The 521,324-nt window shown below is 37.3% G+C and overlaps 8 protein-coding genes and 2 long non-coding RNA genes across 25 annotated transcripts; 5 read left to right on the forward strand and 5 right to left on the reverse strand.

Annotated features, from left to right (window-relative positions):
- Positions 1 to 19,645: 19,645 nt before the first annotated feature.
- LOC133528695 (nonsense-mediated mRNA decay factor SMG7-like) lies at positions 19,646 to 85,600 on the reverse strand. Of its 3 annotated transcripts, XM_061866169.1 has the most exons (20): positions 85,433 to 85,600; positions 83,098 to 83,197; positions 82,009 to 82,134; positions 79,850 to 79,968; positions 76,602 to 76,775; positions 74,344 to 74,520; positions 72,476 to 72,610; positions 70,652 to 70,745; positions 69,118 to 69,304; positions 67,594 to 67,725; positions 65,408 to 65,567; positions 64,529 to 64,657; positions 61,276 to 61,409; positions 44,525 to 44,613; positions 41,403 to 41,522; positions 36,772 to 38,004; positions 32,390 to 32,482; positions 27,204 to 27,267; positions 24,317 to 24,425; positions 19,646 to 23,350 (listed from the first exon to the last, which is right to left on the reverse strand). In XM_061866169.1, exons 1-19 carry the CDS (start codon positions 85,462 to 85,464, stop codon positions 24,319 to 24,321), a joined length of 3,405 nt encoding a protein of 1,134 aa, XP_061722153.1. In that variant the 5' UTR covers positions 85,465 to 85,600; the 3' UTR covers positions 19,646 to 23,350; positions 24,317 to 24,318. The 3 variants fall into 3 exon arrangements, with proteins under 3 accessions (XP_061722153.1, XP_061722160.1, XP_061722168.1); XM_061866176.1 differs by lacking the exon at positions 27,204 to 27,267; XM_061866184.1 differs by lacking the exons at positions 19,646 to 23,350; positions 24,317 to 24,425; positions 27,204 to 27,267 and adding an exon at positions 30,355 to 30,457 and having other exon boundaries at positions 85,433 to 85,599.
- Positions 85,601 to 86,435: 835 nt separating this feature from the next.
- On the forward strand, positions 86,436 to 96,169 carry LOC133529177 (uncharacterized). The gene is made up of 3 exons (XR_009801104.1): positions 86,436 to 87,241; positions 88,683 to 89,028; positions 94,562 to 96,169. It is a non-coding gene; the product is annotated as an uncharacterized LOC133529177 (long non-coding RNA).
- A 44,541-nt stretch (positions 96,170 to 140,710) lies between these two features.
- On the forward strand, positions 140,711 to 449,906 carry LOC133528887 (ecdysone-induced protein 74EF). Of its 12 annotated transcripts, none has more exons than XM_061866412.1 (10): positions 140,711 to 141,034; positions 219,693 to 219,764; positions 247,865 to 247,922; positions 280,641 to 280,698; positions 282,638 to 282,887; positions 283,166 to 283,411; positions 284,226 to 284,547; positions 412,515 to 412,634; positions 421,975 to 422,169; positions 446,229 to 449,906. In XM_061866412.1, the coding sequence occupies exons 5-10, from the start codon at positions 282,813 to 282,815 to the stop codon at positions 446,759 to 446,761; spliced, it is 1,491 nt and encodes a 496-aa protein (XP_061722396.1). In that variant the 5' UTR covers positions 140,711 to 141,034; positions 219,693 to 219,764; positions 247,865 to 247,922; positions 280,641 to 280,698; positions 282,638 to 282,812; the 3' UTR covers positions 446,762 to 449,906. The 12 variants fall into 12 exon arrangements, with proteins under 12 accessions (XP_061722396.1, XP_061722411.1, XP_061722452.1 ...); XM_061866406.1 differs by having other exon boundaries at positions 140,713 to 140,829; positions 247,865 to 247,968; XM_061866382.1 differs by having other exon boundaries at positions 140,713 to 140,829.
- Positions 152,738 to 159,067, forward strand: LOC133525736 (uncharacterized). The gene is made up of 2 exons (XR_009800624.1): positions 152,738 to 152,927; positions 158,929 to 159,067. It is a non-coding gene; the product is annotated as an uncharacterized LOC133525736 (long non-coding RNA).
- Positions 162,879 to 168,895, reverse strand: LOC133525742 (uncharacterized). 2 transcript variants are annotated; one of them, XM_061862107.1, is made up of 2 exons: positions 168,812 to 168,895; positions 162,879 to 168,715 (listed from the first exon to the last, which is right to left on the reverse strand). In XM_061862107.1, the coding sequence occupies exon 2, from the start codon at positions 168,538 to 168,540 to the stop codon at positions 163,042 to 163,044; it is 5,499 nt and encodes a 1,832-aa protein (XP_061718091.1). In that variant the 5' UTR covers positions 168,541 to 168,715; positions 168,812 to 168,895; the 3' UTR covers positions 162,879 to 163,041. The 2 variants fall into 2 exon arrangements, with proteins under 2 accessions (XP_061718091.1, XP_061718101.1); XM_061862117.1 differs by lacking the exon at positions 168,812 to 168,895 and having other exon boundaries at positions 162,879 to 167,241; positions 167,322 to 167,493.
- On the reverse strand, positions 215,471 to 278,885 carry LOC133529081 (U7 snRNA-associated Sm-like protein LSm11). Its single transcript, XM_061866705.1, has 4 exons — positions 278,052 to 278,885; positions 259,032 to 259,144; positions 218,468 to 218,615; positions 215,471 to 217,651 (listed from the first exon to the last, which is right to left on the reverse strand). The coding sequence occupies exons 1-4, from the start codon at positions 278,431 to 278,433 to the stop codon at positions 217,482 to 217,484; spliced, it is 813 nt and encodes a 270-aa protein (XP_061722689.1). The 5' UTR covers positions 278,434 to 278,885; the 3' UTR covers positions 215,471 to 217,481.
- Positions 449,907 to 450,993: 1,087 nt separating the features above from the next.
- On the forward strand, positions 450,994 to 466,267 carry LOC133529091 (vesicle-trafficking protein SEC22b-B). The gene is made up of 6 exons (XM_061866716.1): positions 450,994 to 451,302; positions 451,408 to 451,517; positions 453,531 to 453,651; positions 455,384 to 455,461; positions 456,702 to 456,822; positions 463,692 to 466,267. Exons 1-6 carry the CDS (start codon positions 451,228 to 451,230, stop codon positions 463,838 to 463,840), a joined length of 654 nt encoding a protein of 217 aa, XP_061722700.1. The 5' UTR covers positions 450,994 to 451,227; the 3' UTR covers positions 463,841 to 466,267.
- Positions 466,268 to 471,547: 5,280 nt separating this feature from the next.
- Positions 471,548 to 486,093, reverse strand: LOC133528953 (uncharacterized). Its single transcript, XM_061866481.1, has 6 exons — positions 485,953 to 486,093; positions 485,546 to 485,674; positions 480,727 to 480,873; positions 478,856 to 478,948; positions 475,444 to 476,334; positions 471,548 to 472,085 (listed from the first exon to the last, which is right to left on the reverse strand). The coding sequence occupies exons 1-6, from the start codon at positions 486,010 to 486,012 to the stop codon at positions 472,077 to 472,079; spliced, it is 1,329 nt and encodes a 442-aa protein (XP_061722465.1). The 5' UTR covers positions 486,013 to 486,093; the 3' UTR covers positions 471,548 to 472,076.
- A 5,957-nt stretch (positions 486,094 to 492,050) lies between these two features.
- LOC133528833 (nudC domain-containing protein 1) lies at positions 492,051 to 496,110 on the forward strand. The gene is made up of 3 exons (XM_061866320.1): positions 492,051 to 493,179; positions 494,232 to 494,408; positions 495,174 to 496,110. Exons 1-3 carry the CDS (start codon positions 492,111 to 492,113, stop codon positions 495,647 to 495,649), a joined length of 1,722 nt encoding a protein of 573 aa, XP_061722304.1. The 5' UTR covers positions 492,051 to 492,110; the 3' UTR covers positions 495,650 to 496,110.
- Positions 496,111 to 502,234: 6,124 nt separating this feature from the next.
- Positions 502,235 to 514,613, reverse strand: LOC133525751 (box C/D snoRNA protein 1). 2 transcript variants are annotated; one of them, XM_061862137.1, is made up of 5 exons: positions 514,416 to 514,613; positions 514,060 to 514,336; positions 504,003 to 504,321; positions 503,369 to 503,521; positions 502,235 to 502,472 (listed from the first exon to the last, which is right to left on the reverse strand). In XM_061862137.1, the coding sequence occupies exons 1-5, from the start codon at positions 514,463 to 514,465 to the stop codon at positions 502,249 to 502,251; spliced, it is 1,023 nt and encodes a 340-aa protein (XP_061718121.1). In that variant the 5' UTR covers positions 514,466 to 514,613; the 3' UTR covers positions 502,235 to 502,248. The 2 variants fall into 2 exon arrangements, with proteins under 2 accessions (XP_061718121.1, XP_061718112.1); XM_061862128.1 differs by having other exon boundaries at positions 502,235 to 502,475; positions 514,416 to 514,601.
- Between the last annotated feature and the right edge of the window lie 6,711 nt (positions 514,614 to 521,324).

The raw sequence follows: 521,324 nt of genomic DNA on the forward strand, positions 1-521,324 counted from the left end.
AGTTTCGTGACGCATTGGTTCAACTGTAATGTCATGTAAACATCGTGGATGACACGAAGTATAAACAGTTTCCCTTGCAGCGTTAGTGACGGGACCGCGAACACCGCCTGCTGCGACAGCCGAGGCTAGTCCCGCCTGTCATCATAGGTCTTCTGGCTAGAGGTTCCGGGGTATAAATATACCTGACCCTCCAACCAACATTCAGGAGTTCGCTCTCCAAGAGTTCTCCCAGTTGACCCCAACCCCCCTGACAGGATATTGGCAGCAACGGTAAGAAATCCTTGGGGACCAAAAGATCGCTTACCGTTGCCCCCAGGAAGCACCGTCCAAGAACCCTTCCCTTTCCCCCGGATCAACCAGACCAAGAAAGAATGAGAAGAATCTTGGTACTCGAGGAGGTTTCCCGTCGTAGCTCCCCAAAACGGCGTAATTCTAAATAAGCTGAAAGAGAATACGCCAGAGATTAGAGGCAAGAGGATATAATACATTATGGGACACGCACAAATTGACGAAGTTAGCATGTTGAATCGATACTCGTGCCGAATTGGGTACTTGACACATGTTGAATATTATAACAAAATTTAGATACATGGATGAGCAGATGAGCCATTAATTAGTGAGCCATTTATTATAAAAAAGTAGAATTTAAAATATTGAGATTATAAATAAAATACATGACTCCAAAGTCTAATAAAAAATACTTTTTACTTACAAAATGTAAAAACAAAATGGTGCCATTCGATTCCTTACATTTTATTGAAAAATAAAGTGTATAACAACTATATATATACATAAACGCAATAGAAAATAGCAATTCTCTTGATCTTCCATACATTTAGGACAGACTAATGTAATGTGACGTCACATTACAATATCATTTTGTTAGAGGCGTTTCAATCGTCGAGTGCGAGCGTCAGACTTTAACTTAACTTTAACTCTCATTTCATTTCATCCCCAGGAAAATCAAGATTCATTGATATTATTTTCAAAAATGGTCAAGTGGCCAATTATAGATGTTGCGTATAATTACAATTACTTAAGCAGGTGGGTCAAACACATTTTAGAAAGGTCACTTCTGTGGACAATACATGTACCGTTGTTCTATAAAATATTTCCCCCTATAAAGACGTTGGGTAAAAATTTGCTGCTTCCCTTGAATTTGTGATGTCTACAGGAAAGACGCGAATTGCTAATAAATGTATGACCCAGCTACGGAAGATACAGAACAATAAAACAATACATCATGATTACTTGCTGTTGTTGTTGTACTTCTTTGTTCTCCTTTGTGTTTTTGTTCTTGTACTAAAGCAGTAAAACTCATCTTCATCATTGATGCATAACCAGTTGTTCAATTTGTTTGTTATCTTTCCTATTCTTGCCTGTACATAGATGTTGTGTTCAGCTATGGTATAGACAGGAATGGAAGATACAAAACAATACGTCAATATTTCTGGTTGATGTCTTCTGTTTTTGTGGTGTCTAAATTAATAGGGACCGTGCGCGTTGGAGGGTCTGCCATCTTGGGGTCTGAATCGGAACCATAAACAGGCACATTTACACGTCAAGTGTTTTCTTGTGCATAGTAGGTTCTGCCATCTTGTGGGCTACATCGGAACAATAAACATCACATTTACGCTTCGCGCCAAAAATCTGACAGCTCCTGTGCTGCCTCCTACAGTTCATACACGCTCCCTATACAGTGAGAGAAAGATGAACATATGGAAGTTGGAGATAAGGAACGAAATCTCCATGTACCAAAAAGTGTCATCAAAAACTTTAAATAGGTGGCGCTACAATACCTAGAGTACTTGAACAAAAAAATTCAAATCATAGACAGCGCAATTCACTCCGTCAATAACGCCTAGGTTCTTAGCCACTCTAGCGCTACTTTGGAGAGATTTGGAACTATTATTTATAGCTGACAGCTGGACACTTTTGCAACAGTTCTACCATAAGAGATGCCACTCCTCTTAATTCCACAAACCATAGATTAACACTTGTTGAAGTCGCGTCATATTTGACAGACAACTGGTTTAATATAAAAATTATAGATAGATAGGGTAAACAAGTTCTACCATAAGAGATGCCACTCCTCTTAATTCCACAAACCATAGATTAACACTTGTTGAAGTCGCGTCATATTTGACAGACAACTGATTTAATATAAAAATTATAGATAGATACCTAGAATACTCTTTATTGGCACACCTCAGTAAAAATATACCAGAAAAATAAACAATTGATTAAATTTAGAGGCAGACAACAGGCGGTTTTATAGCTAAAAAGCGATCTCTTCCAGACAACCTTTGGGTAGCGGAAGTAGAGAAGTTAATCGAAAAAGTAGGTGTGTAACTGCAAACAAGCAAGAGCCTAGAGCAGTGGTGGGCAAACTTTCTTCATGGGGGGTAAGAAAGCATAAAACATTTAAGAGGACGGCCAGAATCGCAGCACAATCGCATATAAAAATATTTTGATTGCGATTATTGTGGGCCAATGCCATAAACTAATTATCTCATAGGACCGGCGGCGGGCCGGATAAATTCCCTTCGCAGGTCGGAGCTGGCCCGCGGGCCGTACTTTGCCCACCACTGGCCTAGAGGATACAGAACATATTATAGTACATTACGATACAAGTGCGAAAAATAGGAAATTCGAAACGAGTGGCGATAAATTAAAACACGACCTTTAAATCGACACGAGTTGTGAATTAGCTATTCGCACATGTATCGAACAACGTTTTACAGTACATATGGCCCTTTGAATAGTAACGTAATATGCTAATTTTCGCACTAGTGCGGTAAAAATAGCACCATATGTACTGTAAATAAATATACGAATCGACCTGGTAAGCTCAATAAAGACAATGCATTAGAGTTTCTTGTTTCCAGCCCTTGTTCTTCTCTCTTGTTGTTTTTTTGTATTTCTTAGATGTAGTTTGTTTATTTGTGTCGTCTTGAGCTAAGGTGCTAACGCAGTGAAAGATGCAGTACCCTCGTTGACGTCATTAGATATCTTTCACACTCTTGGATGGGTGATTGTAAATGTCATCTGTAATTACAATCAGGCAACCAACAGCGTGGAAGACAATGAAACAATACGTTTGTATTCCTTGTTGATGTTGTCTTGTATTTCTTTGTTCTTGTTCCTTTGCAGTTCCCATGCAGTGAAAGATGCATTACCGCTTGTTGATGTCATTCCATATCGTCCATTACTCTTGGTCGGTTGGAAGTAAATGTCATGTGTAATTACAATCAGGCAACCAACAGCGTGGAAGACAATGAAGCAATACGTTTGTATTCCTTGTTGATGTTGTCTTGTATTTCTTTATTGTATTGTTCCTTTGCAGTTCCCATGCAGTGAAAGATGCATTACCGCTTGTTGATGTCATTCCATATCGTCCATTACTCTTGGTCGGTTGGAAGTAAATGTCATGTGTAACTACTACCAAGCAACCAAGTGTAGGAAAGAGTACGGATAATGAAGCAATACGTTTGTATTCCTTGTTGATGTTGTCTTGTATTTCTTTGTTGTCTTGTATTTCTTTGCAGTGCCCATGCAGTGAAAGATGCATTACCGCTTGTTGATGTCATTCCATATCGTCCATTACTCTTGGTCGGTTGGAAGTAAATGTCATGTGTAATTACAATCAGGCAACCAACAGCGTGGAAGACAATGAAGCAATACGTTTGTATTCCTTGTTGATGTTGTCTTGTATTTCTTTATTGTATTGTTCCTTTGCAGTTCCCATGCAGTGAAAGATGCATTACCGCTTGTTGATGTCATTCCATATCGTCCATTACTCTTGGTCGGTTGGAAGTAAATGTCATGTGTAACTACTACCAAGCAACCAAGTGTAGGAAAGAGTACGGATAATGAAGCAATACGTTTGTATTCCTTGTTGATGTTGTCATGTATTCCTTTATTGTATTGTTCCTTTATAAAGCAGTGAATAAATAAATAAATATTATAGGACATTATTACACAAATTGACTAAGTCCCACAGTAAGCTCAATAAGGCTTGTGTTGAGGGTACTTAGACAACGATATATATAATATATAAATATTTATAAATACTTAAATACATAGAAAACATCCATGACTCAGGAACAAATATCCATGCTCAACACACGAATAAATGCCCTTACCAGGATTTGAACCCGGGACCATCAGCTTTGTAGGCAGGGTCACTACCCACTAGGCCAAACCGCTCGTCGTCAGTGAAAGATGCATTCTTGCAGTCTTTTCATTTTTCCGAAGGGAACTCTGGAAGATACAGTTTTGAAGCAAAACGTACAGTCACGTCTGAAAATATCGATATGAAAAATATGCCAAAAATGTATACACCACCTTAATATATGGGAAATAAAGTCGTGTATACATATTTTTGGAACTTTTCTCGTATCGATATTTTCAGACGTGACCGTACCACATTACATTATTGCTTGCCATAAACACGCTCTGACAGGGTTCTTCGTGTATTCACGAGTCACGTCTGAAAATATCGATACGAAAATTGTGACCAAAATATGTACTTACACACCACCTTAATATATGGGAAATAAAGTCGTGTATACATATTTTTGAAACTTTTTTCGTATCGATATTTTCAGACGTGAACGTACAAGGAAATTTTGTCAATTAATCCTCTACTTGACCTAGATGTTGACTACGAAAATAATAACCGTTTTGTTGAGAAAATTCAATAATTGATGTATGGAAAGTGGAGGTAAGGAATGGAATCTCCATATACCAAAAAGTGTTATCAAAACCTTAAATAGGTGGCGCTACAATATCTAGAATACTTGAAAAATAACAAATCATAGACAGCGCACTTCACTCCGTCAATAACGCCTAGGTTCTTAGCTACTCTAGCGCTACTCTGGAGAGATTTCGAACTATTATTTATAGCTGACAGCTGGACACTTTTGCATCAGTTCTGCCTATGGAGATTGAGATTGCATTCCTTGCCTCTACCTTCCATAAATTGATGTACAGAGTAAGCACTCTATTTCTCTATGCCCGTATTGAATTTACACACTTTATAGAGGTTGTGTGTAAATGTGACCAAAGAGATTTCGAAATAGAGGTGGATTCACCAAATTCATTCACCACCACCCAATTCATCAAAGAAGATTTTGCAGCCACAGTAAAGTTACTGCCACCTTTCGACACATGATGAAAACTGTGTTAAATTTGTTAAATATCAAAAAATGGCGCCATCTAATAGATCAAAGGGCAAAGGTATAGGGATCGTGCGCGTTGGAGGGTCTGCCATCTTGTGGCCTGAATCGGAACCATAAACATGCACATGTACACGTCACGTGTTTTCTTGTGCATAGTAGGTTCTGCCATCTTGTGGGCTACATCGGAACAAAAAACAACTCATTTACGCCTCGCGCCAAAAATCTGACGGCTCCTGTGCTGCCTCCTACAGTTCATGCACGCTGCCTCTGGCGGCATCGTTTCGAGGGATGGCGATGGCGCCCCAACCTTTAGCTGATGCTGGATAAGATGGTCAATCGACGTCTACTTCAAATTATCTTTGGTGTAACTATGGATACTGCCACCTTTATTCATAAACGTGTACTAAAGTTACGATGCCGCTGATCACCGTTTTTCCCTTTCCATCATACCAATCTATTACAATCAATTCCGATACGTCGGAAGCAGTAACCACAAATAAGCAAACACTTGGAAGAATCAGAATAATAAATGTTAATTAATATTTACAGAACAATCTTACATAACTGGTCATAGTTCTACAGACATCTCAATAAGGATAATGTGCATGGTCTTGTTTCCAACTCTTGTACTTATTCTGAAGTAGAGAATAATGGAATAACACTTGTAATCGTTACGTATCAAATAAATAAATAAAAAATTAGAGCGAGTACAAGTTTTAAGCCCATCACAGACGGAGCGAAAAGACCAAAAGATATCTAAGGCATCTTCAGTGGTCACACATGAACCTATAATATATATTTTGGTATCTAAAGAGATCTTAAGATATACCTTATAGTAAGGCATCTTAGGCTGTACTTCTCAAACTGACCAACATTTGTTCAACAACTTTGAAACATAACTTTTGTTTTGATTTTTATTTTTTTACACATTGAAGTTAATTCTAAGGCGCAATGTATTGGGAATTTTGTTATGTTTTTAAAGCGTGACAAGTAATGTCAAACACATTGATGTCAGCGTACGTTTAAAATAATTTAAATTTGTATAAAAGAGTTATAATTATTTCATAATTTTTAAACGTTGTTATTCAAAAGTTATATCGTTTTAGGAGTACAATATATGGTTTAATTATTTGTGCGTGTAACACCCGGTACAGCTCGGTATACCTATTACAATATATTTTGGTATATTTCGTTTCTCACAATGTACTGCGTGTGCGTGCCTAGCTATAGTGGTATCTGTCGGTATCAAACGGTAAATTAATATACATATTCCGTCTATGAGGAGCTTTACATACAAATCTTCAATTTGCTGTATTTTCTTTAAATAATCATAATGTAGGTAAATGTCGTTTTAAATACATGTCGATACATATTCATGTAAGTAAATGTCGTTTTAAATAAAGGTAGATACATGTTCATGTAGGTAAATGTCGTTTTGAATACATGTCGATACATGTTCATGTAGGTAAATATCATTTAAAATACATGTCGATACATGTTCATGTAAGTAAATGTCGTATTAAATACAAGTAGATACATGTTCATGTAGGTAAATGTCGTTTTGAATACATGTCGATACATGTTCATGTAGGTAAATGTCATTTTAAATACATGTCGATACATGTTCATGTAAGTAAATGTCGTTTAAAATACAAGTAGATACATGTTCATGTAGGTAAATGTCGTTTTAAATACAAGTAGATACATGTTCATGTAGGTAAATGTCGTTTTGAATACATGTCGATACATGTTCATGTAGGTAAATGTCATTTTAAATACATGTCGATACATGTTCATGTAAGTAAATGTCGTTTTAAATACAAGTAGATACATGTTCATGTAGGTAAATGTCGTTTTGAATACAAGTAGATACATGTTCATGTAGGTAAATGTCGTCGGGCTTTTAGTTACCATAAACACAAGTTATAATTATACATTTATTATTGACTGTTTCTCGTTCATCTTGTACTTCTTGCTGTTGCTGATATTGTTTTAAGTAAAGTTTAAAAGCGCTTTCAAAACATCTTTCCCATTCTATTCAGAATTCAGACATAGAGGAGGCGCTTTATGCTCTCCTTAAACATTATTCTTGACTATTTACTGTATTTCTTCTTGTTCTTGTTTCTGCCTGCTGTAATAGTTCTGTTATGTTATGTGTTAGTTAAGAGGAATACCTAGTTGCGATTTTTCCATACAAACGCTCTCGACTGATTCCTCCCTGGATTTTCAACCTAGAGCAGTGATTTTTTCAAATAAGATCAATATCATGAATATCTGTGCCGCTATGTTTTGCTTTTTTGGATTATTTTATTTTAAAGAAAGATACAGCGCCTCGAAAATCGCAAAAACGGCTCAATTGAATTGGCTGTAAAAAAAGGCACAGTATACAAATATGACAAAAAATATCCAAAAAATCAAAACATAGCGGCATAGATTATTTCTTCCTCTTGCAGTTTCTAAAATTTCATAAAGATTGATTGCGTTTTGGAGGAGGAAACAGTCGAGAGCGAAACCTCGATTTTTGAGTTTTTTGCGTGTGAATTTTAGTCCGAGCTGCAGTTGTCCTTATCGCACGAATTAGAGGCGGAGACAGTTTCTAAATATACGTACACGAAGGAATAGTGATGGGCATAACATGTTAATGGTTAAAATGAGAAAAAATACACCGACAACCAACAGTCGATCGCTGTAATATAACCAAAATACCACGTAGTTCTAAGAAAAGGGTGCCATGTGCTTTCACACTCTTTAATGTAACAACTATTATGTACCATAGTTTCGTAATAAATATTTATATTCTATTCTATTCTAAAATGTACCCGTAATGGCCTGTCACGTCAAACCGTTTTATTGTATTTTTTTACATTGCAGGTCATGTAGTGCTTATGTTTAGTTATGTATACTATTAAAGGCCTGTAAACAAAGCTAAGTAAGATAATAGGTACAACCTGCTTATTTTGATTAAAACATCATAAATACCCATTAACAATTTGATTACCCACTAGATAGCAAATTTACATTACGGCTAGCCGATATCAAAATAAGGGCCATTTTGAAATGCGGCGGTTCAACGATTAAGGTATGTTGGGATAATACCGGATGTGGGTGAAGAACGTAGCAAATTCATTCCTCCCTAATTTGGCTTTATTTTTTAATGTTGGCAACATTGTGTAAGACGCCATTTCATTGCCTCGGCTGCCAGTGTCCCAGCGCCAATCAGGGATATCGGGCTTGTGCTATGCGCAATCACATAGAGCAAGGTTAATTTCGTGTATCCGATCTTCGCCCTGTAATTTATTTTGTGTATTGTGATGAAAATGTGTTTGTTTTTGTAATTGTGTTAATGTATAATTTCGTTTTAGATGTTTATTTATAAAACAATCCAATCAAAAACAGACCTAGGATTGCTGTAGACCAACATCCGATTTTGACCCTTCCAGGTAAAGATCGGAAAGAAACAATACGATGTTTACACATTTAAAAAACAGCAGTGTATGTCATTTTTTAAATTTTCTTCAATTTACTTACTTAATTATCACATTTATTGTTTTCTTGATCACACTTTCGTACCGTTATTATTATCCAGTACCAACGCGACGGTAAATCAAAAGGAAAAGATTTAGGTAGTCTATTTTGTATGTATGTGTATGTACACCTACTTACTTACAATATCATTTTTTTTATTTCCGCTGCCCAAAGGTTGCCTGGAGATTGTGTTTTAGCGATTAGACCGCATGTTGTTTACCTGTGCTTATGTTTCTGTTTTCTTTTGTATTGTTTTCTTTTATTGAGGTGTGTAATAAAGAGTATTTGTATTGTAAAGGGATGATTCTACATGTTGAATTTTATAACAAAATCTAGTAAAATAAGTAGCAAATAAGCAATTTTTCGCAATAAAATGAATATTTAAATACTATATGGAAATGATTAAAAATACAGGGCCTAAAACATTTCAAAATTTTTTTTTTTTTTCTACTTTCAAAAAGGAATGAAGTAATAGTAACATACGATCAGGGGGGCAACACTTAGAAATGTAGTTAACATTAGTAAAGATGGCGGCGATTTCTATTAATGGGATCCGATAACATACTTTTGCGTAAAGCTGAAGCTGCCGATTATGCAAACTACATCACCAGATATCACTATAAGATTGACAAAATTTAAAGGCATGAATACAACATTAAGAAGGTTGCATATACCTCGTATGTCAAGAGCAAGACTTACATATCTTCATTCATAATGTTTTTACCTAGCAACTGTTGTTTACTGTCAAAAAAAATTTAAACAGATATGATTGATATGAACTTATTATTCCTCTAACGAACGACGACGAAATTACCAGGAATTATCCTAACATACACTATACCTGTCCTTACTTTACCTCCGGAATATCTTAAATTCACGTCCAGTTGGATATTAAGGTCAAAGAAGAAACGCTCAGTTGAGAACTAGGCAAGTCAGTTATGAGCACATGAAAGAGTTCTAGGTCAGTCAGACTGAGACACAAGTCACAGAAGACGAAGCTAATGCAGCTTTGTACACAAAGATGAACATAGGTAAAAAAAAAGAACAATTCCAAACAAAATCAGAAGTAGAAGTACTTACAACACCTAGTCTATTACTATCTTGTATACCAAATTGAAAGCAATAAACATATTCTTGCATTACTATCAAGTATGTTTTTTTTATTCCATTTTTTTAAAACTTTTCTACATAACATTAGGTCTACTTGGGTGGCTTACAATTTAGTATTTTGTTTAATATCTTGTAAACAGAAAAACTATGAAAGTTACAAGAAATCAAACAAAAAACTAACATGTATACCGCCGAAGTAGACCTAATATTATGTAGTATGAAAGTACCTACACATACGGATGCATATGTAGATGTTAACGCACACATATGTAGTTAGTTTCGGATACTAAATAGAGATAGCACTTGGCTGCAATTTATATACGTAGGAGAAGGCTAAACACCGGACTTATTCTTTGTGATACCTTATTCTCTTTCCATTTAAACCAATTTATTCACCATCCGATGTTACCCCTTGATGACAAAACACTCGTTACCCTAAAAAAAGTATGTTTCATCGTTACACGTGTACAAAACTAAAACCTTTATATATTGAAGATTCCCAAAATTCAGGCTGAATCTACGGTTATTATTTAACGATTTACTCCGTACTTCAAGAATCTGACACGATCTAGAAAAAAAATAATCGCGAGTTCTCTCAATTGGTCCCAAAATTGTCCGGCATTATCCCAACATACCTTACCCAGATTGTCATTGCGATACGTTCTTCAATAAGACGGCACAAGTTTAGCCCCTTCGTACTACTACTACTATTTAGATTGTAGGTTAACCATACCTACTTACAAAATTTCACAACACACCATGATCACACCCAACTTATTGTCACGGATAGGTACGACGACCTAAGCAAGGACATCATTTTTTTTGTAGTCTTTATCTGAATTAATTAATAGATACAGTATAATATAATAAATAATCAATATAAATAAATATTATAGGACATTATTACTCAAATTGACAAGTACCACAGTAAGCTCAATAAGGCTTGTGTTGAGGGTACTTAGACAACGATATATATAATATATAAATATTTATAAATACTTAAATACACAAAAAATTGTTTTAGTTCAAGTACATATTTCATATAATTAAATATAATACAATGTACACAAATGTATAAATGTAACTTTCCGGTTGTCCTAATACCTACCAAATATTAGTAAAAAAAAAAAAAAAAAATACAACATATCCGATAATTAATGAAACAGACAGTAATGTCAAACCTGTTTATTGTATTTTTTTCTCCTCAGAAGACTAGTAAATAGAATTTAAGTATGGCTCATGATTTCATGATTTCATTTTCTTTATGCTGTTGGTATGTATGTTAACATTATGTACTTAATAATGAACCTCCAGGTCTATGATTCTTAAGTATGTTAAGTACTCTACATTGTACTTCAAATCCATTTGTATATGTGACTGTTTGTGTTCTAAATAAATGAAAAAAAAAAAAAAAAAAAAAAAAAAAAACACCCATGACTCGGGAACAAATATCCATGCTCATCACACGAATATATGCCCTTACCAAGATTTGAACCAGGGACCATCAGCTTCGTAGACAGGGTCACTACCCACTAGGCCAAAATGGTCGTCAAAATAATAATTAAAAACAATATTATGTGATAACATCAAAAACAACTTATGTCGGGCAGCGCAGGATGAATTCCGGCCGGCTCGCCGGCAATGTCAACGGAACGGCGCGCAATGAGCGGGCGCTCGCGTCTCGTATCTGTGTGCGCGCACTCACACTTAGATAGTTCCCGCTCCCGCCCACCGCAGCGCGACAGAAACATAGCTTCAAAAATTCGAGATTTGAAAAGTTGCTCAGCTAGGAATTGCTCTTAAGAGGAAAGGGGACGACCGTTTCTCCACACAAACGTAGTCCCCGTTTTCCTCTCTGGTTGTTAACATTATAGAAAGTTTGTTTAACACAATTTGATATATATTGACCATGGCCTATGTCCCTTCGTTTGACTTGTTTCAATTTCTCTTTTCTACGCTTCTTTCTATCAGGAACCGGCGATATTTGTCGATGAATGGGAGGACAATAAGAGAGACAGGTTCAGCAATTGGTGTCTAATAAAATTAGATAATCACCACGTAATTACTGGTCAAACCTCTCGTATGATCCCCGTCTGTGGACAACTGCGCGCCGCCGGTGAAACTCTTTCGATGATGTGAAGGCCAATGAGATATGTGGAAACATGAAAGTGAGTGTAGGTATTCACTTTTGATGTTCTCATTTGATTCCCTGACGCTCACGGTTGAACATCTGCGCGCTGAGGGCGAGAACGTCCTTTGAATGATTACACACACATATACGAAAGTAATTTTTGCCAAAAAGTATACCTTATTGAATATTATTAACGAAAAATAATTGTGCCACTGAGGATTTCGATCGCGTCTCTACGTAAGTTGCAACACAGAGTATTATTTCATGGACACAAATTCTATCTGTGACAACTTCAGGGGAGACGCGAATCTGACGAAGACTGCTTGATGTAAAGGTTCAGTCTTCTAAGTATCTATTGGAAGTAAGATTTAACGCCAAGCGTTATTGATATATCAAAGTACGGCGCTTATAAAACCAGTAAACAATATTACGAAAATACATAAAGTATGTACAGTCAGCATCAATAGTAGCGGATGAAAAACGCACCAAAAGTATCTGATATTCCGGATATTTTATTCCAAATAAAGATAAATTTCTAAAATGTATGTCCAAAAGTATATCCTTTACAGTTTTAATTATTCTACACACAGAACCATCACATTTTGTTAAGTTGTTACAGACTGGTAGAAACTTTTGACACCTTGTTTGATCCGTTACTTTTGATGCTGACTGTACCTACGTATTTTCAGATGCGACCCTACGTATTTCGACTCGGATACAAACAAAAGCGAGTTCAGAAATTGACCCTTAAGTACTCTCTGTTGCCAGTTTTATTCTTGGGCCTGATTATAAATAGACGTTGGTTTTTTGCCTTCTCCCTGTGTTCTTTTCACTTTTCTACCTGTTACGTTAATCTACAATAAATCAATAAACAAAAACATGTACAATAACAAAACTTATAAACTTACTAAAATTAAGTATGAACCAAATAAAAAATATAACTTATACTCACCTATATCAGGTCCCCTAGATCTGTCCCCCGCGGAAGGGTGCCCATAAAGGTGGCCACATTCCCACGCTGAATATAGGTATTCTTTGGCCTAGGAATGAGCTAGCCACCCGTAGTCTCAATCAGCTTTTTTTTTAAGAGCCCGGTAACGATTTTAGAGCAAAAATTTAAAATTAATAGATTTAGTCGTTGAAATTGTACACCTTTTGTTACGTAATATCTATCTAACAAATATTGGTTTCTATTAGCACGTTTTTTCATCTTGCCTTTTAATAATGAGGTCGCAAGCGTGCGTCCCCGGTAATAGGTGACGAGAGGGACATTTTTAAAAATTCATCAAAAAATTATGGTAGTAAATTATACAAAATGATGTAGGTATAAGAACAGTTTCAGCAAATGTTGTAGATTGTTTAAGTATCAAAATTACGTTGAAACTAAGTCAATTTTCAGAGAAATTGTCACTTGTTTTGAAGTAATTTCTGGAGAAAATTGATTTCGTCTAACTTTCATTTACACTACTTCAAATATATAATAACAAAAATGTAGTTTATTAAAGTTGAAGTACAGGATATGTGTAATACAAAATTACCATTTTTAGCAGTCCAAACTTTACGAAATTTACAAATAAGATCGACAAAATCACTGCTTTACGCGCGTTTACCTAAACGTCCATCAGAAAAAAAATCATCTGTTTTCAAAAAAATGATTTATTAACACATTCACTGCCAGACGAAAAACGGCGTACTACCCCAGAAACCGGTGGTCTATAGCTGCGTACAAAACAACCCGCCCAGCGGGTTGTCTGGCATCTGAACAAAGTTCACGAGCGCCCACCAGGTGGGTTCCCGGCAGTGAATGTGTTAAAATGAAAGATAACAAGACTTGCTACTCGTAATAGAAACCAGTGCTTGTTATTTCTAATAGTTAACAAAAGGTGAACAATTTCATGCGCTAAATCTGTCAATTTGACATTTTTGCGACAAACATCGATAACGGCCTCTTAAGGCCCTGAAAAAGTTTATGGGTGTCACGACTCCACGGCCCCAGGACCTCTACCACGAACGCCACAAATATGTGGTTGTTCAGACCAGCATACTTGCGGCGCTTTAGGGTTTCGGCTGCTACCGCTGCTCCGCCAGCTCTCACAGACGTGGCGGCTAGATGGGACGGCGCTAAGGTATCTACACATCTAGCATCCCAGATAAGAGCCCCCCCCCCCCAAATCTTCAATTATTTTCGTTGAATGGGAGGACATAAGAGAGGTAGGCCCAGCAATTCGTTAGTCAATCTGAACCACGTAATTACTGATCTAACCTCTCTTATGATCCCCCTACTGTGACAACTGTGCGCCGCTGCCGAATCTTCTTAACTTGCTTGGTTTTGTTCCTTCTTTCCTGTTGAGTCCATGGCGGTGTTTTATTTTGTTATATTTAATGTTTTCTTACGGAGGAATATGCGATAGATTTGCGCAGATACTATAAAACTTTGTTTTAACTTATTTACTGGGCAAAACTAACTTATATTCCCAACTGACGTGCTGTTGAACTTCTGTGCTGAGCACATCGTTTACATATTCACACTTTGGTAGCAGGCAAAAAGATGAAAATTACTTACATTTACGTTACTTACATTATAATTACTGGGTAAGTACTTATTGTGCAAAAATTACTAAAAGCAAACTTGGAATAACTTTACAGTTACCTGTAGTCTTCGAGACTGGAAGTGGATTAATGGTTCTTCTTTTCTGTTGAGTTCCTTTGCTGTCGGGGGACATCGTCCACGACCGCACGCTTTCTTCCGGATCCATCGGATCAAGAAAGAATGAGAAGTGCCCTTTATGCTCCTCCTTCCCTACAGATGTTCTTTCAAAACATCCGCAGAGCATCCCCTTGTCCGCCATATGGGGACGGGTTCTCTAGGCGTTAATCTCCGTTTTGATCAAAGATGTGTTGCGAAGAACTAATAGAATCCCTGCATGCTGAGCGAGGAAAACGAATGAAGCATATATTAAGCGTTGTTGGCGCCACGGGCATGACTTCTCACGACGCCTTTAAGGGTTCTTGGCGTTCAAAGATTTAACATTGCTAGGTAAATAAGATATATATCCCTTTAATATATTGGTAGTTTTTTTATTATTTAGCACTGTATACTTACTGCAGTTTTCGTTTTTATTTTAGAGAATAATTGTATGTAAAAAGGAAATAATGTACCGATGTGTAATTTATGTGCATTCTTGATACTTTTCAGTAAAGCTTGTTGCGGAATTCATAAGTTGTTTTAGTGTTAATGTACAATAAGTTTATGACGATGCATGTGGCGGATTGCATTTGTATTTGACTATGATTAAAAGGTTTTTACAGAAAGCCGCAGTTGCAACTATAATTTATTAATCGATGATTTACTTATGGATAAGTAACAGATTTATAGATGTTTCGTTTTCTCAAACGTTATAAACACGTGCCACGAAAACGTTTGTCTGATTAAATAGTGATTATCAGCAAAGAGAATTTGAAATAGAGGTGGATTGTCAAAGAAAACTTTGTAGCTACAGTAAATGAACTGCCATCTTTCGACACATGATTAAAACTTTAACTTTAATGATTATTTTAATTTAATAATGTATTTGGTTTTTAATATTTTATGATATATGCATTAGGGTATGAAGAACTACCTAGTATACAAAGTATCATCACAGCCTCTGTAGCGGTTTTTTTGGAGCAGTCTGTTTGTGTTAGTATTTAGTATCTCATAGAATAGTATAAAACCTTCCGTGACCTTTTTGATTATATTTATGACAGTAACAGAGTCTAGCTCTGATTTTTTACACATGTCATCATTGCTGAACATTTTCGAACAAATTGTCAAAAACACTTTCTTTTTGTTGTCGATCATTGAAAAGTTTGTAAATGTATTTTTTCAATATTTTATTCTAAAAAATAATATTTACGTTAGAGCATTCCTGCGAAGTAACCCTACGTGGGATTTCAGAACCTCTAGTGTAAATTTGATCGACATCATAACGTGACGAACGCGTTTGCGTTAAGTCTCATTTTGTATAGGATTTTGAGTTTCCAAAACGTCCCGCTTGGCGCGCTCTTTCTAAATCCAATACAAAATGAGACTAAACGCAAACGCGTACGTCACGTTTCGAAATCGAATTTATTTACACTAGAGGTACAGGTTTATCCAATGGCTAAGGACACTCTGTATAACTAATTCGCATATTCGCATCTGCCTTTAAAAATATGTACCTTCTAATCGATTTAAGTATATTTAACATTAATTTCGCACAAATGAAAAATCCAAAATTTGTCACTGAAATTAGAAGCTATTGTGTAAGAAATATAACTGATTTTGCTTTGTTTGAAAATTATACGAAACAACGCAAAGGCGACTCTGTTCCAATTGAATACGATTTAAATGTCATCGACCTCAAGAAGTACTATACGTAGGACGCCTTAGGAGGTTAGACAATTTAGCCTCTATACAAAAAAGTAATTAAACAAAACTTCTCATTCACTGAAAACGAAAACCTAGTGAATATGTATATATTTTATTTCGCTGGGCAATAATTAATCATATATGTATATAAATACACTTATCTATAGTATTACGTATTAAGTATTTAGACACATTTACAAATTATACTCACGGTCCAGAAATATTCACAGTTAAACTTCAAATATATTTATAAAAACCACTAAAACACTTGAGAAAGTTAGATGAAATAAATATTCTTCAGAAACTGAAACACGAGCTCTCAAAATTTTAATGTACTTTAATTCATTGTTCAGTGAGTAAGCGTCCAAAAAACAAACTTTTTTAAACATTTATGACAATTTGTTGAATTGTCGGCTACATAAAAATATACACACGATTAGTGCAATAAAGAAGAAAAAACCCAATTTAAAATTACACATTTTGCCACAATGGCAGAACCCTTTTTTTAATTTCCACTGAACAAAAAATATACACCGTGTTATTATTGAATTCCGTCAACTTCGGCGTATCGGTAAGTACGTTAAAGGAAATTTGGTTTTTTTTTTATATATATTGTTTTTTTATTTAATTTAATTTAACTCAAATAAACAATTGAAAACTGTGACATATTAATGTCATTTCGAACACCGATCGTCTGAGATAGTACTTATATTTATTAGCAAAGGTATGAACTCGTACTAAACACTAATCAATATGTAAACAGGCCGTAACGCAAGTGGACACGCTCGTAAAGGCCTTTTCAGATAAAAAATAACTATTGATTATCTGCGAAATTGAGTTAATTAGAATACCGGTGTCTTTAGAAAGTTACTTAATTTAAGCTTAGGGATGTACCCTTGCAATACGGAAAAAACACGGTGTATTAACGATTTATAATAATTAAAAAAGAAACATTTACTTCATCAACTTTAAAATTTTGAACAGTCGTATATCGCCGATCACGAACTCTGGACCGACTAAGCCGGCAGCTGACCCGTTCCAGCTCTCGACGACGACTGGCGAAACTCCACCTCGTTCATACCTCGTTCACTACCTGAGGCTCTAAAACCACAATACCCAATATCAGCAGTGACTAGCATTCTAAACTTTATTACCATGCCATAAGGCGGTAAGTTATGCATGTGAACTTGGTGATACGGCAGCCAATCAGAATGAAGCTCTGAAAAGTTTTCCATTATGATATTTAACATTATTTCTATTTCGGTAAGGTGTAAAGTTGCGTAAGATGCCGTGTTCGGGCACGAGATTGAATTAGGAGTTGTTTTTTATATAATCGCGATACATTACAGTACCCTGCGATAAATATAGCACATCGGTTTTCTCAGTACCTACGTACGAACATAGATGGCGTAGCCCGTAGCTCGTAGCCCGTAGCTCGTAGCACGACCCGTAGCACATAACGCGTAGCAATCAAATTCGAGACGAGTGGCATATGATCAAAAATATCATCTTAAGAGGGAAAGTACCGTAGGGTAGTAGTAGTGTAGTGACTGTCCATACAATAAATTAATAATTTAAAAACATTAGAAAAACACGCTTATGACACGATATTCCATCATGGAATGCCAGTCATCAGACCTTGAAACCTAATCGTGTCCAAAGTTCATTACTTACAAGACTTTTCTAACAAATCCAAACAGAGCTATGAAACGATGTTCCATCATGAAGTTCCAGTTCATATCTTCCGGCTCCATCATCAGATCAGTTCGACAGTACCATATTATTGTATTGTCATCAGAACTACATACAGCTGCCAATTTTCATGCCGCTACGATCCTTGTAAGATGGTAAAATTAGTTACCTTAGATTCCATTACATAGTTACATACAGGTCGACCTGATAAAAGCGTGTTAATAAAAAGAAAAAAATCATTTTTCCACTTCTAATTATTTTCCATTCTCCATGATTTTTACCCACGACGAATCGGAGACGGTATATGCGTTTGGGGTGAGAGGAAGTTTGTGCACACCAATGTTGCCATTTTTCTTAAAAACTACTAGTCCGATTGTGATGCGGTTTTCAGTGATGGGTGCGGGCTTGATTGGCGCATGTTCTTAGATAGGTGTTACGGTGACAACTCACCAGAGGGCGCTGCAGTAAACATTTATTTGTGCATCCTTTTTCAACTACGTTTTAACCGTCGTGGGTAAAAAAAAAAATTGTTATTGTTTAGTATGTTATTGACACAATGAAAAACTAGGTTTTTTTATTATTAAAATATTTTATAAGGCAGAGAAGATTTGGAAATCACTTAGTTAATAAACAGTACCTGGGCGACCGAGCTTTGCTCGGTTATAACTATTTATTGTAATATGGTGGTGTATAGATGATAATCTTAACTACATTTTTTTTACTAAATTAAACTTGTCTAAAACAATAAAAACTAAAAAAATATATATAAACTTGAACGATGAGATTCGAACCCGTAACACTCGTTTCTAGCTGTCCGCGTGTTAACCCGCTGGACCAGACGGACAGTGGCCGGCAACACGAAATTAGCGACCATATTCTGCGTCGAAAGAAAAACGCATGAAAACTCGAAAACACGCGTTTTCCCAAACATAAGACTAATCTAGATCGATTGTATACCCCCAAAAACCCCCATATACCAAATTTCAGCGAAATCGTTAGAGCCGTTTCCGAGGTCACAGAAATATATACAAGAATTGCTCGTTTAAAGGTATAAGATTTACGGAGAACATCCTCTTTTTTATTTAACTATAATTCATATACATATTTATTTACAATACCACCATATTGTCGTAGAGAACTTAGGTTCAAAATAACGTGCGAATTTCTCCAAGATGGTACAGTCAAGGTATTGAATATCGACACGGACAAAGTGCCAAAAATATGTATACACTAATGTATGGGCAATGAGGTCGTGTATACATATTTTTAACGCTTTCTCCGTGTCGATATTAAATACCTTGACTGTACACATTTTCCAAGATGGCGACGGTTCCTCGAGGTCTCCAAATATCAAATAGTGTGGACATGAAAAATACACCTTCAAATAACATACGTACCAAATTTCAGAACTGTTCCATTGATTTCAAGGTTTGTCCTATTCCGATTGTGCTAATACTTATCTATTCATTTTATTAGGGTTCCGTAGCCAAATGGCAAAAAACGGAACCCTTATAGATTCGTCATGTCCGTCTGTCTGTCCGATTATGTCACCGCCACTTTTTTCCTTCATGCTTCGTTCCATTCTTAAATTTTGAGATATATAAAAAAACAAGATTACACGAAAATGATTTTATTTATCTTTTAAACATTCATCATAAAAATACAACAAACATTTGCTTACATTGACAATAATACTTGCATTTTACATACATGTATGTATTCATAGATAGCGAACATTATGTTTTGTGTTAACATCTATGTGCGGGAAGAGTAGGACAAGATGGGTAATTCATATTGAACCCCTAGGGCAAAATGGTACCCCTATTTATTAGTCACACTAATTTCTTTGGCACTATAAATACTGACTTGTCATGACGTTTTACGTCAAAGTCTACGTATACTTAGAGTAAAGCATGTTTTTTTTTTCTTTTTTGCGAAAACACATTTGCTAATTTAACATACGACTTGTCAAGTTGTCAATTTTGAGTCATTTAATACATAATGTATACAGTATACCTGAAGACGAAATATACACTTGGGCACGATAAATACAATATAATGCAGTATCTAATATATTGAAACAAGAAAAGTAATAATAAATCGGTTGAAAAATGAGCTTTTACTTTTTGTTGACTTGTTGCGGGCTATGAGGAGTTGAGGCATTTATTTAGGTTTACTTTTGTACAATGACCTGCAAAATTGCATTAACACATTATGAATTGAATATGCTGCGCCAAAGAAGGGCCGATTCTCAAGCTTGTCTATTTTTAAGGTTTCATACATTTTTTAAGGGTGCATGGGTTTAAATTTTGCCACATTCGCAAGTTCATATTAAACAAGAAAAATGAATATAATGATAGTCCTTCTTTGGTGCAGGTACTTATATATTTTTGTACATTTCTCATTTCTACATCTTTTTTTATATCCGTTGCTTAGTACTTCTACAAAATACTTAGGGGAGACCGAGGTGAATCAGATCAACATGAGAAATCCGTTGATATTAGAAATGTTATATGTATCAGGCGCGGATACAAGATTTGGCTTAGGGGGGGGCCATTTTGAGAAAATCATATATTTTTGCACAGAAAATAAAATTTACTCAATTTAGTAATGTGAGAGCCAGGGTTTTAGGGGGGGGGGCATTGCCCCTATGGCCCCCCCCCCTTATATCCGCGCCTGATATGTATTGTGTTGATAAATAAACAGCTGTATAAGGTGAGGTAGGGGAAGTGCGCCATGCAGTCTAAGTGCGCCTACCTTGAATATATCGAAAACTGTATAGCACTATTAGTAGTATATAAGCAGTTTTCGGTATATTCAAGGTAGGCGCACTTAGACGGCATAGCGCACTTCCCCTACCTCACCTTATGTAAGGTAAAAGTACTAGTGCTCGACGCTGCACTAGTTACCGACATGGGCACTTTATGTCATAGAAATATAGGTTAAATTTGAACAACGAAGATTTTTCTGTATTCGAACTTAATCCTTGTCACTTTGACATAAAGTGTCCATGTCGAGTACTAGTGCAGCGTCGAGCACTAGTACTTCTACCTTATATCAACATATAACAATGAAAAAACAGATTTAAAATTTTGGAGCGAATTCGGGAGAAAAGTAGGCATATTTCACGGTAGATATTTATGCTGTACGGATATAAATGTAATGTTTTAATTTTCATAAAATATATATATTGTTCTTAAATGAAAGCTTTTCTAACAATGTTTCTCTCACAGTACACACTGCAACTTGTCAACTGAGATAATTTACTATTTTTATCCTTTAGTGCACATGGAACCATATGATGACAATTATAATATTCAGCTTGACAACTATCAAAGTGCAAACTTATATCATTTTATGAAACAAGTAATTTTATATGACATGCACTAAAGGGCTAAATTGATAAAGTCAAAATAGAGTAACAGGGACAGCTTATTTTTACCAGACCGAGACATTGTAAAAAATAAAAGCGACCATTTTTCCCTGTTGTTCCTCTTACTCCACCTTACTTATTTTGACAAAGATATGATGTAAATCGTCAATTACTGGCCACCTATATTAAAAATAAAAATTAACTCAATTTAACTACAGAGTTAGGGTTTCTAAAAAAAATATTGGCTGAAGTAAGTAATTTTTTTTCGCGTTTTCGTGGTTGGTCCCATAGTAAAAGTTGCTCAGTATTACCTATATATGCACCCCGTAAATTATTGTAGGTGACTAAATAAATACCCTTTATAAATATAATTCAATTTTAGTATAGGGTGTCAATAACTGGCCACACTTCAATAACTAGGTAGTAATTGACGATTTACCCTATATGCGTATAGTCGCCATCAGATATATCGGAGCGCCCGAAGTGCTCAAAAATATCTGAACACGCACTCTAACGCAATACAGGCGCATTCAGATATTTGCGAGCGCCTTGTGACTGTACGGAGTGGGTAAGCCGGTTAACGAAAAATAGTATGAGCTACTCTAACTGCCGCGAACGGCCTGAGTGGACGCTCGAAGCGGAGCGTGCAGCGGGGCGTGCAGCGTGGCGTCGGGCTCGCGAGTGCTGTGAGCAGCGTGCACTGCGGCCGCTCCTATACGTTTGCATTTGTTTAACATGCACGCCGCACGCCGCGCTGCACGCCCAACTCGAGCGTCCACTCAGGCCTTACACTAAGAACCCGGCCTATCGCGAAAACTAAACTTCGCAAATTGCCGGGGATCTTTCTCTTTTACTCCAATGAAGGTGTGATTTGAATGACAGAGAAAAATGCCCGCAATTTACGAACTTCGATTTTCGCGGTCACAGTCCAGTACCCCTAGTGTAAATTTATTCGATGGCGTATCGTGACGTACGGTTTGCGTTAAGTCTCATTTTGTATGGGATTTTGAGTTTCCAAAACGTTCCGCATGGCGCGCTGTTTCTTAATCCCATACTAAATGAGACTTAACGCAAACGCGTACGTCACGTTACGAAATCGAATAAGTTTACACTAGGGGCTCTGATATTAACACGTATTACTTGTTATGCCTTTGCTTAATAACGCCAAGTGAGGTAACTGGGTGCGTAGCCAACGTGCCAATCGTTTACGCTTCGTAGTTAAAAAAACGCAACTGTCGCTGTCGCACTAATATGGAAGTGATAGAGAGAGACGACTACGCTACGGAGTATGAACCATTGACTAGTCACCCTAGAGCCAGACGTAACATTAGACAAAAAAAAGTCCCTAAATATATGAACTTTGCTGACAGCAATTTTTCATTAGATCGTGTCATTAACGATGACGTTTGCCTTAACACGTAATGCCATGTTATTAGAGGTTAGATTTGACAAATCTACGCGTCATCGTGTATGACACGAACTATAGATTAGTTCATAGTAAAAAAATGGTCTTATGTCTTTTTCTCCAGTTACCTTTACCCTTTGAACGCCAAGAACCCCTAAAGTCGTCGTTACTAGTGCCCACAGCGCCAAGGACAACTATAGGTGTCATGGCGGACGCTGTCAAAGTAACCTTCACTTCGGGTAAGGTTTACATTAGCTCGCTTGCGCCCGGGAGCTTGGCGTTGAGTGATGTTTGTGTATACGAGTATGACATAAAGCGTTCAAAGGGTTAATTAATGACAATTTAACACAAAGGTTGTTTTGGGAACACATCGATACAACCAGTTTTTATCACATACATGTTCACAATAATTTTGCTTTTAATTGAAGGATTGTCCTTAACAAGGAATTAAAAGACATATACAATGGAAAATTCATAGCGGGACGTAGTGTTGTCGAGATGCATTCGGAGCGCGAGCGGCTTGCAATCTATACTCGGTTACCTGAACAAACGAAATATATAATAAGTACAATTAAAAATCTTAGAAAAACTCGGCTGCTTGAACCTTGTAAGGCCTAATGAGCATTAAAATCTACACGCCGTTTCAATCTAATAAGAACCTATCATATTTGGACAAGGGTATTTCCTTAAACTACGTCCAAAAGAGAGGTATGGGCATTGTGAATGTTATCTCGCTTTGTGTGGTAGGGCACAGCACAGCGGATGTCATTCTACATCTAGAGCAGAGCCCAACTGGGGAAGTACCTCCACCTTACAGAAAACCGCAGCCAAATAACATTTGACCTTACTCATAGTGTTGTGTTTATCGACTGTTATAGGGCGGCCTCCGATGGAATTTTGAAGAACTCTTGAATTCAACCCGAACAGTTTATTCAACCAAAATACACTGCACAAACTTACACATTAAAATATTTAGAATATCATTAGATCTATGTATGAAGCGCTGGTGGCCTAGCGATAAGAGCGTGCAACTTGCAATCCGGAGGTCGCGGGTTCAAACCCCGGCTCGTACCAATGAGTTTTTCGGAATTTATGTACGAAATATCATTTGATATTTACCAGTCGCTTTTTGGTGAAGGTAAACATCGTGAGGAAACTGGACTAATCCCAACAAGGCCTAGTTTATCCTCTGGGTTGGAAGGTCAGATGGCAGTCGCTTTCGTAAAAACTAGTGCCTACGCCACATCTTGGGATTAGTTGTCAAGCGGACCCCAGGCTCCCATGAGCCGTGGCAAAATGCACGGACAACGCGAGGAAGAAAAAAAAAATTAGATCTATGTTTAAAGAGTAAATTACGAGTGACAATGTTTTTTACTATTATTCGAATTTTGATACAGTAATATTGCTGTCAATGCTTCATCTACATTTTAGTTTTACCTGGTAAGCAAAACAATTATGAGAATGAATTATTAATTATTAATTATGATTATAACAAAACGATACTCACGTTCAGAAGGGTCGAAAATAAGGGTGCGGCGGCTTCACTGCTGTTTTGGAGACTTTTCCTGCCCGGGCGCTCCGTGTGGAGGGCGGCGTGGCTGGGGTGTCCACGGGCACTGGACAGACACGGGACGGTTCGCTTTAGGGAACTAGCTCATAGTGCTCACTCTATACAGGGCTATTGCCCTTTTTAGTAAATAATAAAGGGGAGGTACCTACAGTCAAGGTATTAAATATCGACACGGATGAAGTGCCAAAAATATGTACTTGAACTTATTCTTAAATTCCTAGGATTTTCCGAGTTATTAGCATCAGATTTACGGCGACTGTGCAACTCGTGCAAAGTTCCATCTACAAACAAAACAGGTAAGTGGAATCTCTTGGGAATTTGCGAATAGGAATAGACAGGAGCATGATAATAGAATGACCCACCTACCGTGACACGTACAATAATAGTTATTGGTTGTATACGTACAAAGAGGCATAATATTGATACCCTGTGCTAATATTGATACCCGAGCAAGCGAAAGATTGAGAAATTAGACCACGAGCGTAGCGACTGGTTCGATAAGTGGAGTCTGCTACCGAGTGAAACACAATATTTTTCAATACACCAACGCGAGGAAAATAAACTAAAACATTACAAGTCAAATTCAAATGAAAATAATTAAATATTTAACATTCAATAGTATTACTTTAAAGTCAATTCGAGAACTTAAAATTTGCAACAAATAATTGCCACACTTGTGGATGAAATGCCACTTTCTCATCAGTTTTAGAAGAATAAAGAGAGCATTTACGAGCTTGTGTGGTCAAATAGTTCCTTCGATCGTGTGTTCGACACGAGTCGCGAATTACCTATTCGCACATGTATCGTACAACCTTTTACAGTACATATGGCCCTTTAAATGTTCGACACAGTAACGTAATATGCTAATTTTCGCACTAGTGCGGTAAAGTAGCACCATATGTACTGTAAATAACTATTTATGTCATGTTCTGTTGTGTTAATTTTCACATACGGTAACATATCCCAACTTCGAAATATGCTCGTTCCATGTTTCATTTGCTGAATTTTCATTACTTAACCGATCGCGTTTATTAAAAAAAAAAAATTCTGAACCCCTTACGTAGAAACAATTGGGTTATATTAAATTAGTTTGGTTTGGTGATTAAAAACAACGGGTTGCACTCCGGGAGTGCCGGCAGAAGTGAAAACTTGAATATTAACGTTGTGCATTTTTAGGGTTCCGTAGTCAACTAGGTACCCTTATAGTTTCGCCATGTCCGTCTGTCTGTCTGTCTGTCCGAGGCTTTGCTCCGTGGTCGTTAGTACTAGAAAGCTGAAATTTTGCATGGATATATAAATCAATAAAACCGACAAAGTCGTACAATAAAATCAAAAAAAATTTTTTTTTAGGATACCTCCCCTACACGTAAAGTGGGAGTGAAATTTTTTTTTCGCTTCAACCCTAGAGTGTGGGTTATCGTTGGAAAGGTCTTTCAAAACTGATACGGGTTATTAAGAAACATTTATTGATAAAGTGAATATATTCGGAGATAATCGCTCCGAAAGAAAAAAAAATTGTGTCCCCCCCCTCTAACTTTTGAACCATCCAAAAAATATGAAAAAAATCGTGGAAGTAGAGCTTAAGAAAGACATTAAATGAAAACTATAGCGGACATGATCAGTTTAGCTGTTTTTGAGTTATCGCAAAAAGTTTTCAATTCATAGTAAAAAGACTTACTTTAATTAGGTACCTACTGATTATGCAAATTTGCCTATTTGTTTAACTCGGGTGAAAGGTACCGTTTCATCCCTTGGTTAACAATTTACTATACTTTAAGCTCCAGTTTAGCTTATTGTGACGGAAGAGTAACTACGGAACTATTACAATTATTTAACATTAAAAAGTTTATCTCTCAGAAAAATCAATTTCCATCCATAATTTCAACGACTTTACTGGCTTCAATGCCAATGTCAATGCATTTTTTCGATCAGGTCACGTGTCCTTCTTACGATTTTTCATTCTGACGAATCTGTCGGTCACGTGACCTGTCGCGAGTTTAAAATTTTTCCCCATCACAAAAAGTACACAGCGCCGCTAAAGAAGTTTCCAATACCCTCAGGACCCGGTTGTGTCCTTAAACTATGTCCAAAAGAGAGGTATGTGCATTGGGTACTGTGAATGTCATCTCGCTTTGTGTGGTATGGTAGGGCATAGCACAGCGGATGTCATTCCAGATCTAGAGCAGAGCCCAACTGGGGAAGTACCTCCACCTTACAGAAAACCGCAGCCAAATAACACTAGACCCTACTCATAGTGTTGTGTTCCTGCCGGTAAGGTTGCCAGTGCTCTAAGAGCAGTGTTGGCTGAACGTTAATTTTTCGGTGTGGGAATGCTGTTACGCATCGTCCCCCTGGCCTGAGGTGGACCTATTTTCGGGGATATGTGGGACTCACACTTCCCGGCTTTTTCCATTTAGAAAGAGCGGGGGAGCCTACCCACTAAAACCACACCCACGTGTCCCACAATATGCCGTTTGGTTAGGCGTCATGGGATCGCGAACATTCTACCACAACATTGACCATTACAGATTGAACCGTAACGGAAGGTTACAGTTTGCGGTTCAATTTGTATTGGTTGATGGTTAATTGTAAGGGTGCGATGCGGAGTGTTAAGGTCGGCAACGCGCATGGAACTCCTCCGGAGTTGCATGCGTACATAGAGTACAGAGACTGCTTATTAGGCAGGCCATATGTTTGTTTGTTGCATGCGTACATAGAGTACGGAGACTGCTTATTAGGCGGGCCACGGGATTATTTGTTTGCCACCGACGTAGTATAAAAAAATTGGATGAGACAATGTGAAAACACTCTGAGGTGCACTTACAAGGGGGGTGGAGGGAGAACGGCTGCCAGGACTCATAGGGCGGGATCATCCAATCGGGGGAGCCCTGCGCCAGAAATATGTATATATCAACTCGAAGGCTCACTGGAAGAGATCCCTTAAGTACACCATGAGTTATTTGCAACCTTAGGCGCTAGCGACAGCGTAAACTCAAACGCAGTGCGTCTCGCTTGCACCAATGTCAGTGGGAGATGCATTGTGAGTTAAAGATTTTTTTTTTTGCTTCAACCCTACGGTGTGAGGTGTCGTTGGATAGGTCTTTCGCGAAGGGGTCTACAACAAACATTTTTTGATATAGAGAATATTTTTGGAAATCATCGCTCCGAAAAAAATGTTAACATTTTATTTTAAGATTTTATAATTTGTTACATTAAGTCTTGCGGGATTCTCTGAAATTTGTTAACCGCAGTAATAACAATGGGGTTTTTCGTGTATTATAAAAATTGATACCTAGGTTAAAATTTTCGGTAGTAATCCAACCTATTAATTCTTCCATCTCTGTTCGACAAGCCCCAAGCAAACCTGTTTTTAAGCGGCTACTCCGCAAGCATCTTCTGCCAGAAGAATTTGAATAATGTTCTCCATATTGTATAAGCATGTAGTAATATAATATGTATTAGTTAATCTTTTTTATATCATATAAGCAATAGTATTTACTCTTAATTTTGTAGGTTTATTTCATTCTATTTATTAATAATCTTGGAGAATTTAACAACTGCAGACGCTATGTCTGTAATTTTCTGTACCTACAAAACAGTCTGCCGATTTTTGCGGGGGCACGTCAGAGAGCACGTCGGGGGAGAATTTGAAATAGATGTTGATTGTCGAAGAAAATTTTGTAGCCTCAGTAAATTTACTGCCATCTTTCGACACATGATTAAAACTTTTAGAACGCCATTTGACTTTGATCCTTATCCTTTCACTGATATCTGTTAAATATCAAAAAATGGCGCCATCTAATAGATCAAAGGCCAAAGGTATGTAAGGTAATGGCGGCATCATTTCAAGCGATGGCGCCACAAGCTTTAACCAATGCTCGGTAAGATGGCGCCACTTTTTGTTATTTAACAAATATAAAACATAATAGTGAAAGGATAAGGATCAAAGTCAAATGGCGTTCTAAAAGTTTTAATCATATGTCGAAATATGGCAGTAAATTACTGTGGCTACAAAATTGTCCTTGAAAATCCACCTCTTTTTCAAATTCTCTTTGCTATAACCTAACGTACAAATGGCCATGTCATATAGGCGTCAGTCCATACAATACATATGACCATTGGCCGATGTTTTCGACAGAGGGGTAAGCTCTTAAAGGCGACACCGGATGTTAACCCTTTACCAGGCTAAGGGAGATATATTTCCCACATACGGCTCTTCAAACTTGTGTTCTATTTTCGATGAGTAAGACTGACGATTTTCATTTTTGAACTGTCAGCCTGATAAAGGGTTAAACCCTCCAAGTATATAATATTTGACTTTTCGGTTGAATATATCTTTATAATTTATGAACCTCTCCTGCGCCAACATATATGTCTCCGTTTGTCCTGGTTTGACCCAATGGTTGACTGGTAGAAAAAGGTATATACAGTATGTGTCTGAACGTAAACCAAATACTTAATCCCGTTAATATTTAAGTCATCCTGAGCAACGTTTACTATGGGAACAACACTGAAATTACGAAAAAAATTTGGCTGTTTCATTTTGCTGGTCTAATGTTGGAATTTCCAATCGGAGGGTCAATTTTTTTCGCGATTTCGGGGTTGGTCCCGTCGTAATGGTAATATACTATCTAACTTACATTACCTGTGCCCTCATAAGTTTAGCCTCCTAAGTCCCAGGTTATTTAGATTTGACTATCAATTTAGAACCTTGACTTATTAAATCATAATTAAAATTAAGTTTTGGAATAAAGCCTTTCTAACCACGTCTGGGACTCCGAAGGTTAGAGTAGTAAATTTTACACTTTTCAATTTGAAACCCTCTTCAATACCATAAGCTCTGAATTCGAGTTAAATTCGTTCTTTTAAAAGAACACCGGGGTTCAGGGGGTTGAATTAATGAAGCTACTTACCAAAGTACTACTTACCTACTACTGCTCCAGGAACTATCATGAGGTCTACTTACGGGCCCATTCGATCATCTGACTTCAAAACGATATTGGAATTATAAGTGTACGAGTTAGCTGTAATTCGCGCATTTCATTCAGACTTGTCCGTAGACGTATTGGTGCAAGCGAGAGCGAGAGTTGATTCCAATATCATTTAAATGTCGTTTTGATGTCATGTGGACGAATACGAACGAATTGGCTTGACAGTTGAGTGATTTCCTTTAGTAGTAACACAAATATCGACTACCATTAATGACTGCCACTTTCGGAATGCATCGCCTGCAGATCTTTATTCCTTCAGCAGGGCGATAGTTCCGAATTCAAATAATCGTTGCCTGTTATTTACCATAGACTATGAAGGTTCCCAACCTCTACAGTACCATACCAAAAGTTGTTCAGTGTGACCTAAAAAGTCACTACGTAGAGTATGAACGTTGGTAAAAATTTCTGTATACAATACACCATGTTTTTATTGAATTCCGTTAACTTCGGGGTATCGTTAAGTACGTTAAAGGAAACAAAATGATTTAGTTTTTTTTTTAATTTTTTTTTATAATTTTGTTTTTATAAAAAGGAATTAAATGTTTCATATGGCGTTGTTGTAACGCGAGAAATACATTTAACTCAAATAAACAATTGAAAACTGTGACATATCAATGTCATTTCGAACACCGATCGTCCGAGATAGTACCTATTTACGTTTATTAGCAAATGTATGAACTCGTACTAAACACTAATCAATACATAAACAGGCCCTAAGGCAAGTGAACACGCTCGTAGGGGCCTTATCAGATAAAATTTAATTATTGATTATCTCCGAAATGGAGTTAATTAGAATACCGGTGTCTTTAAGAAAGTTACTTAATTTAAGCTCAAGAATCCATCCTTGCAATTAACGAAAAAAAAAACACGGTGTATAAGTGCGTGAAAAATGCTTTTTACTACATAAGAAAAAACAACTAAAATACCAATAGACCGTACATCTACTCTACATACTAAGGTGGGGTGAAAAAAAAAAGTCGTATAAATAAAAACATGAATTGTAATAGTAATCCAATGAATGATAAGTGTATGTTAGTCTGTTTGACACCAACGCTCGAACGTTCTAAACGTTCGGACTACCGCTGCCCTGCAATACAAGAACAAAATATAAACAAAAACAAATATATACACTAGCTTACAATAAACTTCCTAATATTATAACTGAATTGTCTGTTAGTAAATTTAAAAATTATGTAAAACGTAAGCTTATCTCTAAAGCCTATTATAGCACACAAGACTACATGAATGATGAAACACCGTGGGATTAAGTGTGATTGTAAAGAATGAATTTATTTATTGTTATATAAATAATGATGAAATTGATAATTCAATGTATATATATATATATATATATATACCGTATTTATTGACATTTAGATTTTATTCTAGAAAGTTTCTAGACTAGTATTTTTATACAATTTTGATATTTGACGATCCTTTTTGTGAAATTCTTATTATTAAGTTTACTATTAGTTAGTCCATTAGTTCAATGTGTTTTTTAGAATAATAATAACTGCATCAATAAATTGCTCTGATATTTAGATTAAGATGATATTTGTTAAATCTGACGATTTAAAAGTGCTTGTTGCTAGGCCTATTTGAATAAAGAATATTTTGACTTTGACTTTGACTTTGCTTTATAATGGGAATTATGAAATAAAGGTTTTATAACCTCTAGTGAAGTGAGAAAAAATTAAAGCACTAGAAAATTATTAAACGTGGATATAGTTTTTTTTTTAAATTTAAAGTTTTTTTATGAGTTATGTGAACCTAGCCTCCGGCACGGATTAAACCAATCTCGTATACACCGTGGGCTGGTAAACACCGACAGCTTTTAAAATTTAGAGACTAAAATGTCATACAAAGTTTTCTGAAATCAGTTTTTTTACAGATATTGAAGATCCTTGTGAATTTTTTTATTTTCTGTAATAACTGAGTAAAAACGCCTTTTTGGCTGCGACCCTCCCACTATGTGACTTGGTTTAGACATATCTCCTTTTTTTATTAAAGATTTAACAAAAAAATATAATATTGTAAGTACCTTAATCTATTTTTACGTCAAACTGTGAAGCAGTTTGTTGGCGGTGCGCTCTAAAATAATCTTAAACTAAATAGGTACACTAAAAATCTATTAACACGTTAAGTAGCATTATGAACATAGGATCATACTACATTTACGGGACCCGAGTTTGCAATACTCTAACCCCCCGAGTTACACACAATATTTTTCATCACACTTGTGAAGAAAAAACTAAATTTTAAGCGAAATGATTCTTAAATACGGTGACATATCAAATATTCGTCCGCCATTTTGTAATTTCTTGGCAGGTGAGGCATCGAAGGCACAGACCTATTCGGCATTCAGCCACGATTGAAAATTATGTAAAAATATTTTAAACGGCTGTTAAATTAATCAAATGAAATAATTTTAAACATAAACAAGAATATTAAATTATAAACGTCAGTATTTTAAAAGTAAAACTCATTAGGGAGTTATAGCTTTTTTTTTCACATTCCATAACTCTCACGGGAACAAAATAGGCCTTTGTCCTTCAGCACACCTGCATGAAATAAGATCTTTTTCGAGCAAGTGTGATGAAAATTTTTTTACCGGCCCACGGTGAGACTTCTTGGCAGTCCCCGGAAACATAATTCAGCGTCGGAAACGGTTACCAACTTTTAAATATGTCGTCGGGCATGGTATTGGGATTGGGTCTCCAGCAGCAGGCCGTCTTCTTCCGCGGAGTGACGTATTGCGCCCAAACCATTGCACGTATACCTCTTGCGTCCAATGATGGTCCCCATGCCAGTTCAAGTTTGACAAAAGCACTATACATATCTCGGCGAGAAACGGGGTTGCCGGCCGCGTATCTCTATCCGGCTTCGTTACGCTCAGCCGTCTATATCTACTTGGCCTGCAACCCTACGTTTCCCGGCCACTATAGTAATGTACTATTAAATCAAAGGAACTGACATAGAAACCATCATTGGACGTGAGAGGTATTTAGGGCTCACTTACCGGCTGGCTCGTGACGTTGCCCCAACTCACGGCCCCGGGTGCTCCGCTGAACAGCGAATACGTGCCGGGGTCCTCCGCGGGGGAATCGCGGCCCTATCCAACATAAAATGTTAATTACGTTGTAGGTTAAAAGGAAAGGTGGGAGCTATTCCACACAAACGTAGTCCCCATTTCCTCCCTGGATATTAACCAAAGATAATTTGAAATTGAGGTGGATTGTCAAAGAAAATTTTCGAGTAAATTTACTGCCGTCTTTCGACACACGATTAAAACTTTTAGAACGCCGTTTGACTTTGATCCTTAATCTTTTACTGATATATGTTAAATTTGTTAATTTTTTTATTTAAGTGCACAATAAGAAATACACAGCATAAATATTTTTACATATTTTTTCGCCAAACTGCTTGACAGTTTGTTGGCGAACGGCGATATCAAAAGTGGCGCCATCTTATTAGTCATGCATATTATGAAAAAAAAGCTGCACTTAAGATAGAAGCAAGCCACCTTGCATGGTGATAGACACCAATGTAGACGATTTTTTCCGGCACACCTAAAACTTCACCCCTTAGAAGCCGAGATTTAGTGAGGTCTGTTAGGAAAAAGAAAAAAATTCCACTGGTTTCTTCAGGGATCAACAAATAATGATTTTTTTACATCATTTGAAAGAAAATCCCTTTTCTTTACGTAAAAATAAAATAAAACCAAAATCTTTTCTAACAATATTAGTGTGAAATCATTCAAAGCCTATTTTTCCTCTTCAGCGTTGAATTCTGGCAAACAATGCCCTCGACTTTGAAGGATGTCTAATAATAAGTATTTTATATTATAGTAAAATATATTTCTTAATATATGACGAAAACCGCATCAAAATCGGTTAATTAGTTTTTGAGATACAAGTTGTAGAAGTTGGATTTTTTGTCTTTGTAGTCCAAAAAGCGTGTAAATCGTAGTAAATTTCAAGTAAGTTAGGTGCTTTATCTACATTAGGGATAAGTTGACATATTTTTACAAGAAAACTTACTTAGAACATATAACTGCGATCGTTAAGTGGGTGAATCAACTTTTTTTGTTTTGTTATCCTGTCCCGTTGTCCAAGGGACAACAGTGGCACAGTTTGTTTGAAGAGACGTTGTATGCCGTTCTATTAACATGCTTAGTAGGGGGCCCATTATGGACATTGGTTATAACGACCACAAAAACGCAAGTTTAATACATTTAAGTACCATAAAATCAGTATTTCAATGAACTTTTGTTCCCTGGACAACTAATCGTAACCATGGCAACGAGTGACGCTAAAAAGTTGATTCTCCCAAGAAAGCCTTATCTACCTCATAGGAAAAGCTTATGGGAATCCGACGCCGGATATGATGCTCAAAATTCACAAAACGTATGTTAGATCTATATTGGAGTATGCATTTGAGGCAAGTGTGGAGCCCTTATTTTATCAAGGATATTGCAATGTTGGAGAAGGTTCAACGTAGTTTCACAAAGATACCGAAGAAACTCAAAACCGCCCTATCAAGAAAGTCTGCCCTTCCTGAAGCTCATCATCATCATATCAGCCTTTTATCGCCCACTGCTGAGCATAGGCCTCTCATCTAGTACGCCACTTATCCCGGTCCCGAGCCAATCTCATCCAGAAGTGCCCCGCAGTCTTCCGAATGTCGTCCACCCAACGAGCCAACGGACGCCAGGCACTCCTTTCGTCTGAAATCGGCCACCATTCCGTTAGCATTTTGGCCCACCTGCCATCACGCTGCCTGGCAACATGTCCCGCCCAGCTCCATTTTAATTTGGTAATGACGTCCTGAATTTTTGAATTTTGGTCCTGAAGCTCACAACTTTGAAAGAGAGCAGATAACGTGGAGATCTGATTGAGACATACAGAATACTAACCCAACACTATGACCTCAAAGATTTTCATAAGATGCTAGAGCGCAATAACAACAGCCGTCTGAGAGGTCATCAGTACAAGCTGGTGTCTCGCAGGTCCTACAACAATCCTCATAGACACTTCTCTAGCAACAGAGTGGTCAAAGCTTGGAACAAACTCCCAGAGAATATAGTATCGACCCAAAGTGTCAATGAGTTGAAGAATAAATTAGATACGCAATGCAAATTCTACTCAAAACTGGAAACATTATTGATGATTCTGGATACAGGCATCCGTTATTTCAACTGCTTGCCTGTTTTACAAATAATTAAATAAATATATTATTCATCTTCAGCTTCATTCGTACTGGCCAAATTGGTTAAACTGAAAAATGTATATATAAATTCGTGTGTCCTGAATGACTGAGCGATTCATCAACGCAGAGCCGAAACTACAAAAACTAGAAAGTTGGAATTTGCACGTTAGGTTCCTATTAGAACAAGAGATAAGAAACGATTTAAAAATTCAACCCCTAAGGGAGTTGAAAAGTGATTCAACGTTTGGATGGCATTCAAGTTTTATTTTAAGCTAGGAAGTTGAAACTTCGTGAAACTAAAATAGAAGAAAAGTAATTTTAGCGCTCTAGGAAATCCATCCCCTAAAGCGATTAAAAAGGGGATGAAAGTTTGTATGTGGGACAAGTTTTATTATATTAAGTTAGTAACTTAAACGTTCCTAATAAGAAATTTCCATAAAATACAATAAAAGTAAATTCAACGCTTTTGGAAAATCATCCCCTAATAGGATTAAAAAGGGGTTTTAAAGTTTGTAACGGGAACGATGTGAGTAGGGACTTGAAATAAGTAGGAAGAGAAAATATTCGAAATTACGAAAAATAATGTTAGTGCTTTTGAAAACTCCGTCCGTAATTGGGTTAAAAGGTGGGTTTCGGGAAATAAATACACGCAGACGAAGTCGGGGGCAACAGTACGTGTATAGAATTGGAACTGATAACATTATCAATCATTCTTTATAAGGTACTAAAATGCTGAAAAGATACATATCATACTAGAATTTAATACTTAAATAATAATAAATTCTTTTATTTCAGATAGGTACATCATACAGATACAGATATTTTAGACATATCATTAAAAGTAATCACTAACAAAAAATCGTTACAAAGGTTAGCTGGAAGAGATCCCTTTTAGGGATAAGTTCGCCTTTTTACATAACATTTTTTTTGTTTTGTTTGTCTGTTTTATGTTAACCTGTTTATGTGCAATGAAGTGACATAAATAGGCCAACTTCTGGAACTTGAATCTTATAAAGTACTTAACCGATTTTGATGCGGTTTTCAGTTTCTAATAAGAAATATGTTTGTCTTTATCATAAAGTACTTAGTTGAAGATATTATTGCACCTGGAAGACAATATTTGAAAAATAAAGCGTCAAAGGTTTTTTTTATATAATTAAACGCAATATTTCTTTAAAAATATTTTGTGTATATATTTTTTATTCGATTGACATGAAATGTACTTAATCGGATGATCCGTGAAACTTGTAATTTTTTTTTCCTGTTTTTAACAGACGCATTATCTCGGCTCCTTAGGGACAAAATACCGCGTGCTTCAAAAAAAAATGTTTTATTAGGTCACCGCTATCATTGTGCAAAGTGGCTTGCTTCCATCTCAAAATGCAGCTTTTAGGCAAAAAAGCTCCATAAGACTATCATAGTAAAAGTCTAAGACCGAACACACACACGCACACACACACTCACACACACGCACACGCACACACGCACTCACACACACTCACACTCACTCACACTCACTCACGCTCGCACTCACGCTCGCACGCACGCACGCTCGCACGCACGCACGCACGCACGCACGCACGCACGCACGCACGCACGCACGCACGCACGCACGCACGCACGCACGCACGCACGCACGCACGCACGCACGCACGCACGCACGCACGCACGCACACACACACACACACACACACACACACACACACACAGAGGCGTGCTGCGTATTGTGGAGTTACTAATACTTATACAGGCACTAACTGTTAAATTTTGCTTCCAAAAATCCGATGTCTGCACATGTTATACTCTTTGTACAGTCAGCATCAAAAGTAGCGGATGAAACATCGCACCAAAAGTATCTGATATTACGGAAATTTTCTAAATGTAGATAAATCTCTAAAATTCACGTCCAAAAGTATATCTTTTACAGCCTAATTGTTCTACATATAAGAACTATTACTTTTTATTAAGCTGTTACAGAATGGTAGATACTTTTGAAGCGTTGTTTGATCCGCTACTTTTGATGCTGACTGTACAGTCGCCATCAGATATATCGGAGCGGCCAAGGCGCTCACAAATATCTGAGCACGCCTCTATTGTCAAGGCGTTAGCGTGTACAGATATTTTTGAGCACCTCGGCCGCTCCAATATATCTGATAGTGTATGTACTGGACTAAAGTAGAGAAAAACACTCACCACAGCCACTGGCTCCTCCGTCGGCATGGCCAAGTCCAGAGGGCTCGGAGTAGACTCTTGGACCTTCTGCGGCCTGTCTTCCATGCGTCTCTCATACCCTGGTAAGGGGGTAATCAAATCCAGCGGCCCATGCCTCCCCATATCCAAAGGCTGGTAAGATTTCTCTTCCAAGTAACTTCTATTACTCTGCAACGACCCTTCACCAAGGTAGTTCCTCGTCTGCTGGACAGGATTGTACTGGTCAAAGAAAGCTAGACCAGGCATATTGTAGCCTGGAGGAGAAATATGTCTAGGCATTTGACCTATCGCAGTTGGTCTGATGAAGTTCTGATCCGGCTTACGTGTCTGGGGTATTTGAGTGAGCTGACCGAATGTGCTCGGGTAGAACTGCGTAAGATTCCCACTCGAAGTCTGTGGATAATCAGACTTCCAATAATTGGGAATTAAATTGGACATGGGTGGTGGATACTGCATTTGATTTGGGTGGGACATCTGTCCTATCTGTCCCGGTCTTTGACTGGGTATCTGTCCCATTTGGGACATAAGAGGAGGTTGGATCGAAGCTAGTTGGGACGGGAGCAAAGGCGGTGGCATACTCAGCCAATTCGGTGGCTGATTGAAAAGGTTCACGTCTAATGGGACATTTTGGACTCTGAAATCATCGTCTCTAAACTTGTTTTCTTCTTCTTGAGCCCAACGTTGGTTGGCGAAGCGAGGAGGCAGGTCGTTTAGGAACTGACGTTTATCATTACTTATGTATCCTTTCTCTCTAGAATCTCCGCGCGCGTTCTGTTTCTGAAGCGCCGCGGAACGAACATCTATCTCTTTCGGGTTCACGACGGGTAGCCTGATGTTGGCTTGCGGACTATATTGAGGGTTATAGCTGATACCAGCGCTTTGCAATCCGTAGTTCCTCTGTCCAGCTCGTTGTTCAAACTGGTTCCACTTGCCTTGATTCTTTTGGGTAGGGGGTTGGATGACTTTCGGATCTTTCTCGGGCTGTTTCTCTTTCGGTTTGGGCTCTGGAGGTATATCAACTAAATGGGGGTAGCCCGATTTGTCTTTAAGGGCGAGAATGCCGCCAGTTTTTCTGCCTACGGGGATTTGGGCTAGGGACTTCTGGGGCCTGGGTTGCATGGTTTTGGGGCGTTCTAAGAGAGAGGTGTCGGCGGCGTCTTTGTCGGCGTCTGCGTCCGTCTCCTCAGCGACAGGAGGAGGAGTCTTAAACTTCACCTGTGTGGACAGAAATAAGGAAATAATTATTTTTTTCAAAAATTTGTTTCTGATACAAGCTTTTATCGAGTCAACTAATACTTATCCAGGCAATTCTAGCGAACCTAAACACATTTAGATGGCGTTGTTTTGGCTATGGTTACTACATGTGTCCATCATCAGATCAACTCGATTGTACCATATTGCATTGTAACCCAACTTACATATGTGAAGTTTCAGCTCAAACGAATAATGGGGTTATTGGTATGTGTCTATCACAGACCACCACAACTGCTAGACGGGACACATAAGACAACCGAGGTCACCACACATAAGCGATCCCGTACTGATTTAGTATGAGAGCGTGACCACTTATATCAGTTGAGCCCACAATTACGACCAGCGGCCCATTTCTCAAAGGGTATTAGACTAATATTATTAGTGCACAAACTCTCAAATAGTATGGGTTACCATGACAACACTCATAATATTAGTTAGAGAAATCGGCCCCTGTACGTAAGTTTAAAATATGTACAGTCACCATCAGATATATCGGAGCTGCCAAGGCGCTCAATAATACTTGAGCAAGTATTTAACGCCCTGGCAATAGAGGCGTGTCCAGATATTTGTGACTGTATAAAAATTAAGGTTTCGGGGTACACCCACAGGTACACCTGCAGTGGCAGCATGGTTCCATTTTTATCACTTGTCACTATGCCCGTCACTTACGCGCTTACATGCTTGTTAAAACGTGACAGACATGGTGACAAATGATAAAGAGCCGACCATCTTAGCCCTACTGGGGCCCATTTCTCGAACGGTATTAGTCTAATATTATAAGTGTGTTGCCATGGTAACCCATACGACTTGACAGTTCGTGGACTAATAATATTAGTCTAATATCGTTCGAGAAATGGACCCCTGGGCTGTCATAGCATAAAAGGAGGAGAGTATATTCAAAACCTAATTTATCACAAAAATATCTAAGTTAATATAGGCATGAAATTAAAAATAGCACGTATATAAAATGTTCCGTTACTACATATATACAAGGTGCCCGTGAGCATTGCGAGAGATTTTAACGGTGCATTCCTGATGGCAACACAAGCAAAAAATATTATATGACTTTTCGTGATATTCGACAAAAAAAAATCCCTTTTTTTTGAACACTCCTGTACATAAAACGTAATTTTTATCGATAAACACATAACCTAAAATTAACTAAAAAGTTTTTTATTTTATTTGGGGGTAGCCTCTCGAATACATTTTTTTTTAATTTTTCGATGTCAGTCAATAGGTATGTCCATACTAGACCTCGAAGTGGCAATACCGCAGTCAAAAAATGTGTTTTGTACCGACTTATGGCGAAAGAATGATTTCGAAAAACATTTAATTATCTCTGAAACTAGGCGTAATCCAGAAAAAAATATAAGGTAGAAGTACTAGTGCTCGACGCTGCACTAGTCACCGACATGGGCACTTTATTTCATGGATATATAGGTCAAATTTGACAAACGAAGATTTTTCTGTATTCGAACTTAATCCTTGCCACTTTGACATAAAGTGCCCATGTCGAGTACTAGTGCAGCGTCCAGCACTAGTAATTCTACCTTATTACATTTTAGTTTCTAAATATTACCAGGAATGCTTAGTTAAAATGTATAGCAATGCTCACGGGCACCTTGTATTACTGTTCAATGGTATTATGATTTAGTATGGCGGGACAATATACAACAAAAAAAATTCTATAAGAATTTCCCATGTAAAAGTGATTTTCACTTCAGCCATTAGCTAACAGTACCCCTAGTGTAAATTTGATCGACATCATAACGTGACGAACGCGTTTACGTTAAGACTCATTTTGTGTAGGATTTTGAGTTTCCAAAACGTCCCGCTTGGCGCGCTCTTTCTAAATCCAATACAAAATGAGACTAAACGCAAACGCGTACGTCACGTTTCGAAATCGAATTTATTTACACTAGGGGTACAGTTGTCGCAATTGTGTGTTAAGTCCGTCATTTGTGCTTTCATGTACTGTGCAACAATTTAATTAATTGCGCCTATGGAAGAAAACACTTTTTGTTTGGTATAATGTAAACATTTTTAAAGTAACCTTACGTAAACCGAAAAAAGATTTGGTGTTACGAACAATGTCTGATTTTCTTTATAAGCTTCGCGCATAAAAGGTTTTATTTAAAATCTCCAAGCATAACACTTGCCCGTTTTTAAATCGCATTCAGTTAATTTGTATGGGTTATTTCGAATGCTTTCAAAATGGCATAAGTCCGCAATAGCTATTCTTTTTAAATGAACAAAGCAAAGTTTCTGTTGTACAGTCACGTCTGAAAACATCGACACGATCGAAGTGCCAAAAATATGTATACACGACATCATGGCCCATATATTTGGGTATTAGAGACATATTTTTGGCACTTTGTTCGTATCGATATTTTCAGACGTAATCGTACCAATGGAATACGAAATAATAGCTTTTTTTACATTAATTATCTCAGTTTCACATCAGTCGAGTACAACTTAAACGTGCTGCTGGAATCATAGCATTTTACATATAAAATTGCATTATAATGCGGTGTCTGTATAGTCTTTGGTTTCTAATAAAAAAGACAATGACTTGCTTGCAAGACTCCTGCTTGCGAAGGATCGCGCCATGGCGATGTTGACGCGCGGCCGCCGGCCCTCTCTCTTGTCATCGGTGTATTCTTTGGGTAATCTTGTAAAAGACACTCACTTGCTTGCAAGACTCCTGCTTGCGAAGGATCGCGCCATGGCGATGTTGACGCGCGGCCGCCGGCCCTCTCTCTTGTCATCGGTGTATTCTTTGGGTAATCTTGTAAAAGACACTCACTTGCTTGCAAGACTCCTGCTTGCGAAGGATCGCACCATGGCGATGTTGACGCGCGGCCGTCGGCCCTCTCTCTTGTCATCGGTGTATTCTTTGAGTAAGCTTGTAAAAGACTCCTGCTTGCGAAGGATGGCCGCCATGGCGATGTTGACGCGCGGCCGTCGGCCCTCCCTCTTATGGTCGGTGCATTCTTTGGGCAATCTTGTAAAAGACACTCACTTGCCTGCAAGACTCCTCCTGCTTGCGAAGGATGGCCGCCATGGCGATGTTGACGCGCGGCCGCCGGCCCTCTCTCTTGTCATCGGTGTATTCTTTGGGTAATCTTGTAAAAGACACTCACTTGCTTGCAAGACTCCTGCTTGCGAAGGATCGCACCATGGCGATGTTGACGCGCGGCCGCCGGTCCTCTCTCTTGTCATCGGTGTATTCTTTGGGTAAGCTTGTAAAAGACTCCTGCTTGCGAAGGATGGCCGCCATGGCGATGTTGACGCGCGGCCGCCGGCCCTCCCTCTTATGGTCGGTGCATTCTTTGGGCAATCTTGTAAAAGACACTCACTTGCTTGCAAGACTCCTCCTGCTTGCGAAGGATGGCCGCCATGGCGATGTTGACGCGCGGCCGCCGGCTCTCCTTCTTGTCGTCGGAGCAGTCTTTGGAGGCAGCGGACTCTTCTAATTCCTGTCACAAAAGAAAAAAAAACAAATCAAATGTTAAGACTAAAAGACTGTCCCATAATAGTTGTTCTTATAAATCAGAAGACCCGCTTAACATATCGCACGTCACAACGCAAGGTCAGAACCAAGAACCAATCCCTGCAGTGTTGCAACTTATTGAAAATAAGAGCGTTTCACATTGTCCGATCCAATATCGGATGTATGACCCTATACCCGCTAAAATGCTTCCGATAATGTCATATTTTACATCCGATATCCAATAAAATGCTCCCAATAATATCGGACACTACACCCGATATCCAATAAAATGGTCTAATAATATCGGATCCTACATCCGACACCCGCTAAAAAGCTTCCGATAATATCGGATCCTACATCCGATAACCGATAAAATGCTTTCGATAATGACCAGACAGAAGTTTTTGTGGCACAAACGAGTGTGAGAAAATGAAACATCGATAAATCTGTTATCGATAAGTCAGTCATAGATTAATAATTAAAAAATCTTACTTCTACTTGCTGTAAATTACCGAGAAATTTCAAGAATGCAAATCAATTACAAATCAGTACATACTTTTTCTATGACATATAGTTAGTACTTAATAATTTACCTAAAATATAGTATACAGTACCAAAAATAATGGAAAACTACCAATATATCAAAGAAGATATCGAACGTGTTTTGTATTCCGCGGTAGCCATCGTCTTATACAATGTAAAAAAAAATATCTATAACGTGAAGGTAACATCGATAACAGACAGGTCGATATTTCATTTTGTCAATCACTTTATTTTGCCACAAAACTTCTTTGTCTGATAATGACGGTCCGACATCGGGCGGCCATTTTGTTAATTTGTGTTTGTGTGTTGTGGTAATTGTATGTGTTTCTTTGTAACAAATTTGGTTGTTAGAAAATGAAACAAAAACAAAGGTGTATTCATTTTTTCTTTACATTCTTACGTAATATAGGGGGGAGGGAGGCGGCCTCTTTTTATTTTACATACGGGAGGGAGAGGTCACACCTGGCAAAAACCGCCTTAGGTAATAAATGTATGGCGCGTTACCTACAATGGCGCCGGCGCACGTGCGCCAGCCCACGCTTGCGGATGCCCTAAAAATGCTACAGCTTATTAATATTTTGCAAAAAGGACTCATTGTTTCGTTCTGAATTGCTTTGGAGAATATTATTACCTAAGTAGCCTTCTATATGGTGTATTATGGTTTCTGGTTAATAGACCGCGGGCCAGGAGCATATGTCGTCATTCATCGCCTCCCGACCGATACTTTGTCAGATGATAGTATAAAGAATTAAAAAAATAGTCAGCTGGCCGTAATAGACCGCCAGTTGAGACACGACTAATTTTTTTACGTGTTTTAGTGGCTGTCATTTGTCAACCTACCAACGGAGCGGCAGCTGACGTCCAAAAGGGTTCATCATTTATAGCCGTTAACCACTATACTAGTTATCGCCTGGGAGGCGATTGGCTATGGAAATCTGTTCCTGGCTCGCTGTTTGTAAGAAACATCCATCTGCTGTCTCTCTCTTTCTCATTTTCTTTCCCTCATGCTATGGAACATAATATATTGTATGAAAACTAGATGAATCTAAGTATGTACCTAGATAATTTCACTATACGCCATCACCGACAAAGAACACACATGTCTGCACGTTGGTTAAATACTAGACCAGTGGGCAAACTTTCTTCATGGCGGGTCAGAAAAGACATCTCAGAGGGCCAGGATTGCAGCAAAAATGGATTTTTATTATATCGCGGGTCATATATCAGTATTTTATAGAATAGTGATATAATAGACAGCTCGCACCTTACTAAGGCAACTCAGCAAGCTTCGTTGCCTAAACCAGGTACTCGACTGAAAAGCTTGATAATATAAAACCTAAATAATTAATGAAAATTGGTAAGTATGTAGACAAAAATGTAGCCCCCTCGCCCCGCGCCCATTTACCCCCTTATTCATAAACGTCTACTAAAGTTACGATGCCGCTAATAATCGTTTGTCCCTTTCCGACGTATTGGTATGATGGAAAGTGAAAAAAGGTTTTTTACATTGTACATAATGATTTGAAATGGGTGTTTACCTGTAAACAAATAACTATTATTATTATTTACTTCCATCTGACATTGGATATCGAATCGGGCAATGTGAAAACGCTCAAAGGGTAGTCAAAACTATGTACCCTAATTTCACCGTGGGTGCCCAACTTCGCCCAAGTAAAATATTAAAATGATAATTTTACCAAGACATTGATATCCATTGAGTTCACAATAAATAGAGCTGCTTAAAAATTGTTTTTAAGAGTTTAAGCTCATTCGAAAAGTTTCGGCCAAATTTCTAAAAATAATCTTTTAGAAACGACTTACTAGGTTAATTGATAAGATGATAAGTGTTTTTATAGTGTGAATAAATTTCTATTAGATTAACATTTAATTATACGAAAGTAGGTAATTTGACATATAATTAATTTTAAAGGATTCGATGTATGTATTTCTAATTTATACAGTGTATCCCTAGCCATTGGACAAAGCCAAAATGTACATATGCATTAGGGTATTTAGCACCAGTGTACAAAGTATCATAACAACCGGTGTAGCGGTTTCGAAGAAATTAACAAATTACCATTTTTTACTTTGGAGCAGCCTGTATGTGTTAGTAATAGTATTATTTATTTTTTCCAAAATAGTTGTAGTGTGGAACCTTCTTCGACCTTTTTGATTATCTTTTTTATTTATGACACTAATAAGCTTCTGACTTTTGAAAAATGCCACCGTTGTCAAATATTTCGAACAAATTGTCAAAAACACTGCCAAAAATTAACACAGTGTGTTTCTTTTTGTTGTCCATTATTGCAAATAACCTTTGTTGGTTATTTTTTTTTATCTTTTGTTCTAATTAAAAAAATATTAACGTCAGAGCATTCCTGAGAAGTAACCCTAGTAGGTATTCAGGATGCCACGTTGGTCCCGTACTGATGCATAAATACGTACTTGGTCCCCGACGGTCGCCAGGGCGCGCTCCTCGCGCGCCCGCTCCAGCGATCCTTGCGGCTTCAGGATGCCCACGCGCTGGTCCCGTACTGAAACAAATACGCCTTTATTACTGAGCCATAAGGAACATACACTAGCACAATTTAGGAATATTAGTAATATTACATCAGGCTATTTATTCAACATTTTTACAAGCTTTTATTTAACTTGCCCTGTTAGTACGTATGGGACAAATCTTGCAAGTTAAATTTGACCCACTTCCCGGTTTCCGATGAAGCTGAAAATTTGCATACATATGTAAGTCGGGTGACAATGCAATATTATGGTACCATCAAGCTGATCTGATGATGGAGACAGGAGGTAGCCATAGGAACTCTGTTATAAAACAATGCAACCTAATTGTGTTTGGGGTTTTTAGAATTGTCTCGATGAGTATTAGTTGCTTGTGGAAAAAAAAGTACAGTAAGCGATAAAAGCTTGTACCAAAAATGAAGTTATTGCCAAAAACTTATGTATGAATATTTTTATACAAGTTCAAAGAAATATTGTTTAAAATTTGTACCATAAATGTAAAAGAAATTAAACACTTATTTATGCTATAGTGACGTCACTCGAGAGAAAAAATGGTGGGATGCGCTTTAGATCACGTGACATACTCGTACTAAACTGAGATTTAATTTTGAACGTTTTAACGAAATAGTATTATTTTTCTCTTTAATAAGCTTTTGAGTTCGCAGTACGACATTAGATGTATAAAAGCGGCCGAGTTGATCAAAAATATCTGAACTCATATTGAGGGGAACGCCAGACCCCCAAAGCTTCAGTGAAAATAGTGTAGTACCGTAAAATGGGGTGAGTAGGGACAACACTGACATTAAAACCTCGATAAAACTTTATTTCTACATGTGGCAAACTGATTTTTATACATAATAAATGTTCCGTTCGTTTGAATTTTAGTTTTTTTTTTATGATTTTGTGTAGTTCCATTTCATAACTTTAAAGATAAATACGAAATAGTAGGAAATCCCAGCTCAACCCCTAGTAAGGGCGAGGAGGGATTTCCTACTAAGGTAAGTTTTGAGAATTGTTGGATCGACACTTTGGGATTATGAACATTACAATAGCTTGATTTGTTCTTAGAATTTATAATTTACGTAGCAATAGCCTGTAAAAACTAACTCACCCTTCTGACATCCCTCCTCGCCCCGTTCTCAACCCAACTGTCCTCGTAATCTCTACTCACCCCATTTTACGGTAATAGGGAAGTAGATTATTTTTTATGCCACGTCGGGGGCAAACGAGTCACCGTAGCCTATGGACGCCTGCAACGACAGGGGTGTTACATGCGCGTTGCCTGAATCTTTAAACGTATTTATTTACATGCATGAAATAAAGCACCAGTATCTTTACCACGAGTTTGCCACTGGTATATTCGCTAATGAATGCGTAAACTAACTCACAATGCAACTCCCTCGTACTGGATATTCGGTCGTTTCGGCAAACTACCATATACGCGGGATTCACAACTCCAGACGTTCGTATACGAGCTTACACCGGCGTGTGCTTTCTTGTGCGAGCTTATTACCGCTTATTAACGCTCGTAAGAATGTCACGCGAACGCATTGACATATCTAAGGAGTCTAAGGACGGGCCTTACGGGCAATGAGAATGGGGCCAGTACAGTGGTGTCACTCACGAATTCGAGCCAATCGCGCAGTCTCATACCACAACAGGATTGGTTGATGAGTTCGCATCACGCCCGCGATTGGTCGCAACTAGATGCGTTAGACTGCACGACTGGCTCGAATTCGAGAGTGACACCAATGAACTAGCGCCATTCTTAGTGCCCGTAAGGCCCGTCCTTAGATATATATATGTCTATGCGCGAACGTATATGCTCCAACGCGCGCTTCTAAAAATGAGCTTATACGCGCGTATAAAACGCTAATCTGAAACAGTCCTAACTGAGAACCAAGAGAAGAGACTTATGACGATCTGTCTGGCCTAGTGGGTAGTGACCCTGCCCTTACTAGGGCTTGAATCCTGTGTGTGGGTTCAAATTTGTTCCTGTCTCAAGGGCGTATTTATAATTATTTATATCGTTGTCTAACTACCCACATCACAAGTCTTATTGAGCTTAATGTGGGACTCAGTTAATTTGTATAATACTGTCCTATAATATTTATTTTAAGGACCCGGATATTCCGGAGGTTCCTGTTTTTCTCTCACTCTCACTAAGCGTAAGTGAGCGAGATGTATGTGCGTGCTCGGGACCACGGATATCATATTATTGAATTTTAATTTGTTGTAAGTTTAAAAAAAAACATCGCTAAGTTTCCTCTAAAATAATTTTTGAATTGAATTAATCTGGTATCCAGTACATCAAGGGATTATTTTAAAGGAAAAATCTGATAATGATAAAGCTACTAAAAATCAACAGATAGATTATTCAACTAAATACAGCTAACCTGAAGTTAAAAAACTGATCATACCAGCAATCAAAACATACTGGAAAAAGTGGCTGTGACATAATTGGACAGACAGACGGATATGACGAATCTATAAGGGTTCCGTTTTTTGGCATTTGGCTACGGAACCCTAATAATTATTGGAATATTGGTAACGTAGGTGATTTATCGTGAGTCAGAGGATCAATTTATGATACCCCACCGATACCATTCACGTGTAGAACAGATCTGTACCCCTAGTGTAAATTTATTCGAAAGCGAAACGTGACGTACGCGTTTGCGTCAAGTCTCATTTTGTATGGGATTTTGAGTTTCCAAAACGACCCGCTCGGCGCGCTGTTTCTAAATCCCATACTAAATGAGACTTAACGCAAACGCGTACGTCGCTATCGAATAAATGTACACTAGGGGCTCAGATCGCTAGTAATAGCGATTAAGAATAGGACACAAACTTAACCCATTGCTATCTTATCACTTCTTCTTCCTCGCGTTGTCCCGGCATATTGCCACGGCTCATGGCAGCCTGGGGTCCGCTTGACAACTAATCCCAAGATTTGGCGTCTGCGCGCAATGCGACTGCCATCTGACCTTCCAACCCAGAGGCTAAAACTTGGCCTCGTGGGCATAGTCCGGTATCCTCACAATGTCTTACTTCATGCTATCTTATCACTAAGAAAGAAAAAAAGTTGCCTGAAACCTTAAATTATTGAATGATGAATTTTTATATGTACTCAGTTTTATAAAATTAATCGATATATCTTATACCTTTAAACGAGCAATTCTTGTATATATATATATAAATATATTTCTGTGCTCTCGAAAACGGCTCTAACGATTTCGCTGAAATTTGGTATATGGGGGTTTTTGAGGGTATACAATCGATCTAGATTAGTCTTATGTTTGGGAAAACGCGAGTTTTCGAGTTTTCATGCGTTTTTCTTTCGACGCAGAATATGGTCGCTAATTTCGTGTTGCCGGCCACTGTCCGTCTGGCCCAGCGGGTTAAGACGCGGACTGCTAGAAATGAGTGTTACGGGTTCGAATCTCGTCCGGTGACTAACTTTTTTTTTATATATATGTTCAAGTTTATAATTTTTTTTTTTAATTTTTATGGTTTTAGACAAGTAAGTAAGTAAGTAAGTAAATATTCTTTATTGCACCAACAATTATACATACAACAAGACAAGTTTAATTTAGTAAAAAAATGTAGTTAAGATTATCACCTATACACGCTCGGTCGCCCAGGTACTATATATATATATATGTACATATACCCCATTTCATTTACAATTGCTCTCTCTCCGCTCCTCAAAGCCAGCGTGAGGTCTAAATACTGGACAGTTACATGACGAAGACACGACTCCGCAAAAAAGTTTTCCGGGTATCTTTTGTTGTCACTACTTATATTGTTTACGCCTAATTACCGTCTCAAGTGAAATCCGGAGCAACTTGTGCCAAAATCGATTCTTAGAACATGTTTGGACCACTTACCGATAGACTATACTGCTGGTGGGCGGCAGATTATATTAACTTTTCGAGAAGGCCAAGCAGTACTCATGGGTAAAAACTTAGCTAAAGCCCCTTTGCTTGTGTGAGTAATGTGTAGGTATAGATAGACGTTCTATATTTGAAATTTGTAAAGACGTAAGGTTATTCGAAACCGTTATTAATAGGTAATTCGCAACTCGTGTCGATTTAAAACACTCTTCAGTTGGGTGTTAAATTATCGCTACTCTTTGAGAATTTCCTACTTATTTAAATAATTAAACCATAGATTGTACTCCTCGAACGATAACACAAGTGTTTAATAAATTTAAAAAATTAGGAACGGCCCGATTCGAAGAATGAGATACGATAACGATAAGTTCTGGTTTAGATAAGTTCTCATTTAGATTTCGTTTGTATGTCGTATAATTGACAGAAGCAGCTCGATTCGGGCAAACAATGTCACTTTGACGTTAGAAATATCGTAGATATATCTTATTGGGATCACAGCGGAATCGAAATAAACGACAATTTTGACATGTCGTTTAGCTATCGATCTTTTAAAGATCTTTCCAAGATCTTAAACGTGTCTCAATCATTCTTCGAATAGCGCTGGAAGTCTTGAATACAACTACTTAAGAATAAAATTAATAATAAATAAAACTATGTTTAACTAAAATACAAAATGACTATGTAAATATACAGGGTGACCTTAGCCATGAGACAAACTTTGAAATCCCACGTAGGGTTACTTCTCAGGAATGCTCTGACATTAATATATTTTTTAATTAGAACAAAAGATAAAAAAATATTTTTTCGAACTAAAGTTATTTGCAATAATCGACAACAAAAAAAAAACACACTGTTAATATTTGGCAGTGTTTTTGACAATTTGTTCAAAATATTTGATAATGATGACATTTATCAAAAGTCAGAAGCTTATTAGTGTCATAAATAAAAAAGATAATTAAAAATACTATTCTTTGAGAATTTTACCTTAGGAGCTACGAACACATACAGTCTGCTCCAAAGTAAAAAATGGTAATTTGTTAATTTCTTCGAAACCGCTACACCGATCGTTATGATACTTTGTACACTGGTTCTAAATACCCTAATGCATATGTACATTTCGGCTTTGTCCAATGGCTAGGGACACACTGTACAGTTGGTGTCATAAACGATAAAATTATTATAATTAAGACAAATCTCGAGTTATTTTTCAGCTTGAACAAGCTGAAAATAAAAAAGAGGTATGGGCATTGTGAATTTCATATCGCTTTGTGTGGTAGGGCACAGCACAGCGGATGTCATTCCAGATCTAGAGCAGAGCCCAACTGGGGAAGTACCTCCACCTTACAGAAAACCGCAGCCAAATAACACTAGACCCTACTCATAGTGTTGTGTTCCTGCCGGTGAGTAAGGTTGCCAGAGCTCAACGAGGAGGGGGGGGGGGGGTTTAGGGTCGGCAACGCGCATGTAACTCCTCCGGAGTTGCAGTCGTCCACAGGCTACGGAGACTGCTTACCATCAGGCGGGCCGTATGCTTGTTTGCCACCGTCGTAGTATTAAAAAAAAAACTAGCAAACTTAGCAACGAGCAAGTACCAGGGCCACATGAGTTACGAGAAGGTGTCGCCGACCATCCCGGCGCGTACGAGTATGAAGGTATCGCGGCTGCTCGCGTATCTTAAATACTCGTAGCTGTATACTTTTGGATTGTTTACCCGCATGATTTTATTAGTTTAAAGTATTATTTTTAGTGACTCGTAGAAAAAGTATTGTATACAATAGTGATATAATCAAGCTTTTCAATCTCGTACCTCACTTTGGCAACTCAGCAACGACTGAAAAGCTCTCTATTATATAACTATTGTATAAAATACTATTATCTTTATTATATTGAAACAGTTAAGGTGCTGTGGATTCAGTCAGCCGAAATTGTGCAAAATCTTAGCGCTTGTTAGATACAATCGAATTGCCGATGATTAAAATAAGTTAGCAAATTACCCATTGCGCTGATTTTCAGGGCAACAAAAGGCGAATAAAAATCTGGGAGAAGACGTAGGTAGATCATTCTAGCTAGAGATTAAACTAAAATTAGACAAAATCAGGAAATAGTCCGTGCCTTAACAATTAAAAAAAGTACAAGAGTGTGTTTCTCAGGACTAACAGAAAGCGGCTTAATAGCTAAAAATAAATTTTATTAAATTTAGAACAGGTACGTCAACTCGTGTATTAGAAGTTTGAATATAGATAAAATAATCTTTAATTTTACTTTATATAAGTTGCTATTGACATACATCGCTACTGTACATTCTGATAAAAGATATTTTTCCTACTCCTCTACTGTTATCTGTCATTTATGCATTCATTAACACGAATATAAGAACATACATAAAAGGTTTCAAGAAAAGTCTATATTGTCTATTCCTCATAAAAGCTCTTGTGCTTTTAATCGCTATAACCTTACTGCGATTAATGGCTACCAACCTAACAAAACCAAAACGAATACAGTTTTAAACTAAGTGCATTGCTGCCAACTATTCATTTGGTTGCATAGTAAAAATAATTACTTCATAAGTCAGAAACACGCATGTGACACCCATAATATAGCAACACCCATAGACTACGAAGACCGCTTAGCGTTGCTTGTTAGTCTCCGTAGGCTACGGTGGCCAAAATTGAGAAAAAACTGTCCAAAAATTTAATTTAGCAAGTAGCAAGTACCAGGGCCTCATGAGTTACGAGAAGGTGTCGCTGACCGGCCGGCCGCGGCCCGGGCGAGCCGGGCGCGTAACAAGGTATGCTCGCGCGTCTTGGCTATATACTTTTGCTTTGTTTACCTAAATTAAGATTTATTTTTGTTGACTCGTAGGAAAAATATTGTATGCAACGTTGTATAAGTAGTTCAAAAAATGCTCGTGGCGTATTCCTTTACAATGTTCGCCTACGCCTTCGGCTCCGGCTCACATTGTAACTCACGCCACTCGCCTTTTTTGACCCTTCTTATACAACTGTTGCATAAAATACTATTATTTGCGAGGTCGCGAGAATTAACAATATTGTAGATGACATTGAATATTATTTTTTATTTTCGTTGTTTGGGCATGAAATCTGCCATCCCACTTCATTCATCAAATCTTTAAAACTAAGTAGAAGGCGCCATTAACCCTTTTCCAGGCCGCACCAATCTACAAGGTTTTCCCAAAAAATCCAAATATATTCCAATTAATCCAGCTTTGATGATTCATTTGAAGACAAGTAACATTTCCTGAAAGTGTAATCTAATTTGAACCTTAAATGGGAACGCTAAAGTTGAAATTCTAATGGCGCGCATGTGGTCGATAAATCGTACTATGCCTGGAAAAGGGTTAAAGCTTCAACTATGCTTTAATTATTGTATTTTAATTGTGCTTTTAACAGCGTATTCATCAGATTTTATGTTTAGAAGTCTTACCGTGCGATAAAAACTCCAATGCCTGGAGATAAGATATTTAACTGTCAATGTGTGTGTGTCACGCCACATTCACTGCCGGGAACCCACCTGGTGGGCGCTCGTGAACTTTGTTCAGATGCCGGACAACCCGCTGGGCGTGTTGTTTTGTACGCAGCTATAGAGTCATAGACCTCCGGTTTCTGGGGTAGTGCGCCGTTTTTTGTCTGGCAGTGAATGTGTTAAATACTAGGAAATTGGTGGATGATGGAATCCTAGTTGAGTTTTAGCGAAACTACGTCCTTGGTATTCTAGGTCCATGAACAGACCAATAAAAAGATGGAGTGACGGCTTCACAGGAGTAGCCGGAGCACTTCGGCCAAGAGTGGCTCAAGACAGAAAACATGGAGGAGGCTTCAATCTTATATTATATCGACTACTTATCGACTGGTCATATGATCATTTTGTCAAGCCCTAGCGTACCGTAACTATTTAGGTTTTTACACAAAATATGGACTTAAATGATGAAATATTAACTGATTACGGAAGAAAAAATATAATTGACCGTGTAAGCCGGCTTCCAATGCTATTTATACTCGTAAATGCTATGAAATTAGCAAAATATCGTTTGGAAATTTTCGCCCGGATTATAATAATTGGCTGTAAAATGAGTAATTGGTTGGATTAATTGGAAATGTTACACTGCAGTCCAGAAATATATGACCATTGTCAAGAGGGCGCTATTATTCTCATAGGGTGACGGTTCAGGTTAGTATGAAAAATTTAGTTCCAATGAAATTCCGAATTCCAATTCTTTGAGAGAATGGACGAAGATCGGAACGTAAAAAGAGCGTACCTGGGTCGCCTAGCAGGAGGACGTCCTATCGGACGCCCTAGGTATCGCTGGAGCGACATGGTGGAGGCGGATCTGCGCGAGCTTCGAGTCGACAATTGGCGGGAGGTCGCACAGGACCGAGAAAAGTGGCGCTGTCTTGTGTCGGAGGCCAAGTCTCATTTTGGGCCGCTGAGCCAACCGAGTAAGTAAGCAAGTAATGAAATTCCGCAATATGGCGCGTGATCATATATTACTGGTTAGGCTTTAGTGTTTTTCTTCCCGATTGATTTATATTTTTCAAAAATGACGGTGATACGCTATTGAATCCACGGCCTTTAACTCAAAAATGGTCACGTTTTCTCATTTGTAGTCTGCCTCTTTCGCACTCAGGGGATGTTCATATACGTGGCTTCCCTTTCGCACACTTTAGCTGTCTTTAAGCGTAGGCGTTTGATAGGTGTGTGCAGGCTAGCAATATAATTAATTACGCGCGAGCGACAGAGATAGGAACAGGTGTGTCAATGTACTACATTCCTTGTGCTAAGCGTCCTTTCTTTAGAAAAAATATTTCCACCTCGAGCGTTAACATTTGAATCTCTCAGTACTCTGGATTCCATTACTCGGTTAACTGTAGACACAATGGCACAATCTTACTTAAATTGGACTATATTTATTAAATATAATAACTTTTAAATAAAATATTTAGAAAAACATCAAAAAACTTTTTTTATAAAAACTAGTGCCTACGCCAAATCTTGGGATTAGTTGTCAAGCGGACCCCAGGCTCCCATAAGCCGTGGCAAAATGCCGGGACAACGCGAGGAAGAAGAAGAGGATTAAATAAAATATTTAAAATGTTTCTACGCTAATCATAAAAGATCTTGAACCATTTTAGGCCAAAAATGTCTTACATCATTTTCGAAGAGTTGATACTCTTCAAACTGGTGGATAGGTTTTTATCAAACAGCAGGAAATTTTCAGGTAAAAAAATTGAATCGAAATCGGTCCATCCGTTGGAGAGCTACGATGCCACAGACAGATAGACAATGGCGTCAAACGTATTACACTCCTCTATGTTAAAAACTACAATTGTGCGTTAGTTCCCTCTTAAGAGGGAAGAATAGCTTTTAAGATCTAACGAAATAAAGGTTATTTTTCTATGAAATTCCATTTCGGGAGAAAACGTTCCACTAACTAAATCTTAACAACAAATCACACAGTTTGATCAAATAAATAATTGTAATACAAATGTGTTTACTTACGTAAAGTGCCGTAAAAATGTCGAGGATTCATTTAACTACACATAACAATAGCAACTTACCAAAAATTTGATTTTTAATCATTAAAACCACGAGCCGAAAAAACTCCGCCGTGCTCTGTCACAAAATCGCCGCAAACGGCTTTCTACCCACATTTTTTGTAGTATCACGTATATAGTATGCCACAACTACCCTATTGTGTGAAGCAGTTCTCTAGCTAATAAAACAGCGGCCAAGTGCGAGTCGGACTCGCCCATGAAGGGTTGCGTACCATTTATGACGTTTTTTTGTTGCGAAAGTTGGGTATGGCAGAAGAAACATCAGAGTCAAGTGAATGCAGTGGAAATGAGAGCGTTGAGAAGTATGTGTGGTGTAAAATTACAAGATAGAATTAGGTGTGTGATAAGGGAAATGTGTGGACTGAACGAAGATGTAGTGACAAAAATTGAGAAAGGTATGTTGAGATGGTTTGGACACGTGGAAAGAATGAGTGAAAGAAGGTTAACAAGGAGTGTATAAGGGAGAAATAGAAGAGGGAGCTGAAAGGGGTAGACCTCGGCGGACTTTCTCTGATCAAATCGGGGAAATCCTGAAGAAAGGCCAGGTCAAGAGCACCCTAAACCGACGAGCGTGTATGAGGAATGTCATGAAAGTTAAGGAAGCGAAAGAGGTATGTCAGGATCGTAGCAAGTGGAAATCCGTGGTCTCTGCCTACCCCTTCGGGAAATAGGCGTGATTATATGTATGTATGTATGTAAAAGATGTATGTATGTATGTATGTGGAAGATTGCATGGTAATGTACATCATATATTTTTTTTAGGTTTATCATTCTCTTAATTTAGAAGTTACAGTGGGGGGGGGGGGGGGACACATTTTACCACTTTGGAAGTGTCTCTCGCGCAAACTATTCAGTTTAGAAAAAAATGATATTAGAAACCTCAATATCATTTTTGAAGACCTATCCATAGATACCCCACACGTATGGGTTTGATGAAAAAAGATTTTTTGAGTTTCAGTCCTAAGTATGGGGAACCCCCAAAATTTATTGTTTTTTTTTCTTTTTTTGTGTGAAAATCTTAATGCGGTTCATAGAATACATCTACTTACCAAGTTTGAACAGTATAGCTCTTATAGTTTCGGAAAAAAGTGGCTGTGACATAAATGGCCAGACAGACGGACATGACGAATCTGTAAGGGTTCCGTTTTTTGCCATTGGCTACGGAACCCTAAAAAGGTATAAAATTGCACACAGAGATGGCGTTAATAAAGTGCGGAGGCCGGAAATATCGAGTGTGACAAATTTGTGACGGTATGCGGTAAAGGGTACCTAGTTTTTCATTCTGTCAACAACGTACTAAAAAAACATGGAGATTAGAAAATACTATAAGTGGAAAAACGTTATCTCTTTTAGTACGAGCACATAGTATACTTTCCTCTTAAGAGTTCTTCCTATAATTTGGAAATCTTAAAAAATCGATCAATTAATGTTTGTGTGCGTGAACTCAATCCTGATGCCGATACACACACAAGCTACACAGATTATGGGACGTTTACGAAAAGCACACACAGATACAATATCACCTGTAAATGTGCGTTTTAGTCTAGCGAGCACGCCCGTTAGTGTTCTGTACATTGCGCGCTTTGCGCGAGCCTTGTATAGGTTGTATTAACAAGACGAGAAATGCGCTGGAAACATGAGTGCATACTCAATAGACCTGGCATCCTTTATACCGCGCGAGCACTTCGGATTAAGTCCTAATTATACCTTTTTATACGATCAGATTTTGCAGATGTTTCTACAAGGAATTTAATTTTGTACAGTCTGTAATTTTTCACAGTTGATATTGTTTTATGATTTTTGACATTATATTACTTACCTAGGAAGCTCTAGTATTATATATAACATAATTATCAGTGATCGGAACTATGGGAGTAAAACTTTAACAAAACTTATCAAGCGGACGTAAAAAGAGTGCTTATAGCCTTAAACATATTCGAATATCTATGAATGTAAATATTTCTATGGCTGTAAGTACTATACTGTTCCTATCCCTATAGACATGAATATTTTTAGGGCTATATGCACTAGTTTATGTCCGCTTAACAACTTTTGTTAAAGTTTTACTCCCATAGTTCCGATCACTGATAATTATTGACATTTTATATTCTTTGAAAATTAAATATACGAAATTTCATTTTTTAACTTGATCTCTTTATTCATGAATTTATGATTGTTATATTTAGCTACATGCGAAGTGCATGGTGGGGGTAAGTAAAGCGATCCAGCTCATAAGGTGGTAAAAATTAGAACTAACTGCGGATAGCGTCTTTAACATTTCGTACAATGACTCGAAATGAAACTTTAATTTACGATCACTCCTGAAATATTCATTTAAATTGTATGGTGTAAGGGATCATTGTAATTTGTATGAATAGCTTGATATAACTAATGTATTAGTCTCAAAACACGAGCATTAAGTTGGATATATAGATAAAAAAAAACAGCGATGTGGCTTTCCGCGTCATGATGCTGAGCCAGCGCCTATTCTCTGCCACGACACATGGTTTTCTATTTCTATTATTTCAAGAATTGTAAACTAGTTTTTAAGTATAATTCTAAGCTGCGTGTCTTCTTGTCTATACCTACCTACCATGTATGTCGTGGAATAAAGTTTTTGTCTATCTATCTATCTACTGCAATACGTATCCGTGTAAATAGCTTTGCAAATGTCACATATAATGTGATCTTTTTCTAGAAGTTAGGAATGGGTATAGTAAGTTATCCTTAAAAGATAGACATTCAACATCGCGGACTTATTTGTAGACCCATGGAAGAGAGACCCCCGCCATACATTGTGTTGTTATAGCTCTACGGTCTTGTATTGTATTGGTGCAGACACGAGTCCTTCGAGTCTCCTGCTTTAAAACCCGACTCAGTCTTTAAAACCCGGCTCAGTCTTTAAAACCCGGCTCAGACTTTAAAACCCGGCTCAGTCTTTAAAACCCGGCTCAGCCTTTAAAACCCGGCTCAGTCTTTAAAACCCGACTCAGTTTTTCACTCTTAGTGTAAGGCTTGAGTGGACGCTCGAAGCGGAGCGTTCGGCGGGGCGTGCAGCGTGGCGTCGGGCTCACAAGTAATTTGAGTAGCATGCACGAAGGACGCTCTAATACGTTTGCAACACATCTTTTGAAAAAATTACACAAGATGCATTAAGTGAGGAAAAAAAATACAATTTACATTACTATAGAAATCATGTAATTACATACAGTAGCTACTTTTCATTATAGAATTTGATAAAAAAAGAAGTCCTATCAAATCATACAAATACGTAGCTCTTTCAGAAAACATATAGAATTCTTACAAAAGGAAATTAATAAATGAAAATCTTAATAAAGAAATAAAAATATACATTATATAAATCTGAAAGATTGCTATACCAGATTATTAAAAGACTCGCCTCGGGACTTCAATGTGTCGTACACAATACAACAACAAACAATACAACATGTCGGACAATACGAGTCGAGTTCTCCCAATTCAGACACAAAAGACTCGAGGTCTGACGACTCTTTTTGCCCACATTAACCTTCATCTTCCTCGCGTTGTCCTGGCATTTTGCCACGGCTCATGGGAACCTGGGGTCCGCTTGGCAACTAGTCCCAAGAATTGGTGCAGGCACTAGTTTTTACGATAGCGACTGCCATCTGACCTTTCAACCCAGAGGGTAAACTAGGCCTTATTGGGGTTAGTCCGGTTTCCTCACGATGTTTTCATGACACCGAGAAGCGTGATATTTCGTAGATAAGTTCCTGGAAAACTCATTGGTAAGAGCCGGGGTTTGAACCCGCGACCTCCGGATTTCAAGTCGCACGCTTTTACCGCTAGGCCACCAGCATTCTGCCCGCATTAACCTTATGCAATGAAATTTAATATGTGTCATCGTACCTATTCCATTCATTCATTATTCGTTTCATTGCCCGCTTAATTTGCGATTCTCAAAATAGAGGCTCTAAGTACTACGAAGCACGAAAATCGAAAAGTTCGTTATCTGCTTCTCTATCTCTCTAATATGCAAGAGTGACAGAGAAGCAGATAACGAAACCCCCCAAATCTCGATATATTGGTTCCAGGAGCTTATCTCTTCTGGAGCAATCGGTAAAGCCATTGCCATTCAAATTTCAACCAAACTAACTACAAATAAGGTTGATGTTTGCTTATCGCTGTTAATAGTCGTATTACTACTAACCGACTGACCGAGTGAGGCCCGAAATGATTGGAACTAAAGGCGACTCTAAGACTTGAGTGTTAGGGTTTATTTCAGCTTGTAATTCGTTAACAAGTGGGCGTTGTGTGGGTGTTGAAGAAACCCAGCGTCACAGTAAGTGGGCGTGATTAGATGAAAAAAATCGGCCAAGAGCATATCGGGCCATGCTCAGAGTAGGGTTCCGTAGTTACTCTTCCGTCACAATAAGCTAAACTGGAGCTTAAAGTATGGTAGATTGTTAACCAAGGGATGAATTGTGGGTGTACGTCTTTTTACTATGAAGGGGAAACTTTTTGCGATAACTCAAAAACAGCTAAACTGATCATGTCCGGTATAGTTTTCATTTAATATCTTTCTTAAGCTCTACTTCCAAGATTTTTTTCATATTTTTGGACCTATGGTTCAAAAGTTAGAGGGGGGGGGAAACATTTTTTTTGACGGAGCGATTATCTCCGAATATATTCACTTTATCAAAAAATGTTTCTTGAAAACCCCTATTAGTTTTGAAAGACCTTTCCAACGATACCACACATTCTAGGGTTGAAGCGAAAAAAAAATTTCACCCCCACTTTACGTGTAGGGGAGGTACCCTAAAAAAGTATATTTTTTTAGATTTTATTGTACGTTTCGACTTGGGTCACGTGACGTGTGTTAAAAGATATTTTAAATTCAATATTTACAAAAATATGGTCATTACAGGTCCCCTAAAAGTAGTTTAACATGTTCTTATAATTCAAAAGAATTTATTGGGATACAATTCTGCCCTAAGATTTGTAGATGGAAACAACCCTATTAGCCTACCCTCCTTTGCCGCCTTTTTCTAATGACAGAAACGGCTGACTTTTTACAACCTTTTATTTATAGTTTGGCTCTACAGGGACCGTGCGCGTTGGAGGGTCTGCCATCTTGTGGCCTGAATCGGTACCATAAACATGTACATTTACACGTCACGTGTTTTCTTGTGCATAGTAGGTTCTGCCATCTTGTGGGCTACATCGGAACAATAAACATCACATTTACGCCTCGCGCCAAAAATCTGACGGCTCCTGTGCTGCCTGCTACAGTTCATGCACGCTCCCTATAAATAAAAGGTTGTAAAATGTCAGTTTCGTTTTTCATGTCATCTGAATTATCTATACCCTTCATCATTCTAATGGTGTCGAGTGAATCGCGTAACGCCATCTATGATCGAGTAGGGCGTCTGTAGTGTCCCTTACCGAGTCACCCAGTGACTTTGAATTTAAACTACAGTTGATTTCAGCGCCATCTGGTGACCTTCTGTGCACTCTAAATAGTTAAGCTACTGCGCGCTAGCCCTCTAGTTCATAGATACGGTCAAAAATGTTTTATAATAGAGGGTATTACTGCAATGTTCTGCCGCCAGAGTGCAGCGCTAGCACATATTGCAAACCATAGAGTAACTTATAACAAAGAGAATTTGAAATCGAGGTGGATTGTCAAAGAAAACTTTGTAGACGCAGTAAATTTACTGCCATCTTTCGACACATGATGAAACTTTTAGAACGCCATTTGACTTTGATCCATATTCTTACTCTAATATGGGTTATATTTGCTAAAAATCAAAAAGTGGCAAAGAGTTAGCTTATGCTTATATGTTTTAATCATGTGTCGTAAGATGGCAGTCAATTTACTGTGGCTACAAAGTTTTCTTTGACAATCCACCTCTATTTCAAATTCTCTTTGGTTAAATGATCTATTTTAAGCTTCGGAATTTACCAAATTTTATTCGGGATAGATAGAGACCTTGCGCGTTGGAGGGTCTGCCATCTTGTGGCCTGGATCGGAAACATAAACATGTACATTGACACTTCACGCCAAAGCAAGTGCTGCCCTCTACAGCTCACGTACGTTTTCTTGTGCATAGTAGGTTCTGCCATCTTGTGGGCTATAATACAAGCTTAAACTTGATACTTAAACTTCGCGCTACTGTGCTGCCCCCTACATGACGTACGTTTCTGAGTTTTTAGGGTACCGTACATCAAAAGGAAAATTTGGAACCCTTATAGGATCACTCGTTTGTCTGTATGTCTGTCTGTGCGTCCGTCTGTCTATTACGGCCAAGGGTAAACTAGAAATGAATAAAAGAGTTTGCAAACTATATCGTGTTACATATCAAATGAAAGAGCTTGTTCTGAAAATCCCAACTTTTTTTTGATATTTCAAAACTGATTTTTTCCTGTCGAAATAGTAAAAGAAAAACTATATGACTCACATTTCCCCCTTAAATCTGCTTCTGAGATGACGACGGGCGGCAGTGCGTCTTGTAATGCGCCAAATTTATTAAAGTACACTATAGTGTTGTATAAAGAATCCATTAAAGGTCACTAAAGTGTTTTATAATGAATTTGTTACACTTGAGTCGCGCAATCCGTAGAGAAAGCTTCTAACGACATGACTGACCCTTTTTCCTAACATCAGCCACTGATATGACGAGCGGCGGCGCGTCTTCAAATTCATTATAGTACACTATTAAAGTGTTGTATAAAATAATCCATTAACAATTTTAGTGCCGGGTGCCCCGTTTCTAGTACAAAATGAACACACATACGTGTTCTTCGCAGTGAATGTGTTAAATTACGCTTAAGTGTTGTATAATCAATTTATTACAGTTGAGTCGGGCAATCTATAGAGAAAGCTTTAAATTACATGACTTACCTTTCTCCCTAAAATCAACCTCTGAGATGACAACGGGCGGCGGCGAGCCATGTGACGCACCAGAATCATTATAGTACACTGAAGTGTTGTATAATGAATTTTCTACAGTTGAGTCGGGAAAAACATGACTCTTTAAACTACATGACTTACATTTCTCTCTAAAATCTGCCTCTGAGATGACGACGGGCGGCGGCGCGTGTGACGCGGCAAACTCATTATAATCCACTAAAGTGTTGTATAAAGAATATATTAAATTACACTAAAGTGTTGTATAATGAATTTTCTACAGTCGAGTTGGGAAAACATGACGCTTTAGACTACATGACTTACCTTTCTCCCTAAAATCAGCCTCTGAGATGACGACGGGCGGCGGTGCGTCTTGAGACGCGCGGCGTGACGCCTCAACGAGCGTCAACTCGCCGCCGTGGCACAACGCCGTGAACGTTGTTGTGTTGTTTTCGACGCTGGCAGGAAAAAAAATGTCAAAATATATATTTTTTTTACTCGTCGACTTTTGACTAATTGTTGAATTAAGATTTCGTATACCAAACTATAATTGCATATTTTTAACCAACTAAATTATAAGGTTCATTTCGATACGCTGTAGACAACTATAAAAAAATTGACCAGTCACGTGCCGCCGCGCTCCCATAGAAAAGACTAAACGGGCGCGGGGTTTTGCGGAGTCGCGTGTTTATGTATTTTGTACTACATTTTTGTCTACTGAGATACAATTTTCATTAAAATTAGGTTTCATAGTGATAAAAGTATTATTTTCGATGACTCGTAGAAAAAGTATTTTACAGTACATATGGGGCTACTTTATAGCGCTAGTGCGAGAAGTAGCATATTATGTTACTGTGTCGAACATTTAAAGGGCCATATGTACTGTAAAACGTTGTACGATACATGTGCGAATAGGTAATTCGCAACTCGTGTCGATTTAAAACACTCCCTTCGGTCGTGTTTTAATTTATCGCCACTCGTTTCGAATTTCCTATTTTTCGCACTTGTATCGTAATGTACTAATATACAATAGTAATATAATCAAGCTTTTCAATTTCGTACCTTACTTAGGCAACTCAGCAAGTTTCGTTGCCTAAGTAAGATATGAGATTGAAAAGCTCTGTATTATAATACCATTATATTAAATACTATTTTTCACGAAAACATTGGTACAAAACCGTTTTAGATGTGCTAGGTTGAAGCTTTTAATTTCCTGATTCGTTGACATTGGACCAATCTCAGCGCACCAAGTTTATTACGTCATTTATGGGAGTATTTAGAATCCTTTTAAAAAATGAGAAAGGTTTTAACACTAACGTTTTCGCCGGCATTGACTTAATAAATAAATAAATAAATAAATAAATATTATAGGACATTATTACACAAATTGACTAAGTCCCACAGTAAGCTCAATAAGGCTTATGTTGAGGGTACTTAGACAACGATATATATAATATATAAATATTTATAAATACTTAAATACATAGAAAACATCAATGACTCGGGAACAAATATCCATGCTCATCACACGAATAAATGCCCTTACCAGGATTTGAACCCGGGACCATCAGCTTCGTAGGCAGGGTCACTACCCACTAGGCCAAACCGGTCGTCTGACTTGATATAAAGTTTTGGTTAGGTTTGTACACGTGCAATTATTGCGGCGGCAAAGAGGTACGTTATAAGAAATAGAGTCAGTTCAAGTTGGCAGCGAGTGACAGCCCAGACAGTACAAGTGTTATTTTAAACGTCATACTTCCATGAAATTACTGTCGTTTTCTTAACACTTGCACAGGTTGGGCTATCAAAATCACTGCCAACTTCTAGGTTCACAATGAAACATCGATAAACCTCTAGCCTCGTAAGGCCCAAGGTCCTACCAAAAGGACTTATTCAGTTCGATGAAATTTAAATCATATTCAATTGGAACAGAGTTGCATTTGGTTTGTTTCATTCAATTTTCAAACAAAATAAAATCAATTGTATTCCCTGCACTATACTATAGGTTCAAATTCTAGTGGCAAATTTAGGATTTTTCATTTCTATGGCTGGGCCTTAGGAGGTTATGTTATAAATAAATAAATAAATAAAATAAAAATTGTTTATTTCGGACCATAATCCATAGAAATTGGTTAGTAGCTTCTTAAAAAATTATGTTAGTCTTATGAATAAATATATATCTACAGGAAACTTAACCTAGTAGGTATTGGGTCTTACCCTATTTGTCCCTCCCAATAATCACATCAACCCAGTATTTCGTGAGCGGGCAGTCGAGGCGATCGGCCAACGTCCTTAGCATGCTGTTGCTGCTTCCGCGCACTCTCCCAAGCAGTGAGGCAATTCTTTTTCGCCTTATGGCAAAGAAGTCGTCTGTTCTAGCCTCGGCGAACATGCCCGATGCGCTGCAGTGTTTAGGTCGCCTCAACAGCATTCTAAGGACGTTGTTGTATTGTACACGCAGTGTATTATAGGCCTTCTGTGTGAAACTCACCCACAGGCTGCACGTGTAAAACGTCTGGCAATAAGCCTTAAAAAGTGTCAGTTTTACTTCCTCGTTACAGCGTGCAAACCTGCGGGCGAGCATATTACCTCGTACTGCCAAAGCTCTCCTCTCTCTTTCCACATCCATATCATCCCTGAGCTCCCGCGTAATTACATGCCCTAAATATTTAAATTTATCAACTATTTTGAGAGCCACTCCCCCCAGCATGATCTCAGGCAGGGTCTTAGTGTTATACTTACGAGCCTTAAAGATAACGACCTCGCTTTTGCTCGCGTTGTAACTAAGACCATGCTGTTGCGCGTAGCTCTCACACAGTTTAACAAGATGTTTGACAGCACTGATTGACGGTCCCAGCACGACCATGTCGTCCGCGTAACTTATATTGTTGAAACACGTTTCGCCTATGTGACATCCGACATGCTCCTTGCTAAGACCCTCAATCAGTTCGTTAACATAGAGGTTAAACAGGATTGGGGATGATAATCCCCCCTGTCTAACTCCACACTGCAGTCTATACTCGTCCGAGTCAACCCCCGCCCATCTCACCCTATTGACCTGGTTGTTGTACCAATGTTTTAGCAGCGCAATGTACTCTCTGGGTAGACTGGTCCTTTCCAGCTTGCTCCACAGCTTATCATAAACAACCAGGTCAAAAGCTTTGGACAGGTCCAGAAAGCATGCATATATTGGCGTGTCTCTGTCCAAGTAGTACTTGACAGCCTGCTTAAGGCACAAAATTGCACTCTCTGTCGACAAAGTAGTCGTCGTTATAGTAGACCAAGATCCCAGAGCCGCCAGACCTTAATTATTTTCTCACGACTGAAATGTATGGGATAATATAGTGTTAGTATGTACTTTTCATGTCTGCATACTTGCTATATTGGCCCGACGGCCACTTGTCCGGTACAAGGTGCTAAAGGTTGGTAAAAATAATACTTTTCCTAATATTCTCATGGCTGATTTTTATGTATGTTTTAGAAAATATTGATAATTGATAATCAACATTGCAGTTACATGCGCGTTGCCGACCCTAACCCCCCCCCCCCCTCGTTGAGCTCTCGTTACAATACTCACGCGACAGAAAAGTTTTCGGGAGAAATGGCGGCGAGACGAGACCCGAGCGCGACCAGGCGGTGCGCCCTCACGCGGGCCTCCAGCTCGGGGTCGTTGCTTAGGCAGTCCGGAGACACCACGGACGGGTGGCTGCAGGGGAAAGGCGACTATAAGCGTTCGTTGGTAAGGTTCAGTTTCGTTTGTTCTAAATTGCTTTTACACGGGATCGTTGCTTAAGCACTCCGAGGACACCACGGACGGGACACCGAAGAAAAGGCGACTGTAAATGGTATAAGATAAGGTTGAGTTTAGCTCAACCTTTTTTCAGTTTGTTCTAGAATGATAGGCTCCAAGGGAAAGACAAATGTAAGGTGTATTGTTTAAGGTCATTTATGTAGGGTGTTCCAGAAGTTTGAAACCTTTTTTTGTCTCTTTTCAGAGGTTAAAAACCTTTTTACGACAAGTGCGTGGATAATAAATTTACGGCTCCCAGTGACATCATGGGGTCTGCAACCTTTTCTCTACCGAGTCCAGGGGTAATAAGCATACGCCTCCTAGCTACTTCTCCAGGGGTCGACAACCTTTTTTCTACTCTAGAATTTCAGGGGTAGTAAACTCACGGCTCTCAGAGACCGCTCCAGTTGTTGACAACCTATTTTCAATCAAGTGCAGGGATAATGAACTTACGGTTCCACCAACCGTTCCAGGGGTTGAAAACCTTTTGTCAACCCATTTCAGGATTAATAAACTGACGGCACATCCGGATCAGGTAGTTCCCAGCGACCGTTCCAGGGGTTAGAAATCTTTGTCAACTAAATGCAGTAGTAACTTAAAGCTACCACAAACAGTTCCAGGAGTTAGAAACCTTTTGTCAATCCATTTCAAAGGTAGTAAACTCACGGCTCATCCTGATCCAATGGCTTCTCGTCTTCTACATCAGGGACATTGCGCCCATACGTGTCCCAAGCGGCGTGGTGGCAGAACTCGAGGTGCTCCATCGACCGCTCGAGGGGCTGGAAGCCGTGGAGCTCTTCGTCCTCGGGCAGGGGTACGGTGTCATCTATGAAATTAGTTTAAATTGATATTTTTAGTTTAAGTGAGAGTCCGAAAGAGAGGTATAGGCATTGTGACGACCGGTTTGGCCTAGTGGGTAGTGACCCTGCCTACGAAGCTTATGGTCCCGGGTTCAAATCCTGGTAAGGGCATGTATTTGTGTGATGAGCATGGATATTTGTTCCTGAGTCATGGGTGTTTTCTATGTATTTATACATATTTATATATTATATATATCGTTGTCTAAGTACCCTCAACACAAGCCTTATTGAGCTTACTGTGGGACTTAGTCAATTTGTGTAATAATGTCCTATAATATTTATAAAAAAATAAAAATAAACGGCATTACAGTCGAAACCAAAGCACTGTACAATTCAGATTGCACAATAGACAGGATCACAATCCGATACACAGCCATACAAAGACTAGCAAACATGCCGCAATCTGGTGCCCATGACAGAAGGGAGTTCAGCCTTGGAGCCCGCACAGCTGACCAGTTTTTTTTACAGTGCGTGTAATTGGGACGGTCAAAAACTTGTGACTTCGCGGTCGCAGGAGATTTTTGGGCACAAATGGAATGGTCCACCTTTATGAATTGATAGAACATTTCATTATACACCGTGTTTTTATTGAATTCAGTTAACTTCGGGGTATCGGTAAGAACGTTAAGGGAAACTAAATGGCATAGTAAATTTAAAAAAAAAAATTATAATAAGTAATTATAAATTAGTAAATAAATATTATAGGACATTATAACACAAATTGACTAAGTCCCACAGTAAGCTCAATAAGGCTTGTGTTGAGGGTACTTAGACAACGATATATATAATATATAAATATTTGTAAATAATTAAATACATAGAAAACACCCATGACTGAGGAACAAATATCCATGCTCATCACACGAATAAATGCCCTTACCTTGACTTTGATTCTTATTTTCTGTGTTAAATTTGTTAAGTATCAAAAAGTGGCGCCATATAATAGATCAAAGGCCAAAGGTATGGCGGCATCGTTTCGAGCGATGGCGCCATAACCTTAAGATTGAGCCCGGTAAGATGGCGCCACTATTTCACATTTAACACATCAAATAATTAATAGAATCAGGATCAGGATGTCAGTTGTCGGGTGTCAGACCGTCAACATCTCCAGCATCTCCTGAGGATGCCTCGTGGAGAGGCGAAACACTTGTCGAGTTTTGTACTTTTGGTGGTGGGTTGTTATATTTATTTGCGTATTTATTTTTGCGGTGGGAGGGCGGCAACATTAATTGCATGTAAAAAATACGCAAGTAAGTATAACGGGTTAGCACTGTTTGACTAACACGTTATTTTAAAAGAATAAGTATCAATGTCAAATGGCGTTCTAAAAGTTTTAATAATAAATAAATAAATATAAATAAATATTATAGGACATTATTACACAAATTGACCAAGTCCCACAGTAAGCTCAATAAGGCTTGTGTTGAAGGTACTTAGACAACGATATATATAATATATAAATACTTAAATACATAGAAAACGCCCATGACTCAGGAACAAATAGTCATGCATATCATACGAATAAATGCCCTTACCAGGATTTGAACCCGAGACCATCAGCTTCGTAGGCAGGGTCACTACCCACTAGGCCAAACCGGTCGTCAAAACATTAATTGCATGTAAAAAATACGCAAGTAAGTATAACGGGTTAGCACTGTTTGACTAACACGTTATTTTCTCGCGGATTAGCAAAGTAATATTTCTTGCTTTAATTTTTTATTTAACACATCAGTGAAAGAATAAGTATCAATGTCAAATGGCGTTCTAAAAGTTTTAATAATGTGTCGAAAGATGGCAGTAAATTTACTGTGGTTACTATTTTTTTTTTGACAACACACCTCAATATCGAAATTCTTTTTTTGTTCGGGGCTAGGTTGATCTGTGTAAGATATACCCTAATATTTATTTATTTATGATTGATTATTTGCCGCTACTTTTTCTTCAGGTGGTCTATGACAAAACACTACGCCAGAGTGTGTAAGTGTAACTCACATTTGTCGCTGTCCTGGCTAGGCAGTTTGTTGAGGGTGTGCGCGAGCGCGTGCCAGAGCTGCGGGCGCGCAGCGAACGGCGCCGACCGCACCAGCTGCGGGTACTGCAGAACCCATTCTAGGCACACTTTCACTGGAGACAATCAATACGTAATTATTAAACTAGCAGCTCTGTGCATGGGCGTAGACAGGGGGGAGGGAGGGGGGCAGCTGCCCTAGAACTCAAATTTTACATACAATGTAAGCCCCTCTGCAAAACATCATAAATAAGGTAAAGTCTTTTGAGAATTCGTATATATTTTTAAATAACTAATCATGATAATACCTTGAAAGCTTTTGAGTAAGTTATATTAATTCTTTGGTAGTCATTTGATGTATAAACTATGAGAGTTTTAGTTAAAACTTATTTTTATATGAATTTATTCGTGAACCTCTTATTTGGCTTCGTTATCGTGATAAAATAACTAAATAACTCGTGTCGCCTGTTTCATGATAAAGTTTTCTACAGTAATTGATGATAATTTGATGATAATAATCATGGGAGCTCTGTAAGTATTTCTTTGACAATCGACCTCTATTTCAAATCCTCTTTGGCCATAGTTACTATCCCATCAGCTGGCGACGCCCTTGGAAATAATTATTTTATTTTAAATACTTTAACTTATTAACATGATGATGAGGGTAAAAAAAGTAGTTGGACAGAAGAAAGAACACTAGACCCTACTCATAGTGTTGTGTTCCTGCCGGTGAGTAAGGTTGCCAGAGCTCAACGAGGGGGGGGGGGGGGGGGGGGGGTTTAGGGTCGGCAACGCGCATGTAGCTCCTCTAGAGTTGCAGGGGTACATAGGCTACGTAGACTGCTTACCATCAGGCGGGCCGTATGCTTGTTTGCCACCGGCGTAGTATAAAAAAAAAACAAATATGAGAGTTCTAGATAGAATTAAAAGAAATATAACAAAGGCAATAGAAAACAGAAGAGGGGTTCTAATTGACGACACGACCTGTTCCTTAAGAACATCTTAGAAGGTAAAATGTATAGGTAGGTAGGTATGGTGTTGTGTTCCTGCCGGTGACTAAGGTTGCCAGAGCTCAACGAGGGGGGAGCGGGTTTAGGGTCAGCAACGCGCATGTAACTCCTCTGAAGTTGCAGGCGTACATAGGCTACGTAGACTGCTTACCATCAGGCGGGCCGTATGCTTGTTTGCCACCGGCGTAGTATAAAAAAAAATCAAATATGAGAGTTCTAGATATAATTAAAAGAAATATAACAAAGGCAATAGAAAACAGAAGAGGGGTTCTAATTGACGACACGACCTGTTCCTTAAGAACATCTTAGAAGGTAAAATAGAGGGAAAGAGAAAAACGGAAAGAGCGAGAAAAAAAAAATCAACCAAATAAAGTTTTCTTTATTTCAGGTCGTGTCACCAGAAGGTTAAGGAGTTAGCAGAGGACCGGACGAGTTGGAGATAGCTCCACCGACAAGAGCAAAGCTCCTAAATATGAAGAAGATTAACATGATGCTTACGTGCGGGTAACGCTCGGTCTAAAGGGCTCTCAGCCGTATGCGACGGCAGTAAGAGCGCCAGAAGCGTGCCCACAGCCAGCGTCTGGCTCAACAATGCGGCTGTGGACTCGCTGTCGCTCAACGCTTGTTCCGTGGCGGTCAGCTCGTCCGTTGTGGTATGGACCAGCCATATTATAACGCATACCATCTGGAATATTAATACCTTGCCTGAGACTTGGGCGTTTTAAATATGTTTGTGACGTTATCTATGAAAAGGAAAATTATTGTCGATGGTGCTTCCGCCGTCATAAACGATGCTCCGATACAAATACAACGCCGCGCGACGCAGTGCGGCGTAAGCGCCACTGACAATAAGGTCCCTTTTCATAGATAATGCCACATTTGAAAAAATGGACGATGATCATGACACTAGTTGAATTATATAACATAAAATAATTGAAATTAACAGAAAATTAGTATATCTTAATAAATAGAAGATTAAAATTAATGAATTATTAAAAAATATAGGAAGAAATTTCAATACATATTAGCAAAGAGAATTTGAAATAGAGGTGGATTGTTAAAGAAAACTTAGTAGCCACAGTAAATTTACTGCCATCATAATCATAATCATATTTATTGATAATATAAATTACATGTCACATTTTATACAGTATATAAAGATTGTAGGTATGTATTTTAAATATATAATGTAGGTTGTATCTTATAACTAAGTTCCTAATTAAAAGAACACCTTATGGTCGTAGAACGCCTGCTCGACTAACCAAGTTTTGAATTAGTATTTAAATACTGCTACGCTTTGAGCAACTACTATTGAATCCGGAAGACAATTGTATACTTTTGGGCCCAATATGTGTATACATCTTTCGACACATGATTAAAACTTTTAGATCGCCAGTTTGATTTTGATCCTTATTAGCTCAAGAAAATTAACCTGAATATGGGCATTCAGGGGAAAAAATTGTGAAGTTTTGTCAATTAGTATAATTATACCTTGTGGTGTCCAGATGTACACACTAAAAGTCCTCAAGGCTGGGGGTTGTGCTGAGGGTGTAGGGAGAGTTCGAAGGTACCTTTTTTCAAATTTATGCTCATATCTCGAATAGCATTATAATTACTTCGGACAAAAGTTTTAACATAAAATTTCCTAATGCCCGGTAATTTCCCGTAAGGCTCGGTAAAATGGCGCTAGTTTTTTATATTTAAAAAAATTAACACATATCAGTGAAAGAATAATAATCCAAGTCAAATAGCGTTCTGAAAGTTTTAATCATGTATCGAAGGATGGCAGTAAATTTACTGTGGCTACAAAGTTTTCTTTGACAGTCCACCTCTATTTCATATTCTCTTTGCTAATTTTGCTAATATGTATTGAAATTTCGTCGTATATTTTTAATAATCCAATTATTTAAATGTTATATTTATTTCAAATTCTCTTTGATATAAGTAGGACCTTGGGCCTTAGGAGGATAAGTTGTTTATTTATTTTTAAATTTAACTTGTATGTTTTATGGTATTGAATCATCAATTTTACCTTTATCAGAGTCATGGATTCAAAACTGTCGGTGGCCACTAGAGATGTGAGGGCCGTGTTCAGGGTCTCTACTAATTGTTCTGCCGCTCTCAATCTGAAAATAAATATATTTTCCTTATTATAAGGGCAATCTTACACAAATCGATCTAGTCCCAAAGCAAGCTCAATAAGACTTGTAACGTGGGTACTAGATAACTATAAAAAGAATACATAAAGCCTGACCAGCTATATATGATCACGCGCCATATTGCGGAATTTCATTGGAACTAAATTTTTCACACTAAACTGAACTGTCACCCTATACATGAGAATAAAAGCGCCCTCTTGACAATGATCATATATTTCTGGTCGAGCTTTACTTATGTACGTAAACATTGATAACTCAGGAACAAATGTCGCAACACATCCGAAGGCAATGCCACTTATATATTATTAGTTTATAAATCTTAGTGGGAATTGTCTCAGGATATAGGTTGCACTTATAATGTAAAACCCAATATCCTCTTTTCTGTATCATCTATCTGCCTATATCTGTTTTTTCCCCAATAAAGAAAATAAAATAAAATACAACCCCGTAATAGCAAAAAAAAAAACACTGTTCACGCCGCTTCGCTGAGTTTGCGGATTAATTTATGTCTATTCTAATTAGTACCTTATTTCCACTACACAAATCACATATTTGCATTGTATCGAGCCTTCTAACATTCTTAGACTCTTCTCTTTCCGGAGAGACTATACGATAAATGGAGAATTTAACATCCAACCCATCATAAAAGAAGCATTTTATTTCCTATACAACGTCGGTGGCAAACAAGCATACGGCCCACCATGGTAAGCAGGCGCCGTAGCTATAGACGTGCCGTTCTCGAGCATGGGCGCCGCCAGGATTACTTTCAGGGAGGTGCATAATAAATGGAATAGAAGAATTGATGCAGAAATTTATTTTTCTTGTGTAATATAGTTCCGAGTTATGCTATCAAAATCATTGCAGATTTATATTGGTCTAACTTTAATGCTGGTGCAGACGCATAAAAAAACATGTATTTTTTTTTATATATTTTTCTTACCTGCCAGGGGGGTGCAAGTGCACCCCCTTGCACCCTGCTGCCGGCGCCCATGTTCTCGAGAACGTTCTCAGTTCTGTATGGGGAATGCTGTGAATGTTCTGTTGTGCGAGTTTGATTTCCCCACTACCTAAAGGTTGTCTGGAAGAGATCGCTCTGTAGCGATAAGGTTGCTGTTGTTTGCCTCTATCTTCATGTATTATATGTGTTTCCATGTACATTTCTGAGGATTTGTATTGTAACATTCCCTATAGTAACCGGAGAACATTCTCGAGAACGGCACAACCTACACACGTTGTTATAGTCGTTAGATTTGTAATTGGCCCCCCAACGGCTTATCCTTTGTCTATTGTTAACTAAAATGGCGCGTGTGCGCAAAAAAAGGGTCGTATAATTCTAATTGGCACCTGAGCGCGGGCTAGTCCAATGCTCAAAAAACCAGTGTAGGTGCGCTCTCCGATAACGCGCCTTTGTTACGCATATCGATGACACATTTAGACTGGTTCGGTAGCGTTCGACTCGCCGGCACTCAGTAACCGTATCGGGACCACACAAGCACACGCAAATTATTTTTCCATTTGTTCATTTTGAATCTTATTTCAATTACCATAGGAGTTGTAATAAATAACCGGTTAAAATGACCGAGCCCTTTTTTTGCAGGTAACAATGGACAAAGGATAAGCCGATGGGGGCCAGCTACAAATCTAACTATACATGCACGTAGTCGACCCTTTAAAAACCTAGTGCTACTGTACTGTACCTCTCCCCTGTGTGGATGTCGCGCACGGCGCGTATTAACAGCGTGACGTAAGCGTGCGCGTCGCGCGGCGGGGCGAATGCCGGGCAGGCTGTAGTGCGTCCGGGGAGGAGGGCAGGCGCTGCCGGAGCTACTTGGCTGGACAAATAGTACATTTCATATTGATTTATACTGCCAACATCATCATCAGTTAAAATTACAATTATGATCGATATGAATTTACTGTAAATTATGTCAATAGCTATATAAAATTTCAATGATCAATTCAGAAATTAATACAATTGGAAATAAAGTAATTGCAATTAAAAACTGCGATAAAATAAAATTATAAACAATAATAATAAAAAAGGGCCGCTTTTTTTAATGGGACCAAGCTAGCTGCACGATATTTGCAATAACAAAGTGTGTCAATGTGTTCATTAATGTCAAATTTATACATATAATAAGTTTTTGGCAAAAATTTCATTTTTGGTACAAGCTTTTATCGCTGACTGTACTTTTCTTTCCACAGGCAACTAATACTCATCGAGCAAATTCTAAAAACCCCAAACACAATTAGTTTGCGTTGTTTTATCGAAATTTTTGAAGTTTTGCTAAGTGGGCCTTTCCATTTTGTGACTTTAAGTGTCCATCTTTGATCTGCTAGTCTCGTTATATGTCCGGCCCAAATCCACTTGAGTTTTTTGCATAACTCAGGACGTCTGTAGCCCCTGTTCTTTCTCTTATTTTCGAGTGTCTAATTTAGTGAAGTAATTGTGTGAGATTTTATAATAAACTTCCAAACCATATTACTGAGTTATCAATTAATAAATTTAAGAATCATGTAAAGCGTAAACTTATTTCTAAAGCTTATTATAGCACACAAGACTACATGAATGATAAAACAACGTGGGATTAATTGTGATTCGAAATGATTAATTATTTATTATATTTGAATAATGATGATGAAATGGATATTCCAATGCATGTATTTCCTTTGTTGTTTTTATTATATTTGTTTGACATTTAGAATTTATTCTAGAAACAATCTAGACTAGTATTTTTTATACATTTTTTTTGTATGACTATATTTTGTGAAAGTTTTAGTATTAAATTTGATCTATGAATTATATTCATTAGTATTATATATGGAATAACATTTACAACATCAATAAATTGCTCTGATAATTAGATTAAGATAATTATATGTAATACTGTCTTACTATTCATAAGTGCTTGTTGCTAGGCCTACATGAATAAAGTATATTTGAATTGAATTGAATTGAATTTTTCTATTCTTCTTATATTGAGCATGCTTCTTTCTAACCCGCGTTGGCAAGTAATGATTTTCTTTTGAGCCGTTGATGTGAATTTCCATGTTTGGCCTCCATATGTCATACATGGCAAGACGCTTGAGTTCAGGACTTTAATATTAATGGCTATTGATATGTTGCTCTTAAATATGTCTTTTAGGCTCCAGTACTAAATAATAATAATAAATAAATATTATAGAACATTATTACACAAATTGACTAAGTCCCACAGTAAGCTCAATAAGGCTTGTGTTGAGGGTACTTAGACAACGATATATATAATATATAAATATTTTATAAATACTTAAATAGATAGAAAACACCCATGACTCAGGAACAAAATATCCATGCTCATCACACGAAAAAATGCCCTTACCAGGATTTGCACCCGGAACCATCGGCTTCATAGGCAGGGTCACTACCCACGAGGCCAGACCGGTCGTCAAATGACATTTTTATGACAATATGACATTTATTTCAGTTTATATTCTAGTGTTGCCATTTACGCTTATTGCTATTTTACCAACTTTTAACAGTGTGTGACTACAACTAAAATCTAAGTGTGGCAGTGGCATTCACCCGGCCGCGTCCTGCAGCGTCCTGGTCAGGTTGATGGGCGCCGGCGGGAATGGCGCGCGCACCAGGATGGCGCGCACGTGCCAGTAGATGGCGCCCAGGCGGCGCCCGCGGCGGCGCGCCAGCAGCGCCAGCTGGTTGTACGGCTGGCCGGAGTGGGGGGAGACCACCAACGCGTGCCTTGGACAATAGTGTGTTTGCTACTCAATATGTATAAAATAAATTGTTAGGTATTAATTTACTATACAATTTATAAAATAGAAATTGTGTCTGAAAATAACTTCTGTCTACGTTTTTCTAGTAATATATTTTTTTATTTTATTTATTTAGAAACAAACAGTCATACACAATTTTTGATCAAAACTTATAGACAAAAAATAGACCTATAGTTTCATATGTAGAAATAAAATAAAAACAGGTCCGTGGCTATTACAAAAAACAAAAATACTTAAATCTGTATTTTATAATAACAAATACTTGAAATATGTAAATCAGTGATTTGATACGTCTGCAGAAAATAAGTTACATATACGTCGTAGTTTCGTAGTAAATTAAATTTAAGCAAATAACAAATTCCAGTTATAATCAATATTTAAATGCATTCTTAAGTTGTGTTAGTGAACAGTTAAAAATGTCTAAATCATTAAGTTTTTGATTCTCATTAAAAAGTTTACATGCGCGTTCGATAAATACATTCCCACCGTAACCAGTCCTGCTGAATGGAATAAAAAATAAGTTTCTTTAACGACAACAGCGCTCACGTCTTCGCGGAACTCTAAAACAGATTTTATGTAAATGAATAGGGGCTTCTAATTGTGAATGGAATATTCTGGTGCTTTATTTCATTTCAAGAATGGTGTAACTTATTTTAAACACAGTGAACATCCCTACACATAACGTTGTTAAGGGGCTGTCAACACCCAATGTCCTTGAAATTGATGTTACTTAAACAGTTTTTTAAGAAAGACCATTTGTTTTAGTCAAGTAAGTAAAATATATGTTCATATTAATTATATTTCAAAGACCGTGGTTGTACTCGATACATGTTTGAACGAAATCGGCTGGATAGAATATAATTGCAAAGATTGGTCTTAAAATCACAATTAAACGGTTCTATGTTTTTATTGTTTTGACTTATGGGTCCGCAATTAAAATCACAATTTCAAAACATTTATATCTAAACCGCTAACGAGTAAAATATTACACTAATAATCCACTTTATTATTCCCTTGCCCAGGCCCAGTAACATGCGACAGTGCTATCTCATTTACTCCGATACAAATAGACAGTGTGCGCGCTTTAGGTATTGACAGCCTCTTAACATATTATTGCACGTGCCTGTGTAAAATAGTGCGTGTTATTTAACTTAATGTTAAATATTAAGATGTTGCTATATGTGAGATCCTATAATTGGCTCTGTGCCACTATTTATGTTGTTATCAGCATAGTTATAGCTGTTGGTTCTCCATGTAAAATAAATAATAATTGTACAGTCAGCATCAAAATTAGCGGATGAAACAACGCGCCAAAAGTATCTGATATTCCGGATAACTTTTCCAAATAGAGATAAATTGTTAAAATTTGCGCTCAAAAGAATGTCTTTTACAGTCTTAGTTATTTTGTATTAAAGACATCACTTTTAAGTAAGCTGTTACAGAATGGTAGATACTTATGAAACGTTATTTGATCCGCTACTTTTGATGCTGACTGTACATTATGCAACGAGGGGGGTAAGTGAAATAATGTACGAGAGTCTATTCACGACAGCCGCAGGCTGGAGTGAATTAAAGACTCGAGTAACAATATTCTTACCCCCGGACTTACACACAATGTTTTTCATCACACTTGCTCGAAAGAGATTTTATTTCATGCAGGTGTACTGAAGGACAAATTCCTATTTTGTTCCCACGGGAGTTATGGATTGTGAAAAAAAGTTATAACTCCCTAGGGAGTTATACATTTTCCATACAAATCAAGTGGCAGAAATGTGTTTTAATTCGTAGTATAACAAAATAGGAATTTGTCCTTCAGTACACCTGCATGAAATAAAATCTCTTTCGAGCAAGTGTGATGCCGGTTCCTGCCGGTGAGTAAGGTTGCCAGAGCTCAACGAGGGGGGTGGGGTTAGGGTCGGCAACGCGCATGTAACTCCTCTGGAGTTGCAGGTGTACATAGGCTACGGAGACTGCTTAACATCAGGCAGGCCGTATGCTTGTTTGCCACCGACGTAGTATAAAAAAAAAAATCTAAAGTATACTGACCTGTAAAAAGTATAAGCCACCCTAGGCTGCTGCCTGTACCGTGCCAGGTCACCTAGATGCACTAGGCAGTGTTGGCATATGTAGCGCGCCGCTGCGGGGGGAGGGAGCTTGGGACCCGCGGGGGCGGGGGCGGGGCTCCAGCCCTCCACCCAGCCCAGAAGGGAGGCCCGACGTCTGGGGCAAAAGATACCTCTTAAACTAATTGTGTACTAGACACATGTTGAATAATATAATAGTACCTGGGCGACCGAGCTTTGCTCGGTTATAACTATTTATTGCAATACGGTGGTGTATAGGTGATAATCTACATAAACTTAAAAAATAAAATGTGAACTGACAATTATTATTATTTACAATCGATTTTAACCTTACAGCACTTGTCACAGAGTAACGCCATCTATTGTCAATTTCTCTTATTACATAGCTAATTTTTTACTAAATTAAACTTGTCTAAAACAATAAAAATTAAAAATTATATATAAACTTGAACATATAAAAAAAAAAACAAAAGTTAGTCACCGGGCGAGATTCGAACCTGTAACACTCGATTCTAGCTGTCCGCGTGTTAACCCGCTGGACCAGACGGACAGTGGCCGGTAACACGAAATTAGCGACCATATTCTGCGTCGAAAGAAAAACGCATGAAAACTCGAAAACACGCGTTTTCCCAAACATAAGACTAATCTAGATCGATTGTTTACCCCCAAAAACCCCCATATACCAAATTTCAGCGAAATCGTTAGAGCCGTTTCCGAGATCACAGAAATATATATATACACTATATTTTGATGACCGGTCTGGCCTAGTGGGTAGTGACCCTGCCTACGAAGCTTATGGTTCCGGGTTCAAATCCTGGTAAGGGCATTGATTCGTGTGATGAGCATGGATATTTGTTCCTGAGTCATGGGTGTTTTCTATGTATTTAAGTATTTATAAATATTTATATATTATATATATCGTTGTCTAAGTACCCTCAACACAAGCCTTATTGAGCTTACTGTGGGGCTTAGTCAATTTGTGTAATAAAAGTCCTATAATATTTATTATTATTATTATACAAGAATTGCTCGTTTAAAGGTATAAGATTAGCTAAATGGGTAGAAAATGAGCCATCCATTATAAAAAAGTCCAAGCCTCTAATGTCTCAAAAAAAATATTTTTTTAACTTTCAAAAACAAAAAAGAAAATGGTACCATTGGATTTCTTACAACTTCTTCCTCCTGCCCTTATCCCACGTTATGTGGGGTCGTCACAACATGTTCTTCTCTTCCATTCTCCTCTATCTTTCGTCACCTCAGCACTCACTCCTTTCTTTCTCATATCCTCTTTCACACAATCCATCCATAACTATACCCATAAACGCAATATTTCAGAGTCAAAATGACAATTTCCTTGATCTTCCATACATTTAGGACAGACTTATGTAATGTGACGACACATTACAATATCATTTTATTAGAGGCGTTTCACTCGTCGACTTTAACTCTCATTTCTGACCTTTGTGTTGCTTAAATGCCATAAGTTCTATAGACATTTGATCCTCAGGAAAATCAAGATCGTTTGACATTATTTACAAAAAACCGGCCAAGAGCATGTCGGGCCACGCTCAGTGTAGGGTTCCGTAGTTACTCTTCCGTCACAATAAGCTATACTGGAGCTTAAAGTATAGTAAATTGTTAACCAAGGGATGAAACGGTACCTTTCACGCGAGTTAAACAAATAGGCAAATTTGCATAATCAGTCCCTAATTAAAGTAAGTCTTTTTACTATGAAGGGGAAACTTTTTGCGATAACTCAAAAACAGCTAAACTGATGATGTCCGCTATAGTTTTCATTTAATGTCTTTCTTAAGCTCTACTTCCACGATATTTTCATTTTTTTTGGACCTATGGTTCAAAAGTTAGAGGGGGGGGGGGGGACACAATTATTTTCTTTCGGAGCGATTATCTCCGAATATATTCACTTTATCAAAAAATGTTTGTTAAAGACCCCTATTAGTTTTGAAAAACCTTTCCAACAATACCCCACACAGTAGGGTTGAAGCAAAAAAAAAAATCATTCCCACTTTACGTGTAGGGGAGGTACCCTCAAAAAAATTAAATTTTTAGATTTTATTGTACGACTTTGTCGGCTTTATTGATTTACATATCCATGCCGAATTTCAGCTTTCTAGCACTAACGACCACGGAGCAAAGCCTCGGACAGACAGACAGACAGACAGACAGACGGACATGGCGAAACTATAAGGGTTCCTAGTTGACTACGGAACCCTAAAAACTGTCAAGTAGCCAATTCTACTGATGTCACTCACGTGTTTTTAGTCACTCGCGCGACATGTTTCGGAGAGTCCAGGTCTCCTGCGTGCGACGCGGCGCGCAGCAGTACGCGAAGCACGGCCGTCGTGAACGCTGCTCGCACTGTTAGTGCTTCAGAAAGGAGACCTAAGCTCTCCGAAACATGTCGCGCGAGTGACTAATGACACGTGTGTGTAATCCATAGAGATAGTTTAATATTAGTATGTCTCACGACAATTTAAATTCGAAAAGAGACCTCTCAACATCAACATTTATTCACCAAATAGGCCACAAGGGCACTTTTACACGTCAACATGGAATTTACATACAAGCAATAAGAATAAATAAATAATAAATAAATATTATAGGACATTATTACACAAATTGACTAAGTCCCACAGTAAGCTCAATAAGGCTTGTGTTGAGGGTACTTAGACAACGATATATATAATATATAAATATTTATAAATACTTAAATACATAGAAAACACCCATGACCCAGGAACAAATATCCATGCTCATCACACGAATAAATGCCCTTACCAGGATTTGAACCCGGGACCATCAGCTTCGTAGGCAGGGTCACTACCCACTAGGCCAAACCGGTCGTCAAACAACCGCAAGAAGCGCATCAACAATTATAAAATACAATTAACTCAAAATATTAATGCAAACTAAAGTATTATTATTACTTAGAGATGTATAAAGTCTCTAAAAAAACAAAAAAATTAATATAATAATAGTAAAAAAGATTGGTAGGTCCAGTTTAAAACCAGTGATTACCTGAAAGGTACAGTCAAGTGCAAAAATATGAATCGAAATAATTGTCTCATAAATATGGTACTACGCTCTTATTACACTGGAATAAGATGCTATGGGACATATTTTTGAGTAAGATGTGTACACCCATATTTTTACACTTGACTGTAGGTCCAGTTTAAAAGCATTGCATACCTAAATGGTAGGTCCAGTTTAAAAGCAGTGCATATCTGGTGCAACAGACACAGGTAGAAGCCGGCGGCGGCTTGCAGCACCCACGACAGCATGGCGGCGCCCTCGCTCCGGAGCGGGCTCTGCGAACAGACATTGATTGTCAAGATCCGTACGATATAACTTGTGTAGCGTTGAAAAAACCTGAAAAATACGGGAATAATTCCAAACGACTCGTTTTTTACAAGTTTCTTTCGAAAAAAAACAATGCAAATTTCAGTTACAATACTTCCGAAAAAAAAAACGAACAAAGCTGAAAAAACAAGTTTTCTTGATGCTACTGCATTTTTCCATATGAATTTAAACAAGAAGGTTAAGGTTGAACGTCTAATGTGTTAGTTTCTGGCATTTTATTTCACACTGTCATCACTCATCAGTGGCATTCTGTATTTAATTTTCCTGAGTAATACAAATAAATTGAAACTTGGTAAAATTCCCGTAAAAACATTTGAATTTCTCCGGAATTTACATCCCTAAACTTATGACATGTATACAAGCATGGCCCGGTACATTAGAGATAGTTTATTATTCAAGTAGGCATATTACAATGCGCTTATGAACGTCAAATAAAGCTACACCGGCTCTAACCCTACACCTTTGACCCGAGAAGATTTAAATCCGTCCTGAATTGTAGAAGTCCCAATATGGAACCGGCAAGAACATCTCTTCAAAACATTATTTCTTATAACACGCATTAAATAAAAAAATACAATTGAAATTGATGATACAATTAAAAAAATACAATTGAAACATGATATAACATACAGTAGGTCTTATAGAAAATTGATGATGGAGGTTAGAGGTAAGGAGAACAATCTCTTATGGAAGAACTGTTGCTAAAGTGTCTGGACACAGCTGTAAATAATAGTTTGAAATATCTTCGGTGGCGCTAGGGTAGCAGAAGGACATGACATGAACTAAGACGTTATAGGGACCGTGCGCGTTGGAGGGTCTGCCATCTTGTGGCCTGAATCGGAACCATAAACATGTAAATTTACACGTTACGTGTTTTCTTGTGCATAGTAAGTGCTGCCATCTTGTTGCCTGAATCGGAACAATAAACATCACATTTACGCATCGCGCCAAAAATCTGACGGGTCCTGTGCTGCCTCCTACAGTTCATTGACGGAGTGAAGTGCGCTGTCAGTGATTTGAATTTTTCTACGTCAAAAATTTGTTCGCGATGTATTGTGGCGCCACCTATTTAAGATGTCTTGATGGACACTTCATACACATAGATTGTTCTCCTTACTTCTACCCTCCATAGCAGCGTGACAAATTTTCCGTCAACGCATGACTTGTACACGTATAGTCAACCAATTCAATTCCAAGGCCACTATTTACATTTACACTTTTGAAAGCATTATGTCATAAACACAAACATCGCTCAAACGCCAAGCTCCCGGGCGCGAGGGAGCTAATGTAAACCTTATTCGAAAGTGTGAAGTATGGAAGGTAGAGGCAAGGAACAAAATCTTCATATACCAAAAAGTGTCCGACAAAAAACCATAAATAGATGGCGCTACAATACCTAGAACACTTGAGAAAAAAATCTAATCATAGACAGCGCACTTCACTCCGTCAATAACGCCTAGGTTCTTAGTTACTTTAGCGCTACTCTGGAGAGATTTGGAACTATTATTTATAGCTGACAGCTGGACTCTTTTGCAACAATTCTGGCTAAGGAGTTTCTGTTCCTTGCCTTTACCTTCCATAGTGTGAAGGTTACTTTGACAGCGTCCGCCATAACACCTATAGTTGTCCTTGGCGCTGTGGGCACTAGTAACGACGACTTTAGGTGTTCTTGGCGTTTAAAAGGTTAAAATTAACATGTGCTTGTTATTTTTTTATTTTCCAAATTCAAAATTATGCTTGTTATAATTTTAACCGTGCTCGTGTAATATCATCCCTCGATATCGTTCTCGATCTTACTTATTGAATGTCTATAGAATTCAACTTATTAATTTCAAAATACCTAATTATTGTACGTTTTTTCGGAGCAAATTTTGTATTAGCTAGAAGTGGAACCTGTTATTTATATATTTTATCTTATTGTATTATTATGTGCTTTATTTTTCCCAATAATTAAATAAATAATACGTGTACATTAATCATCGTTATACCTTTCTATCTTTAGAAATCGACTGCAGAGCCTCAATCTGCTGCTTGAAGCCAACGTTCCAAAGGTCCTGCTCGACTTTTTTATCCAGGGCATAGTCCAGGTCCAGGACCAGAACTTTTTGGTAGATCTGGAATTAAAATCACACTTTAGTCTACTGTTATATACTAAAAATACTAAAACTTAACTAAACTTAAAGAATTCTGTAATATAAAAAAAAAAATTGGCAAAAAATTCGTTTTTGGTACAAGCTTTTATCGCTGACTGTACCTTTCTTTCCACAGGCACAAATCTAAAAACCCCAAACATATTTAGGTTGAGTTGTTTTATCACAGAGTTCCCATGGCCACCTCCCGTCTCCATCATCAGATCAGCTCGATGGAACCTACCATAATATTGAATGATCATCTGACATACATAAGTATGCAAAATTGCATCTCATTCGGAAATCAGGAATAGGTCAGATTTAGCTTCAAAGATTTGACCCACACAAACATTATTATTATTACATACACATACATACTAACAGGGCAAATTTAATGAAGGCTTGTAAAAATAAAAAAAATCATTAAGTACCTCGTTTTTTACAAGTTGCAATTTCACCACTTTATTTTTTCTTAATGGCTTCTCTTATCGAAAGCATTTTTAAACATTCGCATATTTTCCCAATTTATTTATTTTTCTAACTACATCATATTATTGTCTCGGAGATACAATATGACAAGGCACAGAAATCAAGTTCCTTCAGCATACTTCGAGGATTAAATTGTAAAATGATGAAGGTGACTGAAAAGCCCTTGAACTTTTTCTAGCAAAAATGGGTTGGGCGAATAAAATGGGGGCAATCTTACACAAATCGACCTTGCCCCAAACTAAGCGAAGCTTGTACTATGGGTACGAGGCGACGATAAATACATACATACTCGTACATATAAAACATCCATGACTCAGGAACAAATGTCTGTGCTTATTACACAAACAAATGCCTTTACCGGGAATTGAATCCGGGACAACACCATATGCAACATTTAATTACTTTTATATAAAAACAAAAAATATATTATAATTTTTTACCTGGCCCTAATGTATATACCTTTTGAAGCTGTTGCTGCAGCGACCAAAGATTGCGCTCCTGCAGCATGGATGTCTCACTTTTGAATTTCAAAATGTTTTGCTTCAGCTCCTCCGCCTCCCTGAGAACGGACATAAGTGGATGGATCAACTACAGTTCGTGACATCCACGATGACGCGCAGATTTGTCAAATCTAACCTTTAATATTACACAACACGAGTCAAGGCAAGCGTCTTCGTGAATGACACGATCTATAATTCTTGTTTTTATTCTGTCCACTTGACTTGGATGCAGATTGCTTGGGCAGAATTCCAGTGTTGCGACACTGTAGGGGACATAGTGAGTTCGTGCTGTTTATCGTTGGGTGCCCGCCTACGACAGCGCAAGACAACCCCTAAACCGGTTAACTCATCGCGCGCAGCGAGCGACAGTACGCGGCGCGCAGTTGTCGTGACCGCTCTTCATACACTGTTAGTCCACCCAGTGACAGTCCACGGAGACCCAAGATCTCCGAGACATGTCGCGCGAGTGATTAAAAATATTGAGTTAGTGTAAGGCCTGAGTGGACGCTCGAGTTGTGCGTGCAGCGCGGCGTGCGGCGTGCATGTTAAACAAATGCAAACGTATAGGAGCGGCCTTAGTGCGCGCTCCTCACAGCACTTACGAGCCCGAACTACTTAAACCTTATTTAGCATAGTGTTAGTATGACTCACGACGGTTTAATTTCGACTTCGGATCTTCTACAATAGTGAGACAGCTTCCTGTGTAGTAGTGATGGTCCATTAAGGAAATGGATAATAACTACCACAAAAATGCATGTCTGGTAAAAAATAAATGAAAATAAAAAATTACTCCAATACTTATATTAATACTGATAAGTTTTTGGCAAAAATTTCATTTTTGGTACAAGCTTTTATCACTGACTGTACTTTTCTTTCTACAGGTAATTAATACTCATTGATACAATATTTAAAACCAGAGTTTCACAGAGAATCACAGAGTTCATATGCTCGAGTATCGCAGATCAGCTAGATGGTACCATAACATTGCATTGAAACCCAACTTATTTTACAAATTTCCTGTTTCGTCAGAAACCGGAAAGTAGGTCAAATTTATCTTGCAAGATTTGACCCGTTACATAGTTACATACTTGTAGATGATGTAGTAAACTCCATATAACATCGCTTGATATAACGATCCACTCCCTATAACGTCGACATTTGTTGGGTATAGTTGGTTTACTTTAGTATTCATTTCTCTCTATATAATGAAAACACATTGAAAAATGCCCGGTTGCTTGATTGTCGCTATATAGTTTCCACTGTATTTTTATTTGCTAACCTTACCGGGTACCATGACATCTACATGTACATCTTCATTATGCCACTCGTTCAATCTAGAGCAAATAATGAACATGGCGCCATTCGCACTGCAGCAAGCAGAATGCGCCAAAGATGCATTCGTTTACAAAATTACTATTAGTCGCTATTGCATATTATTACAAGTTTGATATTAAAGGAAAAAGTTGCACATCCGGCAGTTGGAGTATCGCTTGCAGACTTATCTAAAAAATTGGCTAATTACTAGTGCTACAATATGGGATATTACTTAAAACTCTGCGTAGAAAATGTAATTAGCCCATACTGACCTACCACGAAACAAAAATCGAAACTTCGCCATTTGCATCTCTATCACTCTTGCATATTCAAGCAAAAGAGATCAAGATAAATTTCGCCATAAGCTTCTCAATCGAAATCTTCTCAAAAAAGTGTTTAAGGCATAGTATATGTACAGTCAACCAATTTGAATCCTAGGCCACTATAGAACCTTGTCGCTTTAACTACTCTATACATGACATGCATCACTCAATAAGCACTGTCGTAGAAGTCATTATGACATGGTTATATAGTGGCCTAGGAATCAAATTGGTTATGGTACGTTACGGTTTACGATGTGCTAGTGCTGTACTCTGGCGGCAGAACTTTCCAGTAATACCCATGCATTGCACATTTCTCTTATAATGGGTTGATTTCGTAGGCTTTTCTTGCACTTTATTTATGGGAATGACTGAAATACCTGGAGTATCTAAAAAATCTTTTCAGATTGCAACCTTGAAGACAAAAGTGATATTTAGCTTGAACTGTATGCAACGTATTAGAAATTACTAATGGATAGTTAAAATACAAGTAAGGGAGGGTTCTAGTACTTTTCAAAACATTTTAATGATAATAACATTAAAGTCGCGATGCAGATGTGTACTTATATTGCTAAATTTAAGCGTTTTGTGCGAATGTAAGCTAGAAATCGTCCAGAAACTTAGGTTACAAAGTGAATGTAAAAGTATATCGATACATACCTCAACATCTGTACAGCGGCGTTGAGAACCATAATTGTGGAGGCTAGAAGCCTCAAAATGTATCACTGCATCAAAAAATAAAACGAATATATAACGCGGAACGGTTAAGGTAAAAAAATGTTATCTAAAAACAATCGACTTCCATGCATTTACGTCAAAAGTGTCTGTCAGATGTTTTTTTTTATTTTATTTTAACAATTATGGCCCGGATTCAAGTCTTTTAGCCATCAATCAGATGGAGCTAGAGGCGTTTTACACGAGATTAAACGTAAGCGTGATTAAATATAACTTTTTCATGTGTGATAATAAAGTTTTTCACAGCAAGTGTAATTAAATTGATTATAAAATAAACTTAAGATATATAATGAACAAATATATTTATACGTAATTATAGTTGGTCAAACCAATTTGTCAGTAAATAAGAACAATAAAAACTATACTCATCCTTTTCTTTTGGATGCTAGTACTAGTGTAAGACAAAGATAGTATGACTCCCTCTGTCTATGTTTGAAATGAGATAGCCCTTTGACAAACTATACCTACAGTTACTGCGGGGTTATTTCACGCCTGCTTATATAAAACTTGATACTATAATATAAATACTTAAAATAATTATTTTTTACAATCACGTCATGACTTATTTTTATTTGTAATGGAATATTTCAGTAAAAATATTTTACAGTACATATGGGGCTACTTTATAGCACTAGTGCGAGAAGTAGCATATTATGTTACTGTGTCGAACATTTAAAGGGCCATATGTACTGTAAAACGTTGTACGATACAAGTGCGAAAAATAGGAAATTCGAAACGAGTGGCGATAAATTAAAACACGACCGAAGGGAGTGTTTTAAATCGACACGAGTAATGTACTATTAAAAATCACCAACAAATTATTACTTATAACAGCAACAAATTGCAAACTAAAATTAATGATGGTTTTATAAAGTAAATTATTAGTTTGGCTACTCGACAACAGATGGCGTTAGTCAACAACTGTCTAAGAAAGGACAATGGGCACTTTTGTATGGGGAGTGTCCCATGGATGTATACTGTTGAGACATATGTCGTTTTAAAGCTCTTAATGGTAGTATTATTTTATTGTATGGCACCAACCTTGGACCACTTGCAGGGACCGAGCTATATAAAAAAAGAAGTTGCGCATATAAGCAGTTATATTTCCTTATACGCGGGATATAAAAAGTTTTAGCGTATTTTATTCGAAAGAATATAAAAAATGCTTTATGTTTTTTGTATCAACACCAATGATAAAGTATTTAAAGGGACACAATGTACAGTTTTAAAAAATCGTCATTCTAAAAATTACTTGATACGCAGCGAAATAAGAGTGTATACAAATGCCATGTATATCATGTGAAAAGTATTTTTATAAGCTATTTTTCGTATAATATAACTGGGGTCAAATCGTTGCAGGGACCAAAATAAAACCATTTAATGAGTTAATTAATTGTAGTTAATTACGCCTTAACTTTTCTACTCAACGCCAGATGTCGCTCTAAAGCAAAATTCTACTTGACGTAAAACATTTATACATAGCGGTAATCTCGTCAGTCTTACTCCATCATTTTAAAAAGTATAGACTAGTTTATGGATTTCTAAAGTTATGTCAAGATGACTCTGAATGTAATATTGTCAACAATAATTGTCAAAACGCGCAATTTAAAATATTCAACATTGTAATTACAAAATAGTATATTTCTAATACGCTATAATTTTCTCCAATCGAAAGGCACTCCATTCCATTGATCTCAGAGAGTATGCTCCTTGATAATCTTCACTATTCATGGGGTAGCTAAGATAAAAGTATTATTTTTTCTCGTATAGCTGCTATATAGCGTTCGACTCCATGGAAAATAAAGGTTCCAAATTATATAAAAAATGTAGCATATATACAAAGTGCAATTTAGATAGTATTCCAGAAAAAAATGCGCCAATGTAAATGCTGAAAAGTTTCCTATCGTATTGTCGAACAAATTCATATCTACTTCTGATCTACGCGACCTTAGAAGTTTGGATTGTCCTACCTAATCATTTTACATTTTATTGTTTTCAGAACAAGAATTATTTTACTTCCCACTGTCTATGTAGGGGGACTTAGAGCGGATTCATACTTTACTATACGTGTCGTGTCGAATGATAGTCCCTATGTCAGTTTTTCCAATTCTATTTTGCGTAGGATAAGTTTAAAAAATAATTAAAAATATGTGTTACCGTATTTTTATTCGTGAAATGTTACCTATATTTCTAAGTTAATGATTGTACTATACTTTGTATAGCGCTGGTGGCCTAGCGGTAAGAGCGTGCGACTTGCAATCCGGAGGTCGCGGGTTCAAACCCGGCTCGTACCAATGAGTTTTTCGGAACTTATGTACGAAATATTATTTGATATTTACCAGTCGCTTTTCGGTGAAGGAAAACATCGTGAGGAAACCGGACTAATCCCAACAAGGCCTAGTTTACCCTCTGGGTTGGGAGGTCAAATGGCAGTCGCTTTCGTAAAAACTAGTGCCTACGCCAAATCTTGGGATTAGTTGTCAAGCGGACCCCAGGCTCCCTTGGGCCGTGGCAAAATGCCGGGACAACGCGAGGAAGGAGACTATACTTCCAAAAATATGTCTGACAAACATTTTACATGAAAGCCATTTTTCCACGTAAAAATGAACTGTTATAGGGACCATCTTTTGAATTTATGATAATTTATTCATATTTTAATGTACTCGGGTAATATTGCAGGCATTATATCAGCACCAAATAAATGCTGTGAACCAGATATATAAAATGTTTTAAGTGGCGAATAACGTTTCCAAATCGCATTTTCTTTTGACATATCTTTCTTTTTTCTTTTTTTTTGCTCTTTTTTTCACTACCGGTTTGGCCTAGTAAGTCGATGATCCTGGGTTTGAATCCCGGTAAGGGCATTTATTTGTGTGATGAGCACAGATATTTGTTCCTGAGTCATAGATGTTTTCTATGTATTTAAGTATTTGTATATTATATATTATTATGTCGTTGTATGAGTACCCACAAAACAAGCCTTCTCGGCTTGCCGTGGGACTCAGTCAATTTGTGTAAGAATGTCCCTATAATATTTATTTATTGTTATTATTATTGTATGTCCGGTAACAGAACTCCCCAGGAGCACTCACCCGAGTGCTCCTGGGGAGTCCTGCAGACCGTGTCTGTGTAAGGTCGCTACTCCCCAACTTATTATAATTGTTATTACTTTCAGCATTTTTAAGTTGTTCATCGGACACTGAGGCCATTGAAGTTGTGGCGATCACGTCGGGGTCACCAATATAGGGTGCCTACCGGGCGTTGAATAACAAGTCCGTTGTAGACACACTATGTTTAATTTTAAAGTTTAAGGATAGTTACAAGAGTGAAGAAGCACAGGCACAAGAGCATAGAAAGCACAGATTACAGTCAGAAGGAAAGAAACACGAAAGAAAGCGAAATAACGTAAAATTAGGCGTAAGCACTGTACTCGCGTATGTAGCGGATTGATAAGCAGTGCGATCTCATCCGCGACGGCGAATGCATGTCTCTCCGCATCAAAATGGAAATGGAGTACCTAGGTACTGTTTCAAATAAATGGGTGGTAAGTACATTTGGTGAAGTGAAACTGCTGATGTTGATCAGAAACGGAACTCTTCCACGCGCGTGATTTGTCTTCTTTGTTAAGTTTGTAGCGAGTAAGTTTCAAGTACCAAGGTTTTTAGGAACCTTTGTGTCAAGGTAAAGGTCTGACGATGGGTTCCATGAGGAAGCGAGGGAACACCTCAAATCTTATAGGCATATAGTCATTTTGGATTTTCATCAATACCTTAAGCTTTTTCATTCCCACTAGTGGCATTTAATGAAGTGGAACTACTGATGTTGACCAAAACGGAACTCTTGAACGCGCGAGATTTTTCTTCTTTGTTTTTTTTATGATATAAGAGGCAAACGAGCAGACGTCACACCTGATGGTAAGCGATTACCGCCGCCCATGGACACCTGCTAAACCATAGGGGTTGTAAGTTCGGTGCTGGCCTTTAAGATTGGAATACGCTGTTTTCTTAAAGTTTTAAATGTCGTATTGGTCCGGAAATACCGCAGGCGACAGATCATTTCATTTTAGCTGTATGAGGCAGGAAGTTTCTAGAGAAATGCACAGTTGAGGACTGCCAACCATCTAAGTGGTGAAAATAAAAATGTTGTAGCGTAGAGCGCTGACGAAAAGAGGCGGCAAGGATTAATCCGAGCAATTGGATGGAACACTCGCCGTAATAGATTTGTCCTGATAAGTTTGTAGAAAGTAAGGTTTTTAAGAAACATCTGTGTCTAGATCCAGGTCTGATAGATACCTCAAACCTTATAAAAATACATATAGTTTTTTTGGATTTACATCAATATCTTTAGGCGTTTTATTAAAAAAAAAGCTACATTTAATCAAGTGGAACTGCTGATGTGTTCCAGAACGGAACTTTTCAACGCACACGTTTTGTATTATTTATTAAGCTTGTAGTGAGTAAGGTTCTTAAGGTGTACTTAATACATCAATGTCCAGTTCTGATGATGGGTTTCATGAAGAATCGAGGGAATTCCTAAAATCTTTTAGGCATACATGTAATAATTTCTGGGATTTTATTTACATATCAAGCATTATTATTAAAAAAGTGTCATTTAACTAAAAGTAACAGCTGATGTTGACCAGAATGGAACTCGCCAACTCGCGCGCGATTTGTTTTATTAGTTAAGTTTGTAGCAAGTAAGTTTTAAGTATTAAGGTTACTTTTTAGGAACATTGTGTCAAGGTAAAGGTCTGATGATGGGTCCCATGAAGAATCGAGGGAATTTCTTAAATGCTATAAGCATATATGTAGTACTTATTGGATTTTCATCAACATATTATCAACTTTTATTCACAAAAGTGACATTTGATGATGTGGAACTACTGATGTTGACCAGAACGGAACTCCAACGCGTGCAATTTTTCTTCGTTAAGTTTGTAGCAAGTAAGGTTCTTAAGAAACATTTTTGACAAAGTACAATTCTGATGATGGGTTTCATGAAGAATCGAGGGAATTCCTAAAATCTTTTAGGCATACATGTAATAATTTCTAGGATTTTATTTACATATCAAGCATTATTATTTAAAAAGTGTCATTTGACTAAAAGTAACAGCTGATGTTGACCAGAATGGAACTCGCCAACTCGCGCGCGATTTGTTTTATTAGTTAAGTTTGTAGCAAGTAAGTTTTAAGTATTAAGGTTTTTAGGAACATTTATGTCAAGGTAAAGGTCTGATGATGGGTCCCATGAAGAATCGAGGGAATTTCTTAAATGCTATAGCCATATATGTAGTACTTATTGGATTTTCATCAACATATTATCAACTTTTATTCACAAAAGTGACATTTGATGATGTGGAACTACTGATGTTGACCAAAACGGAACTCCAACGCGCGCAATTTTTATTCGTTGTTAAGTTTGTAGCGAGTAAGGTTCTCAAGAAACATTTTTGTCGAAGTACAGTTCTGATGATGTGTTTCATGAGAAAGCGAGGGAACTCCTCATTCTCCTCAATTCTTATAGGCATATAGTCATTTTGGATTTTCATCAATATCTTTAGCTTTTTTTATTCACATTAGTGGCATTTGATGAAGTGGAACTAGTGATGTTGAATAAAACGGAATTCTTCAACGCGCGAGTTTTTTCCTTTTTTGTTTGTTGTGATATAAGAGGCAAACTAGCAGACGAATCAACTGATGGTAAGCAATTACCGCTGGCCATGGACATCTGTTACACCATAGGGATTGTAAGTGCGGTGCCGGCATTTAAGATAGGAATACGCTCTTTCCTTAAAGTTTTAAAGATCGTATTGGGCCGGAAATACCGCATGCGACAGATCATTTCATAGTTTAGCTGTATGAGGTAGGAAGTTTCTTGAGAAATGCACAGTTGAGGATTGCCAACCATCTAAGTGGTGAAGATATAAATGATGTAGCGTAAAGCGGTGACGGAAAGAGGCGGCAGAGATTAATCTGAACAATTCCTCGGAACTTTTAAGTTTGTAGAAAGTAAGGTTCTTAAAAAATATCTGTGCTAGACACCAGTGTCTAGTGTCTAGGTCTGATGATGGACACCTCAAACCTTATAATACATATAGTTTTTTTTTCATCAATATCTCTAGGTGTTTTATTAAAAAAAAAGTTATATTTGATCAAGTGGAACTGCTGATGTTGTCCAGAACGGAACTTTTCAACGCACGCGTTTTGTATTCTTTATTAAGCTTGTAGCGAGTAACGTTCTTAAGGAGTATTTATATCAATGTTCAGTTCTGATGATGGGTTTCATAAATAATCGAGGGAATTCCTGACATCTTATAATTTCTGAATTTTTATTTACACGAAATGCAACAGCTGATGCTGGCCAAAATGGAACTCGCCAATTCACGCGCGAAATGTTTTATTTGTTTATTTTGTAGCAAGTAAAGTTCTTGAAGACATTTGTGTCATAAGGTCTAGTTTTTTTTTTTTTTTATACCACGACGGTGGCAAGCAAGCATACGGCCCGCCTGATGGTAAGCAGTCACCGTAGCCTATGGACGCCTGCAACTCCAGAGGTGTTACATGCGCGTTGCCGACCCTTTACAAATCTGTACACTCCTTTTTTGAAGAACCTCATACTGTAGACCCTCGGGAAAACCTCGGCAGGTAGCTCATTCCACAACCGGAGCGTGCGCGGGAGGAAGTTCCTCTTAAACCGCACAGTGCGGAGGATGGGTTCCATGAGAAATCGAAGAAATTCCTCAAATCTTATAGGCAAACAATACATACAGTAATGTTTGGATTCTCGTCAACATATCAAGCATTTTTATTTAAACAAGTTAGTGATATTGACCAGAACGGAACTCTTCAACGCGCGTGATTCTTATTCTTTGTTAAGTTTGTAGCAAGCTAGGTTCTTAGGAAACATTTGTGTCAAGGTCCAGTTATGATGATGGATTCAATGAGGAATTGAGGATTTTAAATCGATTTGAATTCTCAATTGGGAGGAATTGAGGATTTTCGTCACCATATCAAGTTTTTTTTATTTGAATAAGTGACATTTGATGAAGTGAAACTGCTGATATTGAGCAAAATGGAACTCTTCAACGACAAGTATTTTACCTTAGGCGTTTTTTTATTTCGTTTATAGCATGAAAGGCTTTTAAGGAACATTTGTGTCAAGGTCCAGTTCTGATGATAGGTTCTACGAGAAACCGAAGGAGATTCTCATATTGTATAAGATAGGCATACATATAGTCATTTTAGGATTTTCATCAATATTACAAGCATTTTTACTCAATAAAGTGACATTTGATGAAGTAGAATTGCTGATGAAGAACGGAACACCTCAACGACTTCCAGATTCTTTATTTTTATTACTCTTCTTTGTTTTTCATTATTCTTAGAACAGGTATTTCTACTAAGTGAACCGAACTGCTACTATTAAAAGTAGGTAGGTAGGTTAAATAGGTTAAAACTGTAAGGATTATTATGTATAAGTAGTCTTTCTTTTAATTAAACATAGGTAAGTAATTCTATTTAAGTATAAGTATCTTTAAAAAAAACATCAATCGACTCTTATCTGTCACTAGTTCCAGTTTCAGAGTATAAAATCCGGGTACACAGCCACGGCTAGCCGGGTAGCCAGACAGTTCGAATGCGGACAAGTTATTGTGTATAAAAAATCTTATCGTCTTGCAAAAGTTATTGTCATAAATGTATAGGTTTCGAATACATGAATATAAAGTTAAAATGCTGGTAAAAGTATTAGTTTTATCATTAACCATTTTATATCCCAACAAAACTAAATGCTTTCATTACCTAATGTAGGTTACGTTAGGTAATAAATAAATAAATAAATATGTAGGGACAATCTTACACAGATTGGCCCCAAACTAATCAAAGCTTGTACTATGGGTACTAGGCGACGTTAAAGATACTTATTTAGATAAATATATATTTACGTATATACTAGTACATAGAAAACACGCATGCCTTAGGAACAAATATCTGTGTTCATCACACAAAGAAATGCCCTTACGCGATTCAAACTCGGAACCATCGGCTTCATAGGCAGGATCACTACCCACTAGGCCAAACCGGTCGGCAAAAGGTAAAGATAATTAGGTAAAGACAATGAATAATTAAACGTATTATAAATTGACACCAATATCCATCAAATAGTATAACTAGGTATGCTAAGAGCGGGCTTCAGGCCATTACGTCGCACCTTTAGAATGAAACTAATTTGACTCAAAAAGTACGACTACTTTATATATGTAGTTTGGTAGAACAGTAAGAATTCATTATATGTGTCTCTTTTCATGCGGTGAAATCCCCCCCACCCGGAAATGGTAGCGACGCCCATTTTATCTACTCTCGAGTCGACTCCAATCTGATACTAATAGTAAGTAAGTACTTAATTAGTAAGCAAATTGTAGTAGTCATCCCTTCTTGGGTAAAGGACGGAAGTATTGTAAAGATACTACTTTTTAACCGACTTCAAAAACTTTTTTTTGTATATATGTTAAGTAAGATCTTCGTCATTTCTGAACCAATATTGAAAATTAGTTATCGTTTGAAAGTGGGTATATAGTTCCAAGATGGTCCTATTTTTGACAAAACCACGAGGAATTAAGGGAACTCCCCAAATCTTATAGGCGTTTTTTAGTTTCATCAACAGACCAGGCATTGCCATTCAAAAAAGTGCTACTTGAAGAAGTGGAACTTCTGATCAGGACCAGAAAAGAACTCTTTAACGATGCGTATTTCACGCTAGACGATTTGTCTTCTTTGTTATGTTTGTAAAGAAGCTACTTGCTTAACGAGGTTTAATGAATATTTGTGTAAAGGTCTAGCTTACATCGTGGGTTCCATGAGGAATTGAGGCAACCTCTCAATTCTTGATGGAACGTAAAACTGTTTATTGACATAATTGTCGATAGGTATCCCATCTGCTCTAATTTACCCCACTTGACGGTACTTACATGAAAAAAAAAACTTCTCTTAAAAATAGGAAACCGACTTCAAACATAGGTATTAGAAAACAATACAAAAACTGTTATTGTATTTTCAGAAACCATACGGCAATAATGAGGATGCATCGACATAAGAAGAATCGAACATGGGCAAGATAAAGTTCAAGAAAAAAGCAAATATAATGTGTACTTGTGTGTAGTCAAAGAAAGTTGAAAAATAAAGCATAATTAATGGCCATAGAATACAGAACCGATACACGAACATTAAGACTATTAAAAATAGACATATAGGTTGATCGTACTACTCGTACTAATGTATTTCTTTTGTTCAATTATATTATTGCATTAAAGTTAGATTCTCTAGGTATATATTATTCATAGGTTCTGTATTCTATACGAATTGTTTTAGTGTAATTATTGTACTAAATACCGTTGACCGCTTGTCAACAGTATTTATTTCTACATTACTATCACAGAAGATTTTAGGCCCTACAGTAGTTTTTGAATTAGTATTTACTATGGACGAATATAGCGAAATGTGAGTTTTTACCTAAAATATCAATCTTTTGTGAACGTGGTGTAGAGTATATACCGCCTAAGACTGAAGTAGCTACGCGAGCAACGTTTTCAAAATAGAATCGTGTTCATGGTCGGCCCATGGTAAAAATAATTAGGTACCCGTAGACCCGCTGGTGAACACTGTTTATGATAACACTTAAAATAAACCCCGTGGACCCACCAGGAGAACATATTGGAGAGACTAGAGATAATACACCGCTTTAAGGGCGGTCGCACTCGGCATTGACATCTGGCGTCTAGATGGCGGGTGGACCTCAACGAATTCCAAAGAAATATTTATTAACATCCAATGACGTTCAGCTCGGACACCAGATCTTCAATCTCCTGATTCCTGTGGAGTCTCCAGGTTCCATCCTCTCCACGTGTGGGTCCTAGGATTTTTCGCGCTGCCAGACTCCGATGACTCGGGCACGTAGTCCAGATGGGTGAGGATCGTGCAGCCTGGAGGGCGTACTCTGAAGTTCCATATGGCCGAAGACCGTCTAGACGTCCTAGGTAGGTCCCGCTGGAGAGACGAAATGCAAAAAGACCTTAGCGAACTCGGCGCCGTCGACTAGATGGAAACGGTTTTGGACAGAGAAGCATGGCGGTCTTTGGTGTCGGAGGCCAAGATCCACTTCGGGTCGCTGCGCCACAGCAGTAAGTAAGTATTTATAAACATACTGTACCTTATGTGTACCTAACCCAAAACGAGATATTTAAGAAAAAGTCCACCAGCCATTCTGACGTCAGGATTGCGGTTGGACCTATGAAATCTTGCATTATACCGCACTAAAAGTATGCAGTTATATGGTACAGTCGCCATCAGATATATCGGAGTGGCCGAGGTGCTCAAAGATATCTAAACACGCACTCTAACCTCTTGACAGTTCAGATATTCGTGGGTACCTTGGCCGCTCCGATATATATGATGGTGACTGTACCTTCAGTGTACCTCTGTAAATGGAAATAGAAACCGGTGTACCTCTCCCCAAAACAAGCTAGGCTAAGCTCATGTACAATATAACTGCATACTTTTAGTGCGGTATAATGCAAGATTTCATAGGTCCACCCGCCATCCTAACGTCAGGTTGGCGGGTGGACCGTTTTGTAAAATATCTCGTTTTGGGGAAAGGTACACTGGTTTCTATTAAAGGTACACAGAAGGTACTACAATATGTTTATAAATATTTCTTTGAAATTCGCTGAGGTCCACCGCCATCCTGACGCTTACCATATATCTAAGGACCGACCTTAGGGGCAATAACGATAGTGCTAGTTCAGTTGTGTCATTCACAAATTCGAGCCAATCGTGCTGTCTAACGCAACTAGATGCGATCAATCGCGTGCGTAATGCGAACTCATCAACCAATCACGTTGTGGTACTTATGGCGTTAGACTGCACGATTGGCTCAAACTCGTGTGCGTAACACCGCTGTACTGGCCCCATTCTTATTGCCCGTAAGGCCCGTCCTCAGATATATTATGTCAATGACACAGTCGCGATTTTAAAAAATCACATCGCTTCTGCTACCAGATTGTTGAGCATAACGTTTTCCTATCCATAGTTTCCATCTGTCCAGTAGGATCCACCATCTCGATCCACCAGATTGAAGAGATTGTTACTTAACTGATGGATCGAGATAATGAAACCTGCTGAATAGAGCGGGTCGATTGGATATAACAAAGTACGCTTATATGAAACGCTGCTCCGGTGTGCGAGTGAGACAGTCAGGCCAATTTGAACTTGCATTTGACAGAAAACTGATTGTCTCCATCAAACGCTACCAGTTCCATTGCCGGCCTCTTCGCTGCCTTCTATAGTGGTTCAATCTTACCTTGCTTATGAATAAAAAGGGGCGTGCACACCGATATTAGAGTAATATTGGAATCATATCGGTTAGTTGCGGGCGTCTCGCTCGCACAAATACATGCGTAAAGTTATCCAGGCGCACAAACGGTTACAATAACAAGAAGTGTACACCGCGTGTGCAGTCCAACACGGGAGCACGGCACGGGTGCGATTCGAAAATAACGCGCTAGCAACGCATTACGACATTGATACTTTACCCTTTGAACGCCATAACAAAAACGTTACTCACATGCCAAGGTCACGGGCGCAAGTGAGCTTGAAAGTGCATGAGTATTACATTAGGGACTTCGACAGCGATTATAACAGCTATAATCATTAATGTGTTCATGGCCCTTAAATCATGTCTAGTGACGGCGCCTTTAGGTGTTCTTGACGTTCAAAAGGTTAAGGGCGTTTGCTAGCTGGCGCTAGTGCACGGAGCGGGCAAACACGCGCAGGTGCCTTTGTAAGTAAAATCAGTCGCACGCGTCCGCGCCAGTTAGCGTTGCTCATACTGTAAGCCGCACGACCGCTCCATGCACACGCGCGACGTTGTGGACGCCCTATGCCCTAAACCTTACTTGAAAGTGTGAAGGTTACTCTGACAGCGGCTATATCAGCTATAATGTATTTATGACGCTTTGAGCATAGCTAGTTATGACGCCTTAAGGTATTCTTGGCGTTCAAAAGGTTAAGGACGTTTGCTAGCTGGCGCGAGTGCACGGAGCGGGTGCACGCGCGCGGGTGCCTTTGTAGGTAAAATTCGTCGCACGCGTCCGCGCCAGTTAGCGTTAACCCGCTCCAGCTAGAAAACTAATCGCAAATGGTCCGAGATTGGCGCAATAACCATGCATTCCCTTATCTGGATCTGGATGCACCTATTCACCAATGCTTGCTTTAAAGTAACTTGTCGACTCGTCCTGATAATATTTGTGCGACCGTGAAGAAAATCTATGCTGTCACTTATTTTTCAATTTATATGAAATAAAGATGTTAAATGTATTCAAAAGTTTTTATTTAATAAGGTATGTATAAGTGCTCTGTGCATCCGCACCAGCTAGCGGTGCCCTTAGCAAACCAATCGCAAATGGTCCGAGATTGGCGCAATAACCATGCATTCTCTTATCTGGATCTGGATGCACCTATTCACCAATGCTTGCTTTAAATTAACTTGTCGACTCATCCTGCTAATATTTGTGCGACCGTGAAGAAAATGTATGCCGTCAGTTATTTTTCAATTTATATGATATAAAGGTGTTAAATGTATTCAAAACTTTTATTTCATATGTATATATAATGGAACGAAATACAGCTACTATCTTAGCTTGGCAAACAGTTAAGAGTCGCTGATGCTTGTAATGTATTCACTGCGTTAATTTTAGGTTTAAGATTCTTTATTCTCACTAAGAATTTGACAATTCACTTACATGAGAACTTAAAACTACACAATTTAATCCTGCTTCATATGGCAAACGAAGGGAACGTTGCTTTGAACCGCGACGCAATCTCAAATGTTTCACTTTTACACAATTTTCCTGCAGAGAGACAAAAGAAGTATGTACATAGTACCTTTTTACAATTTATTTTATCGTAACATATAAACTTAGATTTATTTTCTTGCTGCTAATTATGGTACTCCAACTACTCCATAAATACATTTACTTACCTACTTATTGCTTAGGAATCTTATTTCATGTTTAATAATAAGTTTATATAACGTTTCTAGCGGGACATGACGCGAACTTTAAAAAATATAATGCTTTTTCTACCTTTATCACTCGAATATGTAAGAGCAAGAGAGATAAATAGACGAAACTTACTAGTTCAAGGTAACCACTCGTTTTATTGTCAAAGCTCCGAATTAAACAAACTTATTCTTCGGTGACATTTTTTAGCGTTTATAAGCGACTATACGGATCCAGCATTTGCCGCTCATTCGGTTCTCCTATTGCACGCAAGATGTCAGTACTAGAGAGGATTTGAAAAATCATAATTAAGTAGTTTAGTGCCATTTATTGAGCGGTAATAATTAAAAAAATATATAAATTACTTTTTCATTATATTTCAGGCATGCAAAGTGATGTAAATGGTTACAAAAGTAACTCTATATGAATGACATTTTTTAGTTCCAGTTTACGCCGCAGCGCATGATCAAAATTATTAATATCATCTTCCCTGGACACTTTCGGTCTTTGGTGTCATATAAGTAATTAATGCTTAATTGAAGACCTTCCAAATAGGATATGACTCAATTGTATATACCAATAGTAAAAATTACCAAAACTGCTACCAAGGCTCCATCTAGTGCCAGGTAGAACAAACAAAGCGGCATTTACCACAATTTATTAACGAAAAAACTTGTTTTATTACCGCCCCTGCAAGCATTTGAGTGCAAGTATATATATATTAAAATACCTTATAAAAATGTCTTTTAAATGATATATATGGCTTGAGTATACAAGCAAGTTTCAGTATTTAATAGCAGTATTTTTAATTCAAGCATATGTTATATCAACTAATTCCAGCCCTGTACGTACTTAAACGTAAGTAGTGGTAAACAGAAATCTAGAATTTCTCATATTCTTTCATACAAAACACCTAACAACCGGCTACATAACAAGTACTTTGTAAAACAACAGTTTATATTCGCCACCCTTTTTTTTAAATTGCTCAGTCCCTGCAAGTTATCCAAAGTTGGTGTCATACAATAAAATAATGCTAAGAGTAAACCCTTTCAAACGAGATATGTCTCAACAGTATACATCCATGGGACAAATTGCCCATTCTCCTTTCCATTTGCGAGTAGAAAGTAAAACTAATTGTCGACTTAATAAATTACCTGTTGCATACGCTAGTCATGTTGTAACACTACGCTTTACAGTAGGAATGATACATATCTCAGCATCAAGATCAAGTAAAAATAGTTCTGGCAGCATAACCTAATCTTAGCAGAGGCCAAACTACTTATATTATGAGGTATAGAATAGTATTTATTCCTGATTTTGACCTCTGCAATAGCTTCTTCTCGTCTCTAAAATAGTCATCAGTTGCCATCTCACCAAAAAAAAAATGCATCCGAAAAGCAAACATAAAACCGAGGGAAAGTTGTCGGCCACATTTTAAAAATCTGGGAATATGAACACTTACCTCTTTGTATATTCTGATGTTTGCAATTTTGTCAAATTACACAGCTCTTTATAAGCAAAAGACCGACATGCAAAACCATTAAATCTCCGCCAAAATAACTACCCTTCCTTGCACACTAAAAATATTTATCTCAAGACAACATAAGATGTGCCTAAAAATCTTTAATAAGCTTCGGCAGTCAATAAAACTAATAGAAAATCCAAAACTGCTCAATAAAGCACTTAATTATACATTTAAAAGACAATTTTTTTTACACGGTGCAGGAGGTTTATAATGATATAATATTAAATGAATACCTAGTAAAGTAGGTAAACTAGCTCTTAAGTAGAGTGAGACCAAGATAAGTTGGCAGCGTTTTTGATAGCCCAGATAGCGCAAGTGTTATTTTAAATGTCAAATATCTATGAAATTATGACGTTTACTACTTGCACAGGCTGGGCTATCACAATCGCTACCGACTAAATAGCCCATGGAATTGGTACATTTTACCTAACATCAAATGAGGTAGTTCTGTTTTTTTAATATGTTGGTAATGATGAAATGGTAACAACATATCCAAGTTTTCGACCTCGAAAGCCCTTGGGATCGTTGTAAAGTACATGAAAATCCATTAAATTTTAGGTTTTTTTTTGTTTTTGTAAAAAAAAACCACTAAGAACCGGAGTTAAGGCAAAAGTCACTATGCACACTTAAGAAGATGATATTTGCAATTAATTGACTATGATTAGTCTTAGTAAGCCAAATAGTTTCTAAGATACGGTTTTACAAAGTTTTGCAAAATTTTTAACTAACTGTAACTGCAAAAAAGGTTGTACCAGCACTTGTGGTTGCAAGAAAGCAGGACTCAAATGCTCAGCTGTTTGCAAATACAGCAATGGTCAATCCTGCGAGAATATACAGGACCGGAGATGTGTGCCGACATTGAAAAACCATTCATTGATAATCCACCATCAAATGACAATTTCGACCGGCCTGATCAGGTTGACGAAGAAATGCTACACGCTGGCCCCAAAAGGAGTGCTGTGGATCCAAAGGACAAGCCTGGTCTATCAAAGATACCTATACAAGCGATACGAGTTATAAAAATTTACCTCGCTTTACTGTATATTATACACACAATGATCCGAAGGGCTTTCGAGGTGGAAAACTTGGATTTGTCATTACAATTTCATCACTACCAATATATATAAAAAACAGAACTACATAATTTGATGTAAGGCAACACCTCTTTTTTGGTATGATTTCCATGTAAAACTTGTTGGGACTCTACTGCCTTTGTGATCTCAAATAATTTGTGTGTAATTCTTTGTACCAGTTTATTATTTAATAACCTATAAAATACATGTTAATGTAATTTTATGTAATATGATTGCAATAAATGCTTTGTGTTATCTTTTCCTGTACCAATTGCATCTGTTTCAGTTTATCAGGCGCGATTTAAAATGCAATCTCATTACATTAGGTATCAGTATGTACCTCCTTTGTCGTTGACTTTGACATGTTTGACAAACCACTCAGTAGTAAATTGAGTTTTGCTCGTATTTTACTACATAACTAATTTTAATATAATTACAATATGAATTATACGGTATTAATTACAACGATATGTTTTAACAATACTTTTTCAACTTTTCGTGACTTTTTTTAAACTTTGTGAAGTTATTTTGTTTACAACTGACTCGAAAGCTCCAATATGCTCCAATGGAATATTTTCAATCAGTCTTTTGTGAGGAGCCTCACAGCGCGTGATGTGACATCTCCAGAACGTGGAGGTAAATATTTTTTTTCTACTGTTTTCAGAAGTTACCCATTTAATCCCGTGGGGCTTAGAGAACCATTTTTAACCCCCGACGCAAAAAAGGCGTGTTACATGTTTTACGCCAATGTTTGTCTGGCTATGTGTCTGTTTGTGGCATCGTAGCTTTCCAACTGATTGACCGATTTTGTTAAGTCAAAGCGAGTTTCCTTGCAGTGTTTCATAGATATATTTGATAGAAATCGATCCAGCAGTATGAAGAATATCACCTCTTTTCCGAAACGATCTAAGGCTTCGAGCAACACCGGCTTCCGACACGTCGGAAGGGAGGAACCCAAGCGATATCTCACCGTACATATCGTTCTGCCATTTTTTGCGGGGGGAAACGTGCACACAGTCACACTTCTCACTCACTACATACAAAATCCAATCTGTAATGACGACACAAATATATAGAAAATGACACACGTCAAAGACAAATCTTGCACACCTCGATCTCTTTTTGTGTATGGACGATTCACAACATGCACCGCCATAGGTACAGTTGTACCCATGCTTCGGCAGAGGGGATATAGTACGAATGTCCTCTCCCTTCCCGGCATTGCTCGAAGATGTAAGGCATTTTTGGTTTTGGGATACCTATAGCGAAAGGGTTTTTATTTATTTCTTTTTATTTTACAGTTATATTATTAGTAGGTAACTTCCGCAGTGGGTACACCAGTTACCACTATGATGGTGTACTGTCCGCTTGATTATTAAACAAAATATTTTTTATTTTTAACTTTAAAAAAATTATTAAAGACAGAGACAGACAACAGGCGGTATTATCGAGCTAAGGCGGTTATTATAAGGTCTATTCGGATATTCCGAAAATTAACCGTGATTCTATCATTTTAGATTCTATTGTTAGATTTATCTAAATTATCTTGCGTGTAAAAGTATACTTGTGTGTAAAAGTAAATTCTACAGACGCGTCATATCTTAAGTATTTTTTCTAATTACCTGGCATTACGCCCCCCCCCCCCTTCACCCCTTTGGATATTAACATTAACTAGGAACAGAAAAAATATTTACACAATTTGATGTAATATTAACGAAGGGGCAGAGGCATAGCTGCTGTAGCGTTGAAAAAACCCGGAAGAATGCGGGAAATATTCCAAACGCCTCGTTTTTTTCAAGTTTCTTTCGAAAAAAACAATGTTCAGTTACAATTCGGTAAAAAACGAATAAAGCCGAAAATATCAAGTTTTTTGAAAATTCTGTATTTTTCAGGAAGGTTAAGGTTGCACGTCTATTCGCTATGTGCACGACTGTCATGCAACCTAGTGTCCGCAAGTCTAGGGGAAAATGTCAATGCACTACACCTTATAAAACTACTCCAAAACTAAAAACTACTGAACGGATTTTCATACGACTTTCATCTATCAATAGAGTGATTGTTGAGGAAGGTTTAAGTACCTATATAACTCGTTAAAGTTTTGTGTAAATTGATTGAAATATAACGATGTTGTCGGTAAAAATCACGCTGGCTAGGAGCTTTAATAAAATTATTAAGCTGCCTCATCCCTTTGAGCTAGAGCAACACAATGTATGGTGGGGTTGTCACTCTTTCATGGGTCTACAAAAAAGTCCCTGAAGTTGAATGTCTATCTTTTAAGGATAACTTACTATACCCATTCTTAACTTCTAGAAAAAGATCACATAGTGTGTGACATTTGCAAAGCTATTTACACGGATACAGTATTAATAATTATCAAATTAAGTCCGTTAGTTATATTAAGCATTTCATACATATTACAATGGTCCCTTTCAGGATTAATCGTAAATTAAAGTTTCATTTCGAGCCATATAACGACTCGAGTTCTTTCCAACTCTACGAAACAGTGGACGCGTGTGACGTCCAGCACAAAGGCACCACGCATGTGTGTTCATAAAGGACACGCATCGTGGGTGTTTCACATTCACCTGCCGATGGCCTTAAACTGTTACGTAACGCCCTTGCGCTAGTGCGGCGTCCGGTCGGTAAACGGGGCTGGGCGTTGTCGATAAAAATAATAAATACTTACACCTGCCCACTGCCAACCACTGCCTAATGTTTGGCAGTGGTTGGCAGTGGGGAGGTGTAAGTTTCAACTTAATGACTAGAGTCTGAATAACGATGACGAAATGAATAAAGTCGAGACTCGAGGTCTTATCCGACACTGCTGTTTCGGTACTGTAATATGTGCCTACTTTACTTCCTACTCTGTTTTATATATTTGACGACCAGTTTGGCCTATTGGGTAGTGACCCTGCCTACGAAGCCGATGGTCCCGGGTTCAAATCCTGGTAAGGGCATTTATTCGTGTGATGAGCATGGATATTTGTTCCTGAGTCATGGGTGTTTTCTATGTATTTAAGTATTTATAAATATTTATATATTATATATATCGTTGTCTAAGTACCCTCAACACAAGCCATATTGAGCTTACTGTGGGACTTAGTCAATTTGTGTACTATTGTCCTATAATATTTATTTATTTATATATTACGTGTAAATAATGTATGTATATTTAATATAAAAATACGCTTATTATTTACTTATTTATTTAAACCTTATTGCACAGTAAAAATTGCATGTGAAACTACAGGCAGTTGCAGGCGAGACATACATAGGCTACGGATATTGCTTACTATCAGGCGGGCCGTATGCTTGTTTGCTACGAACGTCGTATAAAAAAAATGCGAACTTAATGCCAGAAGGCATTCTCTACCAGTTAACCTTCGGCGATCAAGCAGTACAGCCAAACAGCGATGAAGCAGTAATAGGTGCAAGAAATATTTACATTAAAGGTACAAGAATTTTAATATAAAATATATATATAATATTAAACAACACACTACTTGTTTTTCTTTGAGCTGAACTTTTACTGAGGTGTGCCAATAAATACATATTGCTATAATATACTTATTTACACTACATCACATACATATACCCGACCTTTTAGCCTCGTATTATTTTATAAATAATTCCCCTACTAACAATAAATCAATACAAAAAATACAAAATACTAAGCTTAAAGATAACACATTAACCAAATAAAGTAGGTATACTTAAGTATTAACCAAAAAGTAATGGTCCTCGATATGTTCAAGAACCAGCGCTCGCGCATCACTATCAGTTGCACCGCGAATTTTGGCGCAAGTAGGCCGTACCCTTGACCCACTGGCACACTGACTGAATCTAACGCCTTACCTTTAAGGTATTTAAAACTTTGCTTTTATAGCTCCACTAAAACTTGCAACACATAATTAGGTTATTAAAATATTAATTAAAATTTAAAAAAATAACAAGTTTATGGAAGCTTAATTTCGAATCTTGCATTTGGTTACATTTCGGAAAAACGCCTCTTAATTTCTTTTTAATTGTGAAAACCGGTTTTCGGACATCACTAGCGGTGCACCGCGAATTTGGGCGCAATGTAGGCCACACCCTTGACCCACTGCCTCACTGCCACAGCGCGATCAATAAATAAATATACGCGGAGCTTGCGAAACGATGAGCACTACTTTTCGGTTTTGACCAGTTCCTTACGTCACTGTGTACTGTCAAGGTCAAAAATTCCCTGCCGTTATTAGTCATTTTTCCAAATTAAAAAAAAAACACTATAAAATGGCCCTTCATTTTATATACATTTCTTTTATTTAAACGTATTTAAGCATTTGCGTGTTATTTATTTTCAGAACACATAGATATAACTTACAAAAATATAAAAAATAGACCTGGAGGTTCATAAATGTAAACATGTAAACATCAGAACATACATTAAAGCGTTTTGCGAAGAGGAAATAATTAAAAAATAAGGTATAATTTATTTGATCAATGACAGTCTGGATCTCGAATGTTTTTATAAGCAAAAAAAAGTACATAAATGGATCGATGTCACAGAAATACTAATTTTAGTTCACATTTGAAAAAAAAAATGTCTAGAATAATTAGTACGTGCGAGTTAAGTAAACGTCATAATTTTATAGACGTTTGACGTTTAAAATAACACGTGTAGTTACCTGCAATTGACATGTTAACGAACGGTCTGGCCTAGTGTCCACCTATGAAGCCGATGGTCCAGGATTCAAATCCTGTTAAGGGTATTTATTTGTGTGATGGGCACGGCTATTTGTTCCTGAGTCACGGCTGTTTTCTATATGTATTTAAGTATTTATTTACGTATTTAAGTATTTCTATATGTATTTAAGTATTTATTGACGACCAGTTTGGCCTAGTGGGTAGTGACCCTGCCTACGAAGCCGATGGTCCCGGGTTCAAATCCTGGTAAGGGCATTTATTCGTGTGATGAGCATGGGTATTTGTTCCTGAGTTATGGGTGTTTTCTATGTATTTAAGTATTTATAAATATTTATATATATTATATATATCGTTGTCTAAGTACCCTCAACACAAGCCTTCATTGAGCTTGCTGTGGGACTTAGTCAATTTGTGTAATAATGTCCTTAAGAGAGAAATATATCACGTGCATATAAAAAGAGAAAACGTTTTACTACTTCTACATATTTTCCATTCTTCATGATTTTTCAATATGTTATTGACAATATGAAAAACCTATAAACCTAGGTTTTCCTTTTGCTCAAAACATTTTTTTTTCAAAAAAGCGATTTACGTCAAAATCAAGGTGGTTTGTTAAGATTTAGTTAGTGGACACCGTCTTCTCCCGAAATGAAATTTCATAGAACAAATACCGTTATTTCCCCAGGTTTGAAAAGCTATTCTTAAAATACTAACTTAAAATAGTGGCTCTGTTTGTCTGTGGATCCGTCAGTTATAAAAAATCCAAAATAAATATAATAATTATCAGACTTTCAACATCAATGCGTCCTGTAGAAAGAAAATGTCACATACAAAAACTTAGATCGAACACAAAAACAAAACTGTACCCCTAGTGTAAATAATTTCGATTTCGAAACGTGACGTACGCGTTTGCGTTAAGTCTCATTTTGTATGGGTTTTTGAACAGCGCGCCAAGCGGGACGTTTTGGAAAGTCAAAAATCTCGCGTACGTCACGTTTCGCTGTCGAAAATATTTACACTAGGGGTACTGTTCAATTTAAAACAACTCTACACATACTGCACTTGCATGCTTATCAACAGAATACTAACTCAGAATATACACTCGCAACTAATATTAACCAAAAGGAAATTTAGACACAACTTAAGTAACACAAACAAAATTAAATTATTTTAGACATAGAATTGGGTATGGAAAAAGAACTGTTATATCCGAGGGCGCACAAATAAATAACAATCTACCAAAACATTTAAGAGAACCTCAAACAGAAAGCATGTTTAAAACTAAGTTAAAAGAATATATATATAATAATGTTTAATGATAAGATGTGTCCAAATGTAAATTACTTAATATTATGTATTAATATGATCTCATGTAAGTGAACTGCATGTTCTTATGAGAAATAAATGTCTTTAAACCGACCAACCGGACAGATGTACGAAAACATATTTGCCTAGGCTAAAACAGCCGGAGACCTCAGTTCGGTCAATAAGTATCTTAATACTTATTGACCGAACTGAGGTCTCCGGCCGACTTGGACAACGGACACTTATGTCCGTTGTCCAAGTCGTATAAGTTCACGCGGCCGCCAACCGGAGGTCGCTAGCGATCTATGATAATGCATATTATATTAAAATAATACAATACTTAATCATTCGCGATATCCAAAACGGAGGTCGAGGCTTAAACCCAAGGCTCGGAACTTAAAGATATATAACCTATTTTGATATTAAGGCGCTTTCAGAAACAAGTAAATTGATTACAAAAACAAACCCCAATGCTATAAGTATATTTATATATTTGAATTGATCTTTTCACTAGGTTTTATTTGATACCCATATTGCTATTTATTTATTGAATCAAGTTATCATAACAGCTTACGCCAAAGCGTTACGTAGATTCATAACTTAAAAACTACTTATTTATTCATTAAAAACTAACTTACTTCTACGAATATCTGTCTTGCATCCTTTCAAGCATTCCCTTCCACTCAGATATCAGCCTTCCTATCCCTGTCGCAAACAGATCACACTCTATGGTATGAACCCGCCCCCCCTTTTTCATATAAGGGCTCTGTTTTTCAAAAATGTACCCTATGTCACTACCACAATTCTGAAGAGTTCAACGACACCTCATGTTCATGTATAATGTGTTTATTTAGTCACCTGCAATAATTTACGGGGTGAATATATAGGTCATACTGAGCAAATTTTAGTATGAGACCAAGCCCGAAATCGCAAAAAAAAAAGTACTCTCCCATACAAAATGTCAAGGTCAGACAGTCAAAATGAAAGCATACAATTTTTTTATATATTCGCCCCGTAAATTATTGCAGGTGTCAAACACCGTCCAGCCGTATGCCGGTTGGATACCAGCAAGGTCACCTTGGCCGGAAGCTTTGTTGCCAGCCGTGTAGAACGGACTTATTATCCAAACTCAAATGATTGTTTGAAGGTCTCCTAGCCTAGTTCCCGGGTTCAAATCTTGAGCATTTATTTGTGTCTCTTCTTCTTCTTCGCGTTGTCCCGGCATTTTGCCACGGCTCATGGGAGCCTGGGGTCAGCTTGACAACTAATCCTAAGATTTGGCGTAGGCATTAGTTTTTACGAAAGCCATTGCCATCTGACCTTCCAACCCAGAGGGTAAACTAGGCCTTATTGGGATTAGTCCGGTTTCCTCACGATGTTTTCCTTCACCGAAAAGCGATTGGTAAATATCAAATGATATTTCGTACTTAAGTTCCTAAAAACTCATTGGTACGAACCGGGGTTTGAACCCGCGACCTCCGGATTGCAAGTCGCACGCTCTTACCGCTAGGCCACCAGCGTTTCCATTAATTCAGTGTTTGAATATTTATTTGTGTGTTAATCAAAAATATTTTTTCATAAGTTACGGATGTTTTATATGTACCGTAAAACCACCCAACTATAGTCCAATACTGCAACTATAGTCCACAAATTCAAAAGGAAATTAAGTATCTATACCAATGTTCCTTTTGGTTTACTCGTAGTTTTACCTTCCATTTATAAACATACTTTGCCTTAGAACTACAAAAATATAGTAAAATACACACCTGAACGAGAAAAATTGAGTTTATTTGTGGACCATAGTTGGGAGCTTTGGACTATAGTTGGCTGGTTTTACGTTATTTAAGTATATTAAATATATCGTAGGACCCACAACACAAGCCTTATTGAGCATTGAGGGACTAAGTCGATCTGTGCACAATTATCGTGTAATATTTATTTATTTATCATTATAGCGTTTTGCGTAGCGCATAAATGGCCGTAAGTGCAGCGTAAATATGCACTTTTACGCGAAATGCATTTATCAAGAAAATCGATAGGATAGGAATTAAGTCCCATATTTTTATAGTAAACAGCTTCTTATTTAAAACAAAATTGTTAACTACACATTGTCACAAATTGTTAACTACACATTGTCACAAATTGTTAACTACACATTGTCACAAATTGTTAACTACACATTGTCACAAATTGTTAACTACACATTGTCACAAATTGTTAACTACACATTGTCACAAATTGTTAACTACACATTGTCACAAATTGTTAACTACACATTGTCACAAATTGTTAACTACACATTATCAGAAATTGTTAACTACACATTATCACAAATTGTTAACTACACATTATAACAAATTGTTAACTACACATTATAACAAATTGTTTAACTACACATTATCACAAATTGCCCCTAACCGATGATTACTTACCTTTTTTTTCTTGAAAAACTAAGCGGCCTAAATGCTTATGTAGGAAAATATTGTTAATACACGTTAACACTCTTCAATAAAAAACAATTTAATTCTTAAATCTCTTTTTTTTTCCTCAGCAATCGTTTTTACCTACCTAAATGAGTAAATACAAGTATTTATCAGGTGCTTTGAGTAAATATTCAGTATTTACTCACCCCTACCCATTTCTATCCTTACGGTAAATGCAGCGGTATAAGCGGTAATTGTCATTTTTCTACATTCCGTTGACGCATGCGTTAAACGTTGCGTTTAAATAAAACAACCGTGCGCTTTAGTAACGTCTCACTATGCGTCTAATGGTTCCTCTACACGATGGGCCATTATATTGGCCCATTAAAATGGGCACGCGTGTAGAGGGTGGCGTTGGAGTGATTATGGCGCGGCGGAATGGCGATGGGATGGCCACGGTGTCTGTTTTTCGTCCGCACATCAAAGGTACAAGGTACACGTGGCCCATTCCATAGTGCATGCTCTCAACCATCGCATGGCTATCTCGCTGGTCCAGTGCTGGGCCATCATGTAGACGACCCATAAGTTGAGCGGATTCACAACGCACGTCGTTGCCGTGCAAAATATAAATCTAAAACATTTTTTGAAAACCCAGATTAAATCACATCAAAATCTGTACAGCCAGAAAAAGTCGCCTTGGCTCTAACAAAGCACTTTAGCATTGGAGTTCAAAGAGAGGGAAAAAAGTAGACAAAAGGTTTTTTCGCGCACGATTCAGGTCAGGCTTATCTTAGATTAGGTGGCGTTTTCACTTTGACTATAAAATATTACTTTATCCTCGTGAGGCCCACGTACGAAACTTTCCTATTTTTAGCCTATGTACGCTTGCAACTCGAGATGAGTTACATGCGCGTTGCCGACCCTAACCCCCTCCCACCCCTCGTTAAGCTCTGGCAACCTTACTCACCGGCAGGAACACAACACTATGAGTAGGGTCTAGTGTTATTTGGCTGCGGTTTTCTGTAAGGTGGAGGTACTTCCCCAGTTGGGCTCTGCTCTAGATCTGGAATGACATCCGCTGTGCTGTGCCCTACCACACAAAGCTCTCTTGTGGACGTAGTTTAAGGACGTACCCGGGTCCAACAAATAAATAAATAATAAATATTATAGGACATTATTACACAAATTGACTAAGTCCCACAGTAAGCTCAATAAGGCTTGTGTTGAGGGTACTTAGACAACGATATATATAATATATAAATATTTATAAATACTTAAATACATAGAAAACACCCATGACTCAGGAAAAAATATCCATGCTCATCACACGAATAAATGCTCTTACCAGGATTTGAACCCGGGACCATCAGCTTCGTAGGCAGGGTCACTACCCACTAGGCCAACCAGTCGTGTTATATAATATATAAAACTCGGATAGTTTATCGCAAAAACAAATACGGTAATCGGAAAAGCTTACTGTGGGGCTTAGTCAATTTGTGTAATAATGTCCTATAATACATATTTATTTATACAACCGGTCTGGCCTAGTGTGTACCCTGCCTATGAAGCTGATGGTCCTGGGTTCTAATCATTAACAACACATGTTAATTATTAACCTGCATCAAACTGTCATAATGAAAATTTGTGATAGTTGTTTTCTTTCAAAATGTAATATGAGTAACTATGAACTGAATTATATAGGGACCGTGCGCGTTGGAGAGTCTGCCATCAGTACCCCTAGTGTAAATAAATTCGATTTCGAAACGTGACGTACGCGTTTGCGTTTAGTTTCATTTTGTATTGGATTTCGAAAGAGCGCGCCAAGCGGGACGTTTTGGAAACTCAAAATCCTATACAAAATGAGACTTAACGCAAACGCGTTCGTCACGTTATGATGTCGATCAAATTTACACTAGGGGTACAGGTGGCCTGAATCGGAACCATAAACATGTATATTTCCACGTCACGTTTTTTCTTGTGCATAGCAGGTTCTGCCATCTTGTGGGCTACATCGGAACAATACACATCACATTTACGCCTCGCGCCAAAAATCTGACGGCTCCTGTGCTGCCTCCTACAGTTCATGCACGCTCCCTATAGTCTATTTCTAACTTGAGGGGTAGGCTGACATATGTCAAAAAGCAATTATATTGGCGATGATTTATATTTTTAAGTAAACATACCTTCACAATTGGTCGCGACTGAAACGATTTGATACGAGCGAAATCGATTCGGTCGATGAGTAGAGTCAAACTTTATTGCAATTGAGTTCCGTTTAACATAATGAAACTCAACGATATTAAAAATTATCTTTTTATTTTTATAACATAATAATATACATTTTGGTGATTTGTGTCTATTTATGAGATATTCTAAGCTACGAAGATATGTATTTTTAGGCCTAATAGGTTTCAACTTATTTTTGTTAATAAGGATTGGTGGAAGGGTTGGCCGTTAACTTCGCTTCGTTCGCCGTCTCACTATCTGAAGGTTGTCTGGAAGAGATCGCTGTTTAGCGATAAGTCCGCCTGTTGTTACCTACCAATGTATACATTTTCTCAATTTCTGTATCGGTTTTTTTTATGTAGTGTGCAAAAATGAATTTTATTATTACATGTCTTTCCCATCACGGAACAATGGTGTTCCAGACCTTTGGGAGGCGTGCGCGGAGCCGAAGCCAACACGTAGAGACCAACACCCTTTTGACACTTTAATGAAATGTAAGGGGTACACCTAGCGGATGTTGCCCTTGCCCGTGTCATGGGACGCACGCAGAGGCAGCACCCGCCAGGGTGTAAGGACTATTTGAGGGTTGATGGAATCTAAAATGAACTGGGCTATTGGGTGAAAGCGATGGACTAAATACTGGGCTATGGGATAAAAAACCGGACGCCTGCCTAATAAAACGGTATTCAATTTTATTTCCGGCAGACGGTGACTCGCCCCCACAAGATGGGCCCCCACAAAAAGCGACATCTAGGATGGCTCAAGGGCAACACCGGTGTGAGCGGCTCAGGGGTGTCGAGAGGTGTACGCCGCTTTCTACCCAGTGGCTGCGAGCAGCCACTGTGCCAACTCGCGTCTTATGCAATTATTACTATTATTGGTCTGGAACGTCAATGGCATCGAATGAAAAATATTGAAAAGGGTGTCAAAGACCTTCGCGTTTGATAAAGACAAAAAGTTAATTACAACTATGAGTTTAGAAAAATTCTAAACTTAAAAAAACCGGTCACGTGCGTGTCGGACTCGCGCACGAAGGGTTCCGTACCATTATCTATATAAACGGGAAAAATAATTACGTTTGTTGTATGGGATTAAATATTTATTATATTCTATTTTTTAGTATTTGTTGTTATAGTGGCAATTTCAACTGTCCAACTATCACGGTTCATGAGATACAGCTGGGTGACAGACGGACAGACAGACAGACGGACAGCGGAGTCTTAGTAATAGGGTCCCGTTTTACCCTTTTTACCCGTTTTACACGGAATATAGTTAGAATAAATAATAAATAAATTTTTAAATAAATAAATTAATAAATATTATAGGACATTATTACACAAATTGACTGAGTCCCACAGTAAGCTCAATAAGGCTTGTGTTGAGGGTACTTAGAGAACGATATATATAATATATAAATATTTATAAATACTTAAATACATAGAAAACACCCATGACTCAGGAACAAATATCCATGCTCATCACACGAATAAATGCCATAACCCGGATTTGAACCCGGGACCATCGGCTTCATAGGCAGGGTCACTACCCACTAGGCCAGACCGGTCGTCAAGAATAAAAGTTCGGTGTCCAACAAACAACCCTTATAGTGCTTATTATATTTCGTCTAGGTCTTACTTAATAGCCCACCCGTCCCTTACGGCGGTATGGCGGCGTCCCTTTCGTCGCGAAAGCGCCGCGTGCGCTGGGTGAACGACCTCGGTGGGGGCAACGAACGTCTTTGCAAGTTCGCAACTACCCTGCACGCATGGAGTGCATAGAGTGGTTGGACACCCCCGTGGAAATTGTTCGATTTTCTGTCTATACTCTGGTAAACCAATTTTGTAAAAAAGGTGGCTTTGTTAAATGTAGGTGCGAAGAGACGTTTTGAGCGGTCATTCATTTGTTACGTCATACGAAATTCGACGTTTTTTGCGCCCTCCCCCCTTCTTTTAAACACTTGGTCACATTTGGCAAAACCCCGTGAAACGTGTGACATCACATTTTGATCAATTTTGTTTTCAACGAAATCGGCAAATCGAATTAGGTATTATTAATATTTAAATTATTTCTGATAAAAGAAATATTACTACGTGACTCCCCCCTCCCCCTTGTCACAACATGTCACACTTTCTTGACCCCCTCCCTCCCCCTAAACGTGTGATGTAATTAATGAGAAAACCCCTATGTAAAATTAGATTTTCTCTTGACAAATTGGATGGCCTGCGTATAGATCGAAAATCTAATAATTTCCGCAGAGCACTGTGGAACGACGCCATACTTGTGGTTGGAGATGAGAATTTACTGTTTCTTTACTGTAACTTTTTACTGTCGTAACCAAAGTCCTTAGATAAAGATAAACGTATTTTATTATTCAAGTAGGCATATTACAATGCGCTTATGAACGTCAAATAAAGCTACACCGGCTCTAACCCTACCTCTGACCCGAGAAGATTTAAGTCCCCCCTCAATAGAAGGAGGGTATTCTAATAAGGACCGGCAAGAAACTCGGCGGGACACATCTTTTCAAAACATTACATCTTATAGTTAATATGTATTAAATAAGAAAAAAAAATACAATTTAAATTACTATAGAAATCATGCAGTTACAACAGTAGCTACTTTTCTTTATAGTTTTGTCATTTCGAACATCGATCGTCCGAGATAGTATTTACGTTTAGTAGCAAATGTATAAACTCATACAAAACACTAATCAATACGTAAACAGGCCCTAAGGCAAGTGTACACGCTCGTAAGGGCCTTATAAGATAAAAATTAATTATTGATTATCTCCGAAATGGAGTTAATTAGAATACCGGTGTCTTGGAGAAAGTTACTTAATTTAAGCTTAGGGATGCACCCTTGAAATTAACGAAAAAAAAAACACTGTATATCTTTGCCCGTAGTTAAAATATCCCAATTAATCGAGAATCTCCACTTCAAAGTTAGTTAAACGTTGCATCCACTCTATACGAGTCTAAGTGCAAGTAAAATGCATTAGACGCACACACGCGCGGGAGTGCATTGCGGGCACACGGACGCACTCTCCTAATAGACGTGGACGGGTCGATTCGAACTCTGGTGTTTATTTGATTCCAGTTTGATATTCGATCAAATATCTAGTGTACCATAAAAATATTTACAGTACATATGGTGCTACTTTCCCGTACGTGCGGGAATGAGCACTTTCCGTGCATATGTCGAAACTATAAAGAGCCATATGTACTGTAAAACGTTGTACGATACACGTGCGAATAGGTTCGCATCTCATGTTGATTTAAAACCCTCCCTTCGCTCGTCTTTTAATTAATCAGCACTAGTTTCGAATTTCGTATTTTCTGCACTTGTATCGTAAATAACTATTTCACATCACCTATTCGGAAAAGAGCTTTTTCATTTAACTAATTTAACCATCTTCCAAGGATCGTAGCGTCATGAACATTGGCAGCTGTATGTAGTTCTGATGACAATACAATAATATGGTACTGTCGAACTGATCTGATGATGGAGCCGGAAGATATGAACTGGAACTTCATGATGGAACATCGTATCATAGCTGTGTTTGGATTGTTAGAAAAGTCTTGTAATGAACTTTGACCACGATTAGGTTTCAAGGTCTGATGATGAAGCCGGAAGATAGGCACTGGCATTCCATGATAGAATATCGTATCATAAGCTTGTTTCTCTAGTGTTTTTTAAACTATTAATTTATTTGTTATTGACAGATAATTAAGAGGAAAGAGGACGGCCGCTTCTTCGTACAAACGTAGTCCCCATTTTCCCCTCTAGATATTGACATTATGGAAAAAAAATCATAATTTGATGTATATTAACCATAGCTGCCTCTACGTTTGACTTTTTCTCGGTTTTTTAATGTAAAAATTAGGAGCGAAAAACAAATTAAGTACTTATATGTATAAATTTTTTTAGATGCTTATAACTTTTATAATAATAAAAAAAACGAAATTAAACGTAGGGGCATAGCTGTAGTTGATATACAACAAATTGTGTCAAAATATATTCAATAATGTTAATATCCAGAGAGGAAAATGGGGGCTATGTTTGTATGAAAAAGTGATTTCGCGCGGGTCGTCCACTTTCTTTTTAAACTGAGTTTCTTTTTGAAAACAAATTATAAATTATATATATTCAAACATCAGACAAGCTCCAAGTAAGTTTTCTTTCAAGCGGATGTTACGTAAGCATTTGCTAAAACAAGAGTTCAAATAATATTCATCAATATTATATTTTCCTACTCCTCTACTGTTATCTGTCATTTATACATTCATTAACACGAATATAAGAACATACATAAAAGGTTTCAAGAAAAGTCTATATTGTCTATTCCTCATAAAAGCTCTTGTGCTTTTATAAGCTATAACGTTACTGCGATTAATGGCTACCAACCTAACGAAACCAAAACGAATACAGTTTTAAACTAAGTGCATTGCTGCCAACTTACAAAATATTCATTTGGTTGCATAGTAAAAATAATTACTTCATAAGTCAGAAACACGCATGTGACACCCGTAATATAGCAACACCCATAGACTACGAAGACCGCTTAGCGTTGCTTGTTAATCTCCGTAGGCTACGGTGGCCAAAATTGAGAAAAAACTGTCCAAAAAATTAATGTAGCAAGTAGCAAGTACCAGGGCCTCATGAGGCACGAGGAGGTGTCGCCGACCGGCCGGCCGCGGCCCGGGGCGGGCCGGGCGCGTCACAAGGTATGCTCGCGCGTCTTGGCTATATACTTTTGCTGTAATTTGTTTACCTAAATTAAGATTTATTTTTGTTGACTCGTAGGAAAAATATTGTATGCAACGTTGTATAAGTAGGTCAAAAAATTCTCGTGGCGTATTCCTTTACAATGTTCGCCTACGCCTTCGGCTCCGGCTCACATTGTAACTCACGCCACTCGCCTTTTTTGACCCTTCTTATACAACTGTTGCATAAAATACTATTATAGTATGTATGTATATACAAATGTATGTATGTGTGTGTCTTATATTTATAGTGTGTATTTATGTGATATATATGTAGTTTATAAGTATATTAGTTTGCTTTTCTTTTTCTAAATTCAAAATTAAAAAAAATTAAAAAAAAAAAACTGCAAGTAGGCCTCAAGGGCTCTTTTACAAGTCAATACAACATTTTATAGCAACATCATATAGTGACATAAAAAATACATAACAACATTTATAAATACAACAGCCAATACCTGGGTAAACATTACATTATAATAATCTTAATATAAATAATTACTACAATACAATAGAGATGTAATGTTAAAAAAAAAAAAAATTAAAAAAAATGCTACAGAATACATAACTAGTATGGACCAAGTCAAGTATATTATACAATATGACAGAGACGTATAGTCTCCACGGTTAATACATTAAGTTTGGAGATGTATAAGGTCCCCACGGTTTAATTAATTTACTTTTTTTTTCTCTGCACCAATTGTAAGTGTCTCTGTTTGGCCCTATGGTTGACTGGTAGAGAATGCCATTTACCATTAAGTCAGCCATTTGTACATTGTTGTATATATTTTGTGCAATAAAGTTTATTTAATATTGGAACGCCTAATCGTATTGTGTTTATAAATACATCATATCATTGTTTATATAAATAAATAAATATTATAGGACATTATTACACAAATTGACTAAGTCCCACAGTAATCTCAATAAGGCTTGTGTTGAGGGTGCTTAGACAACGATATATATAATATATAAATATTTATAAATACTTAAATACATAGAAAACGCCACATGACTCAGGAACAAATATCCATGCTCATCACACGAATAAATGCCCTGACCAGGATTTGAACCCGGGACCATCGGCTTCATAGGCAGGGTCACTACCCACTAGGCCAGACCGGTCGTCAAAACAAAGACTTGGCTTAAAAAAACTCGCATCCAGGCCATAATTGGTAAAAAAGATGTGCTTATATATTATTGGAAGCGAGATACGTACCGAGTAATAGTACGAGTAATTTGTCAATAAGAAATCAATAACGTGTTTTTAGTTTCGAATGATGCCTTAGGCCGCGTTCACATGGTGTGTGATCTAGGATATCTATTTTTCATCAGTTCATTACACTTGCGTATCACACTATGTAACGGATATTTTTTATAATGTTTTTTTTATTTTATTGTAATTGATAACGATATTACACCTTATAAAACAAAGAATGTCTTTGTGTATGTATGTTCGCGATAAAATCCGTTCGAAAATTACTGAACGGATTTTCAATAAGAGAGTAATTATTGAGGACCTCCTAAAGTGTATAATTTGTTATATACCTAAGCCGGGGCGGGTCGCTGGTTAGCTAAATATTTTTGAATAAATGAGGTGTTTATAATTTTTTGTAATACTAATTAACAATTAAATAGTTTAATTATTTATGGTAATGAATTTAGGATTACATAAATTTATGTAATATAATGATAACAACTGTAGATCGTGCAATAATTAGATATTATCTGTAAGCTTATTATAAATCAATCATAATATTGCATGTAGGGTTTCTGCTCGAGAATTCTCGAGGCGGGAAATCTCGAGAAATTCGTCCTTGGCCGAGGCGGGAAAAACAACTCAATGTCTCGAGAACTCGAGAAATAAATCTCTTGTTATAGTAAAAAGGAAACACGAGTATAACACGTGATGTGTCTATAAATAGTATTACTTTAGGTAGTTAAATAAATGTTTTTTTTTTTACATTTTAGGCACTTAAACATTTATTAGTAAACCAACCAAATATTAAACTGCCTTGATCCGTCCCCTATCGCTCTGGCTTCAAAAGATTGTCATATAATGTAACTTTTGAACTACTACCCTCAAATGTCTAAAGAATTTGTCTCGTTTAGGGTTCATTACTATGCTTCCTTTCGCATTAGAAAAAGATAAAACAATCTTGACGCGTCTTTTATTAAAAACGCTTAAAATAATAATAACTATTACTTATGAAAGCAAAATAATGTAAGTAATCGTATATGATTTATAATTGTTCCATATTTGCCTCGACTTATTTTTCAAACGTGTTTTTCAATAAAAAGACACGTCATTAGATCGCTTATCTTATTTCTTATGCTAAAAGACGAATTACATTACAGGGCCATGTAATAACAAATATTACAAAACTAATTTACTCTTAAATCAAATAGTACCGATATATTCCTATTGGCAAAATAGAGTAAGTATATTACGTAGTAAATCTTTTGTAAGTTTGTCACTTCGAGTTAAATTAAATCACTTAAATATACTTGCCTAATAAAACATCATATTGTGATTTGTATACATTTTATTAGCTTTTTTTTTGTTATTGAATTTAGATTATTAAGTGCAATTTATGGTAATTAAAAATTTACCATTTATACGATTATTGATCTCACCTACGACTCCTATGTACCCAATTTGTATTAGGCAAAAAAATAATTAAAATATTATCATGTATTTTGAGACTTTCAAAATTTCTCGAGAAACTCGAGAATTACCGTGCCTCGAGAAATAAAAAGGTCAAGAAACCTGAAACCCTAATTGCATGCATTTCACTTCACTTACAAATGTCGGCATAAGGGCGATAAATAATAATTTACTAACGAATGTGATTTGAAGCCCGAAGCTGAACGCAAGGGCTTAATTAAGCCGAGTTCCTAATATCAGTACACAATATATTTTCCATCACCCTTGCGAAGAAAAAAAGGGAAAACATTAATTTCTGCCTAGTTTCGGATGTATGTACAGCTCTAGCTCGAAATTTAGAATTTACGGACCACATCGCCTGTGCAATAACACCTTTTACGAAGTGTGATGAAAAGGAGATTTTTGTACTTTTCTTTGTGTGATAATCAACTTGCGTTTTCATTAGCTCCATGTGCACTCGCCTCAGGAATAGCTCGCCGAGTGAAAGTGAGCTTGTGGTGGTGTGGTTCACGCACACATGCGCGCGCGCTTTCCAAGCGTACGGGGTACAGGATGATGCCGAATGTTGTGGGCAGCTGAAAGTCTTACGGTCTTCAGAAATTCTAGTCATATAGATGTATATCTCGTCATTCACGATGACGCGCGAAATTGACAAATATAATCTTTAATGGCTTGACAATACGAACCATGGCGCGCGTCCTTATGACTGACATGATCTATATTCTATACTAATACTCATTTATTCATAATACTTTATTACATATAGGTATATTGACAACCGGTTTGGCCTAGTGGGTAGTGACCCTGCCTACGAATCTGATGGTCCCTGGTTCAAATCCTGGTAAGGGCATTTATTCGTGTGATGAGCATGGATATTTGTTACTGAGTCATGGGTGTTTACTATGTATTTAAGTATTTATAAATATATTATTATATATCGTTGTCTAAGTACCCTCAACGCAAGCCTTATTGAGCTTACTGTGGGACTTAGTCAATTTGAGTAATAATGTCCTATTATTATTAACATTAATATTATTAACATTAATACAAAGGGCTCCAGTATCCACAACACCCTGTACGTCGCGGAAGCGCGCGCGCAAGTTTCATCGCGAAAATTACAGCCGCAAAATGTCATACTCACGATCTGAGGGTGGCCAGACGGAGGCTAACAAGCGTACGGGCCGGTTGGCTGGGAAGCCCACATCGTAGGGTATGGACGATTGTAAAAAGTTGCAATCGAATCGCAGACCGACACTACCAGTCTAGTCAGCATGAGTTGCGTTCTCGCGCGCGAGTCCATACTTGAAGTCACGCTAGATGTATGGAGTCGCGCGCGAGATCGCAACTCATGCTAGCAGGTCAGGTAGCCAACGTGCCAATCGTTAACGCTCCGTTGCGAACGGCAACTGTCACTGTCGCACTAATATGGAAGAGTGGTAGAGATGACTACGCTACGCTACAGAGTGTTGATGATAGGGACCGTGCGCGTTGGAGGGTCTGCCATCTTGTGGTCTGAATCGGAACCATAAACAGGCACATTTACACGTCAAGTGTTTTCTTGTGCATAGTAGGTTCTGCCATCTTGTGGGATACATCGGAACAAAAAACATCACATTTACGCCTCGCGCCAAAAATCTGACGGCTCCTGTGCTGCCTCCTATAGTTCATGCACGCTCCCTATAGCAACGTTGGCTAAGCACCCAGCTCAGCTAATATGACAATCGTCCGTCGAAAATTGTCGTTTTCTACCAACGATTATCAAATAATGTTAAATAGGTAATGTATGGCAATAGACGCGTGATTTTTCGTAGCATCCATCATCTCCATACATTTTTGGGGAACAGAGTTACATCATCTGTGAATATTTCTAATATCTAGCTGTTACGGTTCTTGAGATATAGCCTGGTGACAGACAGATAGACGGACAGTGGAGGCTTAGTAATAGGGTCTTGTGTTTACCCTTAGCTAAGGAACTCTAAAAAAACCGGCCAATTGCGAGTCGGCTCGCGCAGGAAGGGTTCCGTACCATTATTATAAAAAAAACGGCAATAAAAATTATGTTTGTTGTATGAGAGCCCCCCTTAAATATTTATTACAGTACATATGGGGCTACTTTATAGCACTAGTGCGAGAAGTAGCATATTACGTTACTGTGTCGAACATTTAAAGGGCCATATGTACTGTAAAACGTTGTACGATACATGTGCGAATAGGTAATTCGCAACTCGTGTCGATTTAAAACACTCCCTTCGGTCGTGTTTTAATTTATCGCCACTCGTTTCGAATTTCCTATTTTTCGCACTTGTATCGTAATGTACTATTTTATTCTGTTGAAATTTTCACAGATGATATATTTCTGTTGCCGCTATAATATCAAATACTAAAAAGTACGGAACCCTCGGCGATCGAGTCTGACTCGCACTTGTACGATTTTTGAGCTCTTCACACATCTGTTCTATAGTTATTCTAGTCTGTAATTCGTTAGGCACCAGAGTTGGCTCATGCGTTCATTTACCGCTTTTTTTTCTTTTTTGTAGAAATAGTTTTTAAAAGTATGTTCTTTATTGCTATTAAGTTTTCAATTTTAATTCTGCACCGCCTAAAGATTGTCTTAAAGAGATCGCTCTTTAGCGATAAGGTTGCCTTTTGTTTAGCTTTGTCTTTATGTTTTATATGTGTTTGTTTTGTATTATACTGTAATCAGAATCAGGATCAGAAGAATAATTATTGCCTCAAAAAATACCTTATGAACTAAGTACAGTTACCTTACCTTACTTTTATACCTTGAATACTAAATACAAATTATTCAAAATTCAAAAAAATATTCTGCAAGTACGCCTCAAGGGCTCTTTACAAGTCAATACAACATTTATAGTAACATCATATAGTGACATGAAAAAATACATAACAACAGCCAATACCTGGGTAAACATTACATTATAATAATCTTAAAATAAATAATTACTACTTAATATTATTAATTAATTAGAAAAATAGGTAATTAATACATGTAATGCTTGATGATTGGGGAATGGGCTCCAATCTCAGCACATGGCAAGCAGAGGGCCTAGGGCTTTCAGCCTGGACCCTTGACATCGGTCGGCCACGGGTTAATAAATTACCATGCTTTGCTAGGCTCCACAAATATAAAAAAAAAATTAAAAGCAACGAATAAAAATATATTGTAATTTTTGCAATTACTACTCAATTTGATGAATTTGATGCATTTAAGAATATCTAAGAAGCCCTTTTTTCTGCCAGATTGCACTTGACTTCACTTAAGTGACTTAATATGTCCATGTTGCGAAACCTTTTGAACTAACATCATTTCGTATATCTATATTTATTTTATTGCATTTAAGTATTAATATTGTAATAACATTTTATTTCAATTTAATATCTTTTTACAGATGACGGAACATGGAGAGTACCGGTTTATGAAATATGGATAAAATATTATCAAGCATGATTTAGAAGTAAGTATCGTATATTACTTTTTAAGTCTCCTATAATCTCTATGGTGAAATTGTATGTCACAAAGAACATCGTTTAGTTATTAATGTTATTATCACTTTAAAGTCTTTGAGATGTGAGTTGCTTTGAAATTATGTAATAACATATATTGCATTTTTAATATCCAACCCACGAGGACATGAAGGGATATGTAGACTACGATATTACCTAGGAACGAAATTATACAAATGCTTTGGATCTATCATTATCTTCGTGTTGTCCCGGTTTTTTGTCTCGGCTCATGGGAGCCTGGTATCCGCTTGGCAACCAATACCAAGAATAACAAGAATTGGCGTAACTTTTCAACCCAGAGGGGAAACTAGGCTTTATTGGGTTTAGTCCGGTGTATTTACGATGTGTTTTCCTTGACCGAAAAGCGACTGGTAAATATCAAATGATATATCGTGCATAAGTTCCGAAAAACTCCGTGCATAAGTTCAGCTATCGTGCATAAGTTCCGAGAAACAGGATTAGAACCAGAGGGCCTACCGCGAACCACGTTCGACGTGTTGCCTCTCTGTCGCACTTATAAATTCGTACGTAAGTATGACAGGGAGGCAGCACGTCGAACGTGGTTCGCGGTAGGCCCTCAGCAATCTCCGGATTGAAAGCACGCTCTTACCGCTAGGCTACCAGCGTTCTTTCAGGTGCAAATCAATATTGGTTGCACTAGATAAACGTTGATAGATACTGTTACGCGATTTGTTAGCGCACCAATACGCAGTTCGTCCATATCGTATTTCGTCCATTCGTCTCCTACGCGTTTCGTCCATCACAAATATTGTTCCTGAGGGATGTTTACATTAAATTCAATGGTTATGTATCAAAGAGTGGAGTATTAAATTCTCTTTGATATGTATGGTAAAATTATATTTTAATATTTGACTTGGGCGAAGTTGGGCACCCAAGGTGAAGTTAGGGTTACCTGCGGTAGATAGTCTTGCCAACTATTCAATAAATTGTAACATTAATAACGGGGATTATTGACTGACTAATTAAGAAAATTAGAGGAGCGTTAAAATTTCACAAAAAAAAATTTTTCTGTCTTCTCTAATCTTAGCGATTTTTTCTAATCTCACGTTGTCCAAACGGCGAGTAAAAAGGCGAACGCATTGTAAGCGCATCGGTGCATTTCACCCGCGGTTAATGCACTCCTTGCGTAATCCACTCCGGCGCATTTGCGACGCGAGCCTTGCGCGAGTGACAGCCTCGGTAGCCGAGGCGAGGGGGTCACTTTGAGAACAGACTGATGAGAGAATGATGAAGTTTATAACAAAATCTTGTAATAGTAAAATGAGCTATTTATTATAATAATGTGGACATTCAAATTATCTATTGGGACCGTGCGAAGTGCATGGTGAGGTTAAGTAACGCGATCCCAGCGCATGAGGTGGTAAAAAATTAAAAATTAGAACTAACTGCGGATAGTCTTTGACATTTCGTACAAGTTATATAGCTCGAAATGAAACTTTAATTTAAGATTACTTCTGAAATATTCATTTAAATTGTAAGGGACCATTGTAATCTGAATGAAATGCTTAATACAATACTAACGGTTCCTAGGATATCACAAAGTCAACGTTGTGGGAATTCTTTTTGATATTTCAACATTTTGCGAAACTAAAAATATTCAACTTTCTGGGAATTCAACATTTTGGGAATTCAACATTATAAGAATTCAACATTTTAGGAATTCAACTTTCTGTTCCTGAAGGATCCCCTTCATGTCAAATAGCTTTGCAAATACCACATATTAAGTGATCTTTTTCTAGGTGTAAAATCAATAAAGTAAGGGTAATACTACGTCTGTGGCAAACAAACATACGGCCCGCCTGATGGTAAGCGGTTACCGTAGCTTACGTACGCCTGCAACTCCAGAGGAGTTACATGCGCGTTGCTGACCCTAAAACCCCGCGCCTTCGTTGAGCTCTGGCAACCTTACTCATCGACTGGAACACAACACTATGAGTAGGGCCTAGTGTTATATGGCTGCGGTTTTCCGTAAGGTGGAGGTACTTCCCCAGTTGGGCTCTGCTCTAGATCTGGAATGACATCCACTGTGCTGTGCCCTACCACACAACGCGAGATCAGTGGGGCAACACTCCTCCTTTCGTGCACTTTCGGGCATTCTCGGCTCAGCATTGCTCCGAGCAAATATTAGGGCTGGCACAACTTGACGTCTCTTTGTGTGCACGACCACAGAAAGATAATGACTAGAAATTTGACAACCCTAAATAGCCGAAAGGGATAATGCCATACATTAGGAACGGACAGCATGATTCGTCCCTGAATCGCTGTCAAACTTCGGTTTAGTTGGAAGTGTCATCTCTGTACGATAGTACTATTATTTATTCTGTGGCGAGGTGACGTTCACAGCATACCTCTCTTCGATACCTCTACCCTCCATACTATTTACATTGACGATTCTATATTTACTAGACTCTGGTATAGTTTATGGCTATTTTCTACCCAAGTAGCATTTTACTCCATTTAAGAGTACACATTTAGTTCCCAGGTGTACTTGAAGCATTATTACAGTTCACTCGTGATGTATAAGCTGCATTATTGCGATTAATAACACCTATACCTGTCTAAGGGACTTATAGGAGGGTAGAGTTATACTTTTATACGACTGTTGGTGTTATAATACTCTAACAACTATCCTTTAGTCAGCCGTCTGACTAAGAGCATTATAGGAGGGTAGAGATACGGCAACCGCTGTTTAACAGCCTACTTGTACGATGTTGTAGAGCTAGCATTTTAATAGAACACACATGGTCATTTATAAAGCCAAAAGCTGTTATGTTTACTTGTTTGAGACTGTTATACAGCTAGTAGCTGTAGTAGGACTTGTTTGTGATCATTAAAATAACCTTTTTTTACTAGCTGTACATTAGTTCACATTAGAATAAATTTATAGACATTGGCTCTGTAGTGGTACAAATGTGGGACTTTATATAGGTAACAGCATTCTAACAGAACACATGTGAACCTATTATACGCACACCGCATTAAATTGGAGTTATATCAGTTCACATAACCGTATTTCATTTCCACCATTTTGTTCTGCGTAACCTAAAATATTTACCAAATAAATCTCCAAAATTATCATGCAGATTTATCACAAAATACGCAGATAGAGCGATTGAGTTTTGGTTTCATGCTATAATTAATTACCGTAGTATAATTATAATGCCAATATAATGTCAAAAACTGAAAATTGTTGATTTCCTCTCAGCCAGTTTTAAATATTTTAAAATGAATATCGCGTTTTTACAGAGGCGCGTGAATATTTTAGCTGTAAATATGTATACATTTCACGATAAACTTGCATTCCCATAGCATTTAACATTATTAAGAATTTAAAACAGGTACTTACCGCGTGTTATCATAAAATTTATCCAAAGGATATCCGCCGGATGGCACACAAAAAACCAAACTAATGAGGAATAAATAAAATAAAGAAATATAATGGACCCACGTGAATTTTAGGTAGCACTGGAGTACTTTTGTCGGATTTTATAACTGTGATAGCTGTGTATTTAGCCACTTGTTACTCTTTATTACACTCATGTACGTTGTATGATTCACACTGCGTCCCATATAGTGCCATTAGTCAGCCTTAAGTCCGATGTTACTACTTAAACTGCTATTATAATGCTATTATACTGCTAATGTACAGCCATAGTGAACTTAAGGCTGTCTAATTTGTGCCCAAACTGGTTCTATAAGAGCATTATAGCAAGCTATACAGCTCTTATACAGCTGACTTACACAGCTTGTGGAGTACATGTGAACGACTAGACATCTCATATAGAACCCTGAATGCCACTTGGGTAATCCCTCGTTATGCCTGGCCTCCCCAGTCGTCATCAGATATATCAGAGCAGCCAAAGTGTTCACAAATATCTGAACACGCAATCTAACGTCATGGCAATAGAGGCGTGTTCAGATATTTGTGAGCTCGGCCGCTCCGATATATCTGATGGCGACTTACGTAACCGCGTTGCACCATTGTGGCCGGATCCATTGACATAATATTGGGTGAACACCTATGAAATTGGCGTTTTTGTTCATAAGTATTAGTCATGTCATAGTTTATTTATTTTAATAGTAACTTCGAAGTATTTTTTAATTTCATTAGTGCGCTACATAATTAAGATTTTACATACAATTATTTGCTACTTTTATTGTTTTATGTATTCAGAATGCCGCCCTGAAAACAGCTCTTTTCATGTGCTGTCGGCTCGAGTATTTATGACTTATATTTTTCTGACGGGACAGATTATGATATGAGGTAGTAAATGTGCCTTAAAAATGTCTCAGATTACTGGCAAAAATTTGTTTGGTTTGAAAATGCCATCACAAAATAATACGCAAAATTCATTGTATGAAAAATCGAATTCCGTTAAAGTTCTTCATACAAAACGCCAATGTCATAGATAATGACATATCTAATAAGGAACGTGCATGAACTATAGAGGGCAGCATAGGGGCCTTTTTTTGACGCGAGTGTAAATTTAATAACAAAAAAACTCCTCGGTACAGTCACGTCTGAAAATATCGATACGGACAAAGTGCCAAAAATATGTATACACCACCTTAATATCTGGGCAATAAGGTAGTGTATACTTATTTTTGGCACTTTGTGTGTTCGATATTTTCAGATGTGACTGTACGACTGTTTTCGACTTAAAATACGTGAGTGACCCGTTTTAACATATTTAATCATTAATGCGAAGTGTAAGTGTTGTTTTTTTGACGACCGGTCTGGCCTGGTGGGTAGTGACCCTGTCTATGAAGCCGATGGTCCTGGTTCGAATCCCGGTAAGGACATTTATTTGTGCTATGAGTACAGATATTTGTTCCTGAGTCATGGATGTTTTCTATGTATTTAAGTATTTGTATATTATGTATACCGTTGTCTGAGTACCCTCAACACAAGCCTTCTTGAGCTTACCGTGGGACTTAGACATTTTGCGTGAGGATGTTCTTATAATATTTATAAAAAAAATGACAAGTTTAAGCTTACAATTTAGCCCACAAGATGACAGACCCTCCAACGCGCACGGCCTCTATGGCGTTTTTCATGACGTCTGTCAAATTAAAAAAAACAGTTGATATTCGTTTGTCTCTACGAGTACGAATTCTGTTTGAAAGGGAAAAAATTTAACTAAGGTTATGGGGTTAGACTCTTAATCCCCCCCCTCCCAACCCCCTTATTTCATCAAAACTATCAAAAGAAAGGTGGCATTTTTTCTCGTGTTGTTTAATTTTAATAGGGAGTATTACTGCAATGTTCTGCCGCCAGAGTGCAGCACTAGCACCTACCGTAAACCATAGAGTAACTTATACATACTGTGCCTTAAAGTGTATTCTGACAAATTTTCATAGATAATGAAATATGTCATTGATGCATCAAGGCGGTTTGTTTACAAGGGGCCTACTGGGAAACACGTACATCCAAATTTAGTTATCTGCGTCCTTATCACTCGAATATGCAAGAGTGATAAAGAGGTTAGACAACGAAATTTCAATTTTCTTGTTTCGCGGTAGAACCTCAGATTTTAAAGGATTGTTGTAGTGCCGCCCCTACGCCGAGGTTCGCGTACAGATGTGCAAGTTGCGGAAAGTTTCCAACAAATAGGAAAAATTCTCGAAACTTGTTCTTGAAAATTTCACAGAAATATAAGAAATTTCCATTTTATGTTTCGGAAACTTTCAATCCACATATAAAATAATAAGAAGTTTCCGAAAATTTCGCTAGTTTAGAAAATTTATAAACTTATTTAAAAGTTAAAAAATGCCATAGGTAATTTTATGGTCTGAACACAAAAGGAAACGGCCCCTTCTCCATACAAACGTAGTCCCCATTTTCCTATCTGGATATCGACCTTATGGAAAATATTTTATATTATTTGATGTATATTAACCATAGCTTTGCACCTAAGTTCGTCAATTGGGGGCATTTTTCTCTTCCACTCTAATTACGTCTTAGTGAGAATAAAAGAAGGTTTTCGGTTTTCGCGGTAGGCCCCTGAGTTAATATACTGGCGTGCATGTTTTGACCGCGCTAGCCTTGCGGATTGTTTGGACGTGGCCACGGGGGTCATGTATTGGCGATTCAGGAAAGGCCACGGCTCGCGGCGTAAGAGTATTTTCACATTGCCCGATCCGATGTCCGATGTCGGATGACGGATGACCCTTGGAGACAGCTGCTAGAGAGTGCCCTATGGCTTCGAGCCCTTAATTTTTTTGCATTGACACTTTTTTTAAACAATTAATGTGTTTTTTATAACTCCGTAAACTTCGAGGTATAGGTAAGTCCATTTAAGGAAATTAAATGGCATAGTTACTTCATTTTCATTTTTTTTCATGAAATGTAATTATTTATTGCAAAATTCTTTGTTGTATTTAACACGGGTATTACAGTTAATTTTTAACTTAACCAAACAATTGAAAATCAATGTCATTTCGAACATCGATCGTCCGAGATAGTATCTTCGTTTAGTAGCAAATGTATAAACTCATACTAAACACTAATTAAATGTAAGCAGGTCCTAAGGCAAGTGTACACGCTTGTAGGGGCGATTTCAGTTTTTTTTTTATATTGAGTATCTCCGAAATGCAGTATCCTCCTGAGACCCAGAATCAATAATTTGTTTTTTGAATTTGGAACCCTTAGTTACATAATAATAAAAGTTCAAAATAGATTTTGGAATATGTAAAAAAAATTGTACTCAGGGTCTTAGGAGGGTATTGAGGAAGTAACTTTATTTAAACTCAGGAATGCACCCTTGAAATGAACAGGATTTTAAAAAAACACCGTGTTTTAATGTATATGCTTCTTTGTGGTCGTATATCGTATACAATACCGGACCGGATAATGTGATAACGCTCTAAGACACCACGTATACCTATACCTACGTGGTGTCTTAGAGCTAAACGAACAGAGTTGTAATAAAAAGATATTAGAGCGAGTAGAAGTTTGACATATAAAACTTTACTTACTTGGTTGGCACGATGACCCAAAATGAGCCTTGGCCTCCAACACAAGAGCACGCCATTTTGCTCGGTCCAGATAGGGCCTACCGCGAACCACGTTAGACGTGTTGCCTCTCTGTCGCACTTGTAAATTCGTACGCAAGTGTGACAGGGACGCAACACGTCGAACGTGGTTCGCGGTAGGCCCTCAGAGCCGACTCGCGCCAGCTTGCGCTGACGCCGAACTCACGGAGATCTGGGAGCCTACCGCGAACCTCGTTCGACGCGATGCCTCCCCGTCACACTGACGTACTAATTTACAAGTGCGATAGAGAGGCAACACGTCGAACGTGGTTCGCGGTAGGCCCTCTGCCTCCACTCTATCCGCCCAACGATATTTAGGATGACCAACAGGACGGCGTCCAGTTGGTCGACCCAAGTAAGCCCTTTTTATTGCCCGATCGTCACCATCATTTCGAGGTGGCCAAAAACAAACAAAACTGCAGCATGTCGTTTTTAATGAGAGCCTAACTTAGATTACATTGTATGAGCGGTTTTTTACTGCTTCTTTAGCACATTGAGTTAACATACTGCTGTTTATGATATTAGGTAATTACTTGCTGCGCAACCTTGCAAATTGTTCGGGCATGGTATTGAAGATTTTACAATATACTTCCTAATATTAAAACTGAATTGTCTGTTAGTAAATTTAAAAATTATGTAAAACGTAAGCTTATCTTTAAAGCCTATTTAAGCACCGTGGGATTAAGTGTGATTGTAAATAATGAATTATTTATTGTTATGTTAATAATGATGAAATTGATAATTCAATGTATATATACCGTATTTTTTTACATATAGATTTTATTCTAGAAAGTAGGGTTCATGTGGCATTACATATTGGTCAAAATCCCTACTTGAGACATTTAACTATTATTACTACGTATAGAAACGCAGATAACCGGTATTTTGCGCCATGTTTTGGCAACAAACCATAGAAGCGGAGCGTGGATCTCGCGACCTAAACGCGTAAGCGCCATGAATTTTACGGCGCTTAGGACGTTTTGGTCGTGTGGTACAGGTAGCCATTATGACAATTGCATTGTTTGGTATGGCGTCTCTATAGTATTTTTTTTTTATTCTGAAAACCAACAGTTTAAGTAAACTAAAACTAGGTTAACATAAATATGTACTCGTATCAGAGAAGCCAATTACAGTTCTCCACAGACAGGATACAAAGGTAGTCATATTACAGGTTAGCACAAAATTAAAGACTTTACAAACGCCAAAACATGCTATGAGAAAAGAAAGAAGTAATTTGTTTCATTAAATCAAGAAATAGGGTAAAGGCACCTATTACCGTGGTAGTTAAGGAACTTTTCAAAAGAGATCCAAAAATTAAGGGTATCAATGCTGTCTAATAGCCAGGAATATTTTTTTTTCATCAGAGCATTTAATGAACTTTCCGTTTCACACGTTTTTGGATTCATTTTGGGTTATTATATGTATTAAAATATTTTTTGAAGCCCAAATGACCAAATCTTCCATTACCGTGGCAAGGGACAGGCTGTGATTCTATTATCGCGAATTGAGCTTTCATTACCGAGGGTACAATTGGCATGATTTTTCTGCACTCGTTAACAGAAACCAAACTCAAAATTCGAAACCTAATACCGAGGGTTAAAACAATAATAACGACGTGGGTTCTGTATATTATTTTTGTGTCATTAAGTTTAATAATGACACAAACATAAAAAATAAAACTATAGGAGTATGTTTAAAAATAAGAGATATATTCGAAGAGATTATAATTACACTTTGGCACAATCAAATACTATTAAATAGTTAACTTACCAAGTACCCACGAGTACCTGTATAACAAGTTATAAGTTGAATGTTTTACATGTAAAACAACAAAAATTATTGTTAGTAAACAACTAAGGACGTATATGACAAATAGGCCTGCCTGTTATTAAATAAAGTAATTTTTAAATGCTATAAAGATTGATAAGAGTTTGTCTCACTGACATAATTAGCTGCACAAAAAAAACAAGTAAGTAACATTTTCTCATAAGGCACAGCGTAAATTATAGTCGAAATTTTATAAGCTGGACGTTTACCACCTGAGTGAAAGTTTACCACAGTGAAATGGTAAACGTCCACCTAATAAAATTTCGATTATATATAAAAACATGAAATTTTTTAATTCTAATATTTTTGATAAGGTAATTAAGTTAAATAAAGTCTCTCACATATTATGTGTTATAATTTACCCGTTTATAACTAACAAATCACAGTACTTTTCTTATTGCTGATTCTTATAGCTAAAAAAAATCATGTCTGAGATTTTGGACTACTGTATAAATAAAATTATATAAAAAAAAATCTAATCGGAATTGTCCGGCAGTTGGGTACCCTTCCTTGTCTGTCAGAGTAATGACTGAATCAGAAAACAGAAGAATTTAAATCTGATAATGATAACTGAAGTCAAAATTTTATCAACGAAATCTGTACTTGCGGTACCCTAAATGCGATATTTCAATACAATACCAAATAGTCACTCGGTAATAGATAACTCTTTAAGAGCCTATTACCGACCCATTCGATATTTCTCTGGGTCGGTAATAGATTTCTATAAATTCTATTACCGAGGGTAATATGATCATACCATCGGTAATAGGCTTAATTTGGAGTTTAATTAAACCTAATTCCGACCCATAAAAAGAATAAAACACAGATGTTTTTTCAAATCAAATCAAACACGTATATTACAAGCTTCTTGTAAAGACAAAATCACATAACTGGCAAGTAAATTTTAGGTTTTAACTCAAAATAAAAAAAAGTTGAAAGATTAAGGGTTCCCATAGAAACAAGGAAATCGGTGCTGAAGTTTTTGTTAAAAATTAAGGGTTAGTTGAATACTTTCCATACCACGGAAATAGCTCTTTAATAGCGTGAATAGATCAAGATTGGAGTAAATAAAAGAAATTATAAAATTGATAATTTGTACCAAAACTAAAGAGTAAATAACAAAACTACCACTTTTTCTATTACCGTGGCATACCACGGAATTACTTACAACAGAAGTAATTGGCGCCTATCACCGCTGTATTTTATTTTCAATTTTAAACGTATTTTCCGGTCAAAAACTAAGTTAAAAGAAATTCAAAATCGTGTAGAAACCAATACACAACCTCTTAAAAGGCATTGCACTAGTTTATTTGCCATAACTATTACGTAAAACACTAAGTAAGATTGGAGTGCACTTACCTGTGGTGTCACGCGTCTGTATGGAACAACCGGTTCTTGCGCCGCCGTCGCACAAACTGACGAATCGCGAGTTTTTTGTTACACTCACACAAATGCACACTAATGGGCACGATAGACCAATGAATGAGCTTGTTTTGTGTATGCTTTATTTCTTAGAGAATAGATCTGTTTGCTTGCAAAATGCGTATTTGTAAACACCGCGGTGTTAGACGTCGATTTTGATACCCGCGTTAATAGCCGCCGTTACCCTATCTGGGAAACCGAGCTTTGCTCGGAATACATATAAAAACTCAGAAATGCGCGTTTTCCCTGAGATAAGATCTAGCTAGATCGATTTTTCGCCCCCGAAAACCTCCATATAGAAAATTTCATCGAAATCGTTAGAGCCGTTTCCGAGATCCCCGAAATATATATACAAGAATTGCTCGTTTAAAGGTATAAAATTAAATTAAACCTATGCTAATCTTCAATTTCTGCAGGCAGGGGAAATAATAACTTAATGACTCGAGAAAGAGAATTACCACTGCCAAATTGTCTTAGATCATACGCAGTTAAATCTAAACCTTATTACAACGTTTTAAGGCCACAAATAATAAATACTGGTTATTAACAAATGCATTTGATTTGTGATACATTGCCGATTTACTAACACATTCAATTGATCCATCGAATTCCGCAATGTATCAAAACTTGTATGAAATTTGTACAAACTTAGTGCTAACAGAAACCTCAACTTTATCATAACAATTTAAGGTATATTCTACAAATTCATAATATAAAACGTTTAGCTGACTGGAGGTCAATACATTGCCGACTAACTACGTGCACTACATTAAATCGATCGATCTAACGCTGCTATGTATCGAGCATCGCATGCGATTTGTAGCTAGATAAAGCCAACTGAAACAAACCTTATTTCATCGTGGTAAGGTCTATATTCTACATCTAACATCTACTGGCTTTACCTTTAGCTGACACGAGTCGAGGCCGAGCGGCGCCGAGCGCGCCCGAACGGGCCCGAAGCCGCACGAAGCGTAGCTTCGCGGCCGCGGGCGAGGTCGAGCGTACGTCACTCAAGGCAAGTTCTTTTTCCCGTCAAACGTCATGACAAAACTTGGTAAACTTATCTGTACAAGCTGACATGATCATTCATGCAGGTATCGGCAGGGGAGTTAGGTGAATTTGGTGAATATACTAATCGCAAAAATTGTATTGAGTAAATGAACGAGCGAATGTAAGAATATTTTTGGTCTATATTGCAGTTGGTCAAAGCCGATAACTGGCAGAAAGTCGCACAGGATCGGGACAGGTGGCGTTCTCTCGTTTTGGAGGCCAAGACCCTCTTTGGATCACTGCGCCACAATAGTTAGTTATTGCAGTTGGTAATTTAACTTGCTATCGGTACGAAAAAAGAATACTTATTTCAAAAACTCCCTGAGATTACTTTACATGATTTGTTGTGTGGGTGACTTCAACTTTAGCACAGAATAAGTAATACGAGTACCTAGTATTACATCATGTCATTTTTTTTTATTTTTTTTTTATTAGGAGAACAGAGTAAAATGTACATAAGGTTCTATTAAAACTAACTTACACGTAAAATATGCATTTTCCTCCACGGACTGTCACCGAGATACACAGTCCAGTTCAGTTTACTTATCATAATGTATTGTTTGTCCGCATATTCGTTAGCCATAATTTGGTTTTTCTCAGAAACGCATAACTTTTCAGGATTGCCATAAAACTAACCTAACCTATCTATAGGATAACCTAAGGAAATTCCTGAAAAGTTAACGGTTTCAGAGTTATGACTAATGATAAATGACAATCATTACATTGTGACATTCAATAATTATGCCAAACAAAGGGATCCGGTACAATTTTTTTTAATTTGTATGTGCGTGGCGTAGTGGAAACTAGAGTTTTCATACAATTTTTTAGGACATTTAATAGCATTAGGATTGAATATGCTAGTGAGTCTGAGTTGAAAGAACCCAAAAACGCTCTGAGTCAGTCCAAGATTGCATGGAATATGCAATGACAAAGTGTGGAATGTCTGTCTGTCAAATGTCTATGAAAATATGACGTTTATAATGACATGGTCTCACTTTGGTATATTAGTTAGCTAAGAAGGCCTTTAGCATTTGCATTATGCTGATATGAAATATAATACCACTTAAACACCCCTCCTCCCCTCAACACCCCCTTCTCGTTCCCTTTCTCAATAGTGTTAGTGTGAATGTGTGTTGCCATGTAGTGTGGATGTGTGGAGCATTTTTAATATAATGTATTGCCCGATTAATAAATAAATAATAGATAAACGTTCTTCAAACAAAACGTGACTATCTTATTATTTACATTGACATATCCGATGCATATCGTATCTAGCCTCGTGAGGCCCAGTGTCATAAATATATTACATAGAGTTATAACTACACTCTAACCTAGACTGAATACCTCTACATGAAACGGTACATTACACGCGTCTAGCGTGGTAGTCTTCATGTTGGTGGTACCTTGTACCGTAGAGTTGACAAGTTTCTGTACCGTGGACGCACATTCGCTGCTAAAATTGGCTACGTCAGTCACCTGAGAGCGCACCAGCGACACTCTCAGCGGTTTCCGTTGCAAGTTGCAACGGCAACCGCTGCCTGGTGCAAAGCAGTTGCTGTGGCCGAAAACGGCTAGGAGATGATGATGATGATGGTTACCGACACAAACACCAGAGAGGAGGAGATCAACATATGCATCCAAAACGTCCTCCGGTGCAGTGCAGCACTCCACAAAGTGTTGGTGTCCGAGCTTCTCAGCAAACATACTAAGTTACGGATATATAAAACCGTTATACGGCCTATCCTTATGTATGGCTATGAGGCCTGGTCTCTGACACTGAAAGAAGAAAGTCAGCTCCTGGTAGCGAAGAGGAAAGTTTTTCGCAGGATCCTGGGACCTACTCAGAGATCCCGAGAAAAATGCCGAGATCGAGGAGTTAGTGGCCGAGGCCAATATCATCGGCGAAACGAAAGCCCACAGATTTTGCTGGTTCGGTCACCTGCTCAGAATGGGAGAGGATCGGGCTGGTAGCCGTCCGGTGGGTCGGCCCAGGTATCGCTGGGAAGACAGTGTGGCGGCGGAACTGCTTCAGCTTCGCGTCAGTAACTGGCAGGAAGTTGCGCAGGATCGGGACAGGCGGCACGCTCTCGTTTCGGAAGCCAAGATTTTTTTTGGGTCACTGAGCCAAAATAGTTAGAGTTTTAACTATGTGCTAAAGTTAAATATTGTCTGAAAAGGATGACGTCGTCGGTTTCCGGGTGGGCTAGATTTGGACCTGAGAGTCAGGAGGCCTAGAGAGACCTAATACTTGACGTATAAACTTCGAATCGGGCCATCAGGGCCTGTTTCACAATGTCCAAGTGAAGTCCTGGATAAGCTACTTGCCACTTATCTGACGAATAAAGTCATCGATGGCGCTTAAATAAGCGGAACTGGCAGATAAAGTACTATCTCTCTGCTTTGCCTTTGACTGGTAGATAATGCCTCTTGGCATAAAGTCCGCCTTTTGTACGATTAGTTTTCTTTTGTGGAATAAAGTTTAAATAAATACAGTGCTAAGTTTTGCAGGAAGTTTTATCTGACAGTTTTTTTTAATTAATAATTAGCTATCCAATACTTTACTCAGACTGTGAAACAGACCTTATTTCTTAATTCAATATTTTTTTTTTAAATTATTGTTAATCGGGTAACTCACTTAATTTTAGTCGAGTAATTTCTCGGTATGTTCTGATCCCATTATTTTCCCGATACTTTGCAAAGAGCTTTGATTTTCATCTCTTTCCATCAATTAACATATAAGAAAAACAAAAATAATAAAGTGCCAAGGAAACGCCTCATCTCAGCATGTTGCTGGCGACTTCCAGTGCTGATCTTCTGATGAGACAATTAAGTGAGAAAAATCAAGGAAGGTAACAGACTAACCGCCGGATTCGAAGAAGATTCTGTCAAGTATACGACATACAAACGATATCTAAATAAGAACTTATCTAAACCAGAACTTATCGTTATCGTATCTCATTCTTCGAATGGGTCTGTGAGTCCGTGAGGGTCTGTTTCACAATGTCCAAGGTAAAGTCCTTAATAAGCTACTTGCCACTTTACTGATGAATAAAGTCATCGTTCGCGTCACAATCCTCAAATAAGCTTAGGAAAACGGCCTGATTCCAAGTATTGAATAGCTAATTCACAAATAAACTAGAGGGGGAAGTCTAGTGGGATTTGCCTGGACTCATGCGCCCCCTTAGGGCCTGGGCTCACGTGAAATCTTACAGAAGTTTTATTTAGGGCAGGTATGCATGCGTTGGATTTATTTAATAAAAATTAGATTGGAATTGTTATTTTTTAATTCCAGTATTATTTGGTGGGTTGTGTCAGATTTCGCCATTATTTTATTTTAACAACGTAATTTTCTCACGTTTTGACACTATATTTTGCCAGAAAATAAATATTTTCATAACCCTTTCATATATAGGAATCAAACGAGCAGATGTATCACCTGATGGTAAGGGATCACCGTCGCCCACGGACGTAAGTGCGTTGCCGGACTTTAAGAAGGGAATACGCTCATGAAGGTTCGATGGTCGTGTCGGCTCGTACCGCAGGCGAGAGTCCAGTTCCACACTTTAGCTCTCCCTCACCTCACGTCACATATGGTATACCCCCCCCCCCCCCCCAACTTCACGTAATTAATGGATGCCCCTTTAACTGCAGGAGCAGGAGCCTTGTAACGTCTCAACTCAGTTCTCTTTTACGATAAAATGTACATGTATTTTTTCTAAATATGCTTGCTATTTTTATCGTCGCTTTATTCGTAGCAAAGTGAACTTTTTATTTTGTTATGTATACTTACTTATTTTTGTATTCCTCCGTTTCCGATGTGAGATGAGAACGTGTAAGAAAATAAGGGTGGTTCAAATTAGGTAAACTTTATTTGAAACTAGGTTCGTCTAATAATCTGGTGTAATCGAGTAATGTGGTGGTGGCCGAGTGGATATGACGTCCGACTTTCAATCCGGAGGCCGCGGGTTCAAACCCAGGCTCGTACCAATGAGTTTTTCGGAACTTATGTACGAAATATCATTTAATATTTACCACTAGCTTTTCGGTGAAGGAAAACATCGTGAGGAAACCTGCATACATGTGCGAAAAATTCAAAGGTGTATGTGAAGTCCCCAATCCGCATCGGGCTAGCGTGGGGACTATAGCCCGAGCCCTCTCGCACATGAGAGGAGGCCTGTGCCCAGCAGTGGGACGTATATAGGCTGAATTATTATTATTATTATTATAGATTCGTCTGCGTGAATGATTATTATGATTGTTAAAAACTATCCTAGGTCCTTCCTTTGGTCTCAAACTATTTTCATACCAAATTTCATCTAAATCGGTTCAGCAATTCAAGCGCGACGAGGTAACGGACAGAGTTACTTTCGCTTTTATTATATTAGTATGCATTTTTCACGAAACGACCGCACTTTTACACTTGAATGTTGTACATATACAACGTGTTACACCAGCCACTGAAAGTGGGGTGGGTACACGTTGTATAGGCCGAAATCCCAGTTTCAGTGGCTTATGTAACACGGTGTATATGTACAACAGTCAGGTGTAAAAATATGGGTGCACAGTGCACACAATAATAATAATAATAATAATTCAGCCTATATACTTACGTCCGTCCCACTGCTGGGCACAGGCCTCCTCTCATGTACAAGAGGGCTCACACAAGTTGCTCAAAAATATGTCCCATAGCTCTTAAGTCGGCGAATGACGAGCTATTGTTGATTGTTATCATAACGAAATGAATATAGTATAAAAAATAATATATATATATATATATATATATATACAGGGCGTCCCAAGACTATGGGACATCAAGGGAAATATCGTAAATAGGATGATTTGCTGAAAGAAGACTTTATGTTATTTCTAAAAGCCAGTAATTCTACATTTAAAAAAAAAATTAAGAATTACTTGCTCCGTCTGGGAATCGAATATCTAGTATTGTTTTATATAACTATAGAATACTCTAGTTATATAAAACAATACTAGATATTCACGTTGATGAAAATATGTTGACACAATTTGTTGTATATTAACCACAGCTGTGGCGCTACGTTTGATTGTTTTCGAAATTTTAATTATGTAAAATAAATTTGTATGAAATATATTTTTCACTCCAAATTTTTACAATAATCAAAAAATCGAAAAAGTCAAATTTAGGGGCATAGCAATGGTTAATATACATCAAATCATGTAAAAATATTTTCCATAATGTAAATATCCAGAGAGGAAAATGGGGACTACGTTTGTATGGAGAAGCAGCCATCCCCTTTCGTCTAAAAGGGGGCATAATATATCGCTCACGCTCAGATTCCGTGGTAGTATCGGGGCCCACTAAATCATTGTAAAATTCCAAACTCTAAAAATTTGAAGTGATGTAAACCTGACTCCTAAACAAAAAAGTTGCTATTACCTAACAAGTTAAATCCATAATTATAATAACAATAATCAAATAATGAACATAAAATACATTTGAGAAAAACTAGACACATAAATCTGAAAAATTAATAATAAAAAAAACGTTGTAAAGCCGGACCAGTGATATATGATCACGCGCCATATTGCGGAATTTCATTGCAACTAAATTTTTCATACTAAACTGAACTGTCACACTATACATGAGAATAACAGCGCCCTCTTGACAGTAATCTTATATTTCTAGTTGGGCTTTATTTAATATCGGTTTTCTAATAAAGGTAAACAATCTTGACGTCTTTTTTCTTGAAAAACGACTTTTAAAAATCAGTAACTATTGTTTTAAAAGCAAAATAGTATATTATCGTATATGATTTCTAATAATAGGGTTGTTTCCATCTACAAATCTTAGGGCAGAATTGTATCCCAATAAATTCTTTTGAATTATAAGAACATGTTATACCTACTACTTTTAGGGGACCTGTAATGACCATATTTTTGTAAATATTGAATTTAAAATATCTTTTGGCACACGTCACGTGACCAAACTCGAAACATTATTGAAGATTCTGATGACGTCACAACTCTCAGATTGACACTGTTGACAGTTAGGCGATAAACAACAAATGACAAATATCAGTTGACAGTTCGTATCTTCTACGTGTGTATGTAGTTATGTGTCAAACCGTAAACTGTGACGTCACAGAATTTTCAAAGAGCGTTTTGGGCGTGAAAGCATCTGTCAAAATATATTTTGTTAATTTATCATATTTAAAGCCGTTTTTAGTATAAAAGTTGAATTTTAGGGCAACTTTTAGTTAATGTAGAACGTAATACAAGCGTTTCAAACAATTGGAAACAACCCTATTACATATTAGCCGTGGCTTATTTTGTCTAAAGTGTTTTTCAATAAAAAGGCACGTCAAAATCGCTTACCTTCTTTCTAAAAGTTAAAAAAAAACGAACTTTTAAATAATTAAGAAAAAATCAAAGAATGCTTTGTAAGTTCAATATATTTAAAAAAATAGTGCCGTAATACACAAATAAAATAAATCCTCTTGACACGAAGTCCAAAAAGTAAAAGTGACCAAATTCTTACCTTAAAAAAAGCATTTGAAAAAAGCACAGATAACTCTGACCTAATTAGTGGAGTCTATAGTTATGATAACAATTGTTCGGTGGTCGCGCGGGGCGCCCAGTTCACTGACTTCAGTGAGTCGCCGTAGACCGAGCCGCGCGGACGTGTTGCTAGTGCATTGACAGTGACAGAAGTGTGTGTTGTTTGTGAATTTGGATTTGCGATTTCCGAGGTGAGTGTTTTTGTTTTTTTTTTCTGGACCGCGGAGTTTTGGATTTTGAGCCGAGCTCGGTGAGTTTTGTGTTGTGGCGGGAAAATGCGTGGGGAAAGTTGCCGGTTTTTAAGGGGATTTTGTATATTTGCGTATTGCAATATTGTGAAATGAAAATTTTTGCGTATATTATGGATTGTTAATGGAGAATTTATTTTACAACTAGGTATGTATTTGCACCTGATTGATAAACTACCTGTATTTATTTACCGCCTTTTATAAAAAGCAAACGAATAATGTTTGGTAGAGAATATTTTAGTTTAATTTCACCCATTATAATATGGGACCTGTTTTAAATCGTAAAAAATGTAGTAGTGATTAAAATTTGCTTGTTTCGAGCGATTTTTTTTGTTTTAAATAACATTAATTATTTCCTAATAATTAATATTTATAGAAAAAAAACTGTAGCAATATAAATGAGTACACATTCTGATTTTTTGTTATATTTATTTTTGTAGATTTTTTCATAAAAATATTAACGCGTAGAAAAATATGTTAAAATAAATAAATAAAATGTTAAAAAAAGTAATCATTGGCTGAAGTATTTTTCAATAATAATATAATATTTTTATATAGAATTAAAATAGACAAAAGAATTATCGTGAGTCAAATGTGAGTCACAAATGGGGGCCTTGAAAAATTGTTTCCTTTGCTCAGTGCCTCGGCGATGGCAAGCAATTTTGTCTATATTAAACCTATGGCCTTGTGTTACTGCGTAGCAGATATACATTTTTAAAATACGTGTTACATAGTGTTGCTAGTGATAAATAAAAAGATTTTTTTTTTAAATATTTAATATGGCTAACCATTTCCGTCAGTAGAAATAGGCGGCAAATTTGAAAATATACCGGTGGAGGGTCGGGATTCCATTCGAAATTAATAATTCGCGCTTTATTCTACTGAAAAGGTGAGTTTGCCAGCATATAACGGGCGAGATAATTAATTATACGTTTAACAAAAATAATTGGAAGTTGAACAGAATTCGTAAACTGGTAGGCGGACCAAGAAGACTTATGAAATAAGTAATTGGGAAAAACCCCGTTTAATTAGTCGAAATCACAGGGCAAAAAAATATAAAAAGATCCGCCTTCTGTTACAATATACAAAATAACACAAATATTTAAGGAATTAAATACCTAATATAAAAATAATTATCCTATATAAGTATTAAAAAAATAATACGGAATAAAATTTAATATAAGTGCTTTCCTTATTTATTTTTTTCAAATTAAATTGCTTTTTTTTCTATAACGAATTTTTTTAAATAACTATTAATAAGCACTAAAAATCGAAAGAAATTCCATATACCATAAAAAAAAATCAACTGTCTAGCTATCACGGTTCATGAGATACAGCCTGGTGATAGACGGACGGACGGATGGACGGACAGCGAAGTCTCAGAAATAGGGTCCCGTTTGACCCTTTGGGTACGGAACCCTAAAAAGGTACATTATAAAAAAGTCAATGAATACAATGAAATTCTTACCATTTCCAGCCGCATTCCTGACAAACGGCCAAAATTCCTGATATATCATATCAAGTCACATTTTACATCAAGCTAAGATTGCTCAGTTACTAAGTATGGTAATGTCATAATTAATGTCAAATTATGAAAATATAACACTTATAATGACAATACCTCACTTTCTATTCAAGTTGCAGTTACCTTAGACTGTACTATGCATCTAAACACGGAAAGAACTGACATAATAAGTGCCTGTTATCACAAAACATTGTGCGCCTTATTTCTTATCTCGTAAATAGTATCATTATTACGTACTATTGTACCTTACACGTAAGAATTATTGTCAATAAACATATTAAATATGTTTAGTTCGATATGGAAAGTTTTGCAAGGGTGCTGGGGGTCTACCGCGAAAATTGAACTTCGGAAATTGCGGGCATCTTTTCTGTCCACCACGCCTTTATTCGTAAAGGAACTTCGGTATTTGACTACTAGTCAAATCAGTTTCTTTTTTACAAGCTTTTTATTAACTTGCAATGTACAATCTTGCTAGTTAAATTTGATCGATTTCCCGGTTTCCGATTGAGCTGAAAATTTGCATACATATGTAAGTCGGGTGACAATGCAATATTATGGTACCATCGAGCTGATCTGATGATGGAGACAGGAGGTGGACATAGGAACTCTGTGATAAAACAACGCAAACTAATTGTGTTTGGGGTTTTTAGAATTGGTTCCATGAGTATTTGTTGCCTGTGGAAAGAAAAGTACAGTCAGCGATAAAAGCTTGTACCAAACTTTATTTTTTTGTCATAAACATATTCGAACAACGAGAACTATTCTCCATTAAGGAATTTATATGAAATATTAGCAAATGACGTCACGGTCAAGTTACAAACTTATTATAGTCGTAGGATCTATAAAATAGAAATGTTGTCTAGAAATAACTACCGCCTACGTTTCTCTATTAATCTTCTGGTGCTTTATTTTATACATGGTAATAATTTATCTGAAATATCCATCTTGCCTCTTAATTGTCTTGATTTTTTTAAACTTATAAACATCTTTTGTTATGAGGCCTAGAGGCCAATTCGTACTTAGGTACCTATATCCCGATGTCAAAGTGATGTCATTTTGCCGTGCGTCTCGCTCTTGCCAATACATGTACGAACAAGTATGAGCGAGATGCCTGCGAGTATGATAACAAAATGATATCATTTTGATATCGGAAAAGGATGGTACAGACCTCTACTAATTAGAGTCTATTTTTAGGGTCCACAGCCAAATGGCAAAAAACGGAACTCTTATGGATTTGTCATGTCATGTCTGCCCGTCTGTCCGTCCGTATGTCACAGCCAATTTTTCCGAAACTATTAGAACTTTAATGTTGAAACTTGATAAGTACCTAGATGTATTCTGTGAACCGCATTAAGATTTTCACACAGAAATAGAAAAAAAAGAAAATAAATTTTGGGGGTTCCCCATACTTAGAATTGAAACTCAAAAAAAAATATTTTCCTCAAACCCATACGTGTGGGGTATCTATGGTTAGGTCTTCAAAAATGATATTGAGGTATCTGATATCATTTTTTTCTAAACTGAATAGTTTCCGCGAGAGACACTTCCAAAGTGTTAAAATGTGTCCCCCCTCCTGTAACTTCTAAAATAAGAGAATGATAAAACTAAAAAAAATATATGATGTACATTACCATGCAAACTTCCACCGCAAAATTGTTTTGAATGAGATCTAGTAAGTACTTTTTTTTAATACGTCATAAATGGTACGAACCCTTCATGGGAGAGTCCGACTCGCACTTGGCCGCTTTTTTTTAGTTAGCCCTTTATAGGGTCTCACTTCGGAGCGAAGGCCTGTCCCCATAATCTTCACAGCTCCCGTTGTGGTGCTATTTCTGGGCAGTTACTGATGAAGGTGACCAAGTCGTCCCACCATCACCGTCTGGACCTGTCTTATTTTATTTTGACATTTAAATTTTGTCAAGCAACAAGGTCCTTATTACGAATACCTTAAAGACTAATATGCATAAAAAATCATTATGATTTTTACTGATTGATTCGTAAAACAGTTTTCTCAAGTTTTTTATTTTATATATATACATAAATACATACTACGTCGGTGGCAAACAAGCATAGGAAGGCCCATAGCCTATGTACGCCTGCAACTCCAGAGGAGTTACATGCGCGTTGCCAACCCCCCCTCGTTGAGCTTTGGCAACCTTACTTACCGGCAGGAACACAACACTATGAGTAACCTGAGTTGAGTTTTAAGTTCTGTGTAACCTTACTGTTTAGCTGAACCTAAACGAAGATAGGTACTTTTCGTGCTTGTATATCAATATATGCTTAACAAAGTGGAAACTATAGGTTTTGATTAAGAGAAGAAAGTGTAATAATATTACAGTTTGTTTTATATTTAAATAAATAAAATTAACGTATTCGACGCCGTGTCAAACACAAAAGCTGTTAGGACGCCGCGTCAACGAAGTGTCAAAACTGAAATTGATCTTTAAATAAATAAATAAATAATAAATAAATATGATAGGACATTATTACACAAATTGACTAAGTCCCACAGTAAGCTCAATAAGGCTTGTGTTGAGGGTACTATAGATAACGATATATATAATATATAAATATGTATAAATACTTAAATACATAGAAAACATCCATGACTCAGGAACAAATATCCATGCTCATCACACGAATAAATGCCCTTACCAGGATCTTTATGCATATGCACGTAGGTCTACATTGCTCTGTGGTCTGTGGCGGATTAATCCGTCGTTGGCGTTGGTCATGCGGTTCGGATATATCCGTCATTGGCGTCAAAAAGGTCAAAACAAAAGTTTAAATGCCATTTAGAGTATTTTAGAGCAGTTTGCTCCGGAACCTCATGCCCTTCGGTCAAAGGTTGCTCAAACTTGGCGGGGGCACTGCCGTGCTCCTATATGTGTTTCAACGAACAAGATCAGTGTCACCAATAAATGTAGAATAGAGCTTATCGTCATGGGAGTAGAAAAGGTCCCATGGTATTGGATGTCATATTACTGTTAAGCAAGAAACCACTAGGCCAGCAAAACGTTTCCTGGCTCGCGGCACGAACCACTGAAATGGCAATTACTATATTATATATTAAATTTCACTAATCGAACATGTAGTTAGATACAACTCAATCTCTTGCGTGTACACCTTCGGAGTAGTCACCTTCAGATATATTGGAGCGGCTGAGGTGCTCATAAATATCTGAACACGAACCTAACGCCTTGATAATAGAGGCGTGTTCGTACCGCGAAAATCGAAGTTCGTCGATTGCGGGCAATTTTCTCTGTCACTCTAATTATGTCTGAATGAGAGTAAAAGAGAAAGATGCCCGCAATTTGCGTTTTCGCGGTTTTTTTGGTCAGATTATTATAACATTTCGTTGGATACTTAGAGCTTTAAGAGTTCCATATACTGTAAGTAAGTGTAATTTCATGTTAAAAAAAAAAAAAAATATAACAGAAAAACAAAACAACAATACAATAAGACAATTATATACATTGTTTTAGAAAAATTGGCATTTCGTATTTATTCCGCCAAAAGTCAGGAGCTCTACCAAATTTTAGCAAAATATGACAAAAAAAATCGATAGCAAGCAAACAAATGGCCCATAAGAGGAGAGGGTTCATTAACCTTCTGTGCAAAACAAATAACGAGTACTTACGTCATATTAATTTCAAGGGACAGGAACACCTTCCCAAAAGTCCCAGAGAATCAAATTTGTAACTAAATGTTTTTTTTTATACTACGTCGGTGTCAAACAAGCATACGGCCCGCCTGATGGTAAGCAGTCTCCGTAGCCTATGTACGCCTGCAACTAACTCCAGAGGAGTTACATGCGCGTTGCCGACCCTAAACCCGCCCCCCCTCGATGAGCTCTGGCAACCTTACTCACCGGCAGGAACACAACACTATGAGTAGGGTCTAGTGTTATTTGGCTGCTGTTTTCTGTAAGGTGGAGGTACTTCCCCAGTTGGGCTCTGCTCTAGATCTGGAATGACATCCACTGGCTGTGCCCATACCTTTCTTTTGAACGTAGTTTAAGGACGTACCCGGGTCCAAAATGTATGTTCATGTATGCCCTTTCCCTCCGCCATCGGCCATAAACAACAGCTCAATCGGGAATGAGGAATACAAACATACATACATTCCTACGCTCTAACAGGGCAACTTAAATGACAGCTTGTAAAAACACGTCTCATTAGTGACCCAAGGAAACGTAACCATGGCAACGAAGCAAAAGTTGAGTAACCCGTGCCTAACACCTAGGACCACCAGCTTCACGAGACTTTGCCAATTAGGCTAAACAAGACGAAAAAAATACGCAACGTCACTCAGCTACGAAAGTAGCTCTCTGAAAGGACCATGGGCAACTTTGTATGGAGCCTGGACCCAACGCCAACAGAAATGAGAGTAAGGTCATTAGATAGGTATTTCTATGCACTTCATTTTGTTCTATGGGCACCAAGCGGAATTCCATTGCAGAACTGAGATATTGGTATTTTAGCCAAAATGTCGTCACCCTTATTACCTAGGCAATAGAGTCCAAGTAAGTAAATTAATTACTGCAGGGTAGATGTTCGCGCACCGCCGGGCGAGCACACTGAATGATTTGCCGCGCTGGCCCGGCGGTGGACTATATTGCCTAGGTAATAAGGGTGACGACATTTTGACTAAAATACCAATATCTCAGTTCTGCAATGGAATTTCGCTTGGTGCCCATAGAACGAAATGAAGTACATAGAAATACCTATCTAATGACCTTACTCTCAACTCTGTTGGTATTGGGGCCATTTTGACGCATAGTCCTTTGTAGTTTTTAAAGCCTTTGCCTATTTACTAAAGTCTTTCTTGTGTTATCTGTGCTATTGTCATATCTGTCAAAAATGACAGGAGCCACTGAAGGAACACTTGTCCATCGAAACAAGTTGCTTGACACGTTGCGTGCGCAGTGTTTTCATTAATTCGGTCTATTCACGACATTAAGATATGCATACAAGCCAATACCAACCTTAAGCCGTTATTTTAAGGTGTATTTTGATACAAGTATGTAACGGCTTTCGTTCTGTTAGTAATGTTTTTAAATGATCCGACTGCATGCTATTAATTTGTTAAACTTTCACTTGTTATTGTTGAGATTGATCGACGGGGTCTAAAATCGGCGCGGCCGCCATTTTTGCGGTTATGGCGTTCGAATTTTGAGCTGGAGTTTTTTTTTTTTAGCGACGCGCTTAGTGCGTTCAGCCAGTCTAAAGCAGCAAGCATTAGAAAAAAGGTAAACAATCTTGATGTGTCTTTTTATTGGAAAATATTAAAAAAAATCTTTTTTTTAATTAGTTTAATATTACTTATGAAAGCAAAAGAATGTAAATAAATCGTAAATGATTTATAACTGTCACATATTTGCCGCGACATTTTTTCATAATAAATAAAAAGTCACGTCACAGTTGCTTGACTTCTTTCAAATGCAAAAAAAAAATTAAAGCGCAGGTCTGCGAGCAAGTTTTAAAAGTTTTTGGCCCGGTTAAAGAGATGCGTTCCGTTTCAAGCAAATATAATAAAATTGATATTTTACTAATTATAATTATAAGCAAATTGTAAAAGTCAGCATCGAATGTCAAGCTAAACTTTCAAGACTTTATCTTAGAGGTTGATTGTAAAATATTGTAATATTTGCTTGTGATATGAAATCATTGATATTATATTGATAGAGAAATACTCGTCAATATTAAAAATGTTCAAAATTTAGAACACAAAGGCTGTGTCAGAACCCTTTGTGTGTTAATATCTAAAGAGTAAAAATATATGAGTTTAGAGCTATTTAAAAATACATCTTGCTCTTATAGGGACCGTGCGCGTTGGAGGGTCTGCCATCTTGTGGTCTGAATCGGAACCATAAACATGCACATTCACACGTCAAGTGTTTTCTTGTGCATACTCGTAGTAGGTTCTGCCATCTTGTGGGCTACATCGGAACAATAAACCTCACATTTACGCTTCGCGCCAAATCTGACAGCTCCTGTGCTGCCTCCTACAGTTCATGCACGCTCCCTATTTAAAGTTACTTAAAGTCATTGTCAACGTCAAATAAGGAACATTCACTTATACTATAATATGCTTTGTGAACTAAAAAATTAAATTGATATGAAAGTCGCTAGTACAGTCAGCATCAAAAGTAGCGGATGAAACAACGGGCCAAAATTATCTGATATTCCGGATAACTTTTCCAATTAAATAAATAAATAAATATTATAGGACATTATTACACAAATTGACTAAGTCCCACAGTAAGCTCAACAAGGCTTGTGTTGAGGGTACTTAGACAACGATATATATGATATATAAATATTTATAAATACTTAAATAAAAACAAATATCCATGCTCATCACACGAATAAATGCCCTTACCAGGATTTGAACCCGGGACCATCAGCTTTGTAGGCAGGGTCACTACCCACTAGGCCAAACCGGTCGTCAAAAAAGGTCCGGTCCAAAGGTATATCTTTTACAGTCTTTAGTTGTTCTGTATTAAAGACATCACTTTCTGTTAAGCTGTTACATAATGGTAGATACTTATGAAGCGTTATTTGATCCGCTACTTTTGATGCGGACTGTACCTCCGGACCTTAACCAATGAACCATACTTTAAAAATAACTAAAAGTAACAATGAATATGGAAAAAAGGCTCTGGCCAACATACCTGCCTAATATCCTGAACAGCTTACCCAAACAAGTAGTAGAAACTTTAGAAAAACATCCTGATAAAATAAAGAGTACACTTAAGAAAGCACTGATTAAAATGAATTAATTTTGTTACAAATAGTATTATAATAACATGTAAACACTAACTGCCAACAGGACTAATTATATACTTAGTTAAGGCTAAACTTAGTTAACATAATCTCCAAATATAGAGATTGTAACTGAGTGCAGACTCAGTACCTCAACAAAAACAAACGCTCAAATAAACAGATTAAATTTATTTTTATTTTTATTTTTTTACCTCGTACTATTGTCAAATTGAATTCCTTGACCGTACAAGATAAGACGCCATCTAGGGGCGTCAACATTAAATGTTTTTACACATTGCTCTCCGAAGAGTGAAAGTACCACGATACGATCTCATACTTTATTTCTTTTTAAAGTTTCACTTGAACGTTTTGTTACAGGTTAATTTAATATAAATATTATAAATGTGTGGAACTCATATTCTTGCCACAGAATGAATAAAAGTACTACCGTACATAAATGACACTTCCTATAAATCCCAAGTTTGACAGCGATTCAGGAACGTATTATGCTGTCCCTTTCTAATGTGTGGCACTATCCCTTTCGGCCATTTATAGTTGTGTGCAGTACATAAGAAAATGTAAATAAAGGAAAACTATAACTTTAGATCAATAATATTGTATATAATTCTGCAATACTTGATATTGTTTCAAAATTAACCGTAACCTTTACTTAAATGATATTGGAAGTAAAAAAATATCATGAAAAGCGGCTGTTTTTACTAAGTTGCGGAACTAAAAAAACGTAAAACCCAACGAAAAAAATACAATTGTGTAGTATAATTGTAATTTAGAATCTTTCCTATTATTTCCGATCAAAGCTTTACATCTAAACCCAAGTCATCCAGAAAAAAATAAACTTTTCTATAAGACGATCTTCGTCGCAGAGTGTACTGCTATTATACACCGTGTTTTTTTTGATTTGCGTTAATTTCAAGGGTGCATTCCTGAGCTTAAATTAAGTAACTTTCTCAAAGACACCGGTATTCTAATTAACTCCATTTCGGAGATAATCAATATTTTATTTTTATCTTATAAAGCTCTTACGAGTGTCTACACGTACCTTAGAGCCCGTTCACATATTGATTAGTGTTTAGTACGGGTTAATACATTTGCTACTAAACGTAAGTACTAATATCTCGGACGATCGATGTTAGAAATGACATTGACATGTCACAGTTTTCATTTGTTTGATTGAGATAAATGAAATGTTCGTGCAACAACAACGCTATATGCAACATTTAATTACTTTTAATAACAAAAAAAATTAAAAAAAAAATTTTTTTTTTTTTGGAAAATTTACTATGTCATGTAGTTTCCTTAAACGTACTTACCAATACCCCGAAGTTAACGGAATTCAATAAAAACACGGTGTATAGCATACAACTGTAAGGTTAAGCCATAATACTATGTTTGATGTCGGGGGCTGCAATAGCGTTCTGGCTGCTCCTCTGTCAGACTCCGCCATGGCGCTACTACAGCTTGTACGAAAGGCTATTGTTAATAGAGAGATTAGTTAATTGTATAAGAATATTGTATTGTTGTTTTTCTACGGAGCGACATGTCCACCTCGGTGACAAGCTCTTAAATAAGGAGAAAAAAAAACTGTAGGGTTGTCAAAATTAAAGTCATTATCTTATCTGTGGTCGTGCACGTGTACGGACGTCAAGTTGCAATGTTGAGCCGAACGGAGCCGAGAAAAGCCGAAAGGTCTCACCGCTGCTTTTGCATGTGCATTTTTACGGGAGACGGATTGGCTGAAAAGTTTGTGTGCGCCAAAATGTTCACATTATCTCCAAAACGGATTAACCGGTTTGGATGTGGTTTTCTGTATAGATATTTTTAGATAGGGTAATTTAATAACCTTAACTTTCGTCACCCGTGTTATAATAACGAAGGAATGGATTCCTAATAAATAAATTCGGCTCAGTACTTTTGACGCTACGGTGGAAAATACATTATATATATATATAAAACATACATACAAACATACATTAGGCTGTTAACGTTATTCCAAGTCTATAACCTTCTTTAGACGTTGTCAAAATTGTGTTCAACAAATCAATCACATTCATATACTGAAGTGCGTCACAATAAAGCGCGCGATTGTTTTATGCGACAAACGCAGCGTTAAGCGCATCACATAATCACATCACATAACACACACATTACATTAGATAATCTAATGACCATATACTGTTTTACGCGGTGAACGCAGCGGTAAGCGTATGCTGGCTATTTTCCCTACATTCCGTTGATCGCATGCGTTCAAAGTTGCGTTTCGGCTCGATTCGAAGAATGAGATACGATAACGATAAGTTTTAGTTTAGATAAGTTCTCATTTAGATATCGTTTGTATGTATAATTGACAGAAGCAGCTCGATTCGGGCAACCAATGTCTCTTTAACGTTAGAAATATCGTAGATAGATCTTATTGAGATCACAGCGGAATCGAAATTAAAGTCAATTTTGACATGTCGTTTAGTAATCAATGTTATAAAGATCTTTCCAAGATATTAAACGTGTCTTCTTCGTGTCGGGGCGTTTATCACAAAAAACAACCGCGCGCTTAAAACCTCTTCCGGAGTACTATAAATAATACAAATAAATATGGTTAATTCGTTTCTTCTACTGCCAACGTGCCAACTTTGCACAAAGTTGGCTCGTTGGCAGTAGAAATACCTAGTCAATCTAATATAAGTCGGCAACGATTTTGCAGATAGTGCAAGTGTTATTTTAAATGTCAAACTTCTATGAAATCATGACGTTAACTTAACACTTGCACAGACTGGGCTATTAAAATCGCCGCCAATTTAGCTTGGTCTGACTCAACATCTATAAACTGACGTCCGTAAAATTCCTATGAGACTCGAACATAATAATTATTTTACGTACTTATTAGCGCTCGACCAGTAAAGGCGGTGCAGTGCAAAATTGGACCGGAACAATTTTTTTTTTTTTTTTTTTAATATACTATGTCGGTGGCAAACAAGCATACGGCCCGCCTGATGGTAAGCAGTATCCGTAGCCTATGTACGCCTGCAACTCCAGAGGTGTTCATATAAAAAAAATCTTAACGCGAAACCTATAAACCTAGAATATATAATGCTGAAGCGATCGACATCAAAATCAAAGTGGTTTCTTAAGATTAAGTGGATACCGTTTTCTACCGAAATGGAAATTTAATACAAAAAGTACCGTTATTTTGTTAGGATCGCAAAGCTATTCTTCCTTCTTAAATGAAAACTAATTGAAACTGTCCAGAATTTAAAAAGTAAAAAGAACGGTACACAGTTTTGATAAGTTTTTATTAAAATAATTTAATATATTGCCCGCCGAGCGAATGTGTTCCCGTGATATTTTCAGATTGTCTTCGACTGCTCCAGAGGGCCTACCGCGAACCACGTTCGACGTGTTACCTCTCTGTCGCACTTGTAAATTCGTACGTAAGTAGTGTGCTAGGGCAGGGAGGCAATACGTCGAACGTGGTTCGCGGTTAGGGTTGCCAGGCCATAAAATGCAAAGGCCGGACTGCGCACTATATTAGACCAGACATTTTGCCCTAAAAGCCGGACATGTTTTTTTTATTGCCAAACATAATGTTTTTACAGCTGGGCTGTTGAAAAAAGTATCTGACAAAAAGCCTGACAAAAGCCGGACAGGCCGAACACGTACATATTTGGCCGGACGCGACCGCAAGAAGCCAAACATGTCCGGCTAAAGCCGGACACCTGGCAAGCCTATTCGCGGTAAGCCCTCAGAGGCCCTAACGACCACGTTCGACGTGTTGCCTCTGTCGCACTTGTCAATTCGTACGTAAGCTTGACAGGGAGGCAACACATCGAACGTCGTTAGTAGGCCCTCAGGTACGGTCACCTCTGAAAATATCGATACAGACAAAGTGCCAAAAATATGTGTACACTCATTTAATATATGCAATAAGGTCGTGTATACATATTTTCGGCACTTCTTTCGTACCGATATTTTTAGACGCGACTGTAACTACCTGTACCTCTCGCGTCCAATGATGGTTCTTATGACAGTTCATTTTAATATGGAGTCGATGTCACGTAAAATGTTTGTACACATTTTTAGGAAGTCTAGCAGTTTTTTTTTTATTATGATATTTTAGTAATAATAATAATAACGGTAAAAACATATTTTTTTAATGATTTTGGTAATAAATTGTCATATACCATCATTCGTGAGAGATATAAGTACATAGAAATATTTAGTGCATGAGAATGAGTATGCCACTTCCTATGACGACCGGTTTGGCCTAGTGGGTAGTGACCCTGCCTATGAAGCTGATGGTTCCGGGTTCAAATCCTGGTAAGGGCATTTATTTGTGTGATAAGCACACAGAAATTATTCCTGAGTCATGGCTGTTTTCTATGTATATAAGTATTTATTTATATATTATATATATCGTTGTCTAAGTACCTACAACACAAGTCTTTATTGAGCTTACTCTGGGATTTAATCAATTTGTGTAATAATGTCCTTATCAGAAATTTAAAGACGCTACAGATCGCACATCATTGTCGTTGTGACATGGTACAGTCAGATTTAATTTGTGACCCATTTCCTACCTTGTCACAGTGACAAACAACATGAAAGTCGTTAGAGAGAGATGTCACTGTGACAAAGGTACGAAATGGGTCACAATCTTCAAGTGGCTCATATAATATAAAGAAATCTATATCAGAATATGTGTTATATTTTTGATAGTCCGGTCATGTCCAGATTTTTTTGAACACTTTCGTGTATATATTCCGGTCAAGGAATTTAATATCGGTACCATTTCTTACCTTATCGCAGTGTCTATAATATAAGGCCCCCCAAAGTCTCCCGCCGTGTCTCTCTATGTTCGCGTTAAACTCAAAAACAGCTGAACGGATTTTCATGCGGTTTTCACCTATCAATAGAGCGATTATTGAGGAAGGTTTTTGTAAACTTGCACGGTTTACAAAAACCTTACTCGGGGAAAAGTCGGGGCGGGTTGCTAGTTACTTATAATACATTCATTATATTTTCTATTCCAAATTTGAGGTATTTTAGTTATTCGTTTTAAACACTTAGCTTTATTCAAATGCTCTTTTACAAACCAACTATTCTTCATTAGTAACTTTTAAAAGTAAATAAATGCATTTCACAATGAATCTATAAATAACAACAAAATATTTAGCGCCAACGAAACGTTTTAAAAAGTAAAAACCCACCTTACGCAGCTTCGAGTCGCTTTCAAGAGTTCTCATTCACAGAATGGAAAGGAAAAGTGGCGGTGATTCGGCAGTTCTGTTCGCGTTCGTACGAAAGTTCACGATTACTTACGGTGAACAGTCATAATATGAACATCACATTTATGAATTTAGAAAACATTCGTTAAAAATCAAGTATTCAGTACCAAAAGATAGTTTTAGAATTAAAAATTATATTGTTACGTATTAAATGTTTTACATATCTAAGGCGTCTATTTGTTACCAAAATGTAAAATTTGACCTATTTATTTATTTGAATTGAATAACATTGTTTTATAGAATAACTAAAATAAAATTAGGTAATGTTAATATAAGTACCTAAAAACTAGGTCAACTTTTAGATATATTAAAAATATATCAGAAGTAAAAGTAATTAAATGAAGCCAGCCTGACCGTTACGTCATAGTGTGTGTGTCTCTTTCTAACTTTATTAGAGTGAAAGTTCTTGTCTTATTTTATTTATTTATTCCAAACCTCTCCATCCCTGTCAAATCGATATTACAATTCGGTACACAAGTGAGAGAGATAGACCATCTATATGTATTGTTTACGGTAGCCCTCAAGGTCATTAGTTGTTAACTGAACTTGACGACCCCAATGCGTAACACACTTTACGCTACGCAATGTCCCGTCTAGTCCGTCTACCGATTACATATTTACACCAACCCTATTCCAGTACCCCTAGTGTAAATAAATTCGATTTTGAAACGTGACGTACGCGTTTGCGTTTAGTCTCATTTTGTATTGGATTTAGAAAGAGCGCGCCAAGCGGGACGTTTTGGAAACTCAAAATCCTATACAAAATGACACTTAACGCAAACGCGTTCGTCACGTTTCGCTGTCGAAAATATTTACACTAGGGGTACTGATCTAAAAATAAACAATGAGCACTATAAAACACCCAAAAATAAAAAGAACAAACGCGGTCAGTCCTAAATCCGACCTATCGGCGCCAAGGTTCGCGAATTTTTCACCAATCCGTGCGTCTGCCTTGACACACATAAGCGATGCGCGCGCGAAAAAATACCCAACGCAGATAAGCAAATGTGCTGATATTAAAAACTCAACGGTTTTGACGCGTGCTCATTATTTCGAGTTAATTGAGTTTATTCGATAGTCTGGCCAGACATCTGTGTTATTATAGAAAAATGTAAAACCTACATTTTATAGGGTACAATTTAAAGCGTTGTCACATCGTTCGATTTGATATCTTTAAAGCGTTTTCACATCGTTCGATTTGATATCGGATACGACCATAAATTGTTAAAAGCGCCTTTGTATGTTTATTTACTCATTGTCTAAATGTTTAACGTTTAAAAAATGATCTTAAACCAAAAAAAAATTATTCACCCCCACTTTACGTGAAAAAAAAAAAAATTTTTAGATTTTATTGTACGACTTTGTCGGCTTTATTGATTTATATATCCATGCCGAATTTCAGCTTTCTAGCACTAACGACCACGGAGCAAAGCCTCGGACAGACAGACAGACAGACAGACAGACGGACATGGCGAAACTATAAGGGTTCCTAGTTGATTACGGAACCCTAAAAAAGAAGGCATTGATGTCACAGGGCACACTCCAGCAGCTGCTTTTCGCCAAGGATCATCCAATATCCGATATCAGACAGTGTGAAAATGCTCTTAAACAGTTAAAATTTTTCTAGATATAGATAATTCACTCTTACAGCTAAAGGCTATCCCACACGGATGTTGAAATTAAGAGGCTGAATTTTATTAAACTTTCCACCCACAGTGGTATTCAGGATGCTTATTTAAAGATTCGTGTGGGATGCCCCTAAGGTACAGAATTTAGGTCTGATGTCTATGGCCATGGAAGCCTGTCACATGAAATTGGCAGATTTCCTTTACCTGAGACCTAAGACAGCGGTCCTCTCCTAAAGAAGAGACGCTGATATAGATTTTCGTAAATAGACCCGTGTTGCTATCTCTATTGTACGCACATAATTATATTGATGTCCAACTCGCACAGTGACATTGGCAACCGGAATAATGGACGGGACAGCCAGGGACTGATTTCGGTTACAGTATAACGGTATGGTATCGGTATAAAATTACGATACCGATTCACTACACCGATTAGGCTGCGCGGCTCCGATATAAATGTATCGCTACCGTTTTAAAATAACGGTACCGGTATTTTTCCGGTATATGCCTTAGCCGATATTATAGCCAAACTGATAGTATTAAATAAAATAAAAAAGAGCTTACGGGCTTACACTTAAAATCCGTCCAGAAATATATGATCATTGTCAAGAGGGCGCTGTAATTCTCATGCATAGGGTGACAGTTCAGTTTAGTATGATAAATTTAGTTCCTATGAAATTCCGCAATATGGCGCGTGATCATTTATTACTGGTCAGGCTTTATATAGACAGCTTCATTAAATAGGAACCAAGTTGGCGCAAGGCGCGGGCGGTTTGGCAACGACGCCTAAGCTGATAGGGCTAGCTTTATGAAAGCGGTTAAGGTACCTGAAAAAATAAAGGTACCGTTATTTACCGGTAGCGAAATAAATTTGTTCGGCTATCTAAATGGTTCGGATTAAACCGGTATGACGTCTTACCGTTATATAAAGGTATCGTTATTTTTACATTATCATTTTGCTAGAGGCGTTTCAATCGTCGAGTGTGAGCGTCAGACTTTAACTCTCATTTCTGACCTTTGTGTTTCTTAAATGCCATGAGTCCTATATAGACATCTGATCCTCAGGAAAATCAAGATCGAATGACATTATTTACAAAAAAAACTGTCAAGTAGCCAATTACGCACGTGCGACAGAGATAGAAACAGACCGGTCAATGTACGAAATTATTTGTGAAAAGCGTCCTCTCTTTATTATAAAATAGATATATGAGCATAAGTACATAGCAACCACGCTAAACGGTACTCAATTAAAGTATACATCATTATTTTAGCCCACCAACCCACCAGAGTGGAACTTTAATAGTCATATATTAAAATCAAACCCGTCGCCTGTGGGAAAGTTGCAGAATATACATGATATAATGTCGGTAGTCTGCAATTTGTATAGACGCCGCCAATTGTGGAGAACTGTACTTAACTGAGTAATAGGATAAGTGTATGTTTTTTTGAAATAAGAGTTGCCAGGTGAACGATAATTATTCAATTATTTATTTATATCGTATCGAGAGAGATCCAGATAGTGTTAGCACAGTACAACGAATCTTAATCAATTTAGGTTAGTGACATAGAATTTACAAATAATTTGATACACACATGACACATTATTCAAAATTCAAAATTTTTGTATGCAAGTAGGGCTCAAGGGCTCTTTTACACGTCAATACAACATTTATAGTAACATCATATAGTTGTTTTTTTTTTTTTTAATAAATAAGTACTTCAATACAATAGAGATGTATAGACTCTATGGTTAAAAACACATTAAATCTGGAGATGTAAAAGGTCCCCAGATAGACAACATAAAAAGTAATGTACACGTCACGTGTTTTCTTGTGGGTTCTGCCATCTTGTGGGCTACATCGGAACAATAAACATCACATTTACGCCTCGCGCCAAAAATCTGACGCCTCCTGTGCTGCCTCCTACAGTTCATGCACGCTCCCTATAGTAAACACCCCTATAATGGAACAGGCACCAGTAATGGGATGGTATAGACAAATTCTGTAAAACATTTACAGAATTTGTCTGCACCATACTAATATGTCGGAAAGGGACAAACGATTATTAGCGGTTTGTCAACTTTAGTAGACGTTTATGAATAAGGGGGTTAATTTGTGACCCATTTCGTACCTTGTCACAGTGAAAATAGTATGAGGTCTCTAGCGACTTTCATGTTGTTTGTCACTGTGAGAAGGTACGAAATGGTTCACAAATTAAATCTTTTGACTACACGTTCTCTTCGCCTGGCAACCGTGTTGCAAATAGGGTTGTTTCCATCTACAAATCTTAGGGCAGAATTGTATTCTAATAAATTCTTTTGGATTATAAGAACATGTTAAACTACTTTTAGGGGACTTGTAATGATAATGACCATATTTTTGTAAATATTGAATTTAAAATATCTTGTGGCACACGTCACGTGACCAAACTTGAAACGTCATTGAAGATTCTGATGACGTCACAACTCTCAGATTGACTCTGTTGACAGTTAGGCGATAGACAACAAATGACAAATGTCAGTTGACAGTTCGTATCTTCTACGTGTGTATATAGTTATGTGTCAAACCGTAAACTGTGACGTCACACAATTTTCAAAGAGCGTTTTGGGCGCGAAAGCATCTGTCAAAATATATTTTGTTAATTTAACATATTTAAAACAGTTTTTAGTATAAAAGTTGAATTTTAGGGCAACTTTTAGTTAATATAGAACGTAATACGAGCGTTTAAAAAAATTGGAAACAACCCTATTCCCGATGCGCTTGACTTGGATTTTAGCTTGGCCATGTAATTTTGGTGCAATGTTATGGTATTTACCTTGATAGAGTGGCTGTCTAGACTGATAGAGACGGTAAACAGACAAGGGTATCAACATTTGGGCCGCCATTTTGTGAACAATATCAGTACTGTTCAGTGACTGTGACGAATGATTTTTGAAATAAAATAAAGGCTTTGAACCTCTGACAGTTTCTTTATATTCTTTATCAAACTAAAATCGCATTATTTTTCACTATGGACTCAACTATAATGTCTTCATTACGAAACGCTTTAGTGAACTATAATGAATTTGACTAATCACATGTCGCCGCACAGAAACAAACGATAGAACAAAAGACATCAACGAGCTTTTTTACTGAAAAAGAAGCTCGTTGAAATCATTTGTTTGAATCCTTTTATCTACTGAGATACTTACCCAATTTGGTTATATTTCCTAACATATTTTTTTATTTTCAATAACATACATAATGGATAAATACAGAGGATTACTATACATAACTAGCTTAAATCTAAAATAGGCCTATTTCCTCGTTGCATCGCAATACTGATACGTTGTGCGAGCAAGCCGCCAGCTCTTCGGTCACCAGTTACGTCAACCAGACGCTTTCGCAATTTTCACAAAAATACTTGCGCGCGCTAGGATCCCACGAAAGCTAAAAATATTAAAATTGCTTCTTAAACGTGCGTAATTTTATTTTTGGTTGAACTCGACGATTAGGTACTTTAAAAAAAAAACTTACTCAAAATAATGCCCGATCCCGCGGGTACGCACAGCCGTCTCGCTCCCGCTTACACTGAGTGAGAGTGAAAGAGAAACCGAATCGACGGGGTCTTAAACGTAGTGACGACGTCGATTCACTAAATGAATGGGACAATGATTTCCGTGATGAAAACTTTATTATTTCTAGTGTACAAGCCGCCATCAGATATATCGGGGCGGACGAGGTGCTCATAAATATCTGAACACGCACTCTAACGCTTTGACAATAGAAGCGTGTTCGGATATTTGTGAGTACCTCAGCCGCTCCGATATTTCTGATGGCGACTGTACGGCCGAAACCTTTCCATACCGTTTATACTCCAAATGCCTTATACACAATTCTCTTTGGTAGTAGTATGACCTGCGCAACACCACATGCGCGTATAATTATAATATTACGTTATAATTATCTCGCTACCATCCAGAACTGTACCAAGACCGTGAACCAATTTAAATTCCGAATTTTATACGATTTATAATCGAGAGCCGGCGTCCTAGATTTTTCTGAACACTTTGCCAATAGTACATAGCAACGAAAGAATGTTTTACTAACATTTACCTGACGTACGAAGTTAGGATGATAGAATGGGATCAGAGCCCCTAGTGTACATTTATTCGATAGCGAAACGTGAGGTACGCGTTTGCGTTTAGTCTCATTTTGAATGTGATTTAGAAACAGCGCGCCAAGCGGGACGTTTAGGAAACTCAAAATCCCATACAAAATTAGACTCAACGCAAACGCGTACGTCACGTTTCGCTATCGAATAAAATGTACACTAGGGGTACAGTTCCTATGCTTGCCTGTTTTCAAAATTCCATACTTCTCCCTGGGTAATAGGGAGTATTACGCGAAACTGCGTAGGGGGCGCCACTACCACAATCCATCATAATCCGAGGGTCTACTGCGAAACAAGAAAATCGAAATTTCGTTGTCTAACCTCTCTATCACTCTTGCATATTCGAGCGATGAAGAGACAGATAACTAAATTCCGCGTTTCCCGGTAGGCCCTTTGTAAATAAACCGCCTTTATGCATATTTTATTATCTGTAAAAACTTGTCACAAACAGTTTAAAGCACAGTATCGGCCCGATTCGATGAATGAGGTACGATAACGATAAGTTCTGGTTTAGATAAGTTCTCATTTAGATATTGTTTGTATGTCGTATAATTGACAGAATGAGCTCGATTCGGGAAACCAATGTCACTTTGACGATAGAAATATCGTAGATAGATCTTATTGGGATCACAGCGGAATCGAAATAAACGACAGTTCTGACATGTCGTTTAGTTATCGAGCTTTCCAAGATCTTAAACGTGTCTTAATCATTCTTCGAATCGGGCCGTTAGTATAAGTTACTCTATGGTTTAGGAAAGGTGCTAGTGCTGCACTCTGGCGGCAGAAATTGCAGTAATACTCCCGATTATCCAACAGTTTTTGTACCTATCTACATGAAAACTATATCCTCACTTAAGTGTTACAACATGATAGCTGTGATGGTCTATTTTAAATCGGCAATATCTATCAACATACCTACAATAATATAATATTTTTTTCTGCCCCCTGGGCGGAAAGCGTCAACTTTGCTCCCGCTGCGCTAAACGAAGTGGCCGCTTTCCGCCTCCGTCGAGCAGAAAAATAGTATGCGCACCACGGGAGGAAACGTAGGACATTTCATCCCGCGTGTTCAATTTTACACGCGGCACGCAATTACCTACTATTCCTCCCTTGGGACACAAATAACTATTAAATACCTATACTTACTACCTACGCTTTTTTTTATACCTAAGCCTGTGCTGTGCATTTGATGATGGTTGCGGTTTTAATGAAGTTTTATTTAATAAACGAGTTTTTAAATTGATAGTATACAAAGGTTGTATATAAAGATTAAGGAACTAAAGTACATCACAAGGACAAATACGCCTCACAAAGATAACCCAGCATGGCTTAAAGGACTCGCATCCAGGCCATAATTGTAAAAAAAAAAGATAACCCAGCCATGTGCAGCCGTTTATTTATTTTTAACTCAAAGGCGTTTTTTTTAATGTACACTGTGCAGTATAATTGTTAAAATAATTTCTGTCAATCATCAATCTTTAAAAAAAGAACCGTTGAAGTTTGCCACCATAAAGAACTCTTTTGTTTTTTACTGCGACCCCAAAGGGTTGACAGCGGAACTACAAATCTATTACGTTTTATTTTTATGAGTGTTTTATGTGCGTTGTAAAATGACCATAAATATGGTCTCGAGTGAAACAAAGTGCAAGCGTTATTGTCTTTGGTTATCTGTTGTTTTAAACTGTTTTTTTTGGGGCGAAAGTACTGAAATATGGTCGTTGGTCATATTTGGCTTTCTCTTTACCTATAGAATCGATACCGTTTTTAGTTAGTTAAATGTTTGTGATTATTAAAAAAAATATATTCAAGAGACTGACACTTCTGTCGTCTTCCTAAATAATGTATGTATGAAATACTAAATGCTGGGTTCACATTATACAATTGGACGACATGGATACATATATATATATTACACTTTTATTTATATCACGAGAATGGAAAGATGAGTCGACCATTTTTAATCCATTCTACTAATTTATGTGTATACAGATACGATGAGGTCTGGCCTCTCTCGTGTGGCTGTGCCACTCACATACATGATCTTCATTGGTGCCTTTCCATCTCTTTACCCTTTGTGTGGCTGCTAAGCCACACATTTCACTGCAAGAGGAAATCTCATGATAGTTAATGGCTATGCACCTCCAGTTGGGCAACGGTCGACTTGCTCCGGTCTAAACAGGGGTACATCCCTGGTGACTCTTATCATATTTCATACATTAGTCACTTAGCCGGACAGGGGGGCTATGCCCCCCCGGAGACCTCCACCTTCCCCATAGTCTCGCCTCGGTTGCTCCAACTTAGTCGACCGTGCCCGTGTGTTCCCGGACACACCTCTAATACATGGGAGCCCGGGGCTTCCCAGTCCAATGTCCTCGACTACCAAGTGTGCTGTGCACTGCAAGATTGGACTACTACTCACGGAAAGAACGATATTCTATAACCGTCTCCTCATCTTTCCACCTTATGATGCATGTTTAGGTCGACACAATAATATGGCAAAGCAAACACTCACCTGAGGTGTTCTCTATGGGGTACAAGTCTCCTAGAAGCTCGTAGCTCCTAACTTGTCTTACGATCACGAAATCTGCTCATCTCTCTCCTCGTTTCCGCCGCACAACCTTTTCGCCATCTTTCTACCCACATACCAACAAGCGGAAGTTAGTCAAAACAAGAGTGGTGTTACCACAGCTCAAAATATAGATTGACATTACTGATGTTGATACATACCGACTTTTACATGGCGAATCGCGCTGTGCGCGACACTCCCACAGCCAAAAGGAGTCCTATTGCAGTAGTGTGAGCAGATGACGTGTCCACTCCAAGATTTTCGCTCTGGCACGAATAGCGGCGTCTCTCCTAGTCCTAGTTTCCGGTAGCATACCGTCAGGATTGCAAGTGGCTTCCTCCGATCTTGATGCTTCAGTGTTCATCATAGATTCTTGTATAGGCATTACTTCCTCAGTAGCAACTGTCTCGTCTTGATTCTCAGGTATTGGATTTGTTTGGGGAGGCCGTATGCCATCGCCTCCACTTGGGACAGCATCCAGATCCAAATACTCTATCGGCGTGTCTAGAGGTGTTGCAGCTTGTTCCTCCTCTGTCGCTACCGTTCGCGGAGAGCCATCTGTTTCAGTCTCCAATGGGTAGAGATGACCTATAGATCGAGTCATAATAGAGTCTCCTACTTTAACTTTAGCAACCCTGTGTTTACCATCTGCACTCCTTATTAGCTCTGCTATCTTTCCGACTTTCCACAACTCGCGGTTTCTTAGATCCGATTTTATTTGAACAATATCTCCCAGTTTAGGTTCGCAATCAGACACAATTATTGGTTGTTTAGGAGAGTTTTGGTATCTCTCCCTCAAACTCGTCAAGTACTGTGCCATGAATATTTTCTTAAATTCCTCTAGGATTATCAAGCCCCTTTTCCAGCTCTCTATTAGGTTAACTTGAATTTTTGAACTGTCCACCGTACAGACACTATTCGTTGCCGGAGTCAAGGTTAAGCATTTTCCCAGACTTAGGAAATCAGCTGGTCTTAATATGTGGATCACTTCGGTTCCAATTTTAGTAAGTGGTCTTGAGTTGACTACAGCTTCTACCTCCTTTAGCACTGTTAACAGCTTGCTATCTCCAAGAAGGTGCTTTTCGAGAGTGCGCTTTAGAGAATGCTTCACTACACCTATCAGTCGTTCGTAAAATCCACCATGCCACGGGGCCAGCTGAGGTATAAATCGCCATTCAATTCCTCTTTCAATGCAGTACGGCTTACTGACGACTTCCGACGTTAGTTTGAAACATGTGGCATTGTCTGAATACAATCGTTGTGGAGTGTTTCTAGTGGCAGCAAATCTTCTAAGTGCTAAGAGACATTCTTCTGCTGTCAAGTCGTTAACAATCTCAAGATGAATGGCTCGAACAGCCAAGCAAGTGAATAGGGCAACCCACCTCTTCTGCTTGCCAGTTTGCGTGTTGACATAAAGCGGTCCGAAATAATCTACTCCGCAGTACGTGAATGGTGTGCTATAGTTCACTCTTTCGGTAGGTAGATCGGGCGCAGTTGGCAAGCGATAAGGACCACCGCCGTGTTTGATGCACCGTTGACATCTTGAGACCACTCGTTCCACCTGACGTTTACCTTGTGGTATCCAGTACTTCTCTCTAATGAGGCTAAGAGTATGTGTAGTGCCAACATGGTAATTATTTTCATGCGTTTCCTTGATTATCTTATTTGTAAATTCGCTATCTCTGGGAAGCAATATAGGATGTTTCATGTCATAATTCCATGTAGTGTTTACCATTCGTCCCTGGCATCTCAGTACACCATCCACATCTAGAAACAACCCAAGATTTCTAGTCAGATGTGTCACCTTTCCTGCAATCTCGCTGCCGAAATGAAGTTTTTGTAGTTTCTTTATCTCTACTATAGTACTATCTGCTGAGTTCAATGAAGATGTGTCCTGTACTGAGTCAATCTCTGGTATGTCATCACATGTATTATTGCTCACAGACTGGTCAATTTGGTCATCAACTTCCATCTGCTGGTTGTCATTCGCTTCAACAGTTTCTAGTTCATTCCCTGGACCACAATTCGTTTCTGGGACGCTCCTGTGTTCACTGTGGTCCAGGCCCTCCCCAACAGAAAGGACTGTCATATGGTTCATATAGTACCTATTTGTAGGCCACATTGTTTCATCCTGTCTTAAAAATTCGGGGCCATTGAACCAAAGTTCTTTGGATTGGCTCCATCTGTCAGGTCTTGTGGCAACATCAGCTGGATTCATCTTAGTGTTAATATAGTATAACTCTGCTTGCATTTGGTTTTTTCTGATCTCTTCAACTCTGTTTGATACAAAGGGTGGTAACAGTTTGTCTGACCGCATCCATCCATGTACGACTAAACTATCGGTCCACAACATTTCTTTGCTTATTGGAAGAGATAGGTTCTCCCTTACATATTTTAAGAGTCTACTTGCTATGAGTAAACCCAGTAGCTCTAATTTCGGTATATGAAGTTCGCTTGTATCTTCACCTTTGGCTATCCTCGACTTTCCCATTAAGAACGAGACTGATGTGCCTTCGTTACTCTTTGTTGTCAGATAAATGACAGCAGCATATCCCGCCTTTGAGGCATCAGAAAAACAATTTAACATGTATGTTGTCTCTAAACCTGGATCAACATTTGTCACACATCTTGGCAATTCTAGGTGTAAATTCATTTTTATCTCATTCAATATTTCTTGCGTAGACTGCACCAGGTCTTCTGGTAGGTTGGTGTCCCATTTATGTTTTTGCTCACAGATGCTCCGAAACAAAGTCTTCATTGGTAGGGTTAACGGACAAATGAATCCACATGGGTCATAGATTCGGGCTAACGTACGAAGTACTTTCCTCTTAGTATTGGCTGGAGCATCTTTGTCAAAGTGTTGATCAGTAATTTTCAATTTCAACGTGTCCTTCTTCACATCCCATGACAATCCAAGAATTTTTACTGTATTTTCATGTTTTGCTTGCTGCTCTGAAGGTATAAGGTCAAGAAATTCCTTATTATTTGACAACCAATCTCTTATGTTCATAGATATTTGCCCAAAGGTTTCTCTCGTTTTTTCATAAATTTCTTGTGCTTCTTTCACAGAGTTTGCTCCAGTTACTAGATTGTCTACATAACAATTGTTTGCTATATCCTTCAGTAAGCTTCCATCTGTCTGTGACATGTGATATCTAATGGTCGCTGTCAGGAGAAAAGGACTTGAAATAATGCCAAATGGGACTCGGCAAAACCGAAGATATAACATATTGTCTTCCGTTAGGTCCTTCGTGATATCTTTAATCCACAGAAACCTTGTCACATCACGGTCCTTCTCTTGAAGTCCTACCTGCAAGAATGCTTTCTCTACGTCAGCCACGATTCCTATTTTCTTTGTCCTAAACTTCAGAAGAAGGGCTGTGAGGTCCTCAAGCATAGAGGGCCCACTGTATAGACATTCGTTCAAGCTTTTCTTGCCCATTCCTCTCATTGAAGCATCGTAAACAATCCTTCCACGTTTTCCTTCATTTTTTACGATGTGATGAGCAAGGTAGTGCACAGGGTGCTCGGTGTCATTCCCGTGTGGTTCAACTATTTCAATGATATTTCCGTCTAGTTGCTCCTTCAGAATATCATCATATTCTTGTAGCGTTGCCGAATCCAATCTATTGACCAAGCTCTTCAGTCTCCCTAACGCCATGCCGAAATTGACAGGAAGCTGGGGTGGATATTCAATCCATGGCCACGTTACTTCATAACGGCCCTTGTTGTATTGTATAGTCTCATTGAAGTGTTTTACAGCCTCATCCTGTCTAGTAGCCTTGGGAGAGTCATTTATACCAATACACTCAAGAGACCATAGAAATTTTATGTCAATATTTCTGAGGGGTAAGTCCGGTTCGGTGAAATAAGGGCAGCTTGAATTGTGACAGTGGCAGTAAGTGGTCACAGTTAAAGTATTTTCTGGGATGTCAGCATGGTTGCAGTTATCATCTCCAGAGTACAACCAGCCAAAGTCTGTATCTATCAAATACAAATTTTCCTCAAGTTGTATCTTCCCTTGACGTCTGAAGCCTTCATAATAATCGTTCCCTATTAAGAGATCCACATTTTCCCCAATAGAATCGTCATCGGCTGCTAGATCAACCAATGAGTGATCAAACCTAGCTATTGGTAACTTCTCTGTAATATGTGGAACGATATTTACTCTTACTTGTTTCTGGGTGCCACGTTTGGTTTCTAGCACTATGTCTACTGAAGGGCTTGGCATTTCCTTTGGAGTGGTTTCTCCAAACGTGAACACTAAGAGTCGGTCTTCATTATCTGGTAATAGCTGTAGTCTGGAAGCAGCCCGTACTGTTATATAACTTCTCTGTGAGCCACAGTCCAAAACAAGTCTGCACTTATGCTTGCTTATTTTGTTGTTGCTTGGGTTGATGATTTGCGACACCGCTGTCTGTAAAAAATTGTACTTATTTATATTTGCCATATAGCACTTTACCATTGAGTGCCTACTGTCAGGAGAATTTTCCTTACCCTTTGGCTTTGGACACAGAAGTTGGAGGTGTCCATCACCACACCGGTAACATTTTATCTTCTTATGGCATTGGTCAGTATTATGGTTCCTTTTCAGACACTTGTGACATCTGCCAGATAACTGCTTTTTTCTAGACTCAATGTCACTATACTTTCTGCAGTCCACACTGTTATGGTTTTGAAGTTTACAAAAGATGCAAGGTAACCGTGTCTTCTTCGGAGGTATGTTATTTTTAATTGGATTGTCCGCCTTTCGCTTTAAATTTCTTCTTTGTCTATATTTGGAATCATTACGTACTGGATATTCAGCCTTTGTTTGGAGAACTTCCGTTGTAATAACTTCAGGTTTTGTATCCAGTCCTTTTGGAATTGGCTGGGTCTGGGCCTTCTCCATAGCCACCACAATATCCAGTAAAATCCTTCTCACCGTTGATGTAGAATTATCCTTCGACTGTTGGGGCATGAGGTGATACTGGTGTAGAACTTGTTCTGGAAATTTGGCAAGTATGGCAGCACGGAGGTGGTTTCCTGCAGTGTCCTCACCTAACTTTTCCAGTACCCGCAGGTGCCGTTCGATCTCGTCTAGTGTACGCCTACAACTGGATGCTGAATATTCCGCTCGTCCCATGTTGGTTAGCGCAGTGTAGTGTAAATCTATCAGAGTATCGTTTGACCCATACCATGACTTGAGCGCCTCCACGGCAATGGCATAGTTATGATTGGTTATACTAATGCCCGCTACAGCTTCCAATGCCTTACCCTCCAGACTACTTAACAAATAATTAAGCTTGTCAGCTTCAGCCATGGGCTGATTGTCAATATTTGAAACAAACCGGTCCCAAAATTCTGACCACCGCAGCTGATCCCCATTAAACTTAGGTAATTGCAGTTTTGGGAGTTTGATACTCATTTGGCGTTCCGTTGTTGTATCATGAGGTTCAGATACAACCGTCATGGACTCTATATTCATGATTAAGTCCTCAGCCTGTAGTTGCAGATCCATGGCATTTTTAACTATGGCTAAGTCGGGGTTCGATGAGGCAGTCGTGTAGTGGCGTATCTCCCTTTCTAGTTTATCACTGAGGTTATTCAAATGTCTTACTGTAGCAGATACATTTTCAATTATGAGATTGCCAGCTTCGTCGGATTGAATGCCCTCAATATATATTTTGAGTTTGTTCTCTCGCATTTGAAGAATGCTAGCCAGTATGTCTTCCATTGTGTTGTGCTGAAACACGCGGAAGGACAAACTCACTATAGTTGATGTTCGAAATTCATAACCTATACGCCAAGTATAAGATAGTAAAAACTCACCAATGTTTCACTATCTTCCCATACATATGCACGGCACCGAACCTCCCAAACCGCTAAACCGGTGCTTTATCCTCCACGAACTGAAATTAACAAACAACAAGGAATTTTACTTCTCGGAACCGCCGAAATATAGCAACGCGCCGGTACTATGCACGTGGCTCGTGATGCATATTTACCTTGATCCGTGGTATGTTTCTCGTTGTTCACTGTACTCCTTTAACTCTTTGAAGCTGTCACTTCGAAATGCAGTTTCGATCCAATTAGAACGGATTTTCTGAGTTAATAACCCTTTTTTAGAAATTCGACCGCCACCATGCAACCGCAAAAATTTCATGACAACCACACACGACAAAAGAGACGGGAAATGGAAAGAAGATTCCATAGAGTAGGGCTTTCGTACTTGGTGCGCCGGAAACACATGACACCGATTCTGTTTATTCGTTCAATCAGTAGAAAAAGAACCAACAAAGATTTAACAAAGGGAATATTTATCGTTTAATTAAGAACATATTTTTGCTAACTAAAAGAAGATTATTACTAGACTTTGTATTAATGTCACCTAAAACATTATATTTGTTTCCAACATCGCACATTTTAATCGAATCGATTTAAATCGATTACATGAGAACTCACTAAAACCATAGACACTCGGATGAATGAGCGAATGAATCAAGAAATGAACGACATGGAGTTAAACATAGTTTGGATAGTCTCATTCCAAACACAGACAGAGAGAACCATACCATCTCCGTCCCACGCCATTACCAGCACCTAAAAAGAAAGGGACGAGCACAATCCTCCCGGTCCTCGCCGTCCCTAGTTGCGGTTGCAAGACCATTACATTATTTTTCTTTTAAGTACGCTATACACGATATTGTACCAAAATTAATCCTAACTTAAACCGTATATGCAACTTATGCTAGAATTTTAGTATTTGCTTTTATAATATTCCCAACTTTCTTAAAGCCAAATCCCGATAATTATTTATTTTCGCTGTTTATTAACTGTGCGCCTTTCAGTTCTCCCCTTTTAGAGAGACTGACTATCACTCAGCATAAAGGGAGTTGTGAAATATAATTTCAAAATATAATTCGTACATGTTTTCCTTAATACTAAAGTAAATTGTACTCGTATGATTTCATTATTATTATACACTATAATATAACATGTTGCAACAGTGAATCATGATAATTAAATAATCATAATATCTGCTTCGACAAAGAATTACGTCAACGTTCTTTGTTAAAAAAAAAAAACTTTTATTGGAGTGAATTTTGATAAATTAAGCCTCACCTATCCGGCTCATTAATATCAATATCACAGCACGCTCCACCAAAATGTCGTCTTCCTAAATAATGTATGTATGAAATACTAAATGCTGGGTTCACATTATACAATTGGACGACATGGATACATATATATATATTACACTTTTATTTATATCACGAGAATGGAAAGATGAGTCGACCATTTTTAATCCATTCTACTAATTTATGTGTATACAGATACGATGAGGTCTGGCCTCTCTCGTGTGGCTGTGCCACTCACATACATGATCTTCATTGGTGCCTTTCCATCTCTTTACCCTTTGTGTGGCTGCTAAGCCACACATTTCACTGCAAGAGGAAATCTCATGATAGTTAATGGCTATGCACCTCCAGTTGGGCAACGGTCGACTTGCTCCGGTCTAAACAGGGGTACATCCCTGGTGACTCTTATCATATTTCATACATTAGTCACTTAGCCGGACAGGGGGGCTATGCCCCCCCGGAGACCTCCACCTTCCCCATAGTCTCGCCTCGGTTGCTCCAACTTAGTCGACCGTGCCCGTGTGTTCCCGGACACACCTCTAATACATGGGAGCCCGGGGCTTCCCAGTCCAATGTCCTCGACTACCAAGTGTGCTGTGCACTGCAAGATTGGACTACTACTCACGGAAAGAACGATATTCTATAACCGTCTCCTCATCTTTCCACCTTATGATGCATGTTTAGGTCGACACAATAATATGGCAAAGCAAACACTCACCTGAGGTGTTCTCTATGGGGTACAAGTCTCCTAGAAGCTCGTAGCTCCTAACTTGTCTTACGATCACGAAATCTGCTCATCTCTCTCCTCGTTTCCGCCGCACAACCTTTTCGCCATCTTTCTACCCACATACCAACAAGCGGAAGTTAGTCAAAACAAGAGTGGTGTTACCACAGCTCAAAATATAGATTGACATTACTGATGTTGATACATACCGACTTTTACATGGCGAATCGCGCTGTGCGCGACAACTTCTTATGTTATCTGCGCCTGCGTTCATTCACTGACATTTACGAGAATAATAGAAATGTCTGATACATATATTTTATACTATCATAATTATTATCTTTATTCAAGTTTCAAAATTAAGCACGTACAGTCGCCATCAGATATATCGGAGCGGCCGAGGTGCTCACAAATATCTGAACGCGCACTCTATTGTCAAGGCGCTAGAGTGCGTGTTCAGATATTTTTGGGCACCTCTGCACCTTCTATAAATCTGATGGCTACTGTACATTAAAACAAATCTGTTGGTGCTGCTTCTCATTAAAAATGGTTATTTTATTTTGCGTAGAATTTCATTAACTAACAACAATAAACATTTGTTTCGTACAAATACAATTAAGTATTATATCAGCCTTTCAGCCCGTAGTATGTCATTTAATTTCATCCCATTAAGCCAAAATTATAAAAGAAAAATTAATAAGGAACATATAAAATAATTTTATTTAAAGTGAGATCTTGATAATCCGTCACTTCGATGACTCCGGTACAGTCAGCGGCCATAGTGCTCACAAATATCTGAACACGCCTCTATTGTCAAGGTTCAGATATTTTTGAGCACCTCGGGCGCTCCGATATATCTGATAGCGACTGTACAGCCAGTAGTCCGGCACTAAACAAGGATGCATGTGAGCATTCTATCAATCAATCAATCATTTATTTATTTGCAAAAATACAGTAACATAAGGTGTTAGGACTATTCAGGTACAATGTGTATTTTGCTTGCAAGCAAGCGTGCAAATATAATGTGTCAAATCTAAGCATTGAAAAATAACAAAATTGAAATTAAGACATTAGCATAAATACTTAGAGAATTAGAAAAATTAGGAAAAAAGTCAGTCAGTCGCCATCGAATAATAAAAATAATTAGTAAAAATCAAGAGAAAATATATATACTATGTCCAAATAGACTTGCGGTTACATTATGGCAAGTCGATCTCTTCATAAATGGCTAAATTTCAGATAACGTCGAATTTCCTTTGAATTTAAAGCCTGACCAGAAATATGTGATCATTGTTAAGAGGGCGCTGTTATTCTCATGTATAGGGTGACAGTTCACTTTAGTATAAAAATTTAGTTCCAATTAAATTCCGCAATATGGCGCGTCATCATATTATATTACTGGTCAGTATTTTAGTAAAATGTATATTTACGACATACTAAAAACATCAAAATAATATGCAGATTTGCTCTAACTTCCTGTAATCCTATATTTTCTGTAATCCGACTCTCTTATGCCGTTATTAGTGCCGGATTAGTGAGATTGTACTGAAATATTTTTTTATTTGTGTTTTCAAGTAGTCACATTACTATATATAAATTATAAACTGAAATAGAGCCATCCCGGGCTTCGTCACTTTATATGACAAATTAAAAAACAAACTCGGTCATAATTTCTTTTCGCATCTTGCCCGTGTATTTGCGAATCATTATCTAGGCATTCGGCAACCTTCGGAGATATTCGGTCATCGTCGCCTTGGGCCGCGACCAGGATAACATGGCCTCCGCTGCCCTGACTTCCACTGAACATTCCTTCCTTACCGGGTTTCGCCGTAGTGTCGGAAAGACCAACATATATTGGTACTAGGACGAAGCAACCTTGGCCCAGTTTTTATAGTGTAATAGATTCCTGGCCTCCCAATATGTATGCACGTTTGTACGTTTCCTATATGAACATATGTATGTTAATAAACAGATGTAAGGTGGTCTGTAGATTAAATCCAAATAGCTATAGTTTACTTCAACCTGAGAGCTAACGCGCATGGATCTTATATTAAGAACCGTCTGTGAGATCTGATTTTTGTCGAGATCATAGACGAAAAAAGCCATAGACATTGAGTCTTTGAGTACTATTTATGAACATTGCTCTATATATATTGGTCCTATCTATGGTAAAATAAAGCTTATTATAATTTTTCATCCTTCGTTTCATACAAAATACCTAAGTTTGAGCCAACTTCTGAACAAGTGGTTTTTTTTTACTTAAGTTTTGCTTTGAGTCATAGGTACATATATTTTTAACATTCTATATAAGTACCTAAAAAACGTTTCTTTTAGGTACCTACGTGAGAAATTTATTACAAATTATTTTGACTGAATACCTCTAATAGATATCTCTAATAGTTTTTCTAACGTGCTATAGTTCGTTTTTTTAGTATTAGAAAGAATGTAAGCGATTTTTACGTGTATTTTTATTAAAAAACATCGTTCAAAAATAAGTCACATAAAATATGTAACAATTATAAATCATAGACGATTCTTTACATTATTTTGTTTTCATAAGTTATTTTAACTAATTTTTAAACAGCATTTTTCAATCATTTTCATATAAAAAATACGTCAAGCTTGTTTACTTTTTAGCTCTATTTATTAATTAATTGAAGTTCGGCAAAATTAATAAGCTTTGGAAAAAAAATGTACTATACCCTAATCTAATTTCAACTCTATTACTTCTACCATAAAGTTCAATGTGTCAGGTTAACCTCACAGCACTCTTGTTACAAGTGAGCCCCCAGAATTCGAAATACAAACTTACAAAAACCGTCACCGTTGGCGCCACCGACGCACGTCACAACTGTAGTTCTGCCGTGCGTGTTTAGTACCAATTTTTACCGGGGTACGTTTTCGACAGTCGTCTGTCTCTCTTCCCCCTCCGCTGCTCCCCATTTGTCACTGTAGACAGCCTATTCATACATTAATTGAGAGTGTAACGAGTTTCGGCCATCCATGACCTACTTACTGTTTCGATTCGCATGCTGTTTGACACAGTCGGGCGTGTTTGACTGATATGATAAGTGAGAATTGCATGATTAAAGGCTATTTGTATAACAGCATCCTTTTAGGTTATATTTACATGTGTGTTTTTACGACTGTAAATGTAAATTACTGTTACTAGTTGACTAGAGTTAGACCAAGATAACTCTGCAGCGATTCTGATAGCATAGACTATGCAAGTGCTATTTATACGTCATAGAAGTTAGTCTTGGTATATTTAACTCTAACACTGTCAATATAAAGTATAAAATACCTCTCGATATGTATTACAAGCGTAAAGCGTAATAGAAATAGTAAACGACGTAAAGTAGATATAACACATGCCCGTACGAAGTAGGTTGCTTATGTGTCACGCCACACACACGAGTAGTAAAACTATATTTAGTCAAGGCTCAAATTAAAAACAGAATAGCATAAAAAATAATGAACATATCGAGGATCCTCGGTAAACGTATAAAATGTAAAAACAAGTTTAAGTAACCACACTAAGTAGCTATTATTTTATTCGATAAGGACCTTGATCTCTACCATTGCTGAAAAATGCTGCATTAAAACACCCAACTTGTCTTGCATTACATTAAACGCTCAATCAATTCAGAACTTTAAATACTGCCTGATAAGGCTTGGTTCGGTTCAATGCTTGTACCGGTGGACCTTGGTGGATTGGCCTTGCTTCGTCGACCGCTCTTTCCGCCTTCGAATCAATTTGAAAACAGAATATTTAAATTTGGAATGAAAAACGCTTAGTGGCCAGTGACATAATCGTAATTTATTTTAAAAGTTTAGAGTAACTTTAGTCTTTGTTTTTTTTTTAATTGTAAAGGGGTTTTTCCGAGATAAAAGACCTTGGAGCGGTATTCGAAAATGAGTTTACACAAATAATGTATGTGGTATCTAATCATTGCGAAAAGTAGTATGAGTATCGTCATAGTGTATACGGCGCGTATGTAACCGCTATGTAGGTCATGATCGCGAGCAGTAGGTTAAGTTTAAACGAATTGAAGCCGGCGCAGGTATTGAAGGTTGCTTTACTAATTTGACTGCGAAAAGTATTTTGTGCGTGTGAGTGGTTTACGGCCGATTTATATTTTGAATTCACAGAAGTGACAAGACATAGTTAAATACATAGAGAACATCCCAGGAACAAATATCTCTGATAAACACACAAATAAATGCCCTTACCAGGGTTTGAACAGGGTTGACTAGTTTTGTTTGTTCTAGTTTTGAACAGAATTAATTACGTAGCCTCATTATTATTTTTATTATAGGTATGGTCGTAATCTAGCCTGTTTATTATGTCTTTTTTAAAATACCTATATTACGAGAGTAGGTACTCTGTAATTATATTGCAAATAATCATCAATTGTGAAAATAGCAAAAAGCTTTCCTTGTAGTCGGATGCCCAAAGCATAGTACTAAAGAATTATTCCTGAAAAACCAACGTACATACAGATCGCGCAAATTAGTTAGCCAATTTGCCCATAGATGGCGCTGTACAATTATGCTTAGTATACTTCTGGTCAAAAGTCTTTCGTGATTATAGTATTGACGTGCTTGCATTTATAGTTCTTTCTTCAAGATACAGAATACTATATATAGTGTTGGTAACTTAGTAAGCCTTTCCATTTCTATAGAAATGTTCGCCACGGCTCTGAGTAGATATTATACTCTGCTAAACCAACTGCAAGGCGCGAAATACAAAATTTGTATGGAATATTGATTTTTTTTTCTAATTTGCCGCCTTTTTCTGTTGAAATGGCTTGCCAGAGTAATTAATATGCTAAAGTATAAAATGTATAACTTACCCAAAATTGGACAAACATCTACCCTTAATGTTAAATATGTAAGCTACAGATTATTTTTTCTCTGACGTATTGTCTGTTGGTGATCGTAAATAAAAAAAATAAAAAAAATATTATATAATCTATACCGAATATTGTTAAAGTTGGAAAGAACTCGAATGTTACTAGGTGTATAAAATATATTTTTAAGTAACTAAAATTATTTATATTTATGACTGACCCGCCCCCGGCTTTGCATGGGTAAAACTTAATTATACGCCTAATACTGGAGAAGTACCTCCACTTTACAGAAAACAGCAGCCAAATAACACTAGACCCTACTCATAGTGTTGTGTTCCTGCCGGTGAGTAAGGTTGCCAGAGCTCAACGAGGGGGGGGCGGGTTTAGGGTCGGCAACGCGCATGTAACTCCTCTGGAGTTGCAGGCGTACATAGGCTACGGAGGCTGCTTACCATCAGGCGGGCCGTTTGCTTGTTTGCCACCGACGTAGAATAAAAAAAAAAACCTTCCTTAAGAAACACTACATTGATATATGAAAACCGCATGAAAATCTATTCAGTACTTTTCGAGTTTATCGCAAACATACAGACATACGGTGGGGGCATTGTTGCCTGATAGTAAACAATTTTTTTATGGTGTAGTTTCTGTAGGTGTGTTAAATGTTAAGTTTTATGATTAGGATTTTTATAACAAAGCAGGGCATATCTCCGGGTTTTACCCTAGTGTAGTCATTCTATATTAGTCTGTTGTGAAACTGAATTATATTCGTAAAATAAATATTTCTTGAATAAAATACAGACAATAAAAATTACAAATGAAAAGGCAAATCTACAAAGGATTTAAATATCTGTTTAAGAGATCTCTTCCAGTAAACCTTGGAAGCAGATGACAGTATATAGAAAAAAAAGGGTAGAGAGATGTAGGGAATATTTATTAGATATAAACCATTTTTAAACTGCGTCCACCGTTAACAAAGTACCTTTATACCCTGGCAAACCTTCCTTAGTAGGTATAAAAAGGCGCGAAACTCAATTTTTCTATAGGCGATTTTTTCGTTTTCGAGTTTACATTTCTGAAAGCGCCTACATTTTTTAAAGCCGCCTTTATGTACTGAAATGGCTTGCCAAACTAAAACTCCCAACTTTTGTTTATATTCGTGTACCTGAGAAAAAATGTCAGTTTCATACATTTTGGCTATCTGACCTTGACATTTTCTATGGGGGAGTAAAAATTTTTTTCGCGTTTTCGGGGTTGGTCCTATAGTAAAAGTTGCTCAGTATGACCTATATATTCACCCCGTGAATTATTGCAGGTGAGTACATAAACACCTGTAGATCCCCATCTGATCACTTTAGATAAATAAATAATAAAAGTTATAGGGACATTCTTACAGAAATTGACTAAGTCCCACGGATCAAGAAAGCTTGTGTTGTGGGTACTCAGACAACGATATATATAATATACCAATACACATAGAAAACATCCATGACACAGGAACAAATATTTGTGCTCATCACACAAATAAATGCCCTTACCGGTTACCGGGATTCGAACCAAGGACCATCGGCTTCATAGTCACTATCCACTAGGCCAAACCAGTGGTCAAAAAGATGTGAGATGCGAGTGTTGCAAGTTCAAAACAATTACCTATAATAATGGGTCATATTTCGCGCCTGCATGTTTTTATTAATTTCCCCTTTCCTTTTATAACGGAAACGTTTGACGCTTAATTAGAAAACTTTACTTTTATTTCACGGTCAAAATAACAAGTTACAATATAGAGTCGCCATCAGACATATTGGAGCAGCCAAGGTACTCACAAATATCTAACCACGCCTCTATTGTCAAGACGCTGGAGTGCGTGTTTTGATATTTTTGAGCATCTCGGCCGCTCCTTGATACATTAGCGTTTGCGTCAAAGCCGGTAGTTCTGATTTTTTGCAGACTTGTTTATGATGCTGGCTCAATGAATAATCCAAGTTTGTGACCTCGAGTCGAACGCGCCTTTGTCAAAAATCGAGGAAACCGCGAAAATTTCGTGTTTTTTTTTTAGATTTGGGCGATTATAACCCTAAAGGACTAGTTTTTGATAGTACCCTTTCAGGGCATTTTTCAAGTAAACTAAATTTACTACAAATCGAGACTAGAATCGTCTCTCTAGCCCGAATAGTTTCCGAGACAAAGCCTTTCAAAGTTTACTTGACCAAATTACTGGATTAGATGGCGACTGTCCTATTTCGCCGTCAAAATCACGTATTACAATATACATAATACATATTATTCATGCCTTCAGTAAACTGGGTCGTATTGCGACACGGTACGTAACTATACTGCTTACTTTAATTATAATCGTGTAAGCAAAACGTACGAGCATAGCAATGGACTAAATATATCTCAAAGCGACAAGTCAGCTAAAGAAAGAGGGTTATTGGAAATTAAACACAATATGACGCACTGTATAGTTTTTTTTATGATTTTGTTTCGAGTTGTTGACCTGTCTAATTTCTTACTTACTTACTTACTCCGTTGGCTCAGCGACCCAAAATGAGACTTGGCCTCCGACACAAGACAGCGCCACTTTTCTCGGTCCTGTGCGACCTCTCGCCAATTGTCTACTCGAAGCTCGCGCAGATCCGCCTCCACCATGTCGCTCCAGCGATACCTAGGGCGTCCGATAGGACGAATTTCTTGGTCCAATGTATATTTGCGTATCTCATTTTCATTAAAGAAATTGGACAGCTGGAATACCACCCTAAGCTAAATTGGCATCGACTTGGACAGAACGAAGTGAGGGAGTGTCATTATAAATGTCATATTTTCATAGAAAATTGTCATTGCACATGCCATGAAGAGTTAGCTTGGTCTGATACTCAGAAATCTGTCAGAGTGAATTGGCAGACCATAGACATTTCAGTTCTGTTTTCATAGCCTATGTGTCTGTGATGATCCTAATTGTAGCATCAATACATTTAAATCTTTTCGAGTTAGATTATCATTTTTTTTATACTAAAGGACTATCTCATAGTGCACCCAAAAACAATATATCAATAAACTGAGTTCCATTAACTCGTTTAAATTTAAAAACAAACGATACATAAGGAAAGAACGCGATCGCCCGGAATCCGGCAGTGCGGGAGCGGGACGGCGACAGCGCATCGCCGCGCGCGCGAGCGAGACACTAGACAAGGTTACGCTCACGGCCATGCAGTAGTGTTGCGTGCCTTTGGATATTATCTATGATTTTTGGTACCTTATAAGGTCGGTTGAACTAATACAATAGGAATAGTATAACGAACTGTTGCTGCAATGCATGGGAGTTATAAATAAAAGGCCAATCCAGACGGGAACAATTTTTCGCCAATCTGATTAAATTTCCTAATCAAATCGGGCCGTGCGGACACAAACGCCAATTTTGCTTGGAGGTGCGGATGAAAGAATACCAATTTGTGACGTTAGTATTCACGCGCTTAAATATCACCATAAATCTTAAATTGGTGATTCAATTGGCGATTGACGCCAATTTCTTTTCTGTCTGGCCCGTCTGGACTGGCCTATAAATATTTTAAACCGTGTAGGTATGAGTTAAATCTAAATCAGTTTCTATATCGAGTAAACATAAAAAAATAGAGCAACGTAAGGTCTTTATATATTTTTAACGGTTTTTCAAATTATTGTGTTATTAAACGAAAGAAGTGTAATTTTGACGTTCGATTCTCGGTTTAAAAAGGATTTTGAATTATAATATATACTCTGGCAAACCAAGTTTGTCAGTAGAAAAAGGCGCGCATTTAAAATTTTCTATGGGTGGACAACCCTTCACCCCTACATTTTTTAAATTTGTCGCCTTTTTCAGCTGGCGGAAATAGCTTGCCAAACTATAATTTCTTGTTTAATTATTTTTAAAAGTAAATTTTTAGGCACATTTCTTTGACAAATTAATATGCTTAGTACCCTTTAGTTAAATATTTTTAAAATCATTACCTGAACGTAGGTTCCGTCTTTCAATGTTTTTAATATTCAGTCTAATAAATATAATAAAATTTTGGTTCATAACTAAACATCATAGATTCAAAATCGTTCAAGAACTTTTCCAGTATATTAAATTATTAAAATTATACTTCTAAGATAATGTTCAGTTAGAATTCTACCGAAAACTATGTCCTGTACCCCTAGTGTACATTTTTTCGATAGCGTAACGTGACGTACGCGTTTGCGTTAAGTCTCATTTTGTATGGGATTTAGAAACAGCGCGCCAAGCGGGACGTTTTGGAAACTCAAAATCCTATTCAGTAATGGCTTCCGAAATCCGTTCTAAACGCGTCAAAAGTGTGTCAACAACTCACCATAGACACAGCCACTCAAAAAGTCGTCGGAAATCGAAAGTACGCCATATACAAGCACCGCACTAGCCTCTAAGGTCGCGACACAGACCCAGTTACTGCGACATTGGCACTACATTCATGAACTAAGGTCACTTGATCCGAGTTTAAAAATATACGCGCGTTGTCTGTGGAACGTGACGTTTCGTTTTACGTTATCTGTTTGGTTTTCGGCGGGAATATTTAGGAAGCGATTTTTCCGACCTGTCTTAACATATCTTTATGTGTGCTAGTCGAATTCACTTGAAGTTTTTACTAGACGCTTTGTTAGTATATGATTGTTAATTTATATGTGACCTTCGTATTTAAGTACGTAGGTCAGATCTGACGTCTGCCGGCAAAGAATCATGGAGGCTATTTATAAACCGAGAACAAAACAAATCATTTTAGCTGTTTAGTATTTAGAGTGAATAACAAATAAGCCTTTATCAATATGTAAGGTTCGTTTTCCTAATATCCTTTGGAGGTAAGACTACATCATGACCATGACACAATTCTTTTCCGAACGGAAAACCAGAGACCATACCTATAGCATAAGAAAAAGGGTAAACAATCATGATGTGTATTTTTAATGAAAAACGCTATATAAATAGTACATAACTATTACTTATGAAACCAAAACAATATAGATGATCATATAGGTTAAGTCATTGTTTTTATTTGTTGAATCTTTTTTTTTTTTCAAAAGTGTTTTTCAATAAAAAGACACGTAAAGATCGTTTACCTTTTTTCTAATGCTAAACTGACGTGACTTTATGAAACGAAAGAAAAGAGTTTCATAAAAGGATCACACGAGTATTTTTATGCCTAATTATGCACAGTTACAGCACTGCTTTATCTACATTAATATTATAAGCTTCAACAAAACAAAGTAATTTTAATACTTACAAACTAATTAAAGGTCAAAATGGCGCATGTCACACATCCGTAGTTTTTTTTTTAATTCAGAGACAAACTAGACGAAATTCGTCAAAATTGTTTGCAACTGACACTTCATTTCAAATAAAACGTCATCTCGACTGATATTAGAATAGATGCCAAATCAAAGATGTTCTAAATTTGAATGTAACTAAGGTATCGGTTACGGAAGGTAGAGGCAAGGAACAGAATCTCCATATACCAAAAAGTGTCCGACAAAAAAACATAAATAGGTGGCGCTACAATACCTACGAGTAGAATACTTGAGAAAAAAAATTAATCATAGACAGCGCACTTAACTCCGTCAATAACGCTTAGGTTCTTAGCTACTCTAGCGTTACTCTGGAGAAATATGGAACTATTATTTATAGCTGACAGCTGGACACTTTTGCAACAGTTCTGCCTAAGGAGATTCTGTTCCTTGCCTCTACCTTTCATAGTATTGGTTATCAATAAAGTAAAGTTAAATTTACGATGCACCTACAGATACAGCTTTATTAATATAGGTCGTTAGTTTATGGTTTCTGAATATATTATTGCGAGGTATGATATAGATGTAGATAACTGTAATCAGGGAAGCACCTCCAACTAACAGAAAACCGCAGCCAAATAACACTAGACCCTACTCATAGTGTTGTGTTCCTGTCGGTGAGTAAGGTTGCCAGAGCTCAACGAGGGGAGGGAGGGTTGTTAGGGTCGGCAACGCGCATCTAACTCCTCTGGTGTTGCAGGCGTACATAGGCTACGGAGACTGCTTACCATCAGGCGGGCCGTATGCTTGTTTGCCACCGACGTAATATAAAAAAAAAAAGATATAAACTAATACGTGTGCAACATGTAGTTAAATGCTACTGACAGGGGCCCATTTCTCGAACGATATGTCTAATATTATTATATAGGGTATTGCCATGGTTACCCATACGATTTGACAGTTCTTGGACTAATATTATTTATTAGTCTAATAGCGTTCGAGAAATGGGCCCCAGCTCTCTACGGTAGTCTTAGAAATTAGTCAAAGAAAAAAAAGAGTTCGTTGAAAGGTTCTAAGAATTTTAGATTTTAATTGGCAACGTAATGTTTATCAGTTGGATTCTGTAATGCCTGGCAAAATGATCTTACGGCCCGATTCGAAGAATGAGATACGATAACGATAAGTTCTAATTTAGATATCGTTTGTATGTCGTATAATTGACAGAAGCAGCTCGATTCGGGCAACCAATGTCACTTTGACGTTAGAAATATCGTAGATAGATCTTATTGGGATCACAGCGGAATCGAAATAAACGTCAATTTTGACATGTCGTTTAGTTATCCTTCTTTTAAAGATCTTTCCAAGATCATAAACGTAATTATTTTTCGAATCGGGCCGTTACGCTGTTGAAAGCTAAAAGCTACGACTTTTTTTTTTACTTTAATGCCCATTAAAAAAGGAGTACAAATGGAAGAACGCCTTAAGGTAGTTTTTCTTTCAGTCGAGTAAATAGTTAAATCGTTTTAAAAAGGAGTAGGTAATATAAGTTTACAGACATACATACATCGATTCGTTTATACATACATCTTATCATGTTTACATTCCTTAGACACGTAGCGGCGGGGACGTCAAGTGAGCAAGCCCGACTAAACTCTGCCCGAGAGTGCCCGAGAACGCCTGTAAATGTAACGTCTGTGTGCGTGCGGCGAAAATGGCACTTTGTACTGAGCGAACTCTCTGTTCCGGCGCGCGCCGCCGCTATTTACTTTGTGACATGAGCTGTCTCTTTCTCTTTCGGTGAGCTTGTTAGCGCGTGCACATCTCGACTAAAAGCAACTTGTACAATTCGTCACAAGCGCTTAAATTTTGAAACGTCTATAACGTATCCTGTATGGCTAAGATGGTCGGCGCTTTATCATTTGTCACCATGCCTGTCACGTTCTAACAAGTATGTAAGCGCGAAAGTGACAGACATAGTGACAAGTGATAAAAATGGAACCATGACCTGAGTTATAATATCATTGCTTAAAGTCCCATTGCCAGAAGAGACCCGTATAAATAAGTCTCCCAACATCAAAGAAATGCAAATATTAAACAGTAAAAATAAATTGTCAATATTAAATATGGATAATGGAATAAAATTCACAAGAAAGTTATGAATAAGCAATATATTCGTATCGTAATGTATTCATACTTTCCATGTTGATATTATATAATATATCTTATACCTTTAAACGAGCAATTCTTGTATATATATATATATATATATTTCAGGGATCTCGGAAACGGCTCTAACGATTTCGCTGAAATTTGGTATATGGGGGTTTTTGGGGGTATACAATCGATCTAGATTAGTCTTATGTTTGGGAAAACGCGTGTTTTCGAGTTTTCATGCGTTTTTCTTTCGACGCCGAATATGGTCGCTAATTTCGTATCGCCGGCCACTGTCCGTCTGGTCCAGCGGGTTAAGACGCGGACGGCTAAAACGAATGTTACGGGTTCGAATCTCGCCTAGTGATTAATTTGTGTTTTTTTTTATATGTTCAAGTTTATGTATAATTTTTTGAATTATTATTGTTTTAGACAAGTTTAATTGAGTAAAAAAATGTAGTTAAGATGATCACCTATACACCACCATATTACAATAAATAGTTATAACCGAGAAAAGCTCGGTCGCCCAGGTACTGTTTATTATACACGATGGAATTTAATCTGTGATCAGTAACCAATTTTTCTAATTCAGACATCGGATGCACATTTGTGTAGCACTACACAATTATAAGTAATTTTATTTTATGATAACCAGCAGACGGATCACCTGATGGTAAGGGATTACCGCTGCCAATGGACACCTGCAACACCAGGGGGGTTCTAAGTGTGATGCCAGCCTTCAAGATGGGAGTACGCTCTTTTCTTGAAGGTTGGAAGGTCGTATCCGTCCGGAAATTAAGCTGTGCGAGGCAAAAAGTTCCCACATATAATCATACCTAATTTTAAAATTGAAATTAACATGAAAGTGGAGGACCTGCGGGAAATCGCTTTTTCATACAAACGCAGTCCTCATTTTCCTCTATAAATATTAACATTATTGAAAATATTTTGACACATTTGTATATCGTCCAAAGCCATGACCCTGCGTTTGATTTTCTCGAAGTAATTATTATTATAAGAGTTAGAAGCATGTATAGGTAAAAAACTTAAGTAAGTCACCTGTTGTATGTAGTTGTGACGTGTTCGAATAGACAATACATGTTTAAAAGACACACACAAAAAAAACAAATGTCTATTCGAACACGTCACAACTACATACAACAGGTGACTTACTTAAGTTTTTTACCTATAAAAGTTTGTATGAAAACTGATTTTCGCTCCTAATTTTTACAATAATTGAATAATCTAAAAAAGTCATAGCTTTGATTAATATACATCAAATGTAAAAATATTTCCCATAATATCAATATCCAGAGAGGAAAATGGGGACTACGTTTGTATGGGAAAGCGGTCCCTTTCCTTTTAAATTGAAATCAATTGTCACTCTACCAATGGTTTAGTCCAAAGAGCGATATATCACAATATTTATCGCGGATAAATATTGTGATCAATATTTATTGACTACCGTCAATATACTGCGACATGTCAGTACGCTTTGCGTCAACAATGGAGACTGGCGGCTGAACTCTACGAAACACGTTACAGTAAGGTAGAAGTACTAGTGCTCGACGCTGCACTAGTCACCGACATGGGCACTTTATTTCATGGAAATATAGGTTAAATTTGAACAACGATGATTTTTCTGTATTCGAACTTAATCCTTGTCACTTTGACATAAAGTGGCCAAGTCGAGTACTAGTGCAGCGTCGAGCACTAGTACTTCTACTTACTGACGTGATAAATAGCATGTGTAGCCTTGTTGCGTGAACAGAATGTGACATTGTGACCCTTCAGTATTTACCACATTGATGGATCACAGTATTGTACGTCTAGCCTTCGTCTAAGCCATCTTGTATCAAGATATATTATTAATTTATTAATTTATTTAACCTTCATTGCACAAAAGACAACCTTATAGAACAAAAGGCGGACTTATAATACAATAAGGTAGAATTACTAGTGCTCGACGCTGCACTAGTAGTCGACATGGGCACTTTATGTCAAAGTGACAAGGATTAAGTTCGAATATAGAAAAATCTTCGTTGTTCAAATTTAACCTATATTTCCATGAAATAAAGTGCCCATGTCGATGACTAGTGCAGTGTCGAGCAGTAGTACTTACCGTGAGGATCATTTCAGAAATCTGATTGTTTCATAACTGTTTTTTTTGTGAGCCCTCTAAATCCGTATCTTCCAAACTATGGGTCGCGACCGTGGGTCGCGAGCGAATAGGTAAGTGGGCCCTGAAACTACTATGGAAGACTCTCTGGTAGTTACATCTTATTTTTGGCTCCCTTTATGAGACGACCAATAATTAGGCCAGATAAATGGCACCGTTATTGTTAGTTGGGCCAAAGACCAGTTTGGGAACTAATGTTCTAAATAACACTGAATCTTACAAATGAAAGTCGCAATTCGTGCATGATAACAATAAGAATCTATTCTTGAACAGCTTGTTCTCATAAATTATTCAAAAGTAGTCCTTATGCGTGTACAAATACAGTCCAGTTTGATATTTTCGGGCGGATTACGTGTAACCTGCCTAAGTTGAATAGATATCGATTCGTAGTAGGGTAGGGGGTGGGCATCAATGGAGCCACGTGTAAGCGTTGTGTATATACCTAGCTAGTATGTAGGCGTTCAGTACAGATCCAAGGGAGGTCATTGAGAGGTCCTTTAAAGGGGCATTCAGAGTGACAAACGCATGTAAACATTTACATACATTTTTGCAACTTTTCAGGTCGTTTATTTTACTGAGCACATCGAAATTAAACTGTGATGAGTTACTAACATTAAACTAATTTGACGGTTTATACTCACGTGTTTTTACGGCCCGATTCGAAGAATGATTAAGACACGTTTAAGATCTTAGAAAGATCATTAAAAGATCTATAACTAAACGACATGTCAAAATTGAAGTTTATTTCGATTCCGTTGTGATCCTAATAAGATCTATCTACGATATTTCTAACGTCAAACTGACATTGGTTGCCCGAATCGAGCTGCTTCTGTCAATTATAGGACATACAAACTATATCTAAATGAGAAGTTATCTAAACCAGAACTTATCGTTATCGTATCTCATTCTTAGAATCGAGCCGTTAATAGTCACTCACGCGACATGTTTCAGAGAGCCTATGGGTCTCTTTTCTTCAGTACGCGAAGCACGGCCGTCGTGAACGCTGCTCGCACTGCTACGAAACATGTCGCGCGAGTGACGTTAAAATTAGTTTATTTTTTCACATCCATTGTAATATTTAGAAAAACTCCTACTTATACCTGCAAATCTTCAGAAACTTCGCGTTTGTACACGACAATAAAAAAAATGCTCTAAAATAGCGAGAATCGGGTCGAGCTAACATCAGAGGTCCTACCTTGAACCACGTTCTACGTGTTGCCTCCCTCTCACACTTACGAATTTATAAGTGCGATAGAGCGACAACACGTCAAACGTGGTTCGCGGTAGGCCCTCTGTATGGCACTTGCAATGACAAAGTGTATAAATGTCAGACATGTAAAACTTATATGTATAAATGTGACGTAGTTCTTCTGGCATTTTACTCCGTTTGATCCATATTGAACGAGGCACCCTGTATATTAACTAATTTTATCTCATTCCCTGAGTCAACGAAGCCCCGCTACGCGGGGTCCTATTTCTGGACAGTTTGCCCTTCGGGCATTTGAAGCAATCTAACGAGCATAGATCCTATCTATTGGTATGATGTGACTACCGTCAAAATATTACACAGGAACATCACGATCTGCCTGATCTTACGATCTCCCGCCGACTTATGGATGACATAATGTAAACGGAGATAGTGCGTAATTACTCTAAGGGTCCGTTTCTCAATGTCCAAGTAAAGTACTGAATAACCTACTTGCCACTTATCTGGCGAAGTCATCCGTTTCATAATCTTCAAATAAGTTTAACTGATAGATAAAGTGCAAAGATTTGCAGGAAATTTTATCTGGCAGTTAATTTAATCGTTAATTTTTCGTTTTGACGACCGGTTTGGCCTAGTGGGTAGTGACCCTGCCTACGAAGCTGATGGTCCCGGGTTCAAACCTGGTAAGGGCATTTATTCGTGTGATGAGCATGGATATTTGTTCCTGAGTCATGGGTGTTTTCTATGTATTTAAGTATTTATATATTATATATATCGTTGTCAAAGTACCCTCAACACAAGCCTTATTGAGCTTACTGTGGGACTTAGTCAATTTGTGTAATAATGTCCTATAATATTTATTTATTTAAAATTAGCTATCCAATACTTGGACATTATAAAACAGGTCCTTATGTATACAAATTGTTGATAAGATCATGATTGTCGTCGAACAGTGCGTGATTACGAAGTATTGAAGGTAAATCGGTTTGTTTACAGTATTTGCTATTTCTATTGGACTCCACTTTATTTTTGTGTATTTGTTCTTTCTTATTGGGCTTATAAATTCTTTTTATCTTATCTTTACCTACTTATCTAATTTAATCTTACCTTATATGGAGACTTCTCTTTTTGTTAAGTTAGAGAATAGCTCATCAAAGGAAGACCAATAAAATTGCCAAATAGGGGAAATAGTTCGTGTATAAGTTTTGGCATATAATGCAGACGAATTAACCGAGTTTTGGCGTATAATGCAGACAAATTAAGCGTTTCACCTTGGTATGAGAGATCATAAGCTGGAAACTCGTATACACCTCAATAACCTCCATTATGGCGTTCTAAAGGTTCTCAATAGATTATTATACACTCTGTATGCACGTTGGAAGTTATTCAAGGTCGAATGTAAAAAAAAAAGTTTTTCGCGACTATCAAAGTTTCTATCGATCCAATGTTGTTTTCATATAGGTAAGAATTGAAGAGTATAAAATTTGCTACAATATAGTTTCTAATTCTAACATTTTTGATGCAATAGCCGTTTTCAAGATTTAGGGAATAGAACATACATTAACTTTCCCCCTTTAATATTTTTTTAGATATTGATCTTAGCGGAAAAGTGTATAGAATATTTTTTGTAGAAAGTTTTATGTAGTTTACTTATGTATCAAATCATTTTTAGCTATGGGCCACCGTTTACGAGTTATTTACGAAAAACTATAATACGGGACCTAATTTTTTCTGTCAACGAAATAAATATTGCTTTTTTTTTTCCTGGCTTTCCCCTCTTGTGTTTTGGCAGGAGGGATTTTGCCAATGACGACGTTTCAAGACGTACCACGCACGATAAGCATGTTCGGTGTATGATACATTTTGGTTTGGTAAAGGGACTTATGGTAGGTACCTAAAACAAAAAACATTTATTGTTATGGACATCACCGACAACACAGGACATGTACAGTTTATTAGAAAGAGGAAAGGTGACAGTTTTGACAATTAGAAGGCATACCAACATAAGGAGAGATAAGAAATGGACAATAGACATAAGATAAGATGATTTTACTAGAAAATGTAGAGCCGTTAAAGTTTTATATAATTTTCTTGTATGTGTTTAAGAAATCCATGAAAAATATTGCTTCTGTAGAATAAAATAACACTTACAAATATAAAACTAAAGTAAAGCAGGGTAGGGCAGAGTGGCGCTCTCTTGTGTCAGAGGTCAAGATCCTGTTTGGGTCACTGAGCCAGTGACGTAAGTATAAACATATCTGTGGAAAGTTTAAATATTTTTTTTTACTGGTCACACCTTTGTTTGTGTTGTTGTTTATTCCGTGGGAATATAAATAATACCTACATACTACAAAAAGGTCACGATTACGGGGGTGTATTACGTATCTCCTATCGATTTAGGGTGGCGCCAGGTACGATGTGAACCGAAATAACTAAACAATCTTCAACTTTTTTGCCTACGTAATAAGGTATACTAATAGGTACTTTCGCGTTTTGAATAAAACCAACGTAAGTATCGTCTTCATTAATATACGGTTGTTAAGTATCAATGGGTCACTGTTATATGGTTTGGGAAGTGGCCGAAATAATAGATCCGGGGTACAAAGGGGAAAACAAGATAGTGGGTAGGTGCGTAAGGACTTCAGAATTCCCGTGTGGGAGAGAACGGAAATACGTCATATCTATACATTTTATAAAAAACTTTATTACAAAACGTTCGCTGTATAAATAGGCGGATCACATTTTACTACAAGGTCTCTTCTGTGGACTACAAAAGTTCACCCGGCGGCTACATGTAGGTACATCCAGGGTTTTCTTTTGTATGTATGTATGTATAAACTTTTTATTGTACAAATTACAAAATATAAATATGGCACAGGATAAGCAGTACAAAGGCGAACTTATCCCTTTAAGGGATTTCTTCCAGTTAACCTTTGAGTAGATGAGAATTGATGAAGAATGGTAGACAAATATAGCACTGAGTACAATAGACTAGAGGGAAATCAATAAAACTATAAAAGAGGGCGGAAAAAAAATACAATTAAATGAAAAAAAAAATAGAAGTAATAGTATAACAAATATATAGAATACCTATAATATATACAATAATTATGGGTATTATTTTGTGGGCCACAAGTAGATAGTAAATGCCAACTGCAGGATGCAACTCTAGGATATACGTAAGTCGATGAAATTAGGATGATACTCGAGAAAGAATTTAAACAAAAAAAAAACAGTCACGGAAAAATCTTACACTATTTTTCGCCTGGCCCCCCGATAACCCTTTTTCAGGCCGCACCAATCTACAAAGTTTTCCCAAAAAATCCAAATATATTCCAATTAATCCAGCTTTGATGATTCATTTGAAGACAAGTAACATTTCCTGAGAGTGTAATCTAATTTGAACCTTAAATCGGAACGCTAAAGTTGAAATTCTAATGGCGCGTATGTGGTCGATAAATCGTACCATGCCTGGAAAAGGTTTAAGGAACTTCGTTCCAAAAAAGGAGTGTACAGGTTTTTAAAGGGTCGGCAACGCGCATGTAATGCCTCTGGTGTTGCAGGCGTCCATAGGCTACGGTGACTGCTTACCATCAGGCGGGCCGTATGCTTGTTTGCCACCATCGTGGTATTAAAAAAAAAACTTGACATGGACTCAGCAAATTTTTGAGAAGAGCCGACCGCCGTAGGAATCGCTAGTTTTAGGAACCTCAAAGAGCCACAGACGTAGTTTTCCTTAGTTTGGGAACTGTATATTTTGAGTGACTGAGCCGCAATTGTATCTCCAAGCTATGAGATATGAGTTCATCATTTGATATGAATGTATTTTTTAAAAAAAAAGGACAATGAAATTTGGGACTAATAGATTAAACATACATACATACATACATACATATAATCACGCCTATTTCCCGAAGGGGTAGGCAGAGACCACGGCTTTCCACTTGCTACGATCCTGACATACCTCTTTCGCTTCCTTCACTTTCATGACATTCCTCATACACGCTCGTCGGTTTAGGGTGCTCTTGACCTGGCCTTTCTTCAGGATTTCCCCGATTTGATCAGAGAAAGTCCGCCGATGTCTACCCCTTCCAGCTCACTCTTCTACTTCTCCCTTATACACTCTCTTTGTTAACCTTCTTTCACTCATTCTTTCCACGTGTCCAAACCATCTCACCATACCTTTCTCAATTTTTGTCACTACATCTTCGTTCAGTCCACACTTTTCCCTTATCACACTGTTCCTAATTCTATCTTGTAATTTTACACCACACACACTTCTCAACGCTCTCATTTCCACTGCATTCACTAGATTATACATAAATGTCTTATTTAATTTAATATAATTAATAAAACTGTCTCTTTCCTAGCACTTTTTCTCTATCAGCATTTTTCATTTATTTTCAACCTTATGACGTTATCGTGCACCCATAACAGAATAATTTTAATATTAAATAGCTAGTGATAAATAAATAAATATTATAGAGCATCCTTACACAAATCGACTAAGTCCCACGGTAAGCGCAAGAAGGCTTGTGTTGTGGGTACTCAGACAACAGTATATATAATATACAAATACTTAAATACATAGAGAAAACAGCAGCCAAATAACACTAAACCCTACTCATAGTGTTGTGTTCCTTCCGGTGCGTAAGGTTGCCAGAGCTCAACGAGGGGGGGCGGGTTTAGGGTCGGCAACGCGCTTGTAACTTCTCTGGAGTTGCAGGCGTACATAGTACATAGACTGCTTACCATCAGGCGGGCCGTATGCTTGTTTGCCACCGAAGTAGTATAAAAAAAACAGAAAACATCCACAACTCAGGAACAAACATCTGTGCTTATCACACAAATAAATGCTCTTACCGGGATTCGAACCCAGGACTATCGGCGTAATAAGCAGGCCGCGTAGCCAACGTGCAAATCACTTACCCTCCGTAGCGATCGCAACGCATCTGTCACTGTCGCACTAATATGAAAGAGTGATAGAGAGACACAAAGCGTTTCGTTGTCGAAGCGATAGCGATTGTCACCGTGGCTAGGCCGGCAGGCCCTTAAGTATATAAAAGATTTTGATTGTCGTCAAACTGTGCGTGATTACGAAGTATTGAAGGTAAATCGGTTTGTTTACAGTATTTGCTATTTCTATTGGACTTAGAGCTGGCGGTTGTCACCTTGGCTAGGCCTACAGGATCACTACCCACTACGTCAGACCGGTATTCGTATTATATAGCACATTTTACGTGGAAGTATACTTCAGAGTCATTGAGACAAAACCTTGAAGGGTTTACTAAATTCATCAAGGGTAAACGTTAAAACCCGCGCGATCGTCTGCTCTTCACAAGTTCCGCGCGGCATATTTAGTTCCCGTCTAATATCCTGACATTACGCCTTCTCTCAAGTATAAATTTAAAGTGGGCGTACCCGGTGTGCCCCGGACTTTCGTCACGTTTGTTCGCCCCCCACCTTCCCCCTTTGCTACGCATTCTACTATATCGAAACATTCAAAACAAACCTTATAGAAATATCACGTAATTATGGCAAAATATACGGGCTCTAGTTCTTTTTATAGATTTCAATTTGTAGGTTTTCTGTTTGTTTTACAGTTTATAATTTATAAATGACGACTGGTCTGGACTTGTTGGTAGTGGTCACGCAACAAGCGTTACTATAGAAAGCTCGTATCTCGTAACTTTGTGTTAGTTAAAGGGCATTACATTTTAGACTAGTATTTTTTATACACTTTTTTATGTTTGACGATAGCTTATGAAATTCTTAGTATTAAATTTGATCTGTATTATAATTAATTAGTATTATGGAATAATATTTACATGAATGATCTGATGATGCAGTCGGAAGGTAGCCAAAGGAACTCTTCGATGGAAAAACGTAAAAACATTGAGTTTAGGCTCATTTGAGAGGTCTCGAGAAGTACTTGATAGACATACAAAAATGAGAAATGCAGTCGGAAATAAAAGTGTGTGTCAAAAATATTTTTGACGGGTACTTGTATTTCGTGATTTCAGGGTTGCTGCCATAGCAAAAGTTACTCATTATGACCATTATATTAAACATTTACGGGTTTGAGTAATTAATAAGTGGTTTAAGTTAATAAACATATTGTATCTCAGTCCGAATTAGGAGCTCTTCAAACTAGCCAAATTTTACTCTCTACGAAAACTAAAATAATAAAAACAACATCAGTTGTTATACCATAACATCTTTTACTGAAGACGCGCAGGACTTTTCCGAACCACATCTTCGAGGATAATCCGCGACACCCCGAGCGTAGCGAGGCGTGTCCGTCGTATAAATATTTCCAATGTAAATAAATATAAATGTATATCGCGTGGCGTGCACCAAGACACTTAACTACCAGTGAAAGTGCTGCGTCACATGTTACTGGCATTATTTCACTGAATTTCTTCGTTTTTTCTGCCTAGAGGTGAATGCACTCAGTGCGTTGCAATGTGAATAATGTAATACATACAGTAGGTATATAAATATAATATGCATTCACTAATCTGAACTAATTTTATCTAAGACCAACCCTATATACGGAAAAATTATTGAATTTCGGGCGTTCGATCTTTGTCAAACGGCGAAATTCTATTTTTGAAATACGAGCGATAGAAATTGGGAATCTTGTGGTATTTGCCACTCGTTTTCAATTGTATTCGATGGTTTCTAGACTCGACGTGGGTTAAGCAAACTTTGATAACAGCCGGTTTTTTTTTCACAAGACCCACGCTAGGAAATGTATGAATTCGAAGCTAGAATTATTTTAAGATAGCTATACAATTTTGACATACCCAGTACACTCTAATCGGTCTTATGCTTAACCTGAGCGCACAATGTCAACGAGTTTATCATCCATTATCGATAGCAAAAACGCAAGTATCTAAAAATCATTAAAAAAGCATTTACGATCATTTCCTTACGCGAAGAAAGTCTGCGGCTATAAAGCGAACGCACAAACGTACACCGGTCTCTTTCCAGTGTGTAGTGCGCTCTCTTTCACCCGTTCGGGTCATTGCCCGGGCCGTCGACGCTCGAAAGCACTTTCACTGCGCTTGCGTTCCTAAGTCCGAAACGACTTTTGACGCGAACTCGCGCGGTTGCGTTTGCGCTCCGCAATTTTAAGTAACCATTCTTGAACCTTATGGGTAAGACTTAAGGACTATATATAGTAAATTAAAAGCGTTGCTGTTTAGTATAACTTTAACTGACAATGTATACCTTATTGCAAACATTTAAGGTATAAAAATGGTCAGTTCATATGCTGGTGTATAGGAGATGGGCGATAACGCGCGGCGTTAGGAGAAATGGCCTTTCTAGACTAGGGTTAGTGCTTGTAATTCATCTAGGAATGCGTTTGAGAATCTGATTGCGAATAGGGTGGGCAGACCTATGTGGTCTAGGCTTAGAATCTGAGAATCCTGGGGCTGGTTTATATATGATACTGTTGAAAGAAAGTTATATCTTCTCGCGACGAATCAGTTCCTTATGACTTATGACAGTATCAAGTATCTTTTGTTTGAACAACATAAAAAATAATTGAATAAATCGGTTTTTACCGTATTTATATCACTCAAATGTTACTTTTCTAAATAAATTAATGTGGTAAACTTTCAAAAACTGTGTACAATTTACGTGAGAGTTACTCCATTTAAAAATGAACTTTAATTGGGACCATCATTCGATGCCAAAGGTAGGTATAGTTTTGAAATATATCTGATATTGGAATAGTCAACTCATTTTCGAAAAATGGAGCTTGGCTCAAACTAGAATAGATTTAGGCGTTACTTTGCAAAAAATCATATTATTTTTTTATCTTCTTCTTCCTCGCGTTGTCCCGGCATTTTGCCACGGCTCATAGGAGCCTGGGGTCCGCTTGACAACTAATCCCAAGATTTGGCGTAGGCACTAGTTTTTACGAAAGCGACTGCCATCTGCCCTTCCAACCCAGAGGGTAAACTAGGCCTTGTTGGGATTAGTCCCAGTGGGATTATTTTTTTATCATTAAATCAAAAATATTACTTTACTACTCCGCGTAATAATAACATGTTAGTCAATAATTGCTGACCTGTTATACTTGTATTTTTACATGCAATTAATTTTTCCACCCTCCCGCAGCAAAAATAAATACGCAAATAAATAGATAAACAAAACACCACCAAAAGTACAAAACCTGACACACGTTTCGCCTCTCTACGAGGTAACGTCAGGAGATGCTGGAGACGTTGATGGCCTGATGCCGGACGACACACCGTCAACATCTCGGTAATATTTTTGTTTTAATTCGATGCCTGTAATTATTATTTCATCATCATAAGGAAAATGAGAAAATTGTTTAGCTATGCCAAGAATTATCTAAAAATAGTAGAATTTATATACATATAAGTCTTTAATTTCACGGTTAAATAGAAAACATATATAACTCGGGAACATCTGTGATAAACACATAAATATTATGCCTCTACCAGCAGGGCTAAGATGATCGATATTTATCATTTGTCACCATGCCTGTCACGTTCTAACAAGTATGTAAGCGGGAAAGTGACGGGCATAGTGACAGGTGATAAAAATCAAACTATGATGCCACCGCTGGATCCGAACTTGACTCTATTGGAAGATTTTGGACGATTTCCTTCAGCTCATTAGTTATCAATGAATTGTTTTTCCCTCTGTAATACATATCATCGTCTACTTAGTACCGAAAATAAATTTCATTTCATTTATTTCATAATAATAAATTACAATATATTGTTTTGTAAGTGTTTTTATATTTTACTTTTATATTCTTATTGTAAAAAACCTAAACTAAGACCCAAAATAAATAAAGGATAATAATTATTACAATATACATTATGTTATGTCAATCTACACGAATCTACGTAAATTATGATCGTCAATATTTAATACTCGTAACATCGATATGATTTGCTAAATTTATTATAAAAATGACAAATGAAAAGGAATACAAAATAATAAAACAAATAACATATGTAAATACATACTATATTTATTATCAGCGGCCCATTTCTCGAACGGTATTAGACTACCTATATTAGTCTGTTGACTTGACAGGGGCCCATTTCTCAAACTATATTAGGCTAATATTATTAGTGTGTTGTAATGGAAACCCATACGATGTGACAGTTCGCGTACTAATAATATTAGTCTAATACCCCATTTCTCGGGCCCCAGTTCGTTGACGAATTATTAGTCTAATATCGTAAACGTTACTAACTGACTTGTCCACAAAATGCTCCCCGAGTGCGGTGTATGGCTATCGCGCATATCGCGCGTAATTGTCCGTACATGTATTGGCGCGGGCGAGATGCACGATAACTAAATAATACAAATCAAATCACTTTATTCCTAAAACATTATGGTACAAAAAATACATAAATTCTAGGTTAAATATGTAGGTGATAACTTATTTTAGGTTGGGTACTAACATATTGTCTAATCTAATTGGTAATCAAATTTAGAAAGACATGTTGGTCGTGGGTACCAAGCTCAGCATATGCTAGACTGGCGTCCAGCGCTGGTTTCCAGTGTGGCCCCTTTTGTAATATGATAATATGATTCAAATTATCAAATATCATTATGATGTCAGTGCCTGTCTGCCTGCCTGCCTGTACGGCCAAGTAAAATACGGACCCGGGTATGTTCTTAAACTACGTCTAAAAGAGATGTATGGGCATTGTGAATGTCATCTCGTTTTGTGTCGTAGGGCACAGCACAGCGGACGTCATACCAGATCTATAGCAGAGCCCAACTGAGGAAGTACCTCCATCGTACAGAAATAACACTAGACGCTTCTCATAGTTTTTGTGTTCTTGCCAGTAAGGTGCAGAGCTCAACAAGGGTGCGGAACGTTAAGGTTGGCAACACGTATGTAACAACTCTGGAGTTGCAGGCGTTCATAGGTTACGGAGACTGCTTCCCATCAGGCGGGCCGTATGCTTGTTTGCCACCGACGTAGTTTAAAACAAATGTCATACTCTTACTGGCCTCATAGAAACTCCTCAATTGTTTGTTTTATTTATTATTTATTTATTTTATTTGGAGATCCAACAGCTGCAACATTAATATAAAAACTATAGTAGATACAGGAAGCCAATTATAGGAACTCACAGGTTCACATAATACTAAACTAATATTATGTGGACAAAGCGAATACAAATGATACCTTGATAAGGATAATTTGGAAGTAGGTACCTAAACACGTAATGAGAACTAAGGTAAAAATATGAAAAATAAATAAGTAATTAATAGAAACTTCCAGAAACGTGCCTCGCACAGCTAAACTGTGGAATAAACTGTATGCGTTATTTCGGTGTACTGCTTGCGGTATCTCAAACCTTTAAGAAAAGAACGTTTCCCATCTTAAAGTCCGGCAGCGCACTTACAACCCATCTGGTGTTGCAAGTGGCGACGGCAATCTGATCGTTTGCCTCGTATATCATTTTCCTTCTTTGTGTTGTCCCGGCATTTTGCCACGTCTCATTGGAGCCTGGGGTCCGCTTTACAACTAATCCCCAGAATTAGCGTAGCCACTAGTTTTTACGAAAGCGACTGCCTACCTTCCTACCCAGAGGGTTAGCTAGGCCTTGTTGAGATTAGTCCGGTTTCGTCATGTTTTCCTTCACCGAAAGCGACTGGTAAATATCAAATGATATTTTGTACATAAGCTCGGAAAAATTGGCAGCAGGGGTTTGAATCCGCGACCTCCGGATTGAAAGTCGCACGCTACCGCTAGGCTACCAGCGCCTCTACGTTTGCCATAAAAAAAAGAAAGCCAGACGCGATATTTCCCGAAGTTCGTGCGTTCCAGACAATAGTGTTAATATAATATAAGAGAAGTGTCTCAAATCGCCCGATTGTATAAGACCGCAGTAGGAAGCGGTTTAGTGAAAGCGTTGTCACGAGCGAGCGTGCGGCCACACGGGCTGACTGCGCGATTTTTACTTTTTATTACTAGCATTTAATATTACAAGCATTTATTTAACTTGCCCTGTTAGTATTTTTTTTTATTTTATACTACGTCGGCGGCAAACAAGCATACGGCCCGCCTGATGGTAAGCAGTATCCGTAGCCTATGTACGCTTGCAACTCCAGAGGAGTTACATGCGCGTTGCCGACACTAACCCCCTCCCGCCCCTCGTTGAGCTCTGGCAACCTTACTCACCGGCAGGAACACAACACTATGAGTAGGGTGTAGTGTTATTTGGCTGCGATTTTCTGTAAGGTGGAGGTACTTCCCCAGTTGGGCTCTGCTCTAGATCTGGAATGACATCCGCTGTGCTGTGCCCTACCACGAGAGCGAGATGACATTCACAATGCCCATACCTCTCTTGTGAACGTAGTTTAAGGACGTACCCGGGTCCGGGTTTTTGCTCCGAAATCAATTCTGAGAAACTATGCACTAAATTATAGTGTCGTTTACATATAATATATTATTGTACCGCAATATTAGATATCATAGGATTTTGAAAAAAAAAATTATCATTGCTTTTGATGTTAGAAAAATTCTAATCTTTAAAAAGAACGGACTTGTCATCATTTTGAAGTAAGTTTGTCATTTTAGTTATATTTATCTAAGCGTTCTAAGAATTTTACGATCTTTCGCTTGCTCGGGTACCAGTGAAAGAAATAATTAAATATTAAAGTTTTTACAGTACATATGGTATACTTTAATATACTTTTCCTGTGGTATACTTTTACTTTGGTATACTTTACTTGCCACCGACTGTATACTATGGTATACTTTTCCGCACTAGTGCTTAAATTAGCACATTATATAACTATGTCGAAAATTTAAAGGGTCATTATGTACTGTAAAACGTTGTACGATACATGTGCGAATAGGTAATTCGCAACTCGTGTCGATTTAAAACACTCCCTTCGGTGTGTGCGTGCGTGTTTTAATTTATCGTCGCTCGTTACGAATTTCCTATTTTTCGCACTTGTATCGTAAATAACTATTAGTGTTCCGTACAAAACTTTGTTCACGGAACACTTGACCCGGGACCCGGGTACGTCCTTAAACTACGTCCAAAAGAGAGGTATGGGCATTGTGAACGTCATCTCGCTTTGTGTGGTAGGGCACAGCCAGTGGATGTCATTCCAGATCTAGAGCAGAGCCCAATTGAGGAAGTACTTCCACCTTACAGAAAATCGCAGCCAAATAACACTAGACCCTACTCATAGTGTTGTGTTCCTGCCGGTGAGTAAGGTTGCCAGAGCTCAACGAGGGGCGGGAGGGGGTTAGTGTCGGCAACGCGCATTTAACTCCTCTGGAGTTGCAAGCGTACATAGGCTACGGATACTGCTTACCATCAGGCGGGCCGTATGCTTGTTTGCCACCGACGTAGTATATAAAAAAAAACACTTTTGGAATCACTTTGGTTTTACAAATCGGTTATATGCGATTTTTTTCTATTAATGAATGATGCATTGTGCACACGGCCTTAGAATGCAACTTGTTGATTAATAAAACTTGACATAATTTGTTACTGTGTACTGTGAGCATTACGCTTTTCGCGGTGTGCCTTAATTACTGTGCCGTAATGGTTTATTGTGACCGTTTTGTTGTTTTAACTTAATTACATTTGTAAGAAAGAACGCTTAGCACAAGGTATTTCGTACATTGACTCGTCTGTTCCTATCTCTATCGTAAGTTTATTGCTGTCCTGCTCGCACAGTGTCATTGACCGCTGGCATCATGGGCGGGACAGCATTATAATTACGCACGTGCGATAGATATAGGTATAGACGGGTCAATGTACGAAATTCCTCGTACTAAGCGTGATTGAAAAATAAACAATAAATAAGGCTTCTATTGAAAAGCATTTACCTGAAAAAAATACAGCTGTAACCAATTTTATTTTATTGCATCCAAAAACCGGTGTATCTCTGGAGTTGCAGTAAAAAAAATATGTATACGTATTTTTGGGACATTTTTCGTATCGATATTTTCAGACGTGACTGTACAAAGTCTACGGATACTGCTTATCATCAGGTGGGCCGTATAGTTTGCCACCGACTTATAAAAAAAATCTATTTGTCCCCGCCGGGCACAGATGGGAATAGGTGTAATCATATAAAGCATTCGAATTTGTTAAAACGTGGGGCGATAAGTGGGAATGATACATTTAAAAACCTACTTACTGTAATCAATGTTCTTTAATTACTTCCAAGAAACCCAACACAATGCATCGGAAACGCAGGCGATGCCGCGTGTCTAACTATAGGGGCACGCGGCGCGCGTCTATCTCGGTAAATAATTGCATTGATTGATTATCAAATAATTTTTTTTTGAAAAGCAATAAATCCAGCAATAACCTTTTTTAAATTGCACCCAAAACCCGTTGCATTCCTACTTATCCCCGAGAGGCACAGATGGGAACAGGTGTTATCATATAACTTATTCCCATTAGTAACGTGGGGCGGGGACAAGTCAGAATACACCCAAAAACCTAAACTTTTTTTTTAATTAGGTACTTCCAGAACACCGAACACAATGCATCGGAAACGCAGGCGATGCCGCGCGTCTAACTATAGGGGCACGTGGCGCGCGTCTATTTCGGTAAATGGGTCAGCGCGGCTGCAAGAACGAATGCAAAAAGAGTAAACCGAAATGGGCGGGCGAGCGCGGGCTAACCGGCGGTTAATGCACAGTTAAGACACACTAGCGACTGCCGAGCGTCGGCGTATAGTTTGACGACCGGTCTGGCCTAGTGGGTAGTCACTGCCTATGAAGCCGATGGTCCCGGGTTCAAATCCTGGTAAGGGCATTTATTCGTGCGATGAGCATGGATATTTGTTCCTGAGTCATGGGTGTTTTCTATGTATTTAAGTATTTATCAATATTTATATATTATATATATCGTTGTCTAAGTACCCTCAACACAAGCCTTATTGAGCTTACTGTGGGACTTAGTCAATTTGTGTAATAATGTACTATAATATTTATTTATTTATAGTCAACTCTATGGCTGCTCGACCTAACGTTGTCGCAACTGCGCAGCGACTACATTTTCCATAGCGCTGACGTTAAAAATACGCTAGTGTGTGGCCTATCCACTCCACACTAGTGTCTCCCGAGCGTCGGCATCTAGTCTACTCTATGGCTGCTCGACGTAACGTTGGCGCAACTGCGCAGCGACGCTATTTTCTATAGCACTGACTAGACGCTGACGCTCAAAAGACGCTAGTGTGTGGCTTATAGAGCCTACCCACACTAGCGTCTCCCGAGCGTCTGCGTTTAGTCAAGTCTATGGCTGCTCGAGGCAACGTTGGCGCAACTGCGCAGCGACGCCATTTTCCATAGCACTGACTAGCCCTTTGAACGCGTGCGTCATCGTGAACTTTGTCGAAATGCACGAAGGTTGATATCGGGGTGTAGACGCGTTTGTCAGTTGACGTCTTTGGCGGCCAAAGGGCTAGACGCTGGCGCTCAATAGACGCTAGTGTTAGGTCTCTCTTAGGGCCACCTCGCTGCGCAGTTGCGCCAACGTTGCGTCGAGCAGCAGCCATAGAGTTGGATAGAAGCCGACGCTCGGAAGATGCTAGCACACTACACTACACTACACTAGCGTGGTAGGTCTACCCTGTGGGGCACACAAACCGTGGCCGCTCCCATACAATAGAAGTTACGCTCTCATTTCAAAACAAGATGATTAAATTGTGGTTGTGATTGAGATAATCTTTGGTCTCAGCCTCGCACAGGAATGGATAGCAAGATCTGGAAAACTTACTTCTAGCGTTGAATAAAAGTATTCTTATGACAGTTTATTTTATTGTGTGTAATAATTTTATTGAAATTTAGCTCATTAATTTATTTAGAAATGTAACATTTAACTAATAATAATACGTCGATTACGAATCAATTTTTTAAATTAAGCGCAACCTAAAGATACTTGAAGAAACAGTCATGGGGTCATTGTACAAAAATCTCATTCCCCTGGCCGTACCTATTAACAAATTCTCAGGAAATTCCGCTTTATAAACATCTCAATTTTTGTTGACTGTGTAACTCGTGCCAAGTTCAAGTTCAAAACAGTTCCAAATCTCCTATAAATTTGCGAATGGGTCTGTTAGCCAGGAAAATGAGATTCCAGGGGAATGAAAGTAGAATAATCTAGGGATCATTCGACACTGAAGCAGAGTATGTGCCCTGTTACTATTTGGCTTTGCTATAAACCCATCTATGACCCATATATGAGTGTTTCCATTTTTAATAAGTACAAAAGAGCCTCAAGGTCCAGAACATAAACTAGCTACGGGAAATTTAACGATAACCTCCATATTTTAATGATGACGTAAACCGAATACATCATTTTACGAAACAACATAAACTTATTAAATATATTAAAATCGCTAACGTATTTTATCCAACCGCGTGCTCCCGTTGAGTGGGTTCCGATTTAAAATATTTGACCCATTTGAAGTCCAACCAGAAATATATGATTATTGTCAGGAGGGCGCTGTTATTCTCATGTATAGGGTAACAGTTAAGTTTAGTATGAAAAATTTAGTTCCAAAGAAATTCCGCAAAATGGCGCGTGATCATATATTACTGGTCAGGCTTTAAATATATTCAATATGTCTGTCTCTCACGGTAGTTTTGTTATTAAATTAATATAAACTAATGAAAATTAACTTTTTACCCTTAAATGCCTTTTCACACGAGTTATTTTCCAAGTTTTTGCCACGATACAATGAAGCCTCGACATATAAGGTTAACCAGTATACTTCCGTCATATATATAGGTATGTGTTGTTAAATTATGTATATATGTGCGCCCAATGCCAGCGAGTTGTTAATCGTATCAACCTTCAGCTTAGTTGTAACTTAATGAAGTACTTTTAAATACACTTTTCTCGAACTTGCAATTAAATGTTGACTTGATTTACTTCAAATTAGGTCCGGTAAACTACGGTGCGAAAGAATTTCATATAGCTTCACACACCTACGCCTGCAAAGCAACCTTCTTTTTACTTCAAATTAGGTCCGGAAATACTGCGTATCTGGTGCGATGAATGAAGATGATATGTAAAGGAATTTCATATAGCCTTACACACCTAGGCCTGTAAAGCAACCTTCTTTTGTTTTTAACCGTGCGTCTATATCTATTTAGCCTGCAATTCCTCATTTCCCGGCCTCAGCAATAGCAACTTTCTATACCCTTTAACGTATATTTAACTCTATTACCCTAAAAGGGCTCTGAAAGTGAGTCGTTGTTGTTCTAAAAGTGTGCAGAAAATGATACGTTTCTAAGTACTGTACTTTCTAAGTACGTTTTTTTCTATTTTTTTACGTTAAGCAATTAAAATTTTGGTTTTAAATGGATTTGTTGTACGAGTACAATCCATTCTAATAATTAAATCCTCATTCCATAAATAGCGATATGTTTACCTAAATTGTTAATTGAAAGTACCCTCAAGAATGACTACTGAAGCTTAGGTATACTTACCCGGTTTTTTTTAATGCTCATATATTTTACTTTCCTGTTATTCGAAATGGAAAGTAGAGTGCTTAACTGGGGTGAAAGACACCATTTCATCCCTTGGTTAACAACCTACTATAGTAAACACCCCTATGATGGGACTGGCACCAGTAATGGGATGGTATAAATAAATTAATGTGCCATCAGTTTTTAATCTGTGGCAACATTTTACCATAAACAAGTGCAATAGAGGTGTTTAAGTATAATTTTACATTTGAAACATAATGGCGCCATACATCCAATGACTGAAGCAAAAAAAAAAAACGTTTTTCTACTCGTCGACTGTAATGGTTGAATTAAGATTTCGTATACCAAACTATAATTGGGTACTTTTCATGTATGGGCTCCCAACTCAACTATAATATTCATTTCGAAACGGTTTAGTCAACTATAATGAAATTGACCAATCACAGCTCGCCGCGGTCAAGAGGACGAAACAAAACGATAGCTAGCTAAAACAAAATAATTGCTTCATAAGTCATAAACGCACATGTGACACCCTAATTATAGCAACATCCATAGACGACGAAAACCGCTTACCATTGCTTGTTAGTCTCCATAGGCTACGGAGGCCAAAATCGAGAAAAAAACTGTCTAAAAATTGAATTTAGCAAGGAGCAGGTACCAGGGCCTCATGAGTTACGAGAAGGTGTCGTCGACCACTCCGCCGGGTCCCGGCGGCCGGGGCACGTATAAGTATGAAGGTATCGCGGCTGCTCGCGTATCTTAAATAGCTGTATACTTTTGGCTTCTTTATCTGTATGCTTTTATTAGTTTAAAGTATTATTTTTGATGACTCGTAGAAAAAGTATTGTATACAATAGTGATATAATCAAGCTTTTCAATCTCGTACCTCACTTTGGCAACTCGTGTTTGGCAAGCTTCGTTGCCAAAACACGGTACTCAACTGAAAAGCTCTCTATTATACCACGATTGTATAAAATACTAATTAATTTGTCAATAATATTGAAACCAAATGCTCAGCATAAAGGAGGAATAGGACATTGAACTTTTAACGCATAAAGCGGTGGAAATTTTCGGATAAATATCAAAAATACTCCAAATTTTCCCTTAAATGTCCGACTGAACCGTTAACATAAAGGACGAAAGGAAGAGGCGATGAAGCCTGAATTGTTTATATTTTTTCATCACACTTGCTCGAAAAAGTTCTTGTTTCATGCAGGTGTACTGAAGGACAAAGGCCTATTTTGTTCCCTCGGGAGTTATGGATTGTGAAAAAAAAAAGCTATAACTCTAAAAAGTTATAGCTTTTTTTATTATGTCACTTTTTCATACAAACCAAGTAGCATAAATGAGTTTTACTTTTAAAATACTGACGTTTATAATTTAATATTTTTGTTCATGTTTAAAATTAAATAATTCGATTAATTTAACAGCCGTTTAAAATATTTTTACATAATTATTAATCGTGGCTGAATGCCGGTCTGTGCCCTCGATACTAACCTGTCAAGAAATTACAAAATGGCGGACGATTGTTTGTTTGATATGTCACCGTATTTAAGAATTATTTCGTTTTTAAATTTAGTTTTTTTCTTCGCAAGTGTGATGAAAAACATTGTGTGTAACTCCGGGGGTAAGAATATTGCAAACTCGGGTCTTTAATTCCCTCGTATCCAACATTTCACTTACCCCCCTCGTTGCACAATGTACTATAAATCTCGACGGTTAGATAATTAAAACTGGGCCTATCTGAGCTAACCGTCGGTTAGCGGCAGATGCACGCGGTGCCACCGGCCGGTGCAACGGCCTGGTTGCGTAACACACTATTTTTACCACGCGGGGAAAGTTCGCTCGATCTAACGTTGGCTGGAGGATAGTGCCGGGCCGAGATTAGGGGAAACTGGGTTGGGATTTAGGAAAAAGGACGGGAAAGCTATATTAACACGTTCTTATGTATATTTCAATACGAAAGCAAAATAAAATCCGCTAAGAGCATGTTGGGCCATGCTTGTAGGGTTTCGTTGTTACTATTATATCAGAGCCCCTACTGTACATTTATTCGATAGCCAAACGTGACGTACGCTGATTTAAAAACAGCGCGCATAGCGGAACGTTAAGGAAACTCAAAATCCCATACAAAATGAGACTTAACGCAAACGCGTACGTCACGTTTCGCTATCGAATAAATGTACACTAGGGGTACAGAACAGGCCAAACGGGGGCTATTAATTAGTATAATAAGTATCGTGTACATTACAAGCACAAGGGAGTACAGTCAGCATCAAAAGTAGCGGATCAAACAAGGTTTCAAAAGTATCTATCATTCTGTAACAGCTTAACAAAATGTGATGGTTCTATATGTAGAACAATTAAGACGGTAAAAGATATACTTTTGAATGTAAACTTTAGAGATTTATCTATATGTGGAAAAGTTATCCATAATATCAGATACTTTTGGCGCGTTGTTTTATTCGCTACTATTGATGCTGACTGTACCTACCTTCGCAGCGCTTTGTACGTCTTTTTACCAAAAAGTGAAGAATTATAGCATTAACTCAAAAACGACTTATCATGTTCGCTATAGTTTTCATTGAAAGTATTTATTTTTATGTAGTTTTTATTTTACCGTTCTGTCGCCATGCATGATTTATGAATCCATGCCAAATTGCAGCTTTCTAGCACTAACGATCACGGAGCAAAGCCTGGGACGCACGGACAGACGGACATGGCGAAACTATAACGGTTTCTACCTATAGGTGACTGCGAAACCCTAAAAAAGCTAGGAACATCGGTTAAAAAAAAGGAAAAATGAGGAATGGCGGCGCGTAAGGCGATATTTCTAGTAGTTTCGATTGGTACAGACTCGATTTGGTGTGATCTGCCAGGCCGCTTCGAATTACTTCAGAAAGATTTAGTTATAGTGCGTCTCGCTCGCGCCAATACATGTACGGACAGGTGCGTGCGAAATGCACGATATTAAATGACATGATTTACTTTTTGCGATTATTTCCTTTATCTATCTTTAAAAAAAGGCATGAAGAATCATTTCGGGCTACATTTTTAAACGTAGAAAGTTAAAACTTCGTTTTCTTACACTTTTGAGTGCAATATTACCTCCTTATTTATAAAACTTTATAAACCTTTGATAAATTTTGTCCCTTTCTAACAAACACAATTGTCAAAATGACGGATAAGGACAAACGATCATAAAGGGCTTGTTAGAATTAACAGGCGTTTATGAATAAAGTCCCATTTAGACAGTTTAGGAAATTGCATGCGATTTTCGTTACATTGCGATATTTGTATGTAGCTGTGTATCAAATACAGCATGCAAGTTCTTGAACCCATCTAAGAGCCCGATTCGAACTTTATGATACCTCAAACATTTGGTAAAGATACGATATGGATTAGATGTCAGTATCAAAACTGACATTTTGTTTGAAGAAACGTCACTTCGTATCTTTAGAAAATTTTAGACGTATGACGTATCGAATCGGGCCGTAAACGCACACTTTACGCAATTAAGTAGTCCCCATTTGCCTCTCTGTATATAAATAATAATAATTATTAATTAATAAATAACCACAGTTATCCCCCTTCGAGAAGCGGCTTACCCCTTTTCCTCCTAAGCAAAAGCAAATTTGAATAAAAGTCAAATCAGTTTCTTTTTTTCGTACTGTCAAAATGGAATTTAAGAGTATATGGCACATCAGCAAATGGTCAAGTCTGCAGCGTCAAGTCGCATACTCTTTATAATTCTAGATGATTTATATAAATACCTAAAGTAGAAATTGTGTTACGCTTCTCTATATAATAATAATAACAAAAATAATAATAATAAAGGAAATAATAATAATATTTTGGTGTTTTATTTCATGCATGGTGTGAAATTAGTACATTACGATACAAGTGCGAAAAATAGGAAATTCGAAACGAGTGGCGATAAATTAAAACACGACCGAAGGGAGTGTTTTAAATCGACACGAGTTGCGAATTACCTATTCGCACATGTATCGTACAACGTTTTACAGTACATATGGCCCTTTAAATGTTCGACACAGTAACGTAATATGCTATTTCCCGCACTAGTGCTATAAAGTAGCCCCATATGTACTGTAAAATTTATTTTAAATACAGTTAAGAGGGACGAAGAGCTTTATGAATCTGAGAAAAAAACGGTAATTTTTCTATGAAATTCCATTTCGAGAGAAAACGTTTTCTACTAACTAAATCTTTTTTGGTTTTTATATTTTGAAAAAAAAAGGAAAAACCCTAAACCTAGTTTTTCATTGTGGCAATAACGTACAAAAAAAAAATGGAAAACGTGTGTGAAAAACGTTTTTCCTTTTGTATGGACGATCAATTGTTTTACTTCACTCTAATTAATATATAATTCGCTACCAACGTTTACATAGCGCTACGCTCGTAGCTGATCCGTTTTTCCGCTTTGTAGAGTAAAGCGACTACGGACAGAGAACCCTGAAGAAGTCCCTATTTTAAAAAAGGTAAAAAGCACGTTACCTCAACGCACGCGTCCAGATGCGGAACTATTGTCCAGTGTTCCCCAGCCCCGGGCGTCGCACCGCGCGCGGGCGCCGACCCCGCGCCGCCCGCGTTTTTCCGCGCAGGCGCGAAATTTCGCTTTTTGCGCGTGAGCAAGTATAATTGATTCGGTTAAACGTTGGCGCTGTGCGTGGTGCATGAAATTGTGTGCCTTATGTCTTTTACGCTAATAATTGAAGAGATCATGGGGTTTTCTTTGTACATGCGACTTATGAATTTCTTGAATTAAAAACATACATTATCGTAAATATAGTATACCAAGAATCTATACAAATCAATCTGGAAGTCGCCAGCAACATGCTGAGATGTGACAATTTCACGGCACTTTCCCCTTTTCGTTTTCGTATAATTTACTCTTTTGTTTACTCGAATAAATCACTACGCGTTTTAAAACAAAGTCCCGCGCCTCATCTGTCCGACTCAATACTGAACGGATTTCCATGCGGTTTTTAGTTATCAATAGAGTGATCTGTGAGGAGCGTTTAGGTGTATAATTTATTAAGGCTTTGTGTAAACCGTGCGAAGCCCGGACGAGTCGCTAGTTATTTCTTTTTATTAGCAAACCATATAAACACTTCCCAGAAAAAAAAAATATTATTGTACAAAGTATCTTAGACAGAAAATTAATAAAAGGAGAATCAAAAATTGCTCAGGTTATTTATATTAAAACCTTACATATTTTAATGTCGATTGAGCTACAAAAGTGCCAAAAGTTAGACATACAAACTTGTGCCAACTATTGGGCCTAGCCAAAATGACAATACATCGACAAATGCCAAACCAAAAAATAATGTATCGGCATGACAGATGCTACGAAGTCATATTTAAGTTTAAAGTTTTCCATCAACGGTCGTCATGTTGGCCAGGCCCTGTTCTCAAGATCGAATGTATCGTAACCAAATCGCATTTAAAACAAATCCCACATCTTTAGGATTCCCATGCCACCTTCCCGACATTGTGACATATAACAATACAGTGTTTGTTGTGATACGTGTGTCCGAAACGTTTGGCCGATGCTTGCGAATATTTTCAATATTACGTTCACTCGCGCAATTTAAAATTTGTTTTTAATATTCTGTAGGGCGTAATACGAGTAATTTATTCATTAACAACGGAAAAATAAACAATTAAAATTACTGACACATGTTTCATTTGGGAATAACAACATAATACATATAAAACTTAATATCTAAATCTAAAAATAAATAAAACTAATCTTAAAATAAATAATTAAAAACTATCCCCCTGCGGCATGGTGCCGTAGATGCTGGCAGCATTTCCTCGTTGTATCGCAATACTTATTCTCTGTGCGAGGAAGCTGCCAGCTCTACGATCACCGGTAGCGTCTTCTATTTTTTTGGCTAAATCCTTAAATAGTGTAGATGCATTCGGACCCCACGGGCCAAGGGTCTCGACCCCAAAAGGTACGAAATCGTATTCGGGGCCGAGACCCCTATATTTGATCTTTTTTAATTTTTCGGCCGCCTCTGCCGCCGCGCCGGGTTTTGCAGTTGTAAAATTACCAGTTCAAAAACGTAAATATAAAAAAATATGGCCCAGTAGCCTTTTATTATCAGACGTAGAAGTTTGTGTGGCAAAAACGAGTGCTTGGGAAAATGAAACATCGACAAATAATAACATCGATAAGTCAGTCCTAGATTAATAATTAGAAGATGTAAATTGTATTTGCTGTAATGTACCGGGAAATTTCAAGAATGCAAATCAATAACAAATCCGACCATGATTTCTTTATTACATATATTAAGTAATTAAAAATAAAAAACGTTAACTGTAGAATACAGTGTCAAAAAATAAGACAACTACCAATGGGTGTATTAAAGAAGATATCGTACGTGTTGTATATTTCGCGGTAGCTATCTTATTATACAACGTTAAAAATATCTATAACGCTAAGGTAACATCGATATTTGATTTTGCCACAAAGATTTCTGTCTGCTTATTATATGTCGTCGGTTAAGAGGATAAACCAGCTAAATCCATTTATGAAATATTCTTTTAACATTAATGTCTATAAAAATAGGTACGGTCATGTTTGAAAATATCCATACAGACAAAGTACTAAAATATGTATACGCTACCCTAATATATGGGCCATAAGGTCGTGTATATGTCATGTGTGTTGATGTTTTCAGAAGTGACAGTACAAATATCTCCGTTTTCAAAAATGGATTTGGCAGGTTTACACTCTTAGCCAACGATGTAGTTCTAAGAGTTTAAGTCCTGTATCGAAAGATAGCAGTAAATTTAGTTACTACAAAATGTAATTTTACAATACGCCTGTATACTATACTTTATTCTCTTTGCTTTTAAACAGGCCATGCGCACTTGGCCCTCATGGCCCTTAATTTTCAACGCCTAATGCTGCAAACATTTATTTATACATTATTGCACAATCATTACCAAACTATTACTATTACTTAACTTACTACTTATTACTTTACTTTTTGTTTAAACTATGAAACTATTACTTTGTGTAAAATAATAATAGTGTCCTATAATATTTATTTATTTATTTATTTATATATTACCTATGAAATTGGCGTTTTATATGGAGAACTTTAACGAAATTCGATTTTTCATATAATTAATTTTGCGGATTATTTTGTGATGGCATTTTGAAACCAAACAAATTTTTAAGGCACATTTGCACTATCTCATATTTTTTTTTAATCTGTCACGTCAGAAAATTTAAGTCATTTAAATACTCGAGCCGGCAGCACATGAAAAGAGCTGTTTTCAGGGCGGTATAAAATCGTTGTTATGTAGCGCAATAATGAAATAAAATAATACTTCGGAGTTACTATTAAAATAAATAAACTATGACATGACTAATACTTATGAACAAAAACGCCTATTTCATAGGTAATGACCCAATATTAATGTACAAATGACGGACTTAATGCTGAAAGGCCTTCTCTACGAGTCAAACATGTATGCTTCCTATTTAGCATTACGTAATCTCTATTTATATCGAGTGAATTCATATTTTCATTATAATCTTTCAAACGCAAAGGGTAGGGTGACATTTGTTTTTTTTTTCATTCCATGCCATTGAGGTTCCAGACCAATCCTTATTAAAAAAAATAGCTTGAATCCCAATATGACAATAAATACATATCTTCGTATCGTAGAGTATATCTCATTAAGTCATTATGTTATAAAAATAAAGAAATAAATTATAATATCGTTGAGTTTCATTTTGTAAAATGGAATTCAATTGCTATAGATTTTGACTACTTATCGACCGAATCGATTCTGCTCTTCTCAAGTTTCAGTCTCGTCCAATTGTGAAGGTATGTTTACTTAAAAATACATCATCAACACTAGAATCGATTAAGTTTAATCGATAATTTTCTAATTTGCATTGTCACAACCCTTGTTATTGCTTTTTGACATGTTCGAGGGTCTATCCTGCTCCTTGGTCCGAGTCTAGAAACTTCTTCATGTATCAAATCAACGCAATATAATTGGTAATTGTTGATATTGGTAGCTGATCCTTTTGTGGCCAGCTTCTATTTGTAGAGAGACAATGGCCGATGGCTGGCACTGGTCCAACCGCCCACCGACTTTACTCAAAAATCAATCCATGATACAAGAAAATCATCTGTTACACCAACTTGACAATTGTCATCTGGCCCCTGACAATGACAATTCACTGTAAGCCGCTAGCAGAACAAGTAAACTGACACTACGTTTAGGTGGTTTCTTACCAGCCGAGAAATTAACAAAAAATAGTCACTGTCAGATGACAATTGTCAAGTTGATGAAATAGGCGACTGACAATGAAAATTTATTATACCTTGTCTTAGTGGGGATCTTCATGTGATTGGAGCAAACGCACAGAAATAAAATTCCTTGACGTTACCTATACATATTTCTGGTTTGTTCATCAATCAATTTTTTGTGTTATGGCTCCATAAGGTGTTGATGATTCTGCCAATGTCGAGGTTGGATGGAATTTTATATCTTTTAGTAGGTATCATGTACGCCTGCAACTCCAGAGGTGTTACTCTGGAGTTGCAGGCGTACATAGGCACGCTGACTATTATATTTACCATCAGACGGACCGTATGCTTATTTATTATCGATGTATAAAGAATATAGGTTTTAGTATTTTAGTTGATTTACAGGCTAGGAGTGTTTTATATCGGAAATGGGCCGCTTGGCTCTGGACTGCCATTTAAGACGAAAGTGAGGGACCTATTTTTCGCTCCTTGTTTTTACAATAATCGTGAAACGTAAAGGCATATTGTTAATATACATTAAATTATGAAAAACTATTTTCTATAATGTCAACATCCAGAGAAGAATGTGTGGAAAAGCGGCCTTCTTTCCACTTAAAGTACGTAATGTAATAAAATTTCCCGGTTTTCTGTTGACCTGTGTATATTACCTATGTCGCTTATTGTGCCTATGGGAAGTCCGATCGTCCACCTCCCATTGTTCCCTTGTTTTCACTCCCCGGGCATCGCACCCGTCCGCTCCCATTCAAACATACATACAAAAACTATTCCCAACGCGGAAATACTCAGTATTTTACTACCCTATCCGTCATTTTGACATTTCTGTTTGTTAGAAAGATCCAAAATGTAAGGTTCAGTAGGCTCAGTAGTTTTTGAAAAGTGACGCTTTTTAGATCACAATACGTTTGCCAAAAATTTAATTAGCTTTCTTGAAGCCTTTCTCTAGGGACTTCACCGGTTCTAAGCCTAAAAAATCACGAACATAGGTCTAAAAAGCACTTAAAAACTTATAAATATATTTTGCACAAAAACTAAAAATATATTAATTAAAATTCAAAAACATGATATCCGCATTCGGAGCATGCACATCCATTTCGTTAACGCTTAGACTCGAGTAATAGTGAGGGAACACGAACCAACTGGGCCTTACCAGAGATTTCTAAGATGTTGCTAATAAGTTTTATGAACAAGAGGAAACTATAATAGCCATTGGTATAATGTTGGAGATTGGATATGGAATGTGAATATTTATATGAGCTGTAGATAAAACTTTTTTTGTTTATTAATTGGTAGGCACAGTCACGGTATTAACACAAAAATATAAACGAGCGACGCGAAATATATTACATGAGTTTAGATCAATTTCGCCAAAAAAGTATTTTATTTTACATAAAAATCAAATTTTATTTTATTAGTAAACATGTCAGTTTTAACTTTTTCTTCGTACAACCTAGTGTTTACAAAGTGTTATTTGTCACTTTTTACATCTATCAAAGAGGATATTTAGACTTCTTCCTATAGTAGCAACATTGCCATGAAAAAGGCATTTAGCACTAAGTAACAATTTTTTTTTATCAGTTGGCATTAACTCTGAATCTAGGCGAACTCCAGAAAAGTTTATAGGACATTTAAATTTTAATATTGAAAATGAGTTGTCCAGAAACGCTTTTGTCGAATATAATATTACAGACAAAACTTTTGAAAGCAACTACGCAATAAAACAAAACACAAGTTCATATGTATTGATGCATTTAATGTATAAGAGTATTTACTAGTCCAAACAACGTGTTGCACATATCAAATATATCAATAATATCGCACATGTGAGATTTGTTAGACAAACGCTACCAATCAAATATGGTATTTCACTATAGTTCGATTTTTTTGCATTAGAAAAACGGTAAACAATCTTGACAAGTCTTTTCATTGAAAAACGTTTTTTTAAATCAGTGACTATTACTTAAACAAGCAAAATAATGTAAATGATTTGTAATTCACACATAGCCGTGGCTTATTTTTCAAGTGTTTTTCAATAAAAAGACCGTCAAAATCGCTTACCTCCTTTCTAATGTTAATAAAACGGACTATAAGCAGATCCACCGTTAATAAGAATATGACACAAAATTACATAACTAAGCTTATTTAGTTAAATAGGAAAAGTATTTAATAGAGTATGCATATAGGTGACCGCGGCCGGCAAAACGTCCTACTTTGTCACTTGGCAAAAGGACGAGATTTGCTTGTATGCAAGCGACAAAGTAAGATGTTTTGCCAGCCGCGGTCAAGCAAAAGTTAGACAAACTTAACCTCTTACTGCAATATTTTTTTTTTTGATAACTGAATTTTAATAGCTGTCAATATAGTTGAATATCATATCCGCCATAATAACAAATATATTTATATGGCTTCGCATGCGGTATTAACTTAAGTAAATGTTTTTTTGGCAACGGCAAATAACTACACAACACAACACAGCAACAAGAGAAACATTCATAATACTTAATAAGTATTTAACTTACGCGCTTAAAACCCAAGTCATACTTAAGTAACAATTTCAAAGTTATTAGAAAAACAGTTGTCGAAATGTACTCGGTAAGTTGTACGGTCACGGACTTTAATTGTTGATCCAACTAAGGTGATTCATTCATTTTATTTATTTCTTTAACAATAATATATTGTGTTAAAAAAATTTCGAACTTATTACATACTTATAAGGTTCAAGCCATGGAAGGTAGAGGCAAGGAATAGAATCTCCATAGGCAGAACTGTTGCAAAACTGTTCAGATGTCACCTATAAATAATAGTTCCAAATCTCTCCAGAGTAGCGCTAGAGTAACAAAAAACCTTGGCGTGATTGACGGAGTGAAGTGCGCTGTCTATAATTAGATTTTTTTCTCAAGTATTCTAGGTATTGTAGCGCCACCTATTTATGGTTTTTTGTCGGACACTTTTTGGTACATGGAGACTCAATTTCTTAACTCTACCTTCCATAGTTCAAGCTAATTTGGTTGTGAATACGAAAGATAATTTTGTAGTCAACCAAATTTACTGCCATCTTTCGACACAGGACTATAACTCTTAGAATGACATATGGCTATTTGACCCATTTTCTTTCCCTGCCTTTAAAATGCCTATCAAAATAACATGTTTCCGCTCTTACGTCTTATGAACGAGTTCGATTATATATGTATATATAAAGTTGCACACTACACTTTTTCAGAATCATAGCTCGTTCGATCCTAATATGAGAAAAGTGTCCCGAGACTTTCATTTCATTACATTACTATTTTCTATAGACTTTGTATGACAGTAACAAAATGGAAGGAACGAAAAATGTATGGAAATTTTGGGCCTCTTTTTTGCTCCTATTACGATCGAAAGAGCTGGTGATTCTGAGTAGATATAATAATAAAAATCTCAAATGGAAAAAAGTGCAGTGTCATGTGCAACTTTAAATAATATGTATGGTCCATCAATCATTATTTAGATTATAAATAATACTAAAGGAATTACCAGCCTTGTATTCTAAGTATTCTTATTCATTATTGCGAATAATGGATATAAAAAGTTATTAAATTACATATTTATTTGATGGTCCCATTATTGGCAATGTATCCAATCATAAAATCATTTAGTCTATAATTTCGAAGATATCTGGTAATTATAATTATTTTAATGAAGTTATCCTTGATAAATTTTAAAATTCAAGAAAGGGATACGCTGTGCGTCGATTAGAAAATCATTGATTATTGGTTTTTTCGTATATCGTAAAACGATGTAGGCATTGTTTTTAACATTTTATTGACGCTAAGTTTTTCATATATAACGTAGACTAATTCCTATAAGGTTAAGGAATTCAAATTTCAGTACCATTTTGTACCTTGTCACAGTACAATAGTAGATATGAAGTCCCTAGCGACTTTTATAATGATTTTCACTGTGACAAAGGTACGAATAAAATTAAATTATTTGACTGTATATTCGGGCACCTTCGGGTGTTAATTTTTTAGAGTACATTTTTGGAATCACCCGATATTTTGAAGTGGGACTTCATATAAACAATGATTAATAATAAACTACGTACGACATCCTAAGACATATACTGATTCATGTGTTCCAGTTTTCTCTGTAATAAGACCGCATGGCTCTTTGACCCAGCTCTTACCAAGAATAAAAATAAGCACTGTTTATTTAACAATACTTAATAATATTTACCAAAAAAGAACCGACTTAACAAAACATTTATTGTTATAATGTTTCTCTAGAAACTTCCTGCCTCGCACGGCTAAACTGTGGAATGAACCGCCCGCGGTATTTCCGGACCGGTACGACCTTCAAGAAAAGAGCTTAAAGGACGCACTTGCAACCAATTGCAGGTGTCCATGGGCGACGGTGATCGCTTGCTAAAGGTCGATTTGCCTGCTCGTTTACCTCCTACATCATAAAAAACATTCAATGGGCTTGGCGTGCAGTATAACTCCATGAAGGGGTGCTACCCGAGAGAAAACATTATCCGGGGGCCCAAGCCGAAGTGACAATCGTACATCGACAAATGTACCGGCATGACATGCTGTGAAAAGTCACGTGACTATTCTGCCCACCTAACGTGGAATGAAATATCTTTCAATTATGTGACCTATCGTATGGGAACAAGGTAGACAATTGAATGATATTTTAAAACGAGTCATTGCACTTTACGTTAGGAGGACATTATTTCCATGCATCTTTTAAGTTTTGATAGGCGATTTCTATCATCGTTTGTCATGTTTACTAGGCCCTGGTAATGTTACATGATTTTTAGATTTTTCTGCTTATTCCCATTGTTGGTATTTACTTATATCTATTGGACGAATTACACATGATTCGGGCTTTTTATTACATAATTATATAGTTACACCAAGATAAGTCTGCAACGTTTTTATAGCACACGCAGTACAAGTGTTATTTTAAATGTCAAACTTATACGAAATTATGACGTTAAAATAATACTTGCACTGCGTGTACTATCAAAATCGTTGCAGACTTATCTTGGTCTGAGTCTACACATGAATTGGTGATATATGTGTATACAGACTACATGATAACCAGATATCCAAAAAAAATCATCTAGACACCTTGCGCCAATTTTCATCAACTTGACAATTGTCATCTGACAATGACAATTCGTCATATATTGCTAGTCCAAGTCAACATTGACGCTACACACTGTCCTTATCGACCCGGAAATATACAGAAATTGTTAGTGTCAGGTGACTATTGTCAGCGTGATGAAAGCGCCAAGAACGCGTATAAGGGTATGGCGTACACTGAAAAAACGTGCGGAATAGAGTTGAAGCTAGGAAGTACAGTCAAGGTATTAAATATCGACACGGACAAAGTGTCAAAAATATGTATACACGACCTTATACATCAAGGTAGTGTGTACATATTTATGGCACTTTGACCGGGTCTATATTTAATACCTTGACTGGACATAGTAATATCCACACACATAACGTTATGGGCACAAAATTCTTTTTATCATATATATATATTTTAATGATATAGGTGACAAACGAGAAGACGGATCCCCTGATGCTAAGCGATTACCGCCGCCCATGGACACCCACAATACAAGAGGAATTTGATTTCGATTTGTGTTTTGCGACGGGGTAGCCTAGAGGTCTAGGAAGTTAACCGCGATAGCCAAAGACGCCACGAAGATAGCGTTATGACTTCTATTTCAGTTTATTCTACACACATACGAGTATCAGAAACCCTCTATGATGCCAGCAAAAAGATAAACTCGCTTATTTAATTCGGTACTGATTCATCACATTTATTAGAACGACATGTTCGCTCACTAGCAGCTGAGAAATGTGTCGGGAACATTGGAAGATCCTGTATCCCTGCGACACTTCGCTTATTTATTTCGATACTGATCTATCACATTTATTAGAACGACATGTTCGCCCACTAGCAGCTGAGGAATGTATCAGGACACTCGAAGAGCCCGTGTCCCTGCGACACCTCGCTTATTTATTTCGATACTGATCTATCACATTTATTAGAACGACATGTTCGCCCACTAGCAGCTGAGGAATGTATCGGGACACTCGAAGAGCCTGTGTCCCTGCGACACATCACTTATTTCCATACTGATCTACCACAATTATTAGAACGACATGTTCACTCACTAGCAACTGAGAGACGTGTCGGGAACATCAGAAGATCCTGTATCCCTGCAACACCTCGCTTATTTAGTTCGGTACTGATCCACCACGTTCATTAGAACGACATGTTCGCTCACTAGCAACTGACGAATGTGTCGGAATCCTCAAAGATACTGTGTCCCTGCGACACTTCGCTTATTCATTTCGATACTGATCTATCACATTTATTAGAACGACATGTTCGCCCCTTACTAGCAACTGGGGGATGTGACGCGAACACTCGAAGATCTTGTTTCCCTGCGACGACACCACCTCGATTGGCAGGGGGGAGACCATGTTCGCGGTTCCTTGGGGTACTGGACGACCTGAAATAGTGGTTCTGGGTTAAAAACTGTTGGGTGAATCAACTCTTTCTTGACACTCGTTGCCATGGTTACGGTCGCCTGTGCGCCTGAGTCACTCTTAACCCTTTTCCAGGCATAGTGCGATTAATCGACCACATGCGCGCCAATAGAATATCAACTTTAGCATTCCGATTTAAGGTTCAAATTAGAATGGACTTTCGGGGAATGTGACTTGTCTTCAAATGAAGCATCAAAGCCGGATTAATGTTTTTTTTTTTTTTGGGAAAACCTGGTAGATTGGTGCGGCCTGAAAAAGGATTAAAACATTTATGGTATTTAGAATAACCAAACATCCATTTTTATGGCAGGTTAGAGCCCTTTCCATAATGGTCATCTACTTGGCATATTAGTAGAAAGTAAATATTTTAACATTTCTTCAATAGTTTTTATACCACGTCGCAAACAAGCATACGGCCTGCCTGGTGGCAAGCAGTCTACGTAGCCTACGGACGCCTGCAATTCCAGAGGTGTTACATGCGTTACCGACCCTAACACTCCACACCCTAGTTCAGCTGTGGCAACCTTACTCACCGGCAGGGACATAACACTATGAGTAGGGTCTTGTGTTATTTGGTATGTTGGCATCCCCAGTTGGGCTCTGGTCTAAATCTGGAATGGCATCCGCTGTGCTGTGCCCTACCACACAAAGCGAGATGATATTCACAATGCCCACACCTCTCTTTCGCTTCGCTTGGCTGAGATATTTGACGGCATTCCTTAACACCTCTCATCATCATCATTAGCTTCCAATGATGGACAGCCGTAAAGGCTACTTACCGCCCGCGGGTGGGTACTTCAGTTTCCTGACCGCTTTCCTGCTGTAAATCTCGAGAACATTTGTGAGCACCAGGTTCCAATGCTTGTCGAAGGCTGTGAGGTCCCCGTGGAGGGTGCCGCGGACCCCTGACGGACCTCTGGTGATCACCTAAAACAAATAGGAGCGTGCTATATAATGAAAATAAATGCAAAAACGAGAACTCGATTATTATGATTATTACGATATATTTTAAAATTTGAATAATAATTGTACCCCTCCCCCCTGACATATCTTACACCTAATATTATGTGTAGACTGACGAGTTATGAAACTTAGATATGTGTTTTATGGAGGAAAATGTGAAATACCATCCCCCCCCCCCCCCTCCTTATTTCCAAAGTTTACCGAAGAAAAATTATGTCATTTTTACATAATATTAACATTACTATAAATTTTACAGGAAAAATATAATCAGACCTCTATCTTGCAAACTTTTTTGTAATTAACAAAAAACGTTTCCGAATTCAAGTGTGTGTTTTTAAACATGGCGTACTTACTTTATAATATCTCATTAAAACAAACATAAATATGAAAGAGTACAATAGAAATTGCAAATTTTGTTCGCATCGGACAAACCTAACATTTTTACGAAGGCTGCTTTCACTAAAACATCGATAATGAACATATTATGTCAAAAATATATACAAAAATATATGTCAGTAGGTATATATAAACCAAGTCACATAGTGGCAGCGTCACAGCTAAAAAGGCGTTTTTGACTAAGTTATAAAAGAAACAAATTTTCACAGAAATTGTCATTAGCTCTAAAACAAGACCGATTTCAGAAAACATTGCATGACATTTTAGTCTCTAAATGCGGTCAAGAATACACGGTGTATATGAATAAAGGATTTTATAATGGGTCTCTATTGTTTCCCATAAAGTTTTAAGTCATAATGTATTGTTTGTCCGCATTTTCGTTAGCCATAATTTGGTTTTTCTCAGAAACGCGTAACTTTTCAGGATTGCCATAGAACAAACCTAACCTAACCTATCTATAGGATAACCTAAGGAAATTCCTGAAAAGTTAACGGTTTCAGAGTTATGACTAATGATAATATGACTATCATTATATTATGACTTTCGATAATTATGCGAAAGAAAGGGATCCATTTTACAATACATATAACTTGTGTTAGGTATTTTTGTTTTAATTTTGCTAAAGGTTATCTCTTCTTGTTCCAGATCTGGGAGTAACATCAACGTGTGGATGTGTTTAATTAGCTCAATAAGTGCCTCATTTTAACTTACGTATTGGTGAGTAAACTATTTTATCTACTGTTAAGAGAGAAGGTATACATGATCGTCCATACACAAAGATAAAACGTTTTTCCACAACGAAATATTTTCCATTCTCCATTATTTTTTAGTATGCTATTGACACAGTATAAAACTAGGTTCATAGGTTTTCCTTTTTTTTTTTAATTTGCAAAACTAAAATTTTATTTTCAAAAACGCGGATCTATAAACCTAGTATATATATATATATTATGCTGAAGCGATCGATATAAAAATCAAAGTGATTTGTTAAGATTTAGTTAATGGAAACCGTTTTCTCCCGAAATGCAATTTCATAGAAAAATTACCGTTACTTCATTAGATTCAAAAGGTATTCTTCCCTCTTAAACTAATATTAAAATAGAGAAAAAAAACAAGGTTTGAATAAAGTTAATAGTGTACTGTAATATAAATTGTCTTCGAATGAAATCGTACGCAGAGCATTAGGTACCTATTTTTGCAGCATTACGAACTTAACCCCTTATTCATTAACGTCTACTAAAGTCGACAAGCAGCTAATAATCGTTTGTCCCTCTCCATCATACCAATACGTAGGAAAGGGACAAACGATTATTAGCGGCTTGTCAAGTTTAGTAGACGTTTATGAATAAGGGGGTTAATCTACATTAGCTACACCTCTGAAACCTATACCTTCCGACGTACTAAGAACAGATATTATCTTACCAATACCAACAAGTACACATACTCAGCATAGGTATTTTTAAATAAGTTGTAAAAGTACACAAACACAAAGACAAGTATTCGCATCAGCCAATAATAACAATGTAATTTTCTTAATACTACGGTATACCGCCCAGTCACAAGATTACAAACAGTATTCCAACGCGAGGTATTTTTGATTCTGTTTTTGCGCCCATTTTCGGAATAAGTAAAATTTTATATGCATTTTTTAGTTTAAACATCTTTGGTCCTTTGCAAACGAGTCCAATATCAAGCTCACAAGTAATAACAGTAACAGTAACAGTAAGTATTTGTTCCTGAGTCATGGGTGTTTTCTATGTATTTAAGTATTTATAAATATTTATATATTATATATATCGTTGTCTAAGTACCCTCAACACAAGCCTTATTGAGCTTACTGTGGGACTTAGGCAATTTGTGTAATAATGTCCTATAATATTTATTTATTTTTATTTATTTATTTATGGGCCGATTTTTCAATCCCCAGTTAAACAGTCAGATAGGTTTTATTCTATAGATAGCGGCAACTTCAGTTTTTCAACAGTCAGATAGCAGTTAACTGAGGAATAAATCCGTTAACGGAGGAATAAAGTTATCTGTCCGTTCAAGAGCCAGTTAGTACCTATCGCTCTGTTAAGTTGGACGTTTTTAGGTTATGTTACAACTTTGAACTGGCTACTAGAATAAAAATTAGAATGTTAATAGAAAAATATTAACAACAATAATAGTACTAATGTGTTAAAAAGTAAATATCTAAAGAAAACTATATTCTTGATCTGCTTTTATTAATATATGTAGCATAAAAATATATAAAAAAATATTTAATACTTATATATATCTATTTATTTATTATTAAAAATTCGGTAAATAAATGCACTTCCGATTTCTCAAAGTTCACGTTTTTTCATATCTCTCATTTTTCAATGAAATGATCACAAAACAACTCGGATTTAAATAATAAGTACCTGGGCGACCGAGCTTTGGTCGGTTGTAACTATTTATTGTAATATGGTGGTGTATAGGTGATAATCTTAACTACATTTTATTACTAAATTAAACTTGTCTAAAACAATAAAAATTAAAAAATTATAATATAAACTTGAACATATAAAAAAAACAAAAGTGGACCAGACGGACAGTGGCTGGCATCTCGAAATTAGCGACCATATTCTGCGTCGAAAGAAAAACGCATGAAAACTCGAAAACACGTGTTTTCCCAAACATAAGACTAATCTAGATCGATTGTATACCCCCAAAAACCCCCATATACCAAATTTCAGCGAAATCGTTAGAGCCGTTTCTGAGATCACGGAAATATATATATATATATATATATATATATATATATATATGCAAGAATTGCTCGTTTAAAGGTATAAGATTAAATAACACGATACTGTTGTGTACGTATATTACGCGGGTAATAAGAGTAATGTAATGTAATAGGTTATGTTTTGTTTGGCAACAAACATCAAATGTCAACTAAGCGTTGTGTTTCTGTTTCACTCTAACATGTTGAATTCTGTATCTTTGCATCCTGCTCACACTTGTTTAAAACGAAGTTAGCTGGTTAAAACCACAGATAACTATTCTCTGGATAAAAAAGGAATGAAAAATTGAAAATCTTTAACCAACAAATAAACAGTCAGTTATTTTTATCGGTGGGATAACTATTCGGCGATTTATCTGGGAATTGAAAAATCGGCCCTATAACACATAAATTCAAACTAATATAGCTTTGACGGACGTTGAATAATGATTTAAATGTGCGTGGTACCCGCACTAAGGGCCAGTTGCAGCCACTTGACACTGCGCAAATACCAATGAAACTTTCCATACCATAAAAAGAATTACGAACACTTTAACGGTGACAGATAATTTCGTGCGACCGACTCTTAGGGCCTGTTTCCTGTCCTGAATAAGCTACTTGCCACTTATCTGACGAATAAAGTCATCGTTGGCGTTTCACAATCTACAAATAAGCTTAACTGGCAAATAAATACCTTTACAAAGTTAGTTTTATCTGGCAGTTAATTTATATGTTAATTAGCTATCCAATACTCAGACTTTGTGAAAGAGAAGCGTGCGTCAGAAGTATTTACTCGCAAATAATGAGAACATGACGTATAGTCCTTGTATGGGAGTTCTGTACATATTCGTGACTAACTTGCATTGTATAGTTTTAAATCATACAGTAACTGGACAAGCCTTTCAGTAACTTACCTCTTTGTCAAAAACCTTGCACAATGTGCAAAAAATCGTAAAAAGACCTTTCCATGTGTAATGTGTTTGTGGGCGACAAAATGAGAATGTGTCGATTTTATTTAGATGTGCGTGTATATCTTCGTGTTTCGAATTCGATACAGTTTTTTTGATGGCGATGGCTGAGATACACGTCATACTCGTGAACGGGTGCTGTTTGTGGAGACCGGTCTGTTTAAGCTTACACGGGGTACAGGTTATGTTAAAGTATGTAACTTTACTTTTGAGTGACATTAACGTGAGACACTTCATTCGGTTCTTGTCTGTTTTAATTTTTTTGTCTTTTAATTATTTATATAAGAATTCAAGCCTTGGCGACCCTCTAAATCTCTAAGGATAATTTAATATATATTTTTATATTTTATCTCTGACACTTAGAGACTTATACATCTCTAAAGAATTTTAGTATTTTATGGTTTTATTTTTTTATCATAGTTTTTTTTGTGTAATTTGACATTTAGAGACAGTATACATCTCTAATAAAGTATTTATTATTTCATAGATTCGATATTTGTAATTGTTTTTTTTTTTAATTTATTGTTTGTATAAATGGACATGTAAAAGTGCCCCTGTGGCCTATTTGCTGAATAAATGTTTGATATTTGATATTTGATATTTGCATGTGTGAGTAATGTTTTGCATGTGTTATTTAATATATTATTATATATAAAGCTACTCCAGTTACTGTATACTCTAAAATTGTAGTTTAAGTACTGTGGGCGTTGTACTGTTCGCAACACATGTGCTACGCTGCGCGCACGCAGGCGGCCTTGCGCGAGATCAACTTTCCATGCGGAACTTTTCGCACGTCATTTTCGGGCGCCATGCGCGCATTGTCAATGTCATGCCTGTTGATTGACGCGTCGTGAACCTTGTTACCAAAGCGTAAGGTCTAATAATGATCAGTGTGGCTGTACTGTCCTTAAGAGCCAGAGTGGGCGGGGCACAGTGCTTGTATTACCAAAAGCAAGACGACGCAAATTTGTGACGATCTTGTCAAGATTGTAGGTAACTTATCGTTGATAGAAAACGCCAATTGAAACGTTAAAAATGTATGAAAATATATGACTTTTGTAGATATGTCATTCCAATACATTGTTTATATTGGTTTGGCGTTTTTGGCTAGACCCCATGGGCAGAGCACGACATGTCGCCATAGACATATTCGATTACAGCTTTTGAACGCTAAGAACACCTCAAGTCGTCGCTAGTAGTCGTGCCCACAATGCCAAGAACACCTATAGGGCTAGTAACCTTCACACTTTCAAGTAAGGTTTACATTAGCTCCCTTGCGCCCGGGAGCTTGGCATTTGTGATGTTTGTGTTTGACATAAAGCGTTCAAAAGGTTAAGAAGGACATTTTAATGTTATCACCACTGAGAGATTCGAGCTTTGTCGATTCTATGAGTGCCCCAAAGGTGTTTATACATACATATTTATTCCTTTAGCATAAAAAATACATGGAAAAAGGTACAGGAATGGGAAAATTACTTTTCGTCCAGAAGTATCGAAGGAGGGCGTGATTGTGAGTAGAAATAACAAACACTTCTTTAATGTAATGACTTAATTGGAACCCTTTTTACCAGTTTTGCCAGTTATTCGCGATTGTCAGCTTTTGCGAGTAACTGTCAGGCTGATATAGTCCGGCGAACTGGTAATCAGTGAGTCCCTTACGAATAAACTGGAAGCTGGATGTTAAACATCGAAAAAGGGTGGTTTATTCTACTCTTCGTCATACCGTGACCGCTAAAGATGTCAACTGACGCGCTACATCCCAATATGAACCTTCGTGCATTCCGACAAGGTTCACTTTGACGCGCCGCGCACGATACGCGTGGCGTTCAAGGGGTTGAAGCATACAAATAGCCTAGATACTGTGTTCAAACGTTCTTGGTACTTTGTGTTAATGATTTTGGTAAAAATATATAAAAAAGAAGGTCAAGTGTCGAGCCATAACTGCGTTTTTAAATCCTGTTCGTGCCAGATTGAATCCACCTGTGCTCAAACCGCATATCTCTTTGTTCTGCCTGTAGAAAAAACCTTGGACCTTGAATATACTTTTAACTCGTGAGTGAGCCATATAAACAATCACTGGCAAGGCCCGATTGGTCGTTTCTGATGCTTCATATGCGTATAAATATGGCACGAAAATTGATTTGATTCGTGACCATTTGATACATATGTTATAATTTTATGACACCATACCGTTTGAACAAATATTTTCTGACCAATGACTATTAGGCCGCCTAATTTAGGCGTGTATTTCACTAACTTGATAATTGACAGTTGATACTATTTCCAGTATTCCAGTGCATTTATAGGTAGGCAAGTGTGTTGTGATAGAGAGGTGTGATAGAGATAGTAACAGGCAGGTCAATGTAAAGTCTTCGCGCTTAGCGTCGTTACTTTAGCTAGGTAACCCCGCCGCTGTACGAAGTCCGAGCTTAGGTCAACGCACAGACGTCCCGAGCTAGCCCTAACAATCGTCCCCGATTGCAAAATTACCCACGCTTCCTAGTGCTAATGGCGCCTTTTACTGACCATTGTTGGACCTTACGTCCTTACAATAACGCTTACTATAATGCAGCGGATTGGCTCCATATAGGGCAAAACATTTCGAATCTCCCCGAGGTTGTCCTACTCAACATCAAAGGTTTGATAGTCTTGAGAAGTTGGGCTGGTTGGATTAGCCTAGCTAGCTAGCTGACGCACATTAGGCGGTTTACTAATGAACAGGTTCTCGGGTTCTCACGTTATCGGTCTGGCCTAGTTGGTAGTGAGCTTGCTTATGAATCCGATGGTCCTGGGTAAGAATCCCGGTAAGGGCCTTTATTTGTGTATATATTGTTCCTAAGTTAGGTGTGTTCCATTTATAAGTTACGCAGCATTTTTACTGCTTATGACCTTAGGAATACGTGGTTAAAATCTGTCCGGTGGCGAGCCCAAGGTATATAGCGGAATCCCAAACACCTAGTATCAGAATAAAGGTCATTATACAGCTGTTTCATAGTTTCTATGAAGACACATGATCACGTATAAAATCATGAGACTGTCATGGCCGTCGGTTTTGGCAGCGCCGTACCAAAGCCAAGGGCAGTGATCCATATAGTATACTTATTACGCAATACTTGCTCTATTTTTACTGATCTGCTCGTAGATCTTCACGGTTTTTACCTGACTACTGCAAAGGCAAAATGGATGAGCAATGGCGTTATCCATAAAGGTCTGTCAAATCTAATAAACTGTTGATAATCTTTCGTTCTTATCCGTCATTTTGACATTTCTGTTTGTTATACCAGGGCTACACTGTCGGGAAACACCGTGGATTATCGCGATAATCAACGGCGTTTCCCGTTAGTGTGGCCCCAGCAATATGAAGAGACAACATTTAACAAATGTTTGTAAGAGGTAGAAGTCAATTGTGACAATTATGAATTGTGCCTTATACACACTGATAAAAGCCGACAGATTTGAAATGTGTATTCTAGGCATTTAAAGACCAAAATGTCATACAAAGTTTTCTAAAATCGGTCTTGCTTTAGAGATAATGACAATTCTTGTGAAAATCTGTTTCTGTAAAAACTTAGTGAGGAACGCCTTTTTGGCTGCGACTGCGACACTACGTGACTTGGTTTAGACATACCTACAGACAGACTTTAGCTTTAAAGGAAACTCGCAATAAGTTATCTGTAAATAAAATAAAAACTTTACTTATTCTACAATATGTTTTTTTTTTTTCAAAATGTAAAATGAAAAAACGTGTATGCAGTAAACGCAAAAATAATATCCGCAACAAAAAACACAATTAGGCTAAGGCTATCAGTTAAATGGTAGGTTTTCGCTTCGTAAATATGAGAGTGCAAAAACTTGATAGCTGTCAACATTGACTTCTTACCGGCCGGGGACTGTAAGTTTTGTGAACAAGGGGGTTAATATTTAAGTAGCACTTGTATTGGTGGATCAACTATTTATTGTTCAATTAATTTGGATCAAGCAAAAACGTCTGCTAACAATGCTGTTAAGCTTAGAAATAAATAAAAAGTGGAGAAATTCACTGTCTTGGGTGAGACTTGAAACGTTCGGCAACGTGCATGTAACTCCTCTGGAGTTGCAGGCGTACATAGGCTACGGAGACTGCTTACCATCAGGCAGGCCATGTGCTTGTTTGCCACCGACGTAGTATAAAATCCAGTGGTCGTGGGTTCAAGTCCCACAAAGACAGTGATTTTTCCACTTTTAATTTATTTATTGTTATTGAGTCCAGTCAGCCAGAGAACAATAATAGCAAATTTTGTAAGAAAAACTGTACCATGTTGTACTAAATACATGTTTGGTTAATTTAAACCCATCATAATAAAGGTTTAAATAGTAACACATGATAGATAGATAATCCGTTTATTTGTTTGCCACAATACACACAGGAAATACAATTAATAAAATGACAAAAAAACAGATAATACAAAATTATACGAGAGAAATACACATTTATACAAAATAGAAGTAGAAAAAAAAAAACATTTAAATAATACTGTTCCATACATATAGGAAATGTTGTGTGCGTCGCAGCAAAACAAAAGGGTTCTGGCTCAGTATTACGCTTCACCCTATGGGAGAGGCACTGATATTCTGCCAGGACCAGATCACGTCAACCAAGATACAGTGTAAAATATGCAATATTCAAAGTTAGTACTTACCTAAATACCTTGTTTATAAAACCAGTGACATAATTATCATTGAAAGTGAGTACTTGCAAAGTTATGATATTGAAGTGTCAGTGTGATTAGCATGCTTAAGTAATACGTAGTGTCAAGTGTAATTATAAGAAGAAAATCATTTTATATACGTTATGTATTACTAAGACCAAATAAAATAATAGTATTAGTGAAGACTAAATTCGGTAATCAGCAACCAGGTAACCATGAGGGACTCCCAAAGTTTGCTTCTCCAAAAGGTATTTTTTAAAATGAAATTTGAAAGATTGCTTGGTTTTCATATGACGAATAGGTGCATGGGAACGTAATCATGGTAACTGAATGACTAGAAAGAGATGATTCATCCTCGTGCTCCTTTTTTGTGAGGATCAATAATATGTAGGTGTTAATAGATCACATTCAATAACAAAACAAATCAGAAATAAGAGTCAAACCCAGAATTTGCCAATTTGTACGAATAAAATCATAAATTCACTTACATGTAAGCAATGGAAATACCACTTAACATCAATTTGGAAGAAAGACAACGTACTTATCGACACTAAAATGCACAACAGTCACACAGCACAATCCAATTTCTACGTCACGTGACGTCACAAGCTAAAAAGCAACCTGATACAGTCACAAGTATCAAACACCTTCACTCCATTTCAATCAATATGAGACTCTAATCAGATATCAATAAGGTTGATATTTAAACGCGTGCGCGACTCGCTTCCGCGTTAACGTCATGTCACTTTCACTTACAACCTACCTATCATACCAACTAAACCGATCAAATTTAAACTCAATCTACACGCAAATAAGGTTTAAAATCGTGCGTGGAGCATCAATTTACATTTTTTTCCAGCGTCGTCATACGTTGATCTGATTTGGACGTTACGTCACTGTTAATAAGGTTGTGTTTTGATAAGTTTCAGTTAAGCACGGCCTTACTCAAGGCCGCGCGTACATTTGCTTTCTCTTGGGGTCGACGGTCACAGTTTTTTTTAAGTACGGATTCGTTCAAGGTCGTTTTTTAGCCTGCTCTTTATGTGTTTGTAAATATGCGTTTACAACCTATATTTAAGAGACTGTCAATATTGAAAGTGCGCACACTGTCTATTTGTATCGGAGTAAATGAGATAGCACTATCAATGTTACCGGACCTGGTCAAGGGAATAATATAAAAACTATTGAAAAAACATAGGTTGTGCCCGGTAAGATGGCGCCACTTTTTGATTATTTAACGAATAAAGCATATATCAGTGAAAGGATAAGGACCAAAGTCAAATGGCGTTCTAAAAGTTTTAGTAATGTGTCGAAAGGTGGCATTGTGACTGCAGAGTTTTATTTGACAATCCACCTCTATTTCAAATTTCTTTTCCGTAACTCATAAGTCAAAACAATGAAGACAGAACCGTTTAATAGTGACTTTAAGACCAATCTTTGCAATTATTTTCTACGAGTATCTAGCCGATTTCGTCCAATCATGTATCGCATACGGTCTTTGAAGTATAATGAATATTAACATACATTTTTGTTTATTATACTATAACAAATAGGAAGCGCTGGTGGCCTAGACCCGGAGGTCGCGGGTTCGAACCCCGGCTCGTACCAATGAGTTTTTCGGAACTTATGTACGAAACATCATTTGATATTTACTAGTCGCTTTTCGGTGAAGGAAAACATCGTGGGGAAACCGGACTAATCTCAACAAGGCCTAGTTTACCCTCTGGGTTGGAAGGGCAGATGGCAGTAGCTTTCGTAAAAACTAGTGCCTACGCCAAATCTTGGGATTAGTTGTCAAGCTGACCCCAGGCTCCCATGAGCCGTGGCAAAATGCCGGGACAACGCGAGGAAGAAGATACTATAACAAATGGTTTTTCTTAAAAAAATACTTAAGTAACATCAATGAGTGAGCTCCATCTTAGCTCCTGTCTTCACTTTCCATCAGGTGTGACAAGAGCCAATCGCCGATCAGTTTATAATAATTAAAAAAAAACTAAATAGGGTGTTGACAGCCCTTTAAGGGGAAGGGGATGACCGGTTCTCCATACAAACGTAATATGATATGATATGATATAATATGATGCGATATGATATGATATAATATGATATGATATGATTTATTTATCTCACAATATACAATTTCACTTAAAACTACGCGTAGTAAATTCTTAGGAATTTATATTGTGATCGTCAGTTTGTTTTACGTTATATAAATAGGAAAAATATGTGACAATTAATAATTCATTTAAAATGACTTAAGTTTTTAAATTACAATTGTATAAATAATTTCGGCGACCGGTTTGGCCTAGTGGGTAGTGACCCTGCCTACGAAGCTGATGGTCCCGGGTTCAAATCCTGGTAAGGGCATGTATTCGGGTGATGAGCATGGATATTTGTTCCTGAGTCATGGGTGTTTTCTATGTATTTAAGTATGTATAAATATTTATACTCGTATATTATATATATCGTTGTCTAAGTACCCTCAACACAAGCCTTACTGAGCTTACTGTGGGACTTGTCAATTTGTGTAATAATGTCCTATAATATTTATTTATTTATTTATTATTTCACCAAGAACGGTATGGTCGTCATTAAGGTAGAAAATAAATAGTTACAGTTGAAAATGAAATGAATGAAAATGAAAATGAAAATGAAAATGAAAAATGATTTATTTAGGTATCAAAATTGCAGCTTATTACACAGTAGAAAAGTATTACATTTTTAGAAGCATTCTATTGTTGTTGGAAAGCCTAGGAATAGTGTCCTGAGCCCTAAACTTTACAGAAATAATGTCAGCGTAAGAAATAATGTCGCTCCCATTTTTCTATCCGAATATTGACATTATGGAAAATGTTATTATAAATAGGTATATAAAAGAAATATTTTTTACTAATAATATCATGTGTACAATGTACTTTAACTATTTTTCATGAACCATTCATAAAGTGGGTAGGGGGCCATTCATTTATTACGTAGATAAGATAAGATAAGATAAGATAAGATTGATTGTTTAACTGCAGTGTACAAAGATGTTGACAATAATACGTACGGTGAGATGAGAAGGGGGTCGAACAAGTCTTATTTTTTCTTACAAGGAGGTGGGAGGGGGTTTTCATCGTTCTTACGTAATATCACAAAGATGCAATTTTTATAAATTTCTATTAAATTATGACGTTTAAAATAATACTTCCACACTATGCTATCAAAGTCGGCTAAGAGCTTAAACAAATAAACGTTCCAAAAATTAATTTGTTGAGGCGTTCATTTTTTAGGGTTCCGTAGCCAAATGGCAAAAAACGGAACCCTTATAGATTCGTCATGTCCGTCTGTCTGTCCGATTATTGCCTTTAGATTCTTACGTAATATAGGGGCGAGGAGGCCTATTCTTATTTTTTCGGAGGTCATTTTGTTATTAAAACTTGTTATTTTATGACGTTATAGCGTTCAAAGGGTTAAGTTGAACGACCGTTTTGCTCATAAACTGTGGTAGCGAATCTAACCATCGCATGAGCTACGCCTGCAGTGCGTGTAAACTATCATATCATACTTTCACTCGGTGTAACGCACGCGAAACAAACTCTCTTGCAATGTATACGTTGTTTTTTCTGTAGTTTTCCGCCGATTTGGCACCAAAAAAATGTATACTCTTTCACAGCCGTTTTTATTTTCGCGATTTAGAGATTGGTCCCATAGTAAAAGTTGCTCAGTATAACCTATATATTCACCCCGTAAATTATTGCAGGTGACTAAATATATATAATAAATTATTTATTCACGACCAACTTGGAACATTTTGCGTTAGTGACAATTTTTATCTGAACGCTAATGTTAATAAATATATACATATGTATTTAACTATAGCAAACTATATACTATACTTGAGCTTCTTATAAATAAATAAATAAGCTGATTCAAGAAAATCCGCCTAGGTACTCACTTATTCCTGTGATGACCGGTTTGGCCTAGTGGGTAGTGACCCTGCCTACGAAGCTGATGGTCCCGGGTTCAAATCCTGGTAAGGGCAATTATTCGTGTGATGAGCATGGATATTTGTTCCTGAGTCATGGGTGTTTTCTATGTATTTAAGTATTTATAAATATTTATATATTATATATATCGTTGTCTAAGTACCCTCAACACAAGCCTTATTGAGCTTACTGTGGGACTTGGTCAATTTGTGTAATAATGTCCTATAATATTTATTATTATTATTTATTCCTGCGCACATGAGTCATGCAGCAGGTATTTAAACATAGGCCATCCACCCTGTCCGCTAAATAAACAGCCTGTATAATTATGCACGTGAGATACTCGTACAGATAGGAACAGGTCGGTCAAAATTCAAAATTAGTGCTTAGCGTTGTTAGTTAAGGCCCTCTGAATTCGGCTTTGACTTTGACACCGTTTACTCTGGACCCTAACCCAGTTGTCGCGACTACCGCCATTGACAATGAACGACATTGACAATTGTCACTCCCGGTGGGATCCCCACTTCCCGGTCTCTTTCCCAAGTGACTAATAAAAATAATAAAATTGCTTCCATGGATTGCCGTGCCGTGCTACAATTTTTTTTACAAAAAAAGCGGCCAAATGCGATTCGGACTCGCCCATGAAGGGTTCCGTACTATTTATGACGTATTAAAAAAACTAATTACTAGATCTCGTTCAAACCAATTTTCGGTGGAAGTTTCCATGGTAATGTACATCATATATTTTTTTTAGTTTTATCATTTTCTTATTTTAGAAGTTACAGGGGGGGGGGGGGGACACATTTTACCACTTTGGAAGTGTCTCTCGCGCAAACAATTCAGTTTAGAAAAAATGATATTAGAAACCTCAATATCATTTTTGAAGAACTATCCGACGTACGTATAGGTTTGATGACAAAAAAAAATTGAGTTTCAGTTCTAAGTATGGGGAACCCCCAAAACTTAATGTTTTTTTTTTCTATTTTTGTGTGAAAATCTTAATGCGGTTCATAGAATACATCTACTTACCAATTTTGAACACTATAGTTCTTATAGTTTCGGAAAAAAGTGGCTGTGACATAGGTAAACGGACAGACAGACGGACATGACGAATCTATAGGGGTTCCGTTTTTTGCCATTTGGCTACGGAACTAGTTTTTTTAGGGCTAATAAAGACCACAATAGTAACGAAAAATACATATAAATTTACTTGGGAAAGAAAAAGTATTTTGTATGAAAATTACAACGACTATTACATAAATGAATTCCTTGTCCTTCATACGAAAATGATACCAAACTTGACCAGAGTTCTTCTCTCACTCTCACTGAGCGTAAGTGTGAGCGAGAGGGCTTAACTTGCCCTATTGAGCTGAAAATTTGCATACATGTGTCGGGTGACAATGCAATGTTATGGTACCATCGAGCTGATATGATGATGGAGACAGGTGGCCATAGGAACTCTGTGATGAAACAGCGTAACCTAATTGTGTTTGGAGTTTTTAGAAGTAGCACGATGAGATTTAGTTGCCTGTGGTAAGAAAAGTACAGTCAGCGACAAAAGCTTGTACCAAAAATTTAATTTTCGGCAATATCATTTTTAATTTTCATTTTTTGTAAGTTTTAACAGAAAAAAGTAATCGATGCGTTCGATTTTGCGCATATTTAGAAGCAATTTTCTAAATATTAACGGTGCCTTTTTGACCAATTTTTTTTTTCTATCGAGTGAAAGTCAAGAAATCATGTTACAAATCTGTGAACTTACTAGAAAAAGGCCTGAAGATTGCTAATTTAATTATTGGCAACCTATAAATGCGCTACAATTTTCCAAAAACTCTGCCGGTTGAACCTACTTCTTAAGTTCTCACTTCACACATACTATAGATAGATACTGGCTGCGACAGCCAAAAAAGGCGTACAGTTATAAAAACTGCATAAAACCTTCTACGAGTCGACCTTGAGATAGATATTTCTCATGTGGGTTTCCGTGGGCGTGATGCTTTATCCGAAGTAGCATAAAGACATGTTTTAATTTAAAACCGGTTCACTAAATACTGGGCGGTTTTATTGTATATAAAGATTATACTATCTTACATTTAGTGATAGTGTCTTAATCTCCAATTTGTCATCGATGCTATTGTTAAAAGCATTTAAAGGTCATGTAAGAATCACAAATTTGACAGTGGTCATTTCTCCATACAAACGTACTCGACTGTTTCCTCCGTGGTTTTCGAAGCTAGAGCAATGATTTTTTCAACACAAATTATGATTATTAATATCTATGTCGGACTGTTTTGATATATTTGTTTCTTACGGCGCTAGCACTTCAAATATTCGCAAAAACGGCCTAATTTACTAGGCCGCAAAGAGAAGCATGGTATTCAAAACTGAAATATATTAGCCTAAAAAGCAAAACAGTCCGACAGAGATAATTGCATTACCATTTATATGTCAAAACTTCGTTACATTTGGTTAAGTTTTGGAGAAACAGTCGAGTACGATACATCGTTTTTTGAGATTTTCACGCAGGATTTTTCGCCTAATCTGCCGTTGTCCTTATCGCACTAGTTTTAGGAGTCGCTTCCAATAGCGAAACGGATAATATTCACCTAAAATATTTATCGCCACCCATTTTACATCAGATAATCTAATGTCACTACACTGTTTGACGCGGTAAACGCAGCGGTAAGCGCATTGTCATTTTTCCTACTTTCCTTTGACGCATGCGTTCAAGGACGCGTTTATCGTATTCGCAAAAAACAACCGCGCTTTATTAAAATAAAATTTATTTCAGACACCAGGTATAGGTAAAAAACTTAAGTAAGTCACCTGTTGTATGTAGTTGTGACGTGTTAAAAGACAAACACAAACAAAACAAATTTCTATTCGAACACGTCACAACTACATACAACAGGTGACTTACTTAAGTTTTTTACCTATATCAATGTTTGTTTTCAACATTATGTTAGTAACAATAATAAATAGATATATACCTACGTAAAAAGTATAGTGCTCATTGGATCGTACATGCATAGACATCCAATGAGTGATAAGAGGGCTATCCCTTCTATCCGAAACCACTTCAGCGTGTTGGTGCTGCCCCGCTAGCGGTCCCACAGGGACGCCACCCTTTTTCGCAGCACTGCGTGGAAGCCGTCAGTGCTCCACTCAGTGAACATTCCAGGCGCGCGTTGAACATCATAAGCCTGTTTATAACAATAACTTCAAGCTTCAACTGTAAGCCTAATATTTTCTGGCATCTGTTTCAGCACTCACAATTGCCATCTAACAAAGATAATTAACCGCTGTGCCTACTTTGCTCCAAAATTTGCTCTAACACTGGAAATTTAACTTACATCGCGACTGTATCGATATTGAATCGACGTATGTGAGGATATATGACCAGCGACAACATCGCGACTGCATCGCTGCAAAAATTCGCAGTGTGCTACCATTAACACTTGGGCAGTCGCGAGTCGAGCACGAACAATCGAGTGATATACCAGAAGCGTCACTTGCCCGTGACCGATGGAAATCGAGAGTTCGGTATCTGGAGCACGGCGTGAGCGTCGCATCGTTACGTCACTGTTCCGGCAGCAACTGACTGACGTTTTGTGAAGAGCTGGTGTGATTTTGACGAGCACGTCTGACTGATGGAAAAACTATCGATAGCTTAATTTATCGATACAGGAACGTACATGTCTGGACATCATCAACATTGACAACTGAAGTACCTCTCGCGTCGAATGATGGTCCCAATGAGTATCTGTCACGTCAAATGTTTGTAGACATTTTTTGGAAGTTTAGTACATTAATTTATATAGAAATGTAACATTTAGCTAATAAAAATACGGTAAAACCAAATTTCAAAAAAAAAATTTAGTCTGTCGTAGGGACCATCGTTTGACGGGAGAGGTACGAGTAGGGTCAAGGAATTTAATTTCAGGACCATTTCGAATTTCGTCTTGTCACAATGCGCCATTAATTTATTGGGTAAGACGATTTTTGGCAATTTTGGCCCCCCACCTCGCCAAGTGCGAGGTAAAACAAAAATAATAAGTTAACCCTCTCCTACTATTGATTACGTAAGAATATAAAGTGACTTTTATTTTTACCTACGATCTCGATTAATCCAGGGTCTCAAATCCTCTCGGAAAGTAGGCCTGGACTGGACTGATTAAAATCTGACAGAATCAATAGGTTTTTAAAGTATATAATCTTAACTTTACGCATCTTTGTGATCTTACGTAAGAAATATAGACTCCCTCCCACCCCCTTGTAAGAAAAAAAATGAGACAGGGTCCCCCTCCCCCCTAAATCGTAGTACGTAATAAATGAATGGTGCCTATAAGGTTCTAGCGACGTTCACAATGATTGTCACTGTAACAAGATATGAAATGGTACTGAAATTAAAGGACTTATATGCCTCAAAATGGTCCAAAAACCAACAGAGTTGAAAATTAGGTCACTCGATAGGTATGTCTATGTACTTAATTTCGTTCTATGGGCACCAAGCGGAATTCCATTGCAGAACTGAGATATTGGTATTTTAGTCAAAATGTCATCACCCTTATTACCTAGGAAATAGAGTCCACCGCTAGGCAAGCGCGACCATTTGCCGCGCTCACCCAGCGGTGCGTTAACATCTACCCTGCAGCAATTAATTAACTTACTTGGACTCTATTGCCTCGTTAATAAAGGTGACGACATTTTGACTAAAATTCCAATATCTCAGTTCTGCAATGGAATTCCGCTTAGTGCCCATAGAACTAAATAAAGTACATAGAAATACCTCTCTAATGAGCGAACTCTCATTTCTGTTGGTTTTTGGACCAGGCGCCATACAAAATTGCCCATGGTGCTTTGTCTGTGTAAGCACTCGTGTATTCGGCTGTTTACCGACGCAAGCCACGCATCACCCGACCGTACAAATGTTTGATCAGTATGCCCTCAAATTTATTGACTCAGCCTTGGAGTAGCCGTCAATAGATGACTCAATGGAGCCTCGGTAAGGCCAAGTCCAAGGGGGAAGGTCAGCATTCGGGGCCCTTATCTAGGACTGTAGTGTTAGATTAGAGGCAGTAATGATAAGTGAGATCTGAGACAAGACTTTATTATATAGAATTATGATATTATAAACGTCATCAAGACTAAGCTTTATTATATGGAATCGGAACATTACTTATTATGATTGTGTATATGTAATGTAATGGATGCTGTCAGGGGTAGATCGTGTCATTCACGAAGACGTCTACCTACCTTTCAGTCAAAGCATCTCAATATTTGTGCGTTCGTGTCCCGTTAATATGGGTCAAATCTTGGAAGCTAAATTTGACCCTCTTCCCGATTATAGATTGCTCTGAAATTTTGCATACATGTATAAATCGGATGCAATATTATGATATTTATGATACATGGAGCTTATCTGACGATAGAGACATGAGGTGACCATGGGAACACTGTGATAAAACAACGCAACCTAATTGTTTTTGGGGTTATTACAATTGTCTCGATGAGTATTAGCTGCCTGTGGAAATAAAAATACAATGATCTATAAAAACTTGTACCAAAAATTAGTTCTTTGCCAAAAACTTATTGTAAATGTTTTGGTAAGTTGCCTTGGTGTATTTTTGGATGAAGATTGGGTAGAAATGTTGGGATGGCAAAGGGAACACCGTAGGTATACAAGTCTTAATGTTTATAATGAGCCGGAATTGTTAAACAACAATACAATCTGAAGTCTCTTTTTAAAAATTATATTTTTTTATGCTTCGGTAAACTAAATTTCGCAAATGGTAGAATATAAAAGGGGGTAAGTTTTTATTATTTATTTAAACTTTATTGCACAATATAACAGATAAAGTACAAGAATATAATGTCTAAAAGCATTCTACCAGTCAACCATCAGGCTAAACATAAACAGTAGATTAGTAGTAGTTTTAGCAAATTATGGCCATTTTAAGTCTATTTAAGTATGTTAACTGGAAGTTGCAATTTTCATGGTTTTCTGTTGTTATATCACTTTTGTTCATTAAGTACATCATGATTCAAGTTACAGGCGTTTATAAAACAGTAATTGAGTTCAAGATTCATCCCAACCAAGAAACCAGCAGTCGTTGACTCTAAGATAACTGCCTGCAGTTATGTCAGCTCTGAATGCAATGTATGCAACAGTGGCATATCGGTCACGGGCTCAAGTCCAAGACCTCTTCTTCCAGTGGATTTGTTGCGGATCCTGGATTATCAGAGACGAACAGTCGTTGGGCCCAAGATTTGAACATCGAATGTGAACAATTTCCAACCACGCGACAGTGGTGGCTTGTTGGTCACGATGGGAGAGAGAGATATTCAAACTGCCTACCGTTATGTCATTTCTGAATGCATCGTATCCTGAACAGTGGCATATAGGTCACGGGCCCAAGTCCAAGGCCTCTCTTCCCAGTAGATTCATTGCAGATTGTGAATTAGGAGACGGATAGTCGTTCGATACAAGATTTAAACATCGTTTATGAAACCATTAAGAGATGTTACTACAGAATTATTAAGATTAAGCCATGAGAGTCTCATTACAGGTATGTCAGCTCTGATTTCAATTTCCAACCACGCAAAAGGGAAGGTTTGTTGGTCACGATGGAAGAGAGATCCTGGATTAGTAGGGATGGGTCTAGGAACGACTGTAACTTCAAGATATATAAACTGCCTACAGTTATGTCAGCTCTGAATGCAACGTCTACGCAACATTGGCACGTTGGTCACGGGCCCAAGTCCAAGGCCGCGCTGAGGTCACTGTGTCCGATGGATTCGTTGCAGTCGCTGGCGGCCCTGACCTACACGCGCTTCCGCTTCTATTGTCAAAGATATTCGTCTGTCAAATCTAAAATGCCGTTGACAATCGTTTGTCCTTCTTCACCATCTTTCTTGGTCCGATATTTTGGGGCACTTTTTCGTAAGCTGCTTAATATTTTGGGGTATAGTTTACCCAATTAGCTGTTAGCTTAGTACGGAGTACGGACAGCGCAATATGCTTGCTTTTATGAACCCTAGGCAGGGTTGCTGGTAATTGACCGTTCGTCAATCTTATTGAAAATGAAAATGAATGAATGAAAAATGAAAATTTCATTGGCATAAGGCCTACATGTGTCAAATTAAGCATAGCACATAGTAGTGCCACTATTGAGCTTCATAGCGACGGCTTTAATATATAAAAACGAAAGGTCAGCGGACTGGAAAATACGAAAAGCTATATTTAGGAGACACGGTGTGTGATTATATCTTGGAATATACACTTACAAAGATAAAATAATTTACGCTTTCTTCTTTGTCGGTCCCTCATTACTAAGGATAGCAACCACTTGGTTTTGCAGCTCCTGTAATTTGTCTCCATCGGTCTCCTCCCGTAGCCCTCACCGCTTGGAGTTTGCCTGAGGTGGCCTATTTAACTTGGTCAGACCATCTAGTTGGTTGGGGGCTCTGTGGTCTCGCGCCTTCATTTACGCAATCATATATTATTTCTACTTGCTATTATTTAAGTGGCCCGAAAAGACGGCTCAGAGTGCAAGAAGCTGGTAGAGTAACCTCGGGGAGAGTCGCGCCCAGCAGGGAAGCAAAACATGCGTCAGTCAAGAAATGAATAGGTGCAGAATGGTAAAAATTTAAGGAGGCTTACTTCTCTAAGATTGAAAAGGGCTATTCATATGGGGTCATCCATTAATTACATCACACGTTTAGGGGGAGGGAAGGGGTCAAGAATATGTGACATGTTGTGACAAGGGGGAGGGGGAGTCACAAACTTTGTGATGTCACTTTAACTTCACCAGTATTTATTTTTAAAAAAATATTCGCTGTACAGTTAAATAACGACTTTTTATAACGATAATCGTTATGTTATAATTACTCATATTTATTTTGTCTAAAATAGTTTAATAAAATATTAATAGTAACAAATTCGAATCGCCGATTTTGTTGAAAAAAAAAATGCGAAAAATGTGACGTCACACCAGGGGGGAGGGGTTTGCCAAATGTGACCAAGTGTAACAAGGAGGTATATACATAGCATGTAATTAATGGATGACCCCTAAGAAGAGAAGACGATATTATTTCCGAATCCAAAAATAAATAAAGGGAATAATAATGACACTTGAAAAGAGTGGAGTCGTTAGAGCTATAAGCTCCAGGGGTGGAAGTGAAATATTGCATAAGACGCGAGTTGGCACAGTGGCTGCTCGCAGCCACTGGATAGAAAGCGGCGTACACCTCTCGACACCGCTCTCTGAGCCGCTCACACCGGTGTTGCCCTTGAGCCACCCTAGATGTCGCTTTTTGTGCCATCTTGTGGGGGCGAGTCACCGTCTGTCGGAAATAAAATTGAATACCGTTTTATTAGGCAGGCGTCCGGTTTTTTATTCCATAGCCCAGTATTTAGTCCATCGCTTTCACCCAATAGCCCAGTTCATTTTAGATTCCATCAACTCTCAAATAGTCCTTACACCCTAGCGGATGCTGCCTCTGCGTGCGTCCCATGACACGGGCAAGGGCAACATCCGCTAGGTGTACCCCTTACATTTCATTAAAGTGTCAAAAGGGCCTCTACGTGTTGGCTTCGGCTTCGCGCACGCCTCCCAAAGGTCCGGAACACCATTGTTCCGTGATGGGAATGCCACTTGACAGCATTCCGATTTTGTACGCACAATTGGTTTTGGTTGAATCAAACCCACAATCCGATGACACCTTATCAATTGATTAAATAACAACGCTATCAGCGGCCTCGCTCGAATCTACGTCTAAGGGCCGAGACCTTGCCATCCGTTTTATCGTATCGTCTTGTTTGTGTTTTTATCGCGCGATAAAGGGCTGCCCTTGCTTCGAGCGAGGTCGCAATAGTTCCGGGAGTTTTTCGTCCCGTTTTTTAGGACCGCAGTTCCGTCTTCCTTTATTGCATAATGCAGTTTTTTGGTGCGGTTGCGGGTCAGTGGTTTAATTAAGGATTCATCTTTATTTGTAACGTCGGAAATTTAAGTAGGTTGATTTAAGAGTGGATTTGAAGGACTAGAAGAATAGTTTCTCAACAGTTTTCTTCCGGATCCACTTTCCCACTGGTTACCAGTTAGCCGGACGATATCGGCCTGTCAGTTAATCGCAAAAACTGACAATCGGGAATAACTGACAGGCCGATATCGTCCGGCGAATTGGTAATTAATTGGCCCCTTAAAACTCAAAATGGCTTGTGCGTGAGGGAGTTGTTTTAAACGTCATATTTTCATAGAAATTAATAATGATATTCCTACACTTTGACATTACAAATGCGCAGAGTTAGCGTGGTCCGACTCTATTGGCTTTTGATCTGTACTGAAAGTGTGTCCTGTATTAAAAAATAAAATAAACTAATAATCAGCCTATATACGTCCCAGTGCCGGGCGCCTCCTCTTATGCGCGAGAGGGCTTAGGCCATAGTTCCCACGCGATCCCAATGCGGAATGAGGACTTCACATACACCTTTCAATTTCTTCACAGATGTATACAGGTTTCTTTCTTCACCGAAATGCTATTGGTAAATATCAAATGATATAACTAATAAATGTGTACACCGTGTTTTTATTGAATTGCGTTAACTCCGGGGTTTCGGTAAGTACGTTTAAGGAAACTAAATGGCAGAGTTAATTTAAAAAAAAAAAAATTTTTTTTTTTTTTTACAATTTTTATATTTATAAAAAGTAACTAAATGTTGCATATAGCGTTGTTGTAACATGGGCATTACATTTAACTCAACCAAACAATTGAAAACTGTGATATATCAATGTCATTTCTAACATCGATCGTCCGAGATAGTACGTACGTTTAGTAGCAAATGTATGTACTCGCACTAAACACTAATCAATAAGTAAACAGGCCCTGAAGCAAGTGTACACGTTCGTAAGGGCCTTATAATATAAAAATTTATGATTGATTATCTCCGAAATGGAGTTAATTAGAATATCGGTGTCTTTGAGAAAATTACTTAATTTAAGCTCAGGAATGCACCCTCGAAATTAACGCAAATCAAAAAAAACACGGTGTATAATGAATTAATTAAATTAAACAAATGGCAGTCAAAAGGTTGCCTATACAATTGCGACCAGTTAACGCCGTTTCCGAGTTTCCTTGGATATCTCACGATTTTATACAAATGACGTAAATATGCTCTCAACTACCTATTAAATATTAGAGGTTATTTTGAGGTTAACTAAACAATACATAATTTGCTTTTAATGACCATTAAAAAAAATAGTTACATTGAGAAATAACGGAGATATATTCAAATTTTATAGATAATATAGAGACAACTAGACAAGGGTTCAAATCCCGGTAGGTAAGAACATTTATTTGTGTGATGAGCATGGATACTTGTTCCTCGTGGGTGTTGTGTTATTTCTATGCATTTAAGTATTTATACATTATGTACATCGTCGTCTGAGTATCCACACCACAAGCCTTCTTGAACTTACTGTTGGGCTTAGTCAACATGTGTAATAATTTCCTATAATATTTATATATTCTTTATTTAATTACAACTTACAATTAATGTATTTATGGAACTATTATACTTTAATGATAGATAGATAGAATACTCTTTATTGGCACACCTCAGTAAAAATATACAAGAAAAATAAACCATTGATTAAATTTAGAGGCAGACAACAGGCGGTCTTATCGCTAAAAAGCGATCTCTTCCAGACAACCTTTGTCCATTATAATAATAATGTCTCCCTACACGTAATGTCTCCCTTGTTACTTTTGCCATCAGACTTACGAGGAATTTATGACATTTAAACCAAAACAAATAATAATTATGTACAAGTAAACTGTATAATAAATATAAGTGCGTTATTTTAATAATTTTAATGTAATAATCGAAAGGTTACCAATAAACAAAACACGTTAGTAGATATTTTTCAAGAAGGCCGCAAATCTATCATATCATAGAAATGATCATATATAAGGGATCCTTTTTGACAGTAAGCCTACAGTCAAGGTATTAAATATGGATACGGTCAAAGTGACAAAAATATGTACACACTACCTTAATATATAGGCAATAAGGTCGTGTATACATATTTTTGGCACTTTGTCCGTATCTATATTTAATACCTTGACTGTACAATAAGTTTTCGGCAAAAATTTTAATTATTGGTAAATACTTTTGTCGCGGTTTTGGTTTCGCGGTAGGTCCTCAGTAGCGACGATGGCACTGCGCAAGTGCACACGCTGCGCAGGCGCGCTCTGAAAATTGCATATCAGGAAACGCACGCGCGGCATTGAGCCGAGGCCGGGACGGCGGCGCGCGAGATGGAGCCAGCGGTGCATCGCGATTAATTTGTCAAAAAATAATTAGTATCTATAGTACAATCCTGTACAGACCAACCTAAACCCACAGTAAACTTAATAAGGCTTACGTTGGGGGTACCTACTAGTATACGTAGATATATATAAAAACAATAATTATATACATAGGAAACATCCATAACTCAGGTCCGTCCATCAGGTCTATAATACGTGATAAACACAAACGGACGGAGTGGCGCAAACGCATTGTGGAGGGTCGCAAGGTTTGCTATGAGACCTGGTTCGCCGCACTCGCTGAGAAGAGACAAAAACCTCGATAAGGCATTCAGTACCGGTTTTCGCAAACTTCTCTTGTCAGGCCTGCGGTAGACCGTTCCCGTCTCGCATCGGTCTGCTCAAGTACTCGGCAACCAAAAGGGTTTCTGTCCAGTGTTACACCATAAAGCGTCTGCAATAGACGAAAGAGCCAATGGTGATTGGTGATGTAAGTTCGAATTGGCCTTTAGCTCGTCTTGACCCCTAATTGGGCACGAAACACCAAACCTTTTTGGTCAAGAATCTAAATGAATAGTTACATCTCACATGAACGGACCCGATACAAACAAGGCAACGCCGGTGACGCGACGTCACGAGGCCGACTGGAGAAGTCCCGCGACATTCACCGAGACCACGTTTTCTTTGAACGCTTGACCATCGTTGCCGATGCTGAATTATCTTGGATCTTATTGCGAAGGGGTACGGTTCAATAGTGGTCAGTCATGTTGGTGTTTCTCGATGTGACTAATATGACTAATTGATTATACCTCTCGCGTCCAATGACGGTCCATATGACAGTTCATTTTTATATTGAGAAGCAGTCGTGTAAAATGGTTGTAGATTTTTATTTGGAAGTTTAGCACATTAATTCAATAAAAATATGTTCTTCAACCATAAGGCTAAGCGTATGCTGAGACGCAGGCGACGCAGTTCCACGCAGCGCCGGGGCTGAGCAGCACGCTGCGGCGCAAGGACGTTTCATACTTAAACTTATAATTTGGACACTTTCTCCTAATACGGCTCATTTAGACCTCGCATACGAGTGTCATTACATTGCGGTATTTTTTTTAATACTACGTCGGTGGCAAACAAGCATACGGCCCGCCTGATGGTAAGCAGTCTCCGTAGCCTATGTACGCCTGCAACTCCAGAGGAGTTACATGCGTGTTGACGACCCTAAACCCGGCCCCCACTCGTTGAGCTCTGGCAACCTTACTCACCGGCAGGAACACAACACTATGAGTAGGGTCTAGTGTTATTTGGCTGCTGTTTTCTGTAAAGTGGTGGTACTTCCCCAGTTGGGCTCTGCTCTAGATCTGGAATGACATCCACTGGCTGTGCCCTACCACACAAAGCGAGATGACATTCACAATGCCCATACCTCTCTTATGGACGTAGTTTAAGGACGTACCCGGGTCCCGGGTTTGATCGGTCGGCCGAAATAATGTTGCCGGCTTGCGAGTTCGCATGCCGTCTATATCAGCCCTTAGGATCTAAAGAGATCGTGAATCTGCCAGCCTAGCCAAGGTGACAATCTACGACAACGGAACGCTTTATGTCTCTCTATCACTCTTGCATATTAGTGTGGCATCGACGGTTGCGTTTCGATCGCTACGCTGAAGCGGTTTGCATGTCGGCTACGCGGCCTGAATAGAAATAACATTTAAATTGCTAAATTTGAAAAATAAAGCGTAATGTATAACTTTACACCACCACCAGAGGGGTCGCAAGTAAGTTGCCGGTTTAAAATGGTACGCTCTTTTCTAGGTGTGATGTATCGGTCCGGATACGAGATATCATTCCACAGTTTCTGCGAGGCAGGAAGTCTGGAAAAGGTCCGCCATTATCTAATACTGTATATTGACTATGCATTAGCAGTAACAGCAGGATGCCAACGTCTAGTCTAGTTGACAATAGACTGGGGGTCAGTGACCCTTAAATATACAGGGCCTACCGCCAACATCGAAAAATCGAAAACCTGCCTCTATCACCCGAATACGGAAGACACGAACGAAATAACAAAGAAGTTCGCGCGGCAGGAGCCGGCAAACTTTTTAGAAAAATAGATTTATTTAGAAACCAAACTTATCAAAAATTCAATACAAAAGATGTACATACAACAAAAAGATCTGGAGGTTCATAAATTATAAATTATGTCAACTGAAATAAATATAGTTATAGCTAATGCACATTTTTGTATCAGATAGAGAAATAACTAATATCACTAATATGTAATAACTACTTACTTTGTTTAGTACTAAAAGAACTTATGTTTAACTATATTTTTTAGACTAGCCAACGATTGGGTACGTCCTTAAACTAAGTCCAAAAGAGAGGTATCGGCACTGTGAATGTCATCTCGCTTTGTGTGGTAGGGCACAGCATAGCGGATGTCATTCCAGATCTAGAGTAGAGCCTAAGTGGGGAAGTACCTTAACAGAAAACCGCAGCCAAATAACACTCGGCCCTACTCATATTGTTGTGTTCCTGCCGGTGAGTAAGGTTTCCAGAGCTCAACGAGGGAGGGAGGGGTTGTTAGGGTCGGCAACGCGCATGTAACTTCTCTGGAGTTGCAGGCGAACATAGGCTACGGAAACTGCTTACCATCAGGCGGTCCGTATGCTTGCCACCGACGTAGTATAAAAAAAAAACATGTCATACAAATATAAGATTTTTTAATTAGTGAATTTAAAACGAAATTAAATGTTTTCCAGCCAATCTTTGTCTATAATAAATAAATAATAAATATTATAGGACATTATTACACAAATTGACTAAGTCCCACAGTAAGCTCAATAAGGCTTGTGTTGAGGGTACTTAGACAACGATATATATAATATATAAATATTTATAAATACTTAAATACATAGAAAACACCCATGACCAGGAACAAATATCCATGCTTATCACACGATTAAATGCCCTTACCAGGATTTGAACCCGGGACCATCAGCTTCGTAGGCAGGGTCACTACCCACTAGGCCAAACCGGTCGTCAAACGTCTATGGAAATATAGTTTTAAAAAGTATATGTGATAGCCCACCTGTATGTTTCATATTTCTCTATTGCAAAACTTATCTAGTGACCTATGTACCAATCTAAGGAAAATACCACGAGGAAACCGGAATAATTCCAATAAACATAGTTTTCCTTTGGGTTGGAAGGTCAGATGGCAAGTAGCGGGAAATTTCCAATAAGCCAGAAATATTCTCGGTAACTTCTTGTAAACTTCACATAAATTCAAGAAATTTCCATTTTACGCTTTGGAAAGTCTCTTAAAAACTTCATAGAGATATAAGAGATTTCCGTTTTACCTTTTGAAAAGTTTTAATCCCCATACAATAATGTAAGGAATTTCTGAAACTTTCCTATGTAGAAAATTTCACAGTTTTCGAAAATACCTATCGGCACATCATGGTCGCTTTCATGAAAACTAGTTTCCGCTACAAATGTTACAATTCTTGGGCTTCTGTTGCGTGTTGCCGACCCCCCCCCCCCCCCCTTACTCACCGGTAGGAACACAACACTATGAGTAAACAACAAGTAGATGAGTAAGTGTATAAAATACTTAAACAACTTTATATACGGGCTCTCCTACTCGTATATTAAAAAAAATAGATATTTGGCAATGCGACAGACGGGTGGGCGGACAGAGTCGCACCGTAAGGGTACCTTTTGTATATTTTTGGTACGGAACCCTAAAAACTCTGATGTGACGTGAAGTCTAAGACGTGGGACAGGTCAAATGCTTACGAACCAGGAGGTCTCGGGTGCGAATTCCGGTAAGGACATTTATTTGTATGTTTATCACATATATTTGTTTCTGCGTTGTGGGTATTTTCTATGTATTTAAATATGTATCTATATCTATCTACTATATTTATCTTATCGTCGTCTAGTGAAAAAAAAAAAAATAACAATAACATTAATATATTCCAGTTATGCGTACTAATAATAATTGTAAAACGGACCAGAGACAAAATGTAAGTTTTTAAGAGACCGCCCAGTGAAGGAGCTCGACGACACAAAGTTTGTACCCATGTACATTAATATTATAAGGACATTATTACACAATTTGACTAGGTCCCACAGTAGGCCCAATTAAGGCTTGTGTTGTAGGTACGTAGATATATAAATACATAGAAAACAGTCATAACTCAGGAACAAATATCCGTGCTCTTCACACAAATAAATGCCCTAATCAGGATTTGAAGCCGAGAGTCCCGGCTTCATAGGCAGGGTCACCGCTAGGCCAGACCGTCGTTGACTCGTGAGACAGGTTAAATCTGAGGTGCATATCCAGCGAAGACCCGCAGCCATAAACATTAAAATTCTCACCGTAAACGTCTTATCTACTGGCATCCGACGCCTACTTACGCCATTTTATAACGGACAAGCGTTCGGCCTCGACTAGATCATAGACAAAGAAGCGAGGTCAGGAGCGCAGCCTTGCCGCCGCTTCCGCCAGCGCCCGCGCAGGCGGCGTTGCGCGCGCTTCGCGAGTCGGGGGACGCCCTGTGTTAGAGACCAAGCTAACTCTGCATGACGAAATATGGTCATGTCATCATTAATATCGAATTTTTAATAACACTACTAGCCCAATGGGCCTAGCACAGGAGCGCCTCGAAAGTATCTATCGCTATATAGACCGTGTAATTTAATCGTATCTCGCTGGCGAGATACTGTTGCGTGACTCCTGGAGTTTTTTAGCAACTGCAATAAGGCGTCTAGAGCACACGTAAAATGGCGCAGGCGACTGGGTTTTCATTCGAAAAATACACTTGTTCCGAATTAGATTGCTGAATGACTGCCCTTACCTGGGTATGTCTTAAAACTTATTAATTATATAATAAATGCGATAATTCTCGCGTGTTGTAAATTAATGCTAAATTAACCTAATAAACTGATCTTGGAATTAATCAACTTTTTTCTTCATATTTACATACATAGGGTTGTTTTTTAAGACCACACAGTTTTTCGTGAATATGAAAAGAGTTTTAACTCCGGGATTTCTCGTTATGTCCCGGGATCGTCAGTGAAGCAAAACTATTTTTATTGTATATTTTTTTAATATGCCTGTTTTTGTTTCCAGTTATGGCGTTCTTAATACGACCGCTTCACCATTAGAAAAAACGGACCAGAGACAAAATGTAAGTTTTTAAGAGACCGCCCAGTGAAGGAGCTCGACGACACAAAGTTTGTACCCACATTCTTTCATTGTCTATTTCTTTTCTATTTTTATAAACTTTAAATTAATTTCTGCCTGCCAAGCGACAATGCGAATTTTGCGTTTATGCGATTTTTTTAACAAAAGAATTGTGTTTAATTTTTAGTTATAACCTTGACATTGATTTTTTTTCAAGTTCATAACATAAAAGTTAATAATCGATACGATATAAAGATATATATACATCATTGAATGTACCTACAATCATATTCGTTTAAAACACAATGTCAACACCAAGTTTGAACATGACATTTTAATAAGTTTAAGGCCACAATTCTTATGTTATAGAAATGTGACTTGCGATGCGATTTTTAACTGAATGATTATTAAATAATGACTCCAATGTCGTATTTGTCATCTGTCATCTTGCGGGTTTTCCTGCTTGACTTTGTATGTATTATTGTCTGTACTTTTGTCGCTCGACGGACTGTTTGAAGGTATGTAGATAGATGTAAGTTTTTTTAAAATATTTATATATGTAATTAATTAATTATGTATTTGGAAGTGGTAATCGATTTTTAGTCACTTTACACAACACAACAGAATATATACACTCAAATGTGTGACTAACAAATTTTAAAAGTGCATAATTGTTAAATATATAAAAGTATAGGTATACAAACAATTTATATAATATTACTTTAAGTTTTAAAATGCAGTTTACACTTAGGTACTTCAAGTAAAAAATAATTTAATATCTCATATACATATAACACAAATGATTGCATATAAAAAATTAAGAATATATTATTACGAATATATATACAAAACCTTGTCTTTAAATCAAAAATAAAATATTATCCTACAAATCAATAGTAGTACAAATTTAATACTTATTTTCTAACCGTACTTGGCCAAAATACATCATATTCCAGCAAAAAAAAAAACAAAAAAAAAGTTCAACTGCATTGTTCTTTTGTAGTTAGCGTTTTTTTAAATACCGGCAACATTTTCGAATTTGAAATCAGTGGCTCCCTCAACCTCCTTTATAACCTCATTAAACTCATTGTTCTGCTGTCTGTACAAGCGGTTAACCCCGAATACTGCCTTACCAAGGTCGCCTACATTCGAACGTAAAAACTTCCAAACTAACAATGCGGGCCGTTCGGCACAATCGAAAATGCATCTTATTTTCATTCAGCTACGTCTTAAAATGCAACGATATGAAGAGGAAGGTTTTTATATGTAATTGAAATTCTGAAACTTGTAAGGTTTCGATCGTGATACGTTTGAAGGATTCGAAACCTTGTCCTAATAGGTATAAGGGCGATGCGTACTAATGCTAGGATACCTTGGTTTGAATCGTAAAACTTTACTTACACAAACACAGAAACAATGTTTTGTTTATTTATTTTTGCTATATAAATTGCATTATTGCATATGTTAACAGAACAGTAACGATAAAAGTAGATAATTTATTTATATTTTAACCTAATACTGATATCTCGAATTATAGTTACAGATAAATATACATTAAAAATTAGAATAAAAATAATTTATATCATAAAACACGCTTGCAACGGTAATTTTACTTTTTCCATTTCTGCGACTTCAAGAATCCCGGGAATTAAATTTTAGCGCATCCCTCGATTGTATCCGAAATTTCGGTACAGCCCTAGCGAAGCGGATCTCAAAAAGCGCGTATTCACGCACTTGCACTCTTTAAAAAAAAAGTCGCTGACGTAAGCAACTCTGTAACAGTTTCAATCATGCCTTAATAAGCTGCAAGCTGTCAAGGTGAACAGACGAAACGAGGAAGTGAACAGCGAACAAGGGTTATGTGTGCGCGGAAAAAGGTCGTATGTGACGGTGGATTCGGAGAGCTGGTTGACGTTTTACTGTGGAGTTCGAGCCAAGATGGCCACCTTGAAGACAAGGTTGTACGGTCGGGAGAAAAATTGATAGTTTTATTAATAGAATTAATCGAGTGAATAAAATGATTACGTATAAATAGTCAGGGTTATTTGATGTTAAAAATAATGGCAGTGTAAATATGGTCAACGGTATTTAATGTAATTTTTTTTTAATGCGTGGGTTGGGTTTGCTAAACATTTTCACGTGACTGCTTTAATCAATTAATAATATTCTACTTTTTATTATAACCGTAATGAAAAGGTAATTTTGTAAGATCGCAAATCAAGAATGGAGTTTTTTTTAACCAGCAAACTTTTTAGCAAAAAATTAAAAAAATATTACCATTTTCCTATACATACTAATTTCATTTTATTGCTCATTGGCGTACTCTGCAAGGATAGAACTAAGCAAAATGATTAGATTAATAGCCCATTTAAATCGCCGTTTTTCCAATATTATGGTAGTCATCTGGAAGGCCAATTCGAACTTTCATTTAGACATAAAAATGATACCTATTTGTTACTAACCCGTGCGTCTCGCTCGCGCCAGTGCATGTATAGTCAGATGCAGAGAGAGGTGATCCCCCCTGCATAGACTCATTGTATTCAGGGGGGGTCATCGAAAGGTCTGCAGCTGACTGTACCTACATATACTAACAAATACGAGCGAAATGCACGCGCGATTGACAGAAAAATTATATCTTTCAGATATCAAAATGTACATATGTAATTGAATTGGCCTCTTACAAACAAAAATGAAATATTAAATTAATTTAAATTAAAAATACTCAAAATAATAACATCAAAAATTACAAATTAAAATTTGCATGTAGCCTAATTGAGTGCCAGAGTATGGGACAGTCCACTCGGTCGGCAATATTTGCCAGGATGCTGTTAGGACTGCCAGGGAGCTCAATATCGAGGCTGCCCCCTTCCTCGTGATGGCGTAGAAGTCATCAGTACGCGCTAGCGTAAACACACATCATCCATTCAAGCCATCCGAATGAAGAGGGAAGAATAGCTTTGCGCTCCTAACGAAATAATGGTATTTTTTCTATGAAATTCCGATTTCGGGAGAATCTTGACAAATCACTTTGATTTTGATGTCGATCAGCATAATATATTCTAGGTTTATAGGTTTCGCCATTTTTTTAGTTACAAATTTTGAAATAAAGGAAAACCTATAAACCTAGTTTTTCATAATTTTAATAACATACTAAAAAATCATAGAGAATGGAAAATATTCAGAAGTGGAAAAACATTTTGTGTGGACGTGTGGTAGATTTCCCTCTTAAAGCACAGTTTGGCACCAAATGTGTTTTACAGTAGCTTATTTTGCAAACCGTACACACGTGCACGTACAACACGCAACGACAGTGTTTGTCTCATTGGCCTTCGATGCCGAATATTTTTAAACCCACTCAATTACTATTGATTTTTGCGTGGTGCTTACTTAGCACATGTAATGTATCTATTAAATTAACAATTTAAAAAACCTCTACGCATAAAATAAAAGAAAATAAAAAAGTATTATAGGCCATTATTAAACGAATTGACTAAGTCCCACAGTAAGCTCAGTCAGGCTTGAATTGTGGGTACTTAGACAACGATATATATAATATACACCGTGTTTTTTTTTATTTGCGTTAATTTCAAGGGTGCATTCCTGAGTTTAAATTAAGTAACTTTCTCAAAGACACCGGTATTCTATATAACTCCATTTCGGAGATAATCAATATTTTATTTTTATCTTATAAAGCCTTTACAGTGTTTAATACGGGTTAATACATTTGCTACTAAACGTAAGTACTATCTCGGACGATCGATGTTCGAAATGACATTGCCATGTCACAGTTTTCAATTGTTTGGTTTAATGTAAAGCCCGTGCAACAACAACGCTATATGCAACAATTAATTACTTTTTATAACAAAAAAAAATGTTAATTTTTTTTTTAAATTAACTATGTCATGTAGTTTCCTTAAACGTACTTACCAATACCCCGAAGTTAACGGAATTCAATAAATACACGGTGTATAAATACTTAAATACATATAAAACACCCATTACTCAGGAAGAAATATCCATGCTTATCACACAAATAAATGCCCTTACCAGGATTTGAACCCGGGACCATAGGCTTCATAGGAAGGGTCACCACCCACTAGGCCAGACACGTCGTAAAAAAATACATTTTATACCAAAAATACAAATTAAATAGATAATAATAGAAGTAACAGACTACCTAGCTTACATATTATAGGAGCTTCGTCTGCCAACAAACCACTCTGTGGCTTGGCAGAAGTATATTGTAAATATTTATAAGGCATGAAACGTGAATAAACTTTATTTTTTATTTATTTTTTTACCTTAAATAATTTTGGAAAAGAACTGATACTCTTCAAACTGCTGGATCGATTTTTATCAATCATAGCCCAGAACCACAGAAGGAAACTCTTTCACGTAAATACCGCATCGATATCGGTCCATCCGTTTGTGAGCTACGATGCCACAGACATAAGACAGACATTGTCGTTAAACATTATAACACCCCTCTTTTTGCATCAGGTCAAAAATGACTAAAAATAAACTGACTTTTTTACTTAATCCTTTAAACGCCATGAACGCTTACAGACGTCGTGAATCATGCCGATAGCGCCAACATGCGGTTATTTTTTAATAAGTGTATGGCAAACATTACATTTTACATTTCTTTTCCACGTTAGTGCGACAGTGATAGTTGCGCTTCGTTCGCCTCAGTACAGAGCGTAAGCCTAAGGGCCTCCGCTAGCTGGCGCGGGTGCACGGAGCGGACGAGCGGGTTAACGAAAAATAGTATGAGCAACGCTAACTGAAGCGATTCACCTACAAATAATACCCGCGTGCGTGGCGGGCGTCCGCGTCAGCTAGCGTAGGCCCTAAGCGTATGCGGAAACACAGGCGACGCATCTCCACGCAGCGCAGGCCAGAGAAGTTTAGTAAAGTATGGAACGTCCTTGTGCGCCGCAGGGCAGCGTGCGTAGCTAAAGGGCGTTCCATACTGTACAAAATCTGTCACAGAACAATATAACTTTATACTTTCAAGTATAAGACTCCATAGACTTAGTACTTATCGAAAATCATATTAGATTTCCATTGCTAAGGTGCAACGAATACAATCCATCTGTCGAATGCCGCGATGTATCGAAAATCGTATGCGATTTGTTGCAAGGTCTACGGAGCTCTTTAATTTGCTAGGTTTTACCGATTAATTTGTATGCGTGGCAATAAATTAAAGAAAGTCTGAGCCTATTGATTAGTCATCAATAGAATTCTATTCGATCGGTAAATTCGGCGGGTAGAAGGACGATTGGATTCGAATATAAATCTATCGGTCGTCCTCTTCCCTTTAAATTCTACTGTGTAATGAATGAACACAGGATGGCCATTTTCAGGGTTCCGTACCCAAAGGGTAAAACGGGACCCTATTACTAAGACTCCGCTGTCCATCCGTCAGTCCGTCCGTCCGTCCGTCTGTCGCCGGGCTGTATCTCATGAACCGTGATAGTTACAGTTGAAATTTTCACAGATGATATATTTCTGTTGCAGCTATAACAACAAATACTAAAAAATACAATATAATACAATATGGGGGCTCCCATATAGCAAACGTGATTTTTTTGCCGTTTTTTGCGTAATATGTTTCGGCACCCTTCGTGCGCGAGTCCGACTCGCACTTGGCCGGTTTTTTTACTGTAAATGTCTTATACATACAATAATTTTACAATATTATCGTCGTATACATCTTAAATTTCAAATGAAGCGTATCCATATAGTTGGATTAATTCCAAATTCCCTATTCTTAAATTATAAAGGGCCGTATTAAAAATAAACCTAGAATTTTCCTTCCTCCTTGAACTTAGCATTGGTTTAATTTTACACTTTAAAAAGTTGTGCGAAGGTTCATGTTTGCATAACATTGCGATTGACATAAGATTGCGTGAGTTACGGCAAGTTATTTGAACGGACGAATTGGAAAATATGAACACATTATTCGATTTATAACAATTGGATAAGATGCATAACATAACTATAAATAATCATTAGACATAGACTATACCTGTCAAGTAAAATGATTGTAGAAATTGTAGACATTTTTTGGAAGTACAGCACAGTAATTTATTTAGAAATGTAACATTTAAATAATGAATTTACGGTAAAATATAATTCTTTTTTTAATTTAAGCCTATTTGTTCTTTAGCGGAGGGGCAGCTGCCCCCTCTGCCCCCCTTGGCGACGCCCATGTAAATTTGATATACTGAACATAATCGGAAGTATTCAAAATGCATATATTTCCGGTTTTATTCGCCTACAACGCAATTTTCTCCATTGACAACGAAAGTTACCCAAATTATGGCTAAGTTTCATTACTTTCGTTACACAAAGAAAATGACCAAAAAGTTGAATGACGAAGTACAGAAATGACAAATGACTAAGTTTTACTTTCGTTATACAAAGTAAATGACTAAAAAGTTGAATGACGAAGTACAGAAATGACAAATGACTAAGTTTTACTTTCGTTACACACAGAAAATGACCAAAAAGTTGAATGACGAAGTACAGAAATGACAACGATTATTGACAATTTGTCAACCTAGCTTCAACCAAACTACTCTTTAGAGCACTAGAAACAGGTCACCTTATATAGGAATTTCTTTATGTCGCCGGCCGATCGTAAAGTTCCTGTGTAATATGTTGACGGTAGTCAGATTAAAACAAAACAGGATATGAGAAAGAAAGGAGTGAGTGCTGAGGTGACGAAAGATAGAAGAGAATGGAAGAGAAGAACATGTTGTGCCGACCCCACATAACGTGGGATAAGGGCAGGAGGAAGAAGAAGAAGAATCACATTAAAACAATAGATAGGTAGGATAGGTTCGTCAGGTTGCTTCAGATGCCCGAAGGGCAAACTGTCCAGAAATAGAGGCCCCGCGTAGCGGGGCCCCGTCGACTCTGGGAACGAGACGATTTTCACGATTTACTACTCGTATATGCCTAAAAATCTCATGATCCCCGTTCTAGTTGTCTTAAATGTAGTCTCTGATATGAATTAGAATAATACTCGACTACAGCAATAATAAAATGATAAGCAGGTACTTCGGCTCTAAATACATACATACATACAAGCACATTATGATGTGATGTCAGTAGGCAATAACGTTAACAAATTAGAATTCAAGGTAGCGTACTTAGCAGGGCTGCATCTAATAATACATGTGTTTTCTGTCCGTCTGTGTATCTACATAGAAATCCCGAAAGATATTTTAATACTTTAACTGGATGTTGTGAAACTGATCCTTATTGTCTATTTCCCTACTAATGGTTTATCTTATTTGAATATACATATACAATAACAAACTGTATGTCAAATTTTAAACATATCCTTTAATCTGTTTTTGCGTAATATTTTAATTCATATGTTTACAGCGCTTGATTATATTAATGGCCTGTATTACAAGTGTCCAAGTGAAGTATTGGATAGCTAATTAACAAATAAATTAGCACTTTATCTACCAGTTAAGCTTATTTGAAGATTGTGAGACGCCAACGATGACTTTATTCGTCAGATAAGTTGCAAGTAGCTTATTCAGAAATTTCCGAGATTCTTAAAAGCGGCCTAAAGAAAAGTATGGAAATGTTATTATTTTATTGCGAATTCTATGTAATTAGCCCTGCCTATGAAGCCGATGGTCCTGGAGTCGAATACCGGTAAGGGCATTTATTTGTGTGATGAGCACAGATATTTGTTCCTGAGCCATGGGTGCTTTCTATATATTTAAGTATTTGTCTGCGAGCCCACTACACAAGCCTTCTTGAGTTTACCGTGACACAGTCAATCTGTGTAAGAATGCCCTTAAAATATTTATTTTAAATTATAACTGAGACCTCGAATATAATTTTTCCTTTGTACTCCACTCAATGTTTCAACTAGTTTTTAGAACAAGTAAACCCGCATCACATCGCTAGTCCCACACAAATGTAAACGTAAACAAGGAAGCGACAAGGTCGAAAAACATTTATAATCAACTATCCACACAACCAGTGCCATGCGTGAGGGAAAACGCTTCGAAAAACAAAGGGTTAAATCTTATATTATTATAGTATGTTAACGCATTCACTGCCAACGTTTTCGTAGCGCTACACGCGTAGCCGATTCTAGCGTTTTCCCGCTTTGCAAAGGAAAGCGACTACGAACAGAGCGCCCGCCAAGCGGGTTCCCGGCACTCAATGTGTAAAACAACTTTGTTAATAGAGAAATTCGCGAATTCCAATTTAAAAATAACCCTTAACTTTTTTTTAGGGTTCCGTACCCAAGGGGTCACGGGACCCATTACTGAGACTTCGCTGTCCGTCCGTCCGTCCGTCTGTCACCAGGCTGTATCTCATGAACCGTGATAGCTAGACAGTTGAAATTTTCACAAATGATGTATTTCTGTTGCCGCTATAACAACAAATACTAAAAACAGAATAAAATAAATATTTATAGGGGGCTCCGATACAACAAACTTTTTTTTTTTTGCCGTTTTTATAAATAATGGTACGGAACCCTTCGTGCGCGAGTCCGACTCGCACTTGCCCGGTTTTTTAAATTTTCCATTTCAATGATAGAAATAACTTGGTTATGTCTGTTAATATGAGCCGAAGCCTCTACGTTTCAGCTTGGTCAGTCACCATCAGAAATATCGGAGTGGTCAAGGTGTTCACAAATATCTGAACAAATCAATCTTTTATCAAGACGTTTAAGGGCATATTCTGATCACATTGAAATTATGTAGCAGGATCGAGAACTATAAATTAGATATATTTTGAGAATTCATATTTTAGAAAAAGATTTTCACTGCATCTATACAATGCGTACACATTTTATTGATTAGTCACGCATTTATACTCGAACCGACCCCGAAAGATTTGAATAGTGTATTCCTGATAACATTTAAAGTTTAATGTCTTATAAACTTTTCTACTTTTCGTCGCCTATTTTCAGAGTTAATACCAAATGTTTTTTTTTTTATCATTACTAAGTGCTAAACGCATTTTTGATGTTACTACTATAGGTGGGATTTTTAAAAGGTCGGCAACGCGCATGTAACACCTCTGGAGTTGCAGGCGTCCATAGGCTACGGTGACTGCTTACCATCAAGCGGGCCGTATGCTCGCTTGCCACCGTCGTGGTATAAAAAAAACTCATTGATACATGTGAAAAAGTGCCAATTTTGGAAAAAAGTTTTACCAAAAAAATTTAAGCGAGTTTATTTGACGTCCATAAACTCATTGTAATGTCTTGACAAATAAACTATGTTTACCTAAATAGGTAACTATTTTAAATAAAATGTAGCCAGCTCGTTGATAGTTTAGATAACAAGATTTATCATAGCATTTCATATCTCTTAGATTATTCTATTTGTCTACACATGACTCAGTCAGTCTAGGAAGGGCCTTGCGCTTGCGACCTATTCTTTACAATTTTAACACATGCCGCCCATATCTCCCTAAACACAATAGAAATAAAGTCGACATTGATTCAACTTGCCCCTAAAATTTGACGTATAAATGTCTGCGATAATACTGCCAATGCGGTTATAGTAGAAGCAAACCTAACTGACGACCGGGGTCGTAAAACTTCTCATTCACACTCGCGCGCTCGTAGGCAGGGTGAGAGAGATAGTAATATGACCTCGGTCGCCAATTTGGTTTGCATCTACTATAGTATAACAGTTATTTGTAATGTAAGTAATAAAGTTGATTACGGATTGAGTGCGTCTTTTATAAATAATTTTGTGTTACGAGATGAGTTGCAATTTCATGAATCAATATGGCTTTTAGTTTATGAGTTATAGAGTCGAATTTTGGGTAATAAGTTTTATTTATATGAATGTGTACCGTCGCCTATCACGATTAGTAGGGTAGGCAAAAACAACTAATTTTAAAAGTCGCTTTATCCGTCTGCGTCTCAAATTTGTGTAGGCAAATAAAGCTACAGACGAAGGAAATCTTGAACTACGTACCTACATCTTTTTTATCCAATCAAGACCTATTTTTTATTTCCTGTCGAGAAAATTAGTTCAAAAATAAACACGAAAAATTTGAAAATACTGGAACTAGATTAAAAATATATATATATATATCATAAACTTCTATGACATAATGAAGTTTATTAACGCTTGCTTCTAACGATTTTGCCCAGGCCGGGCTGACAAAATCGCTGCCAACTTAGCTTGGTGTACTTTAGTGACCAAGGCCACTAAATCAATGTATTTAACACTTAGTATTAGTATTAGACAATTTTTTATCTGATTTATTTATTTCGTTAATCTTAAAAATAGAAATGGAGGACTTAATACCAAAAGGCAATCTCTACCAGTCAACCATTAGGTCAAACAGACATATATGTTGGTGCAGATTTATTTATAAAATAGTTTAAAAATACAGATTAGAAATGTTCTCACGCGCCGCGTAACTTCTAGCAGTTTGTAGACCTTTTGTTTGTGGTGCGCGCGCGCATCAGTCACCGCTGCGTTTCCGCGTTGGCGGCACGCCAAGAGTAGACAAGTACATTGTATCTCCCGAAAGCTTTCAACCGAGTTTAGAACTAAAAGTAATAGGCTACTTTGGGCTCGTGCACAATTTACGCGTGGTTTTTTCGGGTACTTTTTTTGACACACTTAAGCTTGGTGAGATTCTTGGCTAACCCCCCCTTCCCCACATAACCTCACGTGTATTTTTATTTTCTTTTTTCATTCGACCTAATTTTAAGATAAATAGTATTGTAAAGGTACTATTATTTATTCTGTGCTTTTAATCCTCAAAATCATTTACATATATCTAAGGCCCGTCCTTAGATATATGTCAATGCCTCAAAACAAATCAGTTTTTTTTTAAATAAAAACTTGTCATCTAGCCCATTGGTACTGGTACGTTGTGTCTAACTTAGGCAGTGTCTTACCTGAGCGAATAACTCGCGAACGCAAAGCGAAGCGGCGCGGCGCGGGTGAATTCAATCCTTTGATACCTATGGAAGTGTCCTAAGTGGCCGATCTCCAAATGCCGTTGGGCCGCCGGGCCGCGTCGCATTCGCGAGTCATCGCCCACGTAAGCCGCGCTGTTAAATTGCGTATCATGAACGTTTTTGGCGTTTTCTTACCTTGACCCTCAAATTCTTTTGCATGGCATTCCGAAGGGCGGAGAGAGGGCCCGTGACTGTTTCCTCCCGGGTCAGCACATTTTTCCCCTGCTTCCTCTCCGGTCGCACGGCCACTGCAAAGAGACCCGGTATTAACATTCGTATAGCAAGTAACAACACTCGAAAAACACTTTTCTCTGTCACTCTAATAACGCCTTTGGAGTAAAAGAGAATGATGCCCGCAATTTGCGAACTTCGGTGTTCGCGGAAAGCCCTCAGCGTTGAACACATGCGATCACGAAATGTGGGGAAAATTGACAATGCGCTCAAAGGTGCCCACTGACTAACAGTTCGCCGGAAGAATTCGGCCTGTCAGTTTTTCGCAAAAGCTGACAATTGGGTACTTGACACATGTTGAATATTATAACAAAATTTAGTTAAATGGATAGAAAATGAGCCATCCATTATAAAAAAAGTGGAATTGAAAAAAATATATTGAGATTATAAAAAAATACAAGGCTCGAAAAATCTCAAAAAAAAAAAAATTTGTCTTTCAAAAATAGAAAAGAAAATGGTACCATTCGATAAAATATTTTATTGAAAAATAAATTGTATGACAACTATACACATAAACGCAATATTTCAGGGTCAAAATGGCAATTTCCATGACCTTCCATACATTTAGGACAGACTTATATGATGTAACGTCACATCATGTTATCATTTTGTTAGAGGCGTTTCAATCGTCGAGTGCGAGCGTCAGACTATAACTCTCATTTCTGATCTTTGTTTTGCTTAAATACCATGAGTCCTATATAGACATTTGATCCTCAGGAAAATCAAGATCGTTTGACATTATTTACAAAAAACAGTAGCCAATTGCGAATAACCGTCAGGCCGATATCGTCCGGCGAACTGGTAATCAATGGGTACCTTAAGCTCGGCCGAGTTTCTCCTTCCCATACAAACGAGGTTTCGTTTTCATTTTAAAACTACATGTTGGATTGTAATGAAACTTTGCACATACAATGCCATGAGGTATATCTAGTCTTTTTTTTTCTTTATAGGACAATATTACACAAATTGACTAAGTCCCACGGGCTCAATAAGGCTTGTGTTGAGAGTAATTAGACAACGATATATATAATATATAAATATTTATAAATACTTAAATACATAGAAAACACCCATGACTCAGGAACAAATATCCATGCTCATCACACGAATAAATGCCCTTACCAGGTAGGCAGGGTCACTACCCACTAGGCCAAACAGGTCGTCAAAAAGTCTTTTAATTGAAATTCACTGTAATTTTTAACTATGACATCTGAAGCGAGATAAACTAATTACAGGACTAGAAATATCTTATCCTATTGTAAGTACAAAGTTTCAGAGCAATCTAGCTAGTTTCTTAAAACAAAAAAGTCACTTTTGAAACTGACATGTCCAATCCATATCGTATCTTTGGGAGAATCAACTTTTTAGCGTCACTCGTTGCCATGGTTACGATTAGTTGTCCAGGGGACAAAAGTTCATTGAAATACTGATTTTATGGTACTTAAATGTATTAAACTTGCGTTTTTGTGGTTGTTATAACCAATGTCCATAATGGGCCCCCTACTAAGCCTGTTAATAGAACGGCATACAACGTCTCTTCAAACAAACTGTGCCACTGTTGTCCCTTGGACAACGGGACAGGATAACAAAACAAAAAAAGTTGATTCACCCCTTTAGCAAATGCTTGACGTATCTTAAAGTCGAATCGGGCCGAGTGCCATTGAACACATTCAGTGCCAGCGCGAGCTACGCGCTACAATCGTAGCCTATGCGGGAAAAACCGCGGTATGTAGCGAAAAGCGCCTATGAAGAGAGAACCCGCCAAGCGGGTTGGCAGTGAATGTGTTAAAGTTTAGAATTCACATCTCCATATTTTTAACATAAGTAACTTTAATTTCAATCACTCGTTATAACAGACAGACATTGATGACCCATCTAATTTGGTTGTAAAATTAACCCTGAATGGCTCAGCAATTAAAGTCCTTGTCTGTACAGTCACGCCTGAAAATATCGGTACAAAAAAGTGCCAAAAATGTGTATACACTATCGTAATACTAAGTCGTGTATACATATTTTTGGCACTTTATTTGTACGGATATTTTCAGACGTGACTGTACCATTCGTTTTTTTAAATTTAGCGTAGCCTATACTTATTTCGTTAAAACGTCAAATCGTAAACCTTTCGATTACATTGTGTAACGAGAGTTAGTCGCGCATATATATTAATGACTAACTTTCGTTATCCAATGGAATATACTAAATTATATATGTATGTTTATTTGTATTAAGTATATGTGTAAGTTTATCAATATATAGTTTATATTCATATATAGTCTCGGTCACAAATTCATTTACTTTAAAAGACACTGCACCTACTTAATCTTTCTGGTTTAACCCATTGGTTGACTGGTAGAGAATGCCTTAAGGCATTAAGTCCGCCATTTGTACCTTCATGTATTGTGCAATAAAGATTAAATAAATAAATTGTGTGTAAATTAAATTAGCTGGTAGAGAATGCCTTAAGGCATTAAGTCCGCCATTTGTACCTTCATGTATTGTGCAATAAAGATTAAATAAATAAATTGTGTGTAAATTAAATTAGCACTTTCATAAGTGTAGAGGTACATATTTATACCGATAATAATATTACAAATTAATCACTTTAAATATCATGAATTACACCATTAATAGATAATAAATAGGCCTTTTCATCTGTGTGAGATGTTTTAAGCAGTAACTTTAGCTGTATAGAAACCGAGATTTTCTACGGTGCTGACATGAATACCTAAGAATTTTTTTCACAACTGCCATAAATTTTTAAAGTAGCAATGATTGCCATCGTAATTTCTGTTGTACATTAAAACATAGATGTTGTAACGTAACTAGAAGGCATTGCACTCTGTCTATTTCTGCCGTGACATAGTATCGCATCTGTACAAACACACGTCACACCTGTACCCATAGTTCATTTAAGGTTATATTGATCGGGTTTTGCTACATTTATTATGTGAAGAGATATGTCATCGACCGAATTTTTAGTTAGGATAAGATAAGGGACAAAATAGACACAAGAGTTGTGTTTTTCGGTAAATTGCCAAAAACCAGCGCCATTGACTAAGGATGTTAGTCATCGGCATATTCTGAGTTGCATTCATTTTGTTGGTGTGGTGTTATAATATATTTGAATAAGATAGATGAATTATAGGTTAAGTTTATATTCAACACCAAATCAGGAGATAAGTTTAAAAAATTTCGACCAAAATCAATCATAACTTCTTTTGTTCGGTTTGGCAATAACATAATTTTTATTTTCGTTTCCTATAAAACATTTTTTTTAATTAATTGGCTATATGTCCCTTACATCAATTTGACTTTACGTTGTTAAAAGATATATGTCTTTTACATTCATTTGAAACTACTAAAATGATGAAATCCTTGATAAAAACTGTCTTATCTCTCCCCGGGACACAAACTATCTCCATACCAAATTGAATATAAATCGGTTTAGCGGTTGAAGCGTGAAGAGATAACAGACAAACAGAGGTAATTTCGTATTTATAATATTAGTAGGGAATGTATTATATTGTAACACGGCCAGTTTTCCGCAACTCGACTGGCGTGAAGGGGGCTAGTCCAACCAGCCTAACTCCTCAAGGAATCCTATCAAACCTTTGATGTTGATGTCCTCGGGGAGTTCGGAGTTCCGAGATGTTTTGCCCTATAAGGAGCACCTCCGCTGTATTCGAGCACCATATAGGAAGTTAGCTGTCTCTTCTGTCTCCATACTCTCCATACTATCGTCTGTATCACCTGGATTAAAAAGATGTTTGTTAATTCGTCCATGACCTGTTGACATTGTTTACCATCCTCGGACCTTACCGAGTTGAAGGAGCGACTTTGCGAGTCTTCCGTTGATGCCAGGCATGGCCTGTTTGGCCTGTCTGCATCCAGCCTTTTAGCCAGAGTGCTTGGCAGGGATATATGACTAGTTTCCGCTAGGTTGTCTGGATGAAATCGCTTTTTTACGCTTATGGTCTTTCAATGCTGTTTTATTTATTTATTTATATTATGTTCAATTTACTCTGTCTCGCTTACTGACGGACTACTTAGTAAACCTATAAACCAAAGTTACGCAAGTACATAAATGTATAACTACTTTTCGTTAAACATTGACACCTAATAAGATTGTATGACTAATTTTCATCATACAATGGCATTAAATGCAATTGAATGACTATTTTTCATTATAAAATTCGTTATACAAATATCTAAGTCGCTGTGTAACACAGCAGAATGGCTTATCAGTCGTCTAGACTCTGGGTCAAACGCTTATTTTAAGAAACAAGCGTAATCAGGGGCATTACATTAATTGCTTACCGAGCAGTCAATGCTAATACAAACCAATATATATTCAAAAATACCAAAAATATATACATAATCAAGTACGTTAATTCGTCTACAATTTAATTGCATTAACGAATATTATTCATACAACCATATCACTCTAAGTGGACGATGTAATTTTTAATAAGGTTATGGTGGTAAAGTAAGCAAAGAAATTAACCAAGTCTTTTTACTTTAATTACTAAAAACCTATCATAACGACCAGGTTCTTTAACTTTCTGAACGCAGATGACCAGATTACCAGACAACCCACATAATTCCATTATTTAACAATATAGATTGTATGACTAATTTTCGTTAAATTAATGACTAAATTTCATTACACAAAGTACATAATAATAAAGGTTCAAATGTACAAAAAAATTGAAATGAATCTCTAGAAAATATAAGTTTAGGAGGGGTAAGTGAAACATAGTTTATTTTGCTCAGAGCAAGAAGAACCAGATGAGAAAAGGCCTTCTACGCAGGTATTTGTAATTCAATTTAAATTATGCATTAGTTTTATTTTTAGTATTATGATTTAATTTCGTTTTCACTATCATTAAGTATCTCGTAACTGTATATTTTCCCTATAAGTGTTTTTTTTGTCCCATAGTTTTTTTACCCCAATTTGTCAATGTATAGCGAGAATTAGGTAATGATATGGTTGCCGACAGATCTCCTTCTGGCAGATACGTTCTGTACGTTGTCGGTTACTAAAAGAAATCAACTCACGCGCACCAATCAGAGCAAACGGGCAGGTTCTTTGACTCTCCGAAAGCGCTCACTCGAGACCGCTGATAACCCACCCTATTTTTAATATATTTATAATTGTTTACACGAACGGTTACTTTATCTTGCTAAACGTAGACGCTATAAAGTGGAGTTCATAGATCGTATACTACGAGTGCGCCCGTGAGGAACAGAACATGCACGCAATGCGACAAAATTAAAAACACGTTTTTACCATTCCTGACAACATACCAAAATCAACCTATGTAATTTGGTCGGGTTATTTGTTGCCCGCCATAAACCATACTAAAATTTGCGGTGGGGAATAAAAAAATGAGACTGTGACAAGGACAAACAATAGCACTTTCTCTGCTACTCCTACTGAAAGATACATAAGACTATCCCGTTCGGTCATTTCCCCCCACCGCTCCGCTCATGCCTAATCCAGTTATACTAGATTCATGGCGGAGTTCAATAGAAATTGCTAATAATGTAAACAAATATGACAGATTTTCTTAGCATTTGACATATAACCTAACATTCTTACGAGGGTTATTTTAACATTTTTTTTCTAGCCTATTATAGCCCCCCACTGCTGGGCAAAGGCCCTCTTTCCCGCCATTTGGTTCTGTCAAATGCACATTTCCGTCACTCTATACAGAATGTATCGATGTCGCCCCGCCATCTCCGTTTGGGTTTTCTCTGCCCCGAGACACATCCTGTCGGATCCAGTCCTTGGCTAATTTTGCCCAGCGTTCGGGGTGCGTTCGGCAGATGTGCCCTGCCCAGTCCCATTTCAGCTTAACGGCCTTCATGCCCACATCTACGATGCAGTTTTGGCACGCAGTTCGGTGTTTCTAATAAAAATAAATATATTAATAAAATATGACGATATGACGACCGGTTTGGCCTAGCGGGTAGTGACCCTGCCTACGAAGCTGATGGTCCCGGGTTCAAATCCTGGTAAGGGCATTTATTCGTGTGATGAGCATGGATATTTGTTCCTGAGTCATGAGTGTTTTTTATGTATTTAAGTATTTATAAATATTTATATATTATATATATCGTTGTCTAAGTACCCTCAACACAAGCCTTATTGAGCTTACTGTGGGACTTAGTCAATTTACGTAATAATGTCGTATAATATATATATATATATATTTTTTTTACATTATTTGCAATTTCTATTAAACTTCACTTTAGGTAGTGGAGAAAGGCTAACGTAGCATGGACTTGAACATAGGGATTGTGTCATGATCCCGGGTTCAATCCCGGTCAGGGCATTTGTGTGTTTATCTCGAATATTGGTAAGCCTTATTGAGCTTACTGTGGGACTAAGTCAATTTGTGTAAAAATGTCCTATAATATTTATTTATTTATTTATTTATATCGTCGCCTAGTACCCATAGTACAAGCTTTGCTTAGTTTGGAGCTAGATTGATCTGTGTAAGATTGTCCTCAGATATTTATTTATTATTATAAACGTCATATTTTCATGAAAAAATGACATTATTGATGACATATTTCGTCATTGCATAGTTAGTTAGACTCTAGATAGCAATAAGATGTACATAATAGCCGTTGTTGAAAAAAAAAAAAAAATTTATTGAAAGTTCGTACCAAGTTGTGTACGAGGTTTCAGCCAATATCATACGGCCCTACCCATGTAATAAACAACTTATTAGATCCACCCGATTTCCAGGTACACAGAGCAGGATATTGTACTGCGAATCCTGAATTCACCGGGTCGAAAACTGTGTGCTTGCATACCAAATGGTGCAGTTTTGCGTGAAAACAAACACATATATCCTCGTATACATTCAAATATTACTTCGATGAAGTTAGCCTTTCCAATATTCATAAAATGCACAGAATACCTTACCTACCAACAGCTTGTAGAATGATTGCACTATCCACGATTTTCGTTAATAAAGTATTGCAATGCTTTCCAGATATTGAGTGGCAAGTATTTTCATAAAAAATCGAACATATACATACCAGAAAGAAACCCTTAAAGAAAAATTGCGACGGACAGTAGTCAAAATGAAAGTCATAGTTTAGTTATTTTATTCAAGTAAACTTATCAAAAGCTATTAAATTTAAAAGTAATATTCTCATAGGAAAAAAAATATATCATGCTACCCCGACTAAAAAGTACCAGGCCCCCATAACTAGAAAGGGTCACACCTAGCAACAGCCCATTAAAAATAGCGACGCGCATAAATCTATGCAGCTACCAAGGCATGGCCGAGCGAAATACTTTCACTGGTCGGGCGCTGACCGCGGACGGGTCGTCGCCCCCGCCCGTGCCATTCAGAAAACGCTGTTTACACAGATGCCCGAGTGAGTTGCGTCACTTCCGCGGGTAGCGCGCGTCGCGCGGACGCACTTTTCGCGAATTCGCGATGTCGTTTGACAAGGTTTTTTTACGATGGCAATGTTTGTTCTTTTTTTCACTTTTTTTATTATCGTTGATATAGTTCGTCACGCCATTTCCGTAAGCAAAAAAAGGCGGGAGATTTAAAGAATGTATGCGTATAGGGTTCTCTCATAGAAAATTTATATTTCGCGCCATTTTTCCGGAGTATACTTACGCGTCTCGTGTGCATCTTGAGGCGTTTTACGCGCTGGCAACATTTACATCGCCTCTTTCTAAATTTCGTTTATAAATTTTGACGCAGGCAACATTTGAATTCTGAAGGCGTTTTATTCTAATATTTTTAATGTCACAGCCGATATTCATATTTTCCTTTTCCAAGAGTTCTCATAGAATTTTTTTCGCGCTTTTTGCAATGCGTCATCTTTAGTCTTCTCGATTAATTTGTCGGTTCTGATTATAGAAGCATTTTTACGATCTATTATATATTTTCCGTATAAACAATATAAAGCTTTTTTTATACTTTGTCATAAGATATAAGAATAATTAAATTTATAACACAAATCCTAGTGGTTCTGTGAGCTATTGACCTCGCGATAATCTGCATCTCTTTAAAAAAAAAATTAGTCAGTTGGTCAGCGAATATACAATGGTCTTAAGTGCCATAGACCCCACTGGCTCTTAAATCCTTTATGTCAATGTCCACTATTTGGAACATTTTCAAAAAAACAAAATGACTGAAAAACAGTAACAACGTAACCTGCTCACAAAATTTCACGAGAATCGGTTTAGAAATGCGACCTGCAGAGAACATCCGAAAATACGATAGCATTTTTGCCCAAGCTGAAACGGACACTTCACTAACGCTCGGTCAATAATCATTAAAGAAAACTAACAAGCAAATCGTCTATCGTGGCTGGGAAAAAGCTTAAAAGTTTGCTTCAGTCTAAAACCAACCTTATCGCTACGTTATACGGTCTGTTATTGAAAACCATCACTTGTAAAGGTGTCGTTGCACCGTCGCACGCGCCGATAACACGCACGTTATTTGAAAGTTATACGTTTTAGAACTTATTACAAAAGATTAAGGTTGTAATTTGTATAAATAATTCTGAATATATAAAGAAATACAATAATAAAATTGTACAACTTGTTTGCCATCTGAGGTGTAAAAAATAGCTTGAATGGTAATAGATCATAGACAATTTTAAATCGATCTAGACCTAAACTGAGCTAGATGGATTTAAGCCCCATATAACTTACTAACTAACTATATAACTTGACTCGCTGGATCAGCGAGATGGCCAATGGGCATGCGATGGTTGAGAGCACGCCCTATGGAATGGGCCACGTGTAGATGCGTAAGCAACATCGAAAACCACAGGCAAGTTCTTGAACGGTCTAAAATGTCAATAGCATTAAATACGAGTATTATATGCTAGTCACCATGTGTAATAAATAATAATCAAAACGCAAAACCCTAAATTGAGTTACAAAACTTATCTATTTCTGCATTTACAAAAAAATACCATCATCGGGATTTGAAAGTAAAATAAAGTTGTAGAAACATTTCAACTGAAATTAAGGATAATAATTAGCAATAATAAGTATACAAACAAAACCACGTGACTTGTTAATTGCTATAATACCATATACTAGGGAACGTCTAAGCTGAGTTTGCACGTTGTATTCTGTGGGGGAGGGGTTTGCCAAATGTGACCAAGTGTGACAAGGAGGGGAGGGGTAAAAAAACCTCGAAATTCGTGTGACGTAATTAATGGATGACCTCTTAGGGGCAAATGGGAATGATTCATATAAAGCGCCTATTCCCATCTGTGCCCAGCGGGTAAAATGGGAGTACACCCTTTGCGCCGTCTTGAACAAAGGGAGAGTGAAATTTGTCATTAATTATGACATTCCCACACTCTGTTAAATGCTAGACGGAGTTAACTTGTTTCGACTCTACGCGTGTGGGTATTGATCAAAAAATATATGTTATAAATGTTACAGAACATACATAAATTCACCTAAGCCCACAGTAAGCTCAGGAAGGCTTGTGTTGCGTGGCACCGATATACATACATTGAACACACCCATGACTAAGGAACAATCTATACTCATCAGTACTCATCACAGAATTGAGCGACTTCAAAAAATATTTATTAAATCACTGTGCTTCAGGACTGGACTAGCTTATACTGCTGACTATACCGATACCTGTAAACGTTTAAATATTCAAACTCTTAGTGACCGTCGAGATTCCACTGATTCCGTTTTGCTTTTTAAGATTTTCCATTCACAATTAGAAGCCCCTACTCTTTTACATAAAATCTGTTTTAGAGTTCCGCGAAGACGTGAGCGCTGTTGTCGTAAAAGAAACTTATTTTTTATTCCATTCAGCAGGACTGGTTACGGTGGGAATGTATTTATCAAACGCGCATGTAAACTTTTTAATGAGAATCAAAAACTTAATGATTTAGACATTTTTAACTGTTCACTAACACAACTTAAGAATGCATTTAAATATTGATTATAACTGGAATTTGTTATTTGCTTAAATTTAATGTACTACGAGACTACGATGTATATGTAACTTATTTTCTGCAGACTTATCAAATCACTGATTTACATATTTCAAGTATTTGTTATTATAAAATACAGATTTAAGTATTTTTGTTTTTTGCAATAGCCACGAACCTGTCTATATTTTATTTCTACATATGAAACTATAGGTCTATTTTTTGTCTATAAGTTTTGATCAAAAATTGTGTATGACTGTTTGTTTCTAAATAAATAGAAAAAAAAAACACACAAATAAATGCCCTTACCGAGATCCGAACCCAGGATCGGCTTCACATGCAGGGTACTAGGCCGGAACACTTTTACCCATACCACCACATATATTTGGCGTTCTCAAGATTTAAGAATTCCAAGACTATTATTCCTATTCCCGGGTCATTGACCGATGGTCCAGAGTGCGAGAGGGACGGCAACAGCCGTAGGCGGTTATGCAACTGTGCAGTAGGTCGCGAATACGAACATATGTGTGTGTTATACTTATGTTGGTCAGCCGTCAGATATATCAGAGCGGCCGAGATGCTCATAAATATCTGAACACGCCTATTGTCAAGTCGCTGAAGTGTAAAGACGTAAAGTTTACAGTGTTTTTTCAAGGGTGCATTCCTGAGCTTAAATTAAGTAAGTTACTTAAACAACCCGGTATTCTAATTAACTCCATTTTGGAGATATTCAATGATTTATTTTTAACTGATGAGGCCTCTACGAGCGTGTACACTTGCTGTAAGGCCTGTTTACATATTGATTAGTGTTTTGTATGAGTTTATACATTTGCTACGTTACTAAACGCAAGTACTGTCTCGGACGATCGATATTGGAAATTACGTATGTATTTTTTTTTCAATTGTTTGATGGTTTTTAATATTATGTCCGTGTTAAAACTACGCTAGTAATTACTTATAAAAAAAAAAATTAACCATAGGTAAGTACCATTCAGTTTCCTTAAATGTAGCTAAGCCATAACCCGAATTTAACGGAGCTTTAAAAAGATCATTTACTGATTCAACTTTTCCTCTGCCCGTCTGTCCGTCAGTCACCACGCTGTATCTCATGAACCGTGATAGCTAGACAGTTGAAATTTTCACAGATGATGTATTTCTGTTGCCGCTATAAAATAGGTACTAAAAAACAGAATAAAATTAATATTTGAAGGGGTCATACAATAAACGATTTTTTTGCAGTTTTTATAGATAATGGTATGGAACCCTTCGTGCGCGAGTCCGACTCGCACTTGGCCGGTTCTTTAACATTAGAAAATAGTAAAAAATCTTGACATGCATCTTTTTACGAAAAAACACTTTTTATTATAAGTAACTATTATTTATGAATGCAAAAGAATGTAAATGATCGTATAACATTTACATTTGTTACAGGTTCTAATATTGTATTGTATTGTATTGTATTTATTTCTTGTATTTTACATGTACATTACAGGTTTTCCAAGTACTTAAAAGTATAGGTATGTACATAAATGACACATGAAACCCAGCGTTATACAATTAGGTAGGTACATTGATAATTTCACACAGACCGTGGTACAGTCAGCGTCAAATACTTTGTAGCAGTCAAAGTGGCCAAATAGTTCGGTACACCATACTAAATATATGGCTACTTTGACTGCTACGAATTATTTGACGCTGACTGTACACAAACAAATAAGAGTAGATATTTAATCAGCTATATTTACATACGTTAAAAGTCTACACCTACGTATATATTTAAAATCAGTAGTAGTAGTTTAATAGTAAATAGGTAGAAGGTTAATCAGAGAGTCGCGAAAGTCTAGGTCTTGCGGAATTTAGACTGCGCGAACGCTAGATACAACACGTGATACTTTCTAACGCGATAACTGGTTTTCAGACTAAAATCGAAATTTTATAAATTTATCATGACTATGTCCAGTCAGGGATCGAACCTGGGGTCCGTTCGGGGTAAATTTTGAATATCTTCGTTTTCCTTAGTCTGTATCTTTAGGTATTCAAAAAAAGGTAGAATAGAATAGAATAGTTTATTGCATATCACATTACAAGCATGGATGGGATGGAACATATAGGTATACATGTGACACCCTGTAAGGGCACAGCAATATAAGAGGGCTACAGTAGGTGATTAAATTACAATTATTTCGCACATCATTAAAATAATATTACACATACATTCACGCATGATCATTTGATTGTATTAACATTATTTCCTTACATAAACGAAGCACGGTAATATTTTCATTTACTGACTTTATCAAAATATTCATTAAGATTATAATAACATCCATTAATTAAAAAAAGCTTCAGGTGTTTTTTAAATTGACCTACATTGTCCAGATCTTTAATAGAGTTTGGGAGGCGGTTGTAGATTTTCATAGTCATATAATGTGGGCTACTTGTGACAAGTTTTAATTTTGAAAAAGGCACTTTTAGTTGATTTAGTTTGCGATTATTTCTTTTGATTTGAGTTGTATCTTTGAATGAATATAAACCAAATCTACCCTCAAATGGCTCCTTAAGGCAGTTGAGGGTAGATGAAAACATTACATGATCAAATAAAGTAGGTTTAAAGTAAGGTCGTTCAGTGACAGATCCAGGCGGTTTTGTATTTGGTTGGTTAACCAATAAATATTAAAACTACCCGAAAATTTACAAATTGTTTGTTTACCTTTTTTTTAATTCCTAAAGATACAGACTATAACGTTTGTCCCGGCCTATTTCCACGGCTCATGAGAGCCTGGGGTCCGCTTGGCAACATTGTTTTACTAAAGCGACTGCTATCTGACCTTCCAACCCAGAGGGTAAACTAGTCCTTATTGGGATAAGTCTGGTTTAAAAAATAATTAAAAACTACCCCCCTGCGGCATAGTGCCGTAGACGCTGGCAGCATTTCCTCTTTGTATCGCAATACTCATTCTTTGTGCGAGGAAGCTGCCAGCTCTACGATCACCGGTTGCATCTGCTTTTCTTTACTCTAACTTCTGGCAATTCATTTAATACAAATAGGTTTATTTCATTACTTTCTACAGCAGTTCTTAGGTATACAAGTTAGGTAGATAAGTAGTCCATCTTAAGTACAAAGTGTAGGTAAGTATTTATCTCAACAATGTGCAACAATTTGATTGTGTAAGTAATAAAGGTGCGGGAACAGCTTGCTGGATTTAATCCCGCCCTTGGTCAGCTAATTGGAGAGGTATCGCCATTATTTATGTAAATCATATCATTTAAAATACGTCGCGCGCGTCCGCGCCTGTTAACGTTGCTCACACCGTTTTCCGTTAACCCTTTATCAGACAGACAGTTCAAAAATGAAAATCGAACGTCAGTCTTACTTTGAAGTACCGTATGTGGGAAATATATCTCCCTTAGTCTGGTAAAGGGTTAACCCGCTCACCCGCTCCGTGCAACCGCGCCAGCTAGCGGATGCCCTTATATCTCGTGAAAGCAAAATCATGTACGTATAACGAGTATTCCCATTTTAAAAATGGAACGGCCTAAGACGGAACAATGGTACACAAATAGCGTTAATTGTTCAGGAATAGACAATTATAGAGTTTCACAAGCGCAGCTGCACTTTCCAGGCTTCCTTTATGGTTGGTTATCTAACTTGCGATTGTTTATGGTCGGTACAGTTGGCGTCTAAAATATTTATACCGTCGTAAAAACGTAGACTAAAAATTAAATTAAAATTATTAAAACCCCTAAGCAACTATGCAAAAAATGCCTTACATTATTTTGAGCAAGAACTCTACACGGTGTAACAGGCAGAACCCGAAAGATTTCAAACACGTACTTCTTCTTTCGAGGTCAAAAGAAAGAAAAAATATTATGTAAGTTTTAAGGAAATTTTGCAAAAAAAAAAAAACATTTTTTTTTCCAATTTTTTAAGGTATTTGTACATAAAAAGTTGATTTTATGTTAAAACTGTCTCTGAAAATGAATTTATTTTGCCAAAAAAAAACATTCTTTTAATTTTCTATATCTGACGATTTTCTTTACTTTAAAATTGGAATTTTCAGAACTGCCATTTTATAATGTGGGTTTGCATGAGCATGCATTATACTAGTCGTTTTAATTTGTTTACGTTGGAACCAGGTCAGAGGTAAAGGTCGCGATATTTACCTGTACTTCTAGTATATAATTTTCTCTGTTTTGTATGGGGAATGTTCACGCTCGAGAATATTCTTCACAGTAAACGGAGAACGTTCTCGGGAACGGCACAACTCTACCTGTACTGGAGTTAAGACGGTATCACAACGGCACTATAGGTAGGGGAGACCGAGATAAGTTAAAACACATAATACGAGTACATGTATCACTAGCATAGGCTAAGTATAATAGTAATAAGCCATTAATCATGCAAAAAAATCCGTAATAAATTATTATTTTATTGTATTTAAAACAGAGGTAAGATAATAGTACATTACGATACAAGTGCGAAAAATAGGAAATTCGAAACGAGTGGCGATAAATTAAAACACGACCGAAGGGAGTGTTTTAAATCGACACGAGTTGCGAATTACCTATTCGCACATGTATCGTACAACGTTTTACAGTACATATGGCCCTTTAAATGTTCGACACAGTAACGTAATATGCTACTTCTCGCACTAGTGCTATAAAGTAGCCCCATATGTACTGTAAAGATAGTTTATTATTCAAGTAGGCATATTACAATGCGCTTATGAACGTCAAATAAAGCTACACCAGTTCTAACCCTACATGTGTGACCCGAGAAGATTTAAATTCTCCCTCAATTGGAGGAGGGTATCCCAATATGGACCGGCAAGAAACTCGGCGGGACACATCTTTTCAAAACATTACATCTTATAATGTCCTATAATATTTATAAAAAAATATATATATATAAAAAGATAAAAAGTTATTTTCCAACTGTTATATAAAAACAGAGCCTATTTCATGTAGATAGAAAAATGTGAAACCTGAAAGATAGGGCTAGAGTGTAAAGTAATCTAAGATCTAACGTTGCCTGGGTGGCCCAGGGGTCGACGGCATTGCGTGCAACGGCCTGACAACGCGACCCTACGGCTTTCCACACATAGGCTGTGTTGCCTGTTTTCTGTAGGAAACACTGTGTTATATATTTGCGAAAATTGACACTTCGACTTCAATGTTTATTCAGCAAATACAAACAAGGGCACTTTTACAAGTCAACTTTGAATTGACATGCACGCAAAAAAGAACGTCAATAATTGGCTACTTGACTGTTTTTTGTAAATAATGTCAAACGATCTTGATTTTCCTGAGGATCAAATGTCTATATGGGACTCATGGCATTTAAGCAACACAAAGGTCAGGAATGAGAGTTAAAGTCTGACGCTCGCACTCGACGATTGAAACGCCTCTTACAAAATGATAAGGTGATGTGACGTCACATCATATAAGTCTGTCCTAAATGTATGGAAGATCAAGGAAATTGCCATTTTGACCCTGAAATATTGCGTTCATGTGTATAGTTGTCATACAATTTATTTTTCAATAAAATATAAGGAATCGAATGGTACCATTTTCTATTCTATTTTTGAACGACTTTTTGAGGCTTCGGAGCCTTGTATTTTTTTATAATCTCAATATAATTTTTTAAATTCTACTTTTTTATAATGGATGGCTCATTTTCTATCCATTTAACTAAATTTTGTTATAATATTCAACATGTGTCAAGTACCCAATTAAAATATCAATGCTAACTAAAGTATTATTATTACTTAGAGATGTATAAAGTCGCTTAATGTCGAATTATAAAAATAAAAGGGATACAAAATAAATAATCTAAAATTATTTAGAGGTGTCAGAACCAGGGCCCGTACACTTCATGCCGTTGACGTAATAATGACGAAATTTAACATACAGGGAGTTTTTTTATAACACTAAAAATTTAGATAACTTACCTATTGACGCGTAGAAAATACTGTTTACGTAAAATACACTTTTAAAAATCTAAAAATATGTATGAAATTGTTTAAAACTACTAACAATCCATTATTTGGTTGAGTGACAATAAGATGAAAGTTAGATGTTTCTATACTGATTGATAACTATCAAAGAAGTTGACAAATGATTAATTATTAAGAAAAGACTAATTGGAATCATACTCTATGTAGCGTGACGTCATTGTTCCGTCAACCGCGTAACATGTACGTGCCATGGTCAGAACTAAAAGATTAATTGGTATCCAAAAGTCTATATACTGTATAATTAGAACATTCATTAAGATAAAAGAAAGATACGAGAACCGAATGGGGTGTCACATTGTAATTATGTTAGCTTAAACAGAACAGTTTCCACAAACATCCGTTCACGAGTATGACGCGTATCTCAGCCATCGCCTCCCTCAACCTTCATTTGGGAATCTTCAGTTATGTTTGAATACTTAAGACAAGAGTCGAGGACCCACATACAAACATAGTCCTAATTTATTAACATTATTGATAATATTTTGACATAATTTGTCAGCACAGCTATGCCCCTATGTTGGATTTTTTTGGGATTTAATTATTATAGGAGTTAGAAGCATTAAAAAATTTGTATGAAATCTGTTTTAGGCTCCTAATTTTTATAATAATACAAAAATCTAAAAGTCTAACGTAGGAGCATAGCTATAGTTAATATTCATCAAATTATACATTTGTATGGAGAATTGACCGACCTCTATCCTCTTAAAACTCAATGAAATAAAAATAATAATTTGTTATTCAGGCAACAAAGGCCCGTAGATACCTTACAGATTAACATTCATACAATAATTATAAATTATTTATAACTGTAAAAACTTTTTACTCGATCAATGAGGCAAACCTTTATCTACTTAGTCTTTATCTTCTACTTTATCTCCTGTAGGGCTAAGATGGTCGGTTCTTTATCATTTGTCACCATGCCTGCCACGTTCTAACTATGTAAGCGCGAAAGTGAAACATGACTGGTGCTGAATCATCTATATTCTACGTATATTAAAACGCCTATAGCTATTTATGATAGATAAAATAATTAGATATTTTTGACGACCGGTCTGGTCTACTCGGTGGTGACCCTTCCTAAGAAGCTGATTTATAAACCCGAGTAAGGGCATTTATTTGTATGATGAGCACAGATATTTGTTCCTGAGTGATGAGTGTTTTATATGTATAACTTAAACATAGATTATACTTTCCAAAAGATCACCCTTTTGTTCAATAACTTTTTAAAATTATGAACTTTATCGTTGTCTGAGTACCCACAACACAAGTCTTCTTGAGCTTACTGTGGAACTTAGTCAATTTGTGTAGGAATGTCCTATTATATTTATCATATATAAAAATATAATAAATATAACCTACATCTGGAGGAAAATTCTGAAAATGGCCTTGAAAATCTGTAGAAGCATTGCAGTTCCTTACTTCACCCTACTCTCATAAATTTAAATACACTCATTTCTTGGATATAAATAAATCAAGCATAGTGTCATTAGGCAAATACACCAACCAGGGACCGATGCAGTATCCACTTCAACAGTTTTAGAAAGGGTTTTTCATAAGGCTTTCCTTAGCAAAGCCATTGCTCTCTAAAACCCCTTGATTTGGCTTTTAAAGCGCTTCTTAATATGGTATGGGTAAGCAGTTCTCTTTTCGAATGTCTGATACCCATTCCTAAGCGCTTAAAAACGGTTCCTTAAAGGCGACCTCTTGAAAGGCTATATCCCTTAAAACGCTTTTGCCATTTTCATCGTTCTGTTCATAAAAATAGGCAAATTTCTATACTTTCTTTTTGCACAAGCTGAACAGAGACTTTCATTAATGCTTGGTCAATAAATAAAAAATAACTTGACAGCCTGAAGATGTCAAGTACAAGGCTTGGCTTGGCAAAGCTGAGTGAGTTAGCAAAGACAGTGGTGACAACCCATCATGCAAAATAGGCCCAATATAATGCTTAATTTGTAACTACATATTATTTTTCTTAATTATGTATAGTTATTTTTGACATAAGAGTTACGTAAGTTTCCCGGTGATAAATATGTAGCATTAATGTAGGTACATGATTTTATTATTTTTCATGTAGCCAATTAATGACTGTCCCATTTCTGGGTAATGGCAGGTCCTCGTTTTTTCTCTAGACTATAGCTCAATTTTTTGATTCCTTTTTCTAGTGCCTTTGCCCCTACTTATATTAAGGCATTAAAAAAAAATATATTTTTAGTCTAAAAACTTTGGCAGTACTTGAATAAGAATTAAAAAGTGTAATAAATATGTTTTCGAAAAATCATGTAATCGTTAATCATAAAATGCACCTAGGAGACTGTTCAAAATGCTACCACTTGTCCGTACGCTAACAATGACATGGAGTTGCGAAATCCAAGCCCACAAAACCTATACCTAAAGCCTGAAGATTACTTTGATGACATGCATATAATCTAATTGGGGTTACAAGGTCTCTTCAGCGCAGTCTCGTAAAAATGAGTCAAATTTTTTAAAATTTATTTAAAAATTGGAGTTCTTTAAATACAATATAAAATATTTGATTTTTCCGTCTGTTACGATTAAAAAGATCCTTAAAATCCAAATTCGTTCATAATCATTTTGCCCCCTTTAATTTATTTTTCATTATTCATTGATTAGTGATAGAAACACTAATCAATGTGTAAACTAGATCCAATATGAAGGCCAGCCACACTCAAAAATTTGGTATATTATGCAATTGAAGGCATTTTAATTGGTTTCAGCTTGGGAAAATTCTAGAACCTTTTACTTACCTACTGTTTGAATTCATTTGACTTCATTGTATCATGTTAAGGAATTTTTTGTTATAAAAACAAAAGAAACGTAATACATTGTTTTGCAACGACAAAGAGCGAGATGGAAACCTTCCGCCGCCTTTGTTAGAAAGTGACGTAACATTCGAGCGCGCTGCGCCGTACCAAAACATAACCTCAAAACTTACCTTCGTATTTTGCAAAACGCTGCTTGTTTTTCTCTTCAAGGGCCTGCTCGTATGCTTGTTTACGCTCCAATTTCTTTTTCTCCCGCTCCTGAACCTGCTGTCCCATGCCGACCGCTAATATTTGCTGATTTTTCAACAGTGCCGCTTCGAATTGCTGTAAATTCTCGTAAACAGGCGCATCGGGCACTGGTAGCAAGATTCTGTCTGAATATAAAGCCTTCATAGGGTTGAATCTCACACTGTACGCATTTATTTCCGAGTCTGAAGTGGAACCGTCGTCGTCCACATCGGATTTCACTTCGAGTTTACTAAAACTCTGCAAGCCACTCGTGCCCGGCGTGGGCTCGGGATCATTACCCTCGGTATCACTGTTGTCCGGCATTGTTTCACTTATTGAAAATACGTTTTTACAGTTTTCTACAGATATTGAACCTACGCCGGTCTCGACCGTCTCGACTTTGAAGTAAATCAATAGGTACAAACGTCAAATGAAAACAAAACAAAAACGCCACGTTTCGGTTTACGCATTTGTATGTCGGATCAGAATTATCAAAATAAGCAAAACATACATGTATAAAAATGCTTTGAAATATCAAACATATTTTTTTTATATTTGTTATTTTTAAATGATAATCAATACATTTCTCTTATTTGATTAACAAAAATAAAATTCAGTCACTTATAATTTTTTTATGTAAAACGAAACGTTAATTATGAGTTTCGGTCCACGCATGTATTTTCATCACGTAATAAAAAGTTAACGATGAAATAAATTAATTTATACTAAATGGAATTTTAAAGTCAATTGGTTACCTAAGTGCGTTTTTAATTGAATATAACAACCATAATGATCTCGTGATAGAGGCTCTTCCTCGAGCTACATTATTTACAATGTCTTGTATGTAGTTAACTAACGTTTAATAGTTAGTTTGTTAGTATAGCGAACTGTTATGTCGTTTTTGTAAAACAATATAACAGTTTTAATTGAAATGTAAAAGACTTCGTTATGTAAATTTATACCTAAACACGATTAGGTAGGTATGCGTTGAAATAAAGCTATCGCGGTAGATTGCCCAGGTATCTGATAATTGCATCTACACGAACCTAAATAAGATCAAATAAATCTAAAAATAAAACAAAATCATTCTCACACGGCAACTACAACGAGTTCGAACAAAACGCATCATTATCGCAAACCAATAAAGTTTATAATCAATCGATAGAAGTCAAGTGGTGTAATTTCTAATATTGTATAACTGAGTCGTCATCGCGTGCGCAAGGTCTTTGCCGTGCAGTAGGAAGTTAAATCAAGGCTCAACTCATCGGGCTAAAGTCAATAAATCAACTATAATAGCTTTGCAGTGTAGGGAAAAATACCTTGGGCTAGAGTTGTTATAACCTATCGAATAAGAGATGGCGCTCTATATTGTAATGTCGCCATCTATTGTCATTTGAAATTAACTTTCACGTAGACGATATTCGAAAATATTACTAACTGCTCAATTAAAATTCATGTATCTATTAATAACACTGTAAATTTTTCATGCATTTTAATAGCCGTATCAAACCTCAATGAATAATGCAGTTGCATTAATATGCAGTATTACGTGGCAATGTTATATCACGGTCATTTGTGGTTAATTTTTACAATATGTACGCAGTTTATGATGGATTTTTATTTATTTTGTTAATGATTAACTAACTTTTTAAATACATATAACGAAAAATTGTATTTTGTAAATTCTTTTGAGAATAAATTTCTTAAACCATAATTTCTTAAACCATATATAACGAAAACGATAAATTCTAAAAATAGTTTACATACATAACTTATATTGTTTACACCTTTCACTTTAAAACTTGTTTTTAAAATATAAATAAAATGGTTAACTAGATAATAGTGGATTATAAAGAAACACCTTCCATTTTAAAAATGTCACTTTGCAACAGTCGCTCATAACTTTTTAAACGCAATGCCAGCGAAGAAAGTGCACTACGAATAGGAAGCGTTTAGAAAACAAAAGTCGTTTACTTTTTTTAATGCCAATTATAGTGAAAGAGCGTTCATTGTTCGCATTTTTTGTCTGTGGCTTCTTCGTAGTGTTGCTAGCCTTCCGTGCATTGTTTTTTTTTTAATTCTCCATGTATTGCGATGATGTTACGATTGTTGCGATGCTGATTAATTTAATATTGTTTTTGCCGTGTACTGAATAGCTTTAGTTCACTGTCTGATAGAGTTCTACTTTGATTTAACCGAAAACATAATTGCATTAACAAAATATTTAGGCTTATCATGAAAATAAAACGTTTTCTATACACATACCTTACAACACATAAAATTAAAAATTACATCCACAAACCTTACAATACATAAAATGAAAAATGATGAAATGTGAAAAAAATACAAAGTTCACGTTAGTTAAAAAAAAATATTTTTTAAAATCCTGCCAAAATTCACACATTTAAAACAAAATAGTTTTCTACTGTTCAATTGTTGCTCACAAACACAATTAAAAATGAAAGCTTAAGTAGTATAGCATATTCCATAGTCTAATTTAAATTACCAAAGTGATTCTCTCTTGTCCTCAGAACGGCGCAGGCCCATGGTGCGCGTGCGCCGACCTCTCCAACAACGGATCGTCGCCAGGTGAACTCGGGGCATTGATGACACAAACTGACAATTCACTGTTGAACACGTGACCCACTCCGACGCACGTTGAGATTAAAGACTCACAGATTATTATAATTCCATATATTTTATAAGTCTACGGTTTGTTTCTTTGGATTAGGCATATCTAAAGATATGTGTCACCTGCGTGAAGCTTTTATGTAACCTACGAATATTGTGCGCCACTACGGGCGGACATTTAAATTAAAACTGATTTATAAGATATCGTGCGTCGCAGTGTGATACAGATGTTTTTTTGGGTTAGTTATCATATATATAGAATCAAATACATAGTTGTGCAACAAAGGCAATAACGTATTTGTACATTACTTAAAAACGATTATTGTTTTACAGAACAATATTCATTCACATAGTTATTTCAAAGTATCATTACAATATAGTAACTAGAGTTAAGCTATAATATTAAAAGCATCCTGTAACGTAAGATTTATCTTAATTTTAGATAATGAGTACGCTACATTAATGGTTTTAGATACCATACTCTACGAAGGTCTGGCCCATCTGGGATTCAACAATATCGCAATTTATTTGTTTTTGTCTATTGGATATCGCACTGAGGTATCGGCTATCTATGCACTTGAAACACTCGAGAATCAAGTCATCTACAACCATTAGAACTTGCTAAGTACGCGCTATTAATTTTATGGCACTATATATATTCCAATGCTTATCAACTTAAATAGCTTTGATTTTGTCTGGATAAAGGTACTCTCCATTGGCATTTAATATTTTGCAACAATTAAAAAACTCTAGATAATGTAATTTATTTTATCCTAAAATATTTTTCACTAATGCAGAGACGAATGCTAACGAAATAACAATATTTTTCTCTTTAATTTAAAATTGTTCTTTATTCTGATTTAAAATTTCCGCTTATGCCCACATACGTTATTTTTAAGTATATGAAAGCCCATCCAGGCGGGATGATCAAATAGAGATTGTTATCAGAAAAAAATGCCGTCAATCTCATCTAGCGTCCACTCGTACACAATTAGTGAAATCGGCGAGCCAATGTGTGCGTTCATTCTGCGTTCACATCACCTGATTGAATTGACAATTTAATCAGATTGGGCGAAAAATTGTCCCGTCCGGACTGGTTTTAAATAAATCTCCCTCTGGCTAGTAACTAACAAAAATGTTGCCAGTAAGAAAAAACACTAACACTTCAATTCAATTATACACGCCGAGTTATGAAATGAAACAAAGAACTTAAATCGGTGCTCGGTCGTGCTATAATTGCCCATACTAAACAGTAATTAAGTCCATCGGCGGTTCATTTCAAGTCAGACAACAACATTGAAATAAAATACCACGAACGACTGTATGGAGGAACCTTGCTGTCAAATTAAAGTAATAACGGCACGTATAGCGCAATTTTATCATGTAAATTGACAAATAACTTTATTATAAAGACCCCTGATTAAATAATAGTAGTTCAGTCTCCGTAAAAACATTGTTTCGCTTCAATTATGTCATCTTTTTTATTTCTATCAGAAAGCCCAGTAGGATGGTGTTATGGTGTTGCAGTTAAAAAAAAATCTATCAACAAACGCCATCTATTAATGTGATGTTTATTATACCGATTAAAATTTCTTATCATTTATTTGTTTGTGCTACTAATTCTGCCTTGCTTAACTATTTAACACTTAAATTTCTTAACATCATCATCATTCGACGTTACCGTTATCAATTAAAATCCCTGATAGATCATTGTTCAATTACGTTTGCCAATCATTGTTGTGCAAGGTCATGGATATAGAATTAATGACTGCTAACAATTGCACTATAACCAGCCTTCTCACACCAGCGCTTGGCAGATGCTCAAGCAATTCTAACCTAAAATTTTGGGTGTGGATTCTTTTAAAGACGTGAAAGCCTACGCTCTCCATGTTCGCAGGCAGCTGATGGGAATACAAGCAGTGAGATAACTCCCGTCCACAAATGACGGTTACGCGCGCAAGTGCAACAACATTCAGTGGTTCAGTGACAGTGTTGTGTTGAAGACAACGCCATCTGGCGTGCAATAGCGGCGCAAGGTGGCGGGGACGCATGCTGCGTCGTTGCCTTTGGCGATGCCATTTATAGAAGATGAGTGGTGGTCAGCTGAAAATGAGGGTAGAATGGTTGACCTCTCCAATTGTTTACAAGTGAGTATGCTTCTATATACATTATAATGCCATGCGAAAGGCTATGCCTGGTTTAGTATAAAATATTTATCTATTTTCCCTACATTCTTAAGTCTCTAAATTAACTTAATATTATGCTTATTGATTTTATTGAGGCTCAACGGATCTCTATTAGGCCAAATGTTCGCCTGGTCATATGTATATGACTTACTATTCTGCACCTCTTTCTTCACTATGTTAACGAAAAGAAACTTTGGTACAATTGTCAGTGTATAACCCTCAAAACTATAATTTTTCAGGACGCGGTAGCCGCCGCGAGCGGGCAGGCGGCTGCACAGCTACAGCAGATGGCGACATCTCTCGGCGAGTTGTCGCAAGCGGAGCTGTCGAACATCGTCGGCGGACTGACGCTGGAACCCGATGTCACGGAAGCGGCGGACCCTGACGATATTCTAAAGCAGCTGGGGGAGACCGCCTTTGACAACTTCGACACATTCTTTACGGACCTGACTAATGCTACTACGGTGCCGCCTATTGAGATTAAGGTAGGTCAGAACGGAAGAATTTGAACAATCGGGTGACGGTCTGGTCGGGAATAATATTTAGTAAAGCGATTTGGAGTTAGATCCATATTTTAGTTAGACTCTCTCCATGACATAAGTATAATCTTCCGATTAATCCGAGTACTTAAACAACTCATCATCACTAATAATACGTATATACCTAGGTCCTTTCAACAGAGCGTAGCGTACAATTATGAAAACCCCGCCTTAAAAAAATTGGCCGACATTTTTAAGAAAGTTTTATGTTCATTATAAATTATGTTGATTCATGACTTTGCCTTGGCTACTATATGTGTGCGCGGCCGGCAAAAGGTCCCACTTTGTAGCTTGCCATAAGGACGCCTTGTCAGGTTATTGGTATAAAGATACAACACAACCTCGTCCTTACGGCAAGCGACAAAGTGGGACATTTTGCCGCTTCGGTCACATATAAAGCTATATTTACTAGAAAAATATTATTTTAGCATTCCTATTACATTGAACCTTTGTCCACACTGCAAAATGGCGATTAAAAGTGTTTCTGTTAGTATCTACTCTATTTGTTACGATTTACTTCGTTAACAAATTAACCCTGCTGTTTTTTACATATTTACAAATAATAAAATATAAAAACGAAATCTTATTTAAATTAAAAACCTTTTAAAATACTTTTGTAGCATTATACCAAAGATATTCTGTCGGTTTTTAATCGTTAATACTGATGCGCTTTAAATAATAAACGAGTTAGGGCTCTATACATAAAGTGAAATAAATTATTATTCGACAGAGTTTTAACACCCTCTTTTTCCCATTTCAGCAAGAGGAAAACAACAACATCTCGCCCCCGGGCTCGAGTAATCACCTCCAGAACTCATATTACCAGCCCAATCAACTATCCATACCCAACAATGGACAGCAGCGGCTACAACAACTCCTGCGCTCAGGCAGCGGGATCAACAACAGATACAACATAGCATCAGCCAATCCACTACTCGCGGAGAAGCTTGCAGCGACATCTAGCGGGATAAAGCAGGAGCCACTCAGCTCGGATTACAACGGTACGAGTATGAATTATGGCAACGCTCCGCCCATGCAAAGGTCCGGGAAGCCCCAGGTGAACGACGCAGGCGGCGGTAAAGGTAAGCCTAGATGAATATAATCTTAGCTTCAGTCTTTATTTTAGCGCCATCTAGCGGCGAGTAGCGGAACTAACACACTGATACGCCGCGCGCTTGAAAGGTTAGAGCGGTAGTCGCTTTCATAGTTATACATATTGTAACTAGATGGCACTGTGATCAAAATTGTATTGTTGCAACTCGTAGTTTTAATGAGAATACTTGTACTCTTGATATGTGGGAAGAAAAGTTCATAAAGAACTTATCATGTTCGCCCACTTCTCGGCCTGGACATTTAATTCAGACAATTTATTTTACCTTATTATTTAACAATTTATTATAAGATTTAAATATAATTACGCTTTTCATATGAACTATTAAATTAGGCACTAAAAAATACCGATCGATCGCAATTTATTGTACAGTTTCAAACAATTAATTCGTTAAAATAAAATTAAGTATTCGAAAGTTAGTTGTAAAATATCTCAACAGATGTCGCTACTAATACTGCCACACACTACAGCTATCTACAAATTTAAACGTGCAGTCCACGTTCGGCGCCACCGCTCACTTATCTAAACAAAACAGTTCAAACTGGATTAGTTCGCAATTTCGCCACCGGCAAAGTAAACTAGCGCTTCAACTTGCAATCTCTTCGATGCAATTGCAGTTTTCTATTACTTTCGATTTCCTGTAGAGGAAGTAATTTCCTAGCCGGACCGCTTTTCTCTCGTGAGAAAGTACCGCTTAAGTGTTGACCGGTGCTATTTGCAGACGGGAATCGGGCCAGAATATTTTGAAATATATGCGTAATATAAGAAAGAGATAGGAATAAGTAGCGTGCAAGTATTTATTTAGTTCGCTGAGATAATATAAGTATACTTAGGACGTAATAGCCAAGCTTTTATATATAAGAAAATAGTACTTGCTTTGTTTTGACCCGTTTTTAGAGATCCAGACTATAACCGCGAAAACCTAAGTTCGTCAATTGCGGGATTTTTTTCTCTGTCACCCTTAAATACGTGTTAGTGAGAGTAAAAGAGAAAAATCTGGTTTTCGCGATAGGCCCTTTGTCGGTACAGTCACGTCTGAAAATATCGATACGAAAAATGTGACAAAAATATGTATACACTACCTTAATATATGGGCAATAAAGTCGTGAATACATATTTTTGGCACATTTTCGTATCGATATTTTCAGACGTGACCATACCTACCCGATAGGTACAGTCGAATTCAAAAACATCTTTACACGCCAACGTTCCAAACTATTTCTATGCAGCTATTCTGATTGTAAATTCAACGGATAGATATGTGTTTTCATCACACTTGCTCGAAAAAGATCTTATTTCATGCAGGTGTACTTAAATACAAAGGCCTATATTGGTCCCACGGGAGTTATGGGTTGTGAAAAAAGCCATTACTCGCGAGGGAGTTATAGCTTTTTTAAATTGTGTCATTAATTCATACCAATCAAGTAGGTATAAATGAGTTTTGCTATTAAAATACTGACATTTATAATTTATTTTTATTGCTTATGCAAATAAATATTTAATTTGATTAATTTAGTAGCCGTCTAAATATTTGTACACAATTTTAATCTGTCAACATGACAATATGGTGGACGAATGTTCGAAATGTTACCGTATTTAAGAATCATTTCCCTTAAAATATAGTTTTTTCTTCGCAAGTGTGATTTGTGAAAAACATTGTGTGTAACTCCGGGGGTAAGAATATTGCAAACTCGAGTCTTTAATACACTCCAGCCAGCGGCTGTCGTGCATCTAAAGACCTTTGCAAGATTTCTCCTACCCTCCTCATTGCACAATGTACAGTCAAGGTATTAAATATCGACACGGACAAAGTGCCAAAAATATGTACACACTACTTTGATGTACAGGCAATAAGGTCGTGTATACATATTTTTGGCACTTTGTCCGTGTCGATATTTAATACCTTGACGGTAATATTCTTTACTTGGGAAAATTTGGACAGTAATGGTGAAGTTAAGGTAGTTTTGCATTGATGGGTTTAGCCCAGATATACTTGCTGACTGTACACAGTATTCATAGTAAAATAATCACATATGGTGGACATGACAACACAAGATATTTTCAACCAGTCAACTAATTAGCTCTGGAGTTCGTGCGTGGGAAACATTTGTGTGCGGAAATATATAATATAATAATTAAAATCCAAGATGAAACTTAAATGAATTCATTACATAGATCACTACAAGATAGACCACGCAAGGGCGTCCGCTAGCTGGCGCGGGTGACGGAGCGGGCACACGCACGTGGGTGCCATGGTAGGTAAATCCGTCACACGTGTCCGCGCTAGTTAGCAACGCTCATACTAAATTTCATTAGCATGTAACACCTCTGGAGTTACAGGCGTCCATAGGCTGCGGTGACTTACCATCAAGCGGGCCGTATGCTTGTTTGCCACCGTCGTGGTAAAAAAAGCCAAATTTGTCACACTTCCCGATTTCCGAAGGAGCTGATTTGCATACATATGCCAGGTGACAATGCAATATTATGGTACCATCGAGCTGATCTGATGGAGACAGGAGGTGGCCATAGGAACTCTGTGATGAAGCAACACAGTTAATTGTGTTTGGGGTTTTTAGAATTGTCTCGATGATTATTGCCTGTGGTAAGAAAAGAACAGTCATTGGTAAAAGCTTGTACCAAAAATGAAATTTTTGCCAAAAACTTATTTCTTTGTATAACTACAAAAACCAGACATAGATGTATGCTTCTTAAATGTTTATTCCAAGTTGTATGTCATATCATGAAGTAGCATGTCGTTTTAAATGAGAGCGTAAATTTGATTGTATGGGAGCGCGTGGCGGCGGCTTGTTTTGACTCGTAAGTGCTACCTATGAAATGGAGTAGTGTAGTAATGTAGTATTTTGTAATGTAATGTAGTATTTTGCTAAGTTATATTAAAAAAACTTGTAGAGAAAAAGGAAAGTGTGTAGGTTAAAAAAAAGCGAAAAGCATGCTTGTTTAGGCGCGTGACAGACATTTTTATATTCTATACAGATGTAATAAAAATAGAGGGGATCCGTTTAAGAGCATATTCGGTATCGTGTTATCATTAGAAAAATAGTTTAAAAATATATACGTAAAATAATTTTCACCTGTATGGACGCTTGACCGACTTGGACAACCCAAAGAAAAAAAAATTACAAAAAAAAAACCACTTTTTCCGAATTAAAATACCTACTACATATTATTTGTATAACATTACCCTAACATTATATATTATGTTGTTGGGTAATATAGAAGTATGCCTTTTATTATATTATTCCAATTAACGGTATAGAATAGAATAGAATAGTTTATTCATTATAAAAACACAATATAAATTCGTACCTCAAACTTATACGTATTTAAAAAAAATATCGTCAAACATTCTAATTATGTTCATATTTACATTAAATATTACAATAAAATGTACATTCTTTCATTTGATTTATATTGTTTTTCATTTATTATATCAACGTTAAATTCAGAGTAGTCATTAGTGAGGTATTCTTTAACGTTATACAGTGTGCGAGATAATAGCAGCGTTTTCAGGCGTTTACGGAAAGAATTGTTACTTTCGATATTCATATGTACATCAAACTATAATATATGAAAAGTAATTTAAAAAAAGTAGTGCCCCCGCTGCAAACGCTGCATAATGCGGTGTCTAGTCTGTGATCTTAGATACTTACAATTAAGTCTAAATACTCTTAATAGACCTGAAATATTGCATGCGGATAATATTTAGTGCGTGATACTCTAGGAAATCATAAATTGCATGATTGTTAATTGCATTTTTATTCCCAAGTAGGGTAAATCGTCTATTACTGACCTCCCAGTTAAATAACTGGACACCAAGAAAAAAGAATCTCACATCCACCGGGATATAAACCGTTATTTTACCTATTATATTGTTTTATTGAGCTCCCGATATTTCAACGCAGTTACATGCATCTTGTTCACGGGTAACTGGAGATAGCGATAGGTATCCCGGTCGTAAGTGTAGTTAAACTAACCGTGAATCATTCAAAACTGTTAAAAAAATCTGTTCTATACTCACACAATCAAAGAAAAATTTCAGATCTAGTGTTATTTGGTTTACTTTTACTGTGTGAATAAAATAAATATAATTGGCTACTTGACTGTTTTTTGTAAATAATGTCAAACGGTCTTGATTTTCCTGAGGATCAAATGTCTATATGGGACTCATGGCATTTAAGCAACACAAAGGTCAGAAATGAGGGTTAAAGTCTGACGCTCGCACTCGACGATTGAAACGCCTCTAACAAAATGATAAGGTGATGTGACGTCACATCATTAAAGTCTGTCCTAAATGTATGAAAGATCAAGGAAATTGCCATTTTGACCCTGAAATATTTCGTTTATGTGTATAGTTGTCATACAATTTATTTTTCAATAAAATGTAAGGAATCGAATGGGACCATTTTTTTTTTCTATTTTTGAAAGACAAAAAATTTTTTTTTTGGAGATTTCGGAGCCTTGTATTTTTTTATAATCTCAATATAATTTTTTTAAATTCCAGTTTTTTATAATGGATGGCTCATTTTCTATTCATTTAACTCAATTCTTATTTTATTGGAAGGTGGCTAGTAAAAGTCTAACATCCACCACTAGAATAACTGTTTTTAAACAATAAAATTCGCATCAAAATCGGTGCACCCGTTTAAGATTTATGTTATTTTAACATTTACATATTTATTTATTTGTATTTTATTATGAAGCTGATGGTCCTGGGTTCGAATCCCTTAAGGCCCTTAGCCTTTATTTGTGTGATGAACACAGATATTTGTTCCTGAGTCATGGGTGTTTGTTCTATGTATTTAAGTATTTGTATATTATGTACATCGTTGTCTGAGTACCCACAACACAAGAGCTTACCGTGGGACTTAGTCATACCCAAGTAATACCCCTTTTTTCCGTCAGGTGTTAAAAATAACCACTCACAAAAACTAACAAACAAAATGTAAGAACCTGTTAATAGACAGGTTATTTAAAAGTACATTTTATTTATATACTAAAGGTGATTGCAAAATAGATTTTAATGAAGGCTAAACATTTTAATTAGTAGAAGATTGGATTAAACAGTCTGATGAAAATAAATCGCACGCCTACTATCTCTACAGAGGTAGAATTCTGCATTATATTTAGATACATCATGACATTATAAACCATGTATTAGGATGATGACATGTTGGATTTCATAGCATAAGTAGTCTTGTAAAATAAACAAATTAAATGGAAAGTATAATTTTTTTTTTACATTTATAAGGAAAGAAATGGCACCAATCTATTCCTTATATTTTATTTAAAAAAACATATTGAATAGCAACCACACTTCACCGTCATAATCGCAGATATACTCTTGCACAGTAACTTTGTCAGTGGAAACGACAATCATTTAAAAAAAAAAGTAGCCGCGAAGGTAGACCCATAGACAATTTCAATTACGCGCCTTTTTCTACTGACAAGATTGGTGTGCTTCATAAATGACTACAGCGTATCTAAAAGAATCTTATAGTTGAGTTGTGAGCCCATACATGAAAAGTACACAATTACAGTTTGATATACGAATTCTTAATTCAACAATTTCAGTCGACGAGTAGAAAAATAACTATATCGAACTGTCATTTGAATAGATTCTAAGTTTTCGTATAAAATATATGAACGGGAATAGTGTTTGCTAATGTGCCCTACGGCTAATGCTAATTCTCAAATAGAATTCTCAGGAAGATGGAACACAATTCAGAAATGTTGTTTAGTCTAGGGAAAGAGTAAAAGGGGGTGCCAATAAGAAGGGGAGGGGGGTTAAACAGTTAAATTGAGAGCGAGTACAACGGCAGTTAAGCGTTAGGGCGCTTTATTTGAAAATTTCCCAAAATAATATGGAAAAAATCACTAGACTCTATAAATTTTTCTTTTCGATTATCATTAACCTCATGAGGCCTATTGTACAAAATTGTGTACGTATCAAAGTTTTATTTTAGTTATTGAACAATAGAATATCTATTATATTATATATATCTTCGTCGAACCGAACAGATTCTAACGCAAATTACAGGAAATGCAAATATTTCGCGCCACCAAGCTGTTTCCTGGTATAAAATGATTTATTTTATTTATAATTTAGTACTAGAATACTATGTCAAGGTATCTCATTACGTGGACGACCTAGTTTTATATATTACGAGAATATGAGGAAAAATGGGAGCTAGTTTTTAGGAACTGATCTAACGTGAAAACCGGTGACTCCTTCTTATTGTAATTACCTACTTATTTGTATTGCTTTTAACAGGCTTTTGGGTATTTATCTTCATGATTATTAAATTGTAATTCTTATAATAAATAAAATTGTAATTCGTGCCGTGCCGTGCCGTGAGAAGAGCGTATGTGGGGCACCTGGGTGGAAAACGTCCGTCTGGGCGTCCCAGATACCGCTGGAGTGACGAAGTCCTAAAAGACCCGTTCGCCCTCGGAATACCCAACTGGCGTGAAGTGGCGCAGGATAGGGCAGAGTGGCGCTCGCTTGTGTCAGAGGCCAAGATCCTGTTTGGGTCACTGAGCCAGTGAAGAAGAAGAAGAAGAAGAATTCTTATAATAATAATATCGATAATTCGATAAAAAATAATCCGACTTTACGTAACCTAAGAGCATTTTCATAGCGTCCCATGTAAGATGTCGGATGCCCCTGGAAATAAAACGGCTAAAAAGTGCCTTATGGCGTAAAATGGTTGGTAGCCTAACGACAAGAGCGTGTGATTCAATCCGGAGGTCGCGGGTTCAAATTCAAACCCTCTCGTAAAAATGAGTGTTTCGAAACTTATGTACGATATTTCATAGGTAAATATTTACTAGTCGCCTTTCGGTGAAAGAAAACATCGTGAGGAAACAGGGCCTAAGCTCAATAAGGCCAAGTTTCCCCTCAGAGTCGCTTTGGTGGAAAATGCCTATGCCAACTCTTGGGATTTGTTGCCAAGCCGACCCCAGGCTCCCATGAGCCGTGGCAATAAGCCGCGACAAACGCTAGGAAAAAGAAAGGTCCTGCTTACGAAAACATATCGCAAAATGTTGCCGGTAAGTAAATATCATAGACTGCAGACTTATCCAGTAAAAACCATTATAATTAATGGCTATCTAGCCTAGTCGGTTGTGACCAGGACTACAGGCAGGAGGTCCCCGGTTCGAATCCTGCTATTTATTTGTATTATTATCACAGATATATGTTCCCGTGTTATGAATGTCTTCTATATACTTATATAAGTATTTATATAATAAGTATATAACAGTATATTTTATAAGTATATCGTCGTATAGTTAGCCATAACACGAGCCTTATTGAGCGTAAGTTCCATCCAATTAAATTAAATTAAATTATTAATAATAATAATCGATGCGCGAGAGAGCTCAGGCTAGTTCCCACGCTAGCCCAATGCGGATTGGGGACTTCACATACACCTTTGAATTTTTGTCGAATAATTAAATTAAATTTCATTTATTTTCGGGCAACTGAGGCCCATACATACGTTATAAACTAACATACATACAATAATAAAAATCTTAAAATCTAAAAATCAACAGTAATGTGGGTAAGTTGATTTGTGTAAGATTATTCGTTAATATTTTTGTCATTTTTCTGTTTGGCCCTATGGTAGACTGGTAGAGAATGCCGTGAGGCGTTAAGTCCGCCATTTGTACCTTTTTGATGTGAAATAAGGTTTAAAATAAATAAATGAAAAATATTTATTTCACAAATACGTTTATTAAATTACTTTTACTTGAACGTTAGGTAGAGGTGAAGTATTTTATTATCTATTAAACTGTTGACGTTTGCGTCTCGACGGTACCCTAAAAACACTCAAAACACGTATGGATCGATAAAGATCCTCAGAAGTCCCGCCGTCCCGCGAGAGCTCTGCGTGTGATTTCAATTATTACTTGTAAAAAAGCACTCAGTGGCGGCAGGTTGAAGTGGAGTCCTTCCGCTTCCATTTTAGTGAATCGTGGCAGTTTTTGACTAAATGCACGTGCATGCTGCACATTATTGAAATAAGTTTTTGGCAGAGAAAATTGTTACAAGCTATTAATCGCTGACTGTACTTTTCTTTTCACTGACAGCTAACTCATCGAGACAATTCTAAAAACCGAAACACAATTAGGTTGCGTTGTTTTATCACAGAGTTCCTATGGTCACCTCCTGTCTCCATCAACAGATCAGCTCGATGGTACCATAATATTGCATATTGACACCCGACTTACATTTTCAGCTATTATATGTAAATAAATAAATATCATAATATGTATAAAAAAATTGAAAAAAATATTTGGAGTAAATTTTAGAGCAACAGGCATATTTTACGTCACGCTACGCTACCTCAGTAAACGGCTGGAGCATATAGTTAGACTGAGACAGATATAGTATTGCATCGCGCTGGACGCTACCAGTGACGTACTGTGGTAGCGTCTTAGAGTCGGCCCAAGTCAACTCTTCATGCCATGCTGAGTTCGAATCCCGGTAAGGGCATTTATTTTTGCGATGAGCACAGATATTTGTTCCTGAGTCATGGATGTTTTTTATGTATTTAAGTATTTGTATATTATATATATCGTTATCTGAGTACCCACAACACAAGCTTTATTGAGCTCACTGTGGGGCTTAGTCAATTTTCGCCCGTGCACGCTTGTGCCAATACATACACAGACAGATATGAGCGAAATGTACGTGAATTATAAAATGTGCATTTGTGAAGAATGTCCTGTAATAGTTATTTATTTATTTGCAATGACTGTGGCAATATCATAATTAATGTCAAATTTCTTTGAAAACATGACGTTAATAATGGCACTCCCTCAATTTGCGATGTGATAGCGTATTCGCTCGAGCCCTGACCCGCTTGTCGAGTGTGTTATGTCAGAGACGGAACGAGATGCGCGCAGGGAGAGTGGCTCTACTTCACTTGACTCACACGTCCTTTACAGGCAACCAGGGCCGGATTTAGGGGGGGCAACCGGGGCTACTGCCCCGGGCCTCCACAAACGAGGGGCCCCCACAATAGAGAATTCGGAAAATGTACCATTTTAAATTTTGGAAAAATTGGGGCCAGGGGGCCTCCACTCCTTTATTGCCCGAGGCCTCCAGATCTCTAAATCCGGCATTGCAGGCAACATCAAACAAAAAAATTTCCCAAAAAAATTAAATAGGTATACTCTAACAGTCAAACTGACGACCCCACAGTCAAACTCAGTGTTGAGTTTTGAGGGGCTACGATTATTTTTTTAAGAATACCACTATGTTTTAATAAATAAAGAAAATTAATCTAGCTTTTTAAGAGCATGTAAGATATATATTATCAGTTGGTAATCATAACTAAAGAAAATAAATGAAAATTAACACATTCGCTCCCAACGTTTTATTGTTTTTGTTCTATTGTTTATTCATACAACACACACAGTTCAGATACCAAAGCGCTTACATGTTAAATAATATTAATAATTAGAATTATTTACAATATCCACAAATAGTTAAACATTACAAACTAGGTACAATCACTTAAAAACATATGTATATAGAACTGTGGAAAACGAGCCTGGTGAGTCATAAAAGACATCAACATCAGGTCTTTGGATAGATATTTCGTTTAGGAGTGAGAGTGCCTGATTGGTGGGAGCATTGATGGTCTGACGCGTACGCACCCCGCCCACGGCGAACAGTCTTCTCCGGTGTCGCGGCGGCAAAGCGCGGCCCTCACTGGAGCCTAATACGCACGTCCTCGGCGCTGGAGCGAGCAATCCTATCCGCTCAAGCACCTTAACATTACTGATTCTGTTTCGCAACAAATTATAGTAATGGATCACTAAAAATATTTTTCGTCGCAGTTCTAGCGTATCCAATCCCACCATTCCCGACACAAACATCGAGGGAAAAAGAAGTGGATAGTATCCGTAGATCCTTTTATACATATAGCGAGCAAACTTTCTCTGTATCCTTTCCACCATGAGAGAGTATTTTGCCTCGTGAGGATCCCAAATACAGGCACCAAATTCCAACCTAGTCTGCGAACACACGCATTGTACAGAACTACTGCAACATTAGGACTAGAAAACTGCGACGATACTCGTATAATAAAACCTAGCAGTTTATTAGCACGTCCACAGATCTCGATTATATGCAAACGAATATCTAAGTGCGCATTTAAAGTCAACCCAAGATCTTGGACTACATCGACTCTCTCCAGTGGTAACCCGAGCAGGTTATAGGTATGATGTGGTAATAGCCGCTCGAGCTCTGGAAAAAGTAATCAGCTTACATTTGGTGACATTGAAGGGAAGCTGATTCGCAATACTCCAGGCCGCAACATTAGACAATGTCACGCTATAGCGCTTCGCAGTCTGCCAAACTTCGCACGCTCCTAAACAACTTTAAGTCATCCGCGAATAGCAGGCACTCTGCGGTGGATGCTACATTAGGCAAATCGTTTATCATGATGGTAAATAATGTAGGACCCAAGGTGCTACCCTGGCTTACTCCGGAGCGTGTGTAGTAAGGTACTGTTTGGCATCCAGCTATCTGGACTGTTCTGGACAAACTGACTACGGTTGCGCAAGTAGTTGAAGAGGAAGCTCAAGAGCTTTGGTGTAAATCCTAACATAGAACACTTTTGTAGCAAGATATCATTACTAACCAGATCCAGACCAGGATATATCTCGCACTAATATCCAAGAGTAACAGAGAGAGATAACTACGCTACGCTACGAAGCATGAAAGATTGCAGGCAGACACCCTGCAGGGGGCCTACCATGAAAACCGAAATTTACAAATTGCGGGGATTTTTCTCTTTTACTTTCACTAAGACGTAATTAGAGAGACAGAAAAATACCCGCAATTGAAGATCTTCGATTTTCGCGGTTCTAGCCCAGAAGTGGAGCATACTTGCATCGCCGCGTTGCGCAACTCGCCTTGAATGCGCGTGAGCGGCGAGTGCCCTTAGAGAGGTGGTTGACTGTGACAGTTGCAACGCCAGATCATTGTTTAAGGAAATCAACAGTTAATCCTGATAATATTACAACATTAATGACTTTGGCTTTAAAAATGTTCAATCTTATCTTATGATCTAAGATAATATATATAATAATAATAATAAAGCCATTTATTCCATATTTCGCATATATACATCTAAATTTTGTTAGTTGGTTGTAGTAGAAAGAAAAAAAAAGTACATAAATTAATTTGTTAGTCTTAATGCTAATGAAATATGGACCCCTTCTGGGTAAAGGCCTCCTCCATCCTCTTCCATGCCTCCCTGTCCTTGCCCAGCTTAATCCAGTCGGCTCCTGTCACTTGTGTGATATCATCAGCCCACCGCCTTATTGGTCGGCCAACATTTCTTTTTCCCATTGGTCCCTTCTAACGCGTGGTTTCTATGGTCCATCTTCTGTCCTTGAATCGTGAGATATGTCCAGCCCATCTCCACTTAAGTGAGAGCGCGTGCCTGAGAGCATCGGTGATTTTTGTTTGTTTTCTCTCTAAGATAACATAACATTAAATAAGATACAGACACAAGAAGGACAGATGCAACGTTATATGTTTGTTTGAGGAAATCGACGTTATTAATCACTTACAATACTTACATCATGAAGATAGAGATAATCCAATTTCATTTTTGATACGAGTACAAGCTGTTATCGTGGACTGTAGTTTTCTTTCAACTCAGCTAGAACTCATCGAGACAATTCTAATAACACAAACACAATTAGCGTTGTTTTATCTGAGAGTTCCTATGGCCGCCTCCTGTCTCCATCATCAGGCCAGCTCGATGGTATCATAATATTGCATTGTCATCTAATTTACATATGTATGCAAATTTTGAGCTTCATCGGAATCCGGGTCAAATTTAACTTGTAAGATTTGACTGGTACAAACATACAGTCAAGTGCAATAATATGTATCGAAAGAATCGTCTCATAAATATGGTACTACGCTCCTTAATACACTGGAATAAGATGCTATGGGACATATTTTTGAGTAAGATGTTTACACCCATATTTTTACACTTGACTGTTCATTGCAAGTAAAATAAAAAATAAACGAAATAGTGTTTACTTGTAAAAAATCACAAATTCAAATATTTTCATATATTCTTAGGTACAGTCAATATGCTTAGAGTAAATTAAAGCTTGTAATGTTATAGAATATGTTAACGGCACCAATCATGGGACATTTAAGAGAAGATTTGGAGTATTTTTGATATTTCACCGACATCTGTGAAATTTCTACCGCTTTATGCTTTAAAAGTTGAATGTCCAATTCGTCCTTTATGTTTTCTATGTATTTAATGAAAGCTACTTCATTTGGTTTCAATATTATAAACCAATTAAAGCTATGGTTTTTTGCTCCAGTCACGGGATGTATGGCGCAATTAATTTACAAACTAAGAAATATCAATGAAAAATTAAACTTTAACAGCTCTTTGGCTCTTGTTTATGGTAAAATGTTGACAGTGCCTGTTCCATTATAGGGGTGTTTACTATACACCAGTTTAAAAACTATCCAAAAAATTTACATTACGTATAAGATAACATAACATAAGATTAGGTAAGATAAGATGAGCGTTGCGCAACTCTCCTAGAGCGTGAGCGGCGAGTGCCCTCACAGAGGTGGTTGACTGACAATTGCATAGTTAGATCATTTCTTAAGGAAATAATCGTTTTTAATCCGGTTCAATAGTATTTATAACTTACTAGTTTTTGACCTCGACTTCGTTTGCGTGGTATTAGTCATTTGGGTAGCTTATTTTTTATACAATCTTTTTATTCATTCCCTGTATAATCTTCCAGCCCTTTTCACCCCCTGAAGGGATGGCTAATTTGATCAAAATGCATATACATTCTTTAATCCTTACAAAAAGCTAAACGATAAAAGACTTTCTTTTAAAGAAATTAGAGATTTCTTAAAAAAAAAATTGATTGCGATTTATACATACATGTGAACGGTTTAAGGTAACAAACATACAGACACACTAACAACTTTACGAATGTTAAAACCTAAAACAATATTTTCATCCGTTTATAAGTTAAGACAAAATTACTTGAAAGAATGCGACCACTATAGGGACCGTGCGCGTTGGAGGGTCTGCCATCTTGTGCCCTGAATCGGAACCATAAACGTGTACATTTACTTTACACGTCACGTGTTTTCTTGTGCATAGTTGGTTCTGCCATCTTGTGGGCTACATCGGAACAATAAACATCACATTTACGCCTCGCCAATAATCTGACAGCTCCAGTGCTGCCTCCTATAGTTCATGCACGCTCCCTATTGCAGTACAACGTTAGATAATTGTGACGTTTTCAACCACATATCATTTCACATCAGTTGTCGATAAGGTTGATTTCAAATTGAAGCTATATGGAAATAGCGCCTTATTAACAACAACAATAAGTACACAATTATTTAAAGAATGTATCATTTCATAAGAAAACGGGATAATATATTTTCCCCTTCCGTTTACCTCAATACCTAGGTGACTTGTTTTGCTATGCAGTATTCATTGAATATCAAACTCCATGACCTATTTTTAACATTACGAGTAACTAGAAATCCGACGAAGTCGTGACGTTACATTTATAATGTTACACTAAATAAACCAATCATCGTCAAATAAAGGATTTAATACAATGAAAACAGACATAACTTGGGAATCTCTACTAAGGCCGCCATTGCCGCGATGCTCATCTGTCAGTCCTTGCCGCGCTATAGTGATGTGACCATATCCAATACCGACTGTAGGGCTGCACTCGCGAAAGCCTCATCATCGGCTATCAATAAAAATTATAAAAAAACTTTATTATAACCTAATTTTCTGTTCTTATGTCAAAACGTTTTAACAATATTGTCACTTGAAACGAGCATTTTTTTATGGAGTAGGTAGCTGTCACGGAAAATGTTTGTAGACATTTTTTGGAAATGTTTATTTAAGTAATAAAAATAGGGTTGAAACATATTTTCAAATATTTTAGGTGAATATCGTCTCGCTAACGGAAGCCGTTCCTAAAACGAGTGCGATAAGAACAACGCCAGGAAAAATCCTGCGTAAAAATCTTAGGAAACGATGTTGCGTATTCGACTGTTTTCTCCTCCACAACTTAACCAAATGTAACGAAATTTTGAGATCTAAATTGTAATTAAATTATCTATATCGGACTGTTTTGCTTTTTAGGCTAATTAATGTCAGTTTTGAATACCATGCTTCTCTTTGCGCCCTAGTAAATTTTTGCGAATATTTGAAGTGCACTAGTGCCATAAGAAACAAAAATTACAAAAAAAAAAACAAAACAGTCCGACACAGATATTAATAATAATAATCTGTGTTGAAAAAAATCATTGCTCTAGATTCAAAAACTACGGAGGAAACAGTCCAGTATGTTTGTATGGAGAAATGACTACTCCTGTTGACTCTTAAGCATAACTTAATCAGACTTGGAGCAGCTGTTATGGGGGCCATATTTCGACGCAAGTTGATGAAGTAACTGATAGAGAAAATTACTATCGAATTCATAACAGTAGGGATCAGTAAGATGTATTGCGAATTAACGTGCACTATTACACAATCGAAAAAAAAAAACAACACATCCGAGCAAAAGTTAAATTCACGATAGGCTAGATAAACAGTTTTGAAATAGACAGAAACTGGGGCACTCATTAATTTTAAAACCATGGTTGTGACATTAGGGTTCAGTATCTTATGCGGTTGAATTTCTCATAGAGTAACGGGACGATAGAATCAATGTTAATGACTGTACTGATGGGAAAAAAGTTAACACATCGAGCAAACTATATCTTGTTATGTCCTATCATCTGCCAGCCAGGAGACCATTTTTTGAACAAGTAATAGTGTTTTGTAAAGGAGGCAAAGCTGTAATACTCGTACCAATACCCCGTGCTAATATTGACACCCGAGCAAGTGAAAGATTCGAACATTGCGAAGCGTAGCAAGTGTTTCGAAAAGTGGAGTCTTGGACGTTGTGAGGATTTAAAGGCACGGAGGTCAATAAATGCTCCCGAATGAAACACGAAATTTTGAACACACCAATACGAGGAAAATACTAACTGTAAATTACAAATCAAATTCAGATGAACATTATTAAATATTTATCATTTAAAATCATCAGCCAACATGAAGAAAGGAAGGAAGGAAAAGGAAGGAAGTTTGTAAATCGTTTACTTCACAAGCGGGTAGTGAAAAATAATTAATCCTGTTAAAGTTTTAGTCTCTGTGTAAGAAAAAAGTTTAAGTTCAGTTTTTTTCTTGTTGCAAGTACAGTTACAGTTCTAATTTCATGGTAATTGCATTCGTAGAGAGAAAGTGTGCCATATGAATGTATGTAAGCGTCCTTCTTAAAATTCAAATGGACAAGGGAAACGTCAATATCTGTAACAGTACTGGTGGGATGTATACTTTATTCAGTACAGGTTTTTATATTGCTGTAGTATTGTGTACTCCAACTTAAAATTCGCTTTTGAAATGAACCTCACAGCACAACAAAATGAACGCATATTTGATCTGGGTCCTGCCAGTATTTACTTACGGAGCGGAAACCTGGGTCTTTTCAAAAAGAAATCTTGCACAGCAAGTAACCCAAAGAGCGATGGAAAGGAGAATGACAGGAATCTCATTTAAGGACAGGAAAACAAACAAGTGGCTTCGGAAACACAGTACAGTCACCCCCAGTATTTCGCGCCAGGGGATACGGCTATTGAGCGACGTGTGGTCCAGGGGAGAGTGATGGTACCAGGCCACGAAGAAAATCAATGAGATGGACGGACCAGGTCAAAGCTGTAGCGGATGGGTTGACACTTTGCCAGGAAGACAGCCAACAGAATGGCAGCATGTTGTGACGCAAGTCACCGTCGATGATGACCACCATCACTCTGTCAAGAGTGAAATGATTAAGTAGAAGAACTATAGGATTGGCGAAACTAGGGTGGCGGTGGACTGGGCATTTGGCCCGTAAAGACGGTTCATGCAAGAGGTTGATAGAGTGGAGACCTTTGGGAATCAGGCCCAGTAGGAAAGCCAAATGCGTTGGTATGACTACATCAAAATTGGTACAAAGAGTGCAAAATAGAACAAGATGGCAAACATTTAAGCAAGCTTACATCTTTAAGATTGAAAAGGGCGAAGAAGTAGGAGGGGTATAACTGATCGCGCATATTATTTGCCGTTGGTAACAGTACATTTATTCATATTCGTGATGGCTTTTGCACACTTTAATCACTACATCTTATAAAACAAAGTCCCCCACCAAAAAACCATGTGTTTGCCCGCTTAAAAGGGATCGTCGGACAAATGGCGTTTACGACATTTTAAACTGTATTTTCATAAATATACGAAATTTAACGACTTAAGCGCCATAGCTAAGAAGACGCTTTTTTAAATCACTCCTTCATTTAAATTTCAACCTAAGACTTGTCAGCATTAGGTGTAATTTAGTAAGTAAATATAGTCAGCACTTACTCCTGTTAGTTCTGACGATCACCATGGCGCCGTCGAAGTCCTGTTATGGGTTATTAATTACTGTCCGCAACTTTCGAGTTTATCCAAATATGTTTTAATATTTGGTTATAAAGTCTAGAATTCTTTGAATAACATAATAGGTAGTTTTTTCTTAAATTTAGCAATAGTCTATCATTTGGATATGTCAATTTGTTTTAAACTGTGACGTATATGATTATTACGTATGTTAGGTTAACGTTTGACATTTTGAAAGATTTATGCGTGTGGTTTTTAATGCAATTCATTTCACAATATTGGTTTACTAAAACCCATTAAATATTTAGTTTAATATCGAATTCTGCCAAATAAATTTGACCTTTTAGTAATAAGTTTTATTATGATTTTTTTATCATTAGAAACTTCACTCCAAAAGCAGTTAAAAACCTAATAATCGAAAAATAAATTCAATAATTCTGCATAATTATCACATTTTGATGATATTTTACCTGATAAATGTTCAACAAATTCCTAAATACAATTAAATAACAAAATTAGAGTACAATATTGCACTTAGATAAAAAGAAGTTCAGTTGCCATCAGATATATCGGAGCGGCCGAGGCGCTCAACAATATCTGAACACGCACTCTAACGCCTTGTCAATGGACAGGAAGGAATGGAAGTACCTCGTCCGCTCCGATATATCTGATGGCGACCGTAGAACCATAATCCACCTTTTAGGATTCTGTCGGTTAATCGTCAGCCATTTTTTGCCCAACTCATGCTCCATTGCCTCCGCCCCGCCCCGTGCGAAAGGCCATAACCTAATAATTAAAATTTCACGGTATTCCGTAAATGTGTTAGGAAGTCGGTTTTTGCGTGTTTTTGATTTGCGTGATTTATTTCTGGTGTTTAGGACGAATTTGATACTGTGGCATATGTGGGGTGTAAGTAAAGTTTTTGTTGTGACAAGCTTTTTTACCCACGACGGAACGGAGACGGTATTTGCGTTTGGGGTGAGAGGATGTTTGTGCAAACTAATGTTGCCATTTTTCTCAAAAACTACTAGTCCGATTTTGATGCGGTTTTCAGTGATGGGTTCGGGTTTGATTGGTGCATGTTCTTATTTAATTAAAATATGATTAAAAGTATTTTTGAATCTACTTTCATTACACTATCTTAAATTCTGGATATTTCTATTATTGAATGCCGTAATTAATGAACTTATTTATATAACTTTAATAGATTACGATACAATTACAAAAAAATAGGAAAGGAAGAAAGAATATTCGCATGTGTCGTACAACGTTTTACAGTACATAGGGCCCTTTAAATTTTCGACATAGGTACGTAATGTGCTAATTATTGCACTAGTACATTAAAGTAGCACCATATAGATCGTGCCATTCACGAAGACGCCTACCTTGTCTCGTATTGTCATGTCATAATAGGTTAGATTTGACAAATTTGCGCGTCATCATGGATGACACGAACTAGGTATACCTATGTACTGTAAAGATACTTAAGTGCACATTGTTTAAACTACAATTTAATCTTTTTTTTGTTACAGGTAAGTGAAGCTTAACATCGGAAAATATGTGACATTCTACGTGTGAAGGTACCTTATAGTTATGTCGTATAGAACCACATTAGTATTGGGGCGTCGTTAATAGTCGCCTTAACGACAACTGCCATTAGGGTACCTTTTTTTCGAGGAACGTCACATTAAAAACGAAATTTTTCGTTTCATGATTGTAGCGGTGTCCAAAAGGTAAGTTCGTCGACTCGGAAATTATTTCACGTGATATAGCGTCAACGTTTATAATTTTTTGTTAAAAACATCAACGTGTCGTCAATAGGCCGGTAGCACTGAAGGGCGTGCAGTTAGTTGACTGGCAGCTATTTCATATCATATAGCGTCAGCTATTATTTTTTTATCGTGACGACAACGTGTCGTCAATAGGCCGGTAGCACTGAAGGGCGCGCAGTTACTTGACTGGCAGCTATTTCATATCATATAGCGTCAGCTATTATTTTTTTATCGTGACGACAACGTGACGTCTATAGGCCGGTAGCACTGAAAGGCGCGCAGTTACTTGACTGGCAGCTATTTCATATCATATAGCGTCAGCTATTATTTTTTTATCGTGACGACAACGTGTCGTCAATAGGCCGGTAGCACTAAAGGGCGCGCAGTTAGTTGACTGGCAGCTATTTCATATCATATAGCGTCAGCTACTATTTTTTTTATCGTGACGACAACGTGTCGTCAAAGGACCGGTAGCACTGAAGGGCGCACAGTTAGTTGACTCGCTGCTATTTCCGGACGCACAGCCGTGACACAGTTGCGCCGAGCCAACTGCAGCATAACGCAACGCAGTGGTTGCAGTTACATGAACATGGATATTTTGGCACATCATTTAAATTTCGAAGATACATTTTTTTTTTATTGTTGTGTCCTTGAGTATTTTGATCTCAAATTTATTGTACAGTAGTCTTACTGTGTCCTGGAGTATATGTATTTTTGGGAGAAAATTGGAAAATTAAATTTGCTACATTGAACAGATTGTAGAATCTCTTTTACTTAACACTTAACTAGCCACTTTACGTTGATAAATCAAATTACACGTCGATAATGACATTTAAGACAAACAATTGTTGACATCACATCTTGTCAGTTAAATGCAAATGATGATAATTTATTGATAGAATTATAATTTGTTTTTTGTTCGGTAAATGTAAACATAAAATTATATACAAAATCTTAATTTATATTTAAAACTTAAGGGTTTAAATGTCTCTTAAAATATCGACAGCTAATTTGTCAGCACATTATTATTTTTGGTTGTGAAAACCGTCATGGGGCATGAACTATTTGTATACGTAAGTCACTCTGACACAGAAAGGAAGAGCTTCGCTTCTTTCGCTCACAGAGACTTCGGTGAGACACCACTAATGACGAGCTGTCGCGGCCCAATGCTCAAAATTATCTGACACAATCTCATAAGTATGACAGAGTGTCATAACTATGACAATCTTGCGCAAAATATTATAACATCTCTTAGTTAGGACATCTGTACGAAATCAATAATATAGTCACCTGGATATTCAATTTCTTACGGTTTAAATGCAACCACTGTCACTATATGAGCTGTGCCCAATCTCTGCGCACACGCATCAATAAAGTAACTAAGCGGGAACAGGCCTGTTGCCGCCATATTGGATTTTGCATAAAACTAGAGACATGCCCCAGGCTTTGCACGGGTAAACCTTAAAAAGTTATACACCTAAGCCTTCTTCATGCATCACATTTTTTTTATATTTTATATTTTTTTGGGAATTATTGAAAATGATGAAGTAATTGCCAGACTTGCGAGGTCTCAAAGCGAGGTTTCTTTTTAATGATAAGCTACGTAAGCCAAAAAGGACAAGTCCCACAAGTAGGTACCTAGAATTAGTTAACGAGACCACGTGGGATGTTGATTCGACGATCATTGTCCCGATAGTCGTCTCAGCGAACGGTCTCGTAGCGAACAGTCTCGACATCTTGAGAGACTCTCGCTGGATGGCTGGATCAGGGGTCAGATGCAGAAGGTAATCTTGGACACGGCGCGGATAGTCGGACTATGATGGTTCCTCTCTCTGCGGCCCTGACCACCGGCAGCTTGGCTCGTGCGCCCGCTGCCGGCGACACCCTAGGTTAGGTTTTTTATAATGTGTAGCTGCGTAAAAAAATGCTTTAGATTTCCTTAACCTTACGATGTCTACAGAAAGACGCGAACGAGTTAAATATACTACAAAATGTCTATAGGTATCGCCAGGAGAGTTGAGGTGAATTCACACACAGCTACACAGAGTACTTATCGCAAAACCAGCACTGCTTAATAAATGAATGAGCGAATGTGACTTAAGCGCACGGTATTAAGCTAAAAAAAATTAAAAAAAAACCTCGAAGAAACCTTATGGTCCATCTTGGAGTTGGCGATTTGCTTGCTATCGGTACGAAAAAAGAATTCGCTATGTGCACGACTGTCACGCAACCTAGCATCCGCAAATCTAGGGGAAAACATCAATTCACTACATCTTATTAAACTACTCTAAAAGTAAAAACTACTGAACGGATTTTCATACGACTTTCATCTATCAATAGAGTGATTCTTGAGGAAGGCTTAGGTATATAACTTGTTAAGGTTTTGTATAAATTGGTTAAAATATAACTATGTTGTCGGAAAAAATCACGCTGGCTTCGTAGCCAATAAGCAAATAAGCTTTAATCGAAAACACTGCCTAGTCCGTTTTAGGTATAACAACACAATGTATGATAGGGTTGTCTCTCTTTCATGGGTCTACAAAAAAGTCCGCGACGTAGAATATCTATCTTTTAAGGAGAACTTACTATACCCATTCCTATAGAAAAAGATCACATAATATGTGGTATTTCATTTAAAAAGGCTATTTACACGGATACAGTATTTTTTAGTTAAATAAGCAGTATATACAGATTACAATGGTCCCTTACATCATACAATTTAAATGAATATTTCAGGAGTGATCGTAAATTAAAGTTTCATTTCGAGCCATATAACTTATACGGAATGTTAAAGACGCTATACGCAGTCAGTTCTAATTTTTACCACCTTATGAGCTGGGATCGCTTTACTTACCCCCACCACGCACTTCGCACGGTCCTAATAGGTAATTTTATTTATCGATATCAGAACTACCTGTCATCAAATTTTGCTCTCTAGAGTTAAATTATTTTTTTTTATTTTTTTTTATTTATTCTTCAAAATCTCGCTAACATATGTTTTTGTTGTTATTTTCGTGACTTCATCTCTCGCGGCCATATATGTTACCTTTGCGATTTTACGCGAATAACGTAAACTAGACTACTTAAAGCCTATCTTTTACTCACAAATCTGAGCAGTTCACCTCCAGAAGTGGGACAGGATGTGTGTGTGTGTTATGTAAGCGGCTGAGTGTATCCGTCTATTACAGCCAAGGTGACGCGAACGCTGACAAAAACGGTACGTTCATATGTCAAGATGTAAAGCGGGGCATACACGCTGATACCGAACGGTGCCTAAATTAGGCACCACCATCAACCGGCTCGTCAGAAATATTTGTAGGGAACCCGGGGCTTTGCTTTCCTGTTTTCCATGAACCGATAGTGTAAGTTTGTTTTAATTAATGATTGATTTGATTTATTTTATACATTTATTGATTTTTGTGTTATTTCTACTTTAATTTAAATTATTTTGTTTTAATTATTTAAATTTTAATTTTTTTGTTTTGTTCTGGCCTAATTTAATTAGTTATAAGTATGTTGTGTGCCCTAGCAGGGCGTCATGGACTGACATTATTACTTGTTTAACACCTTTTAGATTTTATGTACATGATTTTACAACGAAATAAATGAAATTATGAAATTATAAGTACTCAATGGCCTGTTAGACAAGCCGGTGGAAATCTGGGAATCGAGTTCTTTGAATGATCCACCACTGGTGCCTATAGAGGGCGTGCATGAACTGTATGGCAGGACAGGAGCCTATTCATTGGCGCGAAACATTATGTCAAGTTTTAATTTTTACTTAGCTTTTATTTAACTTGCCCTGTTAGTGTGTATGTTTTTTTGTTTTTGTAATGTGTCATATGGGTTGGTATACCTCAAATAAATAAATAAATATATATATATTTTTTTTTTTTTTTTTGGAAGCTAAATTTGGTACACTTCCCGATTTCCAATTGAGCTGAAAATTTGTTCAATATACCTAAGTCGGGTGACAATGCAATATTATGGTACCGCCGAGCTGATCTGATGATGGTGGGAGGTGGCCATAGGAACTCTAATCAAGTGTATTCAAATTGTTTACTTAATTGAATTTTTATTTGGACACTCGGGAATAAAAAATTATAGGGTACTGCCGTTGACCTAGAACTATGAGCAAGTAATATTACTTATCGTATATATCGTCTTATTACAAGTACAGGAAGGAATCTGAAAACTATATAAAAAATAAATAAGTTAATTATGTACGGAATCCTCGGTGGGGGTCTCTGACTCGCAATTGTCCTTTTTTTTTCTTTCGAGCCAACTTTAAGTTTTTGATCTTCCCTTGCAATTATAGTCTACATTTCGTGTGAAATTTCATTTAATTTATTCTTTTTATAAATGAGTAAATATTCAATTAAAAACTATAATTTTGCTATAACCCCCTTTTAAACGCACTATCTATTCATTGGTATCACTACATCTTTAAACGCACTATCTATTCATTGGTATCACTACATCTTTTAACGCACTATCTATTCATTGGTATCACTACATCTTTAAACGCACTATCTATTCATTGGTATCACTACATCTTTAAACGCACTATCTATTCATTGGTATCACTACATCTGCAAATCGTGCATGGCCCCTAGTACCTTTCCGTCCCAGTCACAACTGACTATCCACTGATAGACCTTATTGGAACGAGTTAAGGTGTACTATAGATCAGTAGTTTTCAGTGTCCGCATGCGACACACATTGTAATATGTTGCGCCACTTACCTTGACGGTCGACGTAATAACGTAACGTGTATATCGACCTGGGTTTGCTTGGTATAATATTGCCAGATATACTAAAATGCTGGATTAATGTGTATTAGGACTTCAATTCTTTCAGTAACAATTTCTTTAGTTTCAAATGCATCTACAATCTTTTCTGCTATGCCCTAAGGTTGACTAGTAGAGAATGCCCCATGGTTTTAAGTTCGCCTTTTGTATATTAAGTTTTTCTCTTGTGCAATAAAGTTTAAATAAATAAATACATTTACGTGATACTTGTTAGTGACCCGTTGGACACGCAAGTAATAGTAATTATTACCGTAACTGCGTGAGTGACCGGCTAGGTATATATTTTTATTGGGTCACTCACACGTTTTAGGTTAGATAGCGTGAGTAATCCATTTTTTTGTATTTTTATCAACTAGCTAGCCACTCGTGGATCTTATTGCGACCACATACGGTGGACAATAGGCAGGATGTTGTCAGTGTCCGCATGCGACACACATCGTAATCTGTTGCGCCACGGACCATGACGGTCGACATAACAGAGGGCCTACCGCGAACACCGAAGTACGCCAAAACCAGCCATCTTTCTCTTTAACTTCAATTAAGGTGTAATTAGAGTGACAGAGATAGCTGTTGGTTGAATTTCAGAAGTTCGGTTTTCGCGGTTATAGCCCAGATTCGATCAGGGTTTGATTTATGGGTTATATACTGAAACAACAAACTAATTCCATTAAATAGGTATAGATTCATTAATATTTACGTTACAAAAATACAAATTTACCTGTGTGTTAGTGACCCGTCAGTAACTCACGGAATTTCATTTTGAGTGAGTGACCCATTGGTCACTCGTTGAATTTAACTTTAATTCAGTGAGTGACCCAATAGGAATATATTTTTAACGAGTCACTCACACATTGCGTGATTCTCGTTATCTTCGACTTGAATACCTGTTTTTATATCCCTACTAATATTATGAACAAAAATTATGTCTGTATGTTACCTCTCCACGCTTAAACCGCTGAACCGATTTAGATGAAGTTTCGTATGGAGATTATTTGAGCCCCGGGAAAGATGATAGTTATTATCAATCATCATCATTCCACGCAGGCGAAGTTGCGGGCAGTAGCTAGCATATGTACCTTTTAGCTTCGCCGTGGTTGGATTAAGAGGGAAGTATAGCATTCGTCCATACAAAACGAGAATATGTTTTCCCACTCCTAATTTTGACGAAACCTATATACCTAGAATATATTATGCTGAAGCGATCGACATCAAAATCAAAGTGATTTGTTAAGATTTGCGGCCCGATTCGAAGAATTATTAAGATACATTTAAGATCGTGGAAAGATCTTTAAAAGATCGATAACTAAATGACATGTCAAAATTGACGCTTATTTCGATTCCGCTGTGATCCCAATAACGTCTATCTACGATATTTCTAACGTCAAAGTGACATTGGTTGTCCGAATCGAGCTGCTTCTGTCAATTATACGACATACAAACGACATCTAAATGAGAACTTATCTAAACCAGAACTTATCGTTATCGTATCTAATTCTTCGAATCGGGCCGTTAGTTAATGGAAACCGTTTTCTCCCGAAATGGAATTTCATAGAAAAAGTACCGTTATTTCGTTAGGATCGCAGAGCTATTCTTCTCGGACGCTCCGGCTTGGAATGCACCACTCGCCGTCGGCAGGGTATTGTATTGTAGTCCGGGCGATTTTCCGCAACTCGACGACTGGCGCCTATTTTGCGTGACAATTTAAATAAAAGTAAACAGAATCTACCCTCAAATGACTCCTTAAGCCAGTTGAGGGTAGATGAAAACATTACAGATCGTTCAATGACAGATCCAGGCGGTATTTTATTTAGTTGGTTAACCAATAAATATTATAACTATCCGAATGTACAAATTGTTTGTTTACTTTTATTTAAATACCTTAAGAGGCTGTCAATACCTAAAGCGCGCACACTGTCTATTTGTATCGGATTAAATGAGATAGCACTGTCGCATGTTACTGGGCCTGGGCAAAGGAATAATAAGAAAAATATTTAAATAAAAAAAAGTGGATTATTAGTGTAATATTTTACTCAATAGCGGTTAAGTATAAATGTTTTGAAATTGTGATTTTAATTGCAGACCCATAAGTCAAAACAATAAAGTCTTAAAACCGTTTAATTGTGATTTTAAGACCAATCTTTGCAATTATTTTCTATCGAGCCGATTTCGTTCAATCATGTATCGAGTACAACCACAGTCTTTGAAATATAATTAATATGAACATATATTTTTCTTACTTGACTAAAACAAATAGTCTTTCTTAAAAAACTGTTTAAGTAACATCAATTTCAAGGACATTGGGTGTTGACAGCCTCTTAAGATACAGAGTTTAGAGTGTGAGGATGGACGCCCTGCCGACGGTGGACGGTGCGGTAATAGAAAAGAAAGCGACCCTTGGCATCATGTTAAACAACCAGGCGATTTGTCTGCTTGTTTGTATGATATAGGAATATCATAAATAAAAGATTAATGATATATAACACCAGTCTGTAAAAGAGAAGGAAATATCTCAAACACACATACATTACAAATATTATGAGACAAGTGCGAAAAGTAGGAAATTCGCAACGTGTGGCGATAAATTAAAACACGAGCGAAGGGAGTCCACACGAGCTGCGAATTACCTTTTATGTTTATATAAGTACGACTTACCCCATAAGCGATACTGGCACTGTTGAATTGCAAACAAACTTACGCGGTTTTCGCCCAGATTTCTTTCAGTTCAGCTAATTTCAGACATCTAATCTAGGTCTCAGGTCGCGAATATATCAAAAGTGGTAAGGAAGGAAATAATGCAGGCAAGGCTTGACTGAGGACGAAAGATCAACGGCCGTACGAGGCCATAATGTTAATGCAATGTTCAAGGTGGCGCCCCAGTTACGATCCACACAAACAACCTAATCATCCACTATCGCTTCTAACCCGTAGCATTAAAGTTTAGAATCATTTAAACCAATGGTAGTGATAACCTTGCAACTGCGCTTATGAAATGCGGTTGCATTGCCGTCAAACACAACGTGGTAAGGTTGGTTTTCCCCTGTTTTTATGGTATTGTGACGTGGTGTTGCCGAGAGACAGATAGGAGTTGACACGAATGCACTCCTTATTAGCTGAATCCCAGTATTGTTCATAAAAAACGGTTTAGATACCGAACTGGGATTCTATGGGCTTATGACGAATGTCATCGTCATATATTCAAGTTTGCATAGTAAAATTGTGATATATATAATCATCATGAAAAGATGTGTCTCGTCGAGTTTCTTGCAGGTCCATATTGGGATACTCTCCTCCAATTGAGAGGGGACTTAAATCTTCTCGGGTCAGAGGTGTAGGGTTAGAGCCGGTGTAGCTTTATTTGACGTTTATAAGCACATTGTAATATGCCTACTTGAATAATAAACTATCTTTTTCTTTATTTTCGTTTTCCTCGCGTTATCTCAGCTTTTTGCCACGGCCCTTAGGGATTAGTTGCCGAGCGGACCCCAGGCTCCCATGAGCCGAGACAAGCCGGGTCAAACGCTAGGAAGAAGAAGAAAATTTATTCAAATCAAAATCATTATAACTTATATAGGCAAAAAAAAAGCCTAAGGCAAGATTCATCCCCTTGAATCTTGCCTTAGGTTATCTTTGTCACACTCACACTTATAATAGGAATAACGACACATGTTGAATTTTATACCAAAATTTAGTTGAATAGGTAGAAAATTAGCAATAAATTGGACTTTTAAAAATATATAGAAATGATAAAAAAATACTAGACTTCGAAGCTTAAATTTTTATTTAAGTACTACCAAAAGAAAAAAATAATGGCACCATTCGATTCCGTACAATGTACATAAAGGTATTTTTAGCGATAAAACCGCCTGTTGTTTACCTCTTGTGTTTCTGTTTTCTTTTATTGAGGTGTGCAATAATAGTATATTACGATACAAGTGCGAAAAATAGGAAATTCGAAACGAGTGGCGATAAATTAATACACGACCGAAAGGAGTGTTTTAAATCGACACGAGTTGCGAATTACGTTTTACGGTACATATGATATGACCCGTTAAATTTTCGACATACTTAGTTACATAATGTGCTAATTTACGCACTAGTGCGGAAAAGTAGCACCATATATACTGTAAAGAGTATTTGTATAGTGTTGTATATACATAAACACAACTAAGTATCTATCTAATAATATATTGTCGTGTAATACCTACAACAATCGTTATTAAGCTTCTGTGGGACTAGGTCGGCCTGAACTGAGATATACAGGATATATTTTCAAACCTTAGCCAACTTCAATGCAACTTAAGTAGTAATTTTTACTATTTGGCCAATCCAGAACTTACATCTCATTTACACTCGATTAGGTAAAAACAATATACCGGGTGGGTCCTGTAATACGAGCAAATAAGTAATTAAAACATATATTATACTCCTCAGACGATAAAGATAATGTTTATTTTTCAAGTAAGCATATGACAATGCGCTTATGAACGACAAATAAAGCTAAAACTTATGATAAGGCTTTTGTTAAACAAACTTAAACTATAGGTTTAGGTTTTAGGTTTAAAGAACTTTATTCTCATAAAGAATAACATGAGAAAATTCACATGTTAAAACTAAGTCTAAGCATACAGTGTACACAAAAAACATGTTATTAAATTCATAGTGGGTAGAAATCCATTACAAGATACTTATTACTAAACGCTCGGAACATATCTTTACGTTACCAGCGTTAACTATGAAGTAAAGACTCCCTTTTTTTTCACAGAAAATTACTATCTTCAATGTATGCTATCACAATTGTAATTGACGTTACTTATCACGCTCTAAAGATAAAATTCACAATACATTTCGTCTTAGAATAAACTTTAAGGTGTACTAAATTCAAATCAAGATACTAGTATTTAAAATTCGCTGAACAAATATTTGTCAGTTCGAGGTAGCCTACATTTTAAGAATAAGAATATAAATAAGAAATATTTATTAGCACAAAAAGTTACAAAAGATTTAGTGATTAGAGATTTGGATTAATATTAAATTGTACATAGAAAATTGCGCTAAAAGGTTTTACTCAGCTTGATGTCCCGAAGTTAGTCTTACGACACACTACGGGACGCTGGTTTTCAGTAAAGCCTGGTAAAACTAAAACTAATTATAAAACTAGAACTAGAACTAAAAAAACTAGATGCTACCAATATCCAAGAAAATATAACACAATAAATATACTCAGCATTTATAACAAAAACATAGAATTCGAATACTTACTAATCTTTTAATGAACATAAAGAACAAACACAAAAGAAAAAGAAAATTTTAATGTATTTCTCCCGTAACAGAATCCACCCTGTATAAGTAACGAAGCTCTAAAAGTATTTGAAGAATAAATAAATATTATAGGGACATTCTTACACAAATTGACTAAGTCCCACACACAAACTATATAGAGATGCTACGCATGTCCCACAGTAAGCTCAAGTAAGCGTGTGTTGTGGGTATTTAGACAACGATATACATAGATTTAGATTTATTTATTTTCATAACGATAAATTACAGTATAAATTATTCTTATGTTAATCTATATGAATTTACATTATGATCGTCAATGATTTGGCATGCAAACATATAATTATAAAACGTCAATAATAATTATCAAAAAAAAAATACAAAACAAATTCGAAATTACCGTCAAATTAAAATAATATCCATGACTCAGGAACAAATATCTGTGCTCATCACTCAAATACTTGCCCTTACCGGGATTCGAACTCAGGACCATCGGCTACATAGGCAGGGTCACTACCCACTAGCCCAGACTGGTCGTCAAATAATAATTTGTTACATTTCATGGACCTTCAACGGTTCGGTTCGTTCTATATTTAAAACTTATTATTCAACTTTGTTTTATATAATAACACAGATATCTAAACACTGAAGCGCTGGTGGCCTAGCGGTAAGAGCGTGCGACTTGCAATCCGGAGGTCGCGGGTTCAAACCCCGGCTCGTACCAATGAGTTTTTCGGAACTTATGTACGAAATATCATTTGATATTTACCAGTCGCTTTTCGGTGAAGGAAAACATCGTGAGGAAACCGGACTAATCCCAACAAGGTTTAGTTTTACCCTCTGGGTTGGAAGGTCAGATGGCAGTCGCTTTCGTAAAAACTAGTTTCTACGCCAAATCTTGGGATTAGTTGTCTACTGTCCCTTGAGCCGTGACAATATGCCGGGACAACGCTAGGAAGAAATAAAATAAACAGATATCTAAACACTATATACATTTTATATTTACCTGCTGGTATTAATAGTAACCATGCCCACATCTCGTGAGCGATTAGATTCGTCCTCGCGCGAACATCGAACCCTCTATCTGGGTCAAAGCGAGGTCCCGCGGCGTTTCCTTGTGGAGAAACTGCTTACGTAACCGCTGAGTGTTGACTGGAAGAGAATTATTTAATGATGATTTTAGTATATAGGGTGATCAATCCAAAACTATCAGTATGGAAAAGTCAGAAACTATAAGAGATAGCCACATCTGTTCTTAGGAAACATGGCTTGGATTTTAAAATTAATAATAATGACATTCAATCTTTTATTAAATCTCTCATACATAACCGGGAATCGAACCTGCTCGAAGTCATGTAAACAATGTTAGGTATAAATTCTGCGAGTTTTTTCGTTGTTATTGTTGATAATACGAATCTTAAGTCACAAGAATTGAAAGAGAAAGCCGACAATAAGATAATTACTTTATTTCAGTAAATTTTCAAAATGGTTTTTTTTTATACTACGTCGGTGGCAAACAAGCATACGGCCCGCCTGATGGTAAGCAGTCTCCGTAGCCTATGTACACCTGCAACTCCAGAGGAGTTACATGCGCGTTGCCGACCCTAGACCCGCCCCCCCTCGTTGAGCTCTGGCAACCTTACTCACCGGCTGGAACACAACACTATGAGCAGGGTCTAGTGTTATTTGGCTGCTGTTTTCTGTAAGGTGGAGGTACTTCTCCAGTTGGGCTCTGCTCTAGATCTGGAATGACATCCACTGGCTGTGCCCTACCACACAAAGCGAGATGACATTCACAATGCCCATACCTCTCTTTTGGACGTAGTTATATGATTATATCCAAATATTTAAATATTTATTTATATACATAAGAAAAATGGATCAAAATTATTTTCGGTGTCTTGTTTTTTTATCGCCTTAAAATGTGACGGAGTGTACTTTTTGTATGAGTATTTTCTCATTAAAATTGTAATATAGCTGCATCCCGATACATTTCTAATGTATATGTTTTATTTGGAAACTATTAGGGTTAGAGCGAGATGCGAGATGGCATCGTATAGAGCTCGGAATTTGTAGGTACAGGTCCAGAAAAAAGGCGGATTCAAAATGGCGGCCGATTTTCAAAATGGTCCGGACTCGCTGAAATTTTGGTCACGGAATCTCGGGCTCCTCTAGATTGCTATGTAAAATAAAATTGGAAAAAATCCAAGATGGCGGAAAAAATATGTTGCGCACAAAGCAACATACTGGTTATAATATACAATTAGAAAGACATTAAATAGCACTCGACTTTATTATTTATTTGATAGAATACACGAATAGAAGCGTGACAGAGTGGTCAGAAACAAGACAATGGAAATTATTTTGACCCAAATACAGCGATGTATTTTAGCTCATATCGTAAAATGTAACTATTTTGCTCTAGTGTAATTATGCTTCAACAGTTTTTTAGGGTTACGTACCCAAAGGGTCAAACGGGACCCTATTACTGAGACTGTCCGTCCGTCCGTCTGTCACCAGGCTGTATCTCATGAACCGTGATAGACAGTTGAAACTTTCACAGATGATGTATTTCTGTTGCCGCTATAACAACAAATACTGAAAACAGAATAAAATTAATATTTTAGGGGGGCTCCCATACAACATACATATTTTTTGCCGTTTTTATAAATAGTGGTACGGAACCCTTCGTGCGCGAGTCCGACTCGCACTTGCCCGGTTTTTTTTTTATATTTAGAAACTAAATCATTACCACATTCAAGTGATACAACATGATAGTGATCCTTGACTTTGAATTGGCATATACACCGTGTTTCGATTGAATTCCGTTAACTTCGGTGTATCGGTAGTAAGTACGTACTAAACACTAATCAATGTGAAAACAGGCCCTAAGGCAAGTGTACACGCTCGTAAGGGCGTTATTAGATATAAATAAATTATTGATTATCTCCGAAATGGAGTTAAATGGAGCGACGGTGTCTGTACGAAATAAACTTAATTTAAGCTCAGGAATGCACTCTTGAAATTAACGGCAAATATAAAAACATGGTGTATATGAACTTACCTGTCAAAATAAAATCATTTTCAAATTTAAATTAAATTTTTAATTAATTATGATGCAAACTTCGGAGCAAAGTAAGTTTGTACGTTACTTTATTTATCATCGCGGCCGAGGCGCTCAAAAATATCTGAACACGCACTCTAGCGCCTTGAGAATAGAGGCGTGTTCAGATATTTGTGAGCGCCTTGGCCGCTCCGATATATCTGATGCCGATTGTACACAACACACACAAAACAGGTAATTTTATTTAGAAATTCATGAGTTAAAAATTATTTGAAAAACGAATGATTACCTAATATATATACCTATAACTTGAAGGTCAGACGTCAGACTGTCGACGTTCCACACTAGAACCTTTAGGTCTTATATTTATGTACCTAAAGTACTTGTAGATGTAGATGTAGTGTAGGGACGCCCGGCCGGAAGCAGGCGGGCTGTCGATCGCGTGTTGCGTCCATTCAGCCCAATTCCCTGAAGTTGGAGCTGCAGGTTACTGTCCCGGCGGCATTCCCATACCAATCTCCTCAAATCTTCTTGTTTTCCTGCAGAACAGAAGGACATCTTTAAGTTCGACGTCCTTTAGTTCGTTTTCTATTAGTGAGTCTCTACCGAATGTATTATATCGCAGTGCCGCGTACATGATACTTTCTCCTAGTAGATGGAAGCTAGTTTCCTCCTTACCACAGTGTGGACAGGAGGCGTCTCTATTTATTTTCATTACCTCGAGATGTCTGTCCTATAACTTGAAGGTCAGACGTCAGACTGTCTACGTTCCACACTAGAAACTTTAGGTCTTATATTTATGTACTTAAGTACTTAGGTCCTACGTCTAGATCCTAAGTCGCTCTTGAAGGTTCATCTCATCAAGTGTTTACGTCTGTTGCAGTATCATATTATATCTATATGATTGTAATTGCTATCATTAACTGTGTTTTGATTGGTCCAAATTCAAATTAAGTTTTCAAAGAAAATGTCTATTTAATATTTGTCGAAGCCATTTGGTTAATTTAGCTAGTTAATTGGACGCCAGCCGTATTGGTATTACGCCGGTACAATTTGATGCCGTGGCCGATGGTTAATTGAACTAGAATCACTCAACGTTCAACAACTTATTTTGAAAGTCAGCCTTTTGAAAACTATCGATATGATCAGCCAAGTGATTTAAATTTATATTGATAATGATTCTGTGGTTCCGTACAAACCTGTAAGTATATATTATTATATGATGTAACTAAAAATCTACGGTTTTCGCAATTTTTCCTTTATCTGTCCTATAAGACGTTGCTTCGTACCAAATTTCAAGATTCTGAGTTCACGGGAAGTACCCTGTAGGTTTTGATTTCCTTGCGAGTGACGAAAATTTGCAGAAAGCGGCATAAAATTTGATTTTTTTCACAGCTCCAAGGGACAGTAGACCTGAGTATTTGATATAAATTCCAGCTTGATACCTCCGCGTGTTTCTGAGAAAAAGGGTCTTGACAGACAGACAGACGGACGGACGGCCAACAAAGTGAGGAGATACAACAAAGTGAGATAAGGGTTCCGTTTTTCCTTTCGTGGTACGGAACCCTAAAAATGCGCGCAATTGACGAACTTTGATCTTCGCGGATACAAGCCACATTCTTGACGACACTCCTCGGTACGGAGTGAAAACATCTCGAGAGATTTTCGACTTAAATTTGTGAGTGACCTGATTTTAAATATACCTATACTTAGATAATATGTCTGTGTCTCACGGAAGTATTGTTATTAAATAAATAAATACAGAAAAACACATATTTCTTATATTTTACTTCCATCCGACATCCGATATCGGATCGGGCAATGTAGAAACGCTCTGAACTCAGACTACTCGCGTGACATAAATATGCGATGCTCTCACAGATCTATAACTTAAAGACTTAGATGACGCAAGTGCAGTACTTCATTCAGTTGGTGTTAAAAAGATAAAAACGAATCTTTTACTGCCTAAAATTGAGAAAAAGGATCTAAGTCTATCCAATAAATAAATAAATATCGGAGGACAATCTCACACAGATCGACCCAGTCCCAAACTAAGCAAAGCTGTATCACACAAATAAAATGCCCTTAGCAGGATTTGAAAGCGGGAACCATCGGCTTCATAGGCAGGGACATTACCCACTAGGCAAGACAAGTCGTCAATCTGTTGAATCAAATCATTATAAGGTTATAATAGTACATTACGATGCAAGTGCGAAAAATAGGAAATTCGAAACGAGTTGCGAATTACCTATTCGCACATGTATTGTACAACGTTTTACAGTACATATGGCCCTTTAAATGTTCGACACAGTAACGTAATATGCAAATTTTCTCACTAGTGCGGTAAAGTAGCACCGTATGTACTGTAAAACATCATGTATGCAAGGTATGCTACTAAAACTACGTCGCCGGTCCTTTCGGGCCCCATTTACTTATTACGTAAGACGATTTAGGGTGGGAGGGGGTTGGACCATGTCTTATTTTTCTTACAAGGGAGTGGGAGGGAGTCTTATTCATCTTATGCAAGATCACAAAAAATGCGCAGTTAGGATTATACTTTGAAATAACGTAGGCTGATTAAAATGTTACATAAAAATGAATTATACAGAAAAAAGTATTGTAATAAAAATTAAAATTATTTTATATAACCATATGGAAAGTTGTATAACCAAAAGCCTTTTGTGGTACTTTATACTTTCTATGTATTTGTTATATTATATCATTTGTTTCGTTTGTGTTTACGAATAAAAATATTTCTATTCTATTCTATTAAAAATATAAAAGTTACTACCTTTGCAGGTACTGGTAATAGGTATTGTTTCTTTGAAACATACAAATTAATTTAAACCAAACTTTTTTTTTTCTTTAGATTCTTACGTAATAAATATTAAACAGAAGGGAACAAAAACTGGCTAAAAACGTGTCACGTAATAAATTAATGGCACCTCGCCGCCTTACAAATGAAAAATCTAAAATTTTCCACTGAATTTTTAACCTGTAGTATGAAAAATAACGTTGACTATGTTTTTTATGACGAATTAAAACAAATTTCACTCTATTTCTACATCATATGATTTCAATTTCATCGATCTGAATAATTGCTGTAAGAAAGTGACCCTTAGGAGGTTAACGCAATGTCGTAGATTATATTTTGTATGAAAGTTGAACGAATTAAAACAAATTACATACACTCTATTTCAACAGAATATCCCAACCCAACTGCCAATAACAATAATAATCAAATAATATCCAATAATATCTTAGCCCAACTGGGGAAGTACCTCCACCTTACAGAAAACCGCAGCCAAATAACACTAGACCCTACTCATAGTGTTGTGCTCCTGCCGGTGAGTAAGGTTGCCAGAGCTCAACGAGGGGGGGGGGGCGGGTTTAGGATCGGCAACGCGCATGTAGCTCCTCTTGAGTTGCAGGCGTACATAGGCTACGGAGACTGCTTACCATCAGACGGGCCGTATGCTTGTTTGCCACCGACGTAGTATAAAAAAAAAAAATGATTTCAATTTCATCGATCTCAGTAATAATAGGGAAGTGAACCTTAGAAGGCTAAACCAATGTCGTAGCCAGGGCCTGTAAGGCAAAGTATTACACTGCACATTCCATTCAGATTACTCAATAAACTCTAGTGTCATTAAATCTCATTCCCCTGGCTATTCCTATTCGCAAATTCCCAGGAGATGCCGCTTTATTAGCATCTCATTTTTGGTCACTGTGTAACCTGTGCCAAGTTCCATATACAACCATAATTGCTGAGCGGAATCCTTGGAATTTACGAATATGTATAGCCAGGGGGATGAGATTGCTGTATATTCTAACTAATTTTCTTCCCTTATCCATTAAATCTGTTTGATATGAAAATCCTCATTCGAGTAAACGCTAATTTTTTAATTTCATCACTATTTTATATTAGGCAGAATTCTAAAGTCAGACCAAGCTTACTCTGCAGGGCATTTTCAATGACAAACTCTGGAAATTTCATCATTAATATCAAATTTCCATGAAAATATGACGTTTATAATGACACTCCCTCGCTTAATTCTTGTTAAATTAAGTGCAAAGTTATCTGAGACCTACTATGAATAACGCGAATAGTGATTACGGTTCTCATTGTACATACTGGTCATGCGGGGTCGGGATATATGTCTGTGGCTTTCGTGACACAAGTATTATAATACGAACGAGGGCATTGCTGAATTGTTGACGGACCTGAAACGGTATCAGATGACATAGAAAATAGGTTTTACTGCTACGTGGGTAGCATGCAACGGTGCATTTACCTTTTGGGTTAGCTTATTGTGCGCTGTTTGAACGGTTTAAATATATACAGAGAAATATAAACACGATAAATATAAAGAGCGTGCCTTAAAGGCCGGCAACGCACTTACAACCCCTCTGGTGTTGTAGGTGTCCATGGGCATAATCGCTTACCATCACGTGATCTGTCTGCTCGTTTGCCTCCTGTATCATTAAAAAAAAAAAGTTCTTCAATTTAGCACAGACATTACCAAGTCAAACTTAAATTTTGACATCGATATGATATCTAAATAATTATATGTATTTATTTTATTGGGCCATTGGGTCACAGACACTCTAAGATAATGAAGACCTGGAGAGGGAACGCAGAGCACTATCGGTTAGGGGTAACATGTTGTCACGCAGGTTTGCTCGCTGTTCCCGTGAGGTAAAAATTACATTATTTAAAACCTACTGCCAAAACCTGTACACGTGCAACCTGTGGAGCAACTACACCCAAAAAACCTTTAGTGCTCTGCGTGTCCAGTACAACAACGCTTTCAGGGGTTTATTGGGGCTGCCCTGGCGCTGCAGCGCGTCAGCAATGTTCGCTGAGTGGAGCACAGACGGCTTCCACGCAGTGCTGCGTAAGAGGGTGGCGTCCCTGTGGGACCGCGTGCGGGGCAGCACCAACACTCTCCTGACGGTGATTGCGGAAAGGGTGGATAGCCCTCTTATAACTCACTGGATGACAATGCATGTTATATCCAATGAGCATTATGTGTTCCACTAACATTCTTCTTCTTCTTCCTCGCGTTGTCCCGGCATTTTGCCACGGCTCAAGGGAGCCTGGGGTCCGCTTGACAACTAATCCCAAGATTTGGCGTAGGCACTAGTTTTTACGAAAGCGACTGCCATCTGACCTTCCAACCCAGAGGGGTAAACTAGGCCTTGTTGAGATTAGTCCGGTTTCCTCACGATGTTTTCCTTCACCGAAAAGCGACTGGTAAATATCAAATGATATTTCGTACGTAAGTTCCGAAAAACTCATTGGTACGAGCCAGGGTTTGAACCCGCGACCTCCGGATTGCAAGTCGCACGCTCTTACCGCTAGGCCACCAGCGCTTCAATAGTGTTCCACGAACATTAATGTTAACTTTATTTTCAAGATTTTTCTTGTTATTTTACTAACACAGTCTTGTAGACAAAAATATGGATACTTGGTGTCTGAATTAAATATTTTCATTTTCATTTCATTTAAAAAATCTGTTCTTTCAGACCTTGGTTCATACACTGTTAGTTTTAACTTCATTTCTTAAGCACGCTAAAAATTATACAAAACAATACACATAATCTTTATTGCACACCTCAATACAGAAACAGTACAAATACAACACATAAAGAAGAGAATTATGTTATTATCATATTAAATGCAACTTGAAATTAAATTAAATACTCTAGTATAAATACTGGTAAAATCCGACAGATTTTAACCACGTATTCTTGAGGTCAAAAGGAGCAAAAAAAATTATAAGAGTTTTGGGCAAATTCGGTTTTTTTTGCCGAGTTTTTTTTTTGCATTCACAAATTGACTATTTCCCACAGTAAGCTCAATAAAGCTTGTGTTGTAGGTACAGTCAGCATTAAAAAGTAGCAGATGAAACAACGCACCAAAAGTATTTGATACTTCGAATATGTTTTCTAAATATAGATAAATCTCCAAAATCCACGTCCAAAATTATATCTTTTACAGTATAATATATAAATACTTTAATACATAGAACCCGGCCAAGGCTCATGAACAAATATCTGTGCTCAACACACAAATAAATGCCCTTACCGGGATTTGAACCCAGAACCATCGGCTTCATAGGTAGGATCACTACCCACTAGGCCAGAACGGTCGGTGTATGCCCTATTTAATTATAGTATATGTCGGCAGTCAATCGTGAAAATCATGTTCTCGTCCCCTGAACCGACGGAGCCCGCTAAGCTATATCTGGATAGGCAACTTCGGGCATCAGAAGCAACCTAACCTATATTGGTTAATGTGACTACCGTCAAACCTCTTCTTCCTAGCGTCTTGCCACGACTCATTGGAGTGGGGTCCGCTTGGCAACTAATCCCTAGAATTGGCACTAGTTTTTACGAAAGCAACTGCCATCTCACCTTCCAACCCAGAGGGTAAACTAGGCCTTATTAGGCTTAGTCCGGTTTCCTCACGATGTTTTCCTTCACTGAAAAGTGACTGGTGAATATTAAATGATATTTCGTAAATATGTCCCGAAAACCTCATTGGTACGAGCCGGGGTTGAAGCCGCGACCTCCGATTTGCAAGTCGCACGCGCTTACCGCTAGGCCACCAGCGCTTTCCGTCCGACAATCCGTATATATTCCGGTACATATACCGTCAAAACATTACACAGGAACTTTACGAACGGCGGCCGTTATTATTATTCAGATATTATATACCTATTCCCATCTCTCCATACAGCAATTATTCGAGACGCCAGCTGTGCAAATGGCAACCACGCATTAAAACATTAATCTATAATATTTGTTTTCATTTTAAACAAATATCTGCAAATAAATGTCTCGTGAGTCATGGTTAAATAACGTACGCTGGAAAAAAAAATTGACAATTTTTTTGGTCCAAGCTTTCATTACTGACTGTACTTTTACCACAGACAACTAGTTAGATCAAGTTAAGTTGGCAGCGTTTTTGATAGCCCAGTATGCAAGTGTTAAGTAAACGTGATAATTTCATAGACGTTTGACGTTTAAAATAACACTTGCATTCTTTGGGCTCTTTAAATCGCTGTCAACTTCTCTTGGTCTGATTTTAATACTCGTCGAGATAATACTAAAAACCCTAAACACAATTAGGTTCCGTTGTTTTGTCATATAATTCCTATGACTAGCTGTCTCCATCATCAGATCAGCTCGCTGGTACCATAATATTGCATTGTCATGTAACACCTCTGGAGTTGCAGGTGCTACGGTGACTGTTTACCATCAGGCGGGCCGTATGCTTGCTTGCCTCTGTCGTAATATTAAAAAAAAAATTGTCACCCGACTTACATATGTACGCAAATTTTTAATTTAAATGTAAAATAATTTAATAGTATAGATATATACTACCTATAAATCAAGTTTTTAGTATTCTTTACATACCCCGCACCAACTTTCCTTCTCTGTTTGACCTAAAGCTCGACTGGTAGCCAATCCCGTGTGGAATTAAGTCCGCCCTTTGTATCTGTACAATCTTACTGCGCAATAAAGTTTAATTAAATATATATCTAAAATGTAACAGGGTGGCGCATTACTGTCTACTTGTTACCCCTTTCTGCCTAGAAATCAAATACATCCCCATTTCCTCCCGGTCCTTTGATGACATACTACTAGGTACGCCCTACAGTTCACAAATGTCACTTTGAGGGAGCTGTTGAACCGAGTCTAGAGGGCGCCTCGACCTTGACTCGTTACGGAATCGCAGACTATGAGAAACGGTAGGGATGGCTTGCATAATTTTTGGTTATTTATTGCATAGTCTTTGCCTTTGATAAATATTAGTGCACTAAGCATGTAGGTGTACAGTTGTTGCATTGCATTTGCAATGACGAAGTGCGGAAATGTCATAATAAATGTCCACTTCAAATTATTTATTTATTTCGGGCTACATGAAACACCAAAATAATAACAATATCAAATAAAAATACATGTAAACGACTAAAAAAAAAATTACAATAAAAAAACACTGTCAAAAAATATATGTTAAGAAGCAAAAACATCAAAGCTCATACGTACCTAAAATTAATATTAAAATGGCACTACAATAAATTAACATTTATTAAAATTTTGACGACCAGTCGCCTAGTGGATAGTGTAGTATGATCCTACTTTTATGAAGGCTTAGGTTCAAATCCTGGTAAGGATAAATTATTTATGTGATGAGCACAGATATTGTTACCTGAGTTATGAGTATTTTCCATGTATTTAAGTATTTATATATTAGGTATACAGGGTGACCTTAGCCATTGGACAAACCCTGAAATCCCACGTAGGGTTACTTCTCAGGAATGCTCTTACGTTAATATTTTTTTAATTAGAACAAAAGATAAAAAAATAAATTTTCGAACAAAAGTTATTTGCAATAATCGACAACAAAAAGAAACACATTGTGTTAATCTTTGGCAGTGTTTTTGACAATTTGTTCGAAATATTTGATAATGATGAGATTTTTCAAAAGTCAGAAGTATATTAGAGTCATAAATAAAAAATATAATCAAAAAGGTCGAATAAAGTTCCATACTATTCTTTGAGGATATTACCTTAGGAGCTACTAACACATACAGGCTGCTTCAAAGTAAAAAATAGTAATTTGTTAATTTCTTCCAAACCGCTACACCGGTTGTTATGATACTTTGTACACTGGTTCTAAATACCCTAATGCATACGTACATTTTGGCTTTGTCCAATGGCAATATCGTTGTCGTAGTACCCACAACACAAGTCTTCTTGAACTTACTGTCTAAGTCAATTAGTGTAATTATGTCCAATATCTATTTATTTATATAAAACGCTGCGACTGCGATGCGAGTGACAAAATAAAACACGTTAGTGGAACCCGTAGAATTATATTAGTATGTCTCACGACAGTTTCTTATTTCTATGTATGACGTTTATAATGAGACTCCCTCACTTTGTTCTGCTAAAGTCAGTGCAGAGTCTTATACAAACTCTATTGACACTTATCTCTAGAACTTGTGTGTACGTGTTTAATCCGGAATTGTATGTGCACGCGAATAAGGAAAGGAACTCATACTCAACTCATTCGCTGCATACGTTTTTCTACTTTTGTTTACTTTGTCAGTACAATTTTATATTATGGACACATATATAAAAGGAACTATAGGCTTAGAGGACCTAAGCCTATAGCTTGGACTTGCTTGCTTGCTTGCTTGGGTTTGGGCTTGGGAGCTTGGACTCTGACTCAGAAAGAAGAGAGCAAGCTCTTAGTGGCGGAGAGGAAAATCTGGCGGAAGATTCTGGGACCTATCAGAGATGAAGATGGAACTTGGAGGCGTAGAAAGAATAGGGAGCTAGAGGAGCTGGTTGTGATGCCCAATATAATTGGCGAAATCAAAGCCACACGACTCCGCTGGCTCAGTCACCTAGAGAAGATGGGAGAGGATCGTGCCGTGAGAAGAGCGTATGTGGGGCACCCGGGTGGAAAACGTCCGTCTGGGCGTCCCAGATATCGCTGGAGCGACGAAGTCCTAAAAAACCTGTTCGCCCTCGGAATACCCAACTGGCGTGAAGTGGCGCAGGATAGGGCAGAGTGGCGCTCTCTTGTGTCAGAGGCCAAGATCCTGTTTGGGTCACTGAGCCAGTGAAGAGAGAGAGAGAGATAGTCTTAGAGGTCGCAGGTCAGAGTTTGCAGAGATCCAGTAGCGAGATAGTCGCAAAAACGCCGCAATACCGTCGCGATGCCGTCAAATACGATTTAGCATCGCTATAAATAAACGCGCGACTGAATCGTTGCAAAAAGTCGCCTGTTGCGATCTTCCTTATATTTAGTATAGCCTTGCCAAAACTGTGTGGACACAAACATAATGAGAGGAACGGTGGACTTAATAATAAGTTATTGGTTTCATAATTGTTAGTTATTTACTGCATAACTTGTTTTTTTACTTACGTAGACACACCCATAAGGATAATAGCAGTAAACAGCAGGCTTAGAGAGATGAGTTGTTTAATTATTATATTTTCAGTGTTTATTATAATTCAACGCTGGTGGCCTAGCGGTAAGAGCGTGCGACTTGCAATCCGGAGGTCGCGGGTTCAAACCCCGGCTCGTACCAATGAGTTTTTCGGAACTTATGTACGAAATATCATTTGATATTTACCAGTCGCTTTTCGGTGAAGGAAAACATCGTGAGGAAACCGGACTAATCCCAACAAGGCCTAGTTTACCCTCTGGGTTGGAAGGGCAGATGGCAGTCGCTTTCGTAAAAATTAGTGCCTGCGCCAAATCTTGGGATTAGTTGTCAAGCGGACCCCAGGCTCCCATGAGCCGTGGCAAAATGCCGGGACAACGCGAGGAAGAAGATTATAATTCAATGTAAAAACTCCAATTTTTTGCTCCCTCTTAATTTTTAGGTACCCTCAAATACCTAGAATGCTCCCGCCCACCGTTCGTAAGGTTCATGCACTTATTGTTTCATGAAGGGCGACCTTCGAGGGCTTTGCCCGCCCAAGGGTCTTCAATGTTACGTACTTTATATAACGTTCGTGACACTTATTTCTGTCGCCATTTTTTGTAACGTTCATTGATGTTGATATGTTGGAGTAATTAATTTGGATACTTTAATACTGTTGGTATGTACGGTTTACTAGTAGCAACTTTAATAATAAATAAATAAATAAATATTATAGGACATTATTACACAAATTGACTAAGTCCCACAGTAAGCTCAATAAGGCTTGTGTTGAGGGTACTTAGACAACGATATATATAATATATAAATATTTATAAATACTTAAATACATAGAAAACACCCATGACTCAGGAACAAATATCCATGCTCATCACACGAAAAAATGCCCTTACCAGGATTTGAACCCGGGACCATCGGCTTCATAGGCAGGGTCACTACCCACTAGGCCAGACCGGTCGTCAACTTTATTTACTGTGAGTTTTAAACCTCGCGAACATAATTTAAAATATAATGAATGTATAGCCCCGCCATTTTGAACAAAATTTTAGACTGAATCTTTAAAAAAAATCACGGGAATTGGTTCAGAATTTAAACCTGTAGAGGAGAACGTATGTTTATTTTGCCCAAGCTGAAAGGCAGACTTTTGCTAACGCTTGGTTAATTATAGTAATTTTTGCATTATTTTGTGAGTTAGTAGATTTACTTATTTCTTACATTGTTGTGACCCAAATTTCGTAGTATTGAAGTAAGATTGATTGTATTTATTTTTACTGGATGAAAAAGAAATTTTAAGTGAAAAAATTTACCTAATTTATATTTTCACTTATTTATCAAATCTAAGAAAAAATATATTAAGGTTGCTATATTTATTTGCGTATTAATTTTCGCAGTGGGCGGGTGGAAAAATTTACTGTACGCAAAAAATACATAATCAAGTTTCATAACGGATTTACACTAATTATCTAGCAAGTTCTTATTTATAATATAATATTTTACATCATCATTAATATTTTGTTATGTCTGATCGCAACAGAATCAATATATCGGGGCTTTGGACGAGAGAATGTTTAACACTAAAAATAGATACTATTTTAATATTTCTGTGTTCTAACCATATTCAAAGCTTACTGCCTATTTTTACAAGTTTTTAAATATGTAACTTGCCCTGTTAGTGTAATTTAGTTATATGTAGGTATGAAAGACGGGTTGCCTAGCAGTAAGAGCGTGCGACTTTCAATCCGGAGGTCGCGGGTTCAAACAGCCGGGGTTTACCAATACCAATGAGTTTTTCGGAACTTATGTACGAAATATCATTTGATATTTACCAGTCGCTTTTCGGTGAAGCAAAACATCGTGAGGAAACCGGACTGATCCCAATAAGGCCTAGTTTACCCTCTGGGTTGGAAGGTCAGATGGCAGTCGCTTTTGTAAAAACTAGTGCCTACGCCAATTCTGGGGATTAGTTGTCAAGCGGACCCCAGGCTCCGAGCCGTGGAAAAAATGCCGGGGCAATGCGAGGAACACGATGAGGTGTGTATAAATGTTAGTGCGGAAGCTAAATTAAATCTACTTCCCGATCTCAGATTGAGCTTAAACTTTGCATAGGTACCTACATATGTTAATCGGATGACAATGCCATATTATGATGGCTAGGAACTGATCTGATGATGGAGACAGGAGGTGGCCATAGGAACTCTATGATAAAACAAGGTAAACTAATTGTTTTTGGGGTATTTAGAATAACCCAAATTAAACAATACTCTCTATAAATTTAGCACAGATGAGCGGCCCAAAGGGTTTAACGAAAGCCGGCAAATATGGTGCAAACTGAACCGCCTGAGGACTGGGTTCGGTAACTGTTCGTACCTTTGGCACAAGTGGGGATGGAGCGAGTCGGCGGCGTGCGAGTGTGGAGATCCGGGACAGACTATACACGACGTGGTGTTCGAGTGCCCCATCCCAAAATACAACGGACCCGCTGAAGATTTCAAAAACCTAACAAAGAATGCCAGTTTATATCTGAATAATTGTACATTTTGAATTCTTACTGTAGGTAATATATTTCTTTGACTAGTATGTAACCGCCATACTATAAATAAACAAATAGAATTGTCTCGATGAGTATTAGTTGCAGTTCAGTATCCCTAGTGTAAATATTTTCGACAGCGAAACGTGACGTACGCGTTTGCGTTAAGTGTCATTTTGTATGAGATTTTTGACTTTCCAAAACGTCCCGCTTGGCGCGCTGTTCAAAAACCCATACAAAATAAGACTTAACGCAAACGCGTACGTCACGTTTCGCTATCGACTATATTTACACTAGGGGTACAGTTCAGTTCAAATATACTTTATTCATGTAGGCCTACCAACAAGCACTTATGAATAGTAAGACAGTATTACATATAATTATCTTAAGCTAATTATCAGAGCAATTTATTGATGTTGTGAATATTATTCCATATATAATACTAATGAATATAATTCAAATATCAAAAAAAAAAGGTACAGTCAGCGATAAAAGCTTGTACCAAAAATGATTTTATTTCCAAAAACTTATTACGTTTTAACATTTCGGCACTAAAGATAAATACTTTTAATCAATTAAAATCAATAAAAAATGTTTTTTTTTTGCCAAAAAGTTATTATTTCATAGTTTAGTAATTATACGACCTTTCTGACTTTCATTTATTTGTGATTAGTATATTTTGTTCCTAAGTCATGGGTGTTTTCTATGTGTTTAAGTATTTATATTATATCATTGTCTAAGTACCTACAACACAAGCCTTATTGAGCTTACTGCGGGACTTGGTCAATTTGTGTAATAATGTCCTATAATATTTATTTTATTTACATAATTCTCGCCCAAAACGCTGGTGTACGAGAATCACCCTGAAATACAGCGACATTGTTTGACCAAGTGAATAATTTCATTTCCATTCTCTTTGCCCTTGTTGCCTGGGCCATTCTACTCTTGTTATGAGGAATTACTGTTAATATTTGGATTTTTTTACGAATACCCTTGAATTGTAAAATCTATCTGTAGCTTAATTTTTTTATAAATCTATATACACCGTGTTTTTTTGATTTACGTTAATTTCGAGGGTGCATTCCTGAGCTTAAATTAAGTAACTTTCTCAAAGACACCGATATTCTAATTAACTCCATTTCGGAGATAATCAATCATTAATTTTTATCTTATAAGGCCCTTACGAGCGTGTACACTTACCTTAGGGCCTGTTTACTTATTGATTAGTGTTTAGTGCGAGTTCATACATTTGCTACTAAACGTAAGTACTATCTCGGACGATCGACGTTCGAAATGACATTGATATGTCACAGTTTTCAATTGTTTGGTTGAGTTAAATGTAATGCCCGTGTTACAACATTTAGTTACTTATTATAAAAATAAAAATAGTAAAAAAAAGACAAAAAAAATTTTTTTTTTAAATTAACCATGCCATTTAGTCTTCTTAAACGTACTTACCGATACCCCGAAGTTAACGAAATTCAATAAAAACACGGTGTATATATATATATATATATATATATATATATAAATGCGTGTGTCTAATTGACTCATCAACGCAGAACCGAAACTACAAAATGATAGAAAGTTGAAATTTGTACGATAGATTACATTCATATAGTCCTCCTCATCGTTTTCGATGACGGCGACCCTAAATAAACATTACGGACGTTGTCTAGCATGAGCCCTATGTGGCTGGCCAGGCCGAACTTGCTCTTAAATACTCTATTGCACGCATGACAATACAGCTGGCCAGCTGCGTTGAACGAGTACACGTAGGAGGGCTTAGGTCTCAATTTATAATGTGTTCAAGAGATAAGAGGCGATTTTGAGATTTTCAATCCCTAAGGGGGCTTAAAAGGGAATGAAAGTTAGTATGGGGTTCAAATTTTATTTTAAGGTAGGAATTGGATACTTTGTAAAAAAGGTATTTTATTTAAATAGAAGAATACTAATTACAGCGTTTTTAAAAATTCACCCCCTAAGGTAGCGAAAAAGGGGTTGAAAGTTTGTGTCAAGATCAAATATTTTTTTGCGTGCGGGACGTGAAACTTTGTATTTGGGTATTATTAGAATACAAGAAGAGAGATTTTAGCGTTTTTAATAATTCATCCCCTAAAAGGGTTAAAAATGGGTTGAAAGTTTGAATCCACTACAAATGCTTAAAAAGGCATAATAGCCGATTACAAATAAAAGTTATTTCAACGCCTCTATTGAAGAGCGCGTGTTCAGATATTTTCGAGCACCTCGACCGCTGCGATACAACTGATTGCGATTGTACAAAAACTAATTATGACACCCATTTTAACCGCCCCAGTAAGTAGTAGAATCTGCCGAAGAACATACGATACACACCGTTAATAAGGCAATGGGTGTTAGGAATTATGCAAAATTGAACCCTACGAGTATTTGAATTCAGTACCCCTAGTGTAACTTTGATCGACATCATAACGTGACGAACGCGTTTGCGTTAAGTCTCATTTTGTATAGGATTTTGAGTTTCCAAAACGTCCCGCTTGGCGCGCTCTTTCGAAATCCAATACAAAATGAGACTAAACGCAAACGCGTACGTCACGTTTGGAAATCGAATTTATTTACACTAGGGGTACCGGTTAAAAATCAGGTGGGGAAAACAAGACCGATTTCAGAAAACTTTTTACGACATTTTAGTATCTTGCGGTCAAGAATACAATTTTGAAATCTGTCTGTTACCAGCCCACGGTGTATAAGATATAGATAACACTAGAATTGCCCTACTTGTTTACATCGCCTACTACGTCAGCCTATCTTACCCCATTATACCTCCAATACCTATCTTACGTGTGTTAATTTTGAATATTGATCAGAAATGTTTACAGGCACATTACTAATAACACTTTAACGGTTATTAGACCTTAAGCTAGCGCAATAAGGCTCAGGATAGTTCAGGTGTGGGTAACAGCTGTTTAAATGTCTAGCTAGTCCTACCTCCGATTGCAGAGTCGAGCCAAGGGCAGTCACTGAACTGTCTACTCTGAAGGTGAAATCATACAAGGACTGGGTTATGTAATTAATTATTGGAAAATTTTGACTGAGTTAGGTAGCTCTCGTCGAATGATGGCTATGACAGATCCTTCATTTTAGGTTGGACTTATTTACTGAAAGAAGCGGTGGTGGCCGTGTGGATATGACGCCCGACTTTCAATCCGGAGGTCGCGGGTTCAAATCCTGGCTCGTACCAATGAGTTTTTTGGAACTTATGTACGAAATATCATTTGATATTTACCACTAGCTTTTCGGTGAAGGAAAACATCGTGAGGAAACCTGCATACATCTGCGAAGAAATTCAAAGGTGTATGTGAAGTCCCTAATCCGCATTTGGCTAGCGTGGGGACTATAGCCCGAGCCCTCTCGCACATGAGAGGAGGCCTGTGCCCAGCAGTGGGACTTATATATGCTGAATTATCATTATTATTATATTATTTACTCAAGAAATATGTTTTTATCATATTTAATACAAAACTACAATCAAAATATCTATAAAAATACTTTTGGTTCAAAGTGTAATTTATTGTTTCAATAACAGAAAAATAAATGAACATAAATACTTACTAAGTACTTATACTAGAGGAAAAAGATGGCCCAAATCGCCGTCAATGGGGAAGGTGCCCAGAAAGCCGGCCGTATTTCCCCGCTGTATGGCGATACTTACGCGCTGTGCAAAATAGTGGCCCTCTGTTCCCAATTTAGTTACTTAAATGTTACATTTCTAAATATCAACAAGTGGTCAAAAATTAGCCGAAAAACCTTGCGTGATTTGTGCACAAACCCTAAGTCCCACGGTAAGCTCAAGAAAGCTTGTGTTGCAGGTACTTAGACAACGATATATATAATATATACATATTTATAAATACTTAAATACATAGAAAACATCCACGACTCGGGAACAAATATCCATGCATACCAGGATTTGAACCCGGGACCATCGGCTTCATAGGCAGGGTCACCCACTAGGCAAGACAGGTCGTCAATATATATTTTTATTTTGCAAATATTGTTGATATAAGCTAACTTTTCACCGACTTAAACAAAATAGAGGGAGTGTCATTATAGCCATCATATTTTCATAGAAATTTGACATAAATGATGACATTACTACAATTTGTCGTTGCATATGCTCTGCTAAGAAAGGATTTCTTGGATAGCAACCCTTCAGGTGAAATTGGGGTTCAGAGTATCATATTTCTTAGCGGACAAATCCACTACCAATTATAGTAGTTCTAGATCCATAATACGCTGCCGAAAATATCTGAAATAAAAATTAAAAACTTTTAGTTGTTTCAAGGCTATATTTACGTCCGTGTTGTTGAAAAGGGTTATAACTTTTACCACAATTATTTTATTACTTGATCTACGATATAATTACGAACGCTGCTAAAAATATCTGTTATCTTAATTATAAATTGCTGGTGAATCCTTAATAAAAACTTAAAGGGCTCCCCGCGGTTTTCATCGATTTTTGACTAGTTTTGAGTCGTTACTCCTATATTTGCACTATAGATAGAATTATAACACAAACGGCTATCGGTTCTTCAATCTATTATCTCCATTCTGGTCTGCCGGATTTTGAAAAAAATGAACACTTATTTTTTTATATATTTTTTAAACATTGTCTAAAAAAACACTTTTTTCATTACTAGATTGCTGTGAAGGATTTTACACGTACGAAATTTACACATTTGTGTTCATCTTTGATATATTTAATAATTAATAGTAAGTACAAATTAAACGGTTTATAAATAAATAAATAAATAAATATTATAGGACATTATTACACAAATTGACTAAGTCCCACAGTAAGCTCAATAAGGCTTGTGTTAAGGGCACTTAGACAACGATATATATAATATATAAATATTTATAAATACTTAAATACATAGAAAACACTCATGACTCAGGAACAAATATCCATGCTCATCACTTGAATAAACGCCCTCACCAGGATTTGAACCCAGGACCATCAGCTTCGTAGGCAGGATCACTACCCACTAGGCCAAACCGGTCGTCAAATTATGTATTATGTGTCAATCAATTATTTAAAAATGCAATGACGTCCGTGGGGTCCCAGCGCGCACAAGTTTTTTGCAGAAATCGCGCAGCGTCTGTTTGACGAAACTGTTGACCGAAGAGCTGGCGGCTTCCTCGCACAACGTATCATTATTGCGAAACAACGAGGAAATGCCGCTAGCATCCTTGGTACTACAAAGGTATATTTTAGATTTAAGCTAGTTATAGTAATCCTCCGTATTTATGTAATAAATATTATAGGACATTATTACACAAATTAAGTCCCACAGTAAATAAGCTCAATAAGGCTTGTGTTGAGGGTACTTAGACAACGATATATATAATATATAAATATTTATAAATACTTAAATACATAGAAAACACCCATGACTCAGAAACAAATATCCATGCTCATCACACAAATACATGCCCTTTGGATTTGAACCCGGGACCATCAGCTTCGTAGGCAGGGTCACTACCCACTAGGCCAAACCGGTCGTCAAATGAATGATGAATATTAATTCAATTCAGTTCAGAAGTTAGTTTATACATAATTGAAGGCTGTATTCACGTCCCGTGTTATAACATAGGGTGCACACGGGCCAGACAGGGCGTAGAGGGCGGGCGGCGACCCGGTGCGGGCCCTTCGCAGCTACCGATCTAATCTGGGCCAGTGTCGTTTTACAAGGTCATAATTTGTTACATGACATTTACAAGCTTATTTAACTTGCGATGTCTGTGTGTGTTCGGGTCAAATCTTGCAAGCTAACACCCCGCTTCTGTAGCGCATATGAGATGTTTGTGGCGCGTATGGATTGCTTTTATGCGACAATACGGAAGCGATGCTCATCCCTGGCCTCGTAGCCAACGACAATCGTTAACGCTCCGTAGCGTATCGTAGCTATCTCTCTCTATCACTCTTCCATATTAGTGCGATTATGACAGTTGCATTTCGTTCGCAGCGTGAACGATATGCAATATTGAGTTTGGTGATAATGCAATATTTATTTATTTAATCTTTATTGCACAAAAGAAAAACAATCTTATAGTACAAAAGACGGACTTAATGCCACGAGGCATTCTCTACCAGTCAACCTTAAGGCTAAGCAGATTGTGAGCGGTGCTACAATTACAATAGCAAAACAAATACATATAATAACATATACATACAAATATAATACACACAAATACTATATATATAAAGACGAAACATATGAAGCTAATAAATAAATATTTACATTAACCCTTTTTCAGGCATAGTACGATTTATCGACCACATACGTGCATTACAATTTCAACTTTAGCGTTGCGATTTAAGGTTCAAATTAGATTGCGGTTTCTGGAAATGTAACTTGTCTTCAAATGAATCTTCAAAGCTGGATTAATTGGAATATATTTGGATTTTTTGGGAACACTTGTAGATTGGTGGGGTCTGGAAAAGGGTTAAGAATCTTTCATTCTCCTAGCAAAGAAAGCACGTAATGATTTTTTGAAAGCGAACTTATTTGGCGCATTTTTGATGTTAAAAGGAAGTCCATTCCAAATATAATGCGCCACCTGCACGGTGAACGAATTTGACATCACAGATATTTGTTCCTGGTTTATGGATGTTTTCTATGTATTTAAGTACTTATATCTATCTATTACATAATAGATAGATATAAGTCTTTTAGTACCCTCATCAAAAGCCTTATTGATCTTACTGAGGCTGGGTCGATTTGTTTATTAGTCGATTGCCCTATAATATTTGTATTAAGCATAATTCTGCCATTATGCTTTTTGTGTTTTTTTTTCTTTTTTCTTTTTTTTTTTTCGTTCCACTTTTTTTATTTTATTTATTATCACAAATAGTATGGTACATTTTAAACTTGTGTTAGGTTCGCCAAACTTACGTTTAACGGCGAAATGAGGCACTCATTTTCAACGTTAGTACCTTAATCTAAATTATATGACTTATAATACTAAGGTTAATACATTTTTATATCATATTAACACAGTATAAGTTGTTGTAGTATATTTACCTATCCTATTTGTTTATTCAGTCATGCGTTGTACTTATTAGCAACTTCTTAATTTTTGATTTAAAGATGTTTTTACTAGCACATTCGTCTTCTACTGATAACTCATTAAATATTCGCGGTGTGATATAGCTACGTGTCCTTTTACCATAGTAGTTGGTAATACTATTGATATTATTATTCATAATACTAACCCTGAAATAATAATAAAAAAACCCAAAAAAAAAGAAAAAAATCATTGCAAGTTTGTCAAAAGCAATTGTTCGGATTAATCTCTGCCGCTTCTTTTCGTCATCGCCCAACGCGACAACATTTCCATCCTCACCACTTAGATGGTTGGCAGTCCTCAACTGTGCGTTTCTCCAGAAACTTCCTGCCTCGCACAGCTAAACTGTGGAATGAACTGTCGCCTGCAGTACGATCTTCAAACCTTCAAGAAAAGATAAGATAAGCATCAGTCCTGATTGTCATATAGATTTAAGAGCATGTAAGATGTATTATCTGTTGGTAATCCTAAATAAATAAAATAAATAATAAAAGAGCGTACTCCCATCTTAAAGGCCGGCAACGCACTTACAACCCCTCTGGTGTTGCAGATGTCCATGGGCGGCGGTAATCGTGATCCATCTGCTCGTTTACCTCCTGTATCATAAAAAGGAAACGGGGTTGTCGGCCGCGTATCCTTTTTCGACCTCGCTACGCTCAGCCGTCTATATCTACTTGGCCCGCAACCCTTAGTTTCCCGGCCTCTATAGTAACGTACTATTGATTAGCTTATTGGCATCCCAATAATATTTGGCTTTACTACATAAACAGGTGCCTAGTTTTCAGTAAAATCAGGGTCAATAATAGGGTTGTTTCCAATTTTTTGAAACGCTTGTATTACGTTCTATATTAACTAAAAGTTGCCCTAAAATTCAACTTTTATACTAAAAACGGCTTTAAATATGATAAATTAACTAAATATATTTTGATAGATGCTTTCGCGCCCAAAACGCTCTTTGAAAATTGTGTGACGTCACAGTTTACGGTTTGACACATAACTACATACACACGTAGAAGATACGAACTGTCAACTGTCATTTGTCATTTGTTGTTTATCACCTAACTGTCAACAGTGTCAATCCGAGAGTTGTGACGTCATCAGAATCTTCAAAGACGTTTCGAGTTTGGTCACGTGACGTGTGCCAAAAGATATTTTAAATTCAATATTTACAAAAATATGGACATTACAGGTCCCCTAAAAGTAGTCTAACATGTTCTTATAATCCAAAAGAATTTATTGGGATACAATTCTGCCCTAAGATTTGTAGATGGAAACAACCCTATTGCGTACCTTCCCTCACCCGCAGCGGTTGTCTAGGGGCCGGCCCTGGTTTACTGCCCTGACGTCCGCAACGTCTCAAGGATACAGGTTCAGAATACTTCAATAAGAGACAATCCTCTTGACATTTACCCTCGGAGGTGCTCTCGGTGAAAGCGTACGGTATATTTACTGTGAAATCTTTTATATAGTTGTAGTATTTACTCTGCAGGTATATAAGTAAGCTTAGAATTTATTTTAATTGTTTAATAATTGACGACCGGTTTGGCCTAGTGGGTAGACCCTGCCTACGAAGCTGATGGTCCCGGGTTCAAGGATATTTGTTCCTGAGTCATGGGTGTTTTCTATGTACTTAAGTATTTATAAATATTTATATATTATATATATCGTTGTCTAAGTACCCTCAACACAAGCCTTATTGAGCTTACTGTGGGACTTAGTCAATTTGTAATAATGTCCTATAATATTTATTTATTTATTTATTGAATAAATATATGTATATTAAATACAGATGTTCCGATGCAAAAAAAAATTGTGTATAAAATCTAGCACTCTTACATTTAATAAAGGAAACCGTAGGTCTAAACTTAAAATGCAATATTTAGGTAACAATGCCGCATATTGCAAATGACCGTTTGTTTCTTAATAAAAAGAAAAAAAAAATATATATATATATATATATATAATCTTTCATTAAACACGGTGTAACACGAGAAACGCGTAAGTTTTTAACCACGCACGTCTAAGGCCGAAAGAAGTAAAATATGTTATATGTATGAGTTTAAGTAAACTTCGCCAAAAAAATACATTTTTTTCTCTGGGTCATTTTGTAATGGTGTCCCATATTCCTTTTCTTATGTCGGATACTCTGTTCCTCGGTACGGTCACGTCTGAAAAAATCGATACGAAAAAAGTGGCACAAATATGTATACACGACTTTATTGTCCATATATTAAGGTAGTGTATACATATTTTTGACACATGTACAGTGACAGGAGACCCAGCCGCAACGATATTTATATAGGAAACTTTAATCATAAAGGAAAGTTTTGATATGGATAAAATTATAGCCTTCAATCTATTATAAAGGTACTTCTTCATAAATATTATCCTTGGCTTGCGAATTCGAAGGTAAAACCTTTCATTTATTGAAATAATATATTTTAATTCCAGTCAACAACCCACAATATCAAGGATGGAAAAACGTTCCCCAGCATCCTTCAGTCGCAGCGGACACGGGGGCACTAAACCATCGGTGCCCTCCGTGCCCTAGCGGTCAAGGGCAAAGGGCAAGGGCAAGGGCATCTGTGTGCGAAAATTCGGGAATCTGAGGGGCGTAATACTCGTAAAATGGCAGGGTTAGGGATTGTTTTGGTGAAAGTAACGTTTAGGTAATGCTTTCGATTTTGTAGTCTGTAGTACAGATATATCGGAGCGGCCGAGGTGCTCAGAAATATCTAAACACGCACTCTAACGCCTCAACTATACACTTTTACAGTACATATGGTGCTACTTTACCGCACTAGTGCGAAAATTAGCATATTACGTTACTGTGTCGAACATTTAAAGGGCCATATGTACTGTAAAACGTTGTACGATACATGTGCGAATAGGTAATATATCGGAGCGGCCGAGGTGCTCCGAAATATCTAAACACGCACTCTAACGCCTCAACTATAGAGGCGTGTTCAGATATGTGAGCACCTTGGCCGCTCCGATATATTTGATGGCGACCGTACTAGCGACTTTTTGAGCTGTAGACTTCACAGCATAACAAGGTTCTGCATGGCGTTTTCAATGATAAAGTTGGTACATTATTAATGTCAAATTTCTATGAAAAATCATATTTGACATTCCTAACTTATGTTATTCTTTGAGAATATGTCTGCCGTTGCGTCTCACGAAATTTCACGAATCTTAGTAGGGCTTCTGTATAAGCTGAAACTGATAGGTTTAGCTCGAGCTTCACACTACACAACAAAAATATGAAAAACAAGCGCAAAAAAAACTAAAAGTAATATTTGGTTACACGTCCGGGGATCGAAACCGGGTCGTCACTGTTACCAACTGTTTGAAGCGCGGCTGTTTGCCAACTGCGCCGCTATAGGTTATAGTTAAGTCGGTGAAATTAGGCTACTTATTCTCGAGAAAGAATTTAAACAAAAAACCGTGCCGGAAAAATCTTATTTGTTTTTCGCCTGGATCCGGCAACCTGTTATGGAACTTCGTTCCAAAAGTATAATTTTGCTTTAGCCCCTTAGGAATGTAAAAAGCGAATGGGAAACCTAATTTTATATAAAAAAGACACATGCTGCAAAAGCTTTACTTATGAACACGTCTTTTTGACTATACTTACTTACTCCGTTGGCTCAGCGACCCAAAATAAGACTTGGCCTCCGACACAAGACAGCGCCACTTTTCTCGGTCCTGTGCGACCTCTCGCCAATTGTCGACTCGAAGCTCGCGCAGATCCGCCTCCATCATGTCGCTCCAGCGATACCTAGGGCGTCCGATAGGACCCAGGGATCCTAGGGATCTTTTTGACTATAGGGGATATTATTCAAAACTCTGCGTAGGGGGCGCCTCTAGCATATACTGAGGGCCTACCGAACACGAAAATCGTAGTTTCCTTGTCTGCGTCTCTATCACTCTTGCATATTCGAGCGATAAAGAGACAGATAACGGATTTCAATTTTAATTCTATTTTTTTTAGTAAACTGCCTTGATGCATAAATGTCACAGAGAAAACTTCTGAAATGTTTAAGGCATACTGCCCGATTCGAAGAATGAGATACGATAACGATAAGTTCTGGTTAAGATAAGTTCTCATTTAGATATCGTTTGTATGTCGTATGATTGACAGAAGCAGCTCGATTCGGGCAACCAATGTCACTTTGACGTTAGAAATATCGCAGATAGATCTTATTGGGATCACAGCGGAATCGAAATAAACGTCAATTTTGACATGTCGTTTAGTTATCGATCTTTTAAAGATCTTAAACGTGTCTTAATCATTATTCGAATTCGAAGTATGTATAAGTTACTCTATGGTTTACAATATGTGTTAGTGCTGCGCTCTGGCGGCGACATTGCCGTAATTATTCAAACAAAATTGCAACTTTAAAACAGCTCTTGAAGCAATCTCTTCCACCCAACCCTGACCAGACACATTAAGGAACTGTATGTATTATGTACAACGAATATACATAACGTACTTGAATTTGTACCGCAGGGCGAAGCGGACGACCGGGCGTCGACCTCGCCTATATATTTAAAACATATATACATGCAAGGTTACACTGGAAATTCAACTTTATACTGTCGTGTTAAGATTCAAATTTGAAGCATGTCGTAATGTGAGTTGTTACATTGTTTCAAAAGGTATACAACGTTCGTTTGTACTTGTATTTAATATGCATTTATTTAGAAAATAAAGGTTTCAAATGTTCTAACAGATTTAAAGGGCGTTAGGTATTGTTTCGTAACAATAGAGACAATGTTATGTTAATGTCGCATAATGAAATAACGTGAAATCAAACCGAGAGTTGACTACAAAAAATAGTATCGTTATTACTGGATATAGGCATCTGGCAACGGTTCATCGGTGGAGGTCAGAATGACAAGAGTAAAACGGGTCCCTATTACTAAGACCTGTCCATCCGTCTGTCTGTCTGTGACCAGGCTATATCTCATGAACCGCGATAGCTAGACAGTTGCAATTTTCAGAGATGATGTATTTCTGTTGCCGCTATAACGACAAATACTAAAAACAGAATAAAATAACTATTTAAGTGTCGCTCCCATATAACAAAAATATTTTTGCCGTTTTTGCATAATGGTACGGAACCCTTCGTGCGCGAGTCCAACTCGCATTTGGCCGGTCTTTTGCGTACGTTTTAAACTTTATTTCATAAAAAATGTACAACCGATAGATCTCTAGTAATTCTCTACCAGTCAACCAAAGTGCAAACAAATATTTTCACCCATACAATTGTTGTTGCGTACATAGCTAAAAAAAATTCAACTTTACGAGTATTGTACATAGCTAAAAAAATGCAGTTTGGAACCTCTAAAAGCCCATTTTCGTAGAACATGGAAATCCATCCCCCCGGGGTGGCGCTCGCCCGGACGCGCGGTCGTAGCCCTCGTAGCGTCCTCTACGCCGCTACGAGGTGAAACCCGGACCGGCTACGACGTTATGTAGCTGTTTTTTTTGTGACCTGGAGTGGATGCGAGTGATTTGAGACTTGTTTTTTTTTTTTGTAGATACAATATTTTTAAGCCAGTTGTGTAATTCGATTTGAGCGTTTTTTTTTTTGGGTAAACTATAGTGTTTTTTAAAGAAGGAAATATATCACGTGATCGTCTATAAAAAAGGAAAAACGTTTTACCACTTCTAAACATTTTCCATTCTTCATATTTTTTTAGTATGATATTGAAACAATGAAAAACTAAAACCTAGAATAAATTATGCTGAAGCGATCGATACTAAAATCAAAGTGATCAGTACCCCTAAGAATTTGTTAATTATTTGTCCTCTTTTTGATATAACAATTGTATTGAATTAAAATTATAATTAATATCAGTATGACGTGGTTACTTTTTATACGTACTTGGCCTTTGGCCTGTCATGTGCATGCGCATATGACAATCGTATTGTTATGATGATTACTAATTATTTTAACATTTTACATATTTCCTCTAACGAACATTGACAGAAATAAGATGTAAAAAATAAAAGAAATAAAAATAAAAAATCTTTTATTTCGTGTAACAAGAGACACATATCTTCTTAAACTAACTAAAACTAACTAATAATAATAATAATTCAGCCTATATACGTCCCACTGCTGGGCACAGGCCTCCTCTCATGTGTAAGAGGGCTCGGGCTTTAGTCCCCACGCTAGCCCAATGCGGATTGGGGACTTCACATACACCTTTTGAATTTCCTCGCAGATGTGTGCAGGTTTCCTCACGATGTTTTCCTTCACCGAAAAGCTAGTGGTAAATATCAAATAACATTTCGTACATAAGTTCCGAAAAACTCATTGGTGTGAGCCAGGATTTGAACCCACGACCTCCGGATTGAAAGTCGGACGTCATATCCACTCGGCCACCACCGCTTTACATAAAAACTAAATTTTAAAAATCTTAATTTATTAAACGGGCTTTACCATTCGACAGTACTAGTGGGAGAATGTAATCTTCCACAGTATGATAAATAGACATAATCCACCCGCTCGGCTATCATCTTCAGAATGATGTTGGGACTGCCCCGCACCCGACGCATCAGGATGGATGTGAAACGTTTGAAAAACTTTAACCCTACTACGGGATTTTTCCTATGGAAACTCCTTTTGGAAGACAAACACAAATCACGTGACAGCCTACAATGAAAATAGTTATTTACAGTACATATGGTGCTAGTTTACCGCACTAGTGCGCGAATTAGCATATTACGTTACTGTGTCGAACATTTAAAGGGCCATATGTACTGTAAATTCGCAACTCGTGTCGTTTTAAAACACTCTCTTCGGTCGTGTTTTAATTTATCGCCACTCGTTTCGAATTTCCTATTTTTCGCACTTGTATCGTAATGTTCTATTACAATACAAGTGCGAAAAATAGGAAATTCGATACTAGTGGCGATAAATCGACACAAATTGCGAATTATTTATTCACACTTGTATTGTACAAAGTTGTACACTATATATGGCTCTTTAATGTTTCGGCATAGTTAATGTGCTACTTTACGCACTAGTGCGGAAAAGTAGCACCTTATGTACTGTAAATACTTTTCGCCTACTAGTTTCGAATTTCCTATTTTTCGCACTTGAATCGGAATGTACTAATACAGTGCATATGGTACTACTTTCACTAGCACTTTACGAACGTATGTAAAACGTTGTACGATACACGTGTATCATAATAGTACATTACGATACTAGTGCGAAAAATAGGAAATTCGAAACGAGTGGCGATAAATTAAAACACGACCGAAGGGAGTGTTTTAAATCGACACGAGTTGCGAATTATCTATTCGCACATGTATCGTACAACGTTTTACAGTACAGATGGCCCTTTAAATGTTCGACATAGTAACGTAATATGCTAATTTTCGCACTAGTGCGGTAAAGTAGCACCATATGTACTGTAAATAACTATAGTATTTCCTCTATCCGTAATAATTGAATATAAAAGCGAAAACTAATCTATAGCAGGTAACCTAAAGTCATAAAAACGGCCGGATTCGAAGAATGAAATACGATAAAGATAAGTTCTGGTTTAGATAAGTTCTCATTTAGATATCGTTTGTATGTCGTATAATTGACAGAAGCAGCTCGATTCGAGCAACCAATGTCACTTTGACGTTAGAAATATCGTAGATAGATCTTAATTGGGATCACAGCGGAATCGAAATAAACGTCAATTTTGACATGTCGTTTAGTTATGGATCTTTTAAAGAACTTTCCAAGATATTAAACGTGTTTTAATCATTCTTCGAATCGGGCCGTATGACAGGGCCGTCAGAGGTGTAGTGTTAGAGCCGGTGTAGCTTTATTTGACGTTCATAAGCGCATTGCAATATGCCTACTTGAATAATAAACTATCTTTATCTTTGTATATAGTGTTTTCAATAGAACGCCCACAAGTTATCGGAACAAAGTACGGAATTGGCCTTCAATCAGTACCCCTAGTGTAAATAAATTCGATTTTTAAACGTGACGTACGCGTTTGCGTTTAGTCTCATTTTGTATTGGATTTAGAAAGAGCGCGCCAAGCGGGACGTTTTGGAAACTCAAAATCCTATACAAAATGAGACTTAACGCAAACGCGTTAGTCACGTTATGATGTCGATAAAACTTACACTAGGGGTACTGATTTCTTGAAATAAAATAATAGAAGTCTTTGATGTTTTCTTTTTTATTCTAACTTATTATTTTGTCATGTACCAGTTACACAGAAGATAGATCCTTTAGGACCAGAAAGTTGAATTCTCATAAAGTTGAAATTCCAAATCATTATTTCTTTTTCGTTTTTTTACCGCTATCTCTTATTTAGGTACGTCAAGGTATTAAATATCGACGCGGACAAAGTGCCAAAAATATGTATACACGACCTTATTGCCTATACATTGAAGTAGTGTGTAAAATGTAAACATGTCTTTGACGTCGACTGTACAGTCAAGGAATTAAACATCGACGCGGACAAAGTGCCAAAAATATGTACACACTACTTCAATGTATAGGCAATAAGGTCGTGTATACATATTTTTGGCACTTTGTCCGCGTCGATGTTTAATACATTGACTGTACAGTCGACGTCAAAGATATGTTTACATTTTTCGCCTTACTGCAAAGGATTAGGGACAAAAGTGTAATAATTTTTATACAATATATCATAATGGAGAGCTTTTCAGTCGAGTACCGTGTTCCGGCAACGAAGCTTGCTGAGCTGCCTTAGTAAGGTACGAGATTGAAAAGCTAGATTATGTCAATATTGTACTTATACAATATTTTTTCTACGAGCTATCTAAAATGATGCTTTTTCACTATAAAATCTAAATAATAAATGAAGATTGGTTATTATCTTAATAGTAAAAATGTAGTTGAATGAATATGCTCATGAGATAGCCCGTTTGTCTTTTCTACGGGAGCGCGGCGGTACGTGATTGGTCAAATTCTTTATAGTTGACCACAGCGTATCGAAATGAATATTGTTGCATCAAAACATTTTTTTCTACTTTTTCCCAATCAGAACACTATACTGAATATGCCCTAACACATTCACCGCCGAGCTACGGTCGAAGCCCTACGTCGTAGCTGTTAACATGAGTATGTAGCGAAAATGTTTCGTAGAGGCAAAACGACAACGTGTCGTGATTACGCCGAATGGGTTACTATTTATGTTTCACCTTTATGAGCAATAAGGTGGTGTATACATATTTTTGGGAATTTGTTCGCATCGATATTTTCAGACGTGACTGTACATTTTTTTTATTATTACAGTGGGAACATTTATAATATGTTCCATCCCATATGTAAAAATGAAAAATATCCGTTTCCTAACGTTAAAAAGGACAGACGCGCATGTGACAACTTTAATAGGTAAAAAAAAACACCACCGGCACGGTTTATTATTCCTTATTTCGTATTTCTATCCGTTTCTGAAAATAGACTTACTTTTTTGGGGTTCCGTACCTCGCAAGGAAAAATCGGAACCCTTATAGGATCACTTTGTTGTCCGTCCGTCCGTCTGTCTGTCTGTCAAGACCGTTTTTCTCAGGAACGTGGAGGTATCAAGCAGGAATTTATATCAAATACTCAGGTCTACTGTCCCTTAGAGCTGTGAAAAAATAAAACTTCTAAGCCAACGCAATCAAAAGTTTATGCCGCAAATTTCCGCAAATTTTCGACACTCGAAAGGGAATGAAAACCTACGGGAAGTAACCCGTGAACTCAGAATCTTGAAATTTGGTACGAAGCAACGTCTTATAGCACAGATAAAGGAAAAATTGCGAAAACCAAATAGTTTTGGTTACATCATATAATATTATATATCTACAGGTTTCTACGGAACCCACGGTACGCGAGTCCGACTCGCACTAGGCCAGTTTTTTTCTATTATTCACTCGTATTCATAATACCCCAATATTCAGATATTATTGAGCACACCGCCTGTTCCTATATAATCGCAGCTAGGTAATTAAAAATTCGGCAGCCACGCACACAGCGACCCCCGTTTACACACAGCAGGCTATGTGTACGCGCGCACACTAAGGCGCGCCCGCCGGCACGCACACGAGAGCGCGACACCCACACACCGGCACTCGTCTAGACGAGTCGTTAAGACGTTTTTCCGGACTACGACTTTCGTCAGTTGGATAGGTCACGGATCGCTCCGTCGCTGTCTAACTTGTAGCTACATCCCTATATATGGTTCGTGATATTGTTACCATCAAATACAAGCTTTAATAGAACTGTATAGGGTTGAATTTCTAATGCAATCTAACTCAGGTATAAATTTCGCTTTCAAAGCTTTTAGTTGACGATGCAAAACGTCTCAAACGTTAGCGAAACCAAATCAATTTGAGCTTTAGGTAATTGAGTTAAGGTTGGGTTTAGATTACGGGTGGTATCAGGACCTTCTAGGGCCCAGAATGTCCTTGGGCGACCAGAACGAATTAGGCTAGGGAATAATAATTTATGTAAATGTATATAATTATGTACATACAGTGTTGATACAGTCTGGAGCGTGTATATAGACGGGTATGCTATGTATTACATAGGTTTATATATGTATATCTCTTTAACGTGTTAAATACCCTATTGTTTCTACTAGTGAGTAAGGTCGTCGTATTTGTTCCTACTTTTTTAGGGTTCCGTCCACTAGGAACCTTTATAGTTTCGCCATGTCAGTCTTTCTGTCTGTCCATCCGGGGCATTCCGTGGTCGTTAGTGCTAGAAAGCTGCAATTCGGCATGGATATATAAATATAAATCAATAAATCCGACAAAGTGGTAAAATAAAATCTAGAATAAAATAGGGTGCCTAAAGTACCCACGTGTAAAGTGGGGATAATTTTTTTTTTCGCTTTAACTTTATAGAGGGGAGTGTATTTGGATAGGTTTTTTTAAAAGGAATATGAGTCTTAAAAAACTTTTTTGCGCATTACCGACTCTTTTTATGAAACAACCTTTGATTTATTTAGTAAGTAATAGATTTCCTCGATATTTTGGAAGACTAGGCCCTCGAGCAATACATTATTCTAGTATACCTAGCTCAAAGTCTAATTGTCTAGACGTTGTTTCGAGACCCAATTATGATATCTTGTCGTTTTATTTACTCAATCAACTATTGTATCAATACTTGTATTTATTATTTATTATATAAAATATATTTTCCTTGGAACTTGACTTTTTTCCGAATATTTGTAAGTGCGTACCCATACCCATACAGTACCCCTAGTGTAAATTTAGTCGATAGTGAAACATGACGTACGCGTTTGCGTTAAGTCTCATTTTGTATGGGTTTTTGAACAGCGCGCCAAGCGGGACGTTTTGGAAAGTCAAAAATCTCTTTTTAAATGACACTTAACGCAAACGCGTACGTCACATTTCGCTGTCGAAAATATTTACACTAGGGGTACAGGTTATAGAGTACATGTGAAAAAACTAAATAAAATGACTTTGTAGAAGATTATTTACTTAGCTATAAAAGTAGTAGTGTAAAATTTAATAATACAGTTAATAAATAATAGGTAATAATTAATAATAAGTGCGCGTCGGATGTGTAAAGACTTGTCGGCGCGCCTAACAGAGGCTTCTGGTGACCAGAATAGAGGCTTCTGGTAGCCAGATGGCTGGTCACTATTTCACACAGAGTATTAGTATCACCATGCCGGCTAGCCCACACTAGCGTCTTTATAGCGTCGGTATCTAGTCAGCGCTAAGGAAAATGGCGTCGCTGCGCAGTTGCGCCAACGTTGCGTCGAGCAGCAGCCATAGAGTTGACTAGACGCCGACGCTCGGTAGACGCTAGTGTGGTGTCACCCTAAATAAATAAATATTATAGGACATTATTACACAAATTGACTAAGTCCCACAGTAAGCTCAATAAGGCTTGTGTTGAGGGTACTTAGACAACGATATATATAATAAATAAATATTTATAAATACTTAAATACATAGAAAACACCCATGACTCAGGAACAAATATCCATGCTCATCACACAAATACATGCCCTTACCAGGATTTGAACCCGGGACCATCAGCTTCGTAGGCAGGGTCACTCTCACTACCCACTAGGCCAAAGCGAGGAAATATGGCCAGCCTTCTGGACACCTTGCCCGTTGACGGCGATCTGGGCCAAGTTTTCTATCTATAAGTTTTTAGATTTAAATAGTAAGTTTTATTATGTTTGTTTATTACTTCTTTGCTATTAATAAACATGCCATTTCTAACAAGAGGTCGCGGGTTCAAAACCCAGCTAATGGGGTCACGTCTGAAAACATAGATACGGACAAAGTGCCAAAAATATGTATACACTACTTTAATATATGGGCAATAAAGTCGTGTATACATACGTATAAATGTTTTCAGACGTGAATGTACCAAAAGTAATATGCGAAATATAATTTAACGAAAGTTACTAATTGGATTTCGATGAAGGAAATATCTTTTTTTTTTATACCACGACGGTGGCCAACAAGCATACGGCCCGCCTGATGGTAAGCAGTCACCGTAGCCTATGGACGCCTGAATACATATATTAATAAACGACGATTTATTTAATAAACAAACAATTTACAATCTAGAATTTAATATAAGACCCGTCGTAGGCAAAACCTTGAGGAGGTTTGTGTGCCGATGGGGAGTTCAGAGAAAAAAGAACAATACATGTATTAATGTCTTATATCTAATAAAAAAAATATTGTAGGATTCTTAGTATAAGTAGCTTGTGTCGTTTGATATCAATAAGTGTATTATTATTATTTTTTTATTTGTATGAAGTTTTTCTTTTATACTACGTCGGTGGCAAACAAGTTTACGGTCCGCCTGATGGTAAGCAGACTCCGTAGCCTATAGACCCCTGCAACTCCAGAGGTGTTATATGAGCCTAACACTCCGCACCCTCGTTGAACTCTGGCAACCTTGCTCACCGGCAGGAACACAACACTATGAGTAGGGTCTAGTGTTATTTGGCTGCGGTTTTCTGTAAAGTGGAGATACTTCCCCAGTTGGGCTCTGCTCTAGATCTGGAATGACATCCGCTGTGCTATGCCCTACCACACAAAGCGAGATGACATTCATATTGCCCATACCTCTCTTTTGGATGTAGTTTAAGGACATACCCGGGTCCAAATTATATTATTATTTAAGTTTTTATGCTAGTTCTGAAACCAAGTACATTTGCATCGTCCTCGTATGTTTTTTTTTTACTTTATTGTACAGTCAGCGTCAAATACTTCGTAGCAGTCAAAGTAGCCAAATAGTTCGGTGCACCATATATTTAGTCAGCGTCAAATACTTCGTAGCAGTCAAAGTGGCCAAATAGTTCGTTACACCATACGAAAAACACAGTTACAGAGTAAATTAAATGCAACAAAGGCGAACTTATCCCTGTTTTAATAGTAGAACTCATGAATCAATGGGCTTCATCGATTCGGACTGATAAAGTATTCTCATAGCAAACAAGACTTGTATAACATTAATAGGTCGACCTAACTAAGACCTATTAGCTAAGGCTGTGCATAAAAACTATTGTATCCACCATTAACCATTGGCAACCGGAGTAGCCTTTAAGAACCTTGGGTCTATGGACAGGCTTGTGTCGGTTATATGTGTAAAATAATTTATTGACAAGGATTCTACAGCGACTAAACTAAACCAATAACTAGCTTAAACTTAGCAGTTATTTTAATTTACAATGTTAATGTTAGCTTGAGTTACATAATACAATGACCTGTGATCAATAACAGTATGTGATAATCACTCTGAAGTTTAAGTTTTAACATACCAAGGTTTCAATATACATACGTATGCAAAAGCGGCTATAGTTATTAATATTTACAATACCTACTAGTTGATGGAGGGTAGATTTAGTTTTTTCTGCCAACAAACTGTACTGCAGTTTGGCATATTAGTAGTTTAAGGCTTTTTGTAATCTTCTTTTGATTCAAATAAATTAAAAAAAAAACTTACCCCTCTGTCGAAAACCTCGGCCAATGGTCATATGTATTAAAGGCCCTAACATTAGAAAAGCTCCCAACAAGTTTGCTTTCAAAAAATCTGTGCGTGTTTTATTTGCCGGCAGTTCAAAGATCAATTAAGTATCAGTCTCACGAATCGGTTAATTATATAATGTATATATATATCCTATAATCTTATACCTTTAAACGAGCAATTCTTGTATATATAGCTCGTTTAAAGGTATAAGATTATAGGACATTATTACACAAATTGACTAAGTCCCACAGTAAGCTCAATAAGGCTTGTGTTGAGGGTACTTAGACAACGATATATATAATATATAAATATTTATAAATACTTAAATACATAGAAAACACCCATGACTCAGGAACAAATATCCATGCTCATCACACAAATACATGCCCTTTGGATTTGAACCCGGGCCCATCAGCTTCGTAGGCAGGGTCACTGCCCACTAGGCCAAAGCGAGGAAATACGACCAGCCTTCTGGACACCTTGCCCGTTGACGGCGATCTGGGTCAACTTTTCTATCTATAAGTTTTTAGATTTAAATAGTAAAATTTATTATGTTTGTTTATTACTTCATTGCTATTAATATATATATTAGTTGGATACTCCGAGGGCGTTTTAAGGCTACTCTAGCTCTCTATTTTTCCTACGCTTTCATCTTCTCTATCTTCATCTCTGATAGGTCCCAGAATATTCCGCCAGAATTTCGTCTTCTTCACTAAGAACTTGTTCTTTTTTTTCTGATTCAGAGTCCAAGTGTAATACTTACCGATGTTATTCATCAAAATCTAATTATTGTCTTATAGACTTGAATCATGGACAGTCTACTGATCAGCTTGGACACTAGAACTCGGCGAAGCGCTGCTGAGCATCTTAGGGCATTTTGGATTCGAACATCTATCTCCTCTTCCCGATTACTTTAGGTAGGTCTTTTCTTTTCGATCTGCGGTGGCAGCATGGTTCTATTTTTATCACTTGTCACTATGCCCTTCATGACAAATGATAAAGAGCCGACCATCTTAGCCCTATTCATTTGGAGATATTCTAGTGGTTGATTATCAGACCAATTTTCTCTCCTTCCTACTCTACTATCCTAGCCTTGGCCTTTAGGTTGCTTTTGTTTTGAGCCTATAGCCCCAAGTCATCAAGATATCCAATGATCTAATGTTTGCATTGCATTAAGCAACATTCGCATTCATTGTATAAAGTTACTGCGTGACATGATGTACCTATCAAAATTGATGTGCTGTTAGTATTTGAATTGATTAAATATATGAAAATACTATATTTAAATGACAAAATGGTATGAAATTATTCATAAATTTCATTAGAAAATTGTTCCGGTTATAGGTCAATAACCATATTTAACGGATCCGTAATATCCGGATCTTATGACCCGATATTCGGATATTTCGGATATCCGGATCTCAAACCCTACGCGCAGCGATTGTTCCGAGACAGTTTGTTTGACACTTTTGACGGGCAACGAGCACAAATCTTTCTTCTGGCATTAAAACGGAACTATTGTTTTAAACAATATTGAGTGAACTAAGTAGTCTAACGTTTTCGTAAGTATATGGAAAAACGCGATTTTTCGAATTTAACAAACATTGAGCGTACCTGTATTTAATTTGTTGACTGTCTGTCTGCATACTCAGAAACCCTACTATTTTTGCAGTACATGCCACTACTCGTGCCTCAAGAGCCGTGCTTCGTCGGTGCATCTACGCGCGTTCCTTCTCTTGCCAAGTTGCCACTAATCACGCGCTTGTCGCTTCTGTGTATTTATTGCTCTACGTTTTTGGTACTTGATTACAAAACTGCATGTACCGTATAAAAATGCCAATTTTTTATGGGGTGCGAATGTAAACAAAATCAAATGAATATGATTGCATCAATTTCCAATAGTATTAAAAATTCCCCCGAAGTACAACGACAGTAAAACATGAAAAACTACTTTCCGGGTGTCGCACCATGGTGCGAATTTGACATTGGATTTAGATATTTTTTCTAATTATTTACTCAATTTGCACCGAGTACATTACTTTCCCCAGACCCGCAATGGCCAAAATAGATTTTTTTTAATGTTGTTTTTTTTTTGCCTGTTCCGTAGCTTAAATTAACATAAATAACACGTGCGAATTTAGATATAAGTGTTGTAAAACGTACGCCAAATTACACCGAGTACACCTTTTTTCTCTTCTTAGTTATAACCATTACATTATTTTCAGCCGATTTCACCCCTTTCCGGGGGGGTGAATTTAGTAACGATTGTATAAAGTTCGATTTTTAGCCCATACAAAACAATCCGTAGTGATTTTATTAGTCCTTAGAATTAGTTCCTGACTTTAGTGAAATTTGAGTTAATTTGACCGTACTAATATTCTGACTGATTGCAGATATAAGTAAGTAGAGAAAAAAAATGCGATATATTTACCAAGGGCGGGTTTAAATCCAGCAAGCTGTACCCGTACCTTTTTCATTACTTACACAAATTGTTGCACATTGTACCTAAGATGGACTACTTAATAATAACTTTGCCTTAACTAGCATGAAATCATAATTCTGCTATAACTTGCATGGGCGTGTTCAATATTTAAGATTCTGAATAGGCGTTCAGTTAAGTTACATAATAAAAAAAATATAAGGCGAAATTGGGGACTGGTGACGAAGATAGGTTATATAAGAACAATACTTTTTACCTTTAAACTATTTTAACGCAGGTCTTTTTGTTGTAAATTCAATGGATATCTATTTTTTTTTTCAGTACCTTAATCTAATTTTTCGCCAAACTGTGAAACAGTTTGTTGGCGGTGCGCTCTAAAATAGTCTTAAAAATTGAGTAATACTAACCCTGATTTATTTATGTATTGCAACATTTATAACGGAGTTTGGTCGTAATCCCAATATAACAATGTCATTAAAATATACCATTTATTTATTGATATTTTTACCAAGAGGATTAACTGTTGCCAAGAGTCTGATCTCCTGGCAAAAATAGCAACATTTCGCTTCTAAGAAACTTGTAATTATAAATCAACTTATACAAAACCCGTAAAATACAGGATGATTTAGAGAACGAGGTAACAGCTAATCGCAACGATAAACTGGGAAATTTATTCAAGTTGGTAAAGTGCTCATAAGTACTCAAGGTACTCATTGATCTTCAATATTTCTTTTCATAGCCTTTTATATTAGGTAAGAAGCGCTGGTGGCCTAGCGGTAAAAGCGTGCGACTTGCAATCCGTAGGTCGCGGGTTCAAACCCCGGCTCGTACCAATGAGTTTTTCGGAACTTATGTACGAAATATCATTTGATATTTACCAGTCGCTTTTCGGTGAAGGAAAACATCGTGAGGAAACCGGACTAATCCCAACAAGGCCTAGTTTACCCTCTGGGTTGGAAGGTCTGATGGCAGTCGCTTTCGTAAAACTAGTGCCTACGCCAAATCTTGGGATTAGTTGTCAAGCGGACCCAAGGCTCCCATGAGCCGTGGTAAATGCCGGGACAACGCGAGGAAGAAGAAGAAGAGCCTTTTATATTAGGTAAAGGCCATAACCCATGAGCTACACACAGTGCCGGATTAACCATTAAGCAAAATAAGCACTTGCTTAGGGCACCACGTCTAGGGGGGCACCAAAATCATAGGAAAATAAACGCGCAGGCTGCATCAGCATCGCAGTCGTAGTGTACTACACTTATGTACACGAAACTTTTTTATACGTGCGCAAGTACCCATCTAATAACGAAGGGTCGTAAGAGAGTGAGTACACGTAAGCACATCTCCAACCTTACGCGGAGGCTATCAAAGCTCATGGCAAAAAATCTTACCGTCGGGCTTGTGGCCAACCGATTTTCTCGACGTAGATTACCGATTTTGTAGCGTATTTTGGTCTCTTGCACACCAGATGTGTCGGCCAGGCCGAGTTGCTGCAGAGCCGCGATCCTGCGACCTAATTGTCAAAGTGTAATAAAGGGCCCTGCGAAGGCCGAAAAACAAAAGCATCTTATCAAGTTGCGCTTTCGAGTTAAGGCAAAGGCCGAGCAGTAGGAGGACCGTGATTACATAGGTTCGATTTCAAGCCACTCTTTTGCAGTTCGGCGTTAGGTCTCATGCGACGCCAGGCCTTCTACTTTATGCAAACTGCCCCACTTTCGCTTGGCCATGGATCCAAATCCATGCTGTCCTTTTTCGCAGCTGGGCTGCCTTGCTCACACCTCGCCATTAGTTGTATTATATGATAACGCGCCGCGATCTGACGCTGCGGACGTCCAGCTATTCATACCTCGCCATTGGTCAAATTCAAGCCTTGCTTTCTTCCAGCTCGACCTTTGGCCTCATCCGTAAGCGCTGATCGAACGCTCCGCGCATCAGCCTTAGACTTTGCCTTTAAAAACACCTTCACGATTTAGGCCAATCAAATTAGATCCAAAAATAGCGTTTTGAGGAATTAATTCCCAGCAAGCTGGAAATTGTTTTAATACATTTATTTGGTTCTAAATGCGTGTAATCCCAGTTTGCACTATCCTAGGAGGTGTGCATACAGTTTGGGATCCTTAGGAGATAATTTTTTCCTTTGGATTGCCAAACCACTCGATGTAGAAGGAACCCACTATCAATTACAATAGCACTTGGTGGATCAGACACTGGTAAGAAAGCGTTTTCGGATTATTAACATGGTTTTACCAAAAATAAAAAATGTCGACCTAATTTACAATTTAGGTACTACGAATACATATTAAGGTACCTTAAATAAATAAATAAATCAATCAATATATTTTATTGCAAGAACATAGTTAAATTACATTTCGGATCCTCAGATATCAATTTTAATAATACTTGTAATTAGAACAAATTTTCCGTCGGCCGTACCGTTTTCGATTTACAAGCAAATAAACTGAAAAAGAGGAAACATTTATGCACACCTCCTGGAATGGAGCAAACTCGGATTACACGTATTTTTAGGTCGAAAAAATATAATTGTATTGGCCTAATTGTGACACGTTATTATTTAAGAAAACGGGACTTATTCGCGTTTGATTAAGTTCTAAAATTACCTCCAACGTCAAAATAATAATGTCGACTTTACACAGTCTTCTCCGAGACCATGGGGACAACGTCGTCCTTGAAACGTCGGGTCAGAGGTAATTTTAAAACTTACCCTATTAAGTCCCGTTTTCGTAAACAATAATTTGCTATTTAAAACATTTGTGGCCATTGGTACTTGTTCTGACAAAAACCAATGGCCAATGGCTAAGCCCCTACTGAAGCTCGGCCTTTGCCCTCACACGAAAGAGCTTCGCAGGAAAGCTCTAGAGGTTCCAAAATCCTGTGCGGAATACTGCCTATGTCTTACGTCTTCGCTTACTTACACTTGGACCATGGTTGGCTCGGCCTCCGGACTTATGCGAAGCACGGTCTTCGAATTTGCTTACACTTGACCTTACCTACTCTTGGAACATTAATACTGCAGTTCTGTCAATTTCCGTGATAAAATGATGTGACGGATTGAAAATTCTATTCTCAGAAGTAATGCGGCAATAAACGTCACTCAATTTACTAAGAAAATTCAATGTAATCTTGATGAGGGGGCACCATGGTCTAGAAATGCTTAGGGCACCAAAATGTCTTAATCCGGCACTGGCTACACAACTTCCGTTGTTACATTTAAAATATATATATATATAATAATAATCTCGTTTAAGTGTTAAAATATGATAGTAGTGATCGTCTATTTTAAATTCGCTAATATACATCAACATACCACAGTATAATTATTATTGAAAAGAAAAACTAATTATGGAACAAATTCAGGAGCTAAGTAGGCATATTTTACGGCATGTATTTTGAAAAAGAGGATCTTGTTTCTTGCATTTAAAATACGATTATTTATTATTACAAACGGCCCGATTCGAAGACTGAAATACGATAACGATAAGTTCTGGTTTAGATAAGTTCTCATTTAGATATCGTTTTTATGTCGTATAATTGACAGGAGCAGCTCGATTCGGGCAACCAATGTCACTTTGACGTTAGAAATATCGTAGATAGATCTTATTGGAATCACAGCGGAAATTTTGACATGTCGTTTAATTATCGATCTTTTAAAGATGTTTCCAAGATCTTAAACGCGTCTTAATCATTGTTCGAATCGGGCCGAAAATCGTAGATATAATCACACCTCTCAAGCCACCCCGTATCACCACTTCCTAGTGGGTAGTCCTAGACAGCCGTCTGAAGGTCATATAGGGAGGTTCATTCACCCCCACCCTCACCCACACCGACGCGAACACTTACACCGCTACGTGCGCACACTTACACTTGTGTGCGTTCGTGTTTTCGGGGGTAGGGGGTGTTGCATTATGAAATAGTATTAGGTGTTTTAATATTATGTATATGTAGACGAACAGACGTTGGATAAAATTATACAAGGTGTTTGGTGTTGCGTCTGAAACTCGAAATATGGGTTTATTATTTTTTTTTTATCTACATACATATCATAAACCCTCTATGATATGAGTCTCTGAAAAACAAAGGAATTTTATTAGACCTCGTTTTTTGTATAACGGCCCGATTCGAAGAATGAAATACGATAACGATATAAGTTCCGGTTAAGATAAATTCTCATTTAGATATCGTTTGTATAAATAAATAAATAAATATTAATCGACATTAATTACACAAATTGACTAAGTCCCACAGTAAGCTCAATAAGGCTTGTGTTGAGGGTACTTAGACAACGATATATATAATATATAAATATTTATGAATACTTAAATACATAGAAAACACCCATGACTCAGGAACAAATATCCATGCTCATCACACGAATAAATGCCCTTACCAGGATTTGAACCCGGGACCATCGGCGTCGTAGGCAGGGTCACTACCCACTAGGCCAGACCGGCGGCGGGCTAGGCTAGGTCGGTCGGTTGTATGCATGTTGTATGTCGTATAGTTGTCAAAAGCAGCTCGATTCGGGCAACCAATCTCACTTTGACGTTAGAAATATCGTAGATAGATCTTATTGGGATCACAGCGGAAACCAAATAAACGTCAATTTTGACATGTTGTTTAGTTATCGATCTTTTAAAGATCTTTTAAATATTTGTATTGTATTGTATTGTATACATTCTACGAAAACTTCAACTCGAATCCGGAGGCAGTAAAATCAAAGCTAAAAATAAAATAAAAAACGTACAATAATTAATTACCAAACGACACCTTTTTTTAAATATGCCTCCTAATAAAATCGAAAAAGTAAAAATGCTCCACCCTAATGGGAGGCCTGCAGATGGCGCTGAAAAAAATATGTATTGGTATTTATTATATTGATACTAATGATTTTTTCTTTGTTTCACAGGTAAGTGGCAGTCAACAGTGTATTGTGAGTGCTAATTATAATGTAATTATTTAAATAACTGTAAATAAAATTGATGACGACTCGCGTGACGATAAATAATAATATAATAAATCGTTTATTTCAAGTTACACTCATGTCTGGGTTAGTAAAACTTAATTTTAAAATATGTATAAGTACTTAAATCCTAAGAATATATCTATCTACATCTATATAAATTGTTTTTCTTGTAGTACCAACGGCATATGTAACAGACTGCAGCGTAGCAAATAGGGGGAGTCCAGCCTGTCCCCTATCATTTTCATGATGGTGTTGGGGCTGGCAGGCTAAAAAGATGCCTTACAGGCAATTGTATGTTTTTTTTTTAAATTTTAACCGCTTAACTATCTGACAAGCCAAGTCAAAATATTATTTATTGAAGTAGGCTAAGCAACAAGCGCTTTCTAATAATGCTGGCTTTAAAAATAAAGTTTACCTTTCGGGCGTCCGCTAGCAGGTGCGGGTGCACGAAGCGGTTGAGCGGTACGGAAAATAGGATATCGGCTTGTTAGTTATTCGCAAAACCTGACAATCGCGAGTAACTGACAGCATGACATCGTCCGGTGAACTGGTAATCAGTGCACCCCTGAACTAACGCGGACGAGTGCGGTTTTTACTTTCAATGGCACCCGCGTGCGGTGCGGGCGCCCACTCCGTCACCCGCGCCAGCTAGTAATGATTTACCTACCCTACACATAGAGGAACAATTAAGCAAAAAAAGTGAGACCGCCCTCCACTTTAGGTACAACTTCATGGATTAATATAGTATTTTACGAAAGATAATGTGATAGTTGATTAACTTATGTATAAAAAATTATCCTGCCTCTTTTTTTCTTTCGATCTGTATAATTTTTGCTACATTCGACCACGCATGCCGTATTTAATTTTTTTCTTCGAACAATGAATGCACTCACGTTTCAATTCGACTGACGGCAGATTGGTGGATGAGGTAGAGATAACTGTCAATGTGTGTGTGTCACGCGTAAATACTAGAAAATTGGTGGATGATGGAATCCTATTTGTATTTTAGCGAAACTACGTCCTTAGTATTCTAGGTACTTACATGACTTTACAATTATTAATATTGTAATATACAAAAACAAAGAAATAAACAAACGTAATTTAACCTACATGGCAATTATCTTCATAAATATTAAGATTATTTAATTTGCATAAATCATTATTAATTGAATTGATCTACAATAATAAAATGCTATTTAATAATTCCAATACTTCCATTGGTTGTTCTTTTAAAGGGTCGTAAAAAATAGATACTACTAGTTATTTGTTATGCTTGAAACTCAATAGAGAATAATTCCTTTGTATCGTTATATAAGGAAAATCCTGTGAAATTGCTTTCTGCTTATGGTCACGTACAGTCAAAGAATTTAATTAAAACAATTAATTTATTCTTATTTATTATTTATGCGTTGACACTCTCGCGCCGTCCCACCTTCCGGGTACCAGCAGTGGTGCTGGTCGTGCCGCGTCCGCGGCCGAAGACCTCAAACGCCGAAAATACGCCACCCTCGTCAGTAGCTACATTTTCGAGGCGTTTGGGGTCGAAACGCTGGGGCCGTGGGGGCCAAGCGCGCGTCGGCTCTACAAGGACCTAGCGTCGCGCCTTATAGATGCCACAGGTGACCAGAGGGCTGGCCAGTATTTTGCTCAAAGGATAAGCATTGCCATCCAACGTGGCAATGCGGCCAGCCTTCTGGGCACACTGCCCATCGGCAGCGACTTGGGAGACGTTTTTTATTTACTTTAAATTTATTTGTAGCCTTTTTTATTATTATTAAGTTTATTTATGGTTTATTGTTATGAATTATGTAATATTAGTACTGAAAACTCATCAAAATATAAGAATTTAATTTCAGTACCATTTCGCACATTGTCACTGTGAAAAAGTACGAAATGGTATTGAAATTGAAATCATTGCCCCGTACGATCTGAAATTGTTGAGCCGACATACGCGTAATTCATGAACGTCTGTCAAATCTAGCAAACCGTTGATAATCGTGTGTCCTATCCCCTATCCGCCATTTTGATATTTCAGATCCCCTAGTGTACATTTATTCGATAGCGAAACGTGACGTACGCGTTTGCGTTAAGTCTCAATTTGTATGGGATTTAGAAACAGCTCGCTAAGCGGGACGCTTTGGAAACTCAAAATCATTTACAAAATGAGACTTAACGCAAACGCGTATGTCACGTTTCGTTATCGAATAAATTTATACTAGGGGTACTGTTTGTTTGAATTGCATAGATGGCTTTAAAAACCTCTCATTAACGTGTGAATCTCATTCATTATCTATTTATCATTAATGTCTTATAGGATACGATCGTAATGCCGGTTTTACTATACGACGTCAAACGAAATCATAAGCATCTTAAACTTACGATTAAAAAGCGACACAGGTCCAATATAGACAATTTTACTTCCAACTTTACTTACCATGGATTCCGAACCCTAATTTTAAAGACATAAAGTTCAAATTGTAATGTAATGTAAGGTCTCAATTGAATCTTGGCGCGTTTTGTGTTGTGCGGTTCTGGTAGTGCAAGATGCATTTGTGTGCATTCAGAAAGTGCATAGCTATACGGGTGGGTGAGCAGGGGAAACTGGGCGAGGTGCACGATGGTGCATCAGACGTCTCAGGACCGATCTCGAGATATAACACACTGACACATACTCGTATAACGGGTGTGACCAGTACCCCTAGTGTAAATATTTTCGACAGCGAAACGTGACGTACGCGTTTGCGTTAAGTGTTATTTTGTATGAGATTTTTGACTTTCCAAAACGTCCCGCTTGGCGCGCTGTTCAAAAACCCATACAAAATGAGATTTAACGCAAACGCGTATGTCACGTTTCGCTATCGACTAAATTTAGACTAGGGGTACTGTACAGGAGAAATAAATTCGAGTTGGACTTACTAGTTATTTACTTAAATGCCGCAGTGTTATGGACGCTGTTTAAAGTATCATTTAATTGGTGTTAATAAAGGCCAATGATGAAATTAAACTGTAGGCTGTACTTTTCGAACTGACCAACTTGTTCAGCAACTTTTGAAAAAAGTTATTTCGATTTTTAGTACACTCTAAATTGTATTCTAAGACGCAATGTATTGCGAATTTTTTTATTTTTTTTTTTTTTTTTTTCTTCTTCTGGCTTTTACTCCCTGCCAATTTGCACAGGGTGAATTCGCCAATGTCGGTGTTGACTTTCACACGAGAGGAGAATGTTCGGTAATATTTTGAGCTTGTGGAAGGATGTGGTAGGGAGAACCTAAAAAACAAATAATTGTTATGGACATCACAAACGAACACATGACGTATACAATTGTTAGCAAATAAGCGGGAAGCGGATGACAGAACGTTAATAGTGCCAACATGAAGGAAGTGGGAGAGAAGAAAACCATATAAATGTATAATGTAGAGTATGTATAAAATTAAAGATATATAATTAGGTCTGAAAAGATAATACTTTATTTATAGTTTAATGTTATTTGCTTGTAAATATTTAATTAGGATAGAAGTTAGAATAGGATCCATGTAACAAAGTAGCGAGCTGAAGCATATAGGTCGTGGAACATTATCGGGCAATACATCGTACAGTGAGTAGCTACACTTTGAGCATGCAAAGAAAATGTGGTCCAAGTTGCCCTCATCAAGCCCACAATCACACAATGAGTTCGCACGAACACCTATCATAGCCAGAAATAACGGAGTACATACTTTGCCCAAACGTAAACGACAGATGGTGGATATTACCCATTTCGGAGACGTACGGAATCGATAAAACCACGGTTTTCGAGATATACGAGGTTGTATACAGCCATAATGTCTACCTGTCACTAATCTCGAGGTATCCCATTGCTCCTGCCATGTATTAAATAGATCCGACAGTGAACCACTCAGAAGGTCTGTACTGTAAATATCCTCTTTTATTAATCCAATGTCAATAGCTCGTTTTGCCCATGTATCAGCCATCTCATTGCCGCTAATACCACAGTGGCTTGGAACCCATCCGAGAACAATATTTAGGCCCCTTAATTCACACCTACGCAGTACAGCTTTGATTTCTAAAATCAAAGGAAATTTGGCTTTGAGTTTGAATTGGTTGCCTACAATAGCCTGTAGGCAGCTTCTACTATCAGAGAAGATAATAGTTTTTTTAATACTATGGGTCTCTGCATATTTGGCAGCTTCAAGAATAGCAACTGCTTCACCTGTGAAAATCGACGCTTGAGGAGGACACCTAAATGAGAGGACAATATTGTACCGAGGAATCCACACTGCTGCTCCCACACACAAAGTACAATATGTTTGTTGACGAGTACAATATGTTTTAATTATTTGCTCATGTTACAGGCCACATCCCGTATGCGTATACAGTGTGTATTTTTGATATAACCAACTTAAACTAGACGTAGGTTTTACTGCTATAAAACAATTCTGAAAGATTTTTTTAGGTTTAACTCCCAGAGCATAATTATTTTTTTGAAAATATCGCGAGCGGCAAATTTCGAACATCATGGTGACTTGTGGCAATTGTGACGTCGCGTCATTTAATTCAACGTTTAGCTTGCTGAATTGCTTTAAATGGTAAAATAAAGTCGTCCATTTTATATTAAGCCTATGAACGTATATTCATTAAAGTCTAAACTCACTCAAGATTCACTCAAGTTACTGATAACTTTATTGTTACTAACTGATATCTTTGTTTTCCGCTTACTGCTCCTAGACTAGCTACTTATTATTATTAAGGTAGGGCACTCAAGGTCTATTAACACATTACTTATTTTTACATTATTTTTTGTATAAGACTGTTTGTTGCCTAAATAAATAAATAAAAAAAAACTTATGATTATGCGGTCGTATCAAAAATATTCGCCTCGTAAATAATAAATAAACAAGACAATCTTACAAAGCTAGCTTACCTAGTCCCACAGTAAGCTAATATAATAATAAATAAATAATAAATATTATAGGACTTTATTACACAAATTGACTAAGTCCCACAGTAGGTAAGCTCAATAAGGCTTGTGTTGAGGGTACTTAGACAACGATATATATAATATATAAATATTTATAAATACTTAAATACATAGAAAACACCCATGACTCAGGAACAAATATCCATGCTCATCACACGAATACATGCCCTTACCAGGATTTGAACCCGGGACCATCAGCTTCGTAGGCAGGGTCACTACCCACTAGGCCAGACCGGTCGTCCTCAATAAGGCTTGTGTTGTGGAACCAAACGACTATACGAGTATGTATATCATAAATATAAATAAAATCATCGCATTTATTCGTGATAAACTATAACATAAAAAAGTATATAAATTATTAAACATAGAATAAATAAATAGTTTACCACGAAATGGTCCCGCCTCAGCATAAATGCTAACTCAAAAGTCAACGCTGATCTTCCAGCGAGACCATTTGTGGGTCACGAACGCAGCTGTACGACACGGCATAAAACACCGTAAGTGCACAAATAGATACTTAAATACATAGAAAACATCCATAACTAAACATTTTTCGTGGAAAACACTCAAATAAATGCCTTTACGTTAGGGAAGTTCGCAATATCATCGTGTTGCGCCATGAACGGGTATACTTGTGGATTTCAGTAAAAATCAACTTCACCCTTGGACGCTTACGCCATGATATTTCCAACTGACTCCCCTAAGTAAAGAAATTTTTACACAATTCCACGTGTTTTCCCTGTGCCCATAGGGAAACCTCGAAGGAAAAAATAAATATCTAAATGGAAATGAAGAAATATTTGTTTGTGAAATATTTCGTGATAACGATACAGTTTATACACGTGACAAGAAATCAGTAGGGCTAAGATGGTGGGTTTTTTATCATTTGTCACTATGTCTGTCACGTTCTAACAAGAATGTAAGCGTGAAAGTCACGGGCATAGTGACAAGTGATAAAAATGGAACCATGCTGCCACCGCAGCTATTCATAATGAAGTGGTCAATTTTTGTTTTCTAGGTAACTAGATATAATTATATACTCTGGCAAATACGTTTTTTAGTAGAAAAAGGCGTGAGTAAAAGGTGCCAGGACCCCCAATACATATATGATTTATCAGACATAAGTACGAAATTCAGCCTATGCGTCATTTTATCACTTGTCAGTGTGCCTAGCTGTCACGTTCTAACAAGTATGTAAGTGCGAAAGTGACAGGCATAGTGAGAAGTGATAAAAATGCGACTGTACATACATTTTTAAGTTAGAATAATCTTGATTCTAAACTAGGTGGTTACACTGTCAGTTTATATAAAAAGTCCTTTATATCCACCTAATATTAACAATCCTTAAAAAATAAATTATAGCTTACAAACTTAACTATTAATCTTTGCTATCACGATGAATTGTGGTCCTCTTCGCGAGTAAATCCTCCCCCAGCCTCCGCCATTCTGAGCGGTCCTGCACGGTATCTTGCCATTTGTCCGGTATGGTGTTGGTGACATGGTAAATATATTATTTAAACTAAAGTCCTTCTCATTATATTAATTGCGCAATTCATATCCTTAATGGAAGGACAAGTCTTCGTACCTACATTTTATAATCTTGCCGACATTTTCTACGGACTGAAATGTCTTACCAAACTATATATTGTAGGTATAGAATATATTTATATCTCGGGATTTATCATCTGTTGCATCGCCACGTGCATCGTCGTGAACATGAAACGGTTCCCGCGCCCGTTTCCCTTTCGCGCGGGAAAGTCGACAAAAACCGCGGGAAAATGACAGTAACGCGTAATTGACGTTGACAGTTGACATTGACACATTGACCGTTTACGGCCGGAAGCGTTTAGTCAACCCCACAGGTCTACAATGTGCAAGATTGTCTGTAAAATGTCAAAAGTGCGACCAATATCGGAATAATGTCGAGTCATCCGAAGTATTGAATTGAGAAATGATATGTGATGACGTCAATTTATTTGCTTTTACAAGCTTTTATTTGGGGTTGTCGTTGAGATTCAATATTTTTTCGTGCGTTGCTCATTAATGTTGATTAAAGTGTAATATTGATAGCTTATTATGCAGTGAACTATCGTGGAAGTGTGCAGCTAATGAATAATAAAAACTAATCTTGAAACACGTTTGTTGAACCATGTTTCAATCAACATCCGGCAATCCATCGTGGATTGTTAGAGGTCCAACTATCTCTTGACTAAAAGCAACTACCGAACAACGTCATGCTCTACGAGCACACTTAAAAGTTACTACTAAACAAGGACACTTGACGTTGGCAAAATCATCATAGATTTGATGGACGTCATATTTTAAAAGAAGAAGCTTTTATTTAACTTGGCCTGTTGTATTTAAGGTAGAAGTACGAGTGCTTGACGCTGCACTAGTCACCGACATGGGCACTTTATTTCATGGAAATATAGGTAGGTTAAATTTGAACAACGGAGATTTTTCTGTGTTCGAACTTAATCCTTGTCACTTTGACATAAAGTGCCCATGTCGAATACTAGTGCAGCGTCCAGTCTACGTCTAGTCTACGTGTGTTTGTGTGGATCAAATCTTGGAAGCTTAATTAGACGCACTTCCCGGTTTCCGATTGAGCTGAACATTTGCATATATAAGTCAGTTGACAATGCAATATTATGGTATCATCGAGCTGATCTGATGATGGAGACAGGAGGTGGCCATGGGAACTCTATGACAGAACAACGCAACTAATTGTTTTTCGTGTTTTTAGAATTGTCTAAATGAGTACTAGATGCCTGTGGGAAGAAATATGCAGAGATAAAAGCTTGTACCAAAAATTACATTTTTACAAAAAAATTATAACAGTATATTATTTTCTGTTATTGTTTTCTGTTCCTTACTAAAAAGTTAAATTTAACTTTTTAGTAAGGAAAAATGTGATCTACAATCATGGACACCCAACAACACAAAGATACAATACAACACAATTAACAAAGATTAAACCTCTTTAACCGTTATGACAGCACTTTGATAAAATAAAATGTCACACTTGAATGAGATACGATTTTTCAAAAGTAATCAGGCTTCGATGACATTCAATTTGCACGTCACCATGATGTCACGTGTCCGTCTTACGAATTTTCAATCTGACGGCCGCGTGACACCTGACGCCCTGACGCGAGTTTAACATTTTTTTCCCCATCACAAAATGTGCACAGCGCCGCTAAAGAAGTTTTCACTTTTAAAAAAAAAACAGTAATAACAGTAAACAAAAAACATTCATGTATATATTTATCCTCAGCCATACAAATGAAAACACTATTGGAGATGATTTTGTTTTGTTTGAAAATTGAACGAAACAGCAAATGTAACTCTGTTCCAATTGAATAAGACTTAAATTTCATGGAACTGCATAAGTACTATAGATTGGACCTTGGGCTTTAGGAGGATATGTCTGACACTAATTTTGCATTGCTTTAAATTATAATACAAAAAAAGTTCCGTAAAAATTAAAACTAAAATATTGCTTTACTAAAAGGCGATATAATAACGTGCTATACTTGTTTATTAGTGCTTACGTATTATAATTACCTATTTGAGTGTTTATGCAAGCAATAAATTATGGAACGTGGAGGTAAGGAATACAATCTCCATAGGTAGACCTGTTGCAAAAGCGTCCAGCTGTCTGCTATATATAATAGTTCCAAATCTCTCCAAAGTAGCGCTAGAGTAGCTAAGAACCTAGGCGTTATTGACGTAGTGAAATGCGCTGTCTATGATTTGTGTTTTTTTTCAAGTATTCTAGGTATTGTGGCGACACCTTTTCAAGATTTTTTGACGGTCACGTGTCGGTTTTCCTTACCACCATGTTTACAAGCAATAAAAGAAATACTTACGCAAATAAATAAGTACACCAAACCACCACGAAAATGACGAAAGTCGACACGTGTTCCGCTTCTACGAGGTATCATCAGGTGGTCTGTGTCGAAAGAAATACGTCGCGAAACAAGAAACCTATAAAAGACACCGAAAAAGTTTAATTTTAGGACGAAATTGTCCCTATTTATATATATTTTTTGGAAGACGGCATTGCGTCTCGATTTCGGAATCGAGCGAAGTTTCAAAGACGTTGGAGTGGGTTGTGCAATAAAATAAGGCAACGGCCTGTTAGCCTATGTAGTGACCCTGCCCACGAAGCAGGAGGGCCCGGGTTTGAATCCCGGTAAGGGCATTTATTTGTGTGTCTATCACAAATATTAGTTCCTGAGTTATGAATGTTTTCTATGTATACAAGTATTTATATAACTAAAATCTGTCAAGCCATTTCTGTCAGTAAAAAGCGGCAAAAAAATTAAGGCGCGAAGAGTTATCGTCCCATCAAAAAGTTTAATTTCTCGCCTCTTTCTACTGACAAAGTTGTTTGATCGGACTGTATAGGTATATCATTTATGTAACGTTCGTCTAATTTAAGTACCCACGACACAAGCCATATTGAGCTTAGGGACTAGGTCTATGTAATATTGTCCTATAATACGTATTCATTTATTGTTTTAATATTTAAAACAGAGTGATGGCAGGTGGGCCAAAATGCACTCTAAGCCTACTTATTTCTCTATGGTCTAGACGGACTTTACCCTGAGGTGAAGAAGCACCAGAGGAAGGAGACCAGAGAGCCTACCGCGAACACCGAAATTGGCAAATTGCGGGCATCTTTCTCTTCTGCTTCTTCTTCAATTAAGGCGTAATTAGAGTGACAGAGAAAAATGCCCGCAATTTGCGAACTTCAGTGTTCGCTGTAGGCCTTCAGCTCTTCGGGTGTCTTCGGGTCCGAGTCCCGTAGCGCCTCGGAAGCGCTCGTGTCGCTCGCGCAAGTTTCCCTCACACAATGTCGTAATTAGTCCGGGTTTCCACTTTCAATTTCGCTCGAGACGTTGCAAAAACTGTACCGTGCGCAGGCGACTGCGCGGCACGCGATGCGCATCCGATGCGGGCGACTGTAGACAAAACCACCCTTGCGATGTCTTTTACATGTTTCTCAGGCGTACGGCTTTTTTTAAAGATTATAAACTCAAAACGCTGTGTACATATTCGAAATGTGATTCGTTACTAGCTTTCATTTTCATGTTTTTCCTTTTTTCCATGCACAGGAGCACATGTAATTAAGGTCCGACCGAGAACGCTTTTTTTGTCTCGGCCGAGACCGAGACCGAGACCGAGATTCAATGGGATTCTCGGCCGAGACCGAGACCGAGACCGAGAATTTATAAAAAAGAGAAAAAATACGAATTTTGCACTAAAATTGTTTTTATAATCGAAATTCGACGATTTATCAGAAAAAAGTTATCATAATCAATTCCTAGCGCTATTAAACAGTATTTTTAGGGTTCTGTAGCCATAATGGCAAAAATCTAACCCTTGTAGTTACGTCATGTCCTATGTCTCTCGGTCTGTGCGTATGTCGCAGCCATTTTACTCAAAAACTATACGGTATATTTTATAACCAAAGTTGGAACGTAGGTGTAGATGTATTATGTAAGTCGCTTCTTAGTTTCGAAAAAAAAAAATGTAAAATATATACTCCGTATAAATGTAACAAAAAGTAAAAATAAATCATGTGGCTCATCATTAGATAGGTCTTTAAAAATACAGAAAGGTTACTAAAACGTTTTTTTATTAAATAAATACTTTTGACAATATTCGATTTAAAAAAAAATGTGTGATCCCCTCTAACTTTTGAACCGGGAGAGCAAAACCATTAAAAAAAATCTAAATAAGCAAATAATTTTTCAGGAAAATTATTTTGAATATGGACGAGTTATAAAAAAACTGATCTTCTTATTAAAACGACAAAAGTGCCACTAACATACGCTCTTTTGCTTGTACGGCTTTTTTGTATTATATGAAGGTACGGAACCTTCCATTATGCGTGGTCCGACACGCACTTGGCCGGTTTTTCAGTACGGATGTGCACAAAAAGAGGTAAAATAACAATAATCAAAATAAAGAGTTCTATATTGTAACCCAAAATATCCGCCACAGGTGTCGTTTTGTACTTACCTACTGCTTTGCTTTTTCCCTTTGACACAAATATATTTAGTATCAAAATATCCAGTGTCATCTTCCACTCACTACAAGTTAATCTAAGTTACATCCCGATAACAATATACACCTATTTATTCATCAATAACAACTACCATAAAACGAAAAAAACCAAATGAACAAGTCATTACTTGCAACCGCGCCTATCCGATCCCAACACTTAGTATTTGATAAGTAATTGGCTTAAAATGTGGCTATGAAACCAATTTAAATCACTAATAAAACCGGCCAAGAGCGTGTCGGGCCACGCTCAGTGTAGGGTTCCGTAGTTACTCTTCCGTCACAATAAGCTAAACTGGAGCTTAAAGTATAGTAAATTGTTAACCAAGGGATGAAACGGTACCTTTCACCCGAGTTAAACAAATAGGCAAATTTGCATAATCAGTACCTAATTAAAGTAAGTCTTTTTACTATGAAGGGAAACCTTTTTGCGATAACTCAAAAACAGCTAAACTGATCATGTCCGCTATAGTTTTCATTTAATGTCTTTCTTAAGCTCTACTTCCACGATTTTTTTCATATTTTTTGGACCTATGGTTCAAAAGTTAGAGGGGGGGGGACACATTTTTTTTTTCTTTCGGAGCGATTATCTCCGAATATATTCACTTTATCAAAACATGTTTCTTGAAAACCCCTATTAGTTTTGAAAGACCTTTCCAACGATACCCCACACTCTAGGGTTGAAGCGAAAAAAAAATTTCACCCCCACTTTACGTGTAGGGGAGGTACCCTAAAAAAAATTAAATTTTTAGATTTTATTGTACGACTTTGTCGGCTTTATTGATTTATATATCCATGCCAAATTTCAGCTTTCTAGCACTAACGACCACGGAGCAAAGCCTCGGACAGACAGACAGACAGACAGACAGACAGACAGACAGACAGACAGACAGACAGACGGACATGGCGAAACTATAAGGGTTCCGTTTTATGCCATTTGGCTACGGAACCCTAAAAACGTCACACCAACCGGGCGATGCAACCAACGAGTGGCTTAGACCCCGGGGATCGTGCGCGGAAAATTCAAGTTCACCAATGATAACTCATTGCTCATTCTCGGTCTCGGCAAGAATCTCGGCCCATTTTGGCCGAGAGCCGAGACCGAGATCTCGGCCCGATTTTTGGCCGAGAATGCCGAGACCGAGACCGAGACCGAGATCTCGGTCGGACCTTACATGTAATAATAATAAAAAAGTAAGCTTAAAATTCGAATTGAATAATCCTTTTCGCTTTGTTTGCCGTCGCAGTTGGATAAAGATGAATTATGTTTACTTTGTTGAAAAAATTTAACCAAAAATACTTAATTACATTATACATGTCCCGCGTCTAAAAAACGCATTAATTTACACGCTATATTGACCGTGCGCGTTGGAGGGTCTGCCATCTTGTGGCCTGAATCGGAACCATAAACATGTACATTTACACGACTCGTGTTTTCTTGTGTATAGTAGGTTCTGCCATCTTGTGGGCTACACCGGAACAATAAACATCACATTTACGCCTCGCGCCAAAAATCTGACGGCTCCTGTGCTGCCTCCTACAGTTCATGCACGCTCCCTATTCGCAAAAATCGGCCCAATATTTATGACGTTACATCAAAATACACAATACAATAATTACCTAAATCATTTAACCTTCCTCATAGTCGGGTTAAACGTAAAAGTCATCATAAATATCCACGTACCTAAACACCTTATCAGTACCAATGAATACATATTAAAACAAACTACTTATAAGAGTTTTAATTAGCTGTGCATATTAAATGCTTCTGCCGACGCTACCAGCGGTAGATCACGGCTGTTTTCATTTCACTCTCCGTATTTTTCTTGCTCGTGAAAATTCCTATTCGTTTTCCCTGGCCGTATAACAACGCCACGAAAGCCATCGTAAAAAGGTGAATTGACATTTTGAATGAGTGAATGGAATGAGTGAATGAATGATCTTTATTGTTATGACTTGAATATTGAGTTTCGTAACCCATTCAAGCTAGCCAAGGATGTCAGATTTGCGAAAATTCACGTGACTATTTCCTACAATATTTAAGACGAATATCAGAGGGTTTTTACCTATTATATAATTTTCTCGTCATATATATAGTATCATATATATAGATACTGTAAATAGTATGCAGGGTCGCTAAATACAATTAAAAATAAACAAAGATTAGATATGTGTTCGAGGTTTTTTATATCAAGCCAACTTTAAACTTTTAAAGTTTTTCTTGGAATATATCCTGTCAAATATAATCTCATTTCCGTGTGATTTGTTTCATGGTATTTGCATTTGGTATTTCATGGTATTTGCATTAAGAGTGGTCAATTTTAGGTAACTACTAAGGTGTATATAAATCTAATACATAATGTTTATCCTTCGGAAAAATATCCTAATTCTAAATACCGAATAGGGCCAAGGCTGATGTCTAGACTTGGTGATTTTCGGGAATTAGGACTACTAGTCAGGTGGGGGCGCGGAAGATGTCGCGCCAAGACCTAGTCACAGACTACACATACACCGCACTGTGAAGCGTTGACATCACACAGGTGCAATTTTGTATTTTTTGTATTTTATTTATTTGCGTAATCAGGTATGTACATTACAATACACAGGTGTTATTTGTAAAGTAGGAGGTACAAGATACCCCGTCAGGGCATGCAAAATTCTTACTTGTAAAATGCTACGATTCCAGCACAAGTGAGTTCTTCTACATTTAATAGAACTAAATCTCCTGCCGCGTCTGTCTGTCTGTATGTTCGCGATAAACTCAAAACCGTAATACCAATCAGGGCCAGATTTCCGCCTAGGCCCAAATAGCCCGGGCCTTGGGCCCCAGAAAACCTAGCAATGGTTTTTAGGTGGAGATGTGTTATCTTTTGATGGGGCAAACGATGAATCGCCTGATGGGAAGCAATTACCATCCTCGATGGACACCCGCAACACTAGGAGTTGTAAGTGCTTTGTGGTGGCTTTAAAAGAATAGGCTGTTCTTGAAGGTTTGAAGGTCGTATCGGTCCGGAAATACCGCAGTCGACAGTTCATTCCACAGTTTAGCTGTGCGAGGCAAAGTTTCTGGAGAAACGCACAGAGTTCCGATTAAATGGATCAAATTGACTGACACTATTTCAGGTTGACTGTACTTGATATGTTAGCGGTCTAGTGTCCAGCTGCCCTAATTTCTAAGCTATCTAGGCCAATAATACGTCATACCTATCTAGGTATGAAACATGATCATGTATTATATTCTATGTCGACACAATATTCAATCAAGATACGTGTGACAGCAGATTTTGAGGGATCTGATAATTCTGAGGAATGTCATGAAAGTGAAGGAAACGAAAGAGGTATGTCAGGATCGTAGCAAGAGGAAATCCGTGGTCTCTGCCGACCCCTTCGGGAAATAGGCGTGATTATATGTATGTATGTATGATAATTCTGACGTATTTGTAAATTAATAAGCTATCGAGTCAAATTAAGTACTACTTATTTATTTATTTAATCTTTATTGCACAATAAATGGCGGACTTGATGCCTTAAGGCATTCTCTACCAGTCAACCAATGGGTTAAACCAGAAAGATTAAGTAGGTGCAGTGTCTTTTAAAGTAAATGAATTAAATGTATTTGTAAATATAGTAAATGTATTTGTATTTATGAGAAGTAATAGCAATTTTCAACGCGGATTCACGTCACTATATCATTTAATGAATACATATGTGTTTTTTGTCACTACACCATATAAAACAGTCCCCCGCCGCCTCTGTCTGTGTGTATGTCTGTTCGCGATAAACTCAAAAACTACTGAACGGATTTTCATGCAGTTTTCATCTATCAATAGCGTGATTCTCGAGGAAGGTTTAGGTGTACAATTTGTTAAGGTTTTGTGTACATCGTGCGAATCGGGGAGGGTCGCTAGTTTAAAATAATCAAACGTGCAAATAAGATTTCACTTTGTATTTTTGTCGCGTAAAACTGATTTCATGACTACTGTAGAATGAATTAAATTGTCTATAGTACTTTGTCTGAAATATATATATATATATATATATTAGACTGTATGAACAATAGTTCATTATTTAAAGAACTTGGCTTTAGTTAAATCTCTCCTTGACCCGCAATCTGTTTATACTACTTGAATATGACCTAATGAAGGTAAGTATCAAATAAGAAGTGTGCCCACAACTACACAAATTTCATGAATATCGAATGTTTCAGACAATTTAGAATTAAAACAAAAAAGTCTCTTAAAAGGTTTAATAATTGACTCACAGTTCTGCAGGTAGAGCATCCGAAATTTCGTTATTTGCTTCTCTATCGCTCAAGTAAATAAATAAAAGCAAAAAACGAAATTTCGATTAACGCGCGGTAGCACCTCAGGGTTTCCCGTATCTGCTATCTTTACTATGTCCTTTAACGGGTATATTCACTTGGCAAATAGCACTATCGACACTCGATGGCCACCAAGGTGACTATTTCCAAATGGCAAACAGACTGGAGTGTTTGCAAAATGGGCGATTATCGGCCCTTGGTTACTATAAGCATCTGCGATGCTTCTGCTTCGCACGTCACGGGGAAAACGCACTTAAGTTTTGATGAAACAAGCGAAACACTCGTGCAAAAGAACATACATACATATAATCACGCCTATTTCCCGGAGGGGTAGGCAGAGACCACGGATTTCCACTTACTACGATCCTGACATACCTCTTTCGCTTCCTTCACTCATTTGTCACTATGTCTGTCACATTCTAACAGGTATGTAAGTGCGAAAGTGACGGGTATAGTGACAGGTGATAAAAATTGAACCATGCTGCCACCGCTGTAGATAGATAGATAGAATACTCATTATTGGCACACATCAGTAAGAGATACAGCTTAAAGAAAAACAAATGATTAGTTAACCCACCTGACCTCAACCAATTTGCAAAACCGGAATGTACCCATAGTGAAGAATATTTTGTACGGAGCACTAAAATATATAAACCATAAACAAGGGCGCTTTTCGTAGAGTTGATAAGAATATTGATAAAAAAAATCGGTATGGGGCTCAATACATTCCACGACTCTTCTCTTTCCGTACAGACTCCAAGACACACAACAAAAGACTTGGAACTTTTTCAACCGCAGTCTCGTTAAACCGAGTAGTTTTTTTTTATCAATCTTTTTATCAACTCTAGGAAAAGCGCCCTTGTCTATGGTATTTTTTTGACATCCAGATATTTTAGCTTTATTCTATTGAATTAACGAGATTTCACAGAATTTTAACAAACTATAAATAATCTTAATAATAAAGACTACAAATATACTTAAAGCAAAGGATTTATAAATAAATAAAACCGGACAAGTGCGAGTCGGACTCACCCACCGTGGGTTCCGTACTTTTTAATATTTGTTGTTACAGCGGCAACAGAAATACATCATCTGTGAAAATTTCAACTGTCTAGCTATCACGGTCCATGAGATACAGCCTGGTGACAGACGGACAGACGGACAGCGGAGTCTTAGTAATAGTTTTACCCTTTGGGTACGGAACCCAAAAATCATGCCCCATGTCGCTCCCGACGGGCCACGTTGGATGGCAATGCTTATCAAATATATCTTATTTTGGCAAATTCGTCTATAACTCTTAAATTTAATTAATAACACCCCACGCTGCGTCTTTAAAGTAAAATGCAGGCAGGTCACGAAAGCGTAAACAAACACTTTCTCATATCATATATATTAGTGAAGGATTGTCATGAATCGACGTACCCACGGTCATGCGACGTGGTCCTGTGCTAATGGCACCCTATTTTACGGTTGAGTTACTTTATTATTTATAGGGACCGTGCGCGTTGGTGGGTCTGCCATCTTGTGGCCTGAAACGGAACCATAAACATGCACATGTACACGTCACGTGTTTTCTTGTGCATAGTAGGTTCTGCCATCTTGTGGGCTACATCGGAACAAAAAACATCACATTTACGCCTCGCGCCAAAAATCTGACGGCTCCTGTGCTGCCTCCTACAGTTCATGCACGCTCCCTATTTACAATTTAATTATTGCCTGAGTATATACCTCTCGCGTGGAATGATGGTTCCCATGACAGTTCATTTTTATACAGAGCAGTTACGTATAATGTTTTATACATATTTTTTTACAAGTTTATATGATTAAGAAAGAATGGTGCCCAATAGGTTGTGAAAGGAACCAGGGTGGCCAATGGACACGCTGGGAAGATGACCTCAGGCTCACACCATAAAGTGGCCGGCCCAGGATGTACGAGACTCGCAAGAGATAGGGAGAAATGGAACTCTTTAGAGGAGGCCTTTGTCGAAAGACAAGCTGTTGTTACGAGTACAAAACTCAGTCGTCGGGAAAGAAAAACCTAATATTGTTATCACTGTAGAACAGCAATAAAGGCTTATTTTATTTTTATTTTATTTATTTTATGATTAAGACACGTTTAAGATCTTCGAAAGATATTTAAAAGATCGATAACTTTAGCGACATGCCAAAATTGACGTTTATTTCGATTCCGCTGTGACCCCAATAAGTTCTACTATACGGAAGGTGGAGATAAGGAACGAAATCTCCATGTACTAAAAAGTGTCATCCAAAAACTTTAAATAGGTGGCGCTACAGTACCTAGAGTACTTGAACAAAAAAATCAAATCATAGCGCAATTCACTCCGTCAATAACGCCTAGGTTCTTAGCTACTCTAGCGCTACTCTGGAGAGATTTGGAACTATTATTTATAGCTGACAGTTGGACACTTTTGCAACAGTTCTACCATTAGAGCTCAACGAGGGGGGGGGGCGGGTTTAGGGTCGGCAACGCGCATGTAACTCCTCTGGAGTTGCAGGCGTACATAGGCTACGGAGACTGCTTACCATCAGGCGGGCTGTATGCTTGTTTGCCACCGACGTAAACTTCTCTTAATTCCACACTCCATATTCTACAACGAGTACAATATTTCTAACGTCAAAGTGACATTGGATGCCCGAATCGAGCTCCTTCTGTCAATTATACGACATACAAACGATATCTAAATGAGAACTTATCTAAACCAGAACTTATCGTTATCGTATTTCATTCTTCGAATCGGGCCGCTAGTTAATCATTTGAATAATAAAAATGCGTTAAAAACATATTTCTTCAACTACTTCATTTTTAAATTAGGCTCAACCAAGACTTGAAAGTACTGTCATAGATGATGGTCATCATTGGATACGAGAAATATCTTAGGACTTGGGACTTAGTCATGGAGCCTACCGCGAAAACCGAAATTCGCAAATTGCGGGGATCTTTCTCTTTTACGCTCACTAAGAAGTAATTAGAGTGACAGAGTAAAATGCGCGCAATTGACGAACTTCTATTTTCGCGGTTATAGCCCTTGTAACCGCGCACTAGTTTATTTTTGATTTATTTAAACTTTATTGCACAAATTTACAAAAAGAGTACAAATGGCGGACTTAACGCCTTGAGGCATTCTCTACCAGACAACCATTGGGCTAAACAGAATAAATTAGTTTGGTGCAGGACTAGTTAACGTAGGTTTGAAAAAAATAATGCCATTTACATATATTTTGTATTTTTTCATAATGTTTGTGTTTTTTCATATATTTTGTGTTTTTTCTACTCAAAATCACGAACGCTTTCGATCCTAATAGGATAACAAAAATGTCCCAGAGTTTTTTTTTCTATTGTGTTACCATTTCCCCATATACTTTGTATGGCGGTAACAAAAAGAAAGTTTGAAAACATGTATGGAAATTTTGGAACCCTTTTTTCCTATAAGGATGAAAATACTCGTGATCCTGATTAAAATATTTGAAATATAGTCGGTCAAACAAGTTTATCAGTAAAAAAAGGAACGATTTTCAAATGTTCTATATGACGATAACCCTTTGCGCCTACATTTTTTTAAATTTGCCGCTTCTTCTACTGACGGAAATGGCTTGACAGACTATAGTGTCTAAATAATATATAAAAATGTATTCATATTCGTCTTTATTTTGACGATAAACGACGTAGATATTTATGTGAATTTTCATACTTTATTATGTAATGCTACTCTAAAAATAAATATAAAAGTGTTTCAGACGAGGCGATTTGTCCCCAAATGAACAGCTCGTATACCCATTCAAATATTATGAGCAATGTTTAAAAAACATTCTAATCAACCGCGCGTAAAATAACGAGCATGCAAAATGCCGATTTCATAAACGCTACACCGTAATACATCGACAAACAGGCCGTGCAATCATGCCATGTACTGACCATAACCTATGCTAACTCTAAAAATAAAAGGCATAGACAACCAGTCTTCCTGTGCTAATCGTTGTCAATTACAAACGCGCGAATTCAAAATGGCGGGAGATGGAGAAACTCTATGGTTACTTTAGACGTTTTTCCGCCGCGCTCGAACGCTGTGGTGTGTGCGTGACTGCGTGTGCAGTGGCCTTGAATTCGTGCATCGACGCCGCATCTCGGCCAGCATCGGGAGCGTTCGGAAACGCTCGGGCATGATCGACCTACTTGTGTTTAATCTTATTTATCTATGTTCAATGATTGTTTGGGAGTTTGTTGCGAAATCGTTTTGTCTTTGCGCTCACGGCGGTGCGTGGTGGCTGGCATACAGATAGGAAGGTATAAAAAAAATACAAAGCCGCGTACGCAGTCTATAGGCTGTGCCTCGCCAAGTCTTAACGCACAGATGCATGCGATTACATCATGGTCTTAAATACAAACAAATAAACAAGCGAGGAATTGATGTACTTAGTATACGTACTAAGAATCCTTGGGAACATGTAATAAATCAAAACAACCGCAGAGTTTAAGCTAGTTACAATCGTCTTGATTAGAAGTTCACAACTACAAAGAAACGTACCAGTCAGTTATAAAATAGTATTTATAATTATAACAAAAGCATTTTGATTGATTTTTGACAATTTTGATGAAGAGACACGGTGGAATGTTGCGAGACTTGGCACGTTTTTACAAGAAATGTATTTGACAAGACAAAGCTTTGTGAATTTTTCAATATTCTAGATTAAGATAATTTATTTGTAATTTAATCGTATTAGTATTAGTTAATTGGCTTCTGAATTCTTAATTTATATTTTAATATATTTGGTACCTAAATACTAACATTTTTTTTAAACATTTTTTTTTAATCTTAATTACAATAATCGTACAGGAAAGAGGCTATTTGCCAAAAAAAAACAATGTTATATGATACAAACGTTTACTGTTTGTTATTTTATCCTAAAATCGAGTAAGAAAAGAAACAAAAAAAATACATTAAGTGAACAAAAATAGTACAGAACTCTCTCAAAAGCTTAATCTAAAATAAATTAGGCACTTAGCAAAAACTAAAAATAAAAATCCAGTAAGAATGGTCACTAAAAAAACCATCTAATCCCTAACCCGTACAGCATGCATCCGAACGGTATTCTGGAAACCCCGCGATTGGTCAGCTCCGAGATATGGTCGGCTCTCTTCCCCGCAAGCTTCTAACATCTTGCATCCCGCTCAAGCGTTCGCGCAGGAAGCAAAGATCTAAACGCTTAGATTTTTTTTTGTTGCAACTTCAGTGCAACATTTCCTTGAGAGAATTGTCCCGTTTCAATATGGCGGGCCTTAAACGGCACTTGGGCTATTTTATTTAAAGTGGTATACTACTCTTTTTTTTTTTTGTTTTTTTTTGTGTTACTACTACTCGGAATCCAGAGCTTTTTCGATCCTAATAAAAGAAATGCATGCTCAGAGTAGGGTTCCGTAGTTACTACTCCGTCACAATAAGCTAAACTGGAGCTTAAAGTACAGTAGATTGAACAACCAAGGGATGAACTGTGGATGTACGTCTTTTTACTGTGAAGGGGAAACATTTTGCGATAACTCAAAAACAGCTAAACTGATCATATCCGCTATAGTTTTCGTTTAATGACTTTATTAAGCTCTATGTCCAAGATTTTTTTTTATATTTTTTGGACCTATGGTTCAAAAGTTTGAGCGTTTATATCCGAATATATCCACTTTATCAAAAAAAATTCTTGAAGACCCCTATTAGTTTTGAGAGACCTTTCCAACGATATCCCACACAGTAGGTTTGAAGCAAAAAAAAATTAGATTTTATTTGTATTGTACGACTTTCTCGACTTTATTGATTTATATACCTATCCATGCCAAATTTCAGCTTTCTAGCACTAACGACCACGGAGCAAAGCCTCGGACAGACAGACAGACAGACAGACGGACATGGCGAAACTATATCATATTGACTATGGAACCCTAAAAAGTGTCACAAATATTCCGTACATTTTTCGTTCCTTCCATTGCGTTACTTTTTTACAAAATCTATGAAAAATGGTAACTGAATGGGAAAAAAAATTAGAACACTTTTCTCAGAATTAGGATCGAATAAGCTAGTGATTCTGAGTAGAAATAAGAATAACATCTAAGTAAGAAAATGGTCCACTTACTTGTTGTTAGTTAGTGTGGGTCAAATTTTAGAAGCTTTTGACCCACTTCCCGGTCTCCGTTGAAGCTGAAAATCTGCAAATTCAGCTTCCAAGATTTGACCCTCAAATACATACATACTAACAGGGCAAGTTAAATAAAAGCTTGTAAAATACGCAAGATATGATATGGCATTGTGTTAGAAAACTGAAACGCGGAAAGTCGCCGGGCCACGACAGTCTAAGTATTGAACATATTTTGTATGGGGGCCCATTATTGCATGTAAAGATGGCGCAATTATTTAATTTGCGTTTAGCGCACGGCTACTTACCTGATGAAAATACGTATATACCTATCGGCCCGAATCCAAGAATGATTAAAACATGTTTAAGATTTTGGAAAGATCTTTAAAAAGTCGATATTTAAACGACATGTCAAAATTGACGTTTATTTCAATTCCGCTGGGATCCCAATAAGATCTATCTGCGATATTTCTTACGTCAAAGTGACATAGTTGCCCGAATCGAGCTGCTTCTGTCAATTATACGACATACAAACGATATCTAAATGAGAACTTATCGTTATCGTATTTCAATATCTTACGCATCTTATTAGAATTTCTAATAAGAAAATCTACAAAGCATAAAGAATCTTTTTAAATATTTTTATTTATTTATTTGCGTACGTATTTTCCATTCTGCACCGAGATTGTATTTTTATATTAAATTCCTTGTCACGCACGAACGTGTGACCTTTATAATTAATATCAAAAGTTAGTTTCGTTGTTCATCTTGCAAAAAATCATGCATTCTCATCTCTTCGGCTGGTTTTAGTGACGCACTGATCGTGCGGATAGCAAAATACTGATATTCTTAAAAAAACGTACTAATATACACAATAGTTATTTGTACAACAAGAGAGTAAAGTTGGATATTTCGTCGAGTGCTTATTTTGAGGCCCTTGCAAGCGAAAGAATCTATAATAGATTCAGGAGCGTAGCGAGTGAGTTTAATTTAGAATCTTGAGCGTAGTAAGGTAGTCAAAACCGCAACGAGATGTAAATATATAACTTTGTGTAGTAAGTACGCAAAACTTTTCATGACAGCAGTAAGAACTTATTTGGAAGGTAAAAATACAACCTGACAAAATGTAAGTCGTCTTCATCACTATTTCACTCATGTTTTCTTAAGTTATTTAATTCTAACATTTAAGTTTAATTGCCGCAATAAAACAAAACGCAAGAAATGCCAGTAAAATAATATGGAACTAATGAAATAACGAACATCAATTGACAGTTCAATCGACAACTTTTTTTTGTAAAAAAAAATGTAACATACGGTCCGAATTGCGGATACTACTATTTGTCAACTATAGTAGAGCTCGTTAAAAGTAGAATTATTTGCTTAATTACAGCGTAATTTTTTAAAAATTCATACCTATACGCGTTCCCAAGAAGGCTTTTGACAGACAGACGGACAACAAAGTGATCCTATTAGGGTTCCTCTTCTTTTCGTTTGAAGTACAGAACCCTTTACTTTTGTATGCTTCACTTACTTGTAACTATATTCTAGTACAAATGACGTGTATGACTTTCATCTATATTTAAACCTAACCTACAGGCGTATAAAAACGAAACAAATTTAAATATATTAATTTTTAACCAGCAGAAACGTCTGCGACCGATGCTATTAAGCTTAGAATAAATTTAAAACTGTAAAAATTACTGTCTTGGTTGAGACTTGAACTAACGGCCTCTGGAAAATTTGCTGCCTATGGATGAGGTCTTGATGGCTCAGATGGCAGAGCGCTGGAGTATCTATCCAGAGGCCGTGAGTTCAAGTATCACCCAAAACAGTAATTTTTACACTTTTAAATTTATTCTAAGCTTAAATTTAAATATGTAATCTAATATTATAAAGCGATGCGCACTGACACGCTTATCAGGGGTCGTCTTCAATCGACAACGTTCGTCGAACTTATTTACGTAACACAAACTAAGCAAGGTACATGATAACAATTACATGTAAAAATATCGCTTAAAACTTACAAGATTCTATTTGGCCTTGAGATCGGTACAATCAGTACCCCTTGTGTAAATTTATTCGATGACGTAACGTGATGTACGCGGTTGCGTTAAGTCTCATTTTGTATGGGATTTCCGCTTGGCGCGATGTTTCTAAATCCATACTAAATGAGACTTAACGCAAACGCGTACGTCAGGTTTCGCTATCGAATAAATTTACACTAGGGGTACGGTTAACATATGACAATAATGTGCGTTATTATTAACTAACACAAACGGGACTTAATCGCGTATTAAGTTTTAAATTTACCTCCGACGTTTCGAGGACGGCGTTGTCCCCGTGGTCTCGGAGAAGACTGGCTAAAGTTGACATGAACATCTTCTAGCCGCGCGAGTTTTTCGAACTACCCGCACTTGATCTTGTTTATTGACTTGAACATTCTGCGCACTAGGGGTGTTACTCTGTCGGCACACAACACTAACGATATTCGATTTTTCGACTGTCGATATTCGTTCTCGCTTACATAAACTAATGACTGGATTCCATGTGGATGAGATCCCCAAACCCTCGTTCGGATTGAAATTGCAATGTTTTTTTTTTATTTCAATGGCTTCCCGCACTTTTCTGCTGTAGATATGGCGATCCGTGGAAAGGATTTTGGGGTTATGCAGCTCGATTCAGTGTCTAGTACCTATTCGTTATTCGTTATTCGTATTCGCGGGCTGGGTTTCCGCAACTCGACGTCGCAATTCGCGCCTATTTTGCGTGATGGTGGGTTTACGGCACTACTCCTGCCAACCCAACTCTACCAGGAAGCCTAGCAGACCCTTGATGTTGCCGACGACTTCTGGGAGAGACCCCGGGGAACCGAGGTATTGTGCCCGGTATTCTGCCACCCCTGGGCATTCAAGAATGGCGTGGGCGGCTGTCTCCTCTTCCTCCATGCACGCTCTGCAGAGGGGACTATCTGTAACACGTAGGGTTAGTAGGTGTTTGTTTAGTGGGGCGTGGCCGGTTATGGCCCCAGCCAAAAGCCGGAGCTGTGGCCTCTTCAGCTGTCTCAGCCTCCTCGACAAACCGGGGTCGATTGTCGGGAGGGCCTCCTTCGCCTGCCTGCACGTGCCTAGGTTAGACCAGTACTGTTGGTGTCTAGTACCTACGTAGTACATTTATGTCAGTAGCTGTGTGCAATATAAGTGAATAAGGAAATGAAAATTAATGGGAAACCATAACTTTAGGTCAATCATATTCAAACTCAATTAATTAAAACTGTCCAATTTTATCGATCCTCGTTGCACGGATTCTTTTCGACCACATTCGCTGTAGCATCAACTTATTTTTCTCGGATTTCCTATAAATTTTCCCAATTTACAATTTTATGCTACAAAATAACTGGACTTCCGCGAGGCAAAGGAATTCTCAACAAGATATTCAGCTTATAGTGCACGAATTCGGGTAAATTCCGCAACATAGTATCAAAATTACTCTAGAAATATCTTTAGGGGAAACTAACTAGATTTTAAAGTTGTTGACGGTTTACTAGCTTAATTTTAACTTATTAAGATAATATCGCTTAGAACAGGCTGTTTTTATTGTTTCTAAGAATACTAGCCAGTTTTTAGTTTAAAAAGGGGTTCAAAATTTTAGTTTTTTTATTGAATTTTTACACGTTTTCATCAAAGGCAAATTTGGCCTAGTGGGTAGTGACCCTGCCTACGAAGCTGATGGTCCCGGGTTCAAATCCTGGTAAGGGCATTTGTTCTTGTGATGAGCATGGATATTTGTTCCTGAAGTCATGGGTCATCATATTATATATATCGTTGTCTACGTACCCTCAACACAAGCCTTATTGAGTTTACTATGGGACTTAAGTCAATATGTCCTATAATATAATAAATACATTTCAAAAGGTTAAAATTGGTTCGATAAAAAAAAAAACATGTAAAATTTTCATTTAATTTCAATTGTATCGTTATAGTTCGTGCCATCCACGATGACGCGTTAATTTTGTCAAATTTTAAACGAAAAAATCACTACAGGTCACGTTAGCGGAGGGGGGGAGGGTTATAAGGAGACCTCACGTCAATCTTCACTTCGCACTCCAAAATGGCGAGTCTATTTTACGAAAGTATCATCACATTCATAACGGAAATAGAGAAATAAACAAGATTCACTATATAACGTACTTACTATTTATTTTAGAATTAGGTAGAATGAAAAAGCTTCAAACAAATTTCAAATAGATAGCTTAAGTGATTCTCGAGATATTTAGCGATGTGACAGACAGACAGACGGACGAACGGACAGAGTCGCACCATAAGGGTTTCCTTCTGTACCTTATAGGAAGCTTGCATGAACTATAGGAGGCAGCTCAGGAGCCGTCAGATTTTTGGCGCGAGGCGTAAATGTGAAGTTTATTGTTCCGATGTAGCCCACAAGATGGCAGAGCCTACTATGCACAAGAAAACACGTGACGTGTAAATGTGCCTGTTTATGGTTCCGATTCAGACCACAAGATGGCAGACCCTCCAACACGCACGGTCCCTATTGGTACGGAATCCTAAAAAGAGTGTTTAAATCAGGTAATTTTATACTGATAGGTACTGTATTTTGATGACATACTCATACAGTCCACGTCAAGATGTTATTGCAATGTATCCTTTTAAATGTTTTGTGTTTATCAGTTCTGTTAATTTTATATCTGTACAGGAAAACTGATGGTTTATTATATGATTGCATCATCTGCAGTTTAACGAAACAAATATCCTACTGATCAAAACTTCATTAAATACTCTATATTAGTAAATATATGCTTTAGAATTATATTAAATTTTGTATGCATAATCAATTTTAAAGTCACTTGCCAAACTGCTTATGCAGTCTAATTTTGTTATATCGCAAAAATGATTATAGTCCCGGAAAAAATTGCGGTAAGAGCATTTTACTAGTTTATTCATCACGAATATTTCTACCTGAGTTATGGATATTATCTATGTATCTAAGTATGTAGTTATATACATAAGTTAACCCTTATTACAAGCCTTGTTTAGCATGCGTCTAAGTCGACCTGTGTAATATTGTCCCAAAATAATTATTTACATATTTATTGAATTTAAATTGTTTCTATTTTGCGGACAGATAATTAAGTAATGATGACAACTGTATTATACTGTAGATATCCCACTTTGTCAGAAGAAAAAGGCGGGAAATCAAATCTTCACGCCTACATTTTTTAAATTTGCCATCTTATTGTACTGACGGAAATGGATTGCCAAACTATATTAGCATCGTAAACTTTAGTTTAAAATACAACTGCATTCAAATCCCTGACTATAACCAGCTATCTTAATAGCGAACAAGGAAAAAAACCGCGTAAACAACTATTTCCTAATAAAAATATAATCTGCGTCTAAACGGAGTGACATTGGTCCTACATTCTCCACGCCCTATCTTTAGCTGCCAGATTACCGAGAGCCCTGCGGCTCGGTACGGTGCGTATGATCGTCCGAACAATTAGCTGACGTTTTCTAAACCTTATTGCGACGATACAAAGTCCATTAAAGGTCGGTTAAAAGCGTTGCTGTTAGTGCCACTGGTCGAGTAAAAGTTGGCAGAGGGAGGGAGGAGAGGTCAGCTTGCGCTGGCCGCTGTTTGTATGTCACGTGGTCAGTCGCCGGCGCATGTATTAGTAAACTCGGTCAATGCCCTGAGTTAGATAAAAAAAACAATGTTGAATTACGCAAAGATCAGCGGTTCCGGTTATTGATAATTTTGTTTTAGTGTGTTGGTTTTTTGTTGCGAAATACGGGTTTGGTTTTTGGTTTGAGTTTTTTTAATGCTATGTAGAGTTGTGTGTGTTTTTTGTAAGTTATGTATTTTATATGTCATTATGTAATTTTATATATATTAATAATAATAATTCATACGTATATACCTACCTATTTTTTTAAGTAAAATAATATTCTTATTTTATGTTGATAAATAATGTACGCTATAAATGATTAATTAATTGTAAATAGCTTTGTATTTTTTTACAAAATTTGCTATCTTGAGTTAGTGTTTAACAGTTTGATACAAATTGAAGTTATTAGAATTACGTGTTTGCATTTTAAATATTGTAAACAAGAATATTATTAAATTTCCAAGAGGTACTAGAAAAAGTCAATTGGTCAGATCTCCGTGATCCGTCCCGTAGCGCGGCGCGCAGACAGGTTGCTGAAAAACTTGAGAAAAGCTCGAAAGTGGAAAATGCACACACGCGCAAAACCACCACACCGGCCCTCGCGTGTGCGCCACGCACACCAACGCGCGCTACGAAAACGAAAGTGTACGAACAGCGCCGAGCGCGCCCGAAGCCGCCTTACGGAGTCAGTAGAACTCATCGCAGTCGCTCGAAAGTAGGACATCAGTCTACAAACCGATGCGAACGCCGGTGGTCGCGTCGAGATTACGCTTCATGACATAATAGTATTGTGATGTGTTAGATAGTGTTCATGTTGACCATGATGGCAGTGGAGGCGCGTGCCGACCGCTCCCCGGAGCCGCGAACCCTGGCCGCCCGGAAGGTGTACCCCGAGCTCGACGATGCTCCTTTGGACTTGACCACACATTCGCGTAAAGAGATTACTGTTAGAGATTTCGCGCGTCACTCCTTCGCGGACCCCACGGACTATGTTAGGGCTCAAGTGATCCTCCGGCAGTCGCGAGACTATCTGGCCGCCGGCAGGGACTCCGGAACCGACTCCGACGACTCCGCCGGCCGCCTCAGCCCCGGCGAGGATGGCATTTCCGGAAAAGCCTACAAGAAATCCCTGATGAAGAGATACAGTAAGCGATTTTCTCGAATTTCAGCGGCGAATTGTAAGCAGAGCGATTTTTCCGATTCTGACCTACCACAAGCGAGCGAAGATTAGTTAAAAAGTTTTTTTTAACTGGTCTTTTAGTTTTAAGTAGTTTAAGATTAGTTTAAGATAGTTGTAAGTTAGTTTTAGTTTTAGTATAGTTTGCACTTCAGGACATTTTGAGCCGGTAATTAACCTTAAATTGGGATTTGAAATAATTTTTAGACGCGTTTTTCCTCAAAATGTCTTCTGCTGAGCGAGTGCGCGGGCGAATTTTTTTTTTTTCTACATATAAATGTTTTTAGGTGATTTAGGTAAAGTTCCTGCTTCATTTTCCTGGAGGAGGACATCGAGGAAGAAATGCTGGTACACATACTTACAGAAAAAATTGCATTTCTGTCAGTGATCATGCTTTTAGTAAGCATGATCACTGACAGGATTGTTTGTCAGTAGTTTTTATTACTGCCGGTTTTTTGGTGTTCAGAATTTTCCGGGATTGATATTCGAACTGCATTTTCCAATACCATTTGTTTGTTGGTATTTTTCAGCTTCGTTTCGTTACGGTATTTCGTATTTTTTGTTTGAAGCTATTTTTATATGAGCCAGGTTTTTGTGTTAAATAATTCATATATTACGAATTTTTTTTTATCGACGATAGAGAAAATTGAGGTAGAAAAAGGAAGATATACTCGTATTATGTCCCCGTCTGAAATAGGAAGCTATATTTTTTAACCGGCTACGTATAATTTTTGAACACTAAAATTTGAAATTTTTTTTTTTAATTTTTACTATGTTTTTTTAACTGAATTATTGTTTTTTTTCATAGTTTTGTATAATGTCAGTTTTATAAATTTGGTACTTTCTTTTTGTGTCTCACTTTTTTTTAATTGCCTATAATATATATGACTTCCGAGGATAGGGACACGTGGAAGAATAAGAGGGAGGCCTTTGCCCAGCAGTGGGACAGTATGGGCTCATAATAATAAATAATATATACATTTTATTTTTATTTTGTTTAGGTATCTATAAAGTAACCTAAGTGGGAGGTTATCTTTACGGGATTTCCGAATATAAATAGCATTGGTTTCTTCGTCAAATAACAGTTTAGGGCATTCCTAGAAAACTCTTAAGTCTGGTTTTTTGGGCGGATAGGAATATAGCCTCAGTGGCTCTCGTAAAGACCGGTTCTTTTTGGGATTAAGTAACCAAGCGGACCAAAACCGGGTACAACAAGAAAGTCCTAAAATGAGGATTGTAATCTAGGTTTCTCAAACATAAAGTGCAATGCGATAATACTAAAAAGCAAATATTTACATTATATTGCTTTTTTTAATATTGTCCATTTTTTATTTTTTGAGACACACTTAGAATTAACTTTTATCCGAAAAACACTCGTTTTAAACAAATATAAAAATCTAGAAAAAAACAACAAATATAAAAATACTCAGAATACTAAATACATCTAAATAGTCTTACCTTAATAATATCCTGTAAAGCTATCAGATAAGCTTTTACAGCTTTTTTTATAATTCTATTTTTGAATCCTGTCCAGAGCACGGCAAAAAATAAAAAGCTTAAAAGCTATATTCTCTCAAGGGAGTCCAGAGCAAAGGGATGGTACAAAAAACACGACTAAACTTAGTGTTGGCAAAGACGTTCGAGTCCTCTGCTTTATGACTCGGTTTTTCAGACTCTAGTCGAGTTTTTCCGAAACCCGTTGGTGTGTCGCGTTTAAGTGCGTCCTGGGATATAAGACGACATGCCGACCGATCAGGTTAACAGCCGATACTAATTAAATTTAATGCTCCTTATTTAAAACAAAATGGAGGACACGCCTGTAACACAAAAGTATGTAAATAAATATTATGGGACATTATTACAAAAATTGACTAAGTCCCACAGTAAGCTCAATAAGGCTTGTGTTGAGGGTACTTAGACAATGATATATATAATATATAAATATTTATAAATACTTAAATACATAGAAAACACCCATGACTCAGGAACAAATATCCATGCTCATCACACGAATAAATGCCCTTACCAGTATTTGAACCCGGGACCTTCGGCTTCGTAGGCAGGGGCACTACCCACTAGGCCATGGTCGTAAAAAAAGTAGTCCTCATATTCCTCTCTCTCACATTGATATTATTAAAAATTCAACACTTTTTGTTGTATATCAACCATAGCGATGCCTTTACGTTTGATTTTTTTTTCGAATTTATTATGAGAGTTGGAAGCATTAAAAATGATTTATGAAATCTGTTTTTTGCTCCTAATTTTTACATTAATCAAAAAATCAAATTATGGAAAAATATTTTTCATAATGTCAAGATTAAGAGAGGAAAATGGGGACTACATTTGTATAATGGGACTACAAGCGGCCGTCTCTTTCCTCTTAAAATGGCCAAGGAGTGGGTCTCGAATTTGGCAATTTTCTTAGGTGGGTCTGAGCTCAGTCAACTTTGGGAACCACTGCTCTTGTCATTAATTCGAAACTTGAGTTCTTGAGACATGAGTCTCCTGTCCAAAGTTGAGTCCTTCAAAGATTTCCTTAGTGGTCATTTAGATAAAACCTACATTTTTATGAAGTCTTTTCGTAGGCCCAAGTTCTTTTAAGTTGCGCTTAGGGACTTGATTCGGGGCTTAAAAGAAGGCTCAATTAATGACTTGACTCGGGACTTAAGACTTGACTCGGGCTTAAAAGACTTGACTCGGAGCCTAAAAGACTTGACTCGGGACTTAACAGACTTGACTCGGGACTTAAAAGAAGATTCAATAAATGACTTGACTCGGTGCTTAAGACTCGGAAGTTTTTTAAGCGCAGAGTCACATAAAACGAGTCGAGTCCCTCACATTTGACTCGAAAGACTCGAATTCCTATTCCCACCAACACTAAGCTAGGTATTTACTTTGAGATAGTTCGTAAAGTCGTCTAGACAGGAATATGGGTAGAACAACGGCAAAGCGGTTGTACACGCCGTCAGATATATCGGAGCGGCCGAGGTGCTCACAAATATCTGAACACGCCTCTATCGTCTAGGCGTTAGAGTGCGTTTTCAGATATTTTTGAGCACCTCGGTGATTCCGATATATCTGATGGCGATTGTACAGAATAGAACAATACGTAGTATCTCACATTGATATTTAGTAAACAAATTAAAGTAAGAATAGTTTCGCATATTTAGCTGTTCCGTTTCAATAACAATTTGTTTATTGTATATTTGAGAAGTTTATTTTCAAAAGGACTTATTTCTCTATGAAATCCATACAAAAATAAGCCCTTTCGAAAAACACCCCTCATTTATACTCGCTGATAAAAATGAATTAAAAATGTTACAATCTAACGTTTATTTGTGTGGTGAAAACGGATTATTCTTATTGTGGTTTCTATGTATTTAAGTAATGCTCATCACACGAATAAATGCCCTTACCAGGATTTGAACCCGGGACCATCAGCTTCGTAGGGCAGGGTCACTACCCACTAGGCCAAACCGGTCGTCAAAAAGATTGAAATCGCTGATTGAAAGATTCGAGTTAAGTGTTTATAAATATATCGTCGACGAACGTTCTGGCCTAGTGGGTAGCGACTATATGAAGCCGATGGTCCTAGTTTCGAATACCGGTAAGGGCATTTATTTGTGTGATCAGCACAGATATTTGTTCGTAAGTCTTGGGTGTTTTCTATGTATTTATTTATAGGTATATTATATACGATCAATCCAAAACGGTCAATATGGAGAAGTCAGAAACTATGGGAGATAGCCACATCTGTTCTTAGGAAACATGGTTTCGATTTTAAATTTAATAATAATGATATTCAATCTTTTTAACGATGATCAGTGGCATAACTTTAGTACACGTTTATGAATAAGGGGGTTAGTCAATTTGAGTAATAATTCCCTATAATATTTATTTATTTACCGAACGTCGAAGTCCAGTCACGGACTTAAATTGTTCATTGTGATTGGGCCCTAAGGGCCCCTAAATCCGGGACTGTTTTTTACGGGACCTCCGAGACAATTTTTCGGTACTTTTTTCTCTCACACGCTTTTTTCGCTACATCGTATATAGAAACCCAAATGCAATAAAATTGCAATGATTATACATTTCCTTATGTAATATACACGCGTCAACTAATTAGGTGTTACCGGTCAATGCCCTGATGATTCATGATCTCAACGATATGACATAGTAGTAATACGATAGCTGCTGAATCATTATATATATTTCATTAAAAAGCGGTACCATTTTAAATTTCCCGATTTCATTGTAGCATTGATTGGAAAGGAAAAAAAGTTTTTTTTTACTGGTTATATTTCATCGCTTCATTCTTCAGATATAATAAATAACCAGGTACATAGTTTCCTTAACTTGCTAGTCAACGTAACACAATTTTCAGAGTTAAATAAAGATTTTTAATTTAAAAAGTAAGTGTATCGACTTTATAAATCAATTCGGGTAATGCAGAAAACAATTTAAAATCACTAATATGTCGGTGGAATAAAATCCCCTTTTGGAATTACCCTAATACACCTTACAAGGTTATTTTTAAAAAATGGAATAGTAAATGACATGATATTTATGATCAATATTTTGGTGTCCGCTGTTATAGGTAATTCTAAAACCGATTGTATTTTATTCGAATAAATTATTAATTGAAATACATAGTTCAATTTCCACCTATATTAATAACTGTATTCAATTCTTTTTTTTTTTTTTTACCATATCCATAGTGTACATTTCTTAATCCCATGTTAGGTAAACCAACACTAAATTATAATAAATTCGTATAATAAAATATAATCCGGATCCGGAACGCCCTAATTGCGGCAAAATTATTAAATCTATTATATACATGTAACCTGTTGTAAATATATATTGACGTATAAGATGTAAATTTTATGAATAAATATTTGAATTGAATATAACAGAGACAAAACTACTCGATTAATATCAAAATGTGGCTAATTCTAATATTTTGAAAGCCCTGATAGGATTATCGAAATGGCAAAAGTAATTCTGTTGGTTAATTAGGCAGAAGTTAAAGAAGGTATGCTTTACGTGCACAATATTTAAAATCAAATGAAACCATAGACAATGTTTCGATTAATCAGCAATCCTTGTTTGTCGGGGCATCGAACCTCGTTACTGAGAACCGTGACCATCCAAGAACATGCAAGCACATACTTAACAAAGTATAAACAGATAGACTATAAACAATATAGACTATGCCCGCCATTAAGGTGACGTATTTTTTTAATTTGGTCACAAATACCTTGCTATAACCAAAAGCTTACCATTATGCGTATGCTAGTTTGCCGACGTGGTATTTAAAAAAAAACCGCTAAATGTAAAGAATAATAATGTTAGGTGACATATTGCAAAATCTTTCAAAATAACCCATACATCAACTAAAATATTGCATAACTCTTAAAGTTATGGAACAAACTTTGTTAAACACCTTTTGTATAGTTTCATATCATATAAAATACCCAAAAAAAGTTTCGATCTAACCCGATCACGTATTGTCTATGGGACTTCCTTCGTCAGGGAATCTTTTTTATCCACCTTTCACTTCCTGAGGCTGCAGGTAAATTTCACCGCGATCAATATTAGCAGCTGCCCTAAATATCCTGCATTGCATATCATGGAAAAAAAAAACATTTGCTACATTACAGGCCGAATGCAAATCGCGCAAATCCGCGAATGCTACAAAAAAGTTACAATTAGGCGTTTTTTAATCCGTGATTCGAGGTCGATGTACTATTAGATGTCTCCGTTAATAATATTGCAAGCTAATTTAGCGCTAGACACAACAAGCCGTAGGCATGTTTAAACACCTACAATTGGTACCGATCGGAACACTGGCTAGCTACCTGTTCATTCGAAATTTAAAAACAAAAAAGTATTTTGAATTTATATTAATTCATGTCCTATTCTCATTTGAATCAAAAGCCAGTTTACGTCGTTTGATTATAGACTTTAACGTGTACTTTATTCGGTCGAAACTTAATTGGATTGGTCGTGTAATATGACATTTAGTGTTGACGTAAACAATAGAATGTCAAGAAAGGGTGAGGAAGGGTTGTTCTTTTTTTGAATAGCTTCCTGCAATATGTTTGTCTTCTTCACACGTACGTTTATTAATAGCGGCGGATTGTGACGGCGATACGTTTTTTTTTTTAATAAGTTCTGATATTTAAATGACAGCGTATCCGTTTTTAGAATTTCAAAAATAAATAAACGCGTTCGGAGCAGAATTCTCGAAAAGCGGGTTTACAACTTCCGTACTTTGTATTTGTGACACTAAATTATTTTGGGTGTTCGATTGGTAAAACAATACGAGTAACAGCATTATATAATAAATACTTTAAAAAAAATATTTTTTCATGAAAATTAAATTTTATTAACTATTTTTAACGATAGAAATTGTGTATTTCCTTAAATATTGACGACCCAAATAAATAAAATAATTTAGAGTCCGTCTAACGAAGCGAAACAAAGTGTGGTGATGCCATATCATATGTCACAATTTCACAGGAATTTGACGTTTTTAGTGACACTACCACACTTTGGCACTGAAAACTCACTTCAAAGCTAACTTGGTCTGAGGAAGCTACAAAAGCTTGTCAAAATGATTTGACAGTAACCTGTTAAACTGTCATGGATTGCAAAAGTCAAAGTGTAGGGTGAAGAGGTATAGGGTTAGAGCCGGCGTAGCTTTATTTGACGTTCATAAGAATAGAATAGAATAATTTTTAGTTTTCGTAGACACAAACAAGACACATTAAATTACATGTTATAACAAAAACAAATTAAGTATAAAGTGCCACGAAATGGCCTCATCTCAGCATGTTGCTGGTGGCTTCCAGCGCTGATCTTCCGATGAGACCATCAAGTGAGAAAAATCACGAAAGGTAACAGACAAGAACGAAAAAGACATAAAATAATATAGAGTGAACAAATTGAAAAATAGATAAAAGATAACGACTAAATTAAGTAAACATTATTTTTATATCAAGCATCGTAAACATAACACTGTATCGGTCCGGTCCAACCATACCTTGGCTGAACATTACAGCTGCATACGCAACAAGCGCCAACGGTAGCTACACGAACTAAAAGGCAATGACAGACCAGACCAATATCGAGCGTCCATTTTATGAATTTACAAGATTTTTATATTATGAAATATAAGCTTATTGTAATATGCCTACTACTATCTTTATCTATTTTTAAAACAAGGAAGCCCAAGGAGGTCCCGCCCTCGAGTCCTGGTAACGGCATTTAATTGTGTGTTAATCACATATATTTGTTCTTAAGTTATGCACGTTTTGTAAGTAATGATTATTTAAGTATACCTATATATTATATACATCGTTTTCTAGTACCCACAACACAAGCCTGTCCACCTGTCTTATGTACAATAAAGTGTTTACATACATACATAAAATAAAAAATAAATATTATATCAACTTTTTTTTTATGATGCGGTCTACGGTGGAGCACGCTTACCTATGAGATACCTATTTACCCTAGCCTTGAAGAGACCCAGATTGTACTCATGCTGAAACACAGACTCGGGAACTTTTAATAGCGTTGACTTCTTGAAACTATTGTTAGACAAATAGCAAAGTAAATTACCCAGTAAAAACCCAGTAAGTTAAGTTAATAACCCAGTAAAAATTACAATCATCAAAACTCCGTTAAATAAAGAAAATACTTTAAAAATGGCGGAGTAACAAGACACAGTATAGAATGGGCTTGATACACAAATTAATATCTTAAATATGTATTATTATTACCCTTTATTTGTTTATAAAACGAAAAACATAAGAACAATTTTACTATCAAGTAAACTTACAGCTTATAAGCACTTACTAACAGTCTTCAATCAATCGTAAACCATAACTTAAACATCCTATTAAAAACTAACCTTCAGACCCCGAAAACATGTGAACTGATTATTAAAAAAAAAACATTTATAGGGTCGTAGTAAAAACCAGGGGTTTCCGTAACCGTAAACCGTTCACCTTGGTCATATCGTCTGTCAGAAAAAAAAAATAACCCAATTCCGAACAGTGTAATATAAAAAACCTACCTGCCTCCGGTAGCGCCCCCGCATAAAAAAACCTAACTGTAGTTTAAAAACCAAAAAACGCCCTTAGAAATGGCAACCGTTTTTTGCGTCGCGCCAATTGCATTCTATTTATGGTTAAAAACTAACGGTACCTCTCTCATTGTTGTTGTTGCGAATTCAAAAAACGATCCTAAAAATTTTAACAACTTTGCCAATTCTTCGACCTTTTAATGTTGCAAACAAACAAAACAGTTGACAAGCCGATTTCGAATTTCCTGCTTGACAGACCGTTTGAACTTGAACCTTGGGGCTTCTTAATTAGGTCGATATTGGTGTGGTTTAGTTAAACAATGGCAGTTATCAGGTTCGTCTAGCGCGCGCATGCGTCATGGCGTCCAGACAGGAGATATCTGTGATGTCATTGGCTTCCGGTCAAATGTACCCACTCAAATAAGGAAACACGATTTGAAAATGCTCTAACTATCTGAACAAGTTCGGTAGTTACGTCATTTTGGGTTGCATTTTATATCAATCCCAAAATTATGGCTTAGTATGTCTAATTGCACGTCCTTCAGAATTTAGAATCGGTCACTTTGACACGTTGTTTACAACACTAAGTATTAAACTATGTTTTTTTATGTAAAATGCAGTGCATGTGCACGTTGCTTATATATTTTTTATCTTAAACCTAACCCCCTAACAAGCGCAGTGCGTTGAAAATAACTATTGTATCGTAGGTATGCCAAATCGATGATTTTTGCCGGTATGTTTCGTCATTTCATTTCTTTTCATGATAACAGCTCTGTTGATAAGAGATTAGCTTTGTTTCCGCACTAGTAATCCATGTTTATGAAACGTGAAATGCCACTTCGTGAGACAGTATTACGATTAATGGTTGGCTGTTTAAAATAACACATATCACGTAATAAAATGAACCAGCTCATCGTTCGAAAATTCAAATAAAGAATGTCACATCACGATTTCAGAAAGAAATTATAACAGACAACGTAAACAGAAACACTGTCAACATCCTTGCTATATTGCCACAGAGTATAATATCGTCCATCACGCGCGTATTCGCTACATTGTTTCTTAAGATTTTTAAAAACAGAACTGTATACTGGCCGGTAAAAAATACGTTTAGTACGGAACAGTTTGAAAGGCGTATTTTGTAATGGTAGTGGGTGTTCAAGGCTCACCGAGCGTCAACGTGCGTGCATTGCGTCACACGTCGGATATTGGGCAAGCTGTTTTGTAAAAAACGCCTCAGGCAAAAACGTACCGGCTCATTAATGCGTCTCCCGGCGCTCTTATTTCTTACACTGTAAGGAAAAAATTCGAATGGTAAAAGTTTTTAGTAAGTTTGGATGAATGTAGGTTGAGTTGCGAACTCTTTCGATGTCATGTCCTCGTAAGGTTCAAGATATAAGTGGAATCAGGATTCGTTGCGTAAACATTGGCGAGTTGTTTCCGCGATTTCAAAAGCTCGAGGGCTACTCGCTTAGCTTTAAGCTTACGCAAATTTTGAGAAATAAGCTTATGGTTGCTTTCTCCGAAACGATTTAATAACGCCAATGAAGAAATCTAACTTCAATACAGCCAAGGAAAAGCCATTTCGAAAACTTGAATTACAAAAATATAATCATATTTTATGGTTCTTCTCATTCAGAATCAATTTCTTGTATTAGGTACTTAAAATTATGAATAAAAAAGTACAAACTTTTGCATTGATTGTATTTTGTCACGTAATCTAAAAAAAAATATTTCTGTAATGTGGTATTTTACATAAAAATAACACTATGAAATTACATTTCTACTACTAATTACATAAATAACAGCTTCAAAAATTACAGCTGAAAAAAATTTTTTGCCTAAAAAATTAAGCAACGATCTCCACTCCAATTTAGTAAGGTATTTGCTTTCGTGGTTTCGCTATACATACACTCACGACCGATCCAAAGCGGCGTGAAGCAATCGCTCATACACGAGCAACTTATGAAGTAACGTTTCTTATTAAACGATTTCCTGTTTTTAAAATCTCAGTGTTGCAATGTCCGCCGTCAGATGGCGAAGCTGGCAGCACTTTAGACTCATCAAGGCCGAAAATATTTTAAAAAGTCTGAAGGGCCGACTGCTACTTAATCATCTGTATCTCGGACTGTTAAAACAGTTTAAAATTCTTCTGTTTCGGATTTCGAACGCAAAATTTCGAAATCTATAATGAACAAACGAGATTACTTCAAACGTTCGAATTCTTGTTGGTAACCTTCACGTACGTGTGTCATTGACCTTTTCTTCACTCACCTAAAAGTAAAATATTCCACAGGTCAATCATAACACTTGCCATTTTATATCCTAAAAATACTAGGACATAAAAATGTCATGTTAATATTGACTCGTTTTCCGAAGACATCTTTTTTACACCTGGATCGCCTAAAATACTTCCCCGTAACCAAAACTCGGTATTTCGTAATCATGTTGTTTTTTATCGCACTATTCGAGTTCGAGAAAAGACGGCCGGTTCAGACAATCGCTTACGAAACCGGCAACTGTGTCAATGTCGCCTAACTTCTCGCGCTAATCAGCACTGGCCGGAAACCACAGATAGTCGAATTCGGACGAACATAAAAAAAAATCTAAACGTAAACGATTTGTCAGGGGCGCGAAATTAGAATATCGAAGGTGCTTACGAACGAATACCTACAATGAATGTTCTTTTCTAGAATAAATGTAATTATATTATGTTATGACATTATTATCTACCTACCATATCAGTGCCATTAAACATCTCAATTGTAAAAAGTCACATAATTATCTGTAATAGTTGCACTTACACCGTTTCCACCAATGACAGCGCAGCATCCTGGCCGCCATGTTGGCTCGGAAGTCGTAAAATACCGGCGCGGGCGCATAAACAAACAAACACAGAGGGATTGTCTTCCACATGTTTTCGTGTTTACCACAAATATGCAACATATCCTTCTTGTTTATAAATAGAATTTTTCGGCACGTTCCTAAAATTTTCTACAAAAAATATATTCTGGGTATTGTAAGTCGCATTTTGGTCAGTAAATGTCTTATACATACAACATGTTTTAACACATTCGCTGCGTTACGGGAAGCATTTGGCCGTATAAGACTTTTCGCCGGTGCGGACCAAAACTAAGTATACTCCCGAAATTCCATTTATAAAGAAAAAAAAATCCGGGAAGTATTTGTCCGTACCCAATCACCCCGTCCCGCACCTAAAGGCGGGTACGCAGCGCTCAGAGGGCTGGTCATAGTGCTGTGCATTGTTCACGTTTCCGCGTCGATACGACATTTTCTTATTTCTGAAAAATAAAGGTAAGTAAGAAAATAAGTAACCAACAATAAAGGTGTGTGTCAAAGCAAAAATTCGGTGTCATAATCTCTGACAGGTATGGACTAAAGGGGAGTTCTTTCGACACGTACGGTAGCGAACTCGAAAAACGCCCAAGCTCAGTTACACAACACCGACAACAGGAAAATTTAATACGGCCGTTCGTGACACATCATGTCATGAATGGAGAAATGAATCCCGCCGTGATTCAGAGTAAAAACCTGTTCATTCTAAAATAGTTGATGGTAATTAAATATAGGTGTGGCTTACTCCTTAAAGACAGGTGATAAATGATAAATAAGATTTTCATTTTAGTTCAAATTTTAATGGTGAAAGGGTAGGCCAGTTACAATTTGGTGCACCAGAATAGATATCTAAAATTTAAAATATATTAAATTGAGTGTGAGTATTAAGTTAAGCACAAAAGAAAATATGTCCTATGTCAATAGTCATACGGTGATATTTTATTTGGCAAAAGCTCTATAGCTTTTTCGCTACCAACTCAAAATTAAAACCAATATTAATGGAATTATCAAATGCTGAACAACTTCTATGTTGTTCAGCATGTTCTCTTGTCAGTCCGTTTCGTGTTTATTGTTCGAATTGGAGATAAACATGAACTCTTGTAGAAGTGAAATCGTAAAATATGTATAAATTTGATTCACTGGATTTATACGTTACGTATTTTATATTAATTATCCTGTTTTTAACATTACGCCCTATTCTTGACGTATTAGTAATACAGTACTTACCCAATTTACATGAAACCTTGAGTGAAATTACATAGGTACTACGCCATGAAAAAACCAGACGGACAGCCGAATGTTTACTAATAGTATTCCCAACGGAAACCTTCGGAATTCCCTACAAGTCATATTTCTCTATGTACTTGTGTAAGCTTCAACGTGTAACGTCGTCGACACAGTCTATTGCAAAGAAAGTTTCACCAAATGCCAAGTAAAACTGTTAGAAGTGCTGATAGAAGTACATCCTCAATTTAATTCTTTGCCGAATTGACCAGACCGATGACATAATTCGCGCTGAAGTCGGTGTATGTGGAAACGGAAACGATTGGCAAACGCAGCCGGTGGGCGAGACTGGGTCAGACCTGCCAGGTATTTACCAGCACACTGTTCACTGACGATTCGTAACCCTTTTAACGGAGAAGTAAGGTCAGTTTCGAGTCTGAATTGGTACGCAAAGGAAAATGATCCTCTTGGGAAGAATCATTTGTGAAACGCCGGAGATGCTCTTAAAAGTTCTCAAAACATTTGTAAGGCTACATTTATAGGCTACAGTGACCGCTTACTGAGTAACTTGTTTTGTAATTGCTCGATTGACCACTATTATGAAGTGTCTCGGATTTAGAATGCAATAGTTATGTCACAGTTTAGTTTAACTCGTTTTCTGGTTCAATGTAAAGTTCAATCGGCCTACGCAACGCTTTATCGGATCCGGTTTACTAGTTTTGCAGATTTTTAATTAAAATGTAAATGGTGGATTTCGATGGCTGTCTAAATTATTACACGGGTTACAAGTGCAACCTGAATTTGAATTATTAAGAAATATAAGGGTCTGTGTCAGAAAGTCTGAGTAAAGTATCAGATAACTAATTAACAAATAAAACTTTCTGCAAAACTTTATCTACCAGTAAGCTTATTTGAAGATTGCGAAACGCTAACGATTACTTTATTGTGAAACATTTATTGAGAATTGGCTTTAGCTAAATAAAAACGCAAGTTAATATCGAGTTAACGTAAATAATACAAATATTATAGAAAAAAAACCGAACACAACTAATAGATAAAAACCTAAGCGGCAGCGACGTAAACAAAACTGAAACCATAGGCCAAACGCACACAGGCGCGCAACTGGGTCAAGGGAGTGCGGTGCATCGCTAGATCTCACTTTCGCACTGCAATGACGTAGTCTGTGGTTTTCCGGTTCCACAGACTATATAGATGTAGCGGCAAACTTTTCAAGCGCAAACTTTTACTAGAAAAAAGTGACAGCGCCTTTTCCCGGCATCCGACTTTTTTAAAACTATTATCGCGTGGATGGTAGTCCTTTAAGGCAAAAGTGTTCGCCAGTCGAAATGTCTTAGGCGTTTTTTCGGACGGTTAAACATTACCGAAAATTTCAAAACAATTATAATCAGGCCAGCATGGGATTTAAGTCATGTTGTAATGATACACGTGTGTAATTTGTCAACAAGGCTATCTGTATCCTTGCCCCTATTTCTATTACGCTCATAATCGTGATAGTAAAATATGTTATCATAATGGACGATAGCAGCTTTGATTCAACTTGCTTGCGTCAATAAAAATACTTAAGTACGAGTAATAGTGCAAAGGAAAACAACACACAGTTTACCGAGCACATGAAAAGTTTAAAGTAAAGCTTAGCCAATTCTATAACAACCCCCATTTTTCTGTGAAAAGAGCTTCTTATTTTTTTATTGTAAGTACTTTCGCACAGACCGAAACAAAACGATACCGGCTTCCACAGATAATGAAATACTTTTAGCATTAAAGTTTCCACAGATAAAGAATTTTCGAACGTGCCTAAGGCGGCGGGAATAGGTTTGTATAGACGCTCAGTATTGCGTATAAGTCTTGGATTGGCTACATTAAGTGGGTCAGCGGCGAAGGGCGCCCGCCGATGCGCGCGCGCACCTCATCCGGATAAAGCTTTCAACTATTCGACGCCGGAGCAGAACTATCCAGAACTCTGATTTTGTAATCGTTTTCGAAAGGAACACCTAAGAAGATCATTCATACAAAATATTCCAATTCAAAATCTATTCAAAGTCAAAAAAACTCCTTGCGTTCATTTACAATAATCCTTTCAAAACGATTATATCAGTTCTGAGGCTGTACATATTTAAAAGTACATTTCATATTTTAACAATCAATGCGTTATTGTAAATGGTATTGTGACATTGATAAAAGCAATATAACAACATATTGACAAGACGCGTTGTTAAAAAAATCTATTCATCATTGATATAAGTATAAGTAAAATACTTTTGCGTCCTGTCGAAAAAAAAGATTAAAAAATAACAACAGCCTGGCTGAAAAATCGCGTTCTAAAAGTCCGTTTCGAACGTCTGTCGCAATCAATTGTCTATTAGTCATGTTCCTAAAGGCCGCTGGTTGTTTTGGACCGCTTTCAGCGACCTTGCATCAGGTGCTAATTCGTTGCGCTGATAAATATAATTTTATTGTTTACTTCGCAGTGTGTCAACTACCATGTACATGATAGTTATTGTTTTTTTGCCTTAGGCCATCAGAGAATACAATTTTAATTATAATTACAACCAAAACTCCACAATTCAAGAGCGGTTAAAACATTTTGCTCACTAATTATTTTCAGCTTAATATTGCTTGTAAATGAATTGTCAGCAACATTCCCGATTTAATGTTTCCGGGAAAATATAATAACAAAATGACATGCTGATGATATTACGTATGATCACTACACAAATATGCAATTTATGAGCGGAATTCCTCGAATTCCAATCCAATTAGGAAATAACTCCAGAACTCGGATCAACATACATTTTAACTACGGCACATGACAATCAAAATCATTGATTATCCGTTTCCCGCTCTTATTAACGTCAAAGTATATCAGAAAAAAGTACCATCAGAGATTTTGAAAAAGGAACAACAGGTTATTGAAATGTATCTTAGTAGCGGATCGTAATGTTTTATTCAGAACCACTCTTTTAAAATATGCTAAATTGGAGATGTCTAGTCTAGACATTTGGTAGACAGATATTTTTTTACATGAGGCCTCATTTTGAATCTTTAACAAACCTATAATAAGTTAGCAATGTATGTGAAAGCCGCCGAGAATCAAGTTATATAGACGCCTAACTATAAATACATATGAGTGCGATTTAAAAGACAAATCTTGTTTTTTTTTTTAGTGTATTTATTTATCAAGGAGATAACACAGAAACATACATGGAACGTGCAGGTACAATAAAATTTTGGTTACATATTTGAGTACAGATGTTTCCTTAAGTATCTCACTGTGAACACAAAAATTTAAATGCCATGACAGTAGAGGTTATAGAAATACATATTAAAGAATGACAAAAGACTTCATAAGGAAACAATTCTTTAAGTATAGAAAAACATTTGACCTTAAAATTGGGAAATAGTTACATTATATTTTAAGCTCCCACGATATATGCCAACAAAATCCATTTTATGCTAAAATTGCCCTACATCATTTTGGAAAACCGCTCTCTTCAAACTGTTCGATCGATTTCTATGAAACATAGCTAAGAATCATCGCAAGAAAACGTAACGTAACGTAATATACGTTGAAGAGCTACGATGCCACTAACAGACATTGGCGTCAAACATATAACACTCCCCTTTTTGCATCAGGGGTTAAAAACAAAGATAGGTGAAGCCACCTTCTCATACCTACTTTAACCTCTATGAGTATTGGGTAAATACTAAATACATAGGAATGGCGTTATCAACTTTATATTAGTAATGCAGCTAAACCCTTCCTGTGGTTGACTTGACCGCATTCGTGCTCTAGTCACGTACACACTTCCAAGTTTCAGATTAATTTAAGCATTACATTCAGAATAAATCTTATAGGTACTAACAATATATAAAGAAGCTAACCTAATTTTAATTTACAATGGAGCGGACGAAATGATTCTAAAGTATTTACGACATTGACAATTTTTCATTAGTTTTGGAACGCATCCGTCTTTGGATGTATCCCGACGCGACGCGTTTTGTCTCTAAGCATCGATTCTAACTTCACAGACTAGTTTGCTAAGATAGCTAACTGGGAGACCTAGTGCGTGCCACTAGAACGTGTTATCAATATAATCGCGCGGTTTCCATTTCGCCAAGCAACTTTCCTCCGTTTCCCAAGAGGGAAAGTGCCCGCGCTTTTCCTGACGCCATCTTGAACCGTGGCTTTTTAATCTGTTCCATTTTCAAATTTATAAGTCACGTGTCTTTGGAATTTCGAATTGATCGTATCATATATCGACTTATTTCGTACATTTCGGAGCTGTTCCATTTTCAAAATTCAAACAATGGATGTTTTTTATTCGTTTTTTCAGTGCACCTTTTTCTATGGGTGTTAAATTTTCCAATTTCATTTGCTAGCCAGTATTTTTCTGGTTTTATTGGTTATCATCGGTGTTCCTTTGTTGTTTTCCATTAATCCCATTGACAGGATTTCTTTAGAAGTTAGGAACAAAGTGCTGGAAAATTAAAACGAACACGCTTTGACGTTGCAAATATGTTTTGTCAGATATTTTCGACTGTACTTAGAATCCACAATTACAATTCAGTTTCTTAAAATATTAGCTTCGTCGTAATACGTTCCTGAGTTTCGATAATACATGTAGAATTAGCATTATAGACTTGACACAATGTTTTTCTTTATTATGTTTTTAACCTAACCGTATTGTCTCGTGTCAGAGTCTACCAAACGTCTAGACATCTTTAGATCTTACACTTCATTGTGAACAGGATCCCAAAAGATAAGTCTAATTTAACATTTCAATTCAACGTACCATAGCAACCGAACCTGTACCTATCTTTGGAAGACACTAACCACTTTACTTGTAACTCTTTGTGGTGCCCATTTGAAAGAACAGGGGGGTCATCAAAACTCGTCAGTTTCAATTGCCAGTGTAATAAGATATCTTCGCTTATAGAAATGTAAGGTGTCCAGGGACCTTTCTAGCTGGACGTCTTTGTAATAACTTCCCGGATGTAGCTCTGGCGTCAAGAATCTCGTTTGAGAGATTTCCTTTGGAAATTCGCCCGTTTTTTCTTTAGAATTAAGACGATTTTCAAGTGTAGTCTAGCATCTTTATTACGGCAGTGGTACAAACATTTCTTTGATTTTGTGGAAATATTTATAAAAAGTTAAGTACAGTCACGTCTGAAAATATCGATAAGAAAAATGTGCCGAAAATATGTATACACTACCTTAATATATGGGCAATAAAGTCGTGTATACATATTTTTGGCACTTTTTTCGTATCGATATTTTCAAACGTGACCGTACTCTATGGATGATTTTGTTTTTTTTTTTGCATTTAAGTTATTTTTTGCCCCCTTACCGGATTCCGATGTATGATATGCAATATTATGGTATCATCGAGCTGGCCTGATGATGGAGACAGGAGCCATGGGTACTCTGAGATAAAACGACGTAACTTAACTGGACGAGTATTAGTTGCCTGTTGAAAGAAAAATACAGTCAGCGATAAAAGCTTATATCAAAAATTTTATTACACAGAAAACTTACGAACACGTACTTTATTTGCATGTGTTATCCAAATCCAGAATCATTGGACCATGCTAGCAATTACTTAATTTCGTACCACATTTAGTATTGTTCAATTGGGTTTTTGTTATTGTACTTTCTTCCATTATTATTGTCTAATATGAACCTGTTCCCATTCAGGAGTTCATAACTTGTGCCGTACGTATTGCGTCAAAACGTTACGCAATCGATGAAAAATGACACATTACCGACTTCCGCGTTGCAAATTTAAATTAGAGAGAATAATTTGTGCCGCTTTTAAATATCTCGTCTTCAACATGATCTTGAAAAACATTAAAAACTAGGAATTCTATTTTAATTTTGAAATAGGAGAGGCAACTGTCTACTTGATTGTCCATGGTCGATTTTCTACCAGGTAAAAGAACAATGGGGTTGGCTGGTCTAAGTATTTTATAGATAGTATCTAGGTTTTACCTGTCAGTCCTCAGCAAAGTGTCAAATTCATGTTTTTTTTTTTTTTTTTATGGCCTGTATGCTAGCCTTTTTAAGCCAAATCTCAAAATCAAGCTATGCCGGTGCCATCTATGCAAACCTTTGACAGTAGCCAACCCCATTGCCGATATATTACCTACGTATTAATTTTAAAAAAGCACCATCTGTATTAAGATTCAGTCATTTCTTGGATGTGTATTTGCTCCAAACGTCACCGATGATCGCACCCAATTTGCGATACATTGCGGCATTTAATCGATTGAATTCGTTGCTCCTACTTAGCCGGCAATGACCTAAAATCGAATACCATTTGTTGCAACGTCTGTAGAAGCCTAATGCTATACTTTTTTTACAATTATGGCATGGCTGCGAGTCCTTTCAGCCACGCTAAACTTACAGCATGAGGCGTTTTTCTTAAACGCTGTTCTGTCAAGTCACTTTAAAATTCAACTATCGAACGAGACGTTTTTTACCCGCGAAAATTGTCTTTGTGCACAAAAATAAATCGTTAAATTATAAATAGTCTCATACAAGTGCAGCCAACTGTCAGTTTGGATGATTACTTCTGTTTTTCTTTAACACTCACGTTTTTTTTTCAACAGTACATTTCCGTATTTTAGCGACATTTCTAAAGTTATTAGATTTTTTTATTTGTGTTATTTTAAGTGGGTGGCCGAAGACTTAGGCACCTAGCGATAGCAGAGGACGCTAGTTCAATTCCAGCCCTGAGCACTGGAGGCCTTGGTCACGTTTTCGTAAATTACATTTATTTCAGTGTACTATTTGAAAACTGCGAAAACTTTTAGATAATTTCTTTAATACTATTTTTCTCCTATTGTCTTATTATATAATGAATAAAAATAAATATTAGACATTATTACACAATTTGAACTCAAATAGCTGTCAATAGAGTAGAAGATTATATCAGCCATATACGAGTATATAGGTTGCATATGCGGTAAGGGGTTAAGTATGGTACTTTTTAGGTGCATAAAAATGTAAAAAATGAGCGCTGTCTCGCCAACAAACCGCATAAGCAGTTTGGCGAGTAACTTTAAAATTGATTATGTATATGTGCCTTTGAAAAAAAAAAAAAAAAAAAAAAAAAAAAAAAAAAAAAAAAAAAAAAAAAAAAAAAAAAACAAATTGACTAAGCCACACAGTAAGAGAAGACTTGTGTTGTGGGTACTCAACGATACATAATACCTTTCACGATCATAATGCAGCCTTCCATATTATATGGAAGTAGTGTACAGTGGAGACAGGAATATCGATTTCGGCGATCGGCATGCGTACTTTCAGACAGACAAGATAACAGACCAGGAATAATTCATACAAACAGAAATAATGCAAATTTTAACACATTCGCTACCAACGTTTTCGTGGCGCTACCCTCGTAGCCGACCCCAGCGTTTTCCCGCTTTGTAGAGGAAAGCGACAACGAACAAAGAATCCGCCAAGCAGGTACCCGGTACTCAATGTGTAAAGCTCCTAACTTTTAGAATTATTTAAAAAAATGTAAAAAACTCGAACGAAAGGACTATGGTCAATGTACATTAAATTATGTAATGTTAATATCGAGGGAGGAAAATGGGGACAACGTTTGTATGGAGAAGCAGTCTTCTACTAAACCCAGACCATGATAAGTTAGCAGCGATTTTGATAGACGGTGCAAGTGTCAAGTAAGCGTCATAATTTCATAGAAATTCAACGCTTAAAATAACCCTCACTCCCCTCCCACTCCCAATCACTCTTAGATATTAGTGCGATAGAGAGACAGCGTTTCGTTGTGGCATATACTCCAGAGGAGTTACATGCGAGTTGGCGACCCTAGCATTCCGCACCCTCGTTGAGCTCTGGCAAACTTACTCACCGGCAGGAACATAACACTATGAGTAGGGGTTCATCCCGCCATCGCCGGTGGGGTCTGCCAGATCCCAGATTGTGTCTGACACTCTCGGCCCGAAGAATGAAATACGATAACGATAAGTTCTGGTTTAGATAAGTTCTCATTTAGATATCGTTTTGTTGTTGTTGCTCGACTCGGAGAAATATCGCAGATAGATCTTATTGGGATCACAGCGGAATCGAAATAAACGTCAATTTTGACATGTTTAGTTATCGATCTTTTAAAGATCTTAACCGTGTCCTAATCATTCTTCGAATCGGGCCGTCTGAGAGACATAGGTAAAATGAGCATAACTCATTTCATCATGTAGATTAAATGAGAATTAATAATTACACACAAGTAAACCTTCAGTAAATTGAACTACAACCAACACAGACAAATGCGAAAACTCCACGCCCTGAACAGAGTAGAACGGTTTAGAGTAGTCCATCTTTACAGAGGAACGCACGAAACCCCGCAAATATCGGGAAAAACATACGTACTGCCAACCATCGCTAGTTGAGAGGCACTAAATGAGAGATCGCGGAAAAACGCTACCATACACCAGATATTGACGTATAGAGTCTACGGATATGGAGTTAGGCGTTTTATTTTAACAACTAGCCGGAAACAGTACAAATCGAAAGTTGTAACAGTGATAGAGACTTTCTTTTACAATTATGGCGTGGATGGTAGAGACTTTTGTCCAAGAGTGTCTTTTGCAAGAGTGAAAATTCAATCCAACTGGCGGGCGCGAAGAACAAGCGACGATATATTTAAAAAAAGCCTCATACGTACTAATGATTTAAAGACTTATCAACGAATCTATAATACCAAGATTAAATAGAAGATCAATTACAACTCTTAAGTACCAAAATAATTAAAGTTTTCTCTTATCAAAACTAAAACTCATATATTATCAGCCAGCCAAGGCCCATAGATTCCTTACAGACTAACATAAAAACTAAAAATCATTTTTGCGCCATAACAGTTTTTTTGCAGAGTCACCCAATCAGTTACGGCTACCTTAACTTTGACACTCACATATTTGCTAACGTCTGCGTAACTTTCTATACATCTCGCTCGCACTAATAAACCAGTACAAGCGAGATGCACAGAAAGTGATTTACGCACACCCTAGCGAATATATCAGTGTCAGGTCCGTGTCAAGCTCGTGGTGTAGGATTATTTATATTTGTTGGCCTCATAACGGTCAAGTTTGGCGCCAAAATACTTCACAGGTAGATTACTGTCGTCTCTTCACTGTGGCTAGAGTTGGGCACCTCCCACCACAACATAGTACAGGTAGCGCACAAAACGTACGTTGCCCCGCTTCGTATATACTTGTGGAGATATATAGCGTGTATATTGTTCGTAGTGACGTTCTTGAAAGCCGAAAGTCTCCCTTTAACGGTGGTAGAGTCTAAACTTTTGCAGCGATTTGATTAGAACAAATTGAGGGTCATTATAAACGTCATATTTTCATATGAATTTGACATTAATGCTGACGTGGCCACACTTTGTCATTACAAATTCGATGCAGAGTTATCTTGGTCCGACTCAAATAGCGAAGTTTATCTTGCCTTTAGTGTTACTTTGTCCCTACCTTACCTTTAATCACATTTACGCCGAAGAAAAATCACGAATCTTATTAAACATACTTAACATGTGCATACAAAGACAGATAAAAAAAATTAACCTTTGCTGTAGTCGAATTAAAATGACGACTCAATGATTCCACTTATACTATGGTTACATTGAATTGGCTACTTGCATTTTACGGATTCATGAAAATCAAATAAGGTGAGGTAGGGGAATGTCGCCATGCCGTCTAAGTGCGCCTACCTTGAATATATCGAAAACTGCTTATATACTACTAATATTACTAGTATTCTACAACACTCTTAGAGTCTAAGTGTTGTAGAATACTAGTAATATTAGAAGTATATAAACAGTTTTCGATATATTCAGGGTAGGCGCACTTAGACGGCATGGCGCACTTGGGGTACCTCACCTTATATGATTGTCTTCACAGATTGTTAAGTCTAAGCCAAATTCATGCTTCACATTTGCCAGCTTCTCTAGAAGGCTCTGTGCGGCTCCATTATGATTGACGAATTTCTTTTTATTTTTTACCGTATTGCACAAAGTACAAATGGCGGACTTAAAGCCTAAAAGTATTCTCTATCAGTCAACCATAGGGCTGAACAGAGAAAAGTTGTCGTTTGTCAATTCCGTTACAAAGAATAGGCACATTTTTTTTTACATTTAATTTAAACAATGTTTAAAACTAAACAGAAGAAATAAATTCGGTGAAACTAGATTCGGCATTCGCCGGTGCAGCGGCCGCCAAAAGGGTGGGGGTAAACTACCCCTATAAGCTCGTGCATTCACCCTGAGGGGGGAGCTTATGCAAGTTGGTTAATATTTAAATCAGGAGAGAGTGGTTTCAAGACAACTTATTATAGAGCTTTTATACATGTACATATTTTGTAATAAGCTTTTACTTACGATTTCCAATTGGTTTTAACGTTTGATTTCGTAATGCCGTGATCGTTTTTAAATTAGTTGAGATTGTTATATTTAATTACGCTTTTACGTGGCAATGAAAAAGCTTTTTGCGGCGTTTAATATTTAATTTTAAAGAAGACTTAGTGAAGAAGGTTTGAGATGAAGTTTGTCATTCAATGCTAATAGTTAAACTGTACTTAATTCGAATTCGATTCGAACTTTAATTAAATTAGATGTCATTGTCAAAAGTGACGTTTCTTAAAACAAAAACTTCATTTTTGTCACTGACATATCCATATCATATTTTTAGGAAATTTCTGACGTACCTTAAAGTTTGAAAAATTTTAACGAAATATCCGTAGTTCAATTTAATATATTGAATACACTTTTTTATGGAAAGATTTATAAGCAAAAAAAAAACTAAAAATACCTCATAACTCTTTCAATAAATTATTTATACGGTTACAATAGGTATATGGTATAGGCGAAATATCATAGACGTCAATTTTTGTTCTTCTGCGAATCAGGCAACAGTAGCGTCTCTCCCACTCAAAATATTAACATAATCATTGTGTTTTCCAACATTTTAGCCATTTTAATAAATTAGTCTTACAAACGTGGGCTTGCGGTTTTAGTATTATTCAAATTAAACAAAGAAGACATGAGTATTAAGTGATAAATCGCTTACATTTTGTACTTGTCTTCGCCGACAGTGTCTAATTTTCAAATGTACAGAATTTTGTATTTGGAATCACAATTTTTGTGCCAATCAGGTTTATATTGACAATCGTCATTTTTCTACAGTGACAGCTGCAGTAGCCATTTACACAGACCCTCACTATACAACTTAAATACATCTGCTCTTACTTTATGGGGTCTCGTTTTAACAGCTACGCCAACCGTAGCCTGCTACGGCGTAGGCACTTTCACTGCTACGAAACTCTACGAAGCAAATGTTAATGATAAAGCAACGATTAAACAGAAATAAACCCTATTTTTATAAGCGTAAGGACTGTTTTTAGCTATCCGATTTGACAAAAAACTAAAAGTTTTTTTTATATATAACTTCAAATTCCAGATAATTTCTAGCATATACCAGTAGCCTATATACGAGCAGGCCTCCTGTCTTGCACATATACATATACAGTAGAATCCGGATATAACGACCTTCAAGGGACCGGCGATATTATGTCGTACTAACCGGATGACGTATAAAACGGATATTTATATATGTATGTAATTATGTATTAAACCGAACTTGAGTAAATAATATCGACGCTAAAAACGGTTAGTCGTTATAAGCGACGTCGTTATAAATGAATTCTACTGTATGTATATATCAAATAGGTTGCATCCGACGATAAGCGGTTACCATAGCGAATAAACGCTTGCAATCAAGGGGTGTCACACCTTTTTCTTGAATGCAATTTTCTACTTTTTTTCTTTAAGCTATTTTTCCTTGAAGTGAAGGTATTGAATGTACAATGTAGTGTAAAATGCAGATAAGGTGCATTGATCCCGAGAAATGGCGCTGAGACCGTCTGAACGCTGCATCCGGATAAGGTGGTGAGCACGGTGCGGATCGCTTCCGCTAGGCTTGAGCGGATATTGTTCGGATTAATCCCTGCCGCCTCTTTCCGCCAGCGCTGTACGCGATAACATTACTCCACCTCCTCCTGTCCTCAGCAGTTTCTTCAGAAATTTCCTGCCTTGCACATCTAAACTGTGGAATGATCTGTCGCATGCGGCATTTCCGGATCGATACGACCTTCAAGTAAAGAATGTATTCCCGTCTTAAATCCAGCAACGCACTTACAACTCTGGTGTGGCAGTCGTCCATGGACCCGTCAACTTTGTTCACTATGACCAGATGGACATACCATATATATTAAGATTAATACAATAAATTTTTTGACACTCCGGATCACGACACCGAAATCACCCAATAATAACAACCACCTACAGATGTTCACTTACAAGTTAATAATCGTTTGTCCCTTTCCGACGTATCAGTACGATGAAAAGGGACAAACGATTATTAGCGGCTTGTTAACTTTAGTAGACGTTTATGAATAAGGGGTAAGTGAACAGTCCTTTCCCATCGTATTTTCTCGGAAACGTTCGCATTTGCCATCCTACTTCAGTCAACCTTAGTACGTTTTGTATTGAGACTGACTGCAAAAGCATACCTACAACGTATCATTAGATATCGTTTTGATATCAATTATACGTTCCAATTGGCCTCTCACTTGTCAACATTTTCATAAGCGGAAGCGACTCTCAACCCGCTACATCTTAAGCAGCTTGCTTTAATCCAACCACTCAGCTCGCTCGATTTACTAAATTAAAACCCTTTGCAAACAACTCTAGTCCATCCCTCCATCGTATAAGGTCCTTTTTCATTTAAAACACATGACCACTCATGTCCTTATGGACCTGAAAGGAAAACTTCTATTATACTGTTCTTTGAAAAACTGTTTGTCTACTATGGCTGAAAGAAAGGCTCGCAATACGGTTAAATTTCCAAACTGTTATATATCTACAGTTATATATATATCATTGGGCCGCAGCAGTAATGTCGCAGCATATGCAGCTGCAGTTGCGATCCGAATGTGACCTTAAACGTCAGTAATAGAAATTGCATTAAACAGGACTCTTTAGATTATAAATCTAAGGAATATTAAAGTATTCATGGCGTTAGTGGATCAATAATTATTTTACTGTAGGCAATTAACATTTATTTTATCTTAAAAATTAATGCATATAATTGTAGTAAATATTTAACAAATTTAACCGTAACGAGGAAAACTAAGCGCATCACGCATCAAAATAAACTGCATACCTACTTTCACACATTTTGACGAAAATTAGACTCAATAAGAACACATGACCACACTACTATTTTTTTTCTATAATTATGTCCTGGATGGGAGTCTTTTAAGCCACTGCTTTTGACTGTATAAAGAACTATTACATTTTATTTAAACCTAACGGTATATTCCAATTTCAAACTTATCGTACGGAACGAGCGCATTTTGCATTCCTAACATTAAAGAGTTCCCGTCTAGACGTTTCGACCAGCGGAACCTTGCGTCCTTGTCTATTACACATGCGCAAACGGGGGGGAGCGGGACAGGTGACTTTCGGGGAACTCGCGGTTGCAAGGTCAGGAAAAACGTCTGGTATGGAAATCCTTACTCTGATATCCTTGATGGGCGCGTGGCCGTATTATGGCGGGTTTTGATCGAGTAATAACATTTTCATCATTTTATATCAAATTGAAATTAAAATAGTATTATGTTCTAATAGAAGAAAAGTCTCGTAAATTATCCGCTCATTTATCGTACCGTCTTACAAAATATGGAAAAAATAAACGCTTTAATAGACATAATTAATAGAAATAACCACTTTACTTTTTATTAAAATGATTGAAAATATATATTTTAAAATTTATGTTTTAAAAAGTAGGTTCATCTGGATAAGCATCAATAAACGGCAACGTACATACATTTTTACTTTTATTTAATTATAAACAATACTGGTAATTTTATTTTTTTCAATTATTTTACTATAAAACCTTTCTAAAACTTTAAACATTACCTATACACATTATATATAAATACCTGGCGAAGGTTCTATCCGATTATATTTAATAGACAAAGCAAATCTCGAGGCCCCAGTAAGCTACTGACTACCCTGAGGCACTCCCATAATACTAGTACCATTATCAAGCTTAGATCTATAAACTTAGGGTTTCATTCTGAATGTCATTTTACTTCAAAGGTATTTCAGGCATGATATGAGCGTATTATGTATATATGATACTCGTCGTTTTGGGTTGGGATAAGTTAGACGTTAAAGAGTTAGGGCTAGATTTAGAGCTCATGTCTATTGTCTAGGTATGTCTGGGGTCGGTAGATAAGGTTTCATGGTGAATATTAATGCGGATAACTGTTTATTTTACTTAAATAAGTCAGACAAACACAAAACTAGTCACAATAATTTAAAGTTGGTTGGTCGGTAGGCTCTGCTTTAATCACTTAAAAACTATCTGGTATTCCACCAGAATATTTAAACGAGTCGTCATCAATATTAAATGAAAGTTATATTTTATTTGCAATAAGCTGCAATTAAAACATTCGTCTTATTTTTTTACTGAATTTATTTTGTTTTAGAAGGTAGATCGATGATTTTATTAATTTTTTTCATTTTGCCAAACACCTGTCATTGTATGGCGGATAATGGCAAAGTTGTGTCTGTCATCAGGCACAATTGCCAGATCTGACTGGCGTTATAGAGTCTGTAGCTAGCGTTACAGGACAAAGTGAGGAAGTGTTATTATAAATGTCATACCATAGAAATTTGACATTAACGATAACATGACACTTAGCTCACATGACAGTTAACTCGGTTCGACCTGTGTATATCCTTTTATCCAACATATATTTGTGTTTATTTTTCGTTGAATACATATATTTTCTTCCCAGTGGACGGCGAGCCAGCCGGACTGCCACTCGGCGCCCGCGGGCTGGGCCGCGCGTTGCTGCACGGACTCCTTGCGCCGGCGCAGGCGGCGCGGCACCCGCTCTACACGGCCCCTAACACTGGTAATGACTCTGCGAATTTTATGTACACTATAGTAAATCGTCTGACAAGCAAAACTCACTAAATAACAACACAAGTTCATAGCCGTAATGAACCATATTATTACTTAAATAAGGTTGATTTTTGATTAATTCTTTTTTAGTAACTAGTGAGTTTTGCTTGTAGCTGACAAAATGTCCCAATAGATGACACCACTGTTGATAATTAACCCAGCGTACTTGTACAAGTACAAATTCTTTAAACTCGCGTTTTGTAAGTAAATTTTAGTTATGACATAATATTGGCCTGGGTCTCTATGAGTTTAAAGATGACATCTATTGGGACGCGGTGATGAGCACTTGGACGACATATCGGTAAACCGATATGGGTATATTTTTAGTATAAATTAGGGATATGCGCTTTTCCTGTGGACATAGAATAAACGGGCTTTTGTTATTGGTGGCATGTTCAAACCTTTTATTTTTCATGCAGTCAACTTCTGGTCCTCTTTTTATTTGGAATTCGGTTATGAATTTCATCTTAACTGTCCATATTTACCCTTACATAAAATCGGTAAAGAAAATTTTGCGTATTACCTTTTTGGATTTAACAAACTTTCAATACTACTTTAATACTTTGAGTATATTTAGGACGAAAGGAGTTACATGTTTGTGTATAAATTGGACAGTTACATGTTACATAATATTAACGAAGTTACATAATAAGTTCAAACGGTCTTATTTGTTGAGCAACATTAACTGTCCAGGGTAAAATAGGACAATTCGTTAATAAAACCTAGTTAGCTTTGTCTTTGGTTTCTCGTAAAGAACTAATAAATATTCAATAAACCTTCTGTTTTGAAAATTCAATACGTCGTATTTTTAACTATCTATAAATTAACTATAATTTTTATTAGCTTAAACTAATAAACAAACTCATTTATTACTCGTAACTTAAGGGTTACCTATGCATGTCGGTTTACTGTACAGACTTTATGTATCTTCAGTGACAATTAATAATCAGTTATACAGAGATTTTTTTTGTTTCAAAACTTATAAGTACCCGTTCGATTATTGCTTTATCATTTTGCAATATGTATTTGTAATACGCGGGGACTTATAAGGGCAGAAGTATAGAAGATGAGTAGTTATAATATTACTAAGCACTGCGACAGTATATACTATAATGTATTTTACAGTACATATGGTGCTACTTTATCGCACTAGTGCGAATAGTAGCATATTACGTTACTGTGCCGAACATTTAAAGGGCCATATGTACTGTAAAATGTTGTACGATATATGTGCGAATAGGTAATTCGTAACTCGTGTCGATTTAAAACACTCCCTTCGGTCGTCTTTATATTATCGCCACTTGTCTCGAATTTCCTATTTTTCGCACTTGTATCGTAATGTACTATTAGTATACGTATAACTAAGTATCCTAAGTAACCTCAAGTGATTTTCAAGAACTCTATTTAAATTTGTACTATGTAAAGGCGCTACAAACATTCAGTTTCGTAGTTAGTTATAATATACATAGAGCAAAAACTAATGATAAAGACCAATGAAGCGGAACAATATAACCTAAAATAACAGTAAATTACGATATAGGTATGTTATTATAACTGTCTCCTAGTACACAACGGAAACGGACCCGACTGATTCTGGAAGAAGAAATTGTTAGTATTGTTACCTAAGGGATGATTCCGGTAGGAGCTGGAACAATTTCCGGCGAAGCGAGCTACAAATACAATATAAATATAAATACGGAAAACGTGGGTATTAACGGACGTTTTGGACGCTCCGGTCAAGTCTGTGTCACAATGGAAGGGCCAAACGTTTTGGTATTACTAATCAGCTTCCGTACGGTATATAAATAAATATTATAGGATATTTTTACACAAATTGAGTAAGACCCACGGCATGCTCAAGAAAGCTTGTGTTGTGGGTACTCAGACAACGATATATCTAATATATACTTACTTAAATACATAGAAAACAACCATGTGAAAACAAATATGTGTTCATCACAGAAATAAATACCCTTACCGAGATTCGAACCTAGGTCCATCGGCTTCATACGCAGGATCACTACTGACTAGGCCAGGGCGTTGGTCATGAATATAGAAAGCAAGTTAATTCGGAGTATGGCGCTGTTATAGCAAATATGTATACGATTAAGGACTATTAAAAATAAAATATTAACGATTTTTGTTTTACACATCGTATTCGCAGAATTCGTGTTTCATTTCTCTATTGCAAAGAAAGTAACGCAGCCATGCTTGCGAAATTATTTTATAAAAGTTTACCTATGACAGATTCGGATACCAAATTCCGAATGAGAATCCATTTCATACTTGGGTCCCGCCTAGCAACCCTACAATACATACCCATAATACAGTCTCGAATTTTAGGTAACCTGAATAAACATAGGTTCAGAATTACATATTATATTATGTTGGAATTCGAATATAATAAGATACGAAATATTTAATCAGTTAATCTTACGTTCGTAGCAAAGTTTATTATACTCATTGAAAATCAATACAATAAAACTGTGCTAAAGCATAATTTATTTATTATTATCTCCTTCTTGTTTAAACACCTCTTCTTCCGCCTCTTTAATTAGTTTCTTTCCCAGAAACATTGTCCCTCCTGGAAATACATTTTTTTGGCGTCAAAACAAATTATAATATGAAATATTCATGGCGGTATACGGGTATCGATCGCGGCTATCAGCTGATGTCCAATGTCAGGGTGGCACAAAGAGCCACCCCAGAGCACGGCGGCCCACCGCGGTGTGCGTGAGACGTACGCATGATACGCTTTACACAGACATTACGCAATGGGCACACATTAAAGAGTTCAACGGTATAAAAAGTCACATACGCCTTTTAGTCGTGGACTGTTGCGATTTTAGTCCAAATTACATGTAAACTATTTTTGTTTTGTAAAGGTTTACTAGAATGCGTAGTTATGTCTAGTTTTATGCTTAGTTGGGTGCGACTGTGGCTCATGCTGGGTAGTATTTTAATTTAATCGTTTCTAGTTTACAAATATGGCAGAATTCCAGGAAAAAATCGTACTTAACAACTTAAGTACGATTTCTAGTATTTTTTTTTTTCTTTTTATATACGTTTACGCACGTGTTGGCGCACTATAACTCCTTTTCTCGGATAATTACATAATAGTATTCAACTGTATAAAAAGTCTTAATTGCTTATATTCAAATACTAATTTTGACCAAAGATGACCTTGCAAAGTAAATTTATTGCCGATTTAATGAGAAATAAATAAGCAATCAAGAAAACATGTTTAAATTAAGTCTTTGAACGTCTACGCTGAATCAACACTTAGTATCTTCCGAAAAACAGCATAAAGAATACGGAAGTACCTAGGAAAGTGGAGCCCTCGCACCTACACGTACGCACACACCCACGCGTTGCGTAATACCAACACAAGTATGTTAACAGAATCGATAAATAGGTAGCCTGGACGGCCTAGAGTTCGGGAGTCAGCGTTTTAGGAATCTGTGTCACTGTCTGCTTCCTAAATAGGTAATGAGTTGATAAAACTGGGGTAAGAACGTCACAAGATAACTTCAGCGTTTATTTGACATCTTGAAATATGCGCTATTACTGGCTCCCCGAATTAACGCTTACGCTGAACATACTTTCCTCGCGTATCTGTATGTACTTGTGGAAGTACAAAATTTTATGCGAATTTTAAACTTATCCGGAAGGCTTCTAAAGGCAAAAAAAAAAAAACTTTTTAACATTATATACATATAGAATCCATAAATATGTTGCCAGCTATATTGAAAACGCGGGCAATGTAAACATATATTATTTAGAAAATATTAGCAATCAATATTGAAATCGGGATAAATATAGCACGCAATATCTTGCGTGGAAGCAGTACGTATATTGAAGTACATTTTTGGTTTAGATTTTTAATGCTAACAGTATCACTTTTGGGATATTTAAATATTTTAGAATACTTTAGCATCTGTAAAAACTATTATTATAAAAAAATCTCTAGTTTTTAAGATGATATTTAAGTTAATATCATCTTTACCCTTCAAAATATTCAAGCCCTTTTAAAATATATCTTAGTAAACTACAAATTTATAGTTTTCAAAAAAATATTACATACCAAATATATCAACACATTTGTTAGATTTTAGTTGGTACTAACTTATACGTATTCATCCGTTGCGTGCAATTTCTTACACAGCAACCCCACTTCGTTGTCCACGAAACATTTGGGAACAATAACGTCCGCGTTGACAGCCCTGACAATACAAATTGCAACCACAGCAGTCCGCGAAAGCGAGACAGAGGAACTCCGCTATAGTATTGAAAAGGGATGGCGCCGTAGGGCTGTCATATAGGGTTAAAGAGTGTTATGTTACAAATACACTGAATATTTTTTAAATAGTATTTATAAAACAATTGATGTTATGAAAAAGACGAAATGATATAGTTTGGTTCGCAATTTACTTACACATTAATAGTACATTACGATACAAGTGCGAAAAATAGGAAATTCAAAACGAGTGGCGATAAATTAAAACACGACGGAAGGGAGTAATCAAATTCTTCAAACAAAAATATATATATATATATATATAAAATACCAAAAAACAAAAACACTTACAGCACACGTAAAGCACTTTTTTAATGCATAATAAAATAAGTTACGTCTTAAAGGCCAATAAGGTCTTAATAGCAAGAACCATGTGTCACAAAAAATCGGAATTCGAAACCCTTGCATCAATGGGTCATCCTAAACAAATGCAGCTTGAGCCCAATCAAGTGACGACTTGAAAAAAAGGTAGCCTTTTTTTGCAAAATGGGTTACTTTGACTGGCCCGATTTGTGACGGGGCGATTCATTAGCAACTTTACTGTCTACGACAGAGGGTTCAAATAGGAAAGAAGAAAAAAACTATTTTTTGCAAAATGGGTTAACATTATACACCTTGCGCGGCCGAAGTGAGCAACTTTAATTTTACGACAAATGCAGATCTTATTTCAAAGGGTTAAGGATATTTTTTCTGCGTAAATATCGCAATTTTAACTTGGTTGCAATTGACACCTGGAAGGAATTTTACAATCTTATGATGCATTTTGACGTAATAGTTCACAATGATAGAAAGTTACATAAAAAAATTGCAAAGAGGATCAACTATCTTTTCGTTGTCTTGTTTCTGACCACTCTGCCACGCTTGTATTTATGTCTTCTATCAAATTAATAAAATAAAGTCGAGTACTACTGCCTGTCTCTCTAGCTATAAATTATAATTTACACAAGAAAAAAAAATGTCTTCTCTTACAAAAAGCCTCCGTCACATTTAGTGGGGACGAAAAACAACAACGTAAAGAGTTTTGACCCAAGAAATGGTTTCAGACGCCGTGTTTCAAAAATATCTATCATATGTCGAATTAAATTTAGGGTTATATATAGAGCATATAAACACTACTGTCTGAAAAAAAAAAAAAAAAAAAAAAAAAAAAAAAAAAAAAAAAAAAAAAAAAGAACTGTTAATATATACAATTTGCCCCCTTATACACAAACATAACACATATAAACATGAGACCAGGGTCCCCTATTCCATCGATTCTAGCAACAAAGAATTTAGCTGGCCGGTCATCTCGCATCGGTCCATAATAGAAACATTCGGAGCATGTGGGAGTTGCACAATCTGCAACCCTTTGCATCTGCCAACACAAAGGACGTGAAAGTTGCCAATCATAATAGCCATGTGTCCTATTCAAAGGACATCTGGGGATTGCGCAAATTGGAACTGTTTGTCATGGATGCTTTTAATCTGACCGGTGCTAAATGTAGTAGGGTTATATTTTTTTTATACTTCGTCGGTGGCAAACAAGCACACGGCCCGCCTGATGGTAAGCAGTCTCCGTAGCCTATGTACGCCTGCAACTCCAGAGGAGTTACATGCGCGTTGCCGACCCTAAACCCGCCCCCCCTAGTTGAGCTCTGGCAACCTTACTCACCGGCAGGAACACAACACTATGAGTAGGGTCTAGTGTTATTTGGCTGCTGTTTTCTGTAAGGTGGAGGTACTTCCCCAGTTGGGCTCTGCTCTAGATCTGGAATGACATCCGCTGTGCTGTGCCCTACCACACAAAGCGAGATGACATTCACAATGCCCATACCTCTCTTTTGGACGTAGTTTAAGGACGTACCCGAGTCCGGTAGGTGATTTTTTTAAACAGACATGAAGCTTGCCCAATAGTAAGTGGATACCGCAGCATATAAACACACTTATAAACACTTTCCATAAATATGTACGGAACGTTTCCTGCGTTTAGTTAGACCAGCGTATGCTTTAAAAGTGCGTCCACATCATTGCATTAGGTATTTTATTTACAAAACACGGCAGTGTGGACGAACCATTAAGGGTTCGAACCAGTTTCTAACCTCTATCTATTAAAGGCCCTAATGGTGGTCCGTTTTGTAACTTTCCTTTTGTACCATTTTGATGTTAATGCATATTAGCATGATCTTTCGGCCGTTGGGCATTCGGAACCGGAAATAATTCAAAGTCAGACCTCAAGACGATTCGTGTTTAAGACTAGTTTAAAGACAATTTAGACTCGCGGACTTAGAGTGCCAATCTTAGTTAACATTTAAAAAAAATAGCCATGTCATAATGTAATAGGGTCGGGCGAAGCTGACTCTGCGTGGCTTTTGCAGTGACAAAGTAAGTGAATGGCATCATTAGTGTAATTTTTTTATGAAAATGTGGCATTTATAATGACACGACCTCACATTGTGAACGAGTTTCAACTTTGCAGTTTAAAGACAAATAGATGTAGCGCACTTTTTTTGTAAACGTATGATAAAGACATAGCGATGAAATTTTTTAAATATATGCGTTGTTTAATATTTAACAAAATCATCATTTCCAACCTTAATACCTAAGAAAAAGGGTTCAAATTGCAACCATGTTTCCGAAATCCCAGTAAAAACCGTCCAAGCATTCAGCAAGTAAATATCCCATTCAAATGCAAAAATCATTGCAAATAAATATCTAACTCCAACAGATTATGGTCTAACACCGACAGTACAAAAATCTCAGCGGTCACTCCATAAAGATGAATGATAAAATACCCTTTGTAGGACTAATGCTGACCAGTAGACCTGTTTCTTTATACTCATTATATTATTATTTTGATACTGTGAAGGGTGCGTATAATTTATTTAGGGGTACTCTGGGGACGACACAATGGACAGTATGATCTCGTCATGCGAGCAAAAAACCACTTTTGTGCGCCTTTGTGGCGTAATCGGGCAATGTTTTATGTAATTGGCAGATTGTGCGTGTGCCTCAAGTCTTCAATTAGAACAAATAAAACCGAGAAAAATTGGAAAGTTATCCAAAAAAATGCATTGTATATCGACGATGCGTACCTTGACTTCACTCGTATCGTCATATCATTAAGGGGCTGTCAACACCCAATGTCCTTGAAATTGATGTTACTTAAACAGTTTTTTAAGAAAGACTATTTGTTTTAGTCAAGTAAGAAAAATATATGTTCATATTGATTATAGTTCAAAGACCGTGGTTGTACTCGATACATGATTGAACGAAATCGGCTCGATAGAAAATAATTGCAAAGATTGGTCTTAAAATCACAATTAAACGGTTCTATGTCTTTATTGTTTTGACTTATGGATCTGCAATTAAAATCACAATTTCAAAACATTTATATCTAAACCGCTAACGAGTCAAATATTACACTAATAATCCACTTTTTTTATTTAAATATTTTTCTTATTATTCCCTTGCCCAGGCCCAGTAACATGCGACAGTGCTATCTCATTTACTCCGATACAAATAGACAGTGTGCGCGCTTTAGGTATTGACAGCCTCTTAAAGATTCGATTTAACACATCTGCGCGTCATAAAGTAACTAATTCGGTAAATTTGAAGAATTTAGGCGCGAAACATCTCCCAATTTCTGAAAATCGCGCCCTTTTCTATTAAAAAACTTGTTTAAGTGAACATTATGCCTAAGACTAAACGCGAGACTCGCGAAAAAATGGTGACGTGTTCCATATTTGAATTTCGGTTACGAGTTTATCAAAACACGCTCGAAGCCAAACGTAAACAATCGAAAGATATCCGTAATCCCTGAGATCACTATCTCACTCTTATCTATTCGCAAATTTCTTTTGATACTAGCTTCCGTACAATTCCAGATGACAATACTTATTTATAATTATTATTTACACGATCATGTACAGAAATTCCACTTATTAAATACTTACGTCGTTAGAATTATCAATTTTTTTTTTAACTTACTAATGAGATTCCTAGTTTAAAAAAAACTTATAATAGTCCAAAATAAACAAGTATGGCTCTAAAATGTTATTCGTAGGTAAAAGAGCATTAAAATCTCCCAACTGGTTTACTACGACCGTTACATCTAATCCACAGATAGCGTAAATCACGCATTTGATTATTTCCCCCTTCGATTGTTTCCGAACTGACCATCGTGTGACTTTAATTGCCCCGGTGAAAGGGGTACGGCCGAATAGTCTTCCTTTTCCCATGGATTGTCCCTGGACAATACTACACAATGTACACAAAGCCGTGTCGACAGCTAGACGGTCAAATGGTCAGTCCCATAAGGAAATGAAAGAGTTGATTATATTATTTAAATTCCGAACGACGGTTACCCGTCAACGGAACATGAGAAAGTTTAAAAAAAAAACATTGGTATATTTTTAAGTCCGAAACTTCACGTTGCATGAATGTTTGTTATTTTAGCCGTTCAGAGAATATAACTTTTTTATATATTGGAGCGCAAAACAATTTATTGTTTGTCCACTTTGCGAAATCGGTTCCAAAAATACGTTAAACGTATTTCTAAATTCAAACGGTCAACGGACTTTTCATATTCCCACCAAAAGCTACTAAATCATCAAATAAAAGGTTCGAATCTTTGCAGATTAAAAAACACCAGTGGTCAAATTACAATATAAACACAATACACCCCTTCTAACGTTGCACGTTGCACCTTTTGCATAATCTGCATAATAATTGCATCTTAGATGCAGTAACAAGTGCTGCGACCTCTGACCGTTGGTCATCGTGAGAAAACTGGAGACGTTAGAAATGCAAATTTGGAGTGTTAGTTAAAGAGTTTTTTATGTAAATTTTGGACAATGCTTTATTAACCGTTGCATTACACAGGTGAAGTACCTTAAGAATTAATGCATTCGTTCTTAAAAAACGGGTGCAATCTGATCTCTGAACTGTCCATGGAACAATCCTTAATTTTTTGTGGTTTTTGGTAATAATTTTGACCCTTTCTATCCTTCGACAGGCTCCCTGCCTCCGTCACCAGCGGACTCTGGTGTGTCAGACGTCGAGTCCTCCTCATCAGGGGCCGGATCAGCGGAGGAGCTGAAGGCGCGGCTGCAGCCCCCGCCCGCGCCGTACGCCCCATTCCTGCCCTTCTACCAGCACCACCAGACTATCGCTTCGCTGCAGCATCATGCGACGCACCCGCGACCACCCGGTGAGTCTCTTGATGATTTATAAGCGCCTGGTACTTTTTGATTAAGGAGCCCATTGAAGATTGCGGAAATGTGCAAACTCTGCAAAGAGTTTGCAATGACAGAGTGTGAGTGACGGCGTAAAAGTTAAATTCCTTTCATTTTTAATTCTTTTTTTCGCTTACTCCGACTATACATTCCACGTTTGCTTTTTGAAAAGTTCGATAATGGATCTTCAATGGGAAACCTGCTTTCAAAAAGTTAATTTATTTCAGTGTGTCTGACTTTTTGGCAATGCCAAGGACCTAGCGTGTTACTAGATCATTTGAAAGACGTGTAATTCATCATTTGGCATGTATATCGATCGTTCAGTGTCAAGTCAACCCAGACGCGGTGTGGATGAACTACTTGACGCTTGTCATTCGACTGTCAGCCAACATGTTGCATTTTAGATCTATAACACTTGGTTTCCGTATGCTATTTTCAGATCAGCTAAATCTTACTGCAGTATGACTATAGGTGACCTAACGAATAAATTTAATCGCAAAATTTAGCTAAACTGTCTAAACTGCAAATCGACGGATAGGTAAGCTTAAGAACCGTACTATCATGCCTTAAATCTGTCTGCAATTGCCGTGAATATTACATATAGTTGAAATAATGTAAAATAGTTAAAACAGAAATGCATTGTGCAATAAACATTATTTATCTCAGTGCGCATTATCATAGTTCCTACATATCACGTTTTGGGCGCCGTGCTCAGAGGTGACTCGGTCGTTGACCCAGCGGGTCACCTACAACTATTGTACTTATCGATGTTTTTACATATGTATTAAAGCAAACAAGTACATACAAGTGCAGTTGAAAGGTCGAATGACAGTCTTTTGCAACTTACTTTAAAGTATCTCAGACTGTAGTTTTTGCAAGGCTTGGCTTGGTAGAAAAAAAACACAAACATGTCTAATTTTCAGCAGTATAATTTTAATATAAAATAGCTAGGAATATTCCCTAGAGATCTGACTAGCAAAACTTTAAACAGAAGTATATTTTCGGAGTAATTGAGATAACTAAAAGACATCGTAACGAAAACTAATACCAGACATAGATATTACGTACATGTTCATGCCAAATTTCATGTAATTCATGCAATGAGAGCGTAACTTCGATCGTGTAAGAACAACAAATTTGTGTCACGCTTAAGTCTTTTAAACGCAGTCTCTTAATACTGATACGATTTATTCTAATTGTTGATTCTTTTTACGAACTTTAGTTTAAGAGACAAATGAAGATCATTGCAAACATTGTCCCGACCTTACTCACCAGGAACAGGTTTATTTATGTCATCGTTGCAAATCCAAATAAATTGTTTTGTTTTTAAACGTTCCTCAGTCGCAAGTGAGCAGATGTTGTGAATTATTCGAGCAATTTGTGCATTTTAGTGTGCAATTTGGGATTTTTACGGACGCCAACTTGGATTTCGGCCAGAATGCGTCGCGCCTCCGGAAGTATTATTTAAAAAACTACGGTCATTACATTATTAATCTTCTGGCTTATTTAATAAAGTTCGTATTTGGATGGCTTCTTTGGCTAAAACGCTCAAGCATAAAGTGATTGAATACGATCGTTGACCAAGGTCCCTGATCAAAAGAAAGCGTCTAGCTTAATTTCTTTTTAGCAATTAGGTTTTTCCTGAATTAATTTCTTACGCCGAATTCAACAAAAATCAATTTGGGCTATAAATAATATGATCACATTTATAAATAATTAGATAATTACCTACTATTAGTAAACAAAATACTTTGTTATATTGTTAATAAGTCTGAAGTCATAAGAATTATTTATTTGCAAGCGCATAAGTCATTGTCTACCAAGTGGTCGGACATCCCGTTTTCTTAGAAAACGGAATAAAATTAATATGCCATTACATTACAGATTACAAGAAAATAAGCTTGGAGCAAATTATACTACAAACTATTTTATAACTCTTTAAGTGTATTCGTATATGAAAACATAAGTTTTATGACGAGAAATAAGGGAATCACGAAATTCCAGATCCGTATTTCGTGCGTAATAATCATTTGTTGTACCTACTATTAATAACACGGCAATCAATACGAAACGTATGTAATAAATTTAAAATTAAACATGTAAAGTCGGCCCTATGATAGCGCCCTGTGGAACCCGGATCCCCGTCCGCCGTTTCGCATCAACAATGCCTTTGACATAAACCATAAAGTATAGATAACTTTTTAAAATGCACAATCGAGTCGTGGAACGCGACGAGCATACGCTTCTGGCGTTTTTTTCATTTTTATTAGGAGCACTGCCCTTGCACAATGTCAAATAGCTTTGGCCAAGATGGACGGCGGTGGGTGATTCTTTCCATTTCCATTCTTTTGTACAGGCTATCTGTCAGAAGCTCAAATAGTTTAACAAATCTCTGAAATACCCTCTTTGTCAGTAGAAAAAGGCGCGAAATTCAAATGTTCTTCTCTATCTCTAACTGACTCTGGGAAAGGCCCTAGCAGCTGCTTTCTCTAATATTATAACCCTTCGAGTCTAATTTGTTTTAACTTGCCGCCTTTTTCTACTAGTGGAAATAGCTTGCCAAACTATATCAAATTATTATAAGTCGGTAAAATGGTTGATGGATAAATCGGGTAGAAGATTGGGGAGTATTTTCTTCTTCGATATTTCATTTAGAACCAGGGCTTTAACCGCGAAAATCGAAGTTCGTCAATTCCGTGCATTTTTCTGTCACTCTAATTACGTCTTACTGAGTGTAAAAGAGAAAGATCCCCGCAATTTGCCAATCCCGATTTTCGCGGTAGGCCCCCAGGTTTGGAGCGTGTTACTTGTTGAATGATATTATAAAAATAGAATTATAAACCACCATTTTTTCTCCTATGTAATCCTATTTGAAATGTCATAAAGTCAGGACAACCTAACGCTCTAAACACGTAGATACACCCAACGTGTTTTGCAAAAAATTCCGCGTCTTATTTTCGTAAGGAAGTGACTTGATTTGACCCTCAAACCTGTTTGGAAGTCAAAACCCATCTTTTATTTGGGTACTAACTTACCAGTCGGACCGAACCAACTTTGCAAAGAGTTCGTTGTGACAGAAGAAGTGTCATCACAAACATAAAATTAGTATGAAAATACTAAATACTATTCTGACTCAGGACCATCGGCTTCATAGGCAAGGTCACTATCCACTAGGCCAGACAGATCGTCAAACAATATCCAGCATTATACTTATTTGTAAAAATACAAATAAGAAAGTGTGAAAATAAAAGTATTTTAATTTAGGTAATTTAATTAACTGCATGTAACCAGCTAATCTCATTAATAATAAATACATAAAACTATACGAGCCTCAATTAGTTATGTTATATCTCTCTCTTACAAGTAATTATGTCAAAATAACAGATAAAGGATGCTTGTAGGGATGTACGAAAAAGGCTAACCAGGAACCAGTTCCGAAGCCCGATGAAATTTAAATTGATAATGTCTATGGAACTAGTGTGACAATCCAATTTTATACTTTTAGTACAGATGTAGGTAGTGAATTCTTTGCCATCGTATTTCCTCGGAAACGTTCGTATTTGTCATGATACTTCAGACAACGTCAGTACTTTTTGGTACCGAGATTGGCTGAAGCATAAAATGTTCGTGCGTTTCCGTGAAACTAGGATGTAAAGGATTGTTCACTAAATCTGTACAATCAAGCTATATTGACAAATGCCGATGGTTGAACAACTGTTTAGTAAAATGTGTAACTTTTTGAATTTGATAGAATCGGAATGGAATTTACAATGGGAAAATGTGGTAACGTCCTCATGAATTAAAGAAAAAAAATACATTTACAATGCCACTCCCTCACTATGTTCTAATCAAATCAGGACAAAGTAACCTAAGTTAGCTTAGAATAATAGATAAGTGTCTTAGAAAAAGTACGGTGGGCCATACAGCTTGTATCGTTTTTTCTGTTAATTAACTGCAAGTTAATAAACAGCATACCTAAGAGTTCTAAGTTAATAATTTTAAACGAATTACTTGCTTGGTGACGTCATCCCAATAACATTTATGAATGAACACAAATAACAATTAAATACATTATATTCTGTGCTTATTCATTGTTAGAGCTAAAATACCCAATACTGTTTATAACATATCTTACGACTTAAATACAATGAGTTTCCGACTTATTTACCACAATACATTGTTTATTTATGTCATTGACAGGGAAATACCATGAAGGTATTATTTGTCTTATTCTTGTTACTCAATTAAGTAGATTTAGAACTATAATTTTACTAAACGATTCTTATTCCAATTAGATTTTTTTTTTATGGAAATGCTTCTTTTCGAAGTTATCCTTCAAATAGAAAGCTATAAAGTAGCAAAATATCCAAACACTTAATAAAGAAGTATCGCATCATGTAAGAGTATATACAGAGCCTTATTTTTTGTCAGTGGCGCGACTTACGAGTATTGCTTGATAGTTGACAAGTCAAATACTATGAAATATGCATACGAGAGTTCCCATCTTTATATTCACATAGGCGTTTTCCTCATATCTTTCCGAGCATTTCGCTAGGCCAGAGAAACAGTGGAGCGTGAACACGGGCCTAACACACGAAATTGGTGTTACGTGTTTCGTAACCAGTGCGCAACACGACCTTCCACGGCAGACCAAACCTGTCCGCGTGTGTGGACACCACAATGGTTTCATAAAGCGAATTTTTACCACGCCACGGTGAGGCATGCTCGGAAAGTCTTATGACGTGAAACAGAGTTGTGTTTGATGCTCTGTCGTTTTAATAGGCAGAATTTGTCAGAAAGTTTTGACACAAAATAGTGATCATTTGAGTTCCTTACCATTCTAACTGGATTATTAGAAATGGTCAGATCAGTCTATTATTACAAATAGTGGTGACTGTTTTAATATAAATTTAAGTATATTAAATTACGTCTAAATTCGTTACTCGTATAGCCGAAATTTAAATAACAGTGACCCATTCAAAGGCAAACTATAATAAAGCCTTAATACAAAGTGGTCACTTTTACTTTCGCGTATCACATCATAACCTAGGCCAAAGTGTCTTTAGAACTTATTTCCACCGATGTAGTAATTTATGAAATGATTATTTACATTATGCTATAGCACATCAGTAAAAGAAAGCTAATTTTAATAAATTAGCTCAATTCGCATTCGCATAATTTTGACGCACTGTGTGATTTATACATTCACGCGTATCGAAATTCAGGCCAATAATAACAGTATTTTCATTAGATTCATTTGTAATTACGTAAACCGACGAATGTCAATCCGAGGAGCGCGAATAGCGTCGCTATTAATACCCGATGCTAGCTGCACTGCCCTTGAATACGTGCGATCACCTCTGCGCGATCCTAAGCTAGAGGCGCGCGCGCACGGCTGCCCTTTGGAGGATTTTACCCGTTGCCCTAATCTCTATGCTTGCGATTTTCCGCTTAGTTATAGTAAGGTTAGCTGGGTTTCTGATGGGGATAAGATCTCCTTTATAGCCTTTCTCAGAGTTATAGTACTACTAAGATGCATTGGGTTGACGTCGAAAAGGGTTAATTGAAAGTAGCAAGAAAACTACACAAAAGCACTTTGACACATTGTGTTTCTAAAGCAAGTAGTAAACAGTGGAAAAGCTTGTAATGACTACTTCAAAAGTACGTTTTTAATGCATTTTTTTTTTCTTTCGTTTTCACTTTCAGGATACGTTCTGAAATAAGTTACACCACAGAAATAAATTATATTATAAAAATTATATATACTGAAAAAAATAAGAAAAACCCATGTAAAAGGTTAGAACAGAATAATACGGGCGGTAGCCTTTACCTGCTACCCACATATCTCTGCCAGCAAATAAAATCTATGATTTACCTTTCATGAATTCTGAATCTTCAATATTGTACCTTTGTTCAATTGTTAATCCCTCTGGCTTTTAAACTACTTTATCCCCAAGTTATAAAATACATTCGAAACCTGAAGATTATTGAAACTAAAATCATTATCGCTTGCGACACCTATTTTAAAAACATGTTCACTCACTCCATCTATATTTCCATAGTTGCGAAATCTCCCGAAACTCAAAATGACAAATCCCTACACTACTAAACACTATCAATGTTCGACCTTAATTCTACTGCAGTAAAGTGCATCGCGCTTGCACCGCGTTGATGTAACATTTCAATAGCGGCTTGACCATGTACGGTGCCTCCATCTGCCGTGAGTTGCGCGATCGTAGCGACCTAGATGCGCCGCGCGCGCTGCCAAAAGTGCCGCTAGATCCAAAATGGCAGACGTGTCGAGAAAAATGAGGGATTTATGACGTTCTTCTGTATTTGCGCTGCGGCCAACTCGGATACGATTCCTTTAAATAATTGTGTTAGGGGTTCGGCCCTTTCTTCAGGTCACGATCAGTCTTTATATATGACGTAACAACGTAATTTTTAAATAATTGGCGTAATGGGAAGGTGCAAAACAGAGTGGTTTTTGATGCAATCCCACACAAGCGTCCCGTTTTTTTAGTAAAGTTGAACAAATTGTCGAAACTATTGACATGGTATAATATAACACAGCAAGAACCCTATTTCTATTATTAGCTGTACTTATGTAAAAGTTATAAAGGTGAAAAATCTCTTCAAACTTAAACAAGGACATAGTCTGAATCATTTTACTTTCAAGTGGAGTGTGAAGTTTTTCCAATGATTCACGAGATTTTACCCATGAAGACATGCCAGTTGACATATCGGCTGTTCGCTTCACAAAACCCCAGCACGATCCGTAACCTAGCCGACCTTAGAACGGATTGGACAAACAACTACTGTAATGTCGCAACCGTAGCATCCGACTGCGAGTTGAATGGTCGGCCTTGCGACCACGCAATACTGACACGCTATTCTCTAACCATAGACTATTGTGGATTTAATTCATTGTACAGAATACGGTACTTGCTATTGGCTAAGTCTGAAACTCTGAAGCAACTAATGATCGCGCTCCAAGCTGCACAAAGTTTCGTGAGCTCCTTACTTTAGAAAAACATTAGCATTCCTTCCTTAACCCTTTACCAGGCTGACAGTTCAAAAATGACAACTGAATGTCAGTCTTACTCATCGAAAATAGAACACATGTTTGAAGTGCTTCATGCGGGAAATATATATCCCTTAGCCTGGTAAAGGGTTAAAAACTCTTTTGAAATTGTAGACTACGGATACCTTTTAAGTACTTACTATATATCGTGAAATACGATTTTTGTAAATTTTGTATCTCTAAGTGTGATAAATATCAAATATAAATATCGATGTTCGCGGTTGAACCTTAATTTAGCTATATATCACTCAAATTACCAACCACAGAATTGGAAAACTTTGCTCCTTCTTCGGACAGCAATAATTTCAGGTTACCAAGAAATTCAAACGTACGATAGTTTAGGTAGGTACAGATGTGGTGACATGGTAATGACAATACCAAAGTAATTTACCGCAATGGACAAACTTTACTCAGTGATGACTTATTTCACTGTGATTTTTCTTCTTTTCTGTATTAGTTTACCTTTATCTGTTTCAACTAAAATGTCATAAGTATTTTTGTTACGCGTGAAGATGAAAAACGCCTCTATGATAAAATATAGTCTCACATCCAGGCCATAATAAAAAAAAGAATATAGTCTATTCAGCCTGTGATGTCTCTAAACACGCGGCAAATGAAAAAAAAGTGTGGCATTTATTTGATTTTCGCACCAATTTTAGTATTATCTAAGCAGACCACTTGACCAGCCTTTGTTTATACTTATTTTCGTCGATATTCGTAACTTTAACACTAAGTATAACACTTTTTAGGGCCATATCGTGTCAAAAAACAAGCGAGACAAAGCTCAATTTTATTAATGTTGGAACAGGATGACTGCCAATTTGTCGTAACACCATAAATTATACTAACAAGTGTAAGTTAGCGTGCTAGGGAAGGCATGTGTTTGTGGATAGGAAACCACGCCTAAGTCCGTGCAAAATGCACTTTACATCTCCGCTTGACATGAATATTATAGATGTTTGTCCTGTCATTCCTCTGACCCCCTCTCCCCCTAAGTGTTATAGGACGATCTGTTCCCAAGAGAGGAAAATGAACGCCTATAATCCTCTGTGGCCTGTTTTCTTTGAATTGGAAAATTGAAATATAGTCCGCCGTAGGGCTGAATATAAATAACAAGTGGCGGCCTAACACTGACCCCCTTAGGTCCGCGGGGTCTACCAGGATATATTTAGCGGCTTTGACGCTCCAACACACTTAGGGATGGGATGTGTACCGATTTTAACGATAGTACATTAAGGACTTTCGACGAGAGAAAAACTGAACAATTTTCCTAATTATTGTGAGATCTCAGATAGAATACATGTTTAAAACTCGACCAGAAATATTTGATCATTGTCAAGAGGGCGCTGTTATTTTCATGTATAGGATGACAGTTCAGTTTAGTATGAACAATTTAGTTCCAATGAAATTCCGCAATATGGCGCGTGATCATATATTACTGGTCAGGCTTTAAATGTTTGCGATATTTTTTTTCTGCCAGATCATTTCACATACACTGAAAGAATTTTACTTAAGTATGGTTATTTATACACTACGAAAGTCAACAATATACCAAAATTGTTTGAATACAGCGGGGATTAATATCACAGAAGTTATATGTATATTGTGCCCTTGCTGTCTTTGTCCCAAAAATCCGGTACACATTCGCAACTCTAGCAGGCATTGTAGCGTACAGGAGCATGGTTCACAAGCGGAAGGGAAGCTTCCGGACAACTGGTCCACGCTGGCACGCCTCAGGGTCGAAGGTTATAACGTACGTAACCTGTATAACTTGCTACTCTTTTACTACGTACAACTCGGCGATCCTGACTTCAAGAGGTCCTCGCGTGACACTTGCAAATTTAGTGTCATAAGTTTTTAAAGATGGTTTACACAAAGCTCTTACCGTATTTTCACATTCTAGGCTATAAGCGCATAGATATGTGGAGTAAAATTAAGTATAAAAACATGAAAAGTAAATAGCACAAGTATCTTTGAGCTTCTTCTATAGATGCAGCATTCTTTGACGTAACCTCCCGAGCCGTGGGAAACTAGAGCATTTAAATATAGTTTACGTTTCGAAATATTTATAATGGAAGTTATTCGAGAACGCCACCTGGGCTAAATATTGAAATTAGTGTCCCAGTGATCGCTTATCATCGATATTCAGTTATTTGTTCTAATCTGGAAATGAATTGAAAATCGTGTTAACTTGAGTTCTATCGTCGATGGGAGGTCATTGTTATAGCCATTATTATATAATTCCACTCATGTATTACTTTTGATGAAAAATAACAAAAATATGTTTTATTAATTTATTATATGTTGAAAAACTAAATTAATTTTTTGCGATGCATGTATATTCGGCAAAGGCAGAAAACAAACAAATACCAATGCGCAGTGGCTAGCAGTTCTGTTTTTGAAGTACACAGTTTACTACACCGTACGCTAGATGGCGGTTGGAGGGACCTCGTGCTCGATAGTGTTGCCCAATCACCCTTGACTCGGTCAATCAGTCCGTAACGGCGTTTTTCGATCGCTTAACTACATGTTTTTATCGATAGATGTCGCTGGTATCGTCGAATTCGAATACATATATCGTATAATATTTAAATATCGAACATATTCTCGTAAACATATTTTAAATGTACTTACTGTTTTTAAAATTAATAAGATATTGGGTATTACGTATTTTAATAAAGTATGGCTTGATTATATTAAACACAATTTTAATGACTTTTAACACTGCAATGTCATATAGGTGAATACGAATTTGTTAACTTTACTTGAGAACAGCTCACTAATTATTATTGTTCATTTATTTATTTATTGAGCAGATAAAACAGAAAATTAACATTCGAATACAAGTATCTCTAACACGAACTTTAAAAGTTTCGAGTTTAGAAACTTACATACAAAAGTTAGTTATACAGTGCCAAAGTTAGGCTAAGTAAATGATAGAATAGTACAGTTCAGTTTGTCGAATACTGCAGCATCTTGAACTTTAAGCTAAGCTTTGCCAAAGCTTTGTTTGCAAACAGATATTGCATGACCAGCAAATTCACGCGAATCCAGTCCTTATTACACACCTAATTCAAATATCTGTACATTTTAGAGAAAAATAAATAATGACCTTAGTCGTTGTCTCATAAAAATAAAATAAAAAGATCAAACGCCAAAACCAGTTTTCCTAGTTGCGTGCTTCGCGCAAATTTTTGCTTTCCGTTTATCTTTACTATCGATTTCCTGTAATGTTTCCTTCGGCCTGAATACATGGCAAAGTCCAGCACGAACGTGATTTTAAACAGTTCTGTAAACAAGGTCGGCCATCTTGGATTTCAGCTTCTAGGTATTGGCCTTTAAAAAAACCGGCCAAGTGCGAGGATTCCGTACAAACCTGTAGGTATATAAGTAAAAGTTCACCCATCACGACAATCGAGTCATGTCAATTATTTAAAATATTTTTATTATATGATGTAACTAAATATAAACGTTTTTCGCAAATTTTCTTTTATCTGTGCTATGAGACGTTGCTTCGTATCAAATTTCAAGATTCTGAGTTTACAGGAAGTACCCTGTAGGTTTTGATTCCCTTGCGAGTGTCGAAAATTTGCGGAAAGTTGCGATTGGCTTAGAAGTTAGATTTTTTCACAGCTCCAAGGGACAGTAGACCTGAGTATTTGATATAAATTCCAACTTGATACCTCCACGCGTTTCTGAGAAAAAGGGTCTTGACAGATAGACAGACTGACGGACGGACAACAAAGTAATCCTATAAGGGTTCCGTTTTTTCCTTTCGAGGTACGGAACTCTAAAAAATACGCAGATAAAGTTTAAGCGCTTTAAAACTCCTCTGTTCCTGTAAGACACGCAGGCTTATATAGGTTTTATTTTATAACAGGAAAGTATACAAGTTTAAGAAATTCTATTGTCTATATATGGCAATGTGACGATCATCTATCAAATACTTACTATAAACAATGTCATTAATTTCCTATGTTTGTTTGCTGTCAGTTTATTACAGATATGAGGTTCCCATTCATTTTGTACAAACACAATATCCATTACTGGACCGCATGTCATATTTATGCCAATAGCAATGCATTCAATAATTGTATATAACCGTAAAAATTAACGCTTTGTAGCATTATATCGGTAAATAACTAAATATTTTAATTTTTCGCCAATATACCGTGACTCATTAATTTTCGACTGTCAAAAACACGCAATGATATTTTATATGTATGAAAACGGTTTAACCCGTTTCGAAATGGCAGGAAAAAATAATTTGCATATTAATTGTTCGTTATTTTTCAATAGTTATTAACCGAACGGAATTGACGTAAACGATTTTAGTCGCCGTGATCAGAAAGGGTGTATAAGGTTTATGTGTTTGTGTGTGTTATGTCATTTTTCTTTCGCGTCGTAAAATTGCAGTTGTATTTTCCTCGCAATGCTAACAATATGGGTAAAGAACCTGCAAAATCGTGTCCTACATTTACATTTGAAAAGGTATCTTGAAAAAATGACGTCTTTGCTTTTAAAATATGGCGCCCTCTGTGCAAATAAAATGTTATGATACATCGGTTCCAGCCTAGATGTTCAATAATAACAAAAACTGTTTAATATTTATTTTCTACTAGTATTTCAAATAACTGTATTTCATTGATTAAAATCGTACCTAATCAGAAGACTTTTCTGTAGGTATTGAAATAAAAAATGTTAGTTTTCCGCAAACCCACGCGCTTAAAACTCAAAAGACGTCTGATTGATCAAACATGGCGTCTTGGGAAGTGCAGGAATTCGCGGCGGCAGCGGGAGGGCGGCGAGGGTGCGCGGGGGGGTGACCTTCGCGCTTGATGCAATGTCGCAGTGTCATTGACCACGGCGAGGCGCAAGCAGCCCCGCGCGCTGTCTATCGCCCCTCCGCCCGCTCCGTATGCAATTACCTACAAATTCGTATATTAGAGCTGACGTCTGTCATTCGATTTCGACTCGAAACCAAAAACAATCTAATAGGTGTACACGTTTTAATTGTGTTAGAGCATTCCATTTTCAAATTCACTAGTCTTTTGTTTGTTATTTATAACTTCTAAATTCAAATTGGGCGCTGCGTAGCTAAACGTCGTTTTGGACGTAACGCGAAATAGGTTAGGTTAGGTTAGTTCTTGTCTCGATAAGCTCAGCCAATATTCATGTTGCAACATGTTATCTCGAATATTTACACAAATTTACAAAGTAGTCAGTTAAATATCATTGCGCCGACCGATATGACTTTTTGACAAAAACATAGGTATCAATAGGAATTTTCCTTTCAAATAATTATGTTTTATCGTGTTTATCGACAATGAAATGTTAAATTTCTAGTAGGCGGAATATCTTTGCTAAAATTAAACTATCCTTATACCTGTATCAATAAAGACTTTTTCAACCTTTTGCGTGGCTATTTGTCAGTTTTCTTAGTGTTACGCTTCAAAACACCTACACCAATAATATAGGTATGATACCTACTTATTTAATATTGCACACAGAAACTGTAATCGATAGTGTTATTTTGTTAGTTGCGAGTGTTTACGTAAAACGGGGTATTCGAACTCGGCTCACCTTCGTTGTCCGAAACGCGGGTCGCGATGTCGATTAAAATAGTCGATAGGTGGCTTGACAAACAGTAGAAAAGTCAAACGTACAGAGATAAACGAAATAACATCATATCGTCTACTCGGAACTTGGTGCAAAAAATTTAAGGGTTGAAAAACCTCTCAGCCACAATAAAATCATTTTCGCTAAAAATACTGATATCCGAGCGGGTAAAGTAAAAAACTTGTCATGCTAGACGTACACCAGCAAGCCAAAATATCAGTAGAACAAGGCGTGAAATTCAAAATTGGAAGATCGAACTACCACATGTTTCTACCAAGAAAGGTGGCTGCTCAGAGATAATTAACATTATAAATATCGCTATGACTAAACTTTCATCATATCATATTAATAATCTCATAATAAATAAAACAAAAAAAACCTCATTACTTTTAAGCACTTTAAAATACGTAATACCTATCTGTTCTTAACTTGGCGACATCCATTTTGCAAATAACTTTTTTTTAAACCGGAATCCAGAGTCAACGGCAGGTGATCATTCAGCGAAGCTCGTCAGTTGAAATAATGATGAATTGCCAATTCACGTTACCTGTACCTACTCATAAAACTAGAAATAAAATTACGTTGGTCGTTGTTATGAACTTTCCAGCACTAGGTATCTCGTATTTTATTTAGAGTAGCGTACAAGCATAACGATTACTGCACGTAGTCATATCTCATCGTGAAACGTGAGAAAGTTAAAAGTAGGAACTTGACCGCTACTGTACCTTGCGACATTTTTAACCGATAACCCCGGGGTCCCCGGGGCTATCATACACAATATTTTTGTATGATAGTGCAAATAAGCGGCCGGATGCAGTTTATCACTCTTTATTTAGGCGAAGTGGTTGTGCGAGGTCAGGTTCGCGAGCAAAGCTGAGCTGAGCTTCCAAATACGCTCCTTATTTTAACCCTAAGGTCAAGTTACAATAGTCGAGTATAACGTTTTACTACAGCGCACAGTTAACTTTTATTCCATCGCTTCGGGATTTTTTTTTTTTTTTTTATAAGACACACCAACAGTACATAAACAAAGCTAGCAAAGTAACAAGTATAGTGGCCACGTATAATATCTATGCACCAATAACAGGTGTGCAACAACACTCAAACAGTTCGAGGCTTTTTACACTACATTATTAACTACAACTATACATTCATAGATTAAGTGATTGAAACATGCATAGGAAAATACTTTTTTTTTTTAATTACTGATACTGTTCGGGTAACTTCGATTCTAGAAGCGAGTGGTTTACATTCTATAAACTTTCTCAGGTTTGCTTTATTATGATCTTTAAATGCAGCGAAAATACTTCGATTTTTGACTCAAACATAAATAATTGCTATGATATAATATGATTTTTACACAAAGTAATTCGTTTCGACAAATTATATAGTTTGTACAGCCGTGGATTTTGCGAACGCCATTTTAAAGTCATTGTCACGGACACGGATGCGGAACACGCTGTGCACACAGAAGTTCTTTATAGTGAGTAAAATTTAAATTCGGTGAGTTTAGTAGTAAGTCAAAGAAAGAATACTTCCTAGGTTATAAAAATATATAATTCGAAATAACCAACTTATTCATCGTCTTCATAAATTTGTCCCGGTGGTTTTGGGTTTTTTTTTGTACTACGTCGGTGGCAAACAAGCATACGGCCTGCCTGATGGTAAGCAGTCTCCGTAGCCTATGTACACCTGCAACTCCAGAGGAGTTACATGCGCGTTGCCGACCCTAACCCCACCCCCCTCGTACTGTTTTTTTTACCCTCGTACTGTGATTACTGTTTAAAAACCGGAGAAGTACGAGTCGGACTCGCCCACCGAGGGTTCCGTACTTTTTAGTATTTGTTGTTATAGCGGCAACAGCAATACATCATCTGTGAAAATTTCAACTGCCTAGCTATCACGGTTTATGAGATACAGCCTGGCGACAGACGGACGGACGGACAGCGGAGTCTTAGTAATAGGGTCCCGTTTTATCCTTTAGGTACGGAACCCTAATAAAAATATCGAAACAAAACAACAGTGTATAATTTGAAATAACTCCATCAAACTATATTGCAAGAAAGAAAAAGACAATACTTACGTCATCTCAAAGTCATTTTGTAAAATCGATCAAAATATATTAGTCAATAAGTATTATCCCACTATACCTATATTCAATGACGGGTAATTGTTTGAATCTTGTACATATCCGAGAGTTATTCGGTACGCGGATATGGACGATTTGATGCGGTTCAGAATTCCGTCGAAGGTTCTCAATACACGGTAGGAGTGCATAGTCTGCCGAATAAATCAATAATAAATAATGTAACAACTGCGTGGAAGTGGTTAAAATTATATCATTTTAATAATTTCCTACGTGATTGCTTAATTATATAATCATTAATGTAATGCAATCTGCAAAAATTTTATGATTTCCGTAAACTTTATAACCTAAAATTATTTCAGATATATGGCATCAGACAAACCCACGATAAAGATTATACAGAAGCCTCGCTATCAGTCGTTGCAGAAGGTTAGACACACATTGCAAAACAACCTTCTGTGGTAGCCGTAAGCAAACGCTTTATTTGTGCAACTGTTTTGCCGCCATAACACCGCGGCGCGCATACGTTATCGTCCGATTAAAAACTACAGAATGTCTATGGTGCTTATTTATCGTTTTAAATTTGATGCACACCGTGAAATTATTGACGCAACAACTTAACTTTGTAATAAAAATAAACTTAAGATTAAAAAAAAATTGTGAGTGTTTTTTGCGTTTGATAGTATAGTAATCTCTAGAAAACGAGACAAGTAATAGATCCCGACTTGAAGTCATGCATTCGTCATATTTGCAAAGAAAAACACTGTTTATTAAAACAACTCTGACAACTTTAGACATGCTTCTTAACTAAGCGTTTAAGAATGAAACCAGTGCATTAAATGGTGCTTCAAAAACAAAATGCAAATGTGCGTTTAACAATCCAAATGCATTGGAACGGAAACGCTGGATTGTAAAGGTCACAGGCCCACGGCTATGACATCACCGAACGTTGCCTATGCAGCGAACAACTGTTTTGAAGACCACCTCGTTGGAGTAACAAGCACAGCACTAGCATCTTAATAGACATTGTCCCAATCGCCCGCGTTTAAAAAAAAAGTCAAATTGGTCATGGCTCAAAAACGCCATTTACGTCAGTATTCATGGTGGCAATTTTTTAAAATATAGACGCGTACGGTTGTCCTCCCATAGATCACCTGAATTTCGCGCCGTTTTCTACTGGCAAAATGGGTATACTATAGATACAAGATTTTTAATAAGTACTAAATATATTCTGGCGCCGAGATATAGTTTGTTAATTTTATCAAAACATTCACGAGTTTAGATAACATGATCTAATTTATCTCACTATTGTCTATGAGGTATACGCGTTACTATAAACATTATACGATGCCCAAAACGATGACAACTTCCTATTTCTTGAATAGAACTTCAAAACAGCTTTTTATTATTGTGCTCATTCATTTTGTCTTGCATTTAATGTCTTCGTTATTATATATGGTCCTAAATTAGAACATAACCCTCTTTGTCTATGACCCAGACTCGCAGTGGAGCGAATCATTCGATCCTCCATCAACAGTTTTAGAATCGATGTCGGAACAACACGTCCCAGTTTCCAGTCCCCGTGACGTCATCGCACCTTTAACAGATTGTATAACATACAGAAAAGCTAAAATACAAGTGTACGGTATGATAACAATGATTTATAATAGATAAGTCAGATTGCGTCAAGCGCGCCTTGACCCCAATGCGGTTGCCTGTCACCAATACAGTCTGTACCTAGGAAACATAGCATTAACCTCGTGCAAATAAAAAAAACCGGCTGAAGAGAAGGCATAGATCTAATACTTTTTTAACATGCGAATTTCTTAATTGCTCACGACGGAAGTCTGTTTGAGGCACAGAAAAAACTTGTTATTATTAGAATTCTTTGATGACGAATACACTTGTTTGTTACACGTTTTCGGCGTTAGGGCGCGTACACACGGAAAAATTCCACCTTCAAAAATTAAGAACTTAGAAGCTTGTTATTGTGAATTTTAGTGCGAATGTGAATTTTTATGAGTAATTTCGGTAAACACAATTATATTGATTTTTAATATTTTATCCTCAAAGTATCAACTTGAATAAATAAACGAGCAGTGCTGATAAATGCGTCAACGCATCCTTTGACGGATATTACGGAAATAACCACAAATAAGTAGGCCGACGGAGCATTCGACATAATATTGTACCTATACATAGGTCATACACTCCGGAAAGTTAAGAATGAACTTTATATTAACTCATTAAGCGCTATATTTGTTTATTTTACCACTTTTAATCAAACAAACACGCCACAAATTGGAATTACTAATGACTAGGTCTAGGTACATGATGTGTTACATTCCTTCTCTTGAAACTGATGTCATATTAAAACTCAATGCTCAATCTTATTTATTGCATTAAAAATACTGGCATACATTTTTTTCAAGTCCGTTGGCAGAAAAAAATAGATTAGCGCTAGTGTGGCCGCCATCTTGCAAATCATCTACGCGTATTTTCGCACTTTTATCGGAGGTCGTTCACCCGGAGGCACGTGTTACCGTAACAAGAATAATAACGTTGCGTAACGCATATGACAATTGTATCTTCAACTTTCCGTTTCGTATGTTCAATCACCACAAATCCTTGGCTCCGTAACTTTGTTTGGACTAGTTAGGAGAACATATCAAATGTCTCCGGCAGATGCCCTTGAGCCCGGCTTATATTCTTAGCTCTGCGTTTTACAAATATAATTACATGGGTGTCGTTCTTTATTCTTCCTGAATGCTGTATTGAAATACAGCATTCAGGAATTTTATAATCATCTGGGAGTCTTCGAATCGGTTGCACCAAACCGTCTATCTTCGTTTAAACGCGAATTATTGTATGGGAAGTTTCATAATTTATTCAGGAATAAATGTGATCAAGATTTATGGTGCAACAGGCCCTAACTATAATAGGTTATCAGTAGCATAGATAAGTAAATAGAAATCCATTTCAATTGAAAATTCAACTGACAATATTGTTGTAAGATTTATTCGAAAATTTTCCTTGTCCAATACCGCCTTTATGACGTTATGCAGTTTCGGTCGAGTCAAAGTATCCGGTCTGTCAATGTCAATGAAGAGTCGCCGAAAAAACTGCCTGAATGTACATCATTGTTCATTGTATATTGTAGATGTGGCATCTTCCCTGAACAGCGCTTTCGCGTTCCGCAGTCCCACACAGGGTTTGTGGGGCAACCCATATACAGGCTACGCGCAACCGGTTCCCCCTCCTCCCGCTCGCATACTTGCATCCGGGAATAAAACAACCCGCTTGGAACAGGAATACCCACCCTAACTCCTGGGTAATAAAGCTGCATCGTTTACTAGTTGTTTCTTTTTGCGATAGCTTCGCAAAGTTATATTTACGCTCGGGTGCTGCGTTGCTGAGCCACTTACGAGTTTTCTTCCTTGCCGTTGGGTTTAACAGTTGCTCCCGCGGCTGTTCGTGAAACTTTGCTGGCTAGTTAGCTCTGGGTTCTAAGACCGTAGGGTGGTAGCCTTGATCTTGAAGTTATATATAGAACGCGCTTTTTTTTGGTTCTCAGGCTTTCAGACGGGAACGGTTCATGTTAATACTGTTATAATGGTTTTAATAGACGTTAGTGATTGCTAATTATAGATCGGACTGACACAAAAACTGGGCTCAGTCAGTTTCACTAGAAACCAGCGTGCTTTGTTGGACGCTGAGGTATATTTTTTATTTAAGAAAGAAGAAAGAAAGAAATGACATTTATTCCATAAAGCACACATACACAGGACAAGAAGATGAAAAAAATAAGATAGAAAGAACAACAAAACAAAAAAAAAAAAAAAAAAAAACAACAGATATAAAATTAAATTATGTACACATTAAAATCCGAAAATTACACACTTGGGTCCAGCAATGTGTGCAGTAGGGAAAAGGCCCTGTCTCAGCATATTGTTGCTATTCGCAAACGAGGCAAATTGCAACGCTGTTATTCTGCCAAGGCCTTGGGGAGTGACATATAAATATTAATAAATAGGTTAATATAGTAATATAAAAAGGTATTTAAAAAAAAAAAAAAAGAACTAATAATATAGTAAAATTATAGTATAGTATATAGTATAGTATAGTGAAGATTAAATTAAATTAAAATATTAAATATTCATGCCAATAACAATTTATACCAATTTATACCTCTAAAATAATAACAATAATTAATGTGCAGCGGGTCCAGATTTAATTTGAAAGTGCAAAAGAAATTCACGCAGTTTCCGTTTGAAACCGAAATTGGAACCACAGTTTCTAATAGGCGGCGGCAAGTCGTTCCAGCACTTGGTAGCTTGGAACCGGAAGCTGCCACGGAATGCAGCACATTTATATTTAGGGGTGATAAGCGGCTTCAGGTTAGCGATATTACGTTCTGTCCGCCTTTGTTGCCGCCAGATTAATTTTTCCGAAAGATAGGACGGCTTTCCGTATTTAATTACACCAAACAGAAGAGACGCTAAGTGAAGGTGTTGCCTATGTTCCATCTTAAGCATCCTTGCATTGGATAGGTAAGGTGAAACCGATGTTCGAGGGGGAATGTTAAAACAATAACGGGCACAGGCATTTTGAACCCTTTGGATCAGCTTTTGAGTTTTCTTGTACAAACACGGGCCTATAACCGTGTCACAGTAATTCAATTTAGACAGTACAAGAGCTTCACAAAGTTTTATTCTCATGTCTACAGAAATGAATTGACGCATTCCGTAAAGCACTTTCAGCCTATAGAAACAGTTGCGGACCGTGTCAATAACGTGTTCCTCGAAACGAAGGTGACAATCCATTAAAATACCAAGATTACGAGCTTTATATACTCGCTCAATTGGGATACCAGCAATTTGAATGTTATCATCACACTGCATAAAGCCAGAAATTTGTTTTTTACTTCCAATTAGTATTTAATGAACACTTGTTTTATGGTATCTTGAGATCTAAAACCTTTTGTTAGGCATCTTTAGCCTCCTTAATGTCACAGGCTTATCTATACTAATTTCTTTTTCTTCCTAAATGGTAGCGTATATAAGTAGTTACTAAGAGAATTGAAGAAAACGGCGTTTACAATCTATAATTAGCTCAGAGTTGGGAGGGGTGCAGGGCAAAGAATTGTAGTGTTCATCTGGAGATTCAGTAAGAAACATTCGCACACTTTGCATCCATTTTCAAGCAGCCACAAAATACTTTTCCTCCAAAGGCCTGTAACCAGATTCCTCTCCATAAGGGCTTGTGCACAAACCACGCGAGGTTTATTCGACTACTTTTTATATATACATCTACAACATACTTTATCTTAGTTTCGTTCACTATAAAAAATACACGTGAGGTCTCCTTATACCCCCCCTCCCCCCACGTGATCTGTCGTGATTTTTTCGTGACCCCCCCCCCCCCTCCCCCCATATCGAACCTCGCGTGATTTGTGCACAAGCTCTAAGTAGTAGAACTTGTAGAAAATAAGACATTCCTCAGTCGGATTAGTTTGCTAGTATCTATTCCTATTCGTTTCCGAACCTGTTTATCTGGAAGATAACTAACTACTCGTACCCAATTCCACTTGCGTCAGTAAGTATCCAAACATGACTCCAATGGTGCATTATCTGACATTATCAGTTTGCCGAAATTTTATCGTATATTTTCGCAAAAGATTTAGTTTGTTGATAAAAATTCCACAGCAACAGTCGGTAACGATTAAATATAGTTTTATCTGTGACATGGCGGAAACGATAATGTTTTATGCGCTTTATCAATTTCCTGGCTCGTGAATGAAAGTAATGTAATTCCAATGAATAACTCTAGCATCAATATGTAGAATGTTTGTGGCAAAATGAAAACTTCACTGCTTGCGTGTTCCTGGTGTTAAACTTTTTTTAATAGCCAGCAATCTCTTAATAATAGAATAAATTAATAGTTTAAAAAACACTAGAAAAACACGCTTTCGTGTTCAAAGTGCAAACACGGCTATGATACGATATTCCGTCATGGAATGCCAGTGCCTATCTTCCGGCTTCATCATCAGACCTTGAAACCTAATCGTGGTCAAAGTTCATTACAAGACTTTTCTAACAAATCCAAACACAGCTGTGATACGATGTTCCATCATGAAGTTCCAGTTCATATCTCCGGACTCCATCATCAGATCAGTTCGACAGTACCATATTATTGTATTGTCATCAGAACTACATACAGCTGCCAATTTTCATGAGGCTACGATCCTTGGAAGATGGTTAAATTAGTTACCTTAGATTCCATTACATAGTTACATACAGGTCGACCTAATAAAAGCGTGTTAAAAATCTACGTGGCCTGAAACACGGCATTTGTTTATTCCAATTTCAAACAGACTATTTTTCTTTAAAAAAAATGGAAATACCATAAAGCTATTACGTTTTCAACATTCTAGTGTCTTTGGCAGCATTCAATAGAATTGTAAAATTCCGTGTGGATCAAAATAATCCATAATTTCCAAGTAAAACTGTCGTACAAAGAAGTGTAAACTTAGGCAATAATCGTGACGGATCCCACATCCTTAGATTCCGTCCTGCGTGACCGGAAAGGTGCGCGAGTGTGCGGCGCAGCCATTGACCAGGAAATGGCGCCGACGGCTGACCTTCGGCGCGCCGTTTCGCTTTCTGTGGCATGGCACTTTCGCGCGTTAGATGCGTTTAGCATGAGGCGTTTTTCGAACGCTTAACTTCATTACTTTGTACATGGTAGTTAGTGTGTAGAGCCCTTTAATTTTTTTTTAATGAATATCTCAAACTAATTAGAATGAGGATGTTATTAATTCAATTTACCTATAATCAACAAACGGTCACACGACTGCAATATTTTCGCAAATACATTGATAACCTTAATACCTAACCAAATAACTTACATAACGTCTCTTATCTCGCGTTATCAACAAAAATGTTTATAAATTAGACCGAGTCACCTTGGCTGAGTGCATCCGAAACTCAGTCTCCGGTGATTCGTGAATTGATCACATTAAAAAAACACAACAAAATAATTTAAGTTATATTTGAATGCAAAATATTAAACGTGTTTATTGATTTCGAGCTAGTATATACGAGGAGATATGTTTTAGTTTTATTTATTTTATTGGACCGGCTTTATGTGTTATAAAATAAATGTGATATTTTTAAGCTGCATAGATGTTTCGAGAAATCGTAGGCGTTTTACATCCGAAAATGTAATTAATCCGGATGTAAAACAAAAGCCGAGAGATTCGTAGAAACAGTTTAATTTCGTTATTAGCTTCCAGATATTTTTATAATCCCCTTTAAAAATATATATGAATACAAATAGAGACAAGCTTTTAGGGAGAATTTCTGTTATTTTTTTTAGGGTTTCATAGTGACCTAGAAACCCTTATAGTTTCTCAATGTCCGTCTGTCCGTCTGTCCGCGGTGGTTGGTGATCGTTAGTGCTAGAAAGCTACAATTTGGCATGACAGAACAGTAAAATAAAAAGTACAAAATTTATTTTTTTGGCTTTTACCCAATAGTGTGGGGTATCGTTGGATGGGTCTTCCAAAACGAATATGGGTCTCCAAAACATTTTCGATAAATATTTTCGGAAATAGTCGCTCCGAAAGAAAAGAATATGTGTCCCCTCCCCTCTAACTTTTGAACCATGGGTCTAAATATGAAAATAATCGTGAAATTAGCTTACTTTCAATGAAAACTATAGCGAACATGATCGGTCTAGACGTGTTTGAATTGTTGCAAAAAATCTTCTTTTCTTAGTTAAAAGACGTACAAAGCGCTGAGAAGGTACTCCCTCATGCTTGATATCTACCCACATGATACTTACTAATTAATTATCCCTATTTGGCCTGTTCTGACTTAATGGTAACTACGAAACTCTAACACTGAGCATGGCCCGACATGCTCTTGGCGGATTTATTTATTCTGTTTTTATTTGGTTGTAGTAGGCCTTTTTTATGAGAAAGAACGTTTTCCAAATTTAAATTTAAAACCCGCGCATCGAATCGAATACAGATTGCACAAGTGGTTCTAGAGCTGCACCGGAAAAATCGCGATTAAAATATAAACCAGCGGAACGGAACGTAACTGTTTAAATTTGGAATTCATCCACGCATCGCGCAACGTGTTAAGTAAGGTCAGCGCAGCGCCCTGTTACGTAACATGATAACAGAGGGCGACTCTGTATTGGGGTCACGTGCACCGGACGCTGTCACGCGATTGTGACCATAGACAACTTTTTTTATAGGCACCCATGGACCAATGCTTTTTGTGCGAATCCGTTGTCAATACAATTTTATAAATTTAGCAACAAAACATGCTCATAAATTAAATACCACAGCATTAAATGCAAACAAACAGAATATTCAATAGATTCAAAAAGCCGCAGGAACTTAACCAAGTCAATACCAATAACTTCAGTGTCACATTCATTACACGAAAATGAACCTTACGTAGACCTTACTAGGTTTAAAATCAACTAGTTATGTCGTATTAGCTTCCTCGTTGGCAATCTGTAAGTTGGGCCAGCTAACTGGGACGGAAGGAGGCATCTTACTTGAAGTTTGCGATCTAACTTGCCGGCCTACTTGGCCGAACAGACACTAATGTAGGTGCACACGAGAATCCCGACAGAAAACGGAATGTATTCGTATGACAAAATGTCTTATAATATAAGATCGAGATGTTAATGAAATTGTTCTTGGTTTTCGCGAAAATAGACTCGCTAGATGCAGGCAGCAAATAATTTTACACACTTTCTGCATCTGTATCCCTAGTGTAAATTTATTCGATGGTACACGTGACGTACGCGTTTGCGTTAAAGTCTAATTTTGTATAAGATTTTGTGTCCAATACGTTCCGCTTGGCGCGCCGTTTTTAAATCCCATACGAAATGGGACTTAACGCAAACGCGTACGTCACGTCACGCTGTCGACTAAATTTACACTAGGGACTCGACCATGATACTATAATACTTTGAACTGTCGCATCAAACTCTTTCTAATAATCGCAGGAAAGTACTTAGACGAAGTAGACGCATACTCGTAGCTAGGTAAACTTTTTTTGACAAATGTTCTAATGCTTGCGAAAAACAAATGCCGTCTTGCGTATACGCTTACCACAAGATCTAGTAACACGACTACGTAGACCGGAATCAACCCAATATACCCTAGGTTTCTATATTGTTTCATGTAGACCATCATGACTAAATGGGTGTTTTGTTTCCAGCGGGCGCCGTGAGTGAACGTGACGCCTACGGCTATGGGTACGGCGGCGGCGGGAGCTCACACCACTTCGCCGCGCCCGCGCCGCCGCCCCTCCCCGAACACGACCTGCCCTACTCCGTGTTCGACTTCGGCGACTACCAGCGGCACCACCACCACAACAAACTCAAGCCCAAGAAGAGGCCGCGCGCCGACGCGCCCCCCACCCCCGGCGTGAAGCGCAAGAGTCGGGAGGGCTCCACAACTTACCTCTGGGAGTTTCTGCTCAAACTCCTGCAGGACCGCGAGTATTGCCCGCGCTATATCAAATGGACGAACCGCGAGAAGGGAGTCTTCAAGCTCGTCGACTCCAAGGCCGTGTCTCGCCTCTGGGGTCTTCACAAGAACAAGCCAGACATGAACTACGAGACGATGGGCCGCGCCCTGCGGTACTACTACCAGCGGGGCATCCTCGCCAAGGTGGACGGCCAGCGCCTCGTCTACCAGTTCGTCGACGTCCCCAAGGACATCGTGGAGATCGACTGCTCGTTGGCTTAGAGTGTGAATCTCCCAGTGACAGGACACTGCGTTCGAACGTTTCACTTAAACATTGATTCACTTTAGTAAATTTGTCTATTTTCATCAACGCGTTATAATCGCTTAAGAGTGTTTTCGTGATTAATCTACGTGGATAAACTAAATTTTTAAAATAAAATAATGTCGTTGAATTTAATATTTATACAAAAATAGGTATGGGGAGACGAAAATGATTGCTCAAATGTTTATATATATTTAGGGGATTCACAGAGAAGTACTAAATTTGCTACGCGAGGATGGAGCGATTTTTGTATAATGTTGAAACGAATTTTTAAATGTTTAAAGACGTTTCTGTACATATATATTCCTATAGTCGTCGGCCGGCGCGGGCCGGCCCGAGTCGAGAACCGAACTGCCGAGGTACCTCATGCAGACTACGCAAACTATACTTCATAACTTTATACACTTCATATTGAAACTACAGTAAGAACCTTATTAATAGTCTTTTAAGAGTTTATAATAAAGAAATATTTACGTGAACTTGGATGTTTACTATAGTGACAAAAATATCATATTATATTACCTTCTTCTCAGATGATGTAAGTATATCTTGGTGCTTCACGCATTAACGGTTAACTGTGACTTCATAGGAGCTGTCGCTCGCATATTCTCGTTATATAAATAATTATATGTTATGAATGAAGGACATTTTAATAGTTAACTTAATTCGTGAGCTGAGTTTAGTTCTTGGCCGCCAGAGGGCGCCTCAACGAACACTACGACAGAACTGATAACTACTGCCAACTTCTGTTTAAACCTGATGTTTTAATTAAGGAATGATATTTTGTGCGTTAATTGTGTTAATTATTTTAAATAGTGTTTTTAAGTGAACTTGCTCTAGTTTATGTATGTTTATTTAATAATTATATTAAATACGATTTAAGGGGGCGTCGTGCGTCAACACATTTAAGTACATATCAATATTTAAACCCGTTGCCCGCCAACTGCATATCAGAAACCCTCACGCAGACAGATGTAAGTCTCAAATGACATAAAAGTATTCTCTTACGTCATTTTAGACTTGCAAACACGCGGCGCGACGCCCCCATTTTTTGTTACCTGAATTAAATATTAATAATTAATTACGATTTGTGGTCCAATGTTATAGAAAACATGATAATTTTTAACTAGATAGTTTTAAAAAGTGTAGTCTAGATATCTTTATTTTCGTACAACTCTCATACTATCAAGTAAACTAAATGACCGTGAAGTGAGCGGAGTTCTCTGCGCTGTGATTGGTTAATAAACTCGCTCTCTGATTGGCTGGGAGACCGGAGTGCCTCTGGTGAGCCCTCGGTTGGTCCCCTGGCCGTCATTAGTTTGCCAATACCGTGTTAATATTTTCACACGGTCCGTATAGGATTGTTAGAAAGAATAGGAAGTGTCCATTATGTCGCACGGAGCTCGCACTGCGCCACTAAGTTTTCCGATGTTATCATGTAATTTTTATATTATATTCAAAATAATTATATCAATTATGTAGTGGTAAGGATGTTGTAGTGTTGTGGGAGGTGCGCGCTCCGCCGGGCTGGCCTTAAGGCAGTTGAAGGTGCTATGTGGGGACCGCAGGATCTCTTCATTCGAAATTAATATATAACAGACCAATCCAGACTATGCAGGTATATATATACACCCAGTGTGCTAAGTATAAATTCTATTAAAGATCTCAGTGTCCAATTCTTCGAACAAATCCAGTGTCCCTTGTGATTAAATTTTATATATACCTTGAAATGTGGATTTAATCGTATTTTTGTATAGCTAGGATTCAAAATTTACTTTTCAGCAGTTGTAATGCTTTTGTAAATATAATTAATAGATTAACTTATTTATTTCTTGGATAAATGATACGTGTACCTTGCGATGGTCGGGTTCGCGTTTGCTATTAGCGCTCTCTAGCGTCACGCGAACCTCACCAACGCTCCATGTTTTACTTTTTAGGGAATTTCGTTCTTTAGATTAGAAATTTTATTGTAAATGGATAATTGTAATTAAATTATAAATGTAATGATTGGACCACGTGATGGAATGTGAGCTCTCAGGACCGATAGGCTCTGCGTTAGACGGTTACCGGTTACCGGAATGTTTGAGCAAGCATTTAAAACGATGCTCTGTCGTATCTATAGTCGAATTGATGTTGTTAAAAAAATCAAAGTTTAATAAAATAATGTACTTATCAGTGTAAATTTTATGAGCACCTCGAAAATCGAGCCTAGTCGTAGAATTTTAAAAATTATTTGTAATTGGAAGCCATATTGGTATGAGGTTTTCGAGATTAAAAAAAACGCACACGGCCGTTGGCTGGCAGAGAATCAGGGGGGCGGAAGGTTAGTGACTCGAATTAAGATTGGCGTGTGCTGGCGGACAGATTTGCCATACTCCCTACTGAGTGTCCTGGGCTGAATGGCAACATTCCTTCGCCCGTTTCAAAAATGAGACCTGAAAAAATGTTGCCACAATTTTACTACTACAGTCTTAAACGGTTCGCGCGTTTTTAAAGGCAGTATGGCTTAGTGCTTTAGCCTATCCATATAGACAAAAAAAAAAAAGGTCGGTGATTTTATGTCAAGTACGTCTTACCTAAAAAACGTAATAATATATGGTGAGTTTGAACAAAATATATCAATTATGTAAATAGTTTTCGGATGAATTCGGTAGTGTTCGAGAGTATAGGAAAATTGGTCCGTCGAGTACCGCGGCACGCACTGAAGTTTTATGACGTTTTCAATATTCAATATATGTACGTACTCAATTGTTAAATTAAATTAAATATAAATTAATGTCGTATTTAAAGAAATTTTAGAGAATTTGATTCCTTCGGGATTTTTAATGTTTCCGTGTGGCTGGAACTTCTACCCCCACCCGATCGTTCGTGGCGCTCCGAGAGCAACTGCGCGACTGGCGCAGGCACTAGTTTATAATCAGTTAAAAGTCCGTTACGTTAATATAGTTATAAAAGATAATTTAGTTGTTATTCTCTACAAATACTGTATTTTCTGCCCGATAGTTAAGTTATTTTTCTATGTATAGTTAGTTATAAGTGTAAATGATTTAGCACTTAAACTTGATGCATGATGATACAGTTAATAAAATATCCACTATAAAAAAATGCTGGTTTTCCTCGACAACCCTTTAGGAACCCCTATCAACACACGCACAGACACTTGCGATTATATATACTATACACAAGAAGTAAAGTAAAAGAATCATTATATTTAATTATAATATTAAATATTTTTGGGACAATCTCACACAGATCGACCCAGCCACAAACTATGCAAAGATTGAACTATATGGGTGCTAGGCGGCTTACTAATTCTTTAGATAAATACATACTTGGACACATAGAACATAGAGATCATTCAGGAACAAATATTCGTGATAAACACACAAATAAATAAATGCCCATACCTTATGTAGGGGGTCATTACTGACTAAGCTAGGAAGCCGATAAAACTTAGAGGAGGCTAAGTTTCATTTGAAACATTCAAAGATGAATTGTTACAATTACTAATTGTTTTTGATAAATTTGATAACATATTTTTTATCAAATCAAGTACCTAGTAAGTAAAATCATCATTGATTAAAAAATTGATAACGGTGACTTAGAAATTTGTCTAGTTGTCATAAAACGTAGCGGTTATTATTTATTTACTTTGGATACGATTGTGCCGCACAGTGCCGCACACCGGTGGAACCCGCCTTTATAAAAAAAAATAGTTACTAAAATACCTAAAAGTTGAAAACTCTGATTTTAATTAAAGCGCCATCTTGTAGCGTAGACTAGAACTGCACCTAAATCAACCAGCCTTTCTGAGCAATCTCAGTATCAAGTTTGGCTACTCCCCACTAGGTGGCGCTTTTATTAAACTTTTTGTAATTGAAAACTTTCATTGTGATTTCATCATCAACTAGCTAGTAGTCAATTATTATCAATTAAATGTTCCTTATTTCTACGCTACGCGATTTCAAGTTCCTAATTGTTAAGCCTGACGCTTGTCAAGACTTGATAAGCGTCAGGGACTCTGTTATGCGTTAGATATGCGTTAGTATTAGAAGGAGCAAGCGATATTGCTATCTCATTCCACCGCATAGCTGCGTCCCTGACGCTTGGCAAGTCTGGGCACGCATGTAAACAGACTTTATAAATCCCTGAACGCAACTTAACTGTCATTATGGCTGACGTGACGGTTGTCAAAACTGTCACCTTTACTGCGGTTACGGTGACGTGTATAGTATAGCAAAACGCTGCGTATAGCTGTGTAACCAACTTGCCATTGCCACAGTCGCTCCCAAATAATGTCAAGAAATACACGATTGTTATGTGAATAAATCGAACTTGTGCTGTTTATAGAGCTCAACAGACAATTATTTAGTGTCGGAACATTCATAGTATTACGAATAAACAGTTATCAACTTAAAAATCCAATATGGTGCTTATGACGATGATCGCGCGAGTTGTCGACGGCCTGCCCCTTGCCGCAACCATGCAAGACGACGAACAGGTACTCGAAATACTAGCCACAACTCTTACAAGCCCGTAAATACTCATAACTTTGTGTTATCACGTTGTTCTAATTAGTTATTTCAATTTATTTTGCGTTCGGCAGAGCGGCTGCAATATCTTGGAGTACCAAAATCAGGCGAAAATGCTGTTCCGGAAGCTAGGACCGCAGTCTCCGCTACGCTGTTCGATTGAATCCGGACCTTTCTTGTTCCAGTGAGTTGCTTTTTCATTTTTGTTTCGATTTACTATTATTTCTTGCACCATAATTAATTCACGAGTCATTTACACGGCGCCTATTTACCTAATATCCGAGTACATATTGAAACGAAATAATACCTGTCGGCTGTGTTTTTAGTAAATTAAATCTATAAACAGTATTGACTGTAACATGGTACAGACGTAAAAGTAACTCATTGTCAAAGTAATAAGACTCAGTTTTGCGTGACAATAAACCGTACCCGTGTTAACAGTCGGCTACATACTCAGTGCACTTTCAACATAATGAGTATTATTACTTGTTGATTGCCACAATCAAGTAGAATACAAAATGGCACAGGTACATTTGATACTTTGGTAATCACACAATGTTTTTGTATGCATGGTGTCTAAGTTTACATTATTTGGTATTTCAAATATGGAATCTCAAATGAAATGTCATACAACAGGCCAATGGCCAATAATTTTATTATTCTACAATATTACCTTCAGTAATAAGATTTTATCTGTAAAATGCATCAATAAATTGCTCTGATAATTAGCTTAAGATAATTATATGTAATACTGTCTTACTATTCATAAGTGTTTGTTGCTAGGCCTACATGAATAAAGTATATTTGAACTGTACTGAAAAAATAATGAATAATCCAGCGTCATCCCACTATTGGGCACCTGCCTCCTCTCAAACATGACAGATTAGGCTATAGGCCCCACATTGGCTCTAGACGGTTGGAGACTTCACATACACTGTGGAAATTTTTTGTTGATGTGTGCTAGTTATAATATTATTATAGGGACATTCTTACACAAATTGGCTAAGTCCCATGGTAAGCCAAGAAGTCTTGTGTTATGGGTACTCAGACAACAATATATATAATATACAAATACATAGAAAACATCCATGGCACAATGGTTACGGTCGGCACCGCGCATGTAACTCCTCTGGAGTTGCAGGTGTACATAGGCTACGGAGACTGCTTACCATCAGGCGGGCCGTATGCTTGTTTGCCACCGACGTAGTATAATATACACCGTGGCCCAATTAAACCCGACAGATTTCAACTACGCATTTCTGAGGTTATAAGCAGCAAAAAATGTTATATGAGTTTTGGCCAAATTCACCAAAAAAAAATTTTTTTTGCCGGAAAAAATTAATCCTTTTGCGTTTTCTGCACACGACACGTTATTTATTTTTACACCTTGGTGAAAAAAAAATCATTACCACGAATAAGTAAAGTTTTTATTTTATTTACAGACGTAAATTGCGAGTTTACTTTAAAACTTTAATATCTGTCAGTAGGTATGTCCAAACCAGTGACATACCTACATAGTGGCAGCGTCACACCTAAAAAGGCGTTTTTGACTAAGTTATAAAAGAAACAAATTTTCACAGAAAGTTTGCCGCGGCATCTATGGTCGAGTAGCAGTTGGTTGGATTCGATAAAAAAGAAACAATATTCGTGCTTTTCTTGGGGTGATCAGAGGCGACGTGGGCCACCGCCTACGGCCTCGCGTCCGAGGGGCCTCGCGCCTCAAAAAAGTACCTATATCTCGGACACAACGTAAAAATGTTCGTTCTTTCTTGCGCCACCAGAGGGCCTCGCTAAATGTACCGTGGCCATATAAAATTTTGGTCTTGCCCCGCCACTGGAGTAATATTACTATAACATACACATAATCATGCCTATTTTCCGGAGTTGTAGGCACAGACCACGGATTTCCACTTGCTGCGATCCTAACATACCTCTTTCGCTTCCTTGACTTTCATAACATTCCTCATTCTCTCGGCGGTTTAGGTTGCTCTAGACCTAAGCCTTTCTTCGGGATTTCCTGGATTTGATCAGAGAAAGTCCGCCAAGGTCTACCCTTTCCAGCTCCCTCTTCTACTTCTTTCTCCCTCTGATATTACTAGTATAAGAAAGACTCTCTTTCTACATTATATTACCATTATTTTATTTGTAACCATTAACATTAACACAGTTTGAATTAAAACAACATTTAATATTGCAGCTATCTGATTGAGAACGAGATCTGCTACCTGGTGCTGTGCGAGAGGAACTACAACAAGCGGCTAGCGTTCAGCTACCTCGAGGAGATCGCTCAGGAGTTCTACCAGCAGTACGGGAAGAGGGTGAGTTACTGCTGCCAAATAGATCTGCTACCTGGTGCTGTGGGGGAACTACAACAAGCGGCTAGCGTTCAGCTACCTCGAGGAGATCGCCCAGGAGTTCTACCAGCAGTACGGGAAGAGGGTGAGTTACTGCCAATAAATAGATCTGCTACCTGGTGCTGTGGAGGAACTACAACAAGCGGCGACCGTTCAGATACCTCAAATTCAAATGTGTACAAATATTTGCCTTAATGTCGTTATCCAGACAGGAAAATGTGGACTATATTCTTAAGGTGCCGTAGGTTCAGAGAGCGGAGTGAAAAAACCCTCCGCTTTTTACAAGCTTTTATTTAACTTGCCCTGTATGTGTGGGTCAAATCTTGGAGGCTAAATTTGACCCACTTCCCGATTTGCGATTAAGCTAAAATTTTGCATTCATATGTAAATCGGATGACAATGACATGAAGCTGATCTGATTATGGAGACAGAAAATGGCCTCAGGACTCTGTGATAAAACAACGCAAACTAATTGTGTTTGGGGTTGTTAGAATTGTCTCGATGAGTATTAGTTGTATGTGCAAGACTAGTACAGTCAGCGATAAAAGCTTGTAAAATGTAATTTTTGCCAAATATAATTTGTATGGATAACAATATGGTTGTAAAACTTTAATTAGCAATGTTGAGGATTTCCTCTAGAGTCCCTAGGGACTTCAGCGATGCGAATCCAATTTTTTTGACGCTTGATAGAAAAAACTCACGAATATAGGTCAAATCGCACTTTTTTTTACAATTTGTCCAAAAAAGCTAACAATGAGAAAATTGCTTCTTAATAACGCAATTCCATTTTCGAGGGAACACAGCTTTTACTTTTTCCTTTATAAAATTTACAACAAATTGAAATTCAAAAACATGACATCCCCCTTCCCGAACACGCACATCTATCTCACTTAGAGAGTGAGACAACAACACGAGCCAACGAGACCATAATGGCCGCTCGAGCGACTTATGGTTAAGTACCAGTGTTGGCTGAACGTTGATTGCAATTGACCAATATCCATTACAAAATTGAACCGTAAACCGTAACGGGCGGTTTTTTTTTATACTACGTCGGTTGCATACAAGCATACGGCCCGCCTGATGGTAAGCAGTCTCCGTAGCCTATGTACGCCTGCAACTCCAGAGGAGTTACATGCGCGTTGCCGACCCTAAACCCGCCCCCCTCATTGAGCTCTGGCAACCTTACTCACCGGCAGGAACACAACACTATGAGTAGGGTCTAGTGTTATTTGGCTGCGGTTTTCTGTAAGGTGGAGGTACTTCCCCAGTTGGGCTCTGCTCTAGATCTGGAATGACATCCGCTGTGCTGTGCCCTACCACACAAAGCGAGATGACATTGACAATGCCGATAAGGTAGAAGTACTAGTGCTCGACGCTGCACTAGTACTCGACATGGGTACTTTATGTCAAAGTGACAAGGATTAAGTTCGAATACAGAAAAATCTTCGTTGTTCAAATTTAACCTATATTTCCATGAAATAAAGTGCCCGTGTCGGTGACTAGTGCAGCGTCGAGCACTACTACTTCTGCCTTACCTCTCTTTTGGACGTAGTTTAAAGACGTGCCCGGGTCCAAAAAAGGTTAAAGTTTACAGTTCAATTTGTTATGGTGTATGGTTACTGGTCAATTGCGTTAACATTTCGAACAACACTGTTAAGTAGTAAGTTTTATTTTATCGATTGCGTCTGTCCTTCAGGTGAACACGGTGACCCGACCGTATCCGTTCATTGAATTCGATACGTGGATGCAGCGGGCCAGACGCCAATACAGCGAGGTAAATAATTCAAGTTCTTCTTGTCTGGGCATTTTTGCCACGGCTCATGGGAGCCTGGGGTCCGCTTGACAACTAATCCTAAGATTTGGCGTAGGCACTAGTTTTTATGAAAGTGACTGCCATCTGACCTTCCAATCCAGAGGGTAAACTGGGCCTTGTTGGGATTAGTCCGGTTTCCTCACGAAGTTAACGGTTTCAGCAAAATGACTATCATTACATTATGACTTTCAATAATGGGGTTGGCCGGTCGAAGTATTAAACAGATGGCGCCATCATAGCTTGCCCTGTCAATCCCTAGAATTGTGTCAAACTCTTGTTTTTTTTTTGGAATTTTGTGACCCGGATTCCAGTACTTTAAGCCAAATCTCATAGAACAAAACTAGAGACAGGGGCAGGCTATGATGGCGCCATCTATGCAATCCTTTGACAGTTGCCAACCCCATTATGCCAAACAAAGGGATCCGTATTTTGAGATATAGGTTTTCTGCAATTGTAGTGGTTTTGCGATCCCATCCTCATGCAGTCTCATTTTAAGATCCAGGTGTTTTGATACCAACCCGGGTTACCGGTTGAACCGGTTTACAATAAACATCCTAATATTATTACTGAATTGTCTGTTAGTAAATTTAAAAAATATTTAAAACGTAAGCTTATCTCTAAAGCCTATTATAGCACACAAGACTACATGAATGATGAAACACCGTGGGATTAAGTGTGATTGTAAATAATGAGTTATTTATTGTTATGTTAATAATGATGAAATTGATAATTCAATGTATATATACCGTATTTTTCTTTGACATTTAAATTTTATTCTAGAAAGTTTCCAGACTAGTATTTTTATACAAATTTGGTGTTTGACGATCCTTTTGTGAAATTCTTATTATTAAGTTTGACATATCTATAATAATTCAATGTTTTTTTAGAACAATAATAACTGCATCAATAAATTGCTCTGATATTTAGATTAAGATGATATTTGTAAAATTTGACGATTTAAAAGTGCTCGTTGCTAGGCCTATTTGAATAAAGAACCGACTAACCCCCTTATTCATAAACGTTTACTAAAGTTGACAAGCCGCTAATAATCGTTTGTCCCTTTCCATCATACCTATACGTCGGAAAGGGACAAACGATTATTAGCGGCTTGTCAACTTTAGTAGACGTATATGAATAAAGGAGTTTGACGTGGGATTGTGGAAGTGGCCCTAAGGGGTTATGACTGTTTGTTTGCTTGCAGGGCGGGACGCGCGCGCGCCGCACGGGCGCCGCGGCCGCCCTCGGCGGGCAGCTGGGCGACGTGCAGCGCATCATGATGCAGAACATCGATGACGTGCTGCAGCGGGGCGCCGTGCTCTCCGGTCAGTATTTATTGATGGTTCTCATTAATTATTGATGGTCCTCATTATTTATTGATGGCTTTCATCCTTTATTAATCTCAGCACGCAGAGCCTCATCTTGATGCAAAAACATCGACGACATGCTGCAGCGGGACGCCGTGCTGTCTGTGTAGTATTTATTGATGGCCGTCATTATTTATTGATCGATTTCATGCTTTATTAATCTAAGCGCGCATAGCATTGTCATGATGCGGAATATCGACGACCTGCAACAGGTGAACAGGCGGGGCGCTGTACTGTCCGGTCAGTATTTATTGATAGCCATTTTTATTTATTTATCAGTATTTACCACATACCATATATTTTTATTCTATTTTATTTTCTTTATTAGGAAAAAAAACAGACAAAAACAAATGTTTGAAAAAATAAAACATGACATTCAAAAATATCAAAAGAACTAGCAAGAACTTTATGCACAACATTTTTTGTTTATAAGTCCACAGAAAATCATTCTCATTTTTTAGGGTTCCGTACCCAAAGGGTATTACTAAGACTCCGCTGTCCGTCCGTCCGTCTGTCACCAGGCTGTATCTCATCAACCGTGATAGCTAGACAGTTGAAATTTTCACAGATGATGTATTTCTGTTGCCGCTATAACAACAAATACTAAAAAGTACGGAACCCTCGGTGGGCGAGTCCGACTCGCCCTTGACCGATTTTTTGTTATCGTCCGTTATGCCACTCTGCTATGCGAATTATATATTTTTTTACTAGCCTATTATGGTATCCCACTGCTGGGCAAAGTTGCTCTTCCGGCCAGTCGTTGAGAAAGATATCTAGGTCGTCCCGCCATCTCCGCCTGGGCCTGCCGCGTCCGCGCCCATCTTCTGGCATCCACTTGGCAGCTACACTAGCCCACCTGCCTGGATGCATGCGGCAGACGGCCCAATCCCATTCCAGCCTAGCTGTCTTCTCTCCGACGTCAGCAATGCGAGTTCTTATTGCATTATCCTAATTAATATTGCAAAAGCGAATGCATTGTTTGTTTAATATCTTGCGCGTGGTAACAGTGGTTGCTTGGCGAATCAAATCCGGCTAACTACGCCATAAATTTGTTTGTATCATTGATTTCTTTAGATCTAGCTAGATATAGGTATCAAGTTATTTTTCTTTATCATGCGATACATAAAGCATCCAAGCAGACAGATACAGTAAGCTGAGATAACTGACCCCCCTGCTAACAAGTTTCTATGCAGAGGGGGTCAGTTATCTCTACAGCTTTCTGTACGTACAGTCAGCGTCAAATACTTCGTAGCAGTCAAAGTAGCCAAATAGTTCGGTACACCATATATTTAGTATGGTGTACCGAACTATTTGGCCACTTTGACTGCTACGAAGTATTTGACGCTGACTGTACAAAATAAATGCAAACGTCAATACTAAAGCTAAGATTAATTTAATTTAAAACAGTTAATTTAGTCGTGTAACATTTTTAGATTCAACCATTCATTCATTTTTCCAATTCAACAACAATGTACATCACATTGTTGTTGAATTGGATTTACACAATTGATGTCTAAATTGTTCGATCTTGGCGTTGGCACTGCCGTGCCAAATACTAGCATCGTGGGTATATGTATCTTTAACAATCTATATATAATGTGTATACGTCCCATGTATTTCCACTGATATGTAGTAAATATCGGGATATCTATCGTGTGGTGATCTATAAGTTCCCGCCCGCGCCAGGTGCAACAGGCGCCGTGACCTTTGCACTGTACATTCCGATATACTACGCATGTCTCCTAATAATTAATAAATATCGTGAGATCTATTTTGTAGTGATCTATAAATTTCCGCCCACGCCAGGAGCTACCGGCGCCGTGACCTTTGCAGTTTACATCCGGGTTGCACCATGCATGTCCACTGATATGTGATAAATATCGCGAAATCTATTGTGTTGTGATCTATAACTTTCCGCCCACGCCAGATGCAACAAGCTCCGTGACCTTTGCAGTTTACATTCGGATGCACTACGCGTGTCTCCTAATAATTAATGAATATCGCGAGATCTATCGTGTGGTGATCTATAACTTTCCGCCCACGGTCGCAACAGGTGCCGTGACCTTTACACTTAAGATTATTATTACTTAATTAATATTTCTAATTAATTGTATTAACGAAGATAAAAGGCAAGCATTTTTTTTTTAATAAATATGCTGACCTCCGGTAATCCGGACCTAGTCATTACCCTGCCTATTAAGCCGATGGGTTCGAATCCCGGCAAGGGCGTTTATTTGTCTGTTAACTCACTGAACAGACATTTGTTACTGAGTCATGGGTGTTTTCTATGTAATTAAGTATTAACCTATTCAATATATCGTCATCTGAGTACCCACAACACAAGCCTTATTGACTTTGAGACTTAATCCATTTGTGTAAGGATCTTTTATAGTTTTTTACTGAAATTAAAATCTTTCTTTCGAACTTGACGTCCATAGGGTTAGATAATAATAACTTATATATCTAGAGTTAGTATTACAGTTAATTAGACAAAACAAAACATTACATAACATTTATAAGTTTCGCGGCGGCGTACCGCTTGACTAGGGGCGAGTCCCAACGCTGCGGCAGCGTACTTAGGATACTGTTCGTGCTGCTTCAGCATCGCTTCCTCATGATGGCGAAAAAAGGTCAGTTCGTGCCTCAGGAAACATCTCTGAGGCACTGAAATAGCACGGCAACCTGAACAGCATCCTAAATGCATCATTATATTTTTATGAGGCCCACAAATACGGTTTTGCCTTGTATGCCCGGGCCGCAATATGAAGTGACAGCTCGGCTTAAAGGTCTCGTAACCAGGCCAAAAAAAATGAAGTGACAGTTGATAGGTGACGATTGGATTTTAAGGTTATCGTAAAGAGATAAAGATAGTTTATTATTCAAGTAGGCATATTACAATGCGCTTATGAACGTCAAATAAAGCTACACCGGCTCTAACCCTACACCTCTGACCCGAGAAGATTTCAATCCCCCCTCAATTGGAGGAGGGTATCCCAATAAGGCCCGGCAAGAAACTCGGCGAGACACATCTTTTCAAAACATTACATCTTATAATTAACATGCATTAAATAAGAAAAATAAAATACAATTTAGATTACTATAGAAAGCATGCAATTACATACAGTAGCTACTTCTCTTTATAGAAAAATTGATAAAATATATATATATATGTATGTATGTCATATAAAATCATACAAATACGTAGCTCTTTCAGAAAACATATCGAATTCGAAAGAAAAATGAATTTAATAAAGAAATGAGAATATACATTTTATAAGTCTGACAGATTGCGTATTTTCTCGGATTACGTTCGTATTTGTCATGCTACTTCAGTCAACCTCAGTACTATTTGTATTGGGACTGACTGAAATAGCATGACACGTTCGTGCGTTTCCGTGAAAATACGATGGGAAAGGATTATTCACTACATCTGTATCTATATCCGGATCACCTGGCGGGCCACCTAAACAAGCCTGGCGGGCCGCAAATTGGAATATCACTGCCTTAGGGCATCCGCTAGCTGGCGCGGTTGCACGGAGCGGGTGATCGGGTTAGCGAAAAATAGCAAATACAAATACGTTTATTTCATTACTTTTTACAGCAGTTCATAGGCATAAATGTTAGGTAGGTAAGTAGTCCATCTTAAGTACAAAGTGTAGGTAAGTATTTATCTCAACAATGTGCAACAATTTGATTGTGTAAGTAATGAAAAAGGTGCGGGTACAGCTTGCTGGATTTAAACCCGCCCTTGGTCAGCTAATTGGAGACATATCGGTATTATTTCGCGAATGTAGTCTAGTCTAGTGTAACGCTTTTTTTATATTACATCGGTGGCAAACAAGCATACGGCCCGCCTGATGGTAAGCAGTCTCCGTAGCCTATGTACGCCTGCAATTCCAGAGGTACATGCGCGTTGCCGACCCTAGCACTCCGCACCCTCGTTGAGCTCTGGCAACTTTACTCACCGGTTTTCCGTAAGGTGGAAGTACTTCCCCAGTTGGGCTCTGCTCTAGATCTAGAATGATATCCGCTATGCTGTGCCCTACCACACAAAGCGAGATGGCATTTACAATGCTCATACCTCTCTTTTGGGCGTAGTTGCTTGCGTGCGCCCGCTCCGTGCACCCGCGCCAGCTAGCGGACGCCCTTATTAATTATTATGTGCTCTGTCTAGTAGTCGAAGTCTGTGCCGTCACCTTTGTACTTTGCGCCACGCTTGCCCGATCGATTGCACTAACTACGTCACGCCTATTTTTAGATAGATTCCCAGGGATTTCGGTGCGATTTGACGTCAATACATGACACTCTTCTTCCTTCTCACGTTGTCCCGGCATTTTGCCACGGCTCATTGGAGCCTGGGGTCCGCTTGGCAACTAATCCCTAGGTTTGGCGTAGGCACTAGTTTTTACGAAATCAACTGCCATCTGACCTTCCAACCCAGAGGATAAACTAGGCTTTATTTGGATTAGTCCGGTTTCTCACGATGTTTTCCGTCACCGAGAAGCGACTGGTAAATATCAAATGATATTTCGTACAGTCACGTTTGAAAACATCGACACAACCGAAGTGCCAAAAATATGTATACACGAACTTATTAGGGTAGTGTAAACATATTTTCGGCAGTGAAAGAAGGTTAACAAAGAGAGTGTATAAGGGAGAAGTAGAAGAGGGAGCTGGAAGGGGTAGACCTCGGCGGACTTTCTCTGATCAAATCGGGGAAATCCTGAAGAAAGGCCAGGTCAAGAGCACCCTAAACCGACGAGCGTGTATGAGGAATGTCATGAAAGTGAAGGAAGCGAAGGTATGTCAGGATCGTAGCAAGTGGAAATCCGTGGTCTCTGCCTACCCCGGGAAATAGGCGTGATTATATGTATGTATGTAAGCTAACATTAAACGAGCAATTCTCAATTTATATATTTCGGGAATGTCGGATACGGCTCTAACGATGTCGATGAAATTTGCTATATGGGAGTTTTCGGGGGCGAAAAATCGGTGTAGGTCTTATCTCTAGAAAAACGCGCATTTTTGAGTTTTTATATGTTTTTCAAACATTTGCCAGTTATGTATTTTATGTTTAAGCTTTTAACATTTAGCAAATTTTTTGTGTTAATTTGTATTTAATAAATTACAAAGAATATAATTATTATTGCTCTGCGATTTTATTTATGTATTTTGCAGTGACTATTTTAAGTTAAAAAGTTTCTTTTTAACGCAAACAAATATATAGGTAAAAAACTTAAGTAAGTCACCTGTTGTATGTAGTTGTGACGTGTTCGAATAGACATTTGTTTTGTTTGTGTGTGTCTTTTAAACATGTATTGTCTATTCGAACACGTCACAACTACATACAACAGGTGACTTACTTAAGTTTTTTACCTGTACTTTTATTGGATTCATAAAATTTTCCTATAATATAAAAGCGGCAGCGAGCGAGCTTGGCATGTAACTTGTTGCCATGTATCTCTAAAACCTTTGAACTTGAATTACTTCCGACTTTAGTGCTTTGGAAGGTGGAAGTAAGGAATACAATCCCCATAGGCAGAACTGTTGCAAAAGTGTCCAGCTGTCAGCTATAAATAATAATTCCAAATCTCTACAGAGTAGCGCTAGAGTAGCTAAGGACCTAGGTGTTATTGACGGAGTGAAGTGTGCTGTCTATTATTTGTTTTTTTTTTTTAAATATTATAGGTATTGTCGCGCTATCTATTAAAAAAAAATTGACGGACACTTTTTGGTACATGGAGATTGTATTCCTTACCTCCACCTTCCATATTTAGTGCATTCCATGAGTTGTACCTATATTTTGTTCAATGATTCAAGTCGATGATTCTACTGAGCATTTTTCACATCTATTGTGACAGAAAAAACTTGCAAATCTTTAGTAAATTCACGTTTGTACCGAACAACTGTAGATAGTTCCGTGGAATGCTCCATAACGAAGCGGCCTACTCGCAGCAAAGCGATGTCTTCCCGCCAACTGCTGGTGCTTAACAGTCCTGACGCGAAACACTTGTTCATATCATTTCATTTTGACGCTTGCCACCTTTACACCTAATCTTATTAAATTAATATTTTATCTGAATTAGAAGACCTTTTACATTTTCAAATTTAATATATTATTAACTGACTCTGTTATATTGTAGTAATTATTTATTTTAAGATTATTATAATATGTTTATCCGGTATTGGCTGATGTGTTTATAAATGTTGCTATGTATGTATATGATTGACTTGTGAAAGAGCCTTTGAGACCTACTTATGTTTTTGGCGGGACATTTAAGAGAAAATTTGGATATTTTTATATTTCACTGACACCTGTCAAATTTCTAACGCTTTATGCGTTAAAAGTTTATTTTTTCCTTTCCTCCTTTCCTTCCTTCCTGTTCCTTCCTTTATGTTTTCTATGTATTGAATGAAAGCTGCTGCAATTAGTTTCAAAATTATTAACAAATTAAAATTATGTTTTTTTGCTCCAGTCCAGTGGGTATGGGGGCCATTAATATTCAAACTAACAAATATCAATGAAAACTTAAAGAAGTCTTTTGATCTGTATTATGTTAAATGTTCCCAGCGTTTAAAAACTGGATATTTTACAGGATTTGTCTATATCCTATACCATACCATTAGGGCCGGTACAGACGGACTGCAACTTGTATGGGAACTGCATGCCGACTGCACTCCAACTGCAACGTCGACGTGCAGTTCCCATACAAGTTGCAGTCGAGTTGCAGTCCGTCTGTACCGGCCCTTACTGGTGTCAGTCCCATCATAGGGGTGTTTACAGTTTTTTTAAGAACACCATATTAACCATACTCTATCCCTTCCAGAGCTCGACACAAAAACGCAGTCCCTCTCCATGATGTCGCAGAAGTACAAGAAGGACGCCGCTTACCTGAACACCAAGTCTATGCTCATCAAGGTAACAGCTGGCGCCGTCATACTGCTGGTGTTTGTGCTGTACTTCTGGATCCTGTAAACCTGGTTCTGTCAAATTGGAGCGGCCATTTTGTTTTGGCGGACATCTTGAATAGTAAACTTTGGTAAAGGCGCTTCTGGATTACGTTTAAACGCATAAGGTGGCACATGTAAGACGAATGGTATACTATTGAGGGCTCATTGAGAGGCCGTTACCGATTTTAGTCGCAAAAATGACAAATTATATATTTATTCGATGAAATTGTACAGCTTTTGTTAACTATTAGAAATAACTAGTACTGGTTTCTATTAGCACATCTTGTTATCTTTCATTTTAATAAATCATTTTTTTGAAAACAGACAATTAGTAATGATGTTTTTTCTCATGGACGTTTAGGTAAACGCGCGTAAAGCACTAATTTTGGAGCTCTTATTTGTAACTTTTGTAAAGTTTCGACTGCTAAAAATGGTAATTTTGTATTACACATATCCTTTACTTCAACTTTAATAAACTACATTTTTGTTATTATAAATTTGAAGTAGTGTAAATGAAAGTTAGTCGACAACAATTTTCTCCAAAAATTAATTTAAATCAAGTGACAATTTCTCTGTAAATCGACTTAATTTCAACGTAATTTTGTTACTTAAATAATCTACAACATTTGCTAAAACTGTCCTTATACATCATTTTGTATAATTTACCACCATAATTTTTTTAAGAGTTTTTAAAAACTGTCCCTTCTCGTCACATATTACCGGGGACGCACGCTTGCGACCTCATTATTAAAAGGCAAGACGAGAAGACGTGCTGATAAAAACCAATACTTGTTATTTAAATATTACGTAACAAAAGGTGTACAATATCAACGACTAAATTTATCAATTTTCATTACATTGCGGTATTTGGTCGGTCGGCCGAATTGATTGTAACCTCAATAGTCCGTAATGTATGTCTAAATCAGCCCTTACTTAAACACCAAGTCCATGCTTCTCAAGGTCCTTGTCAAGTTAGGGCAGCCATTTTGTTTTTTGGCGGACATTTTGAATGAGCATGAAGATATAGGACGCTTTTGGATTATATAAAACGGTGTAGGTTACAACTGAGGTGTTCCACGCGGCGTATTGTTTTAAAGTATATACATAAGATTCTATGTGTTAAATTAGATTACATACATTTATTTTAACCGAAATTTTGTAAGTATAAAAGAGTCTTTCCATCAAATGTGTTGTTATTCTTATTTTTATTTTTTTATTTTGAATCAGACTTTTGAATGATTATTTGTAGCCTTTATTTTAATAAAGTTAACCTATTATTAAATCTAGTGTGTTTAAACTTTTTCCAAATGTCTACCAAAATATCAAAATGGCCGTGTTAAGTGTCTAATAACGAATTCCTCCATATTGAACCCCGACCCACAAATACAATGTATAATGTGTGTTTACAATGTATAATATTATATATAACTATTCGATACCCAACAACCGTAGAAACGACTAATAAAATATATTGTCGAAAATATGAAAATAATAATAAACATCGACTTATAAAATATATAATTGTAATATATTCTTAGCCGGTTAAGAGTTAGTGTCAAATGCAGTCTACTTGTTAGTAAAAATTCATGTAAGTTTCTTACTTCGCTCTGAAATCCATTCTATATGTATAATTGCTGTAATGTATTCTTCACACTTTTCAGCTGAAAAACCAATTTTTCATACTAAACTTCGCACGGCAATATATTTGAGAGAAATTGAGACTTGCTTGCATTAGAATTAAGTTCAATTTCCATGTTGTTTTTGGCAGCGAGGGCCTACAAGGCAGCTTTTCTATGTCGTTGAGGCCAATTCAAACTTTGACATTAAAATAATGTTCTTTACTCACGCTTCTCGTGCATCCCGCTCGCTCCAATACAAAAACGGGCACGTATGAGCGAAATGCACGCGCAGATATAACTAACTTACATAATTTTGATGTACATTCAAACAAGGGCGTCGGGGGGAGGGGGGCAAGTCCATAAGGCCGATGGCCAAGGGGAGGAAGGGAACATGCATATAGTCAGAAATTTTGTTTTCGGGGGCGGGAGGGGGCAGCTGCCCCTTGTCCCCCTTGGCGACGCCCTTGCATTCAAATTGACCTCCTTGTTACAATACGGCTTGGTGAGCAAACAATTGTTATTTTCCTTTCAATGCAAACCTTTGTTTATGGACATTTATCAATATATAGTTCGTGTCATTCACGATGACGCGCAGATAAGTCAAATCTAACCTTTAATAACACGACTATACGATTCAAGCCACGCGATAGTCCCACGAATCAGAATATTTAGTAAATATGATTTGATCCATGTTTTTGAAACTGCCTAGTCTGTCCTACCTTTTCTTGGTAGTGGAAATATTAAATGTAATTACATGGTGTTTTTTTATTTATTACGTTTAGGGTTGGACGCCTGGATGGCGATATATTTGTAAATATAAAATAAATATTCATATGTTGTTTTTTTTTTGACGTGAAACGTTAGGTTAGTAACCCGTAGAGGATGGGTCCAAAAACCAGATACCTATAATCGAGGAGTAAGTAAGTAAATATTCTTTACAGTACATATGGTGCTACTTTACCGCACTAGTGCGAATATTAGCATATTACGTTACTGTGTCGAACATTTAAAGGGCCATATGTACTGTAAAACGTTGTACGATACATGTGCTAATAGGTAATTCGCAACTCGTGTCGATTTAAAACACTCCTTTCGGTTGTGTTTTAATTTATCGCCACTCGTTTCGTATTTCCTTTTTTCGCACTTGTATCGTAATGTACAATTATTGCACCAACAATTATACATAATAGAATATCCAAGAGAATTTTAAATAGAGGAAAAAACTTGGAGGACACGTAAATTTACTGCCTTTTAGAACGCCATTTGACTTTGATCCTTATTCTTTCACTGATATGTGTTAAATTGGTTAAATATCAAAAAGTGGCGCCATCTTATCGGGCACAACCTAAAGGTTATGGCGCCATCGCTCGCAACAATGCTGCCATAACTTTGGCCTTTGATCTATTAGATGGCGCCACTTTTTGATATTTAACTTTAACACATCAGTAAAAAAATAAGGATTAAAGTCAAATGGCGTTCTAAAAATGTTAATCATCTGTCGAAAGATGGCAGTAAATTCACTGTGGCTATAAAATTTTCTTTGACAATCCAACTCAAATACTCTTTGATATATTGAAAAATGTTATGGCGCGGTGACCCATACCTCTAACTATAATGCCTATAAGGAGTTTTGATATCAGTGTATAGATGAAAGTAGCCATTACTCGGAACTGCTTGTGCAGCAGACAGATGGCGCTGATTCTGCGCTAGAAACACCCTACGCAGAGCTCGACCTTCGTATTAGCTGTCCAGACGTTTCACTTAAAGTCGTAACCATTGTGGCAGTGTCCCTGAAACAGCCTATTCGCATTTTTTTATATATTTTAAGTCGTGGAAAGTATAATACGAGGGCTGGTTCGAAAGTTTTTATCTGCTCCAGCATCACTCATACGAGTTTAACCTTCTGAACGCCACGCCTATCGCACGCGGGGCGTAATCGTGAACCTTGTCGGTACGCATGAAGGTTGATATTGGGCTGTAGCCGCGCGCGTCATATGACGTCTTTGGCGGTCAAAAGGTTAATAATGTTTAAGACGGAAGTATCGTCCATACAAAAAGAGAAAAAGTTTTTCCACTTCTAAATATTTTCCATTATCAATGATTTTTAGAATGTTATTGACACAATGAAAAACTAGGTTTATAGGCTCCTTTATTCTAAAAAAATTTCAAAACATTTTTTTCCAAAATAAGGGTAACCTAGGTACCTACGCCTAAAATATATTATGCTGAAGCGATTGACGTCAAAATCAAAATGATTTATAAAGATTTAGTGGAAACCGTTTTCGCTTAAAAATTGAATTTCATAGAAAAAAAAACCGTTATTTTGTTATATTCAAAATCTATTCTTCCCTTTTAAGGTGCATTGGGGTAACTTCAAAAGCTGGATAATTTGCAAAATGATAAATAGGGTCAAAACTCTTTTCGTTTTCTTGTTTCTGACACGCTTGTATTTGTTTTTTCTATCGTATAAAAAAAACGAGCGCCATTGTATGTCTTTCCAGCTGTAGATTATAGTTTACATGAGAAAAATTAAAAACTAAATTTCATCTCATACAAAAAGCTCACTCACTTGACAAAAAACAAGACAACGTAAATAGTTTTAACCCAAATATCCATGAAACCAGAAGCACTACATAGTTCAGCAACACTTACCCTACTAACGTGAATTGAATAGACGTTCCTTTCGCATTTATTTTTTAATATTAGTGCATTTAAACAAAATATTTTGGCAAAAAATTCATTTTTGGTACAAGCTTTTAACGCTGACTGTACTTTTCTTTCCACAGGAAACTAATACTCTTCTAGACAAATCTAAATACCCCAAACACAATTAGGTTGTTTTATGACCGAGTTCCTATGGCCACCATCATATCAGCTCGAAGGTACCATAATATTGCATTATCACCCGACTTATATATGTAAATTTTCAGCTAAATCTGAAATCAAATGGGTCAAATTTAGCTTCCAAAATTTGACCCAAGTCAAATAAAAGCTTGAAAAATGGTTAAAAGAAACAAACCCGTCAACACAACAATTTATTTAACATTCAGCCATGGTCAAGAATAAAAAAAAAAACCATTCAGAATACACAATTTAACATTTTTGCATTTACAACAACAAAGAACGTTAACACATCAATTTTTGTTCACAACAGTTGCAATATTTGGATATAAATCTAAGCATCGGATTAGTTTACGACACCAATTATATTAAGTTGAAGCTGCCGAGGCGCTGCAGCGCATCCGGCATGTTCGCGGAGGCGCGAACGTATGAATTTTATGCCATTAGGCGCAAAAGAATAGCGCCTCCGAGGGCCTACCGCGAACCACGTTCGACGTGTTGCCTCCCTATCACACTTACGCACGAATTTACAAGTGCGACAGAGAGGCAACACGTCGAACGTGGTTCGCGGTAGGCCCTCTGCTGACACATGGGCTGCAGTAGCAACTGCCTCCTAAGGACGTCGGCTGAACGCCTTGATTGCCATCTCACGATGCGAAGAAATTTGATAATTTAATTTTATGTAGTCGGTACTAACGTAGGGTGTAAGAATTATTTTACTGTTACTAACAAAATGTATGGATCTTATCGGTCTGAAAAAAATGTTTTTTTTTTAGTGGGGTTTCTGAATGACTGACCAAAATGGCAGATCCATGTTAGAATGCATTCATCCGCCTATTTGCTACTATTTACTACCTACGTTGACAAATATGCTACGTAAGCTTAAAAAAAAAACAACGGGTTGTACTCCGGGAGTGCCGGCAGAAGTGAAAACTTGAATATTAACGTTGTGCATTTTTGATATTTTGGAATGGTTAAGGAATAATTTTGCACGAATTGCTTTAATTATTAGTATAAATGTACTATCATTTATGTGGTAAAATACAATACTTCTTCTTTACGCCGCGCCGGCGGCCAGTAGGCTTCAATGACATTGTAACAGTTTTTCGATCAGGTCACGTGTCCGTCTTGCGAATTTTCAATCTGACGAATCTGTCGGTCACGTGACCTGACGCGAGTTTAACATTATTCCCGCATCACAAAAAGTGCACAGCGCCGCTAAAGAAGTTTTCATTTCAAAAATATGTATTCAATAAAGTGGGCAGTCATTCTGACGTCAGGTGGCCCACATTTATTATATCGTGGTTATAAAATATATAATATTCGTCCTAAAATATTAAATTCTTAAAATTTTACGAACAACATTGAACAATACAAATAGGTAAAGAACCCTGTTTCCTTAAAAGTAGGCCAAATACGTGATCATATTTAGAGACTAAAGTGTGTTTCGAATAAAAGCATCATTCATTCATTCATTCAAAAAGACTTTTTGATTGATTTTTTACCCCTGTCTCCACTCTGTCTAGTCTAGAGATCTTTATTTAATAAATTTAAAGTGTCTTCTTCTTCCTCGCGTTGTCCCGGCATTTTGCCACGGCTCATTGAAGCCTGGGGTCCGCTTGACAACTAATCCCAATATTAATAATAATAAAAATAAAAATATTTAATTCAGTAGCTTAAACTCAGAGGGTACACTAGGCCTTGTTGGGATTAGTCCGGTTTCCTCACGTTTTCCTTCACCGAAAAGTGACTGGTAAATATCAAATGATATTTCGTACATAAGTTCCGAAAAACTCATCGGTACCTACTCTCACGCACCATACTTGACGCACTTGGCATGGAAACTGAACGCAGTCCGACTCACGCTCACTAAGATCCACACCCACTATCAGAGAGCCTACCGCGAACCACGTTCGACGTGTTGCCTCTCTGTCGCACTTGTAAATTTGTACGCAAGCACAGGGAGGCAACACGTCGAACGTGGTTCGCGGTAAGCCCTCAGAGACGGCGTTAGGCGTGGGCGACGTGGGCCACCGCCTACGGCCTCGCGTCCGAGGGGCCTCGCGCCTCAAAAAAGTACCAATATCTCGGACACAACGTAAAAATGTTCGTTCTTTCTTGCGCCACCAGAGGGCCTCGCTAAATGTACCGTGCCCACATAAAATTTTAGTCTTGCCCCGCCACTGCCCACTATCAATTCATCAATTGGGAATATTACGCGAAACTCTACGTACTCTGCGCCACTACCACAAATACCACAATCCATCACAATCGGACAATCACGAAACAAGAAAATCGAAATTTCGTTATATAACTAAATTTAGATTTCCGGTAGGCCCTTTCAAAGAGAATTAAGAAGACCAAGAGTGCTCACTCCATACTTAAAAATACTATTATTTTCGTAGTCTACATCTAGCGTCAAGTAGCGGAACTCTCAGTACTGCTACTCGACAATAGATGTCGCGGCAAACAAAAAGTCTAATGCTTAACGATTTTCCGCTAATATTGTAACTAGAGTAACTGGAACTCAATTTTCAACTCCTACGCTTACTAGCTATACACCGTGGGCCAATTAAACCCGACAGATTTTAACCACGCATTCCTGAGGTCATAAGGATCAAAAAAATTTATATGAGTTTTGGCCAAATTCGCCAAAAAAATTTTTTTTTTTGCCGAAAAAAAATTCCTTTTGCGTTTTCTGCACACGAGACGTTATTTATTTTTACACCTTGGTGGAAAAAAATCATTACAACGAATAAGTAAAGTTTTTTTTTATTTACAGACGAAAATTGCGAGTTTACTTTAAAACTTTAATATCTGTCAGTAGGTATGTCTAAACCAAGTCACATAGTGGCAGCGTCACAGCTAAAAAGGCGTTTTTGACTAAGTTATAAAAGAAACAAATTTTTACAGAAATTGTCATTATCTCTAAAACAAGACCGATTTCAGAAAACATTGTATGACATTTTAGTCTCTAAATGCGGTCAAGAATACACCTTTGAAATCTGTCGGGTTTAATTGGCCCACGGTGTATAGCGCATATTCGCTGAAATTCTTAGAGCATTAGATTTTTTGTTTGCCGCGGCATCTATGGTCGAGTAGCAGTACTGAGAGTTCCACTACTTGACGCTAGATGTAGACTACGAAAATAATAGTATTATTGGTAACAAAACCGTTGTATGGAGTGGGCACTCTTGGTCTTCTTAATTCTCTTTGACCTGTTGTAAACAAACCGCCTTGATGCATCAATGTTATATTTTACTATCTGTAAAAACTTGTCAAAAAACCGAGAAAATCGAAGTTCGTCAATTGAGGGCATTTTTCTCTCTCGCTCTAATTACGTCTTAGTGAGAGTAAAAGAGAAAGATCCCCGCAATTTGCGAATAGGCCCCCAGTACGTATGGTTTACGAAAGGTGCTTGTGCTACACTCTGGCGGCAGAACATTACAGTAATACTCCCTATTAAAGTCAATTTATTATTTAATCTTATTTTAAATTTTAATTGAACGTCTCATGTTCAAACTGTCCATAATCTATGTTCGGATCGAAATCGATATCAGACAAATTTAAATCGATCGAATCGTTCGAGTCATCGAACTGATCGAAATCTATCATCGAAGCATCGAAATCGATCGGGCTCTCTGCAGCCCTGATTTCGTTATCAGGGGATGTAGATCTAAAATAACAGTACCCAGTGTATTCGAGGAACATGAAGGTAGTTGGGGTGACAGGAGGCCGCTGGAGGCCTGTGTAGGCCTCTGCTGGCTGACGGGTATAACAATACTCGTCCTGATGAATTTGTCATTCGTCCTGAAAATGTACAGATGTTATTATTGCGGCGACACATAAGTTTCAAGAGCTCTCTCGTTCGATTTTTCACTTGTAAGGCTCGGTATATAAAATACCGGTAAAACCGGTTTATTTCGGTTTTCCTCCGTACTTTTATAAGACCGCGAACGTTATAAGAACTTTATTGTAAGCTAAATAAACCGGTTTATTCGACGAGCGACGAGACGGCCGGCCGGCTTGGTGGTGTGCCATTTAAACATAGACACCATAGGAAGAAACCGGTTTTTATTGGTCTAAACCGGTTAATTTGACAAGACCTGTTATCATAAAACCGGTTAGAAATATCGGTTTTCAAGCGAAACCGGAATTAAAAGGTTTTGTGCCAAGTACAGTCAGCATTAAACGTAGCGGATCAAACAAGGTTTCAAAGTATCTACCATTCTGAAACAGCTATACAAAATGTGGTGGTTATAGATGTAGAACAATGAAGACGATAAAAGATGAATGTAAATTTTGGAGATTCATCTCTATATTTGGAAAAGTTATCCGGGATATCAGATACTTTTGGCGCGTTGTTTCATCCGCTACTATTGATGCTGACTGGACATGATGACGGTTTGGAAATTTAATCGGTTTTCGAGCCTTGCTTGTGCTTACCCGGAGAGGTTTTACATTAACCAAAAAATTAATAAAAACTGTAGAAATAGAATCTATTTTAACATTTGTTAGCACATTCGGAGCTTACTACCTATTTTTAATTGACCGAAGCGTTAGCGAAGGTCTACGTTTAGACTCGGGCCATTGACATATATCTAAGGACGGGCCTTACGGGCACTAAGAATGGTCCAAGAAAGACCAACCGCGCGCGTGATGCGAACTCATCAACCAATCGCGTTGCGGCGTTAGACTGCACGATTAGCTCGAATTCGTGAGTGACACCACTGAACTAGCACCATTCTTAGTGCCCGTAAGGCCCGTACACCGTGGGCCAATGAAACCCGACAGATTTTAACCAAGCATTCCTGGGGTCATAAGGAGCAAAAAATTTTATATGAGTTTTGGCCAAATTCGCCAAAAAAAAATTGTTTTTTTGCCGAAAAAAAAATTTCCTTTTGCGTTTTCTGCACACGAGACGTTATTTATTTTTACACCTTGGTGATAAAAAATCATTACAACGAATAAGTAAAGTTTTTTTTTTTATTTACAGACGAAAATTGCGAGTTTAATTTAAAACTTTAATATCTGTCAGTAGGTATGTCTAAACCATGTCACATAGTGGCAGCGGCACAGCTAAAAAGGCGTTTTTGACTAAGTTATAAAAGAAACAAATTTTTACAGAAATTGTCATTATCTCTAAAACAAGACCGATTTCAGAAAACATTGTATGACATTTTAGTCTCTAAATGCGGTCAAGAATACACCTTTGAAATCTGTCGGGTTTAATTGGCCCACGGTGTATATGTCAATGACCCGGGGAAATTTGCTTTTACGTAGTAAGCAGGTTCAGTAGCTACATAGAATAAAATATCATTTTTGAAGACCTATGCATAGATACTTCACACGTATTTGATGAAAAAAAAAATTTTGTGAGTTTCAGTTCTAAGTATGGGGAACCCCCAAAATTTATTGTTTTTTCCTATTTTTGTGTGAAAATTTTAATGCGGTTCACAGAATACATATAATTATCAAGTTTCAACAGTATAGTTCTTATGGTTTCGGAAAAAAGTGGCTGTGACATACGGACGGACAGGCAGACAGACATGACGAATCCATAAGGCTTCCGTTTTTTGCCATTCGGCTACGGAATCCTAAAAAGTTATTCATACACAAAATCATTCCCGTACCCAAAACCCCGGGGTATGCTTATAAGATTTTATGTTTACTACGTACGTTTGTCATAGAAAAATAAATAATCTACAAATAGATAGGAGTTGTTAAATAGTAATCTCGCATTAATTTATGCATACGGTAAACACATTTCTGGGGGCCTAGTCAAGATCACAATCGTTTGCAGAAAACGAAACGCTAAGATAAACGTAATTAAGCAATTCATAACGTTTCGTTTCGTTTTCTGCAAACGATCATTTCAGCCAGACCCCCTGGACATTCAAAGACACAAAATAAGTCTCGGTTTCACCAAATTATTCGTACCGCAAAACAATACAAATGGGAACTTTCATCTCTGCCGAGTGACGATCAGTCAATTGTGATTGGTGCAACTGGTCTTAAACCTAACCCTTTGGACGCCGCGCCTATCGTGTGTCATTGTGAACGGCATGCACGAAGGTTCACATTGGGCTGTAGAGTTAGACCAACGCACATAGACTACCAAAAAAAAAGTTCTACCGTAAAAACATGGGGGTGATATATTATTCGCCGGTACCATACTAATTTGTTATATGATAGCAGTTCAAGTGTTATTTTAAACATATTCTATGAAATGATGACGTTTACTTAACACTTGCACAGGATGGGCTATCACAATCGCTGCCAACTTAGTTTGGTCCGACTCTAGCCCCGCGCGTCTATTGACGCCCTTGCCGGTCAAAGTCAGAAAAGGTTAAAAGCGTGTCTTAATATAGAAACAGAAACGAAGTACAAAGATTAAGTCGTCTATAAAATAAACTTTATACAGAAAAAGAAAACACAATACAAAATTACGTGCATATTCTGGATCATCACAGAACAGTCGCCATTGTCATAAATATGGTATAATATAAATATTATAGGACATTATTACACAAATTGACTAAGTCCCACAGTAAGCTCAATAAGGCTTGTGTTGAGGGTACTTAGACAATGATATATATAATATATAAATATTTATAAATACTTAAATACATAGAAAACACCCATGACTCAGGAACAAATATCCATGCTCATCACACAAATACATGCCCTTACACAGGATTTGAACCCGGGACCATCAGCTTCGTAGGCAGGGTCACTACCCACTAGGCCAAACTGGTCGTCAAAATATATAAGGTCGTAAATATAATCTAAATATCTAAACACGCCTCTATTGTCACGGCGTTAGAGTGCGTGTTCAGATATTTTTGAGCACCTCGGCCGCTCCGATTCATCTGATGGCGACTGTACCTAGGGGCGTTATTTCGTCCATGAATTACATGAGATGTGTTTGATGACTTTCCATTCACAAAAAGTTACGTCATATTTGGTGATATACGGCTTGACACCTCCCTCTGCATATCTCACGTAATTCATGGACACCCCTCCAAAAAGCGAACCAGATTGATTCCAAGCAAATTAAATTATATATACAATCAAGTAATCTGATTCGGAAACAGTAAACACATCGAATAATACAAAAACTGTAAGCCACAACAACACAACACAACGATGAAGTGTTCACCCATACCCGAACAGATGTTCCCATTTCTCCCCTTTGTGTTTCGCTAAACTCCATATTAGTATTGGCATAAGTGGTTTGTGACGTGCTGTATAAGCTGCGGTAGAGAGCCTGACCATTGGCATAAGCATCAGCGACCGATCGATTTAAACGTTCACCGTTCGCTACCATTACTTGATCGGTAGCATACGTTCCAAAGCGTTGCCCGTCGTCGTATTCACTGTTCGCATATGTATGGTTTTGTTCGGACATACGCATACACTGCTCACATTCAGGGTCAAAGCTTGACGTTTTTGGGCATTGATCTATCTGATTCATATCGGCAATACGTTCTTGAATAGTGACGTCACTTGGACGTTCGAATGGACTATTTTCCTCCGCGTGTTGAGGCTCCATGGGGTCTTTGGGGTCTTTTACAGTTTGAATGAAATTATAGTTGCACCAAAGGCATACCCCTGGAACGGACATTGGTAATGCGGTGAGAAACGGCCTCATCGGGTCCGTTGGCCACACAGGAATATTCCTGTCAACCCTCATATGGTCAATCGTATAAGGCAGCGTTCGCACAGTCCCCTGTTCAATCGCCCCCATCTGATCCATTTGCCCTGTGTCTTGGTAATTTGACTCCATATCTGTCAAAATCGGCAAAGCCTGATAATTATCGCACATAAGCGCAGAGGCCTCGATTTCCTCGTACGTCATTTCGTCAAACGCGACTGGTCCGATCGGCTCCATCTGTACATGTAGTACAACTTGGCCATTTGCCTCGATAGCCTGCATTAGATCATGTTCCATTTGGTCAGTTTCTCCTTCGCCGGGTGCTACCATTTGAACATTTTCCGGTTGATATGCGACTATCGGATTGGTACTTGCCGCTGTTATAGTTTCTGCTGGCCGCCTCTGAGGAGCAATCGCGAAGCTTCGCTGTTACACGGCACTATTATTGAGTGAAAATTTAAAAATAAACAAAATTACACCTACATTTTTTTTTTACCCTGATTCCTAAACGGGATAAGTCCGAAAATCACATACACCCTGGCAACACATCACTGGGTACTTTTCATGTATGGGCTCCCAACTCAACTATAATATTCATTTCGTAACGGCTCGCCGCGGTCAAGAGGACAAAACGATAGCTCAAATTAATTATTTATTTTAGGTTGTATAGTAGAAACAATTGCTTCATAAGTCATAAACGCACATGTGACACCCTTAATATAGCAACATCCATAGACTACGAAAACCGCTTACCGTTGCTTGTTTGTCTCCGTAGGCTACGGTGGCCAAAGTCGAGAAAAAACTGTCTAAAAATTGAATTTAGCGCAGAGCAAGTACCAGGGCCTCATGAGTTACGAGAAGGTGTCGTCGACCACCCCGCCGGGTCCCGGCGGCCGGGGCGCGTACGAGTATGAAGGTATCGCGGCTGCTCGCGTATCTTAAACAGCTGTATACTTTTGGCTTGTTTACCTGTATGATTTTATTAGTTTGAAGCAAGTTTAAAGTATTATTATATTATTTATTGACTCATAGTAAAAGTATTATATACACCAGTGATATAATCAAGCTTTTCAATCTCGTACCTCACTTTGGCAAACAAAACACGGTACTCGACTGAAAAGCTCTCTATTAGATCACAATTGTATAAAATACTATTATGCAACCGTTGTATAAGAAGGTTAAAAAAAGTCGAGTGGCGTGAGTTACAATGTGAGCCGAAGGCGTAAGCGAACATTGTAAAGGAACGAGTATTTTTTGACCTACTTATACAACGTTGCATACCTACAATACTTTCCCTACGAGTCAACAAAAATAAATCTTAATTTAGGTAAACAAAGCAAAGTATATAGCTAAAATACGCGAGCATACCTCGTTACGCGCCCGGCCCGCCGCGGCCCGGCCGGTCGGCGACACCTTCTCGTAACTCAAGAGGCCCTGGTACTTGCATTTTTGGACAGTTAGCCTATGGAGACTAACAAGCAACGCTAGGCGGTCTTCGTAGTCTATGAGTGTTGCTATCGGTGTGGTTACGGGTGTCACATGCGTGTTTCTGAGTTATGAAGCAATTGTTTCAATTATGCAACCAAATTAATATTTTGTAAGTTGGCAGCAATGCACTTAGTTTGAAACTGTATTCGTTTTGATTTTGTTAGGTTGGTAGCCATTAATCGCAGTAACGTTATAGCGATTTTAAAACACAAGTGTTATGTTTGTTATGAGGAATAGACAATATAGACTTTTGTTGAAACCTTTCATGTATGTTCTTATATGCGTGTCAATGAATGTATACAATTATAAATGACAGATAACAGTAGAGGAGTAGGGAAAATTAATAAACTACCTCCTGACTTCAAAAGTACTGGCCCAAAGAAATTTACATGGTTTTTGCGCAAATTTCTTTTGGAAAAATGTTATTATAAGGTTTTAGACTTTCTATGTGATAGTAGTATATATGTATATTGACATTGAATTTGTTATATTATACCTAAATGTAATTTAATATTAAACTGGCTGTACATCCTTATTAGTAATTGTAGGTTTATTGACAATTACTTGTTTTTTTTTTGTTTGTAACATGTATTTTAATTATAAATTAATTATATTTGGGTAGTTGTGTTTTTAAATATCGTACGCCGGAATGGTACATGATAGCTTCTACATGTGAAACATCTTATCATCTGTACTAAATGTATTTTACACCTATGATGACGAAATAATACATAATTGATTGATCGGTATATTATACTTAGGGCCCACCAATTTTATATATACACTGTGTCCCTAGCCATTGGACAAAGCCGAAATATACATATGCATTAGGGTATTTAGAACCAGTGTACAAAGTATCATAACAGCCGGTGTAGCGGTTTCGAAGAAATTAACAAATTACCATTTTTTACTTTGGAGCAGCCAGTATGTGTTAGTAGCTCCTAAGGTAATATCCTCAAAGAATAGTATGGCACCTTCTTCGACCTTTTTGATTATCTTTTTTATTTATGATTATCAAATAGTTCGAACAAATTGTCAAAAACACTGCCAAAGATTAACACAGTGTGTTTCTTTATGTTGTCGATTATTGCAAATAACTTTTGTTCTAAAAATGTATATTTTTATCTTTTGTTCTAATTAAAAAAATATTAACGTCAGAGCATTCCTGAAAAGTAACTCTACGTGGGATTTCAGGGTTTGTCCAATGGCTAAGGTCACCCTGTATATAATTGCCATAAAATTACCATCGCGGTCCGTTTCTACTTCAGTTTATAATGAATTATACTATAAGTAAAAGTCCTCTTTAAAAGACTGACCAATTTTTTTTCACACAACGTGCTACATAGCATGAAAGCTAAGCGTGGTCCGACTCTCGATTTTTTTCGGAACAAGAATGAAAGAGACAGCAACATGTACAATGAGTCATTAGATTTACCTTTCTCCTTCTTTCTGGGTTCACCATCTTATGGTTATTGACTATCCATTCCATAGTGCTTAAGAGTTTCTGAGCTACCGGCGGAAAGACGTCCTGAAACAAAAATAACATTGGGAATAGTTGCCAAACAAAAACACACACACAAACACACACACACACACACGCACGCACGCACACGCACACACAAACACACACACACACACACAGTGGGAAAAGTTGTTGAATTCCTAGGAATTCAAAATAAGCTCAATTGTACTTAGAAATTGTGCAATGAGGAGGGGTAAATGAAATTTTGAATACCAGCAGCCGCAGGCTAGAGGGAATTCGAGACCCGAGTTTGAAAAAAAATAAAGTTAGACACAATGTTTTTCATCACACTTGCGAAGAAAAAACTAATTTTTTTAGAAAAATAATTCTTAATTACGGTGACATTCGTCCGCCATTTTGTAATTTCTTGACAGGTTAGGCATCGAGGGCACAGACCTATTCGGCATTCAGCCACGAATATTTTAAACGGCTGCTAAATTAATCAAATTCTTTTTTTTAATTATAAACAAAAATATTACAAGTAAAACTCATTTATGCTAGTTGGTTTATATGAATACATGGCGTCATTAAAAAAAAAAGCTATAAGTCCCTAGGGAGAACTAGCTTTTTTTTTCACAATCCATAACTCCCTTCGGGAACAAAATAGGCCTTTGTCCTTCAGTACACCTGCATGAAATAAGATCTTTTTCGAGCAAATGTGATGAACAGTAATTACCAATTTTTTGGCTAGTGTTTTTACCCTTACCCCCTTATTCATAAACGTCTACTAAAGTTAATAAGCCGCTTATAATCGTTTGTCCCTTTCCATCATACCAATACGTTGGAAAGGGACAAACGATTATTAGCGGCATCGTAACTTTAGTAGACGTTTATGAATAAGGGGGTTAATGTTTTCATCCAAGGGGGTCAATGTTTTTTAAGAGAGGTATGGGTAATGTGAATGTCATCTCGCCTTGTGGTAGGGCACAGCACAGCAGATGTCATTCCAGGTCTAGAGCAGAGCCCAACTGGGGAAGTACCTCCACCTTACAGAAAACCGCAGCCAAATAACACTACACCCTACTCATAGTGTTGTGTTCCTGCCGGTGAGTAAGGTTGCCAGAGCTCAACGAGGGGGGTGGGGTTAGGGTCGGCAACGCGCATGTAACTCCTCTGGAGTTGCAGGTGTACATAGGCTACGGAGACTGCTTACCATCAGGCAGGCCGTATGCTTGTTTGCCACCGACGTAGTATAAAAAAAAATCCCCGCATCCCAGGGGTATGATTATTAGAACGTGTCTCCTCTCTGAAAACCAGGAACGTGTCTCACATGAAGACCAGGCGCAAAGTTCGTCAGTCATGGCCTCCCGGTTGATACTTTGTCACATGATAGTTTGGGTACTATCATGAATTAAAAAAAAATGTCAGCCGGTTGTATCGCGGTGGAAAGTCCGTCAGCTGGTCACGTAAACATGTAAAAAAATTTTATTTCAGCCATCTCATCGCCTCACAATTGATACTTTATATGATATTATGAATAAGAAAACCGTCACCTGATTGTATCGGGGTGGAAAGACCGCCAGCTGGTCGCATGAACGTGTAAAAATACGCACCGGACATCTAACAATCTTCTGACAAAGTTACATTCGGGAGATGACTAATCTTTTTTACTTGTTTCAGCGGTTGCCATTCCTCAACCCACCAACGGAGCGGCAGCTGACTTCAACGAGGATTCATTACTTTAACCACTTTAGGAGTTTTCGCCCAGGAGGCCATAGGAGGTCATGGAACTATGCTCCTGGCTCGCGGTCTATACGGACATAGTTGACAGAAATATTGGTTACCTTGATGGAGATGGCGTATAAGACTGGCGCGCCGAAAAACCAATGGACGAAGCCAAGTACATGCGCAGTAAAAGGTCTCCCCGCGTACGGGAAACACGTTTTCATGTAACGCAGAGACACTCGGATCTCTATGGAGCTGTCGTCAATCTAAAAAAAGGTTTATTTCTCAAAAAACATGATTCAAGAAATTAGGGTATAGGTCAGAGACAAAACTAGGCTGGGCCTTATCTCGGCCATCTGCGAGTGGGGATAAGAAGATTAGAAGACCAATTTATGATCCACCCAACGGTGCACGAAATGGTGCTAATTCTGGCACTCATACTCATATATCACTGATTTTATACAAGCTTTAATCCAAGACAATACCATGAAAAATGGACACGGAAACTGGACTGTATTTGCAAGGGCAGATTCTTAAGAACAAAAGCTTGAAAGGTTAAAGTTGGCTCGGCGGAAAAAAAACACGAAAACATGTCTAATTTTCAATCTTTTCAGTTGTAAAGCATAGTTCATATAGAATTGGTACGCACTAGAAGATTGTTATTTTTTTAAGTTAATAAAGTTATGAATGGTGAATGTTAAATAGTAATGTATTTAACTTTCAAATATGTATAAATAAATAAAAAACCTCTGTTATGTAAATAATTACGAACTGTTTTCATAATGGACCCCCGTCATTTTCTGCACAACAGTTATGTCGACATTTTTGGCGTATTGATTTCTTGTAGATCGCAATGAATTGATACCCTGGACAATTTGACTAGTCTTATTTAATTTTTTTTTCATGATTGCCCAGTAGTTTTTGATAGATTGAAATTGGGAACAATTCGAAGGATTCATCTCGCGGAGTATGTAATTGGCCTGATTATTAGCATACCATGCCAAAAGTTTTTTTGGGTAGTGGCAGCTGGCTAAATCTGGCGAACATTTCACAGGACCGTTATGGGTTCTAATAAATGCCAATACTCATTTCTCTAAGCACCCTTTAATATAAAGGTCTGACTTCATTGTTGACTATGTTATAAAACTTTTCGTCTTACAGCCGCAATTATAAATTCCTTGCCATATCATATGTTTTTTTGCGAACTTGTCAAGTTTCACGAACTTATATTTTTCGGGTAAATTACCTCTATTATTGCCCATATAAAACTTCCAACCGAGTAGTTGATTAAAATCGAGTTTTACATACGTCTTGTCGTCCAACAACAAGCAACCTTCGAATTTTGTCAATACTAGTATTTTAGCTTGTCGGATCTGTTTAACAGTCCGATTTGGCTGTTTTATTGCTCGATAGCTCTTATAGCCACCTCTGAGGTGAAACATCTTTATCTTTTTAGAAGTTTCTTTGAATTTTTGGGATAAATCGTAATTAGACCGTCCTGAATTTTGTTTGATTGACCTTTGGACTTTATTGATGACATTACCAATTAGATTTATTTAAATAGTAAGCATATTGTCGACATCTGTATTTTAAGATTTACTATAATTTACTTCTTTGTTAGCTTAATAACGACCCTAATGGTGACATTATTTCTTATGCTGACATTATTTCTGTAACTGTTACTATTTATTTTCTACCTTAATGACGACCCGTTCTTGGTGAATTTATTTATACAATTGAAATTTAAAAACTTTAGTAATTTTAAATGAATTATTAATTGTCACATGTTTTTCCTATAAATAAAATAAATAAATAAATAAATAAATATTTATAGGACATTATTACACAAATTGACTAAAGTCCCACATTAAGCTCAATAAGGCTTGTGTTGAGGGTACTTAGACAACGATATATATAATATATAAATTTATAAATACTTAAATACATAGAAAACACCCATGACTCAGGAACAAATATCCATGCTCATCACACAACAAATGCCCTTACCAGGATTTGAACCCGGGACCATCAGCTTCGTAGGCAGGGTCACTACCCACTAGGCCAAACCGGTCGTCATGTATATAAAGTAAGACAAACCGACAATCACAATATAAATTCCTAAGAATTTACCACGCGTAGTTTTAAGTGAAATTTTATATTGTGAGATAAATAAATCATATCATATCATATCATATTCCCAAAATCTTGTTATTTGTCCCAGACCTCCGATTAGTTTGTGTTTTCCTGTCGGCTGATAGAGTCTCCTTGTAACGTTTTATGACCCTACAAATACTAGCTTTTAGCATCTTAAGCGGCTTAGCTGTCTTTGTTCGGGAGCGATAAAAAATTTCGAAGTATTTGTGCACGATCAATCTCCTGTTCTCAATTTTCATGGTCGAAAACTGTAAAATGCATAAAGCTAAGAAAATAATATTTTCATCATTAATACTTTGAAGGTTGGTGATTGAACTGTAATTGTAAAAAAATAATCCCGCCATGGAATTATTATTTTTTAAACATTGCTAATTATGTGCCAATTCTATATGAACTATGCTTTATGTCGCTACCCTGTATAAAAAACTGTTTATTTCATTGTGTTCATCCAAAAGTTGGAGGTGCAGTCAGAACTCAGTTACAATTTCTATGCTTGTTAAGAAATATTTGAAATAGAAGTATATCTTATACCCAAGGCCGTCTTAAACTATACTGGGGCCCCAACATAAGAATTTAGCGCCTTATTTTTAAAGAAAATAATGCGAATTAAGCTATTTTTTCTACTATAAGTTTCTATTTATCTGATATACTGTTAACTGCGTGTCTTTTGGGGCTTCCTGGAGATGGGGGCCTTGGACACTGGCCCCGTGTGCCCTTATTGTTTTAACGTAAAGCAGGCTAAAAAAAACAGTTAAGTACATAGCTGTCATGCGATACGCGTGTGACAAAACTGACAAGGAAGGGTACCCAACTGTCCGACTCCGATTTGATTCATTTTGATATATGTTTTTTTTTTTTTTTTTTATACTACGTTTGTGGCAAACAAGCATACGGCCCGCCTGATGGTAAGCAGTCTCCGTAGCCTATGTACGCCTGCAACTCCAGAGGAGTTACATGCGCGTTGCCGCCCCTTAACCCGCCCCCCCTCGTTGAGCACTGGCAACCTTATAGAGTGGTCTAATATGTTATAGAGTAGTCTAAAATAACGGACACGTATTTTTTTTTTAGCTGCCCAAACTCAACCTGTTACATACAGACAGACGCGGCGGGGGACTTTGTTTTAAAAAGTGTACTGATATTTCGTGTATTCCGAAAACGGCTAACGATTTCGATGGAATTTGCCGTATTATAGGGGGTTTCCGGGGGCTAAAAATCGATCTAACTATTCGTAGGTTTTATCTCTGGGGAAACGCGCATTTTTGAGTTTTTATACTTTTTCCATCAGTGCCCCCAGTGTACATTTATTCGATAGCAAAACGTGACGTACGCGTTAGCGTTAAGTCTCATTTTGTATGGGAGTTTCCAAAACGTCCCGCTTGGCGTGCTCTTTCCAAATCCCATACGAAATGAGACTTGACGCAAACGCGTACGTCACGTTTCGCTATCGAATAAATTTACACTAGGGGTACAGATAGTTTTCAGAGTAACTGATATAAAAGGTAAAAACCTACACGGAGGGCACAAGTATCGCACGGCGCCTCAAATCTTTTGTTTTCTCGTAATTTCGAGACTTTACGCCCCCTCAATAACCAATTCATTGTATAGGTATATTATGGGTTGTTATTGCCTTCATTTGGCAGTCCCTAGCTGCGAATACCATAGCTCCGATTGACCTGATTAAGTGGGATGTGTTATTTAACACATGTGCGAGACTGAAAATCATTGTACTATAAAATTTATGCATTGATTAATTATAATTACGATATACTGTAAAATATTATACAAGAACATCCTGTAACTATAATTTAGTATTCTTGCAAATAAATGATCTTGATAGATTGAACTAAAATAGACTAGTACAAGAATAAATTACAAATGTTGAGAGGCATGGACCATAATCTAGAGATCGCGGGTTCAATATCTGTGGTTCTCAATTTGTTTAAGCTTCAAAAAGTTATCTTGTATTTTTTTCATAAATTGTTTTACGATTTTTAATTTTTTTTTAAGCCTGCTGGTCCTCTAGGTAGCCTCAAGAATGATTTTTGTATTTAAAATTTTAAGGACAGTACATGATATCCTGTATTCCCATTTGACTATGCCCCGCGTGACAACCTCCATGAATGAGGTATTTGTCCCCAAATGGGAATCATACACAATGTGTCTCTACTCTCTGGACATTAACCGAGATCCCGACTAGAGTTCCTTCTCAGAAATGTTCCAATATGGTAAATTATTTGATTAGATAAACATTAAAAAAACATTGTATTAGTTGTTCATGATGATGATCATACCCCGGGGTTTTCGGTGCGGAAATGTTTTCTTGTATTTATAACTTTGTCTATTGTAAAATAATTAGGAAACTATGAATTAAAAATAGAAGGTTAGCTTCAAATGCGCTTAGAAATATTAAAATAGTATTGGTTTTTATCGTTTTAACCTGTCTTTTGGCTAGTGTAAAACATTCCCGCACCGAAAACCCTGGGGTATGATGATGATGAGATTAAAGTAACACTAGTGACATGACAAACTCTTTACTTACTGTGTATCATTAATATATAATAAATTGTAAATCATTAATTTCTTCGTTAATACTGTGGCATGTGAAATGATGATGGGATGAGGTATGTAGGTTAGAAATACCCTAATCGACACATCCTATTCATCTAAGTCCAGATATTGTATATGTAAACACAGGTGTGCCCAGCAAGGACCCAGGACATCTATGATATTGGGTCAGTGGGATACGAATGTGTATGCGCATTGAGATAAATTAAAGAAACTTACATCACACAAAGTGTAGCCCTGGCTCTGGCTGGAGAGGATACCAATGGACGTGCACTGGAAGACAGTGTGTTGGTGCTTGGTAATCTTCGCTACCAGCTTCTTCAGTGACAAAAACTCGTGGTAATCCTCCTGTAGATAGTGGAGCATCGACATATTATCGCAACATACAATCTAGCACTTTTACTTTTCAGCTTATTTTGAAAAGTTATAACGCGCGCTCTTCACCAAGGGCTATAGACTAATGACTGATAATTTAGCCGGCCTGGGCCGCGCAGGTGCAGCGCACGGCCCACGCTTGACCTTGTTTACAAGTCTATCAATACAAACATTAATGACAACATTGCAATGACCAAGCAATTAATCAATACAAATGCAACTTCATTTAGCATCATACACAGGGCACTTACGTTGGCTATTTCTAAAGAAATCGGCATTTCACGATACGATGAGTCTTTTACGAACGGCATTGCGATGTTTTTGAGACGGCGAGTGATGTCAAATTACAGTTGAATGGAAAATGACAATTCGCGCCATTTTTCATAAATTTTAAGGTTTTTTTTTTTTTTTTATTAATGGCTTCGCGCTCCTGGCGCATTCAGCCAGACGAGTAAAACGGGGAAACGGAATTAAGGATTACATTAAAACGGGTAGGACGGAATTTTGGAAAAGGATCAGGAAAAGGTTAATAATTCAAATAATTTAAAGTTTAATGTTGTGACGTGAAATAAAAGAATACAATGATTTAAATATATATGGAGATGAATCATTAATATACAGGAGTGTTGTAATAGATGTGGGAAACGGAACTTTTAAATCTGACAGCTGTCTTAATAATATAGAACGGTCATATAGGTTACAATTACCAGAAAAAAAGATATGATTAAGATCAGCGGGATCAGTTCCACAAATACATGCAGAACTGGCCACACGATTTTGTAGTTTCAGGTGTTCCGGTGTACATACATGGCCCAATCTCATACGAATCAACATACTAGTTGCAGGCTTTGGCAAAGAGATTTTAGCAAACCAAGGTTTGGCAGGAATTGTTGTTTGTATGCTACGATAATGTAACGCAGCGGCACCCGCACCAGATGCCCATAATTTTGTCCATTCCATTCTTAGATATAATTTAGGCAGTGCCAACAGGTCTTCAGCAACATTCCTAAACGGAAACATGTCCCCAGAACTAATGGCATCTCGAGCCAAGTCATCCACCCTTTCATTGCCTTTAATCCCTCTGTGTCCAGGGATCCAGGCAATGGAAACCGAATACCCTTTAAGACGACATTTTAACAGTTGGCTACGGATTTGATAAATAATTGGGTTATTAGATTTAGATTTGAAAGGAAATTTAGCTATTGCCTGAAGTGAACTTAGAGAATCTGAGAAAATAATAGTTTTTTTAAGATGCATTATAATGATGAATTCTATTGCTTTCAGAATTCCAAAGCACTCGCCACTGTACACAGAGGACTCTGGAGGCAACTTTATTTTTTGGTAAATATTAGACTGGGTGTGAAGTACACCAATGCCAACACACCCATTGTCAGACATCTTAGAAGCATCTGTGTATATATGATCAGCAGCTAGGCCATCTGTTCCAATGAATCCCAGGAATTGTTGATTTTGTTCAACATCATTCTTAGAAATGCCGATATTAAGGAGAACTGGAGGATCAAGTATTACAGATTCATATTCATACTGGAAAATGGGAAGTGTTGAAGAGCTAACAGTGGGAGCTGAAATAGATTTAAGTTTTTGAAAACTTTTAATCAAACATGGAGGACTCTTGTGCTTCCAGTAGTTAGAAGTAGTTATTTGAAGCAGGAGGTTAGACAAGATAACCCAGAGTTGATGATTAGAAAATTGGGAGCAGCGGAAAATAAACCTATCACAAAGATATTGGCGTCGTAAATGGAGTGGAGGCTCAGCACACTCAACTTGCATAGCATTGATAGGGCTTGAATTCATGGCACCGCATATCATTCTCAGGGCTTTTGATTGAATACGATCTAATTTTTGGAAGCCTGCTACAAATCCTGGCTCTAACAAAAATGTTCCATAATCTAGAATACTTCTTATCAAGGCATTATACATTAATTTTATGCAAAGAGGATGCGAACCCCACCAAACTCCTGAAACACACCTAAGGATATTAATATTTTTTTCACATTTAGAAACTATGTAATCACAATGTGGAAGACCTGTTAATTTATTATCTAAAATAACACCTAGGAACTTGGTTTTATCTTTAATGGGAATGGAGCAGTTATTAAATTGCACATTGATTGGAGGAGGAAACAGTTTTCTAGTAAACAAAACTACAACACTTTTAGGAACTGAGAGTTCCAGACCATTTGAATCTAACCATAACTTCAATAAACCCAAAGAACAAGTAATGGATCTACTGGCCTGTTCAATAGAAAGGTTTGGTGAATATAATAATAAATCATCAGCATATTGCAAAATTCTGACAGTGCCATTTAAGGATGACTCTAAATTGGATGTGTAGATATTATATAGCAATGGACTTAATACGGAACCTTGTGGAAGACCTCTCCAAACTAAACGGGAAATCCTATTGTTGTCATCTATAAGAAGGCTAATGGACCTTTCTGATAAAAGATTTATTATGAAATTGCTTAACATTATTGGTACAGCTAATCTATGAAGTTTTGCTTGTAATACTGAGACTAAAACATTATCATAAGCGGCACTTATATCAAGAAAAGCAGCTACTACAGACTCATTTCTAGAAAATGCTAATCTAATTTCTGCAACTAATATACCCAAACTATCATAGGTAGATCTACCTTTTCGGAATCCAAACTGACTATGAGAAAGTAATTGGTTTTTTTCTACAAAATATTCTAATCTGTTTTTAATCAAATGTTCTGCTACTTTAACAAATACTGAAGAAAGGGCAATTGGACGATAAGAAGAAACATCTGTTGCTTGTTTGTTGGGTTTTAATATAGGAATAACTATTTGAGATCTCCAAGAATCCGGGACTGTACCAGATTGGATGACAAAATTTATTATATTCAGATAATAAGAGAGAATACCATCACTAGCATTTGCTAAAAAGGAATATGGGACTCCATCATCCCCAGGTGAAGTATCTCTTAAACTACTTAGTATACCTTTTAACTCTTCTATTTTAAAAGGCCCATTAAATACAGTATAATAGGAAGAGTCAAATGAAAAGGCAGCAGGGTGGAAAACATGTTCTTCGGGGACTGATGCTGGTGCTAATTTGTCCATGAACTGATTAGCAAGGTTAGGAGGAAGTGTCTGTCTAGATGGCTCATTGAAAGCATGTCTGAATCTTTTAATATTATTCCATACTATGGATGGTTTCACGTTAGGACTAAGAGTACAAAAGAGGACAAAATCGTCTCCAGCCTTCGAACTTTTTTTTGCGCAGTAATTTTTTAGTCTCACGAGCAACTTGTATATATATCTCGAAATTTTCATTTGTCATCGAATGACGATAACTTCTCTCTGCCTCCTTGCGGTTTCTGATTGCTTGAGAACAATCATCATCCCACCAAGGAGGAGAAGGTATTTTACCTGATACACTGTTTTTTACAGGGAAAATTTCATCAGCTGCTTCGGTAATCGTCTGGGCTAAGGCAACTGAGCAGCTAACTACATTACTAGCATCTATAGTGGGCAAACACAACAATTTCTCCTCTACGCGGCTATTGAAAAGTTTCCAATCAACATTACTTAAATTATACTTAAGCCTAGGGCTAGGTTTTGGAGATGGAGGAATGGAAGATGGAAATGTAATAATAATAGGGTAGTGATCACTCCCATATGTTGAATCTAAGGTATGCCAAGAGAGAGAGGATGCAAGATCGACCGAACAAATAGATAAATCAATAGCGCTAATTGACTCTGTTGGCGCTGTTCGGCGGGTTGGAGAGCCAGTGTTTAAAACACAAAGGTTGTGTTCGTCTAAGATATGTATGAGACGATCTCCATTATAATTAGATGATGAACTACCCCAAAACTGGTGATGCGAGTTAAAGTCTCCTAAAATTAACACGGGCCTAGGGAGAGAAGAAATTATTTGTTCAAGCTCATCAAAAATGGATGATGATGGATGAGGTATATATACAGAAATGATACAGATGTTATTTACAATGGCAGCAACAATTGAAAAATCATCGCTATGGGATGGAAGATTATAAGGTGAAAATGAAATGGAATTCCTGACGAGTAGAGCTACACCGCCCCATCCGCCAGGACGGTCCTCTCTGAGGCATGAATATCCAGTAGCTCTAAGAAGAGCTCCAGGCTTTAGCCATGTCTCAGAGAGGGCAAAAACAAAAGGTTGAAATTTGTTTAATAAATGTATTAGATCTTGCTTTTTATTTATTATGCTTCTGCAATTCCACTGAATAATTGTGGCCATTATTTTTAATAGTTGTAACAAGTACATCAAGCATGGGGGCAACGTGGGACGGTAGTTTTACATTGGGCTGAGATAAATGATTAATTAGGGCTTGAATTTCGTCAGCTACTGATGTATTCTCTTTGCGAGAATCTTGCTGTAGTGCACAGCCATTTGGAGGAGATGGAATGGTATACTCATTAACTAGTGCATTATGAGCTGCTACATCATACCCTGTCATGGTCTTTCTTACTGGACGTGGCTTCAAAAAAGTTGTTTTTTTGTAACTATGGGACTGCATGGTTGTGCTCGGGGCTGAATTATGGACTCTGTGATGTAAATTTGGCTGGGACTGTAACTGTGGTTGTGGTTGTGTCAGAAGGACATCGGCGAATGATTTAGAAACTGCAGGATGTAGTTTGACAGCTTCACCGTAGGAAATACAATTATTGGCCATAGTTATTTTAATATCCTTCTGTCTCTTATGCTCCGGGCAAGCCCTGTTCGTGGCGAAATGAAAACCATTGCATAAGCAGCAAATGGCATCTTCTTCCTCCACTGAACAGGTATGACCGGAGTGCATTTGACCACACTTAAAACACTTTGGTTTTGATCTGCAATTAGTTTTGGTGTGTCCGAATTTAGTGCAATTATAACACTGAATTGTGGGGAAAATATACAATTCAACAGTCAGTGAGTTGTAGCACGAAAATACCCGTTTTGGTAAGACTTGGCCATCAAAAGTTAAAACAACTGTTTCAGAGGGTTGCCACGAAACAGAACCATTAACCGTAACTCTATGGTTTAAGCGCCGCACTTTAAGAACATTTCCGCACCCAATGGGCACGGAAATGTTTGACAAAATTTCTTCATCCGACCACTGTGCAGGAATGCCGCGAACCAAACCCATACGGGTCACAGAAAAAGACGGTATGTATGCAGTAAGATTCTCTAACTCGAGACATGGGTCAGTTACAAATAAATTTGCATCTAAATAATTTGAGAATGACATTGCTATGCGAGTTCTGCCAATGCGCTTAACACTTCCGTTAATAATGTTTCTGAAGGCCTTTTTGACGAGGAATTTCCCAAAAGATACCGGGTGCAGAGATGAGCTTGCGTCAGTCTGTTTGAGTTGGACGTGAACCATAAAGGGTGCAACATCTGAATTTGAAAATAAGTTCCTACCAACCTTGGTGCTAATAGCGCTATTGTTTATATTTGTATTTAAATTGTCAGAGGGGATTATGGTAGGCTGCGTGCTAGAACTCGAAAGAGCTTGGGAGTTTTGTATGTTTTCCTGGCAATCGCACGAATATTCCCCGCCATTATTTTTCCTTCTTTTTTTATTGCAATTTTTGCATCTTTTTTGTACTTTATTTCTTTTAAGTTCACTCCTGCTACCCACAGAAGTGTCAGTATCCATTGCCGAATCAACGGTCACATTACATCCGACCTGGAGGTTTCCACCTCCAGGATCAGGAGGATCGTCGTCCCCCATAGAAAATTTACACGAAAAAACTTACCAACTATGAAGAAATCCACTAATTATATATACAAATAAAAGAATATATACAAAATATGTGAAAAATTATATACAAATTACCGATTTCCTGATATTACAATAAAAATAATGTACGAGAAACAAAAAACTAGACCGCCGCGTTTCACGTTTCCCGCGCTTTTTTTCAATTTTAAGGTTGTTTTGATGTCAAATCTTGTTTTTTTTACAAATATGGCCTGAATACGAGTTCTTCGGGCCAATCATTAAGGCGTTTTTACGTTTTAAACAACAAATGTTGTACTTTGTAACTTAGCTTAGGCAGTGTCTTATTTCTACCTGAGCGAATAACTCGCGAACGCGAAGCGGCGCGGCGCGGCGCGGGTGAATTCAATCCTTTCATACCTATGGAAGTGTCCTACATGGGCGATCTCCGAATGCCGTTGAGCCGCCTCACCGCGCCGCGTCGCGTCGCATTCGCGAATCATTGCCCACGTAAGCCGCGCTGTTAAAGAACTCGCATCCAGGCCATAATTGTTATAAAAAAAATGAACGTTGTAACGTCAAAAATGACGCGTGGTCCTTATCAGTGACAGATAGATGTGCAAACAATCGGCATTTCAGTTCTAGGATACATTTATTTTAAAGAGAAAATTGTCGCAATGCCGTCGAGTTTAGTTGACCTGCGGCCGGATCGTCGTCTGTTGGACCATGAGTTCGAAGGTTACAAGCTGAATCTGCAGGCGTTGCCTCACTACAGCCACGAGCTAACGTCACGCGTAGACCGTGTATTCCCCGACGACGTCCAATACTCTTTCATTCACGCGAAGCTCTTCGCACTTCATAACCACCTGGTTGCGGACAAGTGGGATTACACGCACAGTTTTTACTACATAGATGAGAAACAACAAGTTAGGCATATTAGTTTCGATAACGCTAATCTAACGTTTCAAAACACCGTTGTTTACGATGTCCCGGCTCATGTGGAGCGGAAACCTGGTCATTTTAACCTGTGCCTGTCGTTCCCTTCGAGTACTTTGGCTCTGGTGAGTGACGGGACAGGGTATTTGCATATAGTTGACACGCGCGCTCGCAGCAGACCAGCCGAACGCAATGCGCAATGGCAAACCCAGCAGTCCAGTCTCATCTTGGGCGACGATAATTATTTCATAATTGTAGACTCTAGAATTGTAGAGAAAAACAACACAGAAATCTTACACTGCCTCTTGCAGTCAGTAGAGCAGAATGAGTCTCAGTTTGATTCTGTTTTGACATGGGTCACATTTAAATTTGACGAAAGTAACTCAACCTGGTGTCAAATGAGCTTTAGACAAGTGCAAGGCAAAGGCATTGTACATTATGCCGCGTTGGAGAGTTTGTGTTCGGCTATCTATGTAGCTTCAGATCATCCATTCAAATTTACAAAAGATTCTGAAAAGGAAATAGTAGAAAAAAAGGAAGAGATCAAGACGATTTTGTACACATGGCTGCAAACATCAGAAGACATAACTATTACGTTGAAATTGGAAGAAAACTTTGATAAGAAGCTTTTCCGAGTGGATATTGGTCCATTGGAAGTTAAAATAAGCTACGGGGGTAAAGAATTTGTGAGTGGCCGGCTACGGAACAGAGTGGACAGCGAGTTAACTACCTGGAATGTACAAGATAATGGCCAAGCTAATGTATTGTTGACAAAGTCTGACAGCATGCTGTGGGACAACCTCATTGAGGGTTAGTATGTTAAACTATGAGTTTTCTAACACTGTACAATCAAACTGATTAGTGATTCGCCATAGCATGTTTTCACAGTAAGTGTAACAATATTTTTAGTTTTAAAATCAATTATGCCAATGACACATCATATAATATTTAGTTTTGTTGACCGGTCTGGCCTAGTGGGTAGTGACCCTGCCTACAAAGCCGAAGGTCCCTGTTTCAAATCCTGGTAAGGGCATTTATTTGTGTGATGAGCATGGATATTTGTTCCTGAGTCATGGGTGTTTTCTATGTATTTAAGTATTTATAAATATTTATATATTATATATATCATTGTTGAAGTACCCATAACACAAGCCTTATTGAGCTTACTGTGGGACTTAGTCAATTTGTGTAATAATGTCCTATAATATTTATATTTATTTATTAATATTAGAACCAATACCAATGATGTAGTAAATATGAAAAATTTCAGTGGGTCAGGAATTAAGTTGTATGATATTACAATACCAATACTTTGTTATTATTTTATTATACACAGTGTAACATGAGGAACCCGAAAGATTTAAACAACGCATTTCTGAAGCCAAAAGAAGGAAAAAATATTATACGAGTTTATGTAAATTTAGACAAAAAAATTTTTTTTTTTGTTTTTATTAAAAAAAAATTAAAGTATTTGTACATAAGGATTAAATGTTATTGGTAAAATGGCACCCAAAATGAATTTCTGAAAAGAAGAAGAGAAAAAAGTTCTCGTAAAACCTACTTTGTGCAAAGTGTTGTCCCTTTTTGAAACTAGGTTAATCCCAGAAAAAAATATAGGACATTTTAATCTTTAAATGTGATCAGGAATAGAGAGTTAAAATCTTTCGGATTCCTCGTCTGTGCTGAAAGAGAAGAGTCGTGGATTGTTAGGGAACCCATACATTACATTACATTATAAAATTTTAAAATTGTATGTATGTATTAATCATATTATACAACACATACACATTGCTACCTCGTACATACTGTTTCGTTCCATTGGAATGAACTCCACCAAAACAATAATTTAAAAAAATCCACAGGTGGCGATAACAAGGGTGAACAGATTATGGACGAGAGTCTGATCGAGGAGGCACATCGCAGACTGTCACATCTGTGCTCAGAGACAGAGGTGACATCCGTTGAACAGTCAGCTCCAGGGCTCTCCACACAAGAGTTGGAGGAGTGCGATGCAGCTTCCGAGGAGGACACAGTGCTAGGTGAGATATTTTGACAGTTATTGCCTAATCTGTTACACAATCTGTCTACTTTTACTAAAACTATGGAGATCATTTTAATCTAGTGGCCAAACATATCATCAGACTAGGATGGAGGGTGGAGCGCAATTTGTTTGGTTTGGCGTCGCGTGCGTCCAGTCCGCTATGAATTTAGGTTTAGAATGCACTGCGATTAATTTCTTGCGGTTTCGGTCTTGCAAGGGCGCACGCTTGAAGCGCTCGCAAGAAATTAATCGCAGTGCGTTCTCAGCCTTAGTATGGTAGTGCGACTGCTTAACCACATCTAAGTTTACAATCTGAACTCATGTATGTTAAAGTTCTACAATAGTTGAGTATCAAATATGAACATGTAATTCAGTAGTGCTATTAGGGTCGTATAGGAGGCATTACTGCAATTTTCTTCCGCCAGAGTGCAGCACTAGCTGTAACCGTAAACCATAGAGTAACTTATTGTATACTATGCTGTAAAAATTAATTGAAAAGTTTTTACTGATTATTTGTTACGAATAAATATATGACAAAAAGCGAGGCTGTTTACTCAAGGGCGTAGCCAGCCAGTGAACTAGGGGGCCGGGGGAAGTTGATATCGCTGGAGACCTGGTAAACACAGCTGCCTACGCCCATGTGTTTACCGTTTGTGCTAGTGGCGCCCCCTATGAAAACCTTTGCGTAATACTCCCTATTTACACATGTTTTGTCCGTTTAGACGGTGTTCAAAGATATTAGAAATTAACTTTTTATTCCCAGTTCGCCTAGACACCAACCACGAGACCACCCACCGCGTGCCGCTGAGTGTCAACCGGTACCTCTTCGCCCTCTCCATCGACCCCCAACAGTCGCCCGCCATCGTCCTCCGCCACGACGTCGACGCCTGCATCTGGCAACCTTACCCTACCGACAACCGACCCTTTCTGATCCACGAGGGAACTTTAATGGCCTTCGGATATATACAGTCTTCTAAAACGAATAGAAAGTTTATTACTTGTCCTCCTAATTTATCTTATGGAGTAGTGTGCGAGAGTTCGAGACATATTTTCGTGTATCAGCATAAGAATAGTGGGCAGTTGAGGAATAGGAGTGGGGGGGTGAATAGGTTGGTGAAAGTGGGGCAGCAGAATGTGTTTAATGTGGAGAGGTTTGGTGAAGTGGTGGGGATAGAGGCGACGAATGATTATTTGTTTGTTTTGACGGAGAGTTCTTTGGTGGCTATCGGTATTCAGTAGGGCATGAATACCGGAATAAATATTACGATGTTTCAATACCGGAATTGAAGAGGATCAATATCGGAATTACGTTGTTGGAATTTTTTGGTTTCATTTTGGATTATAATTTAAAAAATTATGATATTACGACGCAAACTGTAATAAATATGAAAATAGCCGGGTCCACACAGAGACAATTTCCTCACGCACAAGACGGCCAGTGTAGACGTGCCTCGCCCGAGCTCGCTCTGTGTAGACTCGGCTAATGACGAACAGAAAATTTCCAGATTATTAATAAACAGTATATGTGTGACATAATAAAAAAAATGTCATAACAATACCGGTATTAATTCCGGTTCTGGGTACTACCGGATTTCAATATCGGTATAGATTACTGTACGCTGTTGGAAACCCTAGTCTTATGTTATGAGTATTCTACATAATACAATTAGTTTTGACTTATGGTGCATATATCACATACATATTAAGAGTCCTTATTCCTACAGACGAGCGTATTTTGTAAAATGCTTCCTTTTTCATTCAAGATTACGACGTAACTATTAGTATTTATTCAAAAACTGATAACGTACTTAAATAATCGTTTCCTAAACTAGGGGCTCCAACAGTTCAAATTTTCATTTTCTCTTTTAAACCTCTTTTTAATGAGGTTTTTTGGGAGTCTTTCCAAATTTTGCAGTGAGATGTGGCGTTTCGGTTCTCAATTTTGCTATAAACAAGAATCATTTGGTACATGAATGACTACAATTTGATTCAAACATATCTCGTACGAGGGGCTGGAATGATTAACAATCGAAGATTCATTGAAAAAACTGATAAAATACCTTCCGAGTTTTCTTCATTTTTTTGGCGAAAACAGGGTTTTATTATATTTTATTTCCGCAAATTGTACGCATATTTTGCTTTAAAAATAATATTATAGCAAACTGTAACTTTATGTTAACCTATAAAAAAAAATCGTAACTATGGGACCTACATTGCCGTAAATTTATATTTTTTTTAAACACGTATAAATCACGCAGCAGCGACGCCCCGCTCTCAGTCCGCGCGGAGCGCGCTTAGAGGACGGACCTGTGCTCGATTGTCAGGCATTCGTTGCGATCGTAATCAGCTACGGAGTTCCGAGAAGTGCTATATACTGCGATTAGAAAATCTTAATAAAAGTTCATTTTTTACAGTATGCCTAACAGACTCGCTTATTGATGGATTTTCAGTGTTATTTTTTTTTAATACTAAGTCGGTGGCAAACAAGCATACGGCCCGCATATGTACGCCTGCAACTCCAGAGGAGTTACATGCGCGTTGCCGACCCTAACCCCCTCCCGCCCTCGTTGAGCTCTGGCAACCTTACTCACCGGCAGGAACACAACACTATGAGTAAGGTCTAGTGTTATTTGGCTGCGATTTTCTGAAAAACGCATTTTCACTTGAAATTACGTTAGGGTTTGCATTATTATTTTTGACCCGGATGAAGTTCTCATGATGGAGTCAGGAGTTGGTCACCAGAACTCCTAATCTACTAATTATAATCCCATCATGTTTGGGCTCAAAAGATTTGCCCTGACGAACACCATCGATCTAGATGAGGTCCAGGGTCTCATGATGGAGTCAGGAGTTGGTCACTAGAACTCCTAATCTACTCATTATAATTCCATCGTGTTTGGGCTCAACAGAGTTGCCCTGATGAGCACCTTCAATCTAGATGAGGTCCAGGGTCTCATGATGGAGTCAGGAGCTGGTCACCAGAACTCCTAATCTACTCATCATAACTCCATCGTGTTTGGGTTCAATAGAGTTGCCCTGACGAGCACCATCAATCTAGATGAGGTCCAGGGTCTCATGATGGAGTCAGGAGCTGGTCACCAGAACTCCTAATCTACTCATCATAACTCCATCGTGTTTGGGCTCAATAGATTTGCCCTGATGAACACCATCGATCTAGATGAGGCCCAGGGTCTCATGATGGAGTCAGGAGTTGGTCACCAGAACTCCTAAACTACTCATCATAACCTCATCGTGTTCGGGCTCAATAGATTTGCCCTGACGAGCATCATCAATCTAGATAAAGTCCAGGGTCTCATGATGGAGTCAGGAGTTGGTCACTAGAACTCCTAATCTACTCATTATAATTCCAACGTGTTTGGGCTCAAAAGATTTGCCCTGATGAGCACCATCGATCTAGATGAGGTCCAGGGTCTCATGATGGAGTCAGGAGTTGGTCACCAGAACTCCTACTCTACTCATCATAACTCCATCGTGTTTGGGCTGAATAGAGTTGCTCTGACGAGCACCTTCAATCTAGATGAGGTCCAGGGTCTCATGATGGAGTCAGGAGCTGGTCACCAGAACTCCTAATCTACTCATCATAACTCCATCGTGTTTGGGTTCAATAGATTTGCCCTGATGAACACCATCGATCTTGATGAGGCCCAGGGTCTCATGATGGAGTCAGGAGTTGGTTACCAGAACTCCTGATCTACTCATCATAACCTCATCGTGTTCGGGCTCAATAGATTTGCCCTGACGAGCATCTTCAATCTAGATAAAGTCCAGGGTCTCATGATGGAGTCAGGAGTTGGTCACTAGAACTCCTAATCTACTCATTATAATTCCAACGTGTTTGGGCTCAAAAGATTTGCCCTGATGAGCACCATCGATCTAGATGAGGTCCAGGGTCTCATGATGGAGTCAGGAGTTGGTCACCAGAACTCCTAATCTACTCATCATAACTCCATCGTGTTTGGGCTCAATAGATTTGCCCTGATGAACACCATCGATCTAGATGAGGTCCAGGGTCTCATGATGGAGTCAGAAGTTGGTCACCAGAACTCCTAAACTACTCATCATAACCTCATCGTGTTTGGGCTCAATAGATTTGCCCTGACGAGCATCATCAATCTAGATAAAGTTCAGGGTCTCATGATGGAGTCAGGAGTTGGTCACTAGAACTCCTAATGATGATGGTGCTCGTGAGGGCAAATCTATTGAGCCCAAACACGATGGAGTTATGATGAGTAGATTAAGAATTATGGTGACCAACTCCTGACTCCATCATGAGACCCTGGACTTCATCTAGATCGATGGTACTTGTCAGGGCAAATCTTTTGAGCCCAAACACGATGGAATTATAATGAGTAGATTAGGAGTTCTGGTGACCAACTCCTGACTCCATCGTGAGACCCTGGACTTCATCTAGATCGATGGTACTCGTCAGGGCAAATCTTTTGAGCCCAAACACGATGGAATTATAATGAGTAGATTAGGAGTTCTAGTGACCAACTCCTGACTCCATCATGAGACCCTGAACATCATCTAGATTGATGGTGCTCGTGAGGGCAAATCTATTGAGCCCAAACACGATGGAGTTATGATGAGTAGATTAGGAATTATGGTGACCAACTCCTGACTCCATCATGAGACCCTGGACTTCATCTAGATCGATGGTACTCGTCAGGGCAAATCTTTTGAGCCCAAACACGATGGAATTATAATGAGTAGATTAGGAGTTCTGGTGACCAACTCCTGACTCCATCATGAGACCCTGGACTTCATTTAGATCGATGGTACTCGTCAGGGCAAATTTATTGAGCTCGAATACGATGGAATTATAATGAGTAGATTAGGAGTTCTAGTGACCTACTCCTGACTCCATCATGAGACCCTGGACTTCATCTAGATTGATGGTGCTCATCAGGGTAAATCTATTGAGCCCAAACTCGATGGAGTTATGATGAGTAGATTAGGAGTTCTGGGGAGTTCTGGTGACCAACTCCTGACTCCGTCATGAGACCCTGGACCTCATCTAGATCGATGGTGTTCGTCAGGGCAAATCTTTTGAGCCCAAGCACGATGGAATTATAATGAATAGATTAGGAGTTCTGGTGACCAACTCCTGACTCCATCATAAGAACCTGGATGGACTTCATTCGGGTCAAAAATAATAATACAAACCCTAACGTGATTTCAAATAACACTGAAACTCTATAGCACTAATGTGCGCAAACGATTGGCATCTTGACTACGCAGCATGGGTGCGTAGCCACCATGCCACTCGATACGACAACGAAACACTATCTGTCTCTCTCTCGTACTAATATGCACAAACGATTGGCATCTTGGCTGAGCAGCATGGGTGCGTAGCCAACATGCCAAACGTTTACGATACGACAAGGAAACACTATCTGTCTCTCTATCGCACTAATATGCGCAATCGATTGGCTTCTTGGCTAGGTATCACGGGTGCGTAGCCAACATGCCAATCGTTTACGATACGACAACGAAACACTACTCTCTCTCTATCGCACTAATATACGCAAACGATTGGTATTTTAGCTAGGCACTAAGCAAGTGTGTGGCCAACATGCCAATCGTTTACGATACGACAACGAAACACTATCTGTCTCTCTATCGCACTAATATACTTTATTTATACCTGCAGTCATTTAGTAACTTCTTCATTTTCCATTGGTGTGAAAGAGACAGAATAAAGAGCAAGGGTTATAGTACACTCTGTAGTCTGTACACTTAGTAGTAGTGTACATTAAAAAAAAAAACTACTGTGCATATACAATAAAATAAAGAGTGCCCATATGATATCATATGACACTAAAATTAATGTTGCTTGAAATTATATTGAAAACTATCAAGATTATTCTAGTCTGCATTGAAACGCGCGTCGCGTTGCCGGCGCTCGCGTACCGAGCGCCAACGCCATCTATCGAGCGTTATTTCGTGAAATCGGAGAACGCTCCAAGGATTAAGGGCTCTTAACCCTTCAAAAAAAGGTAAGAATCTAGCTTTTCTTTATCCTCCAAAGTGATGTACCTCCATTTTATCATTAAATGGAATTAATATTAAGTGTTAAGCTACAGTTCTTGATGAATGCTATAAAATAAAATATGTTTTATCAACGATAGCTTTTATTTTCAACCTATACTGCTGTAATGTTTTAACGATTTGTTGTTTTAAAATTAGCTAGACTTACTAATAGATATTACATACATATTTGAATTTTGCAATACAGATTCTTATTTGTAATACAAATTATAAAAAAATATCGTGTCATCAGGCGGGTCCACACAACGAGCCAGTGTAAACGTGCCTCGGTCGAGGAAAACGCGCGCGCCGCCTCGGCCGAGGCACGTCTACACTAGCCGTTTAGTACGCGAGGAAATTTCCTCGCGCGAATGTATGTACGCTCTGTGTGAACCCGGCTATTGACATTGAAGCGCTGATGGCCTAGCGGTAACAGCGTGCGACTTGCAATCGCGGGTTCAAACCCCGGCTCGCACCAATGAGTTTTTCCGAACTTATGTACGAAATATCATTTGATATTTACCAGTCGCTTTTTCGGTGAAGGAAAACATCGTGGGGAAACCGGACTAATCCCAACAAGGCCTAATTTACCCTCTGGGTTGGAAGGGCAGATGGCAGTCGCTTTCGTAAAAACTAGTGCCTACGCCAAAACTTGGGATTAGTTGTCAAGCGGACCGCAGGCTCCCGTGAGCCGTGGCAAAATGCAGGGACAACACGCGGAAGAAAATTGACTCAATGAAAAACTAGGTTTATAAATTTTCCTTTTTTTTATTTGGAAAACAAAAATGTTTTTTTAAAGCGGAACTTTTAAACCTAGAATATATTATGCTGAAGCGCTCAACATCAAAATTAAAGTGATTTGTTAAGATTAAGTGAAAGACGTTTTCTCCCGAAATGGAATGTCATAGAAAAAACACCGTTATTTCGTTAGATCAAAAAAGAAATTCTTCCGTCTTAAACGCCGAAAAAAGTCGCAACACAGGAAATAAAATGCGTCCGTACGAGGCAGCCCGTAGAATGCTCCATCTCCTACTAGCAACTTGTCCACATTCCTTAGTTCAGGGTGCTAACTAGTCACCATTCCTATGTCGGCTTTTAGTTAGCAGTAGCAAAGAGAATTAGAAATAGAGGTGTATTGTCAAAGAAAACTTTGTAGCGACTTAAATTTACTGCCATCTTTCGACATATAATTAAAACTTTTAGAACGCCATATGACTTTGATCCTTATTCGTTCCCTAAAGTGGCGCCATCTTACCGGGCACTACCTAAAGGTTATGGCGCCAGCCTGCTACACCTTTGGCCTTTGATCTATTAGATGGCGCCACTTTTTGATATTTAACACATATCAGTAAAATAATAAGGATTAAAGTCAAATGGTGTTCTAAAAGTTTTAATGTGTCGAAAGATGGCAGTAAATTTACGTCGCTACAAGATTTCTTTGACCATACACCTCTATTTCAAATTCTCTTTGGCAGTAGCACTGCCAAGTGTCAACCATATAAGAATATGGACAAGATAAGAAAGTGGACGAGCTAGGTGACGATTCGGAACAGTACTGATGACGTGGCATTATGGACGTATTAAAAAGGTGACCAAATCATTCAGAGCCAAGGGAAAGAAAATGACGCCTTTTGTACTATAAGATTGTTTTTCTTTTGTGCAATAAAGATTAAAATAAAATCAACGCTGGCGCCATCTGTGAAATACTTCGACCGGCCATTAGAAAACTTACTTTTCTTTTATAGCGGGAAAATTAATAATTACCACAGACAATAATTTTAAATATTTCATTTTTTAATTTCATCATCACTCATGTCTAAACTCTCCTCGGAAGAGTACCCCGTCGTGAAAAGCAGATTCTTAGGTTTCTTCTTTTTATCTTCTTTGATCTCCTGCTGTATTTCCTTCTGTTTCTCCAGCGCCACTTTCTCCGTCAGCAGCGGCCTCTTTCTCTTCTGGGCCTCGTTTTGTGAGGGAGTTTCTGTCGCGATCGGTTGTTCTTCAAACTCATCTTCTGCAAAAATAAAAACATTTATCGTTCCAACACTAAACCGTAACTCAAAATTTCTAATTTTATGTGTGCAAGTGTTATTTATTGTATATTTAATGTTTTTTTTTTTTCTTTCTCATTTTGTTAAAATTGTTAATAAATTACTGATTTTGTAATTATGGATCGCATGTGTCTGAAATAAAAGAATTTATTATTACAATAGTATATATTCCCGCAATAAATCATAACCGATGATGTGTAAAACACATCTCCATTTTTAGGGTTCCGTACCTAAACGTAAACGGGACCCTATTACTAAGACTCCGCTGTCCGTCCGTCCGTCCGTCTGTCACCAGGCTGTATCTCATGAATCGTGGTAACTAGACAGTTGAAATTTTCACAGATGATGTATTTCTGTTGCCACTATAACAACAAATACTAAAAAGTACGGAACCCTCGGTGGACGAGTCCGAAGGCTTCTACTGACCATAGGCGGCGCTAGGCTTCGGCGACGTGGGCAACGCCTGCGGCCTCGCGATCCATGGGCCTCTCGCCCCAAATACGTATAACTCGGATGCAACGTAAAAAAATAGTTTTAGTTTATTTATCTCTCAATACAATGTTCATAGTTAATGTAAAAGGATACATAAGCAATTACTTATCGTATAGTGATCGTCGGATAAAATGTCAAATCTAATTATTCAATTTATAACTGTTATGTCTTGCGGCACCAGAGGGCCTTGCTACAGTTTTTTTAGATAATTGCTCGCTTAGGAGCAACGAATTCCATCGATCGGCCAAATGCCGCAATATATTCTAAATCGCATTATCGGTGACGTTTGGAGAGGCCCGCCATGAAAGTTTGCCCACCACTGGATTAGATTGACGGGTGACCGATTTCATGAAGTCATATTTACCAGGTGTGATGATGTCGAAATTGTAGGCGTGGTCCTTTAGCACGACGAACACAAGCGGGAACTCAACTATGCACTTCCCGGAGAGGTTCTCCGCTAACGTCTCACTCGGGTCCAGCTCAAAGAACTTGCGGGCGCACCCCTTTACTTTCTCAGCTGAAACAGTGTTACTTATTAGGAAACAAATTAAATATTTTTCTTGAAAATATTGCTAATATTTTCTTATTTTTTTTTGTTAAATAGGGTAATATCAAGATGCTGAGGACGCTGGCACTATTCCAAGTCTTAATGCACAGACCACCTCAACTGCTATACGCAGCGCGTAAGACAATTGCGGTAACCACACATAACCGCTCTTGTACTAATGTAGTATGGGGGCGAGACCGCGTATTTCAGTTGCGCCCACAATAACGACCAGTACTCGTGCAAATTAAAAATATTTACAAAAATTAAGCTTTAGTTGTGTACCTAAGCTGTTACAGTATAAAATGCTGTAGAATACAACTCAGTTGTGCTGCTCGAAGCGTAGCAAACTACAAGTAAAATTGCAATGTGTGTAGTTACTACAGATACGAAGCCTGTCTAGCACTAGTTTTTGCCATGAAAACTTCTACATCAGCTAATGAATTATACATACCTCTCAACAACACTTTGACTCCTTTAAACCCAACAGACTTATAATAAGTCAGAGCCTTCGACCCTTCAAATGGTTCCGCATTGACATCCAAGTACTTATCCAACAGCTCGGAAAGCCTCTTCGTTTCCAAGCATTTCTCGTCTACAAATTTCACCATGTCCGGCTCAGCGTTAGGGAAGATCCACTCAACGCGCCAACTAATTACATTTGTCTTGTAATTGTAGCGTGTGGTGTTGACGGAGTGCCTTGAGAAGTTCTGAGCTAGGAACTGCAGGGCTATGCCACGGTCTCTGGCGGCTATCTTCAGTTTGAATAGATGCTGTAATATTAAAATATATAAATTAACTTATTAAAACGCATAAAATACAAAAAGAATATAATTTTATGTGGATGAAATTAAATATATAAAGTAAAAGTAGAGACCGTCTACAAGCTCTTTCGCGGCTTTTAACTCTTGTGTTTGTACACATACAGAAGTTTGGTGAGCAGGAGTGAAGCGTACCTTCTCCACATTGATCTTGATATCAATTTTTTTTTTCTGGCTTTCCCCTCTTGTGTTTTGGCAGGAGGGAGTTTGCCAATGACGACGTTTCAAGACGTACCACGCACGATAAGCATGTTCGGTGTATGATAAATTTTGGTTTGGTAAAAGGACTTATCAATTGTGTGGAAAATAAAATAAAACACTTTTTACTTACTAAATGCATTTTATCTTAAGGTGGTTCGATTTTCATACAAAAAACAATCGCTATTTATTAATTAATTACGCAATATTATTACATAAATAGTTGCGCATCTATCTACTTTCGAATATTCATTTGCGCTAAATTAATAGAAACACTTTGTTTCATACAGAAATCATGCAATAATCAACGTTATATTTTTATAAATTTTACTCATGTGTGTGTGACAAATGTCGTGTACAAATACATTGCAACGTTGCCACTCCATGCCTCGAGCGCGACGTTGCGATGTTTGACGCGTTTTTAGCTGACTCTGTCGACACTGACACTCAGTGTGACCAGGCGTACGATAATTGTCGTACATGTACGATAATTTGGGCCCCGGTATGACGTAATGTTCCAAAGAGCATTCTCGTACACTAAAGTACTATAATTTCAGCCCTTGGATGATGCCACCTTAAAAGTCTAGTAATTTGAAGCAAAATATGACACTTTCTCTCAGAAATAGGCTAAAATTAGTATCTTTTGGGTGTTCGGCTCCTTGGTGTAAGTTTAAAGTTTAAAATGTCACAATTTCCTGTATACCGTTTGAGTCTATCCCAAAAATACACAAACATGAACAGATTTTTTGCGCAATTTAGACGAAAATTGTATTTTTTTATTATTAATTCGAAATTTAAGCTTATTTTGCTAGACATTTTTAGGGGCTGCCTTTTTGATTGGCGTACGATATTTTTTTCAACGGTACAATAATATTGACACTCAAGTACGATAATTCTCTTCCGCTCACCTGGCAACACTGCTGAAACTTGGACAGGACCTGGGGGCCTACCGCGAAAACCGAAACTCGCAAATTGCGGGGATCTTTCTTTTTTACTCTCACTAAAACGTAATTAGAGTGACAGAGAAAAATGCCCGAAATTGACGAATTTCGATTTTCCCGGTAGCCGCCCTGGTGCTTGAGGTACTTGATAGAAAACAACGCTGCCGCATGTTCTGAATTGTGATTTTATGTGTTTTTGGTTTGAAAATGATAGCAACGTCTAAATCAAGTTACAAAAATCATCGATATTCTGGTCCGCGAAAAACCAAGAAAAGTGTAACTGTAATTGGAGTCTACAAAAATGACCAATTCATAGAAAATATGACCTAGAAACTAGTTCACTTTTATAAAACTCAATTTTGCCCGAGATTGTACTTAGGCGAATACCTAAGGGAGCTAAGTGTATTGATCTTGAATAATTAGTTGGCTAATACATATAATATGACTCCAACATGATATGGACATTTACATCATAACTATTATACCTAGTTGGTTACTAAGTTCTGTTACTCGATTTCTTTCTTTCTTCCTAGCGTTGTCCCAGCATATTGCCACGGCTCAATGGAGCTTGGGGTCCGCTTTGACAACTAATCCCAAGATTTGGCGTAGGCACTAGTTTTTACGAAAGCCACTGCCATCTGACCTTCCAACCCAGAGGGTAAAACTAAGCCTTGTTGGGATTAGTCCAGTTTCCTCACGATGTTTTCCTTCACCGAAAAGCGACTGGTAAATATCAAATGATATCTGTTCTGAAGTTCTGTTACTCGATTTGCAACCTCTTTATTTCCGTTAAAACAAATGCTACCGAAAAAAATAAAAAATGACATAATGTGGTGGATTTGTGAGCTATAATTATATACCACACATAACGCTTATCTCGTCGTATCTATAATGAATTGGGGCCTAAAAGAGAATCGTATTCCAATTTTTTGAAACGCTTGTATTACTTTCTATATTAACTAAAAGTTGCCTTAAAATTCAGCTTTTATACTAAAAACGGCTTTAAATATGTTAAATTAACAAAATATATTTTGACAGATGCTTTCGCGCCCAAAAATTGTGTGACGTCACAGTTTATGGTTTGACACATAACTACATACACACGTAGAAGATACGAACTGTCAACTGATATTTGTCATTTGTTGTTAATCGCCTAACTGTCAACAGTGTCAATCCGAGAGTTGTGACGTCATCAGAATCTTCAATGACGTTTCGAGTTTGGTCACGTGACGTGTGCCAAAAGATATTTTAAATTCAATATTTACAAAAATATGGTCATTACAGGTCCCCTAAAAGTAGTTTAACATGTTCTTATAATCCAAAAGAATTTATTGGGATACAATTATGCCCTAAGATTTGTAGATGGAAACAACCCTATTGCGATGCACAAATGTGGGCACCCGCCAAACATGATTTTGGGTGTGTCATACTCAGGGCTAACACAGATTCATTTCTGTGAAAAAGGTGTGAAAACCGGAAACTGGAAACCGTTCTCGAACCAATAGTGAAGCCCTTAAGCCACACCCTATTTCAAAACCAGCCATGGATCTTTGAACAGGACTCAGCTCCTGCACATAAGGCAAGAACAACTCAAGCCTGGTTTCGAAGGAACAAAATTGACTTTATTGCCCACGAAGACTGGCCGTCCTCCAGCCCGGACCTTAACCCCCTGGATTATGCCATATAGCAGGTTATTGAGGAGAAAGCCTGTGCTAAACCCCACACAAATCTTAACTCCCTCAAGCGGGCCATAGTTAAGACAGTGACGGAATTAGACATGACAATCGTGCGTGCCGCTATTGATGACTGGCCTCGTCGTTTGAGGGCCTGTGTCAAAGCCAGAGGAGGCGATTTTGAATGATATTGTCATATGTAATTCCTGATTTTGTGTACTTCATTTTAATATATACTTTATTAAACTTTCGTTTGTATATTTTATGTAGATAAAGATTATTGCAGTAACAGAATTTAATAACCTACTAGGCAGAAAACAATGCAATACATAAACACATAAATTGGATATGATGTGATCCGTTGAATGAAATTGACAATAAATAAAATAAATAAATAATTTTCTATCTCTAGGCATTGTGTGAAACTTCTAGTTGTGTCAAAATATCGGGAAATCAATATTATAAACAAACATGGTAAATATCTCATTTCTTTTTATAATGGTTATAAATAGAAGGCCATGCAATTTTGTAACTCACTGTAATTTAATTAAATGTATCGTAATTTTTTTTTTATTCTACTGTAAAATAGTACCTACTTTTTTAAAGGCTGGGCAGTAAGTGATTGCTTTAATTTTAGAACAAAACAGCGTTATTTTTTGAAAAAAATACCGGAAAATCTGACTTACAAATTTGGACTTTCTTAGGTTCATTCTACTTAGAATCTTCTCCACCCTAGCATTAAAAAAAGATATCCTAAAATATCCATACCATTACGTCACATTTTAGTGTGAAAGAAATTTCAGTGTAAAACTAAAATTTCAATACAAATTTTCGGGTTTTTTTTAGCACGAGGATTGATTATGCTAGTGATTCTGAGTTGGAAGAACCCAAAAATATCATGATGTGTGAGAATCAGATTTATAATATTTTTATGGAAAACGCTCAGATTTCTCATAAAATAATTTATTAATAATAGGTACTTCATAATACTGATAACAAAAAAAAATTAATGAGTCTCGAACCCACATCCTCTTGCATGTATTTCCACGTACATACCGCAACGCTATTGAAGCCTACTCACGCTGTGCCAAATTGTCTACTACAAGGATCCCAGTAAGACTGTTTGAATGTGTGAGTGATACTTAGAAATAGAGTCAAGAAACATTCTGTCGACATTAAGGGGTAGTTTTTGTACAATGAAGTGTTCAATGTTTGTTGTAATAGTTCAATATTTATTTAAAGAGTGCGCTAAACATAATTTACAGTATAGAAATACCAAGACTAGTCCACAAAAAAATTAAAACTCAAAATTTGCAATTGTGGCGCCATCTAGTGAGGTTTAAGCTTTGGGTAACCTAGTCGAACCACCTTAACTGTCATAATTTATATTTAGGGTTCCGTACCCAAAGGGTAAAACGGGGCCCTATTACTATGAATCTGCTGTCCGTCTGTCTGTCTGTCCGTCCGTCCATCTGTCTGTCTGTCCGTCCGTCCATCTGTCTGTCTGTCCGTCTGTCTGGCTATATCTCATGAACCGTGATAGCTAGACAGTTGAAATTTTCACAGATGATGTATTTCTGTTGCCGCTATAACAACAAATACTAAAAACAGAATAAAATAAATATTTAAGTGGGGCTCCCATACAACGATTTTGATTTTTCCGTTTTTATAGATAATGGTACGGAACCCATCGTGCGCGAGTCCGAGTCACACTTGGCCAGTTTTTCTAATTCCTAAATGAACACCTCTTTACGATGTATTTTACCTTCTAAATGTGGCTTAACGCCAGTTATGCTATAGAGCACTGTTCCTAACCTTTTCAGTTCTGCCACCCCTATGAGGGAATCCGATTTTATCCCTACTGGGAGTATAAATATCAATATTCTTTCTTACAAGTCTAATTTCTGTTATATTTAATTGAGCTTATTACCCCTGTAAAATACCAGTTTTACCCCTATGGGGGTAATTACCCCCAGGTTAGGAACCGCTGCAGTATACATCGAGAAGTACGCGTTTTTACTCTATAATGAATGAATTGTCTGAGTAAGCAAAATTTTCCCTTGTGTAGTTGACATATCATTCTTAAGGTGGTTCGATTTTCATACAAAAAACAATCGCTATTTATTAATTAATTGCACAATATTATTACATAAATAGTTGCGCATCTATTTACTTTCGAATATTCATTTGCGCTAAATTAATAGAAAAACTTTGTTTCATACAGAAATCATGCAATAATCAACGTTATATTTTTATAAATTTTACTCATGTGTGTGTGACAAATGTCGTGTACAAATACATTGCGGCGTTGCCACTCCATGCTTCGGACGGCCATCGGCGCGACGTTGCGATGTTTGACGCGTTTTTAGCTGACTCTGTCGACACTGACACTCAGTGTGACCAGGAGTACGATAATTGTCGTACATGTACGATAATTTGGGACCCGGTATGACATAATGTTCCAAAGAGCATTATCGTACACTAAAGTACTATAATTTCAGCCCTTGGATGATGCCACCTTAAAAGTCTAGTAATTTGAAGCAAAATATGACACTTTCTCTCAGAAATAGGCTAAAATTAGTATCTTTTGGGTGTTCGGCTCCTTGGTGTAAGTTTAAAGTTTAAAATGTCTCAATTTCCTGTATACCGTTTGAGTCTATCCCAAAAATACACAAACAAATAGATTTTTTGCGCAATTTAGACGAAAATTGTCTTTTTTTTATCATTAATTGGAAATTTAAGCTTATTTTGCTCGACATTTTTAGGGGCTGCCTTTTTGATTGGCATACGATATTTTTTTCAACGGAACAATAATATTGACACTCAAGTACGATAATTCTCTTCCGCTCGCCTGGCAACACTGCTTGACAGGACCTGGGGGCCTACTGCGAAAACCTAAATTCGCAAATTGCGGGGATCTTTCTCTTTTACTCTCACTAAGACGTAATTAGAGTGACAGAGAAAAATGCCCGAAATTGACGAATTTCGATTTTCCCGGTAGCCGCCCTGGTGCTTGACGTACTTGATAGAAAACAACGCTGCCGCATGTTCTGAATTGTGATTTTATGTGTTTTTGGATTGAAAATGATAGCAACGTCTAAATCAAGTTACAAAAATCATCGATATTCTGGTCCGCGAAAAACCAGGAAATTGGAGTCTACAAAAATGACCAATTCATAGAAAATATGACCTAGAAACTAGTTCATTTTTATAAAACTCAATTTTGCCCGAGATTGTACTTAGGCCAATACCTAAGGGAGCTAAGTGTATTGATCTTGAATAATTAGTTGGCTAATATATGACTCCAACATGATATGGACATTTACATCATAACTATTATACCTAGTTGGTTACTAAGTTCTGTTACTCGATTTCTTTCTTTCTTCCTAGCGTTGTCCCAGCATATTGCCACGGCTCAATGGAGCCTGGGGTCCGCTTTGACAACTAATCCCAAGATTTGGCGTAGGCACTAGTTTTTACGAAAGCCACTGCCATCTGACCTTCCAACCCAGAGGGTAAAACTAAGCCTTGTTGGGATTAGTCCAGTTTCCTCACGATGTTTTCCTTCACCGAAAAGCGACTGGTAAATATCAAATGATATCTGTTCTGAAGTTCTGTTACTCGATTTGCAACCTCTTTATTCCCGTTAAAACAAATGCTACCGAAAAAATAAAAAATTACATAATGTGGTGGATTTGTGAGCTATAATTATATACCACACATAACGCTTATCTCGTCGTATCTATAATGAATTGGGGCCTAAAAGAGAATCGTATTCCAATTTTTTGAAACGCTTGTATTACTTTCTATATTAACTAAAAGTTGCCTTAAAATTCAGTTTTTTATACTAAAAACGGCTTTAAATATGTTAAATTAACAAAATATATTTTGACAGATGCTTTCGCGCCCAAAACGCTCTTTGAAAATTGTGTGACGTCACAGTTTATGGTTTGACACATAACTACATACACACGTAGAAGATACGAACTGTCAACTGATATTTGTCATTTGTTGTTAATCGCCTAACTATCAACAGTGTCAATCCGAGAGTTGTGACGTCATCAGAATCTTCAATGACGTTTCGAGTTTGGTCACGTGACGTGTGCCAAAAGATATTTTAAATTCAATATTTACAAAAATATGGTCATTACAGGTCCCCTAAAAGTAGTTTAACGTGTTCTTATAATCCAAAAGAATTTATTGGGATACAATTATGCCCTAAGATTTGTAGATGGAAACAACCCTATTGCGTTGCACAAATGTGGGCACCCGCCAAACATGATTTTGGGTGTGTCATACTCAGGGCTAACACAGATTCATTTCTGTGAAAGAGGTGTGAAAACCGGAAACTGGAAACCGTTCTCGAACCAATAGTGAAGCCCTTAAGCCACACCCTATTTCAAAACCAGCCATGGATCTTTGTACAAGACTCAGCTCCTGCACATAAGGCAAAAACAACTCAAGCCTGGTTTCGAAGGAACAAAATTGACTTTATTACCCACGAAGACTGGCCGTCCTCCAGCCCGGACCTTAACCCCCTGGATTATGCCATATAGCAGGTTATTGAGGAGAAAGCCTGTGCTAAACCCCACACAAATCTTATCTCCCTCAAGCGGGCCATAGTTAAGACAGTGACGGAATTAGACATGACAATCGTGCGTGCCGCTATTGATGACTGGCCTCGTCGTTTCAGGGCCTGTGTCAAAGCCAGAGGAGGCGATTTTGAATGATATTGTCATATGTGATTCCTGATTTTGTGTACTTCATTTTACTTATTATTTTATAATATATACTTTATTAAACTTTCGTTGGTATATTTTATGTAGATAAAGATTATTGCAGTAACAGAATTTAATAACCAACTAGGTAGAAAACAATACAATACATAAACACATAAATTGGATATGATGTGATCCGTTGAATGAAATTGACAATAAATAAAATAAATAAATAATTTTCTATCCCTAGGCATTGTGTGAAACTTCTAGTTGTGTCAAAATATCGGGAAATCAATAATATAAACAAACATGGTAAATATCTCATTTCTTTTTATAATGGTTATAAATAGAAGGCCATGCAATTTTGTAACTCACTGTAATTTAATTAAATGTATCGTAAAAAAAGTTTTAATTCTGCTGTAAAATAGTACCTACTTTTTTAAAGGCTGGGCAGTAAGGGAAAACAGCGTTTTTTTTTTGAAAAAAATACCGGAAAATCTGACTTACAAATTTGGACTTTCTTAGGTTCATTCTACTTAGAATCTTCTCCACCCTAGCATTAAAAAAAGATATCCTAAAATATCCATACCATTACGTCACATTTTAGTGTGAAAGAAATTTCAGTGTAAAACTAAAATTTCAATACAAATTTTCGGGTTTTTATAGCACGAGGATTGATTATGCTAGTGATTCTGAGTTGGAAGAACCCAAAAATATCATGATGTGTGAGAAACAGATTTTTAATATTTTTATGGAAAAACGCTCATATTTCTCATAAAATAATTTATTAATAGCACTTGATAATACTAATAACAAAAAAAAAAATTAATGAGTCTCGAACCCACATCCTCTTGCATGTATTTCCACGTACATACCGCAACGCTATTGAAGCCTACTCACGCTGTGCCAAATTGTCTACTACAAGGATCCCAGTACGACTGTTTGAATGTGTGAGTGATAGTTAGAAATAGAGTCAAGAAACATTCTGTCGACATTAAGGGGTAGTTTTTGTACAATGAAGTGTTCAATGTTTGTTTTAATAGTTCAATATTTATTTAAAGAGTGCGCTAAACATAATTTACAGTATAGAAATACCAAGACTACTCCACAAAAAAATTAAAACTCAAAATTTGCAATTGTGGCGCTATCTAGTGAGGTTTAAGCTTTGGGTAACCTAATCGAACCACCTTAAGGGAGCAATCGCACAAAAGATATGTGTAGATAAGTGTATAAACGGAGCAAGCAAGATAAATGGAGCAAGCGAGTCACCCAATGGTACCCAAGAGAGGGAGAGAGAGGAGCAAAGAGACCTCTAATGAGATGGGATGGGAGCAGATCAATAGTGGCAATAGATCGGAGAGAGTGGAGAAGGTTGGAGGAGGCCTTTGCCGAAGGGCAAGCAGACAAAGAATACAAAAGATGGGAGATCATAGAGATATAGTAGTACTGTTCTTTGTCCTGTAAATAAAGGCTATTTTATTTAAGTGTATAAGCAAGGGCCCCCGGAAATCATAAGATAAGTTACCTAATTTCTACATTAACACATTCACTGCCAGACAAAAAACGGCGACTACCCCAGAAACCGGTGGTCTATAGCTGCGTACAAAACAGCGGGTTGTCCGGCATCTGAACAAAGTTCACGAGCGCCCACCAGGTGGGTTCCTGGCAGTGAATATGTTAAAGAGTTTTTTGCTACAATTGATTTCATTTTGGGGCCTTTCTTCATATTGATATATTGAGGAAAAAGGAAAACCCACTGCTTTAATTATCAATACTTTTTTTAATGGTACAATCTTACACAAATCGAGCTAGACCCATGGTAAGCTCAAAGCTTGAGTTGTGAGTACTTTACAACAACATATATAAATAAATAATTAAATATTATAGAACATTATTACACAAATTGACTAAGTCCCACAGTAAGCTAAATAAGGCTTTTGTTGTGGGTACTTAGACAATGATATATATAAATACTTAAATACATAGAAAACACCCATGACTTAGGAACAAATATCCATGCTCATCACACTAATAAATGCCCATACCAGGATTTGAACTCGGAAACATCGGCTTCATAGGCAGGGTCACTACCCACTAGGCTAGACCGGTTGTATATGATAGATATTTACAGATAAATACATAAAAAACATTTATACTTACTACTGGCAAATCCTTGTCTATCCTAGTGAACCTCTTCTTCTCGTCCCTTTTCACTGCATGCACGAACCTGGCACACTCCTCCAGAAGCCTGTAGTCACTCAACAAGTCTCTATCGGTGAAATCTTTGATGCGAACAAATTTCGTCCTGTCCCTTATACCGTCGCAGTTTAGCTCCGTTTTGTGTATTCTTACGCAGTTTAAGCAACATGTCTTCACTTCGCATTTAGGGCACGTGTATTGAGCTTCCTTTGAGGCACACACTTCGCAAGGCCCAAGTCTGCAAGAAACATATAAATGAGTTTTTGTAATATTTTGTATTGTTAACTATCCAGGTATTCTGGGTGAGGTATTTTTACCTTGGCGCGGGTCCCCTCGTCTCCGGCTCGCTATCTGATGACGACGACATTGTGATAAACTTCAAGTATAGTAATCCTATTTCAAAAGCTTATGAATATCATAAACACACGTGGTCCGAAACAAAACAAGCTAGCGTCACACGTCAACGTCATTTTGACGTTTGTTTTTTTTTTTACAAGCACTTGGACCTTGACAAAAATTTGAGCTTGAGAATTTGTGATTGGCGTAATTGTTGAGGCGTTTTTCATACACGGATGCGAAATACATATAGTATAGTCTGTTCGGAAAGAGAAGAGTCGTGGAATGTATTGGGCCCCATGTGATTATATGCTCTTTGCCCCATACTTTCCACGATTCTTCTCTTTCCGCACAAACTCTATGTCAAGGCATTTCCGTTAGTAGCAAAGGATATAATACTCACGTTAGTAGCAATAACCCATAGAAATAGGATAGTATAGAACGACTGTCAAACTTCAAAAGTGTGACCAAAAATGAAATGCAAGTGTGTGCGTAAATTGTCTATGTGCGAACAAAAATAGTGATGTCATGTTACAACATATTAATAATCTATCGATGTTTAACTGCTTTATCGACTACTTTTTCAAATGTGTTTGTTTTTATAAAAAATGTAATAGGTATGAGTATTATTACTACTATTAGACCTTATTAGCGCCTTTAGTACCTTTAATTTTCTTTTACAGCGGACGTATAGTAAATAACAATACTGATAGTGATAACCGAGGCTACAGTTACAGTCGTTACAGTCAGCATCAAAATGGTCAAATATATAGGTACACATGTGTCACAATGGTCAAATATATATTGTTACTTATTTTACAGTACATATGGAGCTACTTTACCGCACTAGTGCGATAATTAGCACATTACGTAACTATATCGAACATTTTAAGGGCCATATGTATTGTAATACATTTGTGAATAGTTCATTCGAAACTCGTGTCGACTTAAAATCGTATCGCCACTCATTGCGATTTTTTATTTTTCTCACCTGGTTTGGTGTTCTGGGACGTTTACTTACTTACTACTTACTCCGTTGGCTCAGCGACCCAAAATGAGACTTGGCCTCCGATTCAAGACAGCGCCACTTTTCTCGGTCCTGTGCGACCTCTCACCAATTGTCGACTCGAAGCTCGCGCAGATCCGCCTCCACCATGTCGCTCCAGCGATACCTAGGGCGTCCGATAGGACTTCCTCCTGCTAGGCGACCCAGGTACGCTCTTTTTACGTTTTTTCGTTTTTACTTGACTTAATTACTAACGTAGTCCGAACAAGCATTATGGAACGCGGCGCTGTCGGTAAAGCAGGTGACTCGCGTTGATAAAGCAGGTTTCTGTCGTATGCGGGTGTGAGTGGTGTAACATGTGCAATGTCGTTAACACAAACACATGCTAAGTGTTAACAGTAGGCGTAAATAGTTGACTTACCAAAGAAAATTTGAATTTCGCGCCTTTTCCGCCTGACAAGTTGGGTTGGGTGTGTATACGCTGTGTACAAGTATACGCTGTCTTGTGTTTCCTTGTGTTGGCGGCAAAGCCGTGGAAAAGTGGTTAAAATGTAAGTAATGTGTTGGAAAGTGAAGTTTAAATTTAGCGCTGAACATGTGCACCTTCAAAAAAGGTATTATAACAATCGTTATTATTTTAAGTCGGTTATAAAGGTTAATATCTTAATGATGTCTTGTGAACAACTAATTCCATACCTACTAATATACCGACAAGTTATCGATACAGTCATATGAACATTTTCTCAAGCCCTAGCGTAAAGTAACAGTTTAGGTTTTTACACAAAATATTCTAAATTATTGACTAATATCATGAAATATTAACACACAATTGAAGAAAAACTTATAATGAACTGTATAAATTGGCTTTTTACACTTTTTATGCTGTTAATTTGATAAAATATCGTTACGAAAATTTCGCTACGATTATCATAATTACCTGTGAAATGAGTATTTCCCTGGGTTTTTTGGCCCTGAAACACAACAATCCGGCACACAACATGACACCATCTTCACTAAATTACTTAATATTTATTTTTGATTTTGATTCTCGTATATTTTTAACGTTAAAAAATACGGCAATATGATTTTGGCCGCCTCGGCCGCCTTCGAATTCAAAAAATGGTTACGTTTTCTCATATGTAGTCTGCCTCTTTCACACTCGTGGCTTGTTCATATACGTGATGGCTTCCCTTTCGCACACTTCATCTGTCTGTCAAGCGAAGCGTATGACAAGTCTCTGCAATAACCGGTAATTTAAAAAAATGTATGTCACAAATAAAAATGAATTTGCCTTTGAAAATGCCTTTTTCTACTAACGAAGTTGTTTGATAAACTATATTTAAATCCAATCAACACTTAAATTAAAATAAATAAGTAGTATAGTATAAATTTGTTTACAAAAAAATATCAATAAAAGAAAATATCAATACTTTACTTATTATTATTTTTATTATTTATTTATTTTATTTGTAAATGCATGCGCCATACATGTCCTACGGTTGTAAATGTCAAGGTAAGGTTGTGTCCTGAAGGGAGAACGGAGTAGCTCTGTTTTGTTCTAGAAAATAGTTATTTGTTTTAAAAGGGGGCAAAGCTGTTGTTTTACCTCTCGTGCTAATACTGATACCTGAGTAAGTAAAAGATTCCGAAATAAACGCGCGCGTAGTGAGTGGTTAGTAAAGTGGAATCCTGATCGTTGTGAGGGTTTCAAGGCACAAGGAAACAAACTTTGCTACCGAATGGAACCTATTTTTTTCTTAATTTCATTAACAAGAATAAAGGAAACCTTTACGAACTGGTGTGGCGAAAATTATATTACAACTTATCCTACAAATATTTGACCGAATCGTTAGCGAAAGCCTCCATTTTAACTTGGGCAAAATGCGTTCGTATGTCCACATCAAAGAACATGCTCAGATACTCACTCTACAGAAACAGGACACCAAAATTTTTAACCGATTCTCATGAAAATTTGTGACCAGATTATATGAAGAATTTTTTTTTTATGTCAATCCTATTTTTGGATGATTCTCAAAATGCACTAATTGGCAAAAATTACTTAAGCACCAATATGGTATATGGCGTTTAAGAGCATTGTAAGTTCACTGGGATTAATGACTCAACGAACTGAGTATTTTTCACTTTTACATTTTCTAAGCTTAACGCGAGGTCTCGCAGTGCCACTGGTATAAATGGGTAATAAGTTCGTCTAATATACGTATAGTTAATAACATATCTAATGTTTGGATATTTGAACCTTTATCACGTAACAATGGCTGGATCGACTTTCATGATTAATTTACTTACTTTTAATCCCGGAATTAATAGGTACCTTCATTTCTTACAATTTAGTACGAGAGTACAAAGGATGAAGAGGGACGGGGTGATGAAGTTTTGCGGGCAGAGGCTAAAAATAGTTAGCTCATAAACTATATGTAGTTAGTTTATAAGTCAAGAATATTAATAAAATCAGGAGAATTAATTCGTGTACATAGTTTTATAAACTGGTACAGTTATACTTCGGGGTGTCCAGTGGCGTAGCTAGTAAAGGTGGCACCCGGTGCAGAAATTGTGGGTGTCACCCCAAAATTCAATCAAAATTGTAAAATATTCTATAGCTCAGAATTTACTCCATCGCTTTCATTTTAGATTCCATGAACCCTCTATAATTTGGATTTAGAAGAGATTCTGTAAAATCCCATGTCACAATAAATTTCAAACAGTGCAGAGTCAGCCAATTAGAAACAGCGATATAGTTTCTCAATTGCAGAAATAATCACATCATTAAAAAAAAACCTTTAAAATGAACCTGAAAAAAAAAACTACGAGGCACCAACAGGTTACATTCAAGATGCCCCCGATTAACCCGAGACATTTTAACCAAGCATTTCTGATAAAAGAAGGAAAACATGTCAAAAGGGTTTAGGTCAATTTCACCAAACCTATTTTATGCAAAGTTTTACTTGTCATTTGTTGATATCAATCAATAAGGATATTTGGACTAGGTCCCATAGTGGGAACATCGCATTCAATAAAGCGTTTTGCACTATTAACTGGTAAAATTATAAAATTATTCCCTAACCATTCCAAAATGTCAAAAATGCACAACGTTAATATTCAATTTTTCACTTCTGCCGGCACTCCCGGAGTGCAACCTGCTGTTTTTGTCGCAGGCTTATTTATGCTGTTGGCTCTATGAATAATCCAAGTTTGTGACCTCTAGCGCTGAACGGAACTTTGTCAAAAATCGAAAAAAACCGCGAAAATTTCGGTTTTTCTTTAGATTTGGGCGATTATCACCCTAAAGAACTAGTTTTTAGGGTTCCGTAGCAAAATGGCAAAAAACGGAACCCTTATAGATTCGTCATGTCCATCTGTCTGTCCGTTTATGTCACAGCCACTTTTTTCCGAAACTATACTGTTGAAACTTGGTAAGTAGATGTATTCTGTGAACCGCATTAAGATTTTCACACATAAATAGAAAAAGAACAATACGTTTTGGGGGTTCCCCATACTTAGAACTGAAACCCAAAAATTTTTTTTCATCAAACCCATACATGTGGGATATCTATGGATAGGTCTTCAAAAATAATATTGAGGTTTCAAATATCATTTTTATCTAAACTGAATAGTTTGCGCATATATAATTATTTCCCCTGATTGCGCATATTCGGCTTATTTGACGTGGCTATTAATAAAAACCTGGATTCGTTGTTTGCACATAATTCTACTGCGCAGCCAACCTCAACTCAACCTCCAGACCAGCCCGGACAATATTGATTTGTATATCAAAATAGTCACATATTTTTTATATTGTGTTTGCACCTATAGTCTAGCCATTTCCGTCAGTAAAAAAAGCGGCAAATTAAAAAAAAATGTAGGAGCGAAGGGTTATCGTCCAATAGAAAATTTGAATTTCGCGACATTTTCAACTGACAAAGTTGTTTGACCTGCTATAGTTCAAATGCAAATGCCCAGTGTTGCGAGGTGGGCGGAAGAGAATTATCGTACTTGAATGTCAAATTAGACGTTGCGATGAAAAAATGTCCAATGTATAATCAAAGAAAACGCAATTTTCGTCTAAATTGTGCAAAAATCAGTTTTGTTTGTGTATTTTTGTGATAGATCCGAACGGTTTACAGGAAATTTCGACATTTTTGACATGAAGCAAGGAGCCGAACACCCAAAAGGTGCTAATTGTGGCCTATTTTTGAAGGAAACTGTCATATTTTGGTTCAAAAACTAGATTTTTTTTGTAGCATCGTCCAAGGGCTGAAATTATCGTACATTTGTGTACGATAATGCTCTTTGGAACGTATGTCGTACCGGAGCCCAAATTATCGTACTTGTACGATAATTATCGTACGCCTGGCAACACGCCAAATGCAAACAAGGCAACAAGTAGATCGCACGGACCTAGATAATAAGCTGAATAGAGTACACTGGCCAAAAAGTATGTCCTGTATGAAAAGGCAAACTAGAGGCTTGCATCTCGTTCTAATAGGGTGACTATAAGTCATACATACGTATGTGGGATATTAGGATAAGATGGAAAGTATAATATGGCCAAGATGTTTTCTCATTGAGAGAATTATACTGTCTTTTGCTTATGCTAGTATAATTATTGTATGGTTATCGATACTAGTTATAAAAACATATTTTCAAGCCCTAAGGTAGTGCAACAATTTATGTTTTTACACATCTTAATTATTGACTAAAATTATAAAATATTATCACATGATGTAATAAAAACTTATATTTAACTATGCAAACCCGCATCTTGTACAGTATTTATGCTCTTAATTTAACAAAATTCTATCAATATACGTAGACTACTAAATTTAGATGTTAGGCAATAGGTAATAATATGTTTTGTAAGGTAATTTTAAGTATTTAGCTAATAAGGTTAACTTGCTATACCCTATTCAGGGTCCATGTTGTGACAATTTAATTTAAGATAACATCTGTATGTACCATGGAATGCAGGAAATAAATGAAATATCACAATTGCCTATAAAACAACGCGACACTATTTTGACTGCTATAATGTGTTGAAAATTAATAAATGTCGGCCATTGGTGGCCACACTGGCCACTGTCAAACTTATGAATGGTCATTGGTCAGGTTTTTTCATTTGTAGTCTGCCTCTTTCGCACTCTTGGGATGTTCATACGATGGCTATCCTTTTGCACACTTCAGCTATCTTTAAGCGTAAGCATTATCGTAGATTCGTGGTTGCAACTATTTTTTTCCATATTTGCCGCCTTGTCCTACGGCCGGATATGTGTGTCCAACCTATATAGAATCGATTACATATATATATAGTTTGAAGCCACGTTTGAGTAATTAAACATTATGCATTAAATGTGAGTCTATAATGTTTAAGGACTTTGGATTAAAATTTTGACAACTATTTATTATATATAATAGCTCTCATTACATTAACCAAATGAAACATGACGGAAAAAAGACCTAGATAAACTTACTTTTACATTAAATACGTAATAAGAATCCTATAAGACCGATTTATATCGTGCCAACATCATAGTATTCATAGTCACCCTAATAAGTTTGACAATATTGTCTTGCACATTTATCGTAAAATTGAATAAATGTGACTTAGCTGTGAAAAAATATTCCACAATCAGCATAACTGTCACTCCTAAAACCCGCCCACAACATTTTTAACCATTTTTTTTATATTAACGTATTTTGAAAATATATGAAAACATGTCGTCAAGTTGGGGATACCAATTAATATTCAAAGTTACTACAATTTCTACCATATTCCAATTCATTCTTTTGCAGAATTACACATGCTTGTTTTAATTAGTTAATAATATTAACATCATAATTATATACAAAATACTTAAAATATATTAGA

This window comes from Cydia pomonella, chromosome 1, assembly GCF_033807575.1.
Source record: "Cydia pomonella isolate Wapato2018A chromosome 1, ilCydPomo1, whole genome shotgun sequence".
NCBI classification, from domain to species: Eukaryota; Metazoa; Arthropoda; class Insecta; order Lepidoptera; family Tortricidae; genus Cydia; species Cydia pomonella.

What these genes read in the sequence shown, in the direction of transcription:
- LOC133528953 (XM_061866481.1), bottom strand. Translation starts at nt 486,012, where the DNA reads ATGCCGTTCGTAAAAGACTCATCGTATCGTGAAATGCCGATTTCTTTA. An exon ending in TATACGCCATCTCCATCAAG is followed by an intron (nt 478,949 to 480,726) that starts GTAACCAATATT and finishes TTTTTGTTTCAG; the next exon opens with GACGTCTTTCCGCCGGTAGC. An exon ending in ACCCAGAAAGAAGGAGAAAG is followed by an intron (nt 476,335 to 478,855) that starts GTAAATCTAATG and finishes ATTGCTCCTCAG; the next exon opens with AGGCGGCCAGCAGAAACTAT.
- LOC133529081 (XM_061866705.1), bottom strand. Translation starts at nt 278,433, where the DNA reads ATGCCGGACAACAGTGATACCGAGGGTAATGATCCCGAGCCCACGCCG. An exon ending in GCGTTTTGCAAAATACGAAG is followed by an intron (nt 259,145 to 278,051) that starts GTAAGTTTTGAG and finishes GTCTCTTTGCAG; the next exon opens with TGGCCGTGCGACCGGAGAGG. An exon ending in GAAGTACCCACCCGCGGGCG is followed by an intron (nt 217,652 to 218,467) that starts GTAAGTAGCCTT and finishes CCACTATTTCAG; the next exon opens with GTCGTCCAGTACCCCAAGGA.
- LOC133525751 (XM_061862128.1), bottom strand. Translation starts at nt 514,465, where the DNA reads ATGTCGTCGTCATCAGATAGCGAGCCGGAGACGAGGGGACCCGCGCCA. An exon ending in ACGAGGGGACCCGCGCCAAG is followed by an intron (nt 514,337 to 514,415) that starts GTAAAAATACCT and finishes TGTTTCTTGCAG; the next exon opens with ACTTGGGCCTTGCGAAGTGT. An exon ending in TAGACAAGGATTTGCCAGTA is followed by an intron (nt 504,322 to 514,059) that starts GTAAGTATAAAT and finishes TTAATATTACAG; the next exon opens with CATCTATTCAAACTGAAGAT.
- LOC133528833 (XM_061866320.1), top strand. Translation starts at nt 492,111, where the DNA reads ATGCCGTCGAGTTTAGTTGACCTGCGGCCGGATCGTCGTCTGTTGGAC. An exon ending in GTGGGACAACCTCATTGAGG is followed by an intron (nt 493,180 to 494,231) that starts GTTAGTATGTTA and finishes AAAAATCCACAG; the next exon opens with GTGGCGATAACAAGGGTGAA. An exon ending in CGAGGAGGACACAGTGCTAG is followed by an intron (nt 494,409 to 495,173) that starts GTGAGATATTTT and finishes TTTTATTCCCAG; the next exon opens with TTCGCCTAGACACCAACCAC.
- LOC133528887 (XM_061866412.1), top strand. Translation starts at nt 282,813, where the DNA reads ATGCCATTTATAGAAGATGAGTGGTGGTCAGCTGAAAATGAGGGTAGA. An exon ending in TGCCGCCTATTGAGATTAAG is followed by an intron (nt 283,412 to 284,225) that starts GTAGGTCAGAAC and finishes TTCCCATTTCAG; the next exon opens with CAAGAGGAAAACAACAACAT. An exon ending in GACGCACCCGCGACCACCCG is followed by an intron (nt 422,170 to 446,228) that starts GTGAGTCTCTTG and finishes TTTTGTTTCCAG; the next exon opens with CGGGCGCCGTGAGTGAACGT.
- LOC133528695 (XM_061866169.1), bottom strand. Translation starts at nt 85,464, where the DNA reads ATGGTTCTCAACGCCGCTGTACAGATGTTGAG. An exon ending in AATCCATGACTCTGATAAAG is followed by an intron (nt 69,305 to 70,651) that starts GTAAAATTGATG and finishes TTAATATTCCAG; the next exon opens with ATGGTATGCGTTATAATATG. An exon ending in CGGAGGAGCCAGTGGCTGTG is followed by an intron (nt 32,483 to 36,771) that starts GTGAGTGTTTTT and finishes TATGTTGGATAG; the next exon opens with GGCCGCGATTCCCCCGCGGA.
- LOC133525742 (XM_061862107.1), bottom strand. Translation starts at nt 168,540, where the DNA reads ATGGAAGACATACTGGCTAGCATTCTTCAAATGCGAGAGAACAAACTC.
- LOC133529091 (XM_061866716.1), top strand. Translation starts at nt 451,228, where the DNA reads ATGGTGCTTATGACGATGATCGCGCGAGTTGTCGACGGCCTGCCCCTT. An exon ending in ACCAGCAGTACGGGAAGAGG is followed by an intron (nt 453,652 to 455,383) that starts GTGAGTTACTGC and finishes TCTGTCCTTCAG; the next exon opens with GTGAACACGGTGACCCGACC. An exon ending in GCGGGGCGCCGTGCTCTCCG is followed by an intron (nt 456,823 to 463,691) that starts GTCAGTATTTAT and finishes TATCCCTTCCAG; the next exon opens with AGCTCGACACAAAAACGCAG.